General features: G+C 41.9%; 2 protein-coding genes and 2 pseudogenes across 5 annotated transcripts; 3 read left to right on the top strand and 1 right to left on the bottom strand.

The window, feature by feature from the left end:
- The first annotated feature begins 8726 nt into the window (after positions 1-8726).
- On the top strand, positions 8727-9641 carry LOC103240175 (small ribosomal subunit protein uS2-like; annotated as a pseudogene).
- A 79289-nt stretch (positions 9642-88930) lies between these two features.
- On the top strand, positions 88931-89222 carry LOC103240176 (small nuclear ribonucleoprotein E-like). Its single transcript, XM_038000732.2, has one exon. The coding sequence runs from the start codon at positions 88931-88933 to the stop codon at positions 89207-89209; it is 279 nt and encodes a 92-aa protein (XP_037856660.1). The 3' UTR covers positions 89210-89222.
- Positions 89223-110231: 21009 nt separating this feature from the next.
- Positions 110232-391532, bottom strand: SASH1 (SAM and SH3 domain containing 1). Of its 4 annotated transcripts, none has more exons than XM_008006716.3 (20): positions 391359-391532; positions 272483-272611; positions 221274-221324; positions 221098-221147; positions 192801-192841; positions 189888-189974; positions 187077-187189; positions 173715-173816; positions 147806-147938; positions 142343-142689; positions 136658-136732; positions 134446-134589; positions 130399-130534; positions 129091-129260; positions 128079-128288; positions 127169-127319; positions 121631-121744; positions 117627-118780; positions 116088-116219; positions 110232-113953 (listed from the first exon to the last, which is right to left on the bottom strand). In XM_008006716.3, the coding sequence occupies exons 1-20, from the start codon at positions 391377-391379 to the stop codon at positions 113690-113692; spliced, it is 3624 nt and encodes a 1207-aa protein (XP_008004907.3). In that variant the 5' UTR covers positions 391380-391532; the 3' UTR covers positions 110232-113689. The 4 variants fall into 4 exon arrangements, with proteins under 4 accessions (XP_008004907.3, XP_008004903.3, XP_037856615.2 ...); XM_008006712.3 differs by lacking the exon at positions 391359-391532 and adding an exon at positions 318570-319125; XM_038000687.2 differs by lacking the exons at positions 173715-173816; positions 187077-187189; positions 189888-189974; ... (3 more) ...; positions 272483-272611; positions 391359-391532 and adding an exon at positions 153057-153469.
- Positions 318785-331282, top strand: LOC103240212 (uncharacterized; annotated as a pseudogene).
- Positions 391533-576716: the final 185184 nt, after the last annotated feature.

The following is a 576716-nucleotide window of genomic DNA, read 5'->3' as shown; positions in this document are numbered from 1 at the left end:
TTTAGCACAAGTGACTCCATATTAGTTTGGATTGGTCTGTTTGGGCCTAGTGCATGAGCTCAGTCCAAAATAATGGCCTCCCATAATTTTGTTTAAAAAAAAAAATCCCCTTTTTGGCAAGGTTCTCACTTAGGTGAGATTGTGACTAAAACTTAGGGCCTTAGCACCACTCTCAGTTACCATCATTTTGGGTTTCCAGTCTCAGTATGTCATTTTTAGGTTGTGGTGTCCTTATGGTCACACATTTCTTTCAGCTTTTGTCATTCCGTTGAAGAGAGACCATTTGACATTCTAGAGATGGCTGCATGCAAACATTTAAAAACTTTGAGAGAACACAGTGCAGCAGGGAGACTATTATTATGACTATTGGGAGGATAATACCAAGAGTTTAGAGTATGCGCCTTACATAGGGTCCCCATAAACCAAACCACTTAAAATTAAATAGATTAAAGAATGAACTACGTGAAGAGTCTGCTCACTTGACTAAATGGTCTTTTCATTAATCCCCTACAACTGAATTTTTTTTAATCTACATTCTATGTCTTTCTTTCTTCTCTCATTCCTTCTTTCTTTCTTTCTCTTTCTTTCTCTCTCTCCCTTCCTTCCTTCCTTCCTTCTTTCCTTCCTTCCGTCCTTCCTTCCTTCCTTCCTTCCTTCCTTCCTTCCTTCCTTCCTTCTTGCTTTCTTGACTTTCTTTCTTTCTTTCTTTTTTCAAATCTTGCTCTGTTGCCCAGGGTAGAATGCAGTGGTGTGATCTTGGCTCACTGCAACCTCCGGGTTCAAGTGATTCTCCTGCCTCAACCTCCCAAGAGGCTGGGACTACAGGCATGTGCTACCATGCTGAGTTAATTTTTGTATTCTTAGTAGAGATGGGGTTTCACCATGTTGGCCAGGATGGTCTCTCTCTCCTGATCTTGTGATCTGGCCGCCTTGGCCTCCCAAACTGACGGGATTAAAGACATGAGCCTGATATATTTCTTTATGGGCCACAAGTGCCAGCAGTTGCACAGATAGTTTTCTGTTTAGCTAATTCTATTGTTCAGCATAACTTTCACAGGATAATTTAAAGTCTGTTGGGTAACAATTGCCTTTACATATAATCTGTTATGGAGTCTATTATGAGGGATACATTTCTTATTATTGCCTCTTTTATTCTAAATGACAGAAACAAATGATGTGCTTCTAGAAGAGTGAAGGCTGCCTGGCAATGTTCTCTTTAAAACATGATGTAGGTTAAGATGAGTTTTGGCTGATTATGAGACAATATATGTACCATTAAAGTTTCTCACTTACACTGTACCTTCATCTTTTATCTATTAAAGTATAAAGTTATTCATGTATAAGGCTGGCTGCAAAATCCTTCACAAATAAAAGTATATGCTGTAAATGCACATAATAGAGCCCCTTTTCAGTTCTATTGTTCATAGAGGCATAAGCAAGAAAAAAAATTCAAATATAAGAGTTTCATGATAGCAGAGAAGTCTTGACCTGTGATTTTGGAAAAAGCTGTTCACATTAAGGATGCCATCTTCTGGGGAGGAACTGTCCTGGTTAGCTTTACCTTAAGGGTTCCAATGGGTGTACAGTTCCAAGAGTGTCCAAGAGTGGACACTGCTCAGTATTGAGATTATGAACCCAAAGTTCAAGGTCCCCAAGTTTTGTTGTAGTGTGGATAGCAAGGACAGTCTTTCCCTGATGTTCTCAGAAGACCCAATCTCTGAGTTCTAGATTGTGAAGGCGTTGTCCTCAGTGAACCATAAAAAACTTTCTTTATGGGGTGAAAATACACTGTAGCATAATCTACTGTTATAACATCAGCCCTTTCACATGGGAAAGCTTTTATACAACAGAAAACATGCATTGAAAATGACAACTGAGGCCAGGTGCAGTGGCTCATGCCTGTAATCCCAGCACTTTGGGAGGCCAAGGCAGGCAGATCATGAGGTCAGGAGATCGAGACCATCCTGGCTAACACAGTGAAACCCCATCTCTACTAAAAATACAAAAAATTAGCCAGGCATGGTGGTAGGCACCTGTAATCCTAGCTACTCTGGAGGCTGAGGCAGGAGAATGGCGTGAACCCAGGAGGCAGAGCTGGCAGAGAGCCGAGATTGCGCCACTGCACTCCAGCCTGGGCAACAGAGCAAGACTCTGTCTCAAAAAAAAAAAAAAAAAAAAAAAAAAAGAAAGAAAGAAAGAAAGAAAAAGAAAAAGGTAAAGAAAAGGAAAAAAACAAAAAAAAAGAAAATGACAATTGAATGAAATCCCTTTATAAATGTTTAAATGGCTCATCAGGTAGTCAAATGTACCTGAAGCTTTGATTGTCTTCCAGGAATATGGAACCAAATATTGGTTTAAAACTATTTCTGCAATTTATAAGTCCCCACATCAATGTATTTAATTTGGATCATTTTATCTTTTCAATGACTCATCATGGATTGCAGAACCTTTCATTTTTTGGAGACAGAGTCTCACTCTGTCACCCAGGTTGGAGTGCAGTGGCATGATCTTGGCTCACTGCAAGCTCCGCCTCCCAGGTTCATGCCATTCCCCTGCCTCAGCCTCCTGAGTAGCTGGGACTACAGTCACCTGCCAACACGCTTGGCTATTTTTTTTTTTTTTTTTTTTTTAGTAGAGATGGGGTTTCACCATGTTAGCCAGGATGGTCTCAATCTCCTGACCTCATGATCTGCCCACCTCAGCCTCCCAAAGTTCTGGGATTATAGGTGTGAGCCACCATGTCCAGCCTGCAGAACCTTTAATAACAAAAGCTTTAAGGACTCAGGAAGAACAAGGTGGCTGGCCATCATGGTTCTCCATGAGTCTATGCTTAACATTAGATTTATGTCCTCTTGAATACCAGTTATTTCTCCAATTTAGGTGCATAGTGCTGATAACTAACAAGCTATCATAGGTAATCTGACTTACACCATGGAGTTCATTCAAATTATATATCAAAACAATGTTAGTATTGGCTGATTTGACATGATAATCTGGCAAAGTGTTTTCTTGGTATTTAATTAATTCGTTCTACTTGGGTTAGTAGTTTTATAAACCAGTCTTTTTATTAAAGTTTCAGGAATTCTTACCCAGTCCAATTCTTAGGGAATTGAGGAATTTATGGGGAATTCTTACCCTTGATATGATTTTAAATTTATTAGAAACCTGTTTTCAAGAGTGCTTTTCAGGGTCCTTTCCATTCTTTCATGAACCTCTTAAAAGACACCATATTATAGGATTTTGGATGCTTGTGAAGTTCTCAGAAACTGCATCAGTATTAAGCAATCAACTGTGGAAATGACTTTAAATAGTGGTAGTTAAAGACCCAATTGACAAAGAAATTTGGTTATCTCTGTGGTCTGTAATAACAACATAAAAACCTTAATTATGATTGATAGTATATACTCAGAAATATTAGAATTCCCATACAATTTTGGAACATATGCGAATTTCATTCACTAAAATATAACTTGAAGAGTAAACATTATTTTTTATTTTACAATGCTTCCTGTGATTTTTATACCAAATAAGCCAAATGTCACTGTTGCATCAGTGCATTGTTGATGTCAAACCCAATTCTTAATAATACCTTATAGACAAATGTATTCAATCTTAATCAGCTTGACCATAAGGTAGAATATTACAAACCTTTTGTAACCTTTTATGACTTTTTTAAAGAGCAGATTAGTACTCTAAGAAAAACCTGTTGTGCTTTCATTTGAATGTTCAATTTATGGAAAAACAAAATAATACCCTTTTAAATTTAGTCAATATTTTCACATATAGAATTTTTTATGAAGTTAATTTTTATAAACTTTCCACAATGTATTTAAACCTTTAGCTTTATTTAATTTAAAACAATCCTTTAACTCTCTAAGCTAGGCAAAAATTTACATTTCAATACCTTCTTATAATCTCTTACCAAAAGCACATTTCATTCTCCTTACACATCTTGTACGTAAACCTATTTTTTCAGTAGTCTCAACTTTCACTTTTGGTGCACAAATTTTATTTTATGAATCCTTTTATGACTTACACAGACAATCCATGACATGCTTGGACTTTCTAACTTGTCCTAAATATCCCCTCTTTTAAACAACCAATCATTTTACTTTAGGACAAGAACTTATCATACAAGATCCTTTCTTACATAAAATCTCCTTTCTTTATAATCTTCTTTGCACAGTTCAGGGGCATGGCTAATTCTGCATATTCCCAGGCCTTATTCAGAATTTAATATCTCCAAAGTAAATTGAAAATTTTCCAAAGTCAAAGCAGTTTATGACCTTAGAGCATTTAGCAAACCTAATATCTGACCTGCATAATTTAGACCAAGTGTTTTTATTTTGCCAATAATCTTTGAAGCTGTTTTTCTTTGCCAAAAATTACTAAAGTTACATGAACTGAAAGGCATTACAGTTTTTATTTTTCTTTCAAAATATTTCAGTATTTATTTTTGTTTAAGGCAATTAGAGCTCTTTTATATAAACATTTATATACACAACACATATATAACTACACAGACAGACAGAATATTACTACTGTAGTTGTAAGATTTTTCATTTGCCAGTTTTTAAGTTTCTTGAGTGGTTATTGGCTTTAGGGTGGAGTCCTTGGATGAACAGGACCAGGAAATGGTCTCTGGTGCCTCCTGTTTTTCCCAAGGAGTCCAGGCTGTTAGAGCTTGAATATTCACTTTTAATTAAGTTGGCTTTTAACCACAGCACTCTTTAATAAAGTCCTTTTAAAATTTCATATTACCTGACTTTAGCCAGGCCAAACAGCTTATATTTCTGGCTTTTGAACTTTACCAAAGGTAACCTCCCAGGTGCTCAGAGAAAGGAAAATTTAAGACAGTCCACGGAGAAGAAGAGAATTCACAAGTTTACACAGATTTCAAACCAGAAAGCACCTATTTCCTAAGCTGGGAATCAAACCCAGACCACCACAGTGGAAGAGCAAAACCTTATCTACTGAGCCACAGCACAGGGCAGTCCAATTGCCTGTGCCAGAAAGAGTCTAAGGTAGTTAATTTTGAGCTTGCAAAGGCTTTTAACTACTCAAGATAATTTTTAGAGCTATGACATGAACCCCAAAATACCTGTTCCCTGGGGGGTGGAGACCAAGAGAAAGCACTGCCTTGTGATTACAAGCTCAGGCTCCCAAGGACATAAAACAAAATGGAGACCTCATCCAGTTTCTTGTTTGTTTCAGCGACCCCTGCAGAATAGTTCATTACTGGCCAGCTTGCTGGGCCATCTTGAGCAGCAAGCTTATGGGGTCCTATGCCCATGTTTTATCCTAAGGTACCCCTCAACACAGAAAAACAAATTCATAACACAAAATACACCAGATTCATTACAGCTTAAGACTAGCCTCAGAATTCTTTTTTGCATTAATCAAAACTTTACAAAGGAGATAAACAGTGATTTTTACCATTCATTCAACCACTTTGCACATAGAGAGAAGCCAGAAATCTGACTGGTAAGAAATTTTTACCCTTTTGCCAGCATACCAGGCTTCTGGGTTCCTTTCCCTGAGTGGCCCTGGTGACCCAGCTTACTATACCATAACCCTGGGGCCCAAGCTGCAACAGAAAAGAAAATCTTTTTATTTTTCTTTTAATGCACTTCAGTGCATTGTTGTTCACTTGGAACATTCCGTTGTAAGTTATCTTTAGTAAGATTTTGACAGTTTTACCAGACTTTGCTGCCTCCCAGGCCTAATGTATAAACCAAAAGGAACTCAGTTTTCCAGAAATTAAGAATCCCATTTTAACCTAAAATATTGACTTTACTCTTAGATTCTCTTGATTAACTTAGACAATGATTCCTCCTACCTAGGTGTGTAAGAAAAATGAAATAAAAGGTAGAACACAAAAAGCTCCATGAATTTTAAAACCCAAATTTTATAACCCCTGAAATATTACTGCTTACTACCAGTTCCTTTCTGACCCAGTCAGATGTAAGAGGCCTCTAACTGGATGCAAGCTAGTTAACTTCCAGATCAAATCCCATCCTGGACCTAGTCTAGTTTCTGCCATGGCTTCCAAACACAGTTTGGATGAGAAATTTGCTCAAAGAAACTCAGAGAGCTGAAAACACAAATCCCTGGAGCTCTGAAATCCAAGAGGGAGCTTACCCATGATCCCCAGCTGCTCCGAGACATCAGTGGACACAAGTGGGTCCTTCAGGTAGCTTGCATGTTCACTCAGCACTCCTGGGGGTCTCTAGAAGCTCCACTTCAGATCTTGCTTCTAACACCATCTGGTACAAGTAAAACTTCAGCCGAATTCAATTTAAAGGAGTTTAATATGTGTATTGCACAATTAAACTCCTTTAAACTGAATTCAGCTGAAGTTTTTCTTTAATCAGTCCATAGACAAACTCAACAAATTGTCAACCAGAAAATTTTTAAATTTACCTATAGTCTGGAAGCCACGCTTCAAGTTGTCCTGCCTTTCTGGACTAAATCAATGTATTTCTTAAATGTATTTGCTTGATGTCTTATGCCTCCCTAAAATGTATAAAACCAAGTTGTGCCCCGACTATCTTGGGCACATGTTCTCAGGACCTCCTAAGGGCTGTGTCATGGACCATGGTCACTCATATTTGGCTCAGCATTAACCTCTTCGAATGTTTTAGAGTTTGACTCTTCGTCAACAAATTGACACTTTGCACTTTTTAACAGACATTTTCCCTTTTCCCCTCAACTCTCCTGTAACCTCATCTTCTGGAACCTCATTTTATTCTCTACTTCTTGAGTTAAACTTTTTTAGGGTTCACATATAAGTGAGATCATACAATATTTGTCTTTCTGTGCATAGTTTATTTCTCTTGGCATAATGTCCTCTAGATTCATCCATGTTGTCACAAATAACAGAATTTCCTTCTTTTGGAAGGCTGAATAGTATTTCATTGTGTACATGTACCTTGTTTTTCTCCATTCCTCCACTGATGGACACTTAGGTTGATTCCGTGTTTTGGCTATTGTGACTAATGCTGCAATGCACTTGAGAGTACTGACATGCCGATTTCAATTCCTTTGGCTATATACTTAGAAGTGGGATTGCTGGATCTAAGCACCCTCTTAATTGCTGTCCACCATGATTTAAGATCTCCATTGTTTCTACAACACCCTTAGGCATGAAATTCTCTACACCATTTTCCTAATGTCAGTTCCCTTGGGCAGGGCTACCGAGCTTTGTCCTTAATAAAGGCTACTGCTCTTCTAGGGCAGGAACTCTACAGACTGCAAGGGAGCTTGGGTACAGATAATAGCCTCCTTATCCTGGTGACATCCCTGCTCTATTGGATGCTGGAGGGAGGGAGAATGATAACCTCCAGCCTTCTCAGCTTGCCTTCTCCTTGTGGAATGTCTGCCCTAGGAATGACAGGGGAGGGACCTGGAGCCCCAGTATTCTCAGACTGCTGGTGCTGAATTTCCACCCTATGAGTAGGGTCTAGGATAGGAGCCTCATCCCATTGGGCTATGTATGATAGGAACTTCTGTATGGAAGGGTTTCTGCAGGAGGTCATGTATAATAAGAACAAAGCTTCTCATCATAGGGGAAGTGAGAAACATCAGCAGCCTGTATTCCCAGAGTGAAGCTGTAGCCCTATTCTGGGACACAGGAGGGAGAGGGATCCCTGTATCATACTCTTGAGCTTCACTGCCTGAAGTTGACCCCCCAGAGCAGTGTTTCTATAAGACAGAGCTTGGAGGTGGGGAGGGAGGAAGCAGTCAAGGTTCAGAGGACACTGTTAAAGGGAATTAAATATGGCCTGAGAAGAACTCTGTAATTCTGTATTTGAGTCCTTGTGAACAAACTACAGCCTAGTTTAATAGGCAGACAAGATAGAAAACCTAACTTAGAAGAATACACCTGGAACAATAACTGAGTCTTGGCCAATCCCAGTGGCTGTACTTCGACCATTTATACACTGCTGAGTGTTCAAGCTGTGTTCAAATAAGGCAAATGCCAACTTGGAACCAACTCAGCCAGTCTGTACCTCGCTTCCACTCGCTTCCAATTTCTGTACATTATTTCCCCCTTTTTGTCTATAAATCTTCTTCCACTACATGACTGTGCTGGAGTCTCTATGAATTTGCTGTAATTCTGGGGGTTGCCCAATTTGAGAATCGTTCATTGCTCAATTAAACTCCTTTAAATTTAATTTGGCTAAAGCTTTTCTTTTATCAACACAGACTATGCTGTTACCAAGGATTTAGTAAATTTTCTGGAATAAATGTTTCTTTGTTTTGCTGTATGCCCTCAGAACAATGTGCAGAAACTTAAAAAAACTATTTTCTTTAACTTCTTTTTTAGTAAAACGATTGTTTTGCTTAGTAGGATGCTGTGCTTCTCACTTCTTTCTGGAAATCTGTTAGCAATCGTTGTCAATTGATTCTTGACAAAGATACCGAGGGAATTAAATGGGGGAAAGGATAATTGTTTCAACAATTGGTGCTGGAACAATTGGATATTTATATGCTAAAACGTTACCCTTGCTTCTTACCTCACTCCATAAAGAAAAATTGATTCAAAATAGATAAAGACCTTAAGGTAAGAGTCAACAGCATAAAACTTCTAGAAGACATAAGAGAAAATTCAAGCAGTCACAAGTTAGATAAAGTTTTCATAATTAGACTTTCTGGACTACCCAGAGGAGGGTCCATATGGCATTGTTCTGGATTCCATTGTAACTTAAAGGGAGACTTTCACAATGTCTGAAGCCCTTGATATTCTGCAAATGAAGGAGGAGGGTATCCTCAAGTTTCTTGCAGCATGGACCCAATTAGGTGGCATCAACCTTGACTTCCAAATGGAACAGTACACCTATAAAAGGAAAAGTGACAGCATCTGCTTCCTAAATCTGAAGAGGACCTGGGAGAAGCTTCTTCTGGCAGCTCGCGCCATGGTTGCCCTTGAAAACCCTGCTGATGTCAGTGTTACGCCCTCCAGAATACTGGTCAGTGGGCTGTGCTGAAGTTTGCTGCTGCCACTGGAGTAACTCTTATTGCTGGCTGTTTCACTCTTGAAACTTTCACTAACCAGATCCAGGCAGCCTTCTGGGAGCCATGGCTTTTGGCAATTACTGATCCCAGGGCTGACCACCAGGCTCTCACAGAGATGCTTATGCTAACCTGCCCACCATTGCTTTGGGTCACACAGATTCTCCTCTATGCTGCGGACATTGCTGTAATTCTCGGGGCTGCCTTGTTGTTGTCCTGCAACAACAAAGGCACTCATTCAGTGGGTCTGATGTGGTAGATGCCAGCCTGGGAAGTTCTGCACATGTGTGGCACCATCTTCTGTGAACACCCAGAGGAGGTCATGCCTGATCTCTACATCTACAGAGATCCCAAAGAGATTGAAAAGAAAGAGCATGCTGCTGCTAAAAAAGCTGAACCTAAGGAGGAATTTCAGGGTGAAGGGACTGCCCTGGCTCCTGAGCGCACTGCTACTTAGCCTGAGGTTGCAGCCTGCTCTGAAGGTGTGCAGGTCACAGGTGCCCCCTGTGTCTGTTCAGCAGGTCCCTACTGAAGACTGAAGCACTCAGCCTGCCATGGAAGACTGGTCTACAGCTCCTACTGCTTGGGCCACTGAATGGGTAGGAAAAACCACTGAGTGGTCTTAAGCCATTTTCCACAGGCTCCTAAGCAAAATGGAAATAAGGTTGTTTCCAAAATTGAAATAAACATCAGTTCTTTAAAAAAAAGAGTTTTTTATAATTAGGACACAAAAGTACAAAGTATAAAATAAAAAAATTGGATTTCATCAAAATTAAACTCTTCGTCCTCAAAAGAAATTTAAGGAAATAAAAAGGAAAGCCACAGACTAAGAAAATACTTTCAAATATTTCAGATACAGAATTTGTATCTGAAATATATAAATAATCCACACAACTCAATAATAAGACAAACAACCCAAATAAAAATGGGCAAAAGATTTAAACAGAAACTTAATCAAAGAAGACATAGAGAAGGAAAATAAGCACATAAGATAGATGCTCAACATTGCTGTTTATAAAGGAAATGTAAATCAAAACCACAATGAGATGTCACTACACACCCATAAAAATGGTTCTAATTAAAAAGGCCAATCATACCTAGTGGTGGTGAGGAAGCAGAGCACTTGGAATTATCATACACTGTGGGAACATAACCTGGAACACCACTGGAAAACTATCAGTTTTTTTAAAAACATAAAACTGGCCAGGCACGGTGGCTCATGCATGTAATCCCAGCAATTTGGGAGGTTGAGGTGGGTGGATCACCGGAGGTCAGGAATTCGAGACCAGACTGACCAACATGGTGAAACCCCGTCACTACTAAAAATACTGGGCATGGTGGCACATGCCTGTAATCCCAGCTACTAGGGAGGCTGAGGCAGGAGAATCACTTGAACCCAGGAGGGGGAGGTTGCAGTGAGCTGAGATCATGCCATTGCACTCTAGCCTGGGAAACAAGAGAAAAACACCATCAAAAAAATTAATAATAATAAACCTGTTCTTCCATGCTGCCATTTCAATCTTAGGTATTGCCTAAGAGAAATGAAAGCATGTGCCCATACAAAGGCTGGTACATAATCTTCATAGCAGCTTTACTCTTAATAGCCCATAACTGGACAGAAGCCAAACGTCCATCAACAGGTAAAGGAATAAATAACTTGTGGAGGACCAGTACAAAGATGTACCACTCAGAAACAAAAAGAAATAAACTACTGATACAGACAAATGAATGTCTTAAGTATTACGCTAGGTAAAAGAAAGCAGAAACAAATGCCTATAGACTGTATAATTCCACTTACATAAAATTCTGAAAAAGGCAAAACTAGGTTGGTGCAAAAATAATTGCGGTTTCAGACCATGGATTTTAAATCATTATAGCTAGGCTCAAACACATCTTTATTAATCAAAATAGGAACAATTACAATCAATACATTTTTGCCAATGATAAATAAGTTTTTTTATTCCTGTAGCATAAAAATCCTTGCTTCAGGATTTGACAGACTCTTGGAAAGCATTTTTTGCATCCTGTTGGTTGTAGAAGCATTTTCCTTGCAAAAAGTGGTCAAGAAGCTTGAAGAAGTGGTAGTTGGTTGGTGAGAAGTCAGGTGAATATGGCAGATGAGGCAAAACTTTGTAGTCCAATTCATTCAACTTTTGAAGCATAGGTTGTGCAATGTGCAGTCAGGTGTTCTTGTGGAGAAGGATCAGGTCCTTTCTGTTGATCAATGTGACCTGCAGGCATTGCCCTTTTCAGTGCATCTCATCAATTTTCTGAGTATACTTCTCCAATGTAATCATCTCACTGGGATTCAGAAAGCTGTAGTGGATCAGACCAGCAGCAGACCACCAAACAGCGACCATGACCTTTTTTTGGTGCAAGCTTGGCTTTGGGAAGTGCTTTGGAGCTTCTCAGTTCATCCACTGAACTGGTCATCACTGGTTGTCATACAAAATCCACTTTTCATTGTACATCACAATTTAATTGAGAAATGGTTCATTGTTGTTGTGTAGAACAAAAGACAATGCTTCAAAATGACAATTTTTAAAATTTTCTGTCAGCCCATGAGGCACCTGCTTATTAAGCTTTTTCACCTTTTCAATTTGCTTCAAATGGTGAACGACCATAAATGATCAACATTGAGTTCATTGGCAACTTCTCATGTAGTTGTAAAAGGATCAGCTTCAAAGATTGCTTTCAACTGGTCATTGTCAACTTTCGATGGTCGGCCATTATGTTCCTCATCTTCAAGGCTCTTGTCTCCTCTGCAAAACTTTTTGAATCACCACTGCACTGGAAATTCATTAGCAGTTCCTGGGCCAAAGGCGTTGTTGATGTTGTGAGTTGTCTCTGCTGCCTTATGACCCATTTTGAACTCAAATAAGACAATTTCTCGAATCTGCCATTTGTCTAACATCATTCCCATGGTCTAAAATGAATGGCAAGTAATAAGTCATTAGCAAAAAAACATAAAGTGAGAAATGCGTATTAATAATGACGTATAACAACCACATTTATTTAAGAATGTGTGCCAATGTCAAACGACAAATTCCAATAATGCAAAAAACAAAATTAATATAATTACAGAAAGTATGTCACTGATTGCCAAAAGCTAGGTGATGGTGGAGGGAGGTGACTGTAAAGAGGTTGCAAGGGGATTTTTAGGGTCAATGGATATGTTCTATGTCAAGATTATTGTGATTGTCATACAACTGCGTACATTTATCAAAACTCATCAGATTGCTCACCTAAAATTAATTGATTTCATTTTGCATGTAAATTATTTTTAATGTAGTTGAAAATAATGAATATGTTCAGTATGTCATATATATAAAATTATCTAACATCATTTCCATAGTCTAAAATAAACAGCAAGTAGTAAGTCATTAGCAAAAAAAACATAAAGTAGGAAACGCGTATTACCAAAATAATGTGATGTATTGTTTGTAAAGATGTGTGTGTTACAAATGTAAAATAATACATGGAAAAAATCCCCATTTTAGGACATTTTAGGGACAATATCCCTCTTGGGAGGGAGGGAAGAAGAAGAGATGGACTTTGGGAACTTTCTTTGTATCTGTAATGCTTGTTTCTCCCTCTCTACCTTTTCTCCCTTCTTTTATCTCTCTCTTCCTCCTTCCCTCCTTCCTTCCTTTTTCTTTCTTATTTGGATATGTTTTCCATTTTAGAACAGTTTTAGATTTATAGTAAAATTTGAGCAGATAGAACAGATAGTTCCCATATGACACCATCCCCCTCACAGGTTTCCATATTAGTAACATCTTGCATTACTGTGGTACATTTGTTATAATTAATGAACTGATATTGATACTTTATTATTAACTAAAATCCATAGTTTACATGTAGGCATACCTTTTGTATTGTACAGCCTATGACTTTTGACAAATAATGTCATGTGTCCACCATTACAATATCATACAGAATAGTTTCATTGACCTAAAAACCCCAGTGTTTCACCTATTTATCCCTTTCACCCTTTCTCTGAAACCGTGACGACCACTAAACTTTTTACTGTCTTTATAATTTGGCCTTGTCTACATGTTATATAGTTAGACTCATACTATATGGAGCCTTCTTTCAGACTGGCTTCCCTTAGCAATATGCATTTAAGTTTCCTCCATGTCTTTTTGTGGCTTGATAGCTTGTTTCTTTTTATTATTAAATGATGTTGCTTTGTCCAGTTATACCACAGTTTGTTTATCCATTTATCTTTTGAAGAACATCTTTACTATTTACAGTTTTTGGCAATTATTAGTAAAGCCCCTATACACATATCTGTGCAAATTTTTGTGTGGCCACAAGTTTTCAGCTAAATTGTGTAAATATCTAGAAGATTGCTGGATTGTATGGAAAGACTATGTTTGGTTTTGTAGAAACTGCCAAACTGTCATCCAAAGTGATCATGCCTTTATACAATCCCACTGGCAATGAATGAGAATTCCTGCTGCTCTACATCCTTGCCAGCATTTGATGTTGTCAGTGTTTGGGATTTTAGCCATTTTAATAAGCATGTAGTAACATCTCATTTTAATTTGTAATTTTCTTATTAAAAAGTCATGTGAACATCTTTTCACATGCTTATTTTCTATCTGTATGTCTTCTTCGGTGAGGTGTCTGTTCAAATCTTTTGCTCATTTTTAAATTGGGTTGTTTGTTTTCTTATTATTAAGTTTTAAGAAATTTTTTGTATATTTTGGATACAAGTCCTTTATCAAATATGTGTTTTGCTAATTTTTATTTCCAGTCCGTGACTTGTTTTCTCATCCTCATGACAGCACTTTTCACAATGTAGAAGTTTTTAATTTTAATAAGATCCAACTTACCAATTTTTTCTTCTACGCATTGTACTTTCGATGTTTTACCTAAAAATCCATTAACAAATCCAAGGTTCTCTAGATTTTCTCCTGTTATCGTCTAAAAGTTGTATAGCTTTTGCATTTAACATTTAGGTATATGTTGGATTCAGTTGCTAACATTTTGTTGAGGATTTCTATATCCCAGTTTTTTTTCTTTCTTGTAATCATTTACCTGGCTTTGGCATTTGGGTAATATTGGCCCCATAGAATGAGTTTCCTTCTCTCTGCCTACATTATCCATCTAGCTGTTCTTGCAGGTTGTCTACTTTTTGCATTAGAGACCTTCACATATTAGTTATATTTAAATTCCCTATTTGATATTTCAAAATCTATGTCATATCTGAGTCTGATTCTCATGCTTGCCTTTTCTTTTCAGATTATGTTTTTTTCTTACCATCTATCATGACTTGTAATTTTTTTATGAAAGGCAGCTATAACGTATTGGGTAATAGGAACTGAGGTAACTAGGCTTTTAATGTGAGGTTATATGTTAGTCTGGCTAGGAGCTGACCATGTTTAATGTTTGTTGTGGCTATGGGTGCCAGAGGCTTCTGTTTCCTCTAGTTCCTTTGTTTATTTCTTTCCTCTGTTGTCTTTGGATTTCCTATGAACTCCTTAAACAGAGTCTGTGTCTCAGTTTTCTCAGTTGTAATCCACTGTCCGTAATAGAGTCCTGTGGATGTGGTGTTAAGATGCTGGGGCAGGGAAGTGTTCTATAATGATTAAATCTCAATATTTTAGTGGACTTGAATCCTTGTGTTTGATCATCAGAAGTCTTTCTTAGCCATTTTTTCTCTCTCCTTTGTGATACAAGAAAGGTGGGAGATGGAGGTGAAGGTGGAGGCTAGACTTGTCTAATTGTCATTTTCTCAGGTCAGATAAGGCTACAGTAAAGTTGTTTCAAAGAACTACTTTGGTGAATACTCTGTGTATTTCAAGATGGCTACTTTTAATAGGGGCATATTTCAAAAAGATTACTTTCCCCTTCTTCCTGAAACAGGAAGGGATTTTTCTCTGATCTTCACCAGAGAGCATGGTGCGATTCCTGGAGGTAAAACCCAAAAGAGTGTGGGGCTTCACTAAGATTGGAACCCCAGGAGTTTTTAACTCTTAAGCTAGACAACACTCAGCCTCCTGGAATTTGTCAAAATTACCATTTAATATTTCCATTAGTTACTCACCAGCTTCTGCTCCCTCCTGGTAAACTGAACTTGGCTGTGATTTTGTTTGTTTTTCTAGTTTTGTGGAGGTAGCTTGCCTTGTGACCTCAGTTCTCTGACAGATCTAAGAAAAGTCATTGATTTTCCGTTTGTTCAGCTTTTCTCTTGTGAGAATGAGAGTGATGACTCCCAAGTACTTTACACATTGAAACTGAAACAGGAAGTTGCCTTTCTTTTCTTCTCTTCTTTTCTTTTCTTTTCCTATCCTTTCCTTCTTTTTTTCTTTCTCTCTCTTTCTTTCTTTCTTCCTTCCTTCCTTCCTTCTCCCTTCTCCTTCCTTCTTTCTATTCTTCCTTCTTTTTGAAGCAAATATAGCAAACTATTAATGTCTGTTCAATCTCAATGATTCATATTCTCCTAAATTCAGGCTAGAGGCAATGGTAGTGACATTCTTTTGAAGACAGTCCGTGTTCATTGATAAGTGAATTTACATTCCAGTCTTACTTTACAACTACTGAGATAAAATGGTCTTCAGTTTTTATAACAATATCTACTCAGCCAAATCAGCAAGAGAGCACACAGACCTCCAGAGCTCATTACTAGTTCTTTGGAGCCTTAGAAAAGCATTTTAAGGCATTTGATTATCTAACACTGAAGTGTCTTTGGTGGGAACACAGTTCTTCGAAAGCCATTCCCTGTGTGTCCTATTCACCTGCCTTCCTTCCAGGAAGCAGCCAGTAAGGTTAATGAGAGTTTTCAATGAGTTAGACTTGGAGGAAAAGGCCCCTAGTTAACTAATCATGTCTACATAGTGTTCAAGTTGAAGCACCCTATTAAACCAACACACCCAGATTTTTAATTTAAGATTTTTCTTATCACTATTATTCAATATTATGATAATAGTGACAATAACTAAGTTAGCCTCTTCAGCATATAATTCTAATAATGTTTGGTTTTATGTATAAATGGTTTAACCACACCTACTGCTAAAATTTTTATTTTATCTTATTCATAAGAAAAATTTATGTTTTATTAGTGATTTACATCTTGCTAGGATCCTGCAGACTAACTTTGCATTCACAATATTTGGTTTTTGACCAAATAGTTTGTCATGAGCTTAGATTTCCCTAAAAATAAGTTACCTTCCAGCTACAGCTGCTACTGAATGTTAGATTTCTCTCCTTGCAGTGGCCAGATTTTGCCATATGCCCTTCAGCTAGAAGTGGGATAGGATTTGGTGCCCTTATTAGTTTTCTAGAGCTGCCATAACAAAGTGCCACAGACTGACTGGCTTAAACAACGACATTTATTTACTCAAAATTCTGAAAGCTATGTGTCCAAGATGAAGGTGTCAGCAGGGTTGCTTTCTGCTGAGGCCTCTCTCCTTGGCTTGCAGATGACCATCTTCCCCCTGTGTCTTCACTTGGTCTTCTCTCTGTGTGTTTGTGCCCTAATCTCTCCTTGTAAGGACACCTGTCATATTGGAATTGGGCTCATTCTAATGATCTAGTTTTAACTTAGAGACCCAATCTCCAAATATAGTCACATTCTGAAATACTGGGGGTTAGGACTTCAACATAAAAATTGTGAGTACAGAGACACAATTCAGCCCATAAAGTTGCTGGAGGCAGTGAAGAGTGGAAAAGAAAATTTTTTTGAAAGTGTGTCCAGAATTTGTTCCTTCCAGTGGGTTCTTGGTCTTGCTGACTTCAAGAATGAAGCCACAGAGCCTTGCGGTGAGTGTTACAGTTCTTAAAGATGGTGTGTCCGGAGTTTGTTCCTTCAGATGTTCAGATGTGTCTGGAGTCTCTCCCTTCTGGTGGGTGTATGGTCTTGCTTGACTTCTGGAGTGAAGCCGCAGACCTTCACAGTGAGTGTTACAGCTCTTAAAAGTGGCACATCCAGAGTTGTTTGTTCCTCTTGGTGGGTTCGTGGTCTTGCTGACTTCAGGACTGAAGCTGTAGACCTTCACAGTGACTGTTACAGCTCATAAAGGTAGTGCAGACACAAAGAGTGAGCAGCAGCAAGATTTATTATGAAGAGCGAAAGAACAAAGCTTCCACAGCGTGGAAGGGGACCTAAGCAGGTTGCCGCTGCTGGTTCAGGTGGCCAGCTTTTATTCCCTTATTTGGCCCCGTCTGCCTTGATCTGCTTTAAATCAGAGAGGGAGAAGGGGCCATGTACCTGGGTTGGGCCAAATTCCCCTCCCCCTACAGCTTGAAGTGGACATAACCGATAGCCCGGGGGTTTTTGTGGTCCTTTGGAGATGTCTTTGCTTATTTCCTTCTGGGTAGGGGAGATTAGAGGAGGCTTATCATTAATGGGAAGGGGAGCTATAGGGAGGCTAGGATATGGGAGTAAGCTGAGAGGTCCTCCTGTGGGATGTAAATTGCAAGCTTTGCATAGTTGTGTATTCTCCTTCAGTGAAAAGAAACTTGGACATATGGTATTTCACTCCATTTTCCTTCCCTCTTACAGAAAACGTCAAGCTGCAGGATAGTATTGTAATTTATACTTCCCTCAGGTGGCCATTTTTCCCCACCAAAGAGAGAATGTTGGGGCCAGGCCGTAGTGCAGAAAAAAAATGACCCACCTCTTTTTCGGGGTTTGCAGGTCAAATTGGTCCCAATGGCTTAGGATGCATTTCAAGGGTGAGCCTGTTGATGCCTGAGTGTTTCCCATCTGAAAGACAAAACCACCCACAGTCTTGGTTTGTTTGTTTCTCCCCCTGCCCAAGAACTCACAACGGTCCCTGTACCCTGCTGGTCAGAATAGTGGTGCTCACCGACGCAGCAGCAGAAACACCTCTTGTCCAAGAACCCGCAATGGTCCCTGGACTCTGCTGATCGGAATAGTTGTGCTCACTGACGCAGCAGCAGAAACACTAGTTTTCCTCCTAGACCACAAGGACGACCAAGGAATGTCGGATTTAGTGACCCTTACTGACACATTCTCAAAAACCTGCACCCTTGCCTGTCCTCCTAGACCACAAGGAGGACCGAGAAAAATCAGATTTAGTGGCCCTTACCAATGCATTCTCGAAAACCTATTAGAGTCCTAAGCACTCTCCTGTTAGTATTGGGACTTTACCCATGTCCCATAGAGATGTTATGCCCCAAAAATGAAGTGGAGGTCTCACTACATTGCCCAAGTCGGTCTTGAACTCCTGAGGTCAAGAAATTCTCCTCCGTTAGCCTCCCAAGTAGCTGGGACTACAGGTGCAAATTGGTCCCCACCCTGAGGGAGGGAAAGGATCTCCAGGGTTGGAAGACTGATGCCTTTTGTCCTCACTTATATGACTAGGAAGGATACACTTTCTGGGGCTCCCCATATCCTAGCTTCAGAAATAGCTTTTGTTAGTCCTGCTTGTGTGAGGACGGATCCTAAAATTGCAGATAGTCCCCCCTATGAAGGGGTTTTGGGCAAAAATTATGTCTTTCTGATTGGTGAGCCTGGGTGCCTAAAGAAGGGAGCAGAGTCCTGAAGTTTACACTAGAAATCATTCTTACAGGATAAACTAGAAAAGCACCAGAGACAGGGAGTGGCTTTTAGAAGGGGGACTAGCCTCAGAGAAGAGAAGTGAGAGGAAGTTTGTCTGACAGGCATTAGGACCCAGGAGGCAAGGGTCAGGATAGATGATGGGTGAGTCTCACTTGGGTGACATGACTTTGAGAGTTCCGCTTATGGCTGCAGGATCAACCAACTTGTCGTCAGGACCCCAGAGCTGAATGACTTTCCTCTGTTGACCCTCAGCTCAACCTGGAAGTACAGGAAAAGCAGAAGCTGATTCCAGGTAAACCAACACTCCCAACTTTGAAGAGTCAGGGGTTGTTAGAGAACTCTTTCCCAGAAAACCTGACACCAATGCCTTTAATCTAGCAACTGCACTAATCACTTTTAACTGACCAACAGGTGCCTGGTATTTAACCCCCAAATTCTAAGGAAAAATAGGACAGAATAGCAAGCAAAAGGGGTCCAATGGTACTCACCACTTGGCGATAGGCGATAGTCCCTTCATGGTCGCCAAAATGTGTCTGGAATTGGTTCCTTCTGGTGGGTTGTTGGTCTTGTTGACTTCAAGAATGAAGCCATGGACCCTTGCGGTGAGTGTTACAGTTCTTAAAGATAGTGTGTCTGGAGTTTTTTCCTTCAGATGTTCAGATGTGTCCAGAGTTTCTTCCTTCCGGTGGGTTTGTGGTCCTGCTTGACTTGAGGAGTGAAGCCACAGACCTTCACAATGACTGTTACAGCTCATAATGGCAGTGTGAACCCAGAGTTAGCAGCAGCAAGATTTATTGTGAAGAGCAAAAAAACAAAGCTTCCATAGCATGGAGGGGGACCTAAGTGGGTTGGTGCTGCTGGCTCAGGTAGTCAGCTTTTATTCCCTTATTTGGCCCCGCCCACATCCTGCTGATTGGTCCATTTTACAGAGCACTGATTGGTCCATTTTACAGAGTGTTGATTGGTCCGTTTTTACAGAGTGCTGATTGGTGCATTTACAAACCTTTAGCTAGACACAGAGAACTGATTGGTGCATTTTTACACAGTGCTAATTGGTGCATTTACAAATCTTTAGTTAGACACAGAGCACTGATTGGTGTGTTTACAATCCTTTAGCTAGACAGAAAAGTTATCCAAGTCCCCACCCGACCCAGAAGCCCAGCTGGTTTCACCTCTCAAAATCAGTTTGTGTTTGAGACAATTTGCAAACATTATGTCATCCTCACAAAGTCTTATGAGGTGGGAGTTATTATTTCTGATTTACAGATGAGGAATCAGAAACACAGAACCAGGCAGTTACAAAGTGGAAGAGTCAAGATGAACACCTGGGTCTGATTGGCTTCAAAGCCCGTGTTCTGTCCACCAGCATATCCTTCATCTCTGCTTTATATCTAAAACTCTTTACTCCTCTGGGCCTTGTCTTTTACAACCTTCTCCACTGAATGACTTGTAATCTTGGCTTTGCTGCCCACTCCCCAAACCAAATCATCAGCAAGTAGATTTGGGGAAATAACGATGACCCATTGCCATCAGAACTGGTAATGGTCCTTGATATGGTTTGGTGTGTCCCCACCCAAATCTCATCTTAAATGATAATCCCCACAGTCTCCATATGTCTAGGGAGAGACCTGGAGGGAGATGATTGGATTGTGGGGGCCCTTTCCCCCATGCTATTCTCATGATAGTAAGTTCTCACGAGATCTGATGGTTTTACAAGGCAGTTTTCCCTGCTCTTGCTTGCTCTTCTCTCTCTCACCTATTGCCATGTGAAACATGTCTCTTCCCCTTCCACTATAAGTTTCCTGAGGCCTCCCCAGCCATCTGGAACTGTGAGTCAATCAAACCTCTTTTCTTTATAAGTTATCCAATGTCAGGTAGGTCTTTATAGCAGTGTGAGAACAGACTAACACAGCCCTTGTCCTAGAGTAACCTGAAGACTCACCCCTTCCTTCCTGCCTTTGGGTCAGCACAAACTCAGTAACCTGAGTAGCACATCTGCTTGGGCAGTTTCCCGTGATAGATTTTCTCAGTTTGGGGTGCTCCAGATATCACTTAAAGCAGACCAATCCTCAGGAATCTGGTGCCATATTCAGAAGTAGTTGCTGTGGGGATACCTGTTTTCCTTAGGCACTGTGTCCTAGAATCTCTCTTCTAAATTGGGAACATTTTCTCAGCTGGGACTCATGGTAAAATAATCTCTTAGCACAGGCCTATCCAGGGCTAAAAACATTGATGAAACATTTGTGTTGCTTCTTTTGAAACCTACAAATAGGATCAGCCTTGCATGTAGGCAGAGGAGACAGCTGCCCGTGGGATGGTTTCAGGACACCCAGGAAAATGTCCTGGGTTAAAGAACTTTGTCTCCCACTCAATGCCACTCTTGTGTCTTGTGGGTTCAGTTTGCTTTTTAATTGCCTAGATTTTTCACTCTATTATTGTGAGATAAATTATTTTTGTATTATTGAGTAATTAACTCATATTCCATTTACAATTCCCAGACTAAATCCCAAGCAATTGCTTCCTCAAAATTTCCACATTTGCAAATGAGTTAGGTTGATGTGAAAAGGGTTTAGAGCTAATCCAACCATTTGATTAATACTGATGCTGATACAAGGGCCAAAAGAGAGTCACTGAACTTCGGTTTTCAGCTCTGCCAGGCAAAAACACACATATTATTTCACATATCTATTTATGCAGGCTGTCCTCCCAGGCTGATCTGCTTCCATTTAAGGTAATTTTCTCAGAATTTGCACTGCAGAGTAAATATAAATTTATAAAAGCTTGGGTATTTGCCATTATACAAAATAAAAATATAAACACAGAAATTATTAGAACTAGAAGGGGATTTACAAACCACTTATTTCAACCTGATTTTGTGGCTGAGAAAACTCAAGTTTAGTAAAATAAAGAAATTCATTCGAGGCTTCACAATTAGTTAATGGCAGAACTAGCCATTCACTCCAAGTCCTGGCCTCTCACGACAGCACTATTTCCTACTATATACTGTGAATACTTACATAAGTTCATACATATGCTTGTTATAAGTTGTCCCTACCTCCTTTCAGAATTGGATTTAGAAAAAAACATTGTTTTTTCAGGCTAAAAATAAGTTAGGAGAAAGCTATGTCTTATTCTTTAAAGATATTCAAGTAAGTTATGATTTATGCCAGCTTTAAAAAAAGGAGGAAATGTGATATTTAAAATGGCATATGAAAATATCATCTATTTCCTAAGTTTTATTCCAATTTACAGTAAATATTTTTAAACCTCTGTGTGTAGTTCCTGTACTTCTATGATGTAGCTCTGAGTCTAAACTAACAGCTGAAAAAGAAAATACTAGGCAATAGATGCTGTGCCAAAAGCAGGATCATTTACAGAAAACGCCCTGAAACATTCTGAGGATCACTGTCAAAGGCTATGGACCTAAAGTTAGATCTGTTTTGGTTCATGGGGTCATACAGACACAAATAATGTTGCCATTCTTCTGCCAGGTTGATCTAACCTTCAGGTAGTCTACGTCATTCTTGGGAGCAGGTGCTTACTCGGATGCAAAAGACTTTTCTCAGATCCTGCCATATCGGGTCTTGTTCATCACATTTGGAAATGATTCTTCCATCCCTTACACTTTATAGTAACTATTACCTATAACTACCCTGCTCTGTTGATGGCACGTGCTGTGTAGTACTTATTTGTGTTCCTGTTTTTTCCTCTCTCATTAGATCAAAGATGACCGTTTTCAGATGTTTGTGCTCATTACAGGACCCAAGGCAGCACTTTAAGTGTAATATATGGCCCATAAATATTTGTTGAATAAACAAACGACTAAGTGCACTGTGCCTGAGACAAAAAAAAAAAAAAACCACATCTGTTACAAACTAACTGCAAAAGAAAATACAATATATTTAATGTGCTTGAGAATTTAAAAGTTTAAGAGGAAAGGTGTATTTCTTATAGATGTGTATGGATGGTCATTATTCTTATAATCACACTTTTCTGTCCAGTGGATGGATGTATCCATTGCTCTTGGACATTAACTTGTATTAGAGAATATAATTGACAAGGAAGATGTCTGTGGGAATGCCTAGAACAGTCATGCTTCTACTGTAGGAAAAGAAAGTTAGACTGGCCCAAATTTCTTAATTTACAGGTAAGGCAATCAAGGCCTGGGAAATTACCTCTTGTCAAGGTTAAAAAGCAAGGTAATAACAAACTTCTATCTTTGCTATAGTTGTCAAATGGGGATTTTGCACCTGCATGCACTTCTGTTTTTTTTTTTTTTTTTTTTTTTTTTTTTTTTTTTTTTTTAACCTCCATGCTTGACATTAACTTTTAGAAAATAATTTAAATTATAACTGGAGTAGTTACAGTTCCTATATGAGAGTGCCATTACCTTAGCCTAACTTTGTGAAGACTGTGCTAGTACTAACAGGGATTAAATATTGATACAGATTATTTGGGTTGGGAAAGAAAGACAGCACAAAGGGATAGGCCTGGTATTCTAATTTCTCATGAAACAGTAGATTTTTTTGCTGGGGCACAGCAGGGGTCTCACTACGTTGCCCAAGTTGGTCTCGAACTCCTGAGCTCAAGAAATTCTCCTGCGTTAGCCTCCCAAGTAGCTGGGACTACAGGCGCATGCAACTGTGCCCAGCTTATCTTCATGGCACTTTAACAGATTTCTTTCCCTTCTGGCTGGCTTTTATCCAGAGCCCGAATCCCCCTTTATAGGACTGTCACCAGCTCACATCACTCTATGCTTGGTCATGGTCCTCAATGTAAAACCTGACTCTGGGCTTTCTCTCTCATGACTGTAGCTCTCAAATGCTCCCTACCTCCTCCTTTTCTTTCTTCCCAACTCTTTGCACCATACACTCTGAATGCCATATTGCAGAAGCTTTAAAGATGTTCTAAACGCAAATCAACAAAACAAATCCTTTTCTTTCTCACAACTCAGAAAACACATGGAATATATATAAGATTCGTAAAATAATGTGCAAAGCCTTCTGGTGTCTTCTCTTTTTTTTAAAAAAAAAAATATTGGTTGCCAGACAATTGCATAGCCATATGCAAAAAAAAAATGAAGTTATATCCTTATCCATATCATATACAACATTTAACTCAAAATAAATTATAGACCTAAATGTAACTGAAAACTATAAAACTTCTTGAAGAAAACATAAGAGTAAATCTTTATGACCTTGAGTTGGGCAGAAAGCTTTTTAGATAAACTTTCTTTAAAGAATTGATAAATTTAACATCATCAAAATTAAAAATTTTTGTGCTTCAAAAGACGTCATCAATAAAATTAAAAGATATGCCTCAGACTGGAAGAAAATATTCGCTCACCATATATCTGTTAAATCAAATTTAGCCTAAAGCTGCCTCCTTCATATTTTAAGTTTGGCTTGCAGGTTTCCCTGTACCTCGTGAGCTATGTATTACTACAGTGTAATCGTAGCCTGAATGGAGTTGTATGCAGACTGTGGCCACTGCTTGTGCCAATCACTGAGTGCTGGCCAATCAAAGGTGACTAACTGTTCAAACTGTGTTCAAATAAGGCAAAGGCCGAGTTGCAACCAATCCAGCTGTTTCTGTACCTCACTTCTGTTTTCTGTATGTCACTTTCCTTTCTCTGTCCTTAAATCTTCTTCCACCACATGGCTGTGCTGGAGTCTCTGAGCCTACTCAGGCTCAGGAAACTGCCCAATTCGCAAATCGTTCTTTGCCCAATTAAACTGTTAAATTTAATTTTGTTACAGTTTTTTAAAAAACATATCTGATAAAGAAATATATTGGGGACTCCCATAATTCAATAATCAGATTAAGAACCCAATTACAAAATGCACAAAAGATTTGACCATATATGAACGGTCAATGAGCACATGAAAATGTGCTCAACCATATTAGTCATGAGGGAAATTAGGACTACAATGAGATACTACTACATACACACCCACTAGAGAAACTATAATCAGAAAGACTAACAATACCAAATGGAGGGTGTGAAGCTACTAAAACAATCATACATTGCTTGTGGGAATGTAAAATGGTACATCCACTTGGAAAATAATTTAGCAGTTCCTTAAAAAGTTAAATATAAGCTTTTCATATGACACAGCAATTCCACTCCTAAGGATATATTCAAGAGAAATAGGCATATATTTATACCCGAAGATTTATACACAAATGTTCATAGCAGCATTGTTTGTATTAACCTCAAAATGGAAACAATCCAAATGTCTGTCAGTTGGTGGCTGGATAACATAATGCGATATATCCATACAATGGGCTATTCAGCAATAAAAAGAACCTACTGATACACAGTTAACATGGATGGACCTCAAAAACACCAGTGAAAGAAGTGAAAGAAGCCAGGCACAAAAGACTGCATATTGTGTGATTCTATTTATATAAAATATCCAGAAGGACTGGGTGCTGTAGCTCATGCCTGTAATCCAGCACTTTGGGAGGCCAAGGCAGGTTGGTCACTTTAGGTCAGGAGTTCAAGACCAGACTGGTCAACATGCTGAAACCCCTGACTGCCAAAAATACAAAAAATACCCCCGTGTGCTGGCATATGCCTGTAATCCCAGCTACTTGGGAGGCTGAGGCAGGAGAATCGACTGAACCTGGGAGACAGAGTTTGCAGTAAGCCAAGATCACACCAAAAAATAAAAATAAAAAATAAAATAAAAATAGGATATGCAGAAAAGGCACACTTAAGGAAACAGAAAGCAAACCAGTGGTTGCCTATGGCTGAAAATGGAAGTGGAGATGAACTGCAAATGGGCAGGAGGAAAGTTTTTGGGGTGTTGGAAATGTCGTAATACTGGATTGTGGTAATGACTTTATAAGTAAATTTACTAAAAATCACTGAATTGTATACTTACAATGGGTGATTGTTATGGTGTGGAAATTATGCCTCAACAAAGCTGCTTTAAAAATTAAAAATGATGCAGGTCAAAACCTACTAAATTGATATCTTGACTCACTAAAGACTCATGAGCTGTTGTGGTAAGGTTGCCTAATTACATAGTAAGGAAACTCTCCTAAGCTTCTCACCGAAAGTTCTTAAACTTAAGAAGTTAAAATTCTTAAACTTAAGATCCTTAAGCTCTCTTCATTTCTTGCCTTCACTGGAACTAAGATACCAGTTTTATCTCCCAGTGCTATGTCCAGATCTCCTGCAAACATAGGCTCATATCCTTCTGTGAAGTTCCTACAGCGGGGGTTTCCCCTCCTCTTCCCCCTTCTCGCATCTAATTAATGGCAATGTTCTCAAATGGTACTTCCTTAATCTTGCTGACTTCTCTCTACTTCTACTCCTCAGACTTATTGTCTCTTGCCTTGATTACTGAAACAACTTTTATTTGGTTGCTTTGACTCTAATCTTCTTTACAAGAGACATGCCCTTCCAAAGCACAATCTTTACACACTAGTCCCTGTTTAAACATTTTAATGGCTTCCAGCACCCACAGGATGAAGTCTCAACTCCTTAGCAAGGCAAGCAAAGTGTCTGGCAGACAATGATTGATAAAATTTGTTGAAAGATAAAATGAATGTGTCTCATGTCATTGATTTTTCTTTTACTTTCGTTCTATCTTTTTGTAAGTATGGGTGTCTCCCCTACAAATGAAACTCTCCTCTACAACAAGGATTTGTGTGTTTAAACTCATTTGTCTTTCCCAGCCCCCAGCAAAATGTACTTCACACAGTGGTAATATGATGTGCATTTGTGAGTGAATACATGGAAGAGTACTTCTTGAAGAGCTGTGTTAGGACCCAAGAGTTGCTGGCTTCCCAGGATGCTCTTGGCTTTGGCGTAACCCGCAAAGCAAACAAGAGGCTCCTAGTACAATATGCAAACTCACCGAATGTTCTACATTCCTGAAAACTGCCTGGGGACTCATCATTCAGGCATTGTTTTGACTTAGGAGAGTTGATGAGCTCGGTTCTGGACTCCAGTCAGCAGCCTCCTCTTGCCAGGCACTCCTAGAATCTTCCAGAGAGGAGGAGGAACACATGTAGCATTTATGTTGAATGTAGAGATTTAACAGATACCATCCACATGTGTGGTAATAGTTTTTATCCCAAATGTCACTAGAAAGGCTTTGTCCATCTCATATTAGCAAGCCTGGCAAAATGACAAATTTATGTTACAGAAAGTAGTAAAGGAAAACGTTTCGTCGTCCTTTCCTTTCTATCATCTTGAAAATAAACACTGTCAATGTACATCTTCTTGGTTCACTGCTAAAACAATGAAGCACCTTAATGAATTCCTCTGCTGCCTATGTCTAAAAGGATCATGTTCCTTTTATTCTAAAAATTTGGCTGAGGCATTTTTCGAAAGAAGAGCTGAATAACTATTTCTTACACAAAGCTCTTACTTAAAAGAAAAAAATTACCATTACATTCAGCCAAATTAAGGCTGCCTTCTGTTAGGAAAGAATAGAATTCTCATAAAAAACTTTATATGTGATCATTTTGACTTTTATCTTGGCCTTCAAAGTAATAGATTTAATTAGATCATGTTCTTCAGAAAGAAAAAGAGTAAAATAAAATAGCTGGGATTTGTGAAGAACAAAAATTTTCATTGAACTAACTTCTCAGAGAGAATCATTTCTAAATGTTATCTTTTGGGTTACATTTAAAAATGGTCTTAGGATATTTTTATAGCTGTTGCCCTCTATACCCTGTTCCTGCTATCTCGTTGGTTTTGCTTATGCCATTGACTTATTCTGGAAAACTATTCTTTCTTTTAAAGTGCCCAGTTTAAGTGCCATTTCCTCTAGGAGGTCTGCCCGTAAAACTGCAGCTGTCTCTGAGTAAGCTTCTGAAGAACTGTTTACTGCATTTGAGCAGATAGTCACAGGGGGATAAGGATGGGGGAGGGGAACACATCAGAATCTGAGGTGTAATTTGAAAAGGATATTACGATATATTTTAAAATTTCAAAATAACCTATTATTTGTTGTTAGGGCTAACCAAACAAATCAGTCTTCTTGAAGCAGTGAAAGGCAGCTTCTCTGGCCCTTTACCCTTCTTCAAATCAGAATCTCTAGATGGAATGTTTTAAAATTGAGTGAAACTAACATGGAGTCTACACCACACAGTGCACTTAACATGGAATAGTCAACATGTGTAAAGCTCTTAACAGTTTACAAAGGGCTCTCGCACACTTTTCAGTTGGTCCTTATTAAAATCTTGCAGGTGGGATCAGTATTACTACTTTCCTCTTAGACAAGGTAGTTGAGTATCAAAAGTTCACCTCTGTCACGACATAAGTAGTAAGGAGAAGACCCAGGCTGGGATTCACGTTTAGTTTGCTTTCTTTTGTACCAAGTTATGATCTCTAATTTTTAATGTCTGGTGTCTCTGAATTTCTTGAGATTTTTTCCCTCAATTTCCTCATTGTGTCTAGTACAATTATGGGTGGGTGGATGGAGTTGCTACAAAGAGATATTTAAGTATAATATATAAAGCTGTTACAGGACTAAAATTAAAGGGAAAAATGTTTTTGATTGTCCAACACCCTGTTAATATATTCTAAATTAAGAAATCTGCAGAAATCCTAAAGTTTTTTAGATGTTAATCATGATTATTCATTTGATACAGCTGGAAAAACTCAGAAGCCAAAGATTTTGATCACAGTCATAAATCAATCATAGATGCAAAAAGAAAAAAAGTTGTTGTGATTCCTTTTCTGTTCAATAAGAATTATTTCTCTTCTCAATACACATTTGAGCATGCTTATTTGTATTTTAAACAGACTTCTCAAATGAAAACCAACATAGTTTTTGCTAAAGACGTTAAGACAATGAGTAAACTAGTCATCAATTATCGTTTTTCACATAAATATAGACTTCCTTTCTCAGGCTTCAATGATGGAACAAAGTATAATAACTAGACTAAGAGGGTCTCTGTACAATAGAAATATGCGACATTTTTGCATGGCAAAGTGGAGCACCTGTGCAATCTAGCTATAGCCTCTATGTGAATTTAGAAAGAAAGGGAACTCGTGTGGTGTCTTGATTCTAGATAGCTATCGACTGAAATTGAAGTAAATATTGCAAGTTAATCAAAACTGACTCTTCCTGAGGCTAGGAAAACTGGGTCTCTTGTCAGCTGTCACTAATGAAGACAAAATAAACAATGCTTGCAGTTAATCACTGGCACATGAACTACTCGCCATGGGAAAATACCATGTCATTCCAAGCAGCCTTCAAATGCATAAAGACTACATATATGTTTCTTCAAAGTTTGAAACTAAAGAAATTTTAAGATTTTTAAGATATTTCCCAATAAATGATTTTCCCCCATACATTTCCAGCTCCGTGAAGAATTTTTTTTTCTTTTTTTTTTTTTTGAAGCAGTGTCTTGCTCTGTCACCCAGGCTGGAGTGCAGTGGCGCGATCTGGGCTCACTGCAAGCTCTGCCTCCCGGGTTCACGCCATTCTCCTGCCTCAGCCTCCCGAGTAGCTGGGACTACAGGTGCCCACCACCATGTCTGGCTAATTTTTTTTTTCTTTTTTTCAGTAGAGACAGGTTTTCACCATGTTAGCCAGGATGGTCCCCATCTCCTGACCTCGTGATCTGCCCGCCTCGGCCTCCCAAAGTGCCGGGATTACAGGTATGAGCCACCGTGCCTGGCCTTCCCTGAAGAATTTAGCAAGTGATTATTGAGGCTGTACTATGTACCAGGGGCTTTCAAGTGCATTATTTTATTTTCACTCAATTGTTACAGAAATCGTGGGCCCTTGACACAACACTACATTGTTTTCAACTACCAGTGATTGGCAGAAAAAAGTAAAAAACACTGAGAAAGTTTCCATAAGGTGTGGGTTGGTTTTTTTTGTTTTCGTTTTGTGTTTTTGAGGCAGAGTCTCATTCTGTCTTCCCGGTTGAGTGCAGTGGTGCAATCTCGGCTCACTGCAGCCTTGACCTGGGCTCAAGCCATCCTCCCACCTCAGCCTCCACAGGCATGTGCCACCACATCTTGCCAATTTTGTTTTGCTTTTTTGTGTTATTGTTTTTGTTTTTTTTTTTTTTAAGAGATGAGGTGTCTGGCTGTTGCCCAGGCTGTCAGTAAGATTTTTGTTGTCATTTTGCTGAAAACACAAAGAAGAAAAATCAGAACCTCAAAATTTCAAGAAATATGAAGATTATCTTCATTAGAACAAGCAGTACAAATAAAAATGCCATCAAAATAAATTCTTTTGCTCCTAAATGAGACTTTATATTTATCAAATTCCCTACATTTATGTCATACTAATTATTTTATTTCAGAGCTAGATGAATTAAAAGAATTACGTGATAATTATTTTGAACTAGAACAGATCAAACCTCTGCAACTTTCCCAGTGTTACAGCCCTATAATTTTTCTCTCTAAATATTTTAAACACTTACCATTAATGTTTAAAAAGTTTTTTCAAATGTCATATTTAAATACTTTCTCTCCAAGGACTACATCATCCTTCCACTATAACCAATCTGATGGCTTCTGGCCAAAATAAACTCTTTAGCAAAAATTACATTCATGTGTTTACCACGGTGTAGTTACTTAAATACTTGAATTCCAGGAAATGAAGTTTTAAAACATGTTTAGGTAAATAGTTTTTAACATTATCCAAATGGCTCAGTTAACTTGATTTACAAAATTATGAGCAATTTCTGTTGCAAAGCAAACTTTAATTTCTGCAGAAGCTTATTGCACCAATCTCTTAAGAATAACTCTTACTATGGGTCATCCAAAATTTTGAATTGACCTAAATAATTAATACACAGCTATTTCCCAGAGACATAGCATAACTAAACTCCAAACACAATTTGGAGTCAGAATACTTGAGTTTGAATGAAAACTTCTAGTCACAACTGAGACTCTGATATATTTAGGAAATGATACTCATTTTACTGAACCGTTTGTGCTTCAGTTTCACGATCTATTTGAAAATTCTATGTAAATGGATGTTTAAAAATTATTTGCTTTACCTGGGGTGTCAACACCCACATTTGTGACTGAGCCAATAAAGGTCAAGTGCAGCAAGCAAATTATTCTTTGAAGCTCATTTTTGCCATGCTCTTAGATTAGGATTTCTGGGCTGGGGGCCGTGGCTCATGCCTGTAATCCCAGCACTTTGAGAGGCTAAGCGGGGCAGATCACCTGAGGCCAGTAGTTCGAGGCCAGGCTGGCCAACCCTGGTCTACTAAACTACCAAAAAACCTGTCTCTACTAAAATACAAAAAAATTAGCCTGGTGTGGTGGCATGCGCCTATAGTCCCAGCTACTCAGGAGGCTGAGGCAGGAGAATCATTTGAGCAGGAGAGGTGGAAGTTGCAGTGAGCCAAGATCATGCCACTGCACTCCAGTCTGAGTGACAGAGCAAGACTCTGTCTCAAAAAAAAAAAAAAAAAAAAAAAAAAAGGAGTTGGGGTTTCTGCTTTGCCTCAGAATAAATCAGAGCATATTCACTCCTAAACAGTTACTGACCCCTCCACCTGCCCCGGCACTCTTCTGTGTGCAGACATGGCCTGACACTCATTAAGCTCACCTGTCCCCAAATATTCCCCATTGCCACCACATTCTGGCTTCTTGAATTCCTTGTGTTACACAGTCTTTCTAATATGTATTTACAAATTAGTTAATTTAAGTAAAAGTACTTATTTTCCATGGTTTTTGAAACTAAGTTATCTGAGAATATTTTGTCATGATTACAAAAAAAGGCACTATAAGATAATCATGTATCAAATCGTAAGTTTTATTACCAAGTCACACACACACAAATAGGATTAAAAAATTAGTTTTTCTACCCTAAACCCTATATGTGTAACACAAACCCCTAATGGTGCCTAAAATAGCATTGTGAAGGATGCCTCGCTGACTATCTACATCAGAGTCATATGGGTTTTATAGAAAATGCTGGACTTCTCTCCTAACCTGCAGAATCAGAATTTTCTGGAGCTACTTGGAAGTCTACATGTCATTTAAATTCCCTAGGGCAATGTTATGACAGACCGTTGAGCATGGTAACAAGCGTACAGTCAGTGCTTGAATATGTTTGGATTTGTTGAGCAAACCAGCATGTGTCATTACATTTTAACCCTTCTCCCTTTTATTTCTCCTTTTCATCCGTGACTCATCCACTGTTCCACTGTAATGCACCACTGACGCTTTGAGCCACTTTGTCCAATTCCAAAGCATGTCCTGAGCGCCACATGATAGGGGCAGGGCCTTCTTGTGAACACTGTCTTGAGCTCCCTTGTTTTTATTTCCTCCTCAAGCCTCATCCCATTCTGCAGCTAACCCTCACCATAGATGAGGCATGTGAATTAAGTTTGGGCAGGGGTGACATGAAGGGAATAAGATTGTTTGTACATAGTAGAACTGATATCTCCGCAGAAGAGGACACAGGCAAGAAAGAAACTTCATGAGAAATTTCAGATTCATGTTCCTCAAACAGCTTCTATGTTTTTGAGTCATGAATTCGCCAGTTTCTTCCCATTATGCTATGTCACCAAAAATACCAACAACACATCTCCTGTAAGCAAACAAGAATGCTTTAGGCCCTTTGAGTTAAATATTGAAAAAAACAAGTGTCAAAGAATACTAACCAAAAAGTCAAGTTATTCAAAGTGAGATTAAGTTAATGACGTATTTTTCATCTCTCAGCTAATTTGGCAAACTTCTCTATAATATCGCTGGGTCTATGAGGCTCTTCCTGTTGGTTACTAATTCTAGATAAATGACAACCAGACAGGTCTTTGAGCTCTCTTCCTTCATGATTCTGAAGAACACTTTTCCAGACACCAGGGACCAAATAATGAGCATTCTGTGCTCTCTGAAGTCCTCGGCTGGACCTCAGAAGTAATATAATGGGTAATGCCTCTGAGACCTGGACAGCCTCGTGAAAGCAGCAGCCAAGATGAAGTAAGTTGATAACAACAACATACACAGTTCATTCAACTTTGTACAACAGCAATCATGGGCTAAGATTATATGTGAGTCTCTAAATTCTTGTACATTTGTTTGTGCCATCATCTTGAAATTTTGAACTGAGTTTTCTTTGAGAAATTTGTTTGCCGGAAGAAGTGAGCCTGGGCAGAAAGGTCATCGTCTGAGTGGAGGTGGAACAGGAGAACAGCTAGTACAAAGAACTCATAAGGTTTCTTTTCTTCCTGCCTCGATGAAAATTATAGTATGGAAACAGATGCAAATACAAAATGCAGCTGCTGTTATATGTTTTTGGCAAATCCATTAGGGATCTGACTCTTGAGCTCATTTCTAATTATTTCTGTTCTATTCTTACCCTCCTAGCTTGTTTGCCTTCCTAGTCATGACCTTGTTCCTCTTCTTCACACTGACAGGGCCATTTCCTAGGCTGATGGGACTCGGGACCGTCTTTCCCTGGTACATTTCAGGGATGATCTTCCCACCCAGAGCCCAGGTCATGATCAGCATTTTAGAACTGTTTCCAGGATGGTCACTGGGAAAAGTCATTGGATTCAGCCCAATAACCTGTATGAAGTGTAGACTAAAACCTGGAGTAAGAAATAATAAAGGGGTTGGGTGCAGTGGCTCACACCTGTAATCCCAGCAGTGTGGGAGGCCAAAGCAGGTGGATCACTTGAGGTCAGGAGTTCTAGACCAGCCTGACCAACGTGGTGAATCCCCTTCTCTACTAAAAAAATACAAAATTAGCTGTGCGTGGTGGTGCACACCTGTAATCCAAGCTACTTGGGAGGCTGAGGCAGGAGAATTGCTTGAAACTGGGAGGCGGAGGTTACAGTGAGCTGAGATTGTGCCATTGCCCAGCCTGGGCAACAAAAGTGACACTCTGTCAAAAAAGAAAGAAAGAAGAAAGAGAGAGAGAGAGAGAGAGAGAGAGAGAGAGAGAGAGAGAGAGAGAGAAAGAAAGAAAGAAAGAAAGAAAGAAAGAAAGAAAGAAAGAAAGAAAGAAAGAAAGAAAGAAAGAAAGAAAGAGGAAGAGAAGGGAAAGGAGGAAAGGAAGGAAAGGAAAGAAAGGTAAGAAAAGAAAGAAAAGAGAGAGAGAGAGGAACAGGCAGACAGATTCTCAACACATACTTTAATCAATGTCCTATATGTGTAAATACAGTTCTCCTGATGTCATATACATCATTCATGAGAATTTACGGAGGTTATTTTGTTTCTTGATCCTTGATCTACAGAATATGACTCATCACCTCAGGGCCACCAAAAGATTAATTATAAAGATTTGGAGGACCCTGGGTAGACAGACGCTTTATTTTCTCCCAAAGATGATGGAAACTGTAACAGATTTGCCATAAGGCATAAGACACTCTAGCAAGATAAGTCACAGTTGTTGGCCTTTCACTCCTTTCTCTAAATTCTAATCAACTGCTACATAAACGTATGCTCTAGGAAAATGGGACCTGTCACCTGGGCAATGACCCTTGGCTCCTTCCACTGGTCCTTGGCAGTAGAAAAGTGAAGAAACATCACTGTTGGGAGAGTACCTGAAAACCCAGAGACCAGGAGTCACAGAACTGTGGTATCCCCCAAGGAAGTTCAATCTTGAGACAGAGCAGGAGAGATTTCCTTGTCTGAGGATTTCCTTGCCATTTTCTGGAACCCAGGAAGAGCTCTGTGAGTACTTGATGCCACCAGCTATGCTCCAGAGAGGACACTGTGGCAGAATCTTCCCCAAAGAAGAAAGAGTTCACACCAGAGGCCAGGACCACTTTAGAAGGTGCATTTAATGTTCTGAATTTGGGGATACAGAAGACAGTAAAACACAAGTTTTAGAGGCAGATTGACTTGAATTCTGATTCCCTACTTGCCAGCTGAGTGACTGAACCTTGAGCAAGAAATGTATTGGTATCCATTTTCATCATTTACAAAATGGAACTATTTATATCTTCTTCGTAAGGTTGTTGTATAATCTAAAGAAGATAACACTTATGAAAACATTTGTGGCACATCCCAGTATTGCTACTTACAACTCTATGACCCTGGGCAAGTTATTAAACTCTGTGCCTTCATGTGCTTATCTCTAATATGGATGAGATGACAATAATTGCAGTACCTGCCTCATCGGGATCTTGTGAGTATTAAATGAGATAATACATGTAAAGTACTTAGAATTGTTTCTGGTACTTGTGTCAGCTATTTTTAGTAATAGCAGTAAATATTAGCTATTGGTAGGAGTAAGCATGGAATAAATTGACATTATAATCGTTATGATCATCATTATCATCATTCAGAGACCATAAAGTGGTTTAAAGAAACATTCATTACAAAATTTTGCAGGCTCGCTAGATCTGCTCATTGCAGAACATAAACCTGATCTGCCTTCCTCTTAACCAGCTTCACTCACTCATAATGTGATCGAAGTGTTTGTAAATAGAAACCTCCAGGTCAGGCCACAGGGTGCATATCTGAGACTTCTCTGTGTTTAAACTTAAGTCAAGAAACACAAAACAACTGCACAGAAGCTCCCTGGGCCTTTCCAGCAACAAGAAGTTTGAAGTAGCCAGATTCCAATGAGGCTGTTCAAGCAGAGGATCGGATGACTGGCATATCATGTAAACATCAAAGAGTGAGAGGACCTTGAGGACCTTAAAGATAAAATATATATCTTGGTGGCTGTCTCACTCAGCTTCTCACCCAGGGAGAGGTTCTTCATCAATGAGAATTCCTGTTCCATTCTTCTCTTTGGGGAGAGCTTGCGCAATGCCTGAGCTGTTGTCGGACAACTGGAGTTATTTTAAAGCTTTTTTTATATACTGAACTAAAATTGGACTTCTGGAATCTTCTACCCAATGCTTATTTCTGTCCTCTGAATATTAAAAAAACAAAAGTCAGTGCCCTCTTCCATACAAAGACTCTTCACTCTTCACAAGCTGCAAAGCTGCTCTCACACTGCCTCTTCATTTTCTCCTCTCTAGCTCTTCTCACCATTTCTCACCCAGTCTTCTTAGTTAGCATCATGAAAATGGGAATATCCCCTCCATGGTGGACATCTGTTATGGCTCTTCTAACCATTTCTCATCCTGTCTTCTCAATTGGGATCTTGAAAATGGGAATATTCCTTCCATGGTGTCCATCTGTTATACTTGCCAGTCTAGTATCCATTTCTCTCCCCTTCTATTCATAGGATTCCTCATTCACCTGGAAATCTACCTCATGGGGCTTAGATAGATATACTCCCATCTGCTGCCGCTACACCATCCAAACTAGGAGTGGGCACGTGGCCTACATAAGGCCACTTTCCCCAATTGGTTCAGAGATGTGAACCAAGCCAGGTAAATAAGACCCCACCTAGGACTCTGCTGGAACTAATGGGAAAGGGGTTTTTATTCTGATGGGGCTGTGGTCCTGCTAAGTTAGTAGAATGTACATCACAGGTGAGGGCTATGCTTGCTACCATTTGGTAAGAACCTGTCTAAGAAAGACTAACACAGGAAATGAAAATCAAGAGTTTGAGAGAGGCAGATTCCTGCCTGCATTGAGCACTTGGCTCCAGCTATGACAGAAGTAGGTTTCTCTCTGGAATTTGTAAGTATGATAGTCAACATACGTTCTTTTCTGGTTTTGAATTTTATTTATGTCACCTTTTTACTTAAAACAAAATTAATTAGCACACTGCCCTTGCCTATGCTGTGATGAGAATAGACCAGGACCTAGAGTCCAAACCTGCTCCCCTAAGTCCCTCCCTCGTAGCTCTGCAGTTCCCCTGAGATTAGGTCCCTGAGCAGTTGATGTCATCAGTTGTCTTAAATTTGGGATCCCTTGGTTGCAAGAAGAGAAACCCGCGTTAACCAGCACAAGTGCTATCACATTTTATCAGTTGCCTTAGTTTGGGATTTCTTGGCTGCAGGAAAAGAAATTCACATACGTCGCACAAATAAAAATATTCACAACAGTGCAATCATAAATGGAGCCCTCCTTCCTTTTAAATTGGATCTGATTTATTTTGATGCAATGTCTCACCGTACTGAGATCATTTTAAATCCTGATTCCATCACCTTTTGAATTAGCTGTTTCTGGCAGATGTGTATCTTCTGCATACATTTATGAGTATGTCTTTTCTGGCTTTATATAAACCACTAATACAAAAGATGCATAAGACAAGGCCTCAGAGTCCTGTGGTCCACCACTAGGAATCTATTTAGGTTAACCTGACTATTCATTAATATCCTTTGGGTCTAGTTAGCCAGCCAGCTGCTAAACTATCTACCATTTCTCTAATCCAGCTCACATTTCACATATGGTTTCTAATCCACAAACCTATCTCAAAGGAGACTTTGAAAATACTTTTCTTAAAAGAGAAAAGTAATAACCCACTGCACCTGGCATCCACTAGACCTTCACTACTTGCCAGCGCTAATTTCTACTGAAGAACTAAAGAACATGTCATTCTGCATTGTCACTGCCTTTCCAACAAGACTGAGTTCCTTGAGCTGGCTCAGGTCAACGCCTGCAGCACGGTGCTGTTCCCTTGACCCTTTAGTTCCCACTATGGTTTTACTGAATCAAAGGATGAAAGTTTCAGAATGAATCGATAAAACAGAGAATAAACCCAATAGTGCTTTAATGAATTAGGTCTTAAATGTTTTATTTTACCTTGCATATTGATATTTGAAGAGAAAAGTTTATTAATTAGAAAAAAAGAGAGTGATTAGGGGAAGGGGGACAAGAGATGGAGACTTTAGCAATAATCCAGAGAGATTAGCTTGGCGCTTTTGAAGAATTTATGATGATGGCACTGGGTTTTGTTACAACGATAGTTTTTTCCTCTAAAACAGGGGTGTCCTTAGTACTATTCTTATGCTTATAAGCCATAATTAGGAAATCGGAGGGTAATGAATGGATTAGACAGAAAGAGAAAAGACAGATAAAAATAAAGGAGACAAGCCAGGATGAAAGGAAATGAACTGCAAAGTGGCAAAAGACAGGGAAAAACTGAAAACAAAAAGCATAAAACTTGCCTTCTTTCCAGTAGGTGAATGAAATCATCCCCTTCCCGGACCACTGGCCCAGCCCCAGGGAAGATTGTGATATGATTGCCATAGGGTGGCCTCCAGAAGAGAGGAGAGGTGAGCTGTTGATATAAACAGAGCATCTCACTGTTTGGATTACGTAACATAGGTAACTGAAAGTGGTTCAGATGAACTGGAAACAAGGTCATATCTGTGGTCAATAGTTTGCAGTGTGTCTACCCACAAATTATTATTAGGCTTCCTGTGTGCCAGTCATTGCAGTAAACATTTTTTTAAACAAAGTATCTATTTTAACTTCCATGATAACCCTGAGAAATGATATATCGCTCTCCTTTTTCTGGCAGATAAGGAACTGAGGCTTAGATATATTGAATAATTGCCTTAAGTCTATACTTAATTTGTGATGTAGCCAGAATGTGATTCCAGATATCCTTCACAGGCTCCCAGGGTCCTGAGATTTCACGGCTTGACTTACAGCTCAATAGGCACAAACAGGTTAAATGTGTTTATCATTACCTCTTTTTTAATATGCCTATATTCTTTTTTAAAAAAACTGTGACATTGAACAGTATTTTGTTACTCAGTTTTTGCAATAAAATTTTTAATAGACTTCAAAGTTTGGATTCTCACTTTAAAGCAAGGAACACATCCCTTTGTAACTGGACAAGATATTCATCACTCTGAGGTTCGAAGGATATTTGCTTTCTCCTGTGTTGAAGGATAACGCAGCTGCCTGCAATGAACCCCTGATCACAGTCAGGGGAGGGGGATGGAGAAAGGGGCCTGATGGGAACAAACGGAACATCTGGCTGAAGAATTCAGATTTCCTTCTTCGGATTTTCCCTCTCTCAAGTGCCATTCATTGCATAACCTCTGATGATCAGTTATGATCCTTGGAAGTAAAGCCAAGTGGTTGGCCATACTGTCAATTTGTCTTCAGTACTATCATTTGTATTATGAAAGCCATGATGAAGGAAAAAAAGAAAGAAAAATGTCAAATGACGACTTCTCCCAGAAAGTTTGCAACTTGCAATATTTATAAAGGTTATTAGTGGGTTCTGTAACCGGATGTTACTTCATTTCTTTAATAATTAATCAAACATGAAATGAAGCTATTATTATGGATAATTATTTAATGAAATCCATTAGTATAAAGTTTCAAAAAGCAGAATGCCAGCACTTCAACTGTAATTCAAAGATGTGTTTTTCCCTTAGAATCCACTTTATAGACAAGACGGTTTCTAAAAAGCAACACTTTTCATAGGAATAAAGCAGCACATCTGCTTCTAAACCCCATTTTTCTTCTCCTCCTTCTGCAGGTTCCTACCTTCCCCTCTCTGCTTCATCACTTCTCAAAGCGCTGCTACAGAAAGTTGACATTAAACTTAGAGTTGTAAGATGAGTACTGATTCTGAGACTCTGCAGGTACTAGAACTGTCCCTGGAATCTTACCCATCCTAAGAACTAGGAAAAAGTTGCTTCCAAGCATTGGAGAGATTCAGATTGTTCTTCAACTGCCTTAGAAGATAGTTTAAGTTTCCCTTTTATCAGACCCCAGAAGCAAATCAGTAATGCAGTCCCAAATTAACCTTGTCTTTTTGATTCAGTGTGAGCTGGGCCCATTGGAGTCACTGTCAACCAAGGCCCCCTGGCAAAGACAGGCCCTAACTCAGATCTGGGAGGCAAAGTTAAGACTGGAGGTCCCCCAAGCTTAGGGCTGGCCTACATTAATTGCTTGCTTAAATCTTCATTCTTTACTTGTTCTTCTTATTCTGCTCTGTTCCCTGGACACTTGTGAGGCATTGGAAATTGTACAGCAAGTAAGAACCTGTAGAGAAAAGGGACAAGGAGCCGTGGGAATAAAGTGGCCAACCACAAAATGATCATGATACTTGATGGCAAAGGAAAATGGACATCTGTACAAGAGATGAAAGAAGATTCCATCCAAGCTGTGGAAAACTTACGAGCAAGAGGAAAGTCTATGAATACAAGAAATATGGCAAGCCTGAAGCCATATCTGACACATGGAAAGTGGCCATGGCAGGCCCACAGTGGCCGAGTGGCATCCAACTGGCCAGGCTTCACTCACTCAGTCTCAGCAGCCCTGCCAGGACCACGGAAGGTAGCTAGGGATGGCTCTGCAATCAAAGCTCATTGTATTGTCAAGAAACAGAAACCCACTGAAGCTAACTCAACTGCAGAGGAGATTTATGACACTGAGATATGTCTCCAAATCTAAGGTTGGTAAACAAGATACAAATCCTGACTTCTAAGATCTGCAAAGCTTCCAGGAATAAAATTTCCATTTGTCTGTGCCAGTGTGGATTCTCCTCTTGACTTCTCACTCTATGCTTCCTCCACTCCCTTCTCTCCGCAGGTTCATTTCCTCATCAGGCTCTATGATCTTCAAAATGCTCACTATAAGTCCGAGGTTCCCACGACTTCCCTGCTTCTAAGCACTCTTGACTGATCAAAGTCTCTGTACAAAATAGTTCGAATTTTGAGAAAACAGAAGAAGGAGAATTAATTCTTCCTGGGAGACTCAGTAAAATCTTCAAAGGAGCTGATTTACTGCTAGACTTGGAAAAACATACCGAGTTTTTACAATAGATAAGCATGGAACAGCCTTTTTTCAAAGCATTTTGATATTTGAATCTCCCAACAGTGCCATGAAGTGTGTTGAGCAGATTATTTTGATGACATAAATGAGAAAACTAAGTCCTACAAAAGGTAAATTAATTGACCAAGGCCATGTAGCCAGTGTGGGGTATATTCCAGACTAGATCCAAAGTTTTCTGACTTCTAATTCACTGATTTTTCTATTTGTTCATGTGTAGAGATGAAAGAATGGGTCTCTTTCATTGCCATTGATAAAATAAAAACTTCAATCAAATTAAATTTAAAAGAGTTTAATTGAGCAATGAATGATTTGTGAATTGGGCAACCTCCCGAGCCAGAGTACGCTCAGACTCCAGGGCAACTACGTGGTGGAAGATGATATATGGACAGAAAAAGGAAAATGACGTATGGAAAAGGGAAGTGAGGTACAGAAACAGCCAGATTGATTACAGTACAGCATTTGCCTTATATGAACATGGTTAGAACAATCGGCTACATTTGATTGGCCAAAATTTAATGATTGGCACCAATGTGGGCTACTGTCTGTTTACACTTCCGTTTGTTATAGTACATGATGCACAGAGAAACCTTTAGGCTGAACTTAAAACATGTCAAGAGGCAGCTTTAGGCTAAACTTGATTTAATACCATCAATAACCCTAGAATTGGGACTGATATTACTATAATTTTAACTTGCCTTTCTCAAGTTCAATCTCCATCACGTCCTTTGCAAAAACTCATGTATTTGTAGAATATATCTGTCTAAGTCATGATGGGAAACCAATGCCATATTTAAACAATTTGATTTGGGAAGAGTTTAATAGACAGATTATTTAGAGGTACAGGCAGGGTTTAGGGGAACCAACAAAGAATAGTGCAGGATTCCCAAACTCGCAACAGCACGGATCCATCATCACTACCCCTCGGTCTGAGGTGCAAAATGAGAGCCGAGTCACCAGAACGTCGAGAGGGTAGCATGGAGAAGCCACCAGGTCAAAGCTGTGGCTTTCACAGAAGGACGCAGCCAACCCCTGTCAACAACCACCCTTTCTTCCAGTTTTCAGAACTCCTGCCAGTGAGCCCACTGATTCATTGGCTGATTCCTCTGGAAGCCAGAGAGTATGGGGAATCCTCGTTGACATCAAGTTTCCTAAGGAAATAGAGAGAAACTGAGACTGGAGAGGCAAATGAGAAACATCCAATACAGGGAATAAGGGGAGAAATTCAACATGGGAGGCCAGCCGTGGTTTCTGATCTGTTTTGTGTCAATCTCCTTTCCCATCCACACAGTCCTCTAAAACTGCACTAACACATGCACACACACACGTGCACACACACCCCATTCTCCTTCTCCTTTCCCCTTGTTGTTTCCTTTTATATTTTGGAAATCTGACCATTCAAGTCAGTGCCCTGGGTTTTCAGCCAGGAATCCACTCCAGGTCAATGGAGCCAAATCAATTGGTCTCTTGGTCATTGCAAGTCCTGAACTGAACTCAAGGATGCATCCTGCCAAGGTGAAGGATGAGTTGCAAAGGAAGCACTTATATAATTCTATAGTATTCCAAACCCTGTCCTTCTCAAGACCTTCTTCATATTGTCAGAGTGGCAGCTCTATGGGATCATTTTGAGGAAAAAATCTTGGCGATTCAGACTGAGGTTTTTCATAAGTTCTGGCTGGGTGAGCCAGTGACGCCATTGTGGACCAGCTGCAACCAATCTGCTGTCTTCCACGCTAGGACCAGGGGCTAAGGTGGGCCCACCTGAATTCGTTATGACAGATCAGTCCTTCACAGCAGTCAAAAGAATGCTCTTAGAGGGCACAACCTGGAAATATTATCTTTCTTCTTTTCTTTTTTGACTGTTAATGTAACTGGGTATCCAAAAATTTATTTTTGTGGAGAAGTAATTCCTTGATTTATTTTGCTAATGAATGAAGTTCGCCTTAGTTTCCACTTTTGAAAATTTCATAGATATGAATTACATTTGTAACATTATCCAGTGATGTTTTTCCTCTCAGAGTCTTGATAGGAAAGGCAATTTTATTGTAAGATAGAAAAGTGACAGTTTAAAAGGGATGGGAAGGTAGTGGTATTTATTATACATCATGATTAATTTTACAAGAGCTGATACTTTAACAACTGTGGGCCCATTAGACTAAACCAAAATATTATTATTATTATTATTATTATTATTTGAGACGGAGTTTCACTTTTGTTGCCCAGGCAGGAGTGCAATGGCACTATCTCGGCTCACCGCAACCTCTGCCTCCCAGGTTTGAGCGATTCTCCTGTCTCAGCCTCCCAAGTAGCTGGGATTACAGGCATGCACCACCACGCCCAGCTAATTTTTGTATTTTTAGTAGAGACGGGGTTTCATCATGTTGGTCAGACTGGTGTTGAACTGACCTCAGGTGATCCACCTGCCTCGGCCTCCCAAAGTGCTGGGATTATAGGCGTGAGCTGCCACACCTGGCCGAGTAATCCAAAATGATGTTCAAATGATACTGAAACAATGTTTCTTAAATCAGAGGTCTTAACTCAATGGCAGGCAGGTGGGATGATCCTAGAGCGTTATCTGGTGTGACTAAAGGTGTTTCCCCATCCCTCACCTCATGGCTGAGTTATCTGGTGTGACTAAAGGTGTTTCCCCATCCCCTACCTCATGGCTGCCACCCCAGAGCCCCTCATACCCCTTCTGGCCAGTTATTCCTCCCAGGGGAGGTTGCCCATTCATGTGAGACTTTCCTCAGTCCCGTCTCATTGCTTGTTATTTCTCCTGCCATAGGCAACAAGGAGTTCAGTTGTCCTGGGATCATTTTATCCTAGGGACATCTCAAAACAGTGCAAGGAGGACTCCAGGAGTTTTTAAGGTAGAAGAACAAAATCTCCCACAATAGGGCAATATTCTGCAGAAAAGGAGATTTTCAAAGGGAAGAAGGAAGTTGATTTTTTGGGAAACAGAATGTCTGGTTTTTATCTTCCCTGCCTTGCCTTCTAAATTCTTTTTTCTTGGCTGAACTTTTAGAAGTTGGGAGGAAGTTTGGAGTAAGTTTCTAATGTGTCCACTGGCAAAGTTAAAGAGCTTCACAGAACAATGGCTAGCTCTAGTCTAATGATCTCTGCTATATGAAGGTTTGAATGTTAAGTCAGATATAGGCAAAACTGTGAAGAAGGAAGTTTTCTCTTCTCCCAGCTCCTCTTCCGTCTCATCATGCTGCCTAGTTTCTCAGAACACATCCTTCTGTACCCCTTATTCCTAGCCCATGGTATCTCTTAGTCACAACCTTTGCATTTTTGAACCCATCAAAACAATTAATTCACTTGACTTCAATTCTCACGGTATCCAACCAAAGGAAGTTAGCTAGTTCTCACAGATAGGAGCAGAGAACTAAGGAGTTAACAGGTAACTTGGCAGGTAATGTATTTGTGTTTAAACTGGGGCATCTTGGAGACTTTGCTCAAATATAGAGAAATTACTGGCAATTTGGAGACCGTTAGTGTGTGACAGGGCAGTTGTGTTCTGGGGAGACAGGCCTTTTGGGAGCCTTCCATTCTTGTTATTTCGACCTCAGTTCTGCTTCTTTCACACAGGGTTGATGCTTACAGTTTAACTGCAGGAATGGTTGGGAGGTGGGGTCAGAACCTCCAGACCTGAGACCCAAATGTGGGAGAATTTTGTAGTTGTTTCATTTTGTTTGTTTGGTCTTTGAAATGCACAAGCCAGACGCCACTCAGTAAGATCCAAGATTAGTGGCACTGCTTGCTGCCTGATGACTAAGGCAATTAAATAAGTCTCGGTGCTGGCACAGCACCGCAATAACAAATCCCATAGTGTCAAACGCCTCTGCCAGATGGATTGCTCAAACCTTTGGAAGCATTCTCAAGTACACATAGTTAATCACTGCAGGCCCAGTTCGTGGAAAAATGACATGGTACTTGTGTGGGCGGAAGGTTCCTGTCACTTTCCTTGGGCTATCAATCCCATTGTCAGCTTCTATAGCCAATGTTGTCCTGATTCCCCTTCTTGGAGCTCATGATATTTAAGTATTAGAAATGTGATGAATTTAGGAGACCTCATGATATTTTTTCTAAATATTTTAGATTTTTCTAGAACAGGCCTGATTTCAAATATCTTGTCCCATTGCCTTGAAAAGTCCATCATACTCATCATATTGTGTCTCAATTTTTACTTTAAAAGCAGGTTATAGCATTTCTTCTATTTGACTTATTAAAGAATGTAAGTTACTTGCCCAAGAGGGATGTATATATCGAAAAGTATGTTAAGCCTTGTGAAAACCTAATTAAATCTAATATTAAATACACTTATGCCAATAAATCAACAAGGCATTTATTTTTCCTTCAATAAGTGTTTACCATGTTCAGGGAACTTGATGAGATAGAGACTCAGCCTGCTGTGATCTCTCTCTTCAAGGAGTTTACAGTTTGATTGAAGATGAATGCACTCATGAATGATTGTGAACAAGAAGCGTAGATAATGTGATAATTGCCTGGCCAGATTGTTACTGTTGTAGAAGTTCAGGAAGAGGGAAACAAGTATAGGAAGAAATAGTAAAACAAGTCTTGGAAAGGGGGTGGCAGATGGCCTTGACCTCTAAGGTCTTGCTGGACTTGGGCAGACCCAGAGGAAGAGTGTCCATATAGGAAAAATACTGAAGCAAAGAGACTGTGGTGGGCATATATACCAAGATTGGGCTGCCAGGGTGGAGGGTTTGTCTGATGAGAAAGGAGACAAGAATGAAGATAGGTAAGGTTGGAATATGGAAAGCCTCAGGACAGGCAGAAGCACTCAGACTTAGTGGAGTAGTCTGGGGAAAACCACTAAAAACTTCTGATGAAGAGTTAAATTTCAGGACCCTTAAGCTGGATAAGAAGCAGGACAAACTAAGGTCTTCCATCATGATTCAGATGATAGTAAGAAGGCCTTAGACTAACTTGGTATAAATGACATGGAAAAGGAAAGAGAGATGTAAGTGATTGAAAAAGATCTATTAAGACTAGGTGCAAGAGGCCAGGTGCAGTGGCTCACGCCTGTAATCCCAGCACTTTGGGAGGCCGAGGCAGGTAGATCATGAGGTTAGGAGATCAAGACCATGCTGGCTAACATGGTGACACCCCATTTCTACTAAAAGTGCAAAAAATTAGCTGGGCGTGGTGACGGGCACCTGTAGTCCCAGCTACTCAGGAGGCTGAGGCAGGAGAATGGCATGAACCCAGGAGGCGGAGCTTGCAGTGAGACAAGATCACGCCACTGCACTCCAGCCTGGGCGACAGAGCGAGACTCCATCTCAGAAAGAAAGAAAGAAAGAAAGAGAGAGAGAGAGAGAGAGAGAGAGAGAGAGAGAGAGAGAGAGAGAGAGAAAGAAAGAAAGAAAGAGAAAGAAAGAAAGAAAGAAAGAAAGAAAGAAAGAAAGAAAGAAAGAAAGAAAGAAAGAAAGAAAGAAAGAAAGAAAGAAAGAAAGAAAGAAAGAGAGAGGAAGACTAGGTGCAAGAAATAAAGAAGAATGGGTCACGGTCTACTCCAAACCCAGCCACTGTGTCTGTGGCAATCACTGAATAAATCTACATTACATGGAATTGAGAGAATGTTGATGCCACTGACGGAAAGGAGACCTCAGAAAGTACTCTATTTTGGTTTCAATTTATGATTTTAAGATGATGAAGTCCAAATGAAAGTATCTCTTAATCAATGAGGTGCATAGATCTCAGGTGAAAGGTCATAAAAAAAGAATCACTGGAAAGAATGTGATGCTGAAGCCATGATAAAGGCTGAACATTCCCAGGAAGGGAGCCTTTTAACCCTTAAATTTGAAGACTGGTTATATCCTACATGGAAGGTCTGGCCAGTGATGAGCAACATTACAATAGCAGAGCTGTGTACATAATCTTACCAACTTGATCAAATAGCCTTTTAGCATTGAAACACTGTGTGAGAGATAGTTTGAAAATATATTGACTTCTGCTAAATTAAAAAAATAAAATTTCAAAATTAATGGAATGTGTTTCAAACCTCCAGCCTGACGCATGAAGTGAATCAACATGGTATGTGGGGGTGGGAGGGGGTTGAGGGCTGAAAAATTACCTATTTGGTACAATGTTCACTGTTTAGGTGATGGATACACTAGAAGCCCAAACCTCACCACTACACAATATATCCATGTAACCAACCTGCATATGTATCCCCTGAATCTATAATTTAATACATATATGTGTGTGTATATGTATGTGTATATATATACATGTATATATATTTTAAAAGGCAAATATAAGCATGTTTAAAAAAACCATAGTGTGTGGCATAACTTGTATCTTCCACCATCTTTGCTTCTAGAATACTATGCCACGGTTAAGTAGGATAGGTTTTTCTATGGAGCTCTGACATATATTGTATTACAACTATCTTGCTATGTTGCAGTTATTATTATCCTAATTCTTACCTGAGAAAACCAAAGATCACAGAAATTTGGTAGCTTGCTTCAGATCAAATAGTCAGTAAATGGCAGAAATAAGGCTATTACCAAGATTTTCTTGTTTCAAATGCCATGCTTTTTCTGCTATGTGATGAGAAGCCATGTTCAATGGCAATGCAGAAAAGGTGGGACCTCATCCAAAAAGCCAGATGAACAAATTCCTGCAATGCTAGGTCTCCAAGAAGAGTTTCAAGGGCACAGACTGCTAACTTCTTTTCACTATCTGTATCCCACAGGGCATATGCACATGTACACACACACATGCACACACATACACACACACACAAATCTGCAAGGCCTCTTGGGATCAGGAGGTGAGTTACAGTCCATTGCAGGTACATAGTTGTGGGATACATGAGGAGTAATTATGCTGCTATATATTCATACTTAATAAATATTGGTGCTTTGCTATTTACAAACTTTCAAACCATTGATACAGATGAACAAAGTTCCTTTTCAGAGCAAAAGCCCACCATTTCTACTCTTCACCAACAGTTGGCACCACGATTGTGCACAGACATTTTCGTCTTGGCTTAAGTTTGTTACTCTGTGGCCAAAATCATGAACTCAAGCAGGTAAAGTAAATGAATGAAGTGAGACCAAGGTAAGGCAATAGGGAGTGAAACTGTGAACGACTGTGGAGTGTCTGACCAGTCAAAAGTGGACAACCAAATCTCAGCTCTAGACCATTGCTATCATGCAGGTTAGAGGCCCACTATTGTAAGATATCCTGATTTTTCAAGATAGTATGAACATTAATGTGAAAATTCTGACTTTCATTTGAATGCTCTTGGTTTGTTAATTTGGCAGCTAATTCACATAGCAGCACTGTGTAGATGAAACACATGCACATCTGCAGGCCAGATTGTGTTTGTGTGTTTTGTTTTGTTTTTTGACATGGAGTCTTGCTCTGTCGCCCAGTCTAGAGTTCAGTGGCATGATCTCAGCTCACCGCAACCTCTGGCTCCCAGGTTCAAGCAATTCTCCTGCCTCAGCCTCCTGAGTAGCTGGGACTACAGGCATGTACCACCATGCCCGGCTAATTTTTGTATTTTTAGTAGAGACAGGGTTTCACCATGTTGGCCAGGCTGGTCTCGAACTCCTGACCTCAGGTGATCCACCTGCTTTGGCCTCCCAAAGTGCTGGGATTACTGGCATGAGCCACCGCGCCCGGCCTGTGTTTGTGTTTTTTGAGTTAGTTTACTAATATCATTAACTTCATTATTTCCAAAAAGTGCAAACTAGGAAGAGTGATGAGAGTCATAAGAAGAGAGTCAAGAAAGTTAAGAAAGCCTTAACTAATGCCATCAATATGCGTGTTCTGTGGAAAAGCCTAACTTTACACAGATATGGATATTTTAATTGATTTGAAAGTGATACTTTGGATTCATGAACCAATGGACTGACTTACAAACAGCTTTTAAGATCCTTATGTGTCATCAAGACAAAAGTGCCAACAATAAACATTTATACCATGAACCTTCTTTAAAAAGGGATTCTCTTAACATATTTATATAAGGGATGCTGCTCTGTGACTCCAGGAAGGTTGAAAGCCTCTGAAATATTTTACAAGTTACATCCAACCAGCCAGGCGCTGTGGCTCACGCCTGTAATCCCAGCACTTTGGGAGGCCGAGGCGGGCAGATTGCCTGAGCTCAGGAGTTTGAGACCAGCCTGGGCAACACAGTGAAACCCCATCTCTATTAAAATACAAAAAATTAGCCGGGTGTGGTGGCATATGCCTGTAATCCCAGCTACTTGGGAGGCTGAGACAGTAGAATCGCTTGAACCTGGGAGGCAGAGGTTGCAGTAAGCCGAGATTGCGCCACTGCACTCCAGCCTGGGTGACAGAGTGAGACCCCATCTCCAAAAAAAATAATAAATAAAAGTTACATCAAACATGAATTTTGAAGGCAAGATTACTTGAGAAAAAAACAATTTTATCACTGATTAAGAGAGGGACTGGAGAAAAGATATTCTGGTATGGTGATAAAACTACATGGGATTTTTAATTAGAAGGCCTGAACTTTAATCTTAGCTCTGTTATATATATCTACCTTATCTTAAGCAAGTCTTGTAACATTTATGTATTTAATTTCATTTTTATAGAGTGGGAGTTAATAATTACTTTCCTTACAAAATTGTATTAATCATGTAATAATACAATGTTTCTAAATCAAAAAACTGAACAAGCATTTATTTTTTTTATTACTGTTATAATGATAATGAGGAAGAAGAAGATGATGTTGGAGAAGAATATATATATCAGATGAAGTGCATAAAGCAGAAATCATTTGCACTCTGTGAAAAACAAATCTTCCCCAGTTCTTTCCAGACTGAAAGAGAATACAGACTTCTCAGGGACACTGCTGTAAAGGACACTAGTCCCAAAACAATGTGAGCATGGGAGAAAAACTGCATCCCAAAGAAATTCAAGCAAAAGTATCCTCAGGATTGGAACACAATAAGTCCTGGACAGTGATTTTTAACAGTTTACCCTTACTTTTATAATTAAAATCATTTTTGTTGCATTGAAAAAGCTTGACTAGAGAATGAGATATATGGGGGTGCATGCATCTGCACTGTGATTTCCAATACAGAAAGGTGCAAATGATAAGAGGAGGCCAACTTCCATTACATTGAGGGAGAATCCAGTGCTGGGATATGGGTAGTAAATGAAGGATCCTAGTGAAGTAGGTACTGCACTGCCACATTTATATTATTTTACATTAAATTTATATATTAGGTTGGTGCAAACATAATCATGGTTTTTACCATTACTTTTAATGGCAAAAAAAGTACATTTGCACCAACCAACTGTGTATATATATATATACACACACACACACATATACATGTGTACATATAGAAATTTATATCATTTTATAGCTAGTCTTTGACACCATATATGTCATGATTTCTTTAGCGAATTTATTAATTTAAAAAGATTTTGAAGGAGACATCCATTTCAGCCATGACTGAAAATTAGAGCTGGATTTACCCTCCCATCATAAACTACTAGAAAATTGGCAAGATAATAGGCAAATAGCTTTGGGATATTAGGCAACAGGCAACGTTGGAATGTGATTCCTGGGAGAATAGAGACAAAAAGTGAATCCAGCTATCTGCTTGAGGGTGTTTCTGGATCATGAATCTTGGAGAGGGATTCATTTTACTCATGGAGACACAGACCAAATTATGAGGAAGCTAAATTGGCTACAACATGTAGGGCAGAGTACTGGGTGGTGTGGGGAAGTGCATGGTGAAAGAGCTCATGAAAATTTCATGAGGATCGACACCATATTAAATGTAAATGGTTCAAACACTTTGATTAAAAGAGATTGTCAAATTGGATAAAAAAGAAAGACTCAACTGTATGCTGCCTAGAAGAAACTCATTTTGCACATAAAAACACAAATAGGTCAGAAGTTAGAAAGATAAAACAAGATCTATCGTACTATCATTAAAAAGTAAATAAGAGAACTATAGCTTCTATGTTAATACTAAACAAAATTAATTTCACAGCAAAAAATATTATCAGAAACAAGTTATTTCATAATGACAGAAGTTAATTAATCAAGAGAACAAAAAAATCCTAAATGTATGTGCACTTAATAATAGATCTTTAAAATATATGAAACAGAAATGAATAAACTGCAAGGAGGAATAGACAATTTACAATTATAATTGGAGAGTTCAGCACCCCTACATGTCTTTCTCAATAATCGATCAAGTAAATAGACATAAAATTAGTAAGGATATAGAAGATTTAAACAACTCTGTCAACCAAATTGACCTAATTGATATTTGTAAGATATTCCACTGAACAACAGCAGAATGCTCATTTTTCTCAAGTGCACACAGAACATTTACTAAGACAGACCATGTTCTTGGGACAAAAAAGAAGTCTCAAAAAATGTAAAAGGGTTCAAGTCTCACAAAATGTATTTTCTGAACAAAATGGAATTAAATTATAATCCATAACAGAAAGTAATCTGGAAAAAATCTTCAAATATTTGGCAACAAAATAACACACTTTTAAACAATCAATGGTCAAAGAAGAAATCAAAAGACTACAAAGTATTTTAAACCAAGTGAAGGTGAAAACACAAAATTTCCATACTTGTGTGATGCAACTAAAGCAGTAATAAAAAGTATTAAAAAGGATAAAGAAGTATTAACTGTTTTATACTAACAAATACTATACTAATAAATTTGACAATATAGATTAAATGGACACATTCCTTGAAATATAAATGGCTGAAGTTCCTATAAGCAGAAAAAAATAACCTGAATAGGACTTACATCTATTAAAGAAACTGTAGTTAAAAACTTTCCCACAAAGAAAAGTCCAGGCCCATATGACTTAACTGAGGAATTCTAGCAAACATTTAAGAAAAAATGAATACCAATTTTATGCAAACCCTTCCAAGAAATTGAAGAGAAGAGATTATTTCCCAATTCCAGAAATTGAAGAGAAGAGATTATTTCCCAATTCCTTTTATGAGGCCAGCATTACAAACATATTGCAAGGAAAAAAACCCTGCACGTATATGATCAATTCAGTTTTGACAAGGTGCCAAGATAATTCAACAAAGAGAGACTTTTTAAAAACTGTTGCCATAAAATCTGGACATTCAAGTCAAAAATAAATTAAATAAATAACCTCAACTCTTACTTCATACTATATACAAAACATAACTTGAGTTGGGTCATAGTCCTAAGTGTAAACTGTAAAACTACATAACTTCTAAATGAAACCTAGGAGAAAATCCTTGTGCTACTGGTATAGGCAAAGGTTTCTAAAGATAGAAGAAGAAATTATACTATGGCAAAACTATAAACTTTTATTCTTTGAAATACACCTCAAACAAAATATGTAAAAAATCAATAAACTAGGAGATCTTTGCAGGACACATCTGTGTAAAATGACTTGTATCAAGAATCTGTAAGGATCCTTGTAACTCGGTAAAAACAAAACCAAAAGCAAAACAAATGGGCAAAAATTTTAACAGATGCTTCGCTGAGAAAATACGGTTAGAAAATAAGTGCTTAAAAAGATGCTCAACATCATTAATCATTCAGAAAATGCAAATTAAGAACACAATGGAAATTCTTACATACTTATTGGATTGGCTAAAAATTTTTAAACAAACAATACCAAGTGTAGACAAAGATCTACACTTTCAATGTAGATGAAATTTCATATATTACCAGTGAGAATACAAAATTGGGCAGTTACCTTAGAAAACAGTTTGGCAGTATTTTAGAAAGTTCAGCATACTATTGGACCCAGCAATTCCATTTGTAGGTATTTAATTAAAAGAAATGAAAGATATATATTCACAGAAAGACATGCATGCAACTTTATAGCAGCTTTATTCATAATTTTCAAACACAGGAGTTATTTAAATGTCTATCAATCAATAAATGGATAAACAAATTGTGGTTTATCCATACAATGAAATATTACTCAGCATTAAAGAGAAACAAACTGCCAATACCACAGCATGGATGAATCTCAAATGCATATTACTAAATGAGAGAAACCAATCTGGAAAAGCTGCAATACAGGGTTGTTCCAATGATGTGAAACTTCTGGAAAGGGCAAATCAGATCTATAGCTGCCAGAAGCTGGAGGTGGAGGGAAGGAATTGACTACAAAGGGCTACAAGGGGAACTTTCCAGGTAATAAAAATAGTTTATTTTTTATTGTGGTAGTCATCATAGGACTATATACATTTGTCAAACTTTATTGAATGTACACTTAAGAAGAGTTAATTACACTATTGGAAATTATATCTCAATAAACTTGACTTGAAATAAAGAAGATAATGGGAGGAAAATTGTTACTGTATAGAGTGATAGGTGCAGTCTAGGGAGCACTACAGGCTCATAAAGATTCACTGGATCTTTACCATGAGAACTATGCTTTGATCATCTTTAATCTTATATTTGAACAACCTCAGAAGCTCCTATGAAATCACATTTTCCTTTAAACCCAACCATAGTAACTTAATATACATAGTAACTTCCACACCTGGAAAAATTACCCTGAAATATATAGTCTGCTGACACCTGTCTCCTCATCCATTCCAGGAAGGGAAATAGTTGAAAGTCTGTGTGACAGGAAACATCTTGAAAACAAAAGCACATTCTATGTCCCTAAAACAAAACAAAGAAAACTGCAAATAGTTACCTCTATGCGCTCACTTAGATTGGTTAAAATTCAGAAGACTGGCAGGACTAAGTGGGGCTAATGTGAAGCAACTGACACTTGCAGACATTGCCGGTGAGGACGTAAATGGAAACAACTATGGTTCTGCATGCTTCCATTTACATGAAGTTCCTTCATAGGGAAATCTAATCAACTACAGAGAGCAGGTCAGTGCTTGCCTGGGGCTGAGTGTAGAGAGGGGGTCTAACTGCAAGGGGGCACAAGGAAACTTTTGGGGTACTGAAATGTTCTTCATTGTAGTGGTGGTTACAGGGGTGAATATTTTTGTCAAAATTACTAAACTTGACACTTAAATGCCTACATTTTATTACATACAAATTATATCACGATAGTGTAGATTTATTTTAAGAAGACTTTTTTTTTTTTTTTTTTTGAGACGGAGTCTGGCTCTGTCACCCAGGCTGGGGTGCAGTGGCCGGATCTCAGCTCACTGCAAGCTCCGCCCCCCGGGTTCCCGCCATTCTCCTGCCTCAGCCTCCCGAGTAGCTGGGACTACAGGCGCCGCCACCACGCCCGGCTAGTTTTTTTTGTATTTTTTAGTAGAGATGGGGTTTCACCGTGTTAGCCAGGATGGTCTCGATCTCCTGACCTCGTGATCCGCCCATCTCGGCCTCCCAAAGTGCTGGGATTACAGGCTTGAGCCACCGCGCCCGGCCAAGAAGACTTTTAAAGGCATCTATTTCCTGTAGTGCAGTAGACTGGATGTACTTTTTAACTCATTCAATAAAAACAAATAAAAATGTAGGTTAATATTTAATGCTTACATAGTTTCAATTATGAGCTTGCTATTCACAGCTAAGACACATAGTAGGTTATTATTGTTTTTTCTTTTCCATGCATTAAAATTTTTTTTTCATTTAGATTTGTGGAAATAAAAACCCACCAATGAGAACAAACAAAAGCTATTTATTCAGAGCTTGCAATAGCAGGGGAATCAGCCACCATCACTTGCATTCCGGCCGAAATTCAAGGCAGGCAGAGGAGCGGGGAAATCGTTAGAGTGGTTTCAGGTGTGCCCTGGTTAGAAGCTGTTGGCAGCCGGAGGCAGGCTAACAGGAAGTGGGGCATCCTATGTGATTGGTTAAAGGGGAATATTTGGCTTTCTCTGTTCCTAAATTGGAAGCAGGAACAAAAAATAAGGAAGTTGTCAGTTATTAATCAAATCCTGGCTGATTTTTTTATTATTATTATTATACTTTAAATTTGGGGATACACATGCAGAATGTGCAGGTTTGTTACATAGGTATACACGTGCCATGGTGGTTTGCTGCACCCATCAACCTGTCATCTACATTAGGTATTTCTCCTAATGCTCTCCCTCCCCTAGCCTGCCAAGCCCCAGCAGATACTGGTGTGTGATGTTCCCCTCCCTGTGTCCGTGTGTTCTCATGGTTCAACTCCCACTTACGAGTGAGAACGTGCAGTGTTTGGTTTTTTGTTCCTGCGTTAGGTTGCTGAGAGTGACGGTTTCCTGCTTCATCCATGTCCCTGGCTGTTTTAACTGGCTGTTACAGGGACTGTTTGCCTTCATGGACCAGTTGCTAGAGATAACAGTCTAACTTTGTACAAATCTCACTTGTAGATAACTGGTTGGTTTCCTGGGCTGGTTGCAGTAGATAGTGAATTGGTTTCTGGGGCTGGTTGCTCCAAGTGGTGGGTCAGAGTTCTATTTTGGTATGTGGTCTGGCCATTGTCTGCATATTCAGTCTGTCGGGTTTCTATGACCTTATCCTGAATGTAAGCCCTAAGTCATCATCAGATATCTCAATCTCTTCTCAAGTTCTATCACTTTAATCTTCATAAGGAAAATTACTGGGGATCTTTTAGTCTGTCTCCATCTAAACACCTGTGTCCTGGGGAGCACGCTGCCCTGTCCTCTGGGGGATGTCTTTCTCCCCTTTCCTGAATGGGATCTCTTCATTCTTCCTCTCCATGCCTTCCTTTATCTTGGTTCATTCTCCTATTTTAGTGGTACATATCAACTGCTCAAGAAAAATTCCATGAGTAGTAAAACTGTGGGGAGTTTGCACTCCCAAAACTCACCTTAGCCCAACTTCACTTACAAATAACATGGATAGGTAGAAATCCTTTTAGAAAATACTTTTCTTCAGAAGATTTTCCTTCAGTATTTTAGGCATTGCTCCATTGCTTTTTTTTTTTTAACCTTCAAATGCTGCTGTCTTTTTATGTATTTATTTATTTATTTGAGATGGAGTCTCGCTTTGTCACCAGGCTGGAGTGCAGTGACATGATCTCAACTCACTGCAGCTTCCGCCTCCTGGATTCAAGCAATTCTCCTGCCTCAGCCTCCCGAGTAGCTAGGACTACAGGTGTGTGCCACCACACCCTGTTAATTTTTGTATTTTTAGTAGAGACAGGGTTTCGCCATGTTGGCTAGGATGGTCTTGATCTCTTGACTTTGTGATTTGCCCGCCTTGGCCTCCCAAAATGCTGGGGTTACAGGCGTGAACCACCACACCTGCTCTGACTTTCCTTTTCTTAGAGAACCTAATTTAGAAAATTTGCAATTATAAATTCTTTCTCTGCCCCCTTTGGGATATCAATCTCCTCCCAGCTTCTTGCCAGTCTTACAACCCAGGAATGTCTTTCTCAAGGACCTGGGAACCATCCCTTTGGCATGTAATCACTGAGAAAGATGGCCCTCTCTGTGGATGGGTAGGAGCCTGGCTTTGATAAACACAGGCTAGCAAACACAGATGCCCGATCACACTGACCCATCTCTCCCTACCCTCCAGTACTTTTCCACTGGCTCATTCCAGAATTTAAAAACTCTCCCACCTTTTGTTTTTGTGGAATTGTGTTCAATCTCTTTCCCTTATTGCAACAGTCTTGAATAACGTCTTCCTTAACTGTTTAACTCTGGCTGGTGCAATTTTTCTTTTATGATGTTTACATTTTTTGTTTTAAAAATTATTTGTATCAGTAACTAATAAAAGCAAATGTTTTATCTGAAAAGACATCACATTTTTTTTCCTTTTTTCTTATTATACTTTAAGTTCTAGGGCACATGTACACAATGTGCAGGCTTGTCACATATGTATACACGTGTCATGTTGGTGTGCTGCACCCATCGACTCGTCATCCACATTAGGTATATCTCCTAATGCCATCCCTCCTCCCTCCCCCCACCCCATCACAGGCCCTGGTGTGTGATGCTCCCCACCCTGTGTCCAAGTGTTGTTATTGTTCAATTCCCACCTATGAGTGAGAACATGCGGCGTTTGGTTTTCTGTCCTTGTGACAGTTTGCTCAGAATGATGGTTTCCAGCTTCATCCATGTCCCTACAAACGACATGAACTCATCCTTTTTTACGGCTGCACAGTATTCCATGGTGTATATGTGCCACATTTTCTTAATCCAGTCTATCATTGATGGACATTTTGGTTGGTTTCAAGTCTTTGCTATTGTGTATAGTGCCACAATAAACATACATGCACATGTGTCTTTGTAGCAGCATGATTTATAATCCTTTGGGTATACACCCAGTAATGGGATGGCTGGGTCATATGGTATTTCTAGCTCTAGATCCTTGAGGAATCGCCACACTGAGATCATATTTTTGACACATCATCTAACTTAGTAAATGTTTCTTGAGAGGTTGTATTGTAATTGCATTATGCCAGGCCTTGAAGACACAACAATAAGCAATACATTCAGAAAAAGGACAACTACATCCCAAAACATCTACTTTCATCATTGAATTTGATGTGTTTACTTATAACTGAGACAAAGACTAGCTTTGAGACTTCAGACAAATCCAGACCCCTCACTGTACCTCTGTCCTGTTCTCAAAAAGCAATATTGGACTACATGGTTTCTAACTTTCCTGTTTGACTCCTGGATTCTGAGAAAGTTTTGAAATAACAAGTTGTTTTTGGCAATAAAATTGCTAAAATAATTTAAAATTTTTTACTTTAAACAATTTTTTAATGTTAATAACTTATGTTAAATGTTGGTAGAATTGGATAAGAATAATACAGAATTAAACTAAGCATAGCTGAATACTCTGAGAGGTATTTACAAATCAATACTGGAGCCTTATCTGAAATCCTACCAATTTTTTTTTTCATTGCAGGATGTAGTTTCAATGTCCAAAAATGTACCTCTGGAGAATATTACATTTTGGAGCCTGCTAAAAGTTTTTCTATAAATACTCCACCAAATGAAAGAAAACAAGCCATCAGCAATCACTCTGACGGATTTATCGAGTGGCCCAGAGTGCTGGACTCTAGTCCCAACCTTGACAGGTTATAAAGGCAGCAGAGTCATCATTCAAATGGATTTAAGTGTCCATTGTGTGTAAAGACCTTTCTTACTTCTCAAGGCTAACAAGTTAAGATGGATAACAGAAGTCTTTTAGCCTTAAAGGGTGCTTGGCATAGCAAAATACAAACGAAGAAAAGATAACTTCACTCCAACTCCTGGCTGAGCTTATCCCAACAGTGTTGGTGAGGCTTTGGAGAACTAGAAGTAATCTGCAGGCTTAAATTCATTTTTCAATCTATTCCCACTTACTATTCGTATCACCATGGGAAGGCTTACTCAACTCCTTTGAGTCTCAGAGAGTTGTTGGAAGAATCAAATGACATAGATTATGTGACATGCTTAGCACAGTGCCTGGGATATAAAATGTGTTCCAAAAGTATTTGCTGAAATTATTAATATTAAGTAAGAGTCAATATGAGAGATAGCCACAATAATAAAGGTGGGAGTTTAGTTCACTGTGTATTTATTGTAGGGAGTCAGAATTTGCCACCTCAAAATATCCCATTGGCATAAGGATTATTTTGAGCTGAAGACACTTGAAAAACAGCAGATGCAGGAAGAGCTTTCTGACCTTCCCCTTTCTGTGTAAAAGTAGGACATAAAATTTCCCATGAGAAAGGTGCCCTTGCTGTACCAGGAAGAGCAGAATAACTCTTGATAACCAGATTCTTACCAGCCCAGAGATGAAATCTACATAACAAACCTTAGGAAAACAACTTGTCTTTCCTCACATATTTACCTTCCCACCCCTGAAAGTCTAAACCCCTTTTCCTTGTCACTTGTCTACGAGTTTATCATTCTTTGTTAACATGCTCTATAAGCTCCAAGTTCTAATCGCCCCTTTGAGAGACCAATCACCAGATTTCTCATGAATGTATGTATTCATGCTGCATGTGTGAATCAACTGTGTTTTTCTCTTATTCATCTGCCTTTTTTCAGTTTAATTTCCAGTGTCCTTGTCATAGAAACCAAGTGAGGAGAGGAAGAGTTTTTTTAATCTCCCCTACACATGTGTATATGTGATAACTGTCTATTTAGAGGAATAATGATCTTATCTATTGATTCAGGAAGGCCCTATGGAGGAGGTAAAAAAGTCACAGGATTGATTCCAAGTAGTTTTGTTAAGGCATGTTAAAGCAAACTACATTATATGGCCTGAGAAGGACTCCCTACTTGTGTATCTGAGTCCTTATGGATGAACTGTCACCTAGCTTAATAGGCAGACAAGATTAAAAACCTAATTTAGGAGTATGTGCCTGTAAAAATAGCTGAGTCTTGGCCTATCCCAACAGCCATACTTCAATCACTCGTAGACTACTAAGTGTTCAAATTGTATTCAAATAAGACAAACATCAACCTGTAACCAATCCAGTTGTTTCTATACCTCACTTCCAATTTCTATACATCACTTCCCTTTCTTTGTCTCTAAATTTGTTCTTACCATGAGACATCCCTGGACTCTCTCTAGACCTGCTATGATTCTGGGGGCTGCCTGATTCATGAATTGTTCATTGTGCAATTAAACTCCTTTAAATTTAATTCACCTGAAGTTTTTCTTTTAACAGACAGGAGCCTGAACCATTTCCACACTGCTGGCTTCAGAAAATAAAGTCACTTTCCTTCTACAGCACCTCATCCTTGTTATGGTTTAGCAGATGGCAAGCTGCCAAACCTGTGTTCAGTTACAAGAGGAACTGTGAAATCTGGGAGCTCCCCTGGCAGTAGAGGGTTGAGCATCAAAGCTGTGTTGTGTTGAGATCTAGTCTTGCTCAAGTGAGTTTTCTTATCCGAACCACAGAACAGAGAAAGTGATCCCGGTGACTATCTCCTGATTTTTCCAAGGATGTTACGTTCTAGTATCATTCTAGAGACCTAGTTAATTCATGACATACAATGAATGCCTTAGGACATTGGGGCTTAATGCAGGTCTTGGACTTGATGTAATCACGTGGAAAGTGGTTCAATGGCCTTTAGGAGTAATTTTCAGAGCACTGTAAAATTCTATGTATCTATTAAAAAAGATGAGGTGAGCTTGTACATAACATGGAAGAATATCCATGATTCATTGATAAATGCAAAAGGTTAAGTCTTGAATAACAAGCAGAGAATAAATACCTCATTTTATTTTTTTAAAAATCCTACAGGCAAGTACTTAAATAAAAAACAAATCCTAGAAGATTCTGTATCAAATTGGGGAAAAGATTGGCCTAATCTCTAAAATAAAATAAAATTACTTAAAATGAAATTTAAGTAAAAGTAGTGGGTGAGCAAAGATAAACTAGCACATTTTAATTTTATTGTTCAAATTTATTCAATGAGCATCCACTTCTTTTTAAATTAGGAACAGTTTCTTTAATTCTCCAGCTCAGATATGGTTTTAAAAAATTAACAATGTGAAAAGTGAAGGTAACTTTAACAGTGCGAGTTGTGAGTGGCAGGAGAGTAGGGTAGTAAGAGACAGAAGTGGTGGAAATAAGTTTATAAGTGATTGCAGATGTTTGGGGCAGCGCTGGGTAATTGGAGCATTTGCAGGCTGAAATACTGGGGGCTGGCAAGGCTCCAAGGAGAGGCTGGGACTGGATAGGTCATCTGGGAGGATGAGCCGAGTGCCTTCAAAGGTTGCCCAGCATGGCACACATAGAGTACCCATCTGCCTCTGTAGCTCTGTCCTCTGGAGGAGGTGCCACAACCAAGGTCTCCTGCCTCCCAAATCAGAGCTTATCTCACATTGATGACTGTATCCAAGTTCCCCAAATACCAGTCATTCTCATAGTATCTTTATACTGTCCTCTAATTTACTTATTTTTTTAGCTCAATAAATTTGGCTCTGTTTTGACTTATAATATGCATGAAATAATGATTTTCAATATTAATTATATTTTCTACTTCACAGTACGGTGATGCATCACTTAGTAATTGGGATACATTCTGAGAAATGCATCTTTGGGCGATCTCATTTTCATGCAATTTCTTCATCATGTGAACATTGTAAGAATGTACTGAAGTGTACTTATGCAACCTAGAAGGTAGAACCTAGTACACACTTAGCCTATTGCTCCATCCATGGTCATGTAGGCAGTCCATCACTGACCAAAACATATAGGACACATGACTGTTTTGAATAATTGTTAAGAAGTTTTAGTCTGTATCTCATCTAAAAGCATCAAAGCATATTTTGGGAAATAACAAATTATATTATATATTAGATAATTATTGAGATCATGCTATAAAGTAGAGGAAGGCAAGTTTATTAAGTATTTAGAAAGAAAGTATCCATGTTTTAAAAGTTGCTGATAATGCTGGAAAAATTATTATTAATTGGCAGTCTGAGTACAGGATACTTTTCATGTATCATAAGATACAGTTAAGATATAGGAATAAGATGGGAACTACTCTCCTCAAGCAAGAGTAATGGCCAGAGGTATAAGTGTTACTCCATGGTTAAAACAATTAATGCAGATATGAACTCTCCTGCTAAGGTGAATTAGGCTTAGTTGGACATTTTTGTTGGGTCTGCATGGATTTTCTAAAGGCCACAAATCCAGGCATCAATAGGCCTGGCCACAATACAAGCAGCTGAGAGCAAATACCTCCCACCACTTCTCTGCATGTCTCTGCAAGCTTGCGAGTTTGTAACTGTGCAGATGCACGAGTAACAGGTAAGGTCACCTAGTCATTCATTCAGCATGGATTCATGGAGCATCGATGTGCCAAGCACTGTTCTAGAACCTGCAGATATGGTAGTAAACGCAGTAGACCCAGTTTCTGCTCCATGTCTGTGAAGGGGATGGGAGACAGGAAATGGTCAATATTTGTTCATACTCTATGTGGGATGGAGGTAAGAGCCATAAATACAAAGAAAGGCACACATTTATTTTTTATTATTTGTGCGAATTTATGGGGTACATGTGAAATTTTGTTACATGTATATAATGCATAGTGATCAAAGTAGGGTGTCCATCTCCTGGGTGCAATACATTTTTGTTTAACTATAGTCACCCTATTCTGCTATCAAACATTGAATTTTTTCCTTCTGTGTAACTGTATGTTGGCAGGGCACAGTTTTAGAAAGGGATCGGTGATGCTGTTTCAGACGCGGCAATCAAGGAAGGCCTTTATGAGGAGGAAGTTGATGAAGAATGGAGCTCCATGGCTCTCTGGGAGGAAGGTCACAGGAACAGATGTGCAAAGGCTCAGACAGTGGAAAATACTTCACATTCCCGAGGAACCCCAGACAAGAGTGACTGGAGCAGCAAGGGCCAGAAGGAGACGGAGAGGATACGAGGTCAGAGACCAGGGTTAAGACTTAAAATTTCATCTCAGTGGGAGTGAAAGTCCCCTAAGGGTTTCAGCAGCCATGTGACCTCTGAATGCAAGGGAAATGGAGCCACTCCTGCCCAGTGAGAGTTAACTGGAGTTTTATGTACAGCTTACACTTGTACCGCTAAGTAGAGGTACAGAGGGGAAATTTGGGCGATAATTTAACTTTTGACTGGATGAAGGCACGGGTGTGTCAGAACAGCTCATTTTTTCCCTAGATAATTTACTTTCACAACCATGCCTTGTAACTGGCTGAGGGCCTTATCTGTCAGAAACTTAGCCATTCGACTTTACAGATGAAATCTCATGAGCTCTCAGTCCTGGATCCTTCAACGGGGCCCGAGGCAGCAGGGCAACAGCATCATGTCAGCATCATGTCAGCATCATGTCAGCGTCCTGCCACTTCCCTCCACGCAGCAGAAGCAGATGGGAGAAAGAGTGGCGGCTCCTGTAGAGAGGGGGCTTAACCCGTGAGTGTGAGAGGCACTGGGGGAAGTCATTTGCTCAGTCAGAAGAGGCCCAAACATAGGGAAAATGTTGTGTGAGTATAATTTCAACTTCCACTTCCATTTCACGGCCACATGCCACTTCTTGTAGTCATAACAATGTTAAAGCTGGAACAAAATAATCGTTTAGGGAACTTCAAGTCCTATAAATGATCAAACTATGCTGAGCAGTGCTAGGATTCCACAGAGGTGACTCAGGGACACTCTGGAGAATGTCACTGGATGTGAGGAGAAGCCCGTGGGTGGACAGAGGGTCTCCTCCCTCCCAAGCCCTACCCTCTGCTTCCATCTATGCTGGATTGGGTATTTATCTAAGATTTTGCTTCAAGGAAGAGTTTTGGCACCAAAAAGGAAAAAGCAACAACAACAAAAAAGCAAGTTCAGAGATTAATTAGGACTAACTAAGTACCAGGCGCTCCACTGAATTTTTTTTACAAACATTGTCTCATTAATCCTCCAATAACCCTATGAAGTAGATATTATAGTCCTATTAATGAGATAATTGAGACTTCGTGAAGTTAAGTAAATTTTTCATGTCTCACAGCTACTGCAAAGCCAAGATTTGAACCCAGGCCAACTCATCTGACACCTAAACCTCAACTCCTAACATCTATGCCATCCTGAAAAAAGAAAACCTATCAACCAAGGTTATTCTCATTACCATTCAAGGAAATGTCTTAAAATGTTTAGAATAGCCATTGTGTTCAACTGCTTGGGCTGACAGAACAAAGTATCACAGACTGCATGTCTTAAACAACAGAAATTTATTTTCTCACAGTTGTAGAGGCTAAGAAGTCCAAGATCAAGGTGCTGGCAGGTTTCGTGTCTGGTGAGGACGCTCTTCCCGGATTGCAGATGGCACCTTCTCGCAGTGTCCTTTCATGACCTTCCTTGTTGCACACATGTGCAGAGAGAGAGTGCTGGTATATTTTCCTCTTCTTAAAAGAGCACCAGGCCAGGTGTGGTGGCTCATGCCTGTGATCCCAGCACTTTGGGGGGCCAATGTAGGAGGATCATGAGGTCAGGAGATCAAGACCATCCTGGCTAACACGATGAAATCCCGTCTCTACAAAAAATACAAAAAATTAGCCGGGGGTGGTGACACCTGCCTGTAGTCCCAGCTACTTGGGAGACTGAGGCAGAAGAATCACGTGAGCCTGGGAGGCGGAGGTTGCAGTGAGCCAAGATTGGGCCATTGCACTCCAGACTGGGCAACAGAGCGAGACTCCATCTCAAAAAAATGAAATAAAAGGCACCATGCCTATCAGATTAGGGACCCGCATGTGTGACCTCATTTAATTGTATTATGTTCTCATATTTGCTATCTCCAAGTATTGGCACATTGAGGATTAAGATTTCAACATATGAATTTTGAGGATACACAAATATTCAGTCCTTAACAGCTATAAAGGCTAATAGAATACTGACACGGAGTTTTCACTATTTAACATATCTTTATGTAGTGCTTACTCTAAGCAGAGCTCTATTCTAAGTGTTTTAAAAATATTGACTCATTTAGTACTTCCAATAGCCCCAAGAGGTAGTTGTTATCAATATTTTCAGATAAGGAAAAAACTGAGGCACAGAAAAAATGATTAATTTGTTCCCTAGTGGTGAGCAGTGATGTAAACCTGTCAAATACTTCACAGAAAAAAAAAAAAGTATAATCATCACTCAGCCTCCCTAGGGGATTGGTTCCAGAACTCTGCAGATACCAAAATCCCTGGATGCTCAAGTCCCTGATACAAAATGGCATAGTATTTGCATGTAGCCTATGCACATCCTCCTATATACTTTAAAAAATCTTTAGATTACGTATAATACTTAATACATGCCAGGTGCAATGGCTCACACTTGTAATCCCAACACTTTGGGAGGCCGAGGTGGAAAGATTGCCTGAGCCCAGGAGTTTGAGGCGGCAGTAAACTATGATTGTGCCACTGCACTCCAGCCTGGGCAACATAGTGAGACCCCAACTCTAAAAAAACATTAAAATAAATACCTAATATAATGTAAATGCTGTGTAAATAGTTGTTACTGTATATTGTTTCCTATTTGTATTATTTTTTACTGTTATATTGTTATTTTGTTGTTGTTGTTTCAAATATTTTCAAGTTGGCATTGGCTGGATCTGAGGATGTGGAGCCCACAGATTTGGAGGGCTAACTGTAACTCAGGGATCAGGCTCCTTTCCCACCCATGGCTCTGCCTTCTTCAACACATGCTTCCGATGTCACCATGGAAGGGAAAATAACGTGAGAGGTTCTGTGCATCTGCTCTGGCTTCCTCTCACATTCCTCACATTGGCTAGAACTGTCATGTGACCACACTTACCTGTGAGAGAGGCTGGGAAATGCAGTCCAGTTGTGCATCCATGACGAAAAGGAAAACGTTAGGTGAACAACTCGCAATATCTTCTACTATAAAGACACAGTAAGTAATATAAAATATTCTCAATTTATTTGGAGAAAATAATCTAATTTATGTATTTGATTTTTTTAAATTACATGTCCAGGAGGGCTAAATGGCAATAGATGATATTTTTTTTTTTTTTTTTTTTTAGCAAATGGCATTTTCTGAGTAGCCACGTGTCCCAAGACAGAATTCACATCATTTACTGCCTGTGCCAGTGCCATGGCTAGGCAATCTGTGAAAGTTTCCCCTTTGTTTTTCTTCTTTTTCCTGTGTGCACCCCTATTCTTTCCCTCTGAACCTCATTTCCTCCTCCCCACCAGTTTCATTTTCACTTTTGTGTGGTTCCACTCTCACCTGTTTTGGGCGTGAATGGACAGGGGCACCACAGACATCACCAGCCCCCCTCATTTTGGTGGCCCTTGAGCTGAAGGAGGAAAAAAAGCTGTTTAGTGGAGCTGAGAGAGGGCTGGGCACAGATAGTGCCTGGTTTGTCCCAGTCCCAACACTTTCCAGCTCTAATTGACCCAGGACAACTTTGCTGCTCACTTTTCCCACTGGTTAAGGTCCAGGTGTATACAGGCATATGTTGGAAATATTGTGGGTTCAAACCACTGCAATGAAGTGAATGTCACAAAAATGCACGTCACAAAAATTTTTTCGTTTTCCCAGTATATCTAAAAGTTACGTTTACACTATACTGCAGTTTATTGTGTGCAATATCATTATGTCTAAGAAAGCAATTTACATACCTTAATTTAAAAATACTTAACTGCTAAAAAATGCTAACAATCATCTGAGCCTGTGACACGTTGTAAGTTTTGCCAGTTGAGGGCCTTGCCACAGTGTTGATGGTGGTAATTGTTGCTGAAGGTTTGTTGGCTGTGAGGCAATTTCTTAAAGTAAGACAACAATGGAATTTGAGGCATCAATGGACTCTCTCTTCCTTTTATGAAAGATTTCTTTGTAATATGAGATGCCTGTTGATAGCACTTCACCAATAGTAAAACTTCTTCCAAAATTGGAGTAAATCCTCTCAAGCCCTGCCACTTCTTTATAAGCTAAGTTGACATAGTATTCTAAATCCTTCATTGTCATTTCAACAGTGTTCACAGCTCTTCACCAGAAGGAGATTCCATTTCAATAAACAACTTTCTTTGCTCCTCCATAAGACGCAATTCCTTATTCATTCAAGTTTGATCATGAGATTGCAGCAATTCAGCCCCACCTTCAGGTTCCACTTCTGATTCTAGTTCTCTTGCCATTTCCACCATATCTGCAGTGACTTCCTCCACTGAAGTCTTGAGACCCTCAAAGGCACCTATGAGGGTTGGAATCAACCTCTTTCAAACTCCAGGTAATGTCAATATTTTGACTTCTCATGAATCATGAATGTTCTTAATTGCACCTAGAATGAGAAATACTTTCCATGAGGTTCAATTTGCTTTGCCCAAATCCATCAAAAAATCACTATTTATGGCAGCTGTAAGCCTTATAAAATGTGTTTCTTAAATGATACAAATTGAAAGTCGAAATTACTCCTTGATCCATGGGCTGCAGAATGAATGTTGTATTCACAGGCATGAAAACAACATTTATTTCCTTGTACATCTCTATCAGAACTGTTGTGTGACTAGCTGCAGTGTCAATGAGTGGTAATATTTTGAAAGACATCTGTTTTTCTGAGTAGTAGGTCTCAACAGCGGGCTTAAAATATTCAGGAAATCATGCTGTAAACAGATATGCTGTCATCCGGGCCCTGTTTTTTCTTTCATAGAGCACAGGCAGAGTAGATTTAGCATAATTCTTAAGGGCCCTAGAATTTTCAGAATGCTCAGTGAGCATTGGTTTCAACTTCAAGTCACCAGCTGCATTAGCCCCTAACAAGAGAGTCAGCCTGTCCTTTGATGCTTTGAAGCCAGGCATTAGCTTCTCCTCCTATGAAATTCCTAGATGCCATCATCTTCCAACAGAAGGCTGTTTCATCTACATAGAAAATCCGTTGTTTAGTGTAACTACTTTCATCAATGATCTTAGCTGTCTCTCCTGGATAACTTGCTGCAGCTTCTACATCAGCATTTACTACTTTACTTTTCTCTTTTATGTAATGGAAATGGCATCTTTCCTTAAACCTCATGAACCAATCTCTACTAGCTTCGAACTTTTCTTCTTCAGCTTTATTACCTCTCTCAATCTTCATAGAATTGAAGAGTTAGGGCCTTGTTCTGGATTAGGCTTTGGCTTAAGAAAATCTTGGGGCTCGTTTGATCTTTTATCCAAACCACACAAACTCTCCATGTCAGCAATAAGACTGTTTTACTTTCTTAACATTTGTATGTTCACTGGAGGTGCACTAGTTGCACTTTTAATTTCCTTCAGGAACTTTTCCTTTGCATTCACAACTTGGCTAACTGATGCAAAAAACCTAGCTTTCAGCCTATCTCAGATTTTGACATGCCTTCCTCACTAAGCCTAATCATTCCTAGCTTTTGATTTAAGGGTGAGACTTGCAACTCTTTCTTTCACTTGAACACTTAAAAGACATTGTAGGGTTCTGAATTGGCCTAACTTCAATATTATCAGGGAATAGGTTAAACCCAGCAAAAGAGATAGAAGGGGGAACAGCATATTGGTGGAGGAGTCAGAATGCATACAACAGTTATTGAAGTTTACCCTCTTACCTGAGCATGGTTGGTGGTACCTCAAAACAATTGCAATTGAAACATCAAAGATCACTGACCACAGATTACCATAATAGCTATAAAAATAGTTTAAAAGTTTGAAATATGGGAGAATTCAGTTATCTACAGTCAGAGCTCTGATCTCACCCTGGGACAGGGCCTCCTATAGGGAGGGACAGCCACCATCTTTGTGGTTCAGTCAACTCAGTGGTTCCAGCTTGCCAGCTTTGGAGAGTCCAAATGGCCCAGATAAGAAAAGTCCCCCAGTGTAGCACAGCCACTTTGCCAGATTGTGGCCAGACTGCTTCTTTAGGCAGGACACAGATCCATTCCTCCTTACTGGGCAGGACCTCCCAGCCAGAGCTTCAGCCACTCCAGCCAGTTTTCCATAAACAGAGCTCTAACTTCCCCCTGGAACAAAGTGCCCAGGGGGTGGGGCAGGCCACCACCTTGGTTGTTTGGACTTCTCAGTCAGTCCAGCCTATGGGTCCTGGAGACCCCATACCAATCAGGGGGCTGAAGGGATCCCCAACACAGCACACCTGCTCTACCAAGAAACAGCTGGACTGCTTATTTAAGTGAGTCCCTGATCGCATTCCTACTGACTTGGTGAGACCTCCCAATAGGAGTCTCCAGCCACCTCTTACAGGCACATTTGGGCTGGCAAAAAGTCAGTACCCCCTGGGAGGGAGCTTCCAGAGGAAAGAGCAGACCGCCATCTTTGCTGTTTCACAGGTTTCACTGGTGATACTTCCAGGTAGAGGAAAAAGCAAGGCAAGTAGGGTCTGGAATAGACCCCCAATAAACTTCAGCAGCCCTATGAAAGAGCAGCCTGACAGTTAAAAACAAACAAGCAGAAAACAGCAACAACAACATCAACAAAAAAGACCACACAGAAATCCCATTCAAAGGTCAGCAACCTCAAAGATCGAAAGTAGATAAGCCCTCAAAGATAAGAAAGAATCAACACCAAAATGCTGAAAACTCAAAAAGCCAGAGAGCCCTTTCACCTCCAAATGACTGCAACACTGCTCCAGTAAGGGCTCAGAACTGGGCTGAGGCTGAAATGGCTGAAATGACAGAAGTAGGCTTCAGAATATGGATAATAATGAACTTCACTGAACTAAAGGAGCATGTTGTAACCTAAAGCAAAGAAGCTAAGAATCATGATAAAACCATACAGGACTGGTAGCCAAAATAACCAGTTTAGAAAGGAACATAACTGACCTGATGGAACTGAAAAACACTACATGAGAACTTCACAATGCAATCACAGGTATCAATGGCAGAATAGGCCAAGCAGAAGAAAGAATCTCAGAGCTTGAAGACTATCTTTCTGAAATAAGATAGGCACACAAGAATAGAGAAAAAAGAATGAAAAGGAACAAACAATATCTCTGAGAAATATGAGATTATTTTAAAAGACCAAGCCTACGACCGATTGGGGTACCAGAAAGAGACAAGGGGAATGGAACCAAGTTGGGAAACATACTTCAGGATAGTATCCAGGAGAACATCCCCAACCTAGCAAGATAGGAAAACATTCATATTCGGAAAATGCAGAGAATCCCAGTAAGATGCTCTATGAGAAGATCAACCCCAAGACACATAATCATCAGTTTCTTCAAGGTTGAAATGAAAGAAAATATGTTAAGAACAGCCAGAGAGAAAGGCCAGGTCACCTACAAAGGGAAGCCCATCAGACTAACAGTGGACCTCTCAGCAGAAACCCTACAAGCCAGAAAAGACTGGGGGCCAATATTCAACATTTTTAAGGAAAATAATATCCAACCCAGGATTTCATCTACACCCAAATTAAGCTTTATAAGTGAAGGAGAAATAAGATCCTTTTTAGACAAGCAAATGCTCGGGGAATTCATCACCACCAGACATGCCTTGCAAGAGTTCCTGAAGGAAGCACTAAATATGGAAAGGAAAAACTGTAACCAGCCACTACAAAAGCACACTGAAGACCAATGACACTATGAAGACCAATGACACTATGAAGCAACTACATAAACAAGTCTGCAAAATAAACAGCTAGCATCATGATGACAGGATCAAATCCACACATAATAATACTAATCTTAAATGTAAATAAGCTAAATCCCCCAATTAAAAGACACAGAATGGCAAGTTGGATGAAGAACCAAGACCCATCAGTATGTTGTCTTCAAGAGACCCGTCTCACATGAAAAGATACACATAGGCTCAAAATAAAGGGATGGAGGAAAATTTACCAAGAAAATGGAAAACAGAAAAAAGCAGGGGTTGCACTCCTAGTTTCTGTAAAAAACAGACTTTAAACCAACAAAGATCAAAAAAGACAAAGAGGGCATTACATAATGGCAAAGGGTTCAATTCAACAAGAAGAGCCCACTATCCTAAATATATATGCACCCAATACAGGAGCACCCAGGTTCATAAAGCAAGTTCTTATACCTTCAAAGAGACTTAGACACCCACACAACAATAGTGGGAGACTTTAACACCCCATTGACGATATTAGACAGATTATCAAGGCAGAAAATTAACAAAGATATTCAGGCCCTGAACTCAGCTCTGGATCAAGTAAACTTCACAGATATCTACAGAACTCTCTACCCAAAACCAACAGAGTAAACATTCTCCTCATCACCACATGACACTTTAAAATTGATCACATAATCAGAAGTAAAACACTCCTCAGCAAATGCAAAAGAACTGAAATCATAGCAAATAGTTTCTCAGACCATAGCACTATCAAATTAGAATGCAAGATTAAGAAATTCACTCAAAATCACACAAATACATGGAAATGGAACAATCTGCTCCTAAATGACTCTTAGGTAAATAATGAAATTAAGGCAGAAACCAAGAAGTTATTTGAAACTAATGAGAACAAAGATAAAACATATGAGAATCTCTAGGACATAGCTAAAGCAGTGTTAAGAGGACAATTAAATGCCCACATCAAAAAGCTGAAAAGATCTCAAGTTGACAACCTAACATCTCAACTAAAGGAACTAAAGAACCAAGAGCAAACAAACCCCAAAACTAGCAGAGGGCAAGAAATACCAAGATCAGAGCTGAACTGAAGGAGATAGAGACATGAAAAACCCTTCAAAAAATCAAGGAATCCAGGAGCTGTTTTTTTGAAAAAATTAATCAAATAGATAGACCATTAGCCACACTAATGTTATTTGAATAAAGAAGACAGAATATTCAAATAACACAACCAGAAATGATAAGGGGGATATCATCACTGACCCCACAGAAATACAAACAACCATCAGAGAATACTATAAACACCTCTATGCTTAAAGATAAATTCCTGGACACACACAACCTCCCAGGACTGAACCAGGGAGGAACTGAATCCCTGAGTAGAAACAATAATGAGTTCTGAAATGGAGGCAATAATAAATAGTCTACCAACCAAAGAAAGCCCAGGAGGTACAAAGATGGATTCTACCAGAGGTACAAAGAACAGCTGGTACCATTTCTACTGAAAATGTTCCAAAAAATTGAAAAAGAGGGACTCCTCCCTAACTCTATGAGGCCAGCATCATCCTAATACCAAAAACCCGTCAGATTAAAAACAAAGAAAACTTCAGGCCAGTGTTCTGATGAACCTCAATGCAAAAATCCTCAATAAAATACTGGCAAACTGAATCCAGCAGTGCATCAAAAAACATATCCACAACAATCAAGTAGGCTTCATTCCCAGGATGCAAGGTTGGTTCAACCTACAGAAATCAATAAATGTGATTCATCACATAAACAGAACTAAAGACAAAAAACACATGATTATCTCAATAGATGCAAAAAAGGTCTTCGATAAAATTCAACATCCCTTCACGTTAAAAACTCTCAGTAAACTAGGTATTGAAGGAACATACCTCAAAATAATAAGAGCCATATATGACAGACCCACAGCCAATATCATACTGAATGGGCAAAAGCTGGAAGCACTCCTCTTGAAAACTAGCACAAGACACAGATGCCATCTCTCACAACTCCTTTTCAACATAGTATTGGAAGTTCTGGCCAGGAAAATCAGGCAAGAGAAATAAATAAAGGGTATTCAAATCAGAAGAGAGAAAGTCAAACTATCCTTTTTTGCAGATGACATAATCCTATATCTAGAAAACCCCATTATCTCAGCTCAAAAGTTTCTTAAGCTGATAAGCAACTTTGGCAAAGTCTCAGGATACAAAATCAATGTGCAAAAATAGCTAGCATTTCTATACACCAACAACAGGCAAGTAGAGAGCCAAATCATGAATAATCTCCCATTTACAATTGTCACAAAAAGAATAAAATACCTAGGAATACAGCTAATAAGGGAAGTGAAGGACCTCTTCAAGGAGAACTACAAACACTGCTCAAAGTAATCAGAGATGACACAAACAAATGGAAAAACATTCCATGCTCATGGAAAGAATCAATATCATGAAAATGGCCATACTGCCCAAAGCAATTGATAGATTCAATGCTGTTCCCATTAACTTACCATTGACATTCTTCACAGAATTGGAGAAAACTATTTTAAAATTTACATGGGACCCAAAAAGCTCCCAAATAGCCAAGACAATTCTAAGCAAAAATAACAAAGCTGGAGGCATCAAACTACCCAATTTCAAACTATACTACAAGGCTACAATAACCAAAACAGCATGGTACTGGTACAAGAAGACCAATGGAGCATAATAGACACATAGACCAATGGAACATATAGAGTACCCAGAAATAAGACCGCACACCTACAACCATCTGATCTTTAACAAATCTGATCAAAACAAGCAATGAGGAGAAGATTCCCTATTTAATAAGTGGTGTTGGGAGAACTGGCTAACCATATGCAGAATATTGAAACTGGACCCCTTCTTTATACCATATACAAGAATGAATTCAAGATGGATTAAAGACTTAAATATAAAACCTAAAACCAGCCGGGCATGGTGGCTCATGCCGGTAATCCCAGCACTTTGGGAAGCAGAGGCAGACAGATCACCTGAGGTTGGGAGTTCAAGACCAACCTGACCAACATGGAGAAACCCTGTCTCTACTAAAAATACAAAAGTAGCTGGGCACAGTGGCACATGCCTGTAATCCTTGCTACTCAGGAGGCTGAGGCAGGAGAATCACTTGAACCCAAGAGGTAGAGGTTGCAGTGAGCCAAGATCGTGCCATTGCCCTCCAGCCTGGGCAACAAGAGTAAAACTCCATCTCAAAAACAAACAAACAAACCTAAAACTATAAAAACCCTAGAAGAAAATCAAGACAATACCATTCAGGACATAGGTACAGGCAAAGATTTCATGACAAAGACACCAAAAGCAATTGCAACAAAAGCAAAAATTAACAATGGGATCTAATTAAACTAAAGAGCTGCACAGCAAAAGAAACTATCATCAGAGTGAACAGACAACCTATAGAATGGGAGAAAATTTTTGCAATCTATCCATTTGACAAAGGTCTAACATCCAGAATCTACAAGGCACTTAAACAAATTTACAAGAAAAATACCAAACAATCCCATTAAAAAGGACATAAACAGACACTTCTCAAAAGAAGATATACATGCAAAACATATGAAAACAAGCTCAACATCCCTGACCATTACAGAAAAGCAAATCAAAACCCCAATGTGATACTATCTCAAGTCAGTCAGGATGAAGATTATTAAAAAGTCAAAAAACAACAGATGCTGACAAGGTTGTGGAGAAAAAGGAACACTTTTACACTTTTGGTGAGAGTGTAAATTAGTTCAACCTTTGTGGAAGACACTGTGGTGATTCCTCAAAGACCTAGAGGCAGAAATACCATCTGACCCAGCAATTCCATTACTGAGCATATACCCAAAATAATATAAATTATTATATTATAGAGATACATGCAATCGTATGTTCATTGCAGCACTATTCACAATAGCAAAGACATGGAATCCAGCAAATGCCCATCAATGATAGACTGGATAAAGAAAATGTGGCACATATACACCATGGAATACCATGCAGCTATAAAAAGGAATGAGATCATGGTTTTTGCAGGGAGATGAATGGAATTGGAAGCCATTATCCTCAGCAAACTAATGCAGGAACAGAAAATCAAATATTGCATGTTTTGACTTATAAGTGGGAGCTGAATGATGAGAACACATGGACACATGATCAGGAACAAAACACACTGGGACTTGTCAGAGGGTGTGAGGTGGGAGGGGGAAGAGAGCATCAGGAAGAATAGCTAACAGATGCTGGGCTTAATACCTAAGTGATGGTATTTCTGGTAGTGAGACAGGCACGAGTGCAACAGGAGAGGGCTCTTTTCCACCCACTGGGAATGTCGGGTGATGATTTGGCAGTTATCACATTGCCTTTCTAAAAGGGATGAATTGGAAGCCAGTGCCAGGAAGGAGCCATTTCCTGATGGTCAACACCTGCCCAACTAAAGTGCTAATTGGATTCATATGCCAGGGAGAAACAACTTCCCAGCACATGCATTAAGACAAAATGGTGGAGTATGCCGAGGGCATACCGCCAGCATAGCGAAGAAAGTCTCAGACGGTCATGCATACAACTTCCTAACCACACTGTACGTGCTCTCCTCCCACGGGTAAGGAGGGCATTGTGCATGCTGGCAGCCCACCCTAAGGGAAGAACCATGGGAAAGGGGCCAGCCTAGAAAGTCCTAGGATCAAGGTTAAACAGAGCACTTGATCTGAGTGCCCACTTGGTTCTCTTCCAAGCATAGTTTTCTTCTTTCTTTCGTGTTCTAAAGCCTTTTAAAATAAACTTCCACTCCTGCTCTGAAACTCGCCTTGGTCTCTTTTTCTGCCTTATGCCTCTCCGTCTAATCCTTTCTTCTGAGGAGGCAAGAATTGAGGTTGCTGCAGACCCATACGGATTCACCTCTGGTAACTCGGATACCTTCCACAAGTAACGATGGGGTGATCTGTGCAGCAAACCACCATGGCACACATTTACCTGTGTAACAAACCTGCACATCCTGCAAATGTACCCCTGAACTTAAAATAATAGTTGTGGGAAAAAATTTTTAAGTATGATCCCCAAAAAAAAGAAGTACATGAGAAATCTTAAAATGTGACACGAAGACATGAAGTGAGCACATATTGTTGGAAATATGGCGCCAATAGACTTGCTGGATGCAAGGTTGCCCCAAGCCTTCAATTTGTGAAAAACGCAGTATGTGTGCAGTGCAACAAAGCAGAGAACAATAAAATGAGGTGTGCCTGTCCTTGATGATCTTATCAAGTTTGAGGAGTGAGCTCCCTGGCTTAGTCAGGGAACCACACGTGGAGGGTTACAAGCTATTTCAAAGGACTAGGGAATAAAAACCAAGCACAGAACACATGGTTTTTAAGAGCCTGCCTCATTCAGGAAGTTGCCAGAAGGAAGTGGGGACTTAGGGATAAGTAAATATTAATGGTGCTGGCATAAAAACAGACACATAGACCAGTGGAACAGAATAGAGAGGCTGGAAATCAATCCAAAATATATGGTCTACTAATTTTCCACAAGGGCACCAAGAGGATATATGCCTCCTCAATAAATGATGCTAAGGAAATTGGATTTCTACATGCAAAGATATAAAATTGGGACTTTATCTTACACCATACATAGAAATTAACTCAAAACATATAAAATACCTATATGTAAGACCTGAAACTGTAAAATTTTTAGAAAAAAAAATAGGAGACAAGCTCCCAGACATTGGTTTTAGAATGATTTTTTAAATATTACACCAAAAGCTCAGGCTACTAAAGCAAACATAAATAAATAAATAAATAAATAAATAAATAGGACTACAGCAAACCAAAAGGCTCCTGCACAACAAAGGAAACAACCAACAAAATGAAAAGGCAACCTACAGACTGGGAAAATATATTTGCAAACCACATATCTAATAAGGGGCTAATGCCCAAAATTTATAAGGAACTCTTACAACTCAATAGCAGAAAAACAAATAATCCAATTAAAAATGGGCAAAAGACTTGAACAGAATTTTCTCCAAAGAAGACGTAAAAATGGCCAACAGGTATATGAAAAAGTGCTCAACATCACAACCTATCAGGGAAATGCAAATTAAAACCACTGTGAGATAATGCCTCACACCTGTTAGGCTATTATCAAATAGATAAGAGACAACAAATACTGATGGGAGTGTGGAGAAAAGAAAGCTATCCTACACTGCTGGTGGGAATGTAGATTGGAACATTATAGAAAACAGCATGGAAGTCCCTAAAAACATTAAAAATAAAATTATGACATGATCCAGCAGTTCCTCTTCTGGGGATATACCCAAAAGAGATGAAATCACCGCCTTGTAAAAATATCTGCACTCCCATGTTAATTGCAGCATTATTCATCATAATCAAGAGATGGAAACAACTTAAGTGTCCATTGGAGGATAAATGGATAAAGAAAATGTGGCTTATGTATATCAGTGGAAAATTATTCAGCCTTCCAAAAGGAGATCCTGCTATTTGCCACACATGGATGAACCTGGAGGACACTATGCTAAGTGAAATAGGCCAGATGCAGAAAGAAAATATTGCATGATCTCACTTATATGTAGAATCTTAAAAAAAAAAAAAAAAGGTCAAATATACAGAGAGAGAGACTGAAACAGTTACTATGGAAAAAGGAATGTGGAGGAAAATGGGAAAGGAAGATCAAAGGATACAAAGTAGCAGATATGTAGGCTGAATAAGTCTGGAGATCTAATGCAGAACATGAGGACTATAGCTAATAAAATTGTATTGTATTGGGGGGTTTTGTTAAATAAGTAGATTTTAGCTGCTGTTTTCACACAAAAAAAGTGAGTTTACGGATATGACAATTTGCTTCACGATAGTAACCACTGTACTATCTATATATGTCTCATAACATCATGTTGTAAACCTCAAATATACCAAATACAATTTATTTTTACTTTTAGGATAAGCAAATCATAGAGAAGTGGTTGAACTCCTCCCCACAAAACACACATACAGACACTCCAAGGCAGACCAAAGCACACAGCCTGGGCTGAGAAGAGAACGAGGTTCCTAAGGGAAGACATTAGGACAAGAGCCACTCACTCTAATCCTGTGGTGTCCAAGCAGGACCTGAATATGCCAGGCTGGCCAGTGGGGTCCACAGAAACTGAGGGGCACAACGTCCAGCCCAGCTCCACAGTTGCCCTGCAAGAATTTGGCGTGGCTGTTGCCAGATTTACCTATTTTTCAAAAGAAATGGAAACACCGGACTCTTTTCATTCTAAAATGTTAATACTTATATTTACAAAATGTAACATTATAAGTGAAACAAAACATGTGCATGGACCAAATTGACCTCAGGTGGACAATCTGTGACTCTGGATTAGGTCCCATGGCACAGTCACCTACAGAGAATTGTCTGTGTCAAATCGGAGTCCGGCAGCTGCCACTCAGGACACTTTTCCATGCATGTACAGATATTCTTTACTTGTGAGCTGGAAGGGCTGATGCCCTGGACATCATTAACCAAAACATTAACCAAAACAAATGAAGGTGACATTGTGATGGATTACTGCTGGGACTGTCTTCATCATGAGATGACGTCCTCATTCTTCCCTAAGGCAGGCATAGCTCAAAGCTGCTGCCTCATTTCCACAGAACTCCTAGCTGCTTGGAGGGCTGCTGCCTCCTTCACACTGTCCCCAGGAGCAGCGCTGCAGAGCTGCCCCGTGTCACTCGAAGGGCGTCAGCACCACTGTGTGGTCGGGCTTCACAGCTCCGCATAGGCTCCCAGAATAAACCAGAACCCAGAAAACGTGGTTTTCTTAAGTTGCATTGGTGATAACTGAATTGAATTGAATTGAAAATACAATTAGCTTGATATGTATACAAATTCGGTGGGAAACCATTTTGTAGATTCAAAGAATCTTTTGGGGAAGTAGGTAACCCATGCCCCAGCCTGAATTTCTAAATTCTTGCATACATTCAGAATGATGAGTACCAGGTTTTCTGAATCACAAAGCTGAATGTGTGAGGAAGAGTTCCGAGGGCACCCAGTTAGACTTTGCTTCATGAGTGGGAATTGCCCTCACTAAGAACCGCATGAATCTCAGGGCAGAGTTGGGGGAAGAAAGTTAAGAACCATATACAAGTAAAAAGAATGAGCTTATTAAGGAAAAAAAAAAATTTGCTTTAAAAATTATTAAAATTAAAAATTTTAAATTATTAGTTAAAATCATTTGATTAAAATTATTAAATATTACATATGTTTAAAATATAAATTATGATATACCTTACTTTCTGTTTAAATTCAAATATTAAATGTGGTTATATGTATCATTTTCATAGTTATTAAAATATTGTTTAATTGTTTAAAATGAATAATTAACAATGGAAAAAACTTCATAAATATCAAAAAAACAGATTTCTTCTATAATAATATAGATCATTGTATAGCTGTGTTTAAGAGGAGGGGGAACAAAAGAACTCAGGGTGAAATGGGAAAGAAAGACAAGGAGTTCTGGGGGACAAAGATAATACTGTCTACAGTTGAAGACTCCAGTCCTTCAAGTTGTTGAAGCTGCCAACCAGATGGAATTCTCAGCGAGCCATTAAGCCTCTCTTAGTCCCAGCTTCCTCTTCTACAAAAAAGGGAATTACATAGCTGACCCTATCTATCTACCAAATATGCTGTCAAAAGCCTTAATAGGATTTTTGTGAAAGCATTGCAAAATTATAAAGTACTGTAAGACCGTACGGTATTTACGATAATATAACTTTAATAATATACGTGGGAAAAACACAGAAGAGGACAAAAGTAGGTTGAGGAGGCCAAAGAGTGGGGTGGGCGGCTCTTCCGGTTCTGCCTGCTGTGATGTGGCCATCAGAACAAATTTTCTCCAGCTCTCTGTTGCCTTTAAAATTCAAGTTGTCTTAGTAGTCTTTGGAATGGTCCTGATCAGCTTTATTTCTGACTTTATAGTTTACGTTTTACTTTTATTTTTCTGAGTCTCACTCTGTTGCCCAGGCTGGAGTACAGTAGTGAGATCACAGCTCACTGCAGCCTCCACCTGATGGGCTTAAGTGATCCTCCCACCTCAACCTCCCAAGTAGCTGGGACTACAGGCGCACCCCACCACGCTTGGCTAATTTATTAATTTTTTTGTAGAGATGAGTTCTTACTATGTTTTCCAGTCTGTTTTTAAAATCAAGCTCAAGTGATCCGCCCACCTCAGCCTTCCAAAGTGCTGGTATTACAGGTGTGCACCACTGCACCTGGTCCAACGTTAACATTTTAAATAATGCCTGTTCTGACATGGAGTGTTGAAAAGTGTTAACTGTATGAAGAAATTTACACGTTTACATTGACCTGAACTTTGAATTTCTGTGACATTGAAGATTCCTTATCCATTACTTTTTATCAGAGATTGTTTTCCTCCCATTGTAAGTGTCTAAGAGTTAGATTCAGGATCAGCATTTGCTTAGTTACTCTACATCATTGCTCATATAGCTTAAATATATGTATGGCAGTTCTAAGGAAGAACAGTGTGTAGGTAAAAGCAGCCTGAAACCATGAACTTCAGGATAGACATAGCCTCCTGGACCCACAGTTACTGTGGTACAACGACACTGTCAAACACTAATTTCATCTTATCACTTCTTATGGTTCTCCAGTAACTTAAAGGAATCCAAACTCTGTGGCAAACCAACCTCTCGACAGTCTTGCTCCAACCCACTTTTCCATCTCGTTCTGCAGTCAGCCTAGGATAATACAGGATAACACTGTGTAGCAGCCTAGAAAGCAAACAGTTTAGATAGTATGTGGAGAATGGGCACGACAGGGGGGTCTTTAGAGAAATATAAACAATAACAAAATGATAGACTATCTGATATTCTTCAGCATTTAAAAAAAATCCATTGATAGATAAATAATCCAAAACAGAAAAAAAATTAAGTCTCAGTATACACAAAGGTAAATCTTGATAATTTCAGGAAAACAAAACATTTTTGCAAGAATGAAAACATGATAATAGTGGATTACTTAGGTTTTGCAATGAATGTTATTTACAGGAACATACTAATGTCAATACCTGTATCTTTATTGATTTGGCTAAAAGTGGGATATAACTACTGAGGGGATGGCAAGAAAGGAAGAAGGGTAGGGAATAGAGAAATACTAAATCTCCATCTAGCATAACAGAAAATCAATAGGTAATGTTCCAGGTAACAAAAATATTTCTGTAATTATACTATTTAGAAATCTAGAAATAAATATCATCTCCTTCATTATACCAATTTTAAAGGTCTATTTTCATATCCTAGATACTCAATTTGAAAATGTCTTGCTTTTCCAGGAAGCTTTACACAGCCAATAGCCAATTTCTCAAGGCACCCTATACACTTAGGTTAAGGTTCTTTGTTCCAGAAAATGGATCTGAGTGCCTATTTTGAGTCTTTTCTTGATAATTTTGAATTCTTTGGATCAACCTCTTATAAAATATAAACGGTCTTTTTTCTACCATATCGTTATAGAGTTGACAAATCACTCTAGGAACACTTGTTCATGGTGTCCCTTTCTGGTTGGTTGTTCATTGGGCTTGCATGATTAGTGTTGACTTGTCTATTCCATGAGGATCCTTTCAGTGAAATTCGGCAATATAATCTTGAAAACCACTTCTGTGGTCACATAGAAACAGCAACGCCTTGGAAACTCACCAGAGAACAAATGAATGAGGATCATTGTCACCCCCTGCCCTGCGATGTTGTGGAGCTCTTGCCTTGAGGTTCACAGTGACATGAGGCAAATGACCTGATGATAGTGTCAGTAGTGACCCATACACAGAACACAGTCATGATTCATTTATTTTTAATATAAAGATTAAATAGGCACAGAAGTTCTCTATTTTCACCCTTCGTTCTAGTGAATTGCCTTTCATACCCCATTCTGGATTGCAAGGTGTGTCTTTAAAGGGCCAACCTCCATGCTCTGCTTCTCAGCATTTTCCAAAATGTCCCTGAGTCAGAAGGGAGGGAGCATGAGCCACTGAGGTCTCTAAAGGAAAAAAGGAGCTTTGGCCAGGGTGGAGCAAGGGAGTCATTTCCTTGAGTTATTTTATGCAGTTTGTTTTCTATTTGAGAACGTTATACCTATGCATGCATTAATCAAACACATTTGCATCAAACTCAAAGTGATAATTCAGGCAGAAGCCTGCTTGCTGTTCTAGTGTCTCATTTTTGAAGCACACATCTGTAGGATAAAGGAATAAGGTTGATCTGAAATTAGCACTAAGGAAAGCCAGCTATTGACCAAATTCATTCAAATGTTCCCTAGGAAACATTTTTTATTTGAGTCACAGTGGGAGTTTATTCTCTAAATAAATATATATTTGCAGCCATAAATGCTGTGATTTTAAAGGATGATGTAGGAACTCAGAAATGCTCGCTGCTAGTTCACGGGCATTCTACTCCATGCATATTGTTTGCATTAGTCTTCTTTTTTTTTATATGACAAAGAAAATTAAATAGCAGCAAATTGTTTGTAACCAGAAATGGTTGTCCCATACCTCACCTTTTTTCTCCCCCACCCCTGGTGCTGATCCTCAAGGGAGATGGCTTTCAATTATTTGACTGTTTCATTTCATGTTTATTTCTAGATTTCTAAGTAGTATGCTAATGTGAGGGTTTTTTAAAGCTTGGACATTACCTATTGGTTTTCTGTTGTGCTGGATGGCGATCTAGCGCTCCTGTATTCCCTACCCCTGTTTCCTCTCTGCCATCCTCCCAACAGTTATATCCCATTGTTAGCTAAATCAGTAAAGGTATCAACATTACTGTGTTTGTGTAAATAACATTCACTGCAAAGCCTAAGTAATCCACTGTTATTATATTTTTCTTCTTGCAAAATGTTAAGTTTTCTTGGATTTAACAATTGCCTTATTTTCTGTCAGTATAGTTGTCTCTAAATTGAAGGCTTCGTTTCCCCTATTACATTGTTCATACATCACTCAACTTTTAATTGCTTAAGTGTATCCAATATGGTCTATCTACTTTTTATTATTTTTAATTTGTCCTGGAGACCTCCCTCCCAGCATCCTCCATCCTCCACCTATGATCAGGTCTGGTTGCTTTCTAAGCCTGCCATGCAGGGTCTATCCTGGATCTTTTTTACCTTCTGGTGTTGGAGTCTCTGCTTCCTGGCTCTTACATTTTCTTTGCCCCCAGCCTATTCTCCCGTTTTTCTGGCACCTTCTTCAGGAGCTTCCTGTGGTAGTCAGCCTCCCATGGTCCCCAAAGATCCTTAATCCTGGATGTCTGTGCCTCACTCAGATCCCTCCCATACAGAGTCAGGGCTGCCTTGGACGGTGCATTGTATACAGGGAAGGTGATGATGCATAACTGCAAAGGTGAGGCCATGAGGGGCACCGCAGCACTTGCCTGCTTCCTCCAATAACTTGCTTACTCTGTGGAAGTGAAACAATATTTGACAGCTAAGGGAGTACAAAGGTTCATACGTCCCCATGTGTCAATCTATTGGGGAGATGCAAAGACACCCACCAGGGAATTTTTAATTTCCGTTTTACACTGAGTTAATACCCTTAGACTGGATGAACATTGAACACATGAATGTACCCTAATTTTATATGTATTTATTCATTTCTTGGTGAGTCTAGGGACATAGGAAGTCATTGTACTGACCTCGGGCACCTTTTGGGCCTGCTAAGCCCTTGTGATCATAATGTAGGAAGCCCAGCCAATGGTGCACTTCTATTTGCATCTTTGTGAGGGATCAACTTCAGCCGCTAATGCCATTAAAACCAAGTACACAAACAAACCCTTGATCACAGAATCACAAAGTGTAAATCAAGATTTCCAGAAACAATGCATCCGTATATAATTAGAGCCCTGTCAAGAAAAATGGCATTTTTATTTGGTAATACGTCAAGGGCTTTTGTATCATTAATAAAGTAAAACAATTTATTTTCATTATTGTTTATTTTGTCTTCATCTCATACTTTTAAATCTTGTTTGTTTCATAATAGGTATTAGTATAGTAATACATGTAAACAAAATTTGTAAATAAATAAATGCACCTATATCTGTGGTAGGTATTCAAAGCTTTGTAATGCATGTAAGCTCAAAAAAGTTTGGGGAGCGCTGAGATTATAAGCTACCATTTTTTCAGGGTTTTTTTTTGTTTGTTTTTTAGACAGGCTCTCGCTCCGTTGCCGATGCTAAAATGCAGTGATGCAATCATAGCTCACTGCAGCCTCAAACTCCCAAACTCAAGCGACCCACCTGCCACAGCTTCTCAAATAGCTGGGACTACAGGCACAAACCACTACACCCAGCTAATTATCTTTTTTTTCTTTTTAGTAGAGATGAGGACTGCATTACTGAGATGAGGTATCACCATGTTGCCCAGGCTGGTCTCAAACTCCTGAGCTCAACTGATCCTCCTGCCTCAGCCTTCCAAAGTGCTGGGATTACAATTGTAAACCACCACGCCCAGCCACTTTTCAGTGTTTGCATAGGAAATTCTTGGACTAGGGATTGCTCTATCTAGGATGGCCTAGAAGGAGCCACACTGTAGCCTTAATGCTCCTCCTCATTGGTCTTAGTATCAAATGTGAACTTTATACACTTTATCTCCTTTAGTTCCCTGAGGCAATAATTAGCCGTGTTTTAGAGATGAGGAAATTGGGAGTCTCTAGGTTTAGTAACTGGGGCTATATTTAACTATAAGTCAACCCAGGTCATACTGACTCCAACGCACATTTTAATATTACCCTGCCTTGAGATTCCATAAAAGTAGGCCTTCTTACAACTCAATTTTTCGTTCCATACATATTCTGCTTTACTATCCCTAAGACGTATAGTTTTTTGACACTTTGAAATCTCAGAAGTCAGGCTGCATCTTATAACTGAGGGGCTCTCAGCCCTGCTCCTGCCGAAGTGGCAGCCTAATGCAGGAGTTGTACACATGACCTGTGCACATGACCTGCAGGAGTAGCTGTCTGCACACTTTCTGACATTCTGGGAGTGTGAACGGTCTACTGTACCTGCACATGGTTTCAGACCACAAGCAGTTTAAGGACATGGGAATCCTACCTGTTGAGAAACATGATCTTTTTTCTATGTTTAACACTGTTGCTTCCTTTAACCATCCCTAATGGGGTTTTCCTAACACACCATGCCCAGTTTATTTCATGTCTTTGTTCCATTCCTTTCGTCTGTCTAGAATGTTCTTTCTTTATTATCTTCCTGGTTTGTTCTCCTGCAAGACTCAGAGTTCAAGAGTCAGATTCAAGAGTTACCTTCGCACTGGGCACAGTGGCTCATGAGCTTGAATCCAGGAGTTTGAGACCACCCTGGGCAATATAATGAGACCTTGTCCTTACAAACTTTTTTTTTCTTTTTTTTTTTTTTGAGACAGGGTCTCACTCTGTCACCCAGGTTGGAGCGCAGTGGTACAATCATGGCTCACTGTGGCTTCAACCCCACTGCGCTCAAGCAATCCTCCTATCTCAGCCTCTTAAGTAGCCGGGATCACAGGTGCATGTCACCACACTCAGCTAATTTTTTAAATTTTTAGTAGAGACAAGGTCTCATAATGTTGCCCAGGCTGCTCTCAAACTCCTAGACTCAAGCAATCTGCCCACCTCAGCCTCCCAAAGTGCTGGGGTTACAGGTGTGAGACATCACGCCTGGCCCCCAAAAAATTAAAAATTAGCTGAGTGTGGTGCTGTGAGCCTGTAGTCCCACTTACTGGGGAGGCTGATGTGGGAGGATTTCTTGAGCCCTCAAGGCAGAGGCTACAGTGAGTTGAGATTGTGCCACCGCACTACAGCTTGGGCGACAGAGTGAGACTTTGTCTCAAACAAAACAAAACAAAACAAAACAAAACAGTCACCTTCTCAGTAAAGCAGTCACACAGCACTTAACTAACACACGTTTCTCCCCTCTCAGTGTCCACTATCACACTTTCAGCTCTTAGAGAGGGGGCCTCCGCCATCGCTATGCCCCTGAACATATAGAACCTGCATGAGTACCGCTGTGGACCCTCATAAAGGCTTCATCCTACACATCCCAATCCCTCTCTCGTTTGTGCCCCACCCACTGATTGAGCTTGCATGTCATGGATGGAGCCCCCTTCTTCCTGTTGGCCTTGTGGTGTGCCCTGCAGTGTGCCACTGCCCTGTCCTGTCTGGGATCTGTATGTGATGAACTGGTGTGCTTCTGTTTCTTCATGGGCCCCTTCTGTGTCTCCCCTGACTTCTCTCCTGCTTTATTCCCATCTTGGTGGGAATAAACTGCGCACAGGTCAGACAAGAGCCACAAGGGACCTGCCAATATCAACAGGTGTTCTGTGAAACGGACGCCTGGCCGTGGGTCACACATTTAAACATTAGGCTGTCTGCCAGGATAAAGAGGTACCCCGTGAAAGACTCACTGTAAACATCCATGATGAAGTTCCCTGGAGTGCCTCAAGGGCAGGGCTAAAGTTTGTGGCCACTCTCCTGAGAGAGACCACAAGACCAAATTAGAGTAAAACACAGCACTTACTGGCCAGGGTGTCAACGGTGAAGGGGGCAAATGCACCGCTAAAGAATAGCCTAAGGCTGAGAGTCCTGAAGGAAGAAGCACACTTCAAAGGGGGGCCGATTTGTGTCCCCCAGAATGCATGTACTGAAGTCCTACTGAGAAGGTGACCTTATTTGGAAGTGAAGCCATTACGGATATAATTAATTAAGTTAGGATAAGGTCATGTGGGAACAGGGTGTGCCCCTAATCCAGTATGACTCGTGTCCCTTATGGAAGAAGGAAATGTGGACACAGACATGCACACAGGGAGAAGAACACCACGTGCAGATGAAGGCAGTGATCGCGATGTTTCTACAAGCCAAGCAATGCCAAAGATTGCCAGCAAAGCCCCAGAAGCAGGAGCGGAGTCTCTCTCCCAGCCCTCTGAAGGAACTAGCGCCGCCCATACCTCCTCCATAGTCATGCGGCCTCCAGAACGGGAAGATAATACATTTTTGTTGTTTAAGCCGCCCAGTCCGTGGTACTTTGTTACACCAGCCCTGCGAAACGACTGCAGAGGCCTCCTTCCTCAAAACTGCTAGTCAGGCCTCACTGGGAAGGCGTAGCTGTTGCCCGATGGATGACAGATTCGTTTCCTGAACTGGCCCAGGTCAGAACTGGTCCAAGTTACAGGGCTGAGCTGGCGGGAAACAGCCACTGACTCTCTCAGGCTGGCAGAGGAAGCCCCCAAAAGCCTCCTGCAGGTACCCGTGGGCTGTGGCTGGTGGGCAGGAAAGGGCGACATGGAACTCCCTAAGAACTGTAGGGTGCCACTGACGCTTGGTTGGGGGAGTACCGGCGGATGCCCTCCTCCCACGTCACTGGTAGCTGTGCAGGAGGAGCAGTGAGAAAGGAAAGGAAGCCTGCTGGGTGCTAGGAAGAGAAGCCCCTTCCTCCTGCACTGGTTCCCCCAGTGCCCTGTATGCACACGCAAAGCAGACACTCACAGTGCTCGACTTCAGGGCGGGGTAAGCGACAAACAGTCCATTTAGAGCAGAGGGGTAACACATTTGTAGCCAGCTCACCCCTTCTTCCCTTCAATGTATTTAAAGAATATAAAATAGAATGTACGATTTTGAGAAGGATTTGTTTCCACCAAGGAACTGGTGAAACAAGGGCTGGGGGGCCACATGGCAAAACCGTTCTCCACGGGGTTTCTTCAGATTTTTTTGGTGCCATGAGCTTCTTTGACTCTCTGGTGAAGCCTGTATATCTTTTCTCAATATAATGTTTTTAATATGCGTAATCTAAAACACATAGAATTAACAAAGAAACCAATGACATCAAAACAAAGTAATGTATATTAAAAAACAAAAACAAAAAAAACAAAAAAAACAAATTTGTGCCCAGGTGCTGTGGCTCACACCTGTAATCTTGGCAATTTGGGAAGCCACGGCAGGAGGATCACTTGAGGCCAGGAGTTTAAGACCATCCTTAACACCATTGCAAGACCCCGTCTCTACAAAAATTTTTTTAAAATTAGCCAGGCATGGTGTACACACCTGTAGTCCTAGCTGCTTGGGAGGCTGAGATGGGAGGATCACTTCAGACCAGGAGTCTGAGGCTGCAGTGAGCTATGATTATGCCACCGTACTCCAGCCTAGGTGACAGAGTGAGACCCTGTCTCAAAAAAACAAAATGAAACAGAACAAAACAAAACAAACAAGCAAAAAGCAAAACCAAATTTGTGATATAGTTTGATGATTAATTCTATTTGTGAACTTTATGGCATCATGGAGAGCCCAGAAAGCTGGCTAAACATGATTTCTGGGTATATCTGTCAGGGTGTTTCCAGATGAGGTTAGAATTGAATGGTAGCCTCAGTAAAGCATTGTGGATGGGCATCAGCCAATCTGTTGAGGGACTGAATACAACAAAAATTTGGAGGAAAGGGGAATTTGCTTGCTGTGCCTGACTGTTGAGCACAGACGTCCGACTTCACCCCTCAGTGGAAACTTAACACCATTGGTCCTCTGGATCTCAGAACTGTACCACCAGGCTCCCCAGGTCTCGAGCTTGAAGATGGCAGATGGTGGGACTTCTTGACCTCTATAATTGTGATAGACAATACCTTATTTTATTTATACACAGACACAGACCCACACACACAAATACACACATATATATGTGTACAAGATAAAATTCCTAAGAAGGAAAGTAGCTTAAAGTTTAGACAGGGTTTCATTTTAATATTAAAGCATTTTGGGTGGTTTTTTTTTTTTTTTTTTTTTTTTTGAAGCGGAGTCCTTATTTAACGGGAGGAATGGGCTCTCCTGCCTCCCTGCTTCCACAGCCCCGGGATAGACTTCGCAGCTTATGGAATCATCACACCACACTGTCATTACTGCCTACATCGATAGTCCCTTCCCTAGAATGAGCTCCCAGGGAGCAAGAAATTGGCATGCTGCGTCATTTCTACCCCACCAACCAGGGCAGCGCCACCTCCATGCCGGGGCTCCAGAGGTATTTGTTGGATGAAGAGGACACAACAAGAAAGTATGCCAGCACCTTTTTTTTTTTCCTTTTTTCATGAGGCTACCCCAAGGGAGAGTGGAATTGAGCAAAAAAGGAATGTGCAGCCTGGGGACTTTAGGTCTGTGCTCCAACCTGTGCCTGCCAGCCTTGGCCACTCTGCCCTAACTGCCAGTTCTGCCTTCTGGGACGTTGCTTTACATAAGCAGGATAGGGCAGGAATATATATATTACACATATATACATACACATAGATACACATATATGCAATTATGTAATAGCTATGTATTATATATAAATATGTATTATTATACTATATAAATGTTATATCATATGTTATGTATTATATTAAGTATTATATCATATAATATATAATTATATATGATGTAATAGATAAAACAATTACTATATAATTAATTAATATATAATATTATATTTACATTGTATATATTATAGATGCACACATGCACATAAAATATAAAATAAAACTATATTATAGGTAATATAAAATATAACTGTATTATAGATATATAGGTAATATAAAATATAACTATATTATAGGTAATATAATTATATATAACTTAAAAGTTTTATATAATATAAAATATGTGTATATATATGGATGTATGTATATATTATATATAGATGTGTGTATATGTGCATATATTATATATACGATGTGTGTATATGTGCATATATTATATATGTATATGTGCATATATATGTATATACTATATATACATCTGTATATATAATATACATATATGTATATATCATATATATGTATATATGTATATGTATACATACACATATATTATACATACATATAATATATCATACATTATATACATAATACAATATATAATACATATAATACATGCATATATAATATACATATATTATACATGCATATATAATATACATAATTATACATGCATATAATATAATAAACATATCATACATACAGATGTATATATACAGATGTATATATTATATATGTATATTATATACACATGTATGCATATATACATCTGTATATATTATTTATGTACATTATATACACATCTATATGTATATGTATATTATACAAACATGTATCATATGTATATTACATATACATATGTATATATTATAGATGCATACATATGTATATGTTATATATGTATGCATATATACACAGAGTGTATATATAATATATGCTATACATGCAATATGCATATATATCCACACATATTGTTCTGCCTCCTCTGGAGAGCTCTGACTAATACACAAGTGCTTCTTTATTACTGCACTGAAAACCAAGATCTAGCACTGGATTCAATAGCTACATCTCTTCTAAGTAGTGATGTGTACAAACAACATCACGGACTATTTATAGCCACTCTGAAGTGATATGAAAATATCTGTGTTTTGGACACTTCCGCTTCCGGTTTATTTATTTATTTATTTTTGAGACAGAGTCTCACTCTGTTGCTCAGGTTGGAGTGCCATGGCGTGATCTCAGCTCACTGCAGACTCTGCCTCCTGGGTTCAAACAATCCTCCTGCCTCAGCCTCCCAAGTAGCTGGGTAGCTGGGATTACAGGCGTGAACCATCACACTCAGCTATTTTTTTGTATTTGAGTACAGAGGGGGTTTCGCCATGTTGGCCAGGCTGGTCTTGAACTCTTAGCCTCAAGCCATCTGCCTGCTTCAGCCTCCCGTAGTGCTGAGATGACAGGTGTGAGCCACCATGCCCAGTCCATTTTCGGTTCTTTATTCTAGAAGTTGCTGGCTGAGGTAGCGTGTGAGTGAGTGTGCTCTCTGTGGGAGTCCACCATGGCATACCGTGGCCAGGGCCAGAAAGTGCAGAAGGTTGTGGTGCAGCCCATCAACCTCATCCTCAGATACTTACAAAATAGACCCCGGATTCAGGTGTGGGTCTATGAGCAAGTGAATATGTGGACAGGAAGCTTTATCATTGGTTTTGATGAGTGTAAGAACCTTGTATTAGATGATGCAGAAGAGATTCATTGTAAAACAAAGTCAAGAAAACAACTGGGTCAGATTATGCTAAAAGGAGATACTATTACTCTGCTACAAAGTGTCTCCAACTAGAAATGATCAATGAAGTGAGAAACTGTTGAGAAGGATACACTTTGTTTTTTAGATGTCCTTTGTCCAATATGAACATTTATTCGCATTGTTTTGATTACCCTTATGTCACTACAAGATGACAATAAATGCTGTAGCATTGTTTGAGTTAAAGAAAAGAAAAAGAAAGAAAGAAAGAAAGAAAGAAAGAAAGAAAGAGAAAGAAAGAAAGAAAGAAAGAAAAGAAAGGAAGGAAGGAAGGAAGGAAGGAAGGAAGGAAGGAAGGAAGGAAGGAAGGGAGGGAAGAAAGAGAGAGAGAGTGGGAGGGAGGGAGGGAGGGAGAAAGAAAGAGAAAAAAAGAAGAAAGAAAGACAGAGAAAGAAAGAGAGAGAGAGAAAGAAAGAAAGAAAGGGGGAGGGAGGGAGAAAGAAAGAGAAAAAAAGAAGAAAGAAAGAAAGAAAGAAAGAAAGAAAGAAAAAAGGGGAGGGAGAAAGAAAGAGAAAAAAAGAAAGAAAGAGAAGGGGGGGAGGAGAAAGAAAGACAAAAAAAGAAGAAAGAAGGAAAGCAAGAAGACAGAGAGAAAGAAAGAAAAAGAAAGAGGGGGAGGGAGGGAGAAAGAGAAAAAAAGAAGAAAAAAAGAAGAGGGGGAGGGAGGGAGAAAGAAAGAGAAAAAAAGAAGAAAGAAAGAAAAAGAAAGAAAAAAGAGAGAAAGAAAGAAAGAAGGGAAGGAGGAAGGAAGAGAAGGAAAGAAAGGAGGAAAGAAAGAAGGAAGAAAGAAAAGAAAGAAGAAAGAAAGAAAAAGAAAGAAAGAACAAAAAGAAAGAAAGAGAAAGAAAGAAGGGAAGAAAGGAGGAAAGAAAGAAAATATCTGTGGTTTGTATGGGTGATGTCACAGATAGTGCTAATACTGGCAATTGTTGCTTACATTCAGAATTGAAGAAAATGCTAAATTGCAGTCAGAAGTTAGTGGGAAGGAAAAAAAAATGATAAAATTCTGCTATTCACATTTGTGGACCCCTGAATTAAGAATCCCTGTTCAAGAGGCAGTTCCAGCTCTAGCACTGAAGTTGATCAAGATTTCACCACATATCAGGCAGGTATTTTTGAGGTTTGCACCAGGGAAACTAATTACCTAAACACAAGTGTCAGCCATTTCTATGTCCTTTATATGCATCAAATATTGTTCTGGAAGCTTTAGGTGCCTCTCTGGATGACCCACTGAAAGGCCTCTCCTACTCCTCTTGTCTCTCCCCTGCCATAAGTGCTGCCTCCTGCATGAGGAAGCAAACAAAACACAAATGCATGTGTTCTGAAATGTGAGGAAGAGGAAAGTTCCTGGCTCCACAATGCTTGCTCACATGAAAACACAATCATGTACTTCATAATTCTTGGTGGGAGGGTCGTGTGGTTCTGCCGACGCCTTCGCCAAGTGAGTCAGTCAAAGAGGAAATGCTGTGTATTTGCATGGGTGGTGCTGGGCAGGAAAACTGACCCACTGACCACTGGTGAGGATAAAGACATGACTGACTTCCTTCACTGTGTTGCACAGCTTGCAAAGCAATGTCCCAGAAGGCAGAACTAGAAGTTAGGGCAGAGTGGCCAAGGCTGGCAGGCGCAGGCTGGAGCACAGACCTGAAGTCCCCAGGCTGCACATTCTTTTTTTGCTCAATTCCATTCTCCCTTGGGGTAGCCTCATGAAAAAAGGGGGGGGAAAAAAAAAAGGTGCTGGCATACTTTCTTGTTGCATCCTCTTCATCCAACAAATACCTGTGGAGCCCTGGCATGGCAAAGGTGCTGCCCTGGTTGGTGGGGTAGAAATGATGCAGCATGCCAATTCTTGCTCGCTGGGAGCTCAGTCCATCGATGTGGGCACTAATGACCGTGTGGTGTGATGACTCCATAAGCTGCAAAGTCTATCCCGGGGCTGTGGAAGCAGGGAAGCAGGAGAGTCCATTCCTCCCGTTAAATAAGGACTCCACTTTTTAAAAAATGACATGCAAAATGCTTTAAGATATAAAGGAAACCCTGTCTAAACTTTGAGTTATTTTCATTTTTAGGAATTTTATCTTGTACAGAAACATAACCAACAAATATTTAGCCAGGGGGAAAGAAAGGAGACACAGAATGACCTGTCATCACCCTGGAGAAAGCACTCATTTCCACCACCTCTCACTTCCAAGACACCTTTTTGTCCAGCCCCACTCCCTGCCAAAGTCAATAAAAACACCAAGAAGTCAAAAAAATAAGGATAAAACAGTCTGTAAAATTCCATAAAGCAACTAAATTTGAAGACAAATTCTGGTTGCCATCCCTTTGAGAGGAGTGAGTGAGTTAGGATCTGGCGACGAATGAAGGAAATCGTGACAGGTCAGACTGAGACAGCACTCAGCACAGCCCCTGCCCGCATGGTTTAGCAAGTGCTAGAAGCAGGGCTGAGGCCAGTGCGGCTTAGCATTCTGCTCCCTGGGGAAATCGGGCTGAGCGAGATCGCAGGGCTCAGCGTCTGAGTGAAATGTGGAGATCTTTCCACTAATGTTGTTGGAGGGACAGCCTCTTATGTGTCTTCTCGAAGACCACCCATTGTTTTTCTGGGTGGAAAAACAGGAGAGGGAAGCTTGAGTTGATAACCTGGACACCAGCACAAGTGGCCACCTGCATGGCAACCAAGTAATTAACACATTTCTGAGGGCAGCTTTGGGAAAGTAATGGGTGCCAGCAATGCCACCTCTCCTTTCTCTGCCAAATATGAGAGTAAATTAATTGTCCAATTTTTTGTACATTTTTAGAAAGTGTTATGATAGAAACCAGTCCATCCATTTTCCACCATTGGGCATATATTTGGCCTCACCTGGCTGTGCCTGAAGAAAAAAATTTGACTTCTTGGTTTGTGAAAATCATTCTTTACATACCTTTTGAAAAGATTCCCACAAGGAACACTATGCATTTTCTCCAATTTTGGAGGGGAAAAATATCTGCAAGGAAAATCTGAGTATTTGTAACATCCTCCATGATCCGACCAGCATGAACCCCTCATCAAACGTTCTTTTGTGGGCAACTCCCTTAAACCTCAAAGTCAGCAGGGGAGGAACCCTAGGGAGGGAGAATGGGAGGTCCCCCATGGCTCGGGCAACCACAGTCTCCATCTGTCTTAACGGTGCGGAGAATTACTACCACGGGCCTCCGCAAAGCCCAATTCCATACATTTGGAGCTGGGACTAACTAGGAAGTGTCTAGGTGCCAAAGTAAATGAGCTTCCTCCCTGGGGTGGTGCCAAGGCCCTGAATTTAGACCACAGCTGAAAGGGCCCTTGGAAAACTTGTGGAAAGCTCCCCTAGGAAGATGGAAGAAACACACACACTGTCTCTGTGTCCAGCACTGAAACTACTCTGCAAATCACTGCAGGGTATTGCAAGAGCTGCAGCTGTCTCATGTGGAGCCTTCGTCTGATCCCTAGGTGGACTCTGGCAGCCACTGGGGCCCTTGCAGATGTAGTGAACCATTCTGCAGAGACGAATTCAAACCAAGAGAAAGGATAGATAACTTGTTTTTGGTCTAAGCTTCAGGTCCCAGATCTGGGGCAACTTAGAATGTTGCCTCTTTATCCACCTTTCCTCCAAACCTACCGTCTACCCACTGCTTCTTTTTTCTTCTCTTCGACTTTTAAGTTTAGGGGTACATGTGCAGGATGCGCCGTTTTGTTACATAGGTAAATGTGTGCCATGGCTACTTCCTGCACAGGTCATCCATAACCTCAGTATCAAGCCCAGCATCCATTAGTTATTCTTCCTGATGCTCTTCCTTCCCACATTCCCCACTCTGACAGGCCTCAGTGTGTGTTTCTCCCCACCATGTGTCCATGTGTTCTCATCATTCAGCTCCCACTTATAAGCGAGAACATGTGGTGTTTGGTTTTCTGTTCCTGCATTAGTTTGCTGAGGATGATAATAGTTTCCAGCTCCATCCATGTCCCTGCAAAGGACATGATTGCATTCCTTTTTATGGCTGCATGGTATTCCATGGTGTATATGTATCATATTTTCTTTACTCAGTCTATCATTGGTGAGCATTTGGGTTGATTCCACATCTTTTCTATTGTGAATAGTGCTGCGACGAACATACACATGCATGTATCTTTATAGCAGAATGATTTATATTCCTTTGGGTATATGCTCAGTAATGGGATTGTTTGGTCAAATGGTATTTCTGCCTCTAGATCTTTGAGGAATTGCCACACTGTCTTCCACAATAGTTGAACTAACTTACTCTCCCACCGATACCCACTGCTTCTAAAACAATCCCTTGAAATAGATTTTCTCCTTGGCACATGAGATAGAAGCCAAGAGGAGGCTTACTGGAGCTGAAGACAGAAGCCATTTCTCTTACTGTCTCCTGTCTCTGAAGAGGAGGAGGAAGTAAAAGTTGAAAAACAACAGGAATGATGTCAGTGTCAAGACCAGCTGGTGCCACTGATGACCAGTCCTGAGGTTAAAAGATTAACCCCTCACTCTAACCACATGTGCTCTCAATCTATCACGACCCTTTCACATGGAACCCCTTAGAGTTGCAAGCCCTTAAAAAGGCCAGGAACTCTGCCTTTGGAGAGCTCGGCTCTTGAGATGAGAGTCTGCCAATGCTCCCCGCCGAATAAAAAGAAACCTCTTCCTTCTTTAATCTGGTATCTGAGGAGTTCTGTCTGTGGGGTTCCCTGACTGGGAAGCGAGGTGATTAACAGACAGCCCCTTAGGCCGCTTAGGCCTGCCCTGTGGAACATCCCTGCAGGGGACTGCAGCCAGCTTGAGTGACATGGATCCTGAGAGCCCTCCTGGATAGGCAATTGCCCAGGTGGAATGCCTCATCAGAGCAGTGCACAGCAGGCCCCCACGGAGGATCAAAGCAGTGGCTGAACACTGGGATGGAACTGGAACTTTAAGTCTGGACATCTGAAACTTGGTAAGACTGGTCTTTAGAAGTTGCCCACTCCATTTGAGTAGAAGCGTGGCTTGATCACCCATGGCGTGCCTGTACTGGCACTTTGGTTTTTGACTTGACTTGAATTGCTTGATACTTTGGTTTTGGTTTTGACCTGGCTTGGATTTATGGATACTCTGATTTTGGTTTTAATCCTGGCTTGGTGTAAACTGAAGAAGTGTGTGTGTGCCCTTTTTACCTGTTCTTTGTTCTGCGGTGTGCATGTGGTGTGAGCATGGTGTTTTGTCTCAAGGAAACATGGGTCAGACACAAAGTAAGCCCACTCTGCTAGGAACTATGTTGAAAACTTTTAAGAAGGGATTTAGTGGAGACTATGGGGTTACTATGACACCAGGAAAACTTAGAACTTTGTGTGAAATAGATTGGCCAACATTAGAATTGGGTTGGCCATCAGAAGGAAGCCTGGACAGGTCCCTTGTTTCTAAGGTATGACACAAGGTAACTGGTAAGTCAGGACACTCAGCCCAGTTCCCATACATAGACACTTGGTTACAGCTGGTGCCAGACCCCCCACAGTGGCTAAGCGGGCAGACAGCAGCAGTGCTAGTAGCAAAGGGACAAATAGCCAAGGAAGGATCACGCTCCACTTGCTGAGGGAAATCAACTCCTGAAGTTCTGTTTGACCCAACATCAGAAGATCCATTGCAGGAGATGGCACCAGTGATCCCAGTGGTGCCCTCCCCTTACTGGGGAGAGAGGCTGCCAACTCTTGAGCCCACAGTGCTTGCGCCTGTGCAAGACAAACATATCCCTAGGTCACCCAGAGTAGACAAGAGAGGAGGTGAAGCCTCGGGAGAAACCCCTCCCTTGGCACCTTGTTTACGACCCAAAACTGGGATACAAATGCCCCTGAGAGAGCAGCAGTATACTGGGATAGATGAGGGTGGTCACATGGTGGAGAGGCATGTTTTTGTGTACCAGCCCTTCACACCTGCCGACCGTCTCAACTGGAAAAACAATACCCCGTCCTATACTGAAAAGCCACAAGCTCTAATTGATTTTCTCCAAACTATTATCCAGACCCACAACCCCACCTGGGCTGATTGCCATCAGTTGTTCATGTTCCTCTTTAACACAGATGAAAGGCGGAGAGTGCTCCAAGCAGCAACTAAGTGACTAGAGGAACATGCACTGGCTGATTACCAAACCCCCAAGAGTACGTGAGGACCCAGTTACCAGGAACCGACCCCCAGTGGGACCCGAATGAAAGAGAGGATATGGAAAGGCTGAATCGATACAGGGAAGCTCTCTTGAAAGGATTAAAGAGGGGAGCCCAGAAGGCCAAAAATGTTAACAAGGTCTCTGAGATCATTCAGGGAAAAGAAGAAAGTCCAGCACAATTCTACAAGAGACTGTGTGAGGCCTATCGTATGTATACTCCCTTTGATCCCAAAAGCCCTGAAAATCAGTGCATGATCAACATGGCTTTAGTTAGTCAAAGCACAAAAGACATTAGAAGAAAACTGCAGAAACAGGCTGGGTTTGCAGTGATGAATACATCACAGTTATTAGAAATAGCTAACCAGGTGTTTGTAAACAGGGATGCAGTAAGCCGTAAGGAAAACCACAAAGAGAATGGACATCAGGCCTGGCAAAACGCCGACCTGTTAGCTGCAGTAATCAGAGGGGTCCCCCCAAAGAGGCAAGGGAAGGGAGGCCCTGGGAAAGAAACTCAGCCTGGCTATCAGAGTTTGCAGCATAACCAGTGTGCTTATTGTAAAGAAATAGGACATTGAAAGAACAAATGCCCTCAGCTAAAAGGAAAACAAGGTGACTCAGAGCAGGAGGCCCCAGACAAGGAGGAAGGGGCCCTGCTCAACTGGGCAAAAGGGTTATTGGACTGAGGGGGACCGGGATCAAGTGCCTTCAAAGAGCCTATGGTCAGGATGACAGTCGGGAGTAAAGACATGCTTTTCTTGTAGATACCGGTGCTGAACATTTGGTAGTAACCACCCCGGTCACCTCCTTTTCCAAAAAGACTATTGACATAATCGGAGTCACGGAGGTTTCAGCAAAGCAAGCTTTCTGCTTGCCCCAGACTTGTACTGTAGGAGGACATAAAGTGATTCATCAGTTTTTGTACATGCCTGACTGTCCCTTGCCCTTGTTGGGAAGGGACTTGCTTAGGAAGCTGAGAGCCACTATCTCTTTTACAGAGCACAGCTCTTTGCTGCTAAAGTTACCTGGGACATGAGTCATTATGACCCTTACGGTCCCCCAAGGGGAGGAATGGAGACTTTTCTTAGCTAAGCCAGGCCAAGAGATAAGACCAGCTCTGGCCAAGCGGTGGCCAAGAGTGTGGGTGGAAGACAACCCTCCAGGGTTGGCAGTCAACTAAACCCCCATACTTATAGAAGTTAAGCCTGGGGCCCAGCCAGTTAGGCAAAAATAGTACCCGGTCCCCAAAGAAGCTCTTGAAGGTATCCAGGTCCATCTCAAGCACTTAAGAACCTTTGAAATTATAGTTCCTTGTCAGTCTCCATGGAACACTCCCCTCCTGCCTGTTCCCAAGCCAGGGACCAAGGACTACAGGCCAGTACAGGATTTGCACTTGGTTGACCAAGCTACAGTGACTTTACATCCAACAGTACCTAACCCATACACATTGTTGGAGTTGCTGCCAGCTGAGGACAGCTGGTTCACCTGCTTGGACCTGAAAGACGCTTTCTTTAGCAACAGATTAGCCCCTGAGAGCTAGAATCTGTTTGCCTTTCAGTGGGAAGATCCTGAGTCAGGTGTCATACTCAGTACACTTGGACCCGGCTTCCCCAAGGATTCAAGAACTCCCCCCACCGTCTTCAGGGAGGCATTGGCTTGAGACCTCCAGAAGTTTCCCACCAGAGACCTAGGCTGCATGTTGCTCCAGTACGTTGATGACCTTCTGCTGGGACACCCCAAGGCAGTTGGGTGCGCCAAGGGAACGGATGCCCTACTCCAGCACCTGGAGGACTGTGGGTATAAGGTGTCCAAGAAAAAAGCTCAGATCTGCTGACAGCAGGTACATTACTTGGGATTTACTATCCGACAGAGGGAGTGCAACCTGGGATCAGAAAGAAAGCAGGTCATTTGCAATCTACCAGAGCCTAAGAGCAGAAGGCAGGTGAGAGAATTCTTAGGAGCTGTGGGGTTTGCAGACCGTGGATCCCAAACTTTACAGTATTAGCCAAGCCTTTGTATGAGGTCACAAAGGTGGGTTGGGGGACTGGGAACCTTTTGAATGGGGATCCCAACAACAGCAAGCCTTTCATGAGTTAAAGGAAAAACTTATGTGAGTCCCAGCCCTGGGGCTACCCGATCTGACAAAGACTTTTACATTGTATGTGTCAGAGAGAGAAAAGATGGCAGTTGGAGTTTTAACCCAAACTGTGGGGCCCTGGCCAAGGCCCGTGGCCTACCTCTCTAAACAACTAGATGGGGTTTCCAAAGGATGGCCCCCGTGATTGAGGGCCTTGGCAGCAACTGCCCTGCTAGTATAAGAAGCAGATAAGCTGACTCTTGGGCAAAACCTGAAGATAAAGGCCCCCATGCTGTGCTGACTTTAATGAATACTAAAGGACATCAATGGCTAACGAATGCTAGACTCACCAAGTACCAAAGTTTGCTCTGTGAAAATCCCTGTATAACCATTGAAGTTTGTAACACCCTGAACCCTGTCACCTTGTTCCCAGTATCAGAGAGCCCTGTCGAGTATGACTGTATAGCAGTGTTGGACTCAGTTTACTCTAGCAGACCTGACACCTGGGACCAGCCTTGGCTGTCAGTAGACTGGGAACTATACATGGATGGGAGCAGCTTCATCAACCTACAAGGAAAGAGATGTGCAGGGTATGCAGTGATAACCCTGGACACTGTTGGTGAAGCCAGATCATTGCCCCAGGGCACTTCAGCCCAGAAAGCTGAACTCATTGCTTTAATTCGGGCCTTAGAACTCAGTGAAGCTAAGACTGTAAACATTTACACTGATTCTCGGTATGCCTTTGTAACCCTTCAAGTGCATGGAGCATTATATAAAGAAAAGGGCCTATTGAACTCTGGGGAAAAGGACATAAAATATCAACAAGAAATCTTGCAATTATTAGAAGCAGTATGGAAACCCCACAAGGTGGCAGTTATGCATTGCAGAGGACATCAGCGAGCTTCCACCTTGGTGGGTTTGGGGAATTCCCGTGCTGACTCAGAGTCTTGAAAAGCAGCATCTGCCCCCTTCCAGGCATCGGTCACAGCCCCCCTGCTCCCTCAAGCACCTGATGTTGTACCCGCTTATTCTAAAGAAGAAAAAGACTTTCTCCAGGCAGAGGGGGGACAAGTGATGGAGGAAGGATGGATTTGGTTACCAGATGGGAGAGTAGCTGTGCTACAGCTGCTGGGAGCCACAGTTGTACTGGCTGTGCACGAAACCACCCATCTATGTCAGGAGTCACTTGAAAAGTTGTTAGGGCCGGTATTTCTACATCTCGCATTTGTCAGCCCTTGCCAAAACAGTGTTTTGGTGTTACCTGCGGTGTGTTACCTGCCGACAGCACAATGCAAGGCATACAAGCTTATGGAGCAGCCCCTTTGAAGATCTCCAGGTGGACTTCACAGAGATGCCAAAGTGTGGAGGTAACAAGTATTTACTAGTTCTTGTGTGTACCTGCTCTGGGTGGGTGGAAGCTTATCCAACATGAACTGAGAAAGCTCGTAAAGTAACCCATGTGCTTCTTTGATATCTTATTCCTAGATTTGGACTGCCCTTACTCATCGGCTCAGATAATGGGCCTGTGTTTGTGGGTGACTTGGTACAGAAGATGGCAAAGGTATTGGGGTTCACATGGAAACTGCATGCTGCCTACCAGCCTCAGAGTTCCGGAAAGGTGGAGCGGATGAATCGGACTATCAAAAATAGTTTAGGGAAAGTATGTCAGGAAACAGGATTAAAATGGATACAGGCTCTCCCTATGGTATTATTTAAAATTAGATGTACCTCTTCTAAAAGAACAGGATATTCTCCTTATGAAATATTGTATCATAGGCCCCCCCCCCCATATTATGGGGACTTCCAGGCACTCCCCGAGAGTTAGGTGAAATTGAGTTACAGCGACAGCTACAGACTTTAGGAAAAATTACGCAAACAATCTCAACCTGGGTAAATGAGAGATGCACTGTTAGTTTATTCTCCCCAGTTCACTCTTTCTCCCCAGGTGATCGAGTGTGGATCAGGGACTGGAATGTAGCCTCTTTGTGCCCATGGTGGAAAGGACCCCAGACTGTCATCCTGACCACTCCCACCACTGTGAAGGTAGAGGGAATCCCAGCCTGAATCCACCACAGCCATGTAAAACCTGCAGCGCCTGAAACCTGGGAGGCAAGACCAAGCCTGGACAACCCTTGCAGAGTGACTCTGAAGAAGACAAGCCCTGCTCCAGTCACACCCAGAAGCTGACTGGTCCACGCACGGCTGAAGCATGAGGAAGTTCATTGTGGGACTCATTTTTCTTAAATTTTGAACTTATACAGTAAGGACTTCAACTGACCCTCCTCAGACTGAGATAGGGCAAAAAGTTGAAACAGTCTTTTTGTTTAAAAGAAACTTGTGTGTATAATGCCACCCAGTACAAGGTATGCAGCCCAGGAAGTGACCAGACTGATGTGTGCTATAACCCATTAGAACTACTTGATCCCCATTGGAAAACAGGAGAGTATGTAACTCTAGGAATCAATGGAACTGGACTGGCAGGAAGACCTGAGTAGTGAAGATGAGAGTGAGAACTCCCATTAGTGAGTGAGGTTCTCAAAGGGGGAAATGAGGAAAGAAGCCATTTCTCTTACTGTCTCCTGTCTCTGAAGAGGAGGAGGAAGTAAAAGTTGAAAAACAACAGGAGGTCAGTGGCAAGACCAGCTGGTGCCATTGATGACCAGGCTTGAGGTTAAAAGATTAACCCCCCACTCTAACCACATGTGCTCTCGATCTATCACGACCCTTTCATGTGGAACCCCTTAGAGTTATAAGCCCTTGAAAGGGCCAGGAACTCTGTCTTCGGAGCTCAGCTCTTGAGACGCAAGTCTGCCAATGCTCCCAGCCAAATAAAAAAAAAAAAACCTCTTCCTTCCTTAATCCGGTGCCTGAGGAGTTTTGTCTGCAGCTCATCCTGCTATAGAGCTAGAAGAGGACTGGAATTAGCCAATGGGGAAGTGGGTGAAATGAATCTCAGAAGAGCCATTCCAGAGGACAAAGGGACAGTGAGGTCCCATCTTCTGATGTGCCCTAACGACCTTGGTGTGGAAACCCCAAACCCTATTGCTCCACCTGTCAAGAAGAGAGACAAGTCAGCCTCCAGGCTGCCTCAGCTGTCCTGGGCCTGCTCTAGTGCCTACATAGTCTTCAAAGAAAGAGGCCTTGTCTTCCCAAGGGAAGCATTCCCAGGTCTGCCGTCCCAGGCAACTGCATGAGACAGATGTATCCAGGCTATGATGGAAGGGAGGGAAGAGGCCAGGACCAGTGTAAAGTCCCTAACTTCCCCTGCATGGCTTCGCTGAGTTCTGACCAGAGTTCCTACTGTGGGGGGAGCTTGAACCCTTTCCAAGTTTAGAGCCTGAACTCTAACCAGCCTGGCTAAGCAGGACTTGAAGAAGCTGCCAAATGAAAAAGATCTGCCAGTTCTCTGTCTAGGTGGATACCCAGTCAGCCTGGTGTAGTTTTGGGGGTCCCTCCCCCTCCAGGGACATTGTTGGTCAGGCAGATCAAAGAGGCTAGTTATTTTCAGAGATGGGACAAACTGGAAGCTCTCAGCATTCTCTTACCTCTATGACAGGACCCTTAGACTAATGACATATTTAGTTAAATAGGAGTAGGTATGAGAGATAGCAAAATGTCCTCCAACAGAATTACAGCCAATCTGTGTCACTTCCAAATGTGGTTTTACATTGATTTGTTAGGAATTGATGGTTTATGAAAAGGCAAAGGAAGAAATGAGATGCTTTGCAGGTTTAAACTGCTGGAAGGGCCCCCCTCCTCCGGGATCATCTGTGATTCTGAAACCCAATGCCTTAGCTAAGGGCGTTCTGGGCTGTCAGGAAGGGGTGGTGTTGACTGGTGTTACTTGAGTCTTGTTGAAGGATACTTGACTTCAGATGGTAAAATTCAGACAGGCAGAGAAAGAAGAATGTGGGGAGGACTCTAGGATGGGAAGAAAATTCAAGCTCGGATGAAACAGGAGTCACCATGCGATATTCAGGAGACATTGAGGGGACAGGGCACATCTGGTTGGGATGGGGCATGGCTGCACCATGGAGGGCCTTGAATGCTCCTTTCGGGATGAATTGTTACTTACTGAAGGACCCTGTGGTAAATAAGAGGTTTTTCTCTGTGCGGAGGCCCTAGAGCCAGGGGAATCCACGTTCAGCTAGATCATTGAGTTCCGAATCTTTCCTCTCCAAAATCCCTGTTAGCTCCACACATTCCAAAGCTCTGAAATGAGACAGTTACAGAATCTTTCTCTCCCTTTCCCTGCCTTGACTACTGCCAATTAGGGCAAGGGTTCTTGCAAATATTTTATAATTGCAGGAGGAAAACGGTTGCCCTGGCTCCAAAGTGGCATTGAGGACCCAAGCTATGTCTAGTTTCTGATTTTCCTCCCTGGTGGGTGGGCTTGTGTCATTGATGTGGTCCCACATCAATGGGTGCTGCCCCACCCTCATCTTCACTGCTGCCTGGGAGGCATCAGGAGAGTCTTCTATAACTGAGGAAAATATCACCCTTCACCTGTGCCTCATTCGATACAACTGGGTCCTGTGGCCACTGCTGGCTGCAAGGGAAGCTGGCAAATGGGACTTGGAAGGGAGGGGCCAATGCTGCTGGGACTGGTTTGAGCCAATTACGATTCATGCCCTGGGACTGAAAATAATAAGGTCAAACAAAGCAGAGATTCTGCGATCAGACAGCAGAGGGGTGGCTTTTGGAGAAAGGTCAGTGGGGCAGGCAGGTCTTTTCCCAGCACCCGCTATTTGCACAAATAATGACAATGAGGCTGAACAGTGAAAGGACCAGCCTAGGGTCACAGAGCAAGCACAACTCCAGAGCACAGCACCTCCAGACTGTGCGCTGTCTTTTCTCCTGGGATCCCGGCATAGTGGACCAAGTGCTGGTGGCTCAACGTAAATTTCAAGGCCCCAGGAACTCCTTCACTGAAGATACTACAGTTTTTAACCCTTACTATGCATCAGAATAACCTGGGGAACTTGCAAAAACTCATGAATGTCCAGACTTCATTCCTTGAAGTTCAGATTCAATTGGTCTGTAGTAGGTCCCAGGCAGCCTCCTTTGCAAAGCTTTCCAGGTATAATGGTGTTCTACTCTCCCCAGTTATTCAATGAAACACAAACTTAGGTGTTTCTATGAAGCTGGATGAGATCAAAGCCCCAAATCAGTTGACTTTAAGTAAGGGAGAGTATCCTAGGCCAGCAGTCCCCAACCGTTTTGGCACCAGTCACCAGTTTCATGCAAGACAATTTTTCCATAGATAGGGTAGGGTGTGGGGGGATGGTTTCAGGATGATTCAAGCATGTTTCATTTATTGTCCATCTTTCTATTATTATTACATACTCACCATAATGCAGAATCAGTGGGAGCCCTGAGCTTGTCCTCCTGCAACTAGATGGTCCCTCCTTGGGGTGATGGGAGGCAGCGACAGATCATCAGGAATTAGAGTCTCATAGGGAGTATGAAGCCTAGATCCCTCGCATGTGTAGTTCACAGTGGGGTTTGCATTCCTGTGAGAATCCAATGCCATTGATCTGACAGGCAATCAGATCCTAACAGGCCAGGGACTGGTACCAGTCTGTGGCCCAGGGGCTGGGGACCCCTGTCCTAGACAATCTAGATGGGCCGCCTGATTCAATGCATCGGAAGGCCTTAGAAGCAAAGCTGGGGCATCCTTGATGAAGAATAAATGTCATAGTGGACAGCAGCATCCGCTGGTGTCCGCGAGTTCCAGCCTGTCCTTCCTGATGATCAGCCTGCCCTATGGATTTCAGACTCGCTTCGTCACACCTCGTAATTAAGCCAATTCTACGCAATAAATCTCAAATTATACATCTCTCACCGCTTCTGCTGAGAACCAGGGAATTATTCAGTAGTTGTTAAGCCAAAAGGCATCAGAATAAAATAACCCAAGGTCAAATCTCATCTCCTCCCTGCGACCTCCGTGGCTGCAGTTCCCTCAGCTATAAAGTGGGAATCTCGGTGTTCAGCGCACAGGCATCCTGTGAAAGGTAACTGCTCTCGGGCATGTTTACATTCACTACACATCAGGACTGAGTGGTGTCCGCTGCTCTTATACTGCTGGCCTATTCTGGGCCATAAGCAAATAAATATTCAGACAAAAAATGCGCCTGGTGTTCCCTCACATTGCTTGACATCTAAAGTTTAGGGTCTTGGAGTGACTTAATCCGGCTTCCCCCAGCTTGCTCCTGCGGTAGGCAAAAGGGCGCCTGCGCACACAGACACGCAGACGCTGCACCCCAGCAGGTGCAGGACACCGAGGCGGCCACCCAGCTCTGGTCATGAAAGCAGCCAGGAGTTCCATCGGCCACCCATCATGACTCTCATGGGAGTTTTAATAGGGGTTTTGGTTACCCCTATTAAAGCAGCAGGTCTCGCTGCTCACTTGGTGAGTCGTGGGGGCCCTGCCGGTCCTGCCGCCGCCGCACTCCGTTTCGGGGCTGCTGCTCCGCGCCGCGCGGCGTGGACGCTCTCCTCCCGGAGACTCCCGCGCCTCCCACCCGCGCCTCCCGGAGGGCCTGCTCGGCCTCCAGCCTGGCGAAGCAGTGCCCTCTGGCGGCCGCGCACTGCAGCAGCGGCTTGCTCTGCAGGCCGAAACCTGAAGCAGGCTCTGGGCTCTGATTTCCTCCAAAGCTACTACTGTTTTTTGACTTGGAAATCCATAGGAAATCCAAAATTGTATGTTTTTCTTTTTCTGTGTGAAAGAATTTTTGTATTTTCAACCGACAAGAAATTAGATGTTTCTATTCCTGGTAGTGAACAATGTGAGGCTGGTTACATTTACCACCTGCACATGTGAAGGCGACCCGACATTAAAAGTAGGGAAATTCCGTGTTGATTTCGGTGGTAAGGTACACGTGCACAAAACCACCCTCCTTATTTCCACAACTTCCAGTCCTGAGAACTGGTCACTCCAGCAGGTTTAAGGTAAGAATCTGTGGATCAAATTTAAGCCTTGGATGGGCAGAGAGGAGCCGCCTCTTTGTCTATTAACCCTGTCAGTAGCCCTCCGCCTATGGACCTCAGCCCCTCGTGTCACCCCTCTGGGTCTCCGTCTCCTAACCTAGGAAAGAAGAGGATTAAAATAGAGCCTCTTTAGCTTTCGCATTTAGGATCCAAGGGCTAGTCATTCTGGGATAGTCATTCATTCAGCAAATACCATGTCAAGTGGAGGGGGTTCAGATTCACCAGGGAGCAAACCTGTGCATTCCTGGATCTTAAATTGTAACAAGGGAGAAAGGCAATAAGCAATAAACCTGAAGATGATACAGTGTGTTAGAAGGTGAGAATGAACGCCAGGTGGAAACCGGCACAGGTGTGGGACTTGAGAGTGGTCGCCCAGGGAAAGGCTGAGGGAGGGGGCGGGTTCAGGTGACGGAATCAGGCCAGGACTCTGAAAAGTGTCCTTGGAGCAAAGACCTGTAGGAGACGGACATGAGAAAACCATATGATCTTTCTGAAGAAAGATCTTTCTGCCTTCCAGGCGGAGGGAAGCGTGCAGAGGCTCGAGGTGAGAACGTCTGATAAACTTGCGGATCAAGGAGAAAGCCTGCGTGGCTGAATCAGAGTGCCTGAAGAGTAGCGATGCCTGGCAAGGCCGGGAGGTCACAAGAGATGGCTACACAGAACCTGCTGGGCCACTGCAAAGGATTTGCCCTTGACTCTGAAAGAAACGGGGCCGTTGGAGGTTTTGAGCAGAGGAGCGGCACAATCTGCCTGATGTTTTCAGAGGGTCTGTCTTAGCCTGTTTCGGCTGCCATACTTAACAAAATGCCACAGACTGGATAACTTACACAATAAACATTTTCTCACCACGCTGGAGGCTAGAAAGTCCAAGGAAGGCCAGTGAAGAGGCCGGGAACTGTGACTAACGCCTGTAACCCCAGCACTTTGGGAGGCTGAGGCGGGTGGATCACTAGGTCAGGAGTTTGAGACCAGCCTGGCCAATATAGTGAAACCCCATCTCTACTAAAAATACAAAAATTAGCTGGGTGTGGTGGCACGTGCCTGTAGTCCCAGCTACTCCGGAGGCTGAGGCAGGAAAATTGCTTGAACCCAGGAGGTGGAGGTTGCAGTGAGCCGAGATCACACCACTGCACTCCAGCCTGGCGACAGAGCGAGACTCCATCTGAAGAAAAAAGAAAGCCTGGTGAGGGTCCTCTCTCTGGCTTGCTCATGGCTGGCCACCTGCCCACTGTGTCTTCACATGGTAGAGAAAGACAGCAAGGCCTGGTGTCTTCTTCCTCTTCCCATAAGGGCATTAATCCCATCATGCGACTCCACCTATGTGACCTCATCCAAATCTAATGATCTCCCAAAGGCCCCACCTCCAAATACCATCACACTGGAAGTTGGGGCTTCAACATATGAATCTGGGGGAGATTCAAGTGTTCAGCCCTTAACAAGGTCACCCAGGCTACTGTATGAGCTAGATCACAAGGGCTGGCGGAGATGGGGGCAGGAAGAGCGGGAAACCACAGTGAGCATCGAGGAGAGGGTGGTGGCTGTGGCTTGGGCTGCTATGGTAGTAGTGGAGACGGTGAGGAATAGTCAGATTCTGGACAGACTTTGAAAGCAGAGACCACAGGATTTCCTGACAGGTTGAATGCAGAATGTGAAAGAAAAAAGAAGTAAAGGATGTTTAAATCTGAACGAAGTAACTGGAAGCTGTTATTGAGAGGGGAAATTGACAAGGGCGGGGCAGAGGTCTGCAGGGGGGCCAGACGTGTCATTTGGGACATGTTGATAAAGTTTAAGACACCTATTTGTGAAGACAGAGAAGTGAATGTGCAAAGTTCAGGAGATTCAGGGGAGACTTGTTGCTGGAGACAATTATCATCCTATAAAAACGTGGGTTCTAGACTCAGGTGGATTTGTGTTCAAATATCTGTCGTGTTACTTACTGGCTACGTCAGCCTGAAACAAAGTCTTAGCTTCTTTGAACCTTGTTATTCAATATTTATTTTTTCAGCTCCTCCTGTGTCAGGCACTGTACCAGGTGCTGGGATTGAAAAAATAGGCAAAGCAAAGTCCCTGTGCTCATGGACTCTACACTGGTCAAACAGGGATGAGAATAAATGTCCACTTAGTGTTCATTGAATGAATAAAGTGTATAAATTGCCTCAGGCACTCAGTAGAGTGATTTGCCCAGTAAATAGCTGATCTCACCACTCTTTCCTTGCTTTCTACCCATTGGAGGACAGTTTGTGTTGCATACTTGGACTGACCAGTAAAGGTCTAGGGGACATTTTGGGTATCAGCCTTCCAGTGCCACAGAAACTATAGAACTGACTCCCCAAGACCAGAAGGTGGTCCCGAATACCAGAAATTATAGAATCATATGTTGCCTGCACAGCAGATTACAGCCTCTGATTTTTTTCCTTTGGAATTATTCTGGAGACCAGATACTAAACCCAGCTCAGGGACACTGCAACAATGACCAAAACTGAGCTGGTGCTTGAGGATGCACAGGTAGTCTAACAAGCAAATAGCTGGGGCAGCATCTTACCATGAGGCTTGTTCTCACTGCAATCAGCATCCTCTTAGACAGAAGTGCTACATTTCTTCTTGAGTGACAGATTTCCGGGATTGCTTCTTTTACTCTAAACTAACTCTTGGAGAAGAAAAGTCAACCACAGAGAGGAGATCACTAAGGGCGAGAAGAGGCCCTGGGATGGAAGTCTGAGGCCTCTGAACATTCAAAGGGTGGGCAGAGAAAGAGGCTGCCAAGGGTGCCGAGAGGCAGTGGCTGTTGAGATGGGAGAGGGCAAGAGCGGAGCAGGGAAGATCGAGAATGGGAGGTGGGAGCAAAGCGCAGCCCCATGCAATGCTGCAGAGGAGACAAGCAAGTGGAAGCCGGAGAGGCCACACTGGATTTAGCCATGTTGCTTCCGTCCATGGCCTTAGTTACAGCCAGGGACCAGTGGGCTGAGGAATATATGGAGGATAAGGAAGAAGAGACAATGGACAGAAATATCATTTAAGATATTTGGCTGTGAAAAGCAAGAGACTGGATTATCTAGACAAGGCAAAAGTGAATTCAAGAGAGAATTTTTCAAAGGAAAGAACGGTGAACACTCTTCTAGCCTGGCAAGCGTTGTGCTCTGCTTGGAGGATAGGGACACATGACGGGAAAGTGGTGTCAGGAACAACTTGAGATGTGGGGAGTGCAGTCTTCCCCAAGGGAGAGTGCAAATATCAAAATAGAGGACTATGGGCTGGCCTGGAGAGCACAGCACCACCTGCCGCAAGCATGTTCCAGGGGAAGGTACAGAGAAGCGAGGGAGTGAATGAGGGGCTGGGAGTCCCAAGACAGCATCCTGAGCTCAAGTAGGGTGAGATGAATGGAGAAACACCTCCTTGGTCACGGCAGGAGCCATGAGGAACGATGAGAAGAGGATGCCGGGGAGTTTGCAAGTGAGGCCCAGTGGATGATTTCCATTGTTCTATGAAGTGGGAAGAGACTCAGTCAGGCTGAGGTGGATCAGGAGTTTGGAGACACAGAGGATATTCATTAATTATTTCCTTGTTATTTCCAAGACTTTTGTTATTTCCAAGACTTTCTAATCAAGTCTGATGCTTAGCACGTGGTACACTGTTATCCACACAACCACCTCCTCTGGCCCTCTCCCCAAGCCGAATCCATCCTCCCTCTAGTTCCCACACCCTTTGTACACGTCTCTCTTATGGCTCCAACCATATTCATTATCCAAGTTTTGGGGAAAGGCCATTGAGGATGAATGCGAATGGTGGTAAAATCCAACCAGATTAGTCTTAACTGCTATAGCTCTCACACAAGTACCCTGGGATCCTTCCAGATTGAATTCAAACTCAGTTTGGTTAGGGTCTTCCGGGGTTTTTGTTACAGTGTGCAGAAGGTGACAGCTTAATACCCTTTTCAGAGCATTCTTCTTTGAGGTCATGTGAGAGGGCCGCTGTATTGGGAATTGTAATATTTCCAAATAATGGTGCCCATGGTTCTCTGATGAGTGGTCCAGACCTAGACCTGAATGAGCATTCATCTTCTCGTCCTCTCTCCCTCCTCCCTTTCTCTCTCTCACAGACACAGACACACTCACACACACTCTAAGTTCTGGGAAGTGCAGTGTACATAGTTTGCTCTGAGAGGGTCCTCGTGGCTAAGAGTAAAGACAGTCAGCATTCTAAGGGTTCCAAAATGAATTGTGTGGTTGAACAATGACAACCAACGCCCTTCTCTTTTCTTCTTTCCCTAATCAAATTAATGTTCTTTATAAGTAAACACATCATAGATATCTACATACGCAGAGAGGTTACAAGAAACATCAAGACTCTGGCAAAGGTTTCCTAGGAATCACAAGAAAAAGAGCATCTTCTTTGAAATATTGACTCTTAGGATTTAGCGGGGGATTGGGAAGATTTGAGGTTTATGGTTAGTTCTTTAAAATGATGCAGCAGAGTCAGGTGAACACCCACTCCTAGAAGACATGAAATATCCCCGTTCACAAAATGGGTTAGAGGAGTTGCGAGTAAGATGATTTAAAACTGGGCCAGGCGTGGTAGCTCATGCCTGTAATCCCAGCACTTTGGGAGGCCAAGGCAGGTGGATCACCTGAGGTCGGGAGTTCGAGACCAGCCTGACCAAAGTGGAGAAACCCCGTCTCTACTAAAAATACAAAATAATAATAATAATAATAATTAGCCGGGTGTGGTGGTGCACGCCTGTAATCCTAGCCACTCGGGAGGCTGAGGCAGAAGAATCGCTTGAACCTGGGAGGTGGAGGTTGCAGTGAGCTGAGATCACACCACTGCACTCCAGACCAGGCAACAAGAGCAAAATTCCCTCTGAAGAAAAATAAAAGAAAAAAAAAAAAAAAAGTGAAACCTACATTAAGCTTCCTTTAATGAAACCCACCTTATTCTATCAAAATTTAAAACACACACATAACTTTAATACAGCAATTCCACATGCTAAGTGATATAGGTATAGGAATAGCCACAATAGCTTTTTCTTCTACAACAGCAAATGGTTGCACTTTCATAGAGTACCGGTTAAATAAATGACCTGCATAATAGAATACTATCCAGCCTTTAAGGGAGTGGGAGCATGTTGACATGGGAGGACCTCCAAGATGTATTAATTTAAAAGTACGGTGAATAGCATGAAAAATCTGCTCTCATTTCTGTATGGAGAAATACATATGCAATTATATTTATAAATACAGCAGGTCGCCTGTAGTGAGGAATGAGATGGCTAGGGGGAAGAAGAGGGTAATTTTTTAAATTGTTTCTCAAATGCATACATTACCTCTCAAAATTTTTTATTACAAACACCCTCTTCTCTCTATTAAAAATGTGTCTTTGTATCAATTGTGGTACACTGAAGTTAAAAATGCATTATTGTCAAGTTGATTAATTTCTAGAGTATCCAGACCTAGACTTGTTTTTTTCTCTCTTTCTCAGCAGAAGATGTGGGTGGTGTTGTCATTTAAGTGTATAATACTGAGCAAGTCAGTCATCCATGTGGACTCAGATTCTTCATTTGAAAGTGATGATCTTAGACTCAAGATGAATTCCAAAAAATATCTTGCTGGTCTAAGGTGCTATCATTATATAACTTGATCATGCATATTTGAAAATAAAGCAATAAAGTGACAAAGAGAATCTGGGTGGATGTCAGAGGGTGAGTTCTGGTGATGGCAGAATTGTAGACAACTACAATTTTCCCAATATATTTCATCGTTTGACCACTTTATAAATTCCCTTTCATTTCTACTCCATTCACCTTTAAAATACCCAAGAAACAACAAAAAAGGCATATTCAACTGAAGAAATTTATTTACTTTTTTTCTAGGTACATAGATGACATAATTATAGACAAGTTTTGATACATAGGAAAACCCTTCTGTCCACCTCTCTTTATGCTAAATGAATCATCACAATAATTTTTACAATTTTTAAAACAATACACAGCTTTCTTGGGCTGAAGCAATTGCAAGAACATATTGGTACTGGTATATTACAACTACTTACAATGTTTTTAAGAACAGCAATGGAGAAAAATAAGTTATTTAAATATTGATTTCATATACAGAAAGTGCAATGTTGTTAGTTGTTATATAACTTGCTCGACAGTTTCTTTTCTCTATCAATTTTAAATCAAGATAACTTGGACTCAGACTATTATATTTTTTTCTGAAAATAATACAGTACACACATGGCAGCAGTGACTTGGTGAGTTGACCTCTTTTGCTGCAGTTATGAAAGCAAACTTTACTATGTCAGGAACTGATTTCCAATAGATTAGTAATTTCCAATTTCACCCATACCTGGGGGTTCAGGACAGAGAAAAGGGCCTCTAACTAAGGCAAGGCCATGAAACAATATCTTAGTTATCTGGGTACGTAAATAGTACTAGTTGGAGCTGGCTGCATTTCCTTCCAGACAGCTTTGAAGTGAAAATCATACACAATGTCATGTGTAGCTACCTGAGCCGAACTGCCTTTCCAGGTTTCTTTTGTGCTTTCCAAAGACAACAATTTTCACCATTACTCAAAATTCTGTACCAAATGCAACTGATTAAAACTGGATATTGCTGAAGCCTACCACCTGTTCACTAACGTCCACAGGCAGCCTCAATCCACCTCAGTCAAACGTCACACCCAAACATTCAGCTTTTCTCAGACCAAATTAAATGTTTAAAGAAAAAAAAAAAGACCAAACGCTAAATATATTTTTAAAATATTTAAACACCACAATAAAGTAAAAACAACCTCAGACCCCTCAGACTAGACATTCCCACTGAAAATTCTTTGTGGTCCCTGAATTTGATTTTCTATGCAAAGGCATTGATTTCCAAAGAAGAGTGATAAAAATATGGTTTGGCATTCTCAAAAACTCCAGAAAGTTCCCTCTTCCGCTGTGACTTTCACTTAAATGAAAATCCTTCATTGAGAACGAATTAAAACTTGGAAAATCACATGAGATTTCTCCCTCTCCTTTGTTATCTCTCACACAACTTTTGTGTGTTTTTTTGCTCAGCTTAAACAATGACAGGATCTGTCCAAATGTCAAGCCGAGGTATTTTGAGAGCAGGAAGAGAAGCCTGTCTACAGCACCCGCCTCCACCACAGCATGTGAAATGCATTGAACGCTTTAGCTATACGAGAACCCTGCAGCTTCTTACATTGCAAATAGGCTAGGCCACAACCCGAAAGGACAAACATGAGCCGTTTTTAAGAGTTCAATAGAAATTTGGCAGCTTTAGCTTTTTATTCTACATTTCCACAACTTCTTCACATGGCATCTTATAGAAGATGAAAATTATTAAAGAAACATGCATTCTTTTTTAAAAATGTATACTAATGCATGAAAAAAATACATCACCTGAGAATGTCTTTTCTCTCAGAAACATGGATCCAGACATAAGCAACATGCTAAAGATGGCTAATTTATGAAACCACTTCCCCTCCAACCCAAGGGAAATTATTTGTTTTAATACATAGATGAAATATTATAAAACTTTCAATCAAGGGCTTGTGGTCAAGGTGTTTATATTATAAATGATTGCCCTTTATATTTTAGATGATCGCATTTGATGCTTAAAATAGTGTTCATGATAAGAATGTGAAGGAAAATCAGTTTGTAAGCAATGGAAACCTTAATAGTTTGTTAAAATTTACTGTTTGCTAGAAAACCAGACACTAGACTAAAAGAGGATAGAGGCCAGGCGTGGTGGCTCCCACCTGTAATCCCAGCACTTTGGGAGGCCGAGGCGAGTGGACCACCTGAAGTCAGGAGTTCAAGACCAGCCTGGCCAACATGGTGAAACCCCATATCTACTAATAATACAAAAATTAGCTGGGCATGGTTGTGGGTGCCTGTAATCCCAGCTATTTGGGAGGCTGAGGCAGGAGAATCACTTGAACCTGGGAGACTGAGGTTGCAGGGAGCCAAGATTGTGCCACTGCACTCCAGCCTGGGCAACAAGAGCGAAACTCCATCTAAAAAAAAAAAAAAAAAAAAAAAAAAAAGAAGATAGAATGTGCTGAAATCAGTTGTAAAACAATTTAAAGTAGCAAATACTTAACACATGGCTAATGTGGTTTGTCTGGCTCCATACTGAACCTTTGTTTAAATTAAAAGAATTATCTAAATTAAAAAAGGATAATAGTATTAGTTGTAATACTGAAAAGACTTAGAAAACATCTTATGAATGACTTCCCTTTTTAAGAACATCTTTCTGAAGTATGCAACCTCACAGTGACCTTTTGCAAAGATGATCCGTTAACTGAGGACTGAATTTTGGGATGGACATGGTCAGGATTCCAAGTCAATACTGCAGCACAACGACTCACACGGTAATGGTAACGATACTAAACTGGTTAAAACAAAAAGCAGTTACTATGAATACAGACACACGCACGCATGCATGCACGCACACACACATGATATCTTTGTGAATTTCAGATAGTTTTGTACTAGATTTGTAGTTAGCTTAAAAACCAAAAACCAACATGAAGTGTGTGGCTGATGAATACCTCTACAAAATAAGCCATGTTAAAATGAGACGATTAGAAAAGCCCACTTTTGCTGAAAACGTCCCAGAGAGGTTAGATGTCCGCTGAAGCTGAAGATGTGGAACTACTATGGTTACAGGGTTGTGGACACTAGTTAGATAACTGCTTAAAAGCTTACATTAAGGCAAATAAAAGCTGATTGCTAGAAAGCAATTATGAAAATGTCTCTTGTTTATCTGAAGAAGAACAGGACTTTTTTTTCCTGGTGCAGCCAGATGTTCTAACTTTGAACAAATGAGCACGGTCAGTAATGTACAATAACTCTCAAGTCTGTTCCTTTGGCCTAGCTAAGCCCGTCTGGCCCTCGGGTATCCTGCAAGATGACAGACAGAAGGGCAAGGGTACTATCAGCAATGGAACAGGCTGCCCCCACTCCTCCCAGCCTCTACCAGCACACAGAGACAGACTGGAGACACAGCATTCGCAGCCAGTTGGCATCTTGGTTCTTTTGTCTTCTGAAAATAAAAATAAGTGCTTGTCTTGTCTTTGGAGGTCAAAGAGAACCGCACTAATTTCCTTGAGGGGGCTTTTCTGGAGGAGAGGATCCTCAGTCCTGTGCCAAGGTTTCACGCTGTTTGGCCACACGCCAGGCTTTTCTTCTGGATCTGGTCTGCACGTCCAGAGATGGAGGAATTGCATCAGCATCATATGCACAGTGAAAGGGTGGCTCTTGTCCAGAGAAGCCCATTCTGGGCCTGGCTACATGGCCTCGGGGCCTGGCGGCAGTTTGAAGAGTCTGGCTGCAGATAGGAGCTTTCTTATGTGTCTCTCCTCTGTGATGCCGGCCTCCTGAAGGCAAGTGTGGGACAGAGAAGGCACCTGGCTCAGTGTGCTGAAGCCCGCGGTGGAGAGGGTGCTGGCATACATGGGCAGACCGATGGAAATGAGCCAATCTGACACAGACGAAATGCATCCAGGAGAGACGGGCTTTCGGCAGATTTCCGTGAGTCCACCACTTGGAATCTGGATAAATTAAGAAAGCAATATATGATAGAAACGCTTCATGTCTCATCGGAGGACTGCTTCGTGTATGTCTAAAAGGAACAGCACTGAAATACTGCATTGCTAGACTATTATCAGAAAGCAACAATGCAGTGAGTGTCAGAGATCAAGACTAGCAGGAAAAATTCTTCTCTAAGATGAAACAAATCTTTAAGGAAGTGTTCCACAAGGTTCTCGAAGGTGTTTGGAATGAGATCAAATCCCATTTATGTATCCAAGTCTCCAAACTGTAAGCATTTACATATTCTGCTATTTTGTTTCACTGTGGATATGCTCTTGACAAGAGCCCTAAGGTAGTCTGAAGGGACAAATCTGGGTGATCGTGTGAAAAGTCACACTCAATGGGTAGGGTTTTTATAAAGGAGACTTTCCACTGTAGTTTGAATCTATGTTAACCAGAAAATTACATATTTAGTCAATGCGGTTATAAAGAATTTAAAATACAATAATATCATGGGTTGGCTGGAACAGGGAAATGGATGTTTAACCTTGACTACTGGGTATATAAAGGGCCTACACCTTTCAGAAAGGTGATTTGCTGACAAGTGTGAAAATCTTTGGGATTTTATACAGTTTTGATGAAGCAAACCCTCTTCCAGGAATATATACTCAGAAATTAACCTTTAAAGTCTACAAAGGTTTGTTAACAAGGATGTTCTTCATTACATTATTTAAAATAAAAGGTTGGAAAAATCTAAATGTTTTAACTATGAGACTCACTACTAGAGTACACTGACCTACTAGAATACTTTGAAATACAATAGCCATCCCCCATTATCCACGGTTTTGCCTTCTACAGCCTGAAAATATTAAATGGGAAATTCTAGAAATAAACAATTTATAAGTCTTATATCGCACGTCATTCTGAGTAGTGTGAGGAAATCTCATACCATCCAGCTCTGTCCCACCTGACAATCATCCCTTTGTCTAGCAAATCCACACTGTCTATACTCTGGGCCCCACAGTCACTCAGTAGCCCGTGGCCATCAGATCGACTGTCGCAGGACTGCAGCACTCACGTTCAATCACTCTTATTTGGCCTTATGACGGCCCCAAAGTGCAAGAGTAACATGCTGGCCATTTGCATGTGGCAAAGAGAAGCCACGTTCAAAGTGCTTCCTTTAAGTAAAAAGGTGAGAGTTCTTGACTTAATAAGAAAAGAACAAAACATCGTGTGCTGAGGGTCCTAAGATCTACAGTGAAAATGAATCTTATATCCATGAAATTGCAAAGAAGGAAAACGAAATTTGTGTAGAATATATACAGGGTTTGGTACTTGTCAAGCTTTCAAGAGATCCACTTGGAGGTCTTGGACCATATCCCTCATGGGTATGAGGAGACTACTGTATTGATAATATCAATTTTTTTTTTTTTTAAGTAACAGAGAAACAGATTCACGATCTGATAATAGCAAACAATCAGGTTTCAATACTATACATTTACTATTATACATGTGCAGAGAAATGATTAGACAGAATTTTAATGGACAAGTAAAAATTGTGTATATTTATGGTGTAAAATGTGGTGTTTTGATAATTGTGGAATGGCTAAATCAAGCTATTTAACATATGCATTACCTCACACACTATAGTTTGTGGTGAGAACACTGAAAATCTGCTGTCCTAGCAATTTTCAAGTATACATTGTTATTAACTGTACTCACCATGTCGAACAATAGATCTCTTAAAGTTATGCTTCTAACTGAAACTGTGTCATTCAGACGGATTTTATTTTATTTCTTAAGAGATGGGGTCTCACTATGTTGCCCAGGCTGGCATCAAAATTCTGGGCTCAAGCAATCCTCCTGCTTCTGCCTCCCGAGTAACTAGGATCACAGGTGTGCACCAACATGCCTAGCACTAGACGGATCTTTAAAAAGTTTTTCAGTGTTGGGATTACAGATAATTTTCTTTTTTTTTCTTTCTGAAAGGGTATTTTTAAACATTTCTAGTCTGACCATGTATTACTTTCTCCCCAGCTGTCTTCTTTCCATAGCTACGCAAGCCCTTGTCTACTTGGCAGTTGTTAGTATGCTCCTTACTAAGCGTGATCACTAAATGTGCCTCAGGAAGCTGGAGAACCGTGGGCTGCTCACCGCCATGCGGTGCTGCTTCCGAAGCTGCTTCACCCGGATCTGGTCCATGTTGATGGCGACGTCCCTCTCAGGCTGATCCAAGTCCTCTGCGTATCTCTGCACCAGGGCTTCAGGAATCCCACAGCGGCCATGCTGCCAGAGAGAACAGGAATGTGGCATCAAGGGTATAAGGATTTTGTTTTTCTTTCCCTAAGATACACCACATACAACGTAGGGTTTCACTGTCGCTTAGACTGGAGTGCAGTGGTGTGATCATGGCTCACTGCAGCCTCAAACTCCTGGGCTCAAACGGTCTTCTCGCCTTGGCCTCCCAAAGTGTTGGGATTGCAGGCGTAAGCCACCGCACCCAACCCAAAAGTCTTAATTTGAAATGAATATATTTTCTTTATTGGCCAGGATAGATGCTTTAGAGAGAATACTTTTACATCTTTATCTTACAGTACTGATGAGCTCTAGGAAAGTGATCTGAAGCACAGTTAAGGCAGCACACAATTATTCTACACTTTTCAGGCCAATGCCTTCACCTCAATTGGATCATTTTGCAAAATACAATTCCTCTAATGTTATTGAAGAGAGTCTTCTAAACTGTAGGAGAGAAGGGCTAACTTCTACTTTACAGATATTCAACTGTTTGCGCTTCATCTGCTACAAGTTATACCACCAGCTTGCTAGGCCAGCATTTATTGTATGGTCATTCTCACTACTTTTTATTTAAAGACATTTACTCACGAAATATCAAGGAGGGTCAGGGAGGTGAACGAGGATCTTATTCTAAGGCATTCATTGTCACGAAAATTTTATAATAAAGGACTCTCAGGAATGCATCCTAATAGGACCTGTATTTCCAGGAGTAAAGTACAGCTGTGTCTCTTAGCATTGCTTTGTCTTTAGAGTCACTTGGTATTGGTAGATCTCTTTTTTTTTAATGAGAAATAATTTTTCATTATAGAGCTAAGTGATTTTGGTACAATGAGGGATTTTATATTATCCTTTTCCTATTACCCATACAGATAACTATAATACAATTATCACATCTGAATAGGGTTCTATAATTTTCAAAGTATGTCCACATTTATTTGCTTCTAGTAATCCCTCTAAGAGGTCTTCATGCAGGTTATTTTTAACCTCGGTTTACCTACAGAGAGATGAAATGGGAAGGTGTCAATATCTGAACACATGCATGTCAAGTACGGTGTGGACACGTGGATTCAGGTGTCTGCTGTCCACTAAACCATCCTTCTCGGAAGCCAGTCTGGGTACTAATGATTCTCCCTGCGAAGTAGAGCTGCCAGAAACTAAAAGGAAACAAGCAAGGGCGAAACAAAGAAGACTCCAGAGAGGCTGTATTTTCATTTAATCTGGAGCCTGTGCTCCCTGTTCGTCAGAAGCTGCTGGCTGTGGATCATTCATTCCACTCTCTCAGAGCGGCCCATGCTACTGGGCTGGCTACCGGGCTGGCTTCAGATGTGGGTTCATCTCACCTGGCTGCCTGACTTTTACAAAGGCCTGTCAATGGGGTGGACCCAGGACCTTTGATACCTTATCAGAATACGGCTCCTCCGTGAGATCGATGCCTTCGGCATGCAGCTTGTTTTCAGTAAGCATTTCCAGATCCACTCCCCGGGCACAAGAGACCTTCCTGGTCAAAGCCGGGCCCAGCTTCACACCATGCTCCTGGAGGCTTGTGTTCTCGGGGAGCTCTGAGAGCCAGGGGGGCGGCCTTGTGCTTGGTGGGCTGCCAGGCGCCTGCCCTGAGAGAGGCCTGGGAGCCAGTGCTGGGGGACAGTCGCTAGGGATGGTGGGGCTGGTGGGGCTGCCCCTTTTCACTGGCAGGCAAGGCGCATCGGGACTGGGGAGGGTCCCACCGGGGCCCATGGGAACAGGATGGAGTCCATTAGCAAGGCGTTCTCTGCTCTTTTTGGCAGGAACAGGTGGAGGCTGTGATGGAATTTTGGGTTGCGTTCTTGCCTCAGGGACTCTCTGCTCAGCATCTACCCCTTCTTTGGTGCCCAGGGGATGGTGTGTTCCTTCAAACTCATGTCCTATTCTGTGGCCCTCCAGAGGTGTCCTTGCTAAACCGTGTTTAGCTCCAGGAGGCTGAGCATCATAGTTTCTGGGCAAACACTGAGGGGGTGACAGGCTGCGACCAGAGGCTGCGATTGAGCCCTCCAGTTTCTTAGTTGTCAATTTCTGAGGTTCAGAAAATCTCTTGCTTTGGGTCAGTAGCAACGCATTGTCGACAGCAGAGTCTCGCTCCGGGGGCCGGGCCTTCGTGGAAGAGGCAGTCATCTTCTGTGGCACTTTGGGTACAATCTGAGGGGGCGGCTCTGTCACCTCGGTAGGCACGTCTTGCTCAGCACCAGGCTCTGCTTGGAGGTCATCCAGGGAATGGGATCGAGGCCAAGTGTCCACAGTCTGGGGGCCCTCGAGGGTCTCACAGCTCCGGCAGATGGCAACTGGGAGGCTTCTTCGGTTTTTATTCAAACCAGTCACACCAGGTGGGTCACAGCTCTTGGACGTGTCTGGGGCGAGGCCACCACCCAGCCTGCCCTCCTCCTGTCCCTGCTTCAGTGCATCCCCTGATTTCGTAAAAGGCAATGTTGGGTAATTGCCCAACTGGTTTCTGCTAAAAGACTTCAAGTTGGGCTCGGCGGATGACTTGGCAGATAGGAGGCTAGCTTTCCGAGTCTTGCCTGTGAGACAAGGGAACATTTTACAATCACATTTTAAAAGCAAATCAATCAAACAGATGCATAAAGGTGTACTAACATAATTGAAATCTCCAACTCCCACATCCTATTGTTCAATTACACTAAAGACATAAAATCACCCTTTATGACATTGGGTGATAGAGGGTTATTATGGTTCCATTTTTATTTTTAGAAAGAATTCTTAGTCTTATTAAATAAATCAGGAAGACTGAAATTAATTGGGTTACATGGGAAAGAAATATGCTGTGTCAAGCAGTAAAATAAATCTTGGCTTAAGTCTGTGCCCAGCTACAATTGATGTGGAAAGAGGGTGATCATCATACCGCATGTTGATGGCATTTGTTGGGCGAGCACAATTTCTCAAGGTCATGATGGAAAAGGAGAGCTGGACTAAATTTCAGAATAGGTTCTAGAAATGGTATCCCCTACAGAGTGATCAGTGAATGCTCAAATCCCACCTTCCTTGAGGCCCCTCCTTCTAATAAACATATCCTAGAAACAGTCAACCAACCTGGGCACAGACAGGTAGACTTATGTGAGCACTTTGCCAAAGAAAATCTACAAAATACTGACAAAGGTTTAGGTCCCAGCAAAGCAACAGTCCTGGTTACAACGGTCAGACTGATAACTGAACTATCAACCAGACATAATCTACTTATCTGACGACTGGTAATTGATATTCAACTTCTGCTGTTGGATAAGCTTTGCCAATTCATGGGCCACGCAGCGTGCTGAATGCTTTGTTCTCATCAGTACTTACATGCACGTGCGCGCGCTCACACACACACACACACACAGATTAACTGTCCCTTGTTACATTTTTGGTTAATAACATGTTTGTTGTGTGCTTTGACCCTGTCCACCTCTATGTTCCACAATGATAAACACCAAAATGCTACGCATCTGTAGGGTATTATTGTTGTTACATAAAGATCATCAGCCTAGTGCTACTACTGAAGATATTGACCACGGTCCTACTTTTCATTATTAGAAAAGTCATCACAGATAAATGAAGAAACACCTCTTCAGAAAAAAAAAAAATCGCATCAAATTTTAAAAGTAGGTTGAAATAGAAAATTATTAGAACCTCTTTAGCATAAATTTTAGGAATATGACTTTCTTTTCCCTTAACTCCCAATATAAAACCATATCTATAAGTTCCATTTTTGCATTCTGCATTATATTAGAAAGATCTCTGAATTTACTTTATGTTCAAAGTATGGTTTGCTAGCCATCTAGTTCTTCAGCAGGTACACATGAATTCATTTGGGCATGAAAAATTCTGCCAGTGATATCTGTGAGATCCTTACCAATCACCAACAGTTGGGGGAATTAATTTCCTGGAAAATTTTGGATATGAAAAGGTTATTAAGAGAAAAAAAAAATTCTTCAGAACCTACATGAGCTACCCAAGGATTCTGACATTTACTGAAACTGAGGATGTACTGGGAAACTAGGTGGGTTTTGTATCCTGTCTTGATATATTCAGGCTACCTGAATATTATATATAGTCTGGGGAGAACTACTATCTTCCCAAGTTGATAGAATAGGAGGGCGTCATGGCTTGAATAGCAGGGCGTCATGGTTCAAATTCTGAGGGCCCCAAGATGCTTCTTAGAATTGGAATTAGAGTGAGGCAAACAAGGTGCCCGGAGGACCCACTCTAAGGAGGTGACTGCCCAGAGCCACATGAGTGCAGGGCTGATACCCGAGAGTGAGCACGCTTAGGGTTTGCATCCTAGACACCCACTTTCCTTTCCTTAGCCCTAGTTCTGGTGCCCACAACGGTTCTCAAACTATTTTTTCCCATGATTCCCAGTAAGAAATACATTTTACATTCAACATGTAGGACACAGAGACACACATGCATGCACACAAGCGCAAACACACACACAGACATAACTGAAACAAGGATTACAAGTGACAGTGCTAACAATACTAACCTTTATCTTAGAGGATGCTCTCTGATATTTTGTATTCTATTTTGTCTTACAAAACTGCTGTCCATGACCCACTAAACTGTTTTCACGACCCACTAATAAAGTAGAGCCTGGAGTTTTAAAAAGTTTGCTTTAGGAGGTGCTCAGCAAACATCTTAACACATGGGCTACTACATAGGATTCCAATGGCTGCTAAAAACTATCAAACCCGGACATTTTTTGTGACGGCCTTCATGACAGAGATTTAGGTGACGGTGGCAGCGTGAGCCTCTTACCATTGTTTCTCATCTTGCTACAATGGAAATTCTGGGGTCACAACAGGAAACCACAGAGCCATCCATAGTAACGTTTTGCCCACCTGACCCCATACCACTTAAAACTCCTCTTCTGTTTGAGACAAGTACGTTTTCTGAAATTTCATACTGATTACTTCCTGACTGGCTGTACAGAGAGGCCACAAACAAGACACGTGGCCATCCGATCCTTCTCTCCTGCAGTAACTGCCTCGACACTCAGGCCGTGCAGCCGAGGCGTTTAACACACTGCTGCTGGTCTAACCCTGATGGATGGTCTACCTGGTAAACTGTTTTCCTCATGGACCTAATAGCCCCCAACACTCAAATGTTGGTGTTTATTGCGTAAAGAAAAGGGCATAGGAGACACACAATTTAGGTTTTACGGCTGCAGGTATTTTACACGGAATTTATTAACCTCACCCAGCAGCCAGGAGAACAGATAGGGAGGCTAACTTGGACTAGAATGGTATAGAGGTCAGAAAGGAAAAGATGATTGCTGAGTGCATGATAGGAATAGAATCGTCCTTTTGCAGAAAATTGTGCTTTGAAATCAGTAATTGTCAAAGCAGGTTCCCAGCGACTCATGCTGACACTACCGTTTTCCAGGTTCTCACTGCTTTCGTAGCATCCTGAGTCTCGGGGTGAGCATCCACTCAGGCCCTGACTGTCAACAAGCAGCTTCTCCTGGGATCCTGACTGGTCGCTGTTACCTAGAGGAGAGAACACGGCACGAAATCAACAAGGGGTGTGAAAAGCAGAGATTTCAGAGTCAACAGATCTTGACTTTATCCTCAGTTACTGCCCTGAGCTTTTGGAAGAGAACAATTTATCTTAAAATAGATGAGATCAAAATGAACTAGTATGATCACAACTTTTCTTCCAATAAAGTATTCATCGCACAAAGATAAGTTTGGAGAGAGCACACAGTTGGAATATGTTGACACCTTTTAAGTTACGCAAACAGAAGCTTTTAAGTTACGCCAACTCCGGCCTTGGGGCTATGAGGAAAGGAGAAAGGCAGAGTGCTGTTTCGGCAGTGGGGCTCCCAGTCCCTTCTGAGTGATGGCACCATCGAGGAGAAGCAAACAGAGAATAAACACCCCATGCACAAGGTGAGATTGGGTCATACGTTTTTGGGAGATCTATAAAACTTGTGCTGGAAGATAGTTGTGTTGCCAACTTTCCAAATTTGGGAGCTAATATTAAAGTGTCAAATGAAATAAATTTTATTAGCATTTAGGAGCATTCTTAGCCCTCAGGGACATGCGCTGAGGGCTCTTCTATTAGCTCAGCAAGAGTAAGGCTGGCAAGACGAGGCACAAACCCCAAAACTGAGGAGAGGCCAGTGGCAAATCTCCTTTTATTTTTGTTGTTTGGGATAAGTTAGTGGTTGCTCTTTCTTTTCTGCTTCTCCCTTTGTCTTGTGCCAGCACACTTCTGTCTCCTGCATATAAGTAAAAGCCAGAGAAAGCTTAGGAAACCCTTGAACTTGGAAGCTGAGTAACAGATACATGGTTGCTGGTATAGATAAATGGATGACCGAAAGCTGAACATCCTCATTCCGAGTGGATAAAGAAAATGCAGTGGCTCTATATACACCATGGAATACTACTTGGCCATGAAGAGGAATGAAATAGTGTCCTTGCAGCAATTTGGATGGACCTGGAGGCCATTATTCTAAGTGAAGTAACACAGGAGTAGAAAGCCAAAATCCACATGGTCTCACTTGTAAGTGGGAGCTAAGTTTTAAGCACACAAAGGCATACAAAGCGATACAATGGACTTTAGAGAGTCAGAAGGGGAAGGGTGGGGGGAGTCTAGGGATAAAAAAACTACATATTAGGTACAATGTATACTACTCAGGTGATGGGTGCAGTAAAATCTCAGAATTCACCACTATATAATTCATCCATGTAACCCAAAACCACTTATACCCCCAAAGCTATTGAAATAAATAAAAATAATAATAAAATAAAGAAAAAGGAAGATCTCATTCTGAGGAAGGCTTTTAAAGAGAAGCATCACTATTTGTCAATTGTGCCTCAACAAAGCTGGAGGAGGGGAAAAAATCAAGAGCAGCATCAGACACTTCTGTTGAGTGAATCTGCCCCAAGGAAATCACGTGGAAAGCCGTGAGGGTCTTCAACAACCCAGAAGTATCAGCCGGCATGTTGTAGAAAGGGCACGTGGAGCCTTACATGGGACACTGAGGTTACACGCAGATCATCTTTGCATTATTATGCAAAGTGCTTGGTCACATAAAACAGAAACCAAGAAAACATTTTCTACATAAAATAGCTAGTTGCAGTGATGAATCGCTTTATTTTCCTTTCTTTTCATCCCCCACCAACTCCCCCACTCCAACCACATACACAAAGAAAAAAAGAAATCAATAAACCAGAAATGTGATGCCTTTTCTCAGGTCATCAAAATAAAAATGTGGGGAGGCGGAAGGCTCTGGCAGCTCTCCAGCTGTCCATTCACCACTTCCTGCTTGCATTTCTCACAGGGAAAGCATTTTACAGCCCCAACTACAGCAGAGATCGTGGCAGTGTAAGTCCCTCAATTAGAATCCCAAATTAAGAGTGCTACTTTTAAAATGACTAATGAAAAATTAACTAATTGGAAGCACAAGAGCAAATACTGTCCCCCCGACCACCTAAAAGTGGAACATTCTAGAGCGATGTCCTCACTGTGTGGAAGAGCCTGTGGCTTTGCAGTGGCCTTTGTTCTAGCCTAGCATGTTATTTAGAAAAATGATGCTTATAAAATGAGGGCTTTGCGCTATCCATTACAACCCAGGGAGAGGAGTCAGTGTACTCTGTCCCTGGTGACACGGTTCAGTGCACCACAGTGGCCAAAACAGACTCCAGAGTGCTGGCCGGTGGGAGGAACACAGAAGACCTGCTCCTGCTGCAGCGTGGAAATATGTGCTGTGCCTGCATATCTGGGGACCCCAGCCTCACCAGACACAGCAGGATACCTGAAATTATTTTGGAGAGGGAGGGGATCCATTCTGTCACCTGAAAACCACAGTTCTATTTATAGACCCATGAGGCATAAGGAAGGGGGCTAGAATCACTGTTTTTATTAGGGAGAAGAGAAAAAGAGGTGAGGTGCCTCTCCTCTGTAGTGCAGAATCGGGACCATGACCTTTTCCCACACTTACTAGCATTGGTGCCTAGGTACAAAAGATAAGAAAGAAGATGAGCTAGAACCCTGAAAATTCTCATAGTCAAATCACAGTAAAGTGCTAGGTTGTGAGGCTGAAACCCCATTTGAGCATGACCTGAACTTGGACCTGAAGGGGCTCTGCTTGGGCTAAGCTCTCTCTGCCTCCAGCCTCACCAACCCCGCCCCCTTTCCCGCCCCCCACACACACAGGGAGAGAATATGCTAAGACAGCTATGAATATTCCAACATCAAAAGGTAGTGGTACCCAAGGGCACATACCATTGCCTGGGGAGCAGTTACCTTGGGAAAGAAGAGAAGGGAATGGAGTCCCTGAAAGCAGGACTTTCCATGGGCTTACGCCATTATTTCTTAAAATGTAAGAAATGAAGAAAATACGGCAAAACATTAACTTCAGCATGTACATGTATATGTTTGTTTTCTTTTTCCCTGTACTTTTCTGCATGTTTGAAATAATTCCTAAATTAGAATTCTTATACAAGTTATTATTTATACTTAGAAATGGCTAAGACAGTAAACTTTAGATTATAATGTACTTCACCACAAGTACAAATTCTTTTAGCACTTTGTAAGACACTTTCATTTGCCAGACCGAAGATAGTGGGTCTGGGCTTGGTGTAAGGAGCAGCCATCTGACAATCGGAGTCTTTTCCCAATGGGGTTCCCATATGAAGGCTGGCATTTTTCCCACGCTTTGAGGGAGGCTGGACAGGTCTGACTTCCCAGTAGTGCTGGAAATGTACTTTTTGCTCTCAGTGATGGCTAAGCTAGAAACCTTTCAAGATCCCTACATATCTTCAAAGATTTCAATAGACCTCTGGATCTCTCTAGTGTACAGAAGTTTGGTTTGACAGAAACCTATCATGTTTCTCTAAGTTATCAGTTAGAGGCACTACTTCTTAGCCATGATGACTTTAACTGTATTGGATGTAAAATCCTATACTGCTAGGAAAAGTCTGGACCCTGACTCTTGGCACTAACGGGTACCTCTGGAACCTTGAAGCCTTTGTTTTGGAACCAATAAAAGGAAGTACAACTTTATATATCGGGGAAGTTCTAAACAACAGAGCAGAATAGATCCATAATGGAATGTTTGAAGAGGCAAAGAAGTCTTCTTCACCTTCCAGGTTAGCAACCTGATGGATAGCCATACCCTCCTACAAAATGCTCCCTGGTATAAAAGTCTCAGGATGTGATCCCAGGAGGAACGATAGGTCTAAGCCAACACGGTATGGAAGAGTCTAAGCACAGATTCCTGCCTTACACTCAGGAGTTAGCTTTTCTCCTCTAAAGCTGTGGATGATAAAGGAAATGTAATGGAGAGTACATATAAACCAGTTGTTGGTTGCATGTGGAGACTCACGCCTGTAATCCCAGCACTTTGGGAGGCCAAGGTGGGCAGATCACCTGAGGTCAGGAATTTGAGGCCAGCCTGGCCAACATGGTAAAACTCCATCTCTACTAAAAATACACAAATTAGCCAGGCGTGGTGGTGCATGCCTGCAATCCCAGCTGCTCACGAGGCTGAGGCAGGAGAACGGCTTAAACCCGGGGAGGTGGAGGTAGCAGTGAACCAAGATTGCGCCACTGCACTCCAGCCTGGGCAACGAGAGCAAAATTCTCTCTCAAAAACAAAACAAACCAAAATAAAACAACAACAACAACAACAAAAACCCAGCTGTTCTTGGTGACTGAGGAAAAGCAAGTGGGCTATGTTACTCGGCAGATGTGATTCAGGACAACAGATGATTTAATATTGATTCATACTAATTGAGCTGGTAGGCTACACCAGTTACTGTGCAGGCTCTTTACACACAACCTGGTCACAGACCCCAGCGTGTCTCTTGGGAATCAAATAGTTAAAAGAATGTTAACACTGCCCTTTATAAAGTGATATTAACTATGAATCACAATTGTCTCCAAATCTATCCCTGAAGGCAGCCTGTTTATCTTAGGCTCAGACATCTATCTGATGGTGTGTGTTTCTCTAGCTTATCAGTTCATTTACAGGGACTGCCTATTTAGCAGAAGTGAATTTCACCTAATGACACTTGCTTCTGTATTTCTCAGGCCTGATACATTTCAGTAATGTATAATTCTTTTTTCCACCATTAACCATGGTTTTGGTGTGTCTTTCAGCAACAGAAATGCTATTAGCTACTGATATCCCTGAAGCAGAGTCCTTGAAGGAAAACGCATTTGAATTCAGTAACTAGAAAGGATACTCCTTTAAGATGAATGATTTCAGGAATATTTCTGATGGCAGATTGAAGAATACAGAGCAAGATAAGACTGAGTTAATGGAGCAAAGGATATGGTATATTCAAATAGACTTCACAAAAGCTGTGAGCTCCCTGATGATTCTGCTCACAGGCTGTAAAAATAAGCTGTCAATTAGGTTAGGAATTTGCAAGCCAATCGATACGGAATTCTCTGCTCTACATATTCACTGCGGAGAGACATCTCCTCCTTTAACGAAAGCTGATGAATTTCATTTATTCACTAACCAGTCTATTCAATAAGAACACAACTCCTCGTGTGCTCTGAGAAGCAGTCAATCCTTAGCTGGGCGAAAGCCTCCCAGCTGGTCAGTCGCTTTTGTGCTCAGCTGTCCCAGTGGCCTGCTGGAGGCTGCACATCTCAATAGTACTGCAAGTGGAGTCTACTCAAACTGTAATTCCATATTCTTGCAGACACTTGGTGCAGAATCCTCTTCAACTATCACCTAGAAACATGCCTGGAAAGGCAGCGGCGGCACATGAGGTTTTCTTTTGTTCCCATGTCTGCCCTGGGAATTTATGTCTTTGTGCTATTTGACCTTGGCTTGTGAAAGAAGAGGACAGAATAAGCGACTCCAGGGACCTAAGCACATACTGGCGGCGTATGTGGGGTCTGCTGTGGCGGACCTCACAGGGAACACCTCTGTGTGTTCAGGGACTTACTGTCATACTCTTGTAACAGCTCCACCGCTGTCAAGAGAACAGCTCTGTGTTCCGGGTCCCTGATATTTAACTCATCCAAGTCTTCTTCCTCCAGCAGCTTAAAGGTGTCCAAATCTTCATATCCATTGAACAGGAAAGTGGGCATGTGCTCCTGTGAGAGGGAGAAGGAAGACAGAAGGGAGTCAGCCAGCCCAGCCACGTGATAACACCGCCAACAACTAGCCTGCAACCCCCACACTGTTCTCATAGTCATCTTCATGCTAATCAAAAGATGAGAAAGTATCATTTGCAATGGATCCTGAACATCCCAGTCCTCTGGCTTAGTAGGCAAGCAGGGTGTTTTATTAATCATGGGTTAGGAAGATGTACATTGCAGGCTGTGATGGATTCCGCAGGCTTGCACTATAATTGTACTCTTGATAAGAGCTAATTCCTTTACCTCCACAGAGCCCACAACAGAGGAGACGCCTCCTCCATTTACAGAGTTATTAAAATCCAGCATTTAATTCCTCAGGATCAAGAGTTTTGCAAAGAGGAAATGTAATCTCTCATTGCAGACTCACACTAATAGATGCTGGGAGTGATGGTGGGAGGGAGGTGGGCACGGAGTTTCCTCGTGGCCCCTGTGGAGCTAGCTGTGATCAAGGTGCCAGGAGTTTCTGCCTACAGCTCTTCCAGCAGCAAGGTTGGATCTGGGACTTATGCTATCACCCATAGCTGAGGTCAAGGGCAGTGTTAGGAAACTGGTAACTCTTTCTGTGGAATGGATGGTCATCACAGTAACGAGCTGCCCTTATTGGACCACACAGATCAGCCCCAACCCTACCCTAAAAATGCCCTCCCTTGCTCAGTGTAGGAGAGAAAAAGGCAGTGAGGTAGTAGCATGTGACGAGAATCCGAAGCGACTGACTTTTAGGTTAATCCGATCCAGGAGATCCTCCACAGACTTGGGCTGGGGCGGTCTTCCTTTCCGCCGCCTCCTGGTGGGGCGCTTGGGCTTCTCCTCGTCCTCGCTGAGCACGTCCACGTAGATGAACTTGAATGTGCCGACTTTATTGTTCAGCAGCCCCATCCAGGTCCCCATGGGCGGCTTGCTGATGATATCAATGATGTCTCCTTTCTGTGGCCAGGGAGCAAAGATCTGTCCATTAGGTACATTCCACGAACGTACAGATCACAAGTCTGTCAGATACACAGGTCATGCAGAAGTGAAGATGCCACAAAGGCCAGAATCGGCGTCCCACAAGTCACCCCTCTGAGTGAGCCGCACAGGATGTGACTGTGAGCTCAGCAGAGGCCAGACAGGTGTCTCTGACTGTACGGAATTCCACACAGGCCCTTGGTCACAGCCCCTCCACCCTCTTGCCCTGCAGAACCAGGGGTGCCTGGGGTGCCCCTGGTGCTCTCAGCCAGGCTGCCCATCTGGCGCTCTGCACGCCTTCCCTCCTCAGAGGGCTCCCACTTCTTGGAGAAGGCACTTCCCACCTGTCCTACCCAGTGTCAATTCTGGCCCTGTCATGGCTGCACACACTTGGTGGAACCCCATCTGTCCCATAAAGGTATCTCTGAGCACACAGAAGGCAGAAATCTTTCTTCAGATGGAGAAAACATAGAAACCAGGTGTGTGGAGCAGGAGCTGGTGGGGAGAGTGAGGGTGTGCAATAGGAATTCTAGAGGGAAGCTGAGGTCAGAGGGGTGAAGTGATGATAACCCAGGGATTAACATGAGACCCTCCCTCTGCCTTGAGGGCTGGCTGGTTCTTGTTCTGTTTTTCACTACAGAGGAGACCAGTGATCGAGGTAGCCAAGATACTGTCCAGTCTATACCATAGTAGTCCAGCATTCAACAGTAAGGAGGAAAGAAAGCCCCCTGGAGAAAAGGAAGAGCCCAGTTAGCTGCTCTGAGGCCAGGGAGAGAGATACCTTGAGCTTGAGTGAGTCTGTGTCATAGGGACTGGGGGTGAAGTCGGTGTGCACCCTGGCACGCCCGCAGAATGGGCCTCGGTAAGGCGGCTCTTCGTCATCCCCATCTTCCGACTTGACGCTTTCCCGGTTGCTGGTTGAGGAATCGGTGGTGCTCACTGTTTGACCACCTGTACAGGAAAAAAGGGAAGAACAAGGGTAGATACAGATTTCCCACCCAGCAAAGCAGAAAGGTATTGAAGGTAAGGCAGATTAGGAAACGAAGGCCCAGAGAAAGGAAGCATTGAGCCACGACCCTCTGTGAGGACCAGGACAGGGCCCAGTTATGAATTCTCCGAGTGGTATCCCTCAGTTCCTCACTGGACAGGGGACTCACAGCAAGTTACCCTCAAGACCTGGGAATCCATGTGGCACCGAGGCTCCCGTGTGGAGGACACTGCAGGACCAGTCACTAGACTCTGCTCTGAACATTCGTGACCTCTCAGTGGTAATGCACACTCTTTCGAACCATTTTACAGATGAGGAAACAAATTCAGAGTGGTCATATCAAGTGCCCAAAAGGGTAAGAACTTAGTGGTAGGCTAAATTTGATCTCGGGGCATGGTGGCTCATGCCTATAGTCCCTTTATAGGCCGAGGTGGGTGGACTGCTTGAGCCCAGGAGTTCCATCAGCCTGGGCCACGTGGCAAAACCCCGTCTCTGCAACAAAATTAGCCGGGTGTGGGGGCATGCCTCCGTAGTGCAGCTACTCGGGAGGCTGAGGCAGGAGGAGGATCCCTTGAGCCAGGGAGGCGAAGGTTGCAGTGAGCTGAGATCACAACACTGCATTCCAGCCTGGGAGACAGTGAGACTCCACTCAAAAAATAAAAACAAAAATAAAAATAAAAATAAAATAAAAAGTTGATCTTTTCCTTCCTACCATTCAGCCAACTCCAACTACCATTGGCCCGAATGCATCAGTCACATATAAAATTCCCCTCCCTTCCCCACTCCCTTTATTTCGCTGGTCACCTGCATGTGCTTGTCTCCCTGGCTTATCCCCCTGCTCTCTAGATCCTTCTTCTGAGATGCTTTCCCTGTTTTCTCTGATCAAAATGCATCACCTCTTCTTTTGGGCTGCTGCTGCTGCATGTCTACTAATAACCAGACACGACCCTGAGTCCAGAGAGTTTGCAGGTCCGGTTCTCTAATAGCACCTGAAGGGCAGGACTTGGTCTTATTCACCTTAAAATTGCCTGAACCTAGTGCTCAGTATAAGTCACATATTAACTCCAAAGAAAATAATCGACAATGACAAACTGGACTTACTCATGGAGCTCTGCCCACTCAGAGAACTGCGAAGACTTTCTACAGAACCCCCGGCCTTGAGCTTGGGCTTGTCCAAGTGTTCGGGGTCAGGCTGTGAAGGCGGAGGGGAGCCAGGCATTCCATCGAGGCCCGAATCCTGTCATGGGTTTCAACAAAATGAAGAAGTTCATCAGAGTGCACAGGTGTTGTTTTGTAATTCTCAGTGACTTGGCCTTCAATGAAATCAATCAAATCAATCTACACTCATATTTGATTCTATAACCAATATTCTCCTCCTTTTAAACCTATATCCTTGCTTACTTTAAAGTTATGGACAATGTTACTATTTATTAACCACTCAAATATTATTTCTCATTCTCAAGTAGATATTCTTGAAATCTCCAAGAAAAAAAAATCTATGTACCACACAGACAAAATACTTAAAGGCTTAGAGACTCAGCACACACAAAAGCCCAGTAGCAAGGCTGGACTTCAGATGTAGATCAAGTACAATCCATGATTAATGGAATACCTGGAAGTGCAGTCAGAGGATATTTAATCTACTTGGATAGGAAACATCTGCACTTTTAAAAAAGTATACTCCTTGGGGGAAAAATTGGCTAGATTCTTATGTTTCTATTTATACAAATTACTGGCATTGGCTAAAGAAATACAAAATTAAAATCCAAATAGACAGCAAACATACTATTTTCCAGTCTACAATAAAATTTCCGTATGTCACTCTGAAGTCTTAGCTTCTTTCACTTTTCTAAAGTGCCGTCAGTAAAAAGCTGGGAAGTCTCTTTCAGACCAGAATCCTGATGGGAGTGACTCAGCACTACTTCCTGCATTTTGGGTAGCTAAGTATTACCCTCTCAGCGGCTCCTCATTTGCACATTTGAGCATAGCATGCTTATCTGATTCATGGTGCTATGTCAATACACGATGTCACACTTCAGAAAGTTTGCAGTGAGAATTGTTTACTTGCCAAAATAGAAAAGTCTCTGGCATATTACATATGGTCACAGCCACGTGAGCACAAAACCAACTAAACGCAACCTGCTATTTGCATGCTGCCGAATCATTAGAAGGGCCTTAACACAGTTCCACAGGCCCTATAAACATCTGAGGACATCAGCAACAGTCGTTTCTGATCCAACACACATTAGTGCTTTCAATGTGAGGAAAGTGAGCAAGCGACCTCAAAAACAACAAAGAAAACTAAAGTTGATATTATTAGGAAGTTACTGAAGCTCCAAAGTATGAATTCCTTAAAAAAAAAAAAAAAATTCATTCCTCCTTTCTGCATCATAAAATAAGTGATTTTTTTTTCCCATCAAATTCTTCTGTAATGCTTCTGAAAAAAGCACGCAGTTTGAAAAACAGCAATAGTAAATGTGGATCTCTGATATATTTTCAAATGCTTTTTAAAATTATTAATTTATTCATCACGTGTTTATTAATTACCTACAATAACAGGCACTATTCCAGGTACTGGGCATATAGCAGTATCAGAGAAAACAAATATCCCTGCCATAATGGTTGCTATATTTACTCAAAAGTTTTTATAAAAAAACACACAAGGTGGGCGCGGTGGCTCATGCCTGTAATCCCAGCACTTTGGGAGGCCAAGGTGGGTGGCTCACAAGGTCAGGAGTTCGAGACTAGCCTGGCCAACGTAGTGAAACCCCATCTGTACTAAAAATACAACAATTAGCCAGGTATGGTGGCACACGCCTGTAGTCCCAGCTAATCGGGAGGCTGAGGTGGGAGAATTGCTTGAACCCAGGAGGCAGAGGTTGTAGTGAGCCGAGACCATGCCATTGCACTCCAGCCTGGGTGACAGAGTGAGACTCCGTCTCGAAACAAAAACAAAAACAAAAATAAAAAAAACAACCACACAAAACCTTCCATTATTTTTGCTTTACAGAAAATTTATCATGATCAGTTATTTCTTTTATTCCTTAATTTATGTGAAATGACTGCCTTAAAAAAATAGAACTAAGCACATAAGATTGCTATATGGTAGTAACATTACTGAAAAACGTCAAAATGATATTAAAATTCTATGCTTATGATTCATAAAGCATAAAACCTCTTTGAACATAAGCTGAAGAGTTTCAGTGACTGTTTCAATTTGGGGGAAAAGCAAACTTAATAAAATGCTTTAAATTAGTATCATGCTTTCACTAGCATGCTGACTGCTTCATTGCTGGGAAGAAATACAGAACCACTATCACTCCCTCATCCATAGGGACAAGAGAATGAAAAGAATAAAGAAAACAATCGTGGATAAGACACACTGAAGGTAGTCCAACATCTCCTGCAGGTCTAATAAGCCACGGTTTCTGAGCCTGAGCACTGATCATTTTGGATGGACAGTTCTTTGCTGTGGGGACCGTCCTATCTATGCTAGGATGTTTGGCAGTGTCCCTGGCCTCTATCCTCTAGATCAGCATTCTGCAACTCCCGGGCCATGGACCAGAACCCGTCTGTGGCCTGTTAAGAAGTGGGCCACACAGCAGGAGGTGAGTGGCGGGTGAGTAGGCCAAGCTTCATCTGTTTTTACAGCCATTCTCCATTACTCACATTACTGTCTGAGCTCCACTTCCTATCAGATCGGCGGTGGCATTAGATTCTCATAGGAGCACGAATCCTATTGTGAATTGTGCACATGAGGCATCTAAGTTGCAGACTCCTTATGAGAATCTAATGCCTGATGATCTGTCACTGTCTCCCATCACCCCAGATGGGACCATCTAGTTGCAGGAAAACAAGCTCAGGATCCCACTGATTCTACATTATGGTGAGTTGTATAATTACTTTATTATATATTACAATGTAATAACAATAGAAATAAAGTGAACAATAAATGTAATGCACGTGAATCATCCCGAAACCACCACCTACCCCAGCTCCGTGGAAAAACTGCCTTCCACAAAACCAGTCCCTGGTGCAAAATGACTGGGCACTGCCGCTCTAGATGTCAGCAATATCTACTCCACTTCATCTCAACCCAGTCTGACCATTGAAAGACATTGCCCTGGGGTGCATGGGGGAGCAAAATGATACCCTCTCACCCCTTCCCCATGAGAATCACTGTAATCAACTGAAGCTGCCATGCAGGCATTGTTTGAATCAAGTGAGGCGGGTGGCAGGCTGGTGGTGTTGTCATTCGCATAGGGGAGATGCTTGGTTTTAGCTCACTGTGCCCACCAGAGAGCAGCAGCTGAGCAAAAATGTCTGCTTTCACTGCTGTTTTTATTTGGCAGATAAACTGCATTACCTACATATTTCAAGCAGACAACCAGCTCATACACAGGTACTTCAACAGGCTACAAAATGAATGCTGTACAGGTGCCGGAGGAGAGTGTCTTGAAAATCGAATGGTCATAATTACCTTGAGGCCAAGCTCTCCAACTGTCTTTACTCCCTCCACCCATGTAATTAAGACAAAAACAGTCATTTTTCTAGCAACAAAATTATAGATCTAGGGGGGAAAAATCTATTCTGTGATACCTTTCTTCATGGCTACAGATAGGGCAAATGAGGGAAAACACCCCGCTCTGAAACATTATTACCAAAGTCTGGTACCCAGGAAGAACTCCGAGTTTATTTCTTAGACTGGCTATGTGCTTCTAGAACAACTTATGCTATGATCGACAAGTCTGCTGTTCAAAAAAAAAGTTTTAGGTTTGATTCCGGTAACATCCATTCTGTAGCAAGGCATAGTTTAGAAAATAAAATGCTTCCTTTGCATTCAAATTTACAACGCCTATTGCACTGAAGAGTAACCATTTCTTTACATGTCTCTTTCTCTTGTCTGTACATAGAGGGCAAGTCCTATATTTTGTATTCCCCAGCACCAAGCACGGTGCTGAACAGCCCAAAGTGCTTAATAAATGTGTGCTGAATACAATATTTCTCTATGTAAATAAAGCACGGACTTGGAGCAGGTTAATGCCAAGGAATATGTATATTTAGCACCATTTAAAATCTCAGGTGGGCCATCCTCAGCTTTTCTTGTCAGGAAGAACCAAGGGAACATTCTGCCAGGTAGCTACATACCTGCTCAGACACAGAGCTGCTGTATTTTTTAGACATTCTCTTTCTCATAGTCTCTTTCACTGATTTCACCTTTTTCCCAAGAGAGATGCGAGAGGCAGTAGGTGATTTGATGACTTCTTTGTACACAAAGTCTCCTTCTTTGCCCTGTAAAACAAAATGTTGCAAGTATTGTTGGTCGCAAAAGATGAAGGACAGGTTTTATTATTTAAACCATTACTGTCCTAGCTCTCAGAAATATGGGCATTCCTCAGGATCTTTAAGTTTTTCTTGTGTTAACTCTGTGCTGTTATTTATCTCTTTGATTAAAAATGAAAGCTTATTGACTCTAGGGTTTTTTGTTTGTTTGCTGACAGTGGGATGTGAGTCAGTTTTTATTTTACTTACTTTTAGTACATCCTTATCAGGTTACATTTTTCCTGCCATTTTTAACACCCAAGGGGACTGCATTTCATCAGTAAAGAGTGATTTACCTTTGGGAGGCTGAGGCAGGTGGATCACGAGGTCAGGAGATCGAGACCACCCTGACTAACACGGTGAAACCCGTCTCTATTAAAAATACAAAAAATTAGCTGGGCGTGGTGGCGGGCGCCTGTAGTCCCAGCTACTCGGGAGGCTGAAGCAGGGGAATGGCGTGAACCCGGGAGGCGGAGCTTGCAGTGAGCCGAGATCGCATCACTGCACTCCAGCCTGGGCAACAGAGTGAGACTCCATCTCCAAAAAAAAAAAAAGTGATTTACTATGTTCATGTAATCCCAGCAATGAGGGAGAAGAGAGGGATAATACAACTGAATTGCCCTGAGAAAGAGGTTAGAACAAATCGTTAAGCTCACTCGTTAGAAGAGCAACATCTGACTGGATTTCCATCACTATAGTGCTCAGTGTGTACATTTCTCTCTTAACAAACTAGATTGTGGTCATCTCTCATTCTAGTTTGCATTTTTTTTTAAACAAACTTTTCTCTGAGAAAGAAAACAAATCATATTTTCTCTCATTTCTAAAAAAGATTGACAGCAGAAAACTATTGGCTTAAGAATCAATATAATTTGATAGCCAAATAAAATAGTTTAAATCTCTTCCAGGAAATTTTCAAAACATTTCATATACATCCCAGGTGGGTATTTTAGCTGACCCATGATCATAAAAAATATGAAATACAAAATCTTCATTTTATAGTTTTATGGCACAACGCAAAGGACAAACTAAACTATATATAAGACTCACCAAAGGCTGGGCGTGGTGGCTCACGCCTGTAATCCCAGCACTTTGGGAGGCCAAGACAGGTGGATCACAAGGTCAGGAGTTCAAGACCAGCCTGGCCAACATGGAGAAACCTCATCTCTACTAAAAATACAGAAATTATCTGGGCATGGTGGCATATGCCCGTAATCCCAGCCACTCGGGAGGCTGAGGCAGGAGAACTGCTACATTGGGACGGAGGTTGCAGTGAGACAAGATTGCCGACAAGACAAGATTGTGCCACCGCAGTCCAGTCTGGGTACAAAGCGAGACTCCGTCTCAAAAAAAAAAAAAAAAAAAAAAAAAAAAGGACTCACATTCACCCTTGGGGTCTGAGAAAACAAACTTCAGGGAACAAAACTTGTGTGCCACTGTGGTGGCCTGTCCCTGGACTATGACCCCAAAGCAGGTCTGAGGGGCAGACACCTGGACCTGACACCAGATCCCTGAGCGGTCTGGTCTGCTTTGGTTCCATGGAGACTAAGTTCACTCCAGGACACCCCAGACCACAAAACCCTAGGCTTAGTATAGGCCATGCAGGGCCAGGTACCGGGCCTGTAATAAGACTGGTGTTCCAAAATGCCAGCACATACCCACAGGGCTCCACTTCATGGCACTACGGGTGTGTCGTAGTTACGTGCTAGAAACTAGCAAGAAGAAAAGGCCATGTGCAAAATGACTCAGACCACAGAGGCCAGACTTATCTGGATTTGTTACTTGAAGAAAACCGGAAGCAAAGGCACTAAAGGAACTGTGCTACTCAGGGAAGGAGACGGCAGTGAGACTGGTCATTATTCATTCCATGTGGAACGGTGGAGTCCGTAAGGTGAGTGAAATAGAGCTTTTTTCTAAACGTGACTGAGGATTACCAAGGAAAACAGTACCCACTATCAGTTCTCAAAGATGCTCAATGGTCAACTATTGTCAGCCTCATCGCCTGAATCCATATCTTTTGCTTTCCTCTGACGCTACTCACCATTGGGTCAGAATTATTACTGCCAACATGCAGAGAGCGATTTGTCAAGTCAAATCCTCCAAAACTGCAGGTTCTCTGTGGAAAAGAGGGCAGGGCAGAAAAACTCCAGTTATGCTTAAGCCAGCCGGCGGTGCACCAACCCAACAGTCCCCATTTGCAGGACATCTCTGAATCACAAATACGTGTACAGGATGAAAGTAGAACACGAGAAATGATGAGAAAAAAACACATGAGTCATGTCATAAGGAAACTTCACTCATTTTTCCCTTCACAGGCCACTGGAACTCTGCCCACCCCAGAAGTCTAGAATCCTCTTAACATGCAAAAACCAACCACTTAAAAAAAGCCTAAAAAACAACAACAACAAAACCCTCCATGAGTCCAGTGCTGTGAGATTCCCTGTCTCCAGCACAGAACTTCCCCTAACATCAGCTACATTCAGTAGAGAGAATGAAGGGATATGTGTTAGAGGATCCATGTGCTCAGGCATCCTGAAAACCCAGGTCTAAAATCCCATGGCTCTGACACCAACAGCAAGCTTTTCAAACAGACTTTCATTTTGTTTAGTTTTAAATCGCTGAGAAGAGGAGGGGGAAAGGTTATGTTTATAGTAGTCCAATCAGGCCAAGAGAATTACTCACTCACTGCTTCCCCATCCTAGCCAAAAACGCTGGTAACTTTCCCATCTAACTGACCAAGTTAAGTAATGATGACCCTTTTCTCTCAGTGAATGAAGATGCCACATTTGCCCAAAAAGAAAACGGATGAATCGGTGACTGTCTTTGACCACACTCTTTAATTTCAATAGGACAAATACTGATGTTATAAAGAATGAAAACTTTATTATCCTTTTAGGTGGTTGCAAAACTTCACAGAACTGCTTATATCTTAGTGATTTTTGTATTTGCAGAACTTGGTTAAAATTCACTGTTGTTTTTCTGGTAACTTTTTTCATGGAACAGCCTATACCTTAGTGATTTTTGTATTTGCAGAACTCGGTTAAAATTCACTGTTGTTTTTCTGGTAACTTTTTTCATGGAACAGCTTATATCTTAGTGATTTTTGTATTTGCAGAACTTGGTTCAAATTCACTGCTGTTTTTCTAGTAAGAGCCTCTGAGTGACCACCCTGCGCCCCGCAACGCACATTAATGTTACAACTAATTATCTTTTTTAAACATCAGTAATGAAAGTTTAATTGTAGATTCAGGGTTCAATATTTTGTATTACCAGTTTCTCAGAGAAGTCTAATGAACAACTATTAAATGGAAGAAATGAACAGAAAATTACAATGTATTAGGTTGGTGCAAAAATAATTGCGGTTTTGCCATTATTTTCAATGGCAAAAACTTTGATTACTTTTGCACCAACCTAATATACTATAAGCATTGCTTATTTATTTTAAAATATATATATATATAAAATTAACTGAATTGATAAAGTAGAAACATCCTAGAAGGAAAATGCCTAGGTTTTTGAAATCACAAAAATCTAGACGCAAATCCTGGTTCTGCCACTTACTTGCTGTGTGATCTCAGGTAAAGTACTTACACTCTCTGAGCTTTAGATTCCTTATTAAAATAATACTTATATCACGTTTGAAGCCTTCTAGCGCACTGCCTGGCACAAGGCATACACTCTACGAAATGCTGGTTTCTTCCATTACTTTTCATTAAGGCTGTACTGAGAATGTGGTAGTCATCCTGGCAGCTGTGATATTGAAGTTGAGGCTTAGTTAACATTATAAATATGCAAATGCAGAGGTGGAGCTCTGTTCTGGGCCTTACAATCTAATCTGGGAGTTCAACTATAAAATCGGAGCACACCAGGAATGGGCCACAAAGTGAGAGATGGCCATTGGGGTACACGGGAAGGCCAAAAGATAAGGAAAGCATTTCATGACAACCAACATCAGGATGACTCAGAGCTGTTCTTCTTCACCAGTGCTGCTGCTGCTGTTGTTTTAAATAATCTACTACCAATTTATTTTCTAATAGACATTATCCTAATTCTATATTAAATATCAATGAGCAATGTGATTTCTTTTATCGTCAACTTAACTGGACCTATATCTATTCTATAGAAAGAGAAAAACCTTTCTACACAAATATATTCACCAAATCACCTAACTGGGTAAGCAATGTTATGACCACCTCTCAAGGCTAATTTTTAACATTAACTTTCTCTTTCCAGCTTATGATGCCATGTACATTTCCTCCTTCTTGCAAAAGCAGTGATTTTATTCTAGTTTCTTTCCTGTGACTCAGGGCTTCACAGACACGGTATGGCGCCCAGATGCCTCATTATTGTATGGTTTTGCATGTCCCTGCTTTAAACTACAGCATCTACTGCAATGTTGGAGCCCAAGTTATTTCTGATGCATATGAAATAACTGACAAAGAATTTATGTGGAAACTATTACTGCAATAAATTAGAATCTCATTTAAGTTTTCATATGCCTATTGTATGCCTTTATTTCTAAAATGAAAAACTTAAAGAATGGACTAGTTTTCTTAACTACCAACTAAAACCTCTTCCAATGATAGACTAAGATATCTGGAATTGATTCTTTTTAACAGTGGAGGAGTGACAAAGAATATAACAATAAAGATTGCTTGAATTAATTTATAGCTTTTTGTATAAGATCAAGTAGTTCTTTAACAGCATTCCTTCAAAAGAGAAAATGGTCTGTAAAGAGACTCATAAAAAATAAATCAGTATATCAACCAGCCTTTAACATTGATGACCTAAATAAATGAAGCCTAAATGAAGTTTTTTTAGTTCATACACCTCCTGTACTGATAATTATAAAAACACTTTAGATAGATGCTTGGGATGAGGAGAGCTAGTCAATGGAATGGTCATGCAGTTGGAAACACATATTTTGGGGTTGAATTTAAAAATGGACAAAATTGCAAAATGTCATGCATGTCTGTTCTCTCAAACAAAAATTGAATGACCAAATAAAATACGAGACAAGTGACCACTTCCAGTGAATACAAAGCATTATCATTTCCCTGAGGTTTCATCAAGCAAATATGGCATTTTTGAAAGACAAAGAGATTGAGGTTGAAGAATAAAGGAAACTTTTAGATAAAATGAAAGAAATACATGACAAGGAGAATGGAAAATAACTTTTTAAATAAATCTAGCAAAGAAATAAAATTAGTCCCTTTTTAAAAGAGTTATTTCTATTGTAAGATAGAATGCTTATTTCCTCTTACATTCTCTGGATAATTAGAAAGTTAAATTTTGATTGTACAACTGTACTACAAGAAAAGGAATATACAAATATATAACTTCCTATTGAACACATAGTTTTACAAGTGTTGAAACTGTCCATTACTGTCTCAGGCTCACAGTATTTTAAAAATACTCAGCTTCAGACTGATACTTGAGATAGGGATTACACAACAGCACGTTAGGTGCAGGTGGTGCCTGGAGGGATTACACAACAGCACGTTAGGTGGGGGTGGTGCCTGGAAATGAGCTTGCCCAGATGTCTATACTCAATGTCAGTGAAGAATTAATCACTGGTCCATAACGCTAACTAGCACAAATCTCAGAAATATAACTTCTAGAGACAAAGCCCTCATGGAGTTATAGTATGAATCTGACAATAAGTAACATGAGAGGCACATCAACAATTCAAGGTGCTCAAATTGGGAAAATTCTCAGTATTACATGATGTAAACTCAGAGGTGAGTCATCAATTAACAGAAGAAGTGGGTCTGTTCTATCAAGGTCATGTCAAAAGGTATAAGAGCAGACGAACTGGGCAGAACACTTCTGAAAGTAAAAAATAAATACATAAAACTAAGACTGGTTATTTTTCAAAATATTGTGAGTCAGAGCAAACCAGAGGCTGAATGAGTGAGAAAGAGAATTGTTATTCTAAAGCAAAAACTCAATCAATGAAAAACTGTTGCCATGATACAGAAAGAGACAGAAGAAAAGTTCCCGCTACATACTAGCAGTATTAAAAGTATTGCAAGAATTACACGAATATCAAAGGACAGAAAATAAGATCTAGGGAGGAAGTCAACACGTGGAAATACTTGGGAAATCCAGGGGCTAGGAAGGACCTAACGATTCTTTTACAACAGAGAAAGTCGTTTTAAGAATGGCATTGACCAATCCATCTTTACTTTCACAAAAGCAGAACCCGACTGAATGAATTTAAATTACACTAATCGTCTGGGGAAGAACATCCTGTTCATGAATGTGAAGGCCCCCTGGGAAAACCACTATTGAAGGATACTCTACTCTTTCAGATCTTTAAAAGGGCCCACAGCCAACCGTCCTGAGCAGATCAAGCAAGGTGCCAGGTGACAGAGGGCCAAGAGCTGTACTTCCTCATTGTGCACCATTTTATATGGGCCACTGTGCAAACTAAAAGTTAGGTGGGAATTTCAGAAGGAAAAATATCTATATTCTGAAGTTCAAAGTAAGTCATGCCTTGAAAATAAATCTTACTAGGTCTCTGATCAGCCAGTATTAAAAGTGAAAAACATCCCCTATTCTTTCAAAGTGAGTACTTCATTCCTTGCTGAGTACAGAAGAATCTATAGGCTAGGGGAAGGCATTTCCAAATGTTGATTTGTTTATAAAGATAAGAACATTGAATAGACTTAAGTAAAACAAAAAGGCTCCCATTTTTGTTGTTGGATTTACCAACTTTCTGCTTGCCTCTACTAATAATATAAATGTGCTTTATAATGTTTTCAAATCACCGAATTGGTGACTGTGATGATGGCAGTTTTTCCATGAGCCTGCTCCTATTGCTTTAATTTTAAAACCAAGAGCAAGCATCTCTTTCCAGGGTGAAATGCCCTTCTGTTTTGAATCAGCTTCTTTGAGGTCAAGTAACACAATGGCCGAGAATCAAGACAGTCACTCCTGGAGGCAGCCAAACCCCACCCCTGTACCCTGGAAGCCCCTCTCTGGATCAGCTTCAATGCTTATTTTAATGGGCACTCAAACAGCTTCATCTGACAAGAGGAGAAATGGAAGAGAAGGTGAAAGTTGCCTGGAAGTGAAAGCAGGATTTGAAATTGAAGGTGATGGTGGGATGTGCCCTGACATCATGAGCAGGAGAGAGGGGAGAAAGCCAGTCCCCGCAGAAGAAAGGCCATAATGCTTGACTGCACATCACAGAAATGACAAGGCCGTCCTCGGGACCATCTTTGTGACTCACAGACTTCTGGTGGATTCTCAAGAGAACCCTTTTAGTACAGCGGTCGACCGTGGCGGCCCACTTCCTCTTTGCCTCCTCATCCTCCTCCAGCAGGCACCGCCTCAGGTCCTGTCTCTCAGCCTTGCTCAGGGTCCTGTCTGAGGCAGGCCGCACTAGCTGGGTCAGGTTCAGGTGGCTGTACAGGCTCCTCTCCACCACGTAGGTGATATTGAACTCGCTGACCGAGGTGCGCCCCCGCACCCTCCTGCCGGGGAAGCCACAGCTCCCGCCCCCTTTGCCTTTCTGCCGGAGCAGCTGCAGGTCACAGGTGGTGCTGGTGGTGCCTTTTCTGGAGGGACGCTGGCAGAGAAAAGCTCTAGAACAGGAATAATTAGTATCCGTTTTCTTCAAGCGGATTTGCTTCCGGACACTCTGAAACTCCTCCAGGGACACCAGAAGGTGGTGCCTGCGACGGTGGTTGTCATAGAAGCAAACACCATCCGTACTTACCCCGTGGCTCAGGGACCCGAGACTCTTCTTCATCTCCCCCTCGGTGAGGGAGCGGGACACTTTCTGGGCCTTTTCTTCTTCTGGGTAGGAGAAGAATGTCCCCATCTTCTTGGGGGGCTTAATCAGGCCCCGACTCTCTCCTTTGCTGAAAGTTTTGACCAACTTCCGGCCAGCCCCCCAGGTGTCCAGGCTGCTGGAGGATGGAGACGTGGTGAGAGAGTCTGAGTCATCTTCGGGAGGTTTCTCAGGAGAGCCATCAAAGAAAAAAGGCTTCTTGTGCACACCAGAGTAGAGGGCGGACCGTTCATCCAGGACCGGCGAATTCTCGAACACGTGCTCCTCCCCACCTGGAGGGAAACCAACAGCATCTCTTGTGAACACACCTTTGCATTCTTGCATACGTCTTTCTTTACACCCACCACCCTGCAAAACATAAGCTAGCCCATATAGATAGCTAGCCCACAGCAATATCTTTCTCCCTATCACGACCCTCTTTATAAACCCAGCTCCCACTTACATATGTACAGAAAAATGAAAATATACTGTGAAAATATATGGTTTCACATGAGCTTAACGTTAAAAGGTTTCAGATGTGTTTTCTCCTTCTTTAAATATCTCTGTAGAGCTAACACCTTCACAGTCGTATTTAAAATGCCATTTGCAAAATCTAAGCTAGCCATAATCACAATATGCCTTAGCATTTCGACATAATGCCCTCCCCAGTTTGTAAATGCAACCCTCTGAAACTAGGAATCAGGATCTTTCCCCCTTCTGAAAGGCACTCCTTTATGTTGGCTCTGGTGACTTTTTATAGTTGGAGTGTGATAAATGTCATGTGGCTGACAGTGATTGTTTTATTGGTACATATGCCATTTGAGCGATTAAATCTCCAAGGAAGTTTTGGTGGGGAGAAACACTATAAAGGGTTGTATCCTGCAAATGTGACTGACAAATCATCTCCAGCTGACAGGCCAAATGTAAAAAGTCAGGAAACTCGCTGATCCCGGCCAGATACTCCCATCAACTCAGGCCTCGCTAGGAAGCAACAAGGGCGTTTAAGGGCCCTGACACGCAGGCAGCTCCAGGGTCCCACTGGTCTCAGGGATTCCAGCTCTTGAAGCCCTCACTGGAGCCAGGTGGCAAGCCAAGCCCTCCAGAGCCCAGTGGAAAGGTTTGGACTTGCTGGCAGGAAAACCGAGTTCTTTTCCGCATGTGTTATGTGAACAGATGTGAGAAAAGAAGTAGGTCAAACTGTGGGTGTAGCGATCCCAACTGGCTGTGTCCCTTTAATTATAGGGAAACTTTGAGCTCTGCAGCTTTCCACCCGCTGAATTGTGAAGAGGAAAAAAGGAAAAGTTCCTTGGAACAGAAGGATGGCACTAAATATACCAGCTGGGACGAGGGCGCCAGTGTGTGGTAAATGTCAGAGAAAAGGGGAGCTATGTTCAGTTCAGAGCAAAACTCAGAGGGGGAAAGAACGGCAGCAGTCCTTTAAAATTCTAAAAATGGCTTACTTTCCCAATTGATGGGATTTATAGGTACAAATCTAACAAAAACGAAAAAAAGAACAGCTGCTATTAAATACAACCAAAGGTCAACTTTACATTCATGTCCAGCAGACGTTGGTGGGGAGGGTGGGAAGTGGGAAAGAAGATGTAAAAATCTGCCTGGCCTAGAGTCCCCTGAAGAATTGTTCAGGGATCTTTCAGGGGGACTTTAAAGGCAGGATTTGGGGTTCTAACAGAAATTCACCAGTCCAGAGGCAGGGTACAAATACCCTGGAAGTTTCCCGCTCCTTCCTCGGGACACCTGACTGACAAGGTGTGAAGACCAAGGGTTCTTATGCTGTTGGAAATAAAAACGGCAACCTCTTCTAGTTACAGTCTACCCTCCACTTCCAAGAAGAAGTGACTGAGCCAGGACTAGAGGCACAACCTGTGGCAGGGGCAGCCCAACCATGGACTTCTTTATTAAAGAAGTCGAGTGTGGGTGTGGCTTCACCATCTGCCCAGGTGTCCATGCAGATGTGCAAAGGCCCTTCTCCACCCACAGTCCTAAGGGGTTTCAGAGAATTCAGGTGAGTCCACCCTGCGTATCCTAAGGATCTGTCACTCAGCAGCTGTTTTGGACATTTTCTGGGCTCTGTGCTTAGGACTGTCGTCAGAGATTCCAATACTTTGGTGTCACATCTGAGTCTGGAACCAGCTGGTGAACGCATGTCCATGACGAATGTAGCTCTATTCTCGGGTTCAGGAAAGTCAGCATCTGGTAAGGGATTGTGAGGGATATGTAGTAAATGCTTCCCAAGAGGCTGCATCTGCTGGTGCTGAGGGCAGGCCTCCCGTAGTGCAGGCTGTAGTGCACTGGGCCTGACCAGTGGCCTAGAATCCCAACCTTGACCTGGACTGCTTGAACTTGGAGCATTTCTTCTCTCATCCTTCTCTGACGTAAGCATACAACTCTCCTACTGGAAGAGTGACCTTCAAGATGAGCTCACTCCATCACATTTGCTGGGATTTGCTTCACATGAAGGCCTCCATCTATCTTCTTCAGCTGAGACCGGCTTACCAAAGGCAAGGTGATTTTGGCAGGAGGAGAGAGGTAGGCTATGGGCTGACTTAATGCCAGGAACTCAGGGGTATGCTCTGCATCCAGCCCGACTCTGCCACTCACAGTTCCATAACCTTGGGCAATTTCTTCCTGGCTCTGAGGCTCTGTTTCCTCATCTGTAATAATGCCTACCTATCTTTCCATAATATCCCTGGCAAAGCTGTTGTGATGATAACAGTAAACATTATCCTCATGAAAGAGTTACGTGAAGGTGCTGCATGAGCTGAAAAGCTTTCTACAAAACTGGTGATTCATTCCTGGAGAGAACTGAGTGCGAGCAATGAGGGAAGGAAGGGTGTCCATTCTACGGCAAAGACACAGAAATGGGCAGGTAAAGGGCACTGATGTAGCCTAGATTAAAGACTGGCCAGGGTTGTCCATGCCAGGATAAGGACTTGAAACCCAGGGTGCAAGGGTGAGAGTGAGTGAAGAACTGATCTCTCTCCTGGCTCTCCAAGGACTTCAGACCTGGTGGGGGAGGGAGGTGGCAGCGGAGTGAGAACACGCAGCTGTCAGGAAGCAGAATGCCTGGACGTCGTGCTGGGCCTTCTGCTGGCTGGCTGAGGGGCCAGGAGTCAATTACTCAGCCTCTTGGAGTCTCAGTTTCCTCATTCGTGAAATGAGGATGGTGTAAGTGCTTACTGCTGGTAGCCATTCTGAGGATGACATTAAAGAGAACATAAAATCTAAAGTGTTTGGGAAAGTGCCCGGCACGTGGCATGCCCTCAATACATGATCATTATCATACAGACAACTTGGTATTAGCACAGGCACGCAGGAAGTTAAAGGATCAACCCTTTGTAAGTCCAAGGGCGGGGGAGTTGGGGGGGCGCCTCCTGGAGTATGAATCCTTCCTGCTCTGCGAGATGGACAGGGGCCAAGGTAGCCTCTTCCAAGTACCACTGCCAGTGAGGACCCTCAGAGAGTTCTCTGTTGTGCAGGGGTTGGAGGAAGTTCCAGTTTAGCAGGGAATTGGGAGGTAACCCAAAGCAGGCGCCTTGAGCAACACACACACCTGGGGCCTCTCCTGAGAAGACGGTGAGCTTGGCCAATGGCAACTCAGCTCCCTGACTCATCAGATGCCAGAGTGTACCTTAGGATTGGAGCTCACTAAATCCGTCTTCCATCTGGGAAGCCTGATTTGTGTCCAGATAAATTAAAGTTCAGAGCCAGAATTCCATATGGTTATTACTTTTTACTCTAGAGTTACCCCTTTCGGTATATTTTTCCTTTTCAACCAATGCCTCTCAAAGATAGTTGGACTGATTTATTCTGACATAAATATGCAAATTACAATGTTTGTATTTTTAATCATGTTATTCTAGTGGAAAGGCTGCCTTAACACACCACTATCATGTGTGAAGGGCCCACTGGGGAACAGGCCCAGGACTAGGTACTTTACCCACATTATCTCAGTTATGGATGAACCCCACCCATCTATTTGTTATATTTGAGACTTGATTTTGGCCGAGTGTTCATGAGATTTGTTACAAAGTGTGCCCTTAAAGTTGAATGTTGGCAATCCCATATGGTTCTCCCTAACAGTACCAACTGACACTGTCTGTGATTGCAGTAACGGTCGCCACAGGGTACATTCAATACTGTGGAATTCACAACTGGTGGGCAGGTATTAAAACACCCAAACGTAAAATCAGCATTGTATCCAAATGTAAACAGAATTACCACGCAAAAAGATACCCTTATGAAACCCCAGAATTGAAAACAACCCTAGTTTACGAAATTGGCCATAAAGCTGATTTCTCTCCCTATGTTTTTCTTTTCCCTTCTAATGCCCATTCTCTCACAGTTACCCACTTAGCTTCAGTATTATTCTAAGGGATTTAAACCCATGAATAATAGCAAACACAAATTAAAAGCAGCAATACAAACAAAAAACCCTGATCTTTGCAAATAAGGGGAAATTCATTTCTTTACATGACTTTATTTTATTTCTATATAACAAAAATGCCTCTACAGAAATAATTTTAAAACCTACATGTTAAAATTTGGAATTCCTCACAATGTAGATATGACATTTTAACAAGTAATGCGCTTTTTTTTAAAGCATATTCTTTCCAGTATTTTTATCCAATTCAATTATTATCATTTTTCAAACAGAAAAATCTTACTTTTTTATTTTACCTTTTTGGGGAGAATTTATAAGATACTGCAAATGCACATTACTAACGAGAGAGATGAATAAGGTTGAGATTTGAACTGTCATAATGATACTTCAAAGGCTAACTATTCATTTCAATAAATCCAAGTTGATGTCTCTTTTGACATTATTGTTTCACCTGGCTAACTCCAGCAATACAAGTCTTAAAGATTCCCTTAGAATCCTAGGTCCTTAAAGCCCCCATTTGAATTGAGACTTGAGACTCTCTACAGGAAGAACAAATCATCCCTGAGAAACTGAAAGGGATATTAGGTGCTTTGATTATTAGGCATTTCTTCAAAATGTACGTATATGAAATTTGATCTAAATTCACTGAGCAAGAACCATAGTCCTTTTTGGGATTGGAGACTCATGTGAAAAAGTTAGAAAGTTTATATAAAATGGTATAAGCTCATACAGGAAGCTACACTACACTTCGAGAAAATTTCCATTTCCCATCTTTTAAATTTAAATGACTAAGCACCGCAAACGCCTGACACCAGGACCTTTCATTCCATCACATCATCGCATCTGAGCACCACTCTTCTGACAGGCACAGTTCTGCCAGATGTAGCCAGAGCTCAACGCATTTTCCACTTGAAATCGTATCCCTTTTCTACTGAGAAACTGACCCCAAATGATTTCTTTTGGAATAACCAGGGTGGAGTTGGCCTTTTTTTTTTTTTTTTTTTTACCTTCAGTGCTGGGTTTTTTCATTTCTTCCACCCTAATTAGTTTCTTTCTGACTCTGCGAGTGGAGTTTACCAGCTTGTGTAACCTCTTAAACTTCACCGACTCCTCGGTCTCATCATCCGATTGTTCTCTTGACTGGCAAAGAAACAAAGGAAAAGTTAATCAGGTAATTGCTCCAAGCTTTGCCTGTGCGGCTGGATATAGCTGGCCTTGCTGCCAGTCTGATCCTCGGCAGCTCTGTTGCTGAACTTGGGGAACCAACAAATTTGCCCAAGAGGTTTACAAAGCACCACATACCATCTTAAGGTCTAATTCGGGGTAGAATTAGGTCCTAGGCACCGAAACACACATCCTTGCCCTCCACTGGCCTGTGGGGGCATCTGTCTCAATTACTTCTTTGTCCTCTTTTAGGAGGACTCCGGCAGGACTCTCCCTCCAATGCTGGCCCTGTAATTCCAGTTTCACTGCTGTGGTTTGGGTCAGGCTCTCATCTGTCTGGCCCATCAGGACTTGCTGTTTAACGTGGTCATCAACTACTTCTCCAAACCAAAATTCTGTTGACTTTTTCCAGCCCTCCCCCAAAAATCAAAAACAGCAGGGCAGGAAAGGGAAAGAGATGCAAACAGCCTCTTCTATCCCATTGGCTAAGACTGTCTGCCACATTGCAGCCAGCCCTTCCGCCTCTCCCGGCTCCTTCTAAGGGATCACAAGGCGAATGTGAGGACAGACCCTGCATTCCTCCAAGAGAGACAAGGGAAAAGGCTGACCTTTCAGCCATACAGTACAGTCCATATTCCCCACAGCCCATTGCACTTTGCAGGGAGTCAGCATGCTCAGGCCCAGCTGTTTTCCCTCAAGTATCAAACATTACAGAGAGAGGGAAAAAAAATCTCTCTCTGCAGCAGTGACCCAGGCTAAAAACAATCCTTTCCTTGTGAACGAAATGAGGGTTTCATTTCTAAGTCAGCTCCAACATTCAATATGCAGCTTCGTCTGTTGTATCTGTTCAAAATGTGAAACAGCAAAAGAGGTCTCCGGCTAAATGAGCGTGCAGCACTGGTGCGTGGGCAGGCCTGGGAGCAGCCGCCTCGGCACACCCTGTGCAGCGGATGAGCAATTTCAGCTCACATCGCATGTCCTGACAACAACCTTCTCTCCATTTCCTCCAACCCCGTTCATGGAATAGTAGGAAGACAAATGCCCCAAACGAACACACAAAACAAAAACAAGCCCCATCTCTGAACACGAGTCTAATGTAGAGACTTTTCTCCTGAAGAAAAGCTCTCACTAATCTCAGTGTTACAGACAATAAAACAGATAAGCAAGAGTTGCAGATAATACCTCAAGAGAAGAAGAGGTAGAGTTTCTATGCGTTACTTAGGCATAAAAATGGTGCATGTTGTGAGTCCTCTTTGCACTGTGGCACAAACATTAGTACAAGGATAGTAAGGGATATAAACAACAGATTTCCTGGCCTCTGTCCTCACCCTGAAACTCAAGGCATGGAGCCATGGGACTTTCTCCCTGTATGACTATCAGCAAACTGTTTACCCACTTATGGTTAACTATAAACCTAACATCAGCAAGTCACCAGGCAGGAGTGTTTCTCAGACTTCTCTTCTGTAAAGTGTGTCGATATCTATGTCCAATTTCTCTAAAATTCCTAGATAAAATGTTGCCTGCAAGAGTCAGAATTAAAGCTAAGTACTGGTTACCTGGTAATAAAGAATGGGAACTGGACTCCCAGGGGAGAAGCTACACTGGATGCTGGCAATTAGGCTTAAAACTGAAAATTTTAAAAAAAAATTAGAATAATAATTGTAGTTCCTAATACAGAATGGTATTGTCTGGTTTGAGTTTCATTTATACTTGGTTGGATTGTTGACGTGTGATGAAACGGCTGGAGCGGTCAACCAGAGGAATGAGAACTTGGTTAACCCTCATTCTGGGTAACCAGCACCTGAAAAACCCACAGTGCATGGAATTACATATAAACATTTAAAAACATTCTGCCCTCTTGATGTAGCTCAAAAGCCAAGCAATTCTAATGGAAGAATAATCAATATTATGTTATAGAAAGTCTCTATAACTATCAATGGGACAAACCCAGAATATGTCTCTAACCCTCACATTTAAAAATGTTGAACTCAAATGAAAATGCAATAGGTACAGATTGTTTGTAATCAAAATACAAGAAGCTGTGTTATAGGATGAAAATTACTGACGTGTATACCTCATACCTAGTTTGCTGGTTGGTGGTGGTGGTGTGGGCATGTGTATGCATGGGATAGTGGGCAGTAAGAAGAGAAATGGGGTATAGAAAAAAGCAATACAAAAATTTTAGTCCACAAAGACACAAATCATTATATGCAGTAGAGTGAACTTTCCAAGGAGAAATCAAAATAGTTAAACCAGGACAGCAGATTTAAAGGTGTTGCCTTCCTCATAAAGTCCTAGTTTCCTCTGCCCAGATTCACTGTGGCAAAAAATAACATATTTCAGGTACTTATTTGTTTTCACAAGTTCCATTTATTTTTGAGAAACATACCTTTGAATTATACCTTCGAATTATACTTCTTTATACCTTTGATTTAATGCTATTTTTATTTTTCTAGAAAAATCAAGATTTGGAGGTGTTTATCATTGACAAATCACAAACCATGGCAACCAAGTCCTTCTTTTCCGTGATTATGTTTTGGACACTAGACAAGATAGATGTGGCACAATTTATATGAAGAAAAATGCAACATAAAACCCAGGTCATCCAAGAAATGTGTGTGTGTGTGTGTGTGTGTGTGTGTGTGTGTGAAACAGAAATTTTCCTAGAAGTCAGGCTAGAAGTTACTTGAGTTCAACAACCTATCCCAAGAATGTATTGCTGCATCCATGATACTGATGGAGAGGTGTTGACTTCTCACTTCCTACTGAGTACAGAGGAAAAAAGGGTTGTGAAATATTTGCCTTTGAAAAATTCTCTCCAGTTGTTTTAACAGAAAAACGCTGTAAAAGGCTTGCATTTCTTCTAAACTGGAGAGTAAATCTTGAATTCCTCATGTCATATTTCTCTTTTTAAGTATATTCCACTTCCCAATGCTGAAAATAACATAGCATGTCTTTCTTTTTTTTCTTTTGTTTTGAGATGGAGTCTTGCTCTGTCTCCCAGGCTGGAGTGCAGTGGCGCGATCTCGGCTCACTGCAACCCCCACCTCCTGGGTTCAAGCGATTCTGAAGCCTCAGTCTCCCGAGTAGCTGGGATTACAGGCACATACAACCATACCCAGCTAATTTTTGTATTTTTGTAGAGATGGGGTTTCGCCATGGTGGCCAGGCTGGTCTTGAACTCCGGACCTCAGGTGATCTGCCCAACCTCGGCCTCTCAAAGTGCTGGGATTACAGGCGTGAGCCACCATGCCCGGCCAGCCCGTCTTTTTATTCAGGAAATATACCACCAGGGATGGGGGCTTGAGAATTTTTATATTTATAAATATCAAAAATATATAATTTTTAAATTTAAATACTGTTTATATTTTAAAAGAAATCTTCCTATGTGAAGAACTTTGTAGAAGATAGAGGAAATCTGCATTGCATATAAAATAAATGATTGATTTTGGGAAATAGGCTCAGCACTATTATAGAACAGGTTTTAAATAAACTAAAGTTAAAAAATAAAAGTATATATTCACACACATTCAAACATGAGATAGTGTGGCCTCCCCTCCCTTGTCCCACCCTGGGTCAGAGTTAAATAGCTCATCTTCTAAACAAGAAGGTGAGCTCAATCATACAGACAGCTCCTCACCAGAAAACCTTCAAGAGAAAAAGGCAACTTATCCCACCAAACGCTGTGGAAAAGTGGATTTCCAATACTGTAAACAGAAACATTTGATTTCCAGCCTCTCCTCTGCAGACTTTTTCCAGCAGAAAGCCCATATGGCTCAACTTTTAATTACTTTGGCTAATGCTATATGTAGTAATTCTGTGGTGAATGCTTAAGTGTTTCATTTCTGGTTTCCATAGCAACATTACATCAGATTGCAGACAGCTGGCTCCACAGTTTTAAACCATAACAAATTGACCAAGCCAAGACACAAAACTATAGCTGCTTTAAAGAGATAGCACACCATTCGCCAGCCAGACCGCTGAATGAGGAACCTATGGGGCCCGTTTGGCACCCGGAGGAGGGTGGAGCCTCCCTCCTTCCCAGCTTCTTTTGGAACAAGTGTATCCTTGACACATCTGCAATGTTCTAATAGGAAAGACATGGAGCCAGCGTGGAGAACTTTTTATAACACAGCTATACGCTGGATGATCAGAAGAAAAGGAACAAAATGAATAGCATCTGTAAGTACAAACATTTGTGTGCCGGAGCTCATTAAATGCATCCCCTCACTGCTCCAAGTAAACCTGTCACTGCTGGTAGGTAACAGATACTTCACCGGACCCTGTAACAGTTCTTGGGACTACAGAATGCAGAGTAAATCCTTTTCAAAAGCCATATGGCACAGTTGTGCAGGCACAGTGGCAATATGCTGCAATAAAGGTTAAAACAAACTTGCAAGGAGCAACTAGAGCCTTTGGAGGACCACTTGAGACCGCCACACTCACTGATCACAGGATTACAACTCTGCCCTTTGCAGAAGCACTCTCACTCACCTTCTTTCCCTAGCTCAAAACACACAACACGCTGTCACAATTAACACCCAGACTAAGCCCACTTATCTCCCCCGGCGCCACATAATACCGAGAGATATTTAAACATTTCTCAAAAGCAATTTGAAACTGGAAATGTACTTGCTTGTGAAATTCACACTGGTCTGTCTAACCTAGCGCATGATCAGACATATATGCTCCAGCTTTCTAGGTCGGCTGTGCTACAGCATTAATCTTAAAGTTAAGAGAAGGAAGCCAATCAGATATAAGCTTATGAAAACCAATGTGCAACACTGTCTGAATGCAAGTCCTCCCCAGGAAAAGCCTCCACAATTCACAGCTGAGCCATATATGCTCATTGTCTCAAATTCTCAAAATAATATTCACTATTCTCCAAAAGTTACACATTTTCACTGGTGAAAATGTCGGGCAAAAAAGTTCAGGGTTAACAGGTAGGGAAGTAAACAAAGGAAGAAGGGCAAATTTAGAGGAATTTAAGAAGGAAAGAGAGAGAAACATCATAGGCAGGAGCAGCAAAAACTTTTACTTGAAGCAACAGAAAACACATTCTTCCTTTCCCATTAAACGCATTCAGTGACTTACCGGCTTCGGCATTTAGCAAGTCTAAGGGGCAATTCTGAAGACGTCCGGTACCTCCCACCCCCCTCCCCACTCGGAGAGTGTCTTCACTCTTGTGGCATCAACTCTGCAATCTCAAAATTAGGATTAGGCACTCCTGGAACATGTCTCTGTGGAGTTACATGATCAGGCAGGCTCCACCGTCACAGCTCAGTATCCGAAGGAGAAAGGGGAAGACACTGGATTCAATTAGCTTCTTTCTGCTTGCTGACTGATTCCCCAGTCGCTTGCTAACTGCATAACTTGCAAGAAAGGCATAAGTCATCAGCTCTAAGCAAATCTCCTATTCACCACAAGGAAAAAAGGGAGTGTTGTGCATGGCCAACAATCCCTGTTTTCACTGAGGAAGGCTCTCTGACCTCCTGCTGGCCTCCAGTTCCTTAATTACTGTCTATGGAATTCCAGAGACAGAAAAAAGAACGCGAGAATCTGAGCAAATCCAGGACAAGGAGGACAAGGACTAACCCTTAAAAAGATCTCTTTTGCAGACATTCTTCTGAACACCCCCTTAAGGGAGTAGTCTCAATTGAAAATAGACACCTTCTGATGGCTATTTTTGAAATTACTGAATTAAAACTTATGATTGTGGTTTTCTCCTAGAGTTGTCACTTTCTCTCTCCCCATTCCTTTTTAAAATTTTAACAAGCAGAGTAAATGTAGGATATTTCCCCTTCATTGGTGCTTCTAAAACTCTCTTAACAAATTGTTTTAATGCCCATTTCAAAGCATCTGAGTTCTCCTGCATTCTAGAAATGTGAGCATGAGGACTGTGTCACAAGATGATCATTTAATTTTCTCAAGGATCTCAGGGGAGCTGCTAGGCACATGCTGTTACTTAAACAGAACATTGTCTAAACAACACAGGACTAAAAACCCATACAAAGTCTCCATGACGTGGGCTGCAAGTCACGTTTGTCTTTTCAGGGCTAAGTTCATTTACTTGGGTAAGTCACTTATTCCCACAGCACAGTTTGAGCTGCTTGTTTCTAGATGTCCCTCCTATTGGGTGAGTCTTGATGTATGATGCTTGAGCCCATCTCTTTATAGGACATCACACAACATAAAATACCTAGCTACACAGGACTCAGGGATGTGTATGAACCACTGTCCCTCCTTAAAATGACAGAAATTTAGAGTTGGACAGGATTCAGAGTTTACCTAAACTAAAAACAGCCAGGCACAGTGGCTCACACCTGTAATCCCAACATTTTGGGAGGCTGAGGCAGGCGGATCACTTGAGGCCAGGGGTTCGAGACCAGCCTGGGCAACATTGTGAAAACCTATCTCTACTAAAACTATAAAAATTAGTCAGGCGTGGTGGCATACACCAGTAATCCCAGCTACTCAGGAGGCTGGGATAGGAGGATGGGTTGAGCCCGGGAGGCAGAGGCTGCAGTGAGCCAAGATTGCCCTACTACACTCCAGCTTGGGTGACAGAGTGAGACTCCGTCTCAAACAACAACAACAACAAAAGGGAATTGGAATACGAAGCTCCCAAGTGGAGGCTCATGTTCTACCGTGCACACGTTACAGGTTCTGCATCAGATCACCAGAGCTCCATCCCCTTTTCCTTGGCTCTTGTCTTGCTCTTCTTCCCTGGGCAGGCTGGTGTCTCTCACTACTTGCCAAGAATTAAACTCCCTTCTCCCACTCTGTCTTCTGCTCAGAAGTATCTCCTCCCAACCTTTATGGAATTTCCTCTTCTTTCTCCTGCAAGGGCTCACCACACCTTCCCTACACTGCCCAGTTCCCTGTTTCACAAACCGATTGTCCCACAAACTCCTCCACCCCTGCCACCACCTGATGGCCCAGGTGCTTTCGTGATGTTGTACTTCCAATACTTGGATTTGTCCAAAGCTCACCATTTCCAGGCACTGTGCTCCACATCTGCATACATGATCCCATGTCACAGCAATGGCAGGGGCAGTATCTGAGACTGCATGGTTTTGCTCCTGTGCCACTACCTACTCAACAAGGCCTTTCTTTGTCCAAGACTGACAACTGTGCTGCAAAGCTATGCCTACCCTTCCTTAAAACTGAGTGTAGGCATTTTCCACCGAATTCCTTCGTTACAGGGTAAAAACGAAGACAATGAGAGTACCCCAATGAGACTGGGGTAAAGGGAAGGGGATTAGCCCAAGGTCTCAGGGGTTAGAACAACCTGGGTTTCATTATCAAGTTCTCTAGCAAGTCACTTTACTTTTATGGGTCTTAATATTCCTGCACATAAATTTGGTATAGTAACATTTTTCTTACAGTGTGGTTGTTTTAAATACTATGTACATGAAATCCTTATTGAACTGGAGTTCAATAAGGACTTAATATTTTTACTATTATTATTATTATTACTATTATTATTACTATTTGAGATGGAGTTTTGCTCTTGTTGCCCAAGCTGGTGTGCAATGGCTCAGTCTCAGCTCACTGCAACCTCCACCTCCCAGGTTCAAGCAGTCCTCCTGCCTCAGTCTCCCAAGTAGCTGGGATTACAGGCACCTGCCACTACGCCTAGCTAATTTTTGCATTTTTAGTAGAGATGGGGTTTCACCATGTTGGCCAGGCTGGTCTCAAACTCCTGACCTCAGGTGATCTGCCCCCCTTGGCCTCCCAAAGTGCTGGGACCATAGGCATGAGCCACCATGCCCAGCCTTATTATTAAGTCTGCAGTCTTCTATTCATAACTCACTAGAGTTCAGACAACACCTAATTTTCACAAACTTTTATTTTAGGTGCTGTGTAAATAGCAAAGACCGCTTAAAAACCCAACAACCAGGCCGGGTGCGGTGGCTCACACCTGTAATCCCAGCACTTTGGGAGGCCGAGGTGGGTGGATCACAAGGTCAGGAGTTCGAGACCAGCCTGACCAAAATGGTAAAACCCCGTCTCTACTAAAAATACAGAAATTAGCCGGGCGTTGTGGCACACATTGTAATCCCAGCTACTCAAGAGGCTGAAGCAGGAGAATTGCTTGAACCTGGAAGGGGGAGTTTGCAGAGATCATGCCACTGCACTCAGGCCTGGGTGACAGAGCAACACTCCATCTTCAAGGGGAAAAAAAAAACAAAAAAACAAAAAAAAAACCAACAACCAGCCGGGCACAGTGGCTCATGCTTGTAATCCCAGCACTTTGGGAGGCCAAGGCAGGCAGATTACTTGAGGACAGGAGTTGAAGACCAACCTGGCCAACATGGTGAAACCCCATGTCTACTAAAAATACAAAAATTAGCCAGGCATAGTGCATATCTGTAATCCCAGCTACTCAGGAGGCTGAGGCACAAGAATCGCTTGAACCCGGGAGGCAGAGGCTGCAGTGAGCCGAGATCATGCCACTGCACTCCAGCCTGGGCAACAGAACAAGACTCCATCTCAAAAAACAAAAACAGAAAAAACCAACAATCTTTGTACATGTGAAAGCTAGTCATATGGCCAGCATCTGAGGCTGGTTCTGGACAGGCTGTTCAGATACAGAGAAGACTGAGCCAGCACAGGTTCAGATCCCCTCTGTGCCACATGGGGAGAGGGTGTGGCTGCGGGCATGTTTCTTCTCTCATCTCTAAGACAGGCAGTGAGAAGAATCCTAGGGCTCTCTGGAGGATAAAACGAGACCTTGAATGTGAAGCCTAGAGCTTGGCAGGTAGGGAAGTCCTCGTTCCATGTGAAATACACATGAAGTTCGTGCCCTGATTTATCCAGATACTTTGGAGAGGGTGGCAGGAAAGATACATCCCCACTTCTTCCCCTAAGCGGCCTCTCCTCACAGCACAGGACTTGGGGAGTGTCCTAAGAGGATGGGAGACAGAGCCGATCTTGTCCACCCCTTTTTAACCTCACTGCCACGCCCCTCAGGGGGTGATTCAGGTACTTACCAAGATACTCGATGTTGGGCCCTTTGTGAGGACGTACCATGGCTTGACTTTCAGAAAATGGGAGGCTCCCCAGGCCAGGAGCCTTGTCTGATCTCCTTCTCCTTGTATTCCTAGTACCCACCCATAGTAGACCCCCCCCCCCCATAAATATCAGTGTGATAACTGTGGAATGAAGAAGTTGAGACTCCCCAGCCCTGTGGCTCCCAGCCCTGGCCATGTGTCAGAGTAAACTGTGGGATATTTGAAAGACTAGACTGAGTCAGGCCACCCAGGGAAGCTCCCTGGTGAGGGATGGATTGGGGGATAGACTTTGTGAGGAAACGCCACTGCTGGTCCTGTTCTCTGGGTGGCGGGCTTGAACACAGTAGGTGTGCAAATTTGCTGAGAAGGGATTTCAGTATTTGACTCCTCTGGCAAGGAATTGTTCCTCATTAGCTCCTTGGAACAAGGTCCAAAAGCCTTATCGTGGAATATGTGACTGTGCATGGTCAGATTCAGTTTCTGGTACATTGTGCTCCATTCTTCAGATACCACGTGGTGGACAGGGCATCAGAGTACCTGGTCCTCACCCCCTGCTTCCTCGCAGCATCTCAAACACCCCATGCCCATCACTGCCCTGATGGCTCCTCTTCTGCAAACAGCTCTGCTGACTGCATCCACACCCCTAACTCCTACGCATCCTTCAAGTTTCAGTCTGCATATTGCCTCCTCTGGAAAGCCCTCCTGGCTTTGCTCCTCATCTCCTTTAGATTAAATATATTTTATCCAAGGACTTAGCACATATATTGTCATCGCTAGATTCCCTAGCCCATCACTAACTGTCACGCAGACAATGAGCCTGACCACATTCATTTCCACATCTGTATGTTAGTAGCATTTATTGTTTCTGACTACATATGACATATATTATTAAAAATTTGGAGAATGCAAAAATGCACAAAGTAGTAAGAGAAATGACATATCATCCCATACTCAGATAGAAAACTTGCTAATATTTTGGTTTATGCCTTCCCACTTTTTCCCCATACACACACATATGCACACACACACAAAATATACCCTGATGTTTCTGGATGTTTCCTTTTTCTCTACAAGAAAGGGTGATCTTTGACCTTTACCTTCTCCATCTCCTCTAGTCACTATCAGTGTCCCCAAATCCTCCCTCAGATTACACGCACAGTCTAAGTGGAAATAACACATCTGCCTGTAAGTGGGGACCCTCTCTGAGCCACGGCTGCCTCAAAAGATTTTCCTTCAGAGAAACCCCGGGCCCCTGGTGTATACCGTAGCCACACCGTTTTATAGCCCATTTTTTAAAGCTCTATGTTTTGAACATTTTCACATGTCAACAAATATTCAATACAATACAATGTATTAATCATACAGTAGTATTTAGTCATCAAAGTATACCATAATTTACTGATATCATGGTCCCCATAATTAGACATTTGCCTGTTTCCAAATAATCCTGGGATGCACACTTTGTGGTAAAATTTCTAACATATCTAACACTTTTTTTTTTTTAGAAAGATGATTCGATTGTATAATTGATGGGTAAAAGGGTGTGTCTTTAAGACTTTTGACACATATTGACAACTTTCTCCGAAGAAAAGTTGTATTGTTTTAAAATCTCACAAGCAGTTACCAACACTGAGAATTACAATATTCTTTTCCACTCAGATAAATAAATATCTGTGTTTGTGCTAAACAGATATTTCCTGATTGAAATGAATGAATGAATGAATGAATGCACTGATTCAAGGCATCAGGAAAGGCAAGGAATAGCAATAGGAGGAAGCCAGCATTCCCTGGATTTATAAACGTTATCATCTAGAAGTCTGAGGGTAGGGAGAGCCCCAAGAGAAGTTCAGAAATATGATTAACGTTAAGGTCAACCGTGACAACTGCGTGAGAAAAACACAGAGATACAGGAATTCTGACGTGGGAGGACTCATCTCTGGGCAAGAAAACTGAGGCACACTTCCGTGAGGGGAAGAGGACCTGCCAAGGGTTTAGGGACATTTCCATGTCCCTACATGAGTCTAGTCCAGTATTTAGGTGGTCCTGGGGCCCTACTTCTCCCGCCCACCCCAGCCCAACCTTAGATGCCCTCCCATCTAGACAAAGAAGAGCTCAGCTGATGTTGTTGCTTTTATAAACAGCATGTGACACCAATCAACAAGAGCTTCCCGGCCCTCCTCTTCCCCAAGCTTGATTTCATAATCTCTCCAACATGCCTGATCTCCCTCCATGGTCCAAAGAGTGATGCACTGAAAGTCCCTCCCTACCTTAGGGGCACTGCACTGATTCTGGGGCCATGGCAGAGGCCTTTTGGTCACAGTCATCGGGTTAATGTGTTATTCTTCGTGCTTAGAAAAATATTAGTCTCACTGTTCAAATAAGTTAGAGTTACTTAAAAGTGTGTTTATGAGTTGCTAGAAGTAACAGTAGAAAATATGAAGCACATTGTGGGTAATTTTTTTTTCTTTTATCACAAAGGAGTCAGGGGAGGACTCATTTGTTTAGTAAGAAATATTTTGCTCATTAGCTGGTGACATCATTGTCCTCTGAAATTAGGAGATTTTTGTTAGCATATGGAAAAAAAAAAGATGAGATTCCATTCTTCTCCCAGAGGTGCAGTGGAACACTGAAATAATCTCTCTGGCAGTTTCAAAATTAACTAGTTGTTGCCAGATTTGAAGAAAGGGACGGAGGAGGAGGGGGTGGCAGAGAGGAGAAGATAATTACATGATAGTTTTATTTGGAAAAAATATGTGAGATTTTGAGGTAATATTACCATTCCCTAGGGGCAAAGGCTTGTCAGCACTTAATTCACTTAAGAAACTGCTTTAAAATTTAACCATAAAACCAAAGGAGCAGCAAATGGATGTTATGTTCCCTAATCAACTGTAATCTATTTCTTAAACTCACGAACTTTGAATCGTTTTTAATCGCCCCCATGAGGAGAAGGGAGAAAAATACAAAATCTCAGGAGTCCTCCAGCCAGATCTAGGGAGGCTTAAAACAAAAGTGCATCCTCCCACCCCAGTTCTGCAGGATGCCACGGAGCAGAGAATGCCTTTCCTCCTGAATGGGTCGGGGGAGAGAGTGGTAAGTAGAGGAAAGAGGACTGGCTTCTCCTTCACTCTGTAAATCTTTGGAAGACATTTCTGCCTGGGGCTTTGTCACCCTGACCATAGGTCAGAGAAATGCGTTGTTTCATATTAAATAGGTGAGTTAGGAAACAAAGTGTCCACAGCTCTACAGGTCCCTCTGTTCAGAGTGGGGTAGTGTTATCCAAAGCAAATCTATGGGATCAGACTCATTGAAGACTAAAGCAAAACACCAAACCCACTCATTCCCAAGGGCATCCAATTCTCACATGCCATGGAAAAAGGATGATTCAAAACGGGACTGCCAAGTAGGGCAATTACATATGCGTTTAAGGCGCTAGTTTCTGGAGCTGATGAAAGTGTTCATCCCAGAAGCCGTAAGTCTCCTAAGGGATTGGGTGGTGTCTGCAAAGTCACATTACTTTTATGGCATCTTAGGCTGAATGACTCATGGATCAGGCATGATGACTTCTCCGACAGGGCTGCCAAACAACCTTGTCTAGGCAAATGGCAATGTAGAAATACAGAGAACTGATGGAGCCAAATGGCAATGGAGGGAAGGGGGGCCCACCAAGACCATTCCTCTGAGCCAAACTTATGCCACCAGGTCACTGGGCATCTGTCGAAGCTGGAGGAGGGAGGGTCCAATGTTACCTCCTAGACTGACATCTACAACCTTAATGTTAATCTCCTTATGTTTGCAGGATAAATAAACAAACTTACTTCAAGTTCCACATTGAAGAAGTCTAGACTAAATACCTTCAGAGAGGAATTATTTAGAGCTAGAAAGGTTGGTTGTGGTCATCCAATTGGCAAAACTATCAGGTCATGAACTCTGCTGAACACTGAACCACAGAATATTCTTCTCACAATGACTAACAAAACGAGAAAAGCCCCCTAAGAAGAAAAAACAAACAAACAAACAAAAAACACTAAAAACTAGCAAAAGTATTGCGCCAAGAGCAACCAAACAAAGAAAGCTATATAATCTAATGTACTGAACTCCACGACCAAGGTAAGAAAGAAATTTCTGAAGCTCACTGGAAAAGGCCCCCAACTTCTACAAAAGCCAGGCTGGCAGGAAACCGCAGAACCCTTTCATGTGACTCCAGATCTGGAAGCAAACAGTGTGGCCTCTTTATCTTTTTCTGGCCTAAGAGCAGTGGAAATGGCTGCAGAAGAGCAATGAGTGAAATGATGGGAAGTCAGGGCAGGCTGTTCTTGATTGAAATACAGCCTCTAAAATTCAAAAAATGAATGAAAGGCAGAATGGCTATATTCCACCAATTACCCTGGCTATGAACCAGGTGGCATAAATTACGATACAGCACATTCAACACAGTTTCAGGAGAGAAAAGGCAGAGTCCAGGTATTCCAGTGAAGACCACATTTCACCATATATCATGGCCAGGTTGTAGCAACAACAAACATAAATGGACCACAGAATAAAGCCCTCAACTGTATCTTGAAAGGAGAAAAAAAAAATCTATTGTCAGATAGCATGGCAAACAGGTCAAAACATAACATTCAATATCAGCACAAATAGAGAATGTGATCAGAGCCACCCAAACAGGAACAAGATGGAAAAAAAAAAAAAAAAAAAAAAAAAAAAAAAGCATGACAACTGTACAAACAAACTATGGCAAAGAAGTGGGGAAAAAGAAGCATAGATAAAAACAGAAAGCCAATCTTTTGCTCTCAACACTTCATCAGGAGAAAATATAACTCAAGGAACAGGAAGAAATTCCTAATAGTTGCTTCTCTCTATAAAATAATTTAATAAGAACATGAATTCAATTAAATGAGACCTCAAAGACAAGATAAAAACCATAAATGATATAAATTTAAAGTTTGCAGAAATAAGGAAACAACCGATTAGAGAACCAATTTATAAATAAAAATAAGCAAAGAATAGAATCTATACCCCAGAAGTCAAAATACTGAGAGAAATGATTCATATTACTTGACCCAATTTTCTCATATTACCCAAGTTTTCCAATTTACTCAGCTCTTCATCCAGACCTCTGACTTTGCTGCTCCCTCTCCTGACACACATTTCTCCTTCTCCTTGAAAGTTCCTCCTCAGTGTCAACCACTTTCTCTGGGAAGGCTCCCCAAACCCTCCTTGCTGGGGCTTGCTGGACTTTCTGTGTGCACCTATCACAATAGGCAGGAAAATCTCAATGAAGTCCACAATCATGCCATCTATTAGTCTGGCTCCTTTTCTCAAACCCAAGCTCCTTGTGTACAAGGACTTGGCACATAGTGGGTACTCAATAAATGCTTGCACATAAATAAATGAAAGAATGCTCAAGATGGCATTCTTTCAACCTACACTTTGGGTCAAATGCGCAGTGTAAGAAGTGATTTGCATCCTTTTATAAACTAATTATGTGATGCTATTAGCATAATACTAATAATAAATAGTAGAGTGAACATTGAAAAGTGAGGAGTGTGGTGTGGTACAAACAGGGAGATGAATGGGATTGAGAAGTGAATAAAAGATATTTTGATATAGATTATACTGTAAAAAAATTTGGTTGTGTTAAAATACTGCTTTCCAAATGATTTGTCTGATGACTATCGTTCTAAGAATTTTGTTGCAGTGAGCCGAGATAGCGCCACTGCACTCCAGCCTGGGTGACAGGGCAAGGTTCGGTCTCAAAAAAAAAAAACGAATTTTGATACAATGGGTAATTGTGACAACATTAAAATGAACTCAAAACAAATGATGGGCGACGTATGATTCTAATAAGCAGGCTTAGGTTGGAGATGGACCACAGTCTAAATTCTACGTATGAACAACAATAGGACCTGGGTATCTCCCCAGCCCATCCATTAAATAAGGACTGGCACTAGGGCAAATGATTTAACAAGGAATTGACACGTAATGAATCAATAACATTGAACAAGTAATGGAAATCCTCTTATCCCCGACTTCTCCAGGGTTGTTCCCAAGAGCACAATAAGAAACTGGGATTGCAAATGGAAATGCCAATCTCTAAACTGAATTAGATTACAAATATCTGTACTGAAATATAATCAGCTAGCGGGGAAATGTGGCATATCCTCTTTGGTATTTATGTAGTAGGTTGGACAAAGGAAATCACCACTTTTATAGGTCAAAAGCTGTCTAGTATCTCTAGTTCCACAAGGTTCAACCAAATAAAAGAAACAACAGACCAAATTGTATCCATAATCTATCTTAATTTTTTTAAATAGGTATCCTAGATTATATAGTATCTGGTTATTGTGTCATTTGTTTTTATCAGTGTGGCCCTTGATATGTTTTTCTTTCTTTCTCTTTTCTTTTCTTTTTTCTAGAGACAGGTTATTGCTCTGTCACCCAGACTGGAGTGCAGTGGCATGAACACAGCTCACTACAGCCTCATTCAGGCAATCCTCCCGCCTCAGCCCCCCAAGTAGCTGGGACTACAGCTAAATTTGTTTTGTAATTTTTTTTTTTTTTTTTTTTTTTTTTGTAGAGATGAGGTTTCACCATGTTGCCCAGGCTGGTCTAGAACTCCTGAGCTCAGACAATCCGCCCACCTCGGCCTCCCAAAATGCTGGGATTACACGCATGAGCCACCACATCCAGCCAGCCCTTAATATGTCGAGGAAGGCCTCCAAGCAGCAAGCACCCTCAACTTCTTACAACTGTAGAAATCAGTAATGATAAAGATGTGCCTGGTTAGTTCCCAAAGTCAAAGAGCCAGATGGGCCTGCCATGAGAGTGCCTTCTGACATAACAGGTATGGAATGCACATCCACACACGTCATCAGCACTGTAGGGCCCTAGATTATTTCAGTACAATTAACTACTTACACTTCACAGATAGTACTCCGTCCAAACATGCTTACTAAAACCATACCAGGCCCACCCTTAAACCCACTTACACGATAATACCTTCCGAAATAGGAAACAAATTGATTATGTGTTTGGTAAAAGTATAACCAAGTAAACACGCACTTTTACATTAAGCTTGTCCTGACAATTCTGGCCTCTCTGCTGATACATGAATATAAGCCATTACTACCATGTTAATGGTATGTACAAAAATAGCACTTTTATGGGAACTCAAGTATTTTAAGAATGGCAGTTGACGGGAAGGGCAGAAGATCTTCACATTAAATAACAAAGAGATGAAGTGCCTGGCCACAGATGCAGAGCTAATAGGTGGGAGATTTGGATCTGAGCCCAAGGTCTGACTCAAGTCTGAGCTTAACCAGTCTCCTCTCTTGCCCACGCAGGGCGAAGTCCTGGTTTCCAGGGACTAGTAGAGGCAACAGCTTCCTTCTTGTGTAACTTTGTGGAAACATGGTGATCTTAAGGGACTCAACAAATACATGCCTGAAAACTTTGGCCCCTATCTCGGGCAGAAGACTGGGAATGAGAGGGCAGAAGAGATGTGACAAGAAGCCACCTAAGCAATGGCTCCTGGGCAGCTTATAACCAGATGGAACAAAATGGGCATTTCTTAAAACATCTCACTATGTATAGTTTTCCAATGGATTGATTTTTCCTTTAGTCTCACTCTAAGCTATAGATTAAAGGAATTATTACTTTTACTCTTTTAATAAGAACTTAAATATGTTCCAATTTTACTATCATGTTAGTTTCAGAATCATGGTTTTATTAAAATACAGAGTAATATTTCCTCTGATAATCTCCTACCCAGCCAAATAAAATGAAAATGTATAAGAATTATTCATCAAAATCAAAATAATCATATGAAGGTCTCAAACACATTAAAAGACTAAGATCAGTGTGCATTATTTCATGTTTTAAAATTTTTTTTTACTTTTTTTTCGTTTGAGACAGGATCTCACTCTGTCACCCAAGCTGCAGTGCAGTGGTGCAATCATAGCTCACTGCAGTTTCAGCCTCTTGGGCTCAAGAAATCCTCCCGACTCAGCCTGGTAGCTGAGTAGCCTCAGTAGCTGGGACTACAGGCATGTGCCACCATGCCCGGCTAACTTTTTTATTTTATGTAGAGCCCATGCTGGTCGTGAACTTCTGGCCTCAAGTGATCCTCCTGCCTCAGCCTCCCAAAGTGCTGGCATTACAGGCATGGGCCACCACACACAGCCAATAAAAGTTAATTTTAACATAGTTACATGTAGAAAGATTTTTGAAAAGGGTTCATCTACACAAGGTAATACTGCATGCATAGTATACAGAATTGCTGATACCTGTCCCAAGGATACAGGGCATAAATGCCTTCTGATAAATTATTGCTATGTTTTGTTTCTTCTTTCTCCTGGTCATATTATAAATCAAACAAGTAAACTCTTCTTCTGTGTGAGAAATAAAGAACTGAAGAACATGAGCCTAAGACAACCATTAGAGCTTCAATAAGTAGAACCATTTTCTAGCTGTAAACCAAAAAGCATTTTGCCAATTAGAACCCTTTTAAATTTAAACCCACATACTCAGAGTTATGAAAAGATCCCTTAGGAAAAGAGATGCAGTGGGGGAAAAAAAAAGTAAATGCCATTAAAAAGCAAAATGCTTATTCAGAAATGAAAGTTATTTTTATACTTGGAATCTATCCTCTCTTAAACTTGCTTATTAAACACACCTGTAATTCCAGCACTTTGGGAGGCTGAGGCAGGCAGATCACCTGAGGTCAGGAGTTCGAGAACAGCCTGGCCAACATGGTGAAACCCTGTCTCTACTGAAAAAAAAAAAAAATTAGCCAGGCATGATGGCGCATGCCTGTAATCCCAGCTATTCTGGAGGCTGAGGCAGGAGAATCGCTTGAACCCGGGATGTGGAGGTTGCAGAGAGCTGAGATCACGCCACTGCACTCCAGCCTGGGTGACAGAGCGAGACTCCTTCTCAAAAAATAAATGAATAATTACAAGAAGAGAAAGATAGCAGAAATAAAATCCATCATTTTCTTGGGGATACTTTCACTGTATCTACAACGCCAACTCAAGTACTATGGTATGTGTCACTCTTCACATAATTTATGCTTCTAATCAATATCCACTGCCATCCAAGTCAGCAAAACTATAAAAATCGTACACATTTTTTTAGGTTGCTGGGAATATTTATAGGTGGGAGCAGATTTTGTAAATTCATCATATGCTGCCATTAAAGAAATCTTCTTTGCGGTCAGACTTCTCCATATGATGAAGCTAATGATATCGGTTTATATGTTAACACCTTTGAAATGTAAAAATAAAACTTCTGGTAAATTTTAACCTAAAGATAGTGTCTGAAAGTTATTCTAGTTAAAAAAAAAAACTCAAAATAAACACAGCAAGAAGAGTCAATCTTTAAAATTTTGAGTTGAGCTCAGAATAGCAGATTCTAAAAAAGAGGACAGTGGTTATACAAGTAGACGGATGCTGCCACTCTGCTCCAGAAAGCAGTGAAATCACAAATGCTCAGGCCACCTATGAGTGTGTGCACTGTTCTTATGCCATATTCTGTAAAAAGGGATTATATTGTTAACCTTTTCTTTTTTCATAATGGAAATTAAGCCATTTACCACAAGAACCACTTAAAAGGAACTTCCACCGGTGCCATGGCTTTCGGCACATACCAGAATTGTTATTAATAAACTATCTTTCAGAATGTTCTATTTCGACTAGGACTGTGACTACCTTTCCTTCCAAAACTTCAAACCTGAATCCTCTGGCTTGAAGACCACGTCTGTTACTAAGGCAGGTGAAAGGACATTGAAAATTCTACGTAAAACCTGGCCACTGGAGAGGGACATGTTTATGGTTTACAATTTTAGAAAGTCTCAAAAAGATTTTAAAGGTGCCAACTGAAAGATCTTATAACCTTGGGATATTTTAGTTGAGACTTTGGAAGTCCTCAATCGAGGAAACACTGAAAATAGCTCCACGGCGTTCTGTGTCTGTTGTCCAAAGTTTTGAACACAGTTCAACCACATGGCTCTCTCCACCACAAACCAAATTAGCGACAAAAAGGTACATATGGTTGAACGGAAGGCTATGAAGAGTGCACACATGGAGGTAAGGTAGTGTTATAAGGCCAAAATTATAACATTCTTTTTTTTTTTGAGATGGAGTCTTGCTCTGTTGCCAGGCTGCAGTGCAGTGGCGTGATCTCGGCTCACTGCAACCTCCACCTCCTGGGTTCAAGCGATTCTCCTGCCTCAGCCTCCTGTATAACATTCTTTGCACAAATATTTCCCAACTCTAAAACTCCCCAAAAGCAAAAGTGATGAGTTATGAAACGATGACTTGCTTTACTCACTCACAACATTTCCCCAGGGGTGCACCATCCTGGTAAGGAACTCCAGCTACGGAAACACAATTCCAGCTTTTCCTGGAACACATTTTTCTATGAAGTGAAAAATCTACTGAACGGTAAAGATGACTCTAGCCCATCTTGCACTTCGTTGTCAAGGTTGTTGCTTTCATTTTTCTTCATACATTACATATATTCTTAAAACATTTTAAATAAGATAACCATCAAATGATCTCTCATTTGGAAAGATCTTTCACAGCAAACATTTGAATTAGTATTCAAGGACCAGGTATAGATCACTAACTCTTACCCATCAGCTTTCTAAAAACAGAAAAACTATGATTTACTACAACTTACATTAGTAAAAAACTAGAAAACCCGGTAAAACAGAGATCATAATTTCTTTAAATGTCTTCTTAACTAGAAAATAAACTGAACCTTAGTGCACAAAGCTTGAGAACTCTTACTATCATCCCTCCTTGCAGGAGGCAAAGGAAAAAATAAACTTACCAAAGTAAATTAAAATGAAAAATAATAAAATAAATGTGCAGACATTTCATAAGAAATACAGCTAAGCTCTCAACCAAAAATCTCTTTTAAAACTTTTAGCACTCCCAACATAAGTTTATTATTAATGGAAAACAGCACAAAACAGATTCTTCTCTGGCAAAGGGAAAGCTATTTTTCACTTCCCCTGTAACTATCTTTAGTACTTTACACTCTTGGAAACTAGGAATGTGCATATGGATTTATTGTGAGGCAACATGCAATTATCTAATTTCAGCGATGGGGGTGGGGAAGCCTATGAAATCAATGCAAATGAAATCCTAAGGCATGACAGGCATCAATATAGGCATTGAAGTCTGGTGACAAAGGCCTTATGATCCCTAAAACTTTCATGGCCTAGGCCTTCCTGATTCGAGCCAGTGGGCTATTCACATCTCTGTATTCTAGAAAGGAATTGATAGAAAACAGAAAAGCTCCGGCCCTTGCACGAAAAATATTCAAAGTGCCTATAGCCCGTGGTGGCTGAATTCTGAAATTAACTGCTCTGCCATAGTGGCAAATCTAAAATAATGCGAATGAATATTTTGGATGGGGTTTCTGGCCAACTCTTCATAAAAATGCAGAACAGGCTAAAGCCAGAGTAAGAGGGGCAAGGGTCATATATATACCTTAGGATTACAATCAAGTTCATGCAAACTTCAGTGGTGATGGTGGTGGGTTGTAGCTCTGAACAGCATGACCAGAGGTTGGCATGGGTGTTGGCAGAGAGTCAGCTAGCCAAATACACAGGGTAAATCAACTGCTTCAAAAAACTGCATTGCTGACTAGACTATCATCACCTACGTCTCTCAGCCAAAAGAGAAGTCACTCTTCAGAACTTCTGGAAGACTGTGCTCTGAGAGGAGGAAGCATATGGTATTTCTGGCCCTAGGTCTAACTAAGACAGGCTGAATTTATTTGCGAGCCATATATGAAGAAATAGTTTGGTAAGAAGTTAGTAATACAAATGTGTACATGGCATCTCAAATCTGTGTGCACACACATGAGTGTGATTTTATTTTATTTATTTATTTATATATATTTTATGAGACAGAGTCTCACTCTATTGCCCAGGCTGGAGTGCAGTCCTGTGATCTTGGCTCACTACAACCTCTGCCTCCTGGGTTCAAAAGATTCTCTTGCCTTAGCCTCCCAAGTAGCTGGGACTATTGGCACAGGCCACCACATCCGGCTGATTTTTTATTGTATTTTTGTAGAGATGGGGTTTCACCACGTTGGCCTGGATGGTCTCGAACTCCTGACCTCAGGTAATCCGCCTGCCTCAGCCTCCCAAAGTGCTGGGATTACAAGCGTGAGCCACTGTGACTGCCACATGGGTGTGATTTTAACCTCTCCTCTAAAGCATTAACTGTCAGAACAGGACCTGTCTCTTTCTCCTTTACTTTTATAACTCAAGCATCTAGCACAATGCCTGCTATATAGCAAGGGCTCTATAAATGCCTCCCAAATGAACAGAGAAATGCTGAAGAGAATGAAATGTTCCAACTATTAAGAAGAACCCATTTCATTCTCACAATTTATATCCAGGTAATGGTTCTGACTAGCCCTCTGAAAGGGGTCTCATAAACCAATGCTTAATAATGCTTTCTTAGCAGCTTATTCTAAATGCTTGATAATACTTATATTAACTTTTTCCTAAACAAGACAAGCTCCTCTCTTTGAAGTCTAAGTGGGTGAGCTTTTACTACCGTCCTGTTTCTCTGAATGGACAAAGTCTTTTAACCTTTCCCTTGACTCAGATGCTATTAATCAGGGCAGTATACAGTGAGTCTGATACTAAGGGACCCAGTATGGACAACTGAGTCTTTGTTTTCTCCCCCAAGTTGGGTTTGAATTGTTCCTGAGTTACTGAATTTATTCCTCATGATCCTTTAGGTTCACGATTTACATCTACATTATGTTAGACTTTAGGACTTGAGGATTAGAGACTCAAAAAGGCACAATGAAAACCATAGACACGGCTCTTTTGATTACCTCATCGTCCCAGGACACATTGCTGGTTGGCCTATGACACATTTATTATTATAAACGGTAATGTCTCAGTCACTTTCACACAAAAGTAAACCAGACAGGGCTTTCAAATTCATAATCCTTTGTTTTTTAGCTGCAATGGAAATCTGGTGCTTGATTCAGGAAACTGGGAGATGATGGAAGGATTATATTTATTTCTGATAAACCGCCATTTGTTGCTTAGATACTAAAAAAGATAAAGACTGAATCTGTAGTTGCAAGACATAAAACATGCTTTTAAAGCAGCCAGGAAGAATGAATGTTCAGGCCAGGTGCGGTGGCTCACGCCTATAATCCCAGGACTTTGGTAGGTTGAGGCAGGTGAATCCCTGTCAAAGGTTCGAGACCAGCCTGGCCAACATGGTGAAACCCTATCTCTACTAAAAATAGAAAAATTAGCTTGGCATGGCGGCGCATGCCTGTAATCCCAGCTAATCGGGACACTGAAGCAGGACAATTGCTTGAACCCAGGAAGCAGTAGTTGCACTGAGCCGAGAAGTTGCAGTGAGCCGACATCACGCCACTGCACTCCAGCGTGGGCGACAGAGTGAGACTCCATCTCAACAATAACAACAACAACAACAGAATGAATGTGCAAATATAATGCTCTTCTTGAAATATTTCTATAGGAGTTGGACATTGGAGAGACAAAGAATACAATCTTCTTTGCCCAAGGGGGTCACTATTTCCAAGGAGGCTGAAATATGTACAATCAATTTTGATATTCTAGGATAACTGTTTAGGTTTGATCTATAAAGCCAGTTTAACAAAAGCACATAATAGGAAGCAATAAATACGCTTGAGGACGGGAAGGAAAGTTTCAGAGAGGAAGGAACAACTGGACTCCACCTTGAAAAACTCAGATTTTCACCAGGAAAAATTTGGAGGAAAGCATTTTAGATAAAGAAAATTATGTGAGTTAAAGTGCAGAAGAATGAAAAGTACAAGGTTTGCTCAGTCATGCATATGAGGTCCAATATGTCTGGCATAGAGGGTATTGGGTGTGGAAATAGAATATGAGATTTAAGAAATTGATTAAAGCCAGATCACATAGAATTTTAAGTGTGCCAAGAAGTGTGGAATTTATCTTATAGAAATGGAAAACCATCAGCCTTTTCAAAACATAATTGCAAGAAAAGACGGATGTTTTAGAAAGATGACTGGTTGTACGGAACACAGATAGGAAAAGACAAGAGACTGAAGACAGGGAGATGGGGTTGTTTCCAAATTTTAAGGGTAAGATAACCTAAAAAACAAAACAAAACTACGTAATACATGAAAAGAGGTAATTCCTTCTGTTTCTGCTCCACACATTGTGAAGACGACACCTTAAAATGTCTTTATGAGGCCAGGCGCAGTGGCGCACACCTGTAATCGCACTGTTTTGGTCATATTGAAACAGTATGAATAATATAAGGTATGTAAGATGGAAAGGAAAAAGTTAAATTATTATTATTTTTTTTTTGCAGAAGACATGATCTTGTTTTCTTGTTTTTTTATTTTTATTTTTATTTTTATTTTTTTATTTTGACACAGGATGGGGTGCAGTGGTAAAATCACAGCTCACTGCTTCCTTGGCCTTCTGGGCTCAAGCAATCCTCCCACCTCAGCCTCCTGAAGACATGATCTTACATATAGAAAACCCTAATACTATGTGTGCCCACACACACACACACACACACACACACACACACACAGCCTACATAACTAATAAATTCAGCAAAGTGACAGGATAGAATATCAACACATGAAAATCCACTGCATTTTTATACACTAGCAATGAACAATTTGAAAAAAAATTTAAAAAGCATTGTCATTTACGATAACATCAAAAAGAACAAAATACTTAGAAATAAACTTAATTAAGGAAGCAAGACTTATATACTGAAAACTGCAAAATACTGCTGAAAAAAATTAATGAAGACATAAATAAATGGAAAGATACCCTATGTTCATTGACTGGAAGATTTCATATAGTTAAAATGACATTACCCAAGTCAATCTAAAGATTCAATGCAATTCCTATAAAAATCCCAATGATGTATTTTTCAAAAATAGAAAAGCTCAAACTAAGATTAATGTGGAATCTCAAGTAACCTTTAAATATTAAAAAAAAAAAAACCTTAAAAAACAAGAACAAAATTGGAGGTGTCATACTTCCTAATTTCAAAACTTACTATAAAGTTATGGTAATCAAAACAGCATGGTACTAGCAAAATGACAGAGATAGTCCAAAGGAACAAAATAGCCCAGAAATACATCATCACATATATGATCAATTAATTTTCAAAAAGTATGCCATGACCATAAAATGAGGAAAGGATAGTCTTTTCAACAAATGGTTCTGGGAAAACTGGATATCCACATGCAAATGAATGAAGTTGCACCCATACCTTTCATCATATACAAATATTAACTCAAAACAGGTCAAAAACCTAAACTTAAAGGCTAAAACTACGAAACCTTTAGAAAAAAACAGAGGGCAACATCTTCATATTAGATTTGGCAATGATTTTTTGGATATGACGCCAAAAGCACAGGCAACAAAAAAAACAAATAGACACACTAGATTTCAAAATTTAAAAGTGTGTGCATCAAGGACACTATCAAGAGAGCTAAAAGGTAACCCACAGAGTCGGAGGAAATATTTACAAATCATATATCTGATAAGGGATTAACATCCAAAAAATAGAAAGAACCCCTGCAACTTAACAATAGCAGCAAAACAACATAACTGAAGACCAGGCAAAAGACTTAGACATTTCTACCAAGATGATACGCAAATGGCCAATGAACATACAAAAGATGCTTGAGGGAAATGCAAATCAAAATCACGATGAGATACCATTTCACATCATTAGGATAATTATTATCAAAAAATTATAATAACAAGTGTTGATGAGAAAGTAAAGAATTTGGAACCTTTGTAAATTGTTGGCAAGAAGGTAAAACAATACATCTACTGTGAAAAAAAAATATGGCGGTTCCTCAAAAAGGTAAATACAGAATTACTATATGATCCAGAAATTCTACTCCTAGGTATGTGCTGGGTATGTGCAAAAGAATTGAAAGCAGAGACTCTGAGATATTTGTACACCAGTGTTCATAGCAGCATTGTTCATAATGGCTAAAAGCTGGAAGCAACCTAAGTGTCCATTAACAGATGAATGTACGAACAAAATGTGGTATATACATAAAGTGGAATATTATTTATCCATAAAAAGGGATGATGTTCTGATACATGCTGCAGCACGGATGAACCTTGAAGGAATTATGCTAGGTGAAATAAAGCAGACACACAAAGACAATTGTGTAATTCCACTTATATGAGCTACTGAGAGTAGTCAAATTCACAGGGATAGAAAGTAGAACAGTGGCTGCCAGGGGCAGCATGTGTGTGGAGGTGGGTGAGGCAGGGGTGTAGGGAGAGTTATCGTTTAATCAGAATAGACTTTCTGTTTGAAATGATGAAAAACTTCTGGAAATAAATTATGATGCTGGTTGCACAGCAATGGGAATGTACCTAATGATCAATATCATTAACAGTATCAGTATTACCAAACACTTTAAAATAGCTGATATGGTAAATGTCATGTTACGTATACTTTACTGCAATAAAAAAAAATAAAACACAAACCCCCAGCATGATAACACTATGTGGACTGTAGCTGAGTCTCTGTCAGGTAGAGAAAATAAGCAATCTATATAAACAGACACTTCTTTGCAGACCCAGATGCGAGTTGGAAGTTGCGAAAAGAAATCCAAAGTCTAAAATGGTGAAGACTGTCCCTTATCAGTATAGGTGATCACGATGTCAAAGACATGGTAAACTCACATTGCAGTTTGATGAGCCATCAAATGTTGGGTAAGAACCATCTGGCCAGTCGGCAGGGTCCAGGGCAGCCGACTGCCGGTGCTGGGCCTCGTATTCCTTGAGCTGCAACAAGAAGAAATGGATACTGAAATAGAAAGAATGGCCAGACACTGGCCAGACCTTTTACAAGGAAATGACTCAAATAATACATCCGGGTTCCTAGTTCACAATCTTGTGCTCAAGCAGCAGAGAGATGACTTTGGGTACCTTCTTCATGCCAGTGTTGGTAACTAAGTGCCAGCCAAAGACACCTTTCCCAAAACCAAGAGGAAGATAACCACCCTGCCCTATGAGTTTTCATCTAAGTCAAATCAACAGGCAAAATGGACTCTTTGTATCCTGCGTTCCAGAAAGAATTTTCACTTTCCCCCTCCAACATCAACACTTATGTTTCCTCAGCTTGATTATAAAGAAATGGTCTGTAGTTTGGCCTCTGAATTACCTTCCCAAGTATGTAAGTCAAAAACACGCACGTCCTTTTTAGGAAGAGAAAATGATAGACTACAGACATTTTAGTGAAACGGGGTCAAACCCTGAAACATTTTACATATATATATATATTTTGTTGTTGTTGTTGCTGAGATAGGGTTTCACTCTGTTACCCAGGATACAGTGCAGTGGTGCAATCATGGCTCACTGCAGACTTGACCTCCCAGGCTCAAATGATCCCACCTCAGCATCCCAGGTAGCTGGGACTACAGGCGTGCACCATCATGCCCACCTAGTATTTTTCTTTTTTTTTTGTAGAGATAGGGTTTCGCCATGTTGCCCAGGCTGGCCTCAAAATCCTGAGCTCAAGTGTTCCACCCCTTCAGCTTCCCAAAATGATGTGGTTACAGGTATGAGCCACTACACCCGACCCTGAAACAGTTTTTAAAATCACATGCTTGTCTTGTTCAAAATGGCTTCAAGTTGCTAGTCCAATGTTACAACCTAACAAACATTATGGGGTTATTGGAGACCTTTGAGGATGGTCTGTCTCTATTGAGATCTTAGAGATACTGAAAGTTTAGGTTCAGAAACAAGGTTTCTAGTTTTTGAAAAACACAGAAAGACAATTGAAATCCTATAGCAGGCCAGGCGCAGTAGCTCACACCTGTAATCCCAGAACTTTGGGAGGCCAAGGCGGGTTGGTTAACCTGAGGTCAGGAGTTCGAGACCAGCCTGGCCAAGATGGTGAAACCCTGTCTCTACTAAAAATACAAAAATTAGCTAGGTGTGGTGGCGCACACCCAGTACTGAGTACTGAGTAATCTCAGCTACTCAGAAGGCTGAAGCAGGAGAATCGCTTGAACCTGAGGAGCAGAGGTTGCTGTGAGCTGAGATCATGCCACTGCACTCCAGCCTGGTGACAAGAGCGAAATTCTATCTCAAAAAAAAAAAAAAAAGGAGGAAGGAAGGAAGGCAGGCAGGCAGGCAGGCTATAGCAAAGTGAGCAGATTTACTTTAAAAAAATTTTTATAACTTCTTTTACCATACTTCCCAAATAAGTGAGCAAATTTAACTTAGCAATATGAGATCTTTCAGAATGGCATAGTGAGAGTCCAGGTGTCACACAGAAATTGAGCTCTGGGGTTCAAAACAATTGTCACTGCATTCAAATCCTATTACAAAGCAGTGTGCACATATGAATTTAAGACAGTGATCAAACCATGTTCCATGAGCCAAGCAACTTAAAAACAGAAATAATTGAACCTGACAGCCCACGTGAGGGTGACTGGACAATCCCGAAGCCCTGGAGCTTGAGGATGTGGTAGCGCCACTGCAATGACCATTATTCCTCTAGGAAAAAGCCACTTTCACAACTGTGACTTCAACCTATGAAATTCTTCTCTGCATATATGTGGGAGGAGGTAGGCAGTACTGATTATTGAGTAAGAGCTTGAATGCAGAACCAAATACCAGCTGGGAGCCCTGGGGACAAATTATTTAACCCCTCTATGTTTCGGTTCCTCCACCTGGAAAACAGGCATGACAATAAATCTATCTTACAGAGCTATTACCAGAACTAACTAAGATAATGCAGTAAAACTCTCAGCACACCATATCAAAGCAATAGGGTTATTATAATACTATTATTATTACCACTGTGCTTTCAGAGAAAAGAAAGTTCAAAGTTCACATTAACTTGACATGTTTAAACTTTTGGGTATTAGGGGTATTAATCATTGTAATCTTTCTGTTACATTAGGGACACTTAGATTGCTCCAGTCTTTATGTTATGTTATACACTAGGATGTTCTCTCCATTTTGATATATTGGCTTGTGAAATGCTACATTCTCCCTGTATGATTGAGAGTATCTGCCCGTTGGAAAATGAGATTATCATGAGATTATCAGGTCTCCAGTTCTCTAGTCCATGTTTATACCCAACCTTAGCTGCATCTCCTAGGAGCCACTAAATAACTTTCAGCTTTAAGGAAAACAGGTATAAATTTCTAACTAGTCAATCATATATGATGATTTTTTTTTTTTTTCCTGCTGTATGCTCATCTCTGCTATCTACTTTGGGGCCTAAAAGTATGTGTGCTGTTCTGATAGAGATTTTAATTCTATGCCCTATCCAAACTTTGCTACTCAAGTGGCTTTTTGGTTTGTTTTCTGTAACAGGCTTTTGCTCTGTTGCCCAGGTTGGAGTGCAGTAGTGCAATCACGGCTCATTGCAACCTTGATCTCCCTGATTCGAGCAATCCTCCCATCTCAGCCTCCCGAGTGGGCATGGCACCACATCCAGCTAATTATTTTGTATCTTTTTGTAGAGATGAGGTTTCATCATGATGCCCAGGCTGGTGTCGAACTCCTGGGCTCAAGTGATCTGCCTGCCTTCGCCTCTCAAAGTGCTGAGATTAGAGGCGTGAGCCACTGCACCTGGAAACTGTTTTTTAAATTATCCTAATTACACAATTCTAAATGTTTTAAAGTTACAAAACAAGATCTCTATTTTTTTTTTAAGTGCACTGCACAGGAAAAAAAAACAAACAAACATGTAATTACACAGGTTATTACACTGATAATTACCTGTTATAATTACATTTTTATATTCCACTTTGGTTCAAGAAGTTTTGGTTTAATTATAATTTCATGAAGGCATGACCATTTGTAATTTCATTAAAGAATGCATACCTTTTAAAGCAAATCTGGAGTGTTTTACATTAATTCCAGGAGTTATAAAATAATGACATTTTAAGGTACGTGTATGTGTGTGTGTCTTAAGCAAAAACATTCCCTCACATCCTGTGATCCTGATTCTCGCTGTTTTCTCACAGCTGAAGTCCATGACATGATTTTTTAGAATGATGGCCATCTTTAAAAGAGTAATGCTTATTCCATCTTGGAGACCTTTAGGGAGAGATACATCATAATGTTCCAATTTCTACCAGTACTCACTATAAAGAGCATTTATATTATATTAAACCGAAATCCACTCCAGCTGCTTTTTAAATTCATTTCTTTCTAATCTGTCCTCAGTAGAGATTTTAAAAACAAACAAACAATCAAACATTCTCCAGGACATCCGAAAGATGTACTCTTTAACAACCCTCAGACATTCAAAGACTGTGATTAAGTTCTTTTCTGCTGCTTTTGAGATAAATCCCTTCCAACTTCTCCCCATGGGATCAATTTTTTAAAAACCTCCTATGGACTCTATATGTGTCCAAATCTCTGTGATTTGATGCACAATAGCTTTTACAAGGAAATGACTCAATAATACATCTAGGTTCCTGGTTCATAATCTTGTGCTCTGGTATACCAGATGCCCAGATTACCTTAATGACTTTATAAGAATGTCCAGTAGGTATAAATTCACACACCCTGCTCTAGAGAACATGATAAGAGAAGCTGTCTCCACAAAGATATCTAGATGGCTTCTCCCCAACCGCAATCAGCTTTCAGACATCTTATCCCTGGCATGACAAACTCTACAATGCCAGTCACCCTCCAGGGCTCCCCACTCCATTTGGAATCAGGCTGAGTGAGGCTAGACTCCTCCTGAAATCACATCTCTGTCCAACTTCATCCTTCTCCCTCACTTAGAGGTTTCTCTTAAAAGCCTTCTTTCAATAAGCCACTTGCACAATGCTATATATAGTTTGGATGTCTCTTTCCCCAAATCTCATACTGAAATTGAATTCCAATACTGGGGATGGGGGCCTAAAGAGAGGTGTTTGGGGCCATGAGGGAGGATCCCTTAAGAATAGTTTCATACCCTGGGGAGGGGTGGGGAAGGTGATTTCTCACTCTATTTGTTCCCCAAAGAGCAGTTGTTATAAAAGAGCCAGGCACCTCCCTTCTCCCTCTTGTTTCTTCTTACCAAGTGATCTCTGCACACACTGCCTTCCACCGTAAGTGGAAGCAGCCTGAGGTTTTCACTAGATGACTACTCTCCCAGCAGGTAGAATCATGAGCCAAATAAACCCCTTTTCTTTGTAAGTTACCCAGTCTCAGGTATTCCTTTATAGCAACACTAAATAGACTAAGATACACAAGAGTCCCTGTCTCAGGCTGTGCTTCCAGGGAATCAGATGTATGACACTCGGAATGAAGAAAAGTTTGGACTAGGCACGGTGGCCCACGCCTGTAATCCCACCACTTTGGGAGGCCAAGGCAGGTGGATCATTTGAGGTCGGGAGTTCGAGACTAGCCTGGCCAACATGGTGAAACCCTGTCTCTAGGAAAAATCCAAAAATTAGCTGGGCCTGGTGGCGTGTGCCTGGAGTCCCAGCTGCTTGGGAGGCTGAAGCAGAAGAATTGCTTGAACCTGGGAGGTGGAGTTGCAGTGAGCCAAGATTGCACCACTACACTCCAGCCTCGGCGACAGAGCGAGACTCTGTCTCAAAAAAATAAATAAATAAATAAATTAGCCAGGTGTGGTAGCACGTGCCTACCTAGAGTTCCAGCTATTAAGGAAACTGAGGCATGAGAACCGCTTGAGCCTGGGAGGTTGAGGCTGTAGTGAACCACGATTACGCCAGTGTACTCTAGCCTGGGCTACAGAGCGAGACCCTGTCTCAAAAAAAAAAAAAAGTTCATGATGCCAAAACATCAGTGACAGTCAATGACAAACTTTACGTGCTCTTTTCTTAATCTCCAAAGGACTTTATTTCTGACTTTCACACAGATACAGTCTTGTTGGAATCAGAAACATACATTAACAGATCAATGTGTAATACTTAATGATTAGATCACATTGACTTGAGTAATCTTTAGTATAAATAATTATTTTTAAGGAAATGTGATTATTAAATCATGGTCATAGATCTCTCTCAATTTCCTACAGACAGTGCTTCCAGTTAAAATTGCAAAGGACATATTTTTCTACAATATCACTCATCAATGCTGAGTATTATCATTCCAAGAAATTTACTACTATTCTCTTTTATACAAGGCTTTAAATGTGAGTGTATTCCCTTCCCTCTTCACCCCACAACAAACAAATGACTCACATAAATGAATAACCTATAGCTTCCAAGTATGGGCTTTCTACACCTTATGGAATTAGTAAAATATTTGAATGTCCTGAACTTATTTGCCAAGAGCTATGTAAGGCCTTAAAATTGGTACAGGCACACCTCATTTTACTAAGTTTGACTTTACTGCATATCACAGAAACTGTGTTTTACAAACTGAAAGTTTGTGGTAGCCCTGCACTTTTCTAACAATATGGGCTCACTCTCAGTCCCTGCTGTCACATTTTGGTAATTCCTACAGTATTTCAAACTTTTTCATTCTTATTACATCTGTTATGGTGACCTGTGATCTATGACCTCGGATGTTAATATTGCAATTGTTTTGGGGAGCCATGAACCTAAACATATAAGATATGAACTTAATGGATAATGTGTGTGTTCTGACGGCTCCACTGACGGGCCATTCTCCCATCTCTCTCCCTCCTGCTCAAGCCTCCCTATTTCCTGAGACACAACATATTTAAATTAGGCCAATTAATAACCCTGCAATTGCCTCTGTGTATTTAATTGAAAGGAATAGTAGCATGCTTCTCACTTTAAATCAAAAGCTAGGAATGAATGATTAAGCTTAGTGAGGAAGGCATGTTGAAAGCCAGGGTAAGCTAAAAGCTAGGCCTTTTGTGTCAAACAGTTAAGTTGGGAATGCAAAGGAAAAGTTATCAAAGGAAATGAAAAGTGCTACTCCAGTGAACACACAAATGATAAGAAAATGGAACAGCCTTATTGCTGACATGGAGAAAGTTTGAGTGGTCTGGGTAGAAGATCATAACAGACACAACACTCTCGTAAGCCAACGCCGAATCCAGAGCAAGGCCCTAACTCTTTTCAGTTCTATGAAGAGATAAGGAGGTGTGTCTTATAATAAATCCAGAAACTGTTTTTTTGAGAACACCAACAAATTTATGTGACTCACTTTACTGCAATATTCCCTTTACTGCAGTGGTCTGATATCAAACCTGCAATAGCTCTGAGGTATCCTGGTACACAGAAATTGTTATTTAAAATCTGCCAATGACCCAGATCTCCCTAAGCAACTTTTTTACTAATGAGCTTGACTTCCTTAAAGCACATGTGTTAATTATCCATCATAAAGCATTAGAAAATGTCTGTTAATGCCACTAGATGGGAGGAAAGCATTCAGTAAATAAAATATTGAAATCCTAAATTAAGCTATATTTTAAAATTACACTAAAAAAGATAGTACACTGAGGTTTGTTTTGTAAATTTCATTCTTTTCAAATGATTTCAGCTTACAGTAATGTTTCACATATTAGTTCTTGGTAGCCTTTTCATTTTGATCTTCATTTGTATGTGATATCTGGGTTTTTAGGGGCGTGATGAATCATGGTTTTATAATTTACAGTGGGAAAAGATCCATCAATGAAATCAAATTCATGCAAATGAAACAGAGTGAACCAAATTGTCTTGATCTGAACATGGGCAAAATTTTTCCCAATATGATGACGCCCACCTCCAAATGGCACATAGACAATCTTCTCTCCTGTTGAGTTGTCCTGTAATCACTGATCAGGATTCAGATCCACAAGCTCCACCCAAGTGTCTTGAAATTCTTGATTGACAGTGGGAGATAAACCCGTTTGGTGGCCTGGAGGAATGGTACGTCCTATCACACCCTCTGAGGCAGTTTAGCCATTCTCAGTATAGTCAATACAGGAAGTCTAAGTCTTAACTCTTTCTATACAGTCATTATACAAGTGTCAATCTTTTTTTTTTAGATGGAGTTTTGCTCTTTTTGCTCTGGCTGGAGTGCAATAGCGAGATCTCGGCTCACTGCAACCTCTGCCTCTGCAATTCCCCTGCCTCAGTCTCCCATGTAGCTGGGATTACACGCGCGTGACACCACGCCTGGCTAATTTTGTATTTTTATTAGAGACGGGGTTTCACCATGTTGGCCAGACTGGTCTTGAACTCTTGACCTCATCAGCTGATCCGCCCGCCTTGGCTTCCCAAAGTGCTGGGGAGGTTCAGTCTTGAGCCGGTCATAAGTTAAAGAAGGTAGATCCTCTCCATGGACAGTTTTCTGCTTCAAATAACATTTTTCATGACATGTTTCATCTCTGGCTATAAAGCAGCTCATTTAGGAAGCAGTAGTTGAGGATGTATGTGACCCTGAGAACAGTCTAATAAACAGCCCTATGATTTCCTCATCTGCTGATAGGCACTCACCCGTGTCTGTAGAATCCAGCAAAGTTTGGAGAATGCTTTGGATTTTTTCTTCTGGTTTCTGTGTTTCTGGGTTGCCTTATAGACAATAGTCGTGCTCTCAGTGAGCTTTGTAGCTGCTTCTGCAACCACGCAGAGGCGGCCAAGGTGGCTGCAGCCAGGCCAAAGGCCCGAAGCCACCACTCACATATGCACACAGCTGTGCCACCTCTCGCTGAGTTGACTTCTGATTTCCTTTCCATGTAAACCATGGCTAGCTATCAAATTATGACCTCAGAAAGAGCTTCACATGATTTTTTTCCTCCACTTTCTCCCCAGCTTGAAAGTATTCCTTTCTTTTTCAGTTATAGAAACTTGCTGTCTGAAGTGGGCTACATTAAGGCTACTTTTTAACATTTTCTCTTGCCCCAAGAACATTGGATTAGGCATATCACATTCAACTCCCTTCCCAAACACAGGTGTCCTGAGATGACTGTAGACATCTTCTGCATTCAGATCTTTGGTTTTACTATTAAAAAATGGTGCAGTCAGCTGGATGCAGTGGCTCATGCCTGTAATCCTAGTACTTTGGGAGACCGAGGCAGGTAGATCACATGAGGTCAGAAGTTCGAGAGCAGCCTGGCCAACATGGTAAAACCCTGTCTCTACTAAAAATACAAAAATTAGCCGGGCGTAGTGACAGGTGCCTATAATCCCAGCTACTCAGGAAGCTGAGGCAGAAGAATCGCTTGAACCCAGGAGGGGGAGGTTGCAGTGAGCCGAGATCATGCTACCTCACTTCAGCTTGGCCGAAAGGGCAAACCTCCATCTCAAAAAATAAAATAAAATAAAATATAAAAAAAGTAGTGGTGCAGTCACATCTCTCTCCAGGAGTAAATGTCTTGCTTACCACAGAAGAACTAAATACGGTCCTTACTTCTCATATGCCCGTACTTCTCATATGCACTTTCTAGAAACTCAATTGAACTTTTCCCAAATGTATGGCATGCCCAAGGAATGGAATGGGAGAGAAAACATATGATGAGCATTTTGCACCAGCCGGCAGCTGGGTCAGGTGGTTACTGTTGTGGCAAAGCAGACCAGGCTGAGGATAAAGGTGCAGGAGATGAGCAGCATGGACAGGAGGCTGTCACTTTCACCTGCCACCCACTCTACCACCCGCCCCAGCACCGACCTGCTCATCTGCATTCCAATTATAATCTTTTGGTTATTTTTAAATGTACAACAAATTATTGTTGACTGTAGTCACCCTGTTGTGCTAGCAAATCCTGGATGCTATTCATTCTTCATTCGTCATTCATTTCATACCCATTAACCATCCATACTTCCCCTCACCTCCTCACTACCATCCCCAGGCTCTGGTAACCATCATTCTACTCTCTATCTCCATCAGTTCAATTGTTTTAATTTTTACCTCCCACAAATGCATGAGAACTCGTGCAGTTTGACTTTCTGTGCCTGGCTTATTTCACTTAATATGTCCTCCACTTCCATCCATGTTGTTGTAAATGACAGAAACTCACTCTTTATTATGGCTGTGTAGTGTTCCACTGTGTATATGTATCACATTTTTTTAATCCATTCATCTGTTGATGGACACTTAGGTTGCTTCCAAGTCTTGGCTATTGTCAACAGCACTGCAATAAAACATGAGAGAGCAGATAGCTCTATGCTAACTTCCCTTCTTTTGGGTAGATACTAGCAGTGGGATTGCTGCATCATACGGTAGTTCTATTTTTTGTATCATGAGGAACCTCCATACTGTTCTCCATAGTGGCTATAACAATTTATATTCTCATCAACAATATATGAGGGTCCCCCTTTCACCATATCCTTAACAGCATTTGTTATTGCCTGTCTTTTGGATAAAAGCCATTTTAGGCCAGGCGCAGTGACTCACGCCTGTAATCACAACACTTTGGGAGGCCAAGGCAGGTGGATCACCCGAGGTCAGGAGTTCGAGACCAGCCTGGCCAACATGGTGAAACACTGTCTTTACTAAAAATACAAAAATTAGCTAGGCATGGTAGTGGGCACCTGTAATCCCAGCTACTCAGGAGGTTGAGGCAGGAGAATTGTTGGAACCTGGGATGTGGAGGTTGCAGTGAGCCAAGATTGTGCCGCTGCACTCCAACCTGGGAGACAGAGTGAGACTGCATCTCAAAAAAAAAAAAAAAAAAAAAAAGTTAGCCAGATGTGGTGGCAGGCACCTGTGATCCCAGCTTTTAAGGGGGGCTGAGGCAGGAGAATCCCTTGAACCCACTGAGCCAAAATCTCGCCACTGCATTCCAGCCTGGGTGACAGAGTGAGACTCTGTACCACAAAGCCATTTTAATTGGGGTGAGATGATATCTTATTGTAGTTTTGATTTGCATTTCTCTGATGACCAATAATGTTGAGCACCTTTTCACATGTCTGTTTTCCCTTTGTATGTCTTCTGAGACAATAGACATGTCTATTGTCTCCATTTTTTAAATTAAATTATTGGATTTTTTCCTATTGAGTTGTTTGAGTTCCACATATATTGTTTATTAATCCTTTGTCCGACAGGTAGTTTGCGAATATTTTCTCCCAGTATGTGGGTTGTCTTTTCACTTTGCTGATTGCTTTGTCTGCTGTGCAGAAGCATTTTAACACGATGTGATCCCATTTGTCCATTTTTGTTTTAGCTGCTTGTACTTTTACGGTATCACTCAAGACATTTTTGCCCAGTCCAATGTCCTGGAGAATTTCCTCAATGTTTTCTTTTACTAGTTTCATAGTTGAGTCTTAAAGATTTGTCTTTAATCCATTTTGATTAGATTTTTCTATATGGCAAGAGAGAGGGGTCTAGTTTCATTCTTCTGCATATGAATATCCAATTTTCCCAGCACCATTTATTGAAGAGATTGTTCTTTCCCCAATGTATATTCTTGGCACCTTTGTTGAAAGTGAGTTCACTGTAGATGGATGGGTTTATTTCCGGGCTTCCTATTCTATTCCATTGGTCTATATGTCTGATTTATGCCGGGACCATGCTGTTTGGTTACTACAGCTCCACAGTATAGATTTGAAGTCAGTTAATGTCATTCCCCCAGTTTTGTTCTTTTTGCTCAGGATGGCTTTGGCTATTCTACGTATTCTGTGGTTCAATATACATTTTAAGATTATTTTTTCTTCTTTCCTTTTCTTTGGGGGGTGGGGGTGGATGGATTCTCACTCTCTCACCCAGGCTGGAGTTCAATGGAACGATCTTGGCTCATTGCAACCTCCACCTCCCCGATTCAAGCCATTCTTCTGCCTCAGCCTCCCAAGTAGCTTGCTACAGACAGGCGCCACCACGCCTGGCTAATTTTTGTATTTTTAGTAGAGACGGGCTTTCACCATGTTGGCCAGGTTGGTCCCGAACTCCTGATCTCGAGTGATCTGCCTGCCTCGGCCTCCCAAAGTGTAAGTTTATTTCTTCTAATTCTGTGAAGCATGTCATTGGTATTTTGATATGGATTGCACTGAATCTGTAGATTGCTTTGGATAGTATAGCCATTTTAATGATATTGATCCTTCTAATCCATGAACATGGAATAGTTTTCCTTTTTTCTTTTTTTTTTTTTGGTGTCCTTTTCTTGCATCAATGTTTTACTGTTTTCATTATAATGAAAGCTTTCACAATGACAGCTTTCACTTCTTTGGTTGAGTTTATTCTTAGGTATTTTATCTGTAGCTATTATAAATGGGGTTACTTTCTTGATTTCTTTTCAGATTATGTATTGCTGGCATATAGAAATGCTACTGATTTTTATGGGTTGATTTTGTAGCCTGCAACTTTACTTAATTTATCAGTTCTAATAGTTTTTCAGTGGAGTCTTTGGTTCTCTTTTATTTCTTTCTCTTGCCTGATTGCTATAGCTAGGACTTCCAGTACTATGTTGAATAACAGTGGTGAAAATGGACATCTTTGTCACATAACTTTTATTACAGGATATTGTTATAATTGTTCTATTTTATTTTTAGTTATTGTTGTTAATTTCTTATTATGTCTAATTTATAGACTAAGCTCTACCATGGACATGTATGCATAGGAACATAAGAAAAAACATACACAGTATGTATAGGGTTTGGTACCATCTGCAGTTTCAGGCATTCACTGGGGGTCTTAGAACATATCCCTTGCATGTAAGAGGGAACTACTGTATATTAAACTAAACTGAGTACATGTGTGCCACTGTTTCAAGATTTCAGACCTTTAAGATTCCACTCAATGGTTGCTATAGGTTGAATGTTATGGTTTCTACGTGTTGAATGTTTGTCTCTCCCCAAGCTGGTGGTGAGAATTTGGTAGCTGGTGTGGTGGTGTTAAGAGGTGAAACTTTGGGAGGTGAAAGGGTAGTATAACTGTCATTATAGAAGGGCAAGTTTGCCCCCCTTAGCTTCTTGGCATTCCTCCTTCTGGCTTATAAGCATCCAGCCTTCCTCCCCTGCAGATGACATGGTACTCAAGGCGTCATCATAGGAGAGCATAGTCTCACCAGACATCAAATCTGCTGGGGCCCCTCGACATTAGATTTCCCAGCCTCCAGAACTGTGTGCCAATAAATTCCTGTTCTTGATGAATTACGCAATCTGTGGTATTCTGTTACAGCAGCACAAAATGGAACAAGACAATGGTAAAGTCTTAACTCATTCAATGTTTCCTCGGTGGTTTGAAGGTTTTTGTCCATTTCCAAACCTGTTTATTTGGGACTTATCTGCACAGTACTGAACCAGCTGTTCAAAGTGAAAAATCAAGAATCAATGGGTTTGTTTTTCAACAACAAAGCAGGGAATCTCTTAATAAATTGCTGCCTTACTATTATAACTGCTGCTCTAATATCCTAAAGGTTAATTAGGCTTCTTGTAGTACCTAACTTAACTCAGAGGGAAATAAAAATAAAAATAACAACAAATTATAATTAATATTTACTTAGATATGAAAGTAAGTATAACCTTTAGATTATTCAAAATTCAGTCTGTGAAGGCATCTTATAGAACTGATATTTATAGGCCAGGTGTGCTTGCTTACACCTATAATTCTAACATGTTGGGAGGCCGAAGGGAGAGGATCACTTGAGCCCACAGGTTTGAGACCAGCCTGGGCAACATGAGGAGACCCTGTCTCTGTAAAACATTTAAAAATTAGCTGGGTGTGGTGTCACACACTTGTGGTCCCAGCTACTCAGGAGGCTGACATGGGAGGATTGCTTGGGCCCAGGAGGTTGAGGCTGCAGTGAGTTGTGATCGCACCACTGCACTACAGTCTGGGAAATACAGTGAGATCCTATCTCAAAAAACAACAACAACAACAACAACAACAACAAAACCAAACCTGATGTTTGCAATGTTTTTAGCATATTTGATTTTTATTTAATAATTAATCTTTTACCACTGATTACGTTCTTTTCAAAAGGCTTGTGAATTTTTCCTGTTAATGTGGTCCACAGATCAAATATATCTGCCATTAATTCATTCGTTCGTGTTTTCATTGACTATAGAAGTTTCACCTCGCAAAGTAGAATGCTTGTATCAAGTAAACAGAATAAATATTTTATCTGACAACATGGGTACCTGATTCCTATACCCCTTGATGGCCCCAAACATTTTTACACTTCAGGAAGCCAAGTCCTCAAAAATGTAAACCAGGTATCTGCATGCTTACCCTGGCAAGTGCTTCCTCAATCGTGATCATCTTTTCCTTGACCATCATCATTAGCTGAATCCGCTCCTCGTCGCTCATTGTTATTTCACTGGCAACGTAACCAACGTCTTCTCCTGGAGATTGAGGACAAAGAATAACAGGAGTGAAAACAAGAACAGCGAAACAGAACGTCAATGCTGAATATCTGCTGTCTCAGGCGAGGGAAGAATGTTGCTCAGGACACTACGTACGTTGAACGTTACTGATGAAGCAAAGGATGGGAAAAATATGCTGCTTTTAAAGAAGCGAATAAGCACCTCTGATTGAGAAACAGGCCTGCAGAACATGTGGATCTCACCATGTCACCCTAGAAACAAATCCTTCAAGATGATCAGAGCCTTTGAGATGGTATGCCCAGTGGACGGGTTTTGGAGGAAAGTAAGAGAGAGCTCCTCACCATAGGTGGAGTAAAGATCTAATTTATACACCCAACTGGATCGTACAAGCATTCCAAGGCTCCTTCAGCTGTGGGTTCTCTGTGTCCTTTCATTTGAATATAAATGAGAAGAAAATATTTTTGCAAAGAAGAAAGAAAGAACCCTAGGTCATGACAGAGGAAGGAAGGTCACAGAGTCCAGACCCACAGCCTGGCAAAACCTTCCAATCCTACTAAGCTATTTCACTGTATTATTCCTTGAAACTAAGTGCACCCAGGCGAAAAGGTTCATTCCTGTAACCCCAGCACTTTGGGAGGCCAAGGCAGGTGGACCACTTGAGGTCAGGAGTTCGAGACCAGCCTGGCCAACAAGGTGAAACCCCGTCTCCACTAAAAATACAGAAATTAGCCAGGTGTGGTGGCAGGCACCTGTAATACCAGCTACTCAGGAGATTGAAGCAGGAGAATTGCTTTGAACCCAGGAGGCGAAGGTTGCAGTGAGCTGAGATCACACCACCGCACTCCAGCCTAGGTGACAGAGCAACACTCCATCTGAAGACAAAAAAAAAAAAAAAAAAAAATGCCAAGTGCAAATCACAGACATGAAGCATGTTCAGTTAATCAGAAGAAGGGTGCCATATAGGTCTGTATCTGAAAGTATTATTGTCATAAATTGGTTTCCAAACTGCGGGAAAATCAACTTCCAACTCACACCTGAAGGCAGCTAGAACTGCAGAGATGAGAATGTTCTGTTAGATTCCAAAGATTTTCCTACAGAGCAAACAGTCTGCTATTGCCTCTAGTATATCTGAGCCACACTGGGCAATGGTGCCTCTGGTCAGCATGTGGGGAAGGGCATGTTAGTGAACATGAGCTGTAACATCCCTCTAATATATCTGAGCCACACTGGGCAATGGTGCCTCTGGTCAGCGTGTGGGGAAGGGCATGTTAGTGAACATGAGCTGTAACATCCCCACTCCAGTCCCGCACCCTGCTCTCCTCCCCATCTTTCTCATTCGTACTTTTTACCAGCTTCCAATACCGTTAGGATGCCCGGCTGTGGCTCAATTTGCCTTTGGTGTAAAGGACAGAGGGAAAGAGTCTGCCTGTAGACTTGCAGGAAACCATTTCAGGCACAGCTGACTTTGGAATTTATGTTGCCCTGTATTTCCATCTCATTTCCATTTAGTAATCAATCAATCCAAAAACACTCCTCAAGTTCCCTTTGCTACTTGCACAGGGAGAATAACAGTGTGTGCTGGGTGAAGACAGAAGCCTACTGGTTTGATTCATTTTACTGTCTGTGTCACCTCAAATGGCAGAGAGGGTGATGGGAAATTGGTTGGGTTCTTTAAAAATTCATGATAGCTGGTAAACTGTTGGCTTCCTCCTTCCCTCCCTCTTGTACCTCTCCTTTTCTCCTTAGCTTTCTTTCTAAATTAGACTTTTTTTTTTTAGAATCCAAGGTTTATTTTGAATCACAAGTGATGCTGGGTGAATACAAAAAACTGGGAATGCTTAAAAGTAGGACAATTTGAAAAAAAAAAACCACATGGAATGTTGCCAAGGAACCCAGGTGTGCTGTGACGTGTCTACTGTTCACATCCATTTTTCTCATTTCCACGTGTACAGATAATTAGATAGACGTTCCACACAGCGCAGGACACTAAGGTTTGTAAAGCAAAACAAGTAGTGTCACTGGTGATCAAGGAAAACTTTATATCTACTGATAACCTCATTCAGCTGGACTGGAATCTGGAAGTGGATTTGCTCCGGTTTCTTCTCTGAATACTGGGGAAACATAAATTATGTAACTGAGCCTCAAAGGGATGACATATTTACTTACTATATAAACAACAACAAAAGACACAGCCAAGAGTAGGACAGAACTCCCTTCACAAAGCCGCCCAGGCAAATTCCCATGATGTCAGACCACTGGAGTTTCCAGGGGCAACACCCCATAACCGTCCCACTGCAGGAGAGCATCAGAAGTTCAGAAGAATGCAGAGGCCCTCAGTGGGAGCGCGGACAGGAGAGCCCCAGACCAACACATGCGAGGGCTCTCTAGGCCCTTTCAGGCTAGATCTTGACGAGAGAAAAGATCTTTCTGAGGTTGGTGCGACTGAGAAAAGATTCGGCCTCTGCTCTCAGATCTACGAAAGGGAAGAACTGTGAACTTGTCCCCTTTTGTTTTTTTTGTTTTTTTTGACTTAAAGAAAAGAAAATCACTGGGACAAAGTCTTAAAGTAACAACAGGAATGTCAGAAAAGTTGAACATCTTATGGGCACATGCGGTGAGTTACGCTAACTTACAGCATCCACTGAGATTAACAGCACAGGCTTCTCCACGTGTTAGAGCTGAAAGGACCTACTGTCCGCCAGCTGCATTGCAGTACCTTTTGAAGTCTGTCTCATTATTCCTTTCTGGTTCTTTCGGAAGTTCTGCCAGAAATACTTATTTTTCTTCTTCCAGTCTCCTTTTCCTTAAAAAAAAAAAAAAAAGGAAGAAAAAGCACAAGCAATAAATTCATTAATAACAAAAGTAGCCTCTTCCTTATAATTCAAAGCTGGTAAGAATACTTTGATTTCACAAAAGGACAGTTTTTTTTTTTTCTTTCAGTTTGTGAAAGAATGGGAGATGGCTATAAAGTTGTTTAAAAGAAATGCAAATTTCCTAGTAGCAAGATATGGTGCAGTGAGGTTAAGATGAAAAACAGAAACATCAAAGAGGAAGGCAAAACATGCATTCTTGTGTTTACTTTGATGTTTGTTTAACTAGTATGCCTAATTTGGCCTCGTCTTGCAGTGTATTTCCCCGCTTTGGTCTTAGCCACAATTATTTCAACTACACCACAAATAGGGTATTTTAAGAAGCTCACTTTGTTTTGTTGTTATTTCTGTTGTTGATCTACCCTTGGTTTATTTCTGTTACTCCAGATTTAATGACAAGAACAGAATGGTTGCTATGTCTTGGGCCCACAGGTCAGGGGAGTTGGTCCCCTGGGTCTGTGGGTCTGGCCCCCACTGTTACTCTCAGAAGTGTGGTCTGCATGGGTCTTGCTATGGCATGCATATGGCACTCCCTGGCATTCAGGCTACCTGGTGACCCACCTACAGCTTACCCAGGGCACAAAGAAAAGAAAGCCTGCAATCCGGCCATGACATCTCCCAAATGGGTCTCTCTCTACCCTCCCCACCCCCCATCCTTTCCAGACTACTGCGGTGACTTTCAAGTGAAAACAAACTCGCTGCTATAGCTAGACATTTTTAATAAGTGGTAGGGTTCTGATCATCAATAATATGTAATACCTTTTTAAAAGCAAAGCGAAAGGGGAGAGTAAGTAAAATGAGTGGGTAGAGCAGTCCTTTATTCTTTACAAATAAAAAGCAGCAGCAGCGGTGTCTGCCATCGTGCTGATGTGGCACGTTCAAAGTAGCAGCTCTGTCACCACTTGTTGTCTGTTTGGTTGCTCCATGGCCACTGGAAACAGGACCCAGCGAAGTGATGGGTTTCCCCAGTCTAGACGGGTGGTGCCAAGCAATGAAGCAGACATGTGGGAACCATGTCTATGGTGCTCCCAGGCTAGAAAGGGCGTCGTCTGTCAAAACAGGATGCCCGCACATTTAAGTTTTGACAGCCCCCAGAGCTGTGGGAATGAAACCGGAGCCTTCCCACCAAAGACAGAGCTCCATGGCAAGTTTTGTATCACCCACTGCTTTTGGGCTTAACACTGAAGCAAATGCCAGACATGCAGGGTTAAAGCTGACTAGTTATTATTAACTCAACCTTGCTCTTGGACAGTTCAGGAATATTTCTTTTCTTTCTTTTTTCTTTTTCTTTTCTTTTCTTTTTTTTTTTTTTTTTTTTTGGTTGAGATGAAGTCTTGCTCTGGTGCCCAGGCTGGAGTGCACTGGTGCAATCTTGGCTCACTACAACTTCTGCCTCCTGGGTGCAGGCAATTCTCCTGCCTCAGCCTCCTGAGTAGCTGGGATTATACACACAAGCTACCATGCCCGGCTAATTTTTGTATTTTTAGTAGAGATGGGGTTTCACCATATTGGCCCGGCTGGTCTCGAACTCCTGATGTCATGACCCGCCTTGGCCTCCCAAAGTGCTGGGATTACAGATGTGAGCCACCATATCCAGCCTATTTATTTTCCTTTTAAGAGATATGGTCTGTTCGTCCAAGCTGGAGTGCAGTGGTGCAATCACAGCTCACTGTAGCCTCAAACTCTTGGGCTCAAGGGATCCGCCCACCTCAGCCTCCCAAGTAGCTGGGACTACAGGTGCATACTGCCATGCCCAGCTAATTTTTAAATTTTTGGTAGACAGAGCATCTTGCTATGTTGCTCAGGTCAGTCTCTAACTCTTGGGCTCAAGCAATTCTCTCTCCTTGGCCTCCCAAATTCCTGGGATAAGAGAAGTGAGCCACTGAACAGGCTGAGAATATATTTCTTTAACTATAAGCTATATTCCCTTCTTCCTTCTCCCATTTTCAAGTTTCTGAAACAGAGATACAGCCTAATAAATGGCAATAGCTAACATTTATTCAGCTACTATATCCAGGCACTTTGCTATCTAATGGCAAATTTCATTTAATACTCAATTATATGATGCATCATTGTTCCCACCTAGCAGATGAGAAAACTGAGGCTTGGTGCAAGTGAGCTGCACAAGGTAATAGCTATTGAGTTGGCAGATTCAAAGGCAGGCAGCCAGGTTTGATTGAGTACTTATGTCCCTAATCACTACCAGTCACCCACCCTCTGACCCAAACAGAATAGCTGTTACTAAACCAAGAGTGAATTTTATAATCAAGAATATATAAAATATGCAATGCCTTAATTATGCATAATCTTGGATCCAAAAAATTCCCAATTGAAAGATGTATCCTAAGGACATTATTAGGGACACAGACCCCAGGATTTTTAGAGCAGCAGTAAATTTTTAAGTCTGCGTAATATTCCACCATATTGGATGTGCCATAAGTTAATTAACCAATTCGTTCTTTGCTGGATATTTAGGTTGCTTCTAATTTTTTCTCTATTAACATAGAGAATATTCAGTCACGGGAAAATGCTCATAATGTATTCAACTTAAAAACTATAAAACAGTATGCAGAATATGATCACAATTATGTTTTTTTTTTAATCCCCTAGAAAAAGGAGAATAAGGATGTACATCAAAATCGTAACAGTGTTTATTTCTGAGTAGAAGGATTATTGTGGGTTTTGTATTTTCACATGTTCATGTTTTCTATAAAGTATTAAAATAATTAAATAGGTAAACCAAGAAAAGTGGTACTGACCTACAGAGTTGTCTTCCGAGTTTGATTTATGAAGAGGGTTCCTAGAAAAGAAAAACAAATCAGATTACCAGGGAGCCTTGCTTTCATGGGAGAACTGAAAATCCTCCTAACTAGTTTGACCCGGCATCAATACTACTTAATACAGCCAGGGAAACTGTTACAGGCTATTTACCACTGGCTTTTTCTACCCGTCTGCTGACTTCCTAGAAATAGACTCATGTGCCATTTGCCGACATTTATTAAAGACTCACTCGAAGGTGAGACCTGTAATATTAAATGAAGAAGACAGACTTCACTAGATCGTGGAAGTGCCTTTCATTCTGCGAACTATTAATACAGTGAAGTTACTGCCATTGTGAAGTCTCTTGTGGAAGAGGAAAAGAGAAAGCAAATAATAATGAAAACATAAACTCAGCACCACAAATGCCACTTGGGCCTGCAGATAAGTACAGTGGTTGGCTCTAGGAAAATGAAGGGGGCAGGGAGGCGGGTGAGAGACCCACAACAGGATATTGAGTGCCCTTAATAGAGGGGGTGGCCAGTACATAGTTCCTCCAGTTGGTTGCTGCCAGTTGGCAAGTGCAATGTCTATCCTGCTGAATCTTCCAATGTTCAAAGAGAAGCCAGAAATCTGCATTTTGTTTTTGTTTTTGTTTTTGAGACAGAGTCTTGCTCTATTGCCTAGGCTGGAGTACAGTGGCATGATCTCAGCTCATTGCAACCTCCGCCTCCTTGGGTTCAAGCGATTCTCCTGTCTCAGCCTCCCAAGTAGCTGAGATTATAAGTATGCACCATCACGCCTGGCTAATTTTTATATTTTTAGTAGAGATGGGGTTTCACCATGTTGACCAGACTGGTCTGGAACTCCTGACCTCATGCAATCCTCCTGCCTCGGCCCCCCAAAGTGCTGGGATTACAGGTGTGAGCCACTGTGCCCAGCCAGAAATCTGTATTTTTATATGAGAGCTCTAACATTTTTAAGTGATGGCAAATAAACCAATGTTTTTAAAAATGTGTCCAAATCAATCAATACATGTCTGGGCATCAAATTTGGACCCCCCTGCCACCCAACACCTTTGGCTGCCAGTTTGTGAAGGCAGATACAGACTAACCCAAATAATCTGAAAAGTGTACACAGCCCAAAACCAGTTCATTAAACATTTCTCCAGAAAAAAACTTAAGATAAACAAAATTTTAAAAAAGAAAGCAGGAAAACCAAAGAAAGTTAAAACTGGTTGTATCAAAAAGGGAACGAGGGGGGCGGATCACTTGAGGTCAGGAGTTTGAGACCAGACTGGACAACATGGCAAAGCCCCATGTCTACTAAAAATACAAAAATTAGCTAGGCTTGGTGGCACAGGTCCATCATCCCAGCTACTTGGGAAGCTGAGGCAGGAGAATGGCTCGAATCTGGGAGGCAGAGGTTGAAGTGAGCCAAGATCGCGCCACTGCACTCCAGACTGGGCGACAGAATGAAACTGTCTCTCTCAAAAAAAAAGAAAAAAAAAAAGAAAAAAAAAGGGGGGGGGAACAGTAGAGGGTGGAGCAAAATCTTTCATTAGGTGTGTCCAAATCCCAGAAGGAAAATACAGTATCCTTGGGCTTGCAGCCAAGGGAAACCAGAAAGAAGGCACCTGCATCAGAACAGACTCAGACACTTGGGGGATTTAAACCTGAATCTTCAGTACAAGTTCACCGCCAGGAAGGAAGATGGAAGAGGTGATTTTTGCATCTGAAGGTTTGGGAAGATAAGAAAGTGGGAGGCCAGGTATGAGTCACACTGAAAACATTAGAGGAAAGGCTGAGGCAGGAGGAGAGCAGACTGGGCAACATAGTGAGACACCGTCTCTTAAAAAAAGTTGTTTTTTTTTTTTAAGTTTAACTGGGCATAGTGACATGTACCTATAGTTCTAGTTCTAGCTACTCAGGAGGCTGCAGCAGGAGGACTACTTGAGCCCAGGAGTTCGAGGTTGTAGTCAGCTATGATCACACCACTGACCTCCAAACTGGGTGACTGAACGAGACTGTCTCATTCAGAGGAAGAAGAATTGAACATCCTAATCACCTAAAGTGATTTTCTGCCTACCTTTTGGATAAAAGGACCTTGAGAATCTAAGGTGACCAGAGAGAGGGGAGGGAGGCTTTTTCATGCAGAGCCGCCTTTAATAAGCCACCATCCTTTGGTATAGCTGCACTGGTGTGGGCTGACCACTGGGTGCCATTTCTGAGTGGCAGGCCCATGCCCAGCAAGCACCACCATTCTCCGCATCTGAGTGCAGAGAACAGTTGATGACCAGCACAAAAATCTGAAAGCTTTCTATTGTAAACTAAGGGAGAATCAGAGCTAAGAACAGAATCAGGGGAGAAACCGCTGCAAAGGACAAGAGCTAGATTTGAATTCTAGTTATTTCCCCTTCTTCCTGAGCTGTGAATACAGAACATGGAAGGAAAATCTCATCACCAAATTGTGCCAAAACATGGCTAGGACCTACTCTCCTTCCTCCTATCCACACAAAAATGAAAATACCTGTATTTACCTGCAAGGCGTTTAGGAGGCAGCCATTTCAAAATGTAAATCACTCAGTCAAAACGTACTGAACAACAGCACAAGTAAGGTACACGGATGCACAGGAAGAAAGGGGACCCACAGGTGAGGGATGGAGGAAGACAGGAACAAAAAAGCTGGGGGAGGGGAGAAGGAGAAGAATGAGGAAGAGAAGCAGCAAATGTAGCGTGCTCAGGGCCATGGGAGAAGTGGGAGCAAAATAAGAACAAGTTAGTTGGCTGGGACTGAGGCAGGAAATCCTTCAGAAAGAAAAAAGGGTTTCTGCTCAGTTTAGATTCTTCATTTTTTTAAAAAAACTTACTGTGCTGTACTTTGCACTTCAAGTCATGGGACTCAGCTGCCCACCTAACTTCAGTGGGCCGGGGTGTGCAGCTGGTTAAACATGTTTTCTGTAAGGGGCCACCAGAGGCACAGGGAGCCCCATATGTATTTTTGTCCTCACCCTAAGGACTAGAGATGTCCTTTTTTTTTGGACACAGAGTCTCCCTCTATTGCCCAGGCTAGAGTGCAGTGGTTCGATCTCGGCTCACTGCAACCTCCGCCTCCCAAGTTCAAGCGATTCTCCTGCCTCACCCTCCTGGGACTACAGGTATGTGTCGCTACGCCTGGCTAATTTTTGTATTTTTAGTAGAGATAGGGTTTCACCATGTTGGCCAGGCTGGACTTGAACTCCTGGCCCCAGGTGATCTGCCTGCCTTGGCCTCCCAAAGTGCTGGGATTATAGGCGTGAGCCACCATGCCTGGCCAGGACTAGAGAAGTCTTGACCTAATTGCTATGGACCAAATATCCCTACCTCAGGATACAACTGATGATATAATAAGTGAAAACATAAATTGTGAAATTTTACTTTCCCTGAAAGTCATCAAAATACTTCAAAAAGTACACTGCAGAAAAATGTATGCTCCCACTGCTACACCATTATCCCAAAATGTAATTGCATTTTCCTCTCTGAAATGATGACTGACAATATTTTCATTATTTTTAATCTACTGTCTTTAAACTATCACACACTTTGATACAATTTTATCCTCTGGTTTGGACTTGGCCCAGCCAGTGCTTGAATTTCCCCAGGACGCCAGCAGATGGCACTGTAGTTTCTTTATTCATCTTGCTGTGGTGGGTGGGATTTTGTTTTTAAAATTTCACAAGTTCACCACCTAGATGCTGGCCAAAGAATAACAAGCCCATGTTTCATAAGAGCGAGGCTCCCCAACTCATCAAATTTGCAAAGGAGGAAAATGACACCGTACAAATTTGGATGCAGTGGCTTTCTCCCTGCAAACAGAAGCTGGCATAGAAGCAATGCAAAATGCCATCTCCTTTCTCCCTGAGACTGATTATTAAAATTCATCCAGCAGGAGCAAAAATCAATGATACAACCCAAGTCCAAATGTGGATGGCAGCAGGTGGAAGGGGTCATTTACTGATCTCCTGGTGGAAGAAATAATGCTCAGGCGTCAGCTCCAAAGAGGCCTCCCGGTAGTACCTCCTTCCTCCAGCCAGATGCCCCAGGCCTGAGGGCGGTGGGTGCTGGAGGTGGATCTGCTCTTTGGACTCATCTTTTTCATTGTCAGTGGGCAAAAAGGATGAGAACTTCAGCATGAATTTTGATGACCAGGGAGCAATAATTAATATTCTGCTGTGCTTTAAAAATCCATTTAAACATAATTATCATCAAGTATTGGATTTAACGTCTCAGAACTGAACCTTAGCAAATACTTGTTCATCAGTAACTCCTACTATTAAGACCCCAAACCTGCTTAAGTGTCAACATTTTTCCTCAAGATCCCTAGACTGCTTTAGCTGTTCCTGAAGGCAAAATTCACTTAAGAAAATTCCTACATTAAGGAATTTATCAATCCCATTAAAAAATAATAATTTAAGAGACAGTATTCCCAGAACTGAACCAGTTTCTTTCCGCCTACCTCTGTCTTTAACAAATTCTTTGCTAAATTGCTTTGTTATTCATTTTCACTCATTCTTTCATTCAGTATTTATTTATTCACCTCTCAGTAGGAGTCACGCACCCTCTGAGGTCCTGAGAACATAGCAATAAACAAGACAGATTCAAGGAGGGTGACTGCAGAGTCAAGGAGTGAGGAGAAATTGAGGTGATGGGACAGAAAAGGTTTATCTGAGCAGAAACCTAAATAATGAAATAACATTCACTTCCCCAGATGGGGAAAGCTGGGCAGGGGAACAGCAGGGGAGGGAACAAGAGGTCCCCTTTGGACATGCTAAGTGTGCAGTGCTTATTAAACATCCCTGTGGAGACAGTAAAGAAACAGTTGGAAATGCGCGTCTAGAGCTGCAGATAAGAATTTGTAAGTGACTCGCATACTCCAAGCTCTGAGCCTGGCTGAACACTCTGAAGACTGAGCTCTGGGCCAACCCGATTTTTAGGGGTCAGAAAGAGAAGGTGAGGCCCAGCAATGAGACTTAGGACAAACAGCCAGTGGGAGAAGGAAAAGCAGGCAGAATGTTCCTTTACCTTTCTGGCTAGAATATTATTAAACTCCATTTTACAAAAATTACATTGCAGCTGGGCACAGTGGCTCACGCCTGTAATTCCAGCACTTTGAGGCTGAGACGGGAGGATCACCTGAGGTCAGGAGTTCGAGGCCAGCCTGGCCAACATGGTGAAACCCTATGTCTACAAAAAATACAAGAATTAGCCGGGCGTGGTGTAATCGCAGCTACTCAGGAGGCTGAGGCAGGAGAATCGCTTGAACCCAGGAGGTGGAGGTTGCAGTGAGCCGAGATCGCACCACTGCACTCCAGCCTGGGTGACAAAGTAAGACACCATCTTAAAAAAAAAAAAAAAAAAAATTATATTGCAGCCTCACACTCCACACAGTGGAAACTCTAGGTTGCCATATTTTCTTTCCCAGTGAGCCTACTGCTTTACAGTGCAGATCCTCGTAAGACCATAGAGTAGGAGGAGGAACACACACAGGTCAACATGAAATTCTTTACACTTGTATGGAATTCCACCTCTCAAATGCAAAACCTTCATTACCCCCCCATCACAGAATAGGACTATCAGTGAGACTGAGACGGGAGTGATGACATGCTTGAGGTCCAATTGTGCTGGGCAAGGGCATAACTGGGCTTGGTGGCCACGTCTCTGACTCCTGAGTCCAACAACTCACCCTCTTCCCCAGACTCCTTCTCATTTGTATAACAGAATTCCAAACTGTATACATTCTTTAACAGGATGCCTCTTTTCTATTATTTAAGGGATAGACAGAAAGGGGATACCACTATATACTGGCCCAGCTCTTAAGTAAATTGCTAAAATAATACTCAGAAGAACTTGCAAAAACAGAAAGTTTTCAACACCAAATCTGACCATAGTCTATGGGAGTGTCAGAACTAAAAGTTCCAAGAACACTTTTTAGGAATTGACTATCTGGCTATTGCAAGACCCCCCTATCTGCTTCTAGAAGGAAAGGAGGCCAAATACCATGGCTCAAACTCATTTTTCTTCTTCTGTTTATATACAAATAGTCTAAGTTACATCCAGACAAAGATAACTCTATCTCATTTCTACATACTGAGTCCAGTACACTAGAAAAGTGCAATGAATGGTCAAGCATAAAGAAATTCCTAAAATACACTTCATGTTTTGGCTTTGGTGAGCTGTCCAGAAATTTCATTATAACCAAGAAAAAAAAAAAGAAGAAGAAGAAGAAGAAAAGGAAAGGAAAGTGGTTATAACCTAATTTCCAAGAAAGGAACATATGCTATATGTTACTGGAAAACCTGTACTTAAGGGATTTTCAGAGTTCCTTAATCTTGAGTCTCAGGAAATCAACTTCTCCATTAGTTGATTTCCTGCTGAATTTGGAATCTGGGCTTTTGCTGTGTCTGGGTCTTTTCCTGCATCATCCCAGGCCTGCCAAGGCAGTCCCAAAAGCCAGTAGCAGCCTTTTCTCCACCATTTCAAAAAAAGAGCCTGACACATCTGTGCTACTGAATTGTGTGTATACAGGGGGAGGCGGGGAAGGTTAAAAGGTTGAAGGACTTATGTTAATAAGTAGTTAAGATTTTCATTTTCTTTATGTCCTACTTAAGTAGGATAACTCTGTACCTTCATATTTTGCTTCTTTTATGACAAATCATTTCATGTTAAAGAAGTAATTTCTCAATTTAATATTTCTTTCTATCCTTTGGGTATCAAAGATATTTTTAGCATACAAACCTATCTCTCTGTTTAAGAGAAATAGATAAGAAACAAAATTCACTAGTTGCCATAAAATCTCAAGAGTCACCCTTTCTCCAGCCACAGGGCCAGAACTTGGATGATGCCAGAGAGACACAGCTGTAAGACGTATTCACTCAGAATCCGGCAGGTGCAGGGAGTGAGTTGCCTCCTTAAATTCCACGCCCTATGCACCTCTCTTGCTTGGCCCCATGATTTAGCTTGTGAATTCACTGGCTGAGACAGAAAAGCAATTCTATTGCCAAAATCTGGCATATTGTTAGAACTCCAGGAATATTCAGTATCAATGACAACGTGGGTGACATTTTGTCAAGCTGGTCAAAACAATCCCCATACAGGTTTTTTCTTTGATTTCACAGTCTATTCCAAGCCTGGACTTGCTGACTTTTTGTTATAAGGTCACCTTTATAAACGATTAAGGCAGGTGTCTGCAGTACCAAATCCAAGACAGTGGCCTGACCCGGCACACACACTCAGGAGTCAGGCAGAACTAGGGGTAAATGACAGTGCTGCCACCAATCTAAGCCTTGACTGGTTTTCTAAGAGCAGTTGTGATGATAAAAACAGTACCCCTTAATGGATTGTTAAGAGGATCACATGAAACAGTGAATGTTAAGAGCTTTGCACAGTGTCTGGCACTGGGGAAGCTCCAAGGAAATGTTACTTCTTGTAACTATTCACAGAGTAGTCCCAAACTGACAAACTGTCTTAGTCTTCTCCATCGGACTGGCTGTTCTCATCCCACCAAGCATTGCCATGATGTATTTCCTATTCTAGATTCTAAGTTTCCAAATCATTAAGGTTCCTCCTTGTAAATTATTTTATCATTAACCTCTCTCAAATAATTGAGATGGACACAAGGATTTCTCTTTTACTTCCCACTTTATAAAAGCAATTTGTATGTTTTTTAGAATTACAAAAAACAACACGCATAACGATTGAGCATGATGTCAAAATCTCTCTATCCAAAGGATTTTCAGCACATTATTTCCATTATTCCCATGTTATTATCCTACTGTTTTCCTGAAGCAGTATTTAGCTTATTGTGTATGGCACATTGTCTACTAAATAATTTTTCATTGATGCTGCAAAGCTTTTCAATATAGGCACTTATATCAAGGGAAATGGCTTGGGTCCATCAATTACCTCAATTATCATTAACTCTCCAAAAGAAATGGCAGGATTTTCAGCTATGAAGTGTGGATGTTGTCTCTAAACAGTAATACCATCTAATCTTTAATTCTGGTTCAAAGAGGACTTTTTGCCCCATAATCCAAATTCTCACACTTGAAGGTGCTAAAAGGACATTGAAAGATCTGAATTTTCCAACCGTGAGTTGCAGAATTTTTAGTTTTTCTACCCCACCCTCTTTGTATATCTTTGATTTACAACTGCCATCAGAACCACTTTAAGTCAGCCTATTCCTTCTATATAAGATGTCTCAAAAGGGCATCTTGCTCAGAAAAATAAGGAGAAAGACAGCTAATTTAGACATGCAGCATTAGTTCTAATGACAATCACCTTTGTTATCCTTCAATCCCCTGCTAATTGTATTAGACATATGGAAGTTGTAGGTAACTAAACATTATCTTTCCTGCTACAAATCAAGCCTGACTCCTTTTGTTCTGTGTGTGATAGAGATCATGAGCAGCTGACTGGTACCTCCATGTGAAGGATGTCTCAAATGCTGTCATAAGGCCACTACCCAGGAAGTGGCACCGCACAATGAATGGCTCAGAACGTGGGTTCAGGAGTCCAAATGCCAGCATTCAAAGCCAAGCTCTACCCGCTACTGATTACTAACTCTGGGCATGTTACTTAGTCCCACTGATTCCCAGTTTCCTGCTATGCAAAATAGAGACAATAATGTTACCGATCACATAGAATTTTTAGAGTTTTGTGTGAGTTGTGACTTTTACTATACTTACTACATGCCTACACATGCTAAGCACTAAACAAATTAAATAAAATAAGTTAGCTGTTATTAGCGGCCTTTTTTCCAACCGCTCTACTTATGAGCCAGGGCATCCTCAGTCCTTCTCCAAATGTTCTTCCATTTCTTAACTTGTAAGGGGTTGGTTCTCTGGCACCTCGGGAATGGCCAACACGCTCTCCAGGCCAAGGACAGGGCCCACTCCTGTTGACTCTAAAAATCCCTCACAAAGATGCAGTGAAAGACATTTGTGTCCTTTCATTCACCAACTGGTGACTTGTACTGAAAGTTAATGATGCGGGTCACTGGCAGAAACTTAAAGAGTTTCACGTCTGAAAAGCAGCCAAATACCATCTCTCCACAGGGGACGCCCATGGCCTGGTTGTGTCTGGGCCACGGCCTCACTAAGGCCAGGACTATCCAAGTCCAGCAGCGATGTGGGCTTGAAGTAGGGAGAATCAGATCTGGGATGGGATTCAGTCATCCTCTAAGGTTTCCAAAAACCCCTCAGTGGGTCTTCTCTTTTCCATCTGGGCCATATTTTTCTTCATTTGTGGCTTCATGGGTCTGAACTGTCTAAGAAGTTGAGATAAAATTGCTCCATGAATGCCAGCTTTGATACTAACAACACTATTGATAGTAACAGCATCTATTCCAGCACTATAAAGTTATAAATGCCTCCCCAATTCCTTCAAAGTTAATAACTAATGTTCAGAATAACCCCATGACATATGCTAGAGGGCATGTGTGTGTGTGTCTGTGTATGTGTGTGTGTGTGTATGTGTGTGTGTGTATATATATATATATATATATTTTTTTTTTTTTTTTTTTTTTTGGGAGACAGTTTCTTGCTCTATCACCTAGGCTAGAGTGCAGTGGCACAATCATGGCTCGCTGCAGCCTCTACCCCTTGGAGTCAAGCAATCTTCCTGCTTTGGCCTTCCAAGCAGCTAGGACTCCAGTTGCATGCCATCACGCCCGACTAATCTTGATTTTTTGTTTTTTGTAAAGACATCTCATTATGTAGCCCAAGCTGGTCTTGAACTTCTGGCCTCAAGAAATTCTCCCAGCTTGGCCTCCCTAAGTGCTGGAATTATAGGCGCGAGCTCCCATTTTTTTTTTTTTTTTTTTTTGCAATGAAAGGTCATACAAAAAGGAATCAGCAACTGACCAGTTTCATACACAATCAATGATTCACTGTTTGCTTGGTATAGATAATAAAGCTCTATGCCAATGGATGAGGAAACTGCACACAACATGGCCCATACCTTCCAGGTGTTTACAAAACTCAAGAAGATCTTACTGAAATATAAAAATAGTCAAGCTAGTTGCCTCCCATGTCAATATCCAGTTCATTTTCTTTCTTACTTACAGAGTCCCAATTTTGTTTGGGGTAGCAGTATACTTTGCTAAAATACTCACTTCCTCAGACTCCCTTGCAGTTAGTTGAGGCCAGGTGTCAGTGTCTGGCAGGGAAGAAATACTAGAACTTTATGGTGAGATGTTTCTAAGAAAGCTAGTGTTTCTATGACAAAAAGGATTTACTCTATCTACATGCCTTTTGCCTGGCTCTTCCCATTATCCCTCCTGGAACAGACATAATTTTATCATAAGAAAGTTCCATACTAAGGATGGTAGAGTAGGAGAGGGAATAATTCCCAGAGCAGCTGCTCAAGCCTTGGAAAGCCCAACTCCAGACTCCCTGCTGTATGAGAAGATGTCCCCATTGTCTAAACACTGAAGTCAGGTGTCAGTTACATGCAGGTGAATATAATTGTAACAGCTTGATATCGTTTGGCTCTGTGTCCCCTACAGGGGTGGGACCTGGTTGGAGGTAATTTAATCATGGGGGCGGTTACGCTCATGCTGTTCTCGCGATAGTGAGTGAGTTCTCATGAGAGCTGATGGTTTTATAAGGGGCTTCCGCCTTCGCTGGGCACTCACCCTTCTCCTTCTTGTCATCATGTGAAGAAGGACATGTTTGTTTCCCCTTCTGCTATGATTGCAAGTTTCCTGAGGTCTCCCTAGCCATGTGGAACTGTGAGTCAATTAAACCTCTTTCCTTTATAAACTACCCAGTCTCGGGTATGTCTTTATTAGTAGCATAAAAATGGATGAATATGCAGTTAGTGGTTAAGAAACGAAAATGACTAACTTCCACAAAGCATTGGTCTGGCTTACCAAAGTATATTCATATATCTCATTGTATTTCAGGCTCACAGAAACCCTGAAAAAAACTAGCCTTGCTGTATGTATGAAGAGACTCTGGCCTAGAGTCTTTATGTAAGTGACTTGTCCAGGGTCACACAATTAGTCATTGTAAGTCACACAGCTGGAGATTAAACTCAGCTCTTCAGACACCCAAACCAATGTTTTTCCCACTAAAACTTGAGCTCCGTGGAGTCAAGGGGTTCACCAGTCTTACTGATCACGGTACTCACAGTACCTGGTGCATTGTCTCTAATTACGGGTATTGAAAGAGCAATTTAAGTTTGAAATGTGGCCCCTGGAGTCTGTGGCTTCAGATCAAATTCTGACTTTTGATGATTCTTCAGTAGGCATACAAATTAAGGAGTGAAAAAACGGGGGGTGAGGAGGCTTGAAATTCTGCTTTTTCTTCTGGTTTTGATCTAACCAGTAAAAACAAACGCCTTCACTTTATAGCCTCACTGTGAATTTTAAATTTTACTTAGGTCTTTTTTGCATCTTAAGAATTACTAAATTATTGTCAAAAGTAAAATAAAATAAAACAAAACAGGGTTGTAGCCATTATTTTCACCACAAAAGCTAGTTATTATAAAAATGAGAAAAAAGGTAATTTCTTATGAGCTTAAACAGCCTACTAAAAAGAAAGTACCTTTGTTTACATTATATTATTATTATTATTGTTATGAGACACTCTGGGTCTCACTCTGCCAGGCTGGAATGAAGTGATGTGATTACAGTTCACCGCAGCCTCAACCTCCCCAGGCTCAGGTGATCCTCCCACCTCCTCAGCCCCCAGACAGCTGCGACTACAGGCGTGCACCACCATGTCCAGCTAATTTTTGTAGAGACAGGATTTTGCCATGTTGCCCAGGCTGGTCTCGAACTCCTGGGCTCAAGCAATCCACCAGCCTCTGCCTCCCAAAGTGCTTGGATTACAGGCGTGAGTCACTGCGCCCGGACAGTTTACACTATTAAATGGCTTCCAATTATTTTGTAAATGGGGCAAAATTATTCGCTTGCTCTATTTCCTTTATTAAAATTTCCTGCATATGTGTAATAAATATAGGGTCCAAGAGAGGCTTTTCTGTGGAGAAATGTGGCTAAGGCTGGAGGGGGGCCCTCTGGAAGGCCCTCTGGCTCTCTGTTTGCGTGAGGCAGACCCAGGTTAAGAGCTGCTGTGAGAATGGGCTGCCACACACTGGGGTAGCGTGTATATGGGGTCACTGATCCCCACTGATATGGGCAGGGAGGGTCCCCTGCTTTGAGTATTTTCACCAAATGTGCAGGAACCTAGGGGGAAAGTGAGGCAGCAGGGGGCTGGTCCTCACCAGCCTCAGCCTGGGGTGGGGAAGGGAGTGGGGCAGATGGGGAGGAAAGAGGCTCCATTCAAGGACCTCCTCCTTGCGTTTCCATGGCAATGGCTCCGGAAGCAGGTCAGGACTTTCTCAGTGGAAACAAACAGTGGCTCCTATTCACCACCCCTGAGGCCTGCTGGCCATGCAGGCCATTGTGCAGCCTGGACACAGAGGACCCTGGCGGGATGTGGGGCCTGTGGCTGCCGCTTTTCTTCTGCCAGCTGCCCTGGGGGCAGCAGGGGAGTCCAGGGGAAGCAGCCCTGAAGGCCAAGGCTGGAGGCACTGCAGGCATGGAGGGCCCTTCCTCTCCCTGCAGGGTTCAGTGACCAGCAACCCCTCCAGACCACTGCTGTGGGAGCCACCCACCTGCCCTACTTCTCCCAACGGGCAGCATGGACATGCGGCAGCCCTGAATCTGCGTCCAGCCAGCGGCAACCACTTCAGCCTTCCCCTGCCCCACTTCTAATTCATTCACAGACATGGCTGATGGAAAATTTTTATATGTTATAAATACTATGAAAATGGAAACTCAAGTTTTCCCATCTTCTCAGATCTCATTTTTAAATTCCCAAGCATCTCTGTCACTTCCATGCACCCTCCACACCTGGACTCACTCCAAGCAGACCCTGTCCTCTCATTCTTGATCACTCCACTCGCCGATCTCACCCTGCCCTCAGGTTACTTCACGTCCTTCCCCTTCGGGCGCTGTGAGCGCACCAGCACCTGCTGGAAATGATTCAGACACCAGGAAGCTTTCCAAGGTCACCGTGATGATGAAATGACCTCTACCAACATCAGCTGAACAGCCCCCAACTCGACCTGCGCTTACGATGCGGAGTAGAAGCCAAGAGCTTAAAGCTGACAAGACACTGATCTGGGTGGCGATGAATAAAGCCAAGCTGGCTGCTTAAGAGTCTCCTGGGAAACTTCTTAGAAGCCTCCAGGGTTCCACATCTGGAGATTGAATGCATTAGGTCTGGGCAAGGCCTGAGGATCTGTCTCTCCAACAAGCTCTCCAGGTAATTGTGATGTGCAGATATGCTTGGAACCACTGGCTTAGCCTAGGAGAGGCCAGGGATCAGAGTGCCTATCTTCATTATCCATCCCCTCCTTGTATCCAACACCTCCAAAATAAAATAAGCAACACTGCAAGTGAGATGTTCAGAAAAGAATACGGAGTAATACAATAAAACAAGTGGCCAATACTTTTCAAGCATTATCCTGACTTGTAAGGTTTTATTTGGGCAAAGCTTTCAGATGAGAGACTGGGGTCTGCGTTGTCTCGACCACCAAGCATTCCCGACCTGAAGGAGACACTCCCTGAAGATTCGATGAAGTAATGAATCAGCCGGTGGATAAAAGAATTCCGAAAGTGGAAGCGGAATAAAGAAAGGCTTGACAAGGCCTTTAGACCTTCCAGATCTCTCCCTCCCTTCACAGTTCTCCCTGCCTCCTGGGAGGCACAAAGTTCACCTCCTCACGCTGAGAGTGATCCATCTAAAATACAAAGCCCATCACCAGGAAATGCCTGAGCTGGCTCTGAAGGCCTTCCACCAGCTAGGCCTGGGGCTCCACCACCTATTCCCCCAAGATGCTGTGCTCCCATGGCTTTGCACACCCTTTCTTCCACCAGGAACTTCCTTCCTCTCTGCTTCTGCCGAAGAGAATCCCCAGTCAGCCCTCAGGTGCTCACTCTTATGGGAACCTGTGGCGATTTGGAGTCTTGACACTTTAGAACAGCCGGATTACATTTCTCAGAATTCTCTTCCCTGCATAGTTCCAGGTTAGCCTAGACCACAAGAGAGATTTTACATGAAACGCAGAAAGTAGCTCTTTTCTTTCCATGCTTCATGGCCACTGTGGGCATGGGGCCCTGCTCTAGCTGTTATTGTTGGTCCTCTGGGTCAGGGGGTGGCATGGGGCAGTAGCTGGGCCCACACGCTCACATTCCTGCTGGGTCTCCACCTCAGCTCCTCAGTCCTGGGCCTGTGATGTGCAGAGCTCCTGAGGAAAGATGCCAGCAACTCCTGCAGGCCCTCTGCACCTGCAAAGCTGAAACCTTGCTCGGAGACGGTGACTGATGGCATGGGTGTCAGCCCGCCCTGGCAGGCTGGACTTTGTCCTTGCTCTCTTCACTTTGCAGGCATTGTTTTTGCTGAACTGCCCACCCTGCTGACTTCAGGCTGTACCACCTGACACAGAAGGAACAGCCTCACCTGGCCTGTGCAGTCAGCATGGGCTGTGATGCACAAGGTCAAAAGCCCATAATAAAGTCCTTATTCTACCTTAACATTCTACTTCTCAAATAGAACCCTAACTGATGCCAAAATACAGGGTCCTCAGCACCATGCCTATCCCCCAAGTGGGGTTCACCATCCCTCCTTCTGCAGTTCCCCTGTCCTGATAGTTTTCACACTGCATTATAAGCATCTTCCCATGTTTTCAGATTGTAAGAGGACAGCTACCTTTTCTATCTTACTTATCTTTCCAGGGCTTACTACTGGATAAACGCTTATTAAATTAAACTTCCTGAGCTGCCTGGTCCGTCACTAGTCTCTCTGAGCACACCAGTATTTGATTGTACCTGTACCTGGGTAGATGAGAAGCGGTCTGGCCCTTGCAGATAAACAGAGCTGGATGCAAAATCCAGCTCTGCCTGACTCAAGGTCTGTGATCTTGCTAAGTCACTGACCTTTCTAAACTTTGGTTTCCTTAACTGTAGAATGCCATCTGCATTATAGACTTGGTAGGAGAATTAATAAGATATGCAGGGAGCACTCACTAAGCTGTAGGTGTGAGTCTCCCCATCTTCCTGCCAGTATAGGAATGATATTTATTTACTGATAGCCTCCAACCACCACCCTATCCTTGGCCTAATATTCTGTTTCTTCTTATGCAAGACAGAGAATAAACAGCAGTCACCTCCATATATTAAACAATTCCTGGCAGCAGCACCTGTCCCCAGCCATCCCAGAAGAACAAACACAGCCTGCCACCGGCAAAGGACACAAGACAGACGTGCGGACTCAAGCTGTGTCCGGGTCGGCTGGTGGCTCACTCACCAGACAGAGGGAAGGGCAACGGAGTTTCCAGTTGGGAACAGCTGAGGAGAAGGACTCTGGACCAGCTGCTCCTACCCCAAGCTCCTGCATTCTGGAATGCTGAGCCCCTCAAATATGCTGTGCAATGGTGCCCGTGTGCACACACACGTGTGGACACGGTTGGGCCTGCACAAACACATACTTCAGCACATTGTTACCACAAAGGTTCTATGAAAATAGCTGTTGTTTCCCTGCTGCCCCCGTGTGAGGCATCACAAAAGAAACTAAAGGTCATGTGGGAAGGGCATATTTTAGGGAACCATGGTCACTGATGAGCTCTGTGTGTATGGCACGGTCTACTGAGCCTGAGAAGAGACACCAGACTCACTGCCCTCACCAGGGGCAGCACCGCACATTACAGAGCGGGTGAGGGAGGGAACGGCAGAATGTGAGCACCTATCGCCTGCCAGGCTGTGTGCTGGGCATTTCACAGCACCACCCTTGAAAACAGCTGTTTTTGTGCCTGCTTTATTGAATAGAAACCTGAGGCATAAAGGATTCGAATAACTTGTTCCCAATTCCACAACTAGCAGAGCATAAACTCACGCTCAGATTCTGTCCAGCTCCAGAGCCTACACCAGCTACAACATAGTGGGACGTGCAGAGTCCAAGCTACATTGATCGGTGCAGGGCATGCTTTAGACTGGAGCAGAAAACGAAAGACGGCCTGAGCTAGAAGCACCCTGGAGACCACCTGACTCACACTCCTCACCATGCCCACGAGGGAGCTGAAGCCCAGAGGATGAGGTGGCAGAGAGGACGAGTCACAGATGCACGAGCCTCCTGGCCGGTGACCTGGCCCTCATGCCCTCAGCCTCTACTGATTAAGGCAGAAGGGTACCTACTCTCATAATAACACCTGGCTCTTGGGCCAGTCCATTTGTTTTGTGAAACCTAAGTTTGCTGTTTTGCCTATGCTTCCCACCCTGGTGCGCCTGAAGAAAACAAATAATGGTGGCTCCAGTTGCCTTTGGTTATCTTGGTGATGCTCTAACAGCCCATGAGGACTGGGAGGACGCCAGGCACAGAGTGAGGGCACATCCACCTCCGTGGGGCAGAAGCACCCTGTGACCCACTCTGAAGGGCATGCCTCTGCCTGACGTCCTCACTCCCATATACAGACAAAAGCCCCAGGTGCAGGGCGCACACACACATTCCCAGGGGAAAACATGGGTGTCCCCACCCTACACCATAGCCCCGCCACAAACAGGATGTGGAGACAGGATGCATTCATGTCAGCACCAGGGGACGTGGCTTGACCTGGATTTCCTAAACTCACAGACCTCATCAGCCCTTTTCACTGAATCTGGTCTACTTCCAAAGGAGGACTGATAATTCCACAGCATGATTTTCTAAATCACAATATTATGTATGAGTTTCTTGGTATTGTACCTTCAACTGAAGGTATTATGTAGTCTGTTCTTTCTTCCTTTCTTTCTTTTTTTCTTTTAAGAGACAGGGCCTTGTTGTGTTGCCCAGGTTAGTCTCGAACTCCTGAGCTCCAGCAATCTTCCTGCATCAGCCTCCCGAGTAGCTAGGACTATAGGTGCAGGTCACCATGCCCAGCAGTTGTTTCTATTTTAGAAAAGGAAAATCTAGGGAGACTTGAAGCAGACTATGAAACAGAATCCAGTAAGAAAATGGGGGCAACCCTCAGACAAAGATTTGGCAATTTATGGAAGCTACTATTCTGTTAAATGTTTATTTACAGGTGTCTTTATAATGTTAATATTTATAAGCAGAAAGCACTTTTTATTCATGCTATCAGTCTGGGGAGACACTGACACATGTTGGGTAACAAGGAAGCTCAAGGTAGCTTCTCTGAAATTCCAGTCCTGGGAACAATCCATCCGTAGCCCTATTTCAAAGAACTAGGGGCATTCAATGAATTCAATGCAAGTACTAAATGAGCACTTGCTCTGTGCAAACCGCTATCCTGGACACTGAAGAAAATCGGAAGAGTGAGCTCTCAGCCTCAGGGCTCATGACTATGTTGGTTCTTCTGGGATTAGAGAAATATACAAGTGGCTCAAGCCACAGGAAAGGCATGAATGTGGGCCAGACAAGATAGATAACAGACAAGATTACCAGGCGCTTACTACGCTCTTTATGGCTTAGTAAGTGAGGTAAGCACTACAATTATCATCTTCATTTTATAATTGTGGAAACTATAGATAGAAAGGTCAAGTGACTTGCCCAAGAGTTGCAGAGCTGGTAAGATAGACAACCTGGATTTGAACCCAGAGAGTCTGGTACCAGGTAGGGCATCTTAATTCCAAGGCTATAATGACACTCAGAATGGATTGAGATGTGTGTCTCTAGCTCTGGGAATTTAGGCAAGCTAATGAGTCTCAAATACAATATATACCTCAATGAGTTTATACAAAAAACAACAAAAAAGAGATAACATATCATGAGAGATTCGCACAGTACCCAATATATAGACATCACCCGAGAAACCATGTTATGATGATGTTGACAACAATGATGATATGATACGTGTTACGGTATGTTAAGAGACATCAGATCCATGGAAAATACTACTGGAGTCCCAAGGAGAGGAGAGGATACAGACAGTGAAGAGACTGAGAAAGCACTCAAGGAGAAACAGCCTTTCAAATAGGACCTGAAGGAAGGAAATACTTCCAAGGCATGAAATTCAGACAGCCAAGGGGGCATTTGGGTAATCATAATATCTAGTTGGGCTGGAGTAAGGGTTATATGAAGGTATGAGGTTATTTCTGGGGAGACCCAGCAATAAAGAAGGGTCAGGGATGTATGTAGGGGCACTGGTTACCAAGGTGAAAACCTAGACAGGTCCTAATTTATAGATGTCACTGGGGAGAGCTGGGCATCCCCTCAATGAGACGTGACCTGAGTATATTTTAGGGAGATAAATCCAAAAGCAATTTCTGGAATGCTCTTTAGTTCATGAAAAGAGCACTAAGGGTCTCACTTGGAACAATACAGATTAAAAATACACAGAGGGTGCTATAGTCTAGGTATGGTCTTTCCGTCCCCACTGAAACTCATGAGGAAATTTGGTTTCCCGTGTGGTGATGTTGGGAGGTGGGGCCTAGCAGGAGGTGTTGGGTCACAGGAGCAGATCCCTCATGAATGGTTTACTGCCATGCTTGCGGTAGTGAGTTCTCACTCTCGAGGGCCTGGATTAATTCCTGTGGAAATGGATCGGTTCCCGAGAGAGTGGGCTGTTACGAAGTGAGGTTATTCTTCTTGTTTGGTCCTGGCTCTTCACAGCTGTCCACTTCCCCTTTGGCTTTTTTCACCATGTTATGACCCCTCCCCGGAAGCCAGGGCCATGGAAGGCCCTCCCCAGAAGCCAGAGCCATGCTCTTGAACTTCCCAGGCTGCAGAACCCTGAGCTGAATAAACATTTTTTCTTTAGAAATTAGCCAGTCTTGGGCCGGGCACAGTGGCTCACACCTATAATCCCAGCACTTTGGGAGGCTGAGGCGGGTGGATCACCTGAGGTCCGGAGTTCCAGACCAGGCTGACCAACATCGAGAAACCCCCACCTCTGCTAAAAATACAAAATTAGCCGGGCTTGGTGGCACACGCCTGTAGTCCCAGCTACTCGGGAGGCTGATGCAGGAGAATCACTTAAACCTGGTGGGTGGAGGTTGCAGTGAGCCAAGATTGCACCATTGCACTCCAGCCTGGGCAACAAGAGCAAAACTCCATTTCAGAAAAAAAAAAAAAAAAAGAAAGAAAAGAAAGAAGGAAATTAGCCAGTCTCGGCCAGGCACGGTGGCTCACACCTGTAATCCTAGCACTTTAGGGGGCAGAGGCGGGTGGATCACTTGAGGTCAGGAGTTCATAACAAGCCTGGCCAACATGGTGAAAGCCTATCTCTACTAAAAATACAAAAATTAGTTGGGCGTGGTGGCACATGCCTGTAGTTCCAGCTACTAGAGAGGCTGAGGCAGGAGAATCACTTGATCTCAGGAGGTGGAGGTTGCAGTGAGCCAAGACTGTGCCACCACACTCCAGCCTGGGTGACAGAGCAAGACTCTGTCTCAAAAAAAAGAAAAGAAAAGAAATGAAATTAACCAGTCTCAGGTATTCTATTATAGCAACACAAAATGGACTAAAACAGAGGGAAACAAAGGAAAAGTTATAGAAGTTGAAAAACAGGATTTGGCAGTTGACAATCTGGGGTCAAGGAAAAAAAGCAGGACATCACGATGAAAAACCCTGGGTGACGGGCAGAAAAGTTACTCAAGGATACAGAGAGGGAAGTATGGACAAAGAGCAGATGGTTAGAGAAGTGTCAAGAGGAAGTGGTGAATTATGTTATATGAATGGGCAATTTGGGTGGCTGAGATGTTAGTGAGCAGGCATTTTTCAGCAAGAGGCTGTAATAGGCAAGCTACCAGATTGCAAAGGTCAGAGCTAGAGAGTTAAATCTACAATGGGTACCTAAAGAGCTCAAAGCCATGGGCACAGGTAAGAGCCTTGGGAGAGCTCACAGGCTGGGTAAAAAGCCTGGGGTGCACTCACAGTAAGGGGAGGGCAGAGCTGCACAGAGTGCACATAAAGGAGGAAAAATTCGAAACTTGGTGGCAAAGTCGCAGCCACCAAGGGAGATGAGAGAAATGCAACCTGAGGAAAAGTCAGCAGGACCCAATGCAACAGGGACTGCACGTGGGGAGAGGTCTCTGGTTAGGTTCCTATAAAGCCATTGACCTCTGAAATAACATTTCATCAGGGAATGAAGACTGGAGCCAGGCTTCATGGGAGAAGTTTAGCAATTAGGGAAAGAGAGAAACAGAAATAGAGTCTGGAAGAATGGCAAGAAGATTTTTCTAGAGTAAAGAAGACCTAAGCATGTTTGTGCATGCTCAGTCACTCAATTGATTTATTCAACATTACGGAATATCTTCTGTGTGCCAGGAGAAAAGCAAAAGATCTAGGGCTCAAGAAGTTCAGGGTGGAAGGTGACAACACACACACACACACACACACACATGCTCCACTGCAACAGGAGCAGGAGAGTCCAGGGGGTATAGAGGCCAAGTAGCAGGCCACTTCACCTCAAGTCTATGGATTAGGGGAGAATTCTGGGAGAGGCCAACTCCAGAGCTGAGGTTTTAAGATTGAGTGGAGCTTGCCCAGGGAAAGGTCAGAGGGCGGGCAGTAGGGGATGATGGTGAGAGAGTGGGAGACAGAGCATCCCACTGAAGGAGCAGCATTTCCGAGGCTCAGCATGCCATGGGAGAATAGGGCCTGTTGAGAAACTGCAGCAGCTTTTGCTCTGCCTAGGGAGCATGTAGCAAGGGCTAAGGTGGCCAGGTAGGTGGATGGCAGACCACAGAGGAGGAGGAGGATGAGGAGGAGGAGGAGGAGGAGGAGAGGAAGAGGAGGAGGACAAAGAGGAAGAAGAGGAGGAAGAAGAAGAGGAAGAAGAGAAGGAGTAGGAGGAGGAAGAGGAGGAGAAGATCAGATCAGCGATGCAAGCAATCCAGAGAGCAGCAGATGATCCAAAACAGGGAGTTGGAGGGACTGCAACAGGCACGTGTGTGCTGGGGCTTCTTCCCTGCAGTCAGAGGAAAGAGGGTGAAGACAAAGATCTTTGAGAGGGAAAAAAGGAAAGCTGACATAATCAAAACAGTAATCAGCTTGCCAGATAAAACATACCTGAGAGTAAAGCATTGTCCAAGGAGAGTTAAGTGTCCGCATAGAACATTTATAAACTATATTCGATTCTCTTTATTTAACCACAGAACACTGCTCTATTAGCCTTCTCTCCTTTTATTTACCTTCCTTTTCCATCATGCTATACATTTTTGGACTTTTTCACCATAAAATAGTTCAAGTGTAGCCACAGATAATGAAAAAAAGTGAAACTAAATCAGTGACTGTTCAACTCCAGTGAAAGACTTAGTAGAAAAGACGTTATAAATATTGGCTAAGGTGAAGTTTTGAGATTTATTTTGGACCTTCCTGCCTCTACAGATAAATAACCAGGACCCAGCTTATATCTGGATGAGGGTAGAATTTGCTCCTATTTTCAAAGGAACTCTGAAGTGTAGGTTTTAACTGCTGCTATTTATTTGATGCTAACGAACATGATTTGCCACTAGCCTCTGTATTTGCATAAGCAACGCATTCTAAGGACTTCGGAATTATAGCTCTGTGGTTAGGGTTATGGGTTCTGAACTGGGACCAAATCTGTGTACTACTCCTTAGTAACTGTGTGGTCCTGGGCAACTTACCTCTGTCCTTTAGTTTTGCATTTGTAAATGGGAATCATACCATTTGTCATCTCATAGGGTTTTTGTATTAAATGCATCAATGTTAAGTGCTTAGCTCAGTTCCTGGCACATAATAAGAACTCAATAAACATCACCTACTATTATCTGCTTATGACTTTTCAATTTTTAGTCTATATAAACTACCCCATGAAGATTTCCTCCATAAACATATTACGAAATAGCCAGGTGGCCCTCCCTACAGTTGGCTTCCTTGGATGTAATGACAATAAAAAATCTTGACACACAGCTTATTTGTCAGACATCTAGGCAATTTTCAGATTCCTTTGTTTACATGTATACAAATAAAAGTTTAACTTTTCGTAGAAAATACTGCTAGTCTCCTACACAAAGTCTATTCACCCTCTTTCCTTAAGAATGCTGAGCTGGGCACAGTGGCTCACGCCTGTAATCCCAGCACTTTGGGAGACCGAGGCGGGCGGATCACGAGGTCGGGAGATCGAGATCATCCTGGCTAACACGGTGAAACTCCGTCTCTACTAAAAATACAAAAAAATTAGCCAGGCGTGGTGGTGGGCACCTGCAGTCCCAGCTACTCGGGAGGCTGAGGCAGGAGAATGGCGTGAACCTGGGAGGCAGAGCTTGCAATGAGCCAAGATGCGCCATTGCACTCCAGCCTGGGCAACAGAGCGAGATTCCATCTCAAAAAAAAAAAAAAAAAAGAAAAGAAAAGAACCCTGGCCGGGCATGGGGGCTCACGCCTGTAATCCCAACACTTTGGGAGGCTGAGGCAGGCAGATCATGAGGTCAGGAGATCAAGACCATCCTGGCTAACACAGTGAATCCCGTCTCTACTAAAAATACAAAAAATTAGCCGGGCATGGTGGCAGGTGCCTGTAGTCCCAGCTACTAGGGAGGCTGAGGCAGGAGAATGGCGTGGACCCAGAAGGCGGAGCTTGCAGTGAGCCGAGATCGCGCCCCTGCACTCCAGCCTGGGCTACAGAGCAAGACTCCGTCTCAAAAAAAAAAAAAAAAAAAAAAAAAAAAGAACCCTATGTTGTTTAGGACAGCAATGTGCTCCATTAAAAATGCTCACTTCTCTAAACTCCCTTATAGCTATGGTGGTCAAGTGACCCAATTCTGGGTCCCCCTTCTTTGCTTTATTTTTATCTGTACCACGACTTTAAATATGTAATGTTTGTTCTAGTATATCCCCCTGCCTTCAAACGTAAGCTGCATATAAGCTTGTGACAGCTCTGTCCATCACTATATCCTGGGCCCCCTGAAGGCTGCCTTCAACAACAGGTTGGTCAGCAAACAGCTGCTGCATGAGCAAATGAGTGGCACACACTGGAATGTGGTGGACAGGGTTTCTAGGAAAGCTCTGCAAAGCACATGGTTTAACCTCGGGACCTACTGCCTTCTTCCCTGCCTTCGCCCTGCTTTTTCTTCCCACCTAGAAGATGCAGCAGCCACTTTAAGGCTATGACGGCAACGAAAAAGAAAGAAGAAAAAAAGAAAGCAATCCAGCCATCTGGGTTTCTGAAGGCCGACTTGAGTCATGGAGCCAGCCCTGGACCCATTCATGGAACACAGATGTGTCTAAGGAATCACTATTTGTCAGGTTTTCTGCGACTCGTAGCTAAACTTATTTGTCATAGTTATGAAGCTATTTCCCAGCACCCTCAAGAAAAGCCTTACTCTCTAAATATTCTTGAAAGTCTCTGGTAATAGAAAATTAGTTAATTTTACCTGTTCAGCCAGTTGACACAAATCCAAGATTGAGTAATAAAGCACGTATGTCAGAGGCATTTGAACCAGAGCACTTCCACCTTGAACTGGGGCTGGGTAAAATAAGGCTGAGACCTGTTGGGCTGCATTTCCAGAAGGCTAGGCATTCTTATGACAGAATGAGATAGGACGTTGGCAGGACTGGTATCACAAGATACAGGTCAAAGATCCTGCCGATAAAACAGGATGCAGTAAAGAAGATGGCCAAAACCCAACAAATCCAAGATGGTGATGAAAAAGTAACCTCTGGTCACCCTCACTGGTCATTATATGTGAATTATAATGCATTAGCATGCCAAAAGACACTCCTACCAGGACCATGACAGTTTACAGGTGCCATGGCAACATCTGGAAGTTACCCTATATGGTCTGAAAAGGGAGGGACCCGCAGTTCTGGGAACTGCCTGCTCCTTCCCCAGAAAACTAATAAATAATTCACCCCTTGTTTAACATATAATCAAAAATCAACTGCACGTCTACTCAGTCGAGCAGCCCATGCCACTGCTCTGCCTCTGGAGTAGCCATTCTTTGGTTTCTTTACTTCTCTAACAAACTTGCTTTCACTTTACGGACTTGCTCTGAATTCTTTCTTGCACGAGGTCCAAGAATCCTCTCTTGGGGTCTAGATCAGGACCCTTTCCAGTAACAGATAGTCTCATCAATAAACAATGTAGGTAGATACAAACAGAAGAGGCTCAAATGAAAGCTCTCTTGGCCTTCATTATGAAGTAAGAAAACAAGGATGAATGGGGACCCCACCAAACTCATGACAAGGTAGGGAGGGTCTGTTCTTTCTTTCCCCCACCTACTTACCTATCACCTACCTACCAACCTACCTCTTGTATACGCAGGTCAAGCACATCTAGAGGCCAGCAGCCCCACTTGGCAGGGGCATCTATAATAGATGCTGAGATGCCAGGTATGTCAAAAATCTCACTGCTTGTCTCTCTCCCTCCCCACCCTCTGGGTCAGAGCTAACTTCCTGTAACTTGAGACTTTAAACCCTGTTAAATGCTAAATACTGCCGAGAAAAGTAATGTTATTTTTCAGAAACAGACATTTGAAGCATAATTAAGGCCAGATATCTCCCTTGGAATAAGTTTTAGCTGGGCGAGGAGGAGGGAGGCGCGTGCACTGGGGGTGCCTGAGACAAGTTGGGAGACTGGATCTGCGAGGCAGGAGTTGCAGGAGCAGTGCTCAGCTTCCACACTGCCTCCTTCTCTGCATTTCTGCTTCTAAGGGTGGGCCCCTGCAGGTCTTGCCCACATGTGTTTTCTAAGTTCTCTTGTTTTTGTAATAAAAAGCAGAGAAAACTTCTGCCCATAGAATACCACTCTGACGCAGAATGATATTTTGGTTGGCAGAGACTTTTGCAGACACCAACCAGACACAGCCAACTGGTTCGCCAGGTCACCCTTTGAGGCTCCCATACTCAACGGCAAGGCTCCTAGCAAGCATTTTGATGTAAGGGAATAGTGAGATTGTCTATTTGCATCTTCAAATACAATTAATAAATTATTCAATAGAGACAAGGCATCGAACCTACTCAAAATATAATCTGACCTAAGATTTTCAGAGTGATATATCTTTAAAGGCAAATGAAATTTAAACACAAAATCTCTTGGGAGATTTTATACAAAATAATCATCAATACAAGAATAAGTATCACCCTTTTGCAACCATTACAGCAACACTGATTTAGGCAAGAATCATGGAAAGAATCTAAAACCATTAGGTAAAAGTTTGATGATGATAGTTTCACGGTCTCAGATTATCACCTCACAATATATACATATATATTCACTACAAAGAAGAAATCGTAACTTCTCAAAGAAAACCTGGCAGATACCACCTTAACTGAATGACCGAAATTAATATCACTAATAATGAAACAAACAGACATCACGGGCCCCCGATGTAATGCACTGTAGAGCAAAAAAAATCAAAAAACAAAACCAAATAAATGCTAAACAAACACTTCACCAAACAACTAGCTTACACTCTGAAAAATGTCATTATTGTCAAAGATAAAAGAAGGCTAAGAAACCCTTTCAGATTAAATGTGACAAAAGACATGACACCAACATGCCGTGAGTGATTTTTTTTTTTTCCTAAAAAGTGCTGGATTGGAAAAACAGTGCTATAAGAGACATTATTGCGACGATTAGAAAAACAAATAGGGCCAGGCACAGTGGCTCATCCCTGTAATCCCAGCACTCTGAGAGGCCAGGCGGGCAGGCCATTTGAGGTCAGGAGTTCGAGACCAGTCTGACCAACATGGTGAAACACCTTCTCTACTAAAATACAAAAAAAACTTAGCCAGGTGTGGTGGCGGCTGCTTGTAATCTCAGCTACTCAAAGAGGCTGAGGCAGAATAGCTTGAACCCAAGAGGTGGAGGTTGCAGTGAGCCGAGATGACGCCAGTGCACTCCAGCCTGGGCGACAGAGCGATACTCCCTCTCAAAAAACAAAAAACAAAAAAAAAAAGAAAAGAAAAGAAAAAGAAAAACTTGAATAGAAACTGTATATTAGAAAAAGTTATTAAGTTTCCTGTATTTGGTCATTATACTATATTATTCTGTAACAGAATGTTGTCCTTAGGAAATATTTGCTTAAGCATTTAGGGGTGACAGTCGTGATGTCTACCATTTATTCTCAAACAGGCCAGCAGTAATAATAATTAGTGATGGTGGTGGTGGTGGTGGGGTGTGTGTGTGTGTGTGTGTGTGTGTGTGCATGAGAGAGAGAGAGAGAGACAGAGAGAAAGCTCAGGAGTGTGCAAATGTCAACAACTGGTGGCCTACGTGAAGATTACATGAACATTCACTGTACAATTCTCAATCCTTGAAACTTTACTGTAAGTTTAAATTTATTTTATAACTTTTTTCTTTTGAGATGGGGTCTTGTTCTGTCACCCAAGCATGATCACAGCTCACTGCAACCTTAACTTCCTGGGCTCAGGGGACCCACCTGCCTCAGCCTCCCGAGTAGCTGGGACTACAGGTGGGCACCACCACACCTGGCTAATTTTGGGGGGCTGGGGGGCAGGGGCGTGGTCTGGATCAGAGAGGGTCTTACTATGTTGCCCAGGCTGATCTCAAACTCCTGGCCTCAAGTGATCCTCCCACTTCAGCCTCCCAAAGTGCTGGAATTACAGGCCTGAGCCACTGCACCCAGCCATAAAAATTTTTAAAAGATAGTGTTTTTAAGTTAAAAGCAAAGGGTAGCATAGTTTTCAAAAGCCATTAACAGAGAAATAAAGGACAAAATGTTTTTAAACTTTCAAATTGTTTAGAAGCACATTAAGTTTGAACCACTTAAAATTACAGAGGCAAGATGACAATATTACAAAAGAGGACAGTGGGTGTGTATTTGAATTTTTTCGTTAACCTCAAAGGAGGACATCAGTCTCTCTCGGCCCCAAGAGCCATGCCACATTTTACTAAGTAAAGGATACAAACATGGAAAGAATGACTCTCCACAACTGAGGGGAAGAAGTACTACCCAGCCTAACTAAGGTTAGTACAAATTTGGTGAGTCACTTCCTCTTAGGAGGAAGAGCAAACATTTCTTGTTTCCTGAAGGATTCAGAGATTCTGAGGGAACACCTGAGCTCTCAGCCTGAATCATGCTACATAAGTAATAAACTAGGGCAGGAAAAGCTATGGCCCATTCACTCGATGCTTCTACTCCTACCACAGTACCTCCAAGTTCAAAGTCAATGTCAACTTGAGTATTTTTTGTCTATTTCAGCCTCCACATTGCCAGGTTCCTGGGAAGAGGCAAGGTAAGCAAAACAAAAAAAAGTTGATGGATGTGCACAGTTATCCTCGCTCCGTGAGTGGGCAGTGGCCTTGGTTTGCTGTGGGACATCACCCGCAATGTTCCTCAGTCCAGAACTAAACCCACAAAGCCTCTTAAGTTTAGAATTATAGCTTTCTGGCAAAGCAGCCCTCCTCCCTGAACCGCCTGTGCCAGCAGCACACACACGTGGATGGATTAGGCAAAGCTGTGCTCTAAAGCACACACACGCTCTCCCCAACGTGTGCTTTGCATTCCAGAAATACTTGATGCCTAAACCACTTCTATGCCTCCCTTGGCATGAACGTACAAGTGGCTCCATGCCAAAGGAAGCGTCTGTTTAGAGATGCAGACTTTCTTTAAATTTAACACGGAAGATCACAAATAGAACATTCTAGCATAATGATGATGCAATAAAGTAGAAAAAGAAAAGGTTTTAGAAAAAAGATTCTCTTTGTTTTTTGTCTTATTTATGTTGCCTAAAAGAAATACTGAAAACATAACATGAAACATAAAATTAGCTTCTATGAAAGCAGAAATTACAGGGCCCAAGTTGGGTCAAGGAAGCAAAAACATTTCCTTTAACAGGAAAGGCTAGGGATCATTTGCCTTTTTTTTACACACATGTTCATTGCTGTTTTAAGGTCACCTACCAAAATGAGGTGCAGAAGATGGGTTTTTAATCATTGGTTTATTCTGGAACATAGTATATTTTATTTTTGTATCTTGCTTCTTGATAACTTTTATCCTATATTAAAAGTTAATGTAAAAGATGAAAATCCATCTTGGTTAATGCACCTATCCTTTCCCTTTCTCTTTTATTTCCGGAGATTTATTTAGGGTGTATTCACAATAGGCAGTGTAAAATCAGTAACTCTTCACAAAATCCTTAGACATCACCAACTGCATTACAAAACACATTCTTAGCCACCTAGATACATACGCATGCATGCAACATGTTAAGGAAAATGACATCCAAGTCCATAGTACATACGCACACGATCGCCTGTTTGATTTCCGTCAGCATGGACCTAAAAGACACCTTCTTGGAAAGTGATCCTGGGCAGAGGGAGAAAGACTTACTTTCTTTCCACTTCTGGTGTTGACACGGCGCTACAGAAGCCAAGCGACTCCTACGAGAGAAGATTCGTATAGTCAGTGTGGTCAGAGCAGCAGGCTTCATCTGATTTGTACAGAGTGTCACTTAAAAAAAAAAAAAGGCAGAAGCAAAACTAGATGATTAAAGTCATTGTGCTTACTTCGATCTGGGACCGCAGCTGAAGTGACGTAGGGCTAGCGTCGGGTTTCTCCTAAAACAGAACAGATGCCGGTTTAACGGGACTTCCAAACATGTCACACACGAGAAAGACAAACAGACATGTAAGAAGAGAGGGGAGGATTTGGGAAAGGTTAGGGTATAGAGTGGGAGGAGATGGCAGAGATAAGAAGATTTTCTGGGAAAACTAAATACTTTTAAAATGAGAGCTCTGGCCCCCTAAGATTGAACTATTTTCCAAACTTTGCTACCAGACTCTGCTGACAATTTTATTGCAGAAGAAAAAAAAAAGCACAATTTCAGTCAAGGGGACTGATAGTTCATGGTGAAATAATTCTGTGGATATACTTAGTTGGTCACTAGGACACTGAATTTACTGCCACCCATTCGAGTTTAGCTGTTTTCCAAAGACACTAGAGTTCCAATCCAATTTTTTTTTTTTTTTTTGAGACGGAGTCTAGCTCTGTCACCAGGCTGGACGCTGGAGTGCAGTGGCGCGACCTCAGCTCACTGCAACCTCCGCCTTCTGGGTTCGAACGATTCTCCTGCCTTAGCTTCCCGAGTAGCTGGGATTACAGGCAGGCGCCACCATGCTCAGCTCATTTTTGTATTTTTAGTAGAGACGGGATTTCATCATGTTAGCCAGGATGGTCTCGATCTCTTGACCTTGTGATCTGCCCGCCTCGGCTTCCCAAAGTGCTGGGATTACAGGCATGAGCCACCGCACCCAGCCCCAATCCAATTTTAAAGTTCTAAACGTATTCAGAGTACTTAGTAGCTTAGGAGAAGTTGTTAATGTCTTTAGGAAGTTGGGAAGCTAACTGAATGTTATCTCGCAGCCTTAAAAATCACTATACTTCCCTAACACAAATGAACTGACCTATCTGGAAATTTAAAAACAAACACTCTTAGTATTGATTTGATAAATGAAATATAAATACTTGATATTAAGATGCACTGAGGCTGGCACAGTGACTCACGCCTGTAATCCCAACACTTTGGGATGCTGAGGTAGGTAGGTGGATCACGAGGTCAGGAGATTGAGACCATTCTGGTCAACATGGTGAAATCCCGTCTCTACTAAAAATACAAAAAAAAAAAAAAATCAGCCAGGTGTGATGGCATGTGCCTGTAGTCCCAGCTACTCGGGAGGCTGAGACAGAAGAATGGCGTGAACCCAGGAGGCAGAGCTTGCAGTGAGCACAGATCGCTCCACTGCACTCCAGCCTGGGTAACAGAAAGAGACTCCGTCTCAAAAAAAAAAAAAAAAAAAAAAAAGAATATCATTAAATCGTGAGAGGCAGAAGAATCAAAGAATATTATAGATAAAACCATGTACTATAATGCCCTCATTTCATAGTTCAAGGAGGCTGCATCTCCTTTGAAAGTAAAAGATAATGAAGAGAGATAAATTACCTGCGATAAAACTAATTATACAAATTATGCATTTTCACATGCATCTAATTGTTCAATTGTCCTTTTCATCATTAACACAATTATAAAACTACACCAATACTAAAAAACTTTTGTTGAAGTATAAAAGTAGCAATAAAGTATGAAAATAAGTATAACTCAGAGCAAAGTTATACTTTTAAATAAGGAACAGGAATCCACTATGAATATAGAGCATCAAAATGAATGCGCTTTCATGCAGGATTGTGCAGGAGTGTTCCGGGAATCTGTTGCTCAACAACGTGCATGTGGCTGACAATACTGCACCGCACACTTGGGGAAACTGTTGGGAGTGTGAATTTTACGTTATGTGGGTTCTTTTTTTTGTTTGTTTTGTTTTGCTTTTTTGCCACAATGAAAAAAAAAGAAAGAATGTGCTGGGATGAGTACATCTGAGAATGGGATGATTGTTGACAAGCAGCCAGAAAGAGAAATGGGATTTAATGGACAAGAATTTAATGAACTGGCAACGCACTCATCCCCTAATCTCAGGCCCTTGTTTGTTATAAAAAGATATCACAGTGGAGTAAAAGCTCCACAGAACTCTCATTAACATCCTCCTGGTTTTTACGGCCACTGTTGTTCATAACAGACATATTTCTGTACCAAATTTGATACACCATTCTACCAAAAAGTATACGGACAATATTCCAAGTGTGAATGGTAGGATGTCAGGCTCAGACACCGTTAACAAAGGGAATATATACTTTTGTACATTTCTGGTGCTTACACACCAACCACAATTTCCCAGGACCTAACCTTTCAGTCTCACATAGAGAAATTTACAAATTTAAACAGCAGGAGGTAAGCAAAAGTATCATCAGCGATTTTTTAATCCCAAATCTTCCTTTCTATTCAGGAGTTGGTACAAAGAACTCAGAGTGATGATGAAACTAAACTGTTAGTTCCTCTGAAATTTTCTCTGAAATTGCCCCTTTAACACCCAATTGCAGCCAATGACCTTCTAAAACCACCAGCAAAAGTGACTGGTTCAGTTCACCTCCACTCCTCCATTTTTACCTTTTCTTCAAGCTGTTCATTTCTACCTCACTAGTAATAGGCATGCTAGGAAACGATCTTCTTTTGTCATAACCATTTATCTGCATTTTTTGAATAGATTTTATTTGCTAAGTGCATCATTTGCCATGTCATATCACAAATGTAACATATATGGTGTGTATGTATGTTGTGGTATGTATGTTACAAATGTAACATATATGGCAAAACGTAATTGTCCCTGCATATACAAAGTAGTTGCTTATTAACAACCATATTAAATGTTTGATGATAAGGAAGCAAAATTTTAATCATTTCATCTTAGCATGTTCATTTGTTACTTAAAATAGGCATTTGATTCTTTTAGCTATTTAAACAATTTTTTTTTTTTTAAAGAAACAGGGTCTTGCTATGTTGCCCACGCTGTGGTGTAGTGGCTATTCACGGGCGTGATCATCACGCACTGCACCTTATGCCCAGAGCTCAAGCCATTCCTCAGCCTCCCAGGTGGCTAGAACTATAGTTCATGACCATGCCTAGCTTGTTTAGCTACTTTTCAGAAAATTGATTGGGGCTATAGTTTGACATATAATGTTAAAATCATGGAGACAGGTAAGGTTTTCATGCAGAACATTTGTTTTATCAAGGGCAGCTTACTGATGTTGAGCAGGAGATCTTGTATAGTGATATTTCTAGTGACTTATTTTTTTCAAGACCAAGCAAGAGAATAATTTTTTCAGGATGTCTTATTAATTTTATCCCCCAAGGATAAGAGATTACAGTCATCATTTAGATGCATGTCTTATAGCAAACACATTCTAAAGTAAAAATATTGCACAACTGAGGAGAAGCTTGTAAAGTTATCCACTAAGTTAAGGACCTATGAATGCTTGGAGAGAGAAAAATGGAATAAACTATTGGCAAAATTCCATTATCATAACACTGATGAGTGTCACATGATGTCAATGACAAACGTGCCGAAGAGTAATTACTATAATGTGCCATGTGCCATGCACCTGACTGCTCAGCCACGACCCCTTTATTCAGAGAACAGCTGATGGTTTACAATACAGCTCCTGATCTGGATGTCTTAATGTAGACAGAAATAGTAAACATTGTGAACCTTATCAAAACAGTCATTGAGTATATGTGTAAGTATGTGTAACTGTTGGGCATGTTGTAAAAAGAAAGGATCACTGAGAAATAAGACCCTTCTCTCCTCCCCCAACATACGCCAACTGTTTCAGTTACGACTGCCATGTAACACATCATCCCAAATGCAATGGCATAAACCAACAAGCATCTTATGATCTTCACAGGTTCTGTGAATATGAATTCAGAAAGACAACAGCAGAAAAGGCTTGCTCTGCTCCACAGCGTTCGGAGCCTCTGCTGGGAACATGCAAAAGCTGGGGATGACTTGATGGGTGGGCCGTAATCACTGAAAAGCTTGCTCACTCCCATGTCTGGACGCCGATGCTAGGGCTGCATGGGTTGCTCAGGCTTCCTCACAGCAGGATGCTGGGTTGTAAGAGTAAGCATATGGAGAAAGGCAGGCAGCAGCTGTATTGCCCCTTTGGTATTTTGGGGTTTTTTATTTTTATTTTTTTATTTTTTGAGACAGCATCTCATTCTGTTGCCCAGGCTGGAATTCAGTGGTGAGGTCATGGCTCATTGCAGCCTTGACCTTCCAGGCTCAAAGGATCCTCCCACCTCAGCCCCCCAGGTAGCTGGGACTACAGGCACACGCCACCATGCCCGGCTAATTTTTTTGTACTTTGTGTAGAGATGGGGTTTCACCATGTTGCCCAGGCTGGTCTCGAACTCCTGGGCTCAAGCAATCTGCCCACCTTGGCCTCCCAAAGTGCTGAGATTTGTATTGCCTCCTATAACAGCCTCCTATGGTAAGATATCTGCCAGAGTCACAAGCCCTCCCAGGTGTTAGAGGGCTCATGGCCCCCTCTCTCAGCTGGGGGAGTGCCAAAGCCACACCATGAGAGCAACATGGATGGCAGACATCGCTGTGGCCAGCTTTGGGAATTACAGTCCACCATGCTGACTGTCAAGGAAATGGGCCTGCTCATGAGTTTTCAAAATGAGGAATGGGGTGCAACCATTTACTCGTGACAATATCCGGAAGGATTATCTTGTGGCTTTCACAACATTTACTCAAGTACATCTTGGCAACAGTCAGCCTGAATTATCACTTCAGGTCAAAATATTGCACTGTATTAGGCTGCAATGATCATGTCTCTCATTTCAAACCTGTAATTATAGAAAATTTTAAATACACAAAAGTAAAGAGAAGAGGACAGTAAACTCCCCAATTCCTACTACCCAGCTCCAACAATCAGCAGTTCAGAGTTGACTTTGTTTCCTCTATACCTTCACCCTTACTTCATGTTCATCTCATTTTACTTTGAAGAAAATCTCAGACATCGAATCATGACATATCACCATTTTTAAGTTAAGAATTAGCTATCAGAGTTCCTTAACTGTTGCTCAATCTTGAGCACGTGGCTCTATCACCAAGAATCTCACTCTTTCCTAGCACTGGAGGACTTTCTTTGATCATAAGGAAAAATCATATTTATGAAATTTAGATACTCCATCTAAATGTTGCAAAGGGACATGAAGAAGTGCATTCTGAAGTTGAATGTAACTTTAGAGTTTATGAGAAAAGTATTCACTATTGTTTCCTAAGTGTAAAGATAATATCCTTTATTTTATTTTATTTTATTTTTTTGAGTCAGAGTCTGGCTCTGTCTCCCAGGCTGGAGTGCAATCTTCGGCTCACTGCAACTTCCGCCTCCCAGGTTCAAGCGATTTTCCTGCCTCAGTCTCCCGAGTAGCAGGGAATAGAGGTACCCACCACCACGCCCAGCTAATTTTTGTATTTTTATTAGAGATGGGGTTTCACCATATTGGTCAGGCTGGTCTCTTGGCCAGCCTGGTCTCAAACTCCCGACCTCGTGATCCACCCCAGCTCGGCCTCCCAAAGTGTTAGGATTACGGGCATGAGCCACCATGCCCGGCAATGCTTTTAATATTTTTTTCTTATTTCCTCTCCCCTCCAATAGCAACAAGGTCTCATTATGTTGCCCAGGCTGGTCTCAAACTCCTGATCTCAAGCAATCCTTCCACCTCAGCCTCTGAAAGTGCTGGGATTACAGGCATGAGCCATTGCACCTGGCTACATCCTTTAAAATTTCTGAATATGATATGTTCATAAACTTTGCTTGGAAAAAGCATATTCTAAGCAGAATTTAATGAGAAATTACTCCACGATATGGTCCATGTTCAATTAAAGGACTCAGAATGACCTGGGAGAGTCACACAACACTGGTGGTTGAACTTGAACCTTAAGTTAGGGCATTATAACTTAGTTTGAAATGTTTTAAATACGTTCAAAAACGAAGTGAATGGTGAATTTTTTCTGTGGCTGGTGAGGTGAGAAGATTTTGAAATTTGACCTATAGATTTAATTGCTCATCATTAAGTCACATATGGATACCTTAGTTAAAATGACAAATCTCATTAACATTACAAACTCTTAAAGAAACCCTCCCAAGTTGTGTGTGACAGTGAAAACTAAACACAAATATAAATATATCCCAATATGAATGCATGCATGTTTGTACATATATATATGTGTACACATGGAGAAAAAACAATGCTGAGAGTATATCTCACTGAATTTTTTACCAGCATGTAGTTTTGCATTACTTTTTTCTAAAGATGAAAGATTACGTCTTTAGAAAAGATGGGAAGCTGAAGTAGGCAGATCACAAGGTCAGGAGATCGAGACCATCGTGGCTAACACGGTGAAACCCCGTCTCTACTAAAAACACAAAAAATTAGCCCGGCGTGGTGGTGGGCACCTGTAGTCCCAACTACTCAGGAGGCTGAGGCAGGAGAATGGTGTGAACTTGGGAGGCAGAGCTTGCAGTGAGACAAGATTGTGCCACTGCACTCCAGCCTGGGCAACAGTGTGAGACTCTGTATCAAAAAAGAAAAAAAAACTCCAGTTCCCTTATGTTTTTAAATTATCTACATGTGTATGTCTATAAATGCAGGAGAAAACATCTAAAAGAATTCTACATGCCAATGGTTACTTCTCAATTCATAACCTTTTTCAATTACTTTAATATATTTTTAAAATGCAATAAAAGATAAATATAACAAATCCCTTTGTAATAAAAATATACATATACACATTATTCACATATTTTTAAAAACATAATAAAAGTCCCCAAAGTTAACTTTGATAACAATTTAAGTTGTAGTCCAACAATTAAGCTAAAAAGTTACCTAAGAAATGTTAAAACAGGCTGGGCATGGTGGCTCACGCCTGTAATCCCAGCACTTTGGGAAGCCAAGGCGGGCAGATCACAAGATCAGTAGTTCGAGATCAGCCTGGCCAACATAGTGAAACCCTGCCTTAATACAAAAATAAGCCAGGTGTGATGGCACGCACCTGTAGTCCCAGCTACTCAGGAGGCTGAGGCACGAGAATGGCTTGAACTAGGAGGCAGGAGTTGCAGTGAGCAGAGATCGCACCACTGCACTCCAGCCTGGGTGACAGAGACAGACTCCATCTCAAAAAAATAAAAATAAAAAAGAAAGAAAGAAAGAAAGAGGCATTAATACTTTATTTATCGAGTTAGGTCATGGCTGGTATTAAAATATTTTCTTGATGTGTTAAAATTTGTATATTTTATTATTAATAGAGAAGGACCATGCTGAAATGATTTCATATTTATAGTTTGACTGAAAGAGGCTTCACTATAACATGGTATAGTTAAAAAGAAAAATGAATCAGGTGATCAAAAATCTTACTGGGCCGGGCGCGGTGGCTCAAGCCTGTAATCCCAGCACTTTGGGAGGCTGAGAGGGGCGGATCACAAGGACAGGAGATCAAGACCATCCTGGCTAACATGGTGAAACCCCGTCTCTACTAAAAAATACAAGAAAAACTAGCTGGGCGAGGTGGCGGTCGCCTGTAGTCCCAGCTACTCAGGAGGCTGAGGCAGGAGAATGGCGTGAATCCGGGAGGCGGAGCTTGCGTGAGCTGAGATCTGGCCACTGCACTCCAGCCTGGGCGACAGAGCAAGATTCCGTCTCAAAAAAAAAAAAAATCTTACTGGGGAGAAAAACTTCAAATGCATTTATTGTCAGATTGGATAATTTGTAGAAACAATAGTTCCGCAAATGTTTATTGTATCTAACACAGAAGCTAAATAAATAAATCCAACAACAAAAGCAAAACCCAAATATTGCAAGATGAAATCAGTAGTTTGCCAAAACCAAAGCCAAAACAAATGTGCACCTGTGTGTGCTTTTACCTGCTTGTGTATGTATATACACACACGTCTACAGTCACACTAAAAGGGACTAGGTGAAATACAAAACTAAGTCTCTGTCCCTAAATGATGACATTCTGGCTTTAGGACCTACATCCCATTGTGCAAAATACCAGATTCAAAAACCCACCCAGGGCAGAATTAGATCCTGGAAAACAAATATCATGCCCTTATCCCCACTCCCACTTTGTCTCCACCTCTTGTGGAAATCCACATGTTACTCCTCCCTTAATGCTGCCAAGGTTCCAAGCCAAATGAACTTCGCAGCTGGAAAAGCGGGAGGGACAAATCCCCCTTCTGTTCCAAAAATGGAGAGGAAGAATACCAGGCGCCCACCAGCTCAGCTCGGTGCCAAGTTCTCCTCCTCCACACTAGGTACAGGAAGGAAGAGGTGGAAAAAGCCAGAGGCGATCGGATGCTTAGCCACATGCAGCTAAAAGTAAAATGCCACATGCTACTTCTGATGCATGCGATTAATGGAGGGATCCAAGCTCTGAACTGCTGGGGAAAGTTGCTGCCGGTCATAGATTTACATGGTTTCTAGTGCTTTACAAGATGGCTGTAGAGTTGTGGTATCTCCCAGTTGGCAAACTATACTACATGTGTTTTTCACAGGAGAGATCCTTACCAAGTAACGGATAAAGTAGATGAACAGAAACTTCCAGGTAAACTCTACTTAAAAATGTATACATTTGGCCAGGCGTGGTGGCTCACACCTGTAATCCCAGCATTTTGGGAGGCCAAGGCGGGCAAATCACCTGAGGTTGGAAGTTTGAGACTAGCCTAACCAACATGGAGAAACTCCATGTCTACTAAAAATACAAAATTAGCCCAGTGTGCCTGTAATCCCAGCTGTTTGGGAGGCTGAGGCATGAGAATCGCTTGAACCCGGGAGGCAGATGTTGCAGTAAGCCAAGATTGCGCCATTGCACTCCACCTGGGCAACAAGAGCAAAACTCAGTTTCAAAAAAAAAAAAAAATTGTATTACGTTGTACACTATCTAGTCTTGGCTTTTATTTGGTTTCCCCCCTTATTACAAATGGGTCCACATGATCAGATTCAAGTTTCTCCATGTTTTAAACCTAAAAATACCATCATATCTTTATTTTTATTGAAAAATCAAAGAGACTGTAACTATTTGCAAAGTTCTGGGAGTCCAAGCTTTGACTCTATGACCTGCTGGCTGCTGTTTAACCTCTCAGTTCTGGCTGACCTGTCTCAGATGAACCAGCCATCCCACTAGATGAGCTCCAGCAGTCAACACATGGATTAGTGCAGGGCAATCAGGCATGTAGATCCCAGGGCAACCTGAACGTCAACATTCTCACCTTTGCTTGTCTGACTTCTCTATTCCAGTCAATTCACGGAAAATGTGTCGATTTTACTAGGACTTAAAATTCAACATTATCGGCCAGGCGTGATGGCTCACACCTATAATGCAGCACTTTGGGAGGTTGAGGTGGGCAGATCATCTGAGGTCATGAGTTTGAAACCAGCCTGGCCAACATGGTGAAACCCTGTCTCTACTAAAAATACAATAATTAGCTGGGCGTGGAGGCAGGCGTCTGTAGTCCCAGCCACTAGGGAGGCTAAGGCAGGAGAATGGCTTGACCCTGGGAGGCGGAGGTTGCAGTGAGCCGAGATCGCGCCACTGTACTCCAGCCTGGGCGAGAGTGACTCCATCTCAAAAAAAAAAAAAAAAGAAAAAAAAATCTATTGTCTTAGGAATCTTCTCACTCCCCACTAAATCAGCTGCCCAAAGCTACTGCTTTTCTCTTCCTGAGGTTTCTTGCATCCATCCAGTGAATCCATTCCACCTGTAGTCCTTTGCCTCACAGCGACCTGGGCTACCAGTGTATGGCTGCATGGAAAGTACTGTCAGCTGGGAGACTGGAGTACAGTTCTGCTCCCCACTGCAGTGCAACCTTTAGAACCTGTTTTATTTTGTTTGGTTTGGTTTTTCCAATGGCAACAAAAGGCAAATGGACCACTTGATAATCTTTACGGTCCTTTTTACTCTAAAAGGACTGTGATAAGTGGTGCCATGCCCCTCTAATCACTATTGTCAACTCCATCTTGGGAAATAGTACTCTATGTCTCTGCTATTCCAAATATGATTTGTGGACCATCTGCATTAGCACCACCTGGGAACCTGCTATACATCCAGTCGTGGTCCCATCCCAAACCTCCTGAATCAAAATCTGCAATTTGCCAAAATTCCCCAGTGATGTGTACTGTTTGAGAAACTCACTGCTTCTGTGTCACTTCTCTCTTCCAAGTCCTTCATGGAGGCCGGGTGCAGTGGCTTACCCCTGTAATCCTAATACTCTGGGAGGCCGAGGCAGGTGGATTGCTTGAGGTCAGGAGTTCGAGACCAGCCTGGCCAACAGGATGAAACCTCATCTCTACTAAAAATACAAAGATTAGCCAGGCATGATGGCATGCACCTATAATCCCAGCTACTTGGGAGGCCGAGGCAGGAGAATCGCTTGAACCCAGGAGGCGAAGCCTGCAGTGAGCTGAGATGGCACCACTGCACTCCAGCCTGGGTGACAGAGCGAGACTCTGACTAAAACAAAACAAAACAAAATTCACAAAATCTTTCACGGAAACACAATACAGACAAACGTGGATGAAGTCCACGTTTTGGAAGAAGAAGGCCCTTCACCAAATAGCCTGATCATAAACCCTCTTAGTGAACAGTTACCATGTCCTCTGTTCTCTGAGTGCAGACTGAGCCTGGTGTCTCACTTCTGCTTATGCTACCTAGAATGTTTCTCCTTCCTATCCATCCAAATCTACTCATCCTTTAGCTCCAATTCCAATACGCTCTCCTATTTAACCTTCTCTGCCCACTTGTGCCTTAAGTGACATGCCTGAGTATGGACATGCCAATGACTAGCCACATCACGTAATCATTAAATTTACCTATAGGTAGCAACTCTTCTATTCACTTCCTGGTTTTCCTCAACTAGACTGTAAATGGCCTTCCAATGAATTCCTGTTGAAATTCATTGTGTGCCGCCACAATCCATCAAAATCTATTTACTTAGCATTTATTATCTGCCAGGACATCCCCTTGAGAATGCTACTTTCTACAGCCTTGCACAGGTTCTCTGTACCAGGGAGTACTACTGGGAATCTATTGGTTTGTTTTGTACTTTTTGTTTTTGTGTTTTTTAAAGAGATGGGATCTTGCTTTGTCGCCCAGGCTGGAGTACAGTGGTGTGACCATAGCTCACTACAGCTCTGACCTCCTAAACTCAAGTGACCCTCCTGCCTCAGGCTACCAAGTAGCTGGGGCTGTGCATACATACCACCACACCTAATTTATTTTTTTTGAGATGGAGTCTTGCTATGTTGGCCAGGCTGGTCTCAGACTCCTGGCCTCAAGCAAGCCTCCCACCTCAGCCTCCCAAAGTGGTGGGATTAGAAGTGTGAACAATTGTCCTAGTCCTGGTTTGTTCAAATTGGATCACTATGCCAATAAGCCTGACTCTTTTTCTATTCCTTTTTTTTTTTTTTTTTTTTAAAGAGACAGGGTCTTGCTCTGTCACCCAGGCCTAGGTTGGAGTGCAGTCATAGTTCACTGCAGCCTTGACCTCCCAGGCTCAAGCAATCCTCCTGCCTCAGCCTCCTGGATAGCTGGGACTACAGGCATGTGCTACCATGCTCAGATTCCTTCTTTTAATTTGTGTTTGTACTTTTACCGTATGACATGTGTATTTTCATGTTTTTATTTAAGATTTACTTTGGGATTGCAGAGTTACACTAGGAAGTAAAAGTAATTCAACAAATATTTAAGATCTACGACTTAGATACATAAGAACTTAAAACAGAATGTTGTTATGTTTAATCACTTCTAGGTAAAAATCAGTAGTGGCCTGTCAGTTTCTTCATCCATACCTAACTCTTCAGCTTTTCATGTCTCATTTCACCCATATTGCTTGAGGTATAACAGAATATGTTAGTCATTGTTCTGAACCCCCATAAGCTCTTGGCCTGGTATAAGAAATTTTCTTCTGAGCGAAACTGTAGGAAAAGTACTCTCATCCCACCATATCAAAGAAGAAAGGTTCTAAGGGAAAAATTTTTATTTCACAGCTGAAGAATTCTATTCCACTAACTGCAACCTTAAAGTCTCACCATAATTAGGGGATCAGTGAATTTCTGCAAGCTTTCATAAGAAAGAAACCTGAAATGGCAATTTCCACCCAGCCATTAATGCTCTATGTTAAAATAATTGAGTATTTTGCTGTGTTAATTTATATACTTTTTTTTCTTTTTTTTTTTTTTTTGAGATAAAGTTTCACTCTTGTGGCCCCGGCTGGAGTGCAGTGGCCCCAGCTGGAGTGCAGTGGCACCATCTCAACTCACTATAACCTCCGCCTCTCAGGTTCAAGCAATTCTCCTGCCTCAGCCTCCCGAGTAGCTGGGATTACAGTTGTGTACCACCACGCCGGTTAATTTTTGTATTTTTAGTAGAGATAGGGTTTCACCATGTTGGCCAGGCTGTCTCAAACTCTTAACCTCAAGTGATCAGCCTGCCTCGGCCTCCCCAAGTGCTGGGATTACAGGGATGAGCCACCACTCCCGGCCTGATAGTTTATATTCTGCAGTATTAGTTACTTATTTATTTAGGCCTCACCACATTCCAAAAAATGACTTAAGGTGGCTAAGTAAGTTAGTTCAGTGTCACATGATAAAAGTAAAAAGCTAAAGAGCTAATTAATTTCTATGATACAAATAGCAGAGGAAACAAGACTATAAAGTAGAGTAGGCCCAGGGATTCGGTTAGTTCATAAAAGGTGAGCCATGGGATGCCACAGTACAGACGGACCACATGCTCAGTTACGAGATGGATGTTACTATACTTTTATGTCTTAAGGTAGCCATAGGAATCTTTCTCCAAGTAAAAATTTCTCCTCTGGCTTCTGGCAGAGATAACACACTATTATTCTGAAAGATATCACATGGAAAATTCCGGAAGAAGTCACCTTGCTCTGGAAATGCTTTCACACTGGGCAAAGCTGAAATTGGGTCTGAGATCCCCGAGTGAAAGCAGAGGAGCATACCAAGCGGGCCTCCCTGAGGTTCACACTCCCCTACCCATTCAGAGGAGTCAAGAAGTACCCAGGGCAGGAGCAGAAATCAGTCTGGGAGGACAGGAGGGTGAGTTCCACCATCCTGAAGCATAGCTGTGCTAAAACATAGCAGAGTTGAATTGGTTAAATTCAGGAGTAATGTGAATCTAAGAGGGTCCAGCTTGGTGCTCCCACACCTCATGTCAAACAAGGCGTATAATTCTTTAATGTCTAAACTGTCTTTGTTTAAAACTATGTACTAGATCGTTTAAGCTACAACTTTACCAATGTTGAGTGCATACCACATACCAAGCATTTTGCATGGAGACAAGAATAAGATCTATACACCACAATGTGGCAATGGATCATTTCAATAAGATGTGGGTGTTGTGTTAGAAGAATGCACCTTTTACAGTGTACAAAACATCGGTTATATAAATGTAATCATGAAAAGGTACAGTGTCCATGAAGACATTTTAGTTATCCTAAAAAATGAACCCAACAAGTTCTATAATTCAGTTTTTCACTCTACTAGCAGGACTTGGCATATCTACACTATAACCCACTCCCTGGGTGCATTTCCCAGGGGTACAGACCATGATATCTGGCCATTCTAGATGGAAGTGGCCATCCCCAGAATCCTCTCACCCTCCCTGTTCTCATCCCATGCTCCCTAAGTGATCTTCTGTGCTTTTTTTGAGACTCTGTCTCGCTCTCCCAGGCTGGAGGTGCAGTGTACAGTGGCACAATCTCAGTTCACTGCAACCTCTGCCTCCTGGGTTCAAGTGATTCTCCTGCCTCAGCCACCCGAGTAGCTGGGATTATAGGCATGCACCATGCACACTGAGCTTTTATATATATATTGTATTTTTAGTAGAGATGGGGTTTTGCCATGTTGACCAGTCTGGTCTCAGACTCCTGGACTCAAGTGACCAGTCCGCCTCGGCCTCCCAAAGTGCTGGGATTACCGGCGTGAGCCACCATGCCCGACCACTAAGTAATCTTCTGGGTACATCTGGTTGCTCACTGGGATTGACTAACTTGAGACAAAAGTGACAGGAAGCCCTACACAAGCTCATTTCCTTTTGCTTTCTCTGTTTTTTTTTTCCATCTCCTCTTTCATCTAATGATTCCATAATTTTAAAAAATATTTACTGAGCCCATAAGTCAACAAGGCTAAAACAGTGAAAGAGACACACACTGCTTCCATCTAGGGGCTTCCATCTAGTGAATTCTAAAGTCACTCATTTTGCATTTCAACTCTTAAGCCACAGGTGCAACACTCCTTCTGTTCTGGCACCAGGTACATGACATCTGGGTAACTGTGCTCGGCTCTGCATGCCACATTTCCCGGGGACAATGGAAACCAGAGCACCTTCACTAGAATGGTGTCTGGAAATGGTGTCAAATACTCAGGATCAATTGGAGGAAGCAGGGCTGTTTACACAGAGAAGGGAAGAAAAATATAAACATGGGAAAGGCTTCTAGGGAGCAGGGAACTGCCCAGTGAAGAGCTGCCCAACCTCTTTCCCTATACTGGTCCCCTGACAATGATAGCACACAGCACACTAGGAGAAACTGAGAAGATTTTAAATGGGAAAACAAGTATTTTATTTATTTATTTATTTATTTATTTATTTATTTATTTATTTTGAGATGGAGTTTCACTCTTGATGCCCAGGCTAAAAGAGTGCAGTGGCACGATCTCAGCTCACTGCAGCCTCCGTCTCCCGGGTTCAAGCCATTCTCTTGCCTCAGCCTCCCCAGTAGCTGGGATTAGAGGTGCCCGCCACCACACCCAGCTAATTTTTGTATTTTCAGTAGAGACGAGGTTTCATCATGTTGGCCACACTAGTCTTGAACTCCTGACTTCAGGTGATCCGCCCTCCTTGGCCTCCCAAAGTGCTGGGCTTACAGGTATGTGCCACCACACCTGGTCGAAAGTATTCTTTTAAAATAATATCTAATGACCATCAAGAAAATAAAATCAGGCCAGACACGGTAGCTCACAGAGGCTGAGACAGGAGAATCACTTGAACCTGGGAGGCAGAGGTTGCAGTGAGCCAAGATCGTGCCACTGCACTCCGGCCTGAGGGACAGAGGGAGACTCAGAAAAAAAAAAAAAAAAAAAAAGGAGGAGGGGGAGGGGAGGGTACGGGAGGGGAGCGGAGGGGAGGGAAGAGAGAAAAGAAAATCAGACTATTAGTGAAGATATTAAATACTGAATTGATATAATACTTTCAAATAAAATATTTTCCAATTTTTTCGAGAACCTTGAGCTTACTTCTTTGAAAATAACTGTTTGAAGTAACTGTCTATATGCTTGAAAGAACTACACGCCATTCCAGATCAAGATGTTTAATGATGACCTCTTGATTAGTAACAAGAAGTTTTACTCAAACTAAGAGGTAAAAATTGTTTTAACCTTTTTTACAACCATTTTAAATTTATTAAGCATTTTACAGCCAACAGAAATATGGCTATTTCTATTTCAAGAATGTAGCAGTACCTTATTTCATTAACAGACATAGTGAAATCTCTTATGAAAACGTAACATATTTTAAATCTAGTTTAATTTTTCGATGAGGTACTACAATATACTGACAAAGTTCTTTTTGCAGCCTTGTACCTGCAGTGTTCATCCTGAAGCTAGCTTGGCCGCGCTGGTCCAGAATTGCCTCCCACCACACCTGAACACTGCACCTTGCACTCCATGTCTGAAGCTTCAATCCATCTCTTCCATGAGCTTCAGGGCCCCTTGACTGTGATGGCCAAGTTTGCCATGAAAGTGCGTATCACCCATCCTGTGTACTGCTCATGGGAGTCACATACACCGCTCTGCCCTGGGACCATGCTCCCATAAGCCCTGTCCGTGGTTCTCAAACTTAGTGCCTTGCAATCCCTGGAGGGCTTCTTAAACACAGATTGCTGGGTCCTACCCAAGAGTTTAATCTGCATTTTGCAGGTGACGCTGATGTTGCAGGCTGGGGAACCACACTTTGAGAACTACTGGTCCAAAGAAGGCTGCTCAGAGCGGCTTCTAGTCAGATTCAAGGGGCCTGCAGGTGAAGAGGTAGGTATATCTGGAGCCCCGCTTGAAGTCTGCCCTGGTTTTCAGTGCCCTAAAAGGGATGATCAAGACTCAGAATTTTAAAGTTAAAAGGAGGCTGGACTCAGTGGCTGACACTAGCAATCCCAGTGCTATGGGAGGCCCAGGCAGGAAGATCCTTAGAGGCCAGGAGTTAGAGGTTACAGTGAGCTATGATTGTACCACTGCACTGCAGCCTGGGCAAACAGAACAAAGCCCCCTCTGGCTGGACATGGTGGCTCACCCCTGTAACCCCAGAACTTTGGGAGGCCGAGGCGGGCGGACAACTTGAGGTCAGGAATTTGAGACCAGCATGCCAACATGGTGAAACCCCGTCTCTACTAAAAATATAAAACTTAAGCAGGCATGATAGCACATGCCTGTAATACCAAATACTCGGGAGGCTGAGGCAGGAGAATCAGTTGAACCCAGGAGATGGAGGCTGCAGTCAGCTGAAATTGTGCCACTGCACTCCAGCCCGGTCCCGAAAAAGGAAGAAGCAGCAGCAGCAGAAGCAGAGGAAGAAGCAGCAGCAGCAGAAGAAGCAGAAGCAGAGGAAGAGGAAGAGGAAGGAGGAGGAAGAGGAGAAGGAGAAGGAGGAGAAGGAGAAGGAGGAGAAGGAGAAGAAGGAGAAGAAGGAGGAGGAGGAGGAGGAGAAAAAGACACCATCTCTATAAGAAAAAAAAAATTAAAAAGACAAAGATGGACTCACCACCATTTTATTAAAAATGATGGGGCAGGACGGCAAGCAGAGCCAGGTGTCCAACAATAGAATAAATTACTTACAACACGTGGAAACCACATCAACGGAGCATTCAAGCTTGCCTGCAGGACTATCTGCTGTCTGGGATGGGGAGTTTTTTTGTTTGTTTGTTTGTTTTTCAGAAACGGGTCAGACCTCTGACCGACTACTATAATTCCACTACTTGATTGGAGTGTAATCATTGGAAATAAAATTAAGTTATCGTGGTATGATTTATCTTTTACATGATTTTTTTTTAATGGTAGAAGGAACTACAAGTTCTAGCCCAATGACTCAAACATTTGAAACAGATGACCTTCAGAATTTGGCAACAACCTATAACTGAACAAACATTTATGTCTTCATCTATTCAACCAGTGTTTCCTGACCAGTTTGTACTCAGTTGACGTGCTGGGTACTGGCAGTATAAAAAAACAGTCGCTGACCTTCAGGAGCTCACAGTTAAGTAAGAGAAACAGTAACTGAGAATATAAAAAACTAAAGGCTCTCATGTTATCATATAAATAACGTTGGAACTTATTAGTATGCAGATTGGGTGACTGAATGGGGGATTTACAAAATTATGTAGCCTGATCAAACAGGAGGTGCTAAATTTGAATGGTTCCTCTAATAGATCAGCTCACATTTTGTCCTAATGAAGTGTCACTATTATTGTTGTCTTTGCTATTGTAAAATCAAATGGTGCTATCATGACATTTAACCACTTTCCTTTCTCATTCTCTGAACCATATTTTCGAACCATCTTTAAATACTGTGTAACCATCTTTAAAAAACTCCAGAATCAATTGCAAGCCAATACATTTTGAAATCATCAGCCACAAACTTACTTTTAAAATAAATAAACTTTTGAATTAGTCATGTTGTATAAAAAACACATGGGGCTGGGCAGGGTGGCTCATGCCTGTAATCCCAACACTTGGGAGGCCGAGGCGGGTGGATCACAAGGTCAAGAGATTGAGATCATCCTGGCCAACATGGTGAAACCCTGTCTCTAATAAAAATACAAAAATTATCTGGGTGTGGTGGCACGCACCTGTAGTCCCAGCTACTTGGCAGGCTGAGGCAGGAGAATTGCTTGAACCCAGGAGGTGGAGGTTTCAGTGAGCCAAGATCACGCCACTGCACTCCAGCCTGGGGACAGAGCAAGACTCCATCTCAAAACACACACACACACACACAGATAGGTATCATATTATTTGAGAAAGAAAATATGTAAAAATTGGAATCTCAGCAACAAATGGCAAACTTTAGCCCAGGGCAAACTTTTTATTGGTCTATTATAAATGCTTGCAAAATCAGATTTATAATGGAAACACAGGCAGACAAAGTCTCAATGTAATATACATAAATGACATGTTTCTGTTCTTGTGTAGTGATTTTCCTCCCTTCTGAGCATTAATCTTTGAATGGCTTACTCTATAAATTATGAAACTTAGTTCAAAAGCAAATGAAATTTAAAATACCCATTTATTGAATGGCAAAAGTGCCATGTTGAAATTACTGTGATTTATCTGTGTCTGTAATGGTTACTATAGCAAACCTACTTCATTGCTCAAAATTATTACCTTGTTGCATAGTTTACTCTGGTTTAAACATAAATTTATCCCGCTGTTGAAAACAGCAGCTGTTTGTCAGGGTCGTGTTCATTCATCCACAGCCACAAGGCCCAACTTTTTCTTTCTACAACTCTAAAGTGGCACACTGACGTATACACATAACACTCACTTTCTGGAAACCAATTAAATTCACACGGATCACTGACTACTAATATGGGAGGAGGGGACAAGGTGGAGTACTGTTTATCCAGAACAGAGTTCATCTCCATGCTCACATGCCTACTTGGACCCCACATGGTTCTAGCAGCTCAGGCAGAAAGCATAGATTGGCACTATAAAAGCAGCCCTGTCTGCAAAACAAATGGGATTCTTGGGCATTGGTGCTTGTGGGCACTGCCATCCCAGTGACTGAGTCATTGCTGCTGTGCCTAGGAAGAGAGGTTCTGGTTGAAAAGTCAATCTTTCCTCCATACGAAAAGGAGGGTCCGCTCCTTTCCCTCCTCATCATTTACCTGGTAGAGAAAACGCATCCTCTCCGCCTAGGAGAAAATGTGCCACATTCATGATAATGGACTAAATGGCTCACTATATAAAAAGTGCTGATAAATAAACAAGAAAGGTATTACTTTAAATAGAAAAATGAGCAAATGACTTTAAGAGATGAGTCAGAAAAATAAGGATAGAAAAATATGTGTGTTCTTATAAATAACGAGAGAAATATAGCTTAAAAGCACAATAAGATTACTTTTCAAACTGGTAACTTTGCCTCCCTAAATACTGGGAAGTATAAAATAAGAACAGGGCAGGAGTGCTGCTGGCGGGAGTGCAGACTGTAGAATATTTCCAGGTGATCAATAGTGTTTCAAGAGTCTTTCACATGTTCCTACTTTTCACCCTGCTACACTCCTATCTAAAAATTGGCCCTGGCTGGGCAAGGTGGCTCATGCCTGTAATCCCAGCACTTTGGGAGGCCGAGGTGAGTGGATCACCTGAGGTCAGGAGTTCAAGACCAGCCTGGCCAACATGGTCAAACCCCGTCTCTACTAAAAATACAAAAATTAGCGAGGCATGGTGGCACGAGTCTGTAGTCCCAGCTACAGGCTCTGTTTGGAGACAGAGTGAGACCCTGTCTCCAAAAGAAAAAAAAAAAGAAAAAAAGAAAGAAGTGACCATAAACATCTTTAAATATATATCTTTACCTTAAGAGTTCACTGTCTTCCTAGGGCCAATTATTTTTATCATTTATTATTATTATTTTTTCTGAGACGGAGTCTCGCTGTCACCCGGGAGTACACTGGAGTGCAGTGGCAGAATCTCACCACCTCCCAAGTTCAAGTGACTCTCCTGCCCCAGCCACCCTCAGTAGCTGGGATTACATGCATGCGCCAACACGCTCAGTTAATTTTTGTGTATTTTTAGTAGAGGTGGGGTTTTGCCATGTTGGCCAGGCTAGTCTGGAACTCCTGACCTCAAATGATAAACCCACCTCAGCCTCCCAAAGTGCTAGGATAACAGGTGTGAGCCACCGTGTCTGGCCACTTATTTCTATAATAACAGAAAATTGGAAATTGCCTAAATAGTTCAAATTGGGGGACACAAATTATGATAATACTCAAAGACAAAGGGTACATAATGATTTTTAAAAATATGGAACAATAATTCATAAGGGAAAGGTATTCCTTGGTGAAGGTTAAGGAATATGAACAAGCATACCATATACACAGCTTGAAGTCATTGTATATTTTGGTAGATGGTGTACATATATAAACAGTGGCATGTAAATTCCCTGGGGAAGGAAATTTTGTATGTTTTTTTTCACTGGTGTATCTTCAGAACCCAGCAGAGTGTCTAGCACTTAATACTCAATATTTACAGAACAGATGTATATATAAGACAAAAACATGTGGTTATATCTGAGTTGCATGTGTGAATGGGGACTTAAGTATCACCTTTATTTTTTTAGGCCTTCTGACTTTTCTACAATGTATATATACAAATTTTAAGTTGAAAGCAAAACAAAAATGTTTCTGCTTAAGATCGGTTTTTCTTAATGTCATTCCTTCTATAGACCCAGAGACAGATTTGATCTAAAATTTACATACACAAACATGCACACTATCAAGACTCTACACAACTGAGATACAGAAGGTCCATGACATAGAAGATCCATGTTAACTTTTTAAAATCATATACAACAAACTTCTTTTCCACACATAGATCTTTGCGGGGCACTTGTCATTTAAAGATACATTATTCAATATGCACACACTTATTTTTTTACTGTATTATATTAATGAGGATTTTTGAAACATCAGTAATGCAGAATTTTTCTCGCAGAAATTTTGCTTTACTTTCCCTTTTTCTTAAAACGCCTTGTTGACTCTCCTTTCCTGTCGCACGAAAAGGAAGAATTAAAGTATTTTCTTGTTGTCTCTTAACTGGCCTCAATCAGTTAAATACCACCAGGGTGTTAATTACAAAACAGTTATTTCATATAAGGTTATGCATATTACTGCATAGAAAATCTCCATGTACACAAACTAAGCCAATTTCCCCCTAGCACATAGCATTTCTTTTTCTCAGGAAAAGCAAACAAGCAAAAACCCAGAAGAGTACAAACAGGAAACCTATTATGACCTGCTCTCCAAGGGCAGAAAACAGATGGATGGTCCTTTCCTAGCATCTGTAGCAGAGCAGATAAAAGCAGCGAGTCTGAACACAACGACTGATGTGGCTGAGAAACAGGACAGGAGGGCAGACTGCATCCCCAGTACTACATGATCATCTAAAAAGGATGACGCAAACCTAGAGATATGATTGTTATTTAAAGAACAGAGACAATAAGAGTCTTACATGAGTACTATCAGATCTGTTTTTTAAAGAGCCATAATCCCTATAGTGACATAGCATCAACCTCAAAGTCATCCACATTTTCTCTGTCAAGCCCTAAAACAACATATGTAAATTCAAAGCACTAACACTTGAATTAAAGAGAATCCAAAAAGGATGCTCACCTTTGCCACAAAATCCCAAACTAGAATGAGAAACCATTAGCATCCCAGTACAGGTTTTAAATATTCTACCTATACGTTTTGAAAGTTGCTACGAACACTCTTTGAATATTCCAAATTTTAATCACCAAATGGCCTTCACAACTCATGAAAATGCTTATTACCTGAAAGAGAAAATGATCTTTGGAAATGGAGAGGATTTGTCTGTTTTCGCCAGAAATTATTCACAGAGCAACAAGTAAATCTCTCAAATTTCACCAAAAATATTATAAAGCTGGGGTGAGCAATATGCCACGTGACAATGCCAGAATGGACAGGAGATGGGAGGGGAGTAAGTTTCCAGGAAGATTCAATGTTGAGGAAAGGACTGGCTGTATCGAAACTGCAGAGGGCTTTCAAAGTTATCATTTGAGGATAGAAGAAGGGTTATGATTTGGAATCTGGAGATTAAGGTGTATTCTTCACAGAACTTTAGAGAAATTAAAGATGCTGCCTCCTCCTGATCCCCTAAGACTGGCCTTAGGCCTTTCCTGATCCCCTAAGACTGGATCAGGTGCTTCCACTGGAATACTGCACCACACTATCTGTGTACTCAGACTTCAGTGTACCCTGGGCACAGGCTATGGGTTGCTCACTTTTAACATCTCAAGACCTAGTGAAGTGCCTGGTTCAGACTAAGTATCTAATAAATATTTGTATCGTGAATTCAAAAAAGAATAGAGCAGAAAAGACTGGAAGTAGAGACATCATCACACATAAAGCCCAGTGCCTATTTAAAGTCATACTGTGTTTTTAGTTGCTGGTTACTAACATTGTATAATTTGACTGAAAAAGCATGAGAAAGACAGTATGTTCAACAGTGAAGCAAAACAATGATAGAAACATGTTCACAGAAGGCAGAAACCAAGTTAAGTGCTATATATAACTTCTACCACAAGTGTCAAGGGTTTTGTCAGGGATCATGTAGACTGCCATTTGTCCTTGTTTATCCTGAGTAGGGAGCCAGGGAAAAGCTGAATGGCGTGGTAATGAAATACATAGAAGTAAATTAACTATTTTCTTGAAAATTCCCTCTTAAATAACTATACACAAGTGGTAAACAAAAAAATTGAAATGATGGCTGATTCAGTTATTTACACCTAGATGTTGTCAAAATTAACTATAGAAAGAACAGTGACAAACACCTTTGGAGCTACCAAACATCTATGCACCTCATAAGCCCCAAGTATTCACTCAGTACCAACTAGGACCACCGGGTTTGTTTTCAGATTGCATCCCACTTCCCCACCTTTGTTAATCACAACATCTCCACCTATCAATTGAGTACATGTGCCAGGGCCAATCCTGGAGTTTCAGGTGCTTCTGTGGTGCTTTCTGGTTTATCATAACCATTATCATCATCAAAGTTATCATCATCAACGTGATTATCAACATCTTCATCTTCTTCTTTGCTTCATTTCCATCATTGCCAACATATATCTAATGCTAACTGGGTGCCATATACTATTCTAAGCACTTTTTTTTCCATGTAATCTGAAAAAAACTTATAAGGTAGGAACTTTGCCTATTTCCAGTTTGTTTTGTTTTTTTTAAAATCAATGAGGAGGCCGGGCGTGGTGGCTCACGTCTGTAATCCCAGCACTTTGGGAGGCTGAGGCGGTGGATCACGAGGTCAGGAGATCAAGACCACCCTGGCGAACACGGTGAAACCCCGTCTCTACTGAAAATACAAAAAATTAGCTGGGCGTGGTGGCGGGCACCTGTAGTCCCAGCTTCTAGGGAGGCTGAGGCAGGAGAATGGTGTTAACCCGGGAGGTGGCGGAGCTTGCAGTGAGTGGAGATCGTGCCACTGCACTCCAGCCTGGGCGACAGAGCGAGACTCCGTCTCAAAAAAAACAAAAACAAAAACAAAAACCAATGAGGAAACTGAGGCATGGAGAGACTAAGTTATCTCGCCCAAGACCATGTCTGAAGGTGGCAGGCTCTATGGAGTCTATCTGATTTGACTATGGGATACACACTCTTTTTTTTGACAGAGTCTCATTCTATTGCCAGGCTGGAGTGCAGTGGCACAATCTTGGCTCACTGCAACCTCCACCTCCTGGGTTCAAGCGATTCTCCTGCCTCAGCCTCCCGAGTAGCTGGCATTACAGGTGCGCACCACACCCAGTTATTTTTTGTATTTTTAGTAGAGACGGGGTTTCACCATGTTGGCCAGGATGGTCTCAATCTCTTGACCTTGTGGTCCACCCGCCTCGGCCTCCCAAAGTGTTGGGATTATAGGAGTGAGTCACCGTACCTGACCAGGGATACACACTCTTAACTGCTACCCTAAGATCTACTGCCCGCCCTGGTCAGTGCTCCAGGGCTGACCACAGGCTTCCTTTAGCTTCCTGAGTCTATGCCCTCCTCCCGTACTCTCTAGCCTATACCCAAGTGTGTTTTCGTTTCTTCCTTGCAAGGCCTTGTTTTGGTAACTGCACAATAACCCTCACCTTCTCCCAGGACGGGAGTTCCGCCCCATCCATGTTCAGTGACTGAGTCTCTTCCACCTACTCACAGACCTAGCTATGAGCAGACACACAAATATGGGCTGTTCTCAGTTTCCCAGGGCCACCCCTATCCCATTATCTTGTCTTGAGGTTCCCCATCACCTGCTGCTTGCCCAGACTTCAACTACCTACTGGAGGACTGAGTCTCTCCAGTAACTCCCCACAATGAGGTCTCCCCCAGTGGCTGGGTCTAAATTCAGGCTGGTCTCTCCTGCAAATTTCTGCTCAACTAACCATAACTGGACTTGTGTGGCCATAACTGGCAAAACCCGAAGTTGCTAAGAATGGTAATGAATCTCACTTAATGCTTCCCCATGTTCCAGGCAGATCCTGGGTTATTTATCTGTTTCTGTTGCAATCCAAGGAAGTCACATTCTCTCTAGAGGCAACACAACTCCAAGACACAGAGTCACTGTTCTGAGCAGGAACCCCCTCTTCCTGCAGGCCTCTGAGAGGTCTGCCACCTGTCAGACATTGTGCAGTTAATTAGGTAACACTTGTGAAGGGTTTTGCGACACATAGCACACATGTCGTCCAGGATCTCACACATGGTGCTCCACGATGCAAAACTCAAGAGCTATTTTTAAGCTCTATCTAACAGTTGAGCAAAACTTAAGAGTGTCTCCTACTGCAGACCACTTTAAACTCATTACTCTTCCACTGAAAATTCCTCAAAAAGAGCATACAACTGGTGGGGATTATTAAGTAGGATACAAAGGACACTTGAGGAAAAAAGAAAAGAAAAAAAACCTTGTTGCAATCCATGCCAAGTTTTCAGGGACACCTCAAAGACTTTGCTTTTGTTTCATCTATTCTTTTGAAAACAAGCAATTCAAGAGGAACAGGAGGGAACAAATTGCATCTTGTCTGCCCAGATGTCATGTCCATATAGGTGAGTGAGTCACGGCGCTGGTGGGCCATCTGAGGGTACACTGAAGAGGCATCTGTGATGCCTGTAACCTGCTAAGACAAAGGCCAGCTTTTCTGAAGCCCTGGCCAGACTTGCTTGGGCAGTTAAGCCAAATGCCTTGATGGGTGTAGGCTTGAAGTGTGGGATCTCCTTTACCTCCCCACACTATAATTACACAAAGCTTTTCTGGCTTAGGGAAAAATAAAAGGTTTATTTTTAATTAATGAGGGCAGGTCCCTAATTCTCTCTTTAAAAGAGCTTCCTTTTGCCAAAGGGAATCCTCTGAATGAGTGGGTAAGTTTAAGGGACTGCCTTTGGCTAAGAGGTTTGAGGGTAGTTTCCCCAAAGAGTTAAACTCCAGTGACAGAGCCATGGATGTGGGCTTCCTCCTCTACAGCACTCCAGTGCCGTATCATGATGGCTCTGCGGTGACCTTTGTCCTGCTGGCTCTCAGGTGATTGCTATCAATCTTTAAATTCTTGAAGTTTGCAAGGGCAGGTGCTAGCATGTGTTCAAACCTATCTGTATTTATCTTTCAGATTTCTGTGCTCCCAGACAACACTGATGATCATACCAAGTTACTTAGTCAAACCTGAAGAGTTATCTTCCTCTGATTTAAGTGGTTTTCATTTTTTAAAGAACACGGTCCTACAAAATTAATTTATATGTATTTCCTACAAATTAATATTAAGTATTGCTTTATCAATCTTGTCTTCACCCCAGATGTGTGACATAACCCAGGGAACCTTTAAAGAAAAGGTTGTGTCAAGCGAATGTCAGAAAAGTGATATTATTTCCTCGTGCTTACTATTTAATAGGAAGGAAAGAAAGCGACACAAATACATGAAAATCAGTGCCCAGGCCCCTTTAGAGTAATCAGGACTTCCTAGACAAACAAATAATTATCACTAATATCAGTATGTAAATTGTTCGGCTGACACACACACACCAATAGCACTAATTAATTTTTTCTCTCAAATTAAGAATACTCAATACAAAGTTCTAAACTCATTTGTCCATGAAAGCCCTACCCATTTGTCATCATAAAAATAAGAAAATACTGTGCACTCTGTGAGGTCGATGAGGGTGACTCACGTTGATTAAATGCACAGTCAGGCATTATACTTGGCACTTTAAAAATATTCCCTCTTGAGAAATGTATTAACTCTTCATGGGCTCAGTAGAACGTAAGCTCCACGAGGCTGGACACGGTGGCTGATGCCTGTATTCCCAGCACTTTAGGAGGCCAAGGCAGGTGGATCACTTAAGATCAGGAGTTCAAGACCAGCCTGGCCAAGAAAATACAAACAATTAGCTGGGCATGGTGGCAGACATCTGTAATCCCAGTTACTCAGGAGGCTGAGGCAAGAGAATAGCTTGAACCCAGGAGGTGGAGGTTGTGGTATGCCGAAATCGCACCACTGCACTCCAGCCTGGGCGACAGAGCAAGACCCTGTCTCAAAAAAAAAATGTCAAAAAGAATGTAAGCTCCACAAGAGCAGACACTTCACCCACTTCCCTCACTGCTGCAGCCCCAGGACCTAGACCAGTGCCTGGCACATTGTAGGCATTCCATAAATATATGTTGGATAAACTTTTTTTTTTTTTGAGACGGAATCTCGCTGTGTCGCCCAGGCTGGAGTGCAGTGGCCGGATCTCAGCTCACTGCAAGCTCCGCCTCCCGGGTTTACGCCATTCTCCTGCCTCAGCCTCTCGAGTAGCTGGGACTACAGGCGCCCGCCACCTCGCCCAGTTAGTTTTTTTTGTTTGTTTTTTTTTTTTAGTAGAGACGGGGTTTCACCATGTTAGCCGGGATGGTCTCGATCTCCTGACCTCGTGATCCGCCCGTCTCGGCCTCCCGAAGTGCTGGGATTACAGGCTTGAGCCACCGCGCCCGGCCTGGATAAACTTTTTAATACTATTTCCCATAGTTCTCACTGCAGCCTCCAAAGGTAGGTATGGTGTTTATCTCCTTCTTACAGAAGGAGAAACTGAAGCTCAGAGAGACAAAATCACTTGCTCACAATCGCACAGCTAATAAGTAGCAAAGCCAGGATTTCTACCCTGGTCTACCATCTTCCTGCACTCACCCTCGCCCTCACCCTGAACCATTCTGCTCGACTGCCTGAGTCTCTTACATTCAATTCTCTGCTAAGGACATTTGCATCCACAAAAGTGTCCACATGAATATACATATAGGAACACACTAGAAATTATTACCATTATATTCTTTCTGACTGTGCCTTAAGACCTAATATTCAGCATGCCTTGGTTCTAGAACCTAATTATTTTAGTGCTTCTTTTATTTCCTTACATAATTATTTTCGTTTTTAGTAAATATCATACTGACAAAAGTACAGACACAAATTTTGTAGGACAACTTGCCCTTGCTGTAAATGTTACTGATGTGCTTCTGGCTAAGGAGGGACCCAGAAGTGACCCAAGCTTTCAGTGTTTTCTATTTTCCAAAAACAGATGGTCACCATTCTTCAATGATTTTTACACAGACTTCATAAAAGGGAGGAGCAATTCCCCATACATTTATTCTTTCTCTTTATGTTTTTATACTTCATCATCATTCTTTTCTCTTCCCTTTGGCATGTTCATACAACCAGGTTCAACTCTCCCCATAGAAAGAAGAGGGGAGCAGAAGGAGAGGCCCGGGGAGGGAATAGGAGAGGGGTAAGGGGAGAAGAGGGAGGAAGGAAGGTAGGGTGGTTCATTCTCTTCTCATCATTGCATCCATTCTTTCAGAGGCAAAAGTGCAAACTTCTTGAATAAATGTTCTACATACGTGGCCTCCATTCACCTGGCATTGATTATTTCAGGCCACGTATCAAGCTAGTGCTAAGAGCACAATGACGAATGAGCCTCGGATGCATTTCTCTCACTTCCGATGCTTCTCTTGAGCCCCCATTCCACAAGAATGTCCCAGTAGCACCTCAACTACATATCATAAGATGAGCTCCTGATTTTTCCCACACATCCTGCTTCCTCCTCCTCTCTCTCCCCTGTTAACAACCACACTCCCCTCCCAGCATCTTCAATTAGCACTAACCATTCCAATTTAGGTCAATCACGACCTAAATTCCTCCAACAAAATGTTTCTTCTGTTCATTCCCTCATTTCCATTTCTACTCTTAGTGTCTTTGCTCGGGCAGCAGCAATACCCTTTGGACTGCTCTTCCTCCTCCCAAGAGCATAATCCTCGGGTCATTCTCCCAATCAAAAGTTTTCCTATGTCCCCTCTTAACAACAGAACAATGTCATACGATTAAACTGGCATTTAAAGCTTCCACATTATGGATGGAACCTATTCACCAAGTCACTTAGTCTCACTCTAATGTAACTGAAACTGAACTTCTCTAAGTTCCCTTGAGCATCCTAAACAAGATTCAAACGAAATCAAATACTAAAGTAGCTCAAATTACTAAATCAAAAGTAAAGAGCTGTGCATTTGACAAGAAATCAACACAAACACCAGGTTTACAGTTTCTAAAATGGTAAATATTTCCCTACAGAGTCTCATCATTAAAACTTCAGCAATATTCTGATACACTGAGTTACTTTAAGGAACACTACTTTTCTTTTTTTCAACAGTAATGATTTTCCTATGACCCTTTCTCTGTATTCTTTATGACTTAGTATCCTAGTGATACAGTTTGGATGTCTGTCCCCTGCAAATCTCATGTTGAACTGTGCTCCCCAGTGGTGGAGGTGGGGCCTGGTGGGGGTTGTTTGGGTCTTGGGGGCAGATCCCTCATGAAGAACTTGGTGCCCTCCCCATGGTAATGACTGGGTTCTTGCTCTACTAGTTCACTAGAAGCCAAGTAGATGCTGGTGTTGTGCTTGTACGGCCTGAAGAACCCTGAGCCAAATACACTTTTCTTTAGAAATTACTCAGCCTCAGGTATTCCTTTATAGCAATGCGAGGTGGACTGATATGCAGAGCTTTTAGGGAACTCATTGCAAACCGAAGTAACTACGGTACAAATTCTAAGTTGAAAAACGAAACACTAAATGCTTTATCAAATCACTTTACATCATTTTCAAAGCAACTTTTTCTTTCATTCAGGGATGCTGTAAGTGTAACTATAATTTATTAAAGAATTACTCTCTCAAAACACCACTGCCCATTTAGATACCTGCTACAATTACCAGGAATAGAATGAGGTACAAATTGAAATTTATGTAAAAAAACAAACACTAGGTGCTAAATAAAAATAAAATAAAATAAAAATGATTTATTAAGTGAACTGTAAATTTCTCAATCTTTATATCAAAATCTAGCCAAAATAATGCTTCTGATTTGCAAAAAAAAATGGAACCATCTTAAACATCTTCAAATACATATATATATATATATTCCTTCAACATCTCAACTACAAGTTACAACGAGTCATGAGTGGCAACATTCAGTGTGGCTTCAGGCCATGAAAGGGTTATGCAACAACATAAATTATATCAAAATGGAGAGTAAGTATTTGAAAATCTGATGAAAAATCTACCAAGAGTGAAACCTCATAGAGACTTGGGCGAATATTCCCATTATGGTCTTTGGGAGTAAATTTTCAAACAACTGAGAATTTCAAGGGGAATTTTATGGTTCATATTAATTTCATCAAGTTGGCTGAGCACAGTGGCTCATGCCTGTAATCCCAGCACTTTGGGAGGCCGAGGAAGGCAAATCACTTGAGATCAAGAGTTCAAGACCGGCCTAGACAACATGGTGAAACCCCATCTCTACCAAAAGTACAAAAATGAGCTTGGAGTGGTGGTGTATGCCTATAATCCCAGCTACTTGGGAGGCCAAGGCACAAGAATCGCTAGAACCCGGGAGGCAAAGGTTGCGGTGAGCTGATATCACACCACTGCACTCCAGCCTGGGCAAGAGAGTAAAACTCTGTCTCAAAAAATAAAATAAAATAAAATAAAATAAAATAAAATAAAATAAAATAATTCATCAAGTTTTACAAAGATAATTACTTAAAGGCCAAATGGCATTTTTGTTTTCTTTTATAAAGTTTAGATACAGCCTTGGACATGCTGAGGATTCAATATATGTTGACTGGATATAATTGCATAAGACTGAACTCCATAAATCTTGTCTCCTATGTTATGTGTGTTTGTTTAGTGGGGAAATATTTTTATATTGTATTTCTCTTGGTCCCCAGGGTACCTAGTAAGGCTCAATCAATATTTAGTGATTGATTGAATCACAGGATTATATATGTAACTAGAACTGATGAAGTATAGATTAAACAAAAATACAGACCTGGAAGGCCTTTTTTTTTGGTGGGGGGGGGAGATGGAGTTTCACTCTTGTTGCCCAGGCTGGAGTGCAATGGCACGATCTCAGCTCACCACAACCTCTGCCTCCCGGGTTCAAGCCATTCTCCTGCCTCAGCCTCCCAAGTAGCTGGGACTACAGGCATGCACCACTACACCTGGCTAATTTTGTATTTTTAGTAGAGATGGGATTTCACTATGTTGGTCAGGCTGGTCTCGAACTCCTGACCTCAGGTGATCTACCCGCCTCAGTCTCCCAAAGTGCTGGGATTACAGGTGTGAGCCACTTTGCCCGGCTGCCTTTTACGTCTGTCACAGATGTGTGAGCAAAGCTTTTATATTCTACTACTGGGTAGCTTGTCGCACTACAGCGTGTCAGTTCACAGTGAGGTCCTCCTTACAACTAACCCACCTTACACTGAACACTCATATCTAATGCAACATGGTTGTTTATTTCCTTATGAAGTTTCTGTTTACTATGTAATGTCACTTTAAGTGTAACTTATATTTAAGCTTGCCCTATAGAGAAAATGTAATCCTAAAAATTATGATTCATTGGTTTACAGGAAAATATGGCTCTTGTCTCAAGAGAACTAATTCTGAGAACTTTAAGAACTTTCTGGGATAAGAAACATCTGCTCTAGATTACTAGTAATCTCTTGAGATTTGGATATGCAACCATTAAATGTATCGCTGTGAAGTACTGCCTTCCACAAATATTACCTTTTCCTTATAACAAAAACATACAGCCGCCCCAATATTTCAGCAGTTTCTTATGGGGAGGGTTCATCAGGACTGATCTGGAAAACACTCTAGTTCAATGTCCCTCTTGCACAGGTACCGTCACACCTTCTATTTTAAGAAGTATTCAAATTTGTGTCAAGATAAGAGCATGTTCCCTTATAGTCTGGGGTGAAAGTGATTCTCTTTTTTTGTTGTTTGTTTGTTTGAGATGGAGTCTTGCTCTGTTGCCCAGGCTGGAGTACGGTGGTACAATCTCGGCTCACTGCAGCCTTGCCTCTACCTCCCCAATTCAAGCGATTCGCCTGCCCCAGCCTTCCAAGTAGCTGGGATTGCAGACGCATGCCACCATGCTCAGCTATTTTTTGTATTTTTAGTAGAGATAGGGTTTCATGCTGTTGTCCAGGCTGGTCTCGAACTGCTGACCTTGTGATCTGCCCGCCTCGGCCTCCCAGAGTGCTGGGATTACAGGCATGAGTCACCACGCCCAGCCAAAAGTGATTCTCAAACCAGACTTGGTCACTTGATACATGCTTCATGACTGCCTTCAGCCATTCACGTTTATTAAAAACACAAGAAAATCTCCTTCTGTTGTCTGGCTCAAAATATGGATTGCTGTTTGTAATGAGAATCTTGAAGTCACTCAGGTAAGAAATTTCTTACATAGCCCTGAGGTGGTACTGGTTTAAAACAGCCTCCCCTCTCTTGCCTTAGTAATATGGATGGCAGCTTTCAGAGCATTTCAGACACTTTCAAGAAAACAAAACTGAATTTGAGAATTGATTTACGCAGGAACTGAATCAACTTCTACATTTAATATTGTTAATCATATAATGCCATCTATTTACAACTCTTTATAATTGGATATCCAGTTAATATTTGTTGAGCTTCTGCAAAATACAAGTCACTGTGAGGCACAAGGCACTATGGCATATGGTCTGAAGGACAAAGAGATGCAACTTAAACCCAGCCATCCAGATGCTTAGAATTTGGCAGAAGGGATGAGACAAGCACATGAATAATAATGCATGGTAGGAAAGCACAGACATGACATGAGAAGTATCATAAAACTGCAATGCAGATACAGAAAGACAAGCGCCACTTAGCTTGGAGAATCAAGAAGAGCCTGCAGAGAAACTGGCATTAGAGCAGGGTGGAGTGACAAGCATAGCAGGTGACAAGCATAGTAGGTGTAGCCGTGTGACAAGTGTAGCAGACTTAAAAGGTGGTGGGAGGGAGGCAGGGGCTGTTTTTCTCTATAGCAAATCTCTTCAATGTATATGACAATGTATAAACTGCAAGATAATGAAAATAAGGGGGCACCTTACACCATATACAAATATTAACTCAAAATGGATCAAAGGCATAAACATAAGACATGAAAGTATAAAACTCTTAGAAGACAACATAGTGTGAAAGGCTGGCAACACTGGATTTGGCAATGATTTCGCTGGATATGACACCAAAAGCACAGGCAACAAAAGAAATAATAAACTGAACTCCATCAGAATTATGAAAACATTTGTGCATCAAAGGACACGGTCAAGAGTGAAAGGCAACCCAGAGAAGGGAAGAAAATATTTGCAAATCATATATCTGATAAGGGATTAATATCCAGAATGTATACAGAACTTTATACATGGAGTTGGATTGAAATAAACTTTTTTTTTTTTTTTTTTGAGACAGCGTCTTGCTCTGTTGCCCAGGCTGGAGGGCAGTGGCGCTATCTTGGCTCACTGCAAGCTCCGCCTCCCGGGTTCACGCCATTCTCCTGTCTCAGCTTCCTGAGTAGCTGGGACTATAGGGGCCCGCCATCACGCCCAGCTAATTTTTTGTATTTTTAGTAGAGACGGGGTTTCACCGTGTTAGCCAGGATGGTCTCGATCTCCTGACCTCGTGATCCGCCCATCTCGGCCTCCCAAAGTGCTGGGATTACAGGCTTGAGCCACCACGCCTGGCCGAAATAAACTTCTTTTATACATTGAGTTGGATTGAAATAAACAATCCAACCCATAAATGGGGAAAGACTTGTATAGACATTTTCCCAAAGAAATTACACAAATGGCTAATAAGCATATGAAAAGATGCGCTGGGCATGGTGGCTCACGCCTATAATCCCAGCACTTTGGGAGGCTGAGGCAGGCGGATCACAAGGTCAGGAGTTCAAGACCAACCTGGCCAACAAAGTGAAACCCCCATCTCTACTAAAAATACAAAAATTCGCCAGGCGTGGTGGCGGGCCCCTGTAATCCCTGCTACTTGCGAGGTTGAGGCAAGAGAATCGCTTGAACCCAGGAGTCAGAGGTTGCAGCAACACAGCAAGACTCTCTCTCAAAAAAAAAAGGAAAAAGAAAAAGGAAAAGATGCCCAACATCACTAATATTAGGAAAATGCAAATCAAAACCATAATGAGATGCCATTTTATGTCCATTAGGAAAGTTATTATCAAAAAGGAAAAAAAAAAGTGTTAGCAAGGATGACGAGAAATTAGAACCCCTGCTCCCAGCTGGTGGGAATGTAAAATAGTATAGCCAGTATGGAGGTTCCTCAAAAAATTAAAAGTAGCTGGGTGCGGTGGCTCACGCCTGTAATCCCAGCACTTTGGGAGGCCGAGGCAGGTGGATCACCTGAGGTCAGGAGTTCGAGACCAGCCTGGTCAATATGGTGAAACCCCATTTCTACCAAAAATACAAAAATTAGCCGGGTGTGGTGGTGCACGCCTGTAGTCCCAGCTACTTGGGAGGCTGAGACAAGAGAATGGCTTCAACCCGGGCAGCAGAGGTTGCAGTGAGCCAAGATTGCACCACTGCACTCCAGTTGGAGTGACAGAGCAAGACTCCGTCTCAAAACAAAAACAAAAACAAAAAAATTAAAAGTAGAACTGCCAGATCACCCAGCAGTTCCACCTCTAGGCATATTCCCAAAAGAAATGAAAGCAGGGATTTGAAGAGATATTTGTACACTCAAGTTCATAGCAGCATTACTCACAACAGAAAAATGATGGAAGCAACCCAGCTGGCTGCTGGTGGATGAATAAACAAAATGTGGTCTATGGGACAAGGAAATACTATTCAGCCTCAAAAGGGAAGAAAACTCTGATACCCGCTACAAGACAGATGCACGCTGAGGGCATTAATGCTAAGTGAAAAAAAACAGTCACAGAAGGACAAATACTGTATAGTTCCACTTATAGGAGGTATTGCAAATGGTCCAATTCATAGAGACAAAAGTAGAATGGTGGCTGCCAGGAGATGTGAGGAGGGGAAATAGGGAGCTGTTTAAAAGGTACAGGGTTTCAGCTTTGCAGGACGGAAAGAGTTCTGTGGATTGCTGGTGGTGATGGTGGAACAACATGTGATTATACTGTCACTGAACTGCAACTCAAAATCAGTTAGGATGGTAAATTTTACGTTACATATATATTTTACTATAAGTTTTTAAAACAATTTTTTTAAACTTGTTTTAAAAAAAAGAATAAAAGATAAACTCAACTTAAAAAGTTCCGCACTCCTCTATACCACTTCTGCCATGGACAAGGCCTTCCTAGACCCTTGGAGCACCTAATTCTCTCTGCTCCTCCTTTGGAGCTCCTAATTCTCTCTGTTCCTCCCTTGGAGCTCCTGATTCTCTCTGCTCCTCCCTGCCTTCACTGTCATCCTTGGACTTGGCATCTTGCTCCACCTGTCCTTTGGGGCCAGACCCTTTCTTGTTTACCTGGATCCCCAAGCCCAGTATTCAGCATCTAGGCTCCATGATTCCCCACAAGCTGTGGTAGAAGGTGATAGGCATATGTTGGCTGCCTTTTCTGCTGGGTGCTGATAGAGAGGACGCTGTTCTAAGTTTGAACACTGGCAATTAGGAATCTGTATGCAAACTATAACACTATTTCACATAATGCTACAGATTAAAATAACATTAAACATATGCCAACTGCTTTTATCTATGACTTCTTTTTTTTTTAAATCTCTTGCAGCTCAGAAATAGATTTCACTCGTATCAGCAACATTCACACTGGGCCCCCACATGAAGTCCTTTGGAGGTATTCTTTGAGGTTCCTGTGACCAGCCAAAACAAACAAGCAAAAACAAAAACAAGCAGATTGCTGAATAAATTCAAATCTGACTAAAATGCTGGCTTATGTTCAAAACTGTCATCTCCTGGTCTGGGCAGGTGACTGGCACCCAGCAATGAGAAGAATGCCCACCTGACCTGTTCTACAGCCCTGCCCTGCCCCATTCTGAAATCACGGTGGCATAGGCACAGGGCACATTTCTGCCTGCAGAAAATGTCTCTAAGTTTTCTTTTACCATGGAGGCCACTTCCAGCACAAGCACTGGAGTCCTAAGAGTACATTGTCGATTTCTGATTTTTTTTTCTAAGTAACAAATTGTACTTTACAGTTAGCAAAAGACACATTCCCAGGTCAAACCGGTAAGTGCAGCTTTTCTCATGATGTGCTGGGATACAGAAGTACAGAACTTACCTACCAGGCATAACAAGTTTCTATGGGAAAGTGGAGTCAGGGGTCCAGCTGGGGTTTCTAAGATGAATCCACTCCACAGAGGGAAAGAGTCAGTGCATACAGCCTCGGCCTAGAGTCGTTACTTGTGGCCATTCTCATCTGGGCGGTAGAGGCGGTGAGGACCCAGGAGTGAGGATGGGCTCTAGGTGGATGGAGAGCCAGGCAATATGAGGAGGGAACAAAAGCCAGAGGGAGCAAGGAAGAAGGCCCGCAGGAGTGAGGTGGGGCTGTGCGGAGGAACAGATGGAAAGGGAGAAGGAGCAGGCTGCCAGGGTAGTTCGTTGGTATCTTCATTCTCAGCCCTGCTAGCCTGAGCCTGGAGTAGAATGCAGTGGGAACAGGGCAGAACTTTCTGTTTTCCTCTGTGCCTTTCAACAAAACTCCCCTAGTCAAGGTGGGGAGGAAGAAGGGTAAAGGGTCGGAGGGGAGGTTTCTATTTTCCTTTCTTCCTGCTCCTCCTTCTCTCTCTTATCTACTTCTCCTGGCAACTATTATTTGCTAATGTTCTCATTGGCACACACATACACGCACACAGAGGTGATCACAGGCAGGAGGGTATGCCTAGGTGGGCAGAGGTGGGAGACAGTCAGGCCTAAAAAGTGCACAGAATCATCCCATGTCCAGGGTGTGGAGTAGGAAGAGGAAAAGGAAGAGGGAAGCAGAGGCAAGAGGCAGAAGGCAGCAGCTCTGGTTTGAGCAGGAAGTTCTGCAAGCTTTCAGTCAAGCCCCCCTGTGGGCAGAATCAACAATCTCTTCCTAGACTGTGATGAGCTAGCTTGGTTCCACTCCACTTCCAACACTGCATTATTATTTTTTCCTCTCTGCTATTCTGCAGCTCCTTGCGACTGTACAATACACTCAGCTATGTGAAACAAAAACACAAAAGTTCTGTCGTCTTGGACAGTTCCCTATCAGATGAACAGAAAGGCCAACCAGGCAGAAAGCACCAGCAACCACAGCCAGGGCTAGGGCTGGGGGTGGGGTGTTGGAGGGGGGCTGGGGACTGGGATGCGGGGGAGGCTGGGGTGGGGCATGGGCTAGGAGTGGGGAACGGTGGGGCTGGGCTTGGGGGGCAGGTGGGGGGGTGGAGCTGGGGTTGGGATGAGGGTACAATAGGGCTGGGATGGAACTGGGACGGGGGTGAGGGTGTGGGAGGCTGATGGTGCTGGGCTGGGGGTGGGGCAGGTGGTGGGGGTTGGGGCAGAGCAGGGCTGGGCTGGGCTGCGGGTGGGTGGTAAGTCAGTTTGGAAAGCACTGAAGTGCCAAGCACATGTTTTTTTTTTTTTCTATTGTACTGGTTTTTATGTAGTTTATCCTCAGTGGATCTTGGACATTTACATTTGCATACCCATTTTAAGACAACAGCCTATCCCTTAGAACCATATTTTAAAAATAGGTTTACATAAGCAAACTTTACAGCACGAAAGACTGTTGTCTTATCAAACACACTTTAATTGGAAGCCTTTCCTCCTCTAATTAGAAGTCTGAACTTGTTAACATACTTTATGTTTTTATTAGCCAGCAGGTTCATTCTGTAATAAAGGCATTTCTTTTCCAGAATTAGACTTTCAAAACTTTCTTGCTTAAAAGATGTTTCTTATTAAATATTTATGCTGATTTTTAAAACCCAAGAGTGTAATAAGAAAGCCTCACTCTATGAGTCTAGGAATGCAAATATCTCCAGAATGCACAGCTATTGTCATTCATTCATCCCATGAAAATCTATTCCTCATCTACTATATTCGGGGGATTGTTCTGGCCCGGAGATACGGTAATGGACAACATACTCACTAGAGAAAGGTGAAACATAGCATTCAAAGTACCATGGAATTTTGGAATTAGGAAAAAAGGGACTAAAAATCACTGAATTGTACACTTAAAAGGGTGAATATTATGGTATATGAATTATATCACAGCTAAAAACCTCATTTTAAAATCCCTATGGGAAGGCAGGGTGCGGTGGCTCAGGCCTATAATCCCAGCACTTTCGGAGGTCAAGGCAGGTGGATCACCTGTGATCAGGAGTTCAAGACCAGCCTGGCCAACATAGCGAAATCCCATCTCTACTAAAAATATAAAAATCAGCTGGGTGTGGTGGCAGGCACTTGTAATCTCAGCTACTTAGGAGGCTGAGGCAGGGAGAATCACTTGAACCCTGGAGGAAGAGGTTGCAGTGAGCCAAGATTGAGCCCATTGTACTCCGGCCTAGGCAACAAGGGCAAAACTTCGTCTCAAAACAAAACAAAACAAAACAAAAACCCAGCTGTTAACAATTGTTATCTTTGGGAACTGGGTATTAAGAGATGTTACACTTCTACTTTGGAATTTTTATTCAGTTTTTTAACAATGAATGTATGTTGTAATTGTATAGCAAAAATTACTTTTGGCTGGGCACAGTGGCTCACACCTGTAATCCCAGCACTTTGGGAAGCCTAAGTGGGAGGATCGCTTGAGGCCAAGAGTACGAGGCCAGACCAGGCAACATAGTGAGACCTCATCTCTTAAAATATATATATATATATATTCTTATATTAATATTCTATATTGTATCATGCTTTATAATATTGCATTTTGATATTATATTACCCAAGGACAATAACTAATCTGTAAATCAATCAACACAAACTGATTCTTCCAGAAGGCTCTGAGAAGAGTCTAAAGAAGAAAATGCAAGGTTAGGGAGTGGCCGGGGAAGATCTGGCATTGGCCTCCTGGTTTCAAATCTCATCTCTGATACTCACTAGCTGTTCAACTTTTAATAAGTGCTAACTTTATAATGAATATCTCTACTATAAATAATAATATCTATGATAAGTATTCATTGAGCTCTAGCATGTACCCAGGAACTACACCAAGTACTATATATATGAATGTTATCTTATTTAGCCTACACAACAACTGGACGAAGAGGGCATCATCTTCCCCATTGCTCAGTCTTGGAACTGTGGCACCTCTCAGTGGGGTCCAGGCTGGTATGTGGTGCAGCTTGGTTCTTCCCCACCAGGTGGTACTTTCACGACACTGGTTTCTGCCTCTTCCCAACCTAAACATTAGATAACTAATATCCACCTCAGGGTTATTACAACAACTAAACAGGGTAATAGATGTAGCTGTCTTGTCAACTCTCATGTGCTTTTAAAAATGTCATTTTGGGCTGAGCACAGTGGCTCACCCCTGTAATCCCAGCACTTTGGGAGACCAAGGCAGGCAGATCATTTGAGGTCAGATGTTTGAGACCGGCCTGGCCAAAATGACAAAACCCTGTCTCTACTAAAAACACAAAAAAAGCCGGGCATGGTGGTACATGCCTGTAATCCAAGCTACTTGGGAGGCTGAGGCAGGAGAATTGCTTAAACCCAGGAGGCGGAGGTTGCAGTGAGCTGAGATCGCACCACTGCACTCCAGCCTGGGTGACAGAGCAAGACTCTGTCTTTTAAAAAAAAAAAAAAAAAAGTCATTTTTGTGATAATTATCAGCATGGTTGTTATTTCTACCTTCCCATACTTTGTTTTTTTCCTCTTTAGTTCTTGGCAGTACTTTAGGTAGCAAGGCAGATAAAGTACCCTGAGGTTTAGACGTGTGAAGTGAAACTGATGATCAATGAGGCAGAATAGCTTAATTGATAATTATCACATCACTGGCATTGAAAAGATTCATCAAAAATATTAACTAGTAAAACTTTCCTTAAGTTAAAATTCTCCTTTAGAAGGAAACGTTTAATCTTCATGAATCAAGTGACTGACTCCAACGAAGAATGCAGATAAAATACCCAAGCAGTTCCCGAAAGATGAAAGAGATCAAAGGAATATCTTGGAGAAAAGAAACCCACACCCTAAGGAGAAGGGACATACACATACAAACACACATACCCTTTGAAATCACAGATGGAAATCGGTCTTCCTTTTGGCATCTTTGTTAAGAAATCATGTCTCTGCTGTCACACACATTAAAAAACTAACAGACACCCCCCCACACACATCCAGATGTTCACGAATATTCATGATGTGCTTCCAATTTGGTTTGGACTTGCTCTTGATTTATTTTTCATTAAGTTTCATCAGCTTCTGCTGGGGCCCATGAGATGGATGGCATTGCTGGTAGCACAAATTTAGAACATCTTCATATTCGAAATAATTGCTCCAGTCTCTCAAACTATTACTTATACATAAATTACTTATGCACAGGTCTCAGAATGGCCAGAGACAGGAGCAGTGGCTTACTTCTGAACCTAGCATCTTAATACCATTCTAGAGTTGGTAAATTAAGCCTCCATTTCTAATACACAGATGGACATATCAAGGGACAAAAAAAGCAACAACCCAATTGTCTTTTTTGAGAAGTGCAGTGAAACACTAAAGGAAAGGCATGAGCTGTGTGCTGGGGTGTACTGAGATGTATTTTCCAAAGTTACTCCATGAGCTGGTTTGTGTCCTTCCTGATACTGAATAGCTGAAAAGTCAGGATAACTGATGTGACCACATCAATTTTTTTTTTTTTTTTTTTTTTTTTGAGATAGGGTCTCACTCTGTTGCCCAGGTTGGATTGCAGTGGCGCAATCTCAGCTCACTGCAACCTCTGCCTCCTAAGCTCAACTTCCAAAGTAGCTGTGACTACAGGCATGCACCACCATTCCCAGCTCATTTTCGTTTTTTGGGTGTTTTTGGTAGAGGTGGGATTTTGCCATGTTGCCCAGGCCAGTCTCTAACTCCCAAGCTCAAGTGATCCACCAGGCTTGGCCTCCCAAAGGCTGGTGGCTCATGACTAGGATTACAGTCATGAGCCATCACACCTGGCCAGCACCAAACAAATTTGCTCAACATTTTGCCATCTTGTCTTCTTCAACTTAAAATTCTTAAAACTTCCAAACTGAAAGAAAAGACCATCCCAAATTGCTGGAATGGGGGCAATGGTCTTCTAATGAGAGGGAGCGAGAGAAACCTCCCACTGATGTACGTGATGATCCAGAGCTCAGAGCTCAATCCTTTTTTTTTTTTTTTCCCCAGACAGTCTCACTCTGTCACCCAGGCTGCAGTGTAGTGGCGCTATCATGGCTTACTGTAGCCTCAACTTCCCGGGTTTAAGTGATCCTCCCACTTCAGCCTTCCCAGTGGCCGGGACAATAAGCGTGTGCCACCACGCCCTGTTAATTTTTGTATTATTTTTGTAGAGACAGAGGGTTTTGCCATGTTGCCCAAGCTGGTCTCAAACTCCTAGGCTCAAAGGATCCACGTGCCTCGGCCCCCCAAAGTGCTGGGATTACAGGCGTGAGCCACCACGCCCTGCCCAGAGCTCAGTTCCTTCTACTGTTAGTCATTTCGGTGCACAGGAGCTTTGGTGAGAGATCAGTCTAAAATATGGACTGCGTGCATAAGGAGGACAATGTCAGGTGTAGTGCATGACACCACCAGCGTAGGCTCAGGGCCCTGCCCCAGCTGACTTCCAGGGTGGGCCCTGCAGGTGTCTGCCTAATTCCATTCCAGATGCCAACCTGCCTCGGGCCCCATGCAGGGTTCTGCAGAATAGATGGGCCACTTGGCTTGGACCACTCAGTCATGTCCTACAGTCTCAAATGTAGACTGTTGACATCATTGCTAAACGACATAGATACAGCTACAGAAACCCACTCTGAGGGCCTGGAAATAAGCAAACATTCACTGCACTCCTTTACATTTTGTCTCACCTCAAGACCATACTGCCTCTAGTGTGCTACCAATTAACATATTTAAATAGCCTATAATTAGCTTCTGATTAGCCTAAATAAATTACATTGTAATCTTCTGTGTTAAAAATGTATATAATTGTTAAATGTAAAGACTGAGATCACACTACAATTTTGGCAACCTGGTTTTAATATTCCAGGCTCCAAAATGTCACCTGGCCTGGGCCTCATTCACCCTTTGAATGGTCCTGACTCCAAAAACAGAGATGCTCCTTTCCCTCCCAAGCCCTGGCCAAGTCCTGGCTACCTGCTAGGTTCTGCCATCAAAGTGGCCACTTTTACCTGAGTTCCTAACTCTTCTCCCCAGTTAGTGTCAATTTCCTTAACATTTAGGAATGCTATCTATTGTATGCAAATGAAAACAACAAAGCTCAGACTTTTTCCTTTTTGGCAAGTACTAGTATTTAAGTAGTATGGTAGTTTGGTATTTAATCCCCCAGGCATATTACGTTTTATTAAAGCAAGCAAACAAAAACCATTTCTAAATGCTCAGGAACAAGAGAAAAAGAAGCTGAAATTCTGTAATCCCAGCACTTTGGGAGGTTGAGGCGGGTGGCTCACTTGAGGTCAGGAGTTCGAGACCAGCCTGGCCAACATGGTGAAACCTCATCTCTACTAAAAATACAAAAATTAGCCGAGTGTGGTGGCGGGCACCTGTAATCCCAACTACTTGGGAGACTGAGGCAGGAGAATCACTTGAATCCAGGAGGTGGAGGTTCCAGTGAGCCAAGATCATGCCATTGAACCCCAGCCTGGTAGACAAGAGTGAAATTCAAAAAAAAAAAAACAAAAAACAAAAAAGAAGAAGCTGAAATTGTTGATGCGCATTTGAAAAATCTAAAGCCCTCTCTACTCTTAGACTGTCATATCATGTACAACACAGCCAACCCGGCGGTTTCCATAAGTGCACAAACAGTCTGCAAAGGTGTCTAGTGCCTAAGTGTAAGGATGGAAACACCTGAACTGACTGCAGGGTTAATAAAAAAAAAAAAAAAACTGCTTAATTACCAAAGGTATAGAATGCCAAGATCAAATCTGGCACCAAGAGATCTGTTGATGTCCACGTTCACACAGTGCCATGTACAAAAAATGCTGACTAAATTGGAACTGGACATTTGATTACAAATGTGACTTTGTCTGAGAGAGGCCAGAGCACAGAACTGTATTACCATCTGGCTTAAGATATAATGCCTCAGTGTATTGGACATCAAGTGTGTGAATCCCACAGCAGAATGGAGTTCAGACTCACCATCTAATGCCCACAGATACTGATCACAGTCTTCAAATCAACTGTAGCCCAAAGCTAGCAAATAATGTAAGTGAAGACAAAAGGAAACAGAACAAAAACAAATGCCATTTAGAGAAACACCAGGGCTTCAGCAGGATAACTCAGGATAGTGTAAGGCATGTAAGGCGCAGTTCTCATTCTTATCCTAAGGGGATGAGAATAAGAATTCAGGGACGACATAAGTCTTCTGTGTTTCTATGCTCTGGGGGCAGACCTGTGTTCCCTAAAAACAATAGTGACCTTGTAGACTGAGCTAGGCAGAATCTCACTTTCCTGATCATTTTCTTGAATATTCAGGAAGCTCAAATGTACAACAGGAAACCTGTTTCCCACATGCTTTGCTGCCTGTAGCAAATAACAAAAGAAGAGCAGTCAATGAAACCAAACAAAAACCCACACAGACCAGACTATGTGCACATGTCTGCATGAAGCCACATGAAAAGCAAGAACAAGTTCACCTTGGCCCAGCGGTCAACGATTGCGAAATGGCCATTTATTCTCTTTCTCCCTGTGAATAGTAATGAATCGTAATATTCTACTTTATCTTTTATATCATTAATAATCCAAGGACCTCTGAAAGAACAGCCTGCCTCTTTTTTCCCCTCACATCGTTTATGCCATAGTTTCTAGCCACATTTACCCCTCCATTTTTGACCTTGGCTGAAACTGTGGCCTCTCCCTGAAGTTACTCCCCACGGTCCACACCTCCCTCAACCAGGTCAGTCCTCCCTGTGCCTTCTGATTGGGAAGCCTGGGTTATCACTTCCTCTAAGGAGTCGTCAGGGACCCTCTTCTGTACTCCTGCACAGCACGGTAAGAGTATGTTACTCACCTCACACCCCTACTAAACTGTGGCCTCTTTGTGGGCAGGGAATACATATTTCGTCTGTGATTCCAGAAAGGCAAAATCCCAAATAACAGACTCAATGCTCATTAAATATTTCAAATATATTTAAATGCTCAGTTGAATATTTACACACATGAATAAATTCAACAAATACTTATTGGGCACCTATTATGTGCCATGCACTGTTCTCTATGCAAGGGTACAGTAGTGACCAAAATAGACCAACAAAAGTCCCTGCCCTCAAACCAGGCAGACCCACTGGAAGGGACAGGAAGCAACTTGGAAGGTGTTGGATGTGTTCTCTATCATGCTGGGCTGTGGGTGAGGTGGGTATATTCATTTGATGAAGTTATACAACTGACATTTGTGCATTTAGACGTATATGTTACACATCAAAACAAACTTTTTTTTTTTGAGATGGAATCTCACACTGTCACCCAGGCTGGAGTGCAGTGGTGCGATCTCGGCTCACTGCAACCTCCACCCCCAGGGTTCAAGCGATTCTCCTGCTTCAGCCTCCTGAGTGGCTGGGACTACAGGTGCCTGCCACCACACCTGGCTAATTTTTTTTGCATTTTTAGCAGAGACAGGGTTTCACCATGTCTCTATGTTTGGACAAGCTGGTTTCAAACTCCTGACCTCAGGTGATCCACCTGCCTCAGCCTCCCAAAGTGCAGGGATTATAGGCATGAGCCACCGTGCCCAAACAAAACAAACTTTTAAAAAACATAGTAATCGGCCAGGCGCGGTGGCTCAAGCCTGTAATCCCAGCACTTTGAGAGGCCAAGACAGGTGGATCATGAGGTCAGGAGATCAAGACTATCCTGGCTAACCTGGTGAAACCCCGTCTCTACTAAAAAAATACAAAAAACTAGCCAGGCAAGGTGGCAGGCACCTGTAGTCCCAGCTACTCGAGAGGCTGAGGCAGGAGAATGGCGTAAACCCAGGAAGCGGAGCTTGCAGCGAGCTGAGATCTGGCCACTGCACTCCAGCCTGGGTGACAGAGCGAGACTCTGTCTCCAAAAAAAAAAAAAAAAAAAAAAAAAAACATAGTAATCATGAAGTGTGAGAGGGGTGTGAAGATGAAACAATGGCAGGATGCTGCTAGCTGTGGATGTGGGTAACAGACACAGGACGTTCACGATATTGTGATCTTTATAGATGTTCACATTTCCAACATAAAAAGCTGTAAAAAAAAAAATCCCTGTACTCACTTGAATAAATATTAATGAAGTACAAGTAATGGATACTCTTCAGCATTACTGCGGGGATTTTTCAACTCAGAATAGAAAGGAAGGGAAAGAAATCAACAGTTATAGTCACTTATGATGAAACAATTTTTTTTCATTTAAGCCTCTAATAACTTTGAAATACTTTACCCACATTTTATAAATTGGGAAACAGAGGCCAGGGCCAGGTAAGTAAAACAGCCAGAATTTGAACCAAGTCTGTGACTCCCTCAACCTCTTTCCATCGGTGTTTCTTACACCCTCTTGCTCACTGCAATAAGCCCAGGTAAGGACTCTTGCTCCAGCTTGGAGAGGGGGCGATACATCCAAAGGAGGCTCCGACAATTAGCACTGGTCACAACGGACACTACTCTTATTGCCTCTGTCTTGATCCAGAACTATATTTGGAAGGTTTAAGTTATTAAAATTGCAAGGAATGATAAGTCATTCTTACACCATTAACAATGGTTCTCTTTCTTTCTTTCTTTCTTTCTTTTTTTTTTTTTTTTTGAGATGCAGTCTCACTGTGGCACCCAGGCTGGAGTAAACTGGCATGATCTCGGCTCACTGCAATCTCACCTCCCAGGTTTAAGCGATTCTCCTTTCTCAGCCTCCCAAGTAGCTGGGATTATAGGTGCACACCACCACACCTGGGTAACTTTGTATTTTTGATAGAGATGGGGTTTCACCATGTTAGCCAGGTTGGTCTTGAACTCCTGACCTCAAGTGATCTGCCCACCTTGGCCTCCCAAAGTGCTGGGATTACAGGTGTGAGCCACTGCACCCAGCCAGCAATAGTTCTGCTATGACCTTTCACAGTCATAATATGCAATGTTTTTATTGGCATTCCCGGTCCTTAAAGACCTCAGTGCATTTCCACCTGGGCTCCCTTTTCCTTGTATTCCACAGTCATGACAACAAAGTGGCACAGAAGCTGGGCCGGGTTTCAGCTGCTGATGAGTATGTCATCATCAACAGAGTGCTGCTGGAGGTAGGGACTTCTCTCAGCTCCGTGCCACATCAACAACTGCACAAACTTGTTTTCTGCCAATACTCACACAGATTCTACCTCAAAGATGCTGAGGAAGCTGATACTGCCAGTAACAGAGGCCACCTTGAGTGTGTTCCTTTCCTGACCACGGTGTCCCTTTGACAGATGTCAGACTTAGCATCATTCCAGTTGGGCCATTATGGACTTGGAAAGCTACTAGCATTTCTGATTGCAGCTTCTCCCAGCCAAAAAAACACATGGTGCCCAGGGATTGTGCCAAATGTGGAGAGATATGGGCAACTTCCCTGCTGTTCACAAGCACTAATGTCCCAATCCCCAGCAGAGGGAAAGGCTGTGGTCCAAACGCACCATTCCTGTAGGGCCCATTTGGTGCTAAATAAAAACTCTCGCCATAGTTATAAATGTGAATCATAATATCTGTTTATATTGTTGAATTTTTACCCATCTGTACTCTCTGTTGTCTTCATCAAAACTAACTGGCCCCAAAGACACTTTATCAAATGCATTATTCCAGTCAGGATCCAGGTGATTACGTCCTAGAGAAAGAGCTTGACATCTAGTCCAGAAAGTTAATTACTAACATAATTATCAAAACCTTTTGTTTTTCAGGGTTAAGTCAAGCAACTCGGTGGGCTGAGTGTTTTGTTTTTTTTGTTTTGTTTGTTCTCTAGCTGATACATAATTAGCTCTTAAGGACAACGCATTTTTTGATTTTTTAAAGTCAAACACAAATATCTAAGTATTCTATCTGTAGACTATTTCTTCAATCTCCTAAATTCACCCAGAAGATTTAGAATGAAACAAAGCCATAAACCAAGTCAACCCATCACCCAAAATTCTCTGTCCCCGAGGCTGTCTTCTAAAATGACTTTTTCTAGAGCAGACACAACAAATCTAATGCTACTTTTTCCCTATAAAATGTCTGAGACTTCTAACACGTTACTGCATATTTCCTCTTCCGCTTTTAACATTATTTTGTCTCAAAGCCATCTTACATTCAGCTTTGACAGGGCTGCTGACAAGCACAGAAAGAAACTGACTGATCGCAGTGACTCATGCCCATAATCCCAGCTCTTTGGGAGGCCGAGGCAGGTAGATCACCTGAGGTCAGGAGTTTGAGACCAGCCTGACCAACATGGTGAAACCCCATCTCTACTAAATACAAAATATTAGCCAGGAGTGGTGGCACACACCTGTAATACCAGCTACTTGGGAGGCTAATGCAAGAGAATCACTTGAACCCAGGAGGCGGAGGTTACAGTGAGCCGAGACTGTGCCAATGCACCCCAGCCTGGGCAACAAGAGTGAACTCCATCTCAAAATAAATAAATAAATAAATAAATAAATAAATAAATAAATAATTAAGCTGCAGGTCCTCAGACCTGAAGTTGCTCCAACCAAGCAGCCAGGAGGGAAAGCATATTGTTTACTTATCTGAAGGCAGAATTGAAAGATTAGAAATACATGTAAAATTCTAATGCAATAAAAGGGAACATGACAGACTGGAAGTCACAGCATTTCAAGGAAATGAGTCCCCAGGAAGAGTCAAAAGTGGTAAGCACTGTGAGAGGGAACTCTCAGGAGGCTGATAGCGTTGTGTCATAGCCTAAATGATGACTAGCCTCAAAACACATCTAACATGGACATCGAGACTTCAGAGCATTGTGAGTGACACAGGAAACATCCAGCACCTAAACCCGATCCTTGCCAGTTTTAGAATTTCCCTTTTCCACTGCAACTTGTCTGGAATTTCATAGAAAGAGAATCTGAAGGCTGGATGCAGTGACTCATGCCTGTAATCCCAGCACTTTGGGAGGCCAAGGCAGGCAGATCATCTGAGGTTGGGAGTTTGAGGCCAGCCTGGCCAACATGGCAAAACCCCATCTCTACTAAAAATACAAAAATTAGTCGGGCATGGTGGCGCAAGCCTGTAATCCCAGCAACTTGGGAGGCTGAGGCAAGAGAATCGCTTAAACCCAGGAAGCAGAGGTTGCAGTGTGCTGAGACCATGCCATTGCCCTCCAGCCTGGGCAACAAGACCAAAACTCCGTCTCAAAAAAAAAAAAAAGAGAGAGAGAGAGAGAGAGAGAGAGAGAGAGAATCTCAATATGCCAATTTGGGGTCTTACTCGCTAACTACAATTTTTTTTTTTTTTTTTTTTTTGAGATGGAGTCTTACTCTGTCACCCAGGCTGGAGTACAGTGGCAGGATCCTGGCTCACTGCAAGCTCCGCCTCCTGGGTTCATGCCATTCTCCTGCCTAAGCCTCCCGAGTAGCTGGGACTACAGGCGCCTACCACCACGCCTAGCTAATTTTTTCTATTTTTTAGTAGAGCCAGGTTTCACCATGTTAGCCAGGATGGTCTCGATCTCCTGACCTCATGATCTGCCCGCCTCAGCCTCCCAAAGTGCTAGGATTACAGGCATGAGTCACCGCGTCCGGCCGCTAACTACAATTTAAAGAATGAACAGTCATGCTTCCAGTCTGGCTTGAATCAGCTCCCATCAACTTTACCCACCACCAACTTCTTGTACTTTTGATGGGAACTAATTAAGCTCATGTGGTGTTTTTTTCCCCCACATTGTCTTCTGCGGTTTTGGAACAGAGCACACCAAATTAGCCCCACCTGCTTGAATGAGAAGGCGGTCATTTATCCCACCGATGGGCAGACTTTCTCTCCTACCTAGAAGCTGCCTTCCAAGGTTCCCAAACACCACGGGATGACGATAGTAACCCCAACTCCTAACCAGCTAGAATCCTGAGAAGAGCAGTTTAGTGTTGTGTCAGTGGTCCATCTTTCGCCAGTTCACAGCAATCATTTCCTCAAGCACAGTAAAATGTCTAAGGAGGCCACAGAGTCCTACCAGACTATCATTAGAGGCAAGAGTTACAACACTCTGGCCAGGCGTGGTGGCTCACGCCTGTAATTCCCAGCACTTTGCGAGGCCAAGGTGGGTAGATCACCTGAGGTCAGGAGTTCGAGACCAGCCTGACCAACATGGAGAATCCCCATCTCTACTAAAAAAAAAAAAAAAAAAATTAGCCGGGCATGGTGGTGGATGCCTGTAAGCCCTGCTACTCGGGAGGCTGAGGCAGGAGAATCACTTGAACCCGGGAGGCAGAGAGAGGTGGTGGTGAGCCCAGATCACGTCATTGCACTCCAGACTAGGCAACAGAAGCAAAACCTCATCTCAAAAAAAAAAAAAAAAAGAAGAAGAAGAAGAAGAATCGAAACATTCAAGAATTCGGGGCATTATGCAATATTTAAGTTGTCCTGTGGTAATCTTGCCAAAATCAAAGTGTTTTTTCATTAACTATGCTCCAACAGGAGAGCCTAACGAATTTTAAGAGTGTGGGAGTCTTTTGACACATAAAGTTACTTTCTTCCAAAGGAGGAAATAACCCCAGCATTCACACATGTCAAGGAGTAAAGTTAAAGGAAACAAGCCATTGACAGTGCTGCCGCCCACCTGGGCCAAGGCGTCAGGCTCCCGAGGTGATGGCTTTCAGCCCCTGGATAACACTTCTCAGCCTCAGTCAACTTTAACTCCCATCCCTGCAACTACTAAATTGGTGAACATAAAAGAAAGAGAATCAATCAATATTTGGCAGTCATGATATATTGTTACTCCTGATCCAAGGACTCTTTCCGTGGTTAAGAAAGTAAATAACAGTACATAAGAACATCCTAGTCTCACAGTGGAAACAGATTATGTTCACTTACAGAATATACAGCAGGGGTACCCAACCCCTTGCTGGGTCTCTTATAAGAGAGGAATCACAGAACCCTTGTATATAACAAAAATAATTATTAACAAAGAATTCTCTGTTCTTAATTAGTTCTAAATTAGTTACTTAATTATTATTTGTGTGTGTGCTTACCCTAAGAAGACAAATAGGAGGTAGAAGGAGGATAAATAAGGATTCAATTGAATCAGCAGTTTTCAAACTTTTTTTTTTTTTCCGAAACGGAGTTTCACTCTTGTTGCCCAGGTTGGAGTGCAATGGCGCGATCTTGGCTCACCACAACCTCTGCCTCTCAGCAGGTTCAAGTGATTCTCCTGCCTCAGCCTCCTGAGTAGCTGGGATTAGAGGCATGTGCCACCACGCCTGGCTAATTTTATATTTTTTAGTGGAGATTCTCCATGTTGGTCAGGCTAGTCTCCAACTTCCAACTCCCGACCTCAGGTGATCCACCAGCCTCAGCCTCCCAAAGTGCTGGGATCACAGGCGTGAGCCACCATGCCCAGCTTAGTTTTCAAACATTTTTTTAAAGGTTGAGGAACTCTGTTAGTTAAAACATATCCATGCAGCCCCCACTATCTGAGATGGCTCAAAAGGAACAGGTCTGGATGAGGAGATACAGAGGGTTGAACATTTTCTTCTGCTTCAACCCCATTTCTTGAGGAGGTCCTGAGGTTGGCATAATGAAACAAAACTATTTGAAAGGCACGGAACTAAAGTGAATCCAATAGTAAGATATTTAAACTGAGAAATGCAGAAGCTTTTATGATATTTTATAGCAAATATACAATTTTGAACTACTAGTATACATAAAAATTAAATATATAGCACCTACACTATTTAGTTACTGTTTATCATATACAAGGCCAAATGTGTCACTGACTATACACATAAAGGTTTTCACAAACAGCCAAATTTATTTCAATGCACCTGAGTGAGAGGAGAACATAGCCATGAAAGATGGTGATGACAAGGAATTTCAAGGACAGGGAATATGAGCTACAATACAATGTTAAGTAATAAAGGAAGAAGTTTTTTTTAATATATAGATACAGCATTGTTTCACTGATTTTATATATATTAAAAATATGATTTTATATATATTTAAAATATGATTTTATATATATATAAAATATGATTTTATATATAAATGATTTTATATATAAAATATGATTTTATATATATATATAAATTATGATTTTATATATATAGTATCTTTAGGCCGGGCATGGTGGCTCACGCCTGTAATCCCAGCACTTTGGGAGGGGGTTGGGAGTTCGAGACCAGCCTGACCAACAAGTAGAAACCCTGTGTCTACTAAAAACACAAAATTAGCCGGCTATGGTAGTGCATGCCTGTAATCCCAGCTACTTGGGGGGCTGAGGCAGGAGAATCGCTTGAACCCGGGAGGCGGAAGTTGGGGTGAGCTGAGATCACACCATTGCACTCCAGCCTGGGGGACAAAAGCGAAACTCCATCTCAAAAAAAAAAAAAAAAAAAGTGTCTTTAGCAGTGGACTAGTTTTGCTGATTTTTAAATGCCCACAAAAACATTGGAAGGTTACCTGCTAAAACATCAATGTGATTATTGCTAGGTGAGAGACTACAGGCAATTCATTGTTCCTTTAAATTTTATGTTGCTTTCCAAAAGAAAAGAAAAAAGGAATGAAAAGGGGGGAATAATTAGCCTAGACATCCTTTGGGCTTAGAGTCAATAAAAAATGTAGTATACACTGGTGAATAGTAAAAACATATTTTTCCTTAAGTTAAAAAAATAAAAATAAAAATCTATTCTTTTAATGAATGCAAAGGTTCGATCCTATTGCTCCAGCCAACACTCACTCAGTTTGATATCTGCAGCAGAACTGGGTCAGTCCTTTACGGATCTGAACTTTTTACCCCATACTAGTGCAGTAGCCTACAGATTGATACCCCAGGAACAGCTAGCACTGGGAGAAGGACCAAGGAAAAGCCCAAATTGGAGCATCTCTGCTCACAAAAGCATATTCTCAGGATTCCCACTCACCACATCCAGGTCCTGGGAAACCCGCCGTTTCCGCAGCTCCTCCATCCTCTCGCACACGTCGGAGAAACAGGTGTTGTAATAATCTGCATACTGCTGCGCCAGGTCATCGATGTTTCCCAGTGAACCGTCCTGAAGGGGTAGAAAAACAAAGGCGGTCAGGTCAGTGCACCGGGGAAAAGCCCACAGCCATCGGACCTCCCTCTATGCAGAGTTTATAGTAATAAAGGCCGGTATTTAAGCGGGAAACATCAAGTGCCAAGTTGTTTCACGTACAGGATCACCTACTCCTCAGGGCAGCCCTCTGACAGGGGCCTGTTTTTTCCCCACTTGTATTGATGGGTAAACAGGGGCTCAAAGAAGTTGAGCGACTGCCCACAAATCCCGGGACTAAGAAGCACAGAGGCCAGCTTTCCAACCTGGGACGGTCTGGTGCCAACATCGGGGTCTTCGACACCCATCTCTCTGCCTGCCTAGCAGGGCTAAGAGAGGAAACACCAGGGAAGCACCTTCAGCAAAGGCACTGTGTGAGGAAGAGGCTCCTAATGCCCAGTGTGGCCCCTGGCCTGCATCACCACCTCCTGGGAAGCTCATAAAAGAGACAGATGTCAGGACCCCTCCCAGGGATTCCGATGGGAGCCTGAGAATTCAGGAACTGGCAGAGAATAGAATCTGAGACAGATCTAACTGCACCTCTCAGGAGACCCTCAGAAAAGTGGAAAATCTTTTTATTCATTAGTCATTAGTATTCATCAATATTCATTATTATGGTCATTAATATTCATATTATTCATTAGACTTATTATTCACTAGGCATTCCAAGTCCAGGTGCAAGAGTACACGTTACAAATTCACCTGCATAAGTAAGTAAACATGTCACTTGTTTCTTCCCCAAGGCAAGTGCCATGTAATTGCTCTAGAGCTCATTCTGAGCTTCCCCCCAGCTCCACTGAGCCTTGTACTGGTTAAGTGGCCTTAGGTACGTCTCTTAACCTCCAAGGAACACTGAATAATCACAGCACCTACTTCAGTGAGGACTACTGGAATAACATGTGTGAGGCGCTTAGACCTTAGCTGGTTCATGTAGTCCACCTGGAATGTAGTAAGTGCTAAAAATCTCTCACAGTGTAATACTCACTGCAAGATTTTGTTCCACACTATAGTCTTCCTTTAGAGCAATGGATTCCTAAATACACACCTGAACACACACAGGGAGGATGACAGAAATGCCTTGTACATTTGTAAGTTATGCCATTTCTTCTATCCATTCACTCATTCAGAAAGACCTCTCCTCCAGCTCTTTTTTTTTTTTTTTTTAACCTCCCAACATTCTGCTCTTTGTTTTAAATAAATGACTTTACCAAGACAACCAAGGAAAATACGACTTTTAGATCACCTAAAGCCACACACACATTTTCCATTTTACAGACTGCTAGCCAGCCCTTCAGTTATTTAATGTTGGTGCACTGCCCATAGCAACACACGCCTAACACTGCAAAGCAGGCTTAGATGCAAGCAGGGCTTGTGAGTTGGATTTCTCCCAAAGCCTTTCTGCTAAAGACCTACACCCTGGTCAGGAGGCCTGGGGCAGATCGAGGATCATCTCTACCCTACTTCTGCATTCACTGATTTTACAGAACCAAGGGAGAGGAGAAACTGAAACGGGAAAAAATGACACTTCAGAAAGCTCCTTGCTTCCCCACCAATAACATGTTCTGCGTTTGAGCTGATGGCCTCAAAGTTCCTAGCACAGTGTGGAGACAAGAAGGACTCTTCCGAGGCCAGGAAGATCTTTGAATGTGTCTGGACAAAAGTCACTCCTTCACTACAATCAGTCTTGTCTGTCTGAGCCCACAGCCTGGACTGACACAGCAGGCAAGGTGGGAGACCCCCTCCTCTTCAAAATGTCATCTACTGTCAAGTGTTCAGTAGAAAAACAGCAAAGGTCAAGACGGAATCTGCTGCTGCCCCTCTAAGGACATGCACCGTGGCGCTCAGCTTCCTGGCCTCTGCTGTACTGCCTCCAGGAAAGGAAACTGCCTGAAAACAGAACCTGGGCCAGGCGCGGTGGCTCACGCCTGTAATCCCAGCACTTTGGGAGGCCAAGCAGGGGAGTAGATCACCTGAGGTCAGGAGTTCGAGACCAGCCTGGCCAACATGGTGAAATCCCATCTCTACTAAAAGTACAAAAATTAGCTGGGCATGGTGGCACACACCTGTAATCCCAGCTACTCGGGAGGCTGAAGCACAAGAATTGCCTGAGATCAGGAGGCGGTGGTTGCAGTGGGCTGAGATCCCGCCACTGTACTTCAGCCTGGGTGACAGAGTGAGACTCCATCTCAAACACAAAACAAAAACCCAGAATCTGTCTTGGAAGAAGAGGGAGCCAGAACAGAATATCTTAAGGTGAGGTTCCTGAAATACAGCATGATAAACTGATATTAGGATCCTGAGGATCCTCCGACTCATCACAACTCAACCACGCATGCCCCAGGATCACAACTCGACCATTTCCATCTACGGCCTCCCCATGGCCCAACTTTGCCCAACCTGCCACCCAAATGACCTTGCTAAAAGATCAGATGGAATCTCCCCCACTGAGATCCTTTCATGCTCCATCACCCATCCTACAATATAAACGCCAAATGTACCAGTCTTTCAGTAACCTTCATCTGCGGTCCCCACGCCCTCCATGCAGTAGGGGCCTGAGAGCACCCAGAGAGCAACAAGCAGTTCCTCCTGGAGGCTCGAAGCAGGCCTTCTCCCACGCATCCCCCGTAACCCCATCAACACACACCCCGAAGAGGACTGAGGGAACTCCTGGAGGGAACTTTAAGAGAGAAGGAGGGCAGAAGAGCAGCTCTCATGGGGGCATGGGTTCTGACCACCAGCTCCTGACAGCTGTGACTAGGAGAGCAAAGCACCAGCCCCTGGGAGGGAAGGGCTCGATGCCACAGCTCCCTCAGCTATTCGAGCACCTGGGGCCAGGTGCCTGGCTCACGCCTGTAATGCCAGCACTCTGGAAGACCAAGGCAGGCAGAGACCAAAGAAGCAGCAAGTTCTGCAGCGGACACCAGCTGGGTGTTTTCCAGTTCAAATCTGACACTACCAAACTGGAGACAGCCTCATAACCCACAGGCTGAAGGCTCAGTCCTAGAAGACTGCTCTTCACTTCTGATGCCAGAAGCAAGCTCCAGGTTGTTTTACCTGCTACAAATTGGGGTTCCCACGACCCCCTTTTGAGGCTCAATTAATTTGCTAGAGTGGCTCGGAAAACTTGGGCAAACACTATACTTACATTTACTGACTTATTTTAAAAGAATTCACAAAGGATACCAATGAATATCAGATGAAGAGATGCATAGGGCAGAGTACTGGCAAAGGGAGTTGGAGCTTCCCTGCCCCCGCCAGACCCTCCACCCCACACAAACCTCCACGTGTTCAGCTATCCAGAAGCTCCCAGAACCCAGTCTGTTGGGGTTTTTATGGAAGCTTCATTACATAGGCATGATTGATTAAATCAAAGGCCACTGACTAGCAGCTCAACCTTCGGCCCCTCTCCCCTCCTCAGAGGTTGGGGCTAAAAGTCCCAACCCTCTAATCCGACCTGGGTCTTTGCTGTGACCAACCTCCATTCTGAAGCTACCTAGAGTGGCCAGCCATCAGTCAACTCATTAACATACAAAAAAATACACTTATCACTTTGGAGATTCCAAGGGTTTTAGGAGTTTGCCAGAAAACAAGATTAAGACCAAAAATATATTTCACAATATCATAAAACCAACAACAAGCCAACTCTTCACTTCAGTTCTGTTTTCCCTACGAGTGAAATTCTCTATCCCATTCCCAATCACTCAAAACTCCCCCAATAATCTGGGGACCTGAAAAATATATTTGTTGCTCCTGAGGAAAAGAGCAGCTGTTCAACTCAACTCAGGCCAAAGAAAGCCAGCATTTCACAACCTACGATATGCCGTAATAGCCACTCCTCACTCCAGATAATAATTAGAACAGGGTGGCACAGCTGCTTTTACATCTTCCCAAATTACTTTCCAGATGTGCAGTAAGTCCCCAAGGTTACCACTTCCATCAGTCTTGATGATTTAAATGCCAAGAAAGACAACAGAATAGAAGAATGCATATATGTGTTTTTAAGAGTGGGTTTTGTCTGCCATCCCACAAAAAGAATCCTTTACATTCCAATCAATGAAACCAACCAACCACCTGATGATTTTCTTTACCCACTCAAAATTCAGGCTTTACAACATGAAATAATAAGGATAATCATCATTTCTATGTTATATGGGGGCGGGAGGAAACTCTGGGAGTGATGGATATGTTTATGATGTTGATGGTAGTGGCATATACTTATTCCCAAACTCATCGAGTTCAATATGCACAGCTTTTTACTTATCAATCATACCTCAATAAAGCAGTCTTTTAAAACCCCTGCTTTTTCAGGACTGACAATGTTTGCATTATTTTTATTCAGCTTGTTCCTTGAGATAGTTACAGACCTACTCCATAAAAATATTTAATTTTACTAAAAATACTTGCAACATGAGTCTGCAGGAAATTTAAATAATGCAGCTGAGGTTTCCATAGGACCACATGCTGCATCTTTATGGAAACACAAAATCTATGTCTGAGTCAGCATCCCACCATACTAATGTCAAGCACTGATGTTGCAAAATAAACTTGTAACTATAATAAGACTTTAAATCATCTCTACACTTATTATAACATATATCATGATCAAAACACTGAAATGGATTCTTTAATAAGACTTTAAATCATCTCTACATTTATTATAATAAATATCATGATTAAAACACTGAAACGGATTCTTTTTTAAACCTTTTAAGGTGTTCAGAAGTTTCTGGTCTGGAGTTCATTGCTTGCCTCATCTGTTTCACTTCTTTCTTATTTTCTCTCTTTGGTTCTCTGGCATTAAGCTTAAGCAATATTAGTTCAAGTTTAGGTACATGGGAAAACTTTATTTCCTCAAAATAATTTTTTGAGAAAATTGTGAAATTTTGAGTCACATGATATTTTTATGAGAATTTTTCCACCCCTTTCTTTGAAAACAAGAAAAGAGATACATGCAGATTCAAGTTCTCTTTCCTTTTGTTATTACAGAACCTGGTCACAGCATCTGTCTATATACATGACAATCCATTTCACTTGCGGCAGATTTAAATTAAATCTATGGAGTCATCACCCATGTCAGCTCAACAGACAACAAACTTCTACAACCTTCCCCCAAAGCCACAGAGCACCTTTGTCCCAAACACCCGTCTTTCATACAACCAACGTAAAAGACAGAGATAAGGGGCATTGTACCAAGCAGGGTGGACTGCTGTTGCAATTAAGGAGAAAAGACACAGAGCACTGTTCCCTCAACAATCGTTTTCACAGTATTTCTGAGATGTATCCCAATTCACTTCTGTCTCTGGAAAATGGAAAACCTAAAACTACTATGAAAACAAAAGGCATTTGTATCATTACTTTTGTTATTTCTGCTCTTCTTTCCCCAGATGTCACTTCCAGTTTAGAATAAGTTGACAGACTTGGGAGGGGAAAAAAATAAAAAGAAAAAAAAAACCATTTGAAAACATCAGGAGATACAATGTGATCTGTTGCATACAGATTGTATGCAAACGAATGTGTGATCCTCCTATTTTATGTATCTGTAAAGTTTTCCCCAAGGGAAAACTCTTGTGTGTTTCTCTAACTCCCCAAAGTTGAGAGAAAGACACTGTTGACTCATTTATTGTTTCTTTACCTTTTCTGTCCTTAATAACAAGTACATATATATTTTACATAATATAAATTGTTATGATTACATTGTTCCTTGTTTCGAGAGGGATGGAGGGAGATATATACATCCCCTCCAAGCTAAATCCACCAAAAAAGGAAATCACTATGGTACAATGAAACCTAACTGATTTTTTGAATGACTTCTCAAGGTGTTTCCACTCTTAATTAGCTTGTTTAAAGATTTTAAGGCGATAAACACTTTCAGCAACCTTTCAGGTGAAATTGCTACAACCATAAAAATGCCTTTAGTTCTGGTTTTCTTGTTCAGGCTCATTGAATCTGTGTAATGTTACTGTTCTCACCAGCTCTGTCATCACTTTCTGCCACATCGTCGTCGTTCTGGAGAAATTCATTGACTGTAATAACTGATCTCAAATACTTTTCTCTGAGGTATCATTCCCAGTGTTTCTACAGACGGGTTGAGCTGGAAGTATAGTTTGTCTCAGGAAAAAGTTTTAACATGTAACAACATATGCCAGAGGGACGTATTAGGTCATGCAAATGGCAAGTGACGCCCCCGGGGGCACACCCATAGGGCAGGTGGCTGGAGTGGGGCTCATTTCATACCTTCCATCCCCTCTCTCCAAAAACACCCAGAACCGCCAGCGCCCACGTCGAATCCTAGCTTTGGCATATATGGTCATGGTGATGCTATTGCACACAGGTGGGTCCCGGTTACCACAAATCCCCTCCTGAAGAATAAATGGCCTCCCAGAAGGCAGGATTGACAAACCCTCCTCAGAGCTCTCTCAGCACCTGCTTCTAGGTCTCCAAATGTCTAAGGAAAAAAATAGCAGGAAAAACAATGGGGGGCCGGCATGGTGGCTCATACCTGTAATCCTAGCACTTTGGGAGGCCACGGTGGGTGGATCACCTGGGGTCAGGAATTCGAGACCAGCCTGACCAACATGGAGAAACCCCGTCTCTACTAAAAATACAAAATTAGCCGGGCATGGTGGCACATGCCTGTAATCCCAGCTACTAGGAGGCTGAGACAGGAGAATCGCTTCAACCTGTGAAGTGAGCTGAGATCACGCCGTTGCACTCCAGCCTGGGCAACAAGAGCGAAACTCAGTCTCAAAAAAAAAAAAAAAAAAAAAAATTGGAGCATAGAATCCCCCTCTATATATGAATATACATTACAGCTATGTACAGCTAGAAGCATTTATTAATATCAATTATATCTATGTATAGCTACAATTATTTATGTTAAAAATACACACCGGGCCAGGCACAGTGGCTCACGCTTGTAATCCCAGCACTTTGGGAGGCCAAGGCAGGCAGATCACCTGAGGTCAGGAGTTTGAGACCAGCCTGGTCAACATGGTGAAACCCTGTCTCAATGAAAAATACAAAAATTAGCCAGGCGTGGTGGCGGGCACTTGTAATCCCAGCTACTCAGGAGGCTGAGGATGGAGAATCACATGACCCCAGGAGGCAGAGGTTGCAGTGAGTCGAGATGGCACCACTGCACTCCAGCCTGGGTGACAGAGCGAGACTCCGTCTCAAAACAAAGCAAAACAAAAATGGGCATGTTAAATGATTTTAAAAAGGATAAATTAAAAGTGCCAAGTTCCTTCCTGTGCCCAAATGGATAAGCAACTGCAGTGTCATTCACCCTGCAGATCATGACCCATTAGGGGTTGCACGGGTCAAGGGTGGATCAGAGAAGCACAGCCGCTACGGGCGATGTGGGAGCTGGTGAAGCAGCCGGTACTGCTTGCTGCCTCTGTGCCTAGTACTGACTTAGGGTCACTCTAGGTCAGTCAGACTGGCGGTTATGAAGGAAGCTGGATGTGAATAACAGCAAGGACAAAAGAGAGCCCATGACACCACTGGAGCCATGAAGACAACCGGAGTCCACTTGTGTTTCTCATCAACTCCAACCTTGACGCCATGGGTGACCCACAGAGAAGCTAACACTCTTCACAAGGGACCTGCACACATGGCCAGGGACACAGAAGGCAGGGATCTGGCGGGCTCTGGAGCTGTTGTGGGTTCAGATGCTGTCTCATGCCAGCAAGGTAAGCCAGCAGATCAGTGACACCATGTGGAAGCTGCCACAATGCCTGGCACCCTACACCAACCTTCAGAGTCTAAAAAATATGCTGCTGATTCACTTCCAGCTCCCAAATCTCACACAAGGTGTCTTTTGTGAAGGTCACTAACCCAGAACCATACCAGAAAGGGTGAACACAGTACAAGCCCCCACAGAGTATTTGGATAAATTTAAACATTTGAGACTTGCATTTGTTTAAAGGATATCACATAGCATATCAGAAGAGCACAGAAGAGGCTGGGCACAGTGGCTCACACCTGTAATTCCAGCACTTTGGGGAGGCCAAGGTGGGTGGATTACTTGAGGTCTGGAGTTTGAGACCAGCCTGGCCAACCAAAATGGTGAAACCTCATCTCTACTAAAACAATTACAAAACTTAGCTGGGCTTGGGGGTGCATGCCTGTAATCCCAGCTACTCAGGAGGCTGAGGCAAGAGAAACACTTGAACCCAGGAGGCAGAGACTGCGTGAGCCAAGATCATGCCATTGCACTCCAGCCTGGGCGACAGGGCAAGACTCCCTCTCAAAAAACAAAACCAAAAAAACCAACCCTGTCTCTACTAAAAATACAAAAATTAGCCAGGCATGATGGCAGGTGCCTGTAATTCCATCTACTCCGGAAGATAAGGAAGGAGAATCGCTTGAACCTGGGAGGCGGAAGTTGCAGTGAGCTAAGCTCGTGCCACTGCACTCCAGCTTGGGTGACAGAGTGAGACTCTGCCTCAAAAAAAAAAAAAAAAAAAAAAAAAAAAAGCACAGAACAGAATGGAAAATGTTGAAGTACATCTCATGAAACTTTGTGTATATAGTATTGCATTTTATCACAATGTAAAATATAATCCTTCCAGTGAATCTCTGACAAAAGTTTGAAAGTCACTGATGGAAGGCCAGGCACAGTAGCTCACACTTATAATCCCGGGACTTTGGGAGGCCGAGGCAGGTGGTTATAGCTTGAGGCCAGGAGTTCGAGACCAACCTGGGCAACACACTGAAATCCCATCTCTACTAAAATTACAAAAATTGGCTGGCTGTGGTGGCACACACCTGTAATCCCAGCTACTCAGGAGGCTGAGGCAGGAGAATCACTTGAGCCCAGGAGGCAGAGGCTCCGGTGAGCCGAGATCATGCCACTGCACACCAGCCTGGGCAGCAGAGCAAGACTGTCTCAAAAAAAAAAAGTAAGAAAGTCACTGATGGAGTTCACTTCCTAGGTGACAGCCATGGGGGCCCACATTGTCTCTATTTTAGAACCCCACTGCCTGTGAGTTTCCCTGTCACTATCCACCCCTCCTTCTGAGCATACCCTTAAATGTAATTATTCCCCAAGGTCCTCTGCGTTTTTCTCTTCTTACACTCCCTGCTCCCTTGGGGAAATGTCATCTGTGGTAGGATGGAGTTAAAGCCGCTCTAACACTTTCCCTCTCCTCTACTTCCAACAGGCCCAGTGCAGACTGCTTGACCCTAGGATTCAGCAGACTTCAAACTGGTAGCAAAAATGTTATTACCAAAATCTTATGCATGAACTAGTCATCCCCAACTACCTACTGGGAAGAAATCTGAAAAGTTTAGTCTAAATATGAACAAACTCAGTTTCCTGACGAGAAAAAGGAGCAGTTCTCATAAAACAGATGAACAAGAAGGCCTACTCCACATCCCTCATGCAAAGTATATGCCAGCACCTCTGCACAGCACATCGATTGTCACGTATGATGAAGAAACTGAGGAAAGCTGTAACATTCGCTTGTGTTTATGTTCTTCAATCATCAACAGTTTATAGGATATTTCATTAATTCAAATAATATTTACTAAACATTTACTATATTCCGAGTGTTGTGCTAGATGTTAAGTATGCGATATAAAATCAAAAAACATGAAAGTTTACTTCTACTGAACAGAAGAGCAAAGTGTGGCCATTAGTTTATTTTAATGCAGTCATATGGTTAAGTCATGAGAACTTGTTGAAAGGATTTACTAAGCTGTGTGCTTAATATTAGATCTCTTTGGAATGAAAGGCTCTGAAAAAATCCAATCTGCTGGCTATCAGTGGCTCAAAAGAGTATTACACAAAAACCCTAAGAACTTGAAAATGCGGAGAAAAGAATGGGAACATTGATCATTGGTTCTTAAAAAGTACAAGCATAGATTCAGACTCAAAATGGACATTTGGATTTAGCAGATGGCAGTTTTAGACTGAACTCATTTTCCATTTTTAATCTGCCCTGAGCTTAATAGAATCACAGATTTGAAAAGTAGCAGAGCTAATTGGGTGAGAATGAAGTCACAATTTTAGACCACATTCACAGATCTTGATGAGTATGAATCACACTAAGTTTTCTCTGGCCGCCTTTTTGACACACAAACGTCAGGATGTGAACATTTTCAAGCATTTGACCAACAAGATCTGAATGTGATATGATCAGAATTTTAGAATGAAAATATTGATCTCAGAACAATCTGAAATTTCTAGCAGTGTGGTTAAATGATGTACAATATTTGAGTCTTTGTGTTTTAGAGAAATGATAATCTGCCACAGCTTGACTAGAGAGTCTCACGGTGTGACCGTACTTGGTATGAGACTGAGCTTGACTCTGGCTGATTTCCTCACACAGCTCCTTGGTGCAACTGGTAAATGAGATGCAGGAGTCCAGACAACTTGATCAAAACTGACTGACAACAAGCATCACGCTGGTAACCATTTGCTTTTATACAACTAAAGTTGAAGCAACTGCTTCTTGGTGCTATTGCCAAAATTCTACATTTTTAAGAACTGACAGGTAACACCTAAAAAATACTCTTTGCTTAGCACCTACGTTCTGCATCTCACAAATGGCTGCACCAGATATCTAGGACTTGCTTTAAATCCTGGGCCTGGGAGGGGTGGTGAATGCAGATATAGATGGAACAAGATCAGTGGTGATGGAACATAGCAGCTCTTTAACATATGCTCCTTACTTGGTATACATCTGAAATTTCCCATTGTAAGGAGTTTTTAATAGGTGGCTTATTTGTTCATGTGTTTGTTGTTACCAGGCAACTTTAGAGTTTATGAAAGCTGGGGCTGGATCTTATTCATTTTTATAACCTCAGTTTCTAACATTATTGCAACGCCCAACACTTAGCAGTTACTTAATGAATACTTATCAAATGAATGAACAGATGGATGGATGGATGGATGGATGGATGGATGGATGGATGGATGGACGGATGGCAGTAGAGTTGATCCTTCTCTTTCCTGAGAGTGCCATAAAATTCACTCAGTAACTAGGAATTGACAGACTGCCCACTAAACCAGGATTTTTATATATAACGGTGAGCTTCTAGTCACAATTCTTGTCCCTACTGACCTCACAACAGTAATACAGTCTAGTGAGACACTGATACATGAAATACATCATTACAAACAATGGCAAACAAAGGTCTTAGGGAAGGGGGTAGGAAGATGTTCCAGACAGAGGGAATAACAAATGTAATTCCTCTGAGTCCAGAGAGACAGCCTAACCTGTTCCAACAGGTAAAGCTACCCTGGGTGACTAAAAGGTCAGAATGCAGAGGTGTGGCAGGACAGGGGACTGGAGAGACAGGAAGAAACCCAGGTTTGGTGATTCCTCATGAATTCAATAGCCATAGATATTTAAGCAGGAATATAGAAGGCATGCAGTTTGCTTTACATAAAGTACGAAATTCTCTGTCATACACTTCAATGACAACCAAACCACAGAGATTTTGAAAACTGTGCCCCTGATTTCATTAACTTTGCATCCACACAGAAACCTCTCAACAGAACAGTCAGTTGGCACCTGTGAATTGATAGTGCCTTGTCTCACCAGCTAGAAAATCAAACTAACAAATGGGGATACAATCCAAGAAGCTCATCCAGCCCTTGGCCAGCTCTGCTTCATTATATTTTTGTCCAGCTGTGAATCTTAATGCTGCTGACACCAATAAAGTGAACCATTAGCATGGTGTCTGCCTCTGTGATCCTTGGCAGCAGACCCAGTCCCACCTCTGTCACGGAAGAGGCCGAACAGTGAAGACAAGATTTAAATGATTTAAATCCACTGGGATGTTATTCCTCTTTTCAGGTATGGCCACAGTCCAACAGGCAGAGAAAAGCTTCACAGAAAAAGGGTGGCCTACATGACAAAGAATCATCAACCAGGCACAGTGGCTCATGCTGATAATCACAGCACTTTAAGCAGGCGGATCGCTTGAGCCCAGGAGTTTGAGACCAACCTGAGCATCATGGTCAAACCCCAGTTCTACCAAAAAATATATATAAAAATTAGCAGGGCATGATGGTACACACGCCTGTGGCCCCAGCTACTCAGGAAGCTGAGGTTGGAGGTTCAATTAAGCCAGGGAGGCAGAGGCTGCAGTGAGCCAAGATCATGCCGCTGCACTCCAGCCTGGGCAACAGAGTGAGACTCTGTCTCAAAAAAAAAAAAAAATTGTGGCTGGATTCGGTGGCTTATGCCTGTAATCCCAGGACTTTGGGAGGCTGAGGCAGGTGGATCGCCTGCAGTCGGGAGTTTGGGACTAGCCTGGCCAACATGGTGAAACCCCACCTCTACTAAAAATACAAAAAAAAAGTCCTCACTCCTCCAACAGGAAGGTTAAAATTTCTCCTATTATTTGATGGGACCAAGTTATATTACATGAGTGGCACAGAATCCCAACCTATTATAAAGACCTAGAATTTCAATACAGGGAAGGGCCTTAAATATGGTCTCATTTGATAACTTCATTTCAAAGATGAATTAAGAGGAACCAAAGACCACAGGGTTTTGAGTGACTTGTCCCAGAAAACAGGAAACCAAGCCTCCTAAATCAAAGTACAGGGATTATTGATTTCTAATTATTTACATTTATTGCTGATAATTTTTAACATGTTGAGGGTCAAAGATCTTCCTGAATCCAAAGATGTTTCCCACACCAAAAGGAATAAAGGGAAAGTTCCTCGGTTCAATGGGCTTAATTACAGTCCCACAATCTTCTCATATCCTGACAGAAAAAAAGCAACTAAGATTTTGAAATAAAGATAGCCCATCTAGAAGGGCACTGAATACACAAGGAGCTTATCCAGAAAATCCTCAGCATTCTACTACCATCAAGGAGATCAGAAGGAAGGCCACTGCTTCCCTCCACAGGTTTGAGTTTCATCTTTTCTTTTTAAAAATAGGGTCTCACTCTGTCACCCAGGCTGGAATGCAGTGCTGCAACCACAGTTCACTATAACCTCAAATTCCTGGGCTCAAGTGATCCTCCCTCCTAAGGCAGCCTTCTGAGTAGCTGGGACTACAGGTCACGCCACCAGGCTCAGCTAACTTTTTGTATTTTTTGTAGAGATGGGAGTTTCACCATGTTGCCCAGGCTGGTCTTGAACTCCTGGGCTCAACATGATCCTCTTGCTTCGGCCTCCGAAAGTGCTAGGATTACAGGCACGAGGCACCGTACATGGCCTGGTTCAGGTGTTGTAAGAAAACAAATACAAGAGCAATGCTGCAGCCACGGAAAACATGCATATATTCCCTTTGTCGTGATAAGCGCTTACAATAAGTTCCACCCAGAAGCTAAAGGAAAATCTGTTTGTTTCTATTTACTAGAAACTATTTTAGAGCCCTTCATTCATATGATACCAATCGGATAGTGGCTTTCCAAAGTCAAAAAGACGCAGGAGGCACTGTGGCTTACTCCTGCAATCCCAGCACTTTGGGAGGCCCAGGCGGGTGGATCACTTAAGGTCAGGAGTTCAAGACCAGTCTGGTCAACATGGTGAAACCCCATCTCTACTGAAAATACAAAACAATTAGCTAGGCATGGTGGCACACACCTGTAATCCTAGCTACTTGGGAGGCTGAGGTGGGAGGATTGCTTGAACCCAGGAGGCGGAGGTTGCAGTGAGGTTGGAGATCGCATCACTGCACTCCAGCCTGGGTGACAGAGTGAGACTGTCTCAAAATAAAAACAAAAACAAAATCAGAAAGAAACCAGTTTACTCCCACTGTCTGGAAAAATGCCACACAATCCCCAAACAACTCTTCACAACACATGTAACCCTCTCCAAGTACAGAGCATGAGTTAGCTTCCGGCATCTGCCCTTCCGATGGCTCCTTGATCTCCAGGCCAATCACACCACAGGGGTCAGTGCACTAAGGATGCCATTCAGGGACTCAGAGGCCAGCTTGTGAATGTCAGGTATAGTGGAACTCTGTTGGGTTCATCCTGTACCACACTCTGATCTGTAACATACAGGAAAAATCCAATTGAGAGAATGTCAGCCCTACAAAATAACTTTTCTTGTTCCGGCACATGTGTATTATCTGCACCCATATCTATGCATCTGCCCATCTATCCATGTATCTATAGAAAATATTATATATGACATGATGGCCATACTTTCATTTCCGTTTTGTGGGGGAGAAAAGTTCTTTCCTAACTACATCATTTCCCCTCAAGATGATCTCAATTTTCATCATAAAAGGCTTTTACTTTTGCCAAGAAAATAATGTGAAAGTACTCTGAAAAAGCATCTGAAGCACATGAATCTGTTCTTATTGGCAGATTTAAAACATCTTGGAAGTTAATGAAATTGTCTTCCGTTAGGGATTTCCGTTAAGTAAGTAGATTTTAGCTGTTCTTGTCACCAAAAAAACAAACAAACAAAAAAAATTAACTATGTGAGATAACAGGTGTGTTAACCTCTTCACTACAGTGCACTATCTAAACGTATCTCTATATCTCTGTGTATCCCACAACATCATGTTGTGGCCAGGTGTGTTTGGCTCATGCCTGTAATTCCAGCACTTTGGGAGGCTGAGGCGGGTGGATCATTTGAGCTCAGGAGTTGAAGACCAGTCTGGGCAACATGGTGAAACCCTATCTCTACAAAAAATGCAAAAAACAATTAGACATGTGTGGTGATGCATGCCTGTAGTTTTAGCTATTTGGGAGGCTGAGGAGGGAGGATGACCTGAGCTCAGGAGGTTGAGGCTGAAGTGAGCTGTGACTGAGCCATTGCACTCCAGCCTGAGAGACAGAGTGAGATCCTGTTGCAAAAAAAAAAAAACAAAAAAAGGCCAGGCGCAGTGGCTCATGCTTGTAATCCCAGCACTTTGGGAGGACAACGCAGGCAGATCACTTGAGGCCAGGCATTCGAGACCAGCCTGGCCAACATGGCGAAACCCCATCTCTATTGAAAATACAAAAATTAGCCAGGCGTGGGTGGCAAGCACCTGTAATCCCAGGTACTCAGGAGGCTGAGGCAGGAGATCACTTAAACCCAGGAGACATAGGTTGCAGTGAGCTGAGATCACACCACTGCACTCCAGCCTAGGCGACAAGAGTGAGACTCCATCTCGCAAAAAAACATAATGTTGTAAACCTCAAATACACATAAGAAAATTTATGTTTGAAAATAACAATATCTTGGAAGTTGAGAGTGACAGTGGAGATTACTTGCTTTGTGTCACATTCTACACAGGGTTACAATGTAAACTTGACAGTCATTTCTGCCTAAGAGAACTAAAAAGGCTGCAAGGAATTCACACCATTCTCCTAAGCCAATTACTGTGGGAACGAAAACACCCATTTTCTCAGTTTGCTCACAAGGTGAGAACTTATTAACTGGCTTTTTCACTGATATCTAATACATACTTTTATGAAAGACCAATTCATTTCATTGAAGAATTAACATTTTTATCAGTTCATCTTGGCTAACAGTTTTACTGGTCAACGTTTGCTTGGACATACATACTCCCCCTCCTTCCCATTCATATTCCTGGATTTACAATGAAACAATCCCTTAAAAGGAAATGAACTAGTTAAAGCATGCCTACCACCTACCCAAACTTGTTTATGCATCTCAATTGCCCTATAAAAAGGGGTAATTTCACTTTCTTCTCTGGGATGTAGATACAAGTATTTTTATTTTAATTGTTTGAGACATTATGGGAAGAAAGCCTGCAAAAAATTCAATGTACTATCAAGACACCTAGTTTTAAAGGAAAAAGTGTTGATTCTGTCAGGATGGACTGTGTGTTTCCATTCTCAAAGCACGGCAGTTCAATTTTTTTTTTTTTTTTTTTTTTTTTTTTGAGACGGAGTTTTACTCTGTCTCCCAGGCTGGAGTGCATTTACTGCGACCTGCAACCTCTGCCTCCCTGGTTCAAGCAATTCTCCTGCCTTAGTCTCCCAAGTAGCTGGGATTGCAGGCGTGCACCATCAGGCTCAACACATTTTTTGTATTTTTAGTGGAGACAGGGTTTCACCATGTTGGCCAGGCTGGTCTCGAACTCCTTACCTCAAGTGATCCCCCCACGTCAGCCTCCCAAAGTGCTGGGATTACAGGTGTAAGCCACTGCACCCGGCCCAGTTCAACTGTATTTTATACTGAGAAATCAAATTCTGGGCTCCCCACTGTACCCTCAAGCACCCTCTAAACAACAGTTGGAAAGATCCTGCTATCCTGTTGGAAACTAAGTCAGATCATGTCCCTCTGCTCAGAAACCTTACTCGGGCTCCTGTTTCTTTCAGAGAAAATGCCACAGCCCCCAGGATGACATAGAAGGCTCCTCACAACTGCACACCTTACATCCTTCGTGCTTCAACGTGTGCCTTTCCAGCCTCACTGCTCCAGCCACACTGGCCACTTTGCTACTCCTCCAACACACCAGAGCCACTCCACCTTGGCCAGGCCTTTGAACTTGCTCCTCTCTCGGCCAGCTCTTCCCACAGTTACCTACCCTTATCCTCTATGGATATTACTCAAATACCCTCTTCTCAAGAATACCATGTCTAAAACTGCAGCTCCCTGACCTGTCCACACTGCCTCTGCCTTATATTTCTTCTTACTGTTTTTTTCACCATCTGAAATAGTTTGCATATTATTTGTGTAGGTTTTTATTTGTTTCCCTCCCCCAACTAAGGTGTCAAGTCCAGGAGGGCAAAGATTTTTCTAAGTTTTCTTTTTTGTGCTTAGGACAGTGTCTAGCAGGCTCTCAATATAAATGCACTGAATGAATGAATGAATGAATGAACGAACAAATGGAATAAATGAAATGATCAATCAACAAGCAACGTGCCAGGCACTAAGCTCAGGCCCTTGGGGAGATGAATATAAACAATTTATATATTGCTTCATGCTTTGATTTTTTTCCCTTCTAAGTAGCAAATCTACTTTTCAGTCCTCAGACCTTAAAAATAACTAGCAAGTTTTAACTTGTAAAAACATCCATGACTTCATTATAATTTTTAAAGCCAATATTAACTATGCTGCTGCCTTATGTATGTATATCATCCTGTTCTCTTTGTATGGTTTCAAAAGAAACAAATGGAATATAGTTCAAGGTGTTAATTACATAAGCTTATTAAAAACAAACTCCTAAGACGTGTCAGTTCTAACACTTAGCACTTCTATGTTTATGTAGTTTATTAGTTTTATATATGTGAGAAAGTAAAATGTAGAAGCATAATATTGCAAAACAGTCACTACCAAAGGAAAATTATTTCATTCCATAAACAAGCTTTATAAAGAACTAGCTCTAGTGTGAGTCTGAAAGGGAAGGAGCGTGGCAGCGGAAACAGGTTTTTACATGCTAGTGTTTCTGGATTCATGGGAGAGTGGTACTGTGCTTCCTTATGTAACTGCAATCTAAACAATTTTACATAATGAGAAAATAAGTTTTTGCATAATCCCATTTTATAAAAATAAGTGAGGACCTTTTCCAGGTATTTTGCATATCCAGGTCATAAATGATCTACATTGAGAATTCTGGATAATTTTTTGCAATTTGTATGTGAATAACTACTACTGGGGGAAATGGTTCTGTTAGTAAATATCCCAGAATAGGGTCTATGACCTCGAGGAGCCAATTCGGGCCACAAATACAGGAAATAAAGATTCTCAGTAGGCCATTAGAATTAACTGTCCTCCAAGAAGTGGCAGGTACTTCACCATCCTCCTGGGTCAGGGGGAGGTAGGTGCACGGAGGGGCCTGAGTGCAGGAGGTTCCCTGCCCCCATTCTGCCTTTCCTTATTTAGGACCACCACGAACCCAGAGGATATCCTGGCTCTGACCTAAACTCAAGTCAGATCTGTACCCACCTCCCTACAGACAAGAGTGGCAGTGGGGACCTGACATGACTCTCATGCTAAACTGTAGAAGAGTCAACTAGGCTGCTGAGCGCAGTGGCTCAGGCCTGTGATCCCAGCACTTTGGGAGGCCAAGGCAGGTGGATCACCTGAGGTCTGGAGTTTGAGATCAAACTGGCCAACATGATGAAATCCCATCTCTACCAAAAATACAAAAAAAAAAATTTTTATCTAGCCATACTGGCGGGCACCTGTAATCCCAGCTACTCAGGAGGCTGAGGCAGGAGAATCACTTGAACCTAGGAGGCAGAGGTTGCAGTGAACTGAGATTGTGCCACTGCACTCCAGCCTGGATAACAAGAGTGAAACTCCATCTCAAAAAAAAAAGAACAGCCAACTAGGTGCTCCATAGATATAATTCAGAAAACGCCCAAAAAGAGATCAGTCAGTTAATTTCAACTTAACTTCATTTCCCCTTAAATATTAGCCCAGTGACATTGGTCTCTTCTCTCCCCATCCTCCTCTGTAGCAACAAAGACCTTAGAAGGTAAACATGGAGGAAGGAGGGGAGATTGGCCACTCCTGAAACACGCTTCTGTGAGGCTGGTATTCCGACAGCAACGTTCGAGGAGATCGCCAAGAGAAAAACACGAAGCACAAGGCACTGGGTAAGATCCTTCACCAAGTGTGTTTTCATGACAGCGTTTCACTTCTTATATAAAAAAACATGTTTTAGTCTTCATTTGAGAATACCTTATAAAGTCAGTACATATTTTTGAAAAAATATGAGACCCTTATTAGGTCAGAATATATTTTTGATGTTTTTGTTTTTTGTTTTTTTGAGATGGAGTCTCGCTCGGTCGCCCAGGCTGGAGTGCAGTGGTGCAATCTCAGCTCACTGCAACCTCCACCTTCTGGGTTCACACCATTCTCCTGCCTCAGCCTCCCGAGTAGCCGGGACTACTGGTACCCGCCACCACACCCAGCTAGTTTTTTGTATTTTTAGTAGACATGGGGTTTCACTGTGTTAACCAGGATAGTCTCGATCTCCTGACCTCGTGATCCACCGGCCTTGGCCTCCCAAAGTGCTGGGATTACAGGCGTGAGCCACCGCGCCCGGCCAGGTTGGGTTTTTCATCAAGGAAAGGGAATAGCCAGTATGGTGGAGTGGTTAAGATGCCAGGCTCTGACCTTAAGAAAGTTATTAAATATTTTGGTGCCTTGGAGAGAGGTATCTGCCTCAGGTATTATTTGCACTGCTGCCAAATAAAGACATAATCCATGTAGAACACTCAGAACAGTGTCTGATACCCAGAACTCCATAATCACTACTCTTATCATTAACAATGGCCACTGTTGCTTATCATTTTAATAGACTATGATGACCAACTTTTAAACTGTCTTATCTTCAAAAAACTTTCCTGCATCACAATGAAATCACCTTTGCCTAAGTAGAAACAGTTTCAATGTGTGAGGCAGATGTGACTACAGATAAAAACAGTCTGCAGAAGTCCCAAAGACTCACAACAAACCCAGCTTCCAAAACAGCTTTTTCCCCTCTCACAGCAGGGGGTGCCACTAAAGACAGATTCCCCCTCTGTGCTGCCTTCCCGGCATGCGCAGCCAGTCTCTTTACCTTGCACACGTTGATATCTAGTTGTTTCACTGAAGCACAGCCAGGTACTCTCCCCAACGCGCACGGCTCTGCCAGGCCAATGCACATGTCCGTTTCCTTCATAACTCTTTGCAGATCCACCACAATGCTGCACGAGGCAGGCATTTACTAAAAGCTTCACAAGTCAAGTGAATGGATCTGTATCTTCCAGAGTAAGAGACAGCACGCAACTTCCTACATCATATGGATGGATGCCTTGAAAGTTATTTGTTTTTGTTCCATTTGATCAAGTTTGTAAAACAAGCGAAATGCCTTCTATTCACTTCCTGGTATTTGTGGATTCAGAGCCCAGGAAGATTCTTGTGTCTATATCAGACAACAAATAGAACCCCGTGTGTGTGTGTGTGTGTGTGTGTGTGTGTGCACACGCGCATCTCCGGGAGGTTGGAAGGATGAGAATTAAGGGAGACAATTCCATTTATTAAGCATCTGTATACCTATACTATATTGTCGGTATTCTTGTACATCATTTCAATTAATGCACACCACCAGTGAGGACATCAAAGCAGAGAGGTTCCATGTCCACTACCACATGTCTAACGAAGAGCCGGTCCTAGCTGGGAGTGGTGGCTCACACCCATAATCCCAACACTTTGTGAGGCTGAGGCAGGTGTTTGACTCACTTGAGGTCAGGAGTTTGAGATCAGCCTGGCCAACATGGTGAAAACCCATCTCTACTAAAAATGCAAAAATTAGCTGAGTGTGGTGGCTTGCGCCTGTAATCCCAGCTACTCGGGAGGCTGAGGCAGGACCATCACTTGAACCTAGGAGGCAGAGGTTACAGGGAGTGAAGATCATGCCACTGCACTCCAACCTGGGCAATAGAGACTCTGTCTAAAAAACAAAAAAGAAAAAACAGAGCAGATCTTGGCTTCAAATTCATTCCTGTCTACTCCAAAATCTGCCTTCACCACCACAGAAGTACAGGCTTACTGCAGTTGGCACACAACAAGCTTAAGCTAACCTTACTGCTTATTTAAACTATAAGGCCATCTACTGAGGCCTTCCACAGAAAGTAATCCCCACCCCATAATATTTTAAAATAAAACTTAGTGTTAGTTAACAGTACTCTTGAGACGCCTACAGTACACAGTTGAATAATTCACTTAATCTAAATTGAGGAAACATATGGCTGGGTGCTTGGCCAGGCCAAATTGCCACATCCTCCACTCCATCATTCTTCCTGAGGCTGGGTTTGTGGTAGACCCCGCAGCCTTGAATGACCCCACCCACAGGCCCCATGAGAAAAGCCGTGACTCTGAAATGCTGACACAGCCGCTGCCACCCAGGCACTGGAGGCCTCCGAGGGGTGTCCCCCTCCTGGGCTTTTCACCCCAGCACTGCAGATAAGAAAATGAAATGGGAGCAAGGAGCCAGGGGGAAGGGGTCAGCAGCCCGGTCCATCCCCACCAACTCCACCACCCCGATCTGGGGCAGGAGACCTGGACTTGTAACTCACAGACTGGGAAGCATAGGCCAGATATAGATAGGGGCTTGACCTCAGCTGGCTGCAGAGGGCAGGAGGGCTGCGTGTCATCACATCCTGCTTCACCCTGGTCCACCCTCCCCCAGGAAAGCTTCCTGAGGAAATCCTGACTGCTACAAAGAAATGGGTGGTTCAGCCCAAGGACGTAAACAGGAGCAGTGTGTTTTGTTCTGTTTCCCTGCAGACCTACGTAGGGCCTCTGGCTAAACAATTCTTTGGCAGCCATGCAACTAAAAAGCCAAGCTAAGTGGTGGCTCAGACAACTACAACTTGTAAGTAAGAATGTGCATGGTCAGACTCAACTGAGGATTGCTAAAAGGACTGAGGTGTGTTCTCACCTAAGTTTTTAGCTTAAGGAAGCATAATTATAAACCACAATTACTTTTGCACCAAACTAAAACAATAACAAAAAGATACACTGTGGCCAGGCACAGTGGCTCAAGCCTGTAATCCCAGCACTTTGGGAGGCCAAGGAGGGTGGATCACCTAAGGTCAGTAGTTCAAGACCAGCCTGGCCAACGTGGTGAAACCCCGTCTCTACTAAAAATACAAAAATTAGCTAGGCATGGTGGCAGGAGGCGCCTGGGAGGCAGAGGTTGCAGTGAGCCAAGATCGCACCATTGCACTCCAGCCTGGGCAACAGAGCAAGACTCCTTTAAAAAAAAAAAAAAAAAAAAAGAGCTACCCACTAGTTACAGAATCCATCAGAACCCAAAGATGATGAGAAGGAAGGGAAGTTACTTGCAAAAGGGTATCCAAATGGAATCCTTGGTGGGGCGCAGAGGTTCATGCCTGTAATCCCCACACTTTGGGAGGCCGATGGGCGGATCAGGTCAGGAGTTCGAGACCAGTTTGACCACCGTGGTGAAACCCCGTCTCTGCCAAAAATACAAAAATTACGCAGGCATGGTGGCCCACACCTATAATCCCAGCTATTCAGGAGGCTGAGGCAGGAGAATTGCTTGAACCTGGGAGGCAGAGGTTGCAGTGAGCTGAGATCGCGCCATTGTACTCCAGCCTGGGCAACAAGAACAAAACAGAACTCCATCTCAAAAAAAAAAAAAAAAAGGAATCCCTATTTTCTTTTAGTTTTACAAACGACAAGATTCAGGCCCAAACCTAAATACTTGCCGAGCTTATACTCAGGGTCCAGACATTGCAAGTCAGACACCAGAAATGCACCATCGCCCCACCAAGTCCAGACAAGACTTTAAATGAAGTTCTTCTTGTTCTGTCGTCTGCTCGTTTCCTTCCAAGTATCCAATATTTTCTCGTGTCTATATCTTAGCAACTAAGTTCCTCCGCACAGTGTCTACCTTTCTTAAACTTCCTCCTCAGAAATGATCTCTATGGTTTTTTTTTGGTTTGTGTTTTTGAGACAGGCTCTCCCTCTTTTGCCCAGGCTGGAGTGCAGTTGTGCAAACACAGCCACTGCAGCTGCAAGGTCCCAGGCTCAAGCAATCTTCCCACGTCAGCTCCCCAAGTAGCTGGAAATACAGGCAGCACTACCATGCCTGGCTAATTTTTTTCTTTTCTTTTCGTTTCTTTTTTGAGACAGAATCACGCTGTTTCCCCCAGGCTGGAGTGCAGTGGTGCCATCTCGGCTCACTGCACCCTCCGCCTCCTCGGTTCAAGCAATTCTCCTGTCTCAGCCTCCTGAGTAGCTAAGATTACAGGTGCATGCCACCACGCCTGGCTAATTTTTGTGTTTTTAGTAGAGACGAGGTTTCACCATTTTGGCCAGGCTGGTCTCAAACTCCTGACCTCAGGTGATCTGCCTGCCTTGGCCTCCCAAAGTGCTGGGATTACAGGCATGAGCCACCCCGCCCGGCTAATTTTTGTATTTTTTTTTTTGTGGACATGGGGTTTCACCATGTTGTCCAAGCTGATCTCAAACTCCTGAGCTCAAACTATCCACCCACCTCCGCCTCCTGAAGGGCTGGGATTACAGGAATGAGCCACTACACCCAAGCAAAAATGATCTTCATATTCCTAGTTCCATCTCTCCTTCAGTTAAAGCTCCCATTACGTGAGCCATTTCAGCAAGGGAGGGCAAGACATCAAAGGTGCTTAAGGATCGATCATGGAGGAGGCATCATTTGAATTCTTAAAGAGAAATATGGTCATGAGGTGGGCAAGAACGAGATGTACTTCAGTACGACCCCCTCGTCATCACCTCTACCAGGGGAACCAACAATATCTTTGTAGAGAACTCTGTGCCCTGCAAGATGCCTCAGTTAAAAAAAAAAAAAAAAAAAAAGATAGTAAAAGAGTTTGATCCAACAAAACAAAAAATGGCCATTAGGCTTCCTAAAGACTGTAAATGTCAAATGACTGATACAAATAGTAGGTGCTAAAGAATGTGCAAAGAAGAGAAATCCTGATTTTGCAATGTCAACAGACCGTACTATTTAAAAAAGCAATCATGGGTTGTAAATCATATGATAATGAGGCATGACAGCCGGGAGCTAGCTTTATCACAAAGTACCTGACACAGTAAAATACTTGAACGGAAAATTTTCTTTTTCTTTTTTTGAGACAGAGTCTCTTGGCGCCCAGGCTGGAGTGCAGTGGCACGATCTCAGCTCACTGCAACCTCCGCCTCCCAGGTTCAAGCAATTCTCCTACCTCAGCCTCTCGAGTAGCCGGAATTACAGGCACATACCACCTTGCCTGGCTAATTTTTGTATTTTTGGTAGAGACAGGGTTTCACCATGTTGGCCAGGCTGGTGTCCAACTCCTGACCTCAGGTGATCTGCCCTCCTTGGCCTCCCAAAGTGCTGAGATTACAGGCATGAAGCACTATGCCCAGCCGGAGGGAAAATTTTTGTTAATCATGGAATGTTCTTAATTTTTTAATATTGATATGTTTGACTCCATGCTTCATTTGTACTATTTTGCAACGTTTCCTGTGGTCAGAACTCTTGGGGATAATGCAGACTCTATCCTTGTATTCTTCCCATTTCCCGTGGCAGAACTTATTCTCATCTTGACCTTGCGTCTACAGAAACTTTCCTTTTGGTCTTGAGTCATTTCCTGTCCCAACTACAGCAATTGCTAGTCTTATGTTATGTTCTTCTTGAATATTGAATTGTAAACACTAAACATGCTCAAGACAGGCAACTTTCATGTTTCAACTTCCACCCTACATTAGTTAGGAGTCTACACTCTTGCTTTCGTAATCCATCACTGAGCTGGATTCAAAATTACTGATTTCACTGTCATTCTTTTAAGTGAGTGTGATCCTCTCCACACACCCCATCGACTTCCCACAGCTAATGGTGAGTGTGTGTGTCCCCAAAGGAAAGGGGAGCAGCGTGAGCCAGCTCTCAAGACTTCAGGGGACATTTCCCTTCGCGATCATGAATCATTTTCCTTCTCGATCTCAACGTGAAAACTTTCCTTTTCCTCTGCTAATGAGAAGTTTCTTAATAGGATGTCTGCTGGGCTGTGTAATAATCTCCAAAGGGAAGTGATGGAGGTTTTGGCATGAGTCACTGAAGTGGAGCTGGAGGAAGTAATCGGCAGTAATGGACCAGAGGGAGCAGTCCTTTACCAACAGGATGGGCTGAAGATGAGCTGGGAAATTTTATTTTTCTAACTCTCTGTTTTTATATTACTTGGTGAGGACATTTCTCTCAACGCATTTACTCTGAATGAATGATGGCCATTAAAATTAATTTATTCAGGGATCAGAACTTTTTAGAATATATGTCCCATTAGAGTTTAATTAAAATGTCCAGTATAGAATCCACAGGGAATAAAATATACTATAAGTGGTTTCCATTTTCTCCGTATACTCTTTTACTTTCATTGCTAACCCTCAGCAATCCACTAAGGAGTGATTTCCAACTCTTCAAATCTTGTAAGATCCCTGCACACCCTACACAGCCTCAAAGACCAGGGAGTGAAGTGGTACCAGGAGGGGTCTCAAGCAGAGGTTAAGAAGAGCCTCAATCACTCCTTCCCTAACACCATCCACCACCATGTCCTCCAGAACACCGTGATTCATCTGATGTTGCATTCAAAGGATTAGGACAGGGAATTCAAAGGGTGAGGCCAAGGGGTGAGGCAGGGCAGCCCTGCGTTTATGGATAGCACCACCAAGGTTCCTTTGCAGCCATGCAGACCACGCCCAAAAACCTTGGCCAGGGTCCCTGCCCCACATCAGCATATCTGCCTAGACCTAAGAAGCCACTTCAGGAATCCTTGCACCAATAAGACTTCTATGCTGCACTACAACTTTCTCTCCACACCCTCTTTCCCAGCTCTGTCTTGGGTGGCAGTTGGGATGGGTAGCAGTTGAGATGCAAAGAGGAAAACAAAGAGGTATTATCTTCTTTGGGAAACTTTAATTCAATTCCACTACTTGTATGTATGTATGTATTTTCGTGGCATGGTCTTGCTCTGTTTCCCGGGCTGGACTGGAGTGCAGTGGCATAATCATGGCTCACTGCAGCCTTGACTTCCCGGGCTAAGGTGATCCTCCTGCTTCATCTTTCCAAGTAGCTGGGACTACAGGCCACCACACCTGGCTAATTTTTTATTTTCTGTAGAGAAGTGGTCTCACTACGTTACCCAGGCTCAACTCCACTACTTTAAAACAAAGATGGAAAGCATTCCTAAGCCTCCGTTTCCTCATAACCACCACACCCACACCCTCACCTCACTTTCAAAAAAAAAAAAAGGCATGTAATAGTAAAAATGGCAAGCAGGGAGGGGAGAAAACCAGGGGCATTAGACTGAGGCCTTGTGTGGGAGGGAAGATGGGGCACAATTGCAGCCTCTTCCTCATTGCTCAGTCCATGTCACTGCTTCTCTCATAGAATCTAGTAAGAAATGCTGGACATTTGGCCGGGTGTGGTGGCACATGCCTCTAATCCCAGCTATTCGGGAGGCTGAGGCAGGAGAATCTCCTGAACCAGGGAGGCAGAGGTTGCAGTGAGCCAAGATGGCACCACTGCACTCCAGCCTGAGCAACAAAGCAAGACTCAATCTCAAAAAAAAAAAAAAAAAGGCCAGGCACGGTGGCTCACGCCTGTGATCCCAGCCCTTTGGGAGGCCAAGGTGGGCAGATCACGAGGTCAGGATATCGAGACCATCCTGGCTAACACAGTGAAACTTCATCTCTACTAAAAATACAAAAAATTAGCGGGACGTGGTGGTGGGCGCCTGTAGTCCCAGATACTCGGGAGGCTAAGGCAGGAGAATGGCATGAACCCAGGAGGCGGAGGTTGCAGTGAGCCAAGATCGTGCCACCGCATTCCAGCCTGGGCAACAGAGCGAGACTCTGTCTCAAAAAAAAAAAAAAAAGAAAAGAAAAGAAAAAAGAAATGCTGGACATTCATCAAGGAAACCATACTTCCCTCTGTCTCTGCCTGTCTTATCGCTCACTAAGTACTCTGGAGGAGGCACCTATCTTCTTCATCCACGGTGGTCCAACCCATACCTGATAAATGTTTCCTGAGTAAGTTTCTATGCTGCCATGGGCAGGGTCTTATTGAGGCTCTCTGCTTATCTGTCTTCTCAATGTTCTTTTTCTACTGGCCAAGGCTGTAGGGCTGTGCAGCATAGGAAATCTGGAAAAAGTTCTGCTGTCCTTTTTTTTTCTTTTCTTTTCTTTCTTTCTTTTTTTTTTTTTTTTTTTTTTGAGACAGAGTTTCGCTCTTGTTGCCCAGGCTGGAGTGCAGTGGTGCAATCTCAGCTCACCGCAACCTCTGCCTTCCAGGTTCAAGCGATTCTCCTGCCTCAGCCTCCTGAGTAGCTGGGATTACAGGCATGCACCACCATGCCTGGCTAATTTTGTATTTTTAATAGAGACAGGGTTTCTCCATGTTGGTCAGGCTGGTCTCAAACTCCCGACCTCAGGTGATCCACCCGCCTTGGCCTCCCAAAGTGCTGGGATTACAGTCTTCGGCATTCCTTGGACTGCAGGTGCGTCACTGCAGTTCTCCAGCATCACATGCTGTTCTCTGTGGGTGTCTTTACTTCATCTTCCCTCCATGCACATCTGTGTCTGTGTCCCAATAAGGACATCAATCATGTTGGACTAGGGCCCACCCTATTTATTTACCTTGGCTAAATCTGAAAAGAAGCCATTTCCAAACAAAGTCACACTCAGATACCAGGGATTAGGACTTGTAGGTATCCTTTTTGGGGGAAAAATCAACCCACAACCACACCTCACAGGGTCACTGGAACAATTCAATGAGTTAAGGTATGGAGAGAGCTTAGTATAGCATTTAACACATAGTCCACGCTCCATAAATACCTGCAGCTATTATCTATATTATCCTTATTCTTATTACTAAGTCATCCATTCTTTCTGCCCCACAGCATCTTTGTTAAAAAGGCTTTAAAGCCTGGGGGTGGTAGCTCATGCCTGTAATCCCAACACTGAGGGGCCAAGGTGGGCAGATCACTTGCGATCAGGAGTTTGAGACCAGCCTGGCCAACCAAAATGGTGAAACCCTGTCTCTACTAAAAATACAAAAATTAACTGGATGTGGTGGCACACGACTATAATCTCAGCTATGCAGGAGACTGAGGCACGAGAAGTGCTTGAACCCAGGAGCTGGGGGTTGCAGTGAGCCAAGATCACGCCACTGCACTCCAGCCAGGGCAACAGAGCAAGACTCCATCTCAAAAAAAAACAAAAACAAACAAACAAACAAAAAACAAAGGCTTTAAAAGCAAGTCCTGTGGCAGCCAAGTTTCAAAGAATATTCCAGCTATCATACAAAAATACAACCTCCAATCCAACTCCTTGGGAAAAACATCAATTACGATTGACTAGATTTTTAAAAAATGAAGGATGTCCCTTGTTCTGTCCACTGAGCTCTGAGGCATCAAGGAAGCATGGAATACAGAGCTATGTAGGAATCAGTAAAGGAAGTCCTCCAGAGAAGCAGGTGACAACCAAATTTCTAGTTCCTTTGGTTTGTAAAGAAAGAAAGAAAAAAAAAATCAATTCTATCTTGCACACTCTCCCCATGGTACCAAAAGGAATAGAGACAAACCTTGGTGATATTGTGGGGTTAGTTCCAGACCACTCCCAAGAGGCAAATAACACAATAAAGCCAGTCACATAAATTTTTTGGTTTCCCAGTGTATGAGTTATGTTTACGCTATACTGTAGTCTATTAAGTGTCTAATAACACTATGTCTAAAATATATATATACACACATACACATACGCACACACAGACCTTAATTTTAAAATATTGCTAAAAAATGTTAACAATTAGCCAAGTGTGGTGGTTCATGCCTATAATCCCAGCACTTTGGGAGGCCAAGGCAGATGGCTTACTTGAGCTCAGGAGGTCAAAACCAGCCTGGTCAACATGGGAAACCCTCTCTAGTAGAAATACAAAAATTAGCCAGGTGTGGTGACACGTGTCTATGATCCCAGCCACTCGGGAGGCTGAGGCAGGAGAATTGCTTGAACCCAGGAAGCAGAGATTGCACTGAGCCAAGATCACACCACTTCACTCCAGCCTGGGTGACAGAGTGAGACTCTGTCTCAAAAAAAAAAAAAAAAAAAAAAAAAAAAAACGCTAACAATTATATGAGTCCTCAGCAAGTTGGAATCTTTTTGCTAGTGGAGGGGGTTGCCTCAATGTTGATGGCTGCTGACTGATCATGGCGGTGGCTGCTGAAGGTTAGGGTGGCTGTGGTAGTTTTAAAAAATAAGACAACAGGCTGGGGGCTGTGGCTCATGCCTGTAATCCCAGTATTTTGGAAGGCCAAGGTGGGCAGATCACTTGAGGTCAGGAGTTCAAGACAAGCCTGACCAACATAGTGAAACCCCATCTCTACTAAAAATACAAAAATTATCTGGGTGTGGTGGTGGGAGCCTGTAATCCCAGCTACTCAGGAGGCTGAGGCAGGAGATTCGCTTGAATCCGGGAGGCACAGGTTGCAGTGAGCTGAGATCGCACCACTGCACTCTAGCCTGGGCAACAGAGTAAGACTCCATCCCAACAAAATAAAATAAAATAATAAAATAAAGACAATAAAGAAATTTGCTGCATCAAGGGACTCTTCCTTTCATGAAAGATTTCTCCTTAGCATACAACACTGCGTCACAGCACTTTACCCACAGCAAAACTTCTTTCAAAATTGGAATCAATCCTCTTAAACCCTGATGCTGCTTTATCAACTAAGTTTATGGAATACCTAAAATCCTTTGTCGTCAACAATGCTGTCAACAGTGCTCACCAGGAGTAATTTCCAGCTCAAGAAACCACTTTGTTGACTCATCCATAAGAAGCAACTGCACATCTGTTCAGGTTTAATAATGAGATTGCAGCAATTCAGCCTCAAAATGTGACATAGGGAATCAAAATGAGCGCGTAGTGTTGGAAAAATTGCACCAAAAATCTTGCTCAACACAGCGTTGCCACAAACCTTCAATTTGTTTAAAAAACAAACAAACAAACAAACAATAAAACAAAAAACATCATCCTGGCTAACACGGTGAAACCCCGTCTCTACTAAAAATACGAAAAAATTAGCCGGGCGAGGTGGCGGGCACCTGTAGTCTCAGCTACTCAGAAGGCTGAGGCAGGAAAATGGTGTGAACCTGGAAGGCGGAGCTTGCAGTGAGCTGAGATCGCGCCACTGCACTCCAGCCTGGGTGACAGAACAAGATTCTGTCTCAAAAAAAAAACAGGCCAGGCACAGTGGCTCATGCCTGTAATCCCAGCTACTCAGGAGGCTGAGGCAGGAGAATCACTTGAGCCCGGGAGGTGGAGGTTGCAGTGAACTGCGATCACGCAGCTGCACTCCAGGTTGGACAACAGAGCAAGACACTGTCTCAAGAAAAACAAAAACAAAACAACAGAAACAAGCAATAACTGCAAAGTTCATAAAATGAGGTATGTCTATATATACATATTTGTATATATTTTTTCATTTTTAAATAAAAAGTCCAAGGACCATAGATGTTTAAACATGGCATTAGAAAACAGGGAACCAAAGAAACAACCAAGCATCTAAGGAGGGTTGACTTAAATTTAAAGCAAAGCAATAAAGGTAATCACCTCTGTTTTAAAAGATATTTAAGAGTCTAGCCACATCCCTACTTGTACAACAGTGACTATCTGTCACAACCAAGGCACTGGTACAATATCTGTGTGCTTCTCTCTGCCTTCATAAAACTTGTTTTGAAACAGACCCTCCTGGGACCCCAGAAGGTACTGTGTTACTATTTCCTCCCCTCACTCATTTTGCTAACTCATTTTTCTGCCAAAACAACACTCCGAGCCTCTTCAATCCTCCCTGCCCATTGCAATGCATAATTCAGTGCTTACTTCTCTTGACCCAGCCAGCAAATTCAGGATTCAAACCAATCTGCTTTCACTTGCTCACTGGTCTCTGGCTGATCCTTGGGAGCCATTGGTGACCTACAGCCCTTGAGCAACTCTCGCCCTGGATTATCTTCTTTATACATCAAGACTTGAAATAGAACATACTCAAACTTGTCTGCAAGTCTGTCTGCAGTTGTACAAACAACAGGTTTATGTGTCTTCAAATCTTGATTTAAAAAAAAAAAGTCAAACCTAGTATAGAACCTAATATAGAACCTAATTGCTCTGCAGCTTGATTTTTTTTTTTTTTTTTTTTTTTTTTTGAGACAAAGTTTTGCTCTTGTTGCCCAGGCTGGAGTGCAGTGGTGCGATCTCAGCTCACTGCAACCTCCACATCCCAGGTTCAAGCAATTCTCCCGTCTCAGCCTCCCAAGTAGCTGGGATTACAGGCACACGCCACCACACCTGGCTAATTTTTATATTTTTAGTAGAGACGGGGTTTCACCATCTTGGTCAGGGTGGTCTTGAACTCCTGACCTCAGGTGATCCATCCACCTCAGCCTCCCAAAGTGCTGGGATCACAGGCGTGAGCCACTGTGCCTGGCCAAAAATCTTTTAGGTGACAAGAGGAGGCTGTCTTTCCCAATGTCATGGAAGTGGGCCTTTCTATTTTCTACAAAGGAAGAACAAAGTGGATAGTCATGGCTGCTGTTCGGGAGCCTGTCTCAAGCTGGTTACAATGAGGAGTAGGTGTTTGTGCTTCTCTCCACCTCCTTGGAATTGATGGGCTGCAAATGTAAAGCCTTAGGTGTTTGCCACACTGACCCACACTGGCATCCAAGACACCAGGATCCAGGGAGCCTGGGTGGAAACTGGGAAAACCCAGACTGTGGGAGACTTTCTGGCTTTACCGTCAAACTCTGCTCAAAGAGCAGAGCCCAGATCCATCTAGGTCTGGTCCACCCTGGGGGGCAGTGTGCAAAGATATATACACTCAGTATTTTACCTGTTTTACAGGTAAAACAAACGAACTTGGAAGCCTAAAATCTGCAGAAGCCAAAGTCAGCCAGCAGTTGTTGAATTATGGGTATTGAATAAAATGTGGGTGTGTTTAAAAGGAAACCAGGAAGCCTAGATTATTTACATGGTGAAAGGATGCCAACAACAGAAGTTTCTAGTAGCTCTGAGGGCATAAAACCAATCAGCATATGTGCACAGCAAAAGAAATAATCAGCAGAGCAAACAGACAACCCACAGAGTGGGAGAAAATTTTCTCAAACTATGCACCCAACAAAGAACTAATATCTAGAATCTACAAGGAACTCAAACAAATCAGCAAGAAAAACAAACAATCCCATCAAAAAAGTGGGCTAAGAACACGAATAGACAATTCTCAAAAGAAGATATACAAATGGCCACCAAACAAAGGAAAAAAATGCTCAACATCACTATCAGGGAAATACAAATCAAAAACCACAATGTGATACTACCTTACTCCTGCAAGAACGGCCATAATTAAAAAATAGTAGATGTGGGTATGGATGTGGTGAAAAGGGAAAACACTTTTACACTGCTGGAGGGAATGTAAACTAGTACAAACACTATGGAAAACAGTATGGAGATTCCTTAAACAACTAAAAGCAGGCCAGGCACAGTGGCTCAGGCTGTAATCCTAGCACTTTGGGAGGCCAAGGTGGGTGGATCACCTGAGGTCAGGAGCTTGAGACCAGCCTGGCCAGTCTCCACTAAAAATACAAAAAGTAGCTAGGCGTGGTGGCGGGTGCCTGTAATCCCAGCTACTTGGGAGGCTGAGGCAGGAGGCAGAGTTTGCAGTGAGCAGAGACTGCACCATTGCACTCCAGCCTGGGCGACAAGAGCAAAACTCAGTCTCCAAAAAATAAAAAAAAGAAAAGAAAACAAAGAACTAATATAAAGTAGGTCTACCATTTGATGCTGCAATCCCACTCGTGGGTCTCTATCCAGAAGAAAAGAAGTCATTATAGGAAAAAGACACTTGCACATGCACGTTTGTAGCAGCACCACTCACAATTGCAAAAATATGAAACCAGCCCAAAAGCCCATCAATCAACAAGTGGATAAAGAAAATGTGGTATATATAGACCACAACATACTATTCAGTCATGAAAAGGAGTGAATTAATGGCATTCATAGCAACCTGGCTGGAGTTGGAGACCATTATTCTAAGTGAAATAACTCAGGAATGGCAAATCAAACATCGTATGTTCGCACTTATAAGTGGGAGCTAAGCTATGAGGAGCAAAGGCATAAGAATGATACAATGGGCTGTGTGTGGTGGCTCATACCTGTAATCCCAGCACTTTGGGAGGCTGAGGTGGGCAGATCACCTGGGGTCAGGAGTTCGAGACCAGCCTGGCCAACATGGTGAAACTCTGTCTCTACTAAAAATACAAAAATTAGCCAGGTGTAGTGGTGTGTGCCTGTAATCCCAGCTACCCAGGAGGCTGAGGCAGGAGGATCACTGGAACCTGGGAGGCAGAGGCTGCAGTGAGCAGAGATCACACCACTGCACTCCAGCCTGGGGGATAGAGCAAGACTCTATCTCAGAAACAAACAAACAAATAAGCAAACAAAAAACGAATTATACAACGGACTTTGGGGACTTGTGCGGAAGCGTGGAAGAGGGTGAGGTATAAAAGACTACACATTGAGTGCAGTGTACACTACTCAAGTGATGGGTTTACTAAAACCTCAGAAATTAGCACTAAAGAACTTATTCATGTAACCACATACTACCTGACCTGTTCCCCAAAAACTATTGAATTTTTTTAACCTGTATTCAAATAAAATAAAATAAAATAAAACCAATCAGCATATGTAAAAGTACATATGAAGTGCAAGAAATAATACCAATGTAAATATGATCATGCTAATCTAGAGCAGCACTTCTTAGATTAAGGGATGTGACCTTTCTCTTAAGGTTTAGGGCATGTGTTCATTCTATTCGTCTCCCCTCCTGGTCTCTGTGGAAGCTCTTCCACTATAGAAGGGATCCTGCTTTCTAAAGACCCAGACACAGAATATGCAGCCACTCAGGGGCATGACAAACCAAAGAATTCTTTTCTTTTTTTTTTTTTTTGAGACGGAGTCTCGCTCTGTCGCTCAGGCTGGAGTGCAGTGGTGTGGTGCAATCTCAGCTCTCTGCAAGTTCTACCTCCCGGGTTTACGCCATACTCCTGCCTCAGCCTCCCGAGTAGCTGGGACTACAGGCACCTGCCACCATGCCTGGCTAATTTTTGGTATTTTTAGTAGAGACGGGGTTTCACTGTGTTAGCCAGGATGGTCTCGATCTCCTGACCTCGTGATCCGCCCGCCTCGGCCTCCCAAAGTGCTGGGATTACAGGCGTGAGCCACCGCACCGGCATCAAAGAGTTCTTGACACAAAATGTTAATGTGGGGTAACTAGCTGACATTTTCTTCTGTTCAAAAAGGAGCCAGTTCTTTGCTAATGCTAAAGTTACATCATGAAGATTTTGCAATATCCTCCACATATCATTTAGGAATCATTTGACACCTATTTAACGCTCATAATGAAGTCTCAGTTTCATAACCTAATCAAGGCAAACTGCTACTACACATCAGTGTTATGACGCTCTTCCAGGAAATCACCACCTGGGCGCCACATGTTAGGTGAGTTACATCAACACGTTGCAGAAGGCAGTAATGACCATACCCCAGTAGACTACGTCTTAATGCCATACATTCTGAGAAAGTTTTTTTAAAAAACTGTAAGTCACAATAAAATGAGCCTTAAAAATGAAATGTTTTACCTTTTCAGAATAAATGTTTATGGTCTTTACAGACTTTCCCAAAGATTTCCAATTCCCGTAGGCTCTCTTTAGATTCATAACAAAATTATCCCAAAATAATAATTTACGTAAGTGGCAAGTTTGGCCGGGCACAGTGGCTCGTGCCTGTAATCCCAGCACTTTGGGAGGCAGAGGTGGGTGGATTACCTGAGGTCAGGAGTTCAAGACCAGCCCGGCCAACATGGTGAAAACCCATCTCTACTAAAATACAAAAATCAGCCGGTGGTGGTGGCACATACCCCTAATACCAGCTATTCAGGAGGCTGAGGCAGGAGAATTGCTTGAACCCAGGAGGCGGAGGTTGCAGTGAGCTGAGATCGTGCCACTGCACTCCAGCTTGGGTGACAGAGCAAGACTCCGTCTTGTGGGAAAATAAAATAAAATAAAATAAAATAAAATAAAAAAGTGGCAGGTTTATTCATTACAGGCTTATAGTTCTTCCTCAAAACACAACGAGTCCCATTTTCTGCCATAGTCATACTGAAAAGGGTGGTCAAGTTTTTCGTAAGTCTGGTGGGGCCATCGTTATATGATGGCTTTAGAAATTCTTGACTGGAAACCTAAGACTCCTAATTAAAGCTCAAAGATCCAGAGTGAGTAATTTGCAGAAAACGGCTCACAAAAAATCGCTGCTAACTGAATGAAACCCTGGGAAAATAGTCTACAAAACAAAAACCAAAACAATCAGGATTATAAAAACCAATCTAGTACATTCATGAATCCATCACTCAAAAAATGAAATCATGAGTTAAGTGAATGCTTGTAATATTTTACATGTTTTTAAATAAGTAAACTATTCAAAAGCTCTCTTATATTATTGTGTCACTTAGACCCGCACATAAAAAAACTAAAAATAGCAATGTGGGTACCATTTAAACAGAAAATTTTTATTACAAGTATTTTCTTGCTTTCACAAAATCTTGGCTATTCAAAAGCATTCATATTTTCTCTCTTTTTTTCTTTCTTTTTTGTTCTGTTTTGTTTTGTTTTGACACAGTGTCTTGCTCCATCACGCAGGCTGGAGTACAATGGTGCCATCACAGCTCACTGCCTCAACCTCATGGGCTCAGGGGATCCTCCTGACTCAGGCTCCCAAGTAGCTGGGACTATAGGTACATGCCTGGTTAATTTCTAAAAATTTTTTTGTAGAGGTGTGGTCTCTCCATCTTGCTCAGGCCAGTCTTGAACTCCTGACCTCAAGCAATTCTTCTGCCTTGGCCTCCCAAAGCACTGGGATTACAGGAGTGAACCACTGTACCCAGCCCTTTTCTCTTGCAAGTATAGAAAATATTTTAAACACGTATTTCTCAATATGTAATCTGAAGGTTAATACTTTGAAGCAATTTATGTATTTATTTTTAAGCTACATATTAAAAAGGGCATATTACCTCAATCAAATCAACTGCACTCCAGCCTGAGAGACAGAGCAAGACTCTGTCTCAAAAAAAAAAAAAACAAAAAAAAGTCAATCGATCTTAAACATGTAGAATCAGAACATCATCCCTTCACTTAAAAATGAAAAATTAGTGACGCAGTGGTTCACACTTGTAATCCCATCACTTTGGGAAGTTAAGATGGGAGGACTGCTTGAGGCCAAGAGTTCAAGACCAGCCTGTGCAACAAAAAGAGACTCCCATTGCTAGAAAAAATTAGAAAAATATAATAAATTGAGTGTGGTAATGCGCGCCTGTAGTCTCAGCTACTGGGAGGCTGAGGCAGGTGGATCCCTTGAGCACAGGAAGGCGAGGCAGCAGTGAGCCTTGATCATACCACTGCACTCCAGCCTGGGTGACACAGGGAGACCCTGTCTCTGAAAAATTAAAAATTAAAAAGATTAAAATAAAGACATATTAATTCATATTCTAACTAAAGAGATTCAACTATTGTTAGTAGTTAATAATAACTTTTTTTTTTCTTTTGAGACAGAGTCTTGCTCTGTCACCCAGGCTAGTGTACAGTGGTGCAATCTTGGGTCACTGCAGCGTTGGCCTCCCAGGATCAAGCAATTCTCCCTACTGCAGCCTCCCAACTAGCTGGGATTACAGGTGCCCACTACCATGCCCGGCTAATTTTCGTATTTTTAGTAGAGATGGGGTTTCGCCACGTTGGCCAGGCTGGTCTTGAACTCCTGACTGGTGATCCACCTGCCTCAGCCTCCCAAAGTGCTGGGATTACAGGTGTCAGCCACCACACCCAGCCAATAATTCACATTTATGAACTGTTCATCGTATGTCATGCACAGTTCTCATTATTTATTTATTTATTTTTGAGAAGAGGTCTCGCTGTGTCTTCCAGGCTGGAGTACAGTGGTATGATCTTGGCTCACTGCAACCTCCACCTCCTGGGTTCAAGTGATTCTCCTGCCTCAGCCTCCCGAGTAGCTGGAATTACAGGAGCCTGCCACTATGTCCAGCTAATTTTTGTATTTTTGGTAGAGATGGGGTTTCACTATGTAGGCCAGGGTGGTCTCGAACTCCTGACTTCAGGTGATCCACTGCCTTGGCCTCCCCAAATGCTGGGATTACAGGCATGAGCCACTGCACCCGGCCTTTGTTCTTGTTATTTAAATAGTCCTCATGAGAACCCAGTGATGGGGTGGCTGTCCAGCTCATTTTACAGATAAGGAAACTGAGGTACAGAATAATTAAATAACTCACCCAGGTCACATGTCCAGTAAGGGCTGAAGCCACAATTTGAACTCAAACAATCTAAAATAGTTCCTTTGCTCTTAACTACTTTACTATTCTACCTTTCAGTTTTCTAAGAGACATTCAATTAACTTTGTTTCTAAATGTTTTAACTCACAGATTAAGGTTGTTACTCTTCTTTTTCAAAACTTTTTTTTAAAGACTGGGCATTTCCAAACAAGGAATGCTACAAAGTTGCTAATGGTTTATTTTACAAAGGAGGTCTTTAAATTCCTACCAAAACAAAGACAAACTCGTATAGCAAAGATACATATTCTTGAACTAGAATATTCCTTTCCTCTACAAATAATTTAATGTTGAAACACTATATTTTTAAAGCGCACGCGTGCAGTGTTGAAACACTATATTTTTAAAGTGCACGCGCGCGCGCACACACACACACACACACACACAGAGCACATAAACATGTTTTAGGTCTCGGTTAAAAAAAATTGTTGGCTGATAGCAAGACCAATACAAAATTATTATTCAAGTCAACAAAGTCAAGGGTGTTTAGGATAAATTTTAAAGGAAACTAGGTCTTACTGGATTAAGGGAAGTTCAATTAAAAAAAAAAAAAAAAAAAAAGGCGGGGAGTGGGTAACTAGGGCTCGGGGATATTCCAAGATTTCTTATTCTGCTCCTCAATGGCTCTTTACTTAAAAATCGTGTTATTCTCATAATGCATTTCTTTTCTTTCTTATTACCTCATGCTAGGAGAAAGAATGAAGCCACAACCAGGCAGAGTGAAGGGTGGACACATGGAAACTTCCTCACTCACTACTTGCTGCAAAACGAAACTAGTAAATAGTGAATTGAAACATCAAAATCAACCACGAATAGAACTTGTATCAGACACACCCAAGGAGAACTGCAACGTATCTCTGTGAATACAGAGAGCCTTAATCTGAAGAGCAAACATAAATACAAATATATTTCCGTTTTCACCTATCATCTTGAAAAGCAAACATAAATACAAATACATTTCCATTTTCACCAATCATGTTGAAAGCCATAGAGGAGCCTTTCAGAAAAGAAAAAACGACTATTATGGAAAGGGAAAACTACCCCTTTCTCAAGCGTTTGTCTTCTGAGTCTCAGAGCTACCATAATGCCTGGATATCCAGTCTCCAGGATGGAGGACGTCTGTATTACATGACTTGACATGGCAGGAAAGAGACAAGATAGGTTATCTCTATGAGGCGTCTCTCCTCATAAAGAATTAATGCTGCCCAGTGAAACACTTCAGAGAGCAAAAGAAGGGATGTTCGAGATCTGGCTAGGAGCAAAGCTAATGAGGAACAGACCTACCATTTTCAGGTCTTGTTACAAACGTGAATTAATAAATAGATGAGCATATCATTTGAAAAATGACAATTTATGTAGTCACGAAAATACATTTTATCTCAAAACTAGTCTGAAGGTTTAGTTAATTCTTGTAGTTTAGTCTGTACTCACAGGTATTAAAGGGTATCACTGACTGTGAGAGTCAGTCTTTGTCCATTTAGATTCACTCGTTTGAGACCAATTTCATTTTTACTAATGACAAGAATGTGTGTCAACCACGGGTAGGCACATCATCTATTACAGTGGGATTAGGACCGTCAAATCTTAAACAGGAAGCAATCAGGTAGCATCACAGCACGCTTAAAAAGGATACATTAGATAAATGATAGTTTTCCTCTTACATCCTTTGTAAAATTGAGCTATCAATTTGCAAACAAATCAATTTGCATTGACTACATATTTCCCACTATTTCACTGTACTCTACAATTAGCTTTTAAAAGAAAGATTTAAAGATCTTACAGTGGTGTGTATATTGTTATACATAATAATTCCCCCTTTTAAGGAACCATATTCTATCAGTATAGAGAGACAGGTATATAAATATTTACACATATATACATGGATAGGTACTTTTTTTCTTTTTTATTTAATAAGAATTACAGATGAGGTCTCACTATGTTATGCAGACTGGTCTAACTCCTGGCCTCAGGTGATCCTCCAGCCTTGGCCTCCCAGAGTGGTGGGATTACAGGCATGAGGCGTTGTGCCTGCCACTTTTTCCTTTAGAAAGAAAGAAAATCAGCTGGGCTTGGTGACTCATGCCTGTAATCCCAACACTTTGGGAGGCCGAGGCAGGCCATCCTGGCTAACATGGTGAAACCGGAGCTTGCAGTGAGTCAAGATCGTGCCATCGTACTCCAGCCTGGGCGAGAGCAAGACTCCATCGAGAGAGAGAAGAAAGAAAAGAAAGAAAAGAAAGAAAAGAAAGAAAGGAAGGAAGGAAGGAAGGAAGGAAGGAAGGAAGGAAGGAAGGGAGGGGGGGAGGGAGGGAGGGAGGGAGGGAGGGAGGGAAAGGAAAGGAAAGGAAAGAAAAGGAAAAGAAAGGAAGAAAGGAAGAAAGAAAGGAAGGAAGGAAGGAAGGAAGGAAGGAAGGAAGAAAGAAAGAAAGAAAGAAAGAAAGAAAGAAAGAAAGAAAGAAAGAAAGAAAGAAAGAAAGAAAGAATCACAAGACATACGACATCTCTAAAATGTCTTGTATTAACTCAGCCCACTCTAAGCATAAAAGAATTATCAAAAGAAAGTTACCATCGAGCAGTCTTGATTACTTTAGACACTGCACAAAGTGTTGGGCCTCAGGAAGCCAGAGAACAGGTAATGACATGACGCACAAACATCTGGTTAGAGCTCTCACCATCCCTGCCTGGATCACTGAAGTAGTCTCCTTCCTTCCAACCTCATTGCCACCCCATTGCCTACAAAAGTTACTTTTCCGGCAGGGCGGGCGTGGTGGTTCACGCCTGTAATCCCAGCCCTTTGGGAGGCAGGCAGATCACCTTAGGTCAAGAGTTCAAGTTCAGCCTGGACAACATGGTGAAAACCCATCTCTAGTAAAAATACAAAAATTAGCTGGGTGTGGTGGCGGACGCCTGTAATCCCAGCCACTTGGGAGGCTGAGGCAGGAGAACCGCTTGAACCTGGAAGGCGGAGGGTGCAGTGAGCCGAGATCGCACCACTGTAACTCCAGCCTGGGCAACAGAGTTTGACTCACTCAAAAAAAAAAAAAAAAAAAAAAAAAGAAAGAAAGAAAGAAAGAAAGAAAGAGAAAAAAGAAAAAGAAAATGAATGAAAAAAGTTACTTTTCCAAAACACAGAAGTAATTAGGTCCCATGCCCGATAGTCTCTTTCACCGGCAACCACAAACCTTATCCAGCCACATCAACACCCATATCGGGGAGATCTGTGCCCTTCCACCTTTGTCCCTCTTTGCTCTGCGGGGAAGGGCTCTCCTCGCACCTTCCTTTTTATCCCTCTCACTAGAAAAGAACTCTCTGGGAACTCCTACTTATCCCTCAGGGCCCAAATCCAAAGGTATGTCTGGTAGTGGCCCGCCCAGACGCTCCTGGACTGTGATCCTGAGCAAAGGGATCCCACCGCCTTCGGGGCACTCTGCCCACCATCCTGTGAAGTTGGGTATGTACTCAGCGACTGACCGTGGGGCTGAGGTTTTTGCAGCAAAACTAACCCTTTGTAGAAGTCAAGGACAAGTATTGCTAATAGCTCAATAACTTAAACAAACAAACAAAAATTAGCAGCCATTAAATGTCTGAATGAGATGTGTGAAAGAATGAACTATATACAATTGCAAATGGAAGTCGGTTTCAGGGAAATGCATGATTCAACTCTTAGCTTCCCTATCTGCCATCTGCATGACTTAGGACACAGACGTTTACATCTGAACTGTAAAACGAGGACAAGAATACTCACTGGCCACACCTCCTATGAGGATCAAGTAAGGAAATGCATGCGAAGGGCCCAGCACAGCCCTGGGACTCTACACAGGAGCACAGCCTCCCACTCAGTCCCCACAGAGCTGCATGCAAAGGACCTCAGTAAGAAGCCAGGTGGCAGAGGGAAGGGTTGTATGGCTGAGCAAAAGAAAGACAAGGTAGACAACAGCAAATAAAGGCAGAGAGGCAGGAGTAGGGAATTATGGAAGAAGGTCGCTTAAGCTCAAGGCGTCTCCTTTAGCAGGAAAAGATTCGGCAACCCCAACCAAAATTATCAAAGCCGGCCAGGCGCAGTGGCTCATGCCTATAATCCCAGCACTTTGGGAGACCCAGGTGGGTGGCCAGGGATTCAAGACCAGCCTAAGCCTTGTCTCTACCAAAAATACAAAAATTAGCCGGGCGTGATGGCAGACGCCCGTAATCCCAGTTACTTGGGAGGCTGAGGCAGGAGAATTGCTTGAACGTGGGAGGTAGAGGTTGCAGTGACCGGAGATTGCACCACTGCACTCCAGCCTGAGAGACAGAGTGAGACTCCTTCCCAAAAATAAATAAATGAATACATAAAATTATGAAAGCCACTGACTTAGTCTTTGGCAAAGAAGTGAACATCCATACACCTGAGTTCTGCCTCCTCTCGGTTACCTTGAGCAAGTCTTTTACAGCCAGAAGCCCTCCAAACCCTCCTCTCTAAATGAGAGTTGAGGGTGCATTTCCAAGGGTGCTTCAGTCCCTTCCACTATATACAATAACCCTGCAACTTCTGCACGTAGAAAGGCCACAAGGCTTTCTTCAGTGCGCTAAAAGGAACATCATACAATTAAGATGAAGTCAGAATATTTGAAATGGGCTTGACTCTCAAATTCCAAGACGTAAAATTAATTAAGTCATTAGCTGATAGGCACAACTCAGGACACCTCCCAAGAGAACCAGTAAATGAACTGCTTTCAAAGGAGTGAGCATTTTAAAACCCCCTCAGGATCTCACTAACATCTCCCCTTCCCCCACACTTGGCCTAAAACAACAAAGGAAAGGAGGGAGACATTTTGTTTGTTTGTTTTACGGGTTTTCTTGTTAATTTTTTAGGAATGGAGTAAATAGTAAGATAGGATGAATATAACAGTTCTGTGGACTGATGCATGCCTTTCTGCAGCTTGCACAGGAATTAAAGTAGAGGAAGGTTTGGAGTATCTCTATACAATGGATGTTTTCTAAGCATGCTGGGAAATGGGTGTAAATTGTAGAAACAAAGCAAAAACAGAGGAAATTTCAGGTTTGGGCGAGGTGCATCTTGCAGGATCCTGCAAACAATAGGCACTTACTAACCCCCTTCCCAGTTAACAAGCAGATTTAAAGGCTGGGCTTCGCCTTAGAAGTCCCCAAATCCTGTAGGCAGAAGCTGAAGAACCATGACAATTTACCAAATGGATAAATCAGTCCTGAAAAAAGGATCTAGCACACCTAACTGTATCTAACAACCTTAGCAATTCCTGCTCTTAAAAACAACTTCCCTCCCCTACCTAACAAAAGGAATGCTGTGTCTGCCAACTATGGAGTAAAGAAAAAAGGGTAAAATTCCACAGGATTCTAACTCAGTTTTGCGCTTCTCAATAGAAGTCTATATATACGTCATAGGGAAAGGTGACATGCTTTGAAAACCCTGGCCTACCACATGTTGTAGTGCTAGTGAAAAGAATGGTACATTTCACAAGAACACCAAGGTTTCATAGCTCAGGGCTTACAAACATGTTGCAATTTACCATTAGTTTCCAGTGGAAGCACGGGGATTTTAATTTGCATGATGAAACTGCCCAAAATGTAGTTTCAGCCAGAGCAGAATTTATTCACATCTTTGTAAATACACCCCATTATATTACAGCAGGCACATGTGTCTTGACAAAACAATGTTTTGATGTGATTCCTGCATTTAAGAAATACATACTTTTTTTTTTCCTTTTTCATTCAACAAAGCCATGTTCTCAGCACCCAGTTAAGTCAGGAGCACTGGAGATAGAAAAGTGCGTAAGACACTGACCCTGCCCTCCAGGCACTCACAATCTAGTAATCTTTTTTTTTTTTTTTTTTTTGCAAGCTTGTTTCCTCTTAATTCAATATCCATTTATATATTCACTTATTAGAATTTATTTATTCTAGCACTGCTCAAACATTTTCCTGCTGTAAACTATACTATTATTTCTTTTCTAAACGAGCACTTTGTTAACAATTATCTGAAAGCAACTATCTGGTACTTAACTGTGCATGGACTGAATTAATCTAAATGCAAAATGTGTCCGAATGAACTCAAACAACCATCCTGTATTTACCGAGATCCATGACTCTGGGGCAATACTTTCACTGGGTTATAATCAACAAAATTCCCTGGGGGACAACTGCTCAATAGTGCTTATTCACCTAAAAATGTTTTTACCTACTAAGCTGTGAGTTGTGTCATTTCAAATTTCCACACACAGTATTGATAGGCTGTGTGGTTTGATTTCCACAATCAGAAGAATCTGAAAAAGTAAAATAGAACTGTGTCCGAAATCTGTTAAGGATAATGTTCAGATGTGTAATTTCCCGACTACCTCTACTCTCCTCTCCAAATTCAGTATGGAAAAAAATCTTGTAAGTCACATTTTACTTAAAACACACAGGATTTCTAAACATACTGAATTACATTTCTACTGAGTTCATCTGAGATAGTTAACTATGGAGCGTCATGATATCAGGATCCCTACTGGTGGGGCCAGCGACTGGGGACAAGTCTAACATTGTCACTAACAAGGTATGTGCCATTGGCCAAGTCACTTCACCTGTCTAGATTGATAGATGATTGCAAAATCTCATATTTTAAATAAAAAAGGAAGGAAATGATGTCTCTTGTTTCAGCGAGAATAAAGTCAACTGTCAATTTTGTGTCTTGATGTATTTCCCCGACGACGCAGTTTGTATAAACACTTGGATGACAGCTTTCCCTCCCTTTTAGCCTAGTGTCTCCCTACAAGGCATCTACAAAGGAGCAGTAAGCCATGTCTTCCTCTGAATTTTACTAAGGAACAATCTCCATGCCCATTTACCCCAGATAAACAAGGGGAAAACAAGAGCAGACACAACCTGTCTGGGACAGGCTTCACGTTCTTCCCAGCCTGATACTGAATGATTAGCTGAGGTACATATTTTCTTTGCTCCTGCATCTGCCCTTTCAATGCAGGTTTGAGCTTCTGAAGCCCCACCCCATCTTTTAACTCAGCCAAAGAACACTTGACTACAACTGACCCAACAGTGCTGGAATCTGCCAGGGAAGGGAAAGCAAATCTGCAGAAAATGCCACCGGCCAACCCTCTTCCCCAAAAGAACCCTCAGCCAAACTTTCATTTCAGCAGGCCCCTGACCCTCCCTGCCCCCAGCTCAATGCCCTAGAGTAAGGGATACAATGGGATATTATCAAACCAATTTCCTCAGTGACTGAAAACTTAGAGCTGGGTCTAGGCAAGAAATAACAAGATAAGTTAAAAACAGTCTATAGGCCGGGCACGGTGGCTCATGCCTGTAATCCCAGCACTTTGGGAGGCCGAGGTAAGCGGATCACGAGGTCAGGAGTTCGAGACCAGCCTGGCTAACATGGTGAACTCCCGTCTCTAATAAAAATTCAAAAATTAGCCAGGCATGGCATTGCGCGCCTGTAATCCAGCTACTCAGGAGGCTGAGGCAGGAGAATTGCTTGAACCCAGGAGGCGGAGGTTGCAGTGAGCTGAGATTGTGCCACTGCACCCCAGCCTGGGCAACACAGCAAGACTCCATCTCAAATTAAAAAAAAGAAAGAAATAAAGAAAAAAACAGTTTATCACAACTTTAAAATGTCCATTGGGTTTTCTGGAACTTCAGTAAAGGATCATATTCACCTGTATAGTTCAGAAAATGCAAAAACAAAACCTTTTAAATCTAAAATATATATTAGATGTAGGTATATTATATATATGCTATATATAGTATGTAAATGTACACTGTATGTATATTTATATACATTTTTCAATACTGGAGAGTGACAAGAGCAGATAGAAATCTTTAACCAACCCTCGCTGGTTCTCTGTACAGTAAGAATCATAAATACCAACGGTCACCTGAAAATGGAGTAATTGGGCTTTTAGCATGTCTAGAAGGAAGAGACAGGAGACTGTTTGAAGGAAACAAACAAACAAAACCTGAAAGAGAGCTACATTTACTGAGGCTCTACTATATGCTAGACAGTCTGTTGAGTACTTGATGCACACATCAACCCAGCTAAATCTCAGAAACCCCAAGAAGCAAGTCTTCTTGTCTTCAATTTTCAGGTAATGAAATTGAGGATCAGAGAGCTTGAATAACTTGACCAAGATCATGTAAACAGTCAGTTGGAGAGCTGGCATTTGGCCTACTATAACTGAAGCCCAAGGGTTTAATCACTGTGCTAAAAACTGTACACGGTTTATCATTCCCAAAGAAGAACTTCTTTCACTCCATCTCCTCCCATTCAAAAAATATAAGATCTCAAAGCAAATCTAGAGCCTTTTCCGATAGTCTTTTATGTATGGATTAAGATATCTGACTGTAATAACCCTCACCCACCCGATTCCAGTCTACCTGCCTAACTAGAGCTCCACCAAAGCAAATCTATTACTTCCCCAAGGTATTCAACTCTGAGCAGGTTAAAATTTCATCCTCCATACAGAAGTACTGCTTCCCAGAAACTATGCCAAATCCAGGGGCGGTTTTAGTCACTGGACATTTCAAAATACATGACAGCACAGATTTAGCAAAATAAGTCCTATTGTTTTAGCCCCAAACATATAAAACAAATATCCTGTAACTCCACAAACTGAAAAACTGCAAAAAAAAGTAGGTGAACATTTTGGTAGTTCTGAGTAAGGAAATGTTTGTTTTCCCTCTTGTGGTCACACAACAAATGGTGAAGAGATAAACATCAGTAACATCAGCCTTTTCCCTAATCCAGCATCAACCAAATATTTATTTACATCTACTCTTTGAAGGCTTCTTCTTTCTCGCCTTTTCCACACCAACATCTCAGCAGGTGTCCCAGATTAAATTGTTGAATATCATACCCGATTGTTGAAAAAATACCTTTTGACGGGACCTGAGGCTGGTTATTTTTTAATTAGGGTTTGAAACCCTATACCGTGTGTATTTAGCACCCTAAGAACTACAGCCAGAGAAGGACGCCTCTGCGGAGTGGGTTGCCCAGTGGGTGGGCGAGAAGGAAGCCCCGTCTTCAGCGGGGCTGCTGCGAACTGCGCTTCCTGCGCCGCCCCCTCCCCAGGTAACTCACCAGGATGCCCATCACATCGGTCCAGAGTCGGGAGAACGCCTCGGACGTGCCAGCGCCAGGCTCGGGTTCTGGTTCTGGCTCCGGCGCGGGCTCGGCCTCCGGCTCGGGCCCCGGGCCAGCCGCTCCCGCGTCCTCCATGGCAGTGTCCCGCGCGCGGGCCGTGCGTCCCGGTCCCCGCGGCGCCCTCGCCCAGCACCCGCGCGCAGCCGGCCCGGATGCCGGGTCCCCGCCCGCGGCGTCACCGAGCCGCGCCCCCGCGCTGCATGCCCCGGCGGCCCGGCCACCCCGCGGGGGCCCCTCGCAGGCGCCCGCACCTCGGCTCTAGGTGGCCACGGGCTGCGCGACTGACAACTCCAGAAACTTTCCAACCCCGCTCGGCGCAGCAACAGGGTAGCAGGAGGAAAAGTCCGCACCACTGAGTTGTACGGCGGGGAATTCGCTCTGCCCAGAAGCAATTAAACCCACTGCAAAGGCGTTTCTTCCTGTTACGGGAACCAACTAACTAAGGCACGCGACTCGTTCGTTCTAGCAAGTCTTGGCAGGACCCTGCAGGGGTGGCCGCGGCGCCTCGGTATCTTGGAGGGAGCTCCCCGGGACCCCTCTCTTCAAAATGAGCTCTTCCAGCTCCACATGACTCTCCCCTCGAGGCTAAAGAAAGCGTTTAGCAACAAAAGGTGCTCTGATGTCAGGCTCTTTGCATGGAAATGAGCCTCGGACAGGAGAACAAATCGCCTGTTGAAAGAGCAGCCGCGCCGCGGTCTCCGGCCCGCACAAGTTTCCAATCACGCTATTCACGGAAACGCTTTTGGTCACGGAAACCCGAGAAAGTTAATCTTTAAGCGACTGCCGCCCAAAGGCTTCACAAGTAGTCCGTGTCGCCACAATGCACACCTCGCCCCTCATGAAGTCAAGCGACCCAAGGAATTACAACCCTGCCTCTGCCAGCCAAGAATTCTCTGCAAAACGAGTGTGAAAGCTTGGGCACGAGCCATTGTTTGGATCATTTTTTATGAGTGGGTGCATTTTGGCTCCTGAATGCCCACAATGCCATGCATTGCTAGGGCTTTCGGCTAATTAGGGGAAATGGGCTTTGGGTTTTAATTATTCCTTTACATGAGGGACACAGGGAAGGGCTATTTTCGAAACTAAATTCAAATGACTGTGCAGCCACTCAGCCTACACACACTTGGGGCCCTGTGTGTGTTTTTCCAGGGAGAAGCTCCAGGACGGATTTATTTTATAAGGGAAATAGCCCTGGAGAGGTGCTTTTCCCTTTTGTGATTCTGCCTTTCAAAACCACTCAGAGTTTTCCTGGAAGGTGACAATGCACGTCACATTCGATTTGGTGATTGAGCACTTTTGAAACAGTTAAGAAACCACATGGAGTTTGCTCCTCTGTTAGGACCTTGTGGTTTAAAAGAAAAAAAAAAAAAAAAAAAAGTGAGATGCCCCAGCAAGAGAGTCCTTGCTTGTTTTGAGGCCTCTCCTGTTTCTTGTTGATTGTGAGGGTTTTTTGTTTTGTTTTGTTTTGTTTTCCTTCTGAGTCCACTAAAAGAAAGGGGGTAAGAGCATGTCCTTGAATTCCGCTTGCTCAAGCATTAAGTGCTGCGAGCACCAATCAATGCAATGGGTGAATAGTCCTTACAGGAATGTTCAAAATGTAAAAACATTTTCAAAAGTAACTAAATATAAACACAAGCCCTGATAATTTTTGTGTGTTTTTGGCTGGTGTGGGGGCTCACGCCTGTAATCCCAGCACTTTGGGAGGCTGAAGTGGGCAAATCACTTGAGGCCAGGATCTGAGACCAGCCTGGTCAACACAGCAAAACCCCGTCTCTACTAAAAATACAAAAAACAAAAACAAACAAACAAACAAAATAGCAAGAGTGTTGGAGCATGCCTGTAATCCCAGCTACTCAGGAGGCTGAGGTACGAGAATTGCTTGAACCCAGGAGGCAAAGGTTGCAGTGAGATCCTGCCACTGCACTCCAGCCTGGGTGGCAGAGAAAGACTCTCTGTCTCTAAAAAAAAAATAAATAAATAAATAAAGAAAAAAATGTGTGTTTCTTTTTTAGAGACAAGGTCCTGCTCTGTCACCCAGGCTACAATGCAGTGGTGCAATCATAGTTCACTGAGTAGCAGGGACCATAGGCACACTGCTCCACCAGACTAATTTTTTTTTTTATTTTTTGTAGAGACAGAATCTCTTGCTGTTGCCCAAGCTGGTCTCAAACTCCTGGGCTCAAGGGATCCTCCCTCCTTGGCCTCCCCAAGTGCTGGGATTATAGGCATGAGCCACTGCACAGAGTCCCTGATGATGATATTTGTGAAAGGAAACCAAAAGAATTATTACATTTCTCCTTAATACCATTGAGGCATTGTGTTGAAGTAGAAAGAGCACTGAACTATATGAGTCAATACAGCCAAAGTCTTGTGCTCTCCTAGGCTGATGCCGGAGTTAGGCCAGATGGGTTTTCAAGGCTCTCTCATGCTCTGTGATACTTTGAATAAAAATAAATTTAGTTAAAGCTGATGAGTTTTTTTTTTAATTGTAATTTCTATAAAGAAATAAATATAAGTAAATGATAGGAAAAGATAAATAGCCTTTACAGTTGACTGTATTGGTATATTTCAATTTATTCACCATGTGATACTTTTTTTTTTTTTTTTTTTTTTTTTTGAGACAGAGTCTTGCTGTGTCACCCTGTCGCCCAGGCTGGAGTGCAGTGGCATGATCTCGGCTCACTACAACCTCCGCCTCTCGGGTTCAAGAAATTCTCCTGCCTTAAATTTAAGAAGATGCAGAGGACTGTGCTGCTTCCAAGGGGCAGCCTGTTCTCTGCATAAACACTTTCCAGCAAATGACCCAGCAAGGAGCCAGGCAAGCCGGGCAGTGGGGGCTGGGGATTAGGATGAAGCCTGACTCTCCAGCACCAATCCAGAATCATTCTTCTTGACTCATAGATGACCTGGGGCAAAGCATTTGACCTGGTGTTAGTTTCCCCATCCAAGATGAGGCAAGGCCACACTAATTGCCACCTGCTTCTTCACAGGTTATAGTATGTTTCAGGGTCATCTAAAGACATGTACAGTTTAGTGACAACACATACCCGCATCAGTGTAATTAAACTGGCCGGGCATGGTGACTCACACCTGTAATCTCAGTACCTTGGGAGACAGAGGCAGGCACATCACTGAGGCCAGGAGTTCAAGACCAGCCTGGCCAACATGACAAAACCTCGTCTCTACTAAAAATACAAAACTTAGCCAGGCATGGTGGCACACACCTGTAGTCCCAGCTACTTGGGAGGCTGAGGCAGGAGAATCACTTGAACCTGGGAAGTGGAGGTTGCAGTGAGCCGAGATCATGCCACTGCACTCACCCTGGACAACAGAGCGAGATTCCATCTCAAAAAATATATCTATATAGATATCTATATAGGTATCTATATTTATAATTATATATCTATAGATAGATGATAGATAGATAGATAGATAGATAGATAGATAGATAGATAGATAGATATAATTAAAGCTTAGCCAGCATTTTGGCACTTATAGAAATCAACCTATTTTAGATATTTACCCTGTTTTTCCTGGTGCTTCTTAATGGATAGGGAAATGAGATAATGTTTTTGGAGAAATGTTGATGCCTATACATAGAATGTGAAATTTGAGGCTGTGTGTGGTTGCTCATTCCTGTAATCCCAGCACTTTGGGAGGCCAAGGCAGAAGGATCATCTGAGGTCAGCAGTTTGAGACCATCCTGGCCAACATGGTGATACCTTGTCTCTACTAAAAATACAAAAATTAGCTGGGCGTGGCAGCAGGTGGTCTGTAGTCCCAGCTACTTTTTACTTACCAATTTCCATGTGTTAACTCAACATGATCTGATTACCACTCCCAAGACTGACTCTTTTCTCTTTTAGTTAATGTCACTTGTCAGTCCTTTCTGCTAAAAGTTCCTTCAGGAGCTTTTTATCTCTGTTTTTTTTGAGACAGAGTCTGACTCTATTGCCCAGGCTGGAGTGCAATGGCCCGATCTTGGCTCACTGCAATCTCCACCTCCCAGGTTCAAGTAATTCTCCTGCCTCAACCTCCCGAGTACCTGGGACTACAGGTGCCTGCCACCATGCCTGGATAATTTTTGGATTTTTAGTAGAAATGGGATTTCACCATGTTGGCCAGGCTGGCCTCAAACTCCTGACCTTAGGTGATCCACCCGCCTCAGCCTCCCAAAGTGCTGGGATTACAGACGTGAGCCAAGGCTCCTGCCCCTTCAGGGGCTTTTTAACAAAGTTGTCATTTCCTTATAAAGAAATCGCCATCATCATCATCATCACCATCATCATCATCATCATCATCACCACAACTTCAGAGTCATATAGAGTATCATTTACCAAGAACATTTTATATTAGAATTCTACCCCATGGAAATGGAAAAGGGCCTTGAAAAAGATCTAGGTCAAATCCTTCATTTTACAGATGAGAAAGTAGGCTCCAGAGAACTTGAATGATGACTCCAAGTGAACACAGCTATGTGGGGCAGAATTAAAGTAAGAACAAACTGATTTATATTAACATCTTTTTTTTTTTTTTCTTTTGAGATGGAGTCTCACTCTGTTGCCCAGGCTGTAGTACAGTGGCATGATCTTGGCTCACTGCAACCTCTGCCTCCCGAGTTCAAGTGATTCTCGTGCCTCAGTCTCCCCAGTAGCTAGGATTACAAACGCATGCCACCACGCCAGGCTAATTTTTGTATTTTTAGTAGAGATGGGATTTCACCATGTTGGCCAGGCTGGTCTTGAACTCCTGACCTCAAGTGATCCGCCCACCTCAGCCTCCCAAAGTGGTGGGATTACAGGTGTGAGCCACTGCACCAGACCCAAACTGATTATTTTAAAAGTCCTTTCATCTGTATCATACTCCATTTGATTCCCACAAAGTTCTTCAAGGAAGGGAAGTGTAGATACTCCATTGAAGATGGGTATACCGAAATCCTACTCCCCTTTTTCTCTTACCGTCAGGAATCTCATCCAGCTCATTGAAATCATCCTGCTGTGGGTGAGTGAATTCCAAGGAAAGTGATGTAGAAGATTTTTCTAGACTTCTAGTAGAGACCCAAAAGTTGATTTCAGAATCAATTCTGTGGCTCATAATAAACATTTATTGTCACAAATGAGTGAAAACTATCACCACAATGCATTCACTGAGAATATTGATAATGTAGCAATCTCTGTTACTTATTGAAAATTAGTCTCCATGATATTGTTGCACAGATAAATGTACAGCACATATATACATATACACACACATATACAGATAAATGTTTACACTGGCTTGCTTTGTAAAAACTTGTTCTTAGGGCCAGGCACAGTGGCTCACGCCTGTAATTCTGGCACTTTGGGAGGCCCAGGCAAAGGGATCACCTGAGGTCAGGAGTTCAAGACCAGTCTGGCCAACATGGTGAAACCTCGTCTCTATAACAAATACAAAAATTAGGGGCCAGGCACGGTGGCTCACGCCTGTAATCCCAGACTTTTGGAGGTCGAGGTGGGCAGATCATGAGGTCAGGAGATCAAGACCATCCTGGGTAACACGGTGAAACCCCGTCTCTACTAAAAATACAAAAAAATTAGCCGGGCTTGGTGGCAGGTGCCTGTAGTCCCAGCTACTCAGGAGGCTGAGGCAGGAGAATGCCGTGAACCCGGGAGGCGGAGCTTGCAGTGAGCCGAGATCATGCCACTGCACTCCAGCCTGGGTGATAGAGACAGACTCTATCTCAAAAAAAAAAAAAAAAAAAAAAAAAAAAAATAGCTGGATGTAGTGGTGGGCACCTGTGGTCCTGGCTACTCGGGAGGCTGAGGCAGGAGGATCACTTGAGCCTGAGAGGCGGAGGTTGCAGTGAACCAAGATTGCACCATTGCACTGCAGCCTGGCAACAGAGCAAGACTCTGTCCAAAACAAAACAAAACAAAATAAAACAAAACAAAAACTTGTTCTTACTGTAGGCCAGAATTACAAAAGTTAAGAAGCATTAGTCTACAAGTTCTGGGGTATTTAGAGTATAGGTTCAGCCTATTTAGGTCGTTATGTCAATTTAAGAAACCTAACTAGTTTACTGCTGGGCATGGTTAAAGTAAGGTAAAATAGAGATGAGGTCTGAGTAATCCTGAGAAGACAAAACCACTTAGACTTTATAAGTGAACTCAACCTTTCTTGATTTGCACACATAAGGAAAACTTAACTTGAGCTAACTCTTAGAAATGCCTGTATTAAAGAAAAACAGGACTTAAGCTCAACCAATCAGAAGTAGCCAACAAACTTTTATAGCTATGAACTTTCACAGGAGATCGATCAAATAAGGCAACTGTATAATTGTATCCAATCAAATGTTTTCTTTGCTTTACTTCTGTGTCTGTCCTATAAAAGCCTTCCCATAGATTCTCTTGGTGGAGTTCCTGAACCACTTCTGGTTTAAAGCTGTCAAGTCCATGAAATGTTGTTTGCTCAAATAAACTCTTTTAAAATGTTTATCGTGCCTGCATTTACCTCTTTAACAGCAGTAAAGATATAATTTCAGGGCCGGGCACAGTGGCTCATGCCTGTAATCCCAGAACTTTAGGAGGCCGAGGTGGGCAGATCACCTGAGGTTAGGAGTTCAAGACCAGCCTGGCCAACATGGTAAAACCCTGTTTCTACTAAAAATACAAAAACATTTAATTGGCGTGGTGGTGGGCACCTGTAATCCCAGCTACTCGGGAGGCTGAGGTAGGAGAATCTCTTAAACAGGGGATCTCGCAGTGAGCCCAGATCTTGCAACTGCACTCTAGCCTGGGTGACAACAGTGAGACTCCATCTCAAAAAAAAAAAAAAAAAAGATACAGTTTCATGATAGAAAGCACAACTGTAATGAGGTCAAGACAAAGCTAGGTTTCCATTTTTATTCAAGTTTCTATAAGACATTGGGTGAGTTATTTATCTTATCTGTGAAATGGGAAAATTCCACCTATTTGATATAGTTGTTGTGAGGTTATCTGTGATGACACAGGCACCTTGATGAATTATAATTCATCATTATAAGCTTTCTCTTTTTACCCTCTTTTTGCTTTTCCTTCCCCCACCACTCATCCAGTGAGGCTACATCTATACATTGGAAATTTCCTTGTGTATACCTAGGTCTCTGTGATCATACAAAAGAGTCAGCTCCAGCTCTGGAATGCCATTGCTGAGGAATGGAGCTGGGAGTTTACCTCGGCTGGGGCGGGGTGATTAGGACACTTCAGTTTTCATAGTAAAGGTAGTAATAGCAGCAATAACCATTGTTGTCATCATTTATGGAATATCTACTCTCTGCCAGGCATTGAGCTGAGGTTTAGATGTATTTCAGTGAAACTTTAACATTCCTCAAATGGAATTTATGATTTCCCACCGTGATCCAACTCTCCCTCCCTGCTCCTTTCTTGCTTCAGTCTTCGGATATATCCATTCATTTATTCAAACTACCAACTTCATCCTTCCCTTCCCTCACCATCACTGTGATCTAAACCACAGGTAAGCCCTGCTGATTTGAATTCTTTTTTTTTTTTTTTGAGACAGAATCTCACTCTGTTGCCCAGTCAGGAGTGCAATGGTGCAATCTCGGCTCACTGCAACCTCCGCCTCCCGGGTTCAAGCAATTCTCCCTGCCTCAGCCTCTTGAGTAGCTGGAATTACAGGCGACCACTATCATGCCTGGCTAATTTTTTTTTTTTTTTTTTTTTTTTTTTTCTGAGATGGAGTCTTGCTTCTTGCTCTGTTGCCCAGGCTGGAGAGCAGTGGTGCAATCTCAGCTCACTGTACCCTCTGCTTCCCCAGTTCAAATGATTCTCCTGCCGCAGCCTCCCGAGTAGCTAGGATTACAGGCACATGCCACCACACCTGGCTAATTTTTATATTTTTAGTACAGACAGAGTTTCACCATGTTTGCCAGGCTGGTCTCAAACTCCTGACCTCAGGAGATCCACCTGCCTCGGCCTCCCAAAGTGCAGGGATTACAAACGTGAGCCACCATGCCTGGCCTCAAATTATTTTTTTTTTCCTTTTTTTTGAGATGGAGTCTCACTCTGTCACCCAGGCTGGAGTGCAGTGGCGTGATCTCAGCTCACTGCAACCTCCGCCTCCCAGGTTCAAGTGATTCTCCCTACCTCAGCCTCCTGAGTAGCTGGAATTACAGGTGCCCGCTACCATGCCTGGTTATCTTTTTTTTTTCCTGAGATGGAGTCTCACTCTGTTGCCCAGGCTGGAGTGCAGTGGCGTGATCTTGGCTCACTGCAACCTCTGCTTCCCGGGTTCAAGTGATTTTCCTGCCTCAGCCTCCTGAGTAGCTAGGATTACAGGTGCGTGCCACCACACCTGGCTAATTTCTGTATTTTTAGTAGAGATGGGGTTTCACCATGTTGGCCAGGCTGGTCTCGAACTCCTGATCTCAGGTGATCTGCCCTCCTCGGCCTCCCAAAGTGCTGGAATTACAGGTATGAGCCACTGTGCCCAGCCTCGAATTCTTAAACTAGGCCAAAGTCATCCACTTCCCTTCACCTCCATTACCACCACTGGAGACCACACTGCTATCATCTCTTAAGATATTTTATCACCAGGCGCAGTGGCTCATGCCTTAATCCCAGAACTTTGGGAGGCCGAGGTGGGCAGATCACGAGGTCAGGAGATCAAGACCATCCTGGCTAACATGGTAAAACCCCGTCTCTACTAAAAATACAAAAAATTAGCCAGTTGTGGTGGGAGGCACCTGTAGTCCAGCTACTCGAGAGGTTGAGGCAGGAGAATCAATTGAACCCAAGAGGCAGAGCTTGCAGTGAGCCGAGATCGCGCCACTGCACTCCAGCCTGGGCGACAGAGTGAGACTCCATCTCAAAAAAAAAAAAAAAAGATATTTTATCTAGCTTGGTGCAGTGGCTCATGCCTGTAATCCCAGCACTTTGAGAGGCCAAGGCGGGTGGATCACCTGAGGTCTGGAGTTTGAGACCAGCCTCACTAACATGGAGAAACCCTATCTCTACTAAAATACAAAATTAGCCAGGTGTGGTGGCGCATGCCTGTAATCCCAGCTACTCAGGAGGCTGAGGCCGGAGAATTGCTTAAACCCAGGAGACAGAGGTTGCAGGGAGCCGAGATCGCACCATTGCACTCCAGCCTGGACGACAGAGTGACACTCCGTCTCAACAACAACAACAACAACAACAACAAAGATATTTTATCTAGAGCAGTGCTTCTCAAAGTACACACCTACAACTCAATCATTAGCATCACCAAGGAATTTGTTACAAAAGCAAATTTCCAGGCTCCACCTCAAGACTTCTACTGAGTCACTCTGGGAGTCGAACCACCAATTTGTTTTTTGATTTTTTGTTTGTTTGAGACCCCTCTGTCACCCAGTCTGGAGTGCAGTGGCTTGAACACCTGGGCTCAAGGGATCCTCCCACCTTAGCCTCCCAAGTAACTGGAACTACAGGCATGCACCCCCATACCTGGCTAATTTTATTATTATTATTATTATTTTGTAGACACAGAGTCTCCCTATGTTGCCCAGGCTGGTCTCGAACTCCTTGGGCTAAAGCAAGCAATCTGTTTTTTTAACAAGTTCCCCAGAGGATAGTGATTAGTGCTCAAATTTGAAAGCCCCTGCAGACTATAGGTATGTCAGAGTAAGGAAGAGGAGCTGAGGAAAGGTAAAATTTTAAAATAGAATACAGTGTATTAAAAATCTATACCAGCAGATTGTTTTTATTTTTATTTATTCATGTATTTTTTGGACGGAGTCTCGCTCTGTCGCCTAGCCTGGAGTGCAGTGGCACGATCTCAGCTCACTGCAACCTTCACCTCCTGGGTTCAAGGGATTCTCCTGCCTCAGTGTCTTAAGTAGTTGGGATTACAGATGCATGTTACCAAGCCCAGCTAATTTTTCGCATTTTTAGTAGAGACGGGTTTTTACCATGTTGGCCTGGCTGGTCTCGAACTCCTGACCTCGGTGATCTGCCTGTCTCAGCCTCCCAAAGTGCTGGAATTACATGCATGAGCCACCACACCAGGCCTGTAGATTATTTTTAAAAACTCACTGGCAAAATAACTAACTTATCATGAGACAAGTTAATGAAGAAATCAGATATTTGGAGATATTTGGTTTTATCTTTTTTTTTTTTTTTAAGCTCTGTTGGATTTGAGATACTTGGTTTTAAAGGGCAGACAATTAAATATTGAAATTAAAATGCATTTTCCCTAAGAATAGCATATGTTTTAGGAACACATTTTCATTTAAATACTTGTTATTTGTTTCAGATGACAACAACACATTTTCTGCTTATAGCAGAGATTAAATCTGAAAGATTATAAATATTCCAATTTATTTTTCACCATACTCACTGTTGCTGAAATTGAGCAATGAAAGTAGATAAGCTCATTTAATTTTTGCCTACAGTCAGCAATCCTTTCTGGCACTCCTATGTGGGGCATTCCACAATGCCTTGGGGGAACTGACTTCAAGGAAAGACTGGTATGTTAAAACATTTTCCCTGTCACAAATTCACACCATTTTTTTTTTCCACAAATGCCTTACAGGTGAGCCAAGCCCATGCTAAAGCATTACCCGTTAAAAAGCCCTTCATCAAGGAGTGTTTGGTGAAAGAAGTGGGAGAAGAGCTAAGAGCAAACTAAAAAGAAATTAAAACAGAATGCAAACAGAACAGGCCAGGGAGAGAAAGGAAATAAACCAAGTGAGGCTGTGGGGATGTAAATCCTTTTCTCTGGGCTGGGTAGGGCAGGGGGGCGCACACCTGTAATCCCAGCACTTTGGGAGGCTGAGGCAGGAGGATCACTTGAGCCTGGGAGTTCTAGACCAGCCTGAGCAACAAAGTGAGACCCCATCTCTACACAAAATTAACCAGGCACTATAGTATGTCCCTGTAGTCCTAGCTACTGGGGAGGCTGAGGTGGGAGGAGCACCTGAGCCTGAGAGGTCAAGGCTGCAATGAGCCCTGATTGTACCACTGCAATTCAAGTTTTGCCACAAAGCGAGCAAAATTTTCTCTGAAATTTTTTATTCTACTCTGATAGGCAATAGCCAGTTAGGTTTTCATCTGTGTTGATGCTATGTGAAGACCAAGTTCTGGCCAGGCGCGGTGGCTGACACCTGTAATCCTAGCAATTTGGGAGGCTGAGGTGGGCGGACCATGAGGTCAGGAGTTAGAGACCAGCCTGGCCAACATGGTGAAACCCTGTCTCTACTAAAAATTAGTGGGGCATGGTGGCAGGAACCTGTAATCTCAGCTACTTGGGAGACTGAGGCAGGAGATCTCTTGAACCCGGGAGGCGGAGGTTGCAGTGAGCCGAGACCACGCCATTGCACTCCAGCCTGGGTGACAGAGCGAGACTCCAGTCTCAAACAAACAAATAAACAAACCAAAAAACAAGTTCTGCCTGGGAATTATTCCATCAATAATACCACAACAGGTATTTTATTATACACAGCGGGGTCAGACTAGGTGATTTCTAAAGCCACTTGTAATTCTGACCTATGAAGATTCGGAAAAATTTGGTAACACATTATAGACAAGCAGCAAATTTCTGGCGAGATGTGTACAGATGCCCATGAGGATCAAAAAAGTGGGCTCTGTGAATTGCATCCCATACTGTTTAAGGCAGGAACCAAGAGACTTCAACTCACCATCAAGTTACTTCTGAATTAAGATGAGAACCGCCTCTCCTACAGAGAACGGTAAGATTATATGAAAGCCATCTGACAGAAGAAAAAAAGGAAACACGGAGGGAAATGATCTTTAGAATCACACTTCCTGCTATTTCTCTTTTTTGCTTAGGAGATACAAAAAATAAAAAAGGGGCCGGGCGCGGTAGCTCGAGTCTGTAATCCCAGCACTTTAGGAGGCCAACGCTGGCGGATGACCCGAGGTCAGGAGTTCAAGACCAGCCTGGCCAACATGGCGAAACACCGTCCCTACTAAAAATTAAAAAATTAGCCGGTCGTGGTGGCGGGCGCCTGTAATCCCAGCTACTTGGGAGGCTGAGGCAGAAGAATCGCTTGAACCGGAGGTTGCAGTGAGCAGAGATCGTGCCATTGCACTCCAACCTGGGCGACAAGAGGGAAACTCCGTCTCAGAAAAAATAAAAAAGTCTTTCCTGTTAGGCGAGAGCTGCGCTACGCGAGGGTGTCGGATGCCGTTTCTCGTTTTCATCATATAGACAACAGCCCTGCTGCAAAGATCGTCAACGTACCTAAAACCCGAAGAACCTTCTGTAAGAAGTGTGGCAAGCATCAGCCTCACAAAGTGACACAGTATAAGAAGGGCAAGGATTCTTTGTATGCCCAGGGAAAGAGGCGCTATGATCGGAAGCAGAGTGGCTATGGTGGGCAGACAAAGCCCATTTCTATGGTGGGCAGACAAAGCCCATTTTGCGGAAGAAGGCTAAGACCACAAAGAAGATTGTGCTAAGGCTGGAATGTGTTGAGCCTAACTGCAGATCCAAGAGGATGCGGCCGTTAAAAGATGCAAGCATTTTGAACTGGGAGGAGATAAGAAGAGAAAGGGCCAAGTGATCCAGTTCTAAACTTTGGGATATTTTTCTTCTGATTTTGAAGAGAAAATGTTGAAGCCCTAGAAAAACTACCTGAGGGAAAATAGTGATATTCTTATGCAAAATAAATAAATAAATAAACAAACAAATAAATAAAATAAAAAAGTAAAAATGAAAGGGAATGTGTTAATAAGAGACCAGAGATTGTTAACTGTTTCCTAGTTATGCAAGAAAAGACTTAAAAGTGCAGCTGGGAAGTATCCACCAAACAAACTGATTTATCAATCTTGTCTTCTAATAAATTTTACCCTATGGGAATGTCCACTTGGCTGTCTCTCGTGCTCTTAAACATGGTTATGGAAAATATTTTTTTTCAACACATTTTAAAGCTCCAGTTAAAACTCTTGCTCTGCTTCTTTGAGATGCCATCATGTTACGTGCATAGAACAAAAGATTCTCACTCACATAATTCATCCCAGGAAACAGAAGATCATTACAGTCTTATCCAGAGTTGATGTATGCTTGCACAATACTTTGGGTAAACAACAACATCACACGTATGATTAATGATATTTGCATGAGTATTTTTTAAAAAGACAGTGAGCTGAATATAACATTCTGGGAAAAGTATGTGTTGAGTCATTATAAAGGAAAGTTCGATACCCTTTTTTACTACTCATTTTTTAAGTCACAGATCTACCAGGTAATTACTTGAGGAAGACCCATGAGTGCCAGATGCACGGCGGAGCCCTGAGGTTAACCCTCTTTATGTCTGTTCTCTGTCTTTCATGGAAATGCCAACATTTTTGTATCAGAAGGAGCATGATTTTTATACTGGTAAAATTCATCTGCCAGCCCTTACAAAGAGACACTCCCATTCCTGTTCCTGAAAAAAAAAAAAAAAAAAAAAAAAAAAAAAAAAGACAGAAAACTCAACTTTTCCTTCAGCCATCTAACTCTTCTCCTTACCAAGTACAGTAAGTCATATGGACTCGCCCCTGTGGTTGAAGGCCATGTTCCTCTCCAGAGTACTTTCCTTCTAATTGCATTTTTTGTGACACACACGGATGCACAGACACACACACACACACACATAAAGGCTTAGTTATCTCAGTTTTTCTGAGCTGCCTTATACAATTGAAGATATAAATAAATGAACTCTATGAAGAACTCATCAAAAGAGGTGGCACCATGGCAATGTCTCAATGAGTTTCTCACATATGGAGACAGAAGCTACAAGTGACAGGACACTGGGGTCATGGTTACTTCTTTAAATAGTGCCTTGGTCAAGCTTAGTGAAACAATCCCCTGTTAAGGGAAGTACATAACATGCTCTGCTCCTATGGTTAATGCTGGCCTGAATGAGGTTTGAAATCTAAAAGACATTATTAATATGGGTGAGCAGGCACCGGATTTTCTGCACCATTTCCCTCTCAATGAACACAATTCTTTTTTAAACGGATTGTCTAGGCATAATTTTTTTCCTATGCCTTATAAATGAAACAACTAGGTGCTAGCTATCTAATGAATGTTCTCAAAAATCAGATGATGTTGATTCCAATAGCAAAGAGACACTTAACAAAGAACCCTTGTTCTAGAAATGAGGTCATTTGGACAGTCTATCCATTAAGAAAAAGCCTATTTTGCTTTCAGAGGTCACCTATTGGGGCAGGAAATCCATCTTTCAGCCAGCAAACTAACATCTGGCCTAAGTCTTCTCAGCTGAAATGTCAATTTCCTGATCTGAATGGAACACACATGAAAGAAAAAAAGATGAAAAATACAGATCCTCATGTGCTGAAGAATTCTTCAGCAGCAGCATAAAGATTATTCAAAAAAGAGCTACTTTTTAGTAATCAAAACCAAGGGTACAAATAAATCATTCACTGGTAAATCAATAAATAAATCTACTTTAATTTAGACCAACTAATCACAATTTATGGTGATTCATCCCAGGCTGGGTAAGTTTTACTTTTGTGCTGAGAAACGGGAGCAGGAGGAAGCTTACTAGGTGCAAAAGTAATCACAGGTTTTGCCACTATTTTTTTTTTTATTTTTTTTTATTTTTTGAGACGGAGTCTTGCTCTGTCACTCAGGCTAGAGTGCAGTGGCACGATCTCAACTCACTGCAACTTCCGCCTCCTGGGTTCAAGCAATTCTCCTGCCTCAGTCTCCTGAGTAGCTGGGATTACAGGTGCCCACTGCTGTGCCTGACTAATTTTTGTATTTTCAGTAGAGATGGGGTTTCACCATGTTGGCCAGTCTGGTCTCGAACTCCTGACCTTGTGATCCACCTGCCTCTGCCTCCCGAAGTGCTGGGATTACAGGTGTGAGCCACCATGCCCGGCCTCACTATTTTTTAAAATTTTAAAAATTTTTTTTATTTTTTATTTTTGAGATGGACTGCTGCTCTGTCACCCAGGCTGGAGTGCAATGGCACGATCTGATCACGACTCACTGCAACCTCTGCTTCCTGGGTTCAAGCAATTCTCCTGCCTCAGCCTCCTGAGTACAGGCACCTGCCACCAAACTTGGCTAATTTTTTGTATTTTTTGTAGAGACCGGGTTTCACCATGTTAGCCAGGATGGTCTCTGTCTCCTGACCTCGTGATCCACCCACCTCAGCCTCCCAAAGTGCTAGGATTACAGGTATGATCCACCATGTCTGGCACAGCCTCACTATTTTTAACTAATAATTAAATTAATAGGATATAACTTGAAGAGAACTGAGAAGGTGTTTAACCTACATAAGAAAGTAATTGTTTAAAGCTGTTTAAAAGTGCCATAAACTAGCCAGGCACAGCACACCTGTAGTCCCAACTACTTGGGAGGTTAAGGCTGGAGAATCACTTGAGGCCAACAGTTCAAGGCTGCAGTGTGCTCTAATTGCATGTGTGAGTAGTCACTGCACTTCAGCCTGGGCAACAAAGTGAGACCCCATCCCTTAAACAAAAAAGTGCCATAAAACACTTCACATATAATTCTCTAATTTACCACTCAGTTTACTTTTTGTGTGTTTCTTTTTTTTTTTTTTTTTTTTTTGAGGCAGAGTCTTGCTCTGTCACCCAGGCTGGAGTGCAGTGGTGCAGCCTTGGCTCACTGCAACCTCCACCTCCTGGGTTCAAGTGATTCTCCTGTTTCAGCCTCCAGAGTAGCTGGAATTACAGGCGTGTGCCACCACCCCCAGCTAATTTTTGTATTTTTAGTAGAGATGGGGTTTTGCCACGTTGACCAGGCTGGTCTCGAACTCCCGACCTCGGGTGATCTGCCCACCTCGGCCTGCCAAAGTGTTGGGATTACAGGTGTGAGCCACTGCACCCAGCCACTTTTTGTGTGATTTAAACATATTCCATAATTTTGACTAATCTTTCTTCTACCAGTGTACATTGTAGAGATTTCTATTGTCTGTGTCATTCATTCATTCATTCCATGTAACAAATACTGATTGAGTACCAATTAGTCTTACATGTGCCAGGTCTGGAGTTCTGGATCACCTAGCCTAGTAAGAGAGATAGAAAAGTAAATAATAGGCATATATACCCCATAAAGAGGTGCTCAGAGGAGAGAATGGCCAACATGATGTGGAACAAGAAGAGCTCATGAAGGAGTTGAGCCCCCTACGAAGGGATTGAGGGGCACAAGTTTCACCAGCCAGTAAGAGAAGTGAAAGGAAAGATTTTCTAGGCAAAGGGAAAAGTCTGGAGATGTTAAAGGTTGTAAAGTCCTAGTGTGGAGGGCAGGATGTGACGGTGGAGGTAGGAAGCAGTAACCAGTGTGGCCCTGTATGCCAAGCTCGGAGGGAGGATTTTATTATGTATGCCCCATTTAGTGGCAAGCATTGCTCTAACTCCACCCCCTTTTATCTTTCAAGCAAGAAAGATGAGTAGTAATCCAAGTGCATAATAAAATCTAATTATGACTTAACAGTTACTGTGATAAGAGCAATATGGCGACCAGGCACAGTGGCTCATGCCTGTAATCCCAGCCCTTTGGAAGGCCGAGGCAGGCGGATCACCTGAGGTCAGGAGTTCAAGACCAGCCTGGCCAAAATGGTGAAACCCCGTCTCTATTAAAAATACAACAATTAGCCGGCCACAGTGGCGATGGCTGTAATCTCAGCTACTCAGAAGACCAAGGCACTAGAATTGCTTGAACCCAGGAGGCAGAGGTTGCAGTGAGCCAAGATTATGCCATTGCACTCTAGCCTGGGCAACAGAGCGAGTCTCTGTCTCAAAAAAAAAAAAAAAAATTATATATATATATATATATACACACACACACACACACACACACACACATATATATATATATGTGCGGTGGCTCACGCCTGTAATCTCAGCACTTTGGGAGGCTGAGGCCGGCAGATCACCTGAGGTCAGGAGTTCAAGAGCAGCCTGGTCAACTTGGTGAAACCCTGCTAAAAATATTTTTTAAATTAGCTGGGTGTGGTGGCATGCACCTGTAAACCCAGTTACTTGGGAGGTTGAGGCAGGAGAATCACTTGAGCCCGGGAGGCAGAGGTTGCAGTGAGTTGAAATCGTGCCACTTGCACTCCAGCCTGGGCAACAGAGTGAGACTCTGTTTCTGGAAAAAAAAAAAAAAAGAGGCTTTTCCCCTACTTCACTCTGCACTTCTCATTCCTGCTACCATGTGAACAAGGAAGTGTTTCCTTCCCCTTCTGCCATGATTGTAAGTTTCCTGAGGCCTCCCCAACCATGCAGAACTGTGAGCCAATTAAACCTCTTTTATTTATAAATTACCCAGTCTAGGGCAGTTCTTCATAGCAGAGTGAGAATGGACTAATACAGAGGTCAAGGATGGAACTGAGGTTCTACCAAGTTAACACATTTGCCTAAGGCTTTTGTTGCTAACCAGGGAGTGGCTCAGTGCACATGTGGCTGGCACAGATGGAAGCAGAAGCACCATGATCCCGCAGCACTGGCTTCCTGATTTGGAGGCTGCCTGATGGCAGCAGAGGCATTGGTGGCCCAGTTCCGGGTGAGTTAGTAGACTTAGGGTACCCAGTCATCCTAGTTTGACCAGAACTACCACAGTTTTAGCACTAGAAATCCCACATTCTGAAAGTCCTCATACTCAGGCTAACTAGGACTGTTAGTCACACTATAAAATTGCATTATTCCTGAAAGCTCAACCCAGAGTCTATTTCTTTAGTCTTCCCAACAATTCAAGCCATCTATGTATCTTAATAAATACCTTAAAAAAAAAAAAAAAGACCAAAAACCACTGAAGAATCTACTTTTTTCTGCAGCTAAGAACTTGGAGGAAGACAGCCATGAGCAATGGCTATAAGGCTGGAATGGAGAATAAGAATCTGAGAACATTGCCAAACTCAGTTGGAAGGACTGGGTGATTTATTGGATGGCAGAGTTGGAGAAAGGGAAGGAATCAAGGCCAATGTCAGGCTTCTGGCTTGTGCAAGCAGGCAGGGGACAATGCTACTCACTGAGGCAGGGAACACATATGGGAGCAGGTTTGAGAGGGAAAAGAATGAATCCAGTTTGACCTGTGTGGAATTTTAACTGTTTTTGGAATAACCATGTCCACAGCTCATGGATAATCTAGAACTAGGAGAGCCGTTTGGGCCAGAGATGTGTCCTGACTACAAAGGAATCCTTAAATGATTTTCTACCACTTTTCTCCTCAGTTTTTCGTGATCTGATTCCCTCCAGCCTGCTGCCCTCCCATTTGCCATTCTTGAGTCATACCGCACTTATGCTTGTTTTTGTTTTTTTTTCTGAGATGGAGTCTTGCTCTGTTGCCAGGCTGGAGTGCAACAGCATGATCTCGGCTTCCTGCAACCTCTGCCTCCTGGGTTTAATCGATTCTCCTGCCTCAGACTCCCAAGTAGCTGGGACTACAGGCATGTCCCACCACGCCCAGCTAATTTTTGTATTTTTAGTAGAGACGGGGTTTCACCATGTTGGCCAGGATGGTCTCGATCTCCTGACCTCGTGATCCTCCCACCTCAGCCTCCCAAAGTGCTGGGATTACAGGCGTGAGTCACTGAGCCCGGCCATGCTTGCTTTTAATGGAGAGCCTCACTCTTCTATTCATGTGGGTCACACACGTAGCCTCCATACATGGAGCTCAAGTATGCCTGAGCAGCGCCTCCCTTTAATTGGTATCAACTTGCATGCATATCATCCGGGAAGCTCTCCCTGGCCTTCTCATAGCTGGGAGAATTGATCCTCTTCTGCATCTCTGTAACACCCAACTATTTTCCTGTCACAACAGTTATCCTACTTCTTTGTAATTGCTTACCGAGTTGGATCTCTCATGTTTAATTGCAAGCTCTGTGAAGGGAGGGGCCATGGAGTCTCACTCACTGCTAATACTCCAGTGACTAGCGTCAGCTTGGCCCATAGTAGAGATTCATGTATTATGTATTTGAGAAAGGAAATCACCAATGGAGACAAAACAGAGCAGTGACCATCAAATGATGGTGCACATTAGAATCACTGTGACACTTTAAAAAAGTACAGGTGTCCAGGCCCTAGCTAGAATTATGTCAGAATCATTGGAGATAGGGCTCAGGTATGTTTATTTTTTATTTTTTGAAAGAGCCACCGTTGGCCAGGCATGGGGCTCATGCCTGTAATCTCAGCACTTTGGGAGGCCGAGGCGGGCAGATCACTTGAAGTCAGGAGCTCGAGACCAGCCTGGCCAATGCGGTGAAAACTGCCTCTAATAAAAATGCAAAAATTAGCCTGGAATGGTGGCATATGCCTGTAATCCCAGTGACCTGGGAGGCTAAGGCAGGAGAATCACGTAAACCCGGGAGGCAGAGGTCGCAGTGAGCTGAGATCCTGGGTGACAGAGCTAGACCCCTGTCTCATAACAAAAGGAAGAAAGAAAAGGAAAGAAGAAAGAAAGAAAGAAGGAAAGAAAGAAAGAAGAAAGAAAGAAAGGAAAGAAAGAAAAAAAGAAAGAAAGAAAGAGAAAGAGAGAGAAAGAAAGAAAGGGAAAGGGAAAGAAGAAAGAAACAAAGAAAGAAAGAGAAAGGGAAAGAAGAAAGAAAGAAAGAGAAAGAAAGAAAGAAAGAAAGAAAGAAAGAAAGAAAGAAAGAAAGAAAGAAAGAAAGAAAGAAAGAAAGAAAGAAAGAAAGAACAGTTGATCCGGATGGGTGGTCAGGGATGAAATCCATCTGTGTAAGTGAGAATGAAAAACTGTGAAAGGCAAAAATGGGGAACATCAGATTCAAGAGAATGAAGAAAAATGACACGATGTTTGAGAGAGAGAGAGTGGTTCTAAAAGTAGGAGGAGAATTATCATGGCATGATGTCAAGGGAGGTGAGAATGACAGCAAGGAGTAAGGGATCCACAGTGTCCAAAGCAACAGAAGAGTCACAGCAGCAAGAAATGTCAGCTGAGCTTGCATTTTGGAGTAACTGTACTGAGCCTCTGCAATTTCAGGGTCAGGGGAAGGAGTAGAAACTGGATTGCAGCAGACTGAAGGATGACTGGGAGAAAAATAGGTAAACAAATGTGAAGAAGTTTGAAGAAGATGGTTAACAATGTGAAAGAGTTGAGCAAATTTATAAATTAAGCCGAAAAGAACTAAGTAGAGAAGGAGAGATGGAAGATTTCTTTTTCTTTGAGACTGAGTCTCGCTCTGTTGCCCAGGCTGGAGTGCAGTGGTGCAATCTCAGCTCACTGTAATCTCCTCCTCCCGAGTTCAAGTGATTCACATGCCCTCAGCCTCCCAAGTAGCTGGGATTACAGGGGCCTGCCACCACGCCTGGCTAATTGTTGTATTTTTAGTAGAGATGAGGTTTCACCATGTTGGCCAGGTTGGTTTCGAACTCCTGACCTCAAATGATCCACCTGACTCAGCCCCCCAAAGTGCTAGGATTACAGGCATGGACCCGGCTGAGAGATGGAAGGTTTAAGAGATGCTACTGTTAGACCAGGATCCCAGAGGAGATGAAGGTGGTAATATTATTATCACCACCATTTGTACATATATTTTAATAAATGTATATGTATACTATTTATATATGAAAGTTAAAAATTTACATGTATACGAAATTATCACTGTAGGACTTTTCTCTTTTAGAAGTCAAACAGATTTCTCCTTTCCTATTAACACATTTTTCTTACCCAATCATAACAATAGAATTGATCAGATTTAATTATTCTAAGTAAGGAGGCAAGGACTGCATTCTAATTACATTTCCCTTATGCTATGCCCAGACTATCTTCAGTGGATTTCAGTTCAACAAATATTTACTAAGTGTCTATTTTGTACTAAGCATTGGGAATGTGAAAATAAATTGTAAATCCTGATTTTGATGAGCTTAGTCTAGTGAGGGAGACAGACACATAAGTAGGTTGGTGTAAATGTAATCACAGTTTTTACCATTACTTTCAAAGAGTGCAGTCAGCCAGGTGCCATGTTTGATCCCCATTATATTCCTGAAGGCAGAAATGACAGTATTTTTAAGCACAGCAATCTCAGGCGTTCCTCTATTTCAGTAGATCATAGGACAAAGAGCTTCATTTTGATCTTTCACGCACATATACCCATTTGCCATTACTTTTTTTTTTTTTTTTAAGAAGGAGTTTCACTCTTGTAACCTAGGCTGGAGTGCAATGGCGCAATCTCAGCTCACTGCAACTTTCGTCTCTGGATTCAAGTGATTCTCATGCCTCAGCTTCCCAAGTAGCTAGGATTACAGGCATGTGCCACCACGCCCAGCTCATTTTTTGTATTTAGTAGAGACGGTGTTTCACCACATTGGCCAGGCTGGTCTTGAACTCCTGACCTCAAGTGATCTGCCCGCCTTGGCCTCCCAAAGTTTTGGGATTACAGGCGTGAGCCACCGCGCCTGGTCTGCCATTACTTTCAATGGCCAAAACCGTGATTACGTTTGCACCAATCTAATACTATCAATCCTGTGTGATAAAGGAATGCACAAGGTACTTTATGAACAAAGAGACTGGACAGTTAATGCAGACTCGAGGCATCATGGAAGACTTCTTGTGAGAGGCTTCATCTGAGTTAAGAAGTACTGAAGGAAGAATCAAAATTACCCAGCCATGTGGTGGCTAAACTGGACTCAGGCTATGAGAACAACAGAAGCAAAGGCACAAAGACAAAAATGACATTATGTGTCATTTTCAACCGAGCTCTCTCTTTTAAAAAACACAAGTGAAGGCTGGGTATGGTGGCTTAAGCCTGTAATACCAACACTTCCGGAGGCTGGAGGAGGAGAATCCCTTGAACACAGGAGTTCCAGTCCAATACAAGTGGGAGAATGGCTGAACCCAAAGCTCAGGGCAGGTGGATGGTCAAACACTTTGCACCCTGTAGGTTGTAAGCAAAGGAGGTTGTTCTTAAAAGACCTGAAAGAGCCCACCCTTTTTGGGTGCTTCCTAATTTCCTTTCTGGGGTGGTAATCTTCACTTTATTTTGAAGAGCACCATGTACCAGGGGCAGTCCCTTGGCTGAGCAGATGATTCCAAAGCCTGCTGTAACAGAATACACACATGAGGGAGAAAGGGAGTACAATTTGGAACACTTCACTAATGTGCAGGTCACACCTGCCCAAAGGCCAGCCAGAAGTGGTGCTGCTATCAAGGGGGCGGCCCATACACCAATAATGTACCTTGATATTTTCTAGCAGCGGCGCCAATCAGCTTTTTTCAGAGGGTCTCGTCCAGATCTTTCCACTGGCTCTGCGATCTGAAGTAAAGTATTCTCTCTTTATCCTTAGGGGATAGATTCTCAGACCCCCAGTGAATTCCTGAAACCATGGATAGTACTGAACCCTATAGATAGTGTTTTTTCTCATACATACAGTTTAATTTATAACATAGGTACAGTAATAAATTAACAACTAATGATAAAATAGAACAATTATAACCGTATGCCAGCATCACTGCTCTTGTACATTGGGGCCATTATGAGGCAAAATAAAGGTGACCTCAACAGCAATACGGTGATAGTCAACCTGATAACTGAGTCACCTACTAAGCAACTACTGTGTAGACCACATGGGTACAATGGACAGAGGAAGGAGTCACATCCTGGGACGGATGTTGCTGGATAGCACAAAATTTCATTATGTTCCCCAGAATGGCATGCAATTTAAAACTTATACGTCGGGTCAGGTGTGGTGGCTCATGCCTGTAATCCCAGCACTTTGGGAGGCCAAGATGGGTGGATCACCTGAGGTCGGGAATTGGAGACCAGCCTGACCAACGTGGGGAAACCCTGTCTCTATTAAAAATACAAAATTAGCCGGGCATGGTGGCACATGTCTGTAATCCCAGCTATTCAGGAGGCTGAGTCTGGGAACTGCTTGAACCCGGGAGGCGGAGGTTGCAGTGAGCCGAGATCGTGCCATTGCACTCCAGCCTGGGCAACAACAGCAAAACTGCATCTCAAAAACAAACAAACAAAAAACGTATACATCGTTTATTTATTTATTTTTCCATTTAATATTTTAGGACCGAGGTTGACTGTGGGTAACGAAAATCGAGGAAGAAACCATGAATAAGGGGGGACTACAGTAATTCACGATCTCCCAGGTTCCTTAACTCCAAATTGAAGGGGGTAAAAAAAGATATCTGGGGCTTTTCCCATATTCCATAATAGAATGGTCAAATAAATGATGATATGATATCTTGAAGAAATAATATCTATGTATCAAATTGTTAATACTGTATAAAATACATAACAGCATGGGAAAATATTCTCTATGTGAAAAACTTTAAGAAATTAGCAGTATATATGCCCATAAAGGTGAGAAAAGAAGCTGCCAATGTTCTATGGCTGTGTTTGCAGTACAGTAAGGACCTCAATAAATATTTTTTGAACAAACAAATAAATGAATGTCAAATGAAAGCTGTTGATGCATTCGGGTGGTAAGATTTTGAATAATCTGAACATTTTTCTATACTATTACTATGCTGTTTAATGATAAGCATAATGTTAATAACAAACATTGATTGTTTACTGTATACAGGCACTACCCTGTATATTAAATATTTTGTAATGCTACCTATTCATTGCCTGGCAAAACATGTCTCCTGTTTGTCTATTTCCAGACTCAGGCATTCATGGAGACAAATTCATTGCCAGCCAGACATAGAAGTGCCCTAAAAATTGGACTGGTGAATAAATGAATGAATGAATGCCTCCATGAATGACAGTGGCAGAAACTGAGGGCCATGACACTAGTGCCTTAGACCAAAAGGTCTCTGTGTGATGCTTGGGGATGCATTCTCAGTCTAAGTTCTGGGCTTCTAGATTATCTATGTAAATAATTGCTAGTATTAGAATTACTGAGTTGCTGAAGCTGAGAGACAAAGGGTTCTTTTCTAAACAGTTTCAGAAAGCACAACCTTTTACATAACTTATGTTAGTTCCTGAACGCCTCACTGTTAAATAATGGAATGCATTGCTAAAGGTTGCCATATTATAGCATTTCCAAAAAGGTAGGAATGCACTATGGCAAACATTTCATGAATGGAACCTGAATGAATCCAGTATCCAACAAAAGGAAGCAGATGTTGTGAGTCCCATTAAATTTTTTTTCCCTCAGTATTTTCTCAAACTTCCTAAATAATAACAAATATTCAGGAACCGCTTCTTTTGATCCACCCATAGTGTTTAACTTTCCTGGTTTTCCAGGTTTTGTGATAAACATAGTGTCACAGATGAACAAGAGCTCTTTATTGGACCAAATGTTATCACTGGCTTATGCATGCAAGGGTTCTGTAGAGACCATTGGAATTTCTTGTCTTCATCCAAGAGAAGTATTTAGCCTTTGGTCAGTAATACAAGCAATTTCACCCTTGATTTTTCTTGCATACACAGTCTACCTTCTTTGCTATTCATCTCCAGATTTTCCAATGAAAGCCACTATTTTTGAAGTTGCTCTGTGCCGTTGGCTATTTCTCCTGATTCCTTCCCTTTCCAGCTAACTCAGAATGGAGTGCAAAGTCAGCCAGGTGCCATGTCTGATCACCATTATATTCCTCAAGGCAGAAATGGCAGTATTTTTAAGCACAGTAATCTCAGAGATTCTTCCATTTCAGTAGCTCATATGACAAAGAACTTCATTTTGATCTTTCATGCACATTTATACCCAAGATACACACCTCTTCTCATAATTCTATATCCCCTGACATACTAGAGCTGAGGCACCTCTGTAAAGCAATCATAAATACTGCCTGCATCATCTCAACATATGGTGACTGATTTCTCTCAAAAAACGTTTAATATCTACGATGATAAAACAGCAAAACATTTCATAAACCAATGGTGTCAAACGCCACTCCTCTCTTGGTGTATAAAACAAAATGTCTAACTTTCAGGGCCTAGGAGGAGAAAAATGGAGACTCCAAATAATGCGCTGCCCAGTATTTCCTGAGAGCTTTCTTCTAATCATAGATGCATTCTGGGCAAGCCAATTAATCTGGGCATGATGCCCCGAAGTGGGCCATGTGCTGTTTGAAGTCAATAACAGTGTGACATATATCTATGCTCTGTACCCACTTAATTTGTCCCCAGCTGGAATACATGAACTTTTATTTGTGCTATTATCATCATATCCTGTCTAGACAGAAAACAGCTTCAGAGTGGCTCCCTTCTTATTCAGTGCATTACAAATAAAGAGGCCAGTCTGCCCCACGCTGCCTACGCTTGGGACTCTGGTGGGTTCCCTCTCAGCCTCTCTCACTGAAAACAGCAGAAACAGAGGGAAGACCATGGAAGCTGCTGCCAACTGGAAACACCTAGATAAGGGTAAAACTTGATAAGACATTGTAAACATTGCACTCTGACTCCAGTAATATTATATTCTCAGTAAATCATTTGGAAAAATAATAAAGATTTTACATCAAGCTGGGCAGAAGTAATGTTTGGACTGTATTTTGATTCTAATTTAAAAACACTGGTGCTCCAGGAAATCAATGAACAAAAGGAGGACTGTATCCTCAAGGCTGTGAGGGGAAGAATCAATTGGTCACAGCACAGGGATTTAGGAAGGTTGAAATGCCCATGGGTGTGGCAGGCTAGTCTTAGTTTTGAGGTTTTTATTTTTTCCTTGAGACAGGGTCTTGATCTATTGCCCAGGCTGGAGTGTAGTGGCACAATCATGGCTCACTGAAGGCTTGACCTTCCAGGTTCAAGTGATCCTTCTACCTCAGCCTCCTGAATAGCTGGGACTACAGGCACGCACCACCACACTCAGCTAATTTTTAATTTTTCTGTAGAGATGGGGTCTCACTATGTTGCCCAGGCAGGTCTTGAATTCCTGGGCTCAAGCAATCCTCTCACCTTGGCCTCCCAAAGTACTGAGATTACAGGCATGAGCCACTGTGCCTGGCTTAGTTTTGAGATTTTGACAGGGCAAGAAAGCTCCCATAACTAAAGTGAGGAAATCTCTTAAATTTAAAAAAGTTTGAATTTATATAAAACTGATCAACTAACGGCATTACCTGCATCATAAAAAAGTACTGTCTTTTAAACATTCATCAGGGAATCTAAGGTAGTAGTTGAACAGATGGGCTTTGGCTTCAGACAAACTTCAACTTCCAGCAAGTTACTCTCTCAGGTTCACTTTCTCAGTTATTAAATGGGGTCAATAACCGTGCCTATGACATAGTGTTGATAAGACAAATACAAAAGTTAGTTTGCAAAACACTGAACACCATGAGTGCCACATAGCAAATGATCAATAAAAACATATTAGATACTTTAAAATTATTATGTGGAAAAGCACTTACTATCATCTCTACCTGGCATAAAGGGAGCAGTCACAGTCAATATATGATCATAGTGGTTATTACATTTTTCATTTAAATTCTATTTAATAACAGTAATAAATAGTAGCTCATTTGATCCCTTAAATGCTTGCAGATCATTAACTGCTTTAAAAATCATTTATACTGGGCGGAACGCAATGGTTCATGCCTGTAATCCCAGCACTTTGGGAGGCCAAGGTGGGCGGATCACCTGAGGTCAGGTGTTCGAGACCAGCCTGACCAACATGGTGAAACACCAGCTCTACTAAAAATACACAAAATTAGCCGGGCATGATGGCAGGCACCTGTAATCCCAGCTACTCGGGAGGCTGAGACAGGAGAATGGCGTGAACCCGGGAGGCGGAGCTTGCAGTGAGCTGAAATCCGGCCACTGCACTCCAGCCTGGGCGACAGAGCGAGACTCCGTCTCATTTAAAAAAAAAAAAAAAAAAAAAAAAATCATTTATACCATTTTTCATTAATAGACCTGAAACTTAGGAGAGCAAAAGGAATTCTAAACCCACCCTCTCTTTCTTATCCCTCCTCTTGAACTAAAGACAGTGATGATGCTGGGTGGAGAAGCAAGAAAGAAAATAGAAAAAATGCCTATTTCCAAACTTTTGTTTGGGGACCTAAAATGAAAACTTATGCTGTAGATTAAAGGGAAATGACTGAATGTCTTAGAAATAACTCCTAGATTCAGGCACAACATAATTCATTCAGCGGGCTCAGTAAATTCCTCATTACCATATAAATTGTGTTCAAGTCTGATCTAATAGGACATGATTAATAATTAGAATTTGTTTTCTTCAAGAAGCTGAATGATTGAAGGGAATCTGATACAGTTTAAAGGACCATTTCTAAATTGATCAAGTACTTTTTGTTTTGTATAAACAAAAGTATTCTGATTAGAATTAGAATGAGCTCCTTGTGGATACTGAGTGGGGAAGTGTGTAGCTGTGGCCTTGGAGGTGCATGAGTTCACCACAGGAAGTGGGGCTGCATCCACTCACCATATGGCTTTTAAAATGAGAATTACAGAAATTACGGCTGCTCCGGGACAGGACTTCTGACTCCATGTTGTTTATTCTCTGATTAGAATACCTGGTAAGGCTTCCAGTGTCGCTTGGGCTACATCCCACTCCTCTTTGTTTTCTCTCTAGACCATTTCTGAGACACAAAAGCTTGTTTCTGGTGTAAAATGAATGCAACCTGAGTTGCTTATGAAAATCTGGACAGGAAAACACTGAGCTTATGCTAAAGGTGATTTTCAGAGGAACAAGGTTTCCTTGTTGAAGTTGTCCAAAATTCAGAGCTATGCAAGGGGGAGGGAAGGATTAGCAAGTTAAGGGAAATAAAACCAGCAAAATAAGTCCTTTGATGAGGAATTAAGGCAATGTGTTCAAGCCAGTTGACACAATTACAGCTCCCAGTTCTCTGCCAGAAGGAGCAGGTAGCAGTATCTAATTCCATTCCCCACCCTACACCCGGCATGCAGCCGCACGTGCCACAGCCACCAAGGCCCCTGTCAATTAGAAACAGCATTAAAATGACATGCCATCTGCTCTACAAATGTCATCGAGCTCATGCCACCTGTTGAGGGATTGTGGGGGCAGTGGAAGGGTAAAAAGTCTCAACATAGGTTTGTGTATTTATACAAACAAAGAGCCGTTTGATTCAATGTTCTCCCTCTTCCACCACCCTCTCCTACCCTTCTTTGCCAGAAATCTTTTTGAATAGTTTTGCAGCAGTATTTTCTGCCCAGAAGAGCATTTAAATACCATGCCCTGGGAATCACAGGACATTGAAAAATATGTGATATACCCCAATTAGTAGGGAAAGTAATAGCTTGAAGCCATTCTTGAGCCATCCCCTACTTGCATTCACAAATAAACACGAAGGAAAAGTGCAGCCAAGAGGATTTGCGCTGAATGAATTTTCTCCGGGTGAATACTAAGACACCGGAACGGGTGTACAGGAGATTATGGAAGCTCTTTTCCAAAGATCTGGACACTAGGAATAGTATGTCCGAATCAGGATATCATGTCAGTTTCCGTAAGCTTCCCTCCTAGTCTCTGCTAATGTAGTTTCCCCGCTTCTACAATATCTGTGCCCAAGTTTGAGGTTTGGCTCAGTTGGTCTCTCCTCTCTCTGCCACTAACTCCTAAGACTTCCTTTTTTTGTTGTTGTTGGGAAGGGATGTTGTTTTGTTTTGCTGGTGTCATTTAGTGAATCTTCCTCCTCAATCCCTCCACATCCCACTAAATCTCTGTTGACACTTCTACCTGTCCTTCAAGACACAATCTGATGCCACCTCCCTAGGAAGCTTTTCTTGACTGTCTCTTCTCATCCAAAAAGAGCCACAGCCGCCTCCTCCTCCTCCTCCTCCTCCTCCTCCTCCTCCTCCTCTTCTTCTTCTTATCCCTGTAGGATAATAGAACCTATCTCCTAAGGTTAGAATTAACTTATATAATGAATATAAAGGCACATCTAAAGCCTAGCATAAATGGTCAATAAACTTTAGCTAATTTTACTTTATGCATTAGTTAGTTTAATTCTCAGAGCATATTTTTATTCAGTGCTACTACTAATTTTGTTTTCAGTTTAGAGATGAGGAAATGGGTATTTCTAAAGGTTAAGAAGCTTGCCTACGGTCATTCACTCAGCTTTAAGTGCCAGAGCACAATTTTTAAAATATTGCCTTCATGCTTTTTGGTTGTTGTTGCTGTCATTGTTATTAATAGACAGGATCTCACTCTGTCACCCAGGCTGGAGTACAGTGACATGATTTATAGCTCACTGCAGCCTCAAACTCCTAGGTTCAAGCAATCCTCCCACCTCAGACTTCCAAAGCGCTGAGATTACAGGCATGAGCCACCATGCCTGACCACCTTCATGGTTTTTGATGAGTAAGTACTATCTAGAGTATTGCTTCTTTTTTCTTCCTGATCAGGCTTATGGAAGTATAATTAACACACTAAAAATCATGCTTTTTATTGCACAACACTATGAGTATTACAGTCATGTAACCAGCATGACAGTCAAGATATAGACAGTTTCATCACCCCACAGACTACCCTCATGCTATTTAACAGTCAATTCGTCCCCGGACCACCAAACTCCAGAAAACACTGATCTGATTTCTATCCTTACTGTTTTGACTTTTTCTAAAAATGTCATACACATGGAATCATACAGTATGCAACTTTTTGAGCCTAGATCCTTTCACTTAGCAAGAAGCATTTGAGACGCATCCAGGTGACTCAGTGTATGAGAAGTTTCTTGCTTTTTATTGCTGAGCCGTATTCCACTGTGTGGATGTGCCAGAGTTTACCCATTTACCAGTTGAAGCAGGTATGAAAATTGTTTAGTTTTTCTTGATTGTGAACAAAGCCATGATAAACATTCAAGGAAAGGTTTTCTTTTCTTTTTTCCTTTTTTTTTTTTTTTTGCTTTTTTGAGACAGGGTCTTGCCCTGTCGCCCAGGCTGGAGTGCAGTGGCATGGTGCCATCTTGGCTCACTGCAACCTCCCTGTCCCAGGCTCAGGTGATCCTCCTACCTCAGCCTCCCAAGTAGCTGCAACTACAGGTGCGTGCTGCCACATTCAACTAATTTTTCTATTTTCAGTAGAGATGAGGTTTCACCATATTGGCCAGGCCGGTCTCAAACTCTGGGCTCAGCAATCCTCCTGCCTCGGCCTCCCAAAGTGTTGGGATTACAGGGTTAGCCACCGCATCTGGCTGACAGGTTTTATTTGAAAATAGGTTTTCATTTCACTTTTTAATACCTAGAAATGGGATTGGTAGGTCATAGGGAAAGTTTGCATGTATGTTTAATTTTATTAGAAACTTAGGTGTGGTGGCGGGCACAGTGGCTCATGTCTGTAATCCCAGCACTTTGGGAGGCCAAGGCAGGTGAATCACGAGGTCAGGAGTTTGAGACCAGCCTGGCCAACATGGTGAAACCCTGTCTCTACTAAAAATAAAAAAATGAGCAGGGCATGGTGGCAGGCGCTTATAATCCCAGCTACTCGGGAGGCTGAGGCAGAAGAATCGCTTGAACCTGGGAGGCAGAAGTTGCAGTGAGCCGAGATTGCGCCACTGCACTCCAGCCTGGGCAACAGAGTGACAATCCGTCTCAAAAAAAAAAAAAAAAAAAAAAAAAAAAAATTAAAAAAGAAAAGAAAATTTAAAAAGAAGCTTAGGTGTGGTGGTGCATGCCCGTAATCCCAGCTATTTAGGAGGCTGAGGCCGGAGGATCACTTGAGCCCAGGAGTTTGAGACCAGCCTGGGCAACATAATGAGATCCTTGCTCAAAAAGCAACAAAACAAAACAAACAAACACACACTTGTCAGACTCATTTTCTACACCAATAGGCAATGCTTGAGAGTTTCCTTTGCTCTGCATCTTTGCCAGCATTTGCCATTACCAGCCTTCTTTTTTTTTTTTAAAGTCATTCTAACAGTTATTTTGTTGTTTTTTAAATTTGTATTTTCCTGATGACTAATTATGTTGAGTATCTTTTCATGTGTTCTGAAATCTTTTGCGCATTTTAAAAATTATGCTATTTTCTTATTATTGAGTTTTGAGATAACTGAATATATATTCTGGATACAAGTCCTTTATCAAACACATACTTTGCAAATATTTTCTCTCAGTGTGTGATTGCCTTTTCATTTTATAGCATCTTTCAAGGAGAATTTTAAACTTTGACTAAGTCCAATTTATCCATGTTTTCTTTTATGAATCATATCTTGTTTTAGTGACAAAATCTTATTTACCAAAGTCACAGCAATTTTACATTGAGGTCTACGATCTATTTTTTTTTTTTTTTTCACATACGGATGTCCCATTGTTCCAGCACCAGTTGTTAAATAGATAGAGCAGATATTTGAACTCAAGCTTTTCTGATTCTAGAGGCTAAGTTTGTTTTGTTTTGTTTTATTTGTTTTGTTTTGGGACAATGTTTCGCTCTTGAGCCACTGCGTCTGGTAGAGGAAGAAAATCTCATGCACTGACAAGGAACAATTCTATTTTCTAGATATAAGAAACTACATCACAAGACAGTAAAGCAGAAGATACTTTAAAAAGCTCCTAAGTTGCTGGGTGCAGTGGCTCACGCCTGTAATCCCAGCACTTTTGGAGGCCGAGGCGGGTGGATCATCTGAGGTCAGGAGTTCGAGACCAGCCTGACAAACATGGTGAAACCCTGTCTCTACTAAAAACACAAAAATTAGCCGGGCGTGGTGGCACATGCCTGTAATCCTAGCCACTTGAGAGGCTGAGGCAGGAGAATCGCTTGAACCTGGGAGGTGGAGGTTGCAGTGAGCCGAGATCGCGCCATTGCATTCCAGCCTGGGTAACAAGAGTGAAACTCCATCTCAAAAAAAAAAAAAAAAAAGCTCCTAAGTTTTTGATGAACAACTGATATGGTACCTGAAAGGTTCTTTGCCCGGGACCCATTACAGAGCAAGTTCTTTAAAATGCCATATTGCTACCCATTATTATACATTTTAGGGGGAGCAGTATTTGCTATCTTTTTAACTGTGGCAAAACACCATTATTAAATTTTGCCCAAGGTGCAGTACGTATATACACCTACATGTGTGCATGCATACACACACGTACACAAACACATGTGAGACACCACAGAAGAAGTGAAACAAAGGGGCATGGAGGTTAGGAATCCAGAGAAAAAGATGAATCCAGAGATATACAAGAAAGAGATCAAAGATAGTGAGGACACTGTGGCTGGTTATACTTCTTGCTTATCTCCATGGTACATCTGTGAGTGTTCAGGCTGTCTCTCTTCCATGTTTTCTGCTCTCATATCACCATAGATCTCCTGCTAGGATCATGGCACCTCTTCGGTGCTTTGCACATCTTGAACATTATGAGTCAGCTGAGTTATTTCAGAAAAAAAATTAAATTAAATATATTTGTTGTGCAAATATTACTGGAAAAGTCATCAAACCCTGAGCCAAGTGACCAATTAAGCAAAATTCTACTAAGGGATTTGCTTTCCACCAAAATAAAGCCAAGTTAAGTTGACTAAGAGGCTGAGCAGACATTTTAATAACCTAATTCAACAAGCAGCTGCCTAATTCAACAAGAAGCAGGAGGGAGATGACAGGTCATTCTGGTAGGGCTGGATTCTTAGGATCAGTCATACATCAACCTTTGAAGCCTGGGATCAGCAAGGGGTGGAATAACAGTAAATACAATCAGATGCCTGGAGCCTTGGGGCAGCCACGGAACCTGGTTCATAAATATCTTGTTCCAGGAGGATGCTATTATTTAATGGGCTTGGCAGCTCATTATACTGTAAGCTCTTTTAGGGTAGGGCTTCCAGCTTCCTCTCCAGTTGCCTATAAAGGTTGTGCTGGCTGGGCACAGTGGTTCACACCTGTAATCCCAGCACTTTGGGAGGCCAAGGCAGGCAGATCACAGGGTCAGGGGTTTGAGACCAGCCTGACCAACATGGTGAAACCTGTCTCTACTAAAAATACAAAAATTAACCAGGCATGGTGGCACACGCGTGTAATCCCAGCTACTCAGGAGGCTGAGACAGGAGAATCGCTTGAATCCGGGAGGCAGAGGTTGCAGTGAGCCAAGATTGACCTACTGCACTCTAGCCTGGGTGACAGAGTGAAACTCTGTCTCAAAAAATAAGAAAGAGAGAGAGAGAGAAAGAAAGAAAAAGAAAGAAAGAAAGAAAGAAGAGGGAAAGAAAGAGAGAGAGAGAGAGAAAGAAAGAAAGGTAGGCTGTGCTGAGGATGTAGCAAGCAGCCAGTTCTCTGGGTCACTCAAGGATGACTAAGAGGAGCTGTCACCCTATATGTTTACAAATACCAAGGCCTGGTCATCTGACCCACCTCTGCTTGAGCACATTGCACAAAGTGAGTTCCTAGAGGTACATTCCCATTCCTGTGGCCAGGATGAACCTCTCCCAATTCTTGAGTGCAGCTGGTTTCTGAGACACAGTGGTTCTGCATAGGCTGTTGGGCGATGTGTTCTACAGCCTCTTTCTCAGGGGGAAAGGAGGGATGAAGAAGAAAACCTGACCCTGTCTCAGCTTGGGAGAATCTGTCTGTGTTTCTAGGGAGAGGAGACTGTAAGAATAGGTGGGAAAGACTGCTTCAATAAAACAAAAGAGAGGCCGTAAGTAGGAGTGTGGACGGATGCCTCCCCTACGGCAGCAAGATTGAAGACTCCCTGGAGAAACTTAGTGTGGGTTGAAGTAGCAGCTGCTTTTGAGAACACAAAATATTGGAAGCAGAAAGCAACCTCAGCAACAGAGGAAGTGGCAGTGGGTGTAGAGTCTTGCCAATCAAGAAGAGTTTTCCTGGGACCCAGCTGAGGCCTGGAACCTTGGGGCTCAGAAGCCTGTGGCCCTGGCTGGAGGACTTGTGCTGGTTCATTTCCATTTTCCTCAGATCTCTCTCTGCTTTTTCCGACATCTGTCCCCTTAGAGGTGGACATCTATACATGGCGTCCTGACTTCCTGGTTCTCTGGTTTCTTTTGGGTTGGGTCAATAGCAGAGAACAAGCAAGTGGAAAGACAAAGAAGTAGGTAGGGTATTTATGTCTGTTCTTACCTGTACCCCACACCTGCCAAGGTTTTAGCAGTTGCTACATTCCTCTAAGGCCAGGGATCAGTAGAGGTAACTCCTTCTTCCTTTTTTGTTTTTTTAATTGTTTTAATTTTGAATTTTTATGGATACATAGTAGGTGTATATATTTTGGGGGCACATGAGATATTTTGATACAAGCATATGATGTGTAATAATCACCCCAGGATAAATGGGGCTCATCACCTCCAGCACTCATCACTTCTTCGTGCCATGGACATTCCCATTGCACTCCCTGAGTTATTCTAAAACATAAACGTTCTGGTACCTGATTTAACAAGTGTTTCCTCAAATTTCCCTTTCAGACTTAAGCACAGGAAAAGCTTTCGGATGTTGCTAGTTTCTAGTGCATCACCGTCTTTGGCTGTTCTTTAATCCTGCCCACAGCTCTGTTAAATAATGCCCTTATTTGACTCTTGTCAAACTCATTGGGTCTGCCAGTTGTTTTACGCTGAATCCTGACTGAAAGAGAGATTTCTTTTCTCTTTTCTTTTCTTTCTTGCTTTTTTTTTTTTTTTTTTTGAATCAGAGTCTTGTTCTGTCACCCAGGCTGAAGTGCAATGGCACGATTTTCAGCTCACTGCAATCTCTGTTTCCTGGGTTCAAGCAATTCTCCTGCCTCAGCCTCTCGAGTAGCTGGGATTACAGGCGCCCACCACCATGCCCAGCTAATTTTTGTATTTTTAGTAGAGACGGGGTTTCACCATATCGACCAGCCTGGTCTCTTGGCCAGGGTGGTCTCGAACTCCTGACCTTGTGATCCACCCGCCTTGGCCTCCCAAAGTGCTGGGATTACAGGTGTGAGCCACCATGCCTAGCCAGGAGATCAGTTTCAAGGTTTCTACAGAGCAAGAGCTTTGGTGAGCTTCTGATTGTAAACTCAAGAACAAATAGAACCTTTAACTTTCCTTAGGAACCCATGCAGCAGTAGATAAAAGAGGCAAAGAACTTGAGGAAATAAGCCTCAGCTCAGGAATGTTAATGAGAAAGAAACTCTGGAACAGTGACCAAAAGTGTATAAATAGGGGATAAACTGCTGAATACATTCTAAAGAAATGTGTATTCAGGAACTGAGTAGTATAGAATGTAGAAGTTATTTATTTATTTATTTGAGACTAAGTCTCACTTTATTGCCCAGGCTAGAGCACAGTGACACAATCTCGGCTCACTGCAACCTCCACCTCCCGGGTTCAAGTGATTCTGGTGCCTCAGTCTCCCAAGTGGCTGGGATTACAGGCACCCGCCATCACCATGTCCAGCTAATTTTTGTATTTTTAGTAGAGACAGGATTTTACCATGTTGGCCAGGCTGGTCTCGAACTCCTGACCTCAAGTGATCCGCCCGCCTCGGCCTCCCAAAGTGTTGGGATTATAGGCGTGAGCCACGGCACCTGGCCAGAATGTAGAAGTTATTTTATTAAGCTTTTCTAGAAGTTGTGAAATTTTAATGCTAGGTCTTTAAAAAGTTCTTTTTCTTCTCTTTTTTTAAGGTGGAAGATTTGGTTATTTATTATTATAATTTTTTTTTTTTTTTTGAGATGGAGTCTCACTCTGTTGCCCATGCTGGAGTGCAGTGGCGTGATCTCGGCTCACTGCAACCTCTGCCTCCCGGGTTCAAGCAATTATCTGCCTCAGCCTCCTGAGTAGCTAGGATTATAGGCACCCACCACCATGCCCAACTAATTTTTTTGTATTTTTAGTAGAGACAGGGTTTCACCATCTTAGCCAGGTTGGTCTTGAACTCCCAACCTCATGATCCACCCACGTCAGCCTCCCAAAGTGTTGGGATTACAGGTATGAGCCACCACGCCTGGCCGCTGATTTGGTTATTAATTTGAGATCTTTCTTCCTTTTAAATATAGGCATTTATAGCCATACATTGCCCTCTGAGCATTGTTTTAGCTGCATCAAGTTTTGGTGTACTGCATTTTTCCATCTTAAAGCATTTTCTAATTTTCCTTGTTATTTCTTCTCTGATCCACTGATTATTTAGGAGTTTGTTTTGTTTTGTTTTGGTTTTTGTTTGTTCGTATTTTGTTGAGACAGAGTCTTGCTCTGTCACCCAGGTTGGAGTACAGTGGCACAATCTTGGCTCACTGGAACCTCCACCTCCCGAGTTCAAGGTATTCTCCTGCCTCAGCCTCCCGAGTAGCTGGAATTATGGGTGCTCGCTACCACCCAGCTAATTTTTGTATTTTTAGTAGAGATGGGGTTTCACCATATTGGCCAGGCTGGTCTCGAACTCCTGACCTCAAGTGATCTGCCTGCCTCAGCCTCCAAAAGTGCTGGGATTATAGGCGTGAGCCACTGCACCTAGCCTAGGAGTAATTTTTACATATTTGTGAATTTCTCAAATTTCCTTCTGTTATTGATTTCTAATTTAATTCCATTATAGTTAGAAAGCATACTCTATGATTTTGATTCCTTTATCTTGAGTCTTATTTTATAGCTTAGCGTATGGTCTATCCTGAAGAATGTTCCATTTGTGCTTGAGATGAATATGTACTTGGCTGCTGTTGGGATATTTTAAAATCAATTTTAGGCCGGGCGTGGTGGCTTACACCTGTAATTGTAGCACTTTGGGAGGTTGAGGTGGGTGGATCACCTGAGGTCAGGAGTTTGAGACTAGCCTGACCAACATGGCGAAACCCCATTTCTACTAAAAATACAAAATTAGCCTGGCACGGTGGTGTGTACCTGTAATCCCAGCTATTCGGGAGGCTGAGGCAGGAGAATCGCTTGAATCTGGGAGGCAGAGGTTGCAGTGAGCTGAGATCATGCCATTGCACTCCAGCTTGGGCAACAAGAACAAAACTCTGCCTCAAAAATAAACAAACAAACAAATAAACAAATTTTAAAGTACAGAGGTGCCTGGAATCAAACACATTCTCATTTTCCTCACCTTATCCATTGTTGAATTGGAAGAAAAACCATTGCCATCATCTCTTTCTTTCCCTCTGTGTGTGTGTGTATATATATGAGTGTATATATATGTGTGTGTATGTGTATACATACCGTGTGTGTATATATATACATGTGTATATATACACACAGTATATATATACATACACACAGAAATAAACACAGAAATTTTATATATATATATACAGTGTGTGTACAGTATACACACACACATCTAATGTACCCTATATATATGATTTCTGTGTGTGTGTATGTGTATGTGTATGTGTGTATAATTTCTGCAGCATGGAGATATTTTACGTGAGTTTGAGAATAAAGCAGCATGAAGTAACAGAAACAGCAGAGATTTAAAATTTCCAGTTCTAACTCTTTAACACAAGTATCATGGCAAATCCTAGAAAAGCAGAAGAGTGGTTTTGGATTCCAAAGTTCCCTTCTAATGTTAAAATGGTAGGTAATTACTTACCTTCTCCACCTCTCACTTAGTCTCTATTAACCAAGGTCATAATATTACCAGCTTCTTAAGCATCTTGTAAATTATGAATTTTTTGATCAAATAAGAAATAACATGAAAATTATTTAGCACAATGTTTGGTATATAATGATCATTTAGTGAATGTCAGTTGTTTTTAATATAGAACTACAGGTCGGGCGCGGTGGCTCATGCCTGTAATCTTAGCACTTTGGAAGGCCGAGGTGGGAGGATTTCTTGAGCCCACGAGTTCAGCCTGGGCAACATGGCAACATAGCAAGACCCCATCTCTACAAAAAATGCGAAGAAAAAAAAATCACCCAGGTGGGGTGGTGTGTTTCTGTAGTCCCAGCGACTCGGGGGAGGGAGGTGAAAAGAATGCTTCAGCCCGGGAGATTGAGGGTGTAGCGAGCCATGATCACAACACTGCACTCCAGCCTGGGCCACAGAGCAAGATCCTGTCCCCCACAAAAGAAAAAAGAAAAGAAAAGAAAAGAAAAGAAAAGAAAAGAAAAGAAAAGACCCCAGGTTGGGCACAGGGGCTCACGCCTGTAATCCCAGCACTTTGGGAGGCCAAGGCAGGTGAATCACCTGAGGTCAGGAGTTCGAGACCAGCCAGGCCAACATAGTGAAACCCTGTCTCTACCAAAAATACAAAAATTAGCCAGACATGGTGGTGGGTATCTGTAATCCCAGCTACTTGGGAAGCAGAGGCAGGAGAATTGCTTGAACCCAGGAGGTAGAGTTTTTTTTTTTTTTTTGAGACAGAGTTTCACTCTTGTTGCCCCGACTGGAGTGCAATGGCATGATCTCGGCTCACTGCAACCTCCCCTCCCAGGTTCAAGTGATTCTCCTGCCTCCGCCTCCTGAGTAGCTTGGATTACAGGCATGCACTACCACGCCCAGGTAATTTTGTATTTTTAGTAGAGACGGGGTTTCTCCATGTTGGTCAGGCTGGACTGGAACTCCCGACTGCAGGTGATCCACTGGCCTTGGCCTCCCAAAGTGCTAGGATTACAGGCATGAGCCACCGTGCCCGGCTGAGGCGGAGGTTTCAGTGAGCTGAGATTGTGCCACTGCACTCCAGCCTGGATGACAGAGCAAGACTCTGTCTCAACAACAACAACAACAACAAAAAACCCAAAAAACAAACAAAAACAAAGATATAGAACGGCAATTACCAGTCCTTTTCTTCTCTACGGTAAAAGAAATAGGGAATTCTTTTTCACAGTGCTGTAGGGTTTTTGAAACTGTGCCTTCATGTTGCTTCCTTGATGTAAATGAAAGGAACAGAGTGTCTTAATTCTGGCTGGGTGCAGTGGCTCACATTTGCAATCCCAGCATTTTGGGAGGCTGAGGCGGAGGGTGGGGATCACCTGAGGTCAGGAGTTCGAGACCAGCCCTGCCAATGTGGCAGATCACCTGAGGTCAGGAGTTCGAGACCAGCCTAGCCAACGTGGTGAAACCCCATCTCTACTAAAAATACAAAAAATTAGCCAGTAAAAATATAAATATAAAATTATAAAAAGTTAGCCAGGATTACTCGTGCCTGTAATCCCAACTACTGGGGAGGCTGAGGTGAAAGAATCACTGGAACCCGGGAGGCAGAGGCTGCAGTGAGCTCGCTACCACACTCCAGCCTGGGTGACACAGCAAGACCCCATCTCAAAACAAACAAACAAACAAAAAAAACATATCTTATTTCTGAGAGGTAAAGTTGTTGTTTGTTTGTTTGACCAGGCCCCTAAAGCTTATTCTAGTGCACCTAAAAAGATTGGATCACCTGGTGAGGATATTATGGAGGGGAAAGAGCATCTGATGGGCACAGGAAGGTCGGAGCCGATAACCTTTAACATCCTTCCAACCCTGAGATTACCAAGGCGGACAATAGAGGCTATGAAAATGAGTATTAGCATAAAATCATCTTGTGAATCTGATCATACTAATGAAAGGACACATTAATCAATTTATTTCTTGGTACTATACTCAGGTTTTTAGCCTTCCATATTCAGTTTACTAAATCACTTCTGACAGCATGTTATGGTAATGTAGTCATAGAAAAGAGTTAATTCATTTCTACCCAAAAGCAATTTACTGCCTCTCAAGTGTAGAATAGGAGCTGCAGTGTGTTGCTAAACTGATACCCAGGCATCAGTGGAAACAGGCCCTAGGCACTGAAGGTCTCCTTCCTCCCTAACATCTTGACAACATTATCTGCTCCTAAAAATCTCCACCAAATTATCTGTTGGTGGGGCAGGATGGGGGTGGCTAGTGCTCACAGGCACCCTGTAAATTTATTCTGATTTAAAAGTTGAGACCTTTTGACCCAAGATAGCATCCTGAATTAATGTTTGCTTCTCAGGCCCTCCTAATACAGGTTGACCTGATACTCAAAGGCTTCTTACGTTTGTATCATTTTCAGCCATAAAACCCCAGAGAACCCGGAAAGGCCTTTTTTTTTTTTTTTTGAGATGGAGTCTCGCTCCTATCTTGCAGGCTGGAGTGCAGTGGTGTGATCTCGGCTCACCGCAACCGCCACCTCCCAGTTCAAGAGATTTTCCTTCCTCAGCCTCCCGAGTAGCTGGGATTACAGGCATACGCCACCATGCCTGGCTAATTTTTATATTTTTTAGTAGAGATGGGGTTTCACCATGTTGGCCAGGCTGGTCTCAAACTCCTGACCACAAGTGATCCACCCACCTCAGCCTCCCAAAGTGCTGGGACTACAGGTGTGAGCCACCACACTGACGAAAGACTTTTAATGATATCAGGATATCTAATTCTTGTAGCAACAATAAATGCTAAAAAAAAAAAAATCTTTGTAATGTTAGAGTGTCCCCTCCCCTATTTTATTACATCTCCTGCAACTGGCTATAGTTTAAACTTCACCTTTCTCTATAATATAAGGCCTAACAGGACAGAGAAGTTCATTTTGTTCCTGCTGTTTCCCAAACACCTTCAACAGTGTTGGGCATAGAGTGAGTGCTCAGTAGGTATTTATTGAATGAATTCCCTCCTTTAACTCAGAAACATTTATACAAAGTTTAAAGTATTTTTAAATGCTTGCAAAATTGTCTGCATGCTTTTATTTGTGAATTACTTAATGATATTTTAACTCAAGAGAAAACATAACCTAATGGCTCTCTGCTAACAAACTTACAGACTCATTTAAAATGAGTCTTTCTGTCCTGTCCTTTCTTTCCTTCCTTCCTTCCTTCCTTCCTTCCTTCCTTCCTTCCTTCCTTCCTTCCTTCCTTCCTTCCTTCCTTCCTTCCTTCCTTTCCTTCCTTCCTTCCCCTCCCCTCCCCTCCCCTCCCCTCCTCTCCCCTCCTCTCCTCTCCTCTCCTCGCCTCTCCTCTTTCATCCCTCTGGCTCTGTTCAGGCTGGAATGCAGTGGCATGATCATAGCTCACTGTAGCCTCTACCTCCCAGGCTCAAGTGATCCTCCCACCTTAGACTCCTGAGTAGCTGGGACCACAGATGCATGCTACCATGTCAGGCCACACTAATTTTTAAAAAACATTTTTTTTGTAGAGATAGGGTCTCGCCATGTTGCCCAGGCTGGTCTCCAACTCCTAGGCTCAAGCAATCCTCCTGCCTCAGCCTCCCAAAGCGCTGGTATTACAGGTGTGACCTACTGTACCAAATTAAAGTGAGAAATTGCCATGCAATAAATTATAATAAGGCCAGGCACAGTAGCTCATGCCTATAATCCCAGAACTTTGGAAGGCTGTGGTGGGCAGATCACCCAAGGTCAGGAGTTCAAGACCAGCCTGGCCAACATGGTGACACCCCATCTCCACTGAGGAAAAAAAATACAAAAATTAGCTGGGCATAATGGTGGGTGCCTGTAATTCCAGCTACTAGGGAGGCTAAGGCAGGAGAATTGCTTGAACCCAGGAGGTAGAGGTTGCAGTGAGCCAAGATCACACCACTGGACTCCAGCCTGGGTAACAGAGCTAGACTCCATCTCAAAAAAAAATATATATATATATATAATAAAATTAGTTGCAAATCAATAATTCATTCTATTCTATTTTAATGAATGCTATTTCCCTTAAAACTTGCAAATTATAGCTATGTACTAAGTTTTACCAAGAGTGGTGGTATTTTGTTAACATCAATGCTTCGATAGGGTCCACCAGATAAAATATTAATATATTTTTTTTAAGAGATGGAGTCTCGCTCTGTCACCCAGGTTGGAGTGCAGTGGCACGATCTCGGCTCACTGCAACCTCTGCCTCCCAGGTTCAAGCAATTCTCCTGCTTCAGCCTCCTGAGTAGCTGGGACCACAGGCGCATGCTGTTACGCCTGGCTAACTTCTTTTGTATTTTAGTGGAGAGGGTGTTTCATTGTGTTGCTAGGCTGGTCTCGAACTCCTGAGCTCAGGCAATCCACCCGCCTTGGCTTCCCAAAGTGCTACAGGCTTGAGCCACCGCACCCTGCCAATAATTTTTTAGTATACATTTATATCCCAAATATTGCATAGGATGTATGTATGTTAACAATATTCATTATTTACATAAAATCCAAATTTAACTAGATGTCCTATGTATTTTTTTTACAATCCTACTTAGCTTCAAAGTTAGTATCATTGTTCTCATCTTAAAGTGTTGCCACAGTCAAAAAAAGTTGCTTAATACATAAACCTGTCACTGTCTTTATACACAATGTCTTTAGTCTAAGCTTTTTTACCATCCTTTTCCTTCAGGAAAATAAACAAACGAAAGAGGAAAATGACTTCCCCAGTGATGGCCGTGGTGCGACCCTCTCCACAGGCCTCTCCTTTGTAGCTCTGGAAGGTCGGCTGCTCCCCGCGACAGCATGCACCGTGCCCAGAGTCCTACTCTCTGCGCTGAATTAACCATAGTTCACGTGACAGACTCTCTTCAGGGTGCTCTTCCAGAACTTTTCTTCCCACTCCTGGAAGAGCAGCAGCCCTGTCCATATGGAAATACTAGAAATTTTAAGAATGCAACAGTAAATAGATTCTCTCCCCCGAAGCCCTTTCTTTCCTTACATTAACCCCATGCCGAGGTAAAGCATCCACAGCTGCAGCCCTTTGGCTCTTGGCCTTTGCTTTCACAAGCATGAAAATGTGTGCTTTTGATATTTTGCTAAATTCCCCGAATCCTTCAAACAAGGAGCAACAGTCAGGGCAGAGTAGTAAATTACATCGGACTTGTGTATCCTCCATGCCAGCTCCTTCTCATTAAATGCTCTAGGAGGAGAAACCCTTGTCCTTGACCCCTTTCTCCAAACTGCCACACCAAAGGGATTTTGAACATGTGCCCACATACGTGTAACACTCTAGATAAACAAGTTTAGGGAGACTGCAGGTCCCAGCATGCTGCCTTTTGAGTCTGACACAGCAGCATTTAGAGCCAAGTGTCCTTGGGTCAATCACTCAATCCTATTGAGCCTCAGTTTTCTCATCTATAAAATGGGGCTATGAATACAATGAATCCCGTAAAGTTACATGAGATATTGTTGTAATTATCTCCAGGAACATAGTAACTGCTAAGTTAAAATACTTTAAATATAAAAAATAAAATATATACTTAATAATAATACACAAGGGCCTGGTGCGGTGGCTCATGCCTGTAATCCCGGCACTTTGGGAGGTCGAGGCAGGTGAATCACTTGAGGTCAGGAGTTTGAGACCAGCCTGGCCAACACTGTGAAACCCCGTCTCTACTAAAAATACAAAATTTAGCTGGGTGTGGTGGCATGCTCCTGTAATCCCAGCTGCTTGGAAGGCTGAGGCAAGAGAATCGCTTGAACCTGGGAGATGGAGGTTGCAGTGAGCTGAGATAGCACCATTGCACTGCAACCTGGGTGACAGAGTAAAACTCTGTGTCAAAACAATAACAACAACAACAACAAAAACCAAAAACCACAAATATCCCATAGAAATTTACTTTTTAACAAGTATTCCTTCCTTTAAAGTAACAATGATTTCCAACAGGTTTTGATGGTAACTAACAAAAGGCGTAATAAAAGTCAATACATATAAGAAGTGGTATTAGAATAATATGTAACTTTGCTTCATTGTTTGGAAAATGCTAACTCTCTATTGGACTAGTGCAAAGGATAGAATACAGACTGTCGGAATATTGAAAATTAACAATTTCACTAAGGGGCAAGGTGTGGGCAATACAGCGGTTGTCCCCACCCACCAGGTGAAGTGCTGGATCCTGTCAACACACAGCCCTTCTTTGTGCTGGGGTCTGAAGGAGAGAGGCATGGCAGGAACAATTCTGCACTGTTCTTCAGCCCAACTGCACTTCCTCAGACAGGGGACAGTGCTTTTCTGCTGGAGCTGTGCTGCCATACGCCGCCGTCAGTTTAAACTGAATGTATCACAGGCTGCCGAGATAACTCTCTGCCCTGTCGGATTGTCACCTGGTTGATCAGTAATCAAAAGAGAGCTGGAAGAGTTCTTATTAGTAATATCACTTGTTTCTGTTTTTCTCCATTACTCCCTCTCTCCAAGGGAGAAGAAGCTGAGTTAAGAACAGAAATCAGAATCTGGATTCTGCTCACCCAAAGAATAATGCATCCATTCTGTTCAGAAAATGCCTTGATTGTTGATTTGTTTACTTCAGCTCCTTCTCTGAAGGAGAGTATCAGAATTTTGGGGACAAAGCAAAAATTGGAAGAGAGAGAGATAAAGTATGCACGTGTGTGTGCAAACAGAGAACTCCTTTCTCTAAGTGTTGAAAATGCCTCTGGAATGAGCCTGCCCACCCAACTGTGGCATCAAGACTAGGGTTATTTTTCACCCAAAGCTACATTTAAACCACCTAAAAGTGGGTTGTCAGGAATGCCGGTACTCATTTACTTCATTATCAGGGCCTCAGTTTACTCATCTATAAAATGAGTACATTGTATTAGACAGGTGTGTGTATGGGGGTGTGTGTGTGTGTGTGTGAGAGAGAGAGAGAGACAGAGACAGAGAGAGAGAGAGAAAGAAAATAAGTCTTTTTTTTTTTTTTTCTGAGATGGAGTCTTGCTCTGTCTCCCAGGCTGGAGTGCAGTGGCGCGATCTCGGCTCACTGCAAGCTCTGCCTCCCGGGTTCACGCCATTCTCTTGCCTCAGCCTTCCAAGTAGGTGGGACTACAGGCGCCCGCCACCACGCCTGGCTAATTTTTTGTATTTTTAGTAGAGATGGGTTTTCACCAAGTTAGCCAGGATGGTCTCGATCTCCTGACCTCGTGATCCACCCGCCTCGGCCTCCCAAAGTGCTGGGATTACAGGCGTGAGCCACCGTGCCCAACTGAATAAGTCTTACTAGTACAAAAGACTTACTAGGCATCCATTAATTTTTCTTTGCCTATTTCAAAAGTGGGAACTAGATTCGATTCTGTGCATTTTCACGAAATGGCTGTGCCAGTGGTTTTTAACTCCCATTCTTTGGAAAAGGCAGATGTCAATATAGAGCACAGGGAGTGCAGACTAGAATACCCTACTGAGCCGTTGAACCCCTTTAGAAAGAAACTCAGCACTTTTTCCAAGTTTTTTTCCATCCAATAAGATATAAGGGCCACTCAAAATTTTAAGACATTTTTGCTCCCCTCTCCTTTCTCCTTATGATTAAGACCTTGGGATCTGATCCACAGGCTGAGGGTCACAATCCCACACTGCCATTTATCAGGTGTTATTTAAAGTGTGGGACATTAGCAATTCCAGGCCTCACACAGGCTTTTCTGTGTAGGAAAAATAATAAATAGAACAGTAGCAACTATGTATCATGTACTTAGTTATGTTCTAGGCAGGGTGCTAAGCAAGTGTTTCACCAGTTGCTCCTTAATCTTCCTACCTCCTGGTGAGAAAGGGCCTATTACTATCATTGCTATTTGGACTTTATTCTGGTGAGAAAGGATCTATATCATCCATCCCTACTGAGAGGTTCAGTCGTTTGTTCAGAGTCTCAAAGCTAGTAAGGAAAGGGTCCAGGATTTGTACCACTCTGACCCTGAAGTCTGTGTTCTCGACCGTTCCTGGATTCTGCCACTGATCTCCATTTCAACCGCTGATCCTGTGACAGTTTCTTGGCTGTGTAGCCTCATTTGAATTCTTGTCTGCCTTCTTTTGTGGCCAGTAACACATCTGCAAAGCCACTTGTGGCCATGGAATCGATTTTTTTGTGTGTGCAAAATCCAAGCATACTACTTTAGAGATGTGAAAATGACCAGTGCTACTTGAGCATCTGTGGGTGGCGGGGCCAGCCCAGGTGTGGCAGACACAGTCACATGGTGCTTTTTAGAGAATAGATTCCCTCTGCCTCCCCAGATCCACGCCAAGGTCTCAATTGCAATTCACAGGCTTTTTCATAAAACAACTCAGCCATCCAAATTAGGCCAATGACTATTTCTCAGATTTCTCTTGCTCCCTTGAGAAATGTTAATGCTCAAAGAGTGTATGTGAATAAGAAATATTTCCTAAGTTCCAGTGAGAGAGTAGAACCTTTGCTTTTCCTCCTCCCGGGACAGCTGGCATAGTTATTCTAAGGTAAGGACTGTAACAGCATCCTAGACAGAATCTGGAATACTGTTGTCCCTTGGGGAAAGCCCTAGCTAATGGCTTCTCCTAGGATTCCAACTCACAGCACCTCTTGAGCAGGCTTAAAGGGCGCTGGCGTGTGGGTTGTAGAAAATTTAGATCCTGGCATCAGTGGCATAAACAAGATTTCTCCAATTCCCCTCCCCCTCCCACTCCAGACTAGCTGAGTCTCTGGCTCCGGCTCTGCCCATGCTGCCTGGGAAAGTACAGCTGTCAAGAAGGCAGGTGGAAAGCCTCCACACACAGTGTTGCCCAGTGTCCAGGGCCAAGCAAGTGGCGCCAATCCAGTGCCATCTCCGAAACCTGTGGGATGCAATCACTCCACTTCCATTCAGGAGGGAAGAATAAGCAAACAGTTCAAGGACACCTCCTCGCATTAGGCATGTATCTGACAGAACTGCAAACCAACTGGAGATGTTTCACTGGTTGCTGATTCCTGGCTGCATGCAAGGAGCCAAGCCTGAGGAGAAAAAGGGCAACATCTTTGCTCAGCGCTAGTCTGGAGTGCTCTGGTCCTGAGGACATCTAGAGGGGCATTCCCAGCACCACTGAGCACCTACATGGTTTGGATCATTTAGGGCGTGCAGGTTGCTCTGTGGCCACTATATCCAGGTGAAATGAGGCCTTTAAGATTATTACAGATCATGGTAGATCTTATACACCTTTCTGGGCTGCTGTTGATTCACAGAGACCTTTTTTTTTTTTTTTTTTTTTTTTGAGATGGAGTATCACTCTGTTGCCCAGGCTGGAGTGCAGTGGTGTGATCTCAGCTCATTGCAACCTCCAACTCCTGGTTTCAAGTGATTCTCCTGCCTCAGCCTCCTGAGTAGCTGGGATTACAGGGACATGCCACCACGCCTGGCTAATTTTGTAGAGACAGGGTTTCGTCATGTTGGCCAGGTTGGTCTCCAACTCCAGACCTCAGGTGATCTGCCCACCTCGGCCTCTCAAAGTACCGGGATTATAGGCATGAGCCACCGTGCCCGGCCCTGATTCGCATAGACCTTTTAAAGCCTGGCATTGAACCTATGATCAATGGAATTCACATGCCACTTCCCTTGCTCTGCCCTGATGCTAGTTTGCTGGAGAGGGGAACTGAGTTGCCAAGGTATAGCTCTGGCTCTAGCCACATGTGGAGCATCTGAGTCCCCATGAAAGTCCGTGTTTGAGTAACATGCCCTTTACACCCCTCTTCCTAGGGCAGAGCCTTCTCAAGGCTATTTTTTGAGGTGTAGAGCCCCACAGGCCAGTGCATTTCTATAAGCGCGTAGAAGAGACTGAAGGCAGAGTGTTGCTAATATCTGTAATAACAGCCATATCCCAAAAACAATCCCATTTCTGTGGAAGGCTCCATTAGTCCATATCCCAGGATAAAGCAGGTAGGGCCTGGGATTGTCGGGAGCCCCTAGGCAAATGTGTCACCTTCTGCCCACGTGGATCGCAGGCAAGCTCAGAGCTCAGGGCAGACGGTGGTTTAAATGCTTAAAAAAATGAACTGGATGACCGTCAAAATGGAATGGTTTAGTTATATAGCTTCCTAAGGCAGGAAATAACACTGAACTATTTCTCCCAGCTGCATCATTCTATGAAAAGATCATCACAGAAGACAACTCTGTCTACTTTCTAATCTCAAGTAACCCTGAAAAACACTTCCTTAAGTACATTTGACAAAGTTAGTTCTTTTCTGTTCCATATTCAGGTGTTTTTTCCCTGAATTCCTTTGCCTGATTTTGCTACCAGTGTTAAAGATGCTAGCCACTCTTTCCCAGGAGGACCTTAAAATAACCAAATGCTTTTAAGTACTAGTATCTATTTTTCTTGGCTCTAAGCTCTTCCTTCTTCTTTTCCAAGTCTGGATTTCTGGGTTCTTTTTCTTTAACCTTATCCCCAGGACCCCCTGGGAAACCAGCAACAACAAGAATAACAATGACAATAAATATCTTATACCCCAAGCTATGGCTTTCTTATTCTGATTTTTTATTTTTGGTTTTCATTTGACTTAAAAGAGCATTTCTTGTTTTAAAAAAGTTCCTGAGTCATAAATACACTGTTTTTGTTTTGTTGTTGCTGTTGTTTGTTTATTTGTTTTTTGATACTCTGTCACCCAGGCTAGAGTGCAGTGGTGTGATCACAACTCAATGCAGCATTGACCTCCCAGGCTCAAACGATCCACCCACCTCAGTCTCCCAAGCTGCTGGGACTACAGGCGTTTTGCCACCAGGTCCAGCTAATTTTTAAAATATTTCTTGTAGAGACAGAGTTTCGCCATGTTGGTCAGGCTAGTCTTGAACTCCTGACCTCAAGTGATCTGCTGACCTTGGCATCTCAAAGTGCTGGGATTACAGGCATGAGCCACTGTGCCTGGCCATCCCACACTTTTTAAAAGCTGTTCTTTTAAAAATTTTAAATTGACACATAATAATTGAATATACTTATGGGGTACATGTGATATTTCAATATCTGCTTAGTATGTGTAATGATCAAATCAGGGCAATTAGCATATCTGTCACCTCAAACCTTTATGATTTCAAAGTTTGATATTCCTTTTTAATGGATTTTGTCTGAAGCAAGAATGAGCAAATAATCAACTGCTTGATTTTTGCCATGTCCTAATTGCCCAATATGGCCGGGTGCAGTGGCTCACGACTCTAATCCCAGCACTTTGGGAGGCTGGGGCGGGCGGATAACGAGGTCAGGAGTTCAAGACCAGCCTGGCCAATATGGTGAAACCCCATCTCTACTAAAAATACAAAAATTAGCTGGGCATGGTGGCATGCACCTGTAGTTCCAGCTACTCAGGAGGCTGAGGAAGAAGAATCGCTTGAACCTAGGAGGTGGAGGTTGCAGTGAGGTGAGATCGTGCCACTGCACACCAGCCTGGGCGACAGAGCGAGACTCTACTTTGTCTCAAAAAAATTGCCTAAGATACGATGGTGATGCCTCCCTGTGGATAAAACAAACTGTAGGAACAATGCCCCTTATTTATCAGTCTGTGGCCCCTCATTTCCCTAAGTACAAGCGCTTTGACATTATAAACTTTTTAAAAAGTTGTAGGTAAATGGCCAATTCATATGTATTACGAACGAAGTGGGAAGCCAGGGCACACATGTGTTGTGTTTACAGATGCCATTAAATAAAATCTAAGAAATTAAATTCATCTGACACACACTTAACAAAGTACATAATCATTATCATGTTGCATGGTAATTAGGCATAAATGGGAAGCAGTCATCATAAACATAATTGGTATGACTTTACACAGTCAAATCGTGAGGTTTCCTCTGATCATGTTTAGTTTCCTAAGATCTACAGTGGGTACCAATGTGGACGGTGTCTTCTGACTACATATGTTATCATCATTGTACATGCTGACTGGCACAAGGCTCCTCCACCCATTCCCTCAACAGTTAGAATTTCCTTATCCCCTCTTTCTCCCAGTCCCCAGTCTAGCATAGCCGTGTCTTGTATTCTGTCCATTGTATTTGCACCTTCCAAACCCAAACTCACACCCTAAAGTGGTCCTTGAGCAGCTGCTGAAGCTGTGCTTTTCCCTCTCCTTAGACGTCCTGGATGCTGAAGGCCTGAAGGGATTGATTTCTGGGCTCTGACATTCTGGATGGGAACTGTGCTGAGGTTCCATTAAAAAGGATGAAATGCAACTGTGGGATGGAGAAGGAAAGACTTGGGTCTATGTTGCGCTGGTGAGTGTGGGATCTCTTTTAGCAAGTGACCCTAGTCATATTGGGAGTCACTCCCTCCCTCCCTCCTTCCTTCCCTTCCTTCCTTCCTTCCTTCCTTCCTTCCTTCCTTCCTTCCTTCCTTCCTTCCTTCCTTCCCTTCCTTTCCTTTCTTCCTTCCTTCCTTCCCTTCCTTCCTTCCTTCCTTCCTTCCTTCCTTCCTTCCTTCCTTCCTTCTTTCCTTCCTTCCTTCTTTCCTTCCTTCCCTCCCTCCCTCCCTCCCTCCCTCCTTCCCTCCCTCCCTCCCTCCTTTCCTCTCTCTCTCTCTCTTTCTCTCTCTCTCTTCCTCTCTTTCACCCTTTCTGAGTTTCGCTCTTGTTGCCCAGGCTGGAGTACAATGGCGTGATCTGGGCTCACTGCAACCTCCGACCCCCAGGTTCAAGTGATTCTGCTGCCTCAGCCTCCTGAGTAGCTGGGATTATAGGCACCTGCCACCATACCTGGCTAATTTTTCTTATTTTTAGTAGAGATGGGGTTTTACCATGTTGGCCAGGTTGGCCTATAACTCCTGACCTCAGGTGATCCACCTGCCTCAGACTCCCAAAGTGCTGGGATTACAGGTGTGAGCCATTGCACCCAGTCCCTGTGGGGAATTGATTGGTTCCCATCACTGAAGTATCAGGAGTGGGGCCAGGTGCTTGGACGGTCACTGGGGATCTGTGTCTCTCTTTACCTAAGCCCTGCTTTTCTCTGTGCTGATTTTATCTTAGGCAGCATTTTTTGTATGGCGGGGAGACGGCCATCAGCAGCTCTGGGCTTAAATCAATCATCTTAGAAATTATACAGTGAAGCACCTCTTTTCCAATAGTTTCAGCAGAAGTTTTTTTTTTCCCCCTAATTGAAGTGAGCAAGAAGAATTCAAGATAAAATATACCATAGGAGAAATCCATTGGCTCTCAGCCATATCAAGAGCCTTGGCATTTCTTAATAAAGTTAAACATTTTTCTCTTTTGTGGTGTAATCTGTGTTTTGCTAAATAGGAATTAAACTATCTTGAACTTTATTCCAAAAAAGTGATAGAAACCGTCCAAGCAATGATATTACTTCATGGCTCTTAAGTTGCAGAAATTCGGGTTTATCCAATATCGAGGACACACCGAGACATGTCACATTGTGCTCGCCTCAGTGTGACAGCACCTGAGCTGCCTGTCAGGGAATGTAAGTGTGCTGGGGAGGCTGATACTCATGGCCTCCTGGCTCCCAGACCTGACCACATGGGTTGGACCACTAATTTCAAGGTACTCTGAAGATTTTCCAATGGAGTCCGGTAATGTGAGCATCAAAAAGCAACCGGTAGTCACAATGTACTCTTTATGATATTCACTCTTCAATATGAAAAATATTCAAAAGGACATGGACATGGATCAACCAATATTCTAAAAACACCAATAAAGGGAATCAGCACCACAAAAATTCCTAATCACATTGCACCTTATTAAAATAGTGATATTGTGGTTATTTCTGGTTCATTTGGCTTGGATATCACAGGTAGAAAGGAAAACGTTGGAAACAGTGTGAGATGAAATAATGCGAAGAATAAAGTAAGTTAGGTAAGGTGGCTCACGCCTGTAATTCCAGTGCTTTGAGAGGCTGAGGAGGGAGGATTGGTGGATCCCAGGAATTCAGGGCCAGCCAGGCAAATGGTGAAACCCTGTCTCTAAAAAACAAAACAAGTAGCCAGGCACGGGGCGCGTGTCTATAGTCTCAGCTACTCTGGAGGCTGAGGCAGGAGGATCACTTGAGCAGGGGCAGTTGAGGCTGCAGTGAGCCATGATTTGCACTACCAGCCTGGGCAACAGAGCAATATCTTCTCAAAAAAAAAAAAAAAAAAAAAAAAAAAAAGATGACGTGGAAGAAGGCAGGCATAAACAAAAGATGCCTTTTATCTCTTTCATAAAACATAATGAAATTTCTAAGGACCTTTTCATTTTCTTTTTGAGACAGGATCTTTCTCTGTTGCCCAGGCTGGAGTGCAGTGGCGCGATCTTGGCTCACTGCAAACTCTGCCTCCTGGGTTCACGCCATTCTCCTGCCTCAGCCTCCCGAGTAGCTGGGACTACAGTTGATCGCCACCATGCCCGGCTAATTTTTTGTATTTTTAATAGAGATGGGGTTTCACCGTGTTAGTCAAGACGGTCTCAATCTCCTGACCTTGTGATCCTCCCGCCTCAGCCTCCCATAGTACTGGGATTACAGGCGTGAGCCACCGCGCCCAGCCAAGAACCTTTTTATTAATTCCTAGTTCTCAACCAGGAGAGAAAAGAGAATTTTTCCTCATATATTTGGGAATCAAACATGTAAGGCTAAAGGGTGTTGGTTGTAATCACTGATAAGAACTAAATATGTAATTAACACTGAGATTTCCCTCCCGGAAGGCCAGGCACAGTGGCTCACACCTGTAATCCCAGCACTTTATGAGGCCGAGGTGGGCAGATCAACTGAGGTCAGGAGTTTGACACCAGCTTGGCCAACATCGTGAAACCCGGTCTCTACCAGAAATAAAAAAATTAACTGGGCGTGATGGCGCATGCCTGTAATCCCAGCTACTCAGGAGGCTGAGGCAGGAGTATTGCTTGAACCTGGGAGGCAGAGGTTGCAGTGAGCTGAGATTGTGCCATGGCACTCCAGCCTGGGCAACAGAGTGAGACTCTGTCTCAAAACAAAAACAAAAACAAAAACAAAAACAAAAAACCAAAAAACATTTTCCTCACAGAACTCATGGCTGTCATTTGTGTTCACAGTGGCTATACAACATGTGTATGCTGTCAGGGTATAAATGCAATCACTCTCTGGTTATTTATCAAAGGGGACCGCGTCCCCTTCCCCTGTTCCTCAACACACAAAGCTCACTGCACTTCTTTTTAGATTCCTGTGTTTCAAATGTTCTCCAAGTCTAACAGCCTTATCAGTAACAACTGTCTATGTCTCTAAGGTTAATCGGGCTTAAAAAGAAACCTTTGCCTAAAAGCCGGCTCCAACTTACTTTTCCGTGGCAGAGGCATTGGTTACCGTGAAGATCTCTGTTGTTCCCTGACCAGACGAATCCACCAGAGATGCCTGAGGGGCAGACCCTTCCTCTCACCACTTCACTGCCTTTTACCCCAAAGTCAACAGGAAAGGACAGTAGTGACAAAAATGAGGTTAGAGGCTGTAGGCTGGAGATCGTGAGGCATTTGAAGTTAGGTAGGCTCACGCCTTTCCACAGGAAGGGACCAGTGGGGTGTTGGCAGCAAGGGTGCCATTCTCCCTGCCCTGAGTCAACACCGGCCATCCCTCCCTTCTCTTTTCTTGCTTTCCATCAACTCAAAGTATAAAATGCTTCTCAGTTATGAATTGTGAGGTGACCTGGGCTGGAAATGAAAACAAACAATCCCTTGAAACTGATGTTGTGTTTTAGTGCTTTGTTTTGTTTTGTTTTGCACAGTAAAAAAGAAAAAGGGATCCCAGCTACTCGGGAGGCTGAGGCAGGAGAATTGCTTGAACCTGGGAGGCAGAGGTTGTGGTGAGCCAAGATCATGCCATTGCCCTCCAGCCTGGGCAACAAGAGCGAAACTCCGTAACAAAAAAAAAAAAAAAAAAAAAAAAAAAAAAAAAGGAAAAAGGGCACAGGCATGCCCTAAATTGTGCACCGTGTGGGATTCAGCTGTCTCCACTTTACTGCCTCTCTAGTAACCTAAAGGGTAGGAGGTGAAATCTCTCTGGCCAGTCTTGTCTGGTAATGAGGTTTGATGTCAATAATTTGGGTGACATGCGGTGTTCACATTTAGAAACACAGACACTGGGGCTAGCTGCTGAGAACCAGGTTGGAAGTGTCAATCTAATTACTATCAGGACATTTTTCTGATCTTAGAGTGGCCTCAGTCTGGAAAGTGTGTGTGTGTGTGTGTGTGTGTGTGTGTATTCCGTGTGTGTCTGTGATGGCTCTAATGATCGTGTGGTGTTTGCTGAGGTGTAGGAAATGATAGAAGTCACATATTCTTGAAGTTGGGAATAGCAAGCAAGGACCACACATGTGGTAGATAAGAAGTAAAGCAGTGGCAGGATTGTTTATGTTGAGAAGTGGCTTCCTGGTTCATGTACAGATGCATAGATAGTTCAACTCCTTCCTTTGGTTTATTTCTGCATTTTAAATTATATTGAAGTTTAGATAATTGATTCTTGCAGACATCTGGGGGCTGTTTCTTTTCAAATCTACATATTTGGAGACAGCCTGTGTTTCTGCCACTGTCACAGGGTTGGGCTGATTCCCGTGATGCCTCTACTGTAGGAGACGGTAATGAGGGCTCATCGCACAGGCGAATCCCAGGGCTGCTCTGTCATTTACTCTGATTTCTCTAAGTGATTGAAAAGCACACTTGACATACACTGCCTCTTCAGAGATCAAGTTATAATTAAATCCAGGGAAACTCTCTGACAGCTGGGCCTGCGGGTTTTGAGCTTGGTGCTTGTTCTTGCGAAAGCCGACAGCTATAGCTTATGTCCCACTGCCACATGCACGGCCAGTTAGGGCGATGATGAAACGTCTTTTCTGTCTGCAGTTTATTTTGTTTGGTGAGAACGAAAGCCCACCAGAAAAGTGGACTTGCTTTGAATACAGATGTAAGCATTTCTTACAAAACTCAAGCCCTACTTTTTCCAGAGAGGACTAAAGGTTAGTTCCATACTGTGCCAACAAACTAGAAACCATCACTAAGCAGCTAAGAAGAGGGAAGCACAAATGGCTTGGGAGACGGGAGATGTCTGGGAGGATGCCAGGGTGCACTCAGATTTAACAGCTTCATCAAAGGGAATGTGTTAAATGCTCATTAACTAAATTTACAAACGATCCCCAACTGGGAGGTGTTGCAAACAACAGAGGAATACCACACACACACACACACACACACACACACACATTACAGGCATGTACACACACATACACAGAGCAGAAAGTGAAGTGTGAAGTAACAATCTGCTCAAAAAACAGACCCAAAATAAAATAATCTTAAATACAGACGTTCAAAGGAGCATTAGAATAGATTTAATGCAGAATTGAGGCAGCAGCTCAACAGCAGCACGTTGCCATCTCTGATGGATGTTACTGGGGAGACAGACTGTGGCCATGGTGGCAGGGGGTGTGGCCATCCTCAAAGGATCCTGGAAAAGATGTGACACACACTTCGAAGGAGAGAGAGCAGGGGCCACTGGACACCAAGACTGAAGAACACTGAATGTTAACATGCTGACAGATTCAAAATATTTGTTACTAAAATCCTTAATTTTCCAAGGCGTAGGGACTATTGGCCCAGAGGACACTGAATCCTGATGGTAGAGGAAAGAGCACATTGCACATTGGCTCACATCAGCACCCAATAATTGCCCCACTGATCCTCAAGAAGCCATCATTAGGAACTGACTTCTTGGGGTATTGTCCTGGGTATTGCCCAAGCATCTGGAGGAAGGAGAGCATTCTGGAGCTGAAGTCTCCTCCTGATGCCATCAGAGACCTGGGGCAAGAACAGCACCTCCACTCACGTCTCATCCCTCAAATCTGACCCTTCGGACTCCACCCATAGGCTCCTGGAGCAGTACACTGTGGTCTGACGAAGTGCATGGAGAGGGTGCAGGGTAGTATGGAAGCCTGGGTGATGGGACCTCCGGGCTGTGGTTCTGCCTCTGCTGCTAAACATTCATGTGAGTGCATGGTTGAGTCTCTGGATTGCTCTGGGTTGCAGTTCCCTAAGTAGCTTAGGGATTTGTTATGGGCTGATTTGTGTCCCATCCCCCCAAATTTATATGCTGCAACCCTACTCCCCAGGACCTCAGAATATGACTGTAATTGGAGATAGAGTTTTAAAAGAGATAATTAAGTTAAAATGAGTCACTAGGGTGGACTCTAATCCAGTATGATTGGTGTCCTTCTAGAAGAGGGGGTTAGGACACAGACACACACAGAGACAGCTATGAGAAGACACTGGAAGCAGACAGCAAGCCTCAAGCCAAGGAGAGAGGCCTCCCGAGACACCAATCCTGTGGACACCTTCATCTCTGACACTTGGATCTCCAACTTCAAGCCTCTGGGACAGTGAAAAAACTAATTTCTGTTGTTTAAGCTCCCCACTCCGTCACCCCAGTTTGTGATTCTCTGTTATGGCAGCCCTAGGCAAAGTAATACAGATTTTTTTTTTTTTTTTTTTTTTTTTTTTTTTTTTTTTTTTTGAGATGGAGTCAAGCTCTGTCACCCAGGCTGGAATGCAGTGGCACCATCTTGGCTCACTGCAACCTCCGCCTCCCAGGTTCAAGTGATTCTCTTGCCTCCACTGCCCGAGTAGCTGGGACTACAGGAATATGCCACCACGCCCAGCTAATGGAATTCTTTTAAAAATTATTTTATTTTATTTTTTTAGAGACAAAGTCTTCTGTGTTGCCCAGGTTGGAGTGCAGTGGCATGATCTAATACAGGACTCTCAATGGAGGATCCATTAATCAACTTCAGGGAGGCCTCAAATCGCTTGATGTTTGTAAAAATTTTATGTGGATGTGCATGTGGGCACTTTTTAGAGAAAGGTACATTCTTTAGAGGAGAATCATAATTTTAGAGATGCTCCTAATAAAAGAAAGTTAACATCCATTGACTATTACTAAATTATTGCTAAAGTTCCTTATAGAACTAAACTTCAATCTTTAATGTTTATAATTCCTTTAATTTCCAACTCATGCAAGCAACCAGAGACTTCAGTAATACAGAAAGAATCTGAGGCACCTGCTCATTGTAGATCACCAAATCTATAATTCAGACATCTTACTACCTTAATTATGTGTTTGCATTGAAAACTGTTGGCACTTCCCTTCTTATTTGGTTAGAACATAGTGAAATAAATCCAGGGTTGCAGGACTGATATACGCTCAGAGCATTACACTTTTCACTTGAAAAGCAAAGAAAGGGGAGAAACATCTTCTACGGGAATTACCTGTAGGAAACCCTACTCAAAGATCTGATCAATGTCTGTTTTAGAACCTAAGAAAAATTGTGGAAAAGAGAGAGAGGAGAAAAAACAAAACAGCCTGTCACTGCTTTGGGAAAAATAGCAAGGGCAGCATCAATACTGGACAAAACCTGTAAAGTGTTCTCTAGCTACTATCCTAGAAAGTGGCATTCCCTGGGCGCCCAATAGCCAGAGGCCACTCTGTAAAGTAATGTTCTATTCTTGGAGGATGCTAGATGCTTATCTTGGTTAACCCACACCACAACCATAGCAAGGAGATAGGACCTCTTTTCCAGGGATACAAACAGGACCTCTTTTCTAGGGAAACAAGCAAGTATTGGAGGTTGGACTCCAGGGCAGGCAGCCCTACCTCAAACCAGAGTCTTTCTATGGGGCTCAACATTTCTATCGGAAGCCTCCCTCCCTTTCTGTTGTTCTCTCTTATTCTCTAACAGGAAGACTATATATCCTTGAACTTCTGCTCCTTTAAATAATCCAAAGAACACAAATGCAGAATAATGGCTACCTTTGGAGTTGAGAGAGGGGGCGTGGATGTGGGAGAGGTCCGGAGTGGCGTTAACTGTGGAGGTAAGATGTTATCTTAAGCCAGATAATGGGTAATGGGCACGTACTTGTTGGTTTGTTCATTTTGTTTGAAAAAGTATTAAATATTAAACAAAATTTTCAAAATCTGCCTTTTATTTGGCCTTAAAAATGTTCATACCCTTTGGCCGAGGAGTGCCATTTCTACTGGGACTCTATTGGGAGAAAATTATCTGAAATGAGGACAAAGATTTATTTGCCATAAGTTCATTATAGCATTTAAATTTGAAAATGTTGAAATAACATTAAAAGTCCAAGAAGAAAAGAGAGAAGAATCAAATAGATGCAATAAAAATGAGAAAGGGGATATCACCATCCACCCCACAGAAATACAAACTACCATCAGAGAATACTATAAACACCTCTATGCAAATAAACTAGAAAACCTAGAAGAAATGGATAATTTCCTGGACACTTATACTCTTGCAAGACTAAACCAGGAAGAAGTTGAATCCCTGAATAGACCAACAGCAGACTCTGAAATTGAGGCAATAATCAATAGCTTACAAACCAAAAAAAGTCCAGGACAGACGGATTCACAGCCAAATTCTACCAGAGGTACAGGGAAGAGTTGGTACCATTCCTTCTGAAACTATTCCAATCAATAGGAAAAGAGGGAATCCTCCCTAACTCATTTTACGAGGCCAACATCATCCTGATACCAAAGCCTGACAGAGATACAACAAAAAAAGAGAATTTTAGATCAACATCCCTGATGAACATCGATGCAAAAATCCTCAATAAAATACTAGCAAACGGAATCCAGCAGCACATCAAAAAGCTTATCCACCATGATCAAGTGGGCTTCATCCCTGGGATGCAAGGCTGGTTCAACATATGCAAATCAATAAACGTAATCCAGCATATAAACAGAACCAAAGACAAAAACCACATGATTATCTCAATAGATGCAAAAAGGGCCTTTGACAAAATTCAACAGCCCTTCATGCTAAAAACTCTCAATAAGTTCGGTATTGGTGGAACGTATCTCAAAATAATAAGAGCTATTTATGACAAACCCACAGCCAGTATCATACTGAATGGGCAAAAACTGGAAGCATTCCCTTTGAAAACTGGCACAAGACAGGGATGCCCTCTCTCACTACTCCTATTCAACATAGTGTTGAAAGTTCTGGCTAGGGCAATCAGGCAAGAGAAAGAAATAAAGGGTATTCAGTTAGGAAAAGAAGAAGTCAAATTGTCCCTGTTTGCAGATGACATGATTGTATATTTAGAAAACCCCACTGTCTCAGCCCAAAATCTCCTTAAGCTGATAAGCAACTTCAGCAAAGTTTCAGGATACAAAATCAATGTGCAAAACTCACAAGCATTCTTATACACCAGCAACAGACAAACAGAGAGCAAAATCATGAATGAACTCCCATTCATAATAGCTTCAAAGAGAATAAAATACCTAGGAATCCAACTTACAGGGGATGTAAAGGACCTCTTCAAGGAGAACTATAAACCACTGCTCAGTGAAATAAAAGAAGACACAACAAATGGAAGAATGTACCATGCCCATGGATAGGAATAATCAATATTGTGCAAATGGCCATACTACCCAAGGTAATTTATAGATTCATGCCATCTCCATTAAGCTACCAATGACTTTCTTCACAGAATTGGAAAAAACTGCTTTAAAGTTCATATGGAACCAAAAAAGAGCCCGCATTGCCAAGACAATCCTAAGCCAAAGAACAAAGCTAGAGGCATCACGCTACCTGACTTCAAACTATACTACAAGGCTACAGTAACCAAAACAGCATGGTACTGGTACCAAAACAGAGATATAGATCAATGGAACAGAACAGAGCCCTCAGAAATAATACCACACATCTACAGCCATCTGATCTTTGACAAACCTGACAGAAACAAGAAATGGGGAAAGGATTCCCTATTTAATAAATGGTGCTGGGAAAATTGGCTAGCCATAACTAGAAAGCTGAAACTGGATCCTTTCCTTACTCCCTATACGAAAATTAATTCAAGATGGATTAGAGACTTAAATGTTAGACCTAAAACCCTAAAAACCCTATAAGAAAACCTAGGCAATACCATTCAGGACATAGGCATGGGTAAGGACTTCATGTCTAAAACACCAAAAGCAACAGCAATAAAAACCAAAATTGACAAATGGGATCTAATTAAACTAAAGAGCTTCTGCACAGCAAAAGAAACTACCATCAGAGTGAACAGGTAACCTACAGAATGGGAGAAAATTTTTGCAATCTACTCATCTGACAAAGGGCTGATATCCAGAACCTATAAAGAACTCAATCAAATTTACAAGAAAAAAACAAACAACCCCATCAAAAAGTAGGCAAAGGATATGAACAGACACTTCTCAAAAGGAGACACTCATACAGCCAACAGACACATGAAAAAATGCTCATCATCACTCGCTATCAGAGAAACTCAAATCAAAACCACAATGAGATACCATCTCACACCAGTTAGAATGGCAATCATTAAAAAATCAGGAAACAATAGGTGCTGGAGAGCATGTGGAGAAATAGGAACACTCTTACACTGTTGGTGGGACTGTAAACTAGTTCAACCATTGTGGAAAACAGTGTGGCGATTCCTCAAGGATCTAGAACTAGAAATACCATTTGACCCAGCCATTCCATTATTGGGGATATACCCAAAGGACTATAAGTCATGCTGCTATAAAGACACATGCACACGTATGTTTATAGCGGCACTATTCACAATAGCAAAGACTTGGAATAAACCCAAATGTCCATCAGTGACAGACTGGATTAAGAAAATGTGGCACATATACACCATGGAATACTATGCAGCCATAAAAAAGGATGAGTTCGTGTCCTTTGTAGGGACATGGATGCAGCTGGAAACTATCATTCTCAGCAAACAGAAAACCAAATACCGCATGTTCTCACTCATAGGTGGGAATTGAACAATGAGATCACTCGGACACAGGAAAGGGATCATCACACTCCGGGTCCTATTGTGGGAGGCGGGAGGGATAGCATTAGGAGGTATACCTAATGTAAATGACGAGTTAATGGGTGCAGCACACCAACATGGCACATGTATACATATGTAACAAACCTGCACGTTGTGCACATGTACCTAGAACTTAAAGTATATATATATAAAAAAACCAACAACAACAACAACAAAAACATTAAAAGTCCAACAAAGAAGAATGATTGGGCAAATTAAGCTACTTCTATGAGTTGGAATATTATACAGACTTCAAAACAAGATGCTCTCAAAGAGTTTGTAATGGTTCAAGGAAATTCATTTGATAAAATTTTAAGTGGAAAATTAGGATATGAAATTATGTATAAAATAAGACTTCAAAGCTCTGGAAAATACTCTGAAACAAGACTAACAGGAAATAAAGCAATGGGTGCCCCTGGATTAGGTTATGCAATTATGGTTATTTTGTTTATAAATTTTAATTTTCATACAGTAGAGAATGTATTACTTTATTGTTTTGAGATGGAGTCTTACTCTGTCACCCAGGCTGGAGTGCAATAGCATGATCTCAGCTCACTCCAACCTCTGCCTCCCGGGTTCAAGCGATTCTCATGCCTGAGCCTCCTGAGTAGCTGGGACTACAGGCATGTGCCACCATGCCTGGCTAATTTTTGTATTTTCAGTAGAGACGGGGTTTTACTATGTTGGCCAGGCTGGTCTCGAACTCCTGACCTCAGATAGTCTGCCTGCCTCGGCCTCCCAAATTGCTGGGATTACAGGTGTGAGCCACCATGCCTGGCCATGTATTACTTTCATATAATAAAAAAATTCTAAAATTTACTCTGCCTATTAGTTCTTGTCATCGAAAATCTTCAGGTAGGTTCCTATAGTGGTCTTTGGAATGATTTTATCCTTAGCCTGAAGTGGATAATGTGCTATTCCTGCTAACGAACTATAGCTAACTTACAGGGTTAAGGGAAGGCATTTTGGAATTTCTGGTTCCTCCTGGTTATTGCACTTTAAAAAAATTACATAGACATGATATTTCCCGGTAAACAATTCAGTGTGTTCCTGTGTTGCTCCATGTACTACAAGACCAGATGTAGATCAGGAAAGCTCTTCACTGGCTTAGTATGAGAGCCAGGTAGACAGATACACACAAGTGGGGAATACTCTTTTTTTTTTTTTTTTTTTTTTTTTTTAAGGTGGAGCCTCGCTCTTCACCCAGGCTGGAGTGCAGTGGTGCGATCTCGGCTCCCTGCAACTTCCGCCTCTCAGGTTCAAATGATTCTCCTGCCTCAGCCTTCCAAATAGCTAAGATTACAGGGGCACGCCACTGCGCCCGGTTAATTTTTTGTATTTTTAGTAGAGATGGGGGTTTCACTGTGTTAGCCAGGATGGTCTCCATCTCTGACCTCAGGTGATCTGCCCGCCTGGGCCTCCCAAAGTCCTGGGATTACAGGCATGAGCCACTACGCCCAGCCAGAATACTCTTGTTCTTCCTATGACCATGTGCTGTGATGCTGTGTGGTTTCTGTAACGTACACACACACAGGCACACTCATGCACACACCCCCTACCTCCCTGCCTACATTCTACCCAGCCTGACTGCTCTGGAAGGAAGGTATGTAGCAAGGGTCTGGGGGCCTCTGGGGCGGCTGTCTCAAGACCGAAGTGGCTGCAGGGGAGGTGGGGGAGAGGAGGAGGAAGGAGTTGACTTGCAATCATCTCTTTCTGCTTTGTCCCTGTCCTCTTCGTTTGGTGCACTCAGCTATACGGGAGGACGGTGTGTAACTAGTTTGACCAGCTGCTGATGTCTCCGAAGAAGGAAGAGGTCTAATACCCTCCGAAGAAGGAATCTTCTAATATTACTTCACTGCAAGCACATTCTAAGCTTTCTGGCAGGGAGTCCCCAGATGAAATTGGGAAGCAGTTAGCTTGGGATCGCTTCAGGTCTCCTTCTTGGGATATGTTGATGTATTCCTGAGTCCAGGCGCTCTCTGGATACACCTTTAGGTGTGTCTTCTCTGGCAGACAAAGGAGTTGTGCTTAGAAGCAGTGGCTGCAGCTCAGTTCTGACGACAGGGAGAAATGAGTTTGGGGAGGGGGACTAGGGTTGGGCTGTAGATTGGTGAAAGGATACCGCATCTAAAATAAAAGAATCTAACACTGTATTCTGCCTCTAACCCCCAATTTTCCTTCTTCTCTCCTCCTAATATAGTGATTGTGTTAGTTAGGTTCCTCTGACAGTTTGATTCCCCAAGACAGAATTAGAAATGCATAAGATCTGAGGCTGGGCGCAGTGGCTCACATCTGTAACCCCAGCACTTTGGGAGGCCAAGGCGGGGGGATCACAAGGTCAGGAGTTCAAGACCAGCCTGGGCAACACAGTGAAATCCCGTCTCTACTAAAAATACAAAAATTAGCTGGGCGTGGTGGCAGGGGCCTGTAATCCCAGCTACTTGGGAGGCTGAGGCAGGAGAATTGCTTGAACCCGGGAGGCGGAGCTTGCAGTGAGCCAAGATCGCCACTGCACTGCAGCCTGGGCGACAGAGTGAAAAAAAAAAAAAAAAAAAAAAAAAAAAAAAAAAAAAAAATTCTGGGCAGGATGCCTGTGAAGGATGGAGCCTGACAAGAGCAGCAAGGGAGGAGGTTGAATGGGAAGAGCTTTAGACTTCAGTGTAGTCCCGGGAAATTCTCTGCCAGACCCATGGAGACCCAGAGTAAAGACTGCCTATTGGAGAAGTCCTGCACTTTGCAGGAATGGCCACGCCAGTTTCCTGCCCTGCTCAGCCATTGGCTGACAGTAGCCCAGGGACGGGGACCTTTCTGTGAAGATAGCTTGGGTCCTAAAGTAGGGATACTTCCCTCAAGATGGTCCTTTGAGAGGAGGTCTTTGTGGTCCACCTCCACGGCCACCACAGTTATATTCTAATTTATGGTTTCATTTATAACAGTGCTGACGTGATTGTGTACTATAGTCACATTTCTTTTCTCATTATTTTTTCTTTCTTGGAGTTTTCTTTTTTCTTTCTTTTTAAAAAAAATTTTTTTGAGACGGAGTCTCGCTATGTCGCCCAGGCTGGAGTGCAGTGGTGCATCTTGGCTCACTGCAAGCTCTGCCTCCCGGGTTCACGGTATTCCCCTGCCTCAGCCTCCCGAGTAGCTGGGACTACAGGCGCCGCCACCACGCCCGGCTAATTTTTTTTGTATTTTTAGTAGAGACTGGGTTTCACCGTGTTAGCCAAGATGGTCTCGATCTCCTGACTTCATGACCCGCCTGCCTCGGCCTCCCAAAGTGCTGGGATTACAGGCGTGAGCCACCGCGCCCGGCCTGGAGTTTTCTTTTTAAAATTTGGTCACTTCTCTATGTCCCTGTCCATTACTCTGTTCCAAGCATTGACAGAACCATGACACACCTCATGGGAGACTGAAGTCGTCAAGCTCATGAATCGGTCCCATTTCCTCCTTCTTTGAGACATGCCGCCTGGAGCCCCATTTGACTTGGTTGTGCTTTGCACATCCCCTTGTTTTAGTGGAGCATGTCCTCCAGGAGCTTGCAGGTAAGGGGTGTAGGTGATATAAATGCTTTGACTCCTTCTGTGTTTCCAGTCCATTTGACCCTTAATGGAGGGTTCTAGGTCGGAAATCGTTTGCGCTCAGAATCTCCAGTCTGTTGTTTCCTGGATGCTAGTGTTCCTGTTGAAAAGTCAATGCCAGCCAGGTGCGGTGGCTCACGCCTGTAATCCCAGCACTTTGGGAGGCCAAGGCAGGAGGATCACTTGAGGTCAGGAGATCCAGACCAGCCTGGCCAACATGGCGAAACCCTGTCTCTACTAAAAATGCAAAACAAAAACAAAAACAAAAACAAAAAATAGCCAGGCATGGTGGTACATGCCTGTAATTCCAGCTACTTGGGAGGCTGAGGCAGGAGAATTGCTTGAACTCGGGAGGCGGAGGTGCAGTGAGCTGAGATCACGACACTGCATTCCAGCCTGGGTGACAGAGCAAGACTCTGTCTCAAAACAAAACAACAAAACAAAACAACACTCTCCTATTTAACCCTACTCTTTTGAAATTTCACAATGATGTGCCTTATTCTCTGTGCTAGTACTAGGTCTTTTTCTCTCTTTCTCTCTCTCTGCCTCTTTTGTTGTTGTTGTGAGACAAAGTCTTACCCTGTCACTCAGGCTGGAGTGCAGTGGTGCCATCATGGCTCACCATGGCCTCGACCACCCAGGCTCAAGCGAATCTCCTGCCGGCAGCCTCCTGAGTAGCCAGGACTATAGGCATGTGCAACCACACTCAGCTAATTTTTTCTTTTTATAGACACGAGGTCTCTCTATTTCCCAGGCTGATCTCGAACTCCTGGGCCCAAACAATCCTAGGGATGGGTACAGTGACTCACCCCTGTAAGGGTCCTTAGATCCTCTTTTGATCTATTTGTTCATCAAGGTAATAAAGGACTACCATGGATTGAAGACCTAGTATATGCCACATAATGTACTTTCTACTCAGTATGTCTCATTTCACCTTCATAGAATCCCTGCAAGGTGAGTGTTATTATATCCATTTGTGGACCAGGACTGCGGCTCAGAAGCTTTTCCCAAGACCCTGAACTCTGACAGGTGAATAACTGCCAAGTGGTGGAGGCTGGCCTGCAGTGGGCATCAGTCTGAGTTCCAAGCTGACTGCTCTTCCCAGGGCAACCACCCAGAGGCCGGTCCTAGTGCTAGGTGATGGCAGGACTTGCATGTCAAGTGCTTCATGGGAGGATGTAAGTTCCATGGGGCTGAGATCTTGGCTGGTCTGTTCACCACCATCAACCAAGTACAAGAACAATCCTTGCCGTGTTGAAAATACACAACCCTTTTTTTTTTTTTTTTTTTTTTTTAATGTCGGGGGGAGTATTGAGGGGGAATGTTGGGGGAGTATTGCAGGGGGAGGAATTTTTTTTTTTTTTTATTTGAGACAGGGTCTCACTGTCACCCAGGCTGGAGTGCAGTGGCTCACTGCAGCCTCTGCCTCCCAGGTTCAAGCAATTCTCCTGTCTCAGCCTCCCGAGTAACTGGGACTACAGGCGTGTGCCACCATGCCCAACTAATTTTTGTCTTTTTAGTAGAGACGGGGTTTCATCATGTTGGCCAAGCTGGCCTCAAACTCCTGGCCTCAAGTGATCTGCCTACCTCAGCCTCCCAAAGTGCTAGGATTACAGGTGTGAGCCACCGCTCCTGACAATCAGTACTTTTTAAAAGGATGATGAATGGATGGATAGATGAACATAATTTCATTTAATTCCCAGAGAAACTCAGTCATAACTCTAATTTACCCTTTTATAAAAGGTTAGAAAGCAAATCCCAGCATTCTGGGATTTTTGTTTCCCAGCGAATTGCTCTTTCTAGGAAGTGTTTTTGCGTAATCTTAGAATTACCCTTGATGATAACCCATGCTACCCCATGGCAACCAGAACCTAGTGGGATAGCTGAGTTGGCTTGGCCAAGTGATTGACTACTTATTCAACAAAATATTATTGAGTGAGTGTCCACTGCATGCTAGGCACTAGGCTGGGAGATTTACATTCATTAAATCTCATATTATCCTCACAATAGCCCTGCCAAGTAGCCAGGTGGCCTAAAACCAGTTTCTCAAAGATTCATTTGCTCGGTTGGGTGCGGTGCCTCACACCTGTAATCCTAGCACTTTGGGAGGCCAAGGCGGGTGGATTGCCTGAGCTCAGGAGTTCAAGACCAGCCTGGGCAACATGGTGAAACCTGTTTCTACTAAAACACAAAAAATTAGCCAGGCATGGCAGCGTGCGCCTGTAGTCCCAGCTACTTGGGAGGCTGAGGTAGGAGACTTGCTTGAACTCAGGAGACGGAGGTTGCAGTGAGCTGAGATCGCACCACTGCACTCCAGCCTGGGCAACAGAGCGAGACTCTGTCTCCATAAAAAAAAAAAAAAAAAAAAAAAGATTCATTTGCTCAATGAAGAGTTTGCTTAAAATTCAACCTCTAGACCTTTGAGAGTCTAGGTTTTATTTTAGTGTTCTATTTTTTCTTGGCATTTGGGAGCAGTTTAATGATGAAAATAATTAGTTCCTCCAAGGGCATATCTAACTTAATTTAGTGTTTATATTACGTATTTACTGCACTTGCAGATTTTTTTAACTATTTAAAAAATATATGGAACATTTCGCAAATTTGCACATCGTCCTTGCACAGGGGCCATGCTAGTGTTTAGTATATGTGCTGCTGAAGTGAACCCAGAATTTTCTTTTTTCTAATGATGGGATTGTTTTGTCTACTTGAAAGTGCCTTGTTCTATTTAACCTACTTTTGCATGGTTAAGCTCTTTTTAGTCAGTTTATGTAAGGCCTTTTATTCAGAATTTAAATTAAATTTAAAAGTAAATTAAATTAAAATTTAATTTAATTCAGTATTTATTTCGAGGACATGTGAAAAGACCTAAAAATGCTCCAAAGGAAATAGAATTTTGCATGAATGAGTTTTTAGGTAAGATGTTCCCCAGCCAGGCTGTAATGAGAAAAAAATAATGGAGACCAAGATGTGGGCAGACATTTAATAAGCCTCTCCCGGCTGGGTGCGGTGGCTCACGGCTGTAATCCCAGCACTTTGGGAGGCCGAGGCTGGTGGATCACCTGAAGTCAGGAGTTTGAGACCAGCCTGGTCAATATGGTGAAACCCTGTCTCTATTAAAAATACAAAAAATTAGCCAGGCATGGTGGTGGGTGCCTATAATGCTACTCCAGAGGCTGAGGCAGGAGAATCGCTTGAACCCAGGAGGCAGAAGTTGCAGTGAGCCGAGATTATGCACTGCACTCCAGCCTGGGTGACAGAGCGAGACTCTGTCTCAAAAAACAAAACAAAAAAAACAAACAAAAACAAAAAACAAGGCCGGGCGCGGTGGCTCATGCCTGTAATCCCAGCACTTCGGGAGGGTGAGGCAGGCGAATCACGAGGTCAGGAGTTTGAGACCACCCTGGCCAATATGGTGAAACCCCATCTCTACTAAAAATACAAAAATTAACTGCATGTGGTGGTGCATGCCTATAGTCCCAGATACTCAGGAGGCTGAGGCAGAAGAATCGCTTGAACCTGGGAGGCGGAGCTTGCAGTGAGCTGAGATCACGCCACTGTACTACAGCCTGGGCGACAGAGCGAAACTCTGTCTCAAAAAACAAAACAAAACAAAACCCTGCATATTTTGTCTCTTTTAAAAGAAGGTCAAAATAGATGGTTCTTAAAAATAAAGCACAATTGTCTTTATTTTCATATTTGGAAAACTACTGGAGTGAAAACACAATAATGTCTGCAAACTTTCAGAAAGAATTTTTGTAGAATTTCCTGGACATTACCTGGAAAAAGGATAATGTCCTTCTGACGCTGCAGTGTTATATGGGAGGCTGAGGTCAACTCACTTCTGCCTTATGTCTGTCCCCAGAGAGTCTGACCGGTGACCCTGGGTCCAGCTTTTCCTGGCACTCTCAGCAGAAGCAGCTGGCTGGTCTGAGCACAGTGAACCCAGTGTCTCTCCATGCCATACAATTCTAGCATTCTAACTTCTCAGGTGGTAGCATGGTATTTTGGAAAGTATATCCGTGGGAATGTCCATCAGGCTGGACTTTACTGTGCTGTTGACTGTAGTGGCCACATTGACCACCTGACCCATGCCAGGAGCCACCTCCATTGCAGGTGCATTTCTCATGATGGTTGTCATTTTGATTAAGAGTGCAAGGCTCTGGAGGCAGACTCTATGTGTTCAAATATTGGCTCCCATATATCCTAGTTATAGGACTATTCGTGTGTCTCCTTTCTTTATCAGTAAAATAGGGATTTTTATGCGTCTACCACACAGTGTTGTTGTGAGGATTAAATGAGTTAATATTTCTAAAGAGCTTAGAACAGTGCCTGGCACATAGTAAATGGTATGTAAGTTTTAGTAATGTATAATTATCATCATTATTATTTTTTTTTAGAGATGAGGGTCTTGCTATGTTGCCCAGGCTTGTCTCTAACTCCTGGCTTCAAGTGATCATCCTGCCTCAGCCTCCCAAGTAGCTTGGATTACAGGTGCAAGACACCGTGTCAGGCTACCAAGATTATTTGTGTGAAGTACTTGGAACTACACAAGGCACTTCTTGGGTAAAAAATGCACAGGAGTGCACTCGCAGGTGTATATATTTAAATGAACAAATGCTTCTTCTATGATCCTGGAAGTGTAATTTACCAGCGGTGCAGTTTCTCCTCTCCCTCTCCCTTTGCTACTACCTGCCCTCAGCTTTCTCATCGTCCTCTCCCTTTTTCCTTTGCATGTACTTTGTTCTCTCTTCCTTCATCCTAGCTTACTTTTTCTTTCTCATAGTTACAAATCAACTGGGCGCTGTTTCTCTTTTCTCTTACTCTCCTAAGTTTTATTTTATTTTAGTCACTGAAGTGATCTGAGAAGTGGCTGTAAAAAGGTAACACCAGCCTATTGACAAGCTGCCTCAAACTGAAGGGGGTGAGTCAAAAAAGAAGAGAGTCCAAGGTTGGACAGAAGAGACGCAAGTTCCTTCTGGCTTCAGAGTTCTATGTCCACCATTTCAAATTTAGATTCATATTTTATTAACATTTATCTTTCACTTTGTATGGCTTAAGCACTAGGCTAGGGCTTTTAGATGGATTATTATTTAATCCTTACAACTCCTTAAAGGCAGGTATTACTCTCATCTTACAAATGAAGAAGAAAAGCAAAAATGAAGAGATAATCAACTTATCCAAGGCCACACAACTGGAAATCAGAGAGCCAATGTTGGTGCGTATACACACATGCTAACTCTAAGCTCCAGTCTCTTCCCACTACTCATAATTCCTCCCACACAAAAAAGTAGAAGTAGGCTGGGCACAGTGGCTCATGCCTGAAATCCCAACACTTTGAGAGGCTGAGGCAGGAGGATTGCTTACGATCAGGAGTTTGAGAAAAGCCTGGGCAACATTGTGAAACCCTGTCTCTACAAATAATAAAAAATCAGCTGGTTTGTGATCGTGCATGCCTGTAGTCCCTGCAACATGGGAGGCTATGGCAGGAAGATTGTTTTAGCCTAGGAGTTCAAGGCTACCATGGGCCATGATCATGCCACCGCACTCCAGCTTGGGTGACAGAGTGAGACCACATGCCCCAAAATAATTGCAATATAATGTGATTAATGTAAATACGTAGTGGTACTTATAAGATCTTATGGAAATACAAGTGAGGTAGGGAGGGGAATTTCTAACATTTCCTAGGCAGATTTTTGAACTGGGGTCCTTGAAATTTTGGAAGGTCAGTGGAGGAATCACTTGAAGTTGTCTGCAAAATTTTCTTAGAGGGGTTTGTGGCCAAGGGAGTAGAGAGGTGGAAGTTTGACCGGGGGCATCAGAGAGTATTAACTGTGTGAATGTTTGAGCTGATCAAGAGTTTGCAAGGAATTAGAAGAGGAATAAGACAGTCTAGGCAAAAGAAACCACAAGTGGAAAAGTACATGCAAATAATTTTCTTGGACTTCAGCCTAGGGTACCATTCAAGGAAGCAGCAGGAGACAAAGCACCTAGAATAGGTGGTTAGGGTCCAGACCAAGAAACAAATGATATTCAGGGCCAAGAATGAATTCTCAAGGATATTAAAAATGCTCTCGACAACACTATTACAGTTCATTGTAAAATGTATTCTCCAATGCCATTAAACAGTATGATGGAAGTTCTTTCTTCCCTTTTCCAGATGCTTGTAGCAAAGTCTCTGTATTTTAGGATAAATTTGCATTCAGGAGTAGAGCTGGGAGCCTAACCTTGTTTCTGGGTGATAATGTGTTCTGAATTCTAAACAATGGCTTACAAAACTTCTGAAGAGCCATGAATTCTGTGAATTGGCATGGTGGCACCACCCATTGGTGCCTTGGCGGTAGGTCATTGAATCCCTGGTGTCCAAATACGGGGCTGTAAATTAGAGGAGGGGCAGGGCAAGAGGATATTGCCCTAAATGAAGATGTGCTGAGTTTGTTACTGGAAAAGAGGTAGAGAGATTTCGAATCTGGATTTTCGAGGTAACAGTAAATTTATAATCCAGGTATCACTGTGGAAGTCTCTGCCACGCTGATTTTATTTTCTCCCCAAACTTCTGAGGTTGATAACTTAATCAGGTAGATTAACTAGGTTAGTTAAAATAAGATATATATGCAATCATCTCCCACAAAGGAAGCTTGTCTGAACTGGAACTGTTTCTATAGATTTCAAGGCTCATTCGCTTGTCTCCTTAGGACAGGAACGATATTCCTAAGGCTGATAATTCCCCTTTCTGTCTCAGTTGATCAATACATCATTTTGCATCCTCAGCACAAAAACCCAAATGTGCTTGCTTCCTTTTCTAAAAGAAAGCCTCTGTCTTGCTGGGATTAAGAGGGCATAGTCCCATGACACAGTTTGCAGTCAAATTTTGGCACCTGAAAAAACCTTCCCTCTTTAAAGAACTGCGGGCAACCAGTCAAGAGGGACCAGAGTTTTGGCATTTGGACTGAAAACATTACCTGCCAACTGGGCTGCTCTGAACGTATTGTTTCTGAAACCAGGGGAAGCGCATGTAACAAGAGGAGGCTTTGTTCTGTTGGAACATTTTTGATGAGCCCATCTGTCCCAAGTTGAAGGGAGAACCTGCCAGCCGTGTCTGTTCACTTTCTCCCATTTACCAGCCTCCCTTGGACTCCTGAATACCCTCTAGGGCATGACTGTTACCTCTCACAACTCATATTTCAGATATTTTTTGCTTTGTTCATCCCACGACCATGGAATTCTATGTTTCATACACAGTTGCTTTGACTGGCAGTCTAACACTTTTCTCTCAATGACCCAGTCTCTCCTTGTGGTTGCAATCCTACCAAGACAGCGAGGAGAAATTTGCCCAAGCAAAGGCTAAATGCCCGAACTGACGTTTCTTCTAGAGTTCCCTTCCCTAATTCTACTTTCATTCAACAAGTATTGATTGGGCACCGACAGTACCAGGCACTGTTCTCAGCTCCTCAGAGACACTAGTGAGCAAAGTAGCCTTCCAGAAGCCCACCTGAGAGGTCTCAACTCACCAAAGCCCAGGCCAGAAGCAGAGAAGGGGCAGGAGGGGCCCTCAGGCCAGGCTGGGGCTCAGCACCCATGCATCAAGCGGTTGGGCTCTCAGACTCTACCTCGTGACCTCTGTACTCTTTAACTATTTGTCATGAACAAATCTATCTATCTATCTATCTATCTATCTATCTATCTATCTATCTATCTCTCTCTCTCTCTCTCTATCTATCTATCCATCTATCTATCTAGCTGTCTGTTTTTTTTTTCTTAAGAGACAGGGTCAGGCTGGGCACAGTGGCTCATGCCTGTAATCCCAGCAGTTTGGGAGGCCAAGGCAGGCAGATCACCTGGGGTCAGGAGTTCAAGACCAGCCTGGCCAACATGGTGAAACCCTGTCTCCATGAAAAATACAAAAATTAGCCGGGCATGGGGGTGGGTGCCTGTAATCCCAGCTACTCAGGAGGCCAAGGCAGGAGAATCGCTTGAACCCGGGAGGCAGAGGTTGCAGTGAGCTGAGATTGCACCACAGCACTCCAGCCTGGACGACAGAGGGAGACTACGTCTCAAAAAAAAAAAAAAATTAAAAAGGAAGAAGAAAGGAAGAGACAAGAGAGACAAGATCTCACTCTGTCACCAAGGCGAGGGTGCGGTGGTGTGATCATAGTTTACTGCAGCCCAGAACTCCTGGGCTCAGGAGATCCTCCTGCCTTAGCCTCCCAAGTAACTGAGACTACAGTTGCATGCCACCATGCCCAGCTAATTTTTGTAATTTTTGTAGAGACAGTGTTTTGCCATGTTGCCCAGGCTGGTTTCCAATTCCTGGGCTCAAGGAACCTTCCTATCCTGGCCTCCCAAAGTTCTGGGATTATAGGCATGAGCCCCCACATTCAGCCCAAATCTAAACCCCTTTTTTAATTAAAAAGGAAAAGAACTTCACAATCTATAGAATACGATTTCCACAGAGAAGACGAAGACAGAAACAAAGTTGTTCAGCAACCTGAGAAGAAAACTCCTTCAGCAGAATATTAGATGCTAAATGGTTAATCGGATGGTCCCAATCCCCTGGGGGTTGCAATATGAAGTACACCATTACATCCTTCATTCTTAGCATGTGTGCAAATCTTTAAAAAAGTTTTCACAGATAAGCAGAGGCTGGAAAAGCTCTGGTCTTTAACAGGAAAAACTTTTCTTGGCTTACAAAACCTTTTTTAGAGTCTTGGGGGAAAATAAATATCTACATAATTATATAAATATATCTTATATAATGAATGGTAAGTCACAAAAATGGCAAAGCCCGGTGAAGGAATTCTGAAGCAGTCGCTGCCTAGCCCCCTCGGAATTTTGATGGATTCATCAGTAGCATTGAAAATCCCTAGATACTGACAGTTACTTTATACCTGTTTCCCACAATAGTCCTTTCCTGAATATACCAGTCTAAATGTCAGAAGGACACCTAAAAACAGTCTTAAAATTTGAAAACAGACAGCCTACATACCCTGCAATCTTGTTCCTCCATGAAGTGAGCTGCTGGCCATACGTTCAAATGGTCTCTGACTTCCTCTCTGACTCAGATCGCATGAATCCGCAGCACTGATGTAAGGCTCTAAATGGGAATCTGTTTTCAATTCAGGGCAGATGTGGGACACTCTCACAGCCCTAGGGATTATCAACTTTAAAACAAATCGCCTTCAGGACGATAAGAGAGGCAGTAACTGCTTCCTGAGGCCTCACTGGGGTCCCTTCCAAATGCTTAACATATAACACAATAACTATGACACGAAAGCAAGTTTCATTCTTTGGGTTCTCAGACTTTAAAATGAAGCTTGCAAATGCCCCTCAGAAACAAAGCTTGAAAATATATCTCAGAACATTTAAATAGAAATCCAGATATTTTAGTAACTAACATACAACAGTGATCCAAATGCCCCTTTCTCCCCACCCCTACAAAACTCTCAGCCGGGGTTTGGCTCATTGAGTATAGTTTTCCCACAAATTGAATTCGAATTTTCTGGTTCAGAATTTTCTTGGCTCAAGAAAAGGAAGGGAGGACTATTCCAAGACTTCCACAGAGAAACATCCAGAAATCTATTTAACACGGTAAGTTTAATGTTCTAGGATTAGCGTTCATGCATGGACTCTACGTCTCAGAATGTCCTCTGTTCTGAGAACACTTTGTAGAGTTGGCTGATCTGCTAGGCTTCAAACTCTGAAACACCTTCGCTGGGGCTTAATCTAGTTTAACCTGATTTGATAACCCTGAAAAAAAGTTACAAAAACATGAATTTTGAAGACATCTAAAGGAAACATAAAAACATTTCCCTTTTAATAAAATAAAAGTTTTATAGAGTCGTAAAAAATATTAAAAGTTAATGTGCATGGCATTTCCCTACACAAATAAGTTTAGGTGTTGGTAACATCAGTCAATAGAGGATAGTCACATTAAGTACATATTCTTGGAAAACACAGTCTATTCTTTAAAATTAATATTGTGAGTGTGATATAACAGAGCTACATGGAAAAGCATCAAGTCACTAAGGAACATTAGGGCTAGTATTTCTCCTATCTTCATGGGGAAAAATAAGTTAAACTCCCTGTAGCTTAGGAATGTGCTAACATAATCATTAGGCAGTGGTGGAAGTGGTATTAGGAGTTGTGGATGAGCCGAGCATGGTGGCTCACACCTGTAATCCCAGCACTTTGGGAGGCCGAGGCAGGTGGATCACCTGAGGTCAGGAGTTCGAGACCAGCCTGACCAACATGGTGAAACCCTGTCTCTACTAAAAATACAAAAATTAGCAGGGCATGGTGGTGGGCGCCTGTAATCCTGGCTACTTGGGAGGCTGAGACAGGAGAATCACTTGAACCCAGGAGCGGGAGGTCGCAGTGAGCCAAGATCGTGCCACTGCACTCCAGCATGGGCAACAAGAGTGACACTCTGTCTCAAAAAAAAAAAAAAAAAAAAAAAAGTTGTGAATGAGATGTCCAGAGACCCAGAAACAGAGACCTGTCCCTAGATTTCTCTTTAACTGAGTGGCCTCGGACACGCTGTTGCCCAGGCTACCATTTCCTTATTTGTAAAGTGGCTGAATTAGGTAGAAGATATCTAAAATTCAAACCTCTAATATCAGTGATGGTGTATTAACTAAGAACTGGTAAAACAGAAGGTAAGAGCCTTTTTGTTTTGTTTTGTTTTCAAAAATAATCACTAACTGCCACTAGTTTGACATCTCAGACAAACGTTTTTTTCCACTTTGGAGCATATATCTACAATTCTGGCTGATAAGGCAAGTTTTAGTCAAGAAATGGAATCTGAACGGTCAAGAAACCCACTACCTTATGTAAATTAGATGCCTAGATTTTTAAGGGGGTTGACAGGCTTTTAGGGAAACAATCACCAAAGGCATAACTCCCCAATTTTAATTCGGCTCATGGGTGTCAGTAATGCACTTACTTAGCAATTAGGATCAGTTCAGTACAGAAAAACTTTAAAAATGTTAAAGTGAGTAAGGAAAAGCATACATTGCTAGCGAGCAGTGGGTGGTTTTGATAGCTGGCAGGTAAGGTGAGGGATACTCAGGGTGGAGGATAGTGTGGTTTGGTAAACGAGCACCGGCTTATGAGTCAGGAGACCCAAGATCTAGTTCCAGGGCTGCCACTAACTAGCCCTGTGACCTTGGCCACCCTCTTCCCTGTTTCTAGTATGTTTCCTTCTCTATACCAGAAAGGTCTTAGTCTGTCCATCCTCTCTGTCCCAGCAACCAAAAGAGAAATTCTGCACCGTTGAATACCTCTTTTGCTAGAATACAGCTCCTACAGCTGTGCTATAGGAGCACAGAAGCCAAATCTATAACATCAGTGTATATCGGTCTATGGTGTGCAACAGAAAATAGTTGTACACTGGGAGACAGCTAACTGGGAGATGATCATTTTCACAGTTGTGGGAGGTACCCACTCACCTGCCAAATAGCAGTAAAGTCCTGTTCCAAAGAACACCGTCACGATTAAGGTTTTCTTTCCACAAACCTATTTTCATTTATCAGCTATGATTTGAGGATATAGAAACAATGTTTAAAACAATCATATATAATACTACTGTTGAGGGTTGAATTATGCTCCACCACACCCCTGAGATTCATATACTGAATATCTCAGAATGTGACCTTATTTGAAGATAGGATCTTTACAGAGGTAATTAAATTAAAATGAGGCCATCAGAGTGGGCCCTCATCCAAACATGCAATCTAACAATGAAATGACTCAACAAAGCACAGGAAAGTACGAAAAATTACAAACCTAAAGAAACTAGGTTGGGGGTGGTGGCTCACCCCTATAATCCCAGCACTTTGGGAGGCTGAGGTGGGAGAATTGTGTGAGCCTGGGTAACATGGTGAGACCTTGTCTCTGTAAAATATTTGAAAAATTCGCTGGGCATAATGGTGTGTGCCTGTGGTCTTAGCTACTTGAGAAGTAGTGGTGGGAGGATTGCTTGAGCCTAGGAGGTTTGTGCCACTGCACTCCAGCCTGGGCAACAAAGCAAGATTGTATCCCACAAAAAAAAAAAAAAAAAAGAAAAAAAGAAAAAAAGACAAAAACCAATTGAGAGGGAGGGCATACAACTGGGAGTGCCCATAGCTCTGTTCTTGCTCAAGGTATCATGTGCACTAGTCCCTCCTCACAAGTCAGATTTCAGCTATTAACTGCCACACCTCCACGGGACATGGGACTCCAAGCATTTATAGTATGCCCTCTTATTAATTATAAGGACTTTTTCCAAATGTAAACAAACCTGGCAATAATGTATGGTTATTTCATACTATTAAAAGGTAGCCTACATGGATTTTCTCTATTAAAACACTTTATCAAAAATAAAAAGAGATACTAGAAATGGGCATGGTGAATACACATTAAAACAAGCACTTATTACATGTAGCAAATGGCTATAATTTCCAAAGACACAATTCAAACTGGATCCAGCATTGTTATTCCCCAATGCCTTATCTGACAAAGTTTAAAACTGAGTAACCGATACAAAGCCATTATAAAGGAAATGCAAATATCTGAAACTCATCTGTTTATTAAAATCAATCGCCATGATCTTTCTTCTTAAAAAGCTTAGAAATACATATAGTCTCTTAATGTTGACAGTATTTATGGCTCAAACAAAGCTGAGATGAAGGCTGAACTCAAACAATGTAGGAAACAGAAAGGAGAAAATAACTTTAAGGTTAATTACTTAGGCCATGCAGGTAGATGTGACCCCAGAGGGAATGGAATTCCACAGAGCTTAACTTTTCAATGACAACATTAGAATGTTCAGCAGAAGCTGACAGACCAACCGTTCTGGCAGTCCGATGCTTTCAAAATGGTAGACGAGGGAAATCGCACAGAGTTGAGCAGAGTTTTACAACTTGCATATCAGCAGTTGATTACATTTTTTCCTTCATACTTTCCACTTTTCTGTGACATAGTAGCTTGTTTGTATGTTATTTACATTAAATGTGATCTGCCTATCTTTCCCATGTGAGCTTCAAGTAATAGGGTAAACTTTACAGAACTGTGCAATATTTCCTTTTGAAAGGAAAATAATAAAAATGTAGTTGTGTCTGTACCATCTGGAGGTCAGTTCTCTTTGTGCACATCAAAAAGCTCAACTTATTTTATTTCACAATATTTGAATATTTCTTTTTAAATGAAAGAGTCTTTCTATGCATTTCCTGGCATCCCAAATTGTTTGATTCAGAAAAGTTTCATATAGTTACAAATCTCTTCTGTCAGTCAAAATTTCCTGAACTAGAAAGTTCAGGAACTGAACGGAACTGAACGGAACTGAAAGGCTGGTGATGATTCCAGGACAGAGAAATAGCTAACAGTCGTATTATTTATTGTTCATGTAGTGCGTTAACACACATTGGCCTTTCCTTCATGGGATTCATAAAGTTTCACATGGTTTTGAGATGATTCAAGGGTGAAGACTTTAAACAAGATCCCTTCCAACTCTCAGACTATGATTCAACACATTGTTTCTCATAATTGCCTGCTGTTAAGAGTCAGCTAAGGATGCCTGTTGAAAATAGACTCCACGCCCCCTTCCCTTCGAAGGCTGATTCTGTAGGTATGGTGGGACTCTGGGGCTCCTTATCATTGGGAAGGTTTAAGAAACACTTTTTTCCCTGACTCTTAATGTTGGTTGGATATTGGAATCACTTGGGGAGCTTTACAAAAGTAGTACTGGGGCTGGGTGCGGTGACTCTCGCCTGTAATCCCAGCAATTTGGAAAGCCTAGACAGGCTGATCACGAGGTCAGGAGATTGAGACCATCCTGGCTAACACGGTGAAACCCGGTCTCTACTAAAAATACAAAAAATTAGCTGGGCATGGTGGCATGCACCTGTAGTCCCAGCTACTCAGGAGGCTGAGGCAGGAGAATTGCTTGAACCCCAGAGGCAGAGGTTGCAGCGAGCCGAGATTTCGCCAGTGTACTCCAGCCTGGGCAACAGAGTGAGACTCCATCACACACACACACATACACACACACACACACACACACACACACACACACACACACAAAAAGTAGTACTGGGCCTGGGTCCCACGGAAGAGGTTCTGGCTTAATTTATGGTGTGGCCTGGGCGTTTGGATTTTTTTGAAGCTTCCGGGTGCTTCTAATTTGCAGCCAAAGTTTAGAACCACTGACTTGATTGAAACAACAGCCAGTTATCTGTAACATATGTGAAAGCAATATCTAACATTTCCATTAAGAGATGCAAAGTGCATTTACAGATGTGTGTCTTATTTGAATCCTTGACAACCTGGTGAAATAGGTTAGAGTTGGTATTATATTTCCTTTTCAGGTAAGCAAACTAGGCTTCAGAGAGGTGAAGTAGTTTGATGGAGGGCCACTCGGAGCAGAATTCTGGAATTGCTGAGGTGTACCTTAGGCATGCTACTACCTCACTCTCTACGTGCCTTGGCTCCTACTAGCTCTCCGGCTTTCCCAGCCTCCCTTTAAAAGAAAAGAAAAGAGGTCAGGCATGGTGGCTCACACCTGTAATCCCAGCACTTTGGAGGCTGAGGTGGGAGGATCACTTGAGCCTAGGAGTTCAAGACTAGCTGGGGCAACATAGTGAGACATCATCTCTACAAAAAAAAAAAAAAAAATTAGCTGGGCATGGTGGTGCACACCTGTAGTCCCAGCTACTTGGGAAGCTGAGGTGGGAGCATCACTTGAGCCCAGGAAGTTGAAGCTGCAGTGAGTCATGATTATGCCACTGAACTCTAGCCTGGGCAATAGAGCAAGACCCTGTCCCCAAAAAAAGAAAAGCCCTCTTGTTTCTAGAGCTTCTCTTACATTGGAATTGTTAATATTAATACAACAGCAGTAGGAGCTAACATTGGGCCCTTCGTATACATTGTGCTAAGTGCTCTACATGCATTATCTTCATTGTCTTAAGGACTCTGTGAGGTAGGTCATACAGGTTATATTCCCGTTTTATAGCTTAGGAAACCGAGTCTTAGAGACTAAGCAACTTGCTAAAGGTCATATTCCTATGCAAACATTCTTCTTATTTTATCTAAGCCTTTTCTTATTTTCCTTTCAGTCAACCAAATTTTAGCTAGTGGCAGAGAAGAAAAGAATCAGGTAAAGTATTTCTGAGCTGGGCACGGTAGCTAACACCTGTAATCCCAGCACTTTGGGAGACTGGGTGGATCACCTGAGGTCAGGAGTTCGAGACCAGCCTGACCTACATGGTGAAACCCCGTCTCTATTAAAAATATAAAAAATTAGCTGGGCATGGTGGTGGGCACCTGCAATCCCAGCTACTCAGGAGGCTGAGGCAGGAGAATCGCTTGAATCTGGGAGGCGGAGGCTACAGTGAGCTGAGATTATGCCATTGCACTCCAGCCTAGACAACGAGAGCAAAGTTCCATCTCAAAAAAAAAAAAAAAAGAATTGCTGGATATGCGATGATTGACAATGAAAGCTTCCTTGACTTGTGTTACCACTTCTAATATGGGGACTGGATTTTTAAAGAAACTTCTGGAGCCAGTCATGCAAAAGCATGAGGATCTAGTGCTTGAAGAGCTCAACTGGAGAATCATGGGTTGTTAATTCTTAACTAACCCTGCCTTTCCAGAGACAGCAGTAGTTCTCTGAATTAAGGCATAGATCCGGCATCAGAAGGCTTGGGCACAGGTCTCAGATGGCTTTTTTTAGCTGTGGGGTCTCGAGCCAGTTCTATCCAGGACAAAGTTTTATGTTCTGAGTGAATCAGGCCAAGTCGGAACATTCATCAATGTTCTTATATCTACTTTTCTAAGGTTTGCAAAATACTGAGCATATTTTTTGTGGTCTCAGTATTCAGAGCTCAAAGTACATCTAGTTAAGAACCTGGGATCTACAAGTTCAAGAAGCACGGGGAGCACCTTGGTTAGGTACACAAACTCTTTGCAGAAGTTCAGCACAATTTTATGATGCTAAAAAGAGAGTGAAAGATGTAAAAGAACAGAATTTCTTTATCCATCCAATGTATTTTCCTTCCTTCCTTCCTTCCTTCCTTCCTTCCTTCCTTCCTTCCTTCCTTCCTTCCTTCCTCCTTCCTTCCTTCCTTCCTTCCTTCCTTCCTTGTTTCCTTCCTTCTTCCCTTCCTCCCTCCCTCCTTTTTCTTTCTTGGCAGGGTCTTGTTTTGTCACCTAGGCTGGAATGCAGTGGAACCTGCTTAGCTCACTGTAACGTTGAACTCCTCGGCTCAAGCAGTCCTCCTCTTTTGGCCTCTGAAGCAACTGCGACTGCAGATGTGTGCCATCATGTCTGCCATATCCATCCAATTTCTAAGACTGTCATTTGGTGTGGGAATTCTAGTTCCTCTTTGCAAAGTGGAGGTTATATAAAAATCAAGGTGAAATTATTCTATTATATATACTACAAAGAGAATAATGACTACTAAAGCTTAAACTTATAATGCATTATGTAATACATAAATCTCAATTTATTCAGCAAATAGTGAGCATGTGGTCTGTACTAGACACTGGGACTACAATAATGGCCAAGGCCCCTACTTTTATGAAGCATGCTTTCTACATGGCCATAGATAAAGGACAAGTACGAAAACAGATTAGTAAAAAAATAGCTGTGTTCAATTTTTAAAAAGAAGCCAACAGGGGGCTGAGATGGAGATTGTTAAGAGAGGTGATGGAGCAGGCAGGTAGAGGTGACATTTAAGCTCAAAGGATATGAAGAGGCCAGCTGTTCTGAGTGTGGGAAGAGAAACATAACTGGCAAAGAGATTCATAAATGAAAAGCCCCTGAGGTGGGAGAAAAAAGGTTGATGTAGCTGAGAAACTGGAAAAAGTCAAGTATGACTGGGTGTGGACAGCATGACAAGAGGCCACAAGGCTCTTGAGAGGCCAGGTTGTACAGCCCTCATGGGCAATGGAGATGAGTGTGAATTCTATTTGAAACCCAACAGGAAACCCTTGAAGAATTTTAAGCAGAGAAACAGCATGATCTGATTCCAGTCTTCATGTAATTTTTGTGGTGTTTAGAGAAAGGACTGGAAGATACTGAAGACAATAATGACTTTTTTTCTTCCCAAGCAATACTTGTTAGAAAAAGCAGAAGTAATAATCTGCTTATATTTTCAAAGAAGTCTTCTATGAACCTGATCCTTCATATTTCTGGAGGGGTAAGAGTCTTTCTACATTCCCAGCTGGGGCAGAGATACAGATATATAGACCATTGAGCTTTAACCTGCCCAACCATGACAGGAATGCATTTCACAAGATCTTTTTTTGTGGTCAAAATAAAAAAGAGTCCTTTCAAATTACCTCAGTGAAACGCATGCCTTCAGGTCTCCCTTTCATCAGAGAAAGGTGTTGAAAGTTACATCCAGCCCTATGTAACCTCCTTAAGCCTCAGGCTGAGCCCTAGGGGTTCTTTGCTTGCTGGTTTTGTACAGGTAACAATAAACAGAACGACACCTAGGATAAATGATTGTCATACAAGTGTTACTTCCATTATGACAGAGCTCTTAGCATCCCCATTATGCATAAAAGTTAAGACATTCAGATTTCCTCTGGACCAGCTCAGAAATGAGTCCTCCACCCTCATGTGGTCTTCCATTTCCACCATCCAGACAGGGGCAGGAAAACAGTAACATTCCTTCTAACATGGAGCTGGACGTGTACAGATGGTAATGGACAACTGACACATTTTACAGCCCTAAAAGTCTAACTCTCTTTACCCTGTGACAGTTTTCTTTTCAGGTTTCAGTTCAATGCAAAGCACATTTCCATGGTTGAGTTATGAACTCCAAAAATGGGGGCTTGTAAAGGAAATGTGGACAGACGCTTCACTGTAGCTTCGCTTCTGGGCACCGCTAGAGTCATCAGTTTTAATGAGAGCTGTTAATATCACCTCCATCAGAATGGTTGCCCTGGGCTGACTTTCTGGGCCGTGCACAGGTGCTCTCGGCCAAGAATGTAATGTAGGTTATTACATTATCAATGAGGCACAGATGTGCTTTCTGACTGAACTCAAGGTGGTGTTCCGGCCAAGTGCATAACTCTTTCAGTGGGCCCAGGTCTGTTTGTATCAAAACGCTGTTCGAGCTCAGTGAACCTCAGAACTTCCTTCTGCTTCCCCAGGACATGAGTTCAGAAAACCCGCTTAAGAATGCAAGAAGGATGGGCTCTCCACAGGCAGGCACAGGCTTTCTCAAGAATGTGAAACTCATCCTGCCACCTTCTGCTTCTTCGGGGAAGGCTTCAGTCACCGCATATTCATTCATTGACTCATCAGGTTTTTCTCGGGCACCTGTCCTGTGCCAGGTACCCTGGAGGAGTCAAGGGTGATGCTGCCAAAGAGTCTGCCTGCAGTCCCTCTGCAATGCTGTCTGCTGTTTCTGTCCTCTTCCAACTTCTTCAGAATCATCTCTCAAAACCTGCGTCTCCATCGCCTCTCCCAGAGGCTCCAGTGCTAACATTATGGTGTTTTTCTAGTGTTGAGTGTTTGCCTGAATTTACAACCTTAGCAGCTCCGTTCCTCTAAGCTTGAAACCCCCATTAATTTGGCTTTGGCTTTTGCTCTTTCTCTCTCTTTTTCTTTCTTTCCTTTCTTTTCTTTCTTTCCTTTCTCTCCTTTTCTTTCCTTCCTTCCTTTCTTTCTTTCTTTCTTTCTTTCTTTCTTTCTTTCTTTCTTTCTTTCTTTCTTTCTTTCTTTCTTTCTTTCTTTCTTTCTTTCTTTCTTTCTCCTTCCTTCCTTCTGTATTTTCTTTCTTTCCTTTTTTTTTTTTTTTTTTTTGAGACAGTCTTACTCTTGTCACCCAGGCTGGAGCGCACTTGGCTCACTGCAACCTCTGCCTCCCAGGTTCAAATGATTCTCCTGCCTCAGCCTCCTGAGTAATTGGGATTCCAGGTGCCTGCCACCTGGCTGATTTCTGTATTTTTGCTAGAGATGGGGTTTCCCATGTTGGCCAGGCTGGTCTCAAACTCCTGACCTCAGGCCATCTGCCCGCCTTGGCTTCCCAAAGTGCTGGGATTACAGGTGTGAGCCATCTTGCCCGGCCTTCATTGAACTTTTTCTTATTCAACTTGCTCCCTGGGATCTATCTGAGTCTGACGTGAAACCAGATTTTTCATAAAGCTAGCAGCTGCAGGTCCTGCAGTTAGCCTAGTGGCCTGGCTTGACGCTGTCAAGCCAACAGGGAGCTTGGGTGCTGAAAACTGGCTTGGAAATGCCACATTGGATGCAACACCACACCTGTCTGTGTCCCCAGTGAGAGGTCCTGGAAGTTTGTTAGGGAGAGCATGATGACTCAGGAGGAAAAATGGGTTCTCCTTAGCACGAGGGAGATGTTTAGAATTGCTCTTGACTTTGAGAGTGATATTGCCATGCTGTCCAGGAAAACTGATATCTTATACAGGAACTAAATAGTGGGAAAGGAGATCACCACCCTGTCCACAGCACAGCCTCCCTACTGTCATTTCAGTTTTAAGCACAGAGGTGAACAGACGCAAATAAGACACTGGGAAAAGTGTGCGAGCATAAGCGTGTGTGTGTGTGTGTGTGTGTGTGCACGCAGTTTGTGTGTGGGCCTGGAGAAGAGTGCGGTGTTTTCACGGGCATCTGAGTGCACGAAGCTGGGGGAAAACATGAGAAAGGCACGGTCAAGATAGAGTGTGATTCAATTCTTCCATCCTTTTGCTTGTTGCATGCTCCTCGATCATTAACCAAAGATGACAGAAAGATCCCGAAGACAAATGGATGTCCTTTTCCATTTCCTTTCTGCCTACCCAAGCCCATCCCCTACCATGCCTGATTTCAGATCACTTCCTCCTTCCTCTTATTCCCTCCTTTTCTACCCATTGTTTGGCTGATGGTTTGGCAGGGGCAGCATGAAGGTGCTGATGGCACTAACCCCATTGTCTGTCCCCCATACCCTGCAGGGATGTGGCTGTTGTGGCAGACTGCAGGACTGTCATTCCTGCAGCCTGCCTCGGAGCCCCAAAGATCTGGGCCAGTGGTGGCAGTCCCCTGGTGGCGCTGGAGCTGTTCTACATGGCTGGTCTTGTTATGGAGTGAATCCCTGGACAGGCAATTTGTGTCCGCCACCTGTATCTAGAAATCCTTTGCTAAGGCTGAGAGGCGCTTCCAATCTCTCCTCCCAGGTTTAGCTTTCATGACGTGTTCCACTTCCACTTACCACATAAATTGCCCTGTTTGCATTTCATTTCAGTACTTGAAATATTCTGATCACCTCTCCTTTCTCATAGGGAGAGAGGCACATGTTTTATAAATAGGAGAAAGGCAAGGAGACCCAGCAGATAATAGAAAGTAAGAGTCAAACCGACACACTTCCGACTCAGGAAGCTTGGGTGGTGCAGCCACTCCCTCCAATAAGGAGAGGCTGTTTGGATACAATGCAGAGGTGTGAGGGTTGACTATTCTATCTAGGGATTTGCCATGGACTTGCTTTTGTCAAATACCAGGTGGAAATCTTCATAGTGATTAACTCAACGGTAGAAAATTTGGACAATATATTAGTATTTACAAAGCCTTTATGCCGGGCACGGTGGCTCATGCCTGTCATCCCAGCACTTTGGGAGGCCAAGGCTGGCAGATCACCTGAGGTCAGGAGTACGAGACCAGCCTGGCCAACACAGTGAAACCCTGTCCCTACTAAAAATACAAAAATTAGCCGGGTGTGGTGGCACGCGCTGGTAGTTCCAGGTACTTGGGAGGCTGAGGCAGGAGAATCGCTTGAACCCAGGAGGCAGAAGTTGCAGTAAGCCAAGATCGTACCACTGCGCTCCAGCCTGGGCCACAGAGCAAGACCCTGTCTCAAAAAAAAAAAAAAAAAAAGCCGTTATAGGAGGTTTACCAAACATTAAACATGATGCAGATTCTAAACAAGACACATGAGAAACTGATGAATGTTATTATATTTATATAACACATGCACAAACTGTATCATGAGATTTTTTTGGAGAAGCAACTATAAGACGATTAACATGATAATTTAAGCAATATTTTAAAATAAGCTTTTTTTTTTTTTTAAAGACAGGGTCTTGCTTTGTTGTCCAGGCTGGAGTGTAGTGTCGTGATCATAGCTTACTGAAGTCCCAAACTCCTGGGTTTAAGTGATCCTCCTGCCTTGGCCTCCCAAGAGCTGGGACTACAGGCTGTTCTACCATACCTGGCTAATTTGTTGATTTTTTGTAGAGACACGTTCTTGCTATGTTGCCTAGGCTGATCTCAAACTCCTGGGCTCAAATGATCTTCCGTCCTTGGCCTCCAAAGCATTGAGATTACAGGCATGAGCCACGGCACCCAGCCTTAAAAACAATCTTGATTTAAAAAAGAAACATTTTCCAACAAATATTTCATAATATAAATATTAAGCTTCTTCAACTTTCATGAAAATTGAAAAAAACATTATGAAAATGGTATCCTCTGATCTCTGTTCTTTTAGTATTTTCAAAAGATTATATATTTCATATATATATGCATATTATATTCAAACTTGTATGAAAGAAAAATGTTGGTTTTTAAATATGCCATTTTGTTCTGAAATAAAAACTGGGAAAGAATCATTTAAAAAGCCAAACTTGGCCGGGCGCAGTGGCTCAAGCCTGTAAGCCCAGCACTTTGGGAGGTCGAGATGGGCGGATCACGAGGTCAGGTGATCGAGACCATCCTGACGAACACGGTGAAACCCCATCTTTACTAAAAAAATACAAAAAACTAGCTGGGCGAGGTGGCGGGCACCTGTAGTCCCAGCTACTCGGGAGGCTGAGGCAGGAGAATGGCGTAAACCTGGGAGGTGGAGCTTGCAGTGAGCTGAGATCCGGCCACTGCACTCTAGCCCGGTCCACAGAACGAGACTCCGTCTCAAAAAAAAAAAAAAAAAAAAAAAAAAAGTCAAACTTGGTCAGGTGCGGTGGTACATGCCTTGTAGTCCTAGCTACTCAGGAGGCTGAGGCAGGAGAATCACTTGAGTCTAGGAGTTCAAGGCTTCAGTGAGCTGTGTTTCCACCCCTGCATTCCAGCCTGAGTGACAGAATGAGATCCTGTCTCTTAAAAAGTAAATAAATAAATAAGTAAAAAGCCAGGCTTTACAGTGCTTTCAAATGGTATTAAAATGATAAAAATCACCTTAGTTTTAAAAAGAAGTTATGATCCCAACAGAAGTACTCCCTTCTTAGTATAAGGAGTACCCTCTGTGGCATCCAAAAGTCTTCTCTATGAAAGCAGAGTCAGTTCCCAGCCATATATTTCCCAGGCATTTCTTCTCCATTGACCTTATATTTCATTCATGCAATGAATGAAAGCGTATTAACTTAGGCATGTGCCGGGTTCTGGAGGTGCAATGATGAGCAGGACAGACCTAGCCTTGCCTTCCCGGAGCACCCAGCAATAGGTGGCGATACAAGCACAGCCATAAACCAGGATCAGGATGGGCGAAGGACTGAATGCTCTCCATGGGGCCTTCAACAGGAGTGGCTCACCCACTTTTGCATATTGGTGAGGATGGTAGGGGAGTGGGGGCATTTTGCCCTTGCTTTGAAAAAATTCAAGAGTGATATCTGGACTTCCTCTCTCTTTGGCCAGGCAGTTCAGTAGAACAAACTGGGAACAGTTTGGGAACAGTTTACACCATGGGCACTGGCAACCCTGTCCTTTCACAGAATTTTGGCTTAGTTCTAGACACGCTGAACGCCTTGAGTGTGAGGATTAACTCTGATGCTTCTCTTTTAACTTTCCAAATCTGTAGGCATTGGCCTTGAGTGATTCCAAGCTCTCCTGGAACAGGAGATGCCCCCACTCTGGGCATAAACATCTCTCCCTAACCCCTCGCAGACAACGATCTTTGAGTACCGTCCAGTTATAACATAGACATGGCCAAGGTAACAGAGGTGAATAGAAAACAGGAAAAATACCAGGCTGTTTGTATTGGAACATGGTAACTATGAAATGAGCAAACATTTAATTTTGTTCATTGAGGTCAACATGAAAGCTGCTGAATCTCTTATAACAACTTTCAGGACATTTGGTGCATGCCATTTTGAAACACCTTCAAGCTGAGCCTGTTGTTCTGAAATGTCAGAATGTTCCATTCTGGTAAGCTTTCAACTTGTATTGAGTTTTCCCTTTGTGCAGAACTCTGTGAAGTGCAGCTAAAATGTATAAGGGGAAAGAAAGGATAAAATGAAAACCATGGAAGCCGTGAGTCAGTAGGCAGTGAAAACAATCTGAGAAGGCTTTCTGCTTTTGGTTGACTACAGACTGAATCTATGACCCAGGGAAAGAAGCCCACCCATTCTATGTGTGCCTTATTTCTGTGGTTCCCTTTTCAATATAAGGGGCAGTTTAGACAGTAATTTTTACGTATGGAGTAAGATAGTCTCAGAACATTCGTGTGTGAGTTTGAGGCAGCTTTGAACCTCGGTTCCACTACTATTACCTCTGCAGCTCTGGGCAGGTTACTTAATCTCTGTGATCCTGAGTTTCACATCTGTAAAACGGGGGTAATAAAAATATCTGTTCAGGGGTTTATTGTAAGGACTACAAAGGAATTTTAAATCTAAATTGCTTAGTACAGCCTGGTCCAAAAATGTTCAATGAATGTTAAGCTATTATTATGGAAAATTATGTCAACTCTGGAAAAATCAATGATTTAGGATTCTTTAGTTTGCTAGTTTTGAAAATGGCTCAATCTAGCACAAACAAGATGGTATGAGCATTCTAACACATAATAAATGGAAAGCTGAGTATGGTGGTGTCCCTGTAATTCCAGCTACTCAGGAGCCTGAGGTAGGAGGATCTCTTGAGCCCAGGAGTTCAAGGCTAGCTTGGGCAACATAGTGAGATCCCCATCTCTTAAAAACAAGGGAAAGACAAGTACTCATCTATTCATTTACTCATCACACAACATGGAACATTTTTATGTGCTTGCCAGTGGGCAAAGCACTGGGAGTGCAGGTATAAAAGTGACAGTTCCCATCTTTCAGAATCTTAGACACTAGTGGAGCAGATCAATAAGTAAACTGACAGCTGGGCATGGTTCATGCCTGTAATCCCAGCACTTTGGGAGGCCAAGGTGGGTGGATCACAGGGTCAAGAGATCGAGACCATCCTGGGCAACATGTTGAAACCCTGTCTTTACTAAAAATACAAAAATTAGCTGGGCATGGGGGCACGCATCTGTAGTCCCAGCTACTCGGGAGGCTGAGGCAGGAGAATTGCTTGAACGCAGGAGGTGGAGTTTGCAGTGAGCCGAGGTTGGGCCACTGCACTCTAGCCTGGTGACAGTGAGACTCCATCTCAAAAAAAAAAAAAAAAAAAAAAAAAAAAGGTAAACTGACAATGACAATATAGCATGTGTGCTTAATAAATGCAGTTTGGCAGACCTATGCTTTGAAAACCCAGAGCCTGTGGGAGAATCATACTGAAAGGATTACATGCTCACTAAAGTCTAATATTCAAATTCCAAAGGAATTGGCGACGGAAGTCAGGAACACATGTGAGATTACTTGAGGCCTGGCCTTGGGAACTCTCTTCTTCCCAGGCAGATGTCAACTTTGGTCTCTAAGATGAATGCCAGCCTTGGATAGGAATTAAAAAATTCCTTTGAAAAGCCCTAGGCCAACCCTATGTGACTCAGGTTCAAGCCACATTTGCCACCAGGGAAGCCCTAACCACATGCCAGAGATATGATGCCTACCCTTCTACCTGGGATTCCTTAATCCATAAGATTTAAGATCTGAACTGGGCTCTTCCTTATACGTGGGTAAAGACTCTAGTCCTGGCTCTGAACTCCATGCTTCTGGGTAGAATCCTGCTACCTCTTAGAGACTTCGCCGATGACTTCTTTTGCCCTTAAGCTTGTATTTTTTGTTAACAACCGTATTGATATTTAATTCACATAGTATATGATTCACTCATTTAAAGTGTAAAATTTAATGGCTTTAATATAGTCCAGAGATGTGCACCTATTATCCCAGTTAACCTCAGAATATTATGCCAAAAAAGCCTCCGCACCCCTTACCTGTCACCCCCAAAGCTCTCATCACCCCAGATCGAATCTACTTTTCATTTCTATAGATTTGCCTATTTATTTATTTATTTTGTAAGTTTTTAAGGTCATGTTTATTGAAATCTGAATTTACATTCAGTAAAATTCACCCTGTTAAGTATAAGATTTGACAAATGCGTGGTCATACCATAATCAAGATGCAGAACAATTATAGAATAACTCTAACTATTCCCTTCTGCCTCTTTGCAGTCAACTCCTCTTGGATCCCAAGGAACTCGCTGACCTGTTTTTCTATCAAAAGGGTCAAATTTTATCACTAAAATGATAGATGGTACTATGGAAAAATTTGTAAGCCTACAAAACACACAAACCAATTTTTAAAATGAGACACTTCGAAAAATTTCTTTAGCACAGCAACAAAATGAAGGTAGCTTAACATTGTACTACAGATGTGCATTCATCAAACTCTACCGTTTAAGAACATTTAAGAATATACTGTAAGAATACACATATTTAAGAAGATACTGTAAAATAACAATCTTTAGAAGACTCAAAAGAATGTACTTTTAACACAAACTTTATAAATTAAAGCATTTTATATAGTTGTCTTAGATAGTTGTGAAATAGTTAGTCCAGTTAGAATTAATGTGTTCTAAAACTGATCTACTTGAAAAACTAAGATGAGTCGTATCTTCGTTGAGTATGTGAACCATGGTTAAGGTCTTGCTATTTGGTGTTAACACTGTCAAGTTACAGACCATGGCTGGTTCACAGAAAAACTACTTTAAATAATGGAATTGAATTCCATAGAAATTTTCTATGGGACCAACTCAGCTATAGGGCAGAGGCACAAAATTGTCAAGTAAATATTCCTGTAGATAATTGAGGCCATGTCAAAATTCACCCTTACTACCACTACAAAAGGGACAAAAGAAGCAAAAATCTCTATTCTGTAGATATTAAAGATTAGATGTTTAAATACATCTTATCTACTTGAAAAGCATGGTGGCTCATGCCTGTAATCCCAGCAATTTGGGAGGCTGAGGCGGGTGGATTGCTTGAGTCCAGGAGTTCAAGATTAGCCTGGGCAGCATGGTGAAACCCCATCTTTATAAAAATGCAAAAATTAGCTGGGCATGATGGCACACACCTGTAGTCCTAGCTACTCAGGAGGCTGAGGTGGGAGAATCACCTGAGCCTAGGATAAGGAGATTGTAGTGAGCAGAGATGGTATCACGCCATTGCACTCCAGCCTGGGTAATGGGGCAAGACGTTGTCTCAAAAGAAAAAAACAAATAAAAAAAGCTTCAGTGATTCTTTCAAGCCCCAGACCTTAAGCTCATCAGCATCTCAAAACTCAACCAAGTCCAGTCATGTGCCACAACTGAAAAGGAGATTTGCCTGTTTATAAGCGGATGTTATAGACTGACTTGTATTTCCCCCAAATTCATATTTTGAAGGCTGAAACCTCAATATGACTATATTTGGAGATAGGGCCTTTAAGGAGGTAATTAAGGCGAAACAAGCTTCCCAAGGGTGGAGCCCTAATCCCATAGGATTGGTGTCCATTACAAAGAGGAAGAGACACGAGGAATGTGTGCATACAGAGAAAAGGCCACGTGAGGACACAGGGAGAAGAAGCTGTCTGCAAGCCAAGGAGAGAGGCCTCAGGAGAAACTAAAGCTACCAACTCCTTGGTCTTGGACTTCCAGCTTTCAGAACAGTGAGAAAATAAACCTCTGTTGCTAAAGCCACCCAGCCTGTGGTATTTTGTTATGGTGGCCCTCGCATGCTGACACAGTGGACTCATGCAATATGTGGCCCTTTGTGTCTGGTGTCTTTCACTTAGAACACGTTTTTCAAAGTTTAATCCATGTTGTAACTTGGATTAGTACTTCATTTCTTTTTATTGATAAATAATATTCCATTGTATAAATACATCTCATTTGGTTTATCCATTCATCATTTGATGGACATTTGAGCTATTTCCACATTTTGGCTATTATGAATAATTTACTATGAACATTCATGTACAAGTTTTTGTACGGACATACGTTTTCATTTGTCTTGAGTATGTATCTAGAAGTAGAATTTCTAGATCACATGAAAACTCTGGGTATAACTTTGAGGAACTGCCATACTCTTTTCTGAAATGGCTGCACCATTTTACATTCTCACCAGCAAGGAATGAGGTTGCAATTTCTGCACACTCTTGCTAACACGTGTTACTGTCTTTTTTAAGAATTATTATTATTACGGCCATCCTAGTAAGTGTGGCATGGCAAATCACTGTGGTTTTGATTTTTGCTTCCCCAGTAACTAGTGATGTTAAGCATCTTTTCATGTGCTTATTGGCCATTCATATATCTTCTTTGGAGAAATATCTATTCAGATCTTTGGCTTATTTTTTAATCGGCAATTATTATTATTATTTTTTTAATGATGGAGTCTTGCTACATTGCCCAAGCTGGAGTATGGTGGCTATCCACGAGTATGATCATAATGTACTACATCCCAATCCTTCTGCCTCAGCCTCCCAAGCAGCTGGGACTACAGGTGCGTGCCATTGTACCTGGTGGCAATTAATTTTTACTGTGTCTTATTGCTGAGTCATTATCATTCTTTGTATATTCTAGTTCCAGTTTCTTTATCAGATATATGACTTGCAAAAACTTTGTTGCATTTAATGAGTTATATTTTATTTCTTTTCTTTTGAGACAGAGTTTCGCTCTTGTAGCCTAGGCTGGAGTACAGTGTCATGATCTTGGCTCACTGCAACCTCCACTTCCCAGGTTCAAGCGATTCTCATGCCTTAGCCTTCCGAGTAGCTGGGATTACAGGTGCACACCACCATGCCCAGCTAATTTTTGTATTTTTAGTAGAGATGGGGTTTCACTATGTTGCCCAGGCTGGTCTTGAACTCCTGACCTCAGGTGATCTGCCCACCTCAACCTGCCAAAGTGCTAGGATTACAGGTGTAAGCCACCACGCCTGACCTATATTTTATTTCTTGATGGTGTCTTTTTTTTTTTTTTTTTTTTTGAGACAGAGACTCACTCTGTTGCCAGGCTGGAGTGCAATGGCACAGTCTCGGCTCCCTGCAAGCTCTACCTCCTGGGTTCAAGTGATTCTCCTCCCTCAGCCTCTCAAGTAGCTGGGACTACAGGCACGCACCACCATGCCCAGCTAATTTTTTATATTTTTAGTAGAGACAGGGTTTCACCTGTTGGTCAGGATGGTCTCAATCTCCTGACCTCGTGATCCGCCCACCTCGGCCTCCCAAAGTGTTGGGATTACAGGCATGAGCCACCGCGCCCGGCCGATAGGTCTTTTAAAGTACAAAAGTTTTAGTTTTGATGAAGTCAAATCACATTCTTTCGTTTCTTCTGCTTTTTGTGTCATCTCTAAAAAATCATTGCCAAATCTAAGGTAAGATCTACTCATATATCTTCTTTTAATAGTTCTACAGTTTTCTTATATTTAGGTCTTTAATTTTGAGTTAACTTTTTGTATATAGTGTAAGGTAGGGGTCTAGCTTTATTCTTTTGCACTCAGTTACTTAGCATTATTTGTTAAAGACTGTTCATTTCCCAGTTGAATTGTTTTGGCCTTCTAGGTGAAAATCAAATGACCATAAACATGAGTGTTTATTTATGGACTCCCAATTTGATTCCACTGATCTATGTATCTGTTGTTATGCCAGCACCATACTGTAGTGTTGTAGTAAGTTTTGAAATAAGAAAATGCAAGTCCTCTAGCTTTGCTCTTCTTTTTTAGGCGTGTTTTGGCTATTCTAGGTCCCAGGAAGCTTGCAAGGCTTTTGAAGGACCAGCAGTCTTTGGTGCCTGGTCCCAGATTCTATCTGCAGGCTGAGCATCTGAGGCTGGCTTGCACGTGTGCCGAGGCTGCCCCATGGGCTAGTCCCCGTGTGCCACTGAATTATTCAGTCTACCTGAATACACTTTTTCTAGGGCCTAGAGGGGGATCTTGTGAATCCAAATTCCTGATGGGTACTTTGTGAGGGAGGAGATGAAATTCTAAGTCCAGGTCTCATAGGGTTGATGTGTTAGGTCTGATGGCTTACTCCGGAATCCTAAGAGTTATTAATAATTAGCTTTGATGGTGTCAGTATAGCCATGATGTAGCTGTTGTTTTTGAATTATAAAAGTAATATAATCACATCCTAAAAAAATGGCGAACAGGGAAGAAAATTCACCGTAATCAGAATTTACTTGTTATAGGCTGTAATGTTATTTTCAATTATCTAATGCATTACTGTAGATATATGCTTTTTCCTCTGTAGAAAGAAGTTTTCACATTATTTTTGGAATTTAATTTGAACTGAGAATTCCACTAGGGATTTTTGGGTATCTATCACTTCCCTTGTGGTTTGAGAGGCCAGACACATTTTTGGAGCATAATCAAGCAAAGTCATACTTCAAGCCTAGAGTTTACTTCATATTGAGTACATTCATAGGAATGTGTTTCCTGGATTTAAGTTAGGCTAAGACTTAACGTGTAGCTTTTCTCTCTATTGCACTTTTTCCTCTCTAAGAAAATATGTGCATTTCCAAATGCCTCATCTCATCGTAATGATTCTTTATACTAGCTGCAGATGTTTTGGCCACATGAGTTTGGCTTCCTACCTGTCTGAATAGAACTTGCCACTCTATTTATTGAAACCTGGGTTCTTGGAGTCATTATCCTCCAATTTTCTTCACGTTGACCAGCAAGGGGCACTAAAGTATAGCATCTATTTTCTCCTAGCCACAGCAGAGGTTTCGGTAAGCAAGTAATTGAGCAAGAATCTAGAAACTCTGCATTCTTATAGTCAGATCAAAAAGCTGTTGGTGGTATATTTGATATTTTTCAGGGATATTGATATTTTTTAAATGAAAAAAAATTCTGATTGGACAAAAAGAGAGCAAAACAATTCCAATATAGAATCACTCTTTGTTTGTAAGCCATAATTCTCCTGTCTCGCCAATACTATTAGGTAAACTGGCAGAATCCTGTCATTGCTTTTCTGTGAATTACTGCATGTTTTTTTTCTATCCGGAGAACATAATGGGCTAGCCACATAACGAGTTCCTAAAAGGATGAACTACTTGATGTTACACTGACAAGCAATTATTATAGGGCCTGTTGGTTGTTTTTTTTTCTCTTCCCTTTAAATTTTGCCTGCCTATTTATTTCCATCAGCTACTAAGGATGACTCTTTTATTGTTTCAAATAAAGGATGCAATCTATATGCTAGGCACATATTATGAATAATTCCTTGTCATAACAAGGCACAAATGTCCTTCAGAGACTGGCACAAAGTTATTGAAGCTGTTTAGGATTTGGTAATGAGCTTTTCTTTCTTTTTAAAATTTTAGCTTTTATCCATGCTTAATCACACCAAGTTACTGAAACACTAGGGATGATAGAATTTAACAATTAGTCCATCAAGCTAGAAGCAAATACCCATGATGGTTTCTAATTCTAAATCAAAGCAATAGTTTTTGGAAGCTCTGTCCACCTATCAAAACTATAGAAATAATGCATGTCAAAGTAATTAATTCAATAGGAATGTTCAATTATAGCCACTGTATCATATTTTCAGTAATGTTTCATTCTTTTTTTTAAAATACAGGTTTTTTTTTTTTTTTAAGACTTAGGCTTTTTTAGGTCTGGTTATTTGCAGCCTGTGAGAATCATGTATTCAAATGGATTGCATACTTCTTTACCCATCACAGCACTCTTCTCTCAAATATAATCCTAAGCCCCAAATGGCTGATTACTTAAGAACCCTTAAGAAGTCTTAGCGGAATGATGGATAGCTTAGAGTACAATTTCTCATATTTTTCTCTCTGTTAGCCAGAATTAGAAACCGGAGGTTGCAGAGCAAAGATTTTTAGGAGCCGAGGCAGATATCCAGGGTGAGATGAAAAAGACAGAACAAGAGAAAGGAAAAGACGAATGCTTCCGTGTTTTCTAAACAACCCTGCAGACGGTCTGTCTTGGTTTCTTGAGATGATTCTGATATGCCCAGGTGTTGTGCCCCTCCCCCATCTGCACCTTTCTTCTCTCTGATGCCAGGGGGAGGAGGGCAGAGACTGTAAATGACTGGCAATGCTAAGAGCACAGGCCCTGGAGTTCATCTGCAGGGTTCACATTCAGGCTGTGTGGCTCTGGGCAAGTATTTAACCCTCAGTTAATTCTGCTGTAAAGTGAAGATTCATTCACTCACTTAACAAACATTTATCAAACACCTGCCTTATGCCAGGCACCATTCTAAGCACATATGTTTTCTTTGAGGATCAGATGAGAGAATGAAGGTAAAGCATTTAGGGTTGTGACCATAAATAATGACCATTACTGTCTATTGAGAATCCGCCATGAACAGGCCCTAGGCTATATATTTTAGGCAATTACTTAACCCCTGTTTGTCTCAGTTTTCCTCATTCGCAAAGACAGCATCTTGTCTCACATGGCTTTTGTGAGGTTTAAACGGCGTAATGTACACGAAGTGCTTACAACTGTGCCTGGTATGTAGTAGTGTTTGCCATCATTACCTGTTTCTCAGACACGACCTGGAGAGGTAAATGTTATTATCACTGCTTTAAGATGAGTTAACTGTGGGAGGAAAGTTAAATTGGTCAAGGTCAAACGGCAGGTAAGTTGCAGATTGGTACCCCTATCTGTCTAGACCCAAAGCCTATGTTTTTCCCAGTGTACCTTGATACCTTGCCTCCTAGAAGCATTGAACACCTGGCTTGATCACACAGACTGTTTACACATGAGCCTTTTTGTAGCTCTGAAATGCCACTTCCCAATTCCTCCAAGTCTCCCCTATCAGCCCACGTGTGCATGTGCGCGCGCACACACACACACACACACACACACGTGCACTCACATCTACAGTCTCCACAGGAGTATTCATTCTGATAAGCAGCTTCTCTCCTCAAGGAAATTATGCTCCCATTTACTCGTTTAGCAAAGTTGTCATCCACTGCTCTAGGACCTGTATATTCTTTGCTAGACAATAAGTAAAAAATGTAAATTTATTTTTTTAATCTGTGAGCCTTCTCAGGGAGAAAGCCATTTGCTGGCCTGCTTCTTTAGTCATTCATTCATTCCTTCCTTCCTTCCTTCCTTCCTTCCTTCCTTCATCAGTTATTCATCAAACATTCACTGTGGGCCAGGTTCTTTTTTTTTTTTTTTAAATTTATTTATTATTATTAAACTTCAAGTTGTAGGGTACATGTGCACTATGTGCAGGTTTGCTACATATGTATACTTGTGCCATGTTGGTGTGCTGCACCCATCAACCCGTCATTTACATAAGGTATAACTCCCAATGCAATCCCTCCCCCCTCCCCCCTCCCCATGATAGGCCCCGGTGTATGATGTTCCCCTTCCCGAGTCCAAGTGATCTCATTGTTCAGTTCCCACCTATGAGTGAGAACATGCAGTGTTTGGTTTTCTGTTCTTGTGATAGTTTGCTAAGAATGATGGTTTCCAGCTGCATCCATGTCCCTACAAAGGACACAAACTCATCCTTTTTCATGGCTGCATAGTATTCCATGGTGTATATGTGCCACATTTTCTTAATCCAGTCTGTCACTGATGGACATTTGGGTTGATTCCAAGTCTTTGCTATTGTGAATAGTGCTGCAATAAACATACGTGTGCATGTGTCTTTATAGCAGCATAATTTATAATCCTTTGGGTATATACCTAGTAATGGGATGGCTGGGTCATATGGTACATCTAGTTCTAGATCCTTGAGGAATCGCCATGCTGTTTTCCATAATGGTTGAACTAGTTTACAATCCCACCAACAGTGTAAAAGTGTTCCTATTTCTCCACATCCTCTCCAGCACCTGTTGTTTCCTGACTTTTGAATGATCGCCATTCTAACTGGTGTGAGATGGTATCTCATTGTGGTTTTGAGGGCCAGGTTCTATACTATGTAAACTGTCATATTTCTAGGAACCATACACTGTGTTTTCTCAGTATGTAAAATATTGAATCCTAACTGTAGATTTTGTACAAATTCGTTTAAAAAGGACAGAATGCAAAAAAAAAAAAAAAAAAAACAATGTTTGCTTGTTTGCATTTCACATCCCCAGTGGTCGTCACTGACTGTCAGAAGACAGTTCTATCAACACTTCACAGTTTAAATAAGGAGCAGATTTTCTCACAGCGTCCTTTGTCTATCTTCCCCTTGGGAAACACAGCTACAAATCATATGGAGATGCTGTAGTGCCAAAGGAAGCTCCTTCTGAGGCTTGCGGGGGGAAGTGACTGCTTTCATAAACTGTTCTTTTTGACTCGATGAAGTTGAAAATGTTGCAAATGTTCCAAAGAACAACTTTACACCAAGCTGATGGGAAATTTGCAGAAAATCAAGTACCGTAGTCAAACATGGTAATCGCTTCTTCATAAAGATACAAGAAAAATGTTCCACCCACCCCCTGACAAACGTACCTATATCAGGGAGGGGAGATTTTGGGGACTTGTATTCTTACGGCAGAATTCTGCATTTTATGCTGCAAAGAGTTAGAATTATTGAGGATGTGTTTGCTGTTTGTTGTTCACTAAACACCCATTCTTCTTTTAATAATACATCAAATTTCCCCTGGGGAAAGCTTTGTACCGGCTCCTGGATTAAAATAAGCAAACAGGAAAATGCCCTTACTGCCTTCTCTCCTAGTCTTTCGGGACCCTGGGCTGCACTATCACGGATTACCACCTCACCAAGCCTCTTTCTTAGGAGCTCTTGTTGGGAATGTCCTAGAAACCAGTACTGCTGAAGAGATAAAGCTTCCACTCAACTCCACTATTTGGCAGTTTGGAGGATTGTGAAATAAATGTTAAATATTTCGGACTTGTATTAATTGTTAGCATTCAGGGGTGATTGTGAGGTTTCCAAGAACTTGAAATAAGGGCTTAGCATTGGGAATTAAATGGTAAAACCAATACATCATGCGTTACATCATAAATATATACCCATGTCTAAAAAAGAGATACTCATTAAACATATTTACCAATTTCCATGCTCAGAACAGATGGTATATACTCTCAGCCACTAATCCTTTAATTGCTGGAATCTGAGGAGGTCTAGGGTTTCCCAGGGAGGGGCCAGAGTGGCCAGGGTGGCAGCGCTTTATCAACTACAGAGCATGAAGATATTTCCATAACTTAACAATTGGTTTGCAGAGGTGGATTTTCTGTGAAATAAATGAGTCCCCACTTGCATGGGAACTTTCCAAGTAAATATTTACTTTCATAATTAATTTTTACTCATAAAGGTTTATTGTTTCTTTAAGAGGCCCCTTATACAAACTTGTATAAGGTTTAGGTCCCCACAAAACCAGATTTTAGACCCCTGATATGACCATAACTGCATTCCAGCTGAGTATCAACCCAGCCAATAAAGGTGGATGGCAACTATTAAAGGCATCTCCTACGGGGTTCAGGATGGGCCAACTCCGGCTGTGGCCTGAAGGTGCTAACTGTCCACTAGAGAAGGTGCTCTTGTCTCCAGCTTTGACTTCTGCCATCACAGTGTCAGGTCTCCCCATTTTAGGAGATGGATGTACCAGGCTATCTTAGCTTGGTGTCATTATAATTTCTCAGGAGCTTTTATCAAACCTTAATTTCTTCTATTTCAAGCTTACCAAGAAGCCTTCTTACTGTAATTGAGCTGCACTGTGGTTGCCTATGGTGTGCTGGACCTTGAACTTAAGGATCTCGTTTCTTGGGCAGTTCCATTTCTCAGGGCAAATTAATAAATTAGCATTCTAGTTTATTATTAGTTATTCTAATTACTTGGCCAATGGGAATTCACTTCTGAGAGACGATCTTCATCTATGCTAAGGTTTCTGAGTCTGTGAAGCTAGTCCATGGACCATGGCAAATTGACTAAAATAAACATTGTGTCCTCAGGGATAGATGCTCCATTGCATCGCCCTTGGCCTTCTTCCCTTATTTTTAGCAGCACTTCATTGGAACTGCTTATTTGTCTCCCCACTAGATTGTAAACTCTTTGAGAGTAGGGACATCTGCATTCCAAACAGTTAGTACAAGTACATAGCATAGGTTAAGGACTCAATAGATATTGGATGAATCAGTAAATGGAAAAAAGGAGTGTGTGATATTCTTTGGATACCAGTAAACTAGTAGCGACACAAACTTTTAGTTAAATTTACAAATCATTTCGTTTCTGAATACATTTACTTTTTCACTGCAAAAGTATTCATAATACTTTGGAGGCTGAAGATCTTTTAGCTGTTTGTTTACAAGCATGTCAGATAAACTATGAACCTGATCATGGTTGATACAAAGTAATCCTTTCCTTAAAATATTTTATTTTTCACTATAGAATAGTCCTTTATTATTTTATGTCTATCTGATCTGCAAATATTTAGGAGGATTGGAACTCTTTTTGTACTTGCACCAAAAGCTAGTGATGAGAATCGAGTTGAATCAAGAATAAATGAGTCCTGAGATGAATCCCTTTATGGAAGAATGTGTGAAATAACACAAATGAATGGTATTGATGCTGTCACAAATCATTTTCAACACCCAAAAAAGTCTACCGTTTGTTTTAAAGCACACACACATAAACTTTACCCCACTACCTTAACATTTTCAGGCTGAAGTTGAGAGAAAGAAACAATTCTAATGGAAATATTCTGTTTAAAAAGAATTGCCAGAGGAAAATACATTAACTGAATGAGGGTAAGATAAATGATAATGGAAAGACTTCTAACTTATTCCTGTTAGCTCTTGTTTCTGAATCTACTGTTCTGTCAGCTCTCAAGGATATGGGTAATCTATGAGAGAGAGGAGAGAGAGAGAAAAAAAAAAAAAAAAGAGAAGAGAAGAGAAAAATATAAAGTCCGAGCATGCATGTATATGTAAACGTGTGTGTTTGTGTATGTGTTAGGGATAAGCAGATGTTTCCCAGCTTAATTCTTGTTTTTTTTTTTTTTTTTTTTTTTAGATAGAGTCTCACTCTGTCATCCAGGCTGGAGTGCAGTGGCGCGATCTTGGCTCACTGCAACCTCCACCTCCCGGGTTCACACCATTCTCCTGCCTCAGCCTCCTGAGTAGCTGCGACTACAGGCGCCCGCGACCACACCTGGCTAATTTTTTTGTATTTTTTAGTAGAGATGGGGTTTCACCGTGTTAGCCAGGATGGTCTCGATCTCCTGACCACGTGATCTACCCGCCTCGGCCTCCCAAAGTGCTGGGATTACAGGCGTGAGCCGCCGCACCTGGTCCCCAGCTTAATTCTTGTTTTCTCAAACTTGACAACCAAACCTTAGCCAAACCAAACCAAACCAAAACACTGTCCCCTTCTCACTAACATGTATTCTGAAAGAAAAAAGTCCCTTCAGTTATTAAGAGCTACATTGCCAGTTCTATAACTCACCTTACTAAAGAACCCCAGCAGAGACAACCAGCAATGCATTTACTATAGGATAATTAATTGTTCTAACGTAATGTTCCCAAATCAGTAATCACTTGTGTTAGATTGTCTCTTTGTATCTCAAAGGCAAGAAACTGTCTAGCCTCAAGCAGAAGTTCTCTGGTCTCTATTTTTGTACCACTTTTCAATTGCAGCATAATGATGAACAGTATCCATGCTATAACACCAAGAACCGATTTTATTATTAGCATCTACAACTTAATTGCAGGCCACCTGGTGTCATCTGCTCTTCCTTGATAGAACTGTGTTTGAGAGAGGAAAACAATCGTTTGGTAACCGTGTTTGTGTTGAGAAAGAGGAGTTAGTGCTGTTTGTTTTCATAAGCAGAGAGGAAGTTATCAACCCTGCAGTTTCTAAAATTCTAAATCTCAAGGGCTTTTAACATTTCCTCTTTAAGGCATCAAGCAGCTGTTTCTCTTGGGAGGGCTCCTGGAAACCAACTGAGTTGAATATGGGGTAATGGAATGTGGATTTGAAAAAGGAATACCAAGATACAGCTTGTAATCATACACACACACACACGTGCGCGCATGCACACACACATACACACATACCCAAGGCCTCAGGCCCCAGGTCCCAGAACCTGTGAACAGCTTAGGGCAACTGAAGTTCCTTCTTCCTTACAGCCAGGCAAAGCAAGAATCCACCCTGTCAGGTGGCCTTCCTCATGTGGTCTTTGGGGTCTATCCTTAGAGAAGCCCTGTGGCCAGCAGCACAGCTGGGACCCAGTTGCCCTGAAATAGCAGCAGTCAGACACGTGGCCCCAGGAGAAACAACAGCAGCAACAACAACAGCAGCAGCTTCTCCTCCAAACTGCTTCACCCTCTTTAAGAGGGTCTTCCCTATTAAGGAAACTGGAGGCCTACAATGTGTACATTCCTCTGCCTCCCACTAGAGCTGCAAACAACGCCTTAGCACCCAGGAATACTGGCCCACTCTCTAAATGTTTGTGACATTTGTATTATCATAATAACCCTTTATAATAAAACAATGTCCTACCGCTGGGTGTGTTCATCCACCAATATGTGAATGTAGTATTCTGATGTGGTTGTCTTGTTGAGGCCATGGGAAAGACCATGGCCTGTTAATAAAGCCAGTCTCCTCTGCATGATGGGGATATATTTTCCAGTGTAAACATGCAGGGAAAATAAGTGTTTGAAGGCAGGATATACCAAAACTTAGTAGGTGGTAAGGTCTAGGCTTCCAGGAGTCTAAGCATGCTTTTGGGTCCTGCTGGGTAGAGGGGAATAATGGCCTTGCCACATGGATGCAGGCTTACAACTGGGAAAGGGGGAAGATGGTCAAGTGCTGTGTTGGGAGCATAGAACAAAATAGTGTGTTATTTTATTCTTTTTGTTATTCCTAGTCATTTAATAGGGTTTTCTTTCTATGTTCCAGCCTAGTCTCAGAGTGCTTTGGGGAATTCAGAAACCAATCTCAAGTCAGCGGTTGCCGACAGAGTTGAGGCAGGCAGTGTCCCCTGAGGCTGGGGTAGTTGTCAGAGGAGACACTCCAAATCCTGGCCAGGTGGGCCAGGGGCTTCCCACATGGCAAGTCTCTCTGCATAGCCTAATGTGGAGGATCAGATCTGATTTAATGAAAGAGTGTTCTTCCTGGCATCATTTCTCCAAAACATAAAACTGGTCATTCCTCATTTCCATAGTCTCCCAATTACTAACATGTTTATAAAGCTCAATAATGGTTGGCACGATTGCTTAGGGAGCTAAACGTGAAAGTCCAGCTTTAAAGCAGGATTTCAAGTTTCTTGATCACACTGAATTCTTTTTTTTTTTTTTTTTTTTTTTTTTTCGCGACACAGTTTCACAGTTTTACCCTGTTGCCCAGACTGGAGCACAGTGGCGTGATCTTGGCTCTCTGCAACCTCCACCTCCTGGGTTCGAGCGATTCTCCTGCCTCAGCCTCTTGAGTAGCTGGGATTACAGGCACAAGCCACTATGCCTGGCTAATTTTTGTTTTAGTATTATTATTATCATTATTATTTTTGAGACAGAATTTTGCTATTGTTGCCCAGGCTGGAGTGCAATGGCACTATCTTGGCTCACCGCAACCTCCACTTCCCAGGTTCAAGCAATTCTTCTGCCTCAGCCTCCCGAGTAGCTGGGATTACAGGCATGAGCCACCACACCTGGTTAATTTTGTATTTTTAGTAGAGACGGAGTTTCTCAATGTTAGTCTGGCTGGTCTCGAACTCCCAACCTCAGGTGATCCGTCCACCTTGGCCTCACAAAGTGCTGGGATTACAGGCGTGAGCCACTGTACTCAGCCAATTTTTGTATCATTAGTAGAGATGGGGTTTCTCCGTATTGGTGAGGCTGGTTTCAAACTCCTGACCTCAAGTGACCCACCTGCCTTGGCCTCCCAAAGTGCTAGGATTACAGGTGTGAGCCACTGTACCTATCCAACATGGAATTCCAATTTTCCCATACAATCAGCCAGCCAAAACATCCTGTTTTTAGAGGTAGCCAACCTATAGGATTTATACCATTAGTAAGAGTTTAAAAAAAAAAAAATCACATATTGAGTGCCAACAAACTGGAGAACACAGATTTACCCAGCATAGATTCAGAGCCCATGGTCCTTAAGGAAGAAATGATTTTCCCTCTTTTGGCTTGGGCTAGTTCATACAGAAAAAGAATCCTAGAAAAATTGTGTCTATCTGTAGATGAACCAATGGCATAAGGGATCCCGAGGCCCTCATAGTATATTCCACCAGAGAAGAGATCCAAATAAATTGCAGTATGTATTTGTTATAGCGGCAGCTACTCTTTTTGAAAGAAATACAAGGGAATATTGAGGTTCTCTCTTAACTTGTAAATAACCTTGTGAATGACAAACGTGCTTTCTTTGAAAGTTATGATAAACATTGGGGTGTGAAAAGCAAGTGAAAGGGGACTTGAAATAGATGCAAATGGACACTTTACTTGGCCTTGAGAAAGATTGAACACTAGAAATTGGAGTCTCTGTTATTAAGGGAGAGATTCTGAAATCACTTGGGCATGAAAGTGTTCCCAGGCTAATTCCAAGCTACCAAAATACAGAGTCCAAAGACACTGAGACTCGTAAAGTGCCTTGCCAAGAAAAAATGGAACTTTGCCTTCTTGGCTTCCAAAAAGAGGGTTTCCATCCAGGTTCCCACTGGAATGGAGAAGTCGTTCACATATTTTCCCACCCTTTCTGTTTCTCTGAATCACAATGACTTTATTTTAGTTTGTTACTTACACAAGGAAAATAGTCCCTTAGCACTACTAGTCAAGTCCTCACCATTTGCTTGTTAGCTGCATGTAAATAGCAAGAGACTGGTTGACCACAGTTAATCCTGAATAGTCCTACATTATCTTACAATGTCTATGTGTGGAAACAACTAAGGCACCAAGAAACTAACAAAAATCAAAGATCATTCAGGACCATTTTGTTTAACTCTATCAGATATGAAATCATAAGAAGATGAAAGTAATAATTCATGGATGAGGGTTTCAGGTCTCAGGCTCTTCATTTCTGACCCAATTCTCAGGTTATAAAAATAACATTTAACATTTAGTGAATGCTTGCTGTTGTGCCAGTAATAGAGGTAACTGATACAAATGTATGATCTACTTGAATCCTTACAACAGTCATACGAATTACGGAATTAGCCCCATGTCCAGATAAGAAAGTTGAGGCATGAAAGAGTTAAGTCAACTTCCCAAGGTCACAGAGCTAATAAATGTCAGAACAGAGATTTGAACCCCAATTGCATGGCTCCAGAACCTACCCTCTGAACCATGAAGTTTTACTGCTTTATGCAGCTATATGATATTGTAGCTCGCTTCGTTTCTGATGACTATCTGTGTTCAAATTCTCTGTTTAAATATTTATACAGAATATAAATGTGTACCCTGAGACTTTACAATGGGCATATCGCTATGAATTTCTTAGACACAATTCAAGGGGTCTATAAATCTCAAGTTTTAAAAGCAAGAGGAGATGCCATTTGCCTAGTAGTTCTCATCTCAAAGCATGTATTTTAAGAAAATTCTAGATGTGCAACTGCAAAATGTATGACTTCAGCACTTGAATGTGCCCACTTGCTTGGAGGCATTTGGGTTGTTAGAGCTCTTAATACATGTGTAATCCAGCTGTTCAGGTAGGTTGAGTGACTTGCTCAGGGCCTGACAACTAGTTAACCACATAGCCCGGACAAGAAGGCGGGTCTCAGTTCCTATTTCCAGACTCTTCCAACTATTTCTTCATCTCAAACCCACAAACAAATAAAAACAATCTTTAATGGGGCAGCAGAATTTGAAATTGTACTTATTTCAATGAGTACCTAGAATCTGATGGTTCTAATTCCAGTGGATATTTTTTTTCCCCTTGATGGTCTTTAAATATTTTACAGATTTTTCAGAGCTTGCCAAAAATAGGTCTGTGAAGACTTTGACATGTTTTGTTTGTAAGAGAGGAAAATAGATAAAAACATAACTTTAAAAAAATGGTGACTATGCAGGCAAAAATAATGATGTGGGAAATTAAATCCTGCCTAGAGGTCTGAAGCTGATAACGTTTCCTGACCCCAGCAAGAAGATATTTTTCTTTCACGGGGAGCACAACATCATTGGCTATGCTTTTTCTCTTTCTTTAAAGAATAGCTCTTCCCTTTATTAGCCCAGGACAGATCAAAGGACAGTAATGCCAAACGGGAATTTAATTTAAAATATCTTCCTCTTTATCATGTTGAAAAGCCTTCAGCTCCAAGTTGGCGAATACTGTGAGCCGCCTTGGCCTGCAGAGCCCTGACGCATAGAGAAATGCATGTGGTATGAGGGACAGCCACCCACCCACAGCCTCGGGTGTGGGAAAATATTCCTTCAACTAAGGGAAGGCAGCCCAAACTCTGAAAATTTGATCTCCTTCTTTTGCCAAAGAGCTAGCAACAAGATTCTGGGTTCCATCACTGTTATTATAACTGTAGGGGGAAAAAATGACTTAATTGTAAACCAATGACCTCACCCTAATAACCATGTTCTAATCATTTCTAAAGAAAGCTGCCTTCATTCCTGCCAACTTTCAAATGAAACAGATGACATTGGAAGATGATTATATTCATTAGCAATTATTCCATGAAAACAGTGAGAATTTGAATTTACCCTACACTTAACCCAGACAACTAAAACTGCAGTGCAACCTCGGGCCAAGTGTTGATGAACACTGTGTTGGGACAATGTTTAGACCTAGTCTTTGAACACTTCAGTGTTTCCTTTCCCCAGTGAGGCACTGGTTCAGGTTAAAAAACAAACAAACAAACAAACAAACAAAACAACAGAAATGTTCTTCCTCTTAGGCATAGGAATTGTTTTCGTTTAGAACCTTTGAATGATAGATCTCTGATATAACTGCATTTTTTTATGGGACAGAATGACACATGGTACAAGCTTTCTGTCGTACTGCCACACGTCGGCGTCCTGGGAGATGAACCAGATAGAGGTGATGCCGAAGGGGTGAGAAGGCCAGGGCTGGGGCATGAGCACCGGTCAACACTGACACTCATCAGCTCCCATCTGGCTTGTGTGTGAGCACTCGGGTGTAGCTCAAGGCAGGGACAATATTTGCTGGAAATTTAGGCGTTCCCTGGGCATCCTAGCTAGGCAGAGGAGGGAACGAAGATAGGTTTTGCAAGTAGAAATAAAAAAAAGAAGCACTATTATAGAATGACAACATTTCCTAATGTCATTTTTTATGAACCATTTTTGAGCCGATCTTTATGTCATGGCTGAGAGATTGATTAGCAAGGTGCTGCTTTTACAGATGAAAGAACTAAAAACAAGAGAGACAATGATTCCGGCACAGTGATTTGCTGGAGATTGATGGGCAAGGGTGAGCCGGACCTGGAGTAGAATTCAACATGTCTGGTGCCTGCTCCAGAGCTCTGACAATGAAAAGGAGTCCAGATTTTGAGAACAAAGGTTTCAAAAGCTAAGCCAGATTCCCTTTCACAGGGGTTCAGCTAGTCAGGCTTCTTTCAAATCCACGCCCTGTTACGGGAGAGCATGGTGCTAGGAACATGTGGGAGGGGCAGCCCTGAGCCAACACTCCCTCTAGAAAAACATCCTAAGGCCATATCATGGTGACAATGGGACAGGATTATTATATTCCTATTGGAAGGATCACACTCTTATGTTATCATTTCCTTTAGGAAATGCCCACATCCCCAAACTACTTAGTCATTATCAGTCCCTACAGAACAAACAACCCTCACCTTAGACCAAAGAAATATGTCTCTCAGTCAAACAAACCTACTTAGAATCAGTGAGCGCAAAGCCTACCACAAATAAGTTCAGAAGCCCCTCAAAAGGAGGTCCCGTGGTAGAGTTTCAGTAAGTCTAATGTCCCTAGCTGAGCTAACCATCTGGCATGGCAAATTCATGGGCCAGTGAATACTCGGTACTTTGCAGATTCACACAGTTTTTGTCTCTGCTTCTATCCGACCGTACCCCTGCCCAGCTCCCTGCAATCTGCCTGCTCTTTTGGTCACAGAAAGACAGTGTATCCCAGAGTGACTTTTGGGAGCTTTTTTTTTTTTTTTTTTTTGAGACGGAGTCTCGCTCTGTTGCCCAGGCTGGAGTGCAGTGTCGCGATCTCAGCTCACTGCAAGCTCCGCCTCCCAGGTTCACGCCATTCTCCTGCCTCAGCCTCCCCAGTAGCTGGGACTACAGGTGCCTGCTACTTCGCCTGGCTAGTTTTTTGTATTTTTTAGTAGAGACGGGGTTTCACCGTGTTAGCCAGGATGGTCTTGATCTCCTGACCTCGTGATCCGCCCGTCTCGGCCTCCCAAAGTGCTGGGATTACAGGCGTGAGCCACCACTCCCGGCCTGGGAGCTATTTTTGAGCTTACCCATATTTGTAGTTCCCCAACTCACCTGGAATGGAGGTTGGGTAACTAGCAGAGGAACGTGCCTAGATGTGACAAAAGAGTGATGTCTATGTATTAAATGAATATTCAATGAGAACGCATTGTACGCCAAGCACTTTTCTAGTCCAGGAAACTCAGCAATGAGCAAAGTCATAAAAATCCCTTCTCTCATAGAATTTACAATTTAGGGTGTGTGTGTGTGTGTGTGTGTATGTGTATGTACACTACACACATTAGGGACAGGGTGAGTAAGATATAATGACCAATATATGTGGAAGACTTCATATGGTATATTCAAAGAAACTAAAAGGCCAGGCACTGTGGCTCACACCTGTAATCCCAGCACTTTGGGAGGCTGAGGCAGGTGGATCACCTGAGGCCAGGAGTTGGAGACCAGCATGGTCAACATGATGAAACTCTGTCTCTACTAAAAATACAAAAATTAGTCAGGCATGGTGGCACATGCCTGTAATTCCAGCTACTCAGGAGACTGAGGCAGGAGCATCGCTTGAACCTGGGAGGCGGAGGTTGTGGTGAGCTGAGATTGTGCCACTGCACTCTAGCCTGAAAATAGAGAGAGAGACTCCATCTCAAAAATAAATAAATAAACAAATAAAATAAAATAATACTATGGGGTGAAACTAGGAAAAGGGATAGGAGGCTTTGAGGTGGAAGGTGATAGCTGTAATTTAAATAAAGTGATAAAACTCAGTGAGAAGGTTACATATGCACAAAAACTTGAAGAAAAAGTAACAAGCTGTAAGGTCATATGGGGAAGACAATTCCAGGCCCCAAAACAGCAAATGCAGAGACTCTGAGCTGGGGCCACCCTGATGCCCATTTTTAGGGTGTGCTATTCTCATGGTACCCTATGTAAGTGGTGTCCACTGGAGTTTTGTTATGAACAATGTGCATTGGAAAACGTGGCAGACCTATCATAAAGCAGGAACAGCAAGGAGGCCTGGAAGGGTAGAGGGAGGCCAGGGAGAAAATGGAGGGCCAGGTATTTTCAGGCTCTTTCAACTAGCTCTGCAGGAAAGCTAGTTGACTGTCCAAGGAATTTTTAGACAGTCCCTTTGCCCATGTCTGCTGATACCACATGCCCTAAAAGCAGGTAGGCTGTCTAGACTACTTGGGTTTGATAGTTAATAAGTGAGCTCCATGAGGGAGATGTACAAGTGACGTGTCTTTGGAAGGCAGTTTTTTCAATTCTCCAGCTCCCTAATGAATGTGGGAATAAAAAGTTCTATCAGAATCGACACTGGTTATAATGTGAATTTACAACATTACTTAAGAATATTCAATTCTGCTGTAGAGGACCAAAAAAAAAAAAAAAAATGGAATAATGAAATCCACCATAAACCGTAAGTAAGCAGGTACCTTATGCGATATAGGCAAAACTTATAGGACGTATTCAGTATAGAGAGTAATATAGCATATACTGAGGCATGTTAAAGATAAACATAATACCTGAAATATATGATGGAACAAAGAAGAATATTATAGATAGAAATGTCAAGTCATATGTCTTGATCATTCTACCTCTAGGCTGACAGCTCAGTCATCTCTAGATTAGCCATTCATTGGTAACTCAATGTGGTCTCATTCTGAGTTTCACATGAACTGTGCTTAAAAAAAAATGCCGATAAAACCTTTCACTGTTCAGTAAGCAAATTGGCTGGGGGGTCCTTGTTTCTCATCTTAGGCCATTTTCCGTTGCTATAACAGAATAACCTCAGACGGGATAATTGATAAAGAATAGAAATGTATTTCTCACAGTTCCACAGGTTGGGAAGAACAAGGTCAAGGGGCCCAGATCTGGTGAGGGTCTTGTTGCCGTCATCGCATGGTGGAAGGGCCGGAGAGCAAGTTGGAGAGAGAAAATGGAACTCACAGCCCCCAGCCCTTCTTTAAGCCACATTAATCCATTCATGAGGATGGGACTCTCATGATCTAAACACCTCCCATGAGGCCCCACCTCCTAACACTGTGGCATCAGGGATTGCATTTCCAGCACATGCTTTTTGGGGAGCACATTCAAACCATACCCTCCCTGCATCTCTCTGACATAGCAAATGTGTGTCATTGGCGCAGCAGGCCTTGTGTCTGTGGGCCCCCTTGCTCAAACCTCAACTCTGGTCCCCTGACCACACTGTTAGTGCAGAGAAAGACAGGACGTTTGGAGCTTGCATAGTTCAGAAGTCAAGTAGGGTTTGCTGTGCGTCCTTATGAACTGACCATATCTCCTTCCCCTTGCTTGTCCCTGTGCGTTTTAAATTAATAAACTGTATGAGTCTGGGTGCGGTGGCTCATGCCTATAATCCAAGCACTTTGGGAGGCCGAGGCAGGAGGATCACCTGAGATCAGGAATTCAAGACCAGCTTGGCCATCATGGTGAAACCTTGTCTCTACAAAAGTACAAAAATTAGCCAGGCATGATGTGGGTGCCTGTAATCCCATCTACTCAGGAGGCTGAGGCAGAAGAATCACTGGAACTCGGAGTCAGAGGTTGCAGTGAGCCCAGATCGTGCCATTGCACTCTAGCCTGGGTGACAGAGCAAGACTCCGTCTCAAAAAAAAATAAATAAAAATAAATAAAAATAAAAATAAATAAATAAATAAATAAATAAAAATAAAAATTAATTTAATGAACTGTGTGATTTAAGCAGTCCAATTTAGTCTGTGTTCCTTCCTGTTCCCTGACCTCTGGAATAGCTTGGGATAGTTTCCTGCATGCCACCATTTTCTACCCACACCCCTCCTTGCCACGCAAATGCAACGCCTAAGGTGCTATGAAGTCTCCAAGAATCCTTGTATTAGACCATTATTTTCTGAATCCTAATATTCATAATGAATGAACAGCATCCTTCAGAGTCCTTGAACAGAAAGAAGGAATTTTAAAATATAAGAAGAAAACTAGCCTACAGTGTCTCTGCCTGTATCTTTTACAATTTCATTAATAATGAGAGACATCATAAGGTTTGATTGACTTTGTCCACCAGTAAACTTTAGAGGTTCTAGAAATAACATGTAACTAGTCAAAGGGAAAATTCAAGGCCATTTTGGAAAAGTAGGAGTTCTTGTGGGAGTCAAGTTCTTAACTCATAAGTCTTCTCTGACTCTTTGCGTCTACTATTATTTACTGAATAGCATTGCTACAAACATGTTTGTACTGGTCCCTGTGAATAAGTGGGCTGAAATACAAGGAGTTGTGGGTTTGACTCATCAAAATATATGTGTAAGAGTCAACCATAGGGCTCCTGGACATGTTATTATAGCCTGGAAACTGCTGAGTTCATGTATAATTTAGACATGTAAAACCATGCACAAATACATATTTTAAAAATTATACAGTTTCTAATCAGTTTAACATATACTGTGGAAAATAATCATGCTGAAAAAATAATAGTGTTAGCTATCCCTCCATGATTGAGTAGGTTAAAAAGGACAATAAGGAGTTATAGTAACAGAAAGTATCTTTTTGATTAGAGATATTTTATTTTTCTGATTTTGTCTTTTCTTTCAATGAGTTAAATACATTTGACCACATTAATGCCAAATGATTAAGGTCACACGATAATATAAGGTTAGCAATCAGGGGCTGTTAATTTACCTACAACCCCCATCCACCTCCACCGTACACATACACCAATTATCTTTTAAAACTTACGTTCTTTGCAGAACTGGGTTTAGTTATGTGATTACCATTGACACGTTATGACGCAAGTGCCCCTGGGGTGTAGACCATTGTTTTCATCAAACTTCTGAGCCAAAATCACAGAACGTCGGTATTGAGCGAGGAGGAGGGAGAATCCATGTATTGTCTGTGCTTGTTATCAGATTATCCCCAAATGGATACTATTCTACTTCACCTGGGACCAAAGACAGCCCACAGACCCATTACGGGTACATTTTAGACAGTATTTCTGATGTTAGAGAATAAGCATTTTCAGACCCCACCAGGTTCTCCAGCTTCTTGGCCTGAGCTTCAGTTCCTTCTTCTTGTTCTTTTTTTTTTTTTTTTTTCCTGAAACGGAGTTTCGCTCTGTTGCCCAGGCTGGAGTGCAATGGCATAATCTTGGCTCACTGCAACCTCCGCCTCCAGGGTTCAAGCGATTCTCCTGTCTCAGCCTCCTGAGTCACTGGGATTACAGGTGCCTGCCACCATGCCTGGTTAATTTTTGGTATTTTTAGTAGATATGGGGTTTCATCATGTTGGCCAGGCTGGTCTCGAACTCCTGACCTCAGGTGATCGGCCTGCCTCGGCCTCTCAAAGTGCTGGCATTACAGGTGTGAGCCACCATGCCCGGCCAGTTCCTCCTCCTTTTTATCCTCACCTCCCCACCCGAAGTTAACTCAGTCTAGCCCAGATACGCCCTGAGTGAGGGAAGGGATCCTGCCAAGCCTGAGATGCTTTGCAGAAACCTCAGTGATAGAAGCCAAATACAGATATTAAGTATAAACACACACATGCACACACACACAATGAAATTCAAACTTACCCCTTGAACCAATTAAAAAAATAAGCTTTGCTAAGTTTGCTAGCTATTTAAAGAGATGGCTTAAAGGGACTGCAACTCAGAATGCACTTTTCAATAGAAACAGTAATTCTAAGGCAATCTTAGGATACTGCAATTAACCTAAGTGGTAGGCCGGGCATGGTGGGGCAAGTGCCTGTGGCCCAGCTACACTGGAGGCTGAGGTGAGAGGATTCCTTGAGCCCAGGAGTTTGAAGCTTCAGTGATCTATGAGGGCACCACTGCACTCCAGCCTGGGCTACAGAGTGCGACCCTGTCTCAAATTGTACCCCTGCCCCCGCCCAAAAAAAGCCTAAGTGATACTCATTTCACAGCAAATGCTAACTTTATCTTTTTTTCTAGTATTTTTTTTTCTTTTTCTCTGTGGATTAAACAAAGGGAGGAACATTTAGATTTTTTTTTTTTTTGAAACAGAGTCTCACCCTATCACCCAGTCTGGAGTGCGGTCGTGCCATCATCGCTCACTATAGCCTCAAACTCCTGGGCTTAAGAGATTCTCTCATCTGTCTCCCATGTAGCTAAGAACGCAGGTGTGTGCCACCATGTCCAGCTAATTTTTTTTGTATTTATTTTTTGTAGAGAGAAAACTGCCATGATAGCTCCCTGTGTTGCCCAAGCTGGTCTCAAACTCATGACCTCAAGCAATCCTCCCTCTTTGGCCTCCCAAAGTGCTGAGATTACAGGCGTGAGCCCCTATGCCTGGCTGATTTAGATAGTTTTAATTAATGTGTAATTCGTTGTTTAATGTCTTTAATTCTCTCTTGTCTGTAAGCACCATGAAAGCAGGAATTGATTCTTGTTCCTACCTGTATCACCAATGATTGGCACATGGTGCATGCACAATACACAGTTTTCAATGATATGAATGTATGAAAGAATAGAAAGAGAGAAAGAAGAAAGCAAAAATGGTGGGCATTGGGTGGGTGAAGGTTCCAGTCTGCTTGAAAACTTCCCCCTTTCTCTGGCAGAGGAGATGGCAAAGAAGCCGAGCCCTACAGCATGGTGCCTTGCAGTACTGAAAGGAGCATGAACTTTGGTGTCAGATAGACTGGGTCTCAATCTTTGCTCTACCCTTGGCTCTGCTTCACTATTTTTTTTTGTTTGTTTGTTTTAAGACAGAGAGTTTTGCTCATTGTTCAGGCTGGAGTGCAATGGCGTGATCTCAGCTCACTGCAACCTCTGCCTTCTGGGTTCAAGCAATTCTCATGCCTCAGCCTCCCGAGTAGCTGGGACTGCAGGCATGTACCACCACGCCGGCTAATTGTGTATTTTTAGTAGAGATGGGGTTTCTCCATGTTGGTCAGGCTGGTCTTGAACTCCTGACTTCAGGTGGTCTACCCGCCTCGGCCTCCTTCACTATTTAACCTCTCTGAATTTCAGTTTCCTCATCTGTAAACTGGAGAGAATACCAACTGCATCCAATCTTTGTTACATATACCAGATAATGTACTATACATAAAAGCTCTCTGCTAGGTGCCAGGCTCAGAGTTCTGAATAAAGAAACACTAAAAGCTAATTTCGCATGGGCACTGACTTTAGGAAATCTTTGACGTACAAGTTGCAAGTTTTAGGTGATGCACAGTGGGACTGTAGGATGAAAAGCTAAGTGCCAAGTCCTCTGATTTTCCTTCCTCACAATCTTTGGTTTAGAGATTTAATACTTTGTCTTCAGCCACCTCTTGAGGGCCAATCCCATCTGCTCATCTAAGGTTCTGTCCCACATCTTACTTGTCTTCTGCATAGTTGCATGTTTTATTGTCAGCTCAAATTTATCATACCTGACAACACCAAGTATCAGTTTCTTCCCCAAAGAGTGTTTCCTTTCAGATTATCTTTCTGTTAATCTTACTCCTGTTCCCTAGAACTCTAGGTTCAGAGTCTCAGAATCAGTTATCCTGGACTCACCTAGAAGAAGGATCAAACCATGGCTTCTTGAGCCAGTAGGCCTGAGCCCGAGTCTGATTATCAACAGTTGCCTGTTGAATGCATGTGTTTTTCACATCCACCAAAATCTGTTTTTCCTATTGCCTTCATATTCCTATTAATAAATCCTCCCTTCTCTGCCGGTTGTTAAAGCTTGAAACCTCAAACTCATCTTTGCCAATGTACTCTTAGTCAATGACCACATTCAGCCAATTGAATGGCTCCTGTCCCTTTTCCTTGATGTGATCTTTCATATTAATTTCTTTTCCTATATCTGCCACTACAACTCTTGTCCAGATCATACCGGGTAAGAGCATGGACTTTGGTGTCAAACAGAACTGGGTTCAAGGACAAGCTTTGTCAGTTTTTAACTGTGTGCTGCTAGACAAGTTGCTAAATCTCCCTTAGCCTTTTTCCTTATCTAGCAAAATGGATAATAATAGTATCCATCTCATATGGTTGGATGATTAATTAGTTAATAGCCACTGACAGCATCCATTTCTCACTGGTATCCATGCTCACATATCAAAGAGTTACATCTTTTTCCTTCCAATGTTGACATTTCTTCTACAACATTCCTGATGAACAGGTCATCTTGCCTAGACTTGAATCTCTTCAAGGATGGGTGGGCCAGTGTGTAAGAAAATGTAAGTTATTTATGAATGAGTTCAGTGTATTAAAGGTCATCCTTATACTGAGCTGATATTTGCCTTTCTATCATTTTAACTATCTGGGGCAATAAAGAATTCACTGAAATCATTTTCTATATTACAGCAACATTTTAAGCCTGTGAAGTCATCTCTTGCATTCCACTTTTATATTTCATCTTGCAGATTAAACACTACCAGTTGTTGTAATCTTTCTCCCAGTATCCTCTGGATCCACTCCACTTTATGAGTATTCTTTTAAAATATGTTGTCCTAAGCTGATCATGAAAATACAATGGACTAAGATTAGGAAAAACCATCTTGAAAATGAAGAACGAAGTTGGAGCAGTCACACTTCCCAATTTCAAAACTTTGTACACAGCTTCAATAATCAAGACAGCATGGAACTGACATAAGAAGAGACATAGATCAATGGAACAGAGTTGAGGGTCCAGAAATAAACCTTAACATGTATGGTCTATTGATTGCTAACAAGGGTGTCTGAACAATTAGGGGAGTAAAAAATAGACATTTCAACAAATAATGCTGGAATTAACTGAATATCCACATGCAAAAGAATAAAGTTGAGCCCTTTTCTCACACCACACAGAAAAGTTAACTCTGTGTGGATAACAGACACAAAAATATGAGCTAAAACCATAAAGCTCCTAGAAGAAAACATAGAAGTAAACCTTCATGATCTTAGGTTAGGCAGCGGTTTCTTAGATATGGCACCAAAACACAAGCAACAAAAGAAAAAATAGGTAAATTAGATCTTATACAATTAAAAACTTTTGTGTAGCAAACAGTACAAAATAGAATGTGAAAAGACAACTTACAGAATGGGAGAAAATATTTGCAAATCATATATTTGATAGAGAATATGTATTCAGAATACAGAACTCTTAAAAATCAATAATAATAAGATAAATAACTCAATTTAAAATGGGCAAAAGATCCAAACAAACATTTTTTTCAAAGAAGACAAATGGACAAAGTGCATTCGGGAAATTCAAATCAAAACCACAATGAGATACCACTTGACACCCACTAGAGTGGCTATAATAAAAAAGATGAAATTGACAGGTGTTCACAAGAAAGTGGAAAAATTCAAAACCTGTTTACATAGTACTGGTGAGGATGTAAAAGGGTGCTGCAAGGGTGCACTTTGGAAAACTGCCAGTTTTTGACAATGTCTAACAATGTTAAACATAGAGTTACTATATGGCCTAGGTGTATACCTAAGAGAAATAAAACATATATTGGCATAAAAACTTATAGCTAGGAGCACTGGCACCCACCTCTAGTCCCAGATACTTGGGAGACTGAAGCAGCAGGATCATCTAAGCCCAGGAGATAGAGACTAGCCTGGTCTATACTGTGAAACTCCATTTTCAAAAAAAGAAAAAGAAACAAAAATCTCTTATATTGATCAATATTCAAATGTTCGTATTAAGTGTGGTATATCCATACAATGAGGTATTATTCAGCAATAAAAATGAATGAAACACTGATACACGATAGAAAATGGATGAGCCTCAAAGCATTGTGGTACATGAAAGAATCCAGTCACAAAAAGACCACATATAGTATAATTTCATTTATACAAAACATTCAGAATAGGCAAATCTATAGAGATGGAAAGTAGATTAGTGGTTGCTTAGGGGCTGGGTTAGGAGTGAACAGGAAATGACTACTGATGGTTACTGTGTCTTTTTTATAGATGAAGAAAGTGCTGACCAGGCGTGGTGGCTCATGCCTGTATTCACAGCACTTTGGGAGGCTGAGGCGGGTGGATGACCTGAGGTCAGGAGTTCAAGACCAGCCTGGCTAACATGGTGAAACCTCATCTCTGCTAAAAATACAAAAATTAGCTGGGCGTGGCGGCATGCACCTGTAATCCCAGCTACCCAGGAGACTGAGACAGGAGAATCACTTGAACCTGGAGGCAGTAAGCTGAGATCGCACCACTGTACTCCAGCCTAGGCTACAGAGCCACACTCTGTCTCCCCATGCCAAAAAAAGTGCTCAAAAGTTGTTTTATGGTGTTGGTTGCATAACTTCATGAATATATGAGAAATCATGAAATTGTATTCTTTCAATGAATAAATTATAAGGCATACAAGTTATATCTCAATAAAGCTGTTTGCTAAAATTGGACATCCCTTTTTTTTTTTTTTTTTAAACAGCTTTATTGAGGTATAACTCTGGTGTTATCCGAACAGTATTTGCACTGGGAAATTATTTGTTATTTTGGGGGCCTATACTTTATTCATACATTTAGTATTTGTTTGTTCAGCTCTATCATAAGCTATATAAGCTATGTGTCTCTAAGGACTGGGATCGTTTTTATCAATTGTTAAACCTCCATTTCCTTGTATAGTAATTTTTGCCGAATGTTAATTTAAAAATGTTTGTTGAATGATGCATTTTAGGCTAAATGAATACAGTTTGCATCAGCTTTAGGGTAGACATGTCACATGTAGTCAACTAACCCTCCCCAGGTGTTTTATGTGAGTCGTTGTTAAGTCAGGGCAATTCTATCCTGTACATGGGCAGAAAATTCTTGAAAAAAAATCAAAGAGTTTACATTTATATCATGTTAGACCCCATCAGTCATTTTAGCCAGTTAAGTTTTTTTTTTTTTTTTTGAGACGGAGTCTTGCTGTTTTTATTTTATTTTATTTTATTGAGACGGAGTCTTGCTGTTTTGCCCAGGCTGGAGTGCAGTAGTGCGATCTTGGCTCACTGTAACTTCCGCCTCCCAGGTTCAAGTGATTCTCCTGGCTTAGCCTCTTCAGTAGCTGGGGCGACAGGTATGCACCATGATGCCCAACAAGTTTTTGCATTATTTAGTAGAGATGGGGTTTCACCACATTGCCCAGGCTGGTCTTGAACTCCTGACCTCAAGTGATCTGCCTGCCTCAGTCTCCCAAGGTGCTGGGATTACAGGCATGAACCACTGCGCCCAGCCAAGATTTTCTTGGAGTTTTTCTCTGTCATTTAGTGTAGTCTCTATTTCTACCTGCTTTGTATTACATTTAATTTAATAAGCATGCTGTCTTTCTCCATAAAAACATTAAACTGTAGAACAATGTTTTTATGGAGAAAACACAGCTAAAGTCAAATGCTGGTGGAGCATAAAATGCTTGCTTGAAGAACGCCTTGGTAATGGCTCCAGCTAACTGTACCATGATCTAATCCTGTGGCGGGACTTCTGGGGGAGTCTTTCTATCCACCTCCCCAAATCCATCTGACATACTCAGGCCCAATACCACTTCTTTTATGGGCTATTCTCTGATCTTCTCAGAATATCTATCTTCTATTGAATTTGCCACAATATTTTGTTTGTACTACTCTTGAGACATCCCATACAACCTTGAATTATAATTGCTCACCTGGATGTCTCAACATTTATTCTAGACCATAAGATACTTAAAAGGAGGAATTGTGATTTCTTTGACAGTTTTGCTTCTTAAAATTTAAGGGTGAGGGTGCTTAATAAGTATTAGAAATAACAGATAAGTAAAATATTCAGTGCTGTTACAATACTATTAAATCTCAACACTTTCAGGGGTTACATATCTGAAAAAATTGTATCCTATATATGTATATAAATTCTAAAATAAATTGAAATAGTCCACATCAAAAACCCTGCTAGAGTAGGTAACTCTTCCCAATCGACTTCAATTATTCATGACATAATTTTTGCAGGCAAATCAAAAATTACATGTTTAGAGATTCGCAGATGAATCCTCTTACAGTTTTCAAACCAGTCCGTACTAGCTTGAAATGTAATGTTTCTGGTGCTTGAATTTTCCCTGCTTTGTCTCTGCCAGTCTTGGCCCGATGCATGGGTCATTTTAAATATGTTATTGTGGTGCTTACAGGTGTTTTTCCAGCTGTGTTTTTCTATCCTGAGGTTGAACTGGAGTATGACATGATCAAACCTCTTCTCTGCACCATGTCAAAAAACCACCGTAATGGAAGAGTGGACAATAACTATTGTGGTTTTCTCCCATTTCAGGTGATGGAATGGAACCACGTGTGTACAAAAAGATACAGGAATGTACACATTCAGTTTGCAATATAAAAACATATACTGTGATTGGAGAGGGATTATAACATTCTAATGGCAATTTTTGTCATTTATTCAATAAACATTTCCTGGCTGGGCATGATGGCTCATGCCTGTAATCCCAGCACTCTGGGAGGCAGAGGCAGGCAAATCACCTGAGGTCAGGAGTTTGAGACCAGCATGGCCACCATGGTGAAAACCCATCTCTACTAAAAATACATACATTAGCTGGGTGTGGTGGTGCATGCTTCTAATCCCAATTACTCAGGAGGCTGAGGCAGGAGAATCGCTTGAACCCAGGAGGTTGCAGTGAGCTGAGATTGTGCCACTGCACTCTAGCCTGGGCAACAGAGTGAGATTCTGTCTCAAAAAAAAAAAAAAAAAAAAAAAAAAAAAAAATCCTGAGTGCCTACCATGTGCTGATTAAACTGTTTTAGATGTTGGAGGTGCAGCTATGGACAAGGCCAATACAGTCTCTTCTCTCCAGGAATTTACCTTCTAGTGGAGGAGAGAGACAAAAACAACTTTGTACATAAATCTTTTCTGATAGTCATTAAGAAAATAAAGCAACATGGTGTCCGAATTCTAGGTTTCTCATTTTAAAGGCTAGGATGCCTAAAACCACAAGGAACATTTCAGAATTAATAACATTCATACTTCATAGAGCTATACTTATGCTAATAAATGTTTGGTATTGTTGCCTCCCCAACAGCCACCTCAGACTACCTCCCGACTCCAAGTTTCCCTGCTCATCAATCCAAAATTTTGTGGAATATACTACTTCCCCACCCCCAATGGAGCTTAAGGGTTAACCTGAACTCTCTAAACCAATCAGGGCATTCCTACTGTCTTTGATTGTGAGTGTTGTAGGCAGAGACATATAACCCAATTCTTGCTAATGAGACTTGAGGTAGGATTCGAGCTTCTGGAGAGGTTGCCGGGCTTCTAAAAAGAGAAAGACACTGGAAAAGAGACGGACTCCTCTACCACTGGAAATCAGATGGTGTCCTAAGTGACATAAGTGTACTTACAACAGCCATTTTGCAATCATAAAGAAGCCAGTGGGAGTACACAGCCTACATGTCCACGAAGGCACAGAAGAAAGAAGAGAGAAAACTATATTCTTGATGACATAGTTGAGCCACAGAATTGCCCAACCCCGGGGGTGTCCCACTTCGAGTTGGGGGAGATAATGCATTTTCCTTGCTGTTTAAACCACTTTGAGCTGAGTCTTCTATTACCAGCAGCCTAAAGCATTTTGACAGATAAAAGTAGATACAAATGCACATATATAATGAGTATCCTGACTGATTGATTAAATGTGTTTGTAGGCATGAATTACCTCCCCACTCCATTTATGATTGTCACATTTATTTTTACTTCAGGGAAAAGCAACCATAGAATTTAAAACAATCAGGATTGAAAACAAATACCTGAATTTCCTACAATTAAAAAATCAATTCATTAAGTAGTGGTATTATGCTAAAATAAAATGAATGCTTACAAATTTGTTAAGGGTTTATGATGTAATAAGACATCAAATAAACCATTTTTATTTAAGTTCTTTAATTTAAAAAAAATCTGATATTGAGTCCAGTCTTTCATTTTTATCACTGGAATAAATAGAGAATAGTCATTGCAATCAATTGCCTGTTTGTTTCCCCAGAGAGCTCTCCCACAAGCATACATTATGTATGGAGATGAGAGGGGGAAGTGGCTTCCTTTTCATACTGTCTTTTCTTCTAAACTACAGTTTCTCCATTGGGTCTACGTTCAAATAAAATGCAAGCAAAAATGCTAAACTATTGTTGTTAGAAAACAGCTTTCTCTAAGAATGAAATGCCAATTGTCTTGCAAATATTTTCTCTTTCTTATTTGCAAAGTTCTGTTAGTCACTTTGATGTAGTCAAAGCTTTTGAATATTTATAGATTTCTTATTTTTTGGAGAAAGACCAGAAAGGCAGTAACAACCTCACTGGGTTGTTATCTAGCAATTCAACTTTTATTTTTATTTTATTTTTAAAATTTCAATAGTTTTGGGGGTACAGGTAGTTTTTGGTTACATGGATAAGTTCTTTAGTGGTGATTTCTGGTATTCTGGAGCACCTGTCACCTGAGCAGTGTATGCTGTACCCAGTGTGTAGTCTTGTATCCCTCACTCCCCTCCCACCCTTTCCCCTTCAGTCTCCAAAGTCCATTATATCATTCTTAGGCCTTTGCATCCTCATAGCTTAGCTCCCACTTATAAATGAGAACATATGATATTTGGGTTCGCATTCCTGAGTTACTTAACTTAGAATAATGACCTCCAGCTCCATCCAAGTTGCTGCAAAAAACATTATTTCATTTCTTTTTATGGTTGAGTAGTATTCCATGGTGTACATATAGCACATTTTTAAATCCACTCTCCATCTTTATTTGTAAAGCACAGATGATAAAGAACTAGATTTATAAAAAAACTAAATATATATTCTTTATACATTACTTCTGTAAGTGTAACTCTATCCATAACCTTTGGTAAATTGCAATTAGGAACACAGTTACAACTGGTATCTGAAGTGTGCAGGGTGAAGGAAGTGATGGAGTCCTGTTAACAATAGCCACTCCAATGCTTAAGATAATCACAGGACTTCTTTCCACCCATAACCAGGGGCTCCTTTTGCTCTGTTTGCCTTCCAGTTTGTTCTATCTTCACCTGTAATAGGAAACCATAATAGTTCTTCCTACTCACTTCCGATAACCACCCCAGCGGTCCTTGGGAACCACTTCTCCCTCATCTGTCTGCAAGAAGGAAGCTGTGGAGCCACGATGGGTCACCTATACAAAGGCCCAGAGTTTTTGGGAAGGAATCAGTTTCGATATTCTCACTTCCATAAATGCTTTTCCCTAAGATGATCTACTTTCAGGAAAAGTTGTTCATAATTGCTTAGAAAACATTTAGGCAAAATTGTTTCTACCGATTTATAAAAAATAAAAACATATCCATCTCCCATCTCATTACTCACTCCCAATATTACTATGGTGCATTGCTCCGGGGTGTACAAACTGTTAGAGAGCTAAATAAAGGTATAAATAAAAACAATGGAGGCCGGGTGCAGTGGCTCACTCCTGCAATCTCAGCACTTTGGGAGGCCCAGGCGGGTGGATCGCTTGAGCCTAGGAGTTTAAGACCAGCTGGCCACCATGGTGAAACCCCGTCTCTACTAAAAATACAAAAATTAGCCAAGTGTGGTGGCAGGCACCTGTAATCCCAGCTATTTGGGATGCTGAGGCAGGAGAATTGCTTGAACCCCTGAGGCAGAGGTGGCAGTGAGCCAAGATTGCACCACTGCACTCCAGCCTGGGCAACAAAGCAAGAATCTGTCTCAGAAAAAAGGGGTGGGGGGAAGCCTCTTTAGTGATTCATCAAGGCATCAAGGCAACTGAAACACATAAGGCTTTCTTCTACTTTTTTTTTTTTGTGGTGGTTGTGAGGGACAGGCTGGAGTGTAGTTGCATGATCATAGCTCACTGTAGCCTTGACCTCTTAGGCTCTAGTGATCCTCCCGCCTTAGCCTCCCAAAAGTGTTGGGATTATAGGTGTGCGCCACCAAACCCAGCTAATTTTTAAAAATTTTTGATAGAAACAAGCTATCACCATGCTGCCCAGGCTAGGTTCAAACTCCTGGTCTCAAGCAATCCTTCTGCCTTGGCCTCCCAAAATGTTGGGATTACAGGCATAAGCCACTGTGCCTGGCCCATGTAAGACTTTTTATTTTTCTCTGTTATATACAAAATTCTGTAAAATCTTGGCACTGCTAAAGTGATATTTCAGATGATACATATGTAGAGAGATGCATGTTCTTAATTCCAAAGAGCCAAAGCAGTATAGATTATTGAGGCTGATCTTTTCAAATGCAACAAGAATGTTTTGTGGGTCTACCAAAGTTTTTGGTGATATAATTGATAAAATTATACATTCGCATTTTCTGTCATTTCTTTGAGTTTGGTCATGCTTTACTGAATAAAGTAGGTAAAGTCTATTTTTTTCAAATTGAGTCATGAGATATGTTCTGCAATTAGTCGCTCTTTGTTTTTTTGTTTTTTTTCTCCATTGCACTTTTATTTGAATGTAATATTCGGGACAATTATTCAAAAGGGCCAACATTTCCCAATTTGATCTGAGTCACTCCTTGTCTTATCTCATTGCCTATATTCTACCTCCTAGTTAAAAATTAATAAACTTACGTGAAGTTATAATAGAATCTGAGACATCACATTTAAAATGGGTGGGTCACATGAGCGAACATTGTTAGGAGGCAGAGAAGCAACATAGTTTAAAGATCAACAGTTAATGGATTGCTGTGTCCTCTGTCATGTGGTCACTTCTTACCCACATCAGCGGAAGCCTCTTAGTTAAACTCAGTCTTGCTTATGAGTGACAACAATCATGACTGCGTCTTTTCAGACAAAGTGGGGACTTGATTCCAGCATAATCTGAAATGTGTAAGTTTTATTTACACAGCACTTTGATATTCAAAACACTGTTCTAAGAACTTTATAAATATTAACTCGTGTAATCCTAATTACAGGCCTCTGAGGGGGTCACAGATATACCTATATTTCACATTTGGGGAAACTGTGATTGGAGGCCCACCTAGTTAGTTAGAAGGAGGACTGGCATTCAAATCCAGACAGCTCGGTTCTCTCTGTGTAGGCTCTTATCCACCATGCTCCGCTGCCCAATTCTTGAGTCTTTTTTAAGGGAGTTCTCAGCATCATCCCTTGTTCACCTTGGCCATGCCCAGAATGTTTCAGGATGATGATCATATTTAATAACATTTAGTTACTGTTCATCTGAGACTCAGTTTGCATGTGAAGTACTATTATCCTTATTATACAAATAAGGAGAGGAGGAACCAAGAGGCCCGGTAGGTGTAACCAAGACAAAGTCAGAAACAGAAGCCTCCAGCCCTGTGATGTAATGATAAGAGAAGTTTCCATTCCCTTGTTTACTAGGAGTTGCTTAGAAAACAGATTTGGAGGGATTGACAAAGAGAAAGCAAGAAAGCGAGAGAGAGAGAGAGAGAGAGAGAGAGAGAGAGATTGATGGGGAAGTATGGGGAAAAAGCCTAAAACACAAAACCCTTTGTCTGCAATAATCAAATTTATAAGATAATGGTAGCAAAATGATTCAATGTAATTATTCAACATTTCCTTACGTGGGGAATTATTATGTAATTATTCAACATTTCCTTATGTGTATTATGTATGTAGTCATAACTGTAATGTTTTCAGTACTAACTTGACAAACAAGTTGTAAATCTTTCTGGAAGTCAGAGGCTTATGTAATTTACTTCTTGGTGCAAAATCTCAGCAGCTCTATGGGGCAGAAGCGATTTGAAGTGCACAGGACATAGAGCGACCTTGGTGTCTCTTCCTGAGAGTGCGGCCCTAATCTCCTTTCCAGCTTAGGAGCCTGCAGGGAAAGGAGTACCTCCAGCCTCTGTGCTAGCACCTTCCCCACCTCAGGTATCGCTTCATCCACTTGCCTAAGTAGTTTTAATTAAGGCAAGAAGGAAAATGTGTGAAATATTTTTATGTGGCTATGGTATTAAAGATACAGATATGGATTGTGTCTGGGAAAAATCCTAATTGTTGATTTATCTGCCCCCCAAAATTCACACTATTCCTCAGCTGCCTAAGGGGTTCCATTGCATATGGGAATACATTTGATATTGTGACCCCGTAATGTGAAGGAGGAAAAGCAAACTCAAGGAGCCCCACATGGAGACCAGGGAGGCCATAAGTTAGAAGGGGAGAAGAAATTCACCTTGCTTTTGAATTTAAGAAGAGGAAAAATAAAACTTTATAAAGCAAGAGAGGAATGTTTTTCAGTTTTATTTTACGGGTAGTGAAAAAAGATGCAAAGGAAGAGGTTGAAGAAAGGAGATAAAGAGAAACACAAAGAAGGTTAGTGCGAGGAAGAGTGAGAAGTAAAGAAGAGGCTAAGAGACCTGCAGGGAAAGGAATCTTGCAGAATGGGAGAAAGACTCAGTCACTGCAAAGTGTTTTAATGGACTTGAACTTCTCCTGTCACTTCCTTCTGTTCACCACTGTTATCACTGCCCTTTGAAATTCTAATTAGCCAATTAATCACTGTTCACAACCACCGCAGCTCACCAAAGGGAAAATTATGCTCTGGGCTGTAGCCAAAGCAATATCACCCCTTGTCTAGATGAACTCAAATCAAATCAGCCTTGGAAGTTACAGGCGCCTTCCTCCTGCCTTAAAGTGGCCACTGTAAATTCTTATGGGATCCAGGTCATTTTCAAAATGAAACGTTCCTGGGGAAATGTTGCGTAAAAATCAGAATATCGTATGTTTCCCAAACCCTTTAAATACAGAGGACTTCTGCCTATTGACTGTGTTTTTAGTCTCACTCCGTTCGGTTTCAGATCTATTCATTTCCTTGCATACAGCTATGCAAAAGATATTTGTGCAAATGGTGGACATAAATTCAGTACTAAGCAAGCTTTGTTGAGGCTTTGTCATGTTAATACCAGTCACAAATGAAAGTAAAATTTTATTTTGAGGTTTAACCTTGTAAATTGCCCAAAAGCAATTTTTTATTTCCAGCTGATTTATTTGAAGAAAATAGGCTCAGATTTATTGGGCCTGTTAAAAAAAAAAAAAAAAAAAAAATGACCTCCTGTAGTTTCTGCTACTATTTATTGATCTCTTTCAAATTTAGTGAGCAATTCAGTCTGCAGTAAGACGTGTTGAATGGAGTGGATTGTGAATGTCAAAGTGGAATGAACACTTAGAAAGCATTTTCAAGTCCCAGCAAGTAGCTTTAATAAATGGGAATAAATTAAATTTACATAAGTGGAGGGCAAAAAGAGGGATTCTGTTTTAATGATGAACTATGCAGAAATCATTTGTTAGATATGGGGTCTATTGGCCACATTTTATTTTATTTTATTTTTTGAGACACAGTCTTGCTCTGTTGCCCAGATTGGAGTGCAGTGGCACGACCTAGGCTCACTGCAACCTCTGCCTCCTGGGTTCAAGTGATTCTCATGCCTCAGCCTACCGAGTAGCTGGGACTACAGGCATGTGCCACCATGCCTGGTAATTTTTGTATTTTTACTAGAGACGGGGTTTCGCCATGTTGGCCAGGCTGGTCTGAAACTCCTGGCCTCAAGCAATCTGCCTGCCTCAGCCTTCCAAAGCCCTGGGATTACAGGCATGAGCCACCATGTCCAGTCTGAGCATTTTTTCATGTATCTGTCGGTATTGGCCACTTTTAAAAAATCAGCTCATAGAGTGGATTGCTGTAGCTCTGATGAGTAAAGGGTCCATCAAAGTCTTTCATGCTAACTCTACCTTCAGAGACTTTCCTTAGAATAATCCCTTCTAACATCATTAGGGTAACTCACTCCTGTTTTCCCCATCCAATCATTGCTATTACCACAACTACTAGTACAACTAGTAGTGTTGTAGTTGTAATAATAAGAGTACTGCTATGGTTTGAATATGTCCCTCTAGAATTAATGTTGCAACTTACTTCTCATTGTGGTGATATTAAGAGGTAGGGTCTTGGCCGGGTACGGTGGCTCACGCCTGTAATCCCAGCACTCTGGGAGGCTGAGGCAGGTGGATCACGAGGTCAGGAGATCGAGACTATCCTGGCTAACACGGTGAAACCCCGTCTCTACTAAAAATACAAAAAGTTAGTCGGGCATGGTGGCAGGCGCCTGTAGTCTCAGCTACTCCAGAGGCTGAGGCAGGAGAATGGCGTGAACCCGGTAGGTGGAGCTTGCAGTGAGCTGAGATCCCGCTATTGCTCTCCAGCCTGGGCGACAGAATAAGACTCTATCTCAAAAACAAAAAACAAAAAACAAAAAACAAAAGAGGTGGGGTCTTTTGGGAAGTGATTGTCATGGGTGATTAAGTCCACCCTCATGAATGGATTAGTGCCTTACAAGAGGGCTGGAGGGAACAAGTATCAGACCTCTTTGCTCTTCTGCACTTCCACCATGTGAGCACATAGCGTTCATCCCCCTTTTGCTCTTCTATCCCTCCTGCCATATGAGGATACAGAGTCGAAGGTGCCATTCTGGAATCAGAGATGGGGCCCTCACCAGACACTCAACCTGTGTGTGCCTTGATCTTGCATTTTCCAGCCTCCAGAGCTGTGAGAAGTAAATTTCTATCCTCTATAAATTACTGATTCTGTGGTATTTTGTTATAGTGGTACATACAGACTAAGAAAAATAGATTTGACTTCAAAATGAGAAGAATTATTGGAGGTGCTTTCCCAGGCTTAGATGAAGAGACCTCCAAATTGCCAAACCCACATGTATGTTTCAGTGCATGTCCTATTTCACCTTTGCTATGGTTGCCACTGTCTACCATTCCATTCTTCTTGAAACTCCTTTGGCTTCCTCAATACCACGCACCATTTTGTACATCACACTCCCATCCTGAATCCTCCCCTCAGGCTCCACCTGTGCTGTAAAGAGCCTCCTATGCACACGGGGAAACACCCAGGCCTGCAAGTTTAAACTCAGTCTATTTCCCCATCACTTGCACAGGCCATGACAGTTGCCTTTGAACCATTGTACCGGGGTCTCAGGCATCCCAAGCATGGACCAGATAGCAGGATGTGGGCTCAGAGTGGGTACATTCCCTTAGCTCTGCCAATTTTTTGCCCTAGAAGGAGGAGTAAGGCCAGAGGAGGGTCCCCTTAAGTGTGGTGCCAGAGTGAGGGCCCATCTCACCTGTATCTGTGTTGTTTGGGAGGATAAAGGTGACAGGTAACAGGTGAGAATCATGAGGCATGTTGAGGGACTAGGGAAAAACAAGTATGGAGGAGATAATGCACGCAGCTGAGTGGGAAGCATCATAGCATCAGAAGAATTTGAGGATAAAGACTTTGAACTTTGATCATAGGAGGAATGGGGAGGTCTGAATTCTTTTGCATAAGGGAAGGGATAATCAGACATTTCTGCAGAGTGGATGAGAAAATAGGAGAGAAAACAAGGAGATTGGCAAGGTTACTGCAAAGTTCAAGGTATGAAGTAAAAATAAGTGAAAGCAGAAAGGGGCTCACGGAATTTTTACAATGAAGAGGGAATCAATTAGATGTAGGAGGTGAGGGAGATGGAGAATTTAGGCCAAACAGTTTCACAAGATAAAATGTGGCCGGGCTGTTTGATTCCTGGGAAGGCTCTTCTCTTTCTGAGAAGTGAGGATGCTGTGTGGGCGTGTTTTGAACCCTGTTCCTATAACCAAGGCCAATCTTGGCTCCCAGGAGCCTGTGGTCCTCCTTAAGGTCTTTCCAAGGAAGCCCTGTCCTTACCTCAGCACCCCCATCCACTTTCAGGCTGAGCATGAGCATGCAATTTCAGCTCTGAGTTCTAAGTTATGTTCATTTTGGATTGGAAGAGGGATATTTCAGAGTTTATAAAAATGCAAGATCCTTTTCGTTAAGGATAAACAAATTCTTTCTGAGGCAGGCACACTAGCCAAGGTCAGATAAGGTTAAATTATCATCACAGAGAAGCAGAAGGGTTCACAAGGTGGTGTGGACTCTGAACTGTCTGGATTTAAATCCCTCTGACTGCGTGACCTAGAAAGTCCAGAGCAGAACTTCTTCCAAAGTACTGCTAGCGGGAGTTAGTTTTCTGTCCTGATGTGGGAGCTGGGAGGGAGGAGGAGTTGGGAGGGAGGAGGAAGCTCCTCCTCCCTCCAAGGTCCCAGCACCAGCTCTCCTTCTGCCACCAGAGCAGTGAGGACAAAGGCCAGGGAGCTGTTTTCCTGCAAAAGTCAGATACCCACCAGCTTAGTTGCACTGGGGCAGCCGTGCTGTGTTAGAACCAACAAATGAGAGGAATGTCCCACTAAAGAAAATGAGCCCTGTAGATTTGTGCCATTCAACAGAAAAAGAACAGTTTTCTATTCCCCTTCCTGAATTGTAAAATAACTTTTGGCAAAAACCTCTGCCATCTTTATATGTTAGGTTATGTTTTTGGGTTGGGCTCTTATTGTGTGACCATCTGTGGCTATGTGTTAACTAGCTGTTTGTCACTGGTTCTTTTCTCCTCTTCCTCTTTCCATGGGTGCTTGGCAGCTAAGGTTTTTTTTTTTTTTTTCATTTCAATCAGTGGCTCCCAATTCCAAGCAGATGTTTTCAAAAGTGCTTGACTTTTAAGCAGAGTGTATGCAGTGCCCTCTTGGCAGTGTTGCTACACTCAGCCGTGAATCTGGTTTGCAAATGAAGGTGCTGGGGTGCCTGGGAACGGGAGCTTCTTGAACTACAAGTGCTCAAGATTCATTTTCTTTCTTTTATTTTTTTTTCTTGAGACAGAGTCTCATTCTTTCACCCAGGCTGGAGTGCAGTGGTGCCATCATAGCACACTGCAGCCTCAAACTCCAGAGCTCAAGTGATCCTCCTGCCTCGGCCTCTCCAGTAGCTGGGACTACAGACACACATCACCACACCTGGCTAATTTTTTTTTAGAGATGGGATCTCACTATGTCACCCAGGCTGGTCTCAAGCTCCTGGCCTCAAACGACCCTCCCACCTCCCACTTTAGCTTCCTAAAGTGCTGGGATTATAGGCAAGAGCCAGTGCATCTGGCCTGAGTGTTCTAGATCCTTGACATCCTTCCTCAAGATATTGGTGCCTGGGCCTGTGCTGGAAGCATCTTAGCAGTTTAGATTTCCCTGGCTGTTTCCTGAGGGATACGGGCCCAGCACAGACTGTAAGGCTGACAGGCTTTAGATTAGGAGGACCTGCGTTTGAACCCTGCCTCCACCACATGTTGGCCGTGTGATCTGGATGATTATGCTCTCAGTTTTCTTGTCTGTAAAATGGGGATAAGAACAAAACAGTACCTCATAAGCAACTGTGAGGATGGAAAGTGATAACATGGTAAAGCACTTTGCTTCAATAACTGCCACTGGGTTATGGAGTGTCACTCAGCAGGCATGCAGCACGTGCCAAACAGTAAGCAATACTCCTATCAAGATTTTTAAAGTCCTTACAATAATCCTATGCTATGCATATTATCATCACTGTGTTAAGGACAAGGCTCAGAGAGGTTAAGTAACTTGCCCAAGGTGGCACAGCCAGTCTGGCTCCAGAGTCTGTCTAGGTTGCTGTTCAGGGGCCATGTGGTCCATAATAAGCAGTGTGTACTCAGGGACTCAGCGTCAGGGACTGGAGGTAAGTGCTTTATAGCCCAGGATTTCATTTAACTCCCTAACCTAAGTCTATAGTGGTGCTTGGAGGGATGCTGTTACTATCTTCCTGACAGAGATGAGAGACATTAGGCCAGGCATGGTGGTTCATGCCTATAATCCCAGCACTTTGGGAGGCCGAGGCAGGACGATCATTTGAGGTCAGGAGTTCGAGACCAGCCTGGTCAACGTGGTGAAACCCATCTCTACTAAAAACACAAAAATTAGCCAGGCATGGTGAGCACCTGTAATTCCAGCTACTCAGGAGGCTGAGGCACGAGAATTGCTTGAACCCGGGAGGTGGAAGTTGCAGTGAGCCGAGATCGCACCATTGTACTTCAGCCTGGGAGAGACAGCGTGACTCTGTCTCAAAAAAAATAAATAAATAAAATAAAATAAAAATAAAAAAAAGAAAAAAAAAGAAAAGAAAAAAGAGATGAGGTCAGGGAGGAAATGTGCTGCTGAGAGAGGCTGGCTTCAGCACTGGCTCCTCAACCTCTTTCCCTGCACTCTGGGACACTGTCCCCACCATTCAGGGCTGGACGGACCTGAGTGGTTGTGTCATACACATTTCCCCAGATGCCAGCGGTCTTCCCGGAGGCACAGGAGTTAGAACCCACATGTCTTGACTCCAGCCCGTTGTTTTTTGTTTTTATTCATGGTATTAGAATAACAATATCATTTGCCACTGTAAGTAATTCAGTATGCTTCAGGTTTTTCTCCCTCCTGCCAGTCTTATCATAATAAAAAGTTACCAGAATAGATAAATATTAAAAACCCAATTTGCGCAAGCACAAGGAAGTACAGAAGGCCAAGTAAGCAAGAAATCTGAGCATTTGTCTTTAGACAGTCAAAGTAGTAGGAAAAAGAACTGAAGCTAAAAAGTGATACAAGCAGATGTGGAAAAGTAATATTGTAAATTTCTTCATGTTATCTATATTCTAGAAACTTAAGGTCTACTGTTATGTATTAGAAGGTATCGCTGGTATAGTTCTGCCAGGGAAAAGGTATAGTTCTGCCAGGGAAAAGGTTTTCTTTTATAAAAAGAAGTTAGGACACTTTGGGAGGCTGAGGTGGGCGGATCACTTGAGGTCAGGAGTTCAAGACAAGCCTGGCCAACATGGTGAAACCTCGTCTCTACTAAAAATACAATAATTAGCTGGGTGTGATGGGTGCCTGTAATCCCAGCTACTCAGGAGGCTGAGGCAGGATAATCACTTGGACCCAGGAGGTGGAGGTTGCAGTGAGTCAAGATCGCACCACTGCACTCCAGCCTGGGCGACAGAGCAAGGCTCTGTCTCAAAAACAAATAAATAAATAAAATAAAATAAATAAAAAAGTAGATATTTCTGCCAGCTCTGCCCACTACACACCATTGCAAAATTTTAGTGCCATGGAAAAGTTCCAGCAAGCACAGCAAGTTGACTCTAACTGATTTTCTAGTTGAACCTGAGGTCTGGGGATGCAGTGAAACGACACAATTTATCATCAGAAATAAAATCGTCATTATGATGTTGCTTTCTATGATACCTCGTACAGGGCTGTTTATTACTGAGAATCTCATTTTTAAAGGTTTAAATATTCCAAGTTCCCTCATTAGCAGTCTGGAAAAATGTCTGCATCTGTCCTCATGAGGACAATCTTTTTCCCTCCAGAGCACCCAGCCCAAACAGAGGAAGCCCAGAGCGTTAGCTTTTGCTGAGTCAAGTTGTGGAAGACGTATTTAGCAGGATTTAAACATATTAGGTCTCTTCAACCTTTCCTTTTCTAGAATGACGGCCTCAGTGGGACACAGACTTTGAAATTTTATAAGTTTCCCAAGAAACTAGGATATGCACACTTTGGCCAAACTAAGAAAGTTATTGACTGGGTTTCCTACTGGTTTCCTAATTGGGTTGTTTTTTTTCCAGATGCTTATTGAATTTCAACTGGAATAAGACAGGTGGTTTTAGGCCGAAAGCAATTGAAAGCTGACAAAAACATAAAGCAAGATGAGTGGCCCTTCTCACAGGGAGCCTGTCCAGGTGCTGGCAGAACCCCTCACAGTCTTCTGTCCAACTCTCCGCAGGGCCAAGTGACAGCATGGCAGAATTCCCATGATGATTCCAGAGGAACCAGGCATCTCCTGGGCACTGGGGTGATAGGAACGAGCCCGCCAGACTTCTCAGAATGTTTTGTTCTGGAAGAGCTCTTCTACAACCATCTACCAGTGATGACTACAGGGCCAGGGCAGGGATAGCCCCAGAGTGCAAGCAGGTGCAAGGGGCACGGTCATTTTCTTTGTCTTCTGTTTCAGCTCAGTTCAGCAGAAACACATTGAGCCCCTACAGACTGCTATACAATATAAAAAAGCTATTTGTAATAAAGGCATGAAATCTCACGTCATGCAAAGCACTATGGCAACATGAGAATTGCCTCCCTGCTCCCTCATCCATGCACGAATTCTCTAATCTATCACAGCTGGGAGAAATACCAAATATACCGCTTGGCACATTTTGGGGCTCAGTTGTATTTAGGCCCAAACAATGCTGGAGAGGAATCTGGTGGGAGTATAGAGCTGGGAAATCATTATTATTCTGAGAGGTAATATTGATGATAGCAAACACATACTGAACTAGACACTGTCCTAAGTGCTTTATCTGTATTATCTCAATTAATCCTTAAAACTCCTCTATGGGGTAATACTAATTTTAATGACAGAGAATGAAGTATAGAGATATAGAGTAACTTACCTATAGTTATATAGCAGAAAAGTGGTTCAATATCCAAATCCAGGTTAAATGAACTACAGAGTTCAAGAACCTAACCATTTTCACTCAACTGCATTTATCATTTAATCTTATATTATTAACATGTGCAAAATGAGGGGCATACAAGCATTCTGTACGAACATGCCTATTTTTTTTAACTTCACGTCAACATGCACGCACCATCAGTTTCTATCAATTACCAAATGCACAAATCAGAATTAGACCTCAGTCCAGTGTCATGAGCGATGGATACTCCTGTCAGAAAAAAAGCCATCCTGAATATATTGCACTTGGTGTGGAATGACAGAACTGTCATAAAGGTAATCATGTAAAAACCCCAATCTGCCATTATCAACTTTTTGAATTTCTGAGAATAAGCTGTTTTCTGTGTTGGCTAATGGTGAACACGCTTCTTCCATTCATCATTTCTAGTTTTATACTCTTGGGAGCAGGTTATCATAACTATCAAGCAGAGATATAAAAGACTAGGAAACATTTAGTTTTAGAAAATAATGGCTTAGAACCCTAGTAAATCAAAAGAGCAAGGGGAAAATAAACTAGACAGTTAAGATGCCAGCTGGAGATTTTTTACAGTGGGGCCCTGACATGGTTTGTAAGTTAGTATTGCAGATGATGAAAAGGAACCTGCCTAGGAGATCCGAAGTCTCCAAGCACATACAGACCAGAGGTAATGACAAGATCCTGAACTGAAAGCGACCTCTAATCTAGTGCCTGCTTTCAGGACTGACCTGTTGGTTGTCTATAAGAGCAGAAAGGTCAAAAGAACTGTAAGGATTTAATAATACCGGTATGCGTAATTTTCTTGAGAAATGAGAATATTCACCTGAACCTCCCTGCCCCCTGCTTTTCTCAACACTTTAAACACACACACACACACACACACACACACACACACACAGACACACACACACACGCACGCGCACACACACACACATGCACACACACCCTTTGGCTAGGGAATATTCCAGGTTTCTACAGCAATTACATCTCCACAGAATCATTGACATATTAATTGAAATAATCTTGACTCTTTCCAGTTGAATTTTTTTTTGCTATTAATTTTGTCATGGAAAATTTACTGATCCCATAAAAGCAGAGAACAGAGATTTTTAATCTGGGATTCGTGGGTGGAGGTGTCTGTGCAATATCCCATGGAGAGGGTTCTTCGTGCTCATCAAGTTTGCAATGGAATTGGAGACTGCTTAAAGTTTTAAAACTATGGTCTTAGGGATCTTCTCATGTATCTGAAAGACACTAGATTTTAAAAAAATATTCAATTTCACTCTAACTCAGCATTGCTAGAACTCCATGCTGACAGGAGGCTCTAGTTCAGCAGCTGTTTCTTTTTAAATAAAACCCAAAACAACTGTGGGAGATGTCACAGGCTGGGGCAGGAGAATGTAAAAGGAGGATCACAAGCTATCCTGTTCTTATCAGGAGAAGCTTAGCGATGTCCCTGAGTCCCCTCCCCTGAAGCCATTACTTGCTGCTCTACCATCCCCATCAGTGGAATGCACAGCTCAGGCACAGAAACTGGGTTCAAGTCTCACTCTGTTACTTTCCACTGATTGTGGGACCTGGGTCAAATAAATGCCTCCCTATCTTACTTTTTTCATCTACAAAATGAGGGAAATAATACCTTCCTCTCAAGATTCTTGTGGGGATTAAATGAGTTAATGAGGAAGTGAGTGCATGACACACAGTCCCCTGCCAGCAACCCTTGAGAATAGATGTGTTTAGAAATTCAGGCTTTGGAGTTTCATACATATAATTCTATTCTTATCTTCACTACTATATAATACCACCCGCATCATCCATAATCAGATATATGCATATTTCTGTAGCAAAACAGTATGAATAGTCACATTAAGAGAGAGAAATGAAGATTACATACAGCCTTACGTCAATTTGGGACTGGTTTTGCTACTAAAAATGTTCAACTTTCACAGCATTTTGGACTTTGAGAAGAAGCAATTATAGATGTCTTTTCTCAACAACTGTTGGTTGAATCCTACTTTCTTCAGCCCCCAAGGTCCCAATTCTTAATCACTGTTGAGTCACCAACCTTGGCCCGTCCCCATATTGCCCATCTCTTGGCATCAGCGCTGCCCCATGGCTGTACCTGCTTCCTGGGTATATTTCTCCTACCTTCATGCTCATTTTGCACAGTGTCCTGCTTAATCTGGTGGCTCTTCTTTCCTGTCGATGCTCTGGGTGAAGACGATTTCCCTCTTCTCCCAGCTGTCCTAAACTCCCAATTCCCTGGGCAACCCTTCTGGCGACAGCTCCACTATTCCAGGGCTGTCTGCTGCCCAGTATATCCTCAGGGAGCTATCGAAGTGTCTCCCAGTGACGCTGGTTGGTTCACTGGCTAGAAGAACACTCTTTTCCTGAAGCTGACAGGGGACATTCCTCAGTCCCACCCATGTATGCCTGAGAGTGGCTTTCAGGTGGCTTGACAATGACGCAGCAGATCCTCTTGAGGCCAGCACTCCTGGCTTCTCTTCCCCAGTCTACAGTGTCCTGAAAGAAGGAACGTGGGGGTTCCAGCAGCCACATGACAGCTGCTTCCAGTGCATGGAGGCAGTCACGACAGGCAGCACCGTCACAGGCCACCCACATCATAGCACATGGCTGTGGGGATCATGCAGTGTATCACTGGTGTAGCGGAAAGAGCATGATGAGACACATGGGGGTATCATTTCTAGCTCTCTCATACTGTGTGAACTTGGGCAGGTTACTTTGAATTTTCTGGGCCTCAGATATGAAATAGGGACTAACCTATATAAATGCCCCAATAAATATCCGGTACCTTCCTTTAGTGCTTTTTTTTTTCCCCCTTTGAGATAGCATCTTGCTGTATAGCCCAGGCTGGAGTGCAGTGATGCAATCTTGGTTCACTGCAACCTCCACCTCCCATGTTCCAGCAATTCTCCTGTCTCAGCCTCCTGAGTAGCTGGGGTTATAGGCACGTGCCACCACACCTGGCTGATTTTTGTATTATTAGTAGAGATGGGGTTTCATATGTTGGCCAGGCTGGACTTGAACTCCTGACCTCAGGTGATCCACCCGCCTTGGCCTCCCAAAGTGCTGGGATTACAGCCGTGAGCCACCGTGCCCGACTTCCTTTAGTGCCCTTCAAAAGGCTTTTCTTTGCCAGTCTGGGAGACCCACAAACGGTAGGAACCTGTCTTCTCTTTGTATTTATTCCTAGCACAGGGTCTGGTCCACAGCAGACAGGTAATAAACTGTTGAATGAATCAGTGGATGAATGTAATTGTTTCTGAGGTAGGCAGCAGATCTTTAGTTGCTCCTAAATCTGATATCCACAATTTGATAAGAGGCCACTAGGGTGAAGATGGCTGGGCCATAGTTTCATAATCCAAGTAACCATATTTCCCTTGGATATGGATAACAGAGTTAGACTGTTACAAGCTCTTCCACTCAACAATGTTTTCTTTTATAACATAACTTTAAATTTTATACACTGAACAACATATCCCAATAACCAACATGAAAAGTGTTCCACTTCAGAAAAAATATGTCTATTTAGAGCAATATTTGAAGATCTACTACAATTCTATACCTTCGTCACAAATCTTCAACTACTAGTAATTAGAGCTCAATTAATCCTAACATTCCCTTGGGTTCAAGCAGATTATAATGACCAAACTAACTCTGAAAGGTTTTGTAGACCTCAAGATTCATCCAGAGTATCACATAGGTTTTGGGAATTAAGACATCTTGGATTTAAAAGCCATTCAAGCAGCTCTATATTTAATTATTCCCCAACTCTCTTGGAAGAGAGAAAAAACCAAACGACTTTTAACTCATGAATATAGACAGCAATGATACTGGTTTTGCAGCATTTATTTATTTATTTATTTATTTATTTATTTGAGACTGAGTCTTGCTCTGTTGCCCAGCTGGAGTGCAATGGCGTGATCTCGGCTCTCTGCAACTTCCACCTCCTGGGTTCAAGCAATTCTCCTGCCTCAGCCTCCCAAGTAGCTGGGATTATAGCCATGTGCCACCATGTCTGGCTGGTTTTTGTAATTTTTTTTTAGTAGAGACAGGGTTTCCCCACGTTGTTAGTCAGGCTGGTCTTGAACTCCTGACCTCAGGTAATCTGCCTACCTCGGCCTCTCCCAAAGTACTGGAATTACAGGTGTGGGCCACCGTGCCTGGCCTGATTTTGCAGCATTTTCAATTAGCCTCAGTTCCTTTATCTGTAAAAGGCACATCAACAGTCTTTACCATGCTTGTGTGAAACGTCCTGGTGACACAGTTGGCCTGGCCACTGCGAAAAGTCATAGCTCTTGGGTGGAACATTACCGTAATATACTCTGCCAAAGGCCGTTTTCAGTGCTAATGTTTCATAATTTCAACATGTGGTCAAGCCATAAATGAAGATTATGTAGGGCTTTTGCTTACAATCTACATTTTCCTTTCTGTCTGATGTTTACTTTTATTATCTCTGGAAGACACGTTGGGGAAAAAAATGCTGTGTGTATGTGTTTCATTTTTCTTAGAGCACACTCTTTCTTTTTTGCCTATAATAGAGTAAAACCAAAGATAGTCTCCAAGAATGATCACTATGACTAGAATCCAAGTAAGAGAGGGGAAAAATCAGAGAGGAAAAGAGGCTGAAGTTAGATGAAACCGGAACAGCCGAGCTTGAAAGAGGGAGGTGTATAAGTTGAGGAGCCCTTCACCATTCTGAGAGGTGTTAAAATGCATTTCTCCCAGAGAGTACATGGATGCTGGATGCAAAATCTGCTATTCCGGAGGCTTGAGATATAGAGAGGTAAGATGCTTGGCACAGCTGACAATGGGTGAGGACAAAGAGGGGAATAAAACCACACTTGGCCTGTGTGGCCCAGCACTGCTTCCAGGATTCAAGAACACATGTACACTTGATTTAACCAAGCCCCGCATACTTCTTCCCAAAAAAAGAAAAACCCCTATGAATTTCTCTTCTCTGTTCATTCCCTCTTTATTTTATTCAATAGAACGTTAAATTTTGCCTGAGCAGAGGTATGCAGTCACATAGATGAGTCTACTTCATCTCTTCTGATGGCAAGAGGCAGTATGTGGGAGATGAGAGCCAGAAGAAACAGCTTTTGATTAATATTTCAGTCACAGGACAGGAATTCAGTTATGAGATGAAGGTGTATTATGGAATAGCTCCCAGACAAATACATTTTGTCAGTTCATCTTGAATCATCTGGCATCAGATTCACACTGAATCAAAATTCAGGTGATTTATAAAGGCACATTAAGTTCTATTAGTATTAATGGGAAATATGCATGTGTATCAATACATGCATTAGTGAAGACAGATTCCCTGAAGGGTTTTTGCTTTGGGGTGAAAGCTACTATTTGTGCCTTTTGCACAATGGAAGTAGAACTGTGCGTATTAAATCAGTGTTCAATATCTATGCTCAGTAGAAAAAGGCCTTCTTTTTAAAGATGCAAATAAAATGGTATTTTATATTTGCAATTAAAAGCATTATAACAAATAGCCACATCTTATTACTGCTATTTAGAATTTGTCATTTAGGATTTGTTGTTATTAGTAACTGTATTCAGTCAGTTTCTATACAGTTGAAAGAGCAGTTGTTTAGTCCTTTATTCCCATGTCAAAGATGAAGAAATAGGCAAAGTCTGGTAGCGATTTATATAGAAAGGCATTCTAGAAGTAAAATAACAAACAGTGTCAGAAAAGACAATTTATCCAATTCACAAAGCAAGGAAAAGCTAAACCTATCTCCTGTTCATTTTCTGGGGCAGGCAGGGAAGCAAAAGTTTAAGTCAAATTAGAGGCAACAGAAATGCCATGATTTATTACACTTTTATCAATAATAATGATATCGGCTGCTAAGGGAAGAAAAATCCAAAATGGCTTCACCTCCTACGAGGTTTATTATTTCACAATAACAGTTCTACTATGCTGTTAAGGACCCTGTACCCTCTTCCTGTTCACCATCCAGAGGTCATCCCTGTACTTCAAGTGTGACAAATGGCTGCTGTAGCTTCTGACTTCATTGTGAACCCAACAATGCCAATGGAGGGAGAATGATCATGTCCTATGCATCTCTTTTTATCAGTAGGAATGTTTTCCGAATAGTCCTTTAGTAGGCTTCCCTTAGCATCACACTGGCCAGCATTAGGTCATGTTCCTCTTCCAAAATCATTAAGCGGCTAGAGAAGAGGAATTCCGTGATTGGCTTAATCAGTCTTACCATCCCATCCTGCGAGCTACATTTTGTGTTGCCGTCCTGAGCTTATGGTCTCCCAGAAGAGGCTGGGCACCACACCAAACGGGGTCTCAGCTGTTGAGGAAGCAGGAAGAGGTGGGGCAGGAATGGATGGGTGGTCATCCACGTGTGTGCTCCACAAATGTGTGCCATCGCTGTGATCCTTAAAGGTCTACTTAAATGCAGTCTCTGGGGCCTCACTGGACTGATGAGAGAGCGCCAGGTTTTGTCATGAATCTAATTCAATACCATCAGGTTCACAGACTTGAACACTAAAGTCTGGAAACTCAAGCCAGGTCAAGCACCATTTCTGAGCTCAGCAGGTGAATGACAAAGAACTGAGCAGACAGCTTACACTGAACCTGAATCTTGACTCTGACTCACAAATGTTTTAAAAGGGACTAAGACGAGAATGTTCAGGAAATAAAATATTAATACAGTTTAGATGTTGGATATTCTTGCATAACTGAAAAGCAGGGGCAAATGAATCCATCTCTTCATTCTGTCTGTACCTCCGCCCCACCAATATCCCTAGATCTCGAGGCAGCAGATGGGGCTCCTGTATTCTCTTTATGTCCTTCTGTCATACCTCCTCCCAGAGCCTTCTTTCACACTAAGGTGTAAACAACTAATAACAGCTTAAGTATCATCATTTCACTAATAAGCTTGGCTGTGTGGCATAATAGACCTGAGGGAAAGGGAAAGAATTTTAGAACTGATCAGGATGGAGATCTAGAACCTAAGAGGACAGTCATCAGTCTAACTCACAGCATCCAGAGCTGCCCTGTTCAATGTGGTAGCCACTGGCATATGAGTCTATAGAGTTTACATTTAAATGATTTAAAATGAAAGGAAGAATTTAGTTCCTAAGTCACACTGGCACATTACAAATGCTCAGTAGTTACTGCACCTATTGGGTATACTGTGCTGGCAAATGCAGAGAGACAGGGTACTTCCACCAGCATGGGAGGGGCCAGGGGACAGTGCTGCTCCAGAGGGCATGGAAAATCAGGGTGGGACAGATAGTGCTGTTCCCAGGAACCCCAATCGAATGGGGTGCTCTGCCAATGCTTAATTTGGTTGGGAAGGTCTGGTTGGCTCATCCATTTTGGAGCAGGAGCCTGGAGAGGGGCCGAGTGTCAGTGGGTGGACGGTGAGCAAACAAAAAACTCTGAACAGAGGGGTCACATCTGTGCTAGGGATTGACCGAATTATTAACTCCACAGGGAACACTAGAGGACAAGAGGTGCTGAGGACGGCAAAATGCCTGGAGTTGGATGGAACATGAACGAGCTGATTATTTCTTTTTTAAATGCATAATGTATTTATGTTAATTAGTTTTTTTTTTTTTTTTTTTTTTTTGAGATGAGTCTCACTCTGTTACTTAGGCTGGAGTGCAGTGGCAAGGTCCTGGCTCACTGCAACCTCCATCTCCCGGGTTTAAGCGATTCTCCTGCCTTAGCCTCCCAAGTAGCTGGTATTACAGGCGTCTACCACCAGGCCTGGCTAATTTTTGTATTTTTAGTAGAGATGGGGTTTCACCATGTTGGCCAGGTTGGTCTCAAACTCCTGACCTCAGGTGATCCGCCTGCCTTGGCCTCCCAAAGTGCTGGGATTATAGGCGTGAGCCACTGCACCTGGCCTGTTAATTTGTATTAATGTAAATTTTCTATTTGTGGCAAGTTATATTGGCTTTATGCTAGTGACATTAAATTTCTTAAATATACAGCTATCAAAATTTCAAAGGAAGCAAATTTCAAGAAAAATATTAGATGAAAACTAGTACTGGTGAAATGCAATATGGAATAAAGTTTCATATGGTTTGCAAAAGACTGAGCTGTGAGAAACCCTGATTTAAGGCAACAGGATCTGTTATGAAGGTATGTTTCTAGGTAGGGCTGACTTCTCCATCAGGTGCTCTAGGCATAGCACTGACAGCTGTCATGTTTCTAGGCTTAGCAGGTTAATGACAATACAGGAAGGGCCCATGAAAATGTATTAAAATAATGTTCTCTTAAAGAGATTAATTCAGGAAAAAAATAAATGTCAAAGAAAATGTTTTAATTATTTATCTTTATGCTGACATTTGTAAAATGCAACTTTCCATATATATTTTTTTTACGGAGGAAGGGGTTCCTGAAGGCAAAAGTGCCTAGGGCCCATGAAAATCAGAATGAGGCCTGTTCCTAGGCAAACCAGGAAGGAACTTCCGAGGCAATGGAATGCAGAAGGATAGAGCTTGCTCAGCTGCACCCACAGTGGGTAGGGGTGGAGATGCTGGATTTGAGCAGGAGGGCATCAGTATAATCAGAGAGCAATGCTCCAGGTGTGCTTACCTGCTAGGTATGGCACAGACTCAGGGCAGGTCAGCAGACAGGGTACCCAGGGCTCAGTCCAGGCCCACCAGACATCAGGCTTAGGATAGTTGGATTAGTCACTGCTTTTGTGATGATAACCTGCTGGTCAGAATTGGTTGGGGGAGTGGTGGTCAGAGCTGAGTCTTCAGCGTGAAGTTCTTCTGGGGACTAGGGAAAGGCAAGGATGGGAAAGGCAGGATTTAGGGCATCCTCTATTAGGAAGACCTATTAGGACTACTTAGCCCTGACATTATAGGGGCATAGAGACAAACACCTACTTGGCCTGAGTCAGGCCAATTATGATTGTAAGAAACACAGAAGCGAGAACCAAAGACACACATAATGCAAACCCTAAACACAAAGAGGGACTTGGGAATGCTGGCAGATATTGCTTTTGGAAAAAAGAAGTTTATGAAACAATTATCTAACGCACCCTGAAGGCAAAGGCTGACGGGCAACTAAGTGCGAGGCCCAGCTAAGGCTGACCCGAGACCTCTTGACAAGTTCTGGGACGACAGAGGTATAAGAGCCATTTCAAGTCAAAGGAGAGTGGCTAAAGGCCAGGTATGCGGACCATTTCTATAACACCTCACAGTTGCGCTCTTGTTGCTGAGAGAGGCGAATGACATTGATAAATCGCCCTATTATAACTTGTGATAAAAGCAGCAGGTACTTAAAGCACTGACCAATAGACATCTGAAAAGACAAATGACTGCTTGAAGACAACGGATACAAGTTGGAAATTAGCGATACCCATTGTGAGGAGAACAGGACAAAGCACGCTGGACAGAGATAATACCCCAATCTCCTGAATGCCCATTGATGTGGGTCACCTGACAGCCTTCTCGGAAAAAAGTCTTAATTGCTAATAACATATGTGAAAACACCCTGAGGACCATGATAGCTCATGCAAATTCAAGGTATTATTAACTGAAGTGTTGAAAATTAAAGCAATTTTATATACTTTCATTTGGGGCACAAGTTTTGGGGCATTTGGTTAGGATTTTTTTTTTTTTTTTTTACTAAATGGTCTGGATACTTACTAGAGTGATGTGTAGAATCAGCATAAACAGTTTTTGTTATAGTTGTTTGTTTTTTTTTACCGAGATGGAGTTTCACTCTTGTTGCCCAGGCTGGAGTGCAATGGCACCATCTCGGCTCACTGCAACCTCCATCTCCTGGGTTCAAGCAATTCTCCTGCCTCAGTCTCTTGAGTAGCTGGGATTACAGGTGCCTACAGGTGCCCGCCACTATGCCTGGTTAATTTTTGTATTTTTAGTAGAGATGGGGTTTCACCACATTGGCTAGGCTGGTCTTGAACTCCTGACCTCACGTGATCCGCCCTCCTTGGCCTCCCAAAGTGCTCATTACAGACATGAGCCACCACACCTGGCCCAGAGTTTTATTTTTCTAAAACCTCCAACTTTTAGTGGGCACTCAGAATGCCTACGTAATGGAAAAAACAAAAACAAAAACAAAAACCAAGTCTTGCAGATAATTCTCCCCTGTGAAATTTGTCTCTTTTGTACTGTTGATTGTGGTGGTTTCTACAGTAGCATCCAGCACCTATTCTGCAAACCACTTCCTTCTTAAACCTCAAGGGTTTCTGCAAACCGCATTCAAATGATCTGTAGAAAGTGTTACCCTACACTTTCCATTACATCAGAGCCTTGCCAAGTGGCCCAAGAGGGATTCATTAACTGCTGCCGTGTCCCCATGTGTCTGATTAGCCACAAATACGTAATGAATGTGGTTCAGCAGTGTAGGCAGCCGCAGTGGAGAACTGCGGCAAAAGTTCCCTGCAATTTTTCTGGCAGCTGTCATCAGTCAACAAAACCCAAACTGACACCTTCAGTTGCCAACAGTTTTGGGTAAAACACATGCATGTTCCCAAGGTACAAGGGCCATAGGTTGAGGGTAAGGTTAAATGATAGAGTTTCTCTACTGGATGGAATGGAAGAAGATAGCAAAGTGAGATTTTGTGATATTAATAAAGAACCTAATGGATTAATGGAAGGGACTGCTATGTAGGTTTCTGGTGAGTAACTGGTGATGCTGTGAAAGCTACGTGTGGCATCCAATAGCCCATTTTTACTTCAAGAAAACTCATTCTCGTGCTCTGCAGCAGCTGCTACTGTTTGGATTATGAATAGTTATAAGCCAGATGGTGTGGCAGAAAGGACTCACACATATTTTCACATGGACAAATATTATTATTCCAAAACATAAACACGTCAATATAAGTGTTTTTTCTCCTGGGAGAAATCCAGCCCCTGATCTCAGTTATAAGAAAATGACTCACTTTGTATGTGCAAAAATTACCTGCCAAGGTTATTATTGGAAGAAACCCACACCACAGCATTCCCCAAGTTTTCCTTTCCTGATCTGTAGTCAGCTGCATTTAACATGATAAAGGAGAAACAGATAGGAAGGGAGGGAGAGAAGACGGGAGGGAGGGAAAGAAGACAGGAGGAAGGAAAAGAAGGAAAAGGAAGAGAGAGAATGAAGAGATGAGGTAAGGAAGGGGAAAATCACTGTCCCTCCACCCCAGAATTCTCATAATGGTGACAGCAGTGTGTTGGCCTGGGAATTCTAATGCCAAATACCTGGTGATCAAAACGGGAAGGCAAAGATGGAAAAGACAGAATCAGGCCATTTGGACACATCAGTGAAGGATTCTTTTGAAGCTCTTCTGGAAGAAAGAGCTTCTTCCAGCTCTTTCTCTGATTTTATTTGGAATGTTTCAAGGACAAATAACCCATCACAGTCAATATAGTTCTCATAATCATGTATCCAGATTTCCCATTTCTTAATTTGGTCTGGTTACCTCTTGCTGTCATTTCCATTTTTCTATAGTCTTTCTTTTCGTTTTTTTTTTTTTTTTTTTTTTTTTTTTTTAAGACAGAGCCTTGCTCTGTCACACAGGTTGGAGTGCAATGGCACGATCTCTGCTCACTGCAACCTCTGCCTACCGGGTTCAAGCGATTCTTGTGCCTCAGCCTTCCTGAGTAGCTGGGATTACAGGCACATGCCACCATGCCTGCCTAGTTCTTATATTTTTAGTAAAGACAGAATTTCGCCATGTTGGTCAGGCTGGTCTGGAACTCCTGACCTCAGGTGATCTGCCTGCCTTGGCCTCTCAAAGTGCTGGGATTATAGGCATGAACCACTGTTCCTCACTTTATATTCTTTCTTTCCCCAGAAATTCCTATAATAAGCTTTTCTTCACAAGAATCTTCCACTCTTGGTGCCAGGTATTTTGTAATCAATCCTAAACTCGCCTCCTTTGTCTCTCTTCCTGCTAAGGCGTGGTCATTGCCTTCCAAGACTTCCTGCCTAGTTTTCCAGCCTCCCGGGAGCCCACCTGTCTCCTAGCAGGGTGGACCAGCCCACCACGGCTCAGGGAGGGCAGACCTGGGGTGATGTGTGCAGGAAGAGATGGAAAGGGTGAGTCCAGCGGCAGTCCTTGGATGTCTTTTCGCTCTGTGGGCCCTGTGGGTCAGCTCTTCTAACGTGGAACCAGCGCTGTGCCCTACTGAGAAAGGCACACTAGGAAATTCTGTCCTGGCTGGCAATGTTAAAGTTGGCTTCCATTGTAGAGTAGTTTTTAGTGGGTCCTCTCTTTTGGCGTACAATTGCAGGTTTACCACCTACAAGTGAACAATTCACCTAGTGTCCTGACTCTCACTCTTTGGAGTTCAAATAACAGACAATTAAAAAAAAATTTGAATCCAGCATTTGCTTGTTGCTTGACCACCCTCCTGCATGTACACCCTTCAGCTCCAGGACCACATGTGGTCAGGCTGGTAAGTATACGTGGGTGACTCCGTGGGAGCTAAGAGATAATATGGACTAGGTGAACTGGAGTATACACCTTCAATAGCATTCAAGCTAAAACGCCTCACAGCCTTGTGCATTCCCACTGGAGAACATCTGCAGGCTGTGTCCAGCCCCAAGGCCACCAGTGCACAATTCCTGCTCAGCAACCCGCCACCCTTTATGTTCAAGCACATCCCCATTTCTTTTATTTTTGTGGCCTCCCCTGGCAGCCCCCACTCCATCTGTTTTCCTTTATTCTCAGCCTGTTTGTCTCAATATCACTTCCACTGGCCCTGGTTCAGATCCTTGGTATCACGAACACCCTCCAGGCCTTCGACGGGCCCCAGGAGCCTTCTGAGCACCCCAGAGCAGTCTCTTCTCTAAGGAAAGCATTCTGGATCACTGCACCTGTTCCATGGGTGATATGGTTTTGAGCTCTAGGACAGCAATTCTCAAAGTGTGCCCCTGAGATCAGCAGTATTGGCATTGCCTGGCAACTTAGAAAAATGCAAATTGGGGGTCCCACCCTAGGCCACTCAATCAGAAACTCTAGGGGGAGATGCACAGTGGTGGGCCCAGCAATCTGGGTTTTAATCGGCCTTCCAGGAGATTCCACTGCAGGGACAAGTTTGAGAATCACTGCTCTATCCAATTGGTCCCACCCCGGATGGCGATGTGCTTTGGTTTGCCTGTATCCCTCTTAAATTTCAGTTCCTAAAGCTAAACCTTAACCCCCTTATTCATTTTAGAGGAACATAGGGGCATTATGCAGATAAAATTAGATAATACCTAGCACAGTTTCTAGCACATGCTAAATTTGTCATACATGTAAATTATTATGATTGTGTCATCATTAATATTATTACATCAGTGTGGTCCAAGGTCAAATGACCTTTTTATGTACAGTAACCTTCTACTATCACTCTAAGAGTCAAATATCTCTACTGTGTATTTATCTGTCATTCACAGCTCACATATTTACGTGGTAGATGGAAATGTAGAATCTATATTGAATGCAACAGCATAAGTGGTAGGGCTGAAACTTCTCACCAGTGGATCTTGTTATATCAGCCAAAAGTTCTATGAGCTTGAGGAGGAGGAAGTAAGTTTCCCCGGAATAAAAGAAAGCAGTCACAGAAGTATAATTTCTTTGAGAAGGACACGGGTGGAGTAGTGAAAGGACAGATCAAACATTAATTTTAAAGCTTCCCTATATTTCAAAGAACACAGAGAATCTCTCTTCTATGCCTGTCTTCCAATTGTAAATGCCCTGTAAAATCTCCGTCCTTCTTCCACTTTAGACAAAAGACTATTTTGAGTGTTACTATGTAAAAAGTAGAAATGCCAGCCTGTGCGAGGTCTGTTAAAATTCACTCAGTAAAGAATTCTAACTTTCATTAAAATAACTACTAAAGGAGAGCCAAGAGGTTGACCTTCACATTGTTCAAGAGCCACACCAATCACCTCGCCTTGGCACGCAGTTGGATCTCTTGCCAGGATTTCAGCAGGTGTTTTCTGAATTGCATCCAGAATCACACTGGACAGAAACACAGCAGAGGTCGCCGAAGCCACATCAATAATGATAAGCAGATGATCACGGCGCCCTCCTGCTTGCCCTGTGAGCTGCAGAGATCACAGCACTGCTGAGTCTGTGGGAGGCAGCGCAGCCTCGAGCTTCTAGCCAACAGCCAATGTCATTTTAACATATTCAAGACAGACTAGCTGAACCAATGTTTCAGGCTAGAGTTCTAAAGACACAAAATGCGGTTAGGAGAGGAAAATGAACAGGAAAATATACACAAATATTTTTGATTAGTAACTTTCATTTAGAAATTGGGGACATCTTCAATACAAATGCTTAAAATGCTATAATCACAACTGCCATATTTGCAAGTTTACTTTTTAAAATTTTTTAACCTAACAAAGTATAATCCAAGGAAAAAGCTAATTCTGAAGTATGTTCCTTCTTGTCATTGTAAGTAGCAAGCGCAATCACTTAAAATACAATTCCATCAAGGAATTCTCGCAGATGAGAAATACGATTCTGGGTTTTCTTAGATTCCGGCTTTCAGGGTGACTTATTCAATATCCCTCAGTTGATATTTGGAATATCAATTTTGACCAATGAGCATCTTCACACATCCTGGTCTTTGCCTTTCTCCACGTTGCCAGTCCTTCCTTCCTTCCCTCTCTCCCTCCTTCCCTTCCTCCCTCGCTCCTCCCTTCCCTTCCCTTCCTTCCTCTTTCTGTTCTTTCTTTTCTTTTTTCTTTCTTTCTCCTTTCCTTTCCTTTCCCTCTTTCTCTTTCTCTCTCTCTCCTCTCTCTCTCTCTCTCCCTTCCTTTTTTTCTCTTTTCTTTTTCCCAAGACAAAGTGTTGCTCTGTCATGCAGGCTGGAGTGCAGTGGTATATGCTCACAGCTCATCACAGCTTAAACTCCTAGGCTCAAGCAGTACTCCTGCCTCCGCCTGCTGAATAGCTGGAACTACAGGTGTGCACCATCACATCTAGTTAATTTTTAAACTTTTTGTAGAGATGGGGTCTCACTATGTTGCTCAGGCTGGTTTCAAATTTCTGGCCCCAATTACCAACCTTTTGGATCCTGTATTCGAGAAACAACTACAGTCCTTGAAAGGAGAGAAAAGGCAGCAAGGCCTTACAGCCATGCTCAGTTCTTCTTTTCTTTTTTTTTTGAGATGGAGTCCTGCACTGTTGCTCAGGTTGGAGTGCAATGGCGTGATCTCAACTCACTGCAACCTCTGCCTCTCAGGTTCAAGTGATTCCCCTGCTCAGCCTCCTGAGCAGCTGGGCACCCACCACTATCCCTAGCTAATTTTCGTATTTTCAGTAGAGACAGAGTTTTTCTATGTTGGCCAAGCTGGTTTCGAACTCCTGACCTCAGGTGATCTGCCTGCCGTGGCCTCCCAAAATGCTAGGATTACAGGTGTGAGCCACCATGACTGGCCTGCAGAGCTCAGCCCTGTACTGACACCAGCCTCTTGGGAAATACTGAAAAAGTTACTTAACTTCTCTGTGCCTCAGTCTCCCTTCTTTGTAAAATGAGGGATTGGTTAAATCAGGGGTCATAGCTGAAATATTCACAGGCCCCAATAAGTACTCAAAATGTAGGTAAAGAGGAGAATGCTTGCCCTGTCTACAGGGGATAGCTATACTCAGCATCAGCTGATAACTGTCATCTTTTGCTTCTGTTTCAAAAAAACAAAACAAACCAAAACAAAAAACTGTCCCTGGATTGTTATGTGAAAATGTCTTCATTTTAAATATTTGCTAAAAATGTAAATAAAACAACTACAATTATAAAAACCATATGTAGGTCAAACAGAACATGTTGATGATGCTTTAGAGTTCTTGCCTTCTATGATTCAAAATTTCTCCTGAAACCTAAGACCTGTCAGTCTAAACATACAACACCTTGATTTTCATCATTTGTGTATCTGATGTGGTGGCTTGCTTCTCCTTTCAAAACATCGGGTGGACTGTGTACCTCTTTTTCCTGTAAGTAGCATACACTTTATTTATGTCAAATACAACTATGTACATGCCTAGAAAAGTTAATCATCTTGACTTGAAGTATGCTGCCAAGTAGCCAAATATCAGTGGGTGGATACCTTAATGTCAATAAAGACAGAAGGGAGAGATGGGAGAAGCCCACAAACTAGAAATAAAACTAAGTCAGGGTATTAGACGGTTTTCATACTACTAGAAAGAAATATCCAAGACTGGGTAATTTATAAAGGAAAGAAGTTTAATTGACAGTTCCACATGGCTAGGGAGACCTCAGGAAACTTACAATCATGGCAGAAGGCAAAGGAGAGGCAAAGACCTTCTTCACATGGCAACAGGATAGTGGAGCGAGTGAAGGGGGAAGAACCCCTTATAAAACCATCAGACAGGCACAGCGGCTCATGCCTGTAATCGCAGCATTTTGGGAGGCTGAGGTGGGCCAATCGGTTGAGGTTAGGAGTACGAGACCAGCTTGGCTAACTTGGTGAAACCCTATTTCTACTAAAAATACAAAAATGAGCCAGGTGTGGTGTTGAGCAGCTGTAATTCCAGCTACTCTGGAGGTTGAGGCAGGAGAATCACTAGAACACGGGAGGCGGAGGTTGCAGTGAGCTGAGATCGCACCACTGCACTCCTGCCTGGGTGACAGAGCGAGACTCCATCTCAAAACAAAACAAAGACAAAACCCATCAGTTCTTGTGAGAACTCACTCATTATCAGGGGAACAGCATGGGAGAACCACCCTATGATGCAATCACCTACCTCCCTCGACACATGGGGATTACAATTAAGAGATGAGATTCAGGTGGGGACACACAGCCACACCACATGGTGAGGAAGAAAGAGGAAAAATGTTTCCTGTTCATCAAACAGTAGCTGAGGAGCAGATCGCAGGAAAATGACCCTCAGGAGCATGAATCCAGCTGTGAGGAAGGAGGGGCTTTGAGGGAGCAGAATGCTCCAGGTGGCAGGATGGTTGCCTGCAAGAGAAATTTTGGCCTGAACTCTCAAGATGGGGACTGATGCCTGGGGAATTTTCTAGGAAGGGGTTGGTTAACTCAAGGGACAGGGAGGGAAGTATGAGACAGGTTTACTGGTCTTAGGAGTAAATCTATGGAAAGTAATTCGACTTCTCTCTCATCCGGAGCATAAATAGACTGCTGTCTGCAGAAGATATCCATAAGGTTCTGACTTGATGTAGTTTGCATCCTACACAATCCCATCAGCTGACTAGTGTTTCATGTTTCTCCTTAAAGATATGTTTTTCTCCTTACTCCACTTGTACCACACTGGTCTCGGACAACTGTCATCTCATGTGTAGGTCCTGTAACAACAGCTTTCTTACTGGCCTCTAGAATCTTCAGAATCCAATCTACCTTGCCAGACTCATTTTCCCTAAATGCTGCCTTTATCAAGCCACTCTACTGTTCTGACTCCTTCCATGGCTCTCATGTTCTACCCAGTCTAAGATCCTCTGCTTGGCCTTCAAGACTCTCCAGAATCTGCTCCATGCTCCATTCTCTATCTTTTCCCAGTCCCTCACACCAATTTCCTGTTCAATCACTCCGTAGTATCCTATCACCAGAGGCGTTTCTGCCTCCCAGCATTTACTCGACACCATCCCCTTCACTTGGGTGCCTATCCCTCTCCTTTTCAAATTCTATCCATCAATTTCCATCATGAAACCTTCTTTAACTCTTCTGGGCCTCACAGACTTCCCTGACTTCAGACTTGTTATTCCACTTAATTTCTGAACCATGCCCTCTGCCACTCAATTATATATTATTCTGTTCTCTAATTGTTTCATGGATGTTTGTCTTGTCTCACAATTATATTTTGACCTTCCTGAGTCAAGATCATGTCTTCTTCCTCTGTATTCTCCATAGAAACAGTGGATTTAGTCATAGAGGCTGGGTTCAACGAGCACTTGCCTGATGCTTCAATGAGGCAGGTATTCAGATAAGCTCACTGGGAGAAAGAGGATGGTGGCAAAGAAAGATGGCTGGGGTCTCTTGGGAGAAGATGATCAGACAGGACTATGTAGACAGCTACCATTGCCCACTTTCCCCAAATAATCATGCATGGCCATCATGCCTTCTGTTGCCTGCACTTTTATATATGGTTTATGCTTGTTGAAGTTGTGCTAGGTTGAATTGTTGCACTGGGTTGTATGCAACGGGAGACCTGATCCACCAACTGTCCTGGACCAGCACATAGCCTTGGAGACTTAAAGCTGCACTTGGTGGCAAGCTTCTGAATTTGAGCTCCCGGGGGTCACTATTATCCTCTTTGAGAGAAGCAAGGTCCAGTTATGTCCAACATGGAAGTGAACTTCTAAGTGACTCCAGTATTCTGCAAGAGTGAAGACATTCAAGAACTCAGATGCACTAAGAGTAAAAAATGATGAGAGAACTCTGGATGGAAGAACCACTCTGATCATTCTGGTGGAGAGGGCTGAGAGACAATGTCCAACATTCTGTAGGAAATCACCTTAGATTTCTCACTCCAGAGAGTGCCAATCCTGTTATTAAATCTCTATGTCTCCCAATCTACACCAAATTAGCCAAGCTGGTCCCGTACTCCTAACCTCAAGTGATTGGCCCACCTCAGCCTCCCAAAATGCTGTGATTATAGGCATGAGCTGCTGTGCCTGTCTGATGGTTTTATAAGGGGTTCTTCCCCCTTTACTCGCTCGTCTATTCTGTTGCCATGTGAAGAAGGTCCTTGCCTCTCCTTTGCCTTCTGCCATGATTGTAAGTTTCCTGAGGTCTCCCTAGCCATGTGGAACTGTCAATTAAACTTCTTTCCTTTATAAATTACCCAGTCTTGGATATTTCTTTCTAGCAGTATGAAAACCGTCTAATACCCTGACTTAGTTTTATTTCTAGTTTGTGGGCTTCTCCCATCTCTCCCTTCTGTCTTTATTGACATTAAGGTATCCACCCACTGATAACAACCTGCTGACCACAGGAGAGGTTGGTTGCATTAATTATGATAGAATGACACTGTGGAAATATACCAGGCCCTCCAAAATCCATTTCTGTTGGTTCACACAGGCTGAGTAGCCATTGGCTCATAGTAAATTGTAGTCCCTCCTGCCCTGTGCCGTGCCTGTACTGGGTGTCTGTGCTGGCAGGTGTTCTGTCCATGACACAGCCTGGAAGGAGCCTAAGAGAGGCGAATGAGCTGCCACCAGCTCCCTGAGGCAGTTTCTGGGGCTGCTGACTTAGCTCTCTCACGGGAAGCCACCACCCACCTGCCAGGGGAACTGGTGACGACATGTAGTGGCAGTGGTGGAGCCAGAGGTGAAAGAGAGGTTCAAAATGAGGGGAGAATTTTCAAAATGGCAGTTTGGACAACCATGATTTAACAAAACAACAGGCTATCTTGAATTTGCATGGTAGCTGCTTATAAATCCGATAGCTCTGTCATGTGACTATCTTATCTGGAAAACTCCTTGAGCAGTTCTGGGTGGACAGGACCAATTCCTACATCTCAGTCCTTTGTGTATTTCCTGAGCATCAGCCTCTACCCAGTCCCCACAGGTTTAGGACTCTGGAGTCAGTCAGAGCCTGCTGCTACATCAGCTCCCAGCTCCTTGGAGCCTAGATGCTCCTCTCTGCCTGGAGGATATGCAGAAAAAAACCTTTTTAATTTTTCTATAGGTCATCAAAACAAACTCTTAATAAAAATAAAGACATTAAAAAAACCCAAGTATTATAAGAGCATAGAAATGATTGAGTTTCCAGAACACAATGTATTAATATATTTGTTAAGTAAATGAGTGAAAGAATTGGATAAACAAAAGTAAAGGTATTAAATGTTTGAATACTGACCTAAAAATTGTGCTTTTTAGTTATGTTTAGAAATAATAATATTATTTTTTACCCTCCTTTCTCCAAAGACATCACACAGAATGGCTTACCAGCTCAGATACAGCATTATAATTTAAGACATCAGAGATACTGAACATTCTTTAATGAATACAAGTGACTACTCTAGAAACCAAGGTTTCAGTATGCTCACAGAATAAACTTAGTGTAATAAAAGATGGTAGTATAGGTTATACTGCCAGGGAAAAAAGAGATGAATCACATCGTTGCCACCAAAAGATAATTTGTTATACCATCCAACCTAAAAATCACCTGTTTGTAACAGAATTTTCTATTTCCAATGAAGCTGAAACGTACATTAGAAAGGAGAAAACAAAATGAAATTTTATGCTATGAGACAGTGAAATATAACTAAAACAAAACAAAACAAAACCAAAAAAAACCAAAAACAACAACAACAACAACAAAAAACCACTGGAATGAGGGGTGGGGTCTATGATCTTGTAGCCAGACTATGGGTTGTTTGGATAGAGGGACTTCAGTTTACTCAACTATAAAATGACATGATCAGCTAGAACCACCGAAGTCAGGGAATCTCTGCATTCTTTGATGCATTCAAGACTGTCCCAAGTCATCTACAGTAAACTCAGCAGTTCTTGGTCACATAAAGGGAAAATGGCAGGTACGAATATGTTCAGTTCAGAAATCACAAAGGTTAATCTTAGACATTAGAGTCCTCTTTTATTATGCCCCTCTGATCAGGTGTGTATATACACACCTTAGAGAAAATCTTAAAAGAGGTACAGTTAAAGAACACCAAAAGCAAAAATCCAACACAGAGTTCCAAGAAATGCTTCATTTATATTAAAAATCTAGCTTAGAATTCCTTTCCCCCAGCGAACTATATTGCTTCCACAAAGTCAGAAAGCCTTATATGCCCACAGCTGTTAGTATTCTTCATCAATAGAATTAGAAAAAGTTCCTCCCAAATAATTCATTCAAAGCCTTTTATCGGTAACAAAATTTGGTATGTAGAAGGCATGTTTCACTCAAAGTAATGAGCAAGAATACAATCCTTTGATTATAAATTCCCCTTTCATCTTATTTTCCAAAAAGCCACAAGGAAAATGTCCAGCATGATGTCCTTGATATTTAAATACTTTATTCAACTTACCATTAGTTTACTCCAAAACTCAGCTTCCCTCGTAAAATGCTCCATAGTGAAGGGATAAAGTTCTTGTTCTGCCTTGTAAAATGTGTCACTTGTGCTGCTCAAGTGACTGAGCACAGGGAAGCAAACATTTCAGACGAGCCACTTTCATAATATTGACTGTTGCATTCTCTCATAGCTGGGAGTCTTGGGAGAAATGGAATTTACATATATGGAGGTGAGATGGGTGTGGGCATTTCTCACAGTTATGATTCAAAATCGAGATATGTCTCATTTGAGAAGGTAATAATATAAGTCAAAGAAGAAAAGTATCCCTTAGCATTCCTGCCACTCACGACAAGGCAACTGACACTGCCATGTGCACAGGCGCCACACCTCAGTCATCATGCCAACAACAATCCTTCAGTGGGTGGTGAAGTTTCCTTCTGGCATTCTTTTTTTTTGACTCTAGTAATTATAAATCTCTCAGCTCACTTTAAGGTGTGTTCGGTACACAAGAATGGACACCTGGAATGCAAGTAGAAGTGCAAGCTCAGGAAGAAAACTTTTGGCAATCCTGTGGGCAAAATTAACCAAAGTTGGCTACCAAATCGTTCATCCTCCGTGCTACTTTCTTAGAACAGGTCAATTAGGATTTTAAACAGCCATATAAAAATATAAGTGCTTACAATATTCTCACTTTTTCTGAAAAGAGGCAGGAGAAGATAGAACTTCCTCAAAATCTCCTTGAGAACTGGATCTATGGTTATTATCTTAGGCACAACTCATCTTCATCCGTGCTGATGAATGATACTCAAAAGAAACATTCTTATAAACAGAGAAGTCTCGCGCTCCTACCCACCATTCCTGAAAGTGGAACAAAAAAGCAAAGGTAGAACCCAGATGAAGCCTGATGGGAGAGACCTGGAAGAATTCTGGTCCTTTCTTTCTGCGGACTTTACATGTTCAATGAACATTTCTGGGACATTTGGATACAATGAAGTGAAAGGTTATGATGAAAGCCAAAACTCAAATGCACAAACTGCTTTTACCCTTTAATAACCCTTCTCCTGAGTGTTCTAACCACATCTCCCTTCCTTTGCCAGTTCCTAATTCCACAGGACTTACTGTGTAGTGGCCCTTTACAGCACAACATAACTGTGGTCAAACTCTGAGCTTTACCTCCAAAGCCTGGAGTGGAAAATCAGAAGCCAACATCATGTTGTTCCAATGTGGAATTCACCACTTGGACAGTTTTTCTCCTGCAGGGAGAGTTCATCCTCCCTTCCACATCTACACATGAGTAGGGCTTTCTAAAATGCTTAGTTTTGTAAAATTTTACCCAGGAAAACAGTTATGTCTGGTACATTTTCTCTATTTCCTGGCTATGGCAAATTAGTATGAGCTTTGCCAGATTAACTGCTTAAATGGACGAAAACAATCATTTACAAACCAAGAGACCCAGGAGAATGGAAAGCTGGTCAAAAAATAGTAACTTTTCAAAAGGAAAAACATGATTTTGCTGTGGAGATATCTAAAAGTCCTTGTTAACCTTCCTTCCCCAGGAGCCTGGGGAGGGCCACCCTTAGCTTAACCACTTCATTAACCACTGGGCCTTCAGAACCTGTTGTACGAGTCCTGCCTCATAACCGAGTCCACCTCTGTGCTGGTGTCTGTGACTTGGTGAGTCACTTTTGCATACTCTGCAACTCTTCCAAATATGTGAAACAACTATTTAGGTCTGGCAGAGAGTTTTCTTCTTTCCTATTGCTGAAATCTCATGTTCTGTGTGGCTTAACATTCATTTCACTGAGTACAGGTACATGTACTTTTACAAAGGATACACTTTTGAAAAGCTACAGTAAACCCATGATTCTAAATTGAGTCATATTTTTTGAAAACTCAAGGATATCTTGATACTTAAAGGAATCCCTGGCATATCCACTTGTAAGGTTTTACAACTTTTGCAAAACCACTTGCCAAATGAATGTTTTACAAGTGTGGGATTTCAAAGACCGTGTTTTACTAAATTGAAGGACACAAGCTCAGCCCATTTGGCCTATGACAAACTCAATTAAGGTTAATGGAGCACAAAAGTGGCTCTACAGGTAAATACTGATTCTTTTCCAGAGAGAGTTATCGAAGTTTTTTTAGGCCAGGCACTGTGGCTCATGCTTGTAATCCCAGCACTTTGGGAGGCTGAGGCGGGTGGATCACGTGAGGTCAGGAGTTCGAAACCAGCCTGGCCAACATGGTGAAACCCCATCTCTACAAAAATACAAAAAAAAAAAAAAAAAAAAAAAGAGCCAGGCACGGTGGTGCATGCCTGTAATCCCAGCTACTCGGGAGGTTGAGACAGGAGAATTGCTTGAATCCAGGAGACAGAGGTTGCCGTGAGCTGAGATTGGGCCATTGCACTCCAGCCTGGGCAACAGAGCGAGATTTCATCTCAAAAAAAAAAAAAAAAAAAAAAGTATTTTTGAGTATTAGTGACTTTTACTTATGTGCAGACAATTTACAGGAAAAAGAGTATGCAAAATCAATTTACATTTTCTAACAAATTAAAATGATTTTAAGAGCAATCTGTAAAAGGTGAGTCAGTGGTGCCTTGAAAATAAACCTTTAACCTTCCTGCCCCTTTTTTACAAAATCAAGGCACTGAAAACCCAAAGTTTGGCTGGGTGTGGTGCCTCATGCCTGTAATCCCAGCACTTTGGGAGGCTGAGGCGGGTGGATCACAAGGTCAGGAGATTGAGACCATCCTGGCCAATGTGGTGAAACCCCGTCTCTACTAAAATACAAAAAAAATTAGCCGGGCATGGTGGCCCGTGCCTGTAGTCCCAGCTACTTGGGAGGCTGAGGCAGGGGAATTGCTTGAACCAGGAGGCAGAGGTGGCAGTGAGCCGAGATTGCGCCACTGCACTCCAGCCTGGCAACAGAGCGAGATTACATCTCAAAAAAAGGAAACCCAAAGTTACTTTTCTTTGCAAAATGTTGATTCAATTTCTTGAAGAGTAGGCTAGATGCTCCTGAGGAATGCAAAGTGCTATGTTTATCGCTACCATACATATTAGCAACAGGGTTCAGAGGTTTTAATTTAGAATTTTTCTCCCTTTTTCTCCTTCTGTGTATTTTTCTCCTTTTCCTATGTCTCTCCATGCCTCCGTGCCTTAGTATGGTACAAAACAGACTTAGCGTGCAAGGCTTCCTGGTTTGTGTTTTCTAAAAGCCTGATTTCCAAAGGGGAGATGGAATTTGAGGAAAGAATATCCTGTGAAACAAGTCATGGTGGGGTGTGGTGGTGCTTTCATGTAGGAAAATGCTTCCCCTGGTCTAGGAGGAGGGCAAGGTCCAAAGGATGAGAAGCATGGTTCCCCGGCTTTCCTCTGGGAGGCAGAAGACCCTACGAAGGAAGACTTGAGGGACGTCGCAGGAAGAGAAGGGATGGGACTGGGATTCGCAGCCTCCACAAAGATTCTCCTACTTGCAGAGGGCATGGAGGAAGCAGAGAGCTGCTGGGCATCAAAGGGGCCACTGTGGTCTGGGACAGTGGGGTGTGCTGGTGAGACCATAGTCAAGGCCATTTGCCTTACTGGGTATTGTATAAGCTTCCTTAAATCTGGTGCAGCTCTGGGAAGGAAAGAAGAGCTCAACAATGACAAAAATGAAGAACGGCTAGGGGCTCACAGTGGCTTTAAAACAAATATAAATGTTTGAGGACAAAGATTTATACCGAGTACTCATTCTGGTGCCAAACACTGGGGTGAGGCCAATTTTTTGCTCAGCTTTTGAGGAGTAAGCAGGTGAGTCATGTTCCTAGCATTGTAACTAGAGAACCAGACTGTCCTACCAGAGAGCGCTGTGTGTAACTTTACCCCTAGATTCAAGGTCATCCAGAAGTCTTTGTGGAGCACCTTGACTCTACCACAGGGATCCAAGGTGTGGAGTTTACTGCTGTTCTTTCCTGACCCTGAAGAGTTAAGAGGCAGAGGATGAAACAACAGATTGTGAAATGTCTGAATTAGAAGAGTATCATGTTCATTTTGATTTTGGCTTTTGAACTGTAAATGACAGAGAGCACATCCTTACCAAATAAAATTATATGGCAGACAAAAAAGATCCATTTAGTCCATATGTGGTGGCTCATGCCTGTAATGCCAGCACTTGGGGAGGCCGAGACGGGTGGATCGCCTGAGGTCAGGAGTTCGAGACCAGCCTGGCCAACATGGCGAAACGTCATCTCTACAAAAAATACAAAAATTAGCCAGTCATGGTGGTGGACACCTGGGGGGCTGAGGCAGGAGAGTCACTAGAACCAGGGAGGCGAAGGTTGCAGTGAGCCAAGATCGTGCCACTGTACTCCAGCCTGGGTGACAGAGTGAGACTCCATCTCAAAAAATAAATAAATAATAAATAAAGAGATCCATTTAGGATCTCAATGACCAAGTACCCCACAGGACCATAAGCATGGAACTGTCACCCCAGAAGTCAACCTGGCCTTGTTCTTCCAGTGTTAAGCACAGTGGTTTCTGAAAATGTATTGCACATATTGCCTATGTCCATTGCCAAGTAGTTTCCAGGACCACTGACAGATGCAAATAGAAAATAAAACTAAACAGAAGCCCCACCATGAGGGTTTGAGGTCTATCAAACAGAAAATGGATCTTCTTCAGCCTTCTGTCAATGATCCATACAAGTGTAACAGATGAAACTTACAAAACCTTACATGAGTACCAAAAGCTAGAAGAAAACCTTAACTCCCTCCTGTAGGAAGCCACGCAAGCACAGACAAGGGGAGCCAGCCTTCTCCCTTCATGGAAGGAAGGTATTAATACACAGAGCACAAGAGCAAAAGAGGAGGGGAATGGATGGCCTACGTGTGGGTGCAAGATAAAGTATATGCCAAGGCTGTGTCTTCATTTTCATAGACTGTTTCCATAAAAAGTGCAAGAATCTGGCAATGGTCAAGTTGCTGTGGTCAGCTACATGTTGTCCTGCATTAGGTTGCTGTTGGTGGACACTACGGGATCCCTGTATGCATACAAAGGTGGTCTATTTTCTTGCCTCTGTCAGTAGAAGGTGGTGAGTAAGGCCAGGAAACATCCAGAGGAGGACAGACTCTCTTACCACTGAGCACAGGCAGGGGCCTGGGGAAAGGTGTAGATATACTCTCTGCCTATTCTCCAGGTATTGGACATTGGTTATGTAGAGTCCCTGAAGGAAAAGGAGAAAGATCTGCTCAGAGGAATATTCATATGCTATACACATTTCTTGCTTTCTCTGTAGCCTAAAGATTGATTCAGACCTAGCAAGCCTGGTAGTAGTGTGTGACTCTTTTCTGGACATGAATCAGGTCTAATTTAGAGTGCGAGTACATGCCATGTTCCTAGCACTTTTTAGGTGTCAGCATTTCATTGTCTTCATAACCCTGTGAAATAGATATTATCTTTATTTTACTGAAGAGGAAACTGAGGTTCCGAGTTACCTGGATTTCTCACAGTCAGTCAGCTGGCAGTAGCTGTAATAGTGAACTTATTGGAGGTGGTTGAGCTGCTGGTAGTAAGGAAGACCATAACTTCTCTATGTGCTGGGAGCTTTACATACTTATTTCATTTAATTGTTCAATAAATTATTTCACTTAATTAGTTCAATAAATTTAATATCTAAATGTGGTCATTTAGATATTAAACCAGGATTCACACCCAGGCTGATTTGCTTCAAAGTTCATGCTCTTTCCATTATCTCATGATGCTCCTTTGCCTCTAAGTTGTAAATAACAATATTGTTCTTTTAAAGAAAAGGTAAAAGTCTCAACAGAGGATGTCTAAGAAGGCCTTGGATAAAAAGTTAGTAAAAGTTGCTGTGTGCTAGAGTCACTGAAAAGATGCAGGAAAGACCTACCTCTAGGGTAAGAAAGTCTAATTGATTTATTTCATATAAGCACAGAAATTGTGCCAAGGTTAAATTAAATAGTGATTGACAATGGTTGAAGACCACAGGAGAACAGATATCCAATACTATCTGGCTGATATTGCTTTACTTATTCATAGTTCTTTATATTTTACTCTGAATTATATTTCACAGCTTAAAATATAAATATTAGAGATAGGTTTATTAAAAATTGGAAAGGGGAGAGGTGCCCAAGATGGCCAAATAGGAACAGCTCCAGCCTCCAGCTCCCAGCCTGAGTGACACAGAAGATGGGTGATTTCTGCATTTTCAACTGAGGTACCGGGTTCATCTCACTGGGGAGTGCCAGACAATTGGTGCTGGTCAGCTGGTGCAGCCCGACCAGCAAGAGCTAAAGGAGGGTGAAGCATCACCTCACCTGGGAAGCGCAAGGGGGAAGGGAATCCCTTCTCCTAGCCAAGGCAAACTGAGACACACAACATCTGGAAAATAGGGTAACTCCCACCCTACCAAGGGTCTTAGCAAATGACACACCAGAAGATTATATCCCACACCTGGCCCGGAGGGTCCCACACCCACGGAGCCTCCCTCATAGCTAGCACAGCAGTCTGAGATCTAACTGTAAGGTGGCAGCGAGGCTGGGGGAGGGGTGCCTGCCATTGCTGAGGCTTAAGTGGGTAAACAAAGCCACCGTGAAGCTCGAATTGGGTGAAGCCTACCACAGCTCAAGGAGGCCGGCCTGCCTCTGTAGACTCCTCCCCTGGGGACAGGGCGTAGCTAAACAAAAAGCAGAAGAAACCTCGGCAGAGGTAAATGCCCCTGTCTGATAGCTTTGAAGAGAGCAGTGGATCTCCCAGCATGGAGGTTGAGATCTGAGAATGGACAGACTGCCTGCTCAAGTGGGTCCCTGATCCCTGAGTAGCCTAACTGGCAGACATCCCCCACTAGGTGCAGACCGACACCTCACACCTCACATGGCAGGGTACACCCCTGAGACGAAGCTTCCAGAGCAAGAATTAGACAGCAACACTCGCTGTTCAGCAATATTCTATCTTCTGCAGCCTCCGCTGCTGATACCCCGGTAAACAGGGTCTGGAGTGGACCTCAAGCAAACCCCAACAGACCTACAGCTGAGGGTCCTGACTGTTAGAAGGAAAACTAACACACAGAAAGGACACCCACACCAAAACTCCATCAGTACATCACCATCATCAAAGACCAAAGGCAGACAAAACCACAAAGATGGGGAAAAAGCAGGACAGAAAAGCTGGAAATTCAGAAAATCAGAACGCATCTCCCCCTCCAAAGGAACACAGCTCCTCGCCAGCTACGGATCAAAGCTGGACAGAGAATGACTTTGATGAGTTGAGGGAAGGCTTCAGTCGATCAAACTTCTCAGAGCTAAAGGAGGAACTACGTAACCAGTGCAAAGAATGTAAAAACGTTGAAAAAAGAATGGATGAATGGATAACTAGAATAATCAATGCAGAGAAGACCTTAAAAGAACTGACAGAGATGAAAACCATAACACGAGAAATACGTGACAAATGCACAAGCTTCAGTAACTGACTCGATCAACTGGAAGAATGAGTATCAGTGATTGAAGATCAAATGAATGAAATGAAGCGAGAAGAGAAGTGTGGAGAAAAAACACTAAAAAGAAATGAACAAAGCCTCCAAGAAGTATAGGATTATGTGAAAAGACCAAATTTACATCTGATTGGTGTGCCTGAAAGTGACAGAGAAAATGGAACCAAGTTGGAAAACACTCTGCAGGATATCATCCAGGAGAACTTCCCCAACCTAGTAAGGCAGGCCAACATTCAAATTCAGGAAATACAGAGAATGCCACAAAGATACTCCTCGAGAAGAGCAATTCCAAGACACATAATTGTCAGATTCACCAAAGTTGAAACGAAGGAAAAAATGTTAAAGGCAGCCAGAGTGAAAGGTTGGGTTACACACAAAGGGAAGCCCATCAGACTAACAGCAGATCTCTTGGCAGAAACTCTCCAAGCCAGAAGAGAGTGAGGACCAATATTCAACATTCTTAAAGAAAAGAATTTTCAACCCAGAATTTCATATCCAGCCAAACTAAGTTTCGTAAGTGAAGGAGAAATAAAATCCTTTACAGACAAGCAAATGCTTAGAGATTTTGTCACCACTAGGCCTGCCCTACAAGAGATCCTGAAGGAAGCACTAAACATGGAAAGGAAAAACAGGCACCAGCCATTGCAAAAACATGTCAAAATGTAAAGTCCATTGATGCTAGGAAGAAATTGCATCAACTAGCGAGCAAAATAACCAGCTAATATGTTCACACATAACAATATTAACCTTAAATGTAAATGGACTAAATGCTCCAATTAAAAGACATAGACTGGCAAATTGGATAAAGAGTCAAGACCCATCAGTTTGCTGTATTCAGAAGACCCACCTCACATGCAGAGACACACATAGGCTCACAATAAAGGGATAGAGGAAGATCTACCAAGGAAATGGAAAACAAAAACAAAGCAGGGATTGCAATCCTAGTCTCTGATAAAACAGACTTTAAACCATCAGAGATCAAAAGAGACAAAGAAGGCCATTACATAATGGTAAAGGGATCAATTCAACAGGAAGAGCTAACTATCCTAAATATATATGCACCTAATACAGGAGCACCCAGATTCATAAAGCAAGTCCTTAGAGACTTACAAAGAGACTTAGACTCCCATACAATATTAATGGGAGACTTTAACACTCCACTGTCAACATTAGACAGATCAATGAGACAGAAAGTTAACAAGGATATCCAGGAATTTGAACTCAAATCTGCACCAAGCAGACCTAATAGACATCTACAGAACTATCCACCCAAAATCACAGAATATACATTCTTCTCAGCACCACATCGCACTTATTCCAAAATTGACCACATAGTTGGAAGTAAAGCACGCCTCAGCAAATGTAAAAGAGCAGAAATTATAACAAACTGTCTCTCAGACCACAGTGCAATTAAACTAGAACTCAGGACTAAGAAACTCAATCAAAACCGCTCAACTTCATGGAAACTGAACAACCTGCTCCTGAATCACTACTGGGTACATAACGAAATGAAGGCAGAAATAAAGATACTCTTTGAAACCAATGAGAACAAAGATACAACATACCAGAATCTCTGGGACACATTTAGAGCAGTGTGTAGAGGGAAATTTATAGCACTAAATGCCCACAAGAGAAAGATGGAAAGATCTAAAATTGACAACCTAGCATCACAATTAAAAGAACTAGAGAAGCAAGAGCAAACACATTCAAAAGCTAGCAGAAGGCAAGAAATAACTAAGATCAGAGCAGAACTGAAGGAGATAGAGACACAAAAAACCCTCCAGAAAAAATCAATGAATCCAGGAGTTGGTTTTTTGAAAAGATCAACAAAATTGATAGACTGCTAGCAAGACTAGTAAAGAAGAAAAGAGAGAAGAATCAAATAGACACAATAAAAAATGATAAAGGGGATATCACCACCGACCCCACAGAAATACAAACTACCATCAGAGAATACTATAAACACCTCTATGCAAATAAACTAGAAAACCTAGAAGAAATGGATAATTTCCTGGACACTTACTCTCTCCCAAGACTAAACCAGGAAGAAGTTGAATCCCTGAATAGACCAATAGCAGGCTCTGAAATTGAGGCAATAATTAATAGCCTACCAACCAAAAAAAGTCCAGGACCAGACGGATTCACAGCCGAATTCTACCAGAGGTACAAGAAGGAGTTGGTACCATTCCTTCTGAAACTATTCCAATCAATAGAAAAAGAGGGAATCCTCCCTATTTTACAAGGCCAACATCATCCTGATACCAAAGCCAGACAGAGATACAACAAAGAAAGAGAATTTTAGACCAATATCCCTGACGGAACATTGATGCAAAAATCCTCAATAAAATACTAGCAAACTGAATCCAGCAACACATCAAAAAGCTTATCCACCATGATCAAGTGGGCTTCATCCCTGGGATGCAAGGTTGGTTCAACATACGCAATGCAAATGAATAAACGTAATCCAGAATATAAACAGAACCAAAGACAAAACCCACATGATTATCTCAATAGATGCAGAAAAGGCCTTTGACTAAATTCAACAGCCTTTCATGCTAAAAACTCTCAATAAATTCAGTATTGATGGAACGTATCTCAAAATAATAAGAGCTGGCCGGGCGCGGTGGCTCAAGCCTGTAATCCCAGCACTTTGGGAGGCTGAGACTGGTGGATCACGAGGTCAGGAGATCGCGACCATCCTGGCTAACACAGTGAAACCCCGTCTCTACTAAAAAATACAAAAAAACTAGCCGGGCGAGGTGGCGGGCGCCTGTAGTCCCAGCTACTCAGGAGGCTGAGGCAGGAGAATGGCGTGAACCCGGGAGGCGGAGCTTGCAGTGAGCCGAGATCTGGCCACTGCACTCCAGCCTGGGTGACAGAGCAAGACTCCGTCTCAAAAAAAAAAAAAAAAAAAAAAAAAAAAATAATAATAATAATAATAAGAGCTATTTATGACAAACCTACAGCCAATATCATGCTGAATGGGCAAAAACTGGAAGCATTCACTTTGAAAACTGGCACAAGACAGGGATGCCCTCTCTCACCACTCCTATTCAACATCGTGTTGGAAGTTCTCGCTAGGGCAATCAGGCAAGAGAAAGAAATCAAGGGGATTCAGTTAGGAAAAGAAGAAGTCAAATTGTCCCTCTTTGCAGATGACATGATTGTATATTTAGAAAACCCCATTGTCTCAGCCCAAAATCTCCTTAAACTGATAAGCAACTTCAGCAAAGTCTCAGGATACAAAATTGATGTGCAAAAATCACATTTTTATACACCAGTAACAGACAAATGGAGAGCCAAATCATGAATGAACTCCCATTCACAATTGCTTCAAAGAGAATAAAATACCTAGGAATCAAACTTACAAGGGATGTAAAGGACCTCTTCAAGGAGAACTACAAACCACTGCTCAGTGAAATAAAAGAGGACACAAACAAATGGAAGAACATACCATGTTCATGGATAGAAAGAATCAATATTGTGAAAATGGCCATACTGCCCAAGGTAATTTATAGATTCAATGCCATCCCCATTAAGCTACCAATGACTTTCTTCACAGAATTGGAAAAAACTGCTTTAAAGTTAATATGAAACCAAAAAACACCCTGCATTGCCAAGACAACCCTAAGTCAAAAGAACAAAGCTGGAGGCATCACGCTACCTGACTTCAAACTATACTACAAGGCTACAGTAACCAAAACAGCATGGTACTGGTACCAAAACAGAGATATAGATCAATGGAACAGAACAGAGCCCTCAGAAATGATACCACACATCTACAGCCATCTGATCTTTGACAAACCTGACAAAAACAAGAAATGGGGAAAGGGTTCCCTATTTAATAAATGGTGCTGGGAAAATTGGCTAGCCATAAGTAGAAAGCTGAAACTGGATCCTTCCTTACTCCTTTTATGAAAATTAATTCAAGATGGATTAGAGACTTAAATGTTAGACCTAAAACCATAAAAACCCTAGAAGAAAACCTAGGTAATACCATTCAGGACATAGGCATGGGCAAGGACTTCATGTCTAAAACACCAAAAGCAACGGCAACAAAAGCCAAAATTGACAAATGGGATCTAACTAAACTAAAGAGCTTCTGCACAGCAAAAGAAACTACCATCAGAGTGAACGGGCAACCTGCAGAATGGGAGAAAATTTTTGCAATCTACTCATCTGACAAAGGGCTAATATCCAGAACCTACAAAGAACTCAATCAAATTTACAAGAAAAAAGCAAACAACCCCATCAAAAAGTGGGCAAAGGATATGAACAGACACTTTTCAAAAGAAGACATTCATACAGCCAACAGACACATGAAAAAATGCTCATCATCACTCGCCATCAGAGAAACGCAAATCAAATTCAAAAATGCAAATCAATGAGATACCATCTCATTTGTGATACCACAATGATTGCCAGTTAGAATGGCAATCATTAAAAAATCAGGAAACAACAGGTGCTGGAGAGGATGTGGAGAAATAGGAACACTCTTACACTGTTGGTGGGACTGTAAACTAGTTCAACCATTGTGGAAAACAGTGTGGTGATTCCTCAAGGATCTAGAACTAGAAATACCATTTGATCCAGCCATCCCATTACTGGGGATATACCCAAAGGATTATAAATCATGCTGCTATAAAGACACATGCACACGTATGTTTATTGTGGCACTATTCACAATAGCAAAGACTTGGAATCAACCCAAATGTCCATCAGTGACAGACTGGATTAAGAAAATGTGACACATATACACCATGGAATACTATGTAGCCATAAAAAAGGATGAGTTCATGTCCTTTGTAGGGACATGGATGCAGGTGGAAACCATCATTCTCAGCAAACTATTGCAACAGAAAACCAAATACTGTATGTTCTCACTCATAGGTGGGAATTGAACAATGAGATCACTTGGATACAGGAAGAGGAGCATCACACACTGGGTCCTATTGTGGGGAGGGGGGAGGGGGGAGGGATAGCATTAGGAGATATACCTAATGTAAATGACGAGTTAATGGGTGCAGCACACCAACATGGCACATGTATACATATGTAACAAACCTGCATGTTGTGCACAAGTACCCTAGAACTTAAAGTATAATAATAAAAAAAAAAAATTGGAAAGGGATAATTGAGTAGAAAATGTCTCAGTTATTCATGCCTCTCCGAGAATCACAGTGTCAGGATCTTGGAGCCTAACTACAGACATAGTGCTGGGTACAGAATAAGTCTCTGGAACATCACAACCCAGCTCTTGATGCCAAGGGTGCTCTCTGTCAGAAACAGAAGCCCTGAGCTGGCCTCCCGGGCCCCTCCTGCCAGGTCAGTTGTTTGGCAATATCTCTTTGCTGTTTTATTCTCTCTGCTCCTTCCGTTTCTTGAAGAAAGAGAAATTAATCATTAAAACAAGTCACCTATTATTGAAAAAGCTTCTTTGTTTCTGATGATCTTAAAATATATTTTTGGAATCAAATCTACCCACACAGAAAGTCAAGCAAAATGTAGTCTAAAATGTGCTGTAGGGATAGGGTCTAAATTTCTTGTCAATAGCTGATAAGTTGATTAAAACCAAATTTGTGACCCACTGTTAGCAATAATAGAGAATCCTAAAGGGTACAGTTTGGTCCCATTTTGTACTGATGCAATCTTCTTGCTTTTGCATTATATTCTAGCAAGAATATAACGTTTCTGATGGACAAAGATGGGGGTGCCAGGATATGGAATCCTTAATTCTTACTGTAGCTCTTTGCAACGTATATATCATCTTTCATGGAAACTTCTCACAGGACATTTAAGGCAGAAGAACGTTCCATCAGTTTCGTCCCAATTCCTGGTGTATTTTCTTAGGCTATTACATGAAGTTTCAATGTTTTTGAGCCACAATGACATCGTTTATCCCTCTGGTTAGGTCTACAATGAAATCAGGATTCTGAGTTCCTTTTTTTTTTTTTTTTTTTTTTGCTCTGTTGCCCAGGCTGGAGTGCAGCTGCAGGAACTCAGCTCACTGCAACCTCTGCCTCCTGGGTTCAAGCGATTCTCCTGCCTCAGTCTCCCGAGTCGCTTGGATTACAGGCATGTGCCACCACATCTGGCTGATTTTTGTGTTTTTAGTAGAGACGGATTTCTCCGTGTTGGTCAGGCTGATCTCAAGCTCCTGGCCTCAAGTGATCCGTCTGCCTCAGCCTCCCAAAGTGCTGGGCTTAGAGGCATGAGCCACTGTGCCCAGTCAGGTTTCTACATTCTGATAAATGCATCCTTTCCTTTGAGCTCTACTCTGATTCCTGTTTGGCCTTCCACAGACTCATTTGTGCTGAAGGACAATGTGCACAGAACTTATTGCAGAAGCAATTAGAACAGGGAGTGGAGTTCAGCCTTAAAAAACAGAATCCCCTAACCTGGTTATCTGGCCATCACCAAAGGGCATTCTCTAAGGGGAATACACTGCTTTTCTTATAAGGCAATGTTCATTGTTGGGAAATTCTAGTTAGTATAAATTTCTTTTTTTTTTTTTTTTTTTTTTTTTTTTTTTGAGACGGAGTCTCGCTCTGTCGCCCAGGCTGGAGTGCAGTGGTCGGATCTCAGCTCACTGCAAGCTCCGCCTCCCGGGTTTACGCCATTCTCCTGCCTCAGCCTTCCCGAGTAGCTGGGACTACAAGCGCCCGCCACCGCGCCCGGCTAGTTTTTTGTATTTTTTAGTAGAGACGGGGTTTCACCGTGTTAGCCAGGATGGTCTCGATCTCCTGACCTCGTGATCCGCCCGTCTCGGCCTCCCAAAGTGCTGGGATTACAGGCTTGAGCCACCGCGCCCGGCCTTAGTATAAATTTCTTAAACATGTTGATAAAAAACCTAAACCAACTGCCAGTAATATCCGAGGGGAAAAATGGCTTTTTGGCAATTGAAATAAAAGTCTAGCAAGCCAGTCAGAGGACCGGCAGTCTTCAACCTTGTTAAGCCCAGTTTAGTAAACTCAGTTGTTGTCCACGGAAGCATGAGTTTGTGGGTATTACAATAATGAGCTATCTTAAAAAAAAGATCCACATCTCTTTCCATAAAAGTTGCAAGAGGACCATTTAAAAAGGTGTGCTGAGTTCAGTGCTATTTGGACCTAGAGAAGAATGGGAATGGCTTACTGGAACTAGGCATGTAAAGTCCTTGTAAGACCAGGAGGGAGTTCCATGATTCTGGGGTTAATGCTGCCTTTAGTTGCTGTCTCTGCTTCTCGTGTCAGGCTGGGAGTTAATTTGGAAATGTGACAGCAGCCCCTGCAGCCACCGACAGGGAGATGCCCGGCATTCCTTAGCTTGGTACATCAACAGTGGAATACCAGGTCTAGCCCTGATCATTTAAACTTCCATGAAGAGAAATCACAGTCTTCTTTCAAACCCATATTAATCAATATCCGCCAAGGCTTATCCTCTGTCGCCTTAAGAGTAGTCTCTAGTTGGCCGGAATCTGTGGCTCATACCTCTAATCCTAGCAATTTGGGAGGCTGAGGCGGGCAGATCACGAGGTCAGGAGTTCAAGACCAGCCTGGCCAATACGGTGAAACCCCATCTCTACTAAAAAACACAAAACTTAGCTGGCAGTGGTGGCGCATGCCTGTAGTCCCAGCTACTTGGGAGGCTGAGGCAGGAGAACCTGGGAGGCGGAGGTTGCAGTGAGCCAAGATGGAGCCACTGCACTCCAGCCTGGCAACAGAGTGAGACTTCGTCTCAAAAAAAAAAAAAAAAAGAAAAGAATAAAGAGTGGCCTCCAATTTTAGAGAACATCAAGACGTTCAAGTACATTGTTTTCTTGTACCCTAGAAAAGGCCCCAAAAGTAAGCAATTCCTATGTACTCAGTCTAAAGTACCTTTATATCTCCCAGAAAACCAGGGCTTTGAGCTGAGGTGTGGACCAATGCATGTTCTTTTAAGATTCAGGTTCTTAAGAACCTGATCAAATAGTTGATAATCTTTTTAATTCTTAGTAACTTCGAAGGGCACATTTTGGTTGAAGAAGTACAAACATTCACTGACTATGTTATAAGTCAAAGGTTGACTGTGACCTTACTTTTGAGAACAATCGAAACACAAGGAAACCAAACTGAATTAGTTAGAAAGGAAAAAGAATCTGACGTGTAGCATATCAAGCCATTTCTACTAAGCACACAATATTTGTGAAGGGAAGCAAATAAAATAGGTTTTTCTGATGGAGCACATACGTGGAGCCACACATAAGAAGTTTTTAAAAGGCCAGGCACAGCCTTTTATAGGCTCATGCCTATAATCCCAGCACTTTGGGAGGTCGAGGTGGGCAGGTTGCCTGAGCTCTGGAGTTTGAGACCAGCTTGGGTAACATTGTGAAACCCTATCTCTACCAAAAATACAAAAAGTAGTGGGGTATGGTGGTCTGTGCCTGTAGTCTCAGCTATCAGGAGGCTGAGATGGGAGGATCATTTGAGCCCTAGAGGTGGAGGCTGCAGTGAGCAGAGATTGTGCCACTGCACTCCAGCCTGGGTGACAGAGCCAGACCCTATCTGGAAAAAAAAAAAAAAAAAAAAAAAGAATCAAAAGAAAAAATACAGATTATCTTCATATACTATATTTTCTCCTGTATCGTCTAACTATGCAGGTATAAATTCTAAAAATTAGTGTAATTTATTATATTTAAGTCCATCTTGTTGTAAGCATCCTGTGAACATTCTTAGATGGTCTTGTTAGATTTCAAAATAAAGATTTCTCCTACACACGTCAACCCTTTGTGTCACCCAGCAAATGACTGACAGCAACACACAGAGTTGATCCTTTCAGGTCTTTAAACTGTGTACAGTGATGGTTTTCCCAGCTGATGGACCAAGTATGAAGCTCCTTCAGCAGGAGACTGGCCTCCAGTAGACATTCATCAATGATGTCTGCCTTCTTGTGGCTTCCATAAGCAGCTCTCCTGCCATCTATGCTGCAGAAGGTCCCTGACCCTTGCCACCAAACAGGTGTAGGAAGATTCTGCTGATTCTCTGGCAGAAGGGTACTGGCTTGATTTGTGCCTGTGGCCATCAGCTTCTCACAAACCAAGCAACCTCTGCAGATCTACCACGTGGGATGTGGACATGCAGCTTTGTGACCTAGCACGTGGCTTCTATCCTCCTCCTGCTGTATCCGACCACGCATGGGGCCAGCCTGGCTCCAGCTGCTCTAAGAAGGTGGCCGTCACTTGCTGGCTAAGGTGGACACAGATGTCTGTGAAATTTGGATGTTTATTTCACAAGGCCCCGGCGCAGAGCAATTTATAAGAAACGCAATCTCACAGAGAGGAGGAGAAAAAAGGACATATTTGTAATTGATGATGTGGAGGTAAAACTCCATGTGCCTGTTCTTTGCAGTCAGTGTGAGGAGATGCCTACGGGATAAGTGGCACCAAAGGGGCATTAGTTGCAGATTAGTTTTCCTGACTTACAAAACCTCCCCAAATAATTTAGTAATGAAGACCTCTTCTGTGAACTGTCAGCTTTATTTATCTGCTCAACCTCCGTTCTGAATCAGAGCCATTTATATACGCTTTGTGGAAGGTGTCACATTCAGCCGACAGACTACAGCACGCTGTACGGATTTACAGAGAGAAGTGTCCTTTAAAGTCAACTGAAATGACGGTTTTTATCACATAGAATGTGACCCACAAAAATAGCTTTTTGAATTATTTCAGTGATAGACATGCTCTATTTTGGTCCAGCAATCAGAATCATTATTTCTAACAGAAAGTAATATGCCATCTCTCAAAATGGCTTTAAAGAGCAGCGTGGTCACATTATTTTGTGCTGTAAACAAGGTCACTGGAGACATTGGTGGGCCCTGAACAAAATAAAATCCAGAGAGGGTGGAGCAGTTTGGTGCGAGTTTGACCCATAGGGCAGAAGACCTGGGTCTGGGCTGTCTACTGACTAGTCAGGTGGCCAGAGGGTGGGCCACACCCCTACTTTCAGTTTTCTATTGTCCCTGTTTCACAGGGTTCAGAGCAATTGCAGTAAAAATAAAGATCCTCTGAAAACGCCCATAGCATCATGTACCTATGGTGATGCACCATCCTCACATTATGAGGCTCCTCTTAGCATGAATAAGTGTCCCCTCCATTCCAATTCCCTTAGAGTTTTTAGCTCAGGGGAATGTGTGGGTCACCCTACACACTTCCAACCCCTAGGGACTGAAGCTTCTCAGCTCACCCTCTCCCCTTCTTCCTGTCTCCAGACCATACTGAATTCCCCACAGAGGGGAATTTTGGTCTGTTATGGCCCTGACGGGCTCTGATTATGCTGAACTTTGTGCCTCTTGTAATTCTGTGTTCATTCCATACGTTGGGCACCTACTCATATTGAGTACTAATCCCCATCATAAAATCTTTCTTATTGGTTCCCAAACATCTCCTCAGAACACCCTCCCTTCCTTCCTTCCTCCCCTCCTCCCTCCCTCCTTCCCTCCCTCCCTCTCTTTTTATTTCTTTCTTTTAGTAGAGATGGGATCTTGCTATGTTGCCCAGACTCTTGAATTTCTGGTGTCAAGGGATCCTCTGCCTCAGTCTTTCAATGTGTTGGGATTGCAGGTGTGAGCCACCACATTCAGCCTCCAGAGTACTCCCTCTGTCATCTCACCTAGTCTTCCGGATGTGGGGAGATCCATATCGCAGAAAAGGTGTTTCCTAGCTCTAGCAATCTGAGTGCATTTTTCCATCCCCAATCCACCTTCTGTCTGTAACTCCCACCAAACAAATCTGCACACCATCTATCTATCTATCTATCGATCGATTGATCGATCGATCGATCTATCTATCAATCAATCATCTATCTATCTATCATCTATCTAGCCATCTATATTGAGACAGGGTCTCACTCTGTTGCCCAGGCTAAAGTGCAGTGGTGTGATCACGGCTCACTGCAGCCTCTACCTCCCTGGGCTCAAGTGATCCTACCCACTCAGCCTCCTGAGTAGCTGGGACTACAGGCATGTGACACCACACCCAGCTAATTTTTGTATTTTTTGTAGAGAGAGGGTTTGCCCGTATTGCCCAGGCTGATCTTGACTTCCTGGGCTCAAGCGATCAGCCCTCTTAGCCTCCCAAAGTGCTGGGATTACAGGCATGAGCCACCAAATCTGGACGCGTCATTATTTTGAATGTATTTTTAATTGATATTTATAAGACTTAAACTTCTTTGGGATAGGGTTATATTCCAAAATAGTCTATAAATAATCAATTCTTAAGGAAATTTTTGATTGATTGTTGGTCATTAGACACTTTCTACTAGAGGACTAAAGTCATAGGAAACATTCATACATTGGCTCATTTTCTTAGTCATCCAACCAACATTTGTTCAACTCCACTATGTCCCTTCAAAATCTAATTGAACTTATCTGGAAGTTTTGAAACAATGACTAGAGAGGCAAAATAATGAAATACAGATAAATGCTTATAGTAAGACTGCCTCCCTCTCAGGTGTTTCTTTGGGTTTTTTCTATTTGCTCTTTAAAATAGAAAATTGCCCTGTAGCTTTCTCTGATGATCTATCTATCTATGTAACACACACCCCAAAATTCAGTTGCTTAACATAACAGTTTATGCTCGTCTCTTGTAGCCCAGAGGACTGACTGGGCTCAGTGGGTAGTCTTTGTCCAGGATCTGTCATATGGCTGGAGCTTGAAGGGTCTAAAGGCCCAAGTGGGATGCATGCCCAAGATGGCTCCCTCGTGTGGCCTGTGTTGACACTAGCTGCTGACTGGAGCTCAGCTTGGTTGCCAACTGGAATAACTATACATGGCCTCTCCATGTGCTTTGGGCTTTTCACAGCCTGGTGGCTGGTTTGTGAAAGATTATAACATTACAAGAGCAGGTGCATTCAAGAGACACAGGTGGAAGCTGTAAGACTTCTGTGGGCCAGCCTTATAAGTCCCAGAATGTCACCGCCATCGGTTCTATCAGTCAAACTAGTCACTCAGGCCAGTCCACATACGGAAGAGGAGAATTAGCCTCTGTTTCTCGATATGTGTATATGGAGAAGAGGAATGATGCCTCCCTTAAGCCTTCCTGTCTTCCCTTAAGACAGGAAGTCGGCAACAGCCATCTTGCCGACTTCCTGTCTTAAGGGAAGTCCCCCAGCTACCATCATCCAGTGATTGATAGGAACTCTTTGTTTTCTCAGTCAATTCTCACAAAAAGCCTGGTGAGATAGGTCTTATTATTTCTCCTATATTGGAGATGGCAAAAATAAGCTCAAAATACTTGTGTGGTCAGTTCAAGGTCAAACAAACTGTAAAGGGCAGAGTAGGGTGTTACACCCTGGATCCCTAGCTCAAAGCACAGGGTTTTTTCATTTTTGTTTTTTTCCACTATGCAACTCTCCCTGGAATTATGACAGCATGTGAACAGCGCCCAAAGAAAAGGAAGATGGAAGGAAAAGAAAGAGGTGGATAGAGGTGCTTTCATTTAAGTGGCTGCAATTATCAGATGGTGGCATTTTCTATACCACAGCTCCTGTTACTCTTTAGGTAACATTTTTGGATGTTCAAGCCCTCAAACACTCTTGTTTGATGGGCAAATGGTCTCAGTTTTAGACAAAGCATTTCAAGAGCACATACTTCAGCCAAATGGAATCTCAATGTATAATCTGAATTGCAATTTACTGTAGGGTAATACGTTTTTATTAAATGAAACAAATGTTCTCTAGTAATTTTTAAATTGTCTTGAAAATAAGGCTAAGATTAATCCTGCTATCAAATCTGAGCTTTAAAAATTAATCAGAAGATGGAATTTAGTATTCTGCTATAATGCAAGTTGGATTTTTAAATAAGCACTTAATCCTGCAAAGAAAACACAATTCACAGAACAAGGGAGCTCAATTATTTCAGCCTCTTTCCTCGTTTCCTTTCAGCTGCAGGGGGCAGCACTGCTCAGCTAATGGCTTTTTTCTTTTTCTTTTTTCCTTTCCTAGCAAAAGGAAGAGTCATTTCCTTCCACACAATGGTTTCATCCCTGCTCTCCATTGTACAGTGTGTGGCTTTCTTGAGGCACTGCCTCTGGAGTCCCGACCTCAAACTCCACTTCAAATAGGAGACTTTATGTTGGGGAAAGAAGGACTGGTAAATAATTCTTACTTAAAAAAAAATCCTATTTCTGTATAAAGCTATCTTTCCTCTGACTAGAAACAACTAGGAAATAAAGAGAAGACAAAGATAAAAAGAAAAGTCAACACTAAGTCACACCATCATTGAAGGTGTCCGTGGGGAATGTGGTTGACGGTGCACCTATCGGGTATTTGTGCCTTGAAAACTCAAACCCTTTGGAGACAAGGGCAGTCCTTGGCTTTGGTCCATTATATGTTACAGGACTACTGAAGGCTGAGGGGTAGATCCCTATTTTCCATCGGTTTTTCCTAAATGAGGAAGGGCAAGAAATAGTAATTATCTGAGCCGTGCTGCCTCCTGCTGGTAGCAGTTATGCAACCCTGCAAACAGATGTTCCCTAAACCCGTTTCCAACATTTGTTCAGAACTCCAAAGCTCTCATAGATCATCCAGGTCATACTCTCCCTGCCCCACTTCACCCCTTCTGCAGAGTGGAAGCTGCAGCCAGCCCTTGGAGGGGAAATGACTTATATCACAGGTTTTAGTTCAGGGCTCTTTCTACACTACCCAACTTCATGAAACACCCAATACATGAAATTCACAAAATAGTGTTTAACATGATAGTGCTGTTTGGACATTCTTTTTAAAGACCTAAATTGGAGTCCAGAGCTCTATGGTGAATCTTATCCTTCAGATCCGACCTATTTAATCAGAACTGTCAGAATTTTCTTTAAACACTGAAATATGATTCCTAGGATAAGTGTGGTATTTATGATTTCTCAAACCTCTTTCATGGAATAAAATAATAGAAAACTTTACTTACTATTCTGTAGTCTAGTTTCTGGAGAAAGTAATCTTTCATAACTGGAGCTAGTGATTTGAGGCTGCAATTAAGATAAAGGAATTTGATATTTATAGAGCCAGGATGTTCCAATAGTCTTTCTAAATTTTCATGTATTTAATTAAGTTTTATTTAGGCTTTATTCATACTTGAACTCTATATATAAATCAAATGATTGGAGAAAATTTTGTCTAAAATTTTAATCGTCAATGCTTATTGGAAAGTTCAGAATTTCACAGTGACCCAGCAAGGTAATTAATGTGAATCAACTGGCTTGTCTATTCTTTTGGTACCTATTCACTCACTTTGGCTAACTAGTTTGATTACCAGTTCCAAGATAGTGTCTGTCTTAGTCAGTTTGAGCTGCTATAATAAAGTACCATAGACTGGGTGGTTTATGAACAACAGAAATTTATTTCTTTCAGTTTGGAAGGCTGGAAATCTAAGATCTGGGTGGTAGCATGGGTGGGTTCTGGTGAGGACCCTCTCCTGGGTTGCAGACGTCTGTCTTCTTATTGTTGCTTCACAGGGTAGAAGGAGACTGGAGAGCTCTCTGCAGTTATAAGGGAACTAATCCCATTTGTGGGAGTTTCACCCTCAAGACCTAATCACCTCCCAAAGGCCCCATCTCCCAATACCATTGCATTGAGAGTTAGGATTTCAACACATGGACTTTGCGGTGACACAAACTTTCAGTTCATTGCAGTATCCATGTCACATTCATGGACATGGTAAATGACAGCTTTTAAACTTCCACACCTAATAAAGTGTTTTTCACAACTGTAATACAATGACAACTGGGAAGCTTCTGTGTCAGAGATCCTTAACTTTCTTTACCAAGAACAAAAATCTCTTGCCTTGAGACGCCTTCATCCAGTCTCTAGTCAAAGCCCTGTCTCAAACATGGTACCTACAAACCACTTGACTTTGGTCCCTTCTCATTTTGCTAGTACTCTAGTATTTATATTCTCAGTTCTCTCTTTTTAAAATCTTTTAACGTAGAGTCTTACTCTGTTGCCCAGGCCGCAGTGCAGTGGTACAATCAGAGCTCACTGCAGCCTTCAACTCCTGCGTTCAAGTGATCCTCCTGCCTCTGCCTCCCTGGTAGCTGGGACTACAGGTGTTCATCACCAAGCCCAGCTAATTTAATTTTTTTTTTAAACAGACAGTCTTACTACATTGGTCAGCCTGGTCTTGAACTCCTGGCCTCAAGTGATCCTCCCACCCCAGCATCCCCAAGTAGTTGGGATTATAGGCATGAGTCACCATGTCTGCCAGATTCTGAGTTCTTGACAATTTTTTATACAGTAAAAATGTCTTTCAATTTGTGTGTGTGTGTGTGTGCGTGCGCGCATGTGCGTGCACGTGCTTGGGCATGCCTGTAGAATGAACTAAGTTGTAAGCTCCCAGAAGGCAGGTGTTGAGTCTTTCTTTCTTTCTTTCTTTGATATTGTTCTGCAGTACCTGGTACAATCTTCTACTGAGGGAAGAACTCAGTTGGCTGATGCATGTGGTGTTTCTTAGAAAACTGATTATAGGAAAAGTTTCACGAAGGGTACCAGACCTTGCCCTTCTTAACAAACGTGTCTGTTTCTCCTGAGACACTGTCTGCTTATCCTGCAGCCTGCGTGTTTTCTAGTCACTACCAATTAGCATAATTACTATCTCAAGGCCTTGCCCTTTATTGATCCTGGTAGTTAAAGCAGTTTACAGTCACAAGGCATGCTGACAGAAGGTACAAATATATTCACCAGGATCTCCAATGGAGTTCTGTCCCTTTCCTTGCTTTTCAGAATTGCTTTTGTCTGCTTTTGTTTCAGAGTATGCCTTCCTTTTTCTCATTTCCCCCAAGTTTGCCGTGGCAGAAGTTCAGTAGATCACTTAACATAGCGCCAGAGAGCCGTAGGAAGACATTTACAACAAGAGCTTGGTTTCAATACAGACTAACGTGCTCAACCTGTCAAAATAAATAATCGGCAAGGTATTTATCAAATGCCATGGCAGCACCATATGCAGGGTTATTCAGGGATTTTTAGTTAATAGAAGGGGTGGAGGCTGCAGCAGGGTCTTTTCAGTCCCTGGGTTCTGAAAAGACACTCACCAAGATGCTATTAAAGAAATGAACTAACAGTGAGAAGGCTGGCAGAATACCAGCCTATATCCTGAACCGTTGTCAAGAAAAGGCATTCTTGAGCCTGTAGAAACTAGAAGTAGTTGACAGAAGTGATGACATTCACTGACATAAAGAATACTGTTTCTAATCTATGTAAGAGTGCACCAAGCCAAGGATTTATTACACCAAGGATTTATTACATACAATAAAACTACTATTTGGTGATACTGAATATATGTCTTGTGTATATTTGGATGCATATAAAATAAGCATCCAGGAATAAGATGGGCCTAAGAGAGATCAGGAGAGGAAGCACTCTTAGGGCAGAAATATCAGAAGGGATACTCCCACTTCAGCCTCCTGAGTCACTGCGAGTACAGGTGCATGCCACCATGCCTGGCTAATTAAATTTTTTTTTTTTTTTAGGGATCTCACTATGTTGCCCAGGTTAGTCTTGAACTCCTGGGATCAAGTGATCCTCTCGCCTTGGCCTCCTAAAGTGCTGGGATTACAGGCGTGAGCCACTGCGCTTGGCTGTGATCATGCCACTGCACGCCAGCCTGAGCAACAAAGCAAAACCTTGTCTCCCCACCCTGCTCCCCACTCCAATAAAAGAAATCTCAGAAGGCCCGGTGGAGGCTTTAAGGCCCAGAAGGCAAGTGGCTTAAATTTCTTGAGCCAATTCTGATTGGGTAGTAAAGATTACCTGGAGCCTGGCTTGAAGAAACTGGCACTTGGCTGCCAGGTGTGGGCATGAAGAGGGGCGCCGCATGACTCCTGGGTGTGCCAGACACTGAGACCACACACCTGCTTGGTTCTGAGCTCTACAGAGGCTCAGTGGAAACAAATACCTTGCTTGATGTGTAACACTGACCGTGGCAGGAGAGGGATAGGAAGACCCCCTGCTATACATTCAATGTCCCTGCCTGACAGATGCTCCTTCCTGCTTTCATCCATGACCAGACAGACACCAGCCAAAGGGGATGCCATGCCAATCCCTCAGCTCCTCAACCATCGATGCTTTGTTCTCTGGTAACCGATGGAAGTAGGCTATCCATATTGTCTTCTTGTTCTTGTTAGATTTACTCTCCCCATTGTTGGCATCTAAGTAGCCCAATGCAATTTCACCTTGTTAAAATGATGCTCAAATGCAAGACTTCTCTTAATCAGTGGAGTAGTAGAGAGAAATGTGAATGCTACGATTCTATTTAAATAATACAGTTTATGCACTCAGTAATTTCTTTGGCTACTCATACGTAGGTCAGACGTAGGTATGTGCATAAGATTTAGGCCTTTATTTTGATGTAAATATTTACTGTAATTAATATTGCTTTTGCCTGCTCAGCATCTGGTCCTCCTTCTTTTGGTAGATTAGTCTGATGTTTCCTGGGAGAACCAATCCTTTTCCACTCTTACTCCTTATATTTAAGGAGGTGACACCACCATCAGCTCTGGGGTTGCTCAAGTGATCTGGAACTGGCCAATAAGTGCTTTTTGTTCCTCTTGCATAGTGTTTGGTTTAGGGGTTGTTATGGGGACTTGTGTCTTCCTTAAAAAGGATGGGCTGGAGTCTTAACCCTTAGTGCTTCACACTGTGGCCTTATTTGGATATACATTTTTTTCCTCCTCCTCCTCCTCCTCCTCCTCCTCCTCCTCCTCCTCCTCCTCCTCCTCCTCCTCCTCAAAGGGGAAACTTGGACACACATAGAGGAGGATAATGTGAAGACAGAGAGAAAGCCAGCCACAGGCCAGGGCTACCAGAAGCTGGAAGAGAGGCAGGGAGCAGAGGCTCACAGCCTCCAAAGGAACCAACTCTGCTGACATTTTGATCAACTCCAGACCTCTAGATCTGTGAGACAATATATCTCTGTTGTTTAAGCCACACAGTGTGGGGTACTTTGTTACGTGGCCCTAGCAAACTCATATGGGGATGATCAAGCTCAGCAAATCAGAATGAATCCCAGAACTTGTGTTGAAGCACTGGGAAAGAGAAGATGCCCCTTCTCTCATAACTGTAAGGAAGTAAGAATAGAGCTTCTGGGGCTGCCAAGGGGCCAGGATGTGTTTGAGGCTGAAGCCAGCACAGGCAGGCAGAGCTACAGGTTCTGAGAGAGGAAGATGGGATCCTGGTGACATTGTTTGAGCCATGAGATTAAAATATTTTGAAGTAGCTTCCAGGCCTTGAGTTTCCCATTACATTGGCCAATAAATTCCCCATTTTTTGCTTAATCTAGGTTGAGTTGGAGGTCCTATCACTCTTGTTCATGAGGTCCCAACCAAGGGCCTGGGGCAAGACTGAGCTGCCTCTGGGGTGACAGCTGCCTCAGCTGTTCCTATTATTGCATGAATATGACTCTAAACAGTAAAGGGAGGCATGGTGGGAAATCCTCATCACTGTGCGCTCCGTATTACATGTCATGAGACAATGTTGTACCCACATGAATCATGGACTCCTTCAGAGCTGTCATCCTGTAGCACAGAGTGGTTTGAAAAGAATATGTGTTCAATAGCAAAGTGTGAGATTAAACGGAATCATTCAAATTTTACCGACACAGGTCAAATCTATTTTTGCAATGACCTACAACACTTGTTTTTGGTGCTATTTCCAAGTGATACTCTTTGAGACAGATGCTTTTTAAAAAGGATGGGTTTTGAAGCATCACTTACTTACACTAAGTGTAATAACACTAAGAAATAAAAATACTGGATATTTCAATTTCACTGATGGTGAAATCTTTCTACAGTCTCTACTTTGGGACTCTCGTGCGGGCACATACAGGAAAGTATTTTTTCCTGTAAGGAGAGTATTCACACACTGTCACAGTGGGATGGCGCTGAGTGGGTATGCAGACAATGGGGAGACACTGCTAGGCCAGATTGGGACTATAAGTCTGAATATAATTGAAAGTCACTAGTGAAAATGTGGCCCAGAATAGTCATGACCCTGAGTGATTGCCATCTGTTGATTATCGGTCTCAGTCCAATTTTTCAGTCTGGTATCCACATTAGAAAATATATACACATATATTAGCATCAAAATAATTATCCACAACAGCATCTGTGCCAAGGACAGCATGAATGGGCCATTTGAAATGCATTGTCCATTCACGCCTAAAGGTGACCTCTGTAGTAATTCTGGGGCATTCTCTTAGATGATTTTGCTGGCTTGAAGCAAGATTCTGACTTGCTGAGTTCTGAGATAAATAATGGATTACTCCAAACTAGAACCCAAAGGGAAAAATATGGCTATCCATTATTTATTTTTTATCAAGGATATCCTTATCCAAAAAGTGATTTAGAGCAGCTTACATGGTTGCACATAATATAGCTATCTCATATAGATCTAAAATAAAAACAAAAAGGAAGGCAAGGAAAAAATGTGCATGAAAATCAGATAGTGCCAGAAGTGAGATTAGTATCAAAAAAGAGTTTTGCTTGTGGTTGGCTTTCTAGCATAAAATATGAAGAGGAAAACACGATCAGTGGCAAGAGTCACAGTATTTATACAGTAAAAACAAAGAAAGAAAGAAACAAAGAAATTTCAATAGTCCAGGTAAAAAAAAGTGCCTGACACAAGACTTTTTATACACAGGAATTTTTCCTTGTTATAGTAGCCCGTAAGGGATATAGTAGAACAAGACCGAGGCTCTTTCCTTTTGCAGGACCTGTATTCTACTTTCTCCTCCACTTTGTCTTCCCTCAGTAAAAGTCCTCAAGGATCTAGAACCAGAAATACCATTCGACCCAGCAATCCCATTACTGGGTATATACCCAAAGGATTATAAATCATTATATTACAAAGATACTCACACACATATGTTTATTGTAGCACTATTTACAATTGTAGCAAATACTTGGAACCAACCCAAATTCTCATCAATGATAGACTGAATGAAGAAAATGTGGCCCAAATACACCATGGAATACTATGTAGCCATAAGAAAGAATAAGATCATGTCCTTTGCAGGGACATGGATGAAGTTGGAAGCCATTATTCTTAGCAAACTAACACAGGAACAGAAAACCAAACACCGCATATTCTCACTCCTAAGTGGGAATTGAACATGAGAACACATGGACACAGGGAGGGGAACAACACACACGGGGGCCTGTTGTGGAGTGGGGGGCAAGGGAAGGAGGGCATTAGGACAAATACCTAATGCATGTGGAGCTTAAAACCTAGACGGCGGGTTGATGGGTGCAGCTAACCACCACCACGGCACATGTACACCTATGTAACAAACCTGCACATTCTGCACATGTATCCTGGAACTTGAAGTAAAAAAAAAAAAAAAAAGAAAAAAAGAAAAATGTCTATCCTCAAGTTAATGTTTACCAAGCCCTCACTGTGAGGCAGGCACTGTGTTAGTTACTTTCCCTACAGGGTTTCAGTACATGATGGTAACACAGTTGTGACAGGGTGGCAAATACTATTGGCCTTCTGATAAATGAAGACAGGTTTAGGACAGGAGTGACATATCTGAGTGGGTCAGTAGGTCTGTCTGAGTCCAAAGTTTCTGTGCTTATCAGTAGCAATATGCAGCTTTTAAAGAAGGGGCTGAAAGAACTAACGAAACACCTCTAGACAGTTCCAATTAGGGTTCTATGTTTCTAAAGCACTCCGCAAAGGAACAGATTGTGTTTGATGATTCTAGCAGGAAAATGAGGCGATGATCCTGTTAACAGATCGATGTGCGGGGTCATCAAAGTTTATTGTGGATCATGTTTTTTTCATGAAATGAAAGCCTAAAATAGACCTTGTCAAGAGTAAGTTTCAACACCTTTACGTGCAAAAAGCTTCACTTTGCTGTCATTTGAACTTCTCAATTTCAGATTTAAGAGGACAGAAACAATCAGAGATGGTTCTGAGTGTGGAATTCTGGCCAATAAAGACAGTTTGTGAGGAGGCCACGATGTTGTTTCTCCAAAGGTTCTAGAGCGGTTATGCCTATTAAACTGACTTCACGTGCATTGCATAGCTTGGCTGTACCGCTCAGAAAGGTGACAGTGACTGAGACAGCATTGTATCTGTCCCCTACATTTGTAGCAGAGGGAGCCAGAAAAATCTTCACAGTAGGGGATGTTACCAGAACAATATAAAGGCAGCCTGAAGAATGACCACAGCGCTACTGGTTTCCAAGCAATACTAGCAGCCGACACATCAGAGTTTGGTGTCTTAAAAGGAGCTGTAATTGGTGTGTGTGAGCAAAACTGTCCTGGGATGAAAAGGCAGAGCCAATTACAGCACTGAGCTTTGCAAATGGAGGCAATGATTACCCCGCCCCTCTCCAAATTTACGTATAGACACACATATGCGCACGCACACATATGTGTATGCACACACGTGCGCGCACACACACACATACAGAATTGAGATAGTCATCAATGGCGCTGTCATATGTTTAATATTTAGCTCCACCAACTAGATCACTGCTCTCCATCAAATCACCAACGTACAGAAGGCAGGATGCAGCCTCCATGGTTTCTCACAAAACCTAACATGGAAGCATTCTCATGAAAATGTGTACTGATGAAGGTGATGAAGAAGACAAAATAGTCGTGGATGTAGAAAAAGAACACTTCCTCTCTTGGCAAGATCCACTGTGAGTTGAAATTAGGTTAGCCCTGGGGTGGGGTGAGAATTAGGGAAGTAAAGGCAAAGCAGAAACCGGGAGGAATCTGAGCATCTATCTACCCATCCTTCCTGCAACGAGTCTCCTGAGATGTTTTCGTAACAAGTTTGTTTATTCACAGTAGGAGGCATTTCAAACTGATCTGTTTGAGGATGCATTTAATTACTGTCATGTTGATAATGAAGAGTCTTCTCACCCTCCCACCTACAAACTTAATTGTATGTACACCCATCTTTTCTTGTAACCTCACTTCCAGATATCTTTCCTTCCATTCAAAGCTAATTTCAAATACTCCCCTGTTCCTCCCACTTCCTCTTAGAGCTTTCACCATTAATTATTCCCTTTCCTGTCCTGTACTTGGGGGGAAAGGCTGTCACACAGAGATGCCCGGAAGAATCTGAACAAACAGGCCTTGCTCTGCTTCCCCCAGTTTATTATTATTAGATCATACCGGTTTGTCCTCCAATCATACTTCTGCAGGACTGTCCATAAAAATACGCAGATATCCTCATTTCTTTGGGTCTTCATTTTTGAAGGCTCCTATGTCAGGTAAAAGTTAGGTCAAATAAATCTCTATGCTTTCCTCTTGTTAATTTGTGTTTTGTGATAGGTGTCTCAGCCATGAACTGCAATGGGTGAGAAAAAGATATTACTTTTTCTCCCTCCTAAAGCCACACTTCACATAGTCACCCAAGACAGAAACCAGAGCGTCATTGTCAACACTTTGCAGTCAGATTCCATATTCAACCTGTCACTAAACCTTGCTGTTTCTACCTCTTTAAGAGCTGAGTATCCATCTTCTCCATTTCCACTGCCTGCTTCAGCGTATGACCACAGTAGCCAGGATTAATGGAAGACTTTCATAACAACTCTTTTTATTTTCTTTTTCTTTCTTTTCTTTCTTTCTTTCTTTCTTTCTTTCTTTCTTTCTTTCTTTCTTTCTTTCTTTCTTTCTTTCTTTCTTTCTTTCTTTCTCTCTCTCTCTCTCTTTCTTTCTTTCTTTCTCTCCTTCCTTCCTTCCTTCCTTCCTTCCTTCCTTCCTTCCTTCCTTCCTTCCTTCCTTCCTTCCTTCCTTCTTTCTTTCTTTCTTTCTTTTCTTTCTTTCTTTTTTTTTTTTGTTTTTTGAGACAGAGTCTCACTCTGTCGCCCGGCTGGAGTGCAGTGGCACAATCTCAGCTCCCTGCAATCTCTGCCTCCAGGGTTCAAGTGATTCTTCTGCCTCAGCCTCCTCAGTAGCTGGGATTACAGGTGCCCGTCACCATGCCTGCCTAATTTTTTAATTTTAGTAGAGATGTGGTTTCACCATGTTGGCCAGGCTGGTCTCAAACTCCTGACCTCAGGTGATCCACCTGCTTCGGCCTCCCAAAGTGCTGGGATTACAGGTGTGAGCCACTGCGCCCAGCCGACTTTTCTGGATTCCAGTCTTGATCCCTTTGAATGTATCCTCTCCCTTCTATTGCTCCCAAAGAAGTGAATTGAAACTCTGGCCATGTCACTTACCATCAACCACCACCCTCCGGGAGCATAACAGTCAAGCTCCCTGACATGGAGCAAAGGTACTTTAGCATGAGGCTTTCCCCAACCTCTTCAGGACAGCCATCCCTGATTTCCTCCCCATGCACCTTGCATCTAGTACAGCAAGCTGCCGCCAACCCCGTGCACAGACCTCTGGCATTGCACCTACCAGGCCATTCTATTCCTGTCTTCTATTTGATGCCCCTCAGTCTGAGCAGATGCAGGTGAGTGATTCTGTACCTTTAGATCATTATGTCTACAGAGAAACTGGTACCTAGTAAGTGGTCAATACATGAATAAATAAGTGAATATTCGATTCTCTTCTGACTGCTGGGGATGGCCTTATCTGACAGCTAAGGTCCAAACAAGTTTCCTAGAATGATTAACGGAAGCAAACAAGGATGAAAGAAAGAAATGCAAAACACAGTGATCCTGAGGCCCAGAGAGCCAAAGCAGGGAACGGCAGAGGGGTGGGGACACCGCAGGGAAAGTGCCTGCTACATGGGTCAGCTTTGCTCTACACACCTTGGTTGGTTCTCTTTCAGGTCTAGTTTTATTCATATAGGAAATCATTTCTTTGAGATAAATTCAGTGCCACATATGAGTTTCATTATAGGCCAACAGAAGGCAATAAAGTACCCTGGAGACAAAGTAATAGCATGAAAATGTGTGGAGCTATGGTCCAGTTTTGTATTTGAATAAGCACTATATGTAACACAGAAAGAAAACCTTCCAGGACGGATGCGGGGGCTCACGCCTATAATCCCAGCACTTTGGGAGGCCGAGGCGGGCGGATCACTTGAGGTCAGGAGTTCCAGACAAGCCTGACCAACATGGTAAAACGAAATTTAGCCAGGTTCGGTGGCGCTTGCCTGCAGTCCCAGTTACTCAGGAGGCTGAGTAATATTTTATTTTGTTATCCCTGTTTCATGCCCATTTCTTATGGATTAATTTAAATTCCAATATGCAAGTGGTAATAATATGGCCATTGGTAGTTACTTCTGTGAAATATGGATTTTATAGTAACATGGAGAAACAGGCATTTCTTCATCTTCGATGTCTACTTGTTTGGGAACAATTCAGCAAGGAGACTGTTGAAACATCAAGAGTAAATTGTGTACTTTGGGGTGCAAACTGCTAATTGCTAATACATTAATTAAAAGATTTCTTGTGCTTTTTTGCTCCAGGAAGCAAAGCCTATACAAATCTACCCAGTCACCTTTTCCTGACCTACCCCCGCTCCCACCCCTTCTTGGATATTCGGAATGAGAACGCGAAGATAATTTGTATGCACATTTCTGACAGCCATTTTAGGGTTCTGTAATGATAAAGAACAATTAACAGAGGCTTCCCTGGCGTTGACTAACCACTTTCTGGGCAAATGGTTTAATTAACGAAGAGGCTGCTTCCTTTGGTTTAATCATACAACATTTAAGCAGAGGCTGCTTAGGCAAATAAAAGGCTGTTATTTCATTTGGGTATTTTGCTAACATCTGTCTGTCCACAAGATGGCAGTAAACGTTTGATGAGTCTCTATGATAACTTTAGTCTTTTGTGTGTAAATGTGTGTGTCGGGGGGTGGGGGTGAGACTTCCTTTAGAAGAAAAATTTTATTTATTTGATGTTTTACATTGTTTTACACTTTATGCCAAATAAGTCTACTAGTATATAATTAATTTAAAATGCCTTCAAGTGTGTGACAGTTACAGTGTTTATCCTAACAGTTCAGCTGTGTATCCTAACGAAAATAATATAATTAGTCTCCATCTCAACTGCATATAACAAAAAGGATGAACAAAAAGTTAACATTTGATTATGAGAAACTAGAGAGTTCTAACTTTACTGGTTAATAACTTGAAAATATATGAACAAACTGGTTCATTTCTGAATCCTAGGTGAGTGGGTGCTATAAGCAAGAGTCGTGGGTGCTATAAGCAAGAGTTGTGGGTGCTATATGCAAAAGTAAAAGAGTTGTGGGTGCTATATGCAAAAGTCAAACATGCTAGGATCCTCTCTGTAAGAAACTTTAGACCTACAGAGACTATCCAAATGAGTGTGTTCACAAAATTGTTATACAAGCTAAAGGGTGACATAAGGGAGATATGAATGAGAAACTGTGTCACTGATAGTGGAGGAGAGATGATTTTTAATTGGTGGGAACCAGGAAGGCATTCTTGGAGAGTGGGGCACTCAACATTTGCTCTGACCTAGGAGTGGGACCCAGACGTGTGAGTTGCCTGCACATAGGTATGAGAGTAAAAGCTCACCTGGCCAGGTGAAGAATACCTGGGGATGAACAGGTCAGTTTACTTGGTTGCAAAGTGTATCTAAAGGGTAGGATTGGGAAGAGAGTGAGACTGATGGTTGAATGCGAGGTTTAGAAATTTGGCTTTTTTTCTGGAGGCAATGGAGGATCACTAAAGGTTTTGAGCCGAGAAGGAGCCTAGTGGCAGTGGCTCAGAAAGAACAGCCTGGAATCTGTGCAGGATGTATCGAGGTGGAGAGAGACTGGCTGTGTGATGGTGTGTATAGGTCTAGAGAGAGGTGGTGTTATGGTCATAGTCAAGCTACAGTCCTGAAGCAAGGACCATTAACTTCATTTCTGTAGGTTATTTTCCTCATTTGAAAGCAAAGACTTGGACCAGGTGGTTCTTTTCAGCTCTAAAAATTACAGGCCTGGCTAGGATAATAGCAGGGGTATAGAGACCAGTGAATGGACACAGGAAAGATTAGCAAGGAAGGCAGAGAAGCAACGTTATGTTGCTGGTCCTGACTGGTCTCTGACTGGAAAGGGAATGGAGGGACATTGGAATGGAAGCTTGGCAGGCAGCGGAAAAGACAGATAAAGGCAGTAGAACATTTTATGCAGAAGAACATTTTATGCCTAGAATGACAGTGGGATTGTAAGTAGATAATGGCAATGCCAGCTATGTGAAGAATACATGTTCAGATTTGAACACTGGCATTATTTGTAACATTTAAATCATGGACAAAAGAATTGTTTAAATGTATCTGAAAGATGTGGATAAATTATCTGAAGAGGTAGCCTAATACCATCATGGAGGTTTCCACTCTTTTCCTCTTAATAAATGTAGTATTCAGTACACATAACGTTGCCAGAGGAGGTAGAAAGGCTCTTAAATGCAGTATTGGAATGAACACAAAACAGGCAGGTCTTTGTATACAAAGATGGCTCATAGGAGCTGAGCCTCATAGGAGCTGGGCTCCCAGCTGCTTTCCTGCTGGTGGTGACCTATGAGGCCCAGGCCACCACATGTGCTCCCAGAGCCACAGCCACTGAGAGGAGAGTGTGGAGGTAGCACTGGCTTCATGAGTCATCACTGAAGACCAAGTTCTCAGTCCCAGTGTTATCTCAGCAACGAAAGCAATCCAGTGATGGGGGCTTCTCTCCACCCACTTCTGACTACATCGTTGTGCATAAAGGAAAAATGTGAAGTGAACAAGTAGTTACTGGGGAGTGGATTCAAAAGTGCAATTTCCAGAGCAGTCACAGGTAAGATCAGGCAGTTTCAGGTTAATCTCCAGGACCACAACACTGGACAATGACAGCTGATGCCCAGATGGGTGACTAGGGTTGGAGGGTGGACCTTGATGTGCCTTCAGATTGCCAGAGATTAAAGTCTTTGTGATACTCCTCAGTGTTCTGCATTGAACATGGAAATTTTCATTTCATGTGTTGCATGTAGTGAATTCATTTCTAGAATGCTCAGTTTATCAGCATATCACATCCTCAACCTTTCTGCATCAACAGGCATTTGCCATATGATGAACATATACATGTATTTGTTAAGACAGGAATTTATGGCCTTTAATACAGGAAGCTAAAATATTCCTAAGTAGGTTAATTTTACAGTAAAATCTCTGGCCATCTTTACTTCCATGTTTGTATTTGGAACTGTGTATGAATCTGCATTTGGTCTCCAAACTTTCTAACATCTAAAATCCTTTTCCTGAGAGTCTGAAGTGAGTCAAACATCAGGGATTGGGGAAAAGTAGGGAGTTTGAAGACAAATATAAAAGGTAAGATCACAGCTTTGGGAAACCACCAGTAACTTCAATTTTCTAATAATAAAAATATTAACTATTCTTTTACTACAAACATTATAGAAGTACAACTTTTTTTTCTTCTTTTTTTTTTTTGCCAAATCTAGTTTTCTTATTTTAAAAACATTAACGTAATGGTTAAAAGCAATGTTTTCTACAATGTGCTGGGAAGTTAACAGAAGATATGGCTATGAGGTTACTGAAGGCACAGGACATAAGAAAAAGAAATTCCTCAAGGAAGCAAGGACTAAAAGTGATATGGTTTTGCTGTGTCCCCACCCAAATCTCATCTTGAATTGTAATTCCCATTGTCCCCATGTGTCATGGGAGGGACCCGGTAGGAGGTAATTGAATCATGGGGGCAGTTATCTCCATAGTGAGTGTGTTCTAATGAGATCTGCTGGTTTTATAAGGGCCTTTCTCCCCTTTTGCTCACAATTATCCTTGCAGCCATGTAAAGAAAGACATGTTTGTTTCCCCTTCTGCCACAATTGTAAGTTTCCTGAGGCCTCCCCAGTCATGCTGAACTGTGAGTCAATTAAACCTTTTTCCTTTATCAATCACCCAGTCTTGGGTATGTCTTTATTAGCAGTGTGAGAACGAACTAATACAAAAAGGCATTTTTGGAAAAGTCAGAAGAGGAAAATGAATCTAGAATTACTGGATTTTATTTTCTGCTTTTAGATTAGCCATCGCATCTTTCTGAGCTCAGCCCTTTTCTTAATTCTCATCCACTTGCGGCCTCCCTCTTTAGAGAGCTGTCTGCGTGGACGCGTCTCAGACAGGCCTGAGCCTCAGTGTCTTGCTCTTTTTTGCATCCCCAGCACCTACTTTGCCAATGCCTGGCTCCAGAGGCATCTCTGCATATGTTGCATAAATCAGTAAATCACCCCTTTGCTTCTCCCAATCATAATTTACATGTGCTCACAGATGCGTATTTATTATAAAAAGTAACACTGTATAAACTCAACAGATAGTAGGAAGGTGAGCTTGACGTTACGTAATGAATACCAATGAAAACCAAATAATCATGATACCAATACTTTTTGGATGATTCACACTGTCCCTTCTTCCCTTCTTCTGTCCCTCCCCTTCTCTTCTTCTTTCCTTTGTATGCTGAGTGTCTATTAAATGTAAGGTACTAAAATTACAGAATGTCAGAAGAAACCTTAAGGTAATCTAAGGTAACCCTTGTCTTATGGTCAAACTCCTCTATCATATCTTTGACAAGAATCCTATGCCCCTTGCCTGAACAAGAGCAGTGAGGGAACCCATGATCCCTATAGGCCATGCATTCTATGTATGGGCCTGTGATTGTCGGGATGATTTTCCTTATTCTTTGGTATAAATCTGAGCTCCTGTAACTTCTATCTATTGGTCCTGCTTCTAACTTACAAATACAGAAAAATTCAAAGTCTTCTACATAATGGTCCTTAAAATATCCAAAGTCACGCATCATGGCCTTAATCTTCTCCTTTCTTAGACTAAACTTCAGTTTTTCTCATATTCTTTACATATCCGGATCTCTCTCCCAGACAACTGGGAGCTTAGGGCCCTGACACTGGTGGTGATGGGGGTTACCATATTCCAGAAACCTGAGCCAGGCAGGGGAGGGAGGTACCAGCTGTTCTCAGGCTGCACTTTGGGGAATACCTGATGAGGTGAGAGGCAGTCAGAAGATTTACAGTGAGAAAACTGGACAGGCTGCTTTTTATTTTCTTTCTTTTCTTTTAGAGACAGGGTTTTGCTCTGTTGCCAGGTTGAATTGCAGTGGCTCTATCATAGCTCACTGTAACCTCAGATTCCTGGCCTCAAGGCATCCTTGGTTCTCAGCCTCCCGAAGCACTGGAATGACAGGCAGGAGCCACCATGCCAGGCCCCAGTCTGTTTCAACAATCAATACCCACCTCCTCACTCTCTAGACCCGTGGCTTTGAAACTCAAGTTTGCGTCAAAATCCCCCAGAGGGAAGTACAGATAGCTGGGCTCCACCCTCAGAATTTCTGATTCAGCAAATCTGAGCTGAGACCTGAGCATCTGCATTTCTAACGAGTCTCCAGGCGATGCTGACCACTGCGCTAGATGACAGAATGAGGGTGAGACTGCATAAGATGAGGATAGAGGGCTCAAAGTTAACATAGGATCAGGGCTGAGGCTAGCATGAGACAAGTGACGGGCCTGCCTGGGGTGCAAACTCTAAGGAGTCTCTCACCCACTGGGCCATGCACGTGAGAGTCAGTGGCAAGGACTCCTGTGCCCAGCAAGCTGCTAGATGGAATAGTTTTCCATGCAGCAAAAGCTGCAGTGTGGTCCGTGGTAGGTAGAATGTCGATCCTCAAAGATTCAGCCCACATATGGACATAGAAGAGAGTCCCTAGTTCCCTCCCCATCCTGGTGACTGCTAGAAGTTGCTGCTACTGGTATGAAAGAGTTAAGTTGTCACAATAAGGCTCTTCCAGTAATAAATGTCACAAACCACCTGCCAAAAAATTCTGTGTAATTTTGGGCAGTGTTAAACAGCAGGGTTGCATTCTAACAAATATTTAAAGTCTAAGAGTAGATTTTAAATATATTAAGAGTCGATTTTAAAATTCCATTCAAATCCTTCACATAGTAGAATTGAATTTCTTTTTTAAGAGGAAGTAAAATTACACAAAGCATGGCAGGCTATAATAAGTAACGGGTGCGATCGGTGAACTATTATCATATCATTTCTATCCTCAAAGGCTTTCCTGTCTCCTAGGAGACAAGCATGTAAATAAGCGATTCTACATCACAGAGTGAAATAAGCAGAGGTCCAGAAACAGGGCTACACACTGACCGTGTGGTGACAGAGGAGAGAGGGTCCTAAGGACAGATGTGGATGTTGTTGATTTTGTACTCCAAGTAAATGTATTTAAGAATGATTACCCCAACCTCTGAGAAATCTGAAAGTGGCAGCTGGAAGTGCCAGGTAAAGCGGGGTGGCAGGGAGACCCAGAGCTGGCATTGCGATCCACTAGCCCCAGTGGCCTGGCCTTGTGCCTTCTTTTCCAGCTGCGGAGGCCCTCAGGAAGTCACTGCACCCCTAATACTTTCTTTAACATAAAAGAAATTTAGTCTTAAGTTTCTCAGGAACTTAATAGTGTCATCTGTCTATTCCACTCTCCAACTCCAGACAGAGCTTTAATAATCAAGACAAGAAAGTGTTAGTGATACTAGTTTTTTGTTTTGTTTTGTTCTGTTCTGTTTTGTTTTGGTGAGATGGAGTCTCGCTGTGTTGCCCAGGTTGGAGTGCAGTGGCACAATCTCAGCTCACTGCAGCCTCCACCTCCTGGCTTCAAGCCATTCTTCTGCCTCAGCCTCCCAAGTAGCTGGGATTACGGGTGTGCACCACCACGCCTGGTTGATTTTTGTATTTTCAGTAAAGATGAGGTTTCGCCTTGTTGACCAGGTTAGTCTCGAACTCCTGGCCTCAGGTGATCCGCCCACCTCGGCCTCCCAAAGTGCTGGGATTATAGGTATAAGCCACTGTGCCTGGCCGTGATGGTGGCCTTTCTGAAGGCCCTTAGGGAAGAAGGATCACAGTGTCGCCTGTAAGCTGCTCATCAGCAGAGCGTGTCCACTGCCTTGCCTGACTTAGTCATTGGTCACCTTTCTTTCTGGCCATTTCAGCCCACCACATGTTATTACATGAGAGAACAACCACCAGCCGGTTTTTTGGGAGTCTAAAATGTGCCCCTTCACGATGTGTTAGGTGCTGGGGATGTCGTATAGCCCAGATGCTAGCAGATGAGGGCAGAACCTGAAGTCCTTCTGTAAGGGAGGAAAGAACTTCCCAGCTCTTCAGTACTGTAAGTGCCCTGTTACAGAAGAGGAAAGGGAGAAACCAAGACAGGGCCCTGACCTGCCCTGTTAAGTCTGTGCCTCCTGTGGCAAGGAGGGCCTCTATTGCTGGGCAAGTAGACGGATAACTTGCTTCCAAGGCAACATTAGAATCTAGACATGCTGTGCTTGGAATGAACTCTTTCCTATACCGATAACCTGGATCAATTTCCTTAGTAAAGAAGGAGGAGAGTGGGGTTTTAGTCCTGCGTGACCTTATACATGGTAACTTCCCAGGGTTGACTTCAGTTTATTCATCTATAAAATAAGTAACGTAGATAAGATATGTGTAAGGTCCCATCTAGCTCTTCAGTTGTCTAAGTTCCTCTGGTTTTGCAGTGCTAAATGTAAAAGCTATCCTAGTTGTATTTTATTTAATTCGTTAAGCAGCTCTGATTGCATTTTGTCTCTGTACAAGACAAATGGATGCTTTATATCCACAGCTCTGCTGTAGCCCCTTCTGCTCAAGGGTGTTCTGTCCACCCAATTGTGCATTCCAGGCTTGTCCCTCAACCTGAGCCTGTCCCTGCACATCACAGGCTAATTTGTTCTAATTCCATTGAGTTCACAGCCCTGTGGATGCATTCTCCCATTGGCAAGCCCAGGGCTGATTGATGGGCAGTTACAGCAGGGGACACAGGGGTAGAGAGGGTCGGCAGAAGGGGATGGATGGATATTACCTAGAGTATTTCACTAGATTCAAATGAGACAGTATTAACCTCTTTTCAGGAAAACACATGGCAATGCTGAACTGACAGAGTTCAAACACCAAAGGGGCATTTGAGAACTGGAGCTGCCCGATGGCAAGAGGGCACTTGTATCAGAAGCTTCACTGCCCAGCCCTATAATAAGTGGTGCCTTGACATCAAATAAGTTGGTTGGCTAGTTCCTTCCCCATGAAATCATTATTTTAAACCCCAAACTACCTTGGCATAATTTCCAGTCTGCTGACTGGAAATCAGAATGGAGCATAACTATTTTCCTTGCAGAAAAGGGCTGCCCAGGGATGTACTGGAGATGATCAGGAGAGACGTGCTTTTCTCCTTCAAACCTTTTGCCTACTTTGTATTTCCAGTTCTCACAACCCACCTTTTTCAGAGACCACGCACAGAGACTACGCTGATTGCAATCAAGTTGAAAGGCATGGCTTACATTCAGGTGAGCGAAAGAAAAACTGCCTTGAAGCTAAGGAGTCCCTGCTGTGCAGTCTCCATTCTCCAAAACTTTATCTCTCCATCGCCTTTTCTTGAACAGGGTCTAGTTTATTTTAATTTGTCCTTCAGAATAAGAAGTTTTGTTGACTGAAGAGTCACTTGGATGGACTTTAACAGAGGCTGAATCAAAGCCAAATGTATGCTGTACTCTTGGGCTTCAGTTCACAATGTAGGTATATACTGTGGTTAAGAAAAGGAGGAAGAAAAGAAAAGGGGACATGTTAGGAGTAACTTCAGTGATTCTTCTAGGCTTCACCATGGTCATCCCCATTTAGATACCAGTAAATGGATCTCCTAGTCCAGAATTGCCAAAGTAATTTGTGCCGAATGCAGAACAATTGCATCCAATACCAACTGAGACAAATATGAAATTTGTAGCTACCATTTATTGAATATTATTATTGAGTATATTACCAGGCATATTGCTGATCACTTGACCAATATTATCTCACTTAATCCTCAGATGAGTTCTATGAGGGAGCTACAATCCTCCCCATTTTCCAGGTACTCAAACAGAATCTTAGAGGGTTAAATGACTTGATTAAGGTCACATAAGTAGGAGGTACTACAAGTGGAACAGAACCCAGCTCCATCTGACTCCAAAACTTGTGATCTTTCAATTCCCTCCCATGAATCTCGAGAATAAAGAAGAGTTATTTCATTGTCAATTTCACCTTCCAGTATTGTTGGTATTTCACATTCAATTCTGATTGTAGCTATGCAGGGGCAAAATATATGGGTTCCTCCTCTTTATGAATAGAAAACCGGTCTAAGATTATTTTTGAACATTTGCCTTTAGTACCTTTTAAACACATGCATCAGTTTAATGTCAAAGCAGAAGCTTTATGTATTGGGCCCTTGGCACCAATATGTTTAGATTATATGCAGGTCTGAGTCTGTTTTACTAGAACAGGGCCTCATTCTCTCAAATATATCCATCAACCATCCATCAGTGTAATGTACCTCACTCATAGGAAAGAACATGTTTCCATCAGACCTTTTTCACTCCATTTCTATTACTACAAATGGCAATTACAATTTTAGGAATCAGAAGGCTATAAAGTGGATAATCTAAGAATGATTAATTTTGTTCTGTTAGACAGTTGTTATTTCTGCTCTTATGAATGGATAATAATAACTTCACCCTTCCCCTCCTCCTTCTTTAGGATATAGGCTAAATGTTGGTTTGCTAGGGCTCCCCTAACAAAATACCATAAATTGGGTGGCTTAAATAATAGAAAGCCATTGTCTCAAGTCTGAAATGCAGGTGTTGGCAAGGCAGATTTGTGCTGAGAGATGTGAGGGATAATCTGTTCCATGCTTCTCTCCTAAGTTCCCTGTGGTTGACTCGCAATCTTTGGCATCTCTTCACCGGTATATGCATTACCCCATCTCTGCCTGTGCTCACGGGCATTTTCCCTGCCTTCCTGGCTGTGTCCAAATTTCCCTTTTTATAATGACACCAGCTATATTGGATTAGATGTCCACCCTACTTCCTCATATGACCTCACCTTAAGTAACTGCATCTGCAACAACCTATTTTCTATTTCCTAGTAAGATTACATGCTAAGTACTGAGGGCTACTTCAACATGGGTATTTGGGGAGGGGGATGCAGTTCAATCTAGATCAGGCTAGGCCTTTGTAAAATTCAATGCACAATGGCGATCAATAGAAACCTTTGTTAATAGCCCAGGATTTCGCTAAACAAACCCCTTTGCCTTCATGCACTCCATGTGCTTTTTCTCGTCCCAATATCACTCTCTCCATGATGAGTTCAGGGCCCCCAAAGGTCCTCTAAAGCATGCTGGTAAAGCATCTGTAGGAGATGAAGGGCTAGGTACACATGTAAACGCCACCTCTCTTCTTATCACTGTGGAGGAGACTCTAAGTGTTGAGGAATTGATACTCAACTCTTTCCACGGTAGCACCTCTTTCATTACTAAGTCCCTTAGTAATGAGCTGGTCCCCCCTTTCTCCCTAACCTCCCCATAAAAAGCAGAGTAAGGTATTGTCCTATATATGTCTCAAAGCTGAAAATGCACAAAGCGTGAACACTCTAAAACCTAGAGTACATTCATCTGGAAAACCTGTCCTTAACAGTTGTGGGATATGGACAAAGAGTTTAGTATATTTGAGGATCCAGGTTATTCCAAATGGCCTAATGAGAAGGCACTGGAGATTTAGACCTGGATGGTGGATAACTCTTCAGCTCTAAACCTATGCCTCCAACTGCCTACCTATCTCTCCATTCACATGCCTTGATCAAACTGGAAGTCATGGTTTGTCCCTTGTCTCTGCCAAACACCTTGTGGTATTCCTTCTGCACAGTACCTGTTGCTTCCAAAGGTCAGTGAGTCCCCATCCGTGTAGTTACCCAAGCTAGTAACTATTGTCATTTACTCTACCCATTCCCTTACATCTAACAACAACTGTCACCATGCCCTGTTCTATTTCCCTTCTAATGTCTTCTGACCTGTTGTTATGTCTCTCCATTCTCTTCACTCCTGCATAAGCTCAGACCTCAGCATCTCTCCCATGGAGAATGCAGCAGCCTCCAAACTGGGCTTCCCATACATAGTGCCCTCCCCAGGCCCTGCTTATTTCTGCTTTTACATCATCAAAGACAGGACAAGAGGGTCATTGCCTTTCGACTGCAAATCCTCTGTGTCTAGTTCTGTCTTCAGTGTAAAGTTCAAACATCTCAGCGGAGCAGACAAGGCCCACCCCGTCTGGTCATAACTTCGTTTCTAACCTGATCCCCTTTGCGTGATCCTTTGTTAGGAAACAGATCATGCACTTTCATACCTCCATGGAGCTTCCCCTGCCTGGAATTCCTTTCCCTTTCTCTCCTATAAAATGCCAATTTATGTCTTCAGACCAAGTTGAAACTACTACTTATTGGAAAGTAAGTCAAGGCTTTCCTAATGATCCCTGGGCATAATTATTTCCGTTCTCTCTGTGCAGTTTCTTATGTATCCTTTATTCTTGCTCATAATAGAATTAAAGTATAATTCTTTATCAGCCCGCCCTCCTAGGTTGTTTATTCCTTTGGGGCAGGGATTTTTTTCTTATTGATTTTTCAATTCTTAGACCTTGTCTGAAATATGGTAGGTACTTAATACATTCTTAATGAATGAATGAAGTTAAGCTCATTGTTTCTTTCACATTAGGAGATTTTTCTCCCCTTTATTTTCAGAATTCTATTCTAGGTGAGGAATAAGGTGGGGGAACCTGTCCTTATTAAATATCAAGTCTTATACAACTATATAAAGGTGATACAGAAACTGTCAATTAGAATGATGAAATAGAATAGATATCCCAGAAACAGACACAACTACAAACTTGAGTTGTGACATTTTTGCCACTGAAACCAGTAGAGGAAAGAATGGACTTTTCAGTAAACAGTGCAGGGGCAGCTGGTTATCCATATGAGAAAAGGATGAAACTGGATGCCTATCTCTTACCATATACAATATTTAATTCCAGGTGAATTAAAGAATCACAACTATTAGTATGAGACTTTTAAAAGACCATACAGGAAAACATCTTTGTGATCACAAGATCAAGAGAGATTTATTAAACAAGAAGTAAAAGGCAAAAAACCTAAAGGGAAAAAAATAAAATACGCTATATTAAAATTAAGAAAGTATGTTCATGGAATGACAGAATAAAGAAAGCAAAAAGACAAACCACAAACTTGGGAAACATATTTTTAAGACATTCAACTAGAATTCTAATTGTAATTCTATTTATCACACCACTTTCAAAGATGAGCAGGCAGAAAAAGATCTTTAGGCTTTGAGGAAAGCATTAGATGTGAAAGACAAAGATCAATGCCACACACACACACAAAAATGAAACAACTTAGAGCATGCAGAGAATATGCTAGAAAAAAACTTTAAAAATATAATTAATATCCTTAAATATATGTAGAGCTGCATCTGTTAAATAAAAACAGGATGCTATAACAAACAAATACTCCAAGAAAAGAAGGAACTCTTGGAAAAAGTAAAGGCTTTTATGGCACAAATGAAAAGCTCAGCTGAAGGATAAGAAGATTAAGTTGAAAAAGTTTCCCAGAAAATAGAAAAAAAATGACAAAGGGACGGAAAATAGGAAAGAAAAAAACTAAGAAAATGCAGGAATTATACCAGGAGGCCCAACATAAGCAGATCAGAGAAACCAAACAGTAGAAAAATATTTATGTGAAACAGTTGAAGGAAAATTCTTCAGAACTGAACAACATGATTTTCCAGGTTGAACACCTCGCCAAATACCCAGTGGAATGGGTGAAAATAGCCCCTTTTTGAAAGGCACATTGTCATAAATTTCAGATCATTTGCAACAAAGATCTACAAACTTACAGAGAAGAAAATACAGCTTTCATACAGAGAATCAAAACACAGAAATACGGACTTTTCAGTAGCAAGACTGTAAGTGGATGTTTTCTAAATTCCCAAGGGAAAGAATTTTCGACCTACAATTCTACAATCAGCCAATAAAGTCACATTTAGACATTCACGTATCAAAAACTTAACCATCTATCATTCTTTCCTACAAAGTTACTGGCACATGCGTTTCACAAAGACAAGGTTGTAAAACAAGAGAAAGAAAAACCTGGAACCCAGGAAACAGGATATCCAATGCAGCAAAAACACAAAGGGAGTCCCTAGAGTGACTGTGAAGGGAGATCCCTAATGACAGCTGTTGACCGTTGATAGGGTTTGGCTGTGTCTCCATGCAAATCTCATCTTGAATTGTAGCTGCCATAATTCCCAGTGTTTTGAACAGGACCCCATGGGAGACAACTGAATCACGGGAGCAGTTTCCCCCATACTGTTCTCGTGGTAGTAAATGAGTCTCACAAGAGCTGATGGTTTTATAGGGGGAAACCCCTTTCACTTGGCTCTCATTCTCTCTTGACTGTTGCCATGTAAGATGTACCTTTCACCTTCTGCCATGATTGTGAGGCCTCCCCAGCCACGTGGAAGTGTGAGACCATTAAGCCTGTTTTCCTTTATAAATTACCCAGTTTTGGGTGTATCTTTATTAGCAGCGTGAAAACGGACAAATACAGCCATCCAGATTGGAACAGGTCAGAAGATTTCTCCAAGATGGTAAAGATAATAGACTACTTAATAGGCTTGAACATTGTGAAAGGAGATTTACACAATTGGGGACATTTGGGAATTAAATTCATGATGGTAATATAGAAAAATAAATGAATCAAACAAAATTAATTGTTAATTTTAGGGAAAGCCCAACATTGCACAGAACAAAAAGTAATTGTAGTATCATGGTGTACCACATTGTTAGGCTGTGAATAGTGTTCATACAGTCATAACTATGTAAACTCCAGCTAGTGATCTACCCAAAATATGATCTGACCCTATTGAGAGGAAGGGGGGGTGAGAAATGTATGAAAGAGTGAAATTCTCATACTCCAAAGGGAAAAGAAAATAGGTATTTTCTAAATCTGAAAAAAAACAAGTAGTAACAAAATAAGCATACTATTTAGGTAAGTATTTTAAAAATCCATTGAGAAAGTTGAATGCAATTGCTTCCAGGGAGCAGGAAATTGTGGTGAGTGTTGGGTAGAAACTGATGTTTTGTATATCAAGACTTGAGATGCTATTAGCTACTTTATGTGCTTGTGAAACTTGGATAAAATAACAATTAAGTTAAAAAATAAGTAACAAAAGAATACACACAGTATTATATATTTCATAAAGTATAAAGCCAAACAGTATTTTGTTTAGGGACACATACATATGTACATGGTAAACCATAAAGATAACGATAAAATGAATGACAAAGTGGGTGGAAAATTTTTAAAAAGCACACAAACCAACAACATCACAATTAACTGGGGCAGAGGGATAAGAATGGAGAGGGAACTCTCAGAAAATTGCAACAGTATTGGTAATGTTCTGTTTCTTAAGTGGAGTAATGGGTTCATGTTTTTTTTTTTTAATAACTCTGCTTTGTAACTTGAGCATATATAAATTTATATATATTATATATAAAATATATATGCATTGAAAATTTTATGTAAACAAAAGTTGCCTTTATAAAATGCATTAATGAAAACCTATAAAATATTGATTGTCTTTTAATCCATAGCTTGATTTCAACTTTTAGCAGTAAATTTAGAAAGTTCACAGAGATGATCATTATGTGCAATGAGCATCAGGATGTAGACTTATTATCCTATGTCAATTGACATCAAGAACTTAACTATATGGGGATTTTCCATATTGCAGTTAAAAGTATTTAACAAAAAAAGAATTCTCAACTTTTCTTACTTTGAACTACTACAGAATTATTGATGTTTATGGTCTTTGTCTTTATTTGGGTTCTACTTGAGATTAATTGTGGCCTGCCCCACACTTTACCTAACTGCTTTTTATGTTAACCTAAGCTACCCTAATACCTATTAGCACTGAGTGCCATTAGCAGTGATATTACCTCCTTGACTACTCATGCTGAACTCACGTGTAATAACAATGAGGTAGGCTATTAGGAAGAATTCATCTTACACAGCACGACTGAAAAACACTTCTAAGTCTTCCCCAATGATATAAAATGCACCAAAAGTTATAACAAGAGAACATCCAATCTCCACAAATGGCTCTATTCGTCAGTAGCTTTATTTTCAATACCAATTGTTGGAAAGTAATGTACTTCTATCCAAGTTTCAAACTGCACTTACTGGTAACTAATTTGCACAGCCTGAGAGATATTTATTTGGGATGACATTGAACTGAGTTTTCAATATTTCTGATCTCCGTCTTTTCTTTGGATAGGCCATTCCTGACATAGCAAGAGTCAAAAAATATGTATTTGAAATCTGCTGATTGTCATTTGGTTTCAGTGCTTTGTTTGGAAAAACTACTTCCAGAAACTGTGTTGGGATGCCAAAGCTGACTAGACTGCACCTTTGCCTGTAACATCAGAGATTAAAGAAAAAGTTATAACAAAACAAAACAAAACAAAAAAACCCTCATTTTTTTCAAGCAATATCCCATATACTTATAGTCCAGCTGATATTTATTGACTATCTCTGATATGAATAGCTCTAATAAGTTATTTTCCTATTCGATGACACAAAGGGATGAAACAACCAAAACAGCTGTCAGATTAAGAATGCTGTTGTCACCATCAATTATATCCCTTTGCTAGACAGCTCTGACCATGCACCTGTTTCCTTTCCTTTTCCTTTTTTTTTTTTTTAATGGAGAGCTACTCTCCTCCCCTTCCCCTTCTCCTTGTATTGAAAGAAAGGCAGGAGGGGAAAGGGATGATAATTTAGCTGAAGGTCAACTAGGGCATCTGCTAATGGCTCCCTCTCCTCCCATCACTGATTGCCTGAAAATAGGAAATCAGCCCAAATCTATTGTTGTGATCAGGGAGCAAAAGCTGTAATGCTGGTGAGTGAGCACGTGCTTCTTCGTGCCTCTTTTTCCTTCGAAGAAAAATGATTACTACATTTAACTGACACACTGTAGAGCAAATCCCCTCTTTAGAGCTCATCAGTCTGAAGGGTGGTGGGGATGTGGCCCAGCAGAACTGGTCTCCCCCGATGAAAACACCTGCTGCCATTGCCGCCCACCACCTCTTTCCTCTCGCTTCGTTCTCATTTCCATGGTTCAAGAGGATCCTTAAAACTATGGATGAAGTGTGAGGCTTGCAGTGTGTCAGCACATAAAAGTGGGTATGCTAGGGTATCCTGAATTTTCCTGTGTTTGGGAGAATAATCAGCGATGACTCAGTTCCAAGAACAGGCCAGACCCATGATGGGGAGGCAAAAGCAACCATGAGAACCTGATGGTGTCCCAGCCTGCATCCAGTCTGACCCTTGTCTGTCCTTCCAGACAGGATATGAGCAAAGTTACCCAGCAGCAACAGCAGGAACTGAGCCAGTGAAAACCCCCTGCCCTGCTGCATTCTAATTTCACAGGTGCCCCCGCCTTCCGGGCACAACAGGAAATGAGTCAAGGCAATGATGATAATGAGAGGAAGAAAAAAAGTGCTTCCTTTGTACAAAATGCTTACACACAGGTAATCTCATCTTTTAATTGACCCCTTCCTCAATGCAAAGTAGATTATTGTCCTTACTTTAAGAATGAAGAAATAGATTTTCTGAGAGAGGTGAAGGTGATGTATGAGGCCACATGCCGGTCAGAGCCGGGAGCTGACTCAGCTCATGGCACCTCTTGGAAGATGGGGAAATTTCCAACTAAACTTTTTGTAGTTAATACTTGAAAACTTTTGCCTCTCATGAGACTAGGGTTTTTTTGAATATTATTTTAAAATATTTTATTTCCTGACAGTATACAATCTTTATGCTAGGTAATATATTCTTAGAGATGCCAAGAAAGAAATTATTATCACCATCTACAAACCACTGTGAATTTTTGTGCTTCCATGGGATACTAAGAGTCAAAGACTTTTTGTATTTTTAAATCTTTCATTTACCTTTTAGCAAGTATCTGGTTAGTAACTTAGCTTAATGTTTTACTCTCTTCACTTTTTTCTTTTTTAAGAGACAGTCTTACTCTGCCACTCTGATTGGAGTTCAGTGGCACCATCATAGCTCACTGCAGCCTCGAACTCCTGGGCTCAAGTAATCCTCCTTCAGCCTCCTGAGTAGCTGGGACTACAGTAGTGCACCACCAGGCTAATTGTTTTATTTTTTGGAGATATAGAATCTCTCTATCTTGCCCAGGCTGGTCTTGAACTCCTGGCCTCAAGCAATCTTCCTGCCTCAGCCTCCCAAAGTGTTGGGATTACAGGTGTGAGCCACCGTACCCAATCTCTTCTTCATTTATTACATGAAATTAATCAAATTTACCTGATTTGAAAATTTAAAAACAGTAAACTGCTAAGCATACCTGTACTTTGGCTTTAGTTTAAAAAGTGAAAGATGGCAAATGTTTCTTCACCTGAAAATGCAGGCACAATATAAGCATAAAAGAACTCATATAACATATTACAACTACCCAGGAAACAACGTATTCAATAAAACAAATAGTGACAAATATGGAAATACTGAATTTGTAAGGTCATTCAACTTTTTGTACTCCAGCAGCGACCGATTATGAAATGGTTTAATTAAACCCTGTAGCCCCAATAATTAATTTAAAGGTTGTAGCTAGCACAGTGTCTGGCTCAAATAAAGTATTCAATGTTCCCTGATTAGCTTGCTTCAACTACTTCACAATGTATACTTACATTAAAAAATCATGTTGTACATAATCAATATATAGAATTTTTATTTGTCAACTATACCTTTAAAAATATACATATATAGTCTCTAAATAATAACTAAATGAGTGTTATAATGAATCTGTTTCATGATTATGAATTATTTTGCAATAACGGTAACGGTATTCTTGAAGGCTTTAGCAAAATAAACAATGTTCATTCTGTACTTATTTTTGGATCTATAGATTATGAAGTAAAAAGTATTCAGACCACCCAAATGACATATAATTGGACATAAAGCCTGTGGTAGCCTGATTTTAATTTTAGGAGAAATCAGTGTCTCTGCAGACTTTATTCTTATGAAACATTCTCCTATTTCGTTTTTCCTTTTCTTCTATTCCTCCCAGTCGCTGCTCTTAGACATCATCAATGTGCTGTGTGTATAAAAAGCAATGGCTCCATTGCGCCCCCTGGTGTGAAGTGTTTGTTCCACCAGAGAACTCCGAATGTTGAGTTGACTATTAATATGACCTTATTAATGTGATCAAAATAAAAAAGCAACAAAACAAAATTGAAAGAGGACCTTAACCTCTGAGCTCCATCCTCCACCACCAAGTCAATCTCAGTCCATTCACAAGGCTTCAAAAGATTTTAAAAAATACACCGTATAATGATTCAGGCTTCTACATTGGTGGTAAATGGCACAGTGCCCATCATCATTTTTTTCTGGACTCATAACTAAGTTATACTATCTCAGGCCCTAGCGCAGAATCAAACATAATCTCATTAGACCCACTCAGTACGATTTTATGAGACATTCTTTCTTGCAGACACCAAGCCAGCTCACAAATATCACAAACTGTGTAAAATATGTTCATTTTTATTCTGATGTGATATTCCATATTATGGACTATTTTGTTACTTTAGATTTGTTGCTCCCAGTGGTGATATTATCCAGTTGATGATTTGATTTTCTTTTTGTTCTCATAGCCCCAGATGGACTACAAATACAATATAATCAGTCCCCAACATATGAATGAGCCGTGTTCCTAAAGTGTGTATATAACTTAGTCATTTGGAACTCAAAATATATTTTCCCGCAGAAAAAAATTTAAGATATGGTAATTAGTTTCCAAGGGTAACCCCTAAAGTCAATTTAACCCAGATTGAATTGGAAATACTTTACTAACAGTACCATTTCTACTAAAATTGGCCAACCATTTATAAAATTATTTGTCCAGGAAAATGAATTCTGGGTTTACCTTAGGACTACCAGAAACACTCCTCTCTTTCAGAGAAGTAGAAAGACTATCTAGCTTCTGACTGGGGGGCTGCGAGGGGTCTGGCTGGAGTGACCAGGCAGATACTCTTTAAAGGCTGGCATGTGCATGGGGTGAGGAGACAAAGGCAGAATTCATATCTTTCCCCAAATCACTACCCTGCCCCTGTGCTACTGTATGGGAAGAATGCTCAGTATTAGATGATTTTGCTTTTAGGAGCACGTAAATACTTCAGCTGAAAGATGCCATGGCATCTACTGTGCTTTCAGGGACTCTCCGCAGACATGCGGTGAGAAAGGGATTATGGAATGTAGGAGAAAGCTTGCACCCACTCACTCATCAGCAGACACTCAGTGATCCCTGTGACATTACAGCGACTCTGACAGGTGCTGGGGATACAGAGGATAGAGATGGATAAGGAACTGTCCCTGTCCAACGGGCTCACATTCTAAGCAGGAGTGACAGATATCTATCTAAAGGGTGTTCTGTCTATAATACAGCAAGCATAATAGAAAACACAAGAAAGCATTGCATTGTAACTTCAGGGGTTTACATGATAGCTGGGGATATATAATCAACAACCCAAAATTAAATCGGAATAAAGAACATAATATTTCAGACGTCACAAGGAAACTAGAAGCAAGAAGTGAGGGAATAGTGTACCCTGTTCCTTGACAATAGAACCCCCCTTTTTCCCATGGAATATCTCACATAACTCAGAACACAACTGTGACATGCAAGAAAACTTGAGGGTATTTGAGCGTGAGAAATAAGTAGTATAAATCCAATAGAGGGAGAAACTTTTAATTAAGCTATGCTAGGTTAACCCCTGCGCTTATCTTTGCTTCTGTCCAAATTTCTCTAAAGAGGTAATAAAGATAACAAAAATAATACAAGCACACAAGGGATAAGAGAGAACGAGAGAGCAGACAAGATGATTAAATTCTGAAACATGGACAGCTGAACGCAGGAAGTAACAGACAGAGCAGACAGAAGAAACCCAAAACTCAAGGCGAGTAGTGGAGTGCCAACCAGAAACTATGTGTTTTGCACCACAGAACTCCAGAATGTCCCAGGAATTGGAAGCCACAGGTACCTGGAGCTGAAATGGAACTCGCTAAATTGATGCAATTGGACCCTCCATCCTTCTCCCCGAGCCAGTCCCTTCAGCTCCCAGAGAAGCAGGTTTACTTGCTGGAGAGGAGGAATCACAGAGGCTGTGGAAATGGGAAGAAGACAGGTCATGCAAACACAGGAGTTGGAAGAAGGTATGTCCTCCCCACCTCTGTGTCCCATTTGCATCTCAGAACATTGTCTGATAACTAATGATCTGAGTTTATAACCTCTATTTGGGAGAGATTGGAGTATTTTACTCGGGGCAATGGATCAGCAAAGGGATGCGGGGGGGGAGGGTGCTGATTAATACTTGGGGTCTTCCAAAGCAATGTCTAGGTCCACTGGTAAGACACGAAGTTCATTTGTGCACAAAGAGCATCTCATCAGAATTTTAACACTTGTCTCTTAGACACTAACAGGCTATTAAGGATCATGGAACTTGTGAGAAAACCCCAAAACATTAGATGGAACTCAGAGGAAACAGATTAATTCAGAGTATAGAAAAAAAATCTTAAAGGATTATCATTAGTGTCCTTATGAAGTTATAAGAGGAAAGCATTCATTAACAAAAAGGAGAAAGAAACAAAGAGCACCCCAACAATAAGAAAGAGCTCTTAGGAATCTCAAAAGAAGGGAGGAAACTAGAAGAGTTGTAATGTTTCCAATACACAAAAAAAGACACATATTTAAGGTAATGGATAACCTGGTTATCCTGATTTGATCATTATACATTGTACCCAGGTATCAAAATATCACAAACACCCACAAAATATGTACAATTGTAACATCAATTAAGTTTTTTAAAAAGAAATGAAAACACTAATAATAATAAAAAAAATTAAAACTTTAATAGAGAAGCTGGATGACAAAGTTTAGTATATGTTCTAGAAAGTAAAACAAAAAAGCCACACTGGGCGCTTTGGCTCACGCCTGTAATCCCAGCACTTAGGAAGGCCAAGGCAGGTGGATCACCTGAGGTCAGGGGTTCAAGACCAGCCTGGCCAACATGGTGAAACCCCATCTCTACTAAAAATACAGAAATTAGCCAGGCGTGGTGGCAGGCACTTGTAATCCCAGCTACTCGGGAGGCTGAAGCAGGGGAATAGTTTGAACCTGGGAGGCGGAGGTTTGCAGTGAACCAAGATTGCACCATTGCACTCCAGCCTGGGTGACAGAGCAAGACTCAAAAAAAGCCCAAAAGAAGAGAAATAGGGGAGAATAGAAGAGATGAGAAAACTAGAATACCATAGATGAGATGTGATCGTATATCTAACTAACAGGAGTTTCAAAAAGCCAGATAAAGAAGAGAGAAGAAACTTATGAAGAACAGGAATTTATAGATTGAACAAGCCCATGCATGTGTAGCACAATAAATAAGAAAGATTCTATTCTTTAATAAATAAGAAAGATTCTATTCTAGATGGCATCTAGAATATAATATTGATCTAACTAACTAATGTAGGAATCAAAACAAATCATATTCAGGCACAATAGTAACAGCAACACGAAAATTTGCCCCTGTTGTATTTATTCTCAGTATGTTGCTGGTGAGTGTGCACCACCAAAATGAAAGAGCAGGTCACATGACAGAAAGAGATGGAATCAGGGAAACAGGAAATCCCATGTGGGAGCAAAGGGAAGGGAGTTCCCTGAATGATGGTGATGGTAGCTTCCAGAACATACATTGTTTGTAGGGTGCAGCAAAAGAGCAAGGGATTTAGAAGGAATGCTTCCAAAAACAAAAAGGGAAGTCATTTTATTATTTGATGGTTTGACAACATTAGGAAAATTTTTATAGTTCTTTTAGAAAAGTTAGGGCTGAATTCCTAAAAGAAAAGGAAGCAAACAAACATGCAAAGAGACCAAGGAAATGATTAACTCCAGAGAAAACAAAACCTTGAGCAAGAAAAAAAAAAAAGAAAATGATAGTAAACTATATGACTTAGCTGTGAACAGTACTTACATAATTATAAGCAATATAGCATTGATATAAATAAAAATTGTAATTAAGTTTCATTTGAAGTATGGTGGAAAGTAGTGTGTGTGTGAGGACGGGGCAAGAAGGGTGAGATTGAGTAAGAAGGAAGTCAATAATGCATATAATTTAAAAATAAATATACATTGGCCGGGCGTGGTGGCTCACACCTGTAATCCCAGCATTTTGGGAGGCCGAGGTGGGTGAATCACTTGAGATCAGGAGTTCAAGACCAGCCTGGCCAACATGGTGAAATCCCATCTCTACTAAAAATACAAAAAAAAAATTAGCTGGGCATGGTGGCACATGCCTGTAATCCCAGCTACTTGGGAGGCTGAGGCAGGAGAATCACTGGAACCTGGAAGGTGGAGGTTGCAGTGAGCCAAGATCGCGACACTACACTTCAACCTGGGTGACAAGAGTGAGACTCCATCTCAAAAAAAAAAAAAAAAAAAAAAAAAAAAATTAAATAAATATACATCCAGTTAAGCATGTAATGTACTGATATGGGGGTAAATACTAAAGGACTTGACAGTGATTGTCTCCATAGAGTGGGAAATTAGGAGCAAGGAGATGGGAGAGAATACTTGTTTTTCTTTATCAAGCTTGCTGTACTATTAACCAGTTAAAACTACCTATATGCATTACTTTGTTAAATACAAAAACTAAGTGAAAAACAATGTTAGCAATGTGGAAAAGGCATATGGTATAAAATTGTATCCATTTTATGAATATTCACTAAATAAAAGAACATTTAAATATAAAAATAGTTGGTTATAAACTATAGTGGCATTTAAAATGGGCATTTTGGTGCCTTTGGTAAGGATCTGCCACTTTGAACTGCAAATTAACAAGCCTTTTTTTTTTTTTTTTTTTTTTTTTTTTTTTGAGATGCAGTCTCACTTTGTTGCCTAGGCTAGAGTGCAGTGGTGCAATCTTGGCTCACTGAAACCTCTGACTCCTGGGTTCCAGTGATTCTTGAGCCTCAGCCTCCCAAGTAGCTGGGATTACAGGTGTGCCCCACCACACCTGGCTAATTTTTGTATTTTTAGTAGAAATGGGGTTTCACCATGTTGGCTAGGCTGGTCTCGAATGCCTGCCTCAGCCTCCCAAAGATTGCAGACATGAGCCACTGCACTGGGCCAACAAGCCACTTTGAAGAATGGTTTACCACATCACAATTTGATTATTAAATGTTGGCAACAGAATCACATCATGTTTGTATTTTATTTAATAGTTCATGAAATAAAAGCTGAATGTTATGAATTTTTAAAAGCAGGATAATATAATTTGTCTTTTTGTCAATTTTGAGTAAAGTAAAATCTTAAAAATTCTCCACTACACATGAATTAATTTAATAATAGAAGAAAATAAAATAATTAAAATAAAGTAAAATAGACATTTTTACTGCTTTTATTTCAAATGTTTTGATGCCATTGCTTTTCTTATTGTATTTTCAGAAGTGTGAGAAGCTCAATTTAGCACTTGGCTGATCCATACTATACATTTTATTTCAAAGACTAGAAAAAGGAGGCCTAGAGAAGTTGATGGTCAAAGGTCCCCCAGTGGCATGGATGAGACGTAGAATAACATGGCTTACTGGACAAGAACAGAACATTTCTAAACTTTAAACTCAACGAGAAAAACATAGTTGTCTCTGTCCAAACATGGATTAACTGCACTTTCAGTTGAGCCACTTCCATTGTGCTTGACAAAAGGCTCAGTTTTCCAAAAATGAAATAGCAATATGGTTTTTTTTCCCCATTATAAAACTACAATTTTCATGACAGCAGAGAAGTTTATTTTGGATAAGAAAGAAAAAAAGAAAAAAACAGCCATGAAATTTCTAAGAAGGTGAGAAAACTTCAGAGGCCACAGTTTCAAATAATTAGTGGAAACTACTTTAGTAGTTAAAGAAAATATTTATGTAGGAGACTAAAGCATTACACCATGGAAAAGTCTCCTAACCCCTTCTATATGGACATTTTGTCTCATGTCCATGTGCTAAACCTAAAAGACCCTTTTTGGAATGTTCTTCATCCCCAGCCAGGCCTGTCTAGTCTGCTTGCCCTTTAGAGCTCAGCTTCAGACCACCCTTCTCATCAAATCCTCCCTACTTTCTGTCTTTATCTGTTTCTCATCTTTCTAGTTCCTTTTTACTGGTGATACATGCAAAGGGTAGCACTTAATTTTTCAAGACTAGTTTCCTTTGTGCTAGTTTGGGCTCCACTGTCAGAAAATAAAACCTTTGAAGGGAGGAATTTTTTCTTACACCTCTTTGTATCTTCAGAGGACTGGCCCCACAGGAAGTTCTGAGAGCCCTGACTGCCTAGCTATCTTTATCACCAGCTCTTCTTGGAGACTTCAGAAGGCTTCCACATCTTCCTTTACTTATTTAAGCAAAGCACTCTGATGAGCTTTCCTTCTTAGGTGCTTAGTACAGAAAGAGGTATATTTTTCCCTCTCTTTCTCCCACAATAGCATAATGATGCAACATGGATTAAAACCACTTGGGTTCAAATACCAGACTCAGCGAACTTCTTAGCTGAGTGATCACTGACAAATTATTTAATCTCTCCCAGCCTCAGTTTCACCATTTATAAATTGGAAATAGTAGTATCTATTTCAAAGTTTTATTGTGAGGAATAAGTGAGAAAATATCTTTAAATACTTCTTATGATGGCTGGCATGCAGTAAGAATTCATTACATCCTACTTGTTGCAATTCTGTGAAAAAGTCTGGGTCTGTTATATCTAAGATGCTTCTTTATGAGCATGGTGTGTAGTGCACTGTACCAGGCCGAGCAGTGGGGCAGCAATTCTGCTCTGTGATGGAGCCCCTGCTTGGTAACCCCACTCAACACCAGCAGAGATATCTTCAGTGTAACTGGCCCCTGTAGAATCTGCTCATAGCTGCTGGCAAGGGTGGAAATACACATGAATCATGAATGGAAGTGACCTTCAGATGGGGAGATGAGCACATGGAGCTCAGTTTGATGGTAAGAGACTGTATATGCAAATGGACAATGGCTGACTGTGTGCAAAAATATAGCTCTGACCCACATTCTGCAGCAACCAGCACAGGAAACCAATCTATTATCTAGAGCAGCCAGGCCAGAAAGCCAGCCTGCTATCTGCAGGTCAGACTCATGGGAAATCAGACCACTATCTCTAGTAACAATTCAGAAACCCAAACAATAACTCTTCTAACAATCTGCCCCAAATGGCCTGGATTTCATTAGTAACTGACAGCTTCCTTAAATTTGGTCTCTGCCTGCAACTTAGGAGTAACTAGAGAAAGCCTTGACCAGTCACATAGGATGTCCTGCTTCTAGGCATAGAATCTACCTCCAGATTCCCCATGCCAAAACTCTCCAATCACAGCATACTTGAAACCTTCTCTTTTGTTCCACTGTAAAGCTCTCCCACTCCTCTGCCTGCCTATGAGCCTTGCCAACTGCAAGTGACACAGTGCTTGACTCCCTTGCTATAGCAAGCTATGAATAAATAGCTTTTGCTTGTTCTCATTTGGTTGGTTTTCTTTTATTTCCACCATGGGCTTATTTAAAACAAAGGCTCAAATGTTGTCCTGTCGCCAGGTCTCAATCTGAACCGATTTCCAGATTACAGACGAACATAGTCTGTGTGTGCTGCCTACTCTGAATATATCCATGCAGATTCATTCAATTTTTCTGGAGGAGACCCATCAGCAATTTTCATAAGATGAGTAGCACTATCTGTCTCAGTTGTGAGACCTCAAAAGTGCTGTGTCTGTTGGATCATTCACCAACCATTTTACATTTCTGAATCAGAAAGTATGATACTGATAGTTCATTTTCCATGTAATTCGAATGCAGGCTTAAATACCAATTTCTTGACAAAAGCAGTCTGATTTTAGAATTGATGAAAAATTGTTTCTTCTTTTTAACATTTGCAAATAGTCATATTTCCATAATAAAAAGTCGTCTAGTTAGCTCGTGCCCCTTTCCTTGTATTTCTAACCTATTAGCAAAGGGACTCCAGCCTTCCGCAACATGTTTCTTTGTTATAAAGCCAGAAAGCCTTGCAAGGAAACAAAACAAATAATCCCTCAAAGTTATAATTGGACAGGAAAATCACAGGGACAGAGTGACTAATCACCAAATCAAGAAAGACCTGAGGGATGAGACTCTCAATAACCATTTGCCGAGGGAATGGTAAAATGAGCCAGCTGTGAACCGAGGGCTGTGCAGCTTGTGTGTGTGTGTGCTCATGGGACACAGCCAAGTCGAGGGACTCAGATGGACCGTTTACACCACTCGCCACCCTAGCCATTAAGCTCAGGGGAAAAGGTTTTGTTTTTGTTTTTTTGTGAAGCCACAGTTTGGGGACCCCACCGGTGAAGAGGGCTTGTGGCTGGACTGCAGGAGGGGCCCTTAGGGCAGTCAGAACTTGTCAGCAGCTCCCTTAAGCCACTAGGACATGTCCTCCTCTGAAATCTTTTTTAAAAAACTAAAATGTCTACTTTCTTTTAAAATCCGTTTTATTATAAGTTTCAATCAATTCATTTTTAAAACTTTTTGTATCATTTATGATGCAGGAGATATATTTTAGTGTGACCAACATATTCTGGAGCTAGATAGAGGTGGTGGTTACCCATTGCTGTGAATGCCACCGAATGGTTCATTTTAAAATGGCTTAACACGAGTTATATGAATTTACCTCAGTTTGAAAAAGTGAGAGGAATGAGGAGAGAAAAAAAAAAACATTCTTTCTCAATAGCTGTCGTCAAATAGAGACCTCCAATCTCTTTAGTCATTCATTCACTTAATAAATGTTTATTGAGCATTTTATCTGAGCTCAGCAAATCATCATTGCTGTATCTCTAACTGTCATCTCAGAAAACATGTGAATTCATCTCATAGTTGTCACTGTCCTTCCTCCCCTCCTCCTCTCTACCCCTGTTTGCTTTTGAGACAGGGTCTCACTCTGTCCCCAGGCTGGAGTGCAGTGGCTGGATCTCACTGCAGCCTCACCTCCAAGGCTCAAGCAATCCTCCCACCTCAGCCTCCCAAGTAGATGGGACCATAGGTGTGCACCACTTTGCCCAGTTAACATTTTTATTATTATTATTATTATTTTTGTAGAGATGGGATTTCACCATGTTTCCTAGGTTGATCTCAAACTCCAGAGCTCAAGCAAACCACCTGCCTCCCAAAGTGTTGGGATTACAGACGTAAGCCACTGTGCCCGGCCTGTTCTTCCCCTTTGACGACCCAGTTCTCTCTGATCACTCACTCAAATACATACACACAAATCCTTCTGACACAAAAACATTCTCTCCATTCCCATTCTTTTATAAAAGTATCAAGTGTTGAGACCTCCAGTTACAACTGTTTCACGAAGCTTCCCAACACCTGTCCTGTAACTCTAATGCAGCACCTTGAGGGCCCAGCCTGCCAGGATCTAGAGCTCTGGTCTTCACCCCCAAGACACTGGAATCTGGGAATATGTCCTTCCCTAGAACATGTGTCTCACTGGCTTTAGGCAAATAAGAACCGCCCGGTACTTATTTTTTCAAACCTCCTTAAAAGCAAACTTCCAAAATGCCACATTCCATTATCCCGAAACTCACCTTTAAAAGTAATGGGACATTAATAGATACCAATTGTACGACAAAAAGACAGAAATGCATATGTAAAGAGTAGACTAGATAAGTGTAAGCCATTCATTGCTACGCCAAGTAAAAATTACATTTGAGTGAAAAGGTATATTTTTATATCATTGCATTCGGTAATGAAGTGACAGGCACGTAAAAATCTTGCCTTTTCTTTATTTCTATTGTACTTACATGGAGATAAATGTCTGTGTGTTCTGTTTTATTTGTGGTTCCCATTCTAAGATCTCATAAATTATTTATTTTTATTTGGGTTGTGTCGTCTCCCAGGATTTTACTTCAATGTGTTCGCCAGTGATCTGCTAATTTTTATTTTAAAGGGGAAACATGAACAGAATCTCATTTACATCTAAAGCATGAGCTAACTCCAAATACTATCGCTTCTCCCCAGAACTGGTTTTTAAAATCGCAGACTGGGCTCTTACTTCAAGCCTGACTGTTTTTCCCATCTCAACTTTATGTCTGTGCGATTTGTGAATTGTAAACAACAATCATTTGTTAATGTTCTTAGGGAAATACTTTGGCTGCATTTCAAGCCTTTTATGTATTCTCCTCATGATGTTATCTGTAATTAAGCTTTAGATAATTAACATTTCCCTCAAAATCGGTATCTCTATATCTTTCCCCCTTGTTTGTTACAGAACATTAAATTAAATTCAGTACTGCTTCCACTCTGTCCTCATCCCTGATCCCGAAGGTCAGCCAAGATTTTTAGTTTTTTTTTTTGCTTGTAAATAATAAAAGAAGTATGGATCAAAAAGCAGCATTTGATGTAGTAGTAAAAACCGGGGTTGGAGACTAGGAAAGAAATTGTTTTTATGCAGCTATACTATCCCTTTTTCACTCAAACTACTCTCAAAAGCCTTCTCAGCCAATTAATGGACTAAGGCAGCAGGTGACGGGATGACTGGAGTCGAGAAGCTGATCCAGCCACACCTCTTAATGCATCCCAGCTACTTTTAGGAGCAACTTGGCTCATAGGTGGTTCTCTAGACTGAAGAGGAGGCATTTTACTGTTCAGGGGTAGTGATAATACACTGGGAAATAGCTCACACAAACCATTTCACCATTATTTTGTTATTTCAGCTATTAGGAAAATAGATGCTACATTTTACATCTAGATGGCACATATCTCTGTAGGGATTCCAACTCTTACAGAATCCATTTTCCTTTATATTCTTGTAGATGGGGGAGAGTAGTAGTGTGAATGAAGCTTGTCTAAAGCATGTGGAAGATGAGGAGAAACCCAAAGCCCTTGACATTGAAGCTATACGACAAACCTGCTGTATACTTTCCCTGAAGATAAAAGTAACCTGTAATGCCCCCAGAAACATGGCTCTTGTTTAACCTCTGCTTAAACATTGACTAAAGACACAATAGCCTCATCTAGCAATGTGATTCTGGAGACAGTGCTGTGGTCTACAACTGGAGATGAATGGCCAAGCCAAGCATGCAAAGATGGGATGCTGTGTGTGGGGACAGATCTACGGAGTCTCACTCTGTTACTCAGGCTGGAGTGCAGTGGTGCGATCTTGGCTCACTGCAACCTCCCAGGGTCGAGCAATTCTCCTGCCTCAGCCTCTCGGGTAGCTGGGATTACAGGTGCCCACCACCACACCCAGCTAATTTTTGTATTTTTAGTAGAGACAGGGTTTCACCATGTTGGCCAAGCTGGTCTCCAACTCCTGACCTCAGGTGATCCACCTGTCTTGGCCTCCCAAAGTGCTGGGATTACAGGTGTGAGCCACCACCGTGCCCGGCCCAGATCATTTTTTAATGAAAGTGGAGTCTACCACAAAATTTTAACACATACCTTCAAAAGGGAAAAGGTTATCTTTCACAGAGGGTTTGAATGTAGTTATTAAAAGGTAACAAGCTTAGTATAACAGGAAATGAATTAGGGATGTTTTAGTCACACAAAATAAATAATGATTCATGTTTACTAAGGAAGAAGCTGAAAACCTTTAGTATTTAAGACTGCAGGTGGGGTACTAAGTGCCTCATTACAATTATCAGTGGTTGACGCTGGGAAACCATCCTTCTAAAGAGGGTCAAGACCACTTTCTGCCTCTCTGGACACAGATAACCATGAAGGTTGTAAAGACTGCTATTTGCAGAGAAATAGCAAAGCCAGCAATCTATTCTTACCGATGTTCTTTAAGAGCTCAGGCCTCCCATACTCAATCATCTAGTACACATTTCCACTGCATATGGTGACAGAATAATGTGTATAATATATGTAGCAGGGAGCTATAGACTGAACGTGTGTGTACCCCAAAAACTCATGTTGAAACTTAATCCCCAGTGTGATGGTATTTGGAGATGAGGCCTTTGAAAGGTGACTGGGTCGTAAGGGCTCATGTATGGGATTAGTATCTTATAAAAGAGACAAGGAACTACCCTCTCCCTTCCTATGTAAGGATACAACAAGAAGGCACCATCTCTGAACCAGGAAGCTGCACCAGACACTGATTCAGTTGGTGCCCGACCTTGGACTTCCCAGCCTCCAGAACTGTAAGAAATAAATTTCTGTTGTTTATATGCAGCCCAGTCTATAGTATTTCTGTTATAGTAGCCATAATGGACTAAGATGCAGGATTTCCACTTGAACCATAGTTGTGTTCAAACTAGTATTCTGATGTGCCTGTGCAATGCTGGGAAAGGGTCCCCTTTTGAGAGTGACCAAGAGGCCCCCTGGACAAAAATACTGAAGGAAAAAGGAGATGCACAAGAAGAGGCCCTTGGGGAGGGACACTGCTTCCGTGGATAGCAAAGTGCCTGTCACACCCGGTAAGATCTGCCTATGGTCATAACTTTGTCTATGGTACTTACACATTGTACAGCAAATTTGTCGATGGCAATCTACACAATGCTGTCACCTTCACATGCGATAGTAGGGCTATGCAAAAGCCTATATTTTGTTTTTCAAAAATTATCTTGCTTTAAAACTAGTGAAACCTACACTAGAAAAAATCCATGAAATTTATTTATTAGAGCCACAAACCCAGAGGTTATTAATGAAACAGAAATGTTTTCTACCCAGGCATTTCATACTGAAGTTGAAACAGTATGAAAATAAATGTAGGGCGTGGTGGCTCACACCTGTAATGCCAACACTTTGGGAGGCTAAGGTGGGTGGATCACCTGAGGTTGGGAGTTCAAGACCAGCCTGGCCAATATGGAGAAATCCTGTCTCTACTAAAAATACAAAATCAGCTGGGCATGGTGGCACATGCTTGTAATCCCAGCTACTTGGGAGGCTGAGGCAGGAGAATTCCTTGAATCTAGGAGGCGGAGGCTGCAGTGAGTTGAGATTACACCATCGCACTCCAGCCTGGGCAACAAGAGCAAAACTCCACCTCAAAAAAAAAAAAAAAAGAAAAAAAGAAAAAAAAAAGAATGTAACATATTTAGAGCAGCAGATTTTTTTTTTTTTCTTGAAATGTTGTCTTCTTAGGGATATGAACATGTCCAGGCCAGTTATTCTCTCACAAACAGGATTTAGAGGGAGCTGTGTTTTCCATGGTGAAAATATCCAGATTCATCAAAAGAAAAAAAAAAAAAAACACTCAAAACTAGCTAAACTCAAACCTTCAAGGGAATGACATGTGGAATTCCTCAAATGTTTACATTCAGAGTTCCAAAGATAGATATACTGTCTGCATAATTTGGTAAATACTTCTTTTGTAAAGTAAATATAATTTTTATTCTGAAAAACTTAATGACGTAGTTTTCCTCAAGGAAATTTTGGATTTAAAAATCCTGATTTAAGATAGCCAGTTTTATTTTTTCCTCTTCTTTTTTTTTTCATAAAGTTGCAGGGCCAGGTGCGGTGAATCACGCCTGTACAGCACTTTGGGAGGCTGAGGCTGGTGGATCACCTGAGGTCAGGAGTTCAAGACCAGCCTGGCTAACATGGTGAAACCCCATCTCTACTACTAGTGGCACATGCCTGCAATCCCAGCTACTCGGGAGGCTGAGGCAGAAGAATTGCTTGAACCTGGGAGGCAGAGGTTGCAGTGAGCCGAGATTGCACCACTGCACTCCAGCCTGGGTGACAGAGGGAGACTTCGTCTCAAAAAAAAAAAAAAGGTTGCAAAGTAGTCCTTAACTCAGATTACTACTGGGAGATTTGATAAATAGGTGAGCACAGCACTATGGTTAATACCATTTGAATTGTACATGTATGAAATAAAAATATTACTCATTCCTCACAATTACGGGTCAACTGCCTGGTATATGAAACTAGTGTGGATGTAGGGCTGGGCTGATCAGTTTCTTAGTTGGGCAGTGGTGGGCTACCCAGAACTGTGTCCTCCATGACTTATAACGAGTCCCGTATTCTTGTGTTTGGGTGGCAACCATCCTAAGGACGCTCATGCATACTGCGTGAACTTCTGTTATAATAAGACAATGAAGATAAAGGATATGCTTCGCAGGCTGATGATACAGTTCTGAGACTGATATGTTCTCAATTGAAGTCTCAAACAAAGGAACTACTGTACTGTCCACTTCAAACCGGATGCCAAGAAACTACAGATTCAACTCCCCCAGGACTCATGCATGAATTTAAGGTAATGGAGCTTAAATAAAACAGCAAGTAAACATTAAAGGGTTGTTTTTTAAAAATGTTGGCAAGACCAATGTTTTGGAGTTTTGTGGCTTCTCCATTATAGAAGGTAGTCTTGTTTGTTATGGGAAGAAGAGTATGTGGGAGATCAGATGTTTTCAGGTGATTGTTGCAATTGGTTTGCACACGCGGCAGACACAGCCTGTAGCTGAGCAGGCAGGAAGGATGAATGCCTCGACCAAGGTGTGGGCAGGCTCTTCGGCTGACACGAAGACGGTGCCCACGGCATAGCCGAGGAGGTGGCAGCCAGAGCTCCAGCAATGGCTGAGGTGGTTTCCCAGACCTGAGAGCATCTCATACACACCTTCAGGGCTATGAGGGTGCTCAGCAGCAGGCGGAGAGGAAGAAAGCAAAAGGAAATGAACTAATGTAGCAGAGAAGTCTGTGTGTACAGGTACATGTGCGTCCCACATGGGCACTCCAGATACGGAACACACACACAGACACACACATGTATAAACTAAGAAGACCTGTAGCTCTGGGGTTGCTCCTATTTCTGGTGGTGACAAAGACAGAGGCACAGCCCCTGTTACTAAAATTGTGACCTAGATTTTACTCCATTGCAGGAAACCAGAGAATGGCTGTGTGTGGCTGATACCAGCTCTTGCTGAAATATTAGTGGTCAGAAATTATTTTAATTAAACAGTTGAAATAACATGCAAAAATACTCTCTAGAGCACTATACATTTATGTCATAGAAATATTTTAAAACTAAACATTCATATCATAGCTGGATATTTGCTAAACCTTTCTCAAATAGAATGAACATATATGAGATATATGTATATGTTTACAATATGTATGTGTATAATGAGTTTTATGACAAGTAAACCTTTAAATAAAGAGCATAGAGAATGTTTCTTTTTACAGATTTATTTTATTTTATTTTTTTGAGACAGAGTCTCACTCTGTTGCCCCAGCTGGAACGCAATAGCGTGATCTCGGCTCACTGCAACCTCTGTCTCCCGGGTTCAAGCAATTTTCCTACCTCAGCCTCTCAAGTAGCTGGGATTATGGGAGCCCACCACCATGCCCGGCTAATTTTTGTATTTTTTTAGTAGAGATGGAGTTTCACCATCGTTGGTCAGGCTGGTCTCGAACTCCTGACCTCCGGTGGTCTACCTGCCTGGGCCTCCCAAAGTACTGGGATTACAGCTGTGAGCTACCGCTCCCTGTCTACAGATTCCTATTATTAATGTTTCCATGGGAAAAATGTAACAATGAACTTTCCTGACACAGGGTTTCTTTGGGAAGTAGCAGTGTTAGACCTATCCTCAAAGTAGAGCATTGTTGGCACTATTTTCCTCTGGAATAACAGTTTGAAATCTGCTTGTAAAGTAAATTACAGGAAAAGAGAATATTTAATAAGTTAAAGGAAAGCCAAAAATATTTTACCTTTGCTAATAGTCTAAATATTCACGGGGCATTTATCACGATGAAATGCATCGCTGTAAGTCTCTAATTAAATTGCTATTTCCAGGCCTTGAGCTACAATGAAAATTCTACAAAGAAGGCTATAAACCAGTTATCAACCTATTTTAATCACAGTTTAAATTAATACAAGAAAATAGTATTCAAGGAGAGGGAGTAATTTTAAGTCACACTAGATAGGCTGAACATTCCAAATGAGATGGCAAGTACTCCACAGACAAGGACTGCTTCTCTGATTTCTTTGCATGCACTCAGGGCATTGAACAGGACTCCGCAGAGTGAGTATTCCATAAATCCTGCAGACTGACTTGCAAGAGTCTCTTAAAAAATAATAAAAATGTCATTTAACTCAAGTTTCAGGTTAGAACATCCTATGAGGCTTTCCCTGGCCAGTAATAATAAACTCATCAAATAATGATGCCAACAACTGGACACGCTCACCAACCTAGTATAAAGGGATCAATGCTGCTAAATTTGCACAGAGGAAATCTTGCTTGCTATTGAAAATCAAACACGAGGCCATTGTAATTCAGCGTCCATCCAAGAGCCAGAAAGGGAAAAGGTATGATGAAAAACAGATTAATTTGTGGTTAGATGCAAGGCATGCTTTAGTCCAAAGAGAACAGCTACCGTGGCACATTCCCTAGGAGTACCTGTATACCGGCACTACCCACATGGTTTCCAGAATTCCACCTACAGATGTTAATAAAGTCACTGGCTCAGACTCCTCTCAGGGAAAAATGACAAGAACTTTTAAATAGGGACGTTCAAAACATTTATTCTACAGCTATTTTTAAATATAGCAGTCCCCACTTATCTGCAGTTTTTATTTCTGAGGTTTCAGTTAGTTACCAAGGTCCAAAAATATCAAATGGAAAATTCCAGAAATAAGCAATGCGTAAGTTTTAAATTGCACCAAGTTTTGAGTAACATGATGAAATCTTGGGCCATCCCACTATATCCTGCCCAGGACGTGAATCATCCGTTTGTTTAGCAGATCCACACTGTTTACACGGATCACCTGCCTGTTGCTTACATGTTGATCAGACTGACTGTCACAGTATTGCAGTGTTCAAATAGCCCATATTATAATAAAGCCCCCAGAGCTCAAGAGTGGTGATGCTGGCATATTATTACAGTCCTATTTTATTATTAGTTATTGCTGTTAATCTTTTACTGTGCCTAAGACATAAATTAAGCTTTATCATAGGTATGTATGCACAGGAAAAAACATAGTGTGTATATATATAAATGTATATATATACATATATATATGGCTCAGTACCTTCTGTGGTTTCAGACATTTACTGGGGGTCTTAGAATGTTTTCCCTCCAATAACGGGGGACTACTGTATCTAGTATGTGCCAATTACTGATCTAGTTATTGAGGCTCAAATCGTAAGCAAAATACAGTTTCTGACCTTTAGGAGATTAAAAAAGGCCCGAGGAAAAGAAGTATTGTATACTTTGAAGAGAACTAGATATAAATTACAGAGGAGTTACCCTGCTTACAAATATGCACCAAGCCCTAGAAATTATATCCAGCCACAGCTTTAGCCTGGTTCTGCTTCAAGCTACCAGCTTGACCCCAGCACGATGCTGCATAACCCTAGTGAGAATCCTCTCATTTCTGTGTGGGCTCTGAACCTTTTTCCTACTTTTTCTTACTTTGATCTGAGTCTTTCCTCTTAAGTCACATTGTTTTGTTTTGTTTTTCCGATCTTGACACCAGAGTTTTTACCTTTGGTATAGAGCTCTTACCTACCCATATGTCACCAAGCTTATATCTTTTTAAATTCTTTATTTAGGAAGTTTTAAAATGTGCATAAAGGAAAATGCTCATTACACAGTGAATGATTCATTAAACAATAAATTTCCATGAACCCATCACTGAGCTTCAACAATCATCAATTTCGCCAATCTTATTTCATCTATCCATAACCCCTTTTTATAAAGTTAATATTATTTTCATTGCTTAAGTTATTTTGATTTCTAATTGTTACTGAGAAATAAAATAGTTTCCAGGCACAGGGCTAATACCTAGCAAAGAGTAGATCTTAAAAATATTTGTTCAACGATTGTATTCAGTAAAACTGTTTGCTTTTAACGTGGGAGTTTTGATACTGTCTGAAGAAAAAACGATATTCTGAATTCAGTGTTAGAAGGTGAGACTCAGGAGATTTCCTTTTTAGAACAGGCAAACCTTTTCCAGCTTTTCCTGTTCTGTTTCCCACCCACTACCCAGTAAAAGGAGGTACCCAAACAGGAAGAGGGGACAGAAAGCATCCCATAGTAGCAGAACTCAAAGTAAGGTTTATTTTTCTGTGCTCTCTGGAAACATTTAACTAAAGCAATCATTATTCTAAAATATGTAGTTACTTTGCAGGGTGATGGGGTCTTTTTTCTGGAAATACATTTACTCAAGCATATTTGGCTCACTGTATAGGTTTACATACATTAACCTGCATACAATATCAAACGTACCTGTTCCGGAACCAGGGACAAAGCAATACACGTCTCAGAGAATGCTGAACGAAACAAAACAGGCACAGGCTCTGCTGAACTTCAGCAAGAATTGCCATCAGAGCAATTTCCCGGATCCGAGTTCAGCCCAAATCTACTTAAAAAATTGCCAGTGGAGAGGAAATACACTTCACTTATGGGTAATTAATACAGAACTAGTAAAAGTACTTAAAATCACATTAATTGAAAAAAAAAAGATAGTGTCATCCAAGGATGACAAATGAGGAGACCACATCCTACCCTGGCTTTCCGTCCATATCCCAAAAGATCATAGTAAAGTTAAAATCTCAACCTTTACTTTTACCAGTCCAGCAAAATCACGGTAAAATCTCATTTGTATGGATAGCATAAGAATTAATCAAACAGGCTGGGTGCAGTGGCTCATGCCTGTAATCACAGCACTTTGGGAAGCCGAGGCAGGTGGATCACTTGAGGTCAGGAGTTCAAGATCACCCTGGCCAACATGGCGAAATCCCATCTCTATAAGAATACAAAAATTAGCCAGGCATGGTGGCTGGTGTCTTCTATTCCAGAGGCTGAGGCAGGAGAATCACTTAAACCTGGGAAGTGGAGGTCACAGTAAGCCTAGGTCACACCACTGCATTCCAGCCTGTCTCAAAAAAAAAAAAAAAAAAAAAAAAAAAAAAAAAAAAAAAAAAAGAATCAAACAGTATTTAAGTAATCTGGTATAGTCAGTGGAAGACAGAACCCAATTATGTAAGCCTGAGCAGGTCATTTAACTTGCCTGAGCCTCAGTTTCCTGGCTGTGCCATGCAAATACACTCAGTCAGAGGTTTTCTTTCATGTCTTAAAGCAGCAGAAACTGATTTCACAAGAAATGTTGCATGACTTTTCAATATATAATATACATAAGCGTGGAGCTACTCTGGTTGAAATAAAGGCAAGAGCCCCAAGTGCTCAGCATCCCTCCCTCCCCCAGGCGTCTCAGGCCTTTTATGGAGGAACAGGGTTTTAGGATCCCTTCTCTGGAATTCCTGAAGATTTGTCAACCCTAAAATCCTAAGACGGTATACAGCCAACAGACACATGAAAAAATGCTCATCATCACTGGCCATCAGAGAAATGCAAATCAAAACCACAATGAGATACCATCTCACACTAGTTAGAATGGCAATCATTAAAAAGTCAGGAAACAACAGGTGCTGGAGAGGATGTGGAGAAATAGGAACACTTTTACACTGTTGGTGGGATTGTAAACTAGTTCAACCATGATGGAAAACAGTATGGCGATTCCTCAAGGATCTAGAACTAGAAGTACCATATGACCCAGCCATCCCATTACTGGGTATATACCCAAAGGATTCTAAATCATGCTGCTATAAAGACACATGCACACGTATGTTTATTGCGGCACTATTCACAATAGCAAAGACTTGGAATCAACCCAAATGTCCATCAGTGACAGACTGGATTAAGAAAATGTGGCACATATACACCATGGAATACTATGCAGCCATAAAAAAGGATGAGTTTATGCCCTTTGTAGGGACATGGATGCAGCTGGAAACCATCATTCTCAGCAAACTATCGCAAGAACAGAAAACCAAACACTGCATGTTCTCACTCATAGGTGGGAACTGAACAATGAGATCACTTGGACTCGGGAAGGGGGACATCACACACGGGGGCCTATCATGGGGAGGGGGGAGGGGGGAGGGATTGCATTGGGAGTTATACCTGATGTAAATGACGAGTTGATGGGTGCTGACGAGTTGATGGGTGCAGCACACCAACATGGCACAAGTATACATATGTAACAAACCTGCACGTTATGCACATGTACCCTAGAACTTAAAGTATAATAATAATAAAAAATAAATTAAAAAAAAAGAAATCTAAGGTTAAACTGATTTATAAAACTACTGAGAAATGCAATTTTTCATGTATGAAACATTACTAATATTTCTTTTTTTTTTTTGAGACAGAGTCAAGCTCTGTTGCCCAGGCTGGAGTGCGGTGGCACGATCTCGGCTCACTGCAAGCTCCGCCTCTCAGGTTCAAGCGATTTTCCTGCCTCGGCCTCCCGGAGTAGCTGGGACCACAGGCGCCTGCCACCACACTCGGCTAATTTGTTTGTATTTTTAGTAGAGACGGGGTTTCACCGTGTTAGTCAGGATGGTCTCGACTTCCTGACCTTGTGATCTGCCTGCCTTGGCCTCCCAAAGTGCTGGGATTATAGGTGTGAGCCACTGCGCCTGGCCGAAACATTATTAATGTTTCTATGTGAAATTCCGGTTTCTAAAAAGGGTCTGCCACAAACAAAAAGCTATATAGTAGTCCCCTCTTATCCACGGGCAATAAGTTGCAGACCTCCAGTGGATATCTGAAATGTTGACTAGTACCAGACTCTATATAAACTCTGTTTTTGCCTATACATACACACCTATGATGAAGTCTAAGATACAACAGAGAAATTAACATGAAATTATTTTTCCTTCGTCATAAGTTCAAGGACAGAAGACTGGTTCTTATGGTAGATCTTGGCACCCTCAGCATATGACTTTTTTTTCCTTTTAAAATTGAGAACTTTTACATTTTCATTTAAAGGAAGTACTTTATGGTGTCTCTTTGGCATATCCGAATTGCCAGTATCACTACTTTTGCACTTTAGAACCATTATGAAGTAAAGTAAGGGTGATTTGAGCACAGCACTGTGATAACCCTGCAGTCGACCTGACAACCAAGATGGCTACTAAATGACCCACAGGTGGGTAGTGTAGACAGTGTGGATTCACTGGACAAGGGGATGATTCACATTCCCGGCAGGATGGAGTGGGATGGGGTGAGGTCTCATTATGCTACTCAGAACAGTGTGCAACTGAAAACTTTTAAATTGTTTATTTCTGGAAATTTCCATTTAATTTTTTTGGACTGAAGTTGACCTTGAATAACTGAAACTGTGAAAAGTGAAACCATGGATAATGGAGGAACTGCTGAAATACTATTCCAAAGTTAAATCAATATACTTATTAGAATTTCTTCTCATGTACTCCATCTGAAGTCAACATTTCCTTTGAAATCATATTTCTGCATTTTCCCCCATTTTCTAACTAACCATGTATGGATGCAAATTATTTTATAGTTATTTAAATAAGAAAGAATACAAAAGGCTTCCTGGAGTAATAGTTTTAAGTAAACTGTTTAGACTAAAGTTTTCCTTATGAACTATTGATCATCACTTAATTTTAGGAAGAAAATTTTTACACTGGCATCTCACTTGAGCAGTCTAAATGATGGCACACACGGAGGAAAAATATTAACAGTGGTGACAATACTTACGATTTTCCTTCCAATTATGCATTTCTATATATACTATGTGCTATGGGCTAAGTTGTACCTCAGTGACTGTATTTGAGACAAGGCCTTTGAAGAGGTGCTTAATTTAAAACGAGACTCTTAGGGTGGGTCTTAATCCAGTCATACTGGTTATCCTTATAAGAAAAGAAACCTTGGATGGAAAATGGAGGCACCAGGGGTTGGTGCACAGAGGAAAGGCCATGTGAGGACACAGGAAGAAAAGAACTCAGAAGGGATCAAACACGTCAACACCTTGATCTTGGACTTTCAAACTCCAGAATAAGTAGAAAATAAATTTCTGTTGTTTAAGCCACCCAGTCTGTGTATTTGGTTAATGTAGCCCTAGCAAACGTTATTTACACATACATATACACATACACAAACACTCTAGCAAAGGATGCTTTCATCTACACATCCACACGCACACTCCTCATGGATGATTACCTTCTTCAGTTGAAAGCTTCTTCATATGTTTAACAGCATTGCCAAACACTGAAAATAGCCCTTCACCAAACTATTTTGGAATTTGGTGCACTGTTATTATGTATGATAGATGTTTTCATCTCATAGTAAAATATGTAGGTTAAGCCTGGAAAATACTACATTACAAAAAAAATTGAGCTGGGAGTTGTGGCTCATACCTGTAATCCCAGCACTTTGGGAGGCTGAGACAGAAGGATCACTTGAGCTCAGGAGTTCAAGACTAGCCAAGGCAACACAGTGAGACCTCATTACTACTAAAAGAAAAAAAAAAAAATCAGGTGTGGTGGCATGCACCTGTAGCCCCAGTTACTCAGGAAGCTGAGACGGGAGGATCGCTTGAGACTGACAGATCGAGGTTGCAGTGAGCTGTGATCATACCACTGCATTCCAGCCTGGGTGACAGAGGAGACCCTGTCTCAAAACAAAAACAAAAACAAAAACAAAATCAAAAACAAAAAATGCATCGAAAGATACAAACTTCTTCATGTTGGTTCAGTTTGCTAAAAAAGTTCAGATAATATTTTATACTATGCAGGGTTATACAGAGATGATGAGATTGGCTAACAGAATTTGGGGAGCAAAAATGAATTCTATAATTAGTCAACTTTTCCTTTTAGGTGAGTATTGCTAGATTGTTCCTCTGTTAAAGGCAATCACTAACATAACATTGAGTTTTGTTTTTCTTTTTTTCCCTAAGGATTTGGTAGCTCTGCTTTGTAATATGTGATGATAGTAACAAATAAATAATTTCTCTGGCATTAATGATATTAACATTTTATGTAACTGATTCATTAAGGTCTCAAGTGGATGCTCAAAGCTGTTACAATTCAGTACAAGTCACTTAGTATGAAACACAAGCCTCCTACAGCACTATATTGGTTTTAAAATTGATAGCACCATCAGGTCTACAAGGTCTTGAGAAGAATTTCATTTTCTCACTAGTCTAAAGTGATTGTGCTATGTTCCCTGACCTTCAAAAGCTTTTTGTCATTTTTCTGCCGTGTAGTGCAGAGGTTCTTTCCTTCATCCATTTCATTTAAATATGTGCTATGTGGATAAATCCAATAAACTAAGTAGTCATTTAGTTAAAACCTTTGTGGGGGTCAGAGCTCTAGGGAACATTTCAAGGCACTGATGTTCCTTCTTCAACTCTGATTTCCTAGATCATTGATCATCTTCTACCAGCTCTTTGAAATGGATCCTCTTACCACATGCCCCTTAATCCCCTGTGTTGAGAGGAATGCTAGGTCTGGTACCCATTGGTATCCATCCCCTGGGGGAATGAATGAAAGGAGAGGGAACTCCTTTTCATGATTAATAGTCTAAAATTCTCCCAAGGAGACACAAGCCCTGGACATTGCCAGACAAAAGTCCTTGAAGGTGAGTGGGGAAGAATCTCTTTACTGGCCTCGGTCCCTAGAGCACCACCTTTGCTCATAAACAAATCTCCCGTCGCTTTCCCAAAGATAAGTCACACGGTCAAAGGTACCTGTAAGGTTGTTACCACATTTTTCTTCCTGGGAGTGCTCTTCCGACTGGAGCGCATGTCAAGGTTGAGATTGTGAAAGAAGGTCAAGTGCATCCCAGGGCCTTGTAAACAGTAAGTGCTTAATACTGTGGAATACAAATGAAGGAATGAGGAGGAATGTGCCATTTCAAAAATGTGTAATTCAAAATAATGACTTTGCACTATGTACGCTTTTTGTGGTAGGTTTTAGGTACACTATAAGTTAAAAAATAGGTTTTAACTTGAAAACAGGATTCCATGGTGAAATAAATCTGCTAAGCAGTGGGTTAAACCAGGTGAGAGGTATTTTTTACACTGCAGGGCCCCTCATAACTTGAATTTTTGAAAGATGGCTGGAGCATTCAGGGATTCTGAAACTTGTTTAGCCACAGGACTTGTTTCTTCTGCAAGATATTTGGAAAAGGTTGTGCTAAATAGTCTTTAACTGGCAGAAGGGATTAACTATTTATCACCTTAATTGACCAGAGCAGAAATTTTAGATCTTCCACATATTTGTGGGACTGACCTGGCAACAGTGCCCCAGGAAGGAAAGCATAGTTACCTTGTTGAAATAGGTGCACCATTTCTAATTTTCTTTTCTCATTCTGTGTTCTTTTTTTTGAGATGGAGTCTCGCCCTGTCACCCAGACTGGAGTGCAGTGGTGCGATCTTGGCTCACTGCAACCTCCACCTCCTGGGTTCAAGTGATTCTCCTGCCTCAGCCTCCTGAGAAGCTGGGACTACAGGTGCATGCCACCACACCCAGCTAATTTTTTTTGTAGTTTTAGTAGAGACGGGATTTCACCGTGTTGACCAGGATGGTCTCCATCTGCGGTGGCTCACACCTGTCATCCCAGCACTTTGTGAGGCGGAGGTCGGCAGATCACGAGGTCAGGAGATTGAGACCATCCTAATTTTCTATAAGATGAATGCATGTGTGTGGCAGACGTATCACCGCCAAGTTTACCTTCAACTTTTTCCCCATTAAAAAGACAGGTTTTTGGATGAGAGGCATTTATTATACTGTTTCATAGTAGAGTAAGATGATAGGGCACTATAATAAAGTTTCAAAAAGGGAAGAGAAGCAAAAATAAAATTTGAAGATGTGTAGCCATAGAAGATGCTTCCCTCTTTACTCCTAAGCTGATAATGGAGTCTGATAGAAGAAAATGCAATTCAAATCAAACCAAGAATACTAGGTGCCCTGGGGAAGCAGAGCAAGATGCTTGCTTGTGGTGACCCACCTGGCCGGGGACCAGCCTTGTCTTGGTATCTCAGCTGCTGTATATTCATTTTGTTACTTAGTAAATACAATACATTTTCCAATGATGATCGAGTCTCATTTAAATATGTGTATTAAGAGGTTTGGTCATATTTACCTATAAGTTCAACAACAAAGAAATGATTATTTTAATGTATTAATCCACCCAGGGTAGCCAGTAAACACATGGTTATGAACACTATACTGCAACACAGAAAAGCTTAAGTTTTAGTGTTAAGTTAAAAATATGTAACTAAGCATATATATTTAATTGTATCTATAAAAAATAAATATAATAAAAATAAAACTATGAATAGCGATTATCTTTGAGAGATGTCATTATAGAGCTTCTTTCTTTTCCTTTCAAAAATTTCTTAATGTGGGATCTACAACTTAGAGTGTCTAAAACTTTATATGTTTTTAATAATCTAGTTTCATTCTCAAGTGTGATTTTGTTATCGAGGGGCCATTGTTTTTTGACTTGAGTTACTCATTTCAAGTTTTGTTATGAATACAAATTGGAAAAAATAGAGATTGATATACACGGTTTTTAAAAATTACAGTTAAATTTCCAGGAAATCTTGGTCCTGTTGATTAGTAGATGATTGAAAAGACAATAAAGTCTGCCTCACTCTGAGTTAGAGCAGATGGCTTTCATTATAACCAAGGTATTCATTTTAGATTAACTTCCAATAACAGTTTTCCTCCCTCTTCAAAGGGGATGTGCTACTTTCACTTTCTGAAATCGGTGCCCAGTTTTGCACAAGATTTATTGTTGTATTTGTTGTTGTTGTTTTTTTCCAACGAAGGTGTCAATCAAATTTTCAACAACCATAGAAGAAATCTTAAATAATATTTTCCTTACATCTATATTCAATTGTAGATATAACAAAACAAACCTGCCACCAGACAATAAGGGATATTTTTCCTTTTGTTGTCAATAATAAAAATCACATGCAATGTTGAACTCAGAATATACGACAAAAGTTTACAGAATCTCTTAAAATGTAAACCTAACATTACCCTTACTATGATGCCACTCAAACTTACTATGATCCCACTTGAAGAAGAGAGATGACAAATGGCCAGCAACCCCCAGCCCCCACCACCAAATAGAAGTTATTCAGGTTTAACTCCAAGAATTACCCCCAAGAAATCGATGACCTGTTTTTTTCCAAAGAGCCCAGATTTAACACTTGGGTGATCTATATTGTGCCTTCAACATATAACCTACTTTGCCAAACAATTCAAAGATAAACATGTGCTATAATATATACTGTAAGGAAATGATGATACAGAATAACCAGGTAGCAAATCTTCCAGCTTAATACCATGACCAGGTATCTCTGACTGACTCAGTGTTATCCTCAGTCTGACTAGCTCACCTGGGACCCCATCGCATAGAGGTATAACCCTGAGCAACTTTATAAATTACACTTTATGAATTACTTATGTGATACTGTACCTCAATTCATAACACAGACCACATCTCTTTTTCTTAGGAAAAAACGCAGGAGGAGATGTGGCTAAAAATCTACAACTAAAACTACTGATTTCCTTGTTTATGTTACATGGAAGGAGAAATCTGTTAGCAAATCTGAGAAGGATCAAAATTCCATTCCCCACTTTCTTCAGTTACACTGTTACTGGAATGTGAATTTCATCTCCTGGCGTTCATTCCTCCTTCCAAAGCCTATGGACGATCCCATTGTTGAAGTATTGAAAGATCCTTTGCTGAAATCTTTGTAAACATGTCACATTTTCTTAATGCATATCAGATCACAAATTCCATGTAATTTCTCTAATATTTTCCCATTAATAGTATACTCTAGTGATCTTCACCCAGAGAAGCAAATATATTAGTGCCAGGTGCTCTGTGCTCACAAGCAAAGCTGAATGCATTTACATTTGTAAATATCCACTCCAGGAATATCATTGCTCTCTCTCTCTCTTTTTTTTTTTTTTTTTTTTTTTTTAACATCAATGTTTGCAGAGCCATCAACCATTCCAGAGCAATCTGTCTTGCTTGTCTGTGCTCAACTGTGAAAATGCATCTTGATCTCCTACTTATTCCCCAAAGCCATGACTCAAGCATAAAAGCAGATCTTTATTACTAATTGATCTGGTCTTTTCCTGTCCCCAAAGCATGTGCTGCTCTGACCACAATTCTGAAGAAAGAAAAATAGTAATTGAATATTTCAGTTAAATGCAAAATTGCACTTTCCATTCTTCTTCCAACTAAGGTTGGCCTAGGATTTCTAGACGTCTTCTAATAACCCAAAGCAGACAAAACATGGTGTTCTATTTTCTTTGCTCTAACTAAAGGAGGCATTCAAATATATATTTTCCATTTCCATTTTTATATTTTCCAGGTTTTATTCTCCATGGGATACTGCTACTGCCTTGGACTTAGAATCTATTTTTTCTTGGAGTTCACAATTTGTAATTGATGAAATAATACCCTCTGGCCAGCTTATGTTATGAGCTAGATGTTTTAATTTTCGCTCTAAACTTTGTGAACTGTGTATAATTGCTCAGTAGTTTAAGATCACTTTTTCTTGTCCCATTAAAATGTTGGAAAACAAATAAATCTAACTGAATGGTTTTCCCTAAACTGTTTAAACTAAGTTAATAATCTATTAATAATGTGCAATGGGATTTAACACTAAAATGGAAAAACACACATTATTTTGACAAATTACCCTTGGGGTCTGATAAGACTTAACTAATTATTTATGTACAGTGAAGAGCAATCTGGTAAACAAGCAAATCAAGCCCTGCTAAACCATGTGGAAATTTGGTTCCAATTCATCTCACACCTTCCAGGAATGACCAGCAAAACTACACAGTGGCTTATGAGAAAATCCACCATGTGCTGATTTACCTGAGGGTTGGAAAAGATGCTTACATTTAATTAAACAATCAGTAGGACAAAAAACCACCACCACAAAAGTAAAACTAAAAACATTGAAATGTCGTAGGTTTGCTGCATGATTTCTTTCAGTTCAGGATCATTTATTTTGAGACAAAAGCCAGTTTGTTTCAACTCTTAAAAAAAATCAAGGCATTGATTTAGGTAACTTAGAATAATCCCATCTAAATCTTTTATTATACCCATGAGGAAACTGAGGCCCCGAAAGTTCGGTTGCCTTGTACAAAGTGACAGAGGTATTAACATTGACTTTTGGCTCATAAGTCAGGCCTCTTTCCACCACAGTGTGTCGCCAGTGGAATCTCATTCACAGGAGTGGCCAGCTCTAATGGAAGGACAATGACCCAACTATTTCCCAGATTTCTTTTGATGGCTCAAAAAATCTTTACACTTTTTTTTTTTTAATGATTTTTAAAGACGTAGTGCTATAGTTTGGTTCGTCTTCTCCAAATCTTATGTTGAAATTTTATCCTAAGTGTTGGATGTGGGGTCTAATGGGAGGTATTTGGGCAGTGGGGGTGGATCCCTAATGAATAGCTTAATCTCCTTCCTCAGTGGGGGCAGGGGAAATGTTCTCACTCTATTAGAGAGAGCTGGTTGTTAACAAGGGCCTGGCCCCTCGCTGCCTCCTTGCTTCCTCTCTCACCATGTGATCTCTGCACATGCTGGCTCTCCTTCCCCTGTTGCTGTGAGTGGAAGCAGCTTGAGGCCTTCACCAGATGCACATGCTGGCGCCATACTCCTTGTACAGCCTTCAGAGCTGTGAGCCAAATAAACCTCTTTTTTATTATAAATTACCCAGCCTCAGATATTCCATTATAGCAACACAAACAGACTGAGACACTTAGTCTACTTCAAGTTGGATTTCGGGATCTGTAAGCACTTTATAGACAATATATATTGCTATCCTTGTTTTTTTTCCTGTATTTCTGTAAAACATCAGTGTTTTCTCCAAAGAAAAATGAATACATAAAAAATAAAAAGAACTATGTTGGCCACGTTTAGCCAGAAAACTTGGGGAATCATTTTATGCTGTATACCTGTTTTAGAAGTAAAAATTTTTCTTTAAAGAAAAGTTTTAGAAAATGCATTTGGCCACAGAAATTTTGTGTGTGTGTGGCGGTTGTTTTAATAACAACTAGTCACATGCTCTAGAACACCTAGCATCCTGTCTTGCATTCACCTGGTGCTTGTGATGGTTAATTTTAATCTGCAAACTTGACTGGGCCAAGGGATGTCCAAGTAGCATTATTTCCGCGTGTTTCTGTGAGGGCAGTTCTGGAAGATTAGCATTTGAATAGATAGGCTGAGTAAAGAATAGAGCCCTCATCAGTGTGGGTGCGCCTCCTCCAATCCATTAAGGTCCCGATGGAACAAAATGTTGAAAGAGGGATGAATTCGCCCTTTCTTTTTGAGCTGGGACATCCATCTTCTCCTGCCCTGTGGCATCAGTGCTCCTGGTTCTCAGGCCTTCAGGCTTGGACTTAATCACACACCCCTGATTTTCCCAGTCCTCTAGCTTGCAGACAGCAGATTGTGGGACTTCTTGGCCCACATAACTGTGTGAGCCAATTCCCATAATAAATCTCCTCTTAAATGTATGTACCTCCTATTGGTTCTGTTTCTCTAGAGAACCCTAATACAGTGCTCAATAGTTGCCTAAGAATTTGAATTGGTACCCATTGGTTGTATGAATTCCTTTAAAATACTTCTGCACATGTACCTTACCCAGATTTTTCCATGGTCTCTCAATGATTTGCTCCCAAAGACTACTTCTAAAGGGATTAATTTTCAGTAAGTCTTTGAATGTTTGCCATTAAGGGAAGAATACGTTGTTTTTATTTTTAGTCAATCATGACCCTTTCATACAAGATGTCTAGGTCAGCAAAAACTTTTAGTGGGAGTATGATTTGAAAGAGCAGAGAAAGTCAATATTCCACTTGAGCTTCTAGAAAATATTTCTAGTTTGGACTCCGTTGGGACCTAAATTGGATGGAAGAGGTACACGCAGATTGGCATGATTCTGCTTCTTGAATAGGTGGCGGCCACACAAGTGTTTGCTTTAAAATTATTCTTAAAATTTGGCAAATATATTTTACACACTTTTTATGTGCACCTTTTTTGATTTTTAAAAAGAACAGAAAACATCACCTAACTATATGCCTAATGATAGCCCTGCCTACCCACCAAAAGGTGAGAGTGAGACCATCATCTGTGTGGCTCTTCTTGAAGTCAGCTCCACCATTCTGGCCTTCTCTAGCAGACACCGGAGTGAAAGGGCAGAATTGGGAAGCTGTGTTCTATTTCTAGCTGCTAAATTCATTCTTGAGAATATGATATCTGAAGCGATGGTGAATTTCTGTCACATTCTGACTCAAATGTAAGCATTGAAATATATTTCTGGCCAGGCGCAGTGGCTCACGCGTATAGCCTATGATCCCAGCACTTTGGGAGGCTGAGGTGGCAGATTACTTGAGGCCAGGAGTTCAAGACCAGCCTAGCCAACATGGTGAAATTCCCATCTCTACAATAAATACCCAAATTAGCTGGGTGTGATGGCACACGCCTGTAGTCCCAGCTACCCTGGAGGCTGGGGCAGGAGAATAGCTTGAACCTGGGAGGCAGAGCTTGCAGTAAACTGAGATGGTGCCACTGCACTCCAGCCCTAGCAACAGAGCAAGACTCTGTCTCAAAAACAAACAAATAAAATAAAATAAAATTCTAAAGTCACCTTACAGGAATTTGGAAATTCACTTACATTATCCAAACCTCTGTTCCCTGCTCTGGAAAAGGCTGACAATCAATGTATTCTCATATTTATTCCCTATGGGATTCTATATTTCAATTTGTATTTATTAGAGATCATAAGGTTATTAACCATTCTCTTTGTCAGGAAAGCCTTTATTAGTATTATTGTTCAAGTATTCCAAGGTACTCTATTGTCAAAACCTGATCTGTATCAGTTTTGTTTTGTTTTTGTTGCCAGGCTGGAGTGCAGTGGCACCATCTCAGCTCACTGCAACCTCTGACTCCCGGGTTCAAGCAATTCTCCTGCCTCAGTTTCCCGAGTAGCTGGGACTACAGGCACGTGCCATCACGTCCAGCTAATTTTTGTATTTTTAGTAGAGACAGGGTTTCACCATGTTGACCAGGATGGTCTCGATCCCTTGACCTCGTAGTCTGACCTCCTCAGCCTCCTAAAGTGCTGGAATTACAGGTGTGAGCCACTGTGCCTGGCCTATATCAGTTTTAAGAAATAAAAGACATTATAGTCTTTGCATTTTAGCCTTCCTGAAGAGAATTATCCTTGTTCTTATCCACAGGTAGTTAAAACAATAACCTTCTTAAACATTTTAACAAGCTGATGGTAAAAAATGACTGAATATTTCCAAGTTCTTTTCTCAGCCCACAGGCTCTGGAATATGAATTAGGTGCACTGATAAAAATGTTGAATCTTTAATATTTCACACCAAAAGAAATGCCTCCAGGTAGCTTTTAGCATACTGCTGTAATCTTGGGTAATGAATTAATCATACCCATCCTTAACATAGAATGTTAAGGTGGAATCCACACAGAAGAGTATGGATCGGATAAGCAAGCACTTTTGCTCCTGAAAACTATTTCAACCACTACATTAGAGTTCATAGAATTGACTAATCTCCACAGACTAGGATCTAAAATTAATATAGGCCCCAAAGCCCCAGTCTCAGAACAGTGCCAGATAAAAATCCCAAATCAGACTGCCAGAAGTGCTTCCAAGTAGAAGAAGGGCACCCAGGGAACCAGTCATATTAATTCAGTAAATAGGAATTTATGCCACTTACCTTTGTCCTGAGGCCTTTCTGATTAGCAACCCATTTACAGCTAAATCGGGAGGGATTACTTCATGGAAGCCTGGCCCCCTTAACTAGGGAGGGGCTGTTTGTATGTCTACCAACATTTCTGCCTATCTGGGTGGCACATAATTAATATTGAGGTTCATTAGACATTTAAATGCCAATAGTGGTCATAACAAAAGAACACAGTCAGCCAGGCGCAGTGGCTCATGTCTATAATCCCAGCACTTTGGGAAGCTGAGGCAGGAGGATTGCTTGAGCCCAGTAGTTCAAGACCAGCCTAAGCAATATAGTGAGACCAGGTCTCTGTAAAACATTTTAAAATTTTTAGCTGGGCGTGGTGGTGTGTTCCTGTTGTCCTAGCTACATAGGAGGATCCATTGAGCCCAGGAGGTTGAGGTTGTAGTGAACCATGATTGTGTCACCGTGCTCCAGCCTGGGTGACAGAGCAAGACCCTGTCTCAAAAATAAAAAATAAAAAAAAGCACAGGCTGACTCACCAGTCACTCTGTCACTCTTTCACATTGTGGCGGAGGCTTTGGCTTACGTGTAATTTTGATTATATGGAATTATTTTATTCATTGAATATGAAAGGTGATTTTATGTTTCCTTATCCACACCTCCAGTGAACTCCTCCACTCTCTGTTATCTATGGCTTTAGTCATTTCTTACAAGTAATATTTTGGAGCCTAGGGTGAGTAGCATGAAACTCATGAATAAAGGTTGGTTACATATGTGTGGTTGGACCTGGGAAAAAAGGGGCCCTAAGCTGGCAGGCTCCTTGCTTATAACTCTGGGCTGCTGAGGGGCAAGGCAGAGGTGCCCATACGGACTCACTAGTAGTCAGTAGGGAGGAATCTTCAGAGGCGGGAGAACATTTACAAACATGTATTAATATGGTCCTGTATCAACACATCACATATTATTTGTAGATGGCCATTGCTTCCCTCCCTCCCTCCCTCCCTCCCTCCCTCCCTCTCTCCTTCCTTCCTTCCTTCCTTCCTTCCTTCCTTCCTTCCTTCCTTCCTTCCTTCCTTCCTTCCTTCCTTCCTTCCTTCCTTCCGCAAATACGTGTTCAGGTTCTATTGCATCTAAGGTACCGTTCTGGTAATGCAGATTAGACAAAAGTGTATGATGTAGATTCTGTCCTTTAGTTTGAGCACGGAAAGCAGAGTCAGGGAGGAGAGGGAGCGATAGAGAGAATCCATGCCATGGTCAAAAGCCGATCATGAATTTCACCTGCATTATTAACAGTTTTATTAATTCTGTAAGATCAGTTTATCCCATACTCATTCTACAGGTTTCCTACTTCTAAATATCAGCTTTGTTTAGAAAGTATCATTCTTTTTAGAAATTTTACAAACAAGATACAGAATATAAATATAGAATGAGAAATTGGCGTGTATAAATAACTGCCATACAAGGTCAAGTGAGATAAGTTCTGTCAGAAAAGTACAAAGTGTTATGAGAATTTAGATAAATAGAGATTGATTTGGGAGGAACAAAAAGGAAAGTGCTAGAAAGAAGCTACCTTTTAAATTGGCCACAAAGAACACGCGAGATTTCAAGGGACAAAAGAATTCAAGAGTTCAAATGCCATCAACAAGAATGGGGCAGGGGAGACAGGGACAGGTTGAAGTTTGGCAGCAAAAAGGCTGTATTAAAAGTGATCACTTTGGTGTATACATGCTAAGTTATAGGACTGCGGCAAAATCCTAGTGGAAAAGTCCAAGAAGTAGATTAAAACACAGCTTCCAGCCTTTTGAACTTTTTTCAGTCCCTACATATTGAAGATAGCTGACATAGAATGTGCATAAGTTTAAAGGAAAGAGGGCTGAGAAGAAAAAATGATTGAGACATATGGAATGTTCACATTTAGGAGCAGAAAGAAAGGAGAAAAAATAAAATCCTAGAAAATTGTAGCATGTGCATGCCAACGAAGCGAACGTATTAAAGGTTGTGAGGACACTGACTTATGTTTAAAAATTAAAACTGCTTTGACTTTTAATTTACAACATGTGCTCAAATACATCCCATATGGACCAAAGACTTTTAAAGAGAAACAGAAATTTTAAAAATGAAAAGAAGCTACAGATAAGTATTTATCTGATGTTAGAATGGGAAAAAACTTCCTAAGAGTAAAAGCAAAGTGTACTAGTCAGGGTTCTCCAGAGAAACAGAGCAAATAACAGATATATGTGCACACAGATATACATGTATCCTGAGACTTTCATACCTGCATAATCTCATATCAATTTCTTATAAATCTCTCTATATTTATATATATACATATATAAACATATATATACACATTATACATACATATACACATATATAAAGATATTTATATATGTACACACACATAATGAAGTTTATTATAAATAAGTGACTTATGAGATTATGGAGGCATGCAAGTCTCAAGGTCTGTAGGGAGAGCTGGCAAGCTGGAGACCCAGGCAAGTTGATGGTGCAGTTCCAGTCTGAGTTCAAAGGCTTGAGAACTAGAATGGATGATGTAGTCCCTGTCTCAAGACTCATGAAGAGCTGATGCTTCAGTATGACTCAGAAGGTAGTCAGGCAGGAAGAATCCTCTTTTACTTGGAGAAGGGTCTTTTTGTTCTAGTCAGGTCTTCAACTGATTGGGTGAGGCCCACCCACACTAGAGTAGGTGATCTGCTTTACTAAGTCTACTGGTTTAAATATTAATCTTATCTGGAAAAAATCCTCAAATGAAACACCCTGAATAATGTCTGACCAAATATCTGGGTACCCCATAGCTAAGTCACGTTGACACATGAAATTAATCATCACACAATGTTGGCTACATAAAAGTTATGTAGCCAATGATGGCTACATAAAAGTTAAAAAATCTATATAACCAGGAAAATATTTTGCAAAGATTAAATAGGTACATCCTGATATCCTCACCCCCCCCCCCCCACCTTATTTGTGTCCTATTTGTAGCCTCACCCCTCCGAGGCCAAGCTGCAAGAATGACTTCCCAGAGCAGGGGAGGATGTTCATTTGTTCTCTTGAGCAATGCTGGAAAGTCAGGAGGAAGAGGATTGCTAAATGCTGAAATCTGTTTTGTCACAGTTGAACTTATCAGAGGATGGGCATGGGGCCCATCAGATCCTTTGCTTCTCCCAGGGTGTAAAGAAGATGTACTTCTGTCCATGGGCCCGGGAGGCCTATTGTTCTGTGCTAGAAAGATGATCCAGCAAAGGGGAAGTTAAACAGCCAGAAGGATCGTATGAGGAAAAGGGAAGCAAGGAGTAGGAGAAGAGAAATGGTTAGAAGTGGGTATCTTGCTTTGGACAATTCAGGAGGAGGAGGGATCTCTGTCTTGACTTCCAGTTAGTGCTTTAGAAAGAGATGGCCCTTTGGCTGCTCCTTTACCTACTCAGGTGCAGCCGCTTCAAGGTACGGCTTCGTGGTATGGCCTCATGATATGCTAAGTGGTAGGGCTGCTTAGGCACAGGGAGGCCTGGACACGTAGCTTCTCTGGGCACCTTTTGGCTCCCATATAATGTGTTGGTTCCCATATGATGTGTTGGGGACCTGCCCACTGGAGGGTCTTGGTCCTGAATTAAGAGCCCATGGGCCTGGCACAGGCTTACCATGGTGAGGTGAGGAGACCTCTCCACAGGGAATGGGGGTGGACAGCTTCATCCCCAGAAGAATGAGGCAGAGAGGCAGAGGGTGCTATAACAGCCATTCAAGAAGAATCCAGTCAGCTGGGAAAGTAGGGGGAGGGAGAGAAAGGGAGGAAGATGGGGAGAGAGAGAGGAAGGAAGGGAGGGAGAGATGTTAGGTGGAAAGGCTGGCAGCACGCCCAGCGATCATGTGAATCCAAGTTGCTCTTCACTGCACTCAGAGGTTACCTGAGTCCCTTCCACTTGAGATGCTTAACTCCACCTTGGAACAGAGCCAGGAAGAAGTTGGGAACAAGAGAGACAGCAATTACCTCAAAAAACCAAACGTTACTATAAAGGGCTGTTTAAAGGATAAGTTCAGACTAAATTAAAAAAATAAAAAAGGCCTAACATCCATTTCTGCCTCTCTACCAAGTGACTGTGAGCTTATAAGGAAGACCAGGATAATTACAGATAAAATAAACACACCACATATCTGCACGTTGAAAGATTATATTGCCTGAATTTGTAAACCTGGTATGTTTCCATTTATTTATTACAACATTAATAAAAAAAGTCCAATAACAAATAAAGGAATAATGCCAGAGATAAAAGGTTAATTGCTTTTACTTACACAGAACTCTTTCAAATAAATAAGAAAAATGCTAAGACCTCTGAAGAGGAATGGGCAAAAACTAAAACAAAATATTCTGGTAATTTATAAACTAGGATATAAGAGTAGCTAATAAGCATATAAATACTTAACAAGTTAATCAAGAAATAAAAGATAAGATAATAATTAGTACCATTTTCACTTATCAGAAGAGAAAATATTGATAACTTATCAATATATATCAAGGACATTCAAAGTGTTTATATCTTTTGATATATTCTACTTCTAGGAAATTATCCTATAGAAACCATAAAAAATGTGGACACATTTAACAATGAAATTCAACATTGTTCAAGATATATGGAAAGATCTGAAATTGTAAAATATAATACCTTTCCCAAGGTCACAAACAGATAAACATTTACCTAGTCTCATTTTAAAGAGAGACTAGAAGAGAATCTTACACCATAACTTTTCTTGCTAGTTTATTTCAGTCTTTTATCAACTTTGCAGTAAAGCCATCTTTCACATGTCTAATTGAAATACACCCAGCTTTAATTTAAGCCCATCTTTGGGCTCAAGTGGACACAATGAATAACTCCGTGGCATTGTTTCATTAAATAAAAAGACAACAATTCTCTATTGGATCAAATTTTTCTTCCTTCTTTCAATGAACACGCACTTCTGGCACTAAAGATATTTCTGACTGCCTAGGATCGATATCTTTCTTCTTATCTGGCCCTTGGCACCCCACCTGGCCAGGTCCTAGATGCCTGTTTGCTCTCTTAGCCTATGAATGGGAAATGGGCCACAGGGAGACAAGCACACGACCGCAACATGGTGTGGAAAGAGCTCAGGCTGAGGTCTACACATCTACACGGGGTCTACAGGTGCACAGAAGATGCACCCAAGTCAATCTGGTAGAGTCACGTATCAAAGAGGAGGAGAATGTCTTAGTTCATTTTGTGCTGCTATAACAGCGTACCAAAGGCTGGGTAGTTTATAAAGAACAGAGTTTTATTTCTCATAGTTCTGGAGCCTGCAAGTCTAAGATCAAGGCATTGGCATTTGGTATCTGGAGCCCCCTCTGGAGGGGGCAATGCTGTGTCCTCATGCAGTGGAAGGCAGAAAGTCAAGAGAGGGGGAACGCCCCCTACACCTGATCCCATTCACGAGGGAGGAGCCCTTATAGTGTAATCACATCTTAAAGACCCACCTTGTAATACCGTCACATTGGCAACACCTGAATTTGGGAGGGGGCTCCATTCAAACCATAGCAGAAACTGTAGAGCTGAATGGAATTTCCCCAAGTGGACAAGGGCAGTGGAGAGGTGGGAGGGTAAGGATAGTTATTTACAGTGTGAAAACATATATGAAGGTATCTAGGTGAGAGAGAGTGTGTCTTCCAAAACTGAAAGACTATGCAGTGTGGTTATGCAGAGAGGGTGCCAAGCAGGATCATATGAGCATGAGTGGGAGCTTGGGGGCAGGTGACAAAGCCTTGCAAGCTAACATGAAGGAGTTTGAGTTTCAACCTGTGAACACTGGAGTCAGTGAGTATTCTAAGCAGGTGAAACATGATCAGACTTCAGTGTTAACCAAAACCACACAGATACTGTGGATGTAGGTTAGAGGGATAATCTGGAGGCACATGTACCAGATGGAATGAATGATGGATCCAAAAAGAGCAAAACTGGGGATGGAACAGAGAATCAAGAAGGCTTTGAGACTTAATGGATGTGGGATTGGGTTGAAAAAAATGAGGAGGTGGTGATGACAACCTAAAAATGTTACCTTATAAAACATTTGGTCTCTCAGTAGATCTCATACTTGAGTATGCATGAGAATCATTGGAATCTTTGTGAAAAATCTTGATTCCTGGGACATGCCCCAGATTAATAAAGCTGGGGAGAAGGACCAGAAACACATTAATGAGCACTCCAGGTGATTCTGATGTAAGTCTACTTTGAAAACTATAGCACGGCTGGGCACTGTGGGAGGCCAAGGCGGGTGGATCACGAGGTCAGGAGATCAAGACCATCCTGGCTAACACGGTGAAACCTCGTCTCTACTAAAAATAAAAAAATTAGCACATGCCTGTAGTCCCAGCTACTTGGGAGGCTGACGCAGGCGAACTGCTTGAACCCAGGAGGCGGAGGTTGCAGTGAGCCGAGATCACGCCACTGCACTCCAGCCTGGGTGACAGAGCGAGACTCTGTCTCAAAAAAAAAAAAAAAAGGAAACTATAGCAAAGGTTTTTTCTTTTAATTTTTCCTTTTAAATAATTTGCAAATTACTACTCCCAATGAATAACTGGTAGGTAACTATGCACAATGAAGTGAACAAAAATATTTGACGGTAGACATGGTAGACTATCTCTATGGTCTACCATCTGCCAATCTAGAAAGTGAGTGGTGGAGGAGGCGGACCACGGGGTGATTTCTATGAAAGAGCAGCAGCATTTAGGGGGTCGACATGGGAAGAGAAATTAGTGAAGATGGGAAGGAGAGAGCAGCAAGAGAGGAAAGGCGAGGAAGGAGAGGTAGTAACTGTGGGGACTAACTCAGGAAGCTCTGCCCCAAAGAATACAGAACAGCCACCATGGCACTGATTATAAGTTCTCAGGGCCGTCCTTTCAGACTGCAACATTCGCTCCATCTATTTCACCTTTTAAAAATTAAAAATACATAATTCCTGAATAATACAAAGAAACAAAATTCAAATTCCCTAATACCATGAGATTTTTTCACAGGTTTAGCCATGAAATCTAATTCGTACAAAGACTAAAGACATGAATTCTAGGGATGCTACTGATAAGCATATTTAAAGATTATTATTTCTAGTAGTTCAAACCATCAAAGCATTTTAAAAGGCCTCTAGAAATACTTTTATGAAAAGTATATGCACCTCTATTTACAAATAAACATTTTTTTAAAGATTAAAAACTTGCTCCCAGCTGCATCAATAAACCTGTCATAGTTACATAAGTCTAAGGCAGTAGGCAATTTGGAAATAGCTCACAAATTTCCTTCTTGAGCAATTTCTGATTAGCAAAGGTCTAAAGAGAGCTAGTGAATCAGCCTGCACAAAGCATTTGGAAGTGTGTAATCACATTCACTGACATCAAATGCATTATCCTAGAGGCAAGCTAGTGAAAATATCAGTGGGATTGAAGTGACTTAAAAAAAACTTTTCATTTGGAAGGCCGAGGCGGGCGGATCACAAGGTCAGGAGATTGAGACCACGGTGAAATCCCATCTCTACTAAAAATACAAAAAATGAGCCGGGCATGGTGGTGGGCGCCTGTAGTCCCAGCTACTCGGGAGGCTGAGGCAGGAGAATGGCGTGAACCCAGGAGGCGGAGCTTGCAGTGAGCCAGGATTGTGCCACTGCACTCCAGCTTGGGCGAGAGAGCGAGACTCCGTCTCAAAAAAAAAAAAAAAAAAAAAAAAAAAATTCAGAGATAAAAGCATCTTTAAAGTTTTCTGGAAAATTCAGTTACTGTCTATCGTACTTGAAACAAAATGAGAGTTAAAAATATTTCTGCCCCTAATCCCTATGAGACACCCATTACATTTTACTACAAAGTTCTATTCAATGAACTCCCAAGTGAACGTGGGTGGACCCAGACAATGACATCTCTTCATAGGTCACAAGGAGGTGAGAAACAATTCTTGAATTTCAGAACTTCAGCAAAGTGTAGTCTAAATTGGAGTGGCCCAAGACAGCAGATTTGAGAGTAAGTCTAAACAGGTCACCTCCAATAGCAGTCTTTTGTTTAAAAATCCCACTGGGGCAGATGAAGTCAATTGCTTGAAACCTGTCATGTGGCTAGTGGTGTGGTGTTTTGGGCTTTGCTGGAAGGTCTCTGAGTTTTACCTGCCTGATCTCTTTCGGCAGACCTAGAATCTTGCTTTCCCCCCTACTTCCTCCTCCTCCTCCATGTATCACATCATGGTGTTGTGACCTGAGTCTACTCTGCTCTCCAGCCAAGGCCCAAACTCCAGGACCTTGACTCTGGGTTCTATCCCTGAGACTGATGTACTTGCCACTACCAAGAGATTGGATAGGAGTTTGGATAGAGTTTCATATGTATTTGCAATTAGATGTCACAATGACATGTATTAATAAAACATGCTCTATATAGAAATAAAATGAAGAAGACATATACATTTTATTATTAGATATTACATAAGACAGTTAAAAATAATGAGATCCCACAGAAAACATGCTGGCTGAGGTGACTTACTCTTATAATCCCAGCACTTTGGGAGGCAAAGGTGGGAGGATCGCTTGAGCCCAGGAGTTTGAGACCAACCTGGGTAACACAGTGAAATCCCATCTCTACAAAAAATAAAAAATTAGGCAGGTGTGGTGGTGCATGCCTGTAGTCCCGGCTACTTGGGAGGCTGAGGTTGGAGGATCACTTGAGCCCAGGAGGTCGAGGCTGTAGTGAGCTGTGATTGTACCACTTCATTCCAGCCTGGGCGACAGAATGAGACCCTATCTCAAAAAATAAAAAATAAAATAAATAAATACATTTGGCCTATGAGTGGCTCTCATACTTGTTAAAAAAATAGATTCTTGTGCCTGTAATCTCAGCACTTTGGGAGGCTGAGGTGAGAGGATTGCTTGAAGCCAGGAGTTCAAGGCTGCAGTAAGTCACGATTGCAACATTGCACTCCAGCCTAGGCTATAGAGCAAGACCCTGTCTTCCTCTGAAAAACAAAAAATAGATTTCTGAGCCCTGCCCCCAGATTTGCGACATCAGGCAGGAGAACCAAGAAAGTGTTTTTAAGGAGGAAAAAGTGTTCCTTTAATTTTCAATTTTAATTTTTTAATTTTTAAAATTTTTCCATTTCAATGTTATGTAAATTGCTATCCCCATCTAGTCATCAGTAGATACCATGCACAAGTGAAGAGAACAAAAAAGTGATGCAGTATAGATGGGCTATGTATTTTTCCTTTGTGCCTTGTAAATAACCTCCTTTAGCTACTACATGAGCACAAGTAATGGACAAAGCTTTTTAGGTCATCTGAGGAAAATCAGGAGTTTTCAACAGATATATATTATTATAGCAAGGAACGAGAAAACACAGTATTTTTTTCTACCCTGGCATTTATGCTTGACCAGGTACTAGCTAAAATAAGCAGGTTTTTTTGGGAGGGTAGAATATAGCTTTTTGATTACCTAGAGTTTGTTCTTTTAGAGATAGACTGCTGGGGAGGTAAGATCTTATCTGTGGTGAAGAATTTATCTGAACAAACAGCAAAATGAAATTCTAAGTTGTCTCCTAGCTACTGATCTTAGCTGGCATCTGAGAAATTCTGTAAATGACACCGGCCCCCATGCGCTGACCCTGATATGCTAGCATGGCGAACATCAAAGGCGTGCGTGCACACAGACTAAAGGGGAAAAAACTCCTAAACCTTAAGGGGCTGAGTTCTATTTTTGAAAAACAGCTTTGATGAAAAGCCCATAAAATTACGTAAAACTGGGGTCATTTAAAAATTGGGAAGAACTCTCCCAGGTTGTTCTAATTTCAAATAATGACTTTTTTTTTTTTCATATTAAACATACAGCCTATGGGATTCTGGGTTTCTGTCACCCTCCAAGTAAAGTAGAAAACAGATTCTCTTACCTTTTTTTTAACTTCTTGTTCTTGGCTTCTAAAGCTCTGCTTGTTAAGTGAACTTCTGAGCTTATGAGAAAGATAAAGGCCTTTTTCATGTGAGGTAGAGGGGGAAAGTGGTAGGGAGGGACCGGGAAAATGTTCTTACTAATAACCTGCCCAAATTAGGTAAGCACAGGGGGTGAACCAAAAGATCTGATAATTATTTTTTTCTAAGTAAAAATTTAATGGCTGAAAAGGGAAAGACCAATGAATTCAATGGGCAGTGAGTCTAGCTCCTAACTCGTATTTAAGACATGTTTCATAATGATGGCGGTTGCCCACGTGAACGCCCGCCCACTGCAAGAATGAAAGTGAATGAAATCCCTTAGAAGACCTTTGATCAGGCGCTATCCCCTGACAGAAGTCAGCTTGCACCGAGAAAGAAGCAATCCATCCTGTTGAGGGTGGGGTGATGGCTACCACTACTCAATTAGACAAAAGGTGACACCAGGGGTTTATAATTCTCGAGGTGCCCCAATTAATTTATGTAGCTGCTAGTGTGTGTCAAGCTGAGTTGGGAGTTTAAAAATTTTTTTAATGTATTTCTTCTCAATAGTATTCATATTTATTAATGTTCATTTGGTAATGTTATTCCCCTGCAGAGAAAAGGAAACGTGTTCATCTTAGCATTTTTGCCTACTTCCTCTTTTTTCTCCTTGTTTTAATTAACAATTGCTCAGTGCCCTGAGGGCTGTCATTAATTAAAAGATTTTTTTTAAAAAAATCCTTCAGGAATAAGAAGAACTGATATTTTTTCTTTTTAAACATGAAAGTGGTTTTAAGATTTATTTTGTAGCGGGTTTCTCTCTTTTAATGTTCCTCTCCTTGTGATTACATATATTTCCAAAAGATTCAGTTGTTTTTATGTAACTATAGGAGTTCTCAATATAGGAAATAAAATCTCTTGATGTTTTATTAATTCATGCTTTCCTTAGAGTTTGGTAAAAGAGCTTTTACACCATGAGAATGATGCTTTAATAGAAAAGAATATAAACATTAGTAACTCTTATAATAGGGAAAATGCACGGTTTGGTAGTTTCTTTTCTCCATTGTTCAAGAAAAAGGTAAAGATGTGCTTGAGAGTAAAAGAATTCACTGATGAAGGCAGATGGAGGAGATAAGTAGTAAGTACATATGCCTTGAAGCCATTGAGCTGTGACTTACCCTATCTAATTACTATTTTGACCACTTACAGAATTTTTTCTCCCTTTAGTCTATGAAAAAACAGATTAAATAAGAGACTATAAAGGGACCAAAATGATTCCAAAGGTGGCTTAATGAAAAAAGAATAAAATGTTCTGCAGTTTTATGGAAGGTTATAAACCTTATGAAGTGAGCCGTTTTCTGATGATAAAATGCTGCTGGAAAGGCGGTCCAGAACCTTCTCTGACACAGGAGAACAGTCTCTTTCAGTACCAAGGTCATCAGGAGAGGCTTACAAATATTTTATCACTGCTCATATCCCTTTTGTTGCAGTTTCTGAACTCCATTCCTCATGTTAAAATATCAATGCAAACCCTAGGAATTAATTTAAAAAATAATTTGTGTTTGAGTTGAATGATAAAAGTCAGTTTGTCTTTATTGAGGCCTCTTGTGGGAAATCCTTAGTGAATCAGTAGGTCCTTTCTTCAGTTCCTCTTCTCCCTATCCTTTTTCAGGATGTGATAAACCCACACTCCAACCTTTTTCAACAACACCAGCAGACGCACACTTTTCAGTGCGGTCATTTCAGTTAATCATCCATCAACTCCGCTCAGCACATTCCTCTCCTTTTCCAAATTGGGTCACTGCATGGCTCCCTATTGGCCCACTCTGATCTCCTCTCTCTATAGTCTATTCTTCAAAGGCTTTGGCCACAAAGGATTATTTGGCCAACTCTGTGGCAAATAATCCTGAATACAAATCATTAATCCTGAGTTTGTGCACTTCTTGACCTTTTGATTTAAAATACCTTTAAAATCATGAAAGCAAGGCCGGGCGTGGTGGCTCACACCTGTAATCCCAGCACCTTGGGAGGTCGAGGTGGGCAGATCACTTGAGGTCAGGAGTTTGAGACCAGCCTGACCAACATGGTGAAACCCCGTCTCTACTAAAAATAGAAAAAAAAAAAAAAAATTAGCCAGGCGTGGTGATGTGCACCTGTGATCCCAGTTACTCAGGAGGCTGAGACAGGAGATTCACTTGAACTTGGGAGGCGGAGGCTGCAGTGAGCTGAGATCGTGCCACCGCACTCCAGCCTGGGTGACAGAGAGCTAGATTCTGTCTCAAAAAAAAAAAAAAAAAAAAAAAATGTTACGTTTACACTATACTATAGTCTAAAAATGTGCAATAGCATTTTATCTAAAAAATATATATATACAGACCTTAATTAAAATGTACTATTGCTAAAAATGCTAACGATCATCTGTGCCTTCAGTGAGTCATAATCTTTTAGCTGGTGGAGATCTTGCCTCGATGTTGATGGCTGCTGACTGATCGGGGTGATTGTTGCTGATTAGGATGATTGTGGCAATTTTTTTTATTTTTGAGATGGGGTCTCTGTCACCCAGGCTAGAGTGCAGTGGTGCGATCTCGGCTCACTGCAACCTCCTCCTCCTGGGCTCAAGCGATTCTTCTGCCTCAGCCTCCTGAATAGCTGGGACTAGAGGCATACGCTACCACGCCCAGCTAATTTTTCTATTTTTGTAGAGATGAGGTTTCATCATGTTGGCCAGGCTGGTCTTGAACTCCTGACTTCAAGTGATCCACCGGCCTTGGCCTCCCAAAGTGCTGGGATTACAGGTGTGAGCCACCACGCCCGGCCGGCAATTTCTTAAAGTAAGACAGCAATGAAGTTTGCTGCATTGATGGACTCTTCCTTTCACAGAAGATCTCTCTGTAGCATCTGATGCTGTTTGATAGCATTTTACCCACGATAGAACTTCTCTTAAAATTGGAGTCAATCTTCTGAAACCTTGCTCCTGCTTTTAAACTAAGTTTATGGAATGTTCTAAATCCTTTAATGTAATCTCAACAATGTTCACAGCATCTTCACCTTGGAGTAGATTCCATCTCAAGAAAACACTTTCTGGCCAGGCATGGTAGCTCACACCTGTTATCCCAGCACTTTGGGAGGCTGAGGTGGGAGGATTACTTGAGCCCAGGAGTTCAAGTCCAGCCTGGGCAACAAGGTGAAACCCCCATCTCTACAAAAAATACAAAAATTAGCTGGGTGTGGTGGCACGTGCCTGCAGCCCCAGCTACTCAGGAGGTTGAGGTGGAAAGATCACCTGAACCTGGGGAAGTGGAGGCTGCAGTGAGCTGTGATCACACTATTGCACTCCAGCCTGGGCAACAGAGAGAGGCACTGTCTCAAAAAAAAAACAAAACAAAACCAAAAACACTTTCTTTGCTCTTCCATAAGAAACAACTTATCCATTTAAGTTTGATTGTGAGATTGCAGCAATTCAGTCTCATCTTTAGACTCCACTTCTAATTCTAGTTCTCTTGCTGTTTCCACATCTGCAGTTACTTCCTCCACTGAAGTCTTGACCCTCAAAGTCATCCAGGAGGGTTGGTATCAACTTCTTCCAAACTCCTGTCAATTTTGATAATTTGACCTTCTTTCATAAATCACAAATGTTCTTAATGGCATCTAGAATGATAAATCCTTTCCAGAAGGTTTTCAATGTACTTTGCCCCGATCCATCAGAGGAATCACTATCTATGGTAGGTTAGCCTTACAAAATGTATTTCTTAAATAATGGGGCTTGAAAGTTAAAATTATTCCTCGATCCATGGGCTGTAGAATGGATGTTGTGTTAGCAGGCATGAAAACAACATTCATCTCCTTGTACATCTCCATCAGAGCTCTTGGGTGACCAGGTGCATTGTCAATAAGGAGTAACCTTTGAAAGGAATCATTTTTTTTTTTTTTTCCTGAGAAATGGTCTCAATGTTTAAGCTCAATAATGAGCTTAAAATATTCAGTAAGCCATGATGTAAACAGATGTGCTGTCATCCAGGCTTTGTTGCTCTTTTTGTGGAGCAGAGGCAGAGTAGATTTGGCATCATCCTGAAAGGTTCTAGGAGTTTTGGAGTGGTCAATGGGCATTGGCTTCAACTTCAAGTCACCAACTGTGTTAGCCCCTAACAAGACAGGCAGCCTGTCCTTCAAAGCTTTGAAGCCAGGCATTGACTTCTTCTCTCTAGCTATGCAAGTCTTACATGATATCTTTTCCCAAGAGAAGCCTGTTGCATTACGGGCACTTATGGTCCCAGCTACTCGGGAGGCTGAGGCAGAAGAATGGCATGAACCCAGGAGGCGGAGCTTGCAGTGAGCTGAGATCGTGCCACTGCACTCCAGCCTGGGCAACAGAGCGAGACTCTGTCTCAAAAAAAAAAAAAAAGAAAAGAAAAGAAGGAGAAAGAAGGAGAAGGAGAAGGAGAAGGAGAAGGAGGAGGAGGAGAAGAAGAGAAGAAGAAGAAGAAGAAGAAGAAGAAGAAGAAGAAGAAGAAGAAGAAGAAGAAGAAGAAGAAGAAGAAGAATGTTTCATTATAGGGAAAATCTATTGTTGTGCATAGCCACCTTTATCAATGATCTTAGCTAGATTTTCTAGAGAATGTGCTGCAGCTTCTACATCAGCACTAGCTGCTTCACCTTGCACTTTTATGTTACGAAGATGGCTTCTTTCTTTAAACCTCATGAACCAACCTCTTCTAACCTCAAACTGTTCTTCTACAGCTTCCTTACCTCTCTCAGCTTTACAGAGCTAAAGAGAGTTAAGGTCTTGCTCTGGATTAGGCTTTGGCTTAAGGGAATGTTGTGGCTGGTTTGATCTTCTACCCAGACAACTAAAACTTCTATATCCGCAAAAAGGCTGTTCCACTTTTTAATCATTTCTGTGTTCACTGGAGTAGTACTTTTAACTTTCTTCAAAAACTCTTCCTTTTGCATTCACAATTTGGTTGTTTGGTAAAAGAGGCCTAGCTTTTTTTTTTTTTTTTTTTAATTATACTTTAAGTTCTAGGGTACATGTGTAAAACGTGCAGGTTTGTTACATATGTATACTTGTGCCATGTTGGTGTGCTGCACCCATCAACTCGTCAGCACCCATCAACTCATCATTTACATCAGGTATAACTCCTAATGCAATCCCTCCCGCTTACTCCCTCCCCGTGATAGGCCCCGGTGTATGATGTTCCCCTTTCCAAGTCCAAGTGATCTCATTGTTCAGTTCCCACCTATGAGTGAGAATATGCAGTGTTTGGTTTTCTGTTCTTGCGATAGTTTGCTGAGAATGATGGTTTCCAGCTGCATCCATGTCCCTACAAAGGGCACAAACTCATCCTTTTTTATGGCTGCATAGTGTTCCATGGTGTATATGTGCCACATTTTCTTAATCCAGTCTGTCACTGATGGACATTTGGGTTGATTCCAAGTCTTTGCTATTGTGAATAGTGCCGCAATAAACATACGTGTGCATGTGTCTTTATAGCAGCATGATTTATAATCCTTTGGGTATATACCCAGTAATGGGATGGCTGGGCCATATGGTACTTCTAGTTCTAGATCCTTGAGGAATCGCCATACTGTTTTCCATAATGGTTGAACTAGTTTACAATCCCACCAACAGTGTAAAAGTGTTCCTATTTCTCCACATCCTCTCCAGCACCTGTTGTTTCCTGACTTTTTAATGATTGCCATTCTAACTGGTGTGAGATGGTATCTTATTGTGGTTTTGATTTGCATTTCTCTGATGGCCAGTGATGATGAGCATTTTTTCATGTGTCTGTTGGCTGTATGAATGTCTTCTTTTGAGAAATGTCTGTTCATATCCTTTGCCCACTTTTTGATGGAGTTGTTTGTTTTTTTCTTGTAAATTTGTTTGGGTTCTTTGTAGGTTCTGGATATTAGCCCTTTGTCAGATGAGTAGATTGCAAAAATTTTCTCCCATTCTTTAGGTTGCCTGTTCACTCTGATGGTAGTTTCTTTTGCTGTGCAGAAGCTCTTTAGTTTAATTAGATCCCATTTGTCAATTTTAGCTTTCGTTGCCATTGCTTTTGGTGTTTTTGACATGAAGTCCTTGCCCATGCCTATGTCCTGAATGGTATTACCTAGGTTTTCTTCTAGGGTTTTTATGGTATTAGGTCTAACATTTAAGTCTCTAATCCATCTTGAATTAATTTTTGTATAAGGAGTAAGGAAAGGATCCAGTTTCAGCTTTCTACTTATGGCTAGCTAATTTTCCCAGCACCATTTATTAAATAGGGAATCCTTTCCCAGAACAGAAATTATAACAAACTGTCTCTCAAACCACAGTGCAATCAAACTAGAACTCAGGACTAAGAAACTCAATCAAAACCGCTCAACTACATGGAAACTGAACAACCTGCTCCTGAATGACTGACTACTGGGTACGTAACGAAATGAAGGCAGAAATAAAGATATTCTTTGAAACCAGTGAGAACAAAGATACAACATACCAGAATCTCTGGGACACATTTAGAGCAGTGTGTAGAGGGAAATTTATAGCACTAAATGCCCACGAGAGAAAGATGGAAAGATCTAAAATTGACACCCTAGAATCACAATTGAAAGAACTAGAGAAGCAAGAGCAAACACATTCAAAAGCTAGCAGAAGGCAAGAAACAACTAAGATCAGAGCAAACCTGAAGGCGACAGAGACACAAAAACCCTCCAAAAAATCAATGAATCCAGGAGTTGGTTTTTTGAAAAGATCAACAAAATTGATAGACCGCTAGCAAAACTAATAAAGAAGAAAAGAGAGAAGAATCAAACAGACGCAATAAAAAATGATAAAGGGGATATCACCACCGACCCCACAGAAATACAAACTACCATCAGAGAATACTATAAACACCTCTACGCAAATAAACTGGAAAATCTAGAAGAAATGGATAATTTCCTGGACACTTACACTCTTCCAAGACTAAACCAGGAAGAAGCTGAATCCCTGAATAGACCAATAGCAGACTCTGACATTGAGGCAATAATTAATAGCCTACCAACCAAAAAAAGTCCAGGACCAGATGGATTCACAGCTGAATTCTACCAGAGGTACAAGGAGGAGTTGGTACCATTCCTTCTGAAACTATTCCAATCAACAGAAAAAGAGGGAATCCTCCCTAACTCATTTTATGAGGCCAACATCATCCTGATACCAAAGCCTGGCAGAGACACAACAAAAAACAGAGAATTTTAGACCAATATCCCTGATGAACATTGATGCAAAAATCCTCAATAAAATACTGGCAAACCAGATCCAGCAGCACATCAAAAAGCTTATCCACCATGAACAAGTGGGCTTCATCCCTGGGACGCAAGGCTGGTTCAACATACGCAAATCAATAAACGTAATCCAGCATATAAACAGAACCAAAAACAAAAACCACATAATTATCTCAATAGATGCAGAAAAGGCCTTTGACAAAATTCAACAGCCCTTCATGCTAAAAATGCTCAATAAATTCGGTATTGATGGAACGTATCTCAAAATAATAAGAGCTGTTTATGACAAACCCACAGCCAATAGCATACTGAATGGGCAAAAACTGGAAAAATTCCCTTTGAAAACTGGCACAAGACAGGGATGCCCTCTCTCACCACTCCTATTCAACATAGTGTTGGAAGTTCTGGCTAGGGCAATCAGGCAAGAGAAAGAAATCAAGGGTATTCAGTTAGGAAAAGAAGAAGTCAAATTGTCCCTCTTTGCAGATGACATGATTGTATATTTAGAAAACCCCATTGTCTCAGCCCAAAATCTCCTTAAACTGATAAGCAACTTCAGTCTCAGGATACAAAATCAATGTGCAAAAATCACAAGCATTCTTATACACCAGTAACAGACAAACGGAGAGCCAAATCATGAATGAACTCCCATTCACAATTGCTTCAAAGAGAATAAAATACCTAGGAATCCAACTTACAAGGGATGTAAAGGACCTCTTCAAGGAGAACTACAAACCACTGCTCAGTGAAATAAAAGAGAACACAAACAAATGGAAGAACATACCATGCTCATGGATAGGAAGAATCAATATCGTGAAAATGGCCATACTGCCCAAGGTAATTTATAGATTCAATGCCATCCCCATTAAGCTACCAATGACTTTCTTCACAGAATTGGAAAAAACTGCTTTAAAGTTCATATGGAACCAAAAAAGACCCTGCATTTTCAAGACAATCCTAAGTCAAAAGAACAAAGCTGGAGGCATCACGATACCTGACTTCAAACTATACTACAAAGCTACAGTAACCAAAACAGCATGGTACTGGTACCAAAACAGAGATATAGACCAATGGAACAGAACAGAGTCCTCAGAAATAATACCACACATCTACAGCCATCTGATCTTTGATAAACCTGAGAAGAGGCCTAGCTTTTAGCCTATCTTGGCTTTTAAGATGCCTTCCTCACTAAACTTAATCATCTCTAGCTTTTAGATTTAAAGTGAGAGACATGCTACTCTTTCTTTCACTTGAACACTTAGGGGCCATTGTAGGCTTATTAATTGGCCTAATTTCAATGTTGTTGTGTCTCAGGGAATAAGAAGGCCTGGAGAAAGGGAGAGAGACAAGAGAATGACTAGTTACTGGAGAAGTCAGAGATTCTGACTTCATGGATTAAGTCTGTTGTCTTATATGGGCATGGTTTGTGGTACTCCAAAACAACTACAATAGTAATATCAAAGATTACTGATCATAGATCACAGATATAAACAAAAAGTTTTAAATATTGGAAGAATTCCCAAAATGTGACACACAGACATGAAGTGAGCACATACTGTTGGAAAAACGGTACCAAAAGATGGTACCAAAAGACCGGTGCCCAATGCAGGATTGCCACAAACCATCAATTTGTAAAAAAACAAACAAACAAACAAAAAAACCTCAAATCTGCTAAGCACGGCAAAGTGAAGCACAATAAAATGAAGTATGCCTATAAATTATTGGTTCTTCATGATAGTATCTCCAAGTAGAATTACTAGGTTAAAGTTTGTGAACACATACATCTAGATTAAGATACAGACATCTTGCATATCTAACATAGATCTTAAGATATATTGACAATGCCAACTTTTTGTTGCCAAAGTGGTGACTTTTGTTTTTTCCTGCTTTTTATTTTAAAATGATTTCAAACTTACAGAAAAATTATAAGAATGTACAATGGATACTATTTAATCATATCTGATTTTAAAAACCTGGATACCCTTTGCTCAAAGATGAAATCAAGTTTTGCCAATTGGCTCAATCCCGTCCTTCATAGCAAAAGCACCATTCCCGGATCCTGGGTTGCACCCAATTCCAGGTCTCTCTAGTCTCCTTCAGTCTAAATCAGTTCCTCAGTCTCTACTTTATTTTCATCCTGAAGAGGACATTATGAATATCATTTTTAATGTCTCATCATCTTCTGAAGTGTAACAAATCTAAAACTGATTTCATCACCTTTCTCTGCAAATCAACATTCCCACTAAATTCCTACTTTTTTTTTTTTTTTTTATCATCCTTCTTCCAACATCCTAGGCTTAAAACTTTCCTTCTCCCTTAATCCACACATAGTTCTCAAATTGTTAAACATTATTATTCCATTGTCCCATTCGATACATTTACCTGCACTTTCCCATGGACTCAACATGTCCATCACTCAACTCATGAGCTTCTTTCTAAAACCTCCTCCTCAGCTTCCTGCATGAATAACCTCTGCATGGCACCAACATTGGCCAAGTGGGCCAAGGTAGCATGAGGAAAGACAGGCAGCTGGAAAGGACGTGGCTCTGTGTGCTAGAAGAATAGGTAGGAACAGAAGAGGGAGGGCATAAAGTGTGAATAAGCCTTTAAATGCTGTGCTACATATTCCAATTTTAATTCGTGTCTTCTTTCTGGACTATTGTGTGGGCATTTTAAGACTCCAGCCACTTAAAAAGCTGCTTTAGAATGTGATCGCTAGTAAGCTTTTTGTATACAGAGGGACTAAATAAAAGTTTGTTGATAAATAAAGTTGATAAATTACATTGAGGCTTAAAGTCTTTGAGAGTTCATACTCTACTATGAATTGCTTTCTTCTCTAAACGTGGCACAAACATATTGAACCATCTGATTTTAAAAACATGGGAAATCATCTCACCTTCCCTCTAAACAACAGTAGAAAGACTGTGTATACTAATTTAGCAAACACTGATTTTGCAGAAAAGAAACATTCAGCAAATACTTATTGAGGGCCCAGTACACACACACACACACACACACACACGTACACGCATACACACATACATATTTATAGACAAATATAATTGATGAATTACTTAAGGAAGTGATAACCATTTGCAAATAAAAGTATGAAAACATCTATCCTCAATTAAATAGTGTACCTTTTAAAATGATAAAACACATTGGCTTAAATTTTTTCACAGTCTTTTAGAAATTGGGTTTCCAGTTTTCATAAGCCAATAAGGAAACCTGGTGCTTGTGCTCTTGGAGAGGAAAAGCGTGTTTTTGGCTGGCAATGTGTGTGGTGGCAAACGCATAAATTCTGGATCTAATATCTGGCTTTCCATTCCTGTTCTGCCACTTGCTAACTGTGTGATGGGGTGAGACAGGTCCTCCAGACCCCAGCTTCTTCATTTGTAAAGTGGGGTAATGATGATAGTTCCCACCTCATAGTGTTATTGCATTAAATGAATTAAGACACATGAAGAGTTCATAACAAATGGTGAAGATGGATGATGCCCTCCTAAGGATTATTTCAGTTGCAATAATCTTATTTAAATCCAATCAATCCTGATTATTAATACATTTACTGATTCAATTAACATTCACTGTAGTTCAGTAAGCTAGGAGCAGTGACGGGTAAGACATAGTTCCCGTCATCAAAGGCTATCATCTTATAAAAACTGAAGAAGCAAAAGAATACTGTTGGGTAAGGATGAGACACTTCCCCTCTCTTCCCAGCTTTTTATCTCGGCTCATAAGAGAAAACATCCATCCTTGCATGGCTCAGTGGATTCTTGGATGAATCCCTCACAGCTAGCTCTTTACTTTAGTTCTGAACTAGTTCTCATGGGAGAGGAGCTGCTTATCTGAATAAATCTGTTATTTGTGGGACCATGTTTCCCCTAGTGATCAGTAATGCTGCACAGAAATATAATGGGTATCTCTGGGCTCAGTTCAACCTGATATTGGACAAGTGAGCATGCCCACATACTCAGGATCCTTTTCTTTCTCTCTGCTGTCCTTGGCCTCTCCTTTTCCCTCTCCCTTCACCCACCAGGTCTCTGAACATGAGCGTGCATGTATGTATACACCTTCTCCCACACATGAGCATAGGATCCCAAGGTCTAGATTTTGGATGGGACATAAGAGACTCCATTCCTTCTTTTCCCCAAATTACGCCTGCCATCCAGCTTTCCTTTGGATTTTCAGGAAGTGTTTCAGATATTGATAAAATTTACATTGGATTTCTTATTTGATTATTGATCCTTTTGTAGGTGTTCTTTGGCAGAGAACCCTATAGGTAAGAAGAACAAGTGCCAGGATTTGGATATCCTGAACACCTAAAAATGTGTTATTAAACTTTTTCCACAAGACATTTTATCTCCTAAGAACAAAACTCTCTTAAATTATAATCTTCCAATTGCTCTGTTTCTTTAGTCATCTTTATCTTGGATGATATCTACATAAATTGTCTCAATTTCTCTTCTCCTTCTCCTCTTCCTCTTTCTTTTCATTTTGTATTTTAGTTCTGGAAGCGGTTCTTTGAGATAATTTTCTCAGCCTCTCTGTAGTTGAGGAAACAGACAGAGTGGTTAAGTATTTAATTAACCTGTAATCCCAGCACTTTGGGAAGCTGAGGGCAGGTGGATCACCGGAGGTCAGGAGCTCAAAACCACCCCGGCCAACATGGTGAAACCCTGTACCTACCAAAACTACAAAAAAAATTAGCTGGGCGTGGTGTTACGTGTCTGTAGTCCCAGCTACTTGGGAGGCTGAGGCAGGAGAATCACTTGAACCTGGGAGGCGGAGGTTGTAGTGAGCCGAGATGGGGCCACTGCACTCCAGCCTGGGTGACAGAGTGAGACTCCATCTCAAAAAAAAAATAAAAATAAAAATAAAAATAAAAATAAAATAAAATAAAATAAAATAAATATTTAATTAACTACATGCAGCTAGTTAACAGCTAAGCTGGACTTGAATCCAGATTTGCAGACTTCATGTACTGTTCTTCCCATCAAACTATGTTATCTTCTAATTTCTAACTCCATCTTTGACACTTCAGTTTTCATCCCAGCTACATCAACAATATTGTCTCAGGTTTACCCCTTCCTCTTTGAGCCCTGCTGCCATTGTCTTAATTCAGGCCTTCACCATCTCCTGTTTCCATCTCTTTCCTCCAATCTTTCCCACATGGGGCTGCTAGAGTCAGTTCCCTAAAACAAAATACGAATGTACTAGTCTTCTGGTGTATAGACCTTCAGTGCTCTTCATTGCCTCCCGGATTGGCTCCAAATTCCTTGGGATGGCATTCTAGCTGGAAGCTATCATTTTAGACTAATTTCTTGCCACTCTTTCTCCACCCCTCCAACTTCCCTACCCCCATAGTGCCTGTGCCTTGGTAACAGACTGGTCCCCAATTACAGTATGCCCATGCCTATTTATCACATTCTTAAAAATTGAACTAAACTCTAATCAATGCAAACATTATCTCTTCTAACCATCTGAGTCAGACCAACCACTCTCTTACCAGTAATCTTATTGCACCTGGTCATACCATTGATGGCATTTCTTGCATGATATGGTTTTCATTTGGATCCATGCTCTTACCAGTAATCTTATTGCACCTGGTCATACCATTGATGGCATTTCTTGCATGATATGGTTTTCATTTGGATCCATGCTCTTACCAGTAATCTTATTGCACCTGGTCATACCATTGATGGCATTTCTTGCATGATATGGTTTTCATTTGGATCCATGCTTTCCACACTAGGCCATGAGCACCTAGAGAGCAGGGACTAGTGTTCTCTTCCTCTTTATGTTTCCAGGGCTTAGCCCTGGTTTGTTAGTTCTAACAACATCTAACCCTGGACATCTTTAGGGTTTTCTATATGTAAGATCATGTCATCTGCAAACAAATAATTTTACCTCTTCATTTCCAATCTGAATGCCTTTTATTTCTTTCTTATCTAATTGCTCTGGCTAGGACTTTCAGTGCTCTGTTGAATATACATGATGAGAGTGGCCATCCTTGTTTTGTTCCTGGTGTTAGGAAAAAAGGTTTCAACTTTTCACCATTGAGGATGATGGTAGCTGTGGGTTTAACGTACATGGCCTTTATTATGTTGAGGTCTATTCCTTTTATACCTAGTTTGTTGAGAGTTTTTATCATGAAAAAACATTAAGTTTTGTCAAATGATTTTTCTGTGGCTATTGAGATGGACATATGATTTTTATTCTTCAAGCTGTTAGTGTTGTATATCACATTTATTGACATGTCTATGTTGAATCATGCTTGCATCCCAGGGACAAATCTCAATTGATTATGGTGTATGATTCTTTAATATACTGTTGAATTTGGCTTGCTATTATTTTGTTGAGGATTTTTGCATCCATGTTCATCAGGGATATTGGCCTGCAGTTTTGTTTTTTGGTAGTGTTCTTGTCTGTCTTTGGTAATGCTGACCTTGTAAAATGCATTTGGAAGTATTCCCATTCCCTTCATTTTTTTTTAAGAGTTTGAGAAGACTTGGTATTAATTATTCTTTAAATGTTTGATAGAATTCAGTAGCAAAGTCATCTGGTCCTCACTTTTTCTTTCTTGAGAGATTTTTGATTAGTGATTTAACCTCCTTACTTATTAGTAGTAACTTCAGATTTTCTATTTCTTCATGAT

This window comes from Chlorocebus sabaeus, chromosome 13 (assembly GCF_047675955.1).
Source record: "Chlorocebus sabaeus isolate Y175 chromosome 13, mChlSab1.0.hap1, whole genome shotgun sequence".
NCBI lineage: Eukaryota > Metazoa > Chordata > Mammalia > Primates > Cercopithecidae > Chlorocebus > Chlorocebus sabaeus.
The sequence above is the reverse complement of the archived record's forward strand: the minus strand, read 5'-3'. Positions and strand labels throughout refer to the sequence as shown.

Excerpts from the sequence above, each read along its gene's own strand:
- LOC103240176 (XM_038000732.2), top strand. The coding sequence starts at position 88,931 with ATGGCATACCGTGGCCAGGGCCAGAAAGTGCAGAAGGTTGTGGTGCAG.
- SASH1 (XM_008006712.3), bottom strand. The coding sequence starts at position 318,707 with ATGGAGGACGCGGGAGCGGCTGGCCCGGGGCCCGAGCCGGAGGCCGAG. Across the intron at positions 136,733-142,342 it reads TCGGGTCCCTGAGCCACGGG|AGAACCTGCAGTTTTGGAGG; the intron begins GTAAGTACGGAT and ends TCTTTTCCACAG. Across the intron at positions 127,320-128,078 it reads TGGATCGGATTAACCTAAAA|GAGCACATGCCCACTTTCCT; the intron begins GTCAGTCGCTTC and ends TCCCTCTCACAG.